This window comes from Macrotis lagotis, chromosome 3, assembly GCF_037893015.1.
Source record: "Macrotis lagotis isolate mMagLag1 chromosome 3, bilby.v1.9.chrom.fasta, whole genome shotgun sequence".
Lineage (NCBI taxonomy): Eukaryota > Metazoa > Chordata > Mammalia > Peramelemorphia > Peramelidae > Macrotis > Macrotis lagotis.
The window spans coordinates 220,308,186-220,882,226 of NC_133660.1; the positions used below are offsets into that span (position 1 = coordinate 220,308,186).

The window sequence follows — 574,041 nt, forward strand, 5'->3', positions numbered from 1 at the left end:
CACACATCAGCTGATGCTAATTAAATCTTAAATCTTCTAGCACTGTGTTTTGATTTACTGACCATCATTCAAAGGGACCAAGAAGAATCTTAGGAATTGAAACTTGAGGAATTCCCCAACAAGAATAATGTCACGGTCTCCAAAAAATCAGTTGATTCACTTTGTGTGTCCACTATCTGGACCTCTTGACTTTGAAGTGGGCTGTTAATGAGTTGTTCATAGACCTTGTGAATGGAGATAATTTTCCAGTTTGGATGAATAATAATACATTCTATTTTTAACCAATGAAAAGTTGGATCTACCTACCAGTGACTGGCTATGAAACAGGAAAGACTGTGAATGCCTCATCCTGGAAGTTTCATGACACTGAAATCAAGGTGATATCATAGACGGTTAAGAGGGAAGGGAATAAGCATCAATTTTGACAAATATCTCTATCTGCCTCTAATTAAGGAGACTGATTGAACAGATAGTAAATAGCTTGGCAGGTGAGCATCCTGATGAAGATTAATTAGGATTGGGTGGGGTCGTGTGATTGGTTCAGTTCTAGGTGAAAAACTCACAGGCCCTCAGACCCCAGCAAGCTGGTGTAAAAAGTAAAAACAGACTTATTTAAAAGGCTGCTACAAACACAAAGGAGAGAAAGTTAAGAATGCTTTAAAGGGGGACTTCCAGCCAAGATGGCAGAGAGAAGCCAGGCCCTGTGCTAAGGTCTTCTGATCTTCCCTCATTTAAAATATGAAAAAACCTCTTAAAAGAAATCTGATGGATAAAACCCAGAAAGAGAAGCCAGAAGAACACCTACCTCAAGGTCTGCCCCCAGGGATCATGGGTGAGCCGGGCACAGAGAGCAGAGAGCCAGCAGGGCGTGGTGACAGCCAGAATAACCTAAGATCAGCCATGGAGGCATTGAAGGTGGGAGCCAAGGTGGGAGCAGAGGTCCGAGAACCAACTGGAAAGCTGGGACTGAAGTCTGGGGCTTACGGGAAGGGCTGAAGGACAAGCTCCAGCCTCTAACACCCCCTATTGGTGGTGGGATGGATGGTGTTATTACCCTCAATGAGTAAAGCCAGATGAAGTTATTACATTCATTGAGTAAAGCTTCTAGTGTCCCTACTGGTCTGCCCACTTGGAGTTACTAAGACCAGTGAGTAAAGGCTTTAGCACCCTCTACTGGCTGGCCCACTTGGAGTTACTAAACCCAGTGAGCAAAGCCTCTAGGAATCCCAACACCAAACCTCTGTGAACCAGCCCCTTCCCCAACACCAGATCTTAGGAAAATGAAGAAAGGCCAGTGAAAAGGGGGGTCCATAGAAAAATACCTAGAAAGAAAAGACCCTAACTCAGAGAGACCTAGAACCTCTGAGGAGAATATGATTTGGTCTCCAGAAAAGAAAGATTTCCTTGAAGAAATCAGGAAGGAGTTTAAAAATCAATTGGAAAATTTGGGAAAAGAAACCAAAGAGAAGATCAACACCTTGCAACAAGAAATCAAATCCTTGGAAAATACAATTGGACAAATGCAAAAAGAAAATAATTATCTCAAAACTTCAGTTGGTCAAATGGAAAACCCTTTCAAAAATAGAATTGATCAACTGGAATTGCAAAAGGTAAATGAAGAAAATTCTTCTCTAAAAAAAAGAATGGAGTCTGTGGAAACTAATGACTTAATGAGACAACAAGAATATTTTAAACAAAACCAAAAAATTGAAAAAAGAAAAGAAAATGTAAAGTACCTCATCAGTGAAACCACTATCCTGGAGAATAGATTGAGGAGAAATAATCTAAGAATTATTGGTCTTCCTGAAAACATTGAAGAGAAAAAAAGCTTAGACTTAATATTACAGGATTTAATAATAGAAAATTGCCCTGATATCATAGAACCACAAGGCAAATATTGAAAGAATATATCAATCCCCTCCAGAAAGGGATCCCAAAATGAAATCACCAAGGAATATTGTAGCCAAATTCCAGAACTATCAGATAAAAGAGAAAAATATTGCAAGCAGCCAAAAAGAAACACTTTAGATACCAAGGAGCCACAGTAAGGATTACATAGGACCTGGCAGCATCAAAATTAAGGGATCAAAGGGCCTGGAATGCAATATTCCAAAAAGCAAGGGAGCTTGGAATGCAGCCAAAAATTCATGATCCGTCAAAACTGAGCCCTCTCTTCCAGGACAAAAGATGGACATTTAATGAAATAGGAGACTTCCAACTTTTCCTGATGAAAAGAACAGAGTTTAATAGAAAATTTGGACTTCAAAAAGGAGACTCAAGAGACACATGAAAAGGCAAAAGAAAAGAGGGGGGGGTAAAAAAGAAAAAAAACTGCTATCCAATAAGATGAAAGTGGCTATATCCCTACCTGGGATAAAGACTCTAATAATTCTCAATAATTGTAATTCTATTAGAGAGAGAATATACTTAGTCAGAAGTGATGGACACTGCTGAATTTTTCTGTAACTCAGAATGATTTAAAAACAATACCTCCTAAAAAGGGCAACAGTAAAGAGATGGAAGGATGGAGGAGACCAAATGGGGTAAATCTCATTACATTAAGAGATACAAAGGACCCATTGCAATAGAGGGGAAGAAGGGAGGAGGTGAGAACTGCCTGAATCTTACTCTCATCAGATTTGGCTTAAAATTAACCTACCTACACTCAGTTAAAGGGGAGGGGGGAGGAAAAGGGGAAAAGGGAAAGGGGAAAAAAGGGGAGGGGGTGTGGATATAGGAGGCAAACACACTGAAAGTGGTGGTATTCAGAAACAAAATACTGGGGAATACGAATAAAGGGGAAAAAAGAGGAAAAGTACAGAGGGAAGATAACATGGAGGGCAATAAAGATTTAGTAATTATAACTTTGAATGTTAATGGGATGAACTCTCCCTTAAAACATAACTGAATAGCAGAGTAGATTAAAAACCAGAATCCTACAATATGCTGCTTACAAGAAACTCATTTGAAGCAGAGTGATACATATAGAGTAAGGGTAAAAGGTTGGAGTAAAACATTTTACTTCAGCTGAAGTGAAAAAAGCAGGGGTACAATCCTTATCTCAGAAAAAGCAGCTGCAAAAATAGATAGCCTTAAAAGAGATAAGGAAGGAAACTAAATCCTCCTAAAAGGTACCATAGATAATAAAGTAATTTTCAATATTAATATATTACACCCAATGGTTTAACATCCAAATTCTTAGAGAAGAAGTTGAAGGAATTACAGGAAGACATAAACAGCAAAACTCTACTAGTGGGAGACCTCAACTTCCCATTCTCAGATTTAGATAAATTTAACCATAAAATAAACAACAAGGAAGTTAAAGAGGTAAACAGATTGTTAGAAAACCTAGACATGATGCTTATGAAGGAAACTGAATGGGGATAGAAAGGAATTTCTTTTTTCCAGTACATGGCACTTACACAAAAATTGACCATGTCCTAGGGCATAAAAACCTAACAATCAATTGCAGAAAGGCAGAAATAGTGAATACATTTTTCTCAGATCATAATGCAATAAAAATCATATGCAATATTGGGCCAGGGAGATAAAGACCCAAAACTAATTGGAAACTTAATAACCTCATTTTAAAGATGAGTGGATCAAACAACAAATTATAGAAAGAATTGATTATTTCATTCCCAGATAATGATAAAAAAATCTATGGGATACACTCAAGGTGGCTTTCAGGGGATATATATTATATCTTTAAATGCTTACATGAATAAATTAGAGAAAGAGGAAATCAATGAACTAAATATGCAACTAAAAAAATTAGATAATGAACTAATTAAAACCCCCCAGTTAAATACCAAATTAGAAATTCTAAAAATTAAAGGAGAAATTAATAAAGTCAAAAGCAAGAAAACTATTGAACTAATAAATAACACCAAGAGCTGGTTTTATGAAAAAAAACAATAAAATTGATAAACCTCTAGTCAATTTGATTTAAAAAAAAAGAAGAAAATCAAATTGCTAGTATCATACATAAAAAAGGTGAACTCAGCACCAATGAGGAGGAAATTAAAATAAAAATTTTGAATTGTTTTGCCCAATTCTATGCCAATAAATTTGATAATCTAAGTGAAATGGATGAATATTTACAAATATAAGTTGCCCAGGTTAAATGAAGAAGAAATTAAATACCTAAATAACCCTATCTCAGAAAAAGAAATTCAACAAGCTATTATTGAACTCTCTAAGAAAAAATCTCCAGGGTCAGATGGATTCACAAGTGAATTCTATCAAATATGTAAAGAACAACTGGTTCTAATTCTATATAAACTCTTTTTTTTTTTTAGTTTCTTGCAAGGCAAATGGGGTTAAGTGGCCACACAGCCAGGTAATTATTAAGTGTCTGAGGCCAGATTTGAACTCAGGTATGCCTGACTCCCGGGCCGGTGCTCTATCCACTGTGCCACCTAGCCATCCCTCCAATTCTGTATAAACTCTTTGGAAAAATAGATGAAGATGGAACTCTGCGTAACTCTTTCTATGGCACCGATATAGTGCTGATACCTAAACCAGGAAGAGTTAAAACAGAGAAAGAAAACTTTAGACCTATCTCCCTGATGAATATAGATGCAAAAAAATCTTAAATAAAATCTAAGCAAAACAACTACAAGTTATCACTAGGATAACAAATAATGACCAAATAGGATTTATCCCAGGAATGAAGGGTTGGTTCAATATTAGGAAAACTCTCAGTATAATTAATTATATCAATGATAAACATCAGAAATCATATGATTATATCAACAGATGCTGAAAAAGTCTTTGACAAAATACAGTACCCATTCCTACTAAAAACACTAGAGTGTAGGAATAAATGGTTTGTTCCTTAGAATAATAAGCAGTATCTAATCTGAAACCATCAACAAGCATTATATGCAACGGGGATAGGCTTAGGGAGGGCATTCCCAGTAAAATCAGGGGTGAAACAAGGATGCCCATTATCACTACTATTCAATATTGTATTAGAAATGTTAGCTTCATCAATAAGAGAAGAAAAGAAATTGAAGGAATTAGAATAGGGAAGGAAGAAACAAAACTCTCACTCTTTGCAGATGATATGATGGTATACCTAGAGAATCCCAAAAAATCATCTAAAAAACTACTGGAAATAATTAGCAACTTTAGCAAGGTTGCAAGATATAAAATAAAGCCTCATAAATCCTCAACATTTCTATATATTACTAGCAAGATGCAGCATAAAGAGCTAGAAGGAGAAATCCCATTCAAAGTAACTTCAGAAAAATATAGAAGTAGCTTTTGTGATGGACTTATCATAAAGAATGTGATCCACCTGCTACAGAGCTGGAGGTGTTGGAACACTTATTATTATTATTATTTTGGGGGGGGTTGCAGGGCAAATGGGGCTGGGTGGCTTGCCCAGGGCCACACAGCTGGGTGATTGTTGGGTGTCTGAGGCTGGATTTGAACCTGGGTTTCCTGGCTTCAGGGCCAGTGCTCTGTCCACTGTGTCACCTGGCTGTCCCTACTATTATTATCATTATATTATTATCATCATCATCATTATTATTATTATTATTATTATTATTTGTTTTTCTTTGATTTTTGTGGGGCAATGGGGTTGAGGTGGCTTGCCCAGGGTCATACAGCTGGGTGATCATTGGGTGTCTGGGGCCAGATTTGGGTTCCGGTGTTCCTGGCTCCAGGGCTGGTACTCCATCCACTGTGCCATCTGGCTGCCCCTATTATTTTTTAAATTTAAATTTCTTCTCTTTATTATATTGCTCATGAGGGTCTGTATGTTTTTTTGGGGGGGGCTATTAAAATATTTTAGTAATATATTAAAAAACATCATTTGTACAAAGTAACTTCAGACAATATAAAATGCCTGGGAGTCTACCTGCCAAGGCAGATTCAGAAACTTTTTGAAAACAATTACAAAACACTTCTCACACAAATAAAATCAGATTTAAATAACTGGGCAAACATCAACTGCTCATGGATAGGCCAAGCAAATATAATTAAAATAACAATTCTCCCAAAATTAAACTACTTGTTTCGTGCCTGACCAATTAAAATTCCAATAAATTACTTTAATGAGATAGAAAAAATTATAAGTAAATTCATATGTAGAAACAAAACATTGAGAATTTCCAGGGATTTAATGAAATAAAAAAGGGCAAAAGAAGGTGGCCCTATCAGATCTAAAATTATATTATAAAGCATCAGTCATCAAAACTGTCTGGTATTGGCTAAGAAATAGAGTGGTAGATCAGTGGAATAGACTAGGTGCAATAGCAGGAAATGATTATAGTAATCTGCTGTTTGATAAACCCAGAGAGTCCAACTATTGGGATAAAAACTCTATCTTCAATTAAAAACTTTTAGGTAAATTGGAAGTTAGTATGGCAGAAACTTGGATTAGACCAACACCTCACACCCTATACCAAGATAAGCTCCAAATGGATATAAGATTTAGACATAAAAAAACAATATTATAAGCAAACTAGGAGATCAAGGAATAGTTCACCTGTCTGATCTATGGAAAGGGAAGCAGTTTATGACTAAGGAAGAGATGGAGAACATCATTAAAAACAAACTAGACAATTTTGATTATATTAAATTAAAAAGCTTTTGCACAGACAAAACCACTGTAACCAAGATCAAATGAAATGTAGTAAACTGGGAAACAATCTTTACAATTAATGTTTCCAACAAAGGACTCATTTCTAAAATATACAGAGAACTGAGTCATATTTTTAAAAAAAGCCATTCCCCAATTGACAAATGATTAAAGTATATGCAAAGGCAATTTGCAGATGAGGAAATCAAAGTGATCCATAATCATATGAAAAACTGCTCTAGATCACCAATTATTAGAGAAATGCAAATTAAAGCATCTCTGAGGTACCACCTCACACCTCTCAGACTGGCCAATATGACCAGAAAGAACAATGATCAATGTTGGAAGGAATGTGGGAAATCTGGGACAGTAATACATTGTTGGTAGAGCTGTGAACTCATCCAACCTTTCTGGAAAAATGTGCATACACTTTGATCCAGCAATAGCACTGCTGGGTTTATACCCTGAAGAGATTATGAAAAAGAGTAAAAACATCACTTGTACAAAAATATTCATAGCAGCCCTCTTTGTGGTGGCAAAGAATTGGAAATTAAGTGAATGTCCATCAATTGGAGAATGGCTTAATAAACACATATGTATGTGATGGAACACTATTGTTCTATTAGAAACCAGGAGGGATGGGAATTCAGGGAAGCCTGGAAGGATTTGCATGAACTGATGCTGAGCAAAATGAGCAGAACCAGAAGAACACTGTACACCCTAACAGCAACATGGGGGTGATGATCAACCTTAATGGACTTTCTCATTCCAATAGTGCAACAATCAGGCATAATTTTGGGATATCTGCAATGGAGAATACCATCAGTATCCTGAGAAAGAATTGTGGAGTTTGAACAAAGACCCAAGACTACTACCTTTAATTAAAAAAAGTTATCTTATTATGTAATTTTGCTATCTCTTATGCTTTATGTTTCTTCCTTAAGGATATGATTTCTCTCTCATCACATTCAACTTAGATCAATGTACAACATGGAAACAATGTAAAGACTGGCAAGTTGCCTTCTGTGGGGGGTGAGGGAGGGAAGCAAGATTATGGGAAAAAATTATAAAATTCAAAATAAATAAAATATTCTTTAAAAAAAGGTTGCTACAGGGGCGGCTAGATGGCGCAGTGGATAAAGCACCAGTCCTGGAGTCAGGAGTACCTGAGTTCAAATCCAGCCTCAGACACTTAATAATTACCTAGCTGTGTGGCCTTGGGAAAGCCACTTAACTCCATTTGCCTTGGAAAGAAAAAAACTAAAACTAAAATAAGGTTGCTACAAACACAAAGTAGAGAAAGTGAGAGAGAAAGTTAATAATTCTTTAAAGGCCACAATGAGGTCAGACAGTCTGACAGGAGGTAAGAGATAAGAAAGTAAGCAGCTTACCAACCTTCCCTTAAATGACCCTCCAGAGTCAATGGAAGGGATGCTGGTCAGTCTAATACTGGACAGGTGGCTGTAGGTTACCTGGTTTAAGGCAATATTCTATCTTGCCTATGTAATTTAATTTGACCTACAGGTAACCTTGTGATCAGGGTCAAAGTAAAGGTCAAAAGGAAACATTTTAGCAACACAAAGAATACAAAAATGTTTCCAATATGTATTTAAAATTACAAGATTTAAACATTTTAACAGTGCAGAAGAGGTTACCAAAAATTAGGTTTCTAATTACAGTATTTCTCTGTGCCCATAATTGCCTGCATCATGGGCACCACCCCAGTCTGACCCCTAAAATAGGGTCACAAAGAGTCAGACACAATGGAAACAACTCAACAATAATAAACTCATCAGAGTATCTAGGAACTCAAGGAACCAAAGGACTTCTCTTCAAATGACAGAGTCACTGGGCAGACAGCTGGTACTTGCTAGCAGCTGCTGCCCAGAGCCAAAGTGACCTTCCTGACCCTATCTCCTGGCCCCTGTCCAGCAACAGTGTGACCCTCCTTCCATCCAGTTCAGTGGCAGCCAAACTGGTGGGGAGACATAGCCGACCAAGTGACCCATTCAACTCAGACCCAATCCATCAGGAAACCTGTGCCCGAGGAAGAGAAAGCTTAGCTGAACTCTAGTTCCTGCAGAGATATCAGTGTCTTATGAAAAGCCAACTTGGCTGAATAGCAAAGGAACTCAACCCTCCCTGTCAATGCATTCTGCATGGGATAAGTAGGACCTCCTGAAGAGAGAAAAGTCACTGAGGTCTTGCTGTGAACTGTCTTGGTCATGGATGCTCCTTCCCTTCACATGAGCCTCACTAGCATTCTAAGGTTCTTTACCCCCCTATACTGATTAATGTGTGAGAAACCATGTTCCTGGTGTTGGAAAATACTTTATTTTTGTTCTTCCTCTGCTGTTTGCTTTATTAAAAAGTCTAATGAATGATTATTGAGAGGAAGAAATTCTTGTTAGGAGGGGAGCTCTCCATCATATCATCCTCTAGGATTTCCAAAGTAGTCCAGAGTACCCAAACTGACAGAGCCAAGTCAAGTTAGATGAATGACATCTAATGGGCCATGATATATATATGTTGGGGCTTATCTGAAAGGGAGGGGGCTGGGTTCACTCCTGAATTTTCAAGTGCTAGACTTTATTTTATATGTGTAGTGAGACCCTGGGGATTTTGTTGCTGGCAGGAATGTCAATCCAGGGAACTAGGTTAAAGCTTGCCCCAAATTTCAGTCCCATGCTCTGTGACTTACTGGCAATGTGACCTTGGATAAGTCACTTCCCTCTCTGAATTTTAGCTTTCTCATCCCTAATATGAGGACAATACTTTCCTACTTATCTTAAAAGGTTATCTTAAGGAAAATGTGCCTATAGCATCTTTTAATACTATTTTAAAAAAGTTGCTGTTGTTGACTGAAAAGTTTCACAGTTCATCTTAACAAGGATTCTGAATTCAAGTTGGTTGGTTTGCATCTGGTTGAGCAAAGGTGGAAGGAGCCTTGACAAAGTGATAGATTGCTAGGATAGTCTCCTGGATGGGAAGTATCATGTTATTTCCATTATTTGGGCTCTTTGAAAAGAAAAGAGAAAGCTCACCAGGACTCATTGAAACAGCAAAGACATTTCATTTGTCTTGACTCTGTTGACAGTTCTTCATGACTGATATCTCTTAACAGAAGATTATACAAAATGAATTAATTTTTCATGGTCTCTTTCCTCAAGATGATTGTAATAGAAGATTTACAATGGGAAAAGTCATTCTATAAGGTTCCTTAAGACAACTAGAATTTGCGGTATAAAGTACACAGCAGCAGATTTCAGTTTAATATAACAAAAGTTGGAATTATCCAACAAAGGAATGAGTTGTCTTAGAAAGGTTGTAAGCTCCCCATCCACCAGAAGTATCCAAAACCTTCCTCAATTATTCTTTTTAAAGACAGATTCTATTCCATTTTACTTTTATAATCCCAACATCAAGCACAATGCTATGTACACAGTTGATGTTTAAGAAGTGTTTGTTGAATTGAATATTCCTGTATTAAATCTTACAGATTAACCAATTTTATTTGGCCACCTTGGATTCTCTGATACTCATCCTGCTTCTTCATCAGACATTTCTTTCTACCCCCTGGCTCCTTCAGCTGCTATGTCCAAGTCACCAACTTGGGCTATAGTACTCCCTACAATTCTGCACTTAACCTAAAGGGAACCCTCCATCTAGCCATAAACTATCCTTGACTCCCAGGGCAGTAGAACCCTCAACTCAGTTGACGGGCTCCAGGGCTGGGGCTGAAGCCTGATTCTGAAGCTGACTCCCAGTACAAGTCCTTCTGAGCCTCCATTTCTTCATTGGTATAATCAGGAGGCTGATCTCTATGGGTCTGAGGTCTCTTTCAGCTCTGAATCCTATGAGCCTAGGAAATGAATGACTTCTGGACAGAGATACTGGAAAAGTATTTCCAGGATGAAAGAGAAGTTGGATCAGATGATTTCTAACATCTTTTTCAATGTGAGAAACTATGCTTCTAGAACATTGCCAAATAAAAGATGAACTGGGGACATCAAACCACCTGAATCCCATTTTGCTCAGAGAATTGAATTAAATTTAGAATATGCAGTCATATTGAGTATATTAAGTATTGTGCATGGAGTGCCCAAGAAAATGAACATTTGGGATAATTCAGGATGAAGCAAAAACTTATTCGTATTCTAACAAGTTGGCAGTTTCTCTTAAATAAATGGAGCTACTCTCTTGCTTCTTTAGTAGAGCCCAAGGACCATTATACAATCCTTCCTTGCTCAGTGAATTCTCACAGGGCAGTATGATCATGGTTTTGAATGCAAACTCACCATCCAGGTTAAGAGATATGAGTAAAGAATCCCAAAGATTGAACTTAGATTGAACATCCTTAGAATCTGCCTGGATTTTTTTTTCAATTTTCAACAAATTTCTAAAAGCCAAAAAGGTCAAGGATTTAAAGCTGGAAAAGCCCTTAGAGGTCTGTTGGTCAAACTTTCTTTTTGTACGGATAATAAAAGTGAGATTCAAAAAGCTAAAGGGGTTTAACCAGGGTCACATAGTAAGTGTACTTTCTCTCTTTTCTCCCCCCATCAGTTTTTATAAAAAAATTTTTAAAAATTCTGAATGACAGACAGTAACATGAATTTTCCATATATAGTGAATAGAAAAAGTTTGGATATGAAATTATTAATTTCTTTATATACATTTTTTTCAAACTGTTTGATTCAACCTATTAACTCCAAAGTTGCTTCTTTATCTGTTACCCTTTGTACCTACCACTAATCTTTCCTGGACTTTTCTTCCCTTTTTTTGGGCATCACTATCAGTTCTTCCCTCAAAAAACAAAACATAACCACACCTTTGTAACAAGTTAGCAGTCAAAGAAAAATAAGTCAGATATTAGCCATGTCCAAAAATGTATGTCTCATTCTGAACCTATAGTTGACCATCTCTCTAACTATTCATCATTATTCCCCTAGAGTCTTGATTGGTCATTGCATTGATCAGAATTCTTAAATATTTCTAAATTATTTTTTTGTTGTATTGTTGTTATTTTATAAATTGGTTCCTACTGCTATTCACCTCACACATCACTTCATACATTTCTTCTCAGGTTTCTCTGAATTCATTCCATTCATTGTTTTTTTTTAGGTTTTTTTTTTTTTTGCAAGGCAAATGGGGTTAAGTGGCTTGCCCAAGGCCACACAGCTAGGTAATTATTAAGCGTCTGAGACTGGATTTGAACCCAGGTACTCCTGACTCCAAGGCCAGTGCTTTATCCACTACGCCACCTAGCCGCCCCCATTCATTGTTTCTTAAAGTACAATAATATTCCATTACATTCATTGTTCATAATTTGGTCAATCATTCTTCATTTGATGGGAATCCATTCCTTTATATGTTGCTTTCCCCCATTAGAATGTAAGATCTTGGGGTGGCTAGGTGGTACAGTGGATAGAGCACCTGCCCTGGAGTACCTGAGTTCAAATCCAGCCTCAGATGCTTAATAATTACCTAGCTGTGTGGCCTTGGGCAAGCCACTTAACCCCATTGCCTTGCAAAAACCTAAAAAAAAAAAAAAAAAAAAGATCTTCAAGAGCAAAGTTTGTCTCTTTAGCTTGTACTTTCAGTGCTTACCACAATGCCTAATATAATAAATGTAGCTTCATTGGGAATCCCTTTAGTTTCCAATTCTGAGATGCTATGACTATTTTTGTACATCTAGGTCTTTTCTCTCTTCCTTTGATCTTTTTTTCTGAGATATATGTCTAATGATGGTATCGCTGGGTGCAAGGTTATATACATTTTAGGGATATTTGCAATATGGTTCTAAACTGCTTTCCAAAATATTGGACCAATTCACAGTTCAACCAATAGTAAGTACATTATTGTTTGTCCCATAAACTTTTGAAAATTGTCCTTTTTTTATAGTCAGATTTCCAATTGGTTTAATTCACATTTCTCTGATTATGGGAGACTCGGAAAATTTTTTCACATGGTTGTTCTTCTATGTTCTTCTAAGAACTATCCTTTACTCTTCAGCTCTATTCTTCACGCTTTTATTGTTTCCCTTAATCTTAGCTTCATTGATTTTGTTTGTGCAAAAGGATTATGGTCACATGTCCGTTTTTATCTCCTGTGATCCTCACTATCCCTTGTTTAATCATGATCTCTTCTCACATGCACAGCTATGAAAAGCATCTTTTATTATTCCTAATTTATTTAATGTGACCTTCAATACCTAGCTCATGCATTCCTCAGGAGCTTATCATATAGTTTGAGGTGTTGTCCTAAATCTAATTTCAGATAGATTGCTTTCCAGTTTCCCCAGCAGTTTTTGACAAATAGTGAGTCTATTACTCAAGTAGCTGAACTTTATCTTTGTTGAATACTATGTATGAGGTTCATGAGCTGTATATTCTTGTTCTGTATATTGTGTCTAATATGTTGTGTCTGTATCTAAACTGTTCTACTGATTGATTTTTTCTTTTGAAAAAGTTCCAAATCATTTCGATAACTGTTTTATAGTATAGTTTTAGAACTGAAAATAGTAGGCCTTCTGTCTTCCTTTTTCCCCCATTATATTTCTTGAAATTTTTGATCATTTATTCTAAATGAATGAATCATTTAGTCCAGATGAATTTTGTTGTTACATTTTCTACCCCTATAAAGTAACCTTTTAGAAGTTGATTGGTTGGGAGGGGTAGCTAGGTGGTGCAGTGGATAAAGCAACCACCCTTAAGTCAGGAGTACCCGGGTTCAAATCTGGTCTCAAAAAAAGGAGTTTATTGGTATGGCACTGAATAAATTAGGCTATATTATAATTTTATTTTTTATTACACTGACAGGTATCAGTCATGAACAATTAATAGTGTTCCAATTACTTAGGCTTGTCATTTCTTAAAATAGTGCTTTATAGTTGTATTTATATAATTTGTGTTTGTTGGTAGGTGAACTGTCAAGCAACTTAGACATTCTCTAATTATTTTTATTAGAATTTTTTTCCTCTTCCTGCTGGATTTTATTAATAATATGTAGAAAGACTAATGTTTTACATGAGGTTAATTTTATATCTTGCTATTTTTGTTATTTTTTCAATCAATTTTTAGTTGAATCTCTAAGTTGTCTAAATAGACCATTATATCATCCACAAAAGCAGCAATTTTGTTTTTCTTTATTATTATTATTATTATTCTTTTTTTGTCTGTCTTAGAGCTAGCATTTCTAGTGCTATATAGAGTCCTTGCTCAGAGGTTGAACAAGAATTCTCAACCTATAATCTTACTAGGAAGACCTCTATTTAGCATTTCTGTAATACAAATAATTTTAGTTCTTATTTTAGACATATACTATTTAACATAATATGGTAATTCATTTATTCTGTTTTTCCAGTGTTGTTAACATAAATAGGCATCATATTTTGTGAAAAGCTTTTTTATTGACATTGCCATAATTTAAAAAATTAACAATTCATTATATTTATAGTTTTCCTAGAATTGAATAAACTCCACATTCCTAATTTAAATCCAACCTAGTCATCATGCATAATATTTTTAATGTATTGTTAGCCTCTTTGCTAATATTTTATTAAATATTATTGTGCCAAGATTCCTGAGAAATATTGGTCTGTAGTTTTCTTTTTCTGCTTTATCTTTTCCTGACTTGATATCAAGATCCTATTTGCACTATAAAAGGAATTTGATAGAATCCCTTCAATTTTTTTTTACTTTTGCCACCAATTAATATAATATAGGAATTAATTGTTCTTTGAAAATTCATTTGTAAAAGCATCTGGTCCAGAAATATTTTCCTCCACAGGAAGCTGATTTATGGCTTACTTGTTTGTGTTTTTCTAGCAAATTTAAGTTCTAGAATTTTTGTTTTGCTGATCCCCTGGGCAATTTATATCTTTGTAAATCTAGTTCATTTGTCAATTTTGTTTGCATGTAATTGAGCAAAATAATTTCTAAGAATTTATTTTAGTTTGTTTTTATTTGTTGTAAATCTTTTCATATTTTATATTCATAATTTGTTCTTTTTAAAAAATCAGATTAGCTCATGGTTTTCTAATTCAGTAGATTTTTCAAGAAATCAACTTAGATTATCATTCTTATGGGTTTTTTTCAATTTTTTAAAATCTCTAATTTGATTTTTAAGGTTTCTATTTTTGGTTTTAGTTAGTTTTCTGACTTGTGGCTTTCCTATTTTTTTTAGTTGCATATGCTAATTCATCAATTTGTTCTCTTCTTATGAAAATGTTTTAACCATATGAAATTTCCCCTAAGACCTGCTTTGACTTTCCCCCCAAAGTTTTGGTATGGTGTCTCATTGTTTTCTCATTTCTTTGATGAAATTAAGTATTGTTTCTATGATTTGTTTTACGATTCAACAGTTCTTTAGTATTAAGTTTTCTGTCCATCTAAATTTGAATACTTTTTTCAAAGATCCTTTAGTTATAATTTACATTGCATTGTAGTGCAGTCAATGTGTTTTATACTTTTAATTTTATATATTTGTTTTGAGGTTTTTATGCCTATAGTCAATATTTGTAAAGGTGTCACATTCCTATTCTATTTGACAGTCACCTGATATCTGTCCTATCAAACTTTTCTAAAGTTGTTCTTTCTTTTTATCTTTTTATTTGTCTAGGTCTAAGAGGGAGACATTACATTCCCAACTATTAATTTTGCTGTTCATTTCTCCTTCTAATTTGATTAACTTTTATTTAAACATTTACATGCCATACTATTATTTATATTGATTATTAATATAACTGCATATTTATGTCTTTAAACTCAAGTTTCCATGTTTAATCTTTAACTACACTTCCATTTTTTTACTATTGCTTTGTAACTATACTGCTACTTTTTTCAGTTTATCTGAAGCAAAATAAATTCTGCTTTAGCTCATCATATTAACTGCATGAATCTTTGTGCTTCAAATGTGTTTTTCATAAAGAACATGTTGTTAGAGTTTGCTTTCTAATTCACTCCACTATCTTCTATTTTATGGTTAAGTTCATTCCATTCAGACTCATGATTATGATTAGTAATTTGTAGTTCCTTCCAATATATCCATATATATCCATATATATATATATATATATATGGATTTATATATGGATATATATGGATATATATACATGTGTATATATATATATATATATATATGTCTTTTTCTCTATTCCTTGCCCTCTTATTTGTGAGCAACATTGTAATCAGTAACTGAAATGATCTACTTCTATTATACTGGTCCTTCGCTTTTCCTCACCCCCAAATCCCGATCTTTGTACACTTTTTTCTTTCCTTTTAATTGTCTCATTCAATCCTCCTTAAATATCCTATCCCTTTTCTCTATCCTTGCCTGTTTCCCTGTGAATTTAATGTATTTCTACAGTGAACTCTTTGTGTATATCTATGTGTATTCAACCCTCCTTTGTCCACTCTTTCCTCTAAGCTTGCATACTCATCTTCACAATGTTTTTCAGTTTTATTTATTTAAGGCAATGGGATTAAGTGATTTGCCCAAGATCACGCAGCTAAGCAATCATTAAGTGTCTGAGGGTGGATTTGAACTCAGGTCCTCCTGACTCCAGGGCTGGTGTTCTAGCTACTACACCACCTAGCCACCCCCCTTTTTAACATAAATTTGATTAGTTTTCATTTATATTTTCTTGAAATATGGCACCCAAGCTTTATTTTTTAGTTTTAATTTTCAAGCAGTCCAAGAATTCTTAAATTCTTTTATTGACCTACTTTCCAGATATTTTTGATAGTAAATGCTTTATATATATTTCTATTTCTTTAAATTTTTAATTTTTTCCCTAATATTTCTTGCTTCCTGGAATTATTGAATTGTTTGGTCTTTTCTACTTTTCCATAATAATTGGGTAATAATTTCTTTCCTATGTTTTTTTTCCCATTTTTTTTTTAGTTTTTTGCAAGGCAAATGGGGTTAAGTGGCTTGCCCAAGGCCACACAGCTAGGTAATTATTAAGTGTCTGAGACTGGATTTGAACACAGGTACTCCTGACTCCAAGGCCGGTGCTTTATCCACTACACCACCTAGCCACCTCTTTTTTTCCCATTTTAAAAGAATTTTTATTAAAGTAGAAATTTTATAATTCATATTATATTTTCTTTCTCAGCTATCAATCCTAACATCTAAAACAGAGGTGATATTCTGATCTTTTGTAAAGAATTACAAACTTAAAGAAAGGAATACTTCAAATTTCTGTTCTATGCTTTCCTCTGTGGGTCTATAAAACAAATTTGTTTTTACATTTGTTACTATTTGGGAGTTTTATGTTTGTATATTCTCTTCTGGGTTTTCATCTTAGGCTTCTCTTGACTAAAAATATTTCTTCATGGTGTTTGGTATCTTCTTCTGTTTACTCTTATCTCCAACCTCACTTCTTGGTTTAGGTTTCTATGCTCATATTAGTAGCTACCACCCACTTCTACACTTTTGTATAGGGTGATTTCCTAGGATCCTGACATTGGTTTTTACCATTCCTAATATATCTGCTTTCGTAATGCTGACTGGCATCTTCAGTGTCCCTGGTTCAGGGTTTGAATTGGCTGTTGCTGAACACCATCAGAATGATAACCAAAGTTGATTTCTTGAAAAATCTACTAAATTATAAAACCATGAGCTAATTGATTTCTATCCTCAGTCCAGGTGTTGCTATGGACTTTTTGTCAGCCCTGGGACCTCAGGTGGTGAATTGTTGCTACAGGTCTTTTGACCTGAGCCTTGCAGGTTTTCCTGATGAAACACATCTCTTCCTAACACTTGTAGCATTGGGCTTATATATGTGTGTAGACCCAGGCTAGATAAAAGGAGCTTACTCATAATGAACATAGCATTTGATCCAGGCTTAAAAGACATGTAAGATTATAACTGGTGGAGATAGGATTTAGGTAGAAAAATGCAGGGAATGCTTGTGGAACAAGTGAGTACTCCCATTTGGTTAAGATATATGAGGGGAAGTAGTAAAAGATCAGGCTGGAAAAGTAACCTGGAGCCATATTATGCAGATTTCATCATAAGCATTTAATAAACATTTGGTAAATTATGAAATCCATATTATAAGTGCCGTTATTATAAATTGATAGTTCCCTAAAAACAATAGAACCACATTTTAAGTCATTATTAACCCTCAGCAGGTCCTATGGGAAGGGGCACTTGGGGTTAGAGGATCTAGGGGAAGGTTTCTTATCCTTTTTTGGAAGATCAATCTGGTGAAGTCTATGGACCTTTTATTAAAATGATCTTTCCAAATCCACAAAATAAAACAGACAATTACAAAGGAAACCAACTACAGTGAAATACTGTACAATTATCAAAATTTTTTAAAGATCATAAATCTCAGGTTAATAACTCCTGAGCTAAATCAATGAAGAAAGGAAATATTGAAAGTATAAACTGCCATTGAAATTTGTTTTTGCACGTAAGGGGGGGATTAAAAAAAAGAAAAAGTGTAAATTGTCATGAGTTCTCTATTTTTTGTACTTCTCAGAGTACAGGAAGAATATGAGAGGGTAGAACTTGCCCTCAAGGGGTTTAGACTGTATTTGCAAACACCAAAGCTATTTTAGTGCAATTAATTTTTTTCTCTTTTTTGGAGCCAAACAGGGCTAAGTGACTTGCCTAGGGTCACACAGCTTCTAAGGGTCTTAGTGCATTTACTAAAACAAACCTCAGAACTAGCAGAGAGGCTTCAAATAATAAGCTGGTTGGGTACCTAACCCCAAGGGAGAGTATGTTATAGTGTAGTCTATTTTGAATATGAGGAATTGAAACAGGGAGATTAAGTTATTTGTTGACCTAAGGAAACTTAGTGGAATAGTAGAGATTTCCTCCTGTATTCTAGGCTACTACACTATGCTTCAAGTTTATTTATAGCCATGGAACATAAGAGTAATGGTTCTTTCCCTAAGGCATCTTCTCTGGGAGTGACTGCTTAATCATGTCACCTCAAAACTGGATGCAGTCTCTGGGGCCACCAAAAATCTCAACACTGAAAGCTAAATGGAAGAAAGATTAGAGTAGGGAGATTCAGGCCAGGGACACCAATGAGAATGCTATTAGAAAAGTCTGGAGGAGATGTGATAAGACCGATACAGGCTGATGGCTGCCCATGGGTGTGAGTGAGAATGGTTCATATTTAAGAAATGACAGCCCAAAGGGTAGTTATTAATAGATCACTGTCACTCTAGAGGGAAGGCTTTAAGAGACGGGAATCTTGATCTGTCCTTGTCCCGTATCCAGTATTCTTAATCAATGACTTGTTGAAGGTATAGACAGAATGGTTATCAGATCTGCTGATGACATAAAGCTAAAACAGCTAATACACAATGACTAGATCCTTATAGACAGGAACATTGGGCTGAAGGACTCAATCAAAAAAGGAGGTTTTAATGAGGATGAATGAGTGGGAGAAGAATCAGACTGACCCTAGAAAGCAGAACCAAGAATAATGGAGTGGAGGTTCTATGAAGGCACCTTTCAATTTGCTGTAACACTTGTTGCTGTTTATCCCTTGCTCTCAAAGTGAATCAAGATGTTTGAAGAGGAATTCATAACCTGCAAGTGAACTGGATTAAATGAGGGAAGGCTGTGCACAGTCACCAGCCTCACCTTCTCTGTCCAGTGGCCAGTTATGGATCAGAATGACTAAAGATGGCCCTGGATGCAGTGGAAGATCCTAGCCTTTTTAAGAGGTCTTTTTCTTGTTTGGTTTTGCAAGGCAATGGGGTTAAGCGACTTGTCCAAGGTCATACAACTAGGTAATTTTTAAGTGTCTGAGGCTGGATTTGAACTCACTGAGCCACTTAGCTGTCCCAAGGTCTTTAACAAGTCTCAGTTTGACTTAGGCAATGACCATTCAGTGAATTAGGTTATGTAAGGAGACAGAAAATGACCTATTTTTCCTAGTTAAAATAAAAAAAAATCAATCTAGAAGAGGAAGACCCTCAGGGTTAGACAGATTCTATAGCTATTTATTTACATTTGGAGTTGGAGCCAATCAGAGCCCAGTGACCCAGTCTGAGATCCACTTATGACCAATCAATGAGAGCCAGAGTGATTTGCATTTAAAGCATGGTCCTTAAGAAAGAAATCTAGCCCCCAAGATATCTTGCAAGGTTTCAGCAAACAAAATTTGCATTCCTCTGGAGGAAAGTAAAAGAGTTAACTCAAAGGGGGAAAATCTTAGGCGAAAGGGAATGAGTTCCCCATCATTGAAGGCAGCTTGCCAGGAATGCTATATAAAAGATGCTGATCTCAGTGGTCTCTAAGGTGCCTTACCCTTCTGAAGATCTATGAAAAAAGAAAACTGCAGCACAGGATAAGACCAAGAGAATGAATCTTTTGTTGAGAGGTCAACTTTTCCCTGTATCTTCAAGGAGGTGATGCCAAGCCCTGGAAGAAGATTGGGGGCAATAAGGCGAGATGTTCTTGGAAGATGCCCAGTTGGAGCAGTTTTTTTCTAGGGCACAGGCTGGTCCCCTTCAGAATCAGTGGGTACCAAAGCAGCTGGTTGTCAGCCTTCATCTAGAAAAACAGATTTTAACTTAAAGCTTCTTAAAAAGCCATGGATGGATGACACCTGCTGGTGGAATATTCTATTGCATGTCCACATTTCATCCCTAAATCCAAGGCTGCATAAAATCAAAAAATCAAATTCTAGAGTTTAGAAGGACGTTAAAATTACCCTTCTTTTAAGGTCCAGCTCAGTTGCTACCCACTCCAAGGGGCCTCCTCTGATCTCTTAGCTGACAGTGATCTCACAGGATCAGAGATTCTTGTTAGGAAGGAAACTTAGAAGTCATGTAGTAAAATACCTCCACTTTAAAGAGGAACACCCTGAGGCCCAGAGAGATGAAGAGGTCTGCCCAGGGTTACACAGCCACTGAATGGCAAGGATAGAACTCAGCTAGATCCCTGGATTCCTCTTTCCATCACACCACATCCATATCACCTCCCTTTGAAATATTCTTCACCTTGTAGTACCTTTCCTTTAAAGTCAAGTGCCAATATAATCAGGAGGACCTGAGTTCAAAATCTGATTTTCCTAGCTGTGTAACCCTGGGCCTCAGTTTCCTCATCTGTAAAATGAGTTTGGAGAAGGAAATGGCCAACCACTCTAAGTGTATCTTTGCCAAGAAAACTCCAAATGGGGTCACAGAGAATCGAATACAACTGAAACAACTCAACAACATTGAAGAGAAACGCATTACTTTTCCAGACAGCTCATTCAACTTTGGGATAGCTCTCATTGTTAGAAAGTGGGTTTCTTTTTTTGCGGGGGGGGGGGGGGGGGAGGTTGCAAAGCAATAGGATTAGGTGGCTTGCCCAAAGTCATACAGTTGTGTAATTGTTAAGTGTCTGCAGTAAAACTTGAACTTAGGTCCTTCTGACTCCAGTGTTCTATCCACTGTGCCCACCTACCCAACCAGAAAGTGCTTTAGATGTCAAGCCGAAATTTTCCTCTTGGCAACTGCAACCCATTGAGTGCTGGTGTTGCCTCTGGGACTAAGGTGAACAAGCCATTCTATCCCCTCTACCCGCCTCCAAAGATAGCCCCTCAAATTCCTGGATACAGCCTGTATGTATTTCCAACACCACACAAGTTCCCCAGGCTTCACCCCCCCCCCCCCAGTTCCTCTTGACTTTTTTTTCCTGGTCTCATAATGAGCTCACAATCCACTAAAATCTCCAGATGTTTCTTATTCTGTCTATTTGATCTTATACTTGTAAAACTAATTTAAAAACAACAAACCTATAGGTAAAAATTTAAAACTTAAAACATTTTAACCCTTTGTTTCCTTGTAACCATGGAGCTCCCATTCATTTAATTTAGAAGGCTACATTGTAAAGACAGAAAAATTATAGGCTTACAGTTTCATATAATTATACTTGCAGGAAATACATAAAACTTTAACAAACTTTATTATGTCTTTAAAAAACTATATGTAGACTTTACATTTAAAGGGGTGGCTAAAAGGATTGTTACCATTTCCTTAATTCCTTCTCATTTCAGGATAAGCCTCTATTTGTGGAAGTAATCCTGGAGGAGATTTGCCACCAGAATCCCATCCCCTCCCACCTCTAGCAACTTTAAAAGAAGACCTATAAAAGAAAGAAGTTCTCGCTGCCACAATCCTTGGCACCATCAAATGGTCAACATCATAAATAGATATGGCCTCATCAATGAAAATAATATTAAAGAAAATGTTCTTTCTCCACATCATGAGGACCACGAGGTCTTTCCATCTGACTTGCAGCTGAAACCCTCTCAATATGCTTTCTCCCCCTACTAAGAAGGTGGGCACCTGGAGGAAAAGGATTGACTTGCTTCATTTATTCACTTCATTCACACTCGGCTAATACCAAATTAGATAACAAGTCCTGTAGATGTTTACCTTCACATCATAGATTCAGACCATATCATGCCCCTACTAAAAAAATGTCAATAGCTCCCTAATTGCCATTAGGATAAATTACAAATTCCTTAGCCTTTAGCTTTTATAGCCTTCCTGAATTTCCACTTATCCTTCTAGACTTTTTACATATACTCTTCAGTCCAGTGCAACTCACCTGCTGTTACCTGCATAACACATTTCTGATTTCCTCCATCACTGTCTATTCCCCATCTGTGGAAGGCACTCATGGAGGTAGGACTGAGCCCTGGGTGCTAGAGAGATTAGCTTTTTAAAGGACAGTTTGCGGGAGAAGAAGAGGTTAAAGGGTAGTTTGGGACCAGATTATGAAGGGTGGCTAGGACCAGGCTGAAGAACATAAGGAGAAATAGTGGGATGGAAAGCACTTTGACTTGGGAAGGAGGGATCTCAAAGTTCTCTCAGTTCTACCACTTCTTCGTGCCCTGGGATAAGTCATTTTTTTCATCAAATCTCAGTATTGTTATCTGGAAAGTTAGGGGTTAAACTAGATCATTTTTGAAGACCCTCTGCAATCTATAATCCCCAAGGTGGAATCAGCAAACTTCAGCCTAAGGGTCAGATCTGGAATTGGATTTAAAATGTAAACATTATTCTTAGCTTGAAAGATGAACATAAAGAAGAGGGAGGGTGGAGAGAGAAGGGGGAAGATATCTGGCCCATGGGCCAAAGTTTGTTGGCCCCTGCTAAGGTTTCTTTCTGCTCTGTCATTCTATGACTATCATATGAGCAATAAGAGCCACTGGAGATTTTTGGTAGGATTGGGAATAATGGATGAACTGAGAATTCTTATCCTTACCACAGTGTCCAAGCTGTTTGTCCTGGTCAAAGGATTCAGGATTTCCTGAGGGCTGTGGTTCTACCCCAAACTGTTTCCTAAAGAGTGGCTCTCCTTTCCATTGAAGAAAAAATGCTTTCTGCATTCCAACCCTGCCAACTCCATCACCAAAACCCTTCACACACAGAGCTGACCCCCATGGCAAGGACATGCAAAGAACTCAGAAAATCCCACGTCTCTAGAATGAACTGAAATGACATTGAAGAAATTGGCTGAGGGCATCTTCCCTCCTCCCCAAGTATTGAGTGACCTCCCCCAGCAAAGCTCCCCATCATGCGCCTCAACCCTTTAAGGTTTTGCTGAGCTAGGACTCATCTGAAAAACTAATTCACATTAAGGTCTCATATTGGTTTTATGTGTATATGCATACCCCAATTCTGCATAGAAGTTGATTCTCTGAATTGAGATTTCTTTGAGAGAGGGTTTTATATCTTTTTCAGTCTAGATCTGTGATTTCGCTGGTATAGGAAACTCTAGGTAAGGAAGTGAAGAAACTCCCTTTACCAATGCATACTGGGAACTTACTTCAATGTGCAGTCATGGGTGTCATGGGGTAACTTTCAAATTAAAGTGAACTTACCCAGGGTCCCATGACAATATGTGTTAATCTATAATTGAACCAGTATTAGAATCAATAGCACTTAAAACAGTCCTGGAATATAATGAGCACTTCATAAATGTTAGCTGACAGATGACTTAGTGGCTTGGGATCCTGGAGGGAGGGTCTTTTATTAAGTGACAAAAACAAAGCCTTCTCCCATGTAATGGTAGAATTTTAGACCCTGTGAGAGAATATTTTAAGCACCTACTATATGTAGAACAGTTTATTGAGAACAAGAAACTTCCCTCAACAAATCACAACAGAAAGTTAATGGCCACTTGATCAGTATGTGCAGAGACTGTATGGAAGAGGCATGGTACCTGTACAGGAAAGAATATTGGATTTGGAATTAGAGGAACTGAGTGTGAATCTTGGCTGTGCTACTTACTCTTTATGTGACCTTTGGCAAGATGCCTCAGCTCTCTAGGCTTTCATCTCCCATCCATAAAATGAGGGTTTGTACTACATAACCTCTGAACTTCTTAATCTTTGAGCCTGTGATGCCAGGATAGGATTGGTTTCAAGGGCTTTGGAAAATATGAGCATAGTTATGAGTTACTATGAGAATGAATGTTGGTGTAGTGCAAAGAAAATGGACTGGGAGGCAGCAGGAAGCCTGGGTTCCTGATGCAGGCTGTTGGTGTGACTTTGGACAAGTCACCTGCCTTCAGGTCTCAGTTTGTGAGCAGGGGTAGTCTTCTAAATGCATGTTTGCATTTTTCTTTCGGACTTGAATAGATTGAAAAAGCAGAGATTGGTAGAGAGCCACACTAGCAAAGATGCCAAAGAAATTTAAGATTTGCCAGCCTCTCCCATGATTACCAGTGGTTTATCAGACTCAAAAGTTGCCTAAGGCCTCTTCTGACAGAAGTTAATTTTCGTATGATGGACAGAGTCTTCTATATGGTATGATGGAAGGGAAGGAAAACCATGAAGCCCCATCACAACCACATCTCAGTCCTATCAGTCTGCAGTAACACTTGAAATTTGACTCTTGGAGATTATTTTATTAAATTAAAATGCCAATCTGTATGTATGTATGTATGTATGTGTGTGTGTGTGTGTGTGTGTGTGTGTGTATGTGTGTGTGTGTGTGTGAGTGAATGGTATAGTTGTAGCAAGGAGGCAGCTATGAAGCAGTCACCTTGGAGGGTACCATGGATCCCATGGCCAATACATATGAATCCTATAATTGGACCAGTACCAGCATTAAAGATAATAATAAGGGGGTAAATGGAAGAGTAGAGCAGTTATGTAATGGAGGATAAGTCAGGATTCATTAGAGGAGAGGAGTCATGGGCAGGCAAGTGAGAAGAAAAATGGGGTCATGGTCATATTCCAATTTTTGATATTGTCTCTCTTGGGGCATGGGATGGACAATAGGAGAAAATGAATGCTGTTATCTCAGGAATTGCCTGCCCCTGGCTCACCCATTCCAGTTACAGAGAACCAGAGGGCAAAGGTGCAGCCTACTGGGTGTCCTTGCAAAGGCTCAGACTTATTGGTTCAACAGAAGCACAATGGACAACCAGCATGTAAGAGCAGGGGAAAGAGCAGGAAGGAGCTTGGGACCTGGGGAGCTATCAGTATCTGTAATACCTGAGACTAAGGGCTGAGGACTCTGTTGGGACACATGAGGCAGAAAGGCTCAATGACAGGAATAATTCTAACCCATCTGGGAACAGGGAAAAAACCCACTGTGTGTAGGAGCCAGATTGGAGGGAGGGGTGACGAAAAGCTTGAAGGTGGGATGCAGGGTTGGATTTTAGATTGGCTACCTGTGTATGGTATCTTAGCTTTTGCTATCATGTGATCTTTGGTAAGCCAATTCTCTCTAGGACCTAGTTTTCTAAAGAGTGTTGGAGTAGATGAACTCTAAATCCTGTGCCCTAACATTTACTAGCTCTGTGAATCTGGTTGAGTCACTCTCTGAATCTCAGTTTCCTCAATTGTAAAGTGGGGATATTTCCTGCCTGCCCCTCCCCCCCCAAAATTACTATTATAGAAAGGATGGAGTTATAGTAGAGAGGGCCTATGGTGGCAGGCCGAGGAAGAGAATTGATCTCTTGGGTAATTGCATAGAACTGCAGCTTTAGAAGCAGGGTAGTGACATGGTTGGATGAGAGTTTGAAGAATGTTAATCTGGTATTATGGGGAAGATGGGGAGGTACTAGATCAAGGAGACTGGCTGAGGTTATCAACGATCTTGCCTAGCTTTGGAAGGTAGTCAAAAATGGAGATGGGATGACAAAGTTACAAGAACCCTAATGCCAAGGTCTAAGATTTTTTTTCCCTTCTTCATCTTTGTAATGCAAAATATGTCTAGCATAGTGCACTGTAAATATTAAGTCCTTTATAAATATTTGATGATTAAGATAACTTATTTTGGTGAGGCTGAAGAAGAAAAGGAAAGAAGTATAGTATGGCCCCTACTTCCATATGGGATTTTGAAATTTCTGAGTTGAATGTCACTCTTATCCCCATAAGCTAGTAGCCTGGTTAGTATCCATGACAACTTGGGCAGTACTCTGCTCATAGTAGGTCTTTAGTTAGCATTTACTGAATTGAAGAGAATCGTATTTTGGCATCCCTTGCGAGCCACTAATAGAAATAAGGCCTGCTGTTGGCAAGGTGCCTCAGTAGGTACCCAATCCCTGAGCCAGCACTGCAAGGTGAGGAAGGAGAATATCTGGAATCTCTCTGAGGAGGCAAAACACATGCCTAGGCAACCAAGAGGCAAAGGGATGTAATGAATAGAGAACTGGGCTTGGGGTCAAGAAAAACTGGATTCATTGGAAATATGTTAAACATGATTGTACCTGGACAGCCTATAGGGATTGCTTACTGCCATAGGGATAGGGGAAGGTAAGGGAATGTGGTAGAAAAATGTGGAACTCAAAATCTTGCAAAAAGATGAATGTTAGGGGTGGCTAGGTGGCGTAGTGGATAAAGCACCGACATTGGAGTCAGGAGTACCTGGGTTCAATAATAATTACCTAGCTGTGTGGCCTTGGGCAAGCCACTTAACCCTGTTTGCCTTGCAAGAAAACCTAAAAAAATACAAAAGATGAATGTTGAAAACTACCTTTGCATATATAAGGGGAAAAATAAAACAATTTAAAAGAATTTAATTCAGATCTCACCTCAGACACCTAAAAGACGTATGATCCTGGGCTTGTTTCCTCACTTGTAAACTGAGCAGATTGAACTCAATGAGGACTAAGATTTCTTCTGGTTCTACGTCTATATGAGCCTATGAACATACAATCGGGTGGAAGCCAAAGAGCACAGAACCAGAATTGTATAAGAAAGTGATTATATGGAGGCAGCATCCCTATAGTAAAAGCTGGTTATGGTCACATAAGCCCTATTGATGATATAGGGCTTGAGTAGCCATGTTAATGTGTTGAGCATCTAAAAACCCTTCCCATGGACTTTACTGGATGTCTTTACACTGAGTAGAAAATGGGTATTTGATGTTCTTGAATAACTACACTTAAAATTAGAAAAGGAAGTCCTATTGCTGAGAGCTGATTACGGAGGAACTAGACATGCTGGACAGACAGGAAGAACCTGGTGGTTTATACCTTCCCTGGATGGGGGAAATGATTAGGGATTTTGGTCCTCTGATTGGACAAGCCATAAGGAAGAGAAAACAATAAACAATAAATGGCCTCATAATTTTCTAATCTGTTTAATTACATTAACTACAAGTCAAGATTTGTGGTGGTGGAAAAAAATCTTGGAATTGCCCGATAAAGCTTTTCAGGGAAGGAAATGGCAATTAACAGGAAGGAAAGTGACTGACTGGAAAAGATGTTCATTTATCAAGATTGTAGGAAAAGGCTATGAAATATCAAAAACATGTAGGAAAAACATGTAATAATAGGGAAGACAAATTTTTTAAAAGATCTATTTTTTAAAAATACTAGGTTATGCTACACTAACCTCTACAAAACTGGCATACAATGGATATGACTTAATAGATTTTTCCATAACATTTCATAAAGTCTTTCATCATACGCTTATGGAAAAGAGGTGGGGTGACACTAGATGATAAGTGCGATTACACCGATTTGCAACTAACTGAATGGCTAAACCCAAAATGTAATCATTCATCAAACGTTTGATATTTACTTTGATCTCAATGTATAGCAGATGGAAGGGAAGGGAGGAGGGTGGTAGAAAAATGTGGAACTCAAAAGCTTTTAAAAGAATGAATGTTGGGGCGGCTAGGTGGCGTAGTGGATAAAGCACCGGCCTTGGAGTCAGGAGTACCTGGGTTCAAATCCAGTCTCAGACACTTAATAATTACCTAGCTGTGTGGCCTTGGGCAAGCCACTTAACCCCATTTGCCTTGCAAAAACCTAAAAAAAAAAAGAAAAAAAAGAATGAATGTTAAAAACTATCTTTGCATGTAATTGGAAAAATAAAAAATAAAATAAATAAAAAGGACACGTTTGAAGGAAAAAAAGAGAAAAAGTGGTCTTTTAGGGCAGTGACTCAGGGACATATTCATGGTCCTGTGCTAATACTTTTACCCTTGACCTGCATAACAGTATATAGCATGTTGATCAAATTTATAGAAGACACAAAACACCAGGAGAGAGACCTTATTTGCTGGATAATAGTCAAGGTGCAAAAAGATCTCAGTAAGTTAGATCACTGAGTCAAGTCTAATAAGAAGAAAACTAATAGGAATATTTAAGATTTTAAGTTAAAAAAAACCCACTTAACTAATTAGCATAAGATGCATGAGACTTGACTAGATATCATTTCTCTAAAAAAAAAATCTTAGAATTTTAGTGGACTACAGATTTGCTATGAGTCAAGGCAAAGAGGCAAATGTAATGTTAGGTTACAGTCAAAGAGAGGACAGTATCTGTTCTGCTCTTCCCTCATTTGGAATCTGGGCATGACAGTTGATGAAGGACACCCAGTGTATGTATAGTGTTTAGAGAACAGTGAAGGGCCTCAGATTCAATTCATATGAGGATGAGCTGAAAGAACTGGGCATAGTTAACCCCAAGAAGAATGGGGAGAGGGGCCAAGAAGCCCCTCCGGAGACAGCATTGCAACCTTCAAGAAGTTTTGAAGTGCTGTCATGGAGGAGAGGGTCCCTTACATACAGAACTTGAAACAAAATGAGGATGTTGTAGGGAAGCAAATTTAGAATTAATGAAGATGAAGAGAGTTGACTTGGGAGACAAGGCCTCCACCTAAAGTGTCTTCTGGCTATCCCTAGTGGATGCCAAAGAGATGATTTTTAGAACCCCTCCAACTCTGAGAATCTGTAGAACAATGAATTTGGAGTCAGAAGGCCTGGGTTCAAATACTAGCCATCTTGCTCACAACCTGGGTGAATCATTTTTACTATTAGGATTTCATATAAATCCTCCGTAAAAGGAAAGACTTGAATAGATTGTCTAAGGTTCACCTCACTTTTTAAATCAATGCAAACAATAAAAACATTTAGAATAAAACATTAAATGATGATTTAGAAATAGTCCCCTACAGATGTCTGAAGAAGAGAACTCACTGTGGTCAGGGAAGTCATCTATAATTAGTTAGCAAACATTTATTTTTATTTATTCATTTATTTTTGCAAGGAAATCAGGTTAAGTGGCTTGCCCAAGGCCACACAGCTAGGTAATTATTATAAGTGTCTGAGGCCACATTTGAACTCAGGTACTCCTGACTCCAGGGCTGGTGCTCTATCTACTGCACCACCTAGCCACCCCAAGCAAACATTTATTAAATATATACTATATATCAGGCCCTGTGGATACAGGGAATACAAAGACAGAAAGAAGATAGCCCCTGCCTTCAAGGAATTTACATTGTCAGTAATATGAAATAAATAGCTAATAAATAAATGGAGGGGAGGCAAGGGGGGGCATTAAAGAGGTGTTGAGCTATAAAGAAAACTATGTATTCCAAAATGTGGAAGTGAAGAGGGAAGGGCATTCTAGGCTTAGGAGATACCCATACAAAGGTAAAGAGGTGAGAAATGGAATCCCACCTTATACAGGATGCTTTTCTTGGTTCTGCTCCATCCCCACCTTCTACCCTCTTCTGCCATTGTCTTCTGATATTTATAATGTATGTACTTTGTGTCCCTTATTAGAAAGAAGGCTTTGGGGGGCAAAGACTATGTATTTGTCTTTATGACCCTAGTATTTAGCACAGTGCTACAAAATAGTAAGAGGTTAGCAATTGTTTGATGACTGAGGAACTGTGAGAAGAACCAGGTTGGATGACTTATACCACATGTGACAGGGAAGAATGTACTTAGAAAGGTTGGTTGGAATCAAGTTGAAAATTCTAAAACAGATCCTAGACAAAATAAGGACTCAATGAAGTTTACTAAACAAGGGGTGAGAGACCTGTGCTTTAGAGGGGGAAAAAACCACTTGGGTAAAATTGTCTGGATTTTGGGACAATTAGGCAGCTCAGTGGATAGAGTATGGGGCCTAGAGGCAAGAAGATGAGTTCAAGCATAACCTTAAACACTTACTAGCTGGGCAAGTCATTTAACCTGTTTGCCTCACTCTACTGGAGAAGAAAATAGCAAACCACTTCAGTTCCTTGCCAAGAAAACCCGACCAGTATTGTGCTATGGTCCTTAGGGACATGAAGAGTCAATTCAACTACTGAACATGGAACAATGGGTTGGAGATGGAAGAGAGAAAGCCATTGTCATGATAGTCTTTATGAGAGATGATGATGACCTAAAGTAGGTTAGAAGCCAGGAATGGGGTAGAAGTTTGGCAGCTGATGGGCAGGGCAAGAGATTGAATTATTGAACATGGTTCTGGGGTTGCAAACCTGAGAAGGATGGTAGTTCTTTTGGCAGAAATAGGGACGTTTAGAAGAGGGACGGGTTCAGAAATAAGGAAATGAGTCACTTTTGTCACTTAGTTTAAGATGTCCAACAGATGCTCAGGTCAAGATGTCCAAAAAACTAATGAAATGGAAATCAGATGGGTTAGACACAACTAGATGAAGAGAAGGAAACCGGAGGGAGGTCACCAAGCTCCCCTTTTCTCAGGCAACTGCAGTGGGTCAGGGGCTCTATAAGCAGAAACTTGTAGTCCCCTCTCCTCCCAGTAGCATGCACAGGGAGGGTCACCTTACCTTGGCACAGCTGCATGACTGTGGCTGCTGCCAACACTAACCAACTGGTAGAGAGGGGTCTCTGGGCTTAAGCATCCGGCAGGACCTGATTGGAAGAAGAACAGCTAATCACACAGTAGGGCTTGCCCCTCTCTGGGACCATATGCTCTCAGTGCAAAGTAGAGGAATACATATTCAAGAGTATTGTCCTGGTGCTGCTATTAATGATTAGAGCTAGACATATCACCTGAGACTCAGTCTTCCCATCTGAAAATTATCTTGTCTAGGTGCAAAATGCTAAGTTCTTTCCTTAGTAATTGATGCCATCATTTGGCAGGTTGACAATGAAAACTTCTTAGTTTGGCATTCAAGACATTCCACAATCTCTGTTGCTGCTAACTTGGTTGTGTTCCTTTGCATCACTTCCCTTCATTCTTCATACCCCTCTTATGCCAGGGATGGCCACCTGCCCCTTCCTCCCCTTCCCTCTCTGTTGAAATTCTGCCCAACTTTTAAAACCCTCCTTCAAATGCCACCTCCTCTTAGGAAGTACATCTTCCTCAATTATGCTTGGGCTATAATGACCTTTTCGTCTTTGTATTTATATGTATTTAGTATGTATTACAGATATTCAGCTTTATTTCTTAACTCCCTCTAGACTGTAAGCTTCCTATTAGTGTTTTTTTCTAAACTTTTTGCTTTTTCCCATAAAAAAGTACGATACTTTGCAATTAGATGTAATAGTGGCCTAATAAACGCTGAATTGGTCATTCAGGTATATACTGCTTTTAACGTGGAACAACCTCCTAACTATCCTAGAAGGTAGGGTATGATATAATCTCTTTTATAGATAAACAGGATCTGAGAGGTTAAGGGACTTGCCCAGATCACACAGTAGTGTCTCAGATGGGATTGTGACCTAGTTCTCCAGGTTTCACACCCAGAATTCTAAGGAGGCAACCTGATAAAACTTTCTTTCACTAGAAAGGAATATTCTGGTTAAATGAGATAGCTGGTTAACTAGGACAATTATTTTAAGTATCTAAGACTTCCTAATGAGTCTTTTATCTAGTGAACCAGGGTGAAATGAGAATCCAGTAGGGCCTCAGAACCACGATGATGCTTGTGGATTTTCCCTGTCAAGGTCTATGATTCAGATGGAGAAGGGAGAATTCTGGGATTATGGCTTTAAAAACCTAGACAGAACAATTGGAGCAGCTGTTTATATAGTTACAAGGCACTTAATACACATTAATAGCTTCTGTTTATGGAGTAATTACAGAGCACTTTACATATCTTGTAGTTACAAAGCACTTTAGCTCTTCTCACTTGGTCCTCCCAATGAGGGCAGCACAATTCTCTTAAATGTGACAGACTCCTAAATCATGGATGGGCTGCTGTCTATATTACTTAAGAAATCATTGCTCTTCTTGTAAGACTACAAGAGCAGGGAAATTCAAAAAGATTTTGATGTGTTACAGAGTATTGGATCAAATCTAATACCTAAGTTTTTTTACTTTGTTTTATGACTAGGCAGTAGAGTCAAGTGACTTGCCCAAGGTCACACAGCTAGGGAATAATTAAGTGTCTGAGACTGGATTTGAACTAAGGTCCTTGTGACTCCAGGACTGGTGCTCTATCCACTGTCTCCAATCAAATCTAATAAAATGTGATAAATGTAGTTGGGTTAAAAAAAAACCCAACTTCACAATACAAGATGGAGAAGACACAGCTAAGTAGCCAACTGTTTGAACAAGATCAACTGTTTAATGGACTGCATTTGAATTAGTGGATTCAATCTTAGGCTACCTTAAGAGAGTTCCCATATTTTTTCCTTCATCTGATGCTCCTTCTCAGTCTCTTGATAAACTGTCATTGACTTCTTGCCTCCTAAGTGTGGACACCTTTCAAATCTCTGTAATGGACTTCTCTTCTTTTTCTCTTGATAATTCAATGATCTCTCATAGGTTCAAGTTTCTCAAGACAGACAACTCAAATCTTTTTTTATCCTATACCACAATTCCAGGCCTGCATTAATGACTGTATGCTGGACAGCTCAATATCCTGCAAATATCTCAAACTCAACATGCCCCAAACAGAATTCCTATTTTCCCATATTTCTTCTAAGTTTATCCATTTCAGTCAATGTCACAATCATTTCCGACTCTCTTCCTACTCTTTCCTCTCTTCCTCCATTCGGCTACCAAGGCTCATTGATACCATCTCTCCATCTCTTTCTTCCACTCCCTTCTCCCCAACTCACATATCCTCTAAGCCAGTTTAGGCTCCTCTCACTATTCAAGGGAACTATTGTAATAGCTTCCTTACATTGCTTCTAGCTTCTCCTTTTCTCTTATCCACCTACCCTGCAAAACAAAAATCTAACCGTCATTCTATTTTAAAGTCTTTTGGGGTTCCCTATTGCTTCCAGGAAAAAAGACAAGCTCCCTAGATCTGGCTCTTAAAATCCTTCCCACGTGGACTCCCAGGAACTCTAGCTTTCTTTCATGAAATCTCTATTCCTACTGAACCTGGCTTGCAAATTGTTGTCCAGAATCGATTCCCTCCACTGTCTCATTGCCTTTGGTTTCTGAGATCTGATCCCCCACACCTGGGTACTCCCTCCTCACCTCTGCCTCAAGGATCCCTGGCTTTAAGGCGTTTGCGCCACCACCTCTAAGGGACCTTCCCTGCTATCCAGTCTAGATGCCTCTAGACTGCTAGGCCCATTTCACTCTTGCCCCGTGTATCCTTTGTCCAGGACCCTTCACAGAGCAGTATTTGTTGAAATGAATCTTGCTTTTTAAAATGGGAAGGAACCTTAAGAATCATCTCATTTAACCTCATTTTTAGATGACATGAAGGCTTGAGTGGTTAAGGGACTTACCTAAGGTCACAATCACAAACCAGTAAACAAAGTAGATCTCCAAAGTGACATAACAGGGTGTAGTGGAGTCAACAGGACGACTTCTCTACATTTTTACCAGCCATGTAAATCCTTAATTCTTGCTTAAAGCAGGGGACCTGAATAAACCAAGGCCATGGGTTTCTTACCCAGGTTTCAGAGAGGAAAAAAAAATCAGTTCCATGGCCAACAAGCCCCAGGAACTCAAGTCCACTGCTAGGAAAACACTTCAAAGAGCATATCATATTGATCATGGACTTCTGTCCAGTACGAAGTACTGCTCCCAAGTTTATCATTACGAAAATATTCAGCTGTCAATCACTAGAGTGGCCTGGTGGGAATCATTTCCCTATTCAGGGTGGAAACAGATGGTCCAAGCACAAAGACACTCCAGTAAAGGCATGTCTTTATGGGTCACTGCTTAAGCAGGCATCCACCATAGGTGGATTTAGGTGTTGAAATTACTCTAGTACCACATAAGAAAATGAGGCAGAACTGTCCATTCTCATAGACTTAAAAAAAGTCTTTCTGACCTCAGATGTTCCAAGGGGCCATGTCAGAACCTTCTTTCCTCAAGCAAAATCAAAACCCTTAAACTTGAAAATATAACTATAATTTAGGGCTGTGGCTGGAGTTGGGAGATATCACTTAATGATTTTCACCTAGTCAAAAGCATTTGGAGATGGATGGGTTCTAAGAGACTGTCTTGTTCTGAGGAAAGACCTGGTGACCCAAGAGGGAAAATGACATAAAACTCATTTTCTCAGGATTCTACTTAAATAAGCTTACCAGTCTTGCCATCCCCTTTCCCGGGAACTAGGCCAGGCAGCTTCTCTTTCCATCCTACTTCAAGAAGAGGTGTGCCCAGGCCAAGGAAATCTGTAGCCCTTTAATGATACCATCCATCTCAGCCTGGAACCTAAAGGTGGCTCCCTTCTGTTCCTGTGGCATACCAGTCCTTTCAGACCTCCTTGGCCCTTCTCCCATATGCACAACATGGGCCAAACGTGGCAATGAAAAAAAGTACAAAATGACTTGAGCTCTCCTTATAATTAAATTAAGATGTCAACTTAACCATAAGAGCTTTTGCAACTTGTGTCTTTTGGGCAGTTAGACCACCCACAGTTTAATTTTCAATTAACCTAATGAAAAGCATAACAGCTGGCATAATAGCCTTGGAACAGTCTTCAGCTTCCAATACTGTAAAAAGGCTATCTTTACCTGTAAATAGATTCTTTCTACCTCTTCTTGTCGAAATGGAAATTGTTTCAGTTCTATTTTGGTGCCAAATTATTCCAATCAAAATTACTTACAAAGAAATACAGATAATTTATTGCCCAAGTTCACCTCCAGACACACTGAGGAAACTTTCAAAAAAAAACTGCAGAGAAGCAAAGTTCTACATTGATTTGAAATAACTGGAGTAAGCCTCTTACAGCAACAATTTAAATTTTATTCTCTTTTCATTGAATGTGCAATATTTTCAGCAGTTTTCAAAATGTGAACATATGTCTAAATTCAATATTTTCTCTATTTAGTGGGCATAGCTACATGTATGTCAGGGCTCCAGGCTTCACCCATCATAGCCCTCTTAGTTTTGAGGATGGCGATGATACAGAATGTGGATGGTTAGATAGTGATGTAGGAGCTTCTGCCCGTCAGGTTGTTTTGTCAACTGGTAGGCAAAAGTTGATGGGAATAGAAAGAGGCCCATACACACAAGCAGCAGATGAAAAAGGGTAAAAACATCTCACAGAGACTGCCTTCCAACCCGACAGGTTCCTCTCAGAGCAATGCTATTGGTGGATTCCATCCTTCTCAGAGCTGAGGGGAGGGGTTCTAGCTCCTTGAGTCACCCTCCTGCTGACTAAAAGGCAAAATTTCCTTCTTGGGTAAGAACAACTTGTGAGCAACAGCCCGTCTCAAGGACATTTAAAAAGTGGTAAAAGACCTTTGTGGGACCTACCTTCTCCAAGTCACCTGGGCAGGTAGCAGATGGAATTCCTGCCTCAGCCCCACTCTCCTTCCACTCTCCTATCTCAGCTCAGGTTCCACCAGCTGGGAGATGTCAACATTTCAGTTTCCCATCTTAACCACATCAACATTCCAAATTCAAAATGGCCAGCCCACCTAATGGCTTAGAATAGTCCTTGGTCATCTCCCCTCCCCCAGCATTAGTCCTAATACAAAGTAAAGCTAGTGCCTCCCAGAGCTACATTCCAGCTGACTGGAACAGTCAGTGATATTTTTTTTTCCAGGCATGTTGCATAGTAGGGACCTTCAAAACCAAAGGCATTTTATTCATAAAGGGGATGTGGGAGTAAGGAAGAGGGGAGAGAAGGTACAGAAAAGATATGAAACTTAATGACTGTGAGTTAAAAGATATTGCTATATTTATAATTCATTACACCTGAGCACATTTCTCAGTTCAGGAAACATACCACCCATGACATGATTTTTACCAGTGTCATGTTGCTACATAATATGGTATGAAGTTAGGTTCGTGTGGATACCTTGGTAGAAAGGGCTTTCTCAATACAATAGATTCTCAAGACTATGGGATGACTAATTAAATGATTTTAGATGGATTTTGGGTTCAGCCATAGCACTATGCTCCAGATTCCCTTTAGACAATGGTGGGAAGCTTTTCATGCTCATCTTATTCTCTATAAAGAATGGATTTGCCAACATAAAGGAGAAAGGGGGAAAGTGGGTGGGTGTGGGGGAAAGAGAATGTATTTGCAATTATTTGGAAGTAACAATAAGAAATATCACAAATAAGCAGGGTCACAATGGAAAGGAAGGGATGTCCCTTGCTAACAGGTACATTTACTTCTGCCCTATTCTACTTAGCTCCCAATATACTGTATTTCTCAATATTTTCCATAGGAAAAAGGAAAGAAATATTGTGAGATAAATGATTTTAACTAAAACTTATTCTGATTGAATATTCTTCCAAAGACGATTTGTCAGGCTGTTTTCCCCCAAGTAGTTTTTAATATAAAATTAAGTCCCACTTTTCTAATAGCTGCTCAGTTATATACAATTTAGTTTTATACAGCAGATAAAAGGAGCTTCTGCTTCATAGCTCTAAGATAAAACAAAAGAGTACACGATGGTTGGACTCATCTTTCTATGTGTATTTAGGGATATTCAAAAATTACACTTCTTCCCATGGACTTAAGCCATACTGCTTATGGGTCTTTTTATTGGTGTTTTTAGTGCTACTGATGAAAACAATGGTTCAAGAACTATTGTGAATGGTCTAATCCTTAATTCTGTCAGAAAAAAGAACAAAGTCAATTACTGTACAGAATGGGCACATACAGTTTTAATATCAATTGGGAGAAAAGTTCTAAATTGCATATACTTCAAAAATCACCAATGTTATTAAGGGAGAATTTAAATATTTAAGTCGGTATGAATGTTGAGTTCTATACTTTTTGAATGAGGAAGCAGTGATCAAACATGAAGGGCCCCAAAGATTCATAAGCCTTCTTTCCTAGAACTTTGCCAATATTCATAATTAATATGACTTTTCACAACCACTTAGCATTGGCTTTTTATGGAGAAGGCCTGTCTGCCAAGTGGGAGACCAAAACTAACAAGGGAGAAACGATTCCCCTGCCTTAAGGGTAGCTGTTAAAACTAAAAGGGGGAAAAACATAATTCCCCACACAACACTTAATAGTATCCCCTGCAAAACCATGCACCTCCATCATTATCCATTGTTGCCACACACAGGAAAACATCACAAGCCTTGATTTCATAAAGATGTTTCCCTGTGAGGGGAAAAGCCTCCTATTAGGCACAAGAAGGGTTTGAATGTTATTCTTTTTCGACCCTTTAAAGGAAGAGAGGCTTCCCTCCTTCAATTGTCAAACTAGGTTAAGGGGCAGTTAGTACCCCTTGTGTTCCAATAGAAGGGAGCTCTTTTGGGAGGATGAGAAGGATGAGGATGGCACTCTCCAAGAGTCCATTTTGTAGGTTTCTGAGACAGTTTCTGTCTGAATCTCTCTCAGCTTATGAAAATACAGAGCTTGTAAGCAGAGTCCTTTATATGGTCTTGCAACTATTAAATGTTGTTTCAGGGCATAATACTATGAGGTTAACTAGAAAAAGGTGCTCTAAGGAAGATTTTCTTCTTCCCCAAAACTTTCAAAAATAGATTATGATACTACTTCCATTTAACCTGCAAAACATATAAAATAACTAATTGGGTCCAGGGGGGTTAGGACACAGCAGGAATGAGTAGGACTAGTCATGAGGAACATACTTTGCCTCAAATAGAGAAAAATATCAGTATACTCCTCAGGTATACCTCAAATACACCACTTATCTTTACAAATAAAAATAACAATTATAAAAGAAATCACAACTCCAAATCTCCAATTCTACACCAAGTCGGTAAATCCTACATTCACTCTGAATAAAATGACATGGCTATTATGGCCATGAAAAGAAATCTGGTCCAAGTAAGATAAAATGGATTTATTCTAAATAAGCAGCCAGACTGATTAACTTCCCCACCCCACAAAACTCAGATCATTCATGAACAATTACTGTGTCTAGTCTTTGTGGATAATCTCTTTGGCTCATTACTTTGGTGCTGGCTTTCAATAAAGTCCAAATCCCTACTTTACTCCTCAAACCATACAAAACAAATTGAAAATATTCCTGTGGTTACATTTGTACAAGGTCTAAAACGTGCCTAGATGATGATGATGATGACAGGAAATGGTAAACAAGAAAGTTTGTCCTTCCCTAAAGGTGCTCAGAAAAAGTGAAATAAAGATTTCAATATAGCAAGGCCACTAGGAGACAAGACAGACCTATCCTAAAGAAGTAAGATTGCCTTGATACTGGTGAGTACCCACACCCTGAGATGGAAAACAGATCGTTAATTATATGATAAAACCCATGAGAAGAAGGCAAAGTCCCAATACTGAGTGTGCTTGAACCATTTAAGGGAACTTAAGATAACGACTGCACTTATCCAAGTGGATGTTTGCCACCACTATTAAAAAGTAACAGAACAAGACAGTTACTAGAAGGCTGGGGGGGGGGGGGGTTTAGAGAGTCACTTTTGTGTAAAGAAAACTGGGTCAAAGGAAAATATCAAGAGCAGCTGCTATGTCCTGAAAAAGTTCCATTAAGCTCAGATGCTTAATGTGTGTGTGTGTGTGTGTGTGTGTACTCATGAGATGCAGGGACAATGATTTTGAATGACCTGAATGCAGAACTCTGAACACAAACTCAGGTTTCACTTGTGTCCACATAGAAGGCAGGTGAGAAGGCGACCTGAAATGTGACTTTATGTTAGGATGGGTGAAAAATGAAGGAGAGAAGATGCCCCAGGGAGAAAGGAGGGGCACTCCAGGAGCAGGAAAGACATTCAGGCGAGTGGCTTCAGATCATTTCAAAGTACAGCACGTCATGCAGTACAGATTTTACAATTGTACATACTTTTTACATGGATATAGAAATATTTAAGTTAAAATTAATCTCTTTACTGATATACTCAAATTTTAAATCCTGAGAAGAAAAAAGGAAAAATGGATCATGGCTGTGTGGGGGCCAGACCCCCTCCCTCAGGGCCCCCCACGCCACATACCACAGTCTACCAAAGTCCAAGAGACAGGGATTACATGCTGGGAGTGTTAATCAGGGAGCTGGGATTTCCTTTTTCCTTTCTGCTTGAGAGAGACATTAGGAAATACTTTCTAAAGCTTGATTACACCGGATAACAGCTACACAGAAATGCGAAAGTGTCCAGTGTCAATAAATAACCTGCATGAAGGAGGTGTCACTGTCAAAGCATCAGGATCGACTGCGACCCAGGGACAAGAAACAAGAACACTTAGAAAAATATAGAAACCCCTGGTTGCTTTGCATCGAGCACTCGCCATCTCGGACAGAGTCAACAGAAGCAGCTGCTGTGGCTCTGCTGTTTGTTTCTGTAAAACTCGGTCTGAGTCCCAAGCACGAGCCGAGGCGCATGAATGACGTGCGCTGGCCACGGCCGCCCTGCCGCCCACGAGGGCTCCATCAGCGTGTGGAAGGGCTGTGGCCCCGGCCAAGAAGGCTCAGGAAACCCTCAAATCCACTGCCTCTGCTTGGCCTCTCCCAACTCCCATCCGGGGTGAAACCAGGGTCCTCAGGCTCCTCCTGCCCAAGCGGCCGGGCCCCGCACTGTCCGGCTCCATGGACCTTTCAACATGTCGCAATCTTGTGGACATTTTGCAAACAAGTCAGCAGCCGGTGGTAGGGATTTCCTGGAGATGCCACCACCTCAAACACAGACTGAAAGGCCCTGCGATCTAGCTCCTCATCTATCTGGTGCCTATAAAAGTCTACGGCCACCAGACAGAAAAGATTAATGTCCACTTGCTCCGACTTCCCCATTCTGCTGATGATGTGTGGAAGACTGGGAAAGGAGTTAAGGGCATATATTATAAGGAAAAAAGGAAAACAATGTGAAGGTTCAAAGTCTGACATTCTCCACCCACTGGAATTCTTTTCCAACCAGAAGAGCTAAAAGTGGATTGATTCCCTCAGGCGGTAGCTTCTGAGGGAAACATCAGCTAATCCAGGAGAAGGAAAACACATTTGATGAAGAAATGTCTTCAGAAGCCATAAATCTCAAATAAAGCCGAGCTGAGAAATCTAAACTTCTCCTCATAAAAAAGCCTCCTGTTGCCACTGACAGCACAGGGCCAAGGGGGCAGGATGGACCGGGGCCTCAGAAGAGCTAGCAGAGGAAACAGGAGCCCGCGCTAAGCCCGGGAACTTCCCATTGGGACATGACTTACCAAGCCCTGGCTTCGCCCGGCAAAGCCTCCTCTCGGTGCTCTGACTCTTTCCGTGTGTAACGAGTGCTGGGCAGTGCCATGGCCCTGCTCCTTGGCTACTCCAGTGGCTCTGGGTGATGTCACCCTGTCATCGCCGGAGCGGCTGAACTACTTTAAGGCTATTGTGGTTTGTCTGAGGAGGAAGGCTGCCAGAAGCACGACTTGGGCTTTTGGGGTGGGAATTCCAGCAAAAACTCTTTTCTTGGCATCTTGACCAAGAGAACGGAATGGGCACACTGACAACAGAAATAATGAAAAGCAGCATCAGTTTAAAAAAAAAATGCTATCCTAAGCATTGAAAATATCTTCAGAGACTAGAGGCTTAAAACCTGCTTCGTAATTGGTATTCCTTTTAATGAAACAATCCTAAGTGCTTTTTCCCTCTTTACTAACATTTAGAACATTTATCTTATTAAACAAACAAAAAACCCCAAAAAGGCAAAAACCTTCAAACTGTATACACATTTCCCTGTAGCCTGGGGATGGGTGGAGGAGGGGGAAGAGAGAATAAGCCCTAATGATCTGGTCCTCTGAAAACCCACCCTTGGGAAAAAACCCAAACAAAAAACCAAGAATGTTGAAATGAGGTGTGTTTCATATTCTGGAGAACTAAGACAGGACAAGAAACAGGATAAAGAGATGTGGAAGCTAATGACACAATAAAGAGACCGAGCAGAGGATACATTGCTGAAACCCATTGACTAGTGGAAGCACTGACAAAAAAACAGGAGAGACTCCACATCGCCATGGCAACCGGGGTCCTCTGAGTGAAGTTTGAGAGAGAGAGCATCACCCAGTCTCGTACCATAGATGATTGTCCGGTGGTATGCAGTGTCTGAAACACCTGAAAAACAAGGCATTCAATACATTTTTTTTTTTAGGTTTTTGCAAGGCAGTGGGGTTAAGTGGCTTGCCCAAGGCCACACAGCTAGGTAATTATTAAGTGTCTGAGGCTGGATTTGAACTCAGGTACTCCTAACTCCAAGGCTGGTGCTCTATCCACTGCGCTACCTAGCCGCCCCTCATTCAATACATTTCAGTGGGAATCTGAAATCTTTTCCACAAAAGAAGAGAGAAGACTCAAAACATAACTTGAAAGAGAGCTGAGTTTTTGGAAAAGGCTTGTTAGGATTAGGTACACAATACATAGAAAAACAAGCACAGTAAATTAATATTTGATAAACCCAGAGATTCAAGCTATTGTAGAAAGAAATCACTATTTGACAAAAACTGTTGGGATTACTGGAAAGTAGATGGGTAGAAACTAGGCAGAGACCAATATCTAACACTATATAGCAAAATAAGCTCAAATGATTTAGACATAAAAAATGATATGAAAATAAAACTGAATTAAAAAAGAAAAACATTGGTGCGAATGGAATCCTGCTAAATTGTTAAGTCTTTCAGGACAAAGAATTCGTTGCATGGAGGCCACTTCTCTAGCGATGAGCCTTTTTCCACTGAGCTGGGTTGAACTTTGTAAGACAGACTGATCATGAATCCTGCTCTTAGAGTCTGTTCTCCCATGGGCTTAGCTTGGAAGAACTCTCAGCCACCATAGCAGGACGACACACCAGAGGGACCTGTCAGGACTGATTCCACAGGGATGAAAGCAGCTTCCCAGAAAACTCATCAGGAGAACATAAGGTTCTTATATCTTAAAACTACCTTTCAAAATAACCTATCTTGTGTGAAAACCAACTAAGAGCACAGTACCTTATAGACAACAGTTGCCATGAATTGTGGGTAGGGCTGCTGGTTTGATAGAAATTCTCCAATGACTTTGTTCATTACATCCTGGGGAGGGAAAAAATCATCTAGAAACTGAGGAAGGATGCGTGCCACCACTCTGGCTTCACAGGGAAATCCTTTTCTGATCCTAAGTTAAGGAAGAGAAGAGATGTCAGGGTTGTAGAGAGGAAAGAGAGCTTGACTTTATGAATCAGAAGGCTGGTCTCTCCATGGTTGCTCTCAACTGGGACCACAAGGTTGAGATGCCCTTGGCCTTCAGGGACCTGCAAGCTGAGGAGATCTCGGATCAGTATTCATGAGCTACACTAGATGTGTTGGAACTTAACATAGATTTTTCACAGGTGTAGGAGACTGACAACTGTTCTGAAATTTAACCATCTCAGAAAATTTGACAAAGCACCGAAAGGTTCCATTACTTGACCAGGGTCATAAAGCTAATACCTCAATACCTCTACCATGAGGTAATCTATTAGTATAAATTAGACCTTATATTTCTGGTAAAAATTGATAAAAATTATACTTAATAACAATAAAATACTATACTTGTCAAGGGGAGGGAGAAAAATGTGGAACTCAAAATTTAACAGAAAATTGAATGCTGAAAACTACCTTTATATGTAGTTGGAAAAAAATTAATTAAAAAAATAAAACAAAAACCCTAGCTTCTCACACCTTGAAATGCTCTTCCCCTAAACTCCTATTGCTTCAAGAGCCAGATCAAATACTGCCCCCTATCAGGAAGCTTTCCCAAATCTCCAAAAGCAGATTGATCATGGTTAGCCAAGCATCTTTTACTGAATCTATCTAATATAAGGATCATACTCTGTATTAAATTACCTGTGCCATACCTTTCACTATTAGATTAAGGAGCTCCCTGAAAAGAGGAAAGTGTTATACTATATTTCCCACAGTGCACAAGAAGGTCCCACATGTACTAGGTGCTTTTGAAAAATGGGTGAACAAATGAATGAATCAAGGAAAAATACCAATATTTATACTGTTTATATTAATTGTAGTCAAGCTAAGACTTGTTAAAGACCTCAGCTTAAAGAGGCCAAGGTCTCCCATCACATCTAAGGCCATCTCCAGTCTACATCTAAAACACCTCTCTCACTTAAATCCAACTCACTTGCTTGTCATGGCATCACCTCCCTGATGTCATGGTCCTTTTTGAGAAGAAAGGACAAACAACAACAAAGTGAGCTACCTCCACCAACTCACCAACCTGGCCAGGGATAAATGGGAAACAGGTCAGGTAAGGAGCCCCTGACTCCCTGACCCCTCGGGAATGCTCTGAGAGAAGAAGCAGCAGCATAAGCCTAGTTTCTCCTTCTGACCCTGGTAGGACTGTGGCTGAATGACTCAAGGAAGTCAGTCACCTGCTTTAGCAATTCAAAACCTAATGGCCACCCTCAGTACCTGTTCCAGAGTCTTCCATAAAGTCTGAAAACGAGTCCTAATATCTAATCTGTATCCCAGGCAGCCCTTATACTCCCAGCTTAGGCAGGCAGGCAGAACAAAATAAACAAATAAGAACAACTTGCTCAATGAGAACCCATACCTTCATTCATTTGAATACATCTAGAGAATTTCACTTTGCTTTTCCAGTACCATCTACACAATGGCACGTGCTACAACTACAAGCTGAAAAAAATTGCCCACCACAAAGCTGGTTACAGGAGCCATTTCTACATGTAGATGATTTAAGGATTAAATGCATACACATACATATCACATATGCACAGACACACACGCATCACACACATACACAAACACACAAAAAACAATGCACATGAGCACAATGCACTTACCCCACACTTGCACAGACACACATGCACACACCATACACAAGCACACTCACATACACACAAGACATGTAAAGACACACATGCTGCACACACATGCACGTACAGACACCCACCCACACGTGCACATACAAGACAAATGTGCAGTCATGTGTGTATGTAGACACATCCACACATGCTTCACACACAGAGGCATGCACCCACCACACACATGCACATAGATGCACCACACACACAGGTACACACCACACATAAGCACATACTCCATGCACACCCACCCCACCCCACATAATGCACACATATACACACACACCTTACAATGCACACATATGCATGTGCACATCCCCACACACAAGCCACACATGCACACACACACACAGAGACACTTTCTCCTAATGCATTTCCCAAATTGATGCTCTATGGAGTCCTAATGTTCCAGGGGATGTGTCTAGAAGTTACATGAAAAAATTCATATGCCAGTACTTCCCCCCCCTCTAAAATATGAAGTAGGAAATTATATACAAATCAATACTACCTACATTAACTTTCTTTGAAGAAAATAGGCTTAGTTTCCTATTTTACTCTAAAAGTTCAACTCCTGTTGGTATTCATTCTCAAAAAGCCCTGGACTAGCAAGCATAAGCTCACTCCATTTATTACATACTCTTAAAATTTTGGGAGGTGACTACTCTGGGAAAAATGGCAACTACTGAAAGTATATTCACTTCCTTCCATGCCTCTTCTGGGAAGGTCAACAATATAATTATTCTTTTTTTAGCCAAATATTGAGCTGAAAAAAAGTTAAATTAAACAGCAAGCTTTCACTACACAAGAGAAACATGATAATGTCTTCTTAAATACACTATTTTAAACTAAAATAAAATCACAGAACTCAGGAAGTAAAAGGTATATTAAGATCTCTTCACCAATTTAACTCAACAATGATAAACCTGAGATCCAAAGAGAGAAAGTTTCCCAAAATCACATGGTAAATGAGCTGGCACAGAACCGGGATCAGTATTTTGTTTCCTAACTCATTCTATCACTTTCTGTTTACTGACACAAAAAACACTGGCTAAAAACAGCTCTGGGGATTTCTCACAGTCAAAGGATATAGAAATCTTTTACCACAAAGGTGGGAACAGTCTTCACTGGTGAAGAAAGTATCATGTCTCAATGAAGTCAAAGCAACAAACACAAAAAATGGGTTCATCCATCATCCTGTGCCTCAGTGGCTACCCTCATCTTTCATGTAAAAAAAAAAAAAAAAAGATAAAATTTAGAATAGGGCCCCAACATGTATTGGTGCCTTCCTTGACTGCTTTCTCACATCTTAGATTTTATAAATGTTTATAAAGCCTTATCTTAAAGAGTGCGCTCACTGCAGCAGGGCTAAGGAATAAGTGGAAGACAGCAGTTCAAAGAAGATACAGATACTTCAAACAGAATAAAGTCATCTAGGAGGTTTAATTTCCCAGAAAAGTTCAAGTTATTTGTTGAATGTTGTTAACAGAAATGCCCTGTACTGATATGGTTACTTACCCAGACAATATTCTGATTTGTCTCCAACATGACCAAAGTACTCCCCGCCCCAAAGGTGAATAATCCTATAGCACCTTGAAGAACATTAGGGTTCTGTCTTTAATAAAGCAACTATTGGAATTTGGAGGGTCAGTTTTTCTCTTCCAAGGTGGAGAAAAGAATTAGCAGACATGGAATCTTTGGAGCTAAAATCCTGGCTCTGACAATTAATACCTGTGTGGCTGGAACTGTTTCCTCATATGTATGTACATCCTGGGTGATCTCCAAGACCCCATCTTTAAACAGCACAATAGAAGACTGTGTTCAATCAAGAACAAATACTTGAAAGAGTTAAAGGAGGTCACAGCGCTGATATATTAAATTAGTTTGGAATAAAATTTTTAAAACCAATAATAACTCAAGCATAAACAAGCACCATTTCTTTTACCACCATTTACTACAGACTTTTCCAATAATAGCTTGAATTCTGAGAGCACTTTAAAGTTTACAAAGAGCTTTCTTTACAAGTCCTTGGAAGCACTTAGTACAAGGGTCACTAGGCCCACCAGACAGATGAAAAACCGAGTCATAAAGTATACATTGGAGGTAGAACATGAACAAATCTTGGTCTTTGGACTCTCCACCCAGAACATATATCATGAATACTGCTATCTCTTTTACCTCAAAAAGTTTAACTGCATTTCCTGCTTGGCTTTAGAAGATATACAGCAAGAAAAAAAAAAACATGGTTTAGATCCTAGGTCGCTGATTGCAGTGTGGTTTCTTCTCTCAAGAAATATTGAAATATTTAACCAGCATTTTTATTATTGGAAAGAGATCCAGTACAATGCCCACAGTATTCTCTATAGAGTTTCAGCATGGTGTCACTTGAGGAGGCTACCTAATTATGGGATACAATTCTCTCACTATGAATGATGCAATGATCGCTTAGCATCATCCTACAACCAATTTAAAACACTAGTCATAAAGCTTGTTTTGGTGAAACCTTGGCTGGTGGGGATTTCCTCCCGTAAACTGCCCCTAGAGGTGGCCTGTCAACTAAGAGTTCTATGACAGAGGAAGCATACTGTGGGTGGTCATGAAAACATTAGTGACTAATCAGGATACAAATGGGAAATAATAACATTATTACAACACAAGTGCTAACAAGAAGAGAATAAATACAGTCAAATGCCATTGTTCCTCAGCTAAACTGTCATTTCTTTAAGGGTAAAAAATGTATCAAGGGGGAAAATTCGAATTATAATGGCTTACCTATCAAAGAGAACAGACACGCGCTCCATTGCAACAATAACCGATTCACTGTCTGGAGCAGTGGGATTGGGGTCTGAGGTTCTGCCAGGGCTGATCTTCTCCTTTCCTGGAACAAAATAATTCAGAAGTAAGCTTGATTAGTTAAAAAAAAAAAAAATAAAACAGGTTTGCCTATAGGACCTTGTTCAAAACAAGTTCTCAATCAATATTAAATGTCCTTGGATCAATTGAATAAGAATTTGAAAAACTTCAAACTTAAACTAATACAAGCCGGGCAACTCCAATGTTTATATGCATTCTTTTATTTGTTCCACACAACAGTGAGACAGGTAGAGGAGTGAAGATTTGGGTTTGTTTGTTTGTTTGTTTTTCACAAATGAAGGAACCAGAGTCTGAAGGAAGTGTCAATGCTAAGACTTAAACTGAGGTCACAGGAACATTCCAAGTCCTCTGGCTCCCAGCCCCAGCATTCTTTTTTTCTTATCAATGCACAACCATAACAAGGAACAATGTCCTCCTGAAATAAAGCAGAGGGGTTTCATGTTCTCATAGTTCTCCCAAATTCTTGGTTTTTTTATGGGGAAAAAGGAATTAAGTCCCTTCTATGAACATAAGGAATGAAATGGCAATGATTTTTTTCTCGATCAATGGCCACAAAAATAATTATGTTTCAAGATTTATTTTCTTTTTAAAATTCATTTAAGGCAATGGGGTTAAGTGACTTGTCCAAGGTCCCACAGCTAGGCAATTATTAAATGTTTGAGGCCAGATTTAAACTCAGGTCCTCCTTACTCCAGAGCTGGTGCTCTAACCACCTAGCTGCCCCAAGATTTATTTTTCTTTTCACGACATTGGATTGAAATGAGGCACTTAGTTCATCAATGATTGAGAAGCAAAATGTCACACAACAGCCTGGCAGCAATCACAGGAATTTCTAGTTGGCTAAGAAAGGAGAACTAAAAACCAAATGAACTTCTAGGAACTAGTTTTATCCAATTCAGAAGTAGGGAACCTTTATTCTGCCAAGGAGCATTTGGATATTAATAACATCATTCACTTATATTTGGTTTTAATTTAATTATTAAATCCTAAAAAGCTCCTGGATTTATTGAATCAAGTCCCACCTACAGTTGCCTTGGCAACACCACCAGACCAATATGACCCAAGGCCCTGAGGTTCCCCACCACTGGCCTCGACTCTAAGAGGTCCAAGTTGGCCAACAGCAGCTGGGGAAGGAAGGATTAAGTATTCTGAACCAAAAGATGCTATTCCTGAGGTCTAAAGGCCATCAAGCACACTACAGTATGGTGTCTAGTCTTAGGAGAGCTCCAGTCTGGGCAGGTCTCAGGAAATATTAAAGAGCAGCTTAGGAAGGTTAAGTAAAAACCTGTCTGCAGCAAAGTTTTCTTTTCTATATACTTTTAATTCCCTGAAACTTTATTCCTGATATGTATAATTACATATTTTTTTTTTCTTGTAAACAAACCCATGAAGTTGTGCTGGATCCAAACACCAAGGGAAGTTAGCAGCAGAAGGGAGACAGGTAATCAGTGATCATGACAGAGAGGGTTAAAAAGGAAGACAAAAAGGACTGGGAACCAAAAAGATCAGAAGTCAAACATTCAGGTTAAGGCTTTAAAGATCAGTGCAGTTTAGAAGAGAGTAAAATTGAAAAAAAAAAACCAAACCAAAAAATCACCCTTCAGTTCTGAGCCAGAGTTTGGTGGGTCAGTTCTGAGAAGAAGCTAAGTCTCTGGAAAGCTGCATAGTTCAGCAAAAGCCAGGTTTCCTCCAAGGTCATTCTCTCTTTACATCAGCTAAGTTGAACCCATCAGCTTCTCACCTGTATACATGCAGGTTAACATCAGGCCCAGGGCTGCCATGGCTCGGTGAGGACTGTGCACATTCACTCGGTCAACACTGAGCTTAACCAAGGACTCTGCATCCAGCCTGGAGAGCTGCTCTGAAAGAAGAAGTCTTTCTAAACCTCTCAGGACACAATGATAGATAATGGATGGAGTGGATTCTTCACTGGCAGAGAGCATCACTCCACACATCTGGGAGAACAAAAGAAAAAGGCTGTCAGGAAAGAGCACCATCTCTTCTGGTTTCCTGTCAATTCTTCTTTCTCACTTTGATAGGAAGACAAAATTAAATTTATATATGATACAATAAAATAAAGGGGTTATTCTAATATTGAATTTTCTGAAACAAAGGGTTCTCTTCAGGCTTTGGTTACCCAGCCTCAGCTCACCTGTATTACTGCAGCAGAAAACTCTGGGCCTACATCGAGGGGATAATTCTCCATCAGGTAGAAGGCAGCAGCACAGGTCACCAGCACATGCTGCTGGCTGTGCAGATTTACACAACTGCAAATATCAACCAAACAGGCAAGGTTACATGGCGGGGTGAAATGCAACTTCACTGAGATAACAACACTTAGGATAAACATCTAAATTTATATATAAATCTAAATATAATACTCATTCTACATAATTAAAATTTTTACAGTTTTTATCATGATGTGAACAATGATTTTGAGTGGTATTACCAATAGCAAAAGTATGTCAAAGAATTTTACACTTGAACAAACCCACCTGCATACAGATTTGTGTTTTCTCACATGGCTCCCTATTTAGAACACAGAGGGATTATACTGCATCCAGTCACAAGTCCTCAACCTGGCCTTGTCAATCAACTGACCCTTGTCTAGGTCTTTTAGGTTGCCCACTTCCCTGAGGTTTCAAACCTTGTGTCTCCCCACAACTGCCCACCCTGGCCTCTGATTCAGTTAGCTTCACTTTCCCTGTTCCCTAAAACACCGGGCTTATTCCTTTCGCTGAGGCTCATGTCACATGATTTTCTTTGCCTAGATTCTTTGATTTTCTTGTCTTTGGCCCATAAATAGCGATTTAGACTGTTAAATATCATCGTAAAACTGAATTTCAGCTGTCTTCTACTGAGCCAAGGATCCTGCAACTCTCTAAACTTTGCTTGCACTTTAATTTAGAGTTAACAGCTACTTTCTTACAGATGGATGAACTTTCCTGCTGGTAAATCCTGTGGAGTTCTTTTTTTTCATTTAGCAGCTTCTGAATTTCTCCCAACATTTCTGCCAAACTAATCTTGATGTCTGTGAGTGTTCTGACCCAGATGAGTAAATGCAGTGCTGAACAACAAATTTCTGAAAGTTGCCCATTACTGCTCCACTGTTACCAACCAGGTACCGGCTCAACTCTCCCTCCAAGTTAGCAATGAGCTCTTCCAGCTTGGAGAAATGCTCTAAAACGTTGATATGAAGTCTTTTGGTTTTGTGTTGGGGGCCCCACATTTGTTAAATGCAAATATTGGAGAGGATAAGTCGATGATCAGTTCAGCACATCACCTTCACCACTCTCACATCCTTACTTTTTTTTCTCCTCAAAATGACAGTCTATTAAATGCTAATATTCCTTATGTGGGCACATCCATGAAACTTCTACTACACTGAGGTAAACAGAAGACAGTATTCATGATGACAAGGTCAGGAGAGGCAAAAGTCTTCAGTAGAAGGTTAACCATTGCTGTTACTATTTCCAACTCCATTCCTCCTAAGGACTCCCTGCTATATCTGGCAGTCTGAGCCTATTCTGGGCATTTACCCAGAATGATAACACTGGTCCTCTTTCGGCACATTGATGATATCGTTTCCTCATGGTGGGAGCATTCACACTGAAGATGGTGCATTTTCCTGCAGGTGGCAATCACACTGTCATGAGTTTGTTGTTTACTGCTGTCAGTAGGCATATAAACATCAATTTAGATAAGTTTTGATTGCAAATCTGTATCAGCTTCACAACATTCCCTTTCACTGGAGCCACTTCAGAAAAAATGTATATCCAGTTCCAACTTGAGTAAGATGGTCTTTGTTTGCAAATTTTGGGCTGTTATTTGGATATAGTACCTGACAAGTCCTCTTGCAACAAGACCTATTCATCCTTCAGGTCTTCTGGTTTTCATGTTGTCCATAAGTATGTGCATATTCCATGTACTAAGGGTGAGATCCTCAACTGCTATGGTCATCAGGCCAGGAGTGGGTAAAGCAGACAATTTTTAGGGCATTTTTTCAAGCCCCTTCTTCCTACAGGAGGTGAGCAGTGTATGTGTGGGCCTTAAAAGGCTGCTCAGACATCCAGGGGGCTGCCAAATCCCACTGCTGTTTCCATTGAGAGGACAACCCAATGCTGTCTGTGTGCAGTGTTATGACTACAGTTCCCGGTATTTCTGTACCTTCTGCTCCATCACTTGCCGGTCACAGAACTCAGGTAAAAAAATAGCAAAAATAGTACGAGTGATGTCTTTTGATTCATACATAGTTTGGTTTTAAGTAAGGCAGGCTGTGCAAAGTTATTAGCCTCACTCTCTCTTACTGAGTCATCACATTCCAGAGAAAAGATGAAGGAAGATGCTTTCGATGACCCTGGCATCTTTGATGACTAACCAAACTCTAAGCACTCCACTAAACCTGCTTTAGCTGCCTTCATGGTCATTGGAACAAACTGTTCTCATTCACCCAATGCACCAGGAACAGTCTTGTGCTTGGAGTAGATACCTCCTTAACTCACTGGTTTGAAATCCCTTGGTTATCATCACCCTGATTTAGTTTGCCAGCTAAAACATTTTAACCAGGGTATGGTTAATCATGCTTGCAGCATCTTGGAGCCGTAAGTGAGAGTTGGGTGAATCAGGTGGCTCCCAAAGGTGAACAAGAAGTCCTTTCACCAAAATTGCTAGGCTTCCCTGAATACATCCTCCCCTTTCTCCTCAATGACTTACAACTAAACAGCTGTAGTGACAAAAGTTATGCTCCAGAAGATGAGGGGAGAATAGCCTAATTTGCTTAGGGAGAACTGGTGGTTATGTCTCTAAAGACTTTTGAAGCTTTTAACGATCTCACTCATCTTCTGACTAGTGTTTCTTGTGACTATATTGCCACAAGCTTCCATGATCCTTCTACTCGAATATAATTTGGCCAACCAGAACCCTTTATATAAGGCCTAAATGTTAACTGTGGCCTCCCTTTTAAGGGAATACAATGGCAAAACAGTTAAACTTACCTTTCTCCAAGGAGAAAAAAGGTGATTAAACTATCAGAGGTGCCTTACATTTGGCAAAGCTATTATCAACTACACAAAGAAGGTCTTAAGTGCTTAAGGTAAACTTCAAAGTGACCAGGAAGAAATAGAGTCAAAGGCACAAGATCCCATTACAGCACACTTTCCACCTGGATCTGATTGGCTTGAAAACTCTCCCTATTAGGATAAAAAAAAAAAAAGCAAGCCCTAATAATGGCCTAAAAATTCCTTACAATGCAAGTAAAAGTAATAAGTCAATTCCTTCCTGATAGCTCTCTGAGACAGGAAGTGAAAGTATCTCAAGTCCAATTTGATGGGCATGAAACTGATTTCTGAGGTTTGCCAAGAGAAATTCTTCTTCCCTGATTTTGGTCTGAATATCCCACCTGAAAAAATCTATTCATACAAGCAAAAAATATGAACTTCAGAACTCTGAAATGCTCTAGTTTATTCTATCTATCAAATTTATTGATAAGACAGTGTGGTAGAGTGGAAAGAGTTGATTCATGACCATGTCTGGTCTTCCTTCAGCTATTAATTTCTGTACTTCTTATAGTTACAAGACAAGTACTTTATAAATTAAACTAATACAAAGTTATCAACTCTCTATTTAAAAACCAGATCAACCAGCTTGGCATAAGAAAGTCATGTGTACTCTACTTCCCTAACAAAAATGTCACCTGAATGTGGAGAGTAACTTACTGAGCAATTCCTCTGAGATTAGAAAGGAGATAATCACTGATAATTGGAATCAGCTGCTTTGCAGTTTCATCAAGCAGGTCGCATTCAAGTACATAGAGGATGCCATGAAGTGCTCCAATCTTGCTTGGCAAATGGGTGCTTCGCAGCGTGGTTTCCAACAGCCTGCTCACTGGCTCAGCCACAGCTTTATCCTGAGGCACAGAAAAACGACGACAGACAAAGTCACATTGGCTTGAGCCACCATTTTAAAGTCTCAAATCATCTACAGGGGAGATAAGCACTGCCTCCTACAGGGGATATGTGCCACCCATTTAATCTAGAATCTAGAAAGGGGAATCGATAGATCAGTTTATATCAAAATCAGAACTAAATGTATTTATCATCTCACAAGGCACCCAAAAGTACAGCAAGTAGCTGTTAGCAAAATGTTTAATAAGGGCTTTCTTACTCATCCTTCAAGAAATTCCTTCAGGATTAGAGGTTGCTAACCTGAGATCCATGAATATGGATTTTGAAAAATACTTTAACCATATTTTAGTATATGGGGTTTTTTTGGGGTAATCTTACATTTTAATTTCTGCACTTAAAGACATTCTTATGAGAAGAGGGGCCAAGCTCTCATCAGAAAAGCAAAGGGGATTTATGACATAAAAATAATTTAGGAACCCTGGCTCCAAATGTTCACAGAAAATACAAAACACTTTCAAATTCTGGAGTCAAAATTAGCAATCCTTCTGACGATCTGGAAAGCCTACAAATGACAATTTTTATATGTAATAATTTTTTCCTGTTTAACAAAAGACACTAATGGTCAAGGTCAGAGTGTCAAAATACATAAATTGGTTGAATCTTTTGCCTTATTAATTACAAAAATGAAGATAGAATTTTCCCCCTTTTCTCACCTCTTTTTTCCAGTCACCTGGATTCTTTGTTCTTCTTTGAAGAACTGACCCGATTCTGAACAATAGGTATATTTTTTTCTATGGTCCTTTTCAATTCTAAATCTATGAGCTTAAGATGCACCCCTCAACTGTGGTATGTTTATCCATAAAATTTTGAAAAATGCATACTACAAAACTGCAGAGTGCCAAAAAAACCCCTATCTATGTCTATCTCTAAAGAATAAAGTGTATACACATAGATACACTGATCAATCATCTTGTATTAAGTTAATTTTAATCTGTACGTTTTTCCCCCTTATTGACAATGCTGCATTTTTGCCTGAGGGATATTTAGACCTGAGCACAAAAGAGCAAGCATAATTCAGTTTAATCTGGCAGCTAAAAATCTTTGCCAAGAAAAAAGGCCCTCTTACAAGTCTTAGTTGCTTTCTGCATGGCTCATGCAAGAGCCAAAGGGTGGCAACTTGGGAGTAATTGTGGTCACAAAAGAAAAGCTAGGACATTTACCTGTCTGTTCCCTAGATGACTTCTAAAATCATTACTGTAGCAATGCAGCTACAAGTTATTCCTACCAGAAGATAAGTGAAATAATAAAAAAAAAACTACTCAAAATCCTTGAGACATATGGACACTAATTCTGCATAATACAAGATATATTGAAACAAAAGACTGCATTGACAGAAAATTGATTTTGTATTTGAAGTATTTTATATGCTTCTTCCCTTTATGGAGAGGAGAAAAGCTACAAGCAAATGAATTTTCAACATTCATGATTCACAAATCACCAATAATTTCTGTGTCTGACATAAGCAAGTGGGATCCTAAAGAAATAGGAGCCATTAAGAAAATAATACCATCAGGACCCTACCTTATTTAAAATTCCCTTTTCATACAGAATTAAGACCAGGGCTTTGGAAAGAATAAAAAAAGTATTTGTTGAATGAATGATGGATAAATGAGAAATTTTATATCCCTAATATATTATAAACCCAGGCAAAGAGGAATTACATTTGTCTATAATTTACTCTGTGCAAAGCTCTGTGACTCCTTGTACAGGGGAAGCCATAGGTTGACTAAGCCATAGTCTCCAACCTCAAGGAGCTAATGGGACTAGAAGAGAAAGACGACATCTGACCAGACAGCTACAACATGCAATATGCTGTAAGTTAAGACAACAAAAGTCTGAGGAAAAAGGTTATCAAAGAGATCAAGGAGATATCTGGGAAGGCTTTTGAGAAGCAGGGGGTATACCTGAGATGGACTAAAAAGGATCAGCTGGGATTCACTAGATTAAAAACAGGGGTAGAAGTACTCCAAGCATCAGGAGCAACCCAGGCAAAGGATCACAGTCTGCAGAAGGAATATTGTCTAGCCTGGGTGCAAGAGGACTGTGGAAAAAGGCTGGAAAGGAAGCCCTGAGGAGCTCAGAAAGGGACCTCCACAGGAGAGAAAGGGAGGAGTCTGAACCTCAAGTTTAGAGGAATAAATCATATAAACAAAATAAAATCAATGCTTCTCTTCTTTCCAGGAGCCAGAGTTTGTAGAAGGAACTTGGCAGGAGGGCTGCCCACAGACCTTTCACCTTCTCTTCCACAACTCTATTCCAAACAGCATATGTGCTAGTACAATGGGTTACTCTACTGTCAGTGCCCTCTGCCCCAGGATGATGGGCTATCGTCCCACTTCTTTCTCTGTTCCCTATCACTATCGTTTTAAATTCTATCCATCTTCTATCCAACCATTTTCATAAAGCTTTTTTGGATCCCTTTCACTAGAAATAACTCATTTTATTTCTCAGATCTTGTATAGAATTTACCTTATTCAAATGGGTACAAGTTATCGTATGTTTATGGAATCTGGCTAGATATTGCATTCTCATTAAGAATGTTAACTTCATGTGGGCAGAGACCATGTCTTCTTAACTTTTTAATCACTCTCAGGACCTAGAAAAGTTTTCTTTACTTATGAGACACTTAAATGGTTAATGAATTAAGATTAAAAAGGGCAACAGCTACAAAGTTTAATTCCTATGTTGATGGTAGGACTGGGTTTATTTCATCCTCATTCAGTAATAAGTAGGACACCACATGTACATTTTTTTTGAGTTCTTTTAATAAATGGTCTATGAGGAGAAACATAGGCAAGAAAGTGGATATAAATTGGAGTCTGCGTCAAATAAGAAGAATTGGGAAAAGCTTCAAAGGAGGAAGAGCCTGAATCTTATGACAAAGAGACATTGTAACTTCTGGACTTGGAAAGCAGCAAGGCAGGCTAACCCAGCTGGAGACTGTGATGCGGATGGTCCAAAGCAGGAAGGCTGCTATCTGGGGGTGGCAATTATAAAATACAAAAGGGGATCTGGATCATATCAGGAAAAGAAGTAGGGGATTCAGAGAGTCCTTTGAATCTTTATAGAAGATGAAGGAAAAAAAGAATCATCTTGGGGTTACCAGTTAGAAGAATAATGATGTGTAGACAGTCATGTTGTAGGGAGAAGAAAGGTATGGGAAATTATGACCTCCCAAGGCTTACCCCACACTTCTAAAGACCTTAAATTAGATGAAGTATGAAGAGCACTAGATGGTATCCAAGGTCCCTTTGAGCTTAGCATTCTGAGCTCTAGGAATATTGTCAAGGACACTTCTTCAAAGTATCACAATGGGAGAGAAAGAAAAAGTTGAATTAGGAGTATTCCAGTGTGAGGGTAATCCTTTATTATATTATTCCCTTTAAAGAGAGGATTCCTGCATTGGGTGAGATGATGGACTAGGTGACCTCTGCAAATTCCTTTCAGCTCAAAAAAGTCAATAATTCGGGGCAGCTAGGTGATGCAATGGATACAGCACTGGCCCTGAGTTCAAACTGGACCTCAGATACTTAATAATTACCTAGATGTGTGACCTTGGGTAAGTCACTTAAACCCCATTGCCTTGCAAAAACAAAAAAAGTCAATAATTCTATCAAGATTGGAGAAACAATAACTTTAATGGTGCTCACTTACAGAGCATTTGTTCAGTCAGATAAGACTTCTTACCTCAGGGTAATATTCTCATACTGAAGTTCTGAATGGTAAATAGCATAGTATTAGGTTGTGATGAGAGGATCCTGTCTCTTAATTTAACTCATCTTTCTCATCCTCGACTTACTTAATTCTGTTGATGGTAAAACAACTTGAAACACTAGAGACAGACTTCATCCTCCAGATCCAACAAATTGATCAGAACATGAATTTCCTCATCTTTATTCTTGTCCCAAGCTCAAGCCCTACTTAACTGCCTCTGGCCTGGCTGATCCTAGCCTCCTTCCTAGTCTTGTTTCTTCTCCAATACATCCTTTACCTGCTGCCTGAGCAGTTTTCCTAATTCACAGTCCTGGTTCCCCATCACTTACAGAACAAAGTGAACTCCGAACTTTTCAACGCTGCTCTGGTTTCACTCCTGGATCCTGACACCTGGCAATTAACTCACCACTTTTTTGCCATTATCAAGCTAAGAAAGTTACCAAAATGTTAGGAAATAAAGTGAAGCTGTTTCATATTTTTAAACAATTTCAAAAGGGCCAGGTCCGGAAATATCTGGATCTTACCATGCCCAGGACAGCGGCTGCTTTACAAGTGGCTGGTACTAAATACTGCAGGAGAATTTCATCTTCCGAAGGATGCACTCTGCGAAGCTCTGTCAGCGTCAAGTACATCATCTCAAATTGATTCCTCTCTGTAAACAAGTCTGAGACTGCCAGGAGCTGGGCATGGACAGGGACCATTCCAACAGAGAGAGAGAGAGAGAGAGAGAGAGAGAGAGAGAGAGAGAGAGAGAGAGAGAGAGAGAGAGAGAGAGAGAGAGAATAAAGTTATCAGGGAAATAAATACTGCCGATGGGGTCACACAGTCAACTGTCAGTGGTAATACAGGAGGAGCCACAGAGCCCAAGAGGGTTTTTAGATTTTAGAAATGAAATAGAAACTTTCAGGATCAAACTGTTGTCACACAGTCAACTGTCAGTGGTAATACAGGAGGAGCCACAGAGCCCAAGAGGGTTTTTAGATTTTAGAAATGAAATAGAAACTTTCAGGATCAAACTGTTGTGACATTTAGGTGATATAAAGACCAATAAGAAATGGCAGGAAGAAGGCTGCATTTGGAACAGGAACCATTATCTGGTATTTTGTGTGATCTTGGACAGGTCACTTCCTCACTGAGACTCAGTTTCTCCTCCATAAAATGAGGCAACTCATTTTCTAATTTCTAAGTTTCCTTTCAGCTCTAAATACTAAATTTTGAAAAGTGAGGATAATGTGGGCACCATTTTTTTTTAGTTTTTGTAAGGCAATGGGGTTAAGTGACTTGCACAAGGCCACACAGCTAGGTAATTATTAAGTGTCTGAGGCAGGATTTGAACTCAGGTACTCCTGAATCCAGGGTCAGTGCTCTATCCACTGCGCCACCTAGCCGCCCCAATGTGGGTACTATTTCATAAATATTCTATAAACTATAATGTGCTATAAAATATAAGCTATAATATACTACAGAAAACTTCTAATAGAAAACTGCCTAAGATCTCTCCAAGCTCTTTTCCAGTAATTTTTTTTTCAATTCTTCTGAGGAAAAAGTTTTAATTGTACTAACAACATTTAATACACACAATTAGAACAAATGTATTAATGGTATAACTGTAGTAATAGCATTTAACAAATAGTAATAGTATTTAATAAATAGTTTGGCATAATTCTTTTATGTCCTGCTAATCTGTCTTTGAAAAAGGAGATGAAAGAAGCCATTTAGAATAGGGAACAAGAAGTAGCGAAATAGGATACAAGAAGCAGATCAAGACTGCCAAATCAAAGAGTTAACATTACTAACAGCAAAGCTATAGTAATAGCTTCAACACTTTACGATTCAGAAAATGCTTTTGCAAGCCAGATTTCCCTGGACGTGACAGCCTGACAAGCCGATTGGAGTCAGCAACAGCATCTGGGCTACCTGGTCACAGGGTGAGGCTATCAAACCCAGCTTTCTCCCTCCTCACGGAGAGTTTTCCACAAAATATAAAGATTGGGCTAGTTGTTCTTGGTATTGGTTGCTGAGCAGGCAGAAGAGGGAGAAAGGAGAATGCTCAGAAAAAGGGAGCTTACCGATCTCACCACTTCACTAATCAGAATGACTGGAGTTTTTTTGGCTGAACTTGATGGGAGTATCCACTGACTGTACAATTCAAGCAAAAACTGTGAACAAGAATGTATATCAACTCCAGCCCGGTGTTTCCTGCAAAGAGTAAGAATCTAAGTATTTTCTCAAATTTTAAAATATGTTACCAAGTCTTATTTGGGGAATTTATTCTTCCCCCTAACAACACATAAATGAATCTTGTAAATTTTTTTTTTTTTTGGAAAACTGATTAACAAAATAAATTGCTGGAAACCTGGAATTTATTGGAGATGTCGGTGGTGAAGAAGGGGCAGGAAGGTCGCCCTCATCTTCTTCATCTTCATCCCATTCTTCTTCCCTCAGAGGAGTGATATTATTTCCCAGCCACATAGAATGTATAGAGACCTGAAAATACACAAAGGAACAACACTGAGAAAGACTTTGATTTTTCTCTTTTACAAAAACAATGTGAAAAGCATTTAAGCACAGCCTTGTGCTCAGCTCTGTGGCAGATGCACTGTGGGCCCTTCAAAGTCCTACACTCTAGTAAGAGGAGAGGATGCCTCAATAGGTCATTAATGAGAGGTGAGACAGAGAATCACAAAACAAAGTGGGGTCTGGGGACAGGAACAAGAAAGGCTTTGTGGAGGAGGCAACACCTGAGTTTGACTTTAAAAGATAGAGAATACCTTGTGAGCAAAGAGGGAAAGAGAGAATAATCTAGGCATAGATAACATGAGCAAAGGCTTAAAAATATCACTGAGGAATGTAAAAAACTAAAAAAGTCTATCTTAGAAGAGAATGACCTCAAAAATCTGCTCTTTACCAGCTTCACTAGGGCCAGATCAGCTAAACCTCTGTAACAGGAATTTCAGGCCACAAGAAAAGACAGAGGCTGGTATTCTGCTCAAAATGACATCTACTTTCTGCACAATCTAGACCCTTATGTGCAGAAATGTGAAGTCAAGGATGAAAACCAGAGGGCACGACAACCACCTGCAGGTCAGTGAATAGATTTTACTCTGTAAAACACTTTCAACTCCAGCCCCGTTCCTATTTCTCCCTCAGATAGAAAGCTACCTACAATAGAGGAGGAGAGAGACCACCACGTGCACTTGAGTCAAAGATCTCATGAACTCTGCCTCACTCTTCAACTAAAAAGTGACTTCCAGGGAGAAATCGGCTGACCAGAAAACAAACAAGAAGCTGAAGAATCTTGAAGATCCTGGTTCCAATTCCCAGGTTTTTATGCATATACAAGTGAAGAGGAACAAATACACTCTGTATCCTTCAATGAGATGAACCTGTACCTCCAGACCTAGCTGTTTAGACCACCTATATTCTAATATTTGTGTGAATTTGAAAGACTGAAGAAAGTGGAAAAAGCAACTGGGACCTGCTTTGAATGCAGAGGCCAAGGGAGAGAATAAATTACAAAATATAATTTCAAATTCCTAAATGGAAAGAGAATTCAAGTCACCTAACTCAACCTCCTGCCCCAAAGCAAGCAATACTATAGTCATACATCCTCTGGATGAATATTATCAGGGACAAAGGACTCACTAATAAATTACAATGTAATAAAACATTAAATGTTATATATATTAAGCTGAGAACTCTGGTATGTCCTCTCGAGTTGGTCAGAATAAAATTTAATTCTTCCTTCCATATAATACTAAAAACCGGTTGTCAGGCAAGAGTTAGTTTGATGACTACAAGGAAGTGGTCCAAGTATTCAACCATCCCTGAGAAAGTAGGGCAGTCACCCCACCCCACCCCGGAGGCCTCTCCCTGCACAGAAGTGATGCACTCGAGCCAATACCACACTGCCCAGAGGGTTCCCAGGTCCTACTAAGAGTGTAGTAGTCCAAGGGCCTTTACCCTTCTATGGTCACTGTTTTTATCTAGAGTTGGACTCCCAGTGCTGGCTGGAGAGCTAAACCAATCAGCTTTCAAGTGACCACTCAGCAACCACACACATGAAGGAATCACTAAACTGGTAAAGTGCTTGTAAGTGTCCTGCTGCATTACCTTTCCCCTCTTCCATCCCTCAATGCTGCTCATCCCGTGGCTCTGAGAACTGAGTTCAAATCCTGCCTCAGACACTGTGTGACCTTGTCAAGTCATTTAACCTCTCTGTGCTTCAATGCTCAACATTAAATGGGGACCACAGCACCATATCAGTCAAGAGGTTCAGATGAATTAACATTAAATACCTTGCAAACCTTAAAATACTACACACATTCTAGTTGTTGTTACCTTCTAGGCTGTTACCTTCTAAGACTATAACTGGCATTAGAAAGGGGAATTTCTAATATCACAAAATTCATACAAACTTGACATAAGGCAAGACAATCTTATACTGGCTACCATGCTAATCTAAGTTTGCAGCTTCGCTGACATGGCCACATTTTTTCATAAGAGACTAGCACATACTAGCATAGGTTTGATCAGAAAAATTGAAATTTAAACAAGAGCAAAGTATTACAAATATCACTGAGAAATTCATCCTCTTTGTTTTAGCCCTCTAAAGATCTTTAATTTTTGAAAATCTTTTTCTTGAAAATTCTTTTATTTGGTGTATTAAGCAGAATTAGGGGCTACAAAACTACAAAGACCAACAGACTACAGAGTCTAAAAAACTACTAATCTTGAATTCTCCATCTATTCCCTCAAGAATTTCAAGCCACACAGTCAAATACTTTGATGAAAGCAACCTTTCTATGGTCTGTGGGATTCTAATATAGTAAATCTATCAGAAAAAGTTTAACATGAGAACTTGGTATCGTAAACCTGAACTGACTTCATTGATTTCTTGGCCAAATTATCATATTTGTCACATGATCTGTCAGATCATTTTGTCAGAAGACAACATTCAAGATCACAAGTCTAGAGTTTCTAAGATCTACACAGGCATATGAAGATGTATGTGTGTGTGTGTGTGTGTGTGTGTGTGTGTGTGTGTGGTTTTGCTTTTTTTTCATAACTAAAGTGTTTATTAATCTTCTAGTATATCTACTGTTCTCTTCATGATTCTAAAAAATTAGTAATGCTAGATCTGTAATCAAATCTGTTATTTTAGTATACCTGAGGATGTAATTTGTGTGAGTCCTAAAATTTAACCTCATCTAGAACAGACAGCTGCTCTTTGAAAGGACTTATCTCACATCAGTTCTTTCCTTTATCTCCAAAGCCACCCCATAGTAAAGGATCTCATAACAACTACTGGAGGAACTAAAATGCTATAATCAACTATTCTCCTCAATAATAAAGTGAAGCTAGCAAGCATCTTAATGTGCTATAGAAAGGAGAAATGGCATGAAAGAAACCAAAGACAGGAAAGAACAGGTTCATATCAGAAGTGAGACAGTTTTGCAGGTATTGATGAATCGATCCTCAAGATATCTGAAAAATAAAATACTAAATATTTGGAGAAAAAATCATGGCTATTAGTATTGGCAAAACAAGACAATTTAGGAAATCAGCATAGGTAAAGAAGAAACAAAATGATCATTTTTGGCAGATGATATGCTAGGTTTGCATAGAGAATTCTGAAAGTGGAAACTAAAATCCTAACAAAGTTGCAAGAAATAAAATAAATCCACATAAATCATCAGGATTCTTGTACTTTACTAAAAGAGACCACAAGGAAGAATAAGAAGAATTTCATTCAAAATAACTATAGAAGCAATAAAATATTAGGGTGTATAGCTAGCAAGATTCACCAAGGCATTCTATGATTAAATTGGGTGAATTGCATGTATACCTAAGCCTGCACCATTAGAGGCAGCAGTTCACCAATGAGATCCCAGATTAATGAAAGTGTACTTGGAAAGCTACTTTTAAATAGGTACCTTTTTAACTAGAGCATTCTTTACCTGAAGTGTGATATATATAGACAATGAACTTTCATTAGGTAGAGGTTTTTTGTTTTCTTTTTTAAATAAAATAAATGAAATTTGTATTTCCCATGATGAAGGTACTGCTCAAATTTTTGGAAACGTTAACTTTAAAGTTAGAGAAATTTTTCTACAAAAATATGCTAAGTTATGTATAATGGATATTGAAATTTTTGCAATCTCAATGCGAGGGAAAGAGGTGAAAGGAAGGAGAGAATTAGAAACTGAAAACAAAAATAAATTTGAATTTTTAAAAATCATGCTAAGTTACTTGGAAAGCTGTAATTGATAAAAAAGTTTTTAAATAAGCAATCATATAATTTCAAGAGAAGAATATTGCTTTTGCATAAAGAAAATCAGTAAGGTTGTGGTAAGGAATTGTTGCAGGGAGAGAATTTTCTAACAAATATTTGAAAAAAGTCTGAGGTCCAATACACTGAGGGAACTAACACAAAAATAAAAACCCAAGAGCCATTCCTCAAAGAGCTAAATGCTCAAAGGAAATGACAGAGCAGAACTATCAAGTGAAAGATTGCTCCGAGTCACTAATAATGAAATGTAAAGCAAAAATAACTCTTGGGTTTTTCCCACACCTGATAAATTGGGAAAGATGACAAAAGATGGAAATAGTTGATATTAGAAAGGGAAGACAGGCATATTCACAGGTTTTTATTTTTTATTTATTTTGAAACAATTTGAGAAACTAGAACAAGAGATAAATAGAAGGCACAAAAATTTTTCTGGGTTTTTTTAAAACAAAATAAAATATGATAAAAACAACCAACTTCACTAAAAAAAAATTCCCACAAAATCAGGAAAAGCATTTTTTTTTAGTTTTTGCAAGGCAATGAGATTAAGTGGCTTGCCCAAGGCCACCCAGCTAGGTAATTATTAAGTGTCTGAGGCCGGATTTGAACTCAGGTACTCCTGACTCCAGGGCTGGTGCTCTATCCACTGAGCCACCTAGCCGCCCTCAGGAAAAGCATTTTGTAGAGTAGGATCCTATACATTGAAAATCTCTCCCGAAATTCAAAATTGTAACTACTCTGAAGAGAACTGAACTGAAAAGAACCAAAATTTTTTCTCAGCAGTACATGTGGGTATCAAAACTTTGAAACTGGGAGAAAATTTTTATAGGCAGATGCTGGAGTTGATATGGAAAAATTGAGACAATAATTCACTGTTGGTGGAACTGTGAACTGATCCATCCATTTTGGAGTACAATCACTACAAACTGTGCATACCCTTTGATTCAGCAAAACCATTATTAGGTCTCTTTCCCAGATGATTAGGGGAAAAGTAACAGAATTTATATGTTCTAAAATATTTAGAACAGCTCTCTTTGGGGTGGCCAAGAACTGAAAATTGTGGGGATATCCCTCAACTGGGAGATGGCTAAACAAGTTGTGTAGGATTTTGATGGAAAATTACTCAGCTGTGAGAACTGATGAGTTGGTTGATTTTAGAAAAAACATGGAAAGATTTACATGAAATGAGTAGAACCAAAAGAATATTGTATACAGCAACAGTAAAATTGTCCTAAGACCAACTTTGAATAATTAAGTTATTTTGATTATTATTGTAAGTACTTAAATCAACTAGAAAGGACCTATGAAACAAGACATTATATACATCCAGAGAAAGAATTGATAAAAGAGAACTCGTTATAGTATGGTTTTATAGATACAGATACACACATACACATACACAAACACATACACATACACATTTTTGTGTCTAATAGTAGTCTTTTCTAGGACAGGATAAGGAGTGGGGGGGGTGGGGGGGTGGAAGCACAGCAGAAAAGAAAACCTGGAAGAAACCACAGAAAAGCAGGGAGCATTGAAAATAATGTGAAGTATTTATCACAGTTTACCAAAAAAGAAAAAAAAAGAAACTGGGAAATAGGAATTCATAATTTTATGTTTTCTGTGCTGTGTATATGGAAATGTTCTTTTTTTTACTGGTCCTTTTCTATTTAAGCTCAAAATGAATAATTTTTTTTTAAAAAAAAAAGGATGCATATTTCCTTTTTTCCTGCCTCCATCCTTTTCTAGCATATGTTCCTGAGTATGAATTTATAGAAGACTTAGAAAGGATTCACAACTGCTTAGATAATGCTAGATAACAGAAATTAGGAAAAAACAAGGGACTGGTGAGACTGATGCTGGGTTGTTGCTGTTGCCGAGTCATTTCAGTTGTATCTGACTCCGTGAGCCCTATTAGGACTTTCTTGGCAAAGATACGGGCATGGTTTGTCATTTCTTTCTCTAGCTCATTTTACAGGTGACAAACAAGCAAAAAGGGTGAAGTGACCTGTCCAGGGTCACATAGCTACTAAGTGTCCAAGGCCAGACTTGAATCTTCCTGATTTCAAGCCCAGGGTTTGATCCACGATGGTACCACAGCTGATCCTGGGCTAGCATCTGGCAACATACAAGGTCAATCAAGAGGGAACAGATTCTAAGGAGAAGGCCACTGCCAAGTGAAGAGAAAAATAAGGCCAGGCCAGAATTAAAGACCTGAAAGAGGAGAAAAGGTTCCATATAGAAATCAGGGTGAAAATTCAAAATGTCAAAGTTCGAGAGGAGAAAAATTGTTAACTGAGGATGATGGAGCAAAAGTGTGGTCGTCCTGATGGGTAAGGCGGCCACCCAGTCAATCGATATTCATCCAGCATTCAGTTGTGCCACCCAGGACACTACGTGCAGAGATAAAAGAAAGGCAGAGGGCAGTCCTGCCCTTGAGGAGCTCACACCATGCCCAACCAGCCACCTACAGGATCAACAGAAAAAATTGACAGAGGAGAGGTGTGGACCTTAAGAGGGATCAGGAAAGGTTCTCTGGGCAAGGTGGCATTTTAGCTGAAATTGAAAGAAGCCAAGAGGCAGAGATGAAGAGGGAGAATGCCAGGCCTGGAAGTCCCTGACTTAGTGACTAAAAAGAAAAAGATCCCCCTCAAAACCAGAGTCCTTGGTGTTCTCCTAGTTCGGATACTATAGAAATTGCCTTTTTTTAAATGTTAAAAATGCAAGATATAGTTGAGAGCTGACCTTGAAGACAGGAAGATCTGAGTTAACATCTCCCCTTTTACACATACAACAGCAAGGTGACCCTAGGAAGTCATTTTACGGTGGTGCCCTCAGCAGTCCTCTAATTCTGTGAGGTGTAGAAAAGGTGGAAATTTATCTCTTAAGAGTTCCAGAAAGGATTGAAATCACAGATCTAATTTCCATTCCTATGCCTAATTAAACAAAAATCCTTTTCTTTAGTCTTCAATTTAAAAGTTCTAAATTTTTAAAAATAGTTAATTTAATTAATATTCAAGATGACAATCACTTATTAATGTGTCTATACTCAGAATTTCATGATGTTTAAAGGCTCTTCCATATTATCTCTTAAACCAATGACCCATCAATGACCATATAGAAAATCACCAGCAAGGGGCATCAAATGTAAACCTGATAATTTTGTTTCCAGTAGACTCTTACCCCCTAAAATCCCCACAATATCAAATGAGCATTCATACACATCTGAAGGCAGTTTTCTTCATTGGTTCAGAGGAAGAACACTAAGCTGGCTATTTATTTGAGTTTAGATTTGGAACTTGAAGGGATTTAAAAATGAACTAACCAAATGAACCAGCTTACCCCTATCTCCAACAGAAGCTACCCTTTTAATTAAGAAAAGGTCAACTAAATCAACAGACAAAATCACTTATCTCTCAGTGTATGCAATGTTTAGTCACCCAGTCTGAAGTGACAACCCCCCCATACTCTGTAGGACAACTGAACTCCAGGGAGGATGAATGACTTGCTTAAAAAATTACCCAGCTGGTAAAGGGCACAACAGCAACTCAAACCCAAGTCTGAGTCCAATGCTCACTGGATACATTATTATTAGAACAAAAAGTCTTCATTAAAATACAACTATTTTTTTCAAAAGTACTATTTAAAAAACAAGCAAATTTTTAACTGTTAAAAGATATCTGCTGAGAATGAATAAACACTAAAATGACTGATTTAAAAATCATTCATTTTCAAACATTTACTAGAGCGTCTGCTAGGCAGGACAGCAGTAGTCTCCACTCCCTCCCATCTACTACATTTGCCCCCCACCCCCCATATGATGAGGCCACCAAAACAGCTAGGGAGCCCTTCAGGGCCCAAAGCAGGGCTCTGAGAACTCACTGAACGAGCTGCTGCCTAGAGCATGGTGGAAAGGGGTGGGGGGGAAGAGGAGCCTGCAGGAAGGAGGATGGGATGGGGGGAGGGGTGTTACTGACCAATATTCAAGGAAACAAAGAACCAGAGAATGCATTCCCCATCATAGAAAAACAAGGATGAGAATTTAGGAGGGAAGAGGGATATTGGTAGCTATCCTGAGACAGCTTAAATAGAAGTGGTAATGAGGCAATCAGGATAGGTTTAAAGGGTAGAACTAAGATCAAAGGGTATAAGTAACTTTTACCAAAATGTAAGGAAAAACCTTGTAAAAATTCAAGTTGTCTAAAAGTAGAATGGACTGTGCTTACATGGAGGCCAGATGACCCTCTTTAGGGGTACTGAAGGGAATTCCTATATCAGATCGAGGATTAGCCATGCAATGCTCCTTGCAATTCTGACATTCTATTAAAAATACTTGAAAAAAAGAGAAGTCTTATTCAAAGATAAATATATTTCATCAGTTTTCGAGAAGGAAAAACTTTTTGTGCTTAACCTAATAAAAGTCATAATTTCTAGATTGTAATGTTATGTACCTTCCATGCTAAAAGATATGTTTATTTGGTTCATTCTTAATCCAGAATTAATAATATTTTAATGATAATGAAACTAAAATTTGATTACAGACAACACAGGTTACAGCTATATAACATAGGCTAATTATAGACAGCTTGGTAAAAGGAGGTGAAACCTTGTAGACAAGTTCAAATTCAGTCTCAGGCACTTTCTAATGAAATAATCCTGGGCAGAGAACTTCTAGCTACCAGAGTTTCCTCAACTATAAAATGAGGATAAAAATGCTAGCAATTATTATTGTTGTTATTATTATTATCATTATTAACTGGAGGGAAGAGAAAAAGAAAAAAAACTTGAGTTTATGGTGCAGATGTCAACCAACCTGGCCTAGATTATAACTCATGTTCCCCATTTCTCGTTCAGTGTTGATCTGCAGCAGAAGTTTTTCATGGCTGATAAGGGCACCTAAAAAAAGGAAAATCATTATCTTCTTTTAACTTTTCCACAGAACATATACCAGAGTCAATCTGAAATAACATTTCAATATAATCATTCATACTTAAAAGGGGTAGCTAGGTGGCACAGTAGATTGAGCATCAGTCCTGGAGTTAGTGGTACCTGATATCAAATCTGGCCTCAGACACTTAATTATTTGCTTAGCTGTGTGACCTTGGGGAAGTTGTTTAACCCCATTGCCTTAATAAATTTTTTAAAAAATTATGATTACACACATGATATGGTTATAGAGCTCCTCTCTTTTGTGAGAAGAGTATATAAATAGTTTATTTGATGACTCAGAATCCTTTGAGATCTCTGATAACCATCAGCTACAAAAGAAAAGAAGCCAGGACATGAAGAATACCGAAGAAAGGCAATAATGATTTATTAATCTACTCATTCTTTGGGAATACAAAGGCCACTTGTTTCCCAAAACTGACAGAGAAAAGGAAAAATCTTTCTTGGTGACTTTGGAAAATATAATCTAATCTTTCCCTGCTCTCGTACCTATGTCTGATTCTGGTATAAAAGGAGTTTGATTGCTCCATCATCATTTCTTTAGGTTCTGATTCTCATCCTTACATGAATCCAAGGTATTGCTCTTTCTACTACCCACCTCACCCCAACACTATGCACACTTCAGAGATCAGCCTGTTCAGAACAAATTAAAAGTAGCAGAAAGATAACTGAGTTAATCTCTTTATGGTACTTTTCTTCAGTTAGTAGTGTTGTAAAGTGTTTTCCACCCAATGATTCCTTCCTTGATTATGCCTTAGAGTGACAATATCCTGTCACCAGACCCTTCATTTTTAGACTCTTAAGACAGACTTTTTAGACCCATAAAAAAACTACCTTGTGCTTCATCAAAGACATCCACACAAGCATATCTCTAAACTTATTGGTCTAAAATGCCCAGGCACAGTGGGAAAGGTATGACAACTAGAGTCAGGAAATCTGATTTCAAATACTAGCTCTACCACTTGCTATCTATTTGCTGCTCAGAAAATCACTTTACCCCTTTGGGCTACAGCTTCCTTGTCTATACAATGAGGGGATTGTTTTAGATGATTCTAAAATCCCTTCTAGAACTAAATCTAAATATAATGGATCCCTAAAAAACCATCAGGATCCTAAGATGCTGGAATCACAAAGGTAACAAAAATCCAAATTCTGGAGAGTCTCATAAAGCTCTTCATCAAATAGGACTATTCACCTCTAGAAAGCAATGTTCTTGCTACTTTTAGGTTCCAGTCCTCTTGTGCCTCCCACTTCCTCCTTGGTTTTTGTTTGCATGGTAAAGAAATGCTCTGTGTCTCTCAGGTCTCAGATTTGGGCTTTTAAATATGCTATTGCTACCTTTGTACATTTTCTTTCCCTCTGCAACTGTAAAATGTGAAAAAGATAGTTGGCAGTCTATGTTACAGGAATCCTGTGAATTCAGCACTTTGTAAACCTTAAATATTATTAAAGTATAATTCATTAATACATAATTGCTTCTGATTTAACCTAAATTAACAAAGTTTTTTTTTAACACACATTCTATTTTTAGGGTGTGTATATGTTACAGTAACTGGTCAGGGAACTACCTTATCTCAGTCATGTGACAAGCAAGGGATATTGTGGGGGTGGAGAAAGTGTTAGTGTTTAGTTGTCAAGGAATTTGAACCATGAATTGTGAATAAGGAAAGTGGGCCTCCCTGGCCAGGGAGCTGTTCCCTTAAAAGCACAGAAGATGTCTATGTTATGATGAATCCATGTGGATACAAACACAAACAAACACAAACACACACACACACACTCTCACTCTCTAGATATATATTCTCGGTATATTTTAGCTAACTGTGTCTATAGATCTCTCTACATGTGTATCATATATGTACACCTAAGAATGTGTGTTTAAGAGTGTGTACACACGTGTGTGTTTGCATGCATTGTGTATCCCGAATTTCTAAGCACCAAACTGAAATGCTTGGAACACCATAGCAGGGGAGGAAAGGATAAACAAATCCCTAGTTCATCTGGGAAGGAGCAAATTTTCTAAATTAGTGAATTATGATGTCTTCTGAGGTTTCCCTTTTAGAAGATAATTCCTATGAGAAGTTCTTAAAGCAGATGTTTTTCAGGCACAAAAATGTTTTAGGTTTAAAACTTGCAAAAAATGAATGCTTATAGCTAGTGATTACAGCGATGACACAAAGAAACAGATATATTCCATGTATACCTGACATAGCTGGAGACAGAGATGGAACAGGATCCCAAGCCTGGTATAAGTGATGAGTGGGAATGTTGTCTCTCTTTGATACCATTGCTTGAATTTCTTGCTCAACAATTCCCCTGATAACACTCAGTTTTCTCCCAAACCTAAAAGGATTTTAGTACAAAGGTTAATCAATATTTTGTATATGCCAAGTTTCTTTGATTCCCTGCCCATCCCTTAGAGCCTTCTCCCACTCCCTCCCAGTCAAAAAGGATCTTTCTTTGCATTTTCACAGAGCATTTGACTAGAATATAGCTTTTCTGTTTATTGTGTTCTATTTTGTTTTACTATTTTGTGTCCACATCTTATTCCCTTTATAAGAATAGAAGTCCATTTAGGATAGGGATAATGTTGTCTTTCATCACCTAGTATCTAACATGGTGTCTTATGCTTTATACCTATGTATTAAATTAAAATGAAAAACACTAGAAATTTCTCCATCATTTGCTCATTGAAAAACAGCAATTTCTGATAATTTAACTCATGCAAAAATAGATGTTTATCCTTATTTTTAAAACATCATGAAGTCTCCCTTTCCTATGATTACCAAAGTCACTTTCTAACATTTGTCATGTCATAGAAAAATTAAGCATTCAAATATTTTACTTAGAATTATTAATAGTATTTCACCTATATCATCCCATTTTAGGAAGTCCATAAAATAAAGTCCCTATTCAAATGTCATATGATTTCAAGGACTGTTAACTGGTAAACAAACACGAGAGATAAATGGGGTTAAATGGTTGGCCTTATGCTACTTTTTAAAAAATGACATTAATCAGAGAAAACATATCCAAGAGCAAAATTTGGAGGGGCAGAGTCGACAAGTAAAGTGAAACTTGTTTCTGGCCCAAGACAACTTAGGAGATTGGCAGGAGAGGTCCGCAACACCAAGATAGAGACTTGCACAGATGGTGGCAGCACTGCCAATATTGGGCCTTGGAGGTGGCTGTAAACAGTGGAAGTTGCAGCAGCTTCAGGAGCTCTCAGTTCAGAGTTGGGGGGGTATCAGATCATTTGTCAGGAAGAAACAACAGAGGATCTTTTGCTGGCACTAGGTACAGTTGGTGCTGAGTGGCAACTCTCCTGACACAAGCAACGCTAGGCTGAAACTCCAGGTCAGAGAAGAGCAAGAGCACTGGTCAGAGGTCCAAGGAAGAGGGGAATACCAGGACTTGCAGGCATTGGAGTGCAGGGGGTCTCGTCATAGCTCCCCAGCCAAGGGGGTGCACTTTTGGCTGCAGGGCAGGAGTACAGGGCAGGACAACAGTGACCAGGCCTTTGCCTAATCCAAAAACTGTGAAAGCATAAAAAATTTGCAGAACACCAGAACTACCTCTGAAAAAAGGAGCACGAAGCAGCCAGAAGCTTGGGACCCCAACACCCATCTGAGGTGAGCAGAGTATAACGTTAACATAAAGATCAAGGTTCAGAAACAAACTGGAAAAAGAAGCAAACCACAAAAAAAAAGAACTTGACCAAAAAAGTTACTACAATAGCACGGATGACCAAGACATCAACTCATAAGATAACCATATGAGAACATCTACAAATTCTCAAAGCAAAAAGCAATAGAATCCAAGCCCAGTGAGATTTCATAGAAGGGTTAAAGAAAAAGATAAGAATGGTAAAGGAAAAGTTGAAAAGAAACAGTGATGCAGGGGGCGGAGCCAAGATGGCAACATGAAGGGATCGAGTCTTAGGAGCTCCCTGATAAAAACTCATAAACTAAGGACTCTAACTAAACTTTCGAGAGACAGAACCCACAAAGGGACCCAGTGAGGCAGTTCTCCTACTCAAGGTAACTTGGAAAAGAGCAGAAAGGCTCTGCTTCCCGGGGCGGAGGGGTGGCCCACCAGAGCGAAAGAACTTCAGCCTCCCGGAGGCAGCCCCAGGGCGCTGGGAGCCTAAGCTCACAGCAGTGGGGGGAGTCTCCTGAGCTGCAGCCTGGGGAGCACCGGGCACAAAGTGGGGGAGCAGCGGGGGACCTCTGCCAGAGGGAGTCCAGCCCTCAGGGCACACAGGGAGCAGCTTGGTCTTTCGGCAGCCCAGACCCGGAAACAGAAGCAGGTGGAGCAGGTAAGCAGGAGCCCCCAGGGCATGAGCCCATTGAGCTGAGGGAGGGGAGTGAAGAGAGACTGCCCAGCTCTGTCTTCTACCCCTGGAACAGGACTCTGGAGCTCGGACCACATTTAGATCCTGATCGCAGTCTAGACCCCCCAATAGAACAGCAGCCCCCCCCCCCACCTCGGCCCCGTGGCAGAGGGGGGCACTTATGGTCATTCACAGACCAGGAGGGAGGACAGAGCTTCACACACTGAGACCCTTGTGGGAGTGCCCCAAAAGCTCAGGAAGCACCCCCCCCAAAACAGGCTTAGGCTGGGAAAATGAACAAACAAAGAAACAAGAGGAAGACCATTGAGAAATATTTTGCAAATGAGCCCAAGAAGGATCAAAATACTCAGTCTGAAGATTAGGAAGCACAAGCTCCTGCATCTAAAGACTCCAAGAAAAACAGAAATTGGGCTCAGGCTATGACAGAGATCAAAAAAGACTTTGAAAATCAATGAGGGAGTTGGAAGAAAAACTGGGAAAAGAAAGGAGAGAGATGCAGGAAAAACATGAAAATGAAGTCAGCAGCTTAGTCAAGGAAATCCAAAAAACTGCTGAAGAAAATAGCATGCTAAAAAACAGCTTAGGTCAAATGGATAAAACAGTTCAAAAAGTTATTGAGGAGAAGAATGCTTTAAAAAGCAAAACTGGCCAGATGGAAAAAGAGATAAGAAAACTCTCTGAGGAGAACAAATCCTTCAGACAAAGAATAGAATTCAGGGAGATTGATGAATTTACCAGAAATCAGGAATCAATACTTCAAAACCAAAAAAATGAAAAATTAGAAGAAAATGTGAAATATCTCATTGAAAAAGCAGCTGATATGGAAAACAGACTTAGGAAAGATAATTTAAAAATGATTGGAATACCTGAAAGTCACGATCAGGAAAAGAGCCTTGACATCATTTTCAAAGAATTACTACAGGAAAATTGCCCTGATATTCTAGAAGCAGAGGGCAAAATAGAAATGGAGAGAATCCACCGATCCCCCCGAGAAAGAGATCCCAAAAAACCAACCCCTAGGAACATTATAGCCAAGTTCCAGAACTCCCAAGTCAAAGAGAAAATATTACAAGCAGCCAGAAGGACACAGTTCAAATATCGTGGAGCTGCAGTCAGGATCGCACAGGACTTAGCAGCAGCTACATTGGAAGCTCATAGGGCTTGGAATACAATATACCGGAAGGCAAAAGAGCTTAGAATGCAGCCAAGAATGAACTGCCCAGCAAGGCTGAATGTCCTCTTCCAGGGAAAAAGATGGACTTTCAATGAACCAGGGGAATTTCAAAGGTTCCTTTTGGAATGGCCAGAGCTGAACAGAAGGTTTGATCTTCAGATACAGGACTCAGGTGAAGCATGGAGATTGGAGGAGAGGGGGGAAATAGGAGGGACTTAATGAGGATGAACTGCATGTATAGAAAAATGATACTGATAATATTCATATGAACCTTCTCAGTTAATAGAGCAGGTAGAGGGAGCTTTTATAGTGGAAGCACAGGGGAAAGCTGAATTCGAAGATAAAATATGGTGTAAAAATGGAGTCAATAAGAAAAAAAGGGAAATGGAATAGTCCAAGCTTTTTCACATAATAAGATTTTTTTTTATTACAATGAACTATTGCAATGATATGGAAGGGGGGAGGCAAGGGGGAATGAGGGAACCTTTGCTCTCATCAGAGATGGCTAGGAGAGGAAACAGCAAATATACTCAATGGGGTATAGACATCTGGAGTAAGAAGGAGGAGGGAGCAGGGGGAAGGGGTGGGGATGTGAATAAAGGAGGAGAGGATGGATCATGGGGGGACAGTGGTCAGATATAACACATTTTTTTACTTCTTGCAAGGGGCTGGGATTGGATGGCCTGCCCAGGACCATAGGCCCAGGTGGATTCTGGGCCTAAGGGGTGGTATGGGGGCTCAGGGCTTCTTGGCCCCAGGACCAGGGATCTGTCTGCTGCGCCACTCAGCAACCCTACAGCAAAGTCAGAGTGAAAGGAGAGAGAAAATATAGTACATGGTAGTGGAGAAATAAGAAAGGAGGGAGTTGCAATCAGCAATGGCAACATTGGAAAAATATGGAAGTAACTTTTGTGATGGACTTATCATAAAGAATGTGATCCACTCACGAAAGAGTTGATGGTGTTGGAACAAAGACTGAAACACATTTTTTGTTATTATTTGGGGGGAGGGTGCAGGGCAAGTGGGGCTGGGTGGCCTGCCTGGGGCCACATAGCAGGGTGATCATTGGGTGTCTGGGGCTGGATTTGGACCCAGGTGCTCCTGGCTCAAAGGCCAATGCTCTGTCTGCCACCCAGCCACCCCTACTATTATTACTATTTTATTTTGGGTCTTTTTTTTTTCTTCTTTTTGGTTTTTGCAGGGCAGTGGGGATCAGGTGGCTTGCATGTCACATGGCTGGGTGATTATTGAGTTTACGAGGCTGGATATGGACTCGAGTGCTCGTGGCTCCAGGGCTGGTGCTTCGTCCATTGCACCACCTGGCCATACCTACAATTATTACTATAATTTTTTTTAATTTTACTTTTTTTCTCCCCCCTTTACTTTTTTGCCCAAGCAAGTCTATCTATATTCATGGGGGAGGGGTATTTTGTTTACTTGTAAACAAGTATATTTTATTAATGTAAAGAAAAACATTTGTACAAAATGAGAATAAAAAATAAATTAAAAAAAGAAACAGTGATGCAAGAAAATTAGAAAAAGAAATGCAACAGCTTGATAAATGAGGGACGTGTTCACATGCATGCATACGTACACGTACACACACACACACACACACAATCACACACACACACACACACAATACTAAACAATACTTTAAAAAACAGAATTGGCCTAATGGTAAAAGTGGAACAAAAATTCACTGAACAAAAGAACTCCTTAAAAAGTTGAACTTGGGGCGGCTAGGTGGCGTAGTGGATAAAGCACCGGCTTGGAGTCAGGAGTACCTGGGTTCAAATCCGGTCTCAGACACTTAATAATTACCTAGCTGTTTGGCCTTGGGCAAGCCACTTAACCCCATTTGCCTTGCCAAAAACAAACAAACAAAAAAAAAAGTTGAACTTACCAAATAGAAAAAGAAGTACAAAAGTTCACTGAAGAAAAACAATTCATTAAAAATTAGAAATGGGCTCATCATGAAACATCAAGAAAAAATAAAACAAAGTCAAAAGAACAAAAAAGTAAAAGATATGAAATATCACATCAGAAAAATAACTGACTTGGAAAATAACTGAAGTAAGATAAATTATTGAACTACTTGAAAGTATTATTTTAAAAAAGAGCCCACAAATCATATTTTAAGAAATTACCAAGGAAAACTATCCTGCTATCCTAGATATAAACAGCAAAAAAGAAATAAAAAGAATCCAAAAGTCAATTTTTGAAAGAGATTCCAAAATGGATAACTCCTAGGAATATTTTAGCAAATCCCAGAGCTCCCAAAGCTACCAAGGAGAAAATAATGCAGTCAGAAAGAAAAATTCAAATAGCATGGTGTCATAGTAAGGATTCAACAAAAAGTTGAGCAACAGTTAAAGAACAAAGGGCTTAAAATTAAAATATTATATTCTGGAAGGCAAAGGAACTAGGATTGTAACCAAGAATATAACCTACTCAGCAAAACTGAATGTAATCCTTCAGGAGGAAAAATAGACATTTAATTAAACAGCATTCCTGATTTAAAAAAAAATGCAATTCTCAAGAGAATCATACAAAAGTAACAGTAAAGAGAAAGCAAAAGGGATTCCATTAAGTTAAATTGCTTACATGGGAAGATGATACTTTTAACTACTAAGAATTTTATCATTAGTAGGGCATTTAAGGGAAGTCTACATAGAAAGAGGGCATGAGTGTCAGTTGATTATGTAGGGATATTTTCAAAAAAAGAAAAATGAAGGGATAAAAAAGAGACATGCACCTGGAGAACAGGGAAGGGAGAGGCAGAATGAGGAAAATTTCTCACAATAAAAAAGGCATACAAGGAAGAGTTTTTTTTAATATTTAAGGGGGAAATGGGATAGCTTGAACTTCCTTCTCATCAGAATTGGTTCAAAGAGAGGAAAATATATATATTCACACTCAGTTGACTATAGAAATCTAACTTGAACAACAGAACTAGGAGACTTTTGAGGAAGGACAGAATAAAAAGAGAGTGAGAAGGATAAACAGAAAAAAAATAAGATAGTAAACATAACTGTGATTAGAATAAGCTCACCCATAAAATGGAAGCAGACAGCAAAATGGAAAAGAAATCAAAACCCAGTAATCTTTAGTTACAAGAGATGATACACTTGAAACATAAAGACACACACATAAAGTATAAAATAAAGGGCTGAAGCAGAATGTTTCAGCTAAAGTAAAAAAAAGGCAAAGATAGCAATCATCTCAGACCAAAAAAAAGGGGGGGAGGCAAAAACAGACCTAATTAAAAGAGATAAGCAGGGAAACTATATTTTTCTAAAAATACCATAAACAATAAATAATTTTTAAAAAAGTTTACAAGAAGATTCTCGGATAAAGGGATACATATAAAATATCAAATATATGAAAATAATTATATATTATTAATTGGTATATTAATTATGTATCAAATATATAAATAATGTATAAAGATATACATGTGTGAATTATCAAATATATAGGGAACTAAATCAAATTTATAAAAAAATGAGAGCTATTCCACAATTGATAAACAGTTAAAGGACTCAAACAAGCAATTTTCAGAAGAAAAAAGAAAGCTAACTACAGTCATATGAAAAACTGCTTTAATCATTACTGATTAGAGAAATGTAAATTGAAACAATTCTGAGGTACCAACTCACACCTATCAGAAATAACACATGCTGGAGGATGAGGGAAAATAGGTAAATTAATAAACTGTTGAGCTAAAAACTGGCACAATTAATCTGGAAAATAATTTAGAACTATGACAAGACTATAAAGCTATGCAAACTTTGACTCAGCAATAACACTACTAAATCTGTACCCCCTCAAAAAAAAGAAATCAAAGAAAAATGTACAAAAGTATTTTATAGCAACATTTTTTTTTGTGGTGACAAAGATTAGAAATTGAGGGATTGCTCATCAATCAATCAAATGATGAACAAATTGTGGTATATGTTTGTGACAAAGTACTATGGTGGAAAAAAAATGAGAGTGTGATTTCAGAGAAAAACATGGCAAGATCTAAATGAACTATATAAAGTAATAAGTACTGGGATATCATTGTGCACAGTAGCAGTAATATTTTAATGATGATCAACTAAGAAAGACTTGGCTGCTCTGACAATTTTAAGGATCCAAAGAAATTTCAAAGAATTCATGATAAAAACATGCTGTCCACTTCCAGAAAGAGAACTGATGAACTCTCTAAGTACAAACTGAAATATAATTTTCTCTTTTCGTTTTTTGTAATATGGTGAACATAGAAATGTTTTTGCATGGTTTCACATATATAATTGATATACTTTTGCTTACTTTTTTTTTTTAAGGTTTTTGCAAGGCAATGGGGTTAAGTGGCTTGCCCAAGGCCACACAGCTAGGTAATTTTTAAGTGTCTGAGGCTGGATATGAACTCAGGTACTCCTGATTTTAGGGCCGGTGCTCTATCCACTACACCACCTAGCCGCCCTAATTCTGCTTACTTTCTCAGAAGATCGAGGATAGAGGGGTAAGGGAGAAAATTTGGAACTCAAATTTAAAATTCAAAAAAATAATAAAATATGAAAACTTTTTAAAAACATCATAAAAAGGAAAAATAGGGCTTTCCATACAAAAAATATCTATAGCTACAATATTTGTAAAAGCAAATAAATGAGGGGAAAATCATTATTCCCCCAATAACTGTAGAATAGTTTAATAAACAAAATAAGTAAACACAGAGGACCTATACTAGGTTGCACAATGAGAAATCCTCTAAACCAGTACACATACAACAAAATAGCCTAATACTGACAACAATTTTTAAATAAGAGAAGAAAAGGAAAGAAGAAAAGTAGGTCAATGGGGGCAGAACTAAGAAAGGGGGAAAAAATATTTTTTGTTTGTTCATTAATTCCTCTAGTGCTGTTGATTCATGGGCATGTCTTGTCTCTGTATAAACATAAATTCCCTTCAGATGAGAACAATGTTGTTTTTCATTCTTTTCACCATGTTAGAAGCTGGAGATACAAAGTATAAGTTGAAAGTTATAGGGAATGTTTTGCTTTGTGAGTTTTGTTTACTTATTTGTTTTTCTTGACAATGATTAAGTTTATAATTTACATAAAAGTAAAAAGACACTTAGGGCTCTAATATAATTAAATATAAATAGTAAAAATTCACATCTATAAAGTTTTCTAATGTTTAGAAATATCTTTCAACAATAATACTGTAAAGTACATTCATCTACATTTTGAAGATAAGGAAGTTGAGGTTCAGAGAAGTTATGAGATCTGCCCATGATCACAGGACCACACATGCTGGAAGCTGCAAGGTAAAAGAGCAAGGAGGGCCTGAGTGCAAACCCTAGTTCTGCTCTCCATCCTTTAGGCTACTGCCTAAAGTAACCGCTAAAGGACCCTGAATCAGATAAGGAGGCTGGCCCAGGCACTCTGCAGGTTCCCCATGTTCCATTTCCCAGTTCCGGCACATTCTGGCCACAATCTCACTCATGGGCTCTGCACTGTCTCCCTTCTCACTTGCTCCAAGGCTTTCACATACCTGGTATCCAGAGCTTTAAGGGCTTTGTTCCGTGGCTGCTGCTCCAAGCAGCTCACAGCAGGGTTGCCAGCAACAGGAAGGGTCATGGCACTGAGCACCAAGGATGTGATAGCTTGTACTGCAAGAACATTGATCTGGGTCCTCTCAGTATCTTCCTGTAAAAGGAAGAAGTCTGTTATGAAGGAACACAAAGGAGAAACTCAGAAATATGCTTGTTCTACAGACAAGAAGATCAAGGGACTTGGGATGTGACTTCAATGACATAACTTGGTCTCAGGACTCCTTCACAGGGAACATTCCAAAGACCTTTTTTTTTAAATTGGGTGATAGCTACTGATAGTTACCAAATTACTAATTAAAACATCTAAGTGTTATTTAAAGAGGTTTTACTTTATGAACCCTTTAAAAGCATTCCCTAGTAGTCCTTGAATTACCCTTAAAAGTAAAATCTCTTACTGTATATTTTGAAAATATATAATTTTCCCAGATGGCAATTGTTTCTATTATGGTCATGTAAGACCATGACATAAAGGTTATGAATTTATGCAATCACATATAACTTTATTTAGTAACCATCTATATTCTTTCTTTAATTTTTTTTTTGAAGTTTTCACAAGGCAATGGGGTTAAGTGGCTTGCCCAAGGCCACACAGCTAGGTCATTATTAAGTGTCTGAGGTCAGATTTGAATCCAGGTACTCCTGACTCCAGGGCTAGTGCTCTATCCACTGTGCCACTTAGCCTCCCCAACCATCTATATTTTTTAGAGAAATGATTGCTTAATTAGGACAAAATGTAAAATAGTCTTTATAGAAACTAAACCCTCAATTCTATCAATGCTTTTACTGAATTTCTCAATGTCCAATTATTACATATATTGCTAAAATAGAGATAGCAGGATAGGCTAATGTATATCTGTACTCCAAAATATTGTATTTTTCCATTTCTAATCATATTTAAGCCTCCCATTTCAATACCTTTTTTCTTTTTGACTAAAATGTTTCTAAGACTCAGAATAAATAATTTCTGGTAATGTTATTCCTCAGATCAAAAACCTTTCAGTAATCCTAATTGCCTAGCAAATAATTGTACATCTAGGGCACTTCACAGTCAAGCAACATCCTTTTACTGTATTTCTCATATTATTCTCTTGCACATAATCAATAGTCTAACTCCCTGACTTTCCTACGTGTTACCTGTATTACATTTCTCGGCTTTTGTTGAAGTTGCTCTCCATGCCTCCTCATTCCTCTAATTATAACTTAACTGAATTCCTATCTAATCTTTAAAATCTCCCTTAAAGGGGGTGGCTAGGTAGCACAAGTGAACAGAGCAATGGCCCTGGAGTCAGGAGTACCTGGATTCAAATCCGGCCTCAGATACTAAATAATTACCTAGCTGTGTGGCCTTGAGCAAGCCACTTAACCTCATTGCCTTGCAAAAAAAAAAAAGCTACCTTAAAGATTTCACTTTCAAAGGCCATCATCTCCATACATCATTTCCTTCCTTTCCCAGTTCAAAAAGGCTTTTTATTTCCTCAAACTGAAAGCACAATACTTCATGTATTCTGACAGGTAGTACATATAGTAGTCTGGATTTGTTGAATGTCCCTACTAGACTATATGCTCCAAGAAAGCTGAGAGCATCTTATAAGCCTTCTGAAAACACTGAATACAATGTACTATACATAATAGGCACATTAACTTAGGAAGCTTTTAATAATGATTCACAAAAATTAAACTAAGGTTTTCATAATCTTTTCTAACAGATCCTCATCATTATAATAACTTCTACATAATTTTCATTTTGACCAATACAGAAAACTCAGGTTAGATTTGAACTTTCAGAACAATATCAGCATCTTCATAATTTTCATAATATTTTAATATCTTTAATTTCAGTAGGACTACATGAAGAATGAACAGATTGTCAACTTCCCCACAATCAATACATTTGGGGAAAAAAATGAAGAAATTGTCTGGTCATCCCAGAAACTGGATAATATCATCAGAAATGTAGCTTTATACCTCCTTGGTACTTATTAAAGCACTTAAAGGTTTAAATACCTATTAAACTTTGACTTAAAAAATGAACACAAGAATTAAATTTATGCAATGAAATAGTCAATCTGTATAGTCTTACTTCCTGTTGACTTTCTTCTTGATCCATCACAATTGGCTGAGTTACAAGGACTCCAAGCAGGGTGGCCCATGTTTCTTCAAACTGAGTACGACTTGTCCATCCTAGAAACATTAAAATATTAAAAGCAATATTTTATCCAACTAGTAAACTCAAACTAAATTAGTTGGCACTTTTTGGAGGAATGTTCAGGCTTCACATCCAAAAAGGAGTATCACAAGAAACGAATAAAAATATTTAAATGAAGAGCACTGGACTTGAGGTTAGATGTTTAGTATGGAGGCAGCTGGGTGGTAGAGTGGATAGAGCACTGGCTCTGGAGTCAGGAGGACCCAAGTTCAAATCCGACCTCAGACGCTTAATAATTACCTAGCTGTGTGATCCATTGGGGAAGTCACTTAACCCTATTGCCTTGCAAAAAAAAAAAAAAAGTCTAGTATGCTATGATACAATTCAGTATAAATTAGTCATGTGACCTCAGAAAGGTAATTTCATCTCCTTAGGCTTGAGTTTCCTCATCTGTAAAATGGAGGATTTGAAAAAGAAGAGCATTGATCTGGGTTCTCTCAGTATCTTCCTGTAAAAGGAAGAAGTCTGTTATGAATGAACACAAAGGAGAAACGCAGAAATATGCTTGTTCTATAAACAAGAACAATTATAAGTTATAAGAATAATTCATGATCTACAACCTACAACCTCTTGTGATTCTTATCAGAAGAATTCTGAGTCCCTTAACTCAAAAACTGAACTTGAAGAATATTGATAAAGACAATTCAAGAAAATAAAAGTTATTTCAAAGATTAAAGAAACAAAATGGGGGCACACAGTGGACAGAGCACCAGCCCTGGAGTCAGGAGGATCTGAGTTCAAATCTGGTCCCAGACACTTAATAATTACCTAGCTGTGTGGCCTTGGGTAAGCCACTTAACCCCACTGCCTTGCAAAAACTAAAAAAAAAAAAAACAACCAAGAAACAAAATGGCCATTCAATCAACAAGTATTTATGTGTTTTTTTTTCATGGGGGGGGGGGTATTTTATTTTTCCCACTTAATAGATTTTATTTTTTCCAATTAGATTAAAATGATAGTTTTTAGCATTCATTTTTATGAGATTTTGACTAAATTTTTCTCCCTCCCTCCTTTTACTCCCCTTTTCCCAAGAGAGTAAGCTATCTAACAAAGTCAACATGTAGTTATTAAGCCTCTATTATGCATTAAATACGGTATTAGGTGTTGGAGAGATAAATAAAAAGAATAGGATAATTTCTACCTGTAAACCATTTGATGGCAAAATAATGAATTCTGTTTTCGATATGTTACATTTAAGATGCCTGTGGGGCATTCAGTTGGAAATGTCTACTAGGTAAGGGGTGATATAGTACAGAGCTCAGAAAAGAGATTAAGGTACAATAATAATAGTGTGAGTCCTCATTATAGAGATAAGGGCTAAATTAATGAGATCACCTTTCTTAACGCTATACAAGATTACTTATAATTCTCTTATACTTAAGGTGAAAACAAAGGAAGGGGGCAGCTAGATGGAGCAGTGGATAGAGCACTGGCCCTGGAGTGAGATGTACATGAGTTCAAATCTGGCCTCAGACACTTTATAATTACCTAACTGTGTGGCCTTGGGCAAGCCACTTAACCCCACTGCCTTGCAAAAAATAAAAAAGTAAAATAAAAATAAAAACAAAGGCAGTTACAAGCAATAAATTTAATTATATGAATTAACTAGGTTCAGAGAAGGGAAGGAAAAGGCGGAAGAAAAAGTATATTTAAGAGGAATGTAAGTTCTTAATGATCAAGGGACATTCTTTTGTTGTTTTTTTTTAATTTTTCTAAATCATAGGTTGCATATAGTGGATGTTTAATGAATGTTATTAAACTGAACCAAATTAGAGCTGTAAAATGTGAACAATTTAAAAGAGGGGAAACATGTTCCCACAATTCAATTTGGACAGAAAACCGAGGATGTGGGAAGAGCAAAATGAGAGAAGATTTAAAAGTAGACTTACATCATATTGAAGAGGGCACTAAATCCCAAGAAATGTAGCTATTTTACAGCTAATAAGAGAACACTAAGGATTTTAAGAGAGATTGACCTGACAACACTGTGATGGATGAATTTTGGGTGGAGGATGAGAGAAAATAGAGGCATCACTATGATAATTGTCCAGGAGGGTAGTAGGAATGAGAATCTCCATGACACTGTGGAAGTAGGAATAGCAGTGAAATTTACAATCACTCTACATTCATCTATTTCCATGGATTTAACTGTCGTTTCTATGTAAATTACACTCAAATCTGTCAAGCCAGTTCTCCTCTTTCTTCTCCTGACTCCAGACTTAGATAACCAACATCCTGGCTATAATTTCTACCAGGAGGTTTCATAGGCAGCTTACAACTCAATAGGTCCAAAACAGGATTTTCCTCTCAACGAATCTATCTATAATCACTACTTCTGTTGAAGAAATTATCATTCTAGGGGTGGCTAGGTGGCACAGTGGATAGAGCACTGGCCCTGGAGTGAGGTGCACCTGAGTTCAAATCCCGCCTCAGACACTTAATAATTACCTAGCTGTGTGGCCTTGGGCAAGCCACTTAACCCCATTTGCTTTGCAAAAAAACTAAAAAAAGAAAAAAAAAGAAAGCACTATGTACTATTAAAAATTTACAATAAGTTATTATTTATAGAAAACTGCAATGTAAAAGACAAAATTACAGTATCTGAATCAATATGTAATGAAATATTTATGATCATATTCTTGAAAATCAAAATTACTCCATCCCCTTAAACTGAGACATTATAGGAAGACACATACCTAAGGTATTAATACGATAGATGAACTCTTTAAAGATCTCCTTTTCTTGAAGAAATTCTACAGGAATTTCTGGAAGTGTAGTACCAAAATCCCCTCCAGGTTTAGGAGACCATCCTAACTTCCATACCTGTTGGAATAAGTTAAAGAAATAGAATTACCTTAGTGAAGCTGTGGAGGCTTTTCTTAGAGAGAATGGAAGAACTCAGAGGATTTGAAACTTTAGGAATGGTATTTATATTTATGTGTTATTGGATAAATTATATCAGGTTGAATTAGTACTACCCAACCTATAGTTTTGAGACCTTATTGACAAAACCTGCTCTAAATTCATAAAGCATTTATGTCATTGTATCATGAAATTAAACAATATTAATAATTCAAATAACACATGTATTTTAGGTACCTAATATGTGGTTATGAAATTGGACTAATCAAAGAGGATAAAAAATTTTAAAATTCCATTCCTGACCCTGAAGATGATTGCATTCCATTAGTGTAAAGGATAAGCTAAATATATAAATGATTATAATGCAAGTGAAGAGGACAAACATAATGAAGAAACAAACATAATGAAGAAACAAACATAATGAATAATATAAAAGATTCTGATGAAGGGAAAATATATTTGGGGATAGCAAAGAAAACATAAAAGAGGAGGTGGCACCTGAACTGTGCTTTAAAAATGAATTCATTTTTATACATTGATATGCAGTTGCCAAAGCATCATCCTCACAACAACCCGGTGAGGGGGAGGAGAAAGGAAGAAGCATTTATTCATTCACTCATTCATTTATTTATTAATTGCCTACCACATGCCAGGTGTGCTGTGCTATATGTTTTACAAACATTTCATTTAATCCTCACCACAAACTCAGGGGTATTGTGTCATTATAATTCTCATTTTACAGCTGAGGAAACTGCCACAAAGCTTCAAAATACATGATAGTGTGGGCTTAAAGAACTAGAAAAGAGAACCTGCTCACCAAGGGAGGCACTCGAGTGTAGCTGTTGACTAGTGGCAGCCTCGCAAGGCTGATGACAATGTTTTTCAGCACAGGAGTAAGGAAAGCTGGAATTGCACTGTTCCTCTTGTGACCCAAAGCCAGCACAGTCTGCAATGCTGCCACCATTTCTGCGATCATTTCACAAGCAGTGGTAATATATTTGGGAACTTAAGAAAGTAAACAAAAACAGTTTTATTCACAGATAAATTTATGCATAGGGATGCATTTCTATTCAATAATGACAATGTGGATTACCCACCAGTCTTATCAGACCTAAAAATTTCAAGATCCATATGAGGAAGCAAGTTAAGAAACTGTAACAAAACAGTAACACCTGCTAGTAATATTAAGAGCAGCAAAGAACCAAAAAGGAAGTAAATACCCATCAATTAAGGAGTGGCTTAAACAAGCTATGATACATGGAGTAATTATGCTGTGAGAAACAATAATAAGATAGATACCTATAGAAAGACTTAGATAAGCTGATGAAAAGTGAAATGAACAAAATGAGGAAAAATGTATACAATGCCAAAAATAATGTAAGTGGAAAGAATAACCACCAGAACAGAATATTATAAATTTGTATTGACTGAACTTGGTCTCAAGGAAGAAATAAGAAAATGCACCTTCCTCAGTTCTCTGTAGAAGTGGGAGTCATGGGTGAGGAACAATGTGTGTGTGTGTGTGTGTGTGTGTGTGTGTGTGTGTGAAACTGAAGCTCTCAAAAGATATAAAATACTTTAAATAATTAATAATTCAAGAATAAAAATAAAAACTCTGAGGTTTCATTCACATCAATTAAAATGGCAAAGCTGACAAGGAAAAATGCTAAATTTTTGAGGGTCTATATGAAAACAAATATTTTAACAAAACTTTTAACAATTTCGCATTGTGGCAAAGAAAGTCAAATGTATTCTGACATTTCACACATGGCCTCGTCCCTCTGGAAGGCAGTCTGCTACTTGGTTCAAAAAAGGAATTCAACTGTGCAGAAAGAAGAAAAGGATCTCTATCTAAAATGAGTCCCAGCAGTGACCTACACAGAGGATGGAGTCAGTAAATCAACAAACATTTATTATACATCTACGTTTTATTGGGGATAGATACAAAGAAAGGCAGAACTATGGTCGCTATCTCAGGAGGTTCAAAATCTAACAGGAGGAAACATACCAAGAATATGTACATACAAGAGTTCTACAACACATATGGAATGTGATGGCAGTGGGACTGAGGGGCTGGAGAGAGGGGCTGTGTGGATGGGAAAGGTCTCTTAAAAAAAATGCTGTCTGGGCTGAATTGGAAAGGAAGCCAGAAGCTGGAGGAGAGAAGGGAGATTCTCTAATGAGCTGGCTCCCCACTGAAAAGTAGACTTTAGCACAGAAATGGTACTTATACTGCTGTAGTCAATCAAAAATCAGAGCTTCAGAAAAGAAAGGCAAATTTAAAGGGGAAAAAAGTGGTTAAGGCTATGTTGTATGGGGTTGGTTGGTGGTGCAATGGAGAGAGCACTGGCCCAAGAAACAGAATTTAAATCCAGTCTCAAATATTTAACACTTAACTATCTGTGTGACCCTGGGCAAATTACTTAACCCTGATTGCCTCACCAAAAACAAATAAAAAAACTCTCAGTCAAAAAAACCCCCAACAAAATCACAAACAAAAAACAAAAAAAATGAGACTAAATTGTCTGATTAATGACATTGGTCAATACAATATTCCATCAAATGCCATCTTCTTCTAGATAGAGATGTGATAAACTAGCATTTTTTGTAGCATTTTTTTCCTCTTTATTTTACTTGTCCCACCCCTCAACCCACAAACAAGGCTAATATAGAAATGTGCTTTGTAAGGTTTCATATAAATAATTGATATTGTATTTTTTGCCCTCTCAGTGGGTGTGAGACAGACGATTAAGGGAGAGAGAGTGCTTTGGACTGGCTTTGGACAAAGACAGGTTTTTATTCAAAAGAATTTTTATTTCAGTATGGATTGGGTAAGATAATTTCTGATACCTAGTCTAACTGAAATTCTGATACCTTCCCTTCCAGTAAGCCTCATACCAATAATGATCCAAAATAGAAACTTTTTTCTTACATGGAAAAATTTTTTTGAACAAGGCAAGAAAAATTTTGCTATAAACTCACTCTGCACATCTGAATCAACTTCATCTTCACTGATTCCTCTTGGAGTATTCTTCCTCCTTTCTGGACTAAGAAGTTGGTCTCCAGGTTGAACTGCAACTAAAGTTACATAAAGGCCAAAATAAGTCTTCAATATGATTTTAAAATTATATATATAAAACATCATATATTCTTAGCCTTGAGAATTTAAAGCAATGGTTCTATGTTCTGTTAGTATAACACAATAGATGACTTGATATCCTTGGACTTGGATAAAAATTACTTGATTAAGTAACAAATCAATTACTCAACAAGCAGTTATTAAGAATCAGTCATGTGCCAATACTTGTGCTTTAAGCAGACCAGATAAAGATTAACTCTTGAAACTCTTCAGATTTACAAGGAATCAGAATTTAAAATTCTGACTGTCAATTAATCACACTTTGACACTGTAACTTTAAAATCTGAAGGGTTTTTTTTTTTAAATCAGTGACTATTTAAAAATTTATTAGAACCAACAACCAATTTCTAAAATCTGGAATTCTTTCTTGCCTTCGAATAATAAACTTTGCATCTTCACTTGCAACTCATTTATTACAAATACTCAGATTAAAACCACTTATACAATTATTAACCTTACAAATAAGAAAGTATAAAGTTCAATGTTTTAGAAAGTAAAATTTTAAAACTTCCACTAAATAATATATAATTATATAATTAATAATATAAACTAAATCAAGTTTTTGAAACTTTGATCAATGATCTTCAGCAGGCCTTTCTGACCTCTCTTTTTTTTTTTTTTGTTTTTGCAAGGCAAATGGGGTTAAGTGGCTTACCCAAGGCCACACAGCTAGGTAATTATTAAGTGTCTGAGACCTGATTTGAACCCAGATACTCCTGACTCCGGGGCTGGTGCTTTATCCACTGCGCCACCTAGCCGCCCCTCCGACTTTTTTTTTAAAAAAAGGAACAAATCATTTTAATTTCACAATACATAAGTATTAAAATTAGTATAGAAACATGTCATAAATGAAGGTAGGGAAAAATGTCCTTTGTAAATATGATTTATTTATCCAATGTTCATTTAAGACAAGGAACATCAAATACCAAAGCAGACCCAGTAATCAAAAAAGTCAACAAAAGGTTTTTAAATATTTCTAGGAAATGTACAACCCCTGGCCCAAATGCTAAAATAGTGAACAGTACCAGATTTTTTCCAAAAGAATTAGAAACAATCCAATGACCTATGTTTTACTCACTTGCTTCTAGAATAAAACGAACACAGTGAATTAGGGAGCACACATGAGTGACATAGTCCACTGATGATAACGTACTCCAAAGACCAGGCAGATGCAGAGTGAGGCAGCAGCAATCCAGGACAGCCTGAAGATCCATACTTAATGGCATCTGCTCATGGATCAAGTGCCATGACAGGGCCTAAAATAGGAAAATGTACATTTGAAATTTAATTAAGTTTTCTTCTTTACAAACCTGCAAAAATGCTGTGGGTGACTTGTTAATGTGCACTGCTGATTCAATGACCATTGGCAACAAATGCACTGGGTATGGGGGTACTGGGAAAAGCTATTAGAAGGGAGAGAAAGCAGGTAAGAGACCACCCGAAGCCAGACAGCTGAGCAGAGGGATCAGTCACAAAGATAAACCTTGAAGACAAAAACACAAAACCATAAACCACAACATTATTAAATGAGATAGATAGGTATAAATAAGGTACTATGGGAAATACATGAGGGGAGACAACTAGAGAAAATCAAGGATACTTTAAAAGTTCCATCTTTGCCTTTATCAAAATCTAGATTTTACTCTGAAATAGGATGCTCTGATGTAAGTCCCCTGATCAGGGGAGAATTCTAAAAATAAAAAAATTTTTCGTTTGGGCCCAAACACCTTGTTTGTCCCCTTTATCTACCAGTAAAATACTGCAGAAGTGACCTTCCCTGAAGTACCCAGCAATATTTTACAATCTGCTTCAAATAAGCCATCATCAGGGGCAGCTAGGTGGTGCAGTGAATAGAGCACTGGCCCTGGAGTCAGGAGTACCTGAGTTCAAATAAAGTCTCAGACACTTAATAATTACCTAGCTGTGTGGCCTTGGGCAAGCCACTTAACCCCATTGCCTTGCCAAAAAACCTAAAAGAAAAACAAAAAAACTATAAAATAAGCCATCATCTCTCTAAATGTTACATAACAGACAATACTTACACTGAGAAGAAATACAAATCTCTACAAATTATATAAAAACCCTTGTGTTTTCCAGAACTTCCTAAAATACCTGTGTCTTTTTCAAACCAACACATAGCATGGTGGCTAACTGCACTATATTTAAAGTGACATCATTGAAATGAAGGGCATATATTCTACTAACTTACCTCAGACTCTTCTCCAAAAAAAAGTACTACTGTTGAAAATAATTGCTAATCTAACATCAACAATATCTTAAGAACTCTATATAACAATAAATCCTAATCCTCTATTACTCTTAAGCTGATTTGACTTTCCAGTTCAGGTTAGTTACCCATTATCATTCAGCCCAGATCCTATTTTCTCACCCAATGACACCTTTAAATAGTAAATACAAATAGGTTCCTAAGACACTAGGCACCCCTATGCTCTTACCTCAAGTGCCATCACCACAAATTTCAGAACATCGCTCTCTTTTTCAGGGGGAAGTTGAAGATGATTTGGTAACTTAGAAAATAGTACTAAGTACTGGGCAAGTGCACAAGCCAGTGTAGTAATGGACTGATAAATCACAGCATTTCCTGAAAAAGAATTTAACTGGTTGAGAAATCTAGATTTACAAGAATGCAATGATAGTGTTAAAAGTTTCAAAAAACCTGCCAAAATATAAAATTTTAGTTAAACTACTCAGAAGTCCTGCTCATTAGATCAAATAATAATTAAAATGTATTCATTGAACTATATTCACAAGCATTTGTGCCTCTTTTGCAATATACTTCAGAGAAGCATTTTATGATATCTAATTTGATCCTCACTCTGTGCTGAGACTGTGTCATCCTATATTCATTTCATAGATGAGAAAACTTGAATTCAGAATGGATACACAATCGATTTAAGGATTCCACAATGTGGAAGCAAAACTGAAGCAGGCATTTGGAATCCAAGCACAGGACCCTAGAGGAAGTACCATCAAACAAGAGATAAACATATGTGGCATTTTTTTTTTGATTACCAAAGAGTTCGCTTAGCTGATTCCAGTAGGCTGAAGGCTCAATTGATAAAAGGGGTTGAAAAACGTGATGGTTGGATGGAAGCTGCTGCACCAGGCTGGTCACACGGTCAAGGGTCACTAACCGGGCTGTCTCAAAGAGGCTGCTACTCTGACCACCAGAAAATTCACGGACACCAAGACTTAAGCAAGGTGCTAAGAGGGATAAGTTGAACTCCTGAAATCACAAATGTCAAAGGTAAAGAATGAGAGACTATATATTTCCATCAAGGGGGAAAAAAAATAGAAAGATAACAGAAAACAACCCTGGGGCATATCTCAGGAGTAAATTATCAAAATACTAATTATGGAGAATTATCTATGCCATGAATAAAAAAGAGCAATAAATGACCATTCCATTTGTCCCTACATTTGACACACTAGACAACTGAGGATTGCTGGCTTCTTCATCCATTTTTATTAGAATGCATCACTTATACAGATCATATACAGAGATGAAATGGACCTTGGAGATCATCTAGGACAAACACTAGCTCTTAATCTGTATAACTTGAGGGAGACCTTCAGAGTCAATTTCAATGACTGCACTTTGCTTAGGAGATCACTAAAAGACAGGCTAAAGAAGGACAATCTGTTACCTACAGAAAATGACTGCAGTGGAGAGAGGAACCAGAATTAAAGTGGGAAATCAGATACTACCCAGGTCCTTATGGGTTGTATCATCACAGGCTACTAGAGATAACATAAAAAGAATTCATGAAAGAGGGATGAGACCTAACTATAGTGCTAAAGTTGCTTTCAACTGAGAAAAGCTATTATTATTTTTACAAAATGAATTACCAAGGGGCAGCTAGGAGGCACAGTGGATAGAGTACCAGCCCTGAAGTCAGGAGGACCTCAGTTCAAATTCAGCCTCAGATACTTAATAATTTCCTAGCTTTGTGACCTTGAGCAAGTCACTTAACCCCATTGCCTTGCAAAAAAACAAAAGAATTACCAAGACATTAGGCATTACTTTCCTTTGAAAACTTAAAACAAATGAAATGAATATTTCATTAATCTATCTTTATATATTTGGGAATTCTACAAATGGGTCACAAAATGTGCTACATTCAAATACTTTTAAAAGGCAAATACTAATCTGGACTTTTGATTTATTTATTATATTGAAAAGTTTACTCATCTCACAATATAGAAGACACTCAAAAAAACAGATGATATTTTGAAAAAACAATTCATTTTCTTTAATTATATGAATGGCTGAATTCAACTTAATTATCCTAGAAGGCTGACAGTGGTATGATCAATAAAATTCCTCATATATATATTTAAGATACAATAAATCTCACCATGATAAATACTCTTACACAGAACAGTTACATTCAGTATACAATTCAAGAATAGTATATTGCCTGGATGACAATTTATTTCAATTATAACAGATTATCTACTAAATAATTGGAACTAAATGTCAATGGAGCCAAATGATGTAAACAGAATACCCCTTCTTACTACAGAAAGAACATTTACCTTATTCATCATGAAGGGGGCCAGTTCACCAGGAGGAATCCTATTTACCAGCTCTGCACCTTCCAGCAGTGCCGAGTCTGACTTAGTGCAACACTGAGATTTGACTAGAGACACATACCAGTCCTAAAAGAAAAATGATTAATTCCTGCATTTTAAAGATCAACAGGAAAAACAGTTTGAAAGACAAGTCCTTTCTCTTATAACCTACTCAATTTCATCTAGCCTCAAGAATAATTTTTCTTTTGGTCAAGCATAGGTTATTCTACTTCTACTTTAATTCTACTTCTACTTTAATTCCAAGAGGAATTGATTTTAAAGTTTAACAAACCAAGTGTTCCATTCTCCCTTCACCAAGTGTCAACTAATAGGCATAGTGACAGCTGATCTGAAGCAGCAAGGCACTCCGTTCTAGGTAACACAGATCACGGTTACAACCCTGACCACCATCTCTTCTCAGACCCTCAAACCAAGACAAAACAAAGCAGAAACGCTTTCCAGCTCAGTGGCCTTATCCTGGGAAACCATCCTTGACCACTGCTCCTTTGGGGCTACAACCACAGCTACTTATTGACCCAGAAATCAGAGCTTGTCACCAAAATCTTGGCCTGTCAAATGATTCAACATCAGAGACCAATTATTTTATTGGTAGAAATGACATTAAAGAAGCCACTTCATGAAGGTCCATGGCTTTCTGACTTGTTGCTAAAACTTTCCATGTGTTCTGTTCCCCATTTGGCCTCCCAGAGAGCAGAAATTGCCTTGCTTTTCTATTGGGACTTAGCAAACTACTTCGCATAAAGGAAAAGATGAGGATAATAATGATAATAAACAACCCCCATTTATATAGCACTTTACCTCGGTTCAATCATCAAAACAACCCAGTAGGGGGAAATTATTATCACTTCCACTTTACAGATAAAGAAACTGAGACCAAGAGAGGTTAAATGACTTCCCCAGGGTCACACAGCTTAATGGGAAGTGTCTGAATTAGGACTGAAATTTAGGTCTTCCTGGCTTTCAGAATAAATAAAAAAAAAATTCTTGGATCTAAGTTCAATTTATATTAACTTCTTCATGAAGACCTTCCTGATCTCCATTTTATTTTGTAACTTTCTATTTCATTTATTGTATATTACTGAATATTATTCTTAGACCATAATCTCCTCAAGGACAAGACCTATGCTTTACCTGTTTGTGTATGGTGACAAACATATCATGGACTAAGGATGTCCTTAAATGTTTAAGACTGAATTGCTTAATTTTGCATGCTCACCAGGTTTCAGAGGCTATCAATGGGACTTGTTTTGCCAGAGATTTAGATTGATAATTTCAGAGTACTCTGTGGGGGTACCCTGTCCTTCTTTTCCCCAATCAGTTATCAGCTGTGAGGGTGGTGAGAGTTATTCTAAAATTGTAAAGAGAGATACCCATCTAGAAGGTGAGAGTTCACAGGTGGCACTAAATTCCCTGTTTCTCTAAAAGGAAAAGAGATGAAACTTGAATTCCTTTAGCCATGTCTCCTTCCACAAAGAACCTTTGCCAAGGAGTTTCTTTTGGGGGATAAAAACAGCACCATGGGGAGGTCTTCAGTGAGAATTCTTTTGTCATCATATATAGTAAACTGCAAAATGTCAGACTCCATCAAGTAAGTAGAAGGGTGAGGATGGATGTTGGAAAGAAATCTCATATATTGATGAGAATGAGAAGAGACAGGTAAAAGAATACAATGCACAAAGGGATCAAAGAAGAGATATGAGCACTGGAAGTTAAGAAAAAACCCACAAAGTGGATGGTTCTGTTAAATCTGAATAGCCTTTTTACAATAAGGTAATTCAACCTATCATTCTCCTATATTCAATCATCTCCATCTCCTCACATATTCACTTATGAGGTCAATTTACTTTCTTACAAATGAATTTACTATCCAGCATTTCTTTCTGTATAAGAAAAGACTCCTCTATTTTTTCCCAAGTGCTTCTACCCTAATCCCAGAGGTCAAATATAGGAAAAAATAAGACAATAGCTAACTTACCTTCTGCTTATATTGAGATTACTATCTCCCTTCTACCTCAATAGAGTCAAAAGCTAAACAATCTTGCCCTTTAATTGGTCAGGCTTCTAAGTCTTTTTCAACCTACTGTACCAGGGCAGTCTAGTAACAGAGACAAGTCTAAGAAGATTTTTAGCCCCGCTAATGTCCATCTACACCCATGGATATTTCAAGACTGATTTAAGACAGTGTATATTTCTAAATAAAAGCTCTGTTCACTTACTTGGTCTGGATTTATCATCTCTAGTGACAAGTGATTTTCCCCATCCAGGGGGTGTGAAGTGACTACAGGAGAAGGGCTAGCTGTCTCTGGGGCTACTGTACGACGAAACCTGTCCAGCAGGGAATAAAGTCTTTGGTGTCTGAAATACAAGTGAAATAAAAATACTTGGAGTAAGGATGATCCTAAAGATTGCCTGGTTTAACCCTTACCAATAAAAAAAAAATCTATTTAAGATTATGGAATCACATTAAGGAATCCTAAAAAGTATTAATGCATTTATATGAAATGATAAAAATGAGGTTAGAATGAGAATAAGCAAGTAATAACTCTAATATGAGAGATATTCACAGTATTAATAAGAATGAGACTAGTCAGATTGAAAACAACAAATTTACAGAAAGTGATGTTTTTAATTTCAAATCATCCCTAAATGATTTACTTTACTCCTATTAGAGAACAATTTTCTAAAAATATAGTTTCAGTGAACATCTGCAACAATCAATATAAAGTATTCTAAGAGCTTTGGAACTGGGGGGGGGTAACATCTTATCTATCTGATTTTGGAAGAATCGCTTGACCTTGATGGGCCTTACTTTTCTCATCTGAATAATGAGGATTAAAAAAAAAAGCTGCATTACTTGACTCAGAGGGGTGAGGGGGAAGGAGGGTGGTCTTTCTTTGGCTTGTCAATGCTTAGCACAGGGTCTGGCCCACATTAATCCTAATGCAACGTCTAAGAAATTAGAAAAGTTGGCAAAAAACTGTTTCCCTAGGGGCAGCTAAGTGGTGTAGTGGATAAAGCACCGGCCCTGGAGTCAGGAGTACCCAGGTTCAAATCTGGTCTCAGACACTTAATAATGACCTAGCTGTGTGGCTTTGGGCAAGCCACTTAACCCCATTTGCCTTGCAAAAGCCTAAAAAAAAAAATTAAATTAAAAAAAACTGTTTCCCTGTCACTTGTTGTTGAGACTCCCTAATTTCAAAGAAACTCCTAAGTGGGAGCCTAGATCCTTAAGACCATTTAAAAAGGGACATAGGAATTCTGGACTTTACTGGGTGGAGAAAGTACCAAAACCCAAGAAATTTCAGAAGCAACCTAATATATTATATAATACTTAAACAGATGTCTACAAAAGAAGCTGATAACATCACAAACTCAGAAAGTTATAATTCCTTATTTCCTACTTAAACACCTAACCCCTAAACACAACCTGAAATTTCTGGCACTTGCAGGTTCATGTCCTGAAAGGTTCCTTTCCTAAGAAGTAAGAGATAGACCAATGGTCAATTTTCACTAGTTCTCCTGGTTTGAGAATGTCAAGCTCAAAAATTACAATAAAATCTATTTCAGAATGAAGAGGTCAAAAATTCAGCAGCCAACACCTGTCCTCAACTGTTCACTTTAGTGGTAGAACAGAATCAACACCAGACTTAAGAGTCAGAGAAGCTGTGCTGAACTCAAACAAGTCATAAGTGCTTAGACTCAGTTTCCTTATCTGTAAAATGCAAATATAATACTTATTTGGCAAAATTATTGGGAAGGGGGTAATTAAATGAGACAAAATACATCTAATTCTTAGGTTTATATTCTAATCATTATCCTCACTAAGCTACCAAAAGAATCTTGGTCTTCACCTCTGGAATGCCAGCTCTGATATATGAGCATCTGTCAGTCTCCCTACACCCTCCTCTCCCCCCTTCTTCCCTCCCTCTTTTTCCACTTCTTCCCTTTTCTTTCTCCCTTCTCTCTCTCCAATTTTCCTTGTTTCTCTTCCTCCTTTATCCCCTCTTTCCCTCCCTTTCTGCCCTCCTCCCCAGTTCCACTTCATATGAAATTTTACCTCCCACTTCTAAGACTGGCCTTTTTGCTGTTTCATCTCCCAGCTCCCAGTTTTTTTCTTGGATATCCCCCAAACTCTCATTTTTTTCATTCCTTATCTCAGTCTCAGGACCTCCTTGTTTTTCTTCAAGCCCCAACTAAATTCCATCTTTTATAGGAAAACCTCTCAAGGCCCCTTAATATGGTACCTTTTCTCTGTACTATATGTCTACCTGTACATAATTGTTTAGATATTGTCTCCCCCATCAACCTATGAACTTGAGAACAAGCTGAGTTTTGGGGGCTTTGGGGGGGGAGGGTGGTCTTTCTATGATTTGACAATGCTTAGCACAAGGTCTGATTATATATTAGGTGTTTAATAAATCCTTCTTTCTTGAGGGTAGGGATGATCTTGCTCGCTTGTATTTGAATCCCTAGGCTTAACTCAGGGACATTATGAGGTTTAATGCTTTCTTTATGTATGCAAAATGCTGTATAAAATTATTATTTTATTATTACTCCTGCTCCTACTACTGCTGCTGCTGCAATCACAGACCTTAATTTACAGGTCTCAAGAACATTCTTCCTTCAAACTTCCTATTTAGATTCAAAATATACAACAAAAATCTAAGAAAATGAATAAAAATTATAGTAAACGTATTTTTGTAAGCCTGAAAATGTGTAATTTACATGACTGGCATGTTTTAATAGAGGACTTCACGAATACAATTTGATGAAAGCAGAGTGATTTTCTTCATTTTTCCCTTTAGTAAAGAGATTCTATAAGATTACGAGAGTGTGACTTATCAAAGGAAGAAATCAAAACCTAAGTTAAAGATTTTCTGACTTCTAACACTGTAGGAATTACTAGATAATATTTCTTTCAAATTATTGCAAGATAAGAATAATTTTCAATTTCACATCAACTTCTTTGACGATGAACAGCTTTGCTGTAATCAAAAAACCACATCTTCCACACATACAATTGCTACATTTTTAAAAAATGCTATTGAGCACAAGTCCTCACATTTATATAATGTTTTAAAGTTTATAAATCAAAATATCATGAGAAAGAAAAGTACCTTCCCCCAATATTTTACAGGTGAAGAAACTGAGAGGAAAGGGATAGGAAAGGGGAAAAGGAGAGAAATAAGAGGGAGAGATTGAGGTAGATGAAAAAGCAGATGAACTGAGAGGGAGAGGGAGAAGGAAAAAGAAAGAAAAAGAAGAAAGAGAAAAGAGAGAGAGAGGTAATAATGATAAAGAGGAAAGAGAAAAAAGGAGGGAAAGAAAGAAAAAAAGAGACAGGGACATGGAGAGGGAGAGATTTAAAAATTCATAAGACATAAGACATCTGACACAATTTTCTTCCAATTCTTTGTTTCTTAATGAATTTAATTGTAAATTAAGTATAAAATAGCAAGCTACACAATTTAAAGACAAGCTTCAACGAACTTTTTGTAAAACAAATAGATTTCCTGTCACTGCCTTTTATGTTGTTTTGGGTTTTCTTGAAGCATTCAAATGCATTGAAAAATATTACCTCTGAGCTAATCCACTTTTTTGAAGGTATTCCTGAATTCTATTCAGTTCTTCCACAGGTAACTGTGACATGCTGTTCTGTAGAAAACAGGGACATTTATGAACCACACAGTCTTTGATACTTTTTAAGAGGACCAAATATAACATGACATGAGATATCTTTTAAAAGGCAGGTCAAAACAAAAATAGATATGATATGTGCATCAAAAAATAAAAGGAATGAGAAATACACACTTGTTTTGGCCAGTCAGTAGGTTATCCACTAACAAAATGCTCTGTATAAAAACATATAATTGGACTGACGGCACTAGCGAATTTAAAGGAAATATCAAAAATGAGGGTTTGTTTCTGTACCTGTAAGTTGGCAGCCAAAAGCATTTCTACTCGACGACAAGCAAGTGTGTCAACCATGCGAGCCAGCACACGGAATGGCGTACACAAAAGCTTGTCCACGTACAACATGAGCACAGCCCCCGACTGGCTGAGGTGAATCCCCTCTAAGCACTGCAGTGTCTTTTTTAAGGTTGTTGGCTAAATTGTTGAAGGAGAAGAAAAGATCACAGGTGATTTTCATGCATCTGTATTTGGCATGCACCTCACTACTGCCCTGCTTGGACTAACATCAAGGGCCCCCAGCTTTTTTTTTTCATATAAACCTCATCTGTTCTACACACCATGACCTCTCCCTTTAATGCCATTGCTCCCACTTTCCTATGGTCATCCTAGACCACCTGCCTCCTCCCACCTCCCATCCTTACTGTTGTCTGATAGATTCTTGTCAATGCTTTCAATTCTAATGCCACCTCCTTCAAGATGTCCCTCAATTCCCTGGATACCTGGGCAAGCCCTTCCTCTTGCTCTTCACATAGCTTTCTGTTCTGAAACTCTCCAATGATTTATCACAGATTATAACATCTTATACTTATTTGTTTATGGATTGCACTCTTCCAACTAAGCTGGAGGTTCCATATAGGTAGGGCCCATAGTCTATTTTAAACCTGTTTTTCTCTAGCATCCTAGCATAATAATATATATGCAGCAGGTATTTAATAAATGCTTGCTGAATACAATTAGAGCTAAAATTAAAAGAAAACATTCTTATTATCTCCAGAGAGAACCAGATGCCATTACTGTTGTCATAACAGGTATTGAGGATAGACTTACAGATGAAAGGTTTTCACAGCGCGACTGAATTGCCTGGATGAAAAGCCCACTAGCAGCTGAATTCCTGTGGACTGCACTAATAAAGTCTTGTACTGGAGGTTCGTGAGAAAGATTGATCAAATCTTGAATATGATTCACAATAAGCCAAGTTAAATGTTCTGAATCATATAGATTCTGACACTAAAGAAAGAACACAGTAATACATTTGCTTATTTCCAAGCAAAATTGTAATATTTTAAATACTTTATTTCTCAAACACCTATTATAGATTATGATGATTTTTATTAATGTGTAGCATTTAAATAAGTACAAAATACAAAATTTCAGATTTCAATTGGATTCAATTTACAAAATCTAAAGTTTCAAGGACAAACAATTCTGAAGCTAAAGAAAAGCTATGCAATAATATGTGTTAGGCAGGAGTAACTATGATTAGACTGTGATACTTCATGAAAAACTTGTGGTCCCTGCAAAATGGGCTATAAGTATAAGGTATCAGACTGCAATGTATCTTTGACTTTGTCTAGGAAGACCATGCCCAGGCCATAAACTGTGTGAACAACAAAAAGGGCCTCAAAGGACACCTTTCCTACTGGGTCTAGAGTAACTCACATTGTTCTAGTAGTTTACTGTTACCAAACGCTTTGTTAATAATGACCTTGTGCTGCTTAACTAGTAGCACTCCAACAGTTACAGATGAAGATACTGAGGCTCAAAGAGGCTAAAACAACTTGCCCAAGGTCACAAAGCTATTAAGTGGAGGGGGCAAAATTCAAACCAAGTCTTTGGCTAATGATTTTTCTACTATATCATCACCAAGAAACCATGCATGGTCTAGAACTACCATAAGGTTGGGAAACTCATAAAAGTTAATTTAATTTCTCAGGTAAATTTTCCTATTGAGGAGAGAATGTATTAATAAGATAACATCTTAAGGAATTTTGTCTAGATTTCTCCCTTCCCCTGGAGATATTCCTTCACTATCGGATAAGATGAAAGAGGACAAGAAATGTTGCTTTTCATCACTGAATTTCAGCATGGACCCCATAATTTTTTTTTTTAAACAAAGTTTGCTGAAAGTAAACTTGAGGACCACAATCCCACAGAAGGCCAGAATCTGTCTTGTCCCAGAGTCAGCAGCTTAAGTCTATTTTAATCAAAAGTTTTAACTCAGTCTATATGAAGGAAATTTCCAAAGGGAATCTCTAGTTTTTCAAAGTGAAAATGGAACTGAGCCACAAAGACAGGGATACCCATGGCTCATATTTCTTTTAATAATATTTAAAAATTATTAAAAAAAAATCTAGCTTTTTTAAATTTTAGATTTATCTATAGAAACGGCAAAAAGTGGTTTGCCCACCCTCCATCTTTTGCATCCCTTAAATTCATCATTTTATGGTTTTTTAATGCACTGTCTGTGAATAGGCAATATTTTTTTTTTTTTTTAGGTTTTTGCAAGGCAATGGGGTTAAGTGGCTTGCCCAAGGCCACACAGCTAGGTAATTATTAAGTGTCTGAGACTGGAATTGAAACCAGGTACTCCTGACTCGACTGCGCCACCTAGCAGCCCCTTTGTGAATAGGCAATATTAAAGAATGATGTTCAAATGGTTTGGGAATGGAGCAGGCAAGGAAAAAAATATATTAACATGAATGAAAACTAGATATAAAGCAAAATAAAAAAGGCACTAATCCTACCAATGAAAAAATTACTTTCTTAAGAACTTTTACTTAAGTTAAATAAATTAGCTTAACTTGCTAAATGCTATTTAATAAAGCAACCATGAATCTATTATATTTCCTGTGGTTTAATGGGAAAATAAACAAATGAAAAGGAGGCATGCTACAGTCAACTCTCTACTATCCAAGCCAGTGGAGGGGGAAAATGAAATAAGTGATCTGACACAACAGTCACTCCCCAAATCCTTGCTATTTGGGCACTATTTGGGGGCAAAAGAGGATTTATTTCAGGACAAGCACAAAAATGAATACTCTATGTTTATACTAATAAGACAGCAAAGTTGGCCCTCACAAAAACTAGGTGCATAAAGGCATCTGGGGGGTTCAGTACTGGTGAAAAGTTGGATAACCTCAAAAACCACAGAACTGGACTAGATATAGCATGAGTTGACTGTAGGAAGGCTCGGGGGTTTTAACAATACATCCCTTTATCATTCATCCGATTGCAAAACTTACAACATAATCACAGAAAAGAATGAGTGCGCCTCTTCGAACTATCTCTCTATTGCACACGCCAAGTGTGGATGCCAAGCGGGAGTCCTCACCATCACTAGACATCTGAGGGCTGAGGAGCTTCGTACTGGAAAGGCTGTGCCTTCTGGAAGGAACAATATTGTCCACATGAGCGTAATTAAGCATATTTCAGAGTGATACAAAGAAGAGACTTCAAAAATTAAGCCATCGGAGGAATGCAAATGTTATACCAACAACAAGCCTTTGCCCCTAAGAGTCTTCCTCAAGGAAAAGGAGGTTGGCTCTTTTAATGAAGGAGGATTCTATGATATATGAAAACTGTGGTGATGCAACATGAATTAGATTACTTAGTCTATGTTTCACCAAAAGGGAGGAATTATGATGACATGAATTATTGTATACACTTGTGTCTTGAATTTAAGACTTGAAAAATCTAATTGGCAAGGTTTAAGGATAAGTAATTACATTTCCTCATTATATTTTCTTGAAAATAGTCATGTGTCAACAAGAAAACCACACAGCATGGGCTAATATGAATACTGAACGTGAAATGGTGCTTTGACTATGAGAACAGTTTTAAAGCTGTAAGTTATTATGCAATAATAAAATAAACATGATAAAACATTAAATGTCTATATAAGACAATATAATATAAAAATAATAAGATATTATAGCTTAAAACTGTATTAAGACTTTTGGGTTACCCAGATTATTACAAAAGGTAAATTGATACACAAAAATAGAATACTTTTATATTTGAAAACCTGTAGGGTTGGAAGCAATATGCTAGCTCATTACCACCAGGATCAAATATAAAATCCACGTTTGGCGTTTAAAGTTCTTTATAAATTGGCCCCTTCCTACCTTTCTAGTCTTTTTCTACCCTGCTTCAAAGTGGGCTAGGAAACACCATAGTGCACAGACTTGGAGTCAAGAATACCTGAGCCTCAGACACTCTGTGACCCTGAGTAAGTCACCTAACCAACAACTGCCTCAGCTACTCATCTGTAATGTAGGGATCATAACAACACCAACCTCTGAGGGTGTTATGAGGACAAAAGGAGATAGTATTTGGGAAAACTCTCTCTAAATTCTAGCTAGCTTTTCCCCCACATACTCATTATCTGATGATGCTGGCCTCTCTGCTGTTCTTCCCACAAGATACTGCCTCTGCCAAGTCTAGGCCTTTATCTGGCTGTCCCTCATTACCCTGGCTTCCCCTGTTTCTTTTAATGCTCGGCTAAAATCCCACTTTCTGAAAGAAATTTCTGGAAGTCTCCTCTAATGCCAGCCTCTTCCCTCTGCAGTTATTCATACTGATCCTCCTGTTTGCATTTGCTCTCCCTCTAAGCCTCCACAGGATCGATCTTTGCCTTGGTTTCCTTAGCACTCATCAGAACCTAGAAAAGAGTGCTGCTTCCTCAACACTTCCTTTCTGACCTTGGCCTCATCTATGCAGGTTAGGCTTTAGGTTGCTTCCTTGTGATGCATTTCCACTAATTCTCGCTCTCCTTTATGTAGCTACAGAGATTAAGTTTAATTTGTCTTCTATACGGTAGTTTTTCAAATATTTGAAGATAGCCATTATAAGTCTCCTAGATGAAAAATAAATATTTTCTATATATTAATAACAAATTATTGAATTAGGATTAAGGTTTTTTTCCTATTTCCTCATTCAGGGACCAGCCCCTGTAGGCCAGTCAGGCAATCTCCGAAGGACAATGTTTCTTAATTTTGAAAGATCTCATCTAAATAGGAAAGCTTACTTCTACTTCAGGTGTAAAAAGCATCTAATCTAAGTGAATTCTTGTCCTTAGGAAATAAAACCCCTGCCCTGGAGTTTAGGGTGAAACAGCTCAGAGAGAAACCAGGGTGGTCTGGGTAGAGATGGATTCCTTTGTTCAGACTGTCAGGGGTAACCAAGACTCCTGATCAAGCCAGATTCTAACTTCTCATGATGGTCATCCACTCATTAATTGCTCACCTGTCAGGGTTCATTTCACCTGTCAGGGACATCTCTTTTTTCAAAAGTTTTTTAATATTCAGCAGTTAACAAGGTTTTGTCATTGATTACTGAGAGAAACAATTTATTATTACCAAGCCTAATTAATAATTAACTCCCCAGAAAACTGTCTCTCAGGATTTTCATTTGTCTTTTAAGTAAGTCTTCTAACCTCTACAGAATAAACACCTCCAGATCCTTCAATGGCTCTCCCTCACACATGACTTCAAATGACTTCATCATGTTTGTCCTCTTGCTTTGAGGATATTGTACTTTGTTAACATGGCACCCAAACTGAACAAAAATTTCAAATAATAGTCTCAAAGGTGCAGGATAAAGTCGGATTAAAACTCCTTTTCTCTGATTTGACTCCACAGAGCAAAATTCACTATAAAAATGTTCCTCTATCACATTTCCTAAACAAGTACACAGGATTCCTTAGCAGGCACTACCATGTAGGTAATTTTATTTAATAACCTTTCATTATGCACAAAAGCATAAAACACCTTTCATTATGCACAAAAGCATAAAACAAGTAGAGAGACACTTGCCAAAATGTTCTCCACTATCATGGAGATCTTGCTCAGAATCCAAACAAAAAAAAAAAAGATAGACTCCCGATTGGAGATGTTAAGGTCCCATGCAGGGTTAACTATGTTAAGTTTCAGAAGGTTAACATTTTTCTGATGACCCAGCTTCCCTGACACAGATTCCTTCCTTGACTGAACCTGACTGGGTTCACACAGGTTGGACACTTGAGACCATGCAAGTCAACAAACCCTGATGACATACTGACCAAATGTCTTTCCAGATAAAGATGAGGGAGGTCACTTCCAGAAAAATTAAGAACCATTGCATCCATGGTGCACAGCATTCCTATTTTAGAACAATTTAAGCCTAAATACTTGAAGTACTTCAGTTCTCCCACATCAAACCTTATCCATGGGAATTATGGGCTAGAGTCAAGCTTATAATAGAGTTCAATAATCACTTTAAAATAGTAGCTAGTTAATCCATTTAGGCAAAACAAATGAAGATCTCAAAATAATCAGACACTGTAATGCAGCTAAATGGGCAAACCACTGAGTTAGTAGTCCCTCAGGGGAGGAAGGTGGCACAATGGATCAAATATTAGGCCTGGAATCAGAAAGAGGTATCTTTGTGAGTCCAAATCTGGCCTCAGACACTTGATAGAAATGTGACCCTGGGCAAGTTGTTTAACTGTTTTCCTCAGTTACCTCATCTATAAAACATTCTGGAGAAAGAAATGGAAAACCTCCAGTGTCTTTGCCAAAAAAACCCCAAATGAGGTCACTAAGAGTCAGACTTGCTTGAAAAAACAACTCAACAACACCTAGCCTGAGCAAGACCTAGAGATAAGAAAATTAACTGGACCATGAACTAAACAGGAAGGAAGAAACAGGTTAAATGCAGTTGCATCTTAAAACTGAATAGTTAATTCAATAATAGCCAAAATTTCAATTCTTTGAGACAAAAGAAACAAATAAAAATTATCCCATCTTTTAAACACCAATACTATCTCAATGATTCTATATTGTATTGAATCAGGGGCCACCATAGTTACAAAGCATCAAAATCGCCAATTACTTAAGCCAGAATGATATATGATGGCAAATGACTATAGAATATTTTCAACGATAACATCTACAGTGTAATATTAAAGGTATATAAAGTTAATAATTTTCCATATTATGCAGAAACTAAGACTATGAAATACCTTTGCAAAATCCATTTTCTATCTAACACCTTGTTAACCTTTAAAAAAAACAGAAACAAGTTCACAATGATTTGCTATGAATTAGTGCAAAATAAACTGTCTGGTGGGATCACTACTTCCCTTTCAAGTACTCACAAGCTATTTTCTTTAAAAATCTATAAACTAGAAATTTTCCAAGGATTGATGCTATGCTTATTTTTCTATTATTTTCAAAATCTACTTTATTTCTGAATATAAGGATATCATATGCTTCTCTCCTGTTTTCAAAGACTCTTACTTGTACAGTTCCTCCAAGAGACTTAAAGCATTTCAGTTAAAAAAAAATCTATGAATTTTTTCAATACCTAAGTTTTTTTTCCTGATCTAGGAATATGAAGTCATTTCAATTCTCATTGCTCCCTAATACTCTCATCACCTTTTGTCTAAAATTCTCACTTAGTCATGTATGATCCATCTTTTCGTTATAAGGATTCTTATAACAGGATGATTTCAACAACAATAAAGTGATGATTTACATTTAAAAGTCCTTTCTGCATTATGTCTCATAAAATTTTCAGGCAATCCTTACTACACTTTGAACATTGGGTTTTCTGTCTTAGAAACATGAGTTCTTAGAATAAGTCTGTTTCATTCACATTACAAATTTGCTGATCCATGTATGCACCTTCTAGGATTATTTTCTTCAAATACCATCACCTATATTGGATGCTTTTCTGGTAATTTTAACGTTAGGCAACTAAACTCTATTTTTAAAGCAATTATTAAAGCAATCAAACCAACCAAAACTTGTGGTAAAAGTTTCTTCACTGTCTACTTCATTTCCATTTTCTTTCACTGCCTTAAATAAACTTGAAAACTTTCCCTGAATGGTTTCTCTGCTATAAGTAATGTACTTTTGACTTCAATCTTCAATTAACTCGGCTAAAAGATGCTCTGTTTCCATCATTGTAATTTTACATCCTAATCAAAGGACCATAGATTTAGAACTAGAGAAGATGTTCCAAGTACAGAAGCTTTGGGTGGTGTACTCAGACACAAGTTCAGAGTAACCATCCAATCTGAGCATTTAGTTTCGCTAGCAAAGGCAAAAATTTCAGATCCTACAATTCTGTCACAGCAAGAGATGACCAGACAGCCTTCAGGGATGAATTCCAGTAGCACCTACTCTTCCAGAGACCCAAAGAAAGGCTATGAATTCCCAGTCTTCACAGGGGCAGCAATCAGCCTACGCCCTGGGGGTGGTCACTTTGGGAACACTGAAAGCTGGAAGATCCTCAACCTGTCACTAGACTCAATACCACAATATTTGAGAACCAAACAAAGAACCTGTAGGGCCAGCCTAGATAAGCCTTCCAGAGAGCTGAAGAGCTCCAAGGCAAGAAGCAGGTTGGAACAAATGAAGTTCACCGTGATGGGACATTATGGTGTCAGGAACACAGAAAACACAATGGCAGAGGAAGAGAATACCTACAAAACATCAACACAGCTTGGGCACAAACTCAATTAGAATTCCTAGAGGAAATGAAGCAAGAGTTTTTTAAAACGAGTTTAAAAATGTTTTATAAGTAGAATAAGAGTACTTGAGGAAAAATTGGAAAAGGAATAAGAACTTTAGAAGAATTGGAAAGGAAATTTAAAAGCTTGCTTTAAAAGGTACCTAAAAAAATCCCTAAAAATGAAAATAGTCCAAACAGAAGCCACTGACTTCAAGAGGAAATAATAATAATAATAATAATAATAATAATAATAATAACAACAACAACAACAACAATAACAATAATAAACCATTTTCAGGTTTATTTTAAAGTTTTTTTTCACATATTTACATATTTACAATTTTGACTTGTCAGAACAGGCCAAAAAAAGGGATAATTATTTCCATTTCACAGATGAGAAAATTGAATCCTGGAGAAGTGAAATGACTTGGAAACAGTCAGGACACGGTAAAAATAGAACTGAACACTGGTCTGCTAACTCTGAGTTATCTAGGTTACCCTAGATTTTAAAATAGATTTCATATGAACTTTAAGAAAGAATTTGTGATCATCAGGATGAGAAAACACTGTAACAGACAAACAAGTGAGATTGCAGAACATGTAAAAGTACAAACGGATGAAAGGAAAATAAAGAATCACAAACTCATCCATAAAACCAGCTGAAGAAAGCAGAAATATATGCACTTAAGTCAGTAGATGAAGGGGATAGCAGGCAAAGCCTAGGATGAAAAAACAAAAGCATAGGAAAAGGGAAGAAAATTTAAGTTTATGCTTACTGAAAGTATCAGTAATAGAAAATGGTGACCTGAATATGTAAGGAAATTAGGTTGGCTTATTTGATTATGGGGAAAGAAATCACAGCATACCAGAACATAAAGGACTTTTAGAGATCTAGGGGGAAAAAAAAGGGAAACCAAGAGAGAGCAAATGAGCTTTCCACAAAAATACACAGAGCCTTCACACCTTCTGAATTCACAATTCCTATGACTCTTCCATGAGCATACCAAGCAAGGCTCTCATTTGGGACATTTCATGGAGAGGAGAATGTGTCATCACAGACAATCTTTGAAACCTAACACTAGGTGAAGAAAGAAAACATGAGAAGTGTTCCACCTACCAAAAGTCAAATAACTGGCACTGTTTTGTTGTTTCTTTGTAAAGAAATGAGTAATGATATCTAAAAATCCCTTTAAGAGTAGATAACATCCTTTTAAAGTGGTAATGATAACCTTTACAAGGATATTTAAACTTTTTAACTTTCTGAGACAGCTAGCAGGTAGCACAATTCAGAGGACACTAGGCCTGAATTCAAATCTGCCTCAGATAATTACCAACTGTGTGACACTGAGTAAATCACTTATCTACTGTTTGCCTCAGTTTCCTTATCTATAAAATATGGAAAGGTTGTTGTGAGGTTGAAATGAGATAATAATGATAAAAGTGCTGAACACTGTGCCTCGCAGGTATCAAGCCCTATGTGTTAGTTCTGATTATTTTGTATGTACCTGAAGATTCTGAAATACTAGAAAATTGTCCTATGCATAGGAGTGAGGGTTCTGAACATAAAAGTAGACCTCACAAAAAAGTGAGGTGGCTTTTCATTTGGAACGGCTGAACTTCAATGCAAGTTTTTCATAAGTTAAATAGCAGAGTGTTGCTGTGTGTCGTTGATGGTAGGGCCATGTCTAAATTCTCTCTACGTATCAATATAAATCAAGGATGTCCATGCAATAACCCAAGTCTTTTTTGATGTTTACTAAACTACATGCCCTATATTTCAACATTTAACTGGCAATGAAGTGAAGACATTGCTAAATATCGTAACTATGGAATTAATTTAAGAACTGGAAAGCTAGTATGCTAATACCGTAACAAAAATAATGAACTACTATTACATGGTAAAAGATTCATGTAGAGTAGTATTCTACAAAATGTCCATTATCCTGAAAAATGCCTGTCCTTAGGGGGATCCTTTATCATGAACAACTAAGGCTCTTCAGGTTAAAGGCCTGCCTTTGCACTTGAAACAAGGAATAGCTTTCACATCTTACTTTGGGGTCTGATGCACTTCGGACCACCAGCTGTAGTTGGTGTAGTTGACCAGCAGCAGGATCTGACACCATAGGAGCACCAAAGAAGGATGTGTGGGAATCATGGACCGTACCAGCTCACTGAGGCTTTCCAGGGTATAAAAGCTGCCATCAGAGCCATCACCTGTAAAGAGTCTAGTGGCAGCTGCAGTAATTCTCCTGAACATTCCTAGAAACAAATGAAAAATTAAACCAATTTAGGAAAAGATAAGTTGATAGTCACTGCAATTCAATTTTAGATATCTAAAAATAGATGCTTTTCTTTTACTCCAAAATCTAAGGTATTCAGGATATGGGAATTCAACAAAAAGATTCCAGAATCTTTAATAAACATTCCTTTAAATTTCCAATGAAATCTTCCTGTTAGATTTCACTAGGCAATAAAGGTGTCCATCAGCTTGTTAAAGTCTCTGACAGCAGAACCTAAACTCATACTATTCAAGCAAAGGTGGAAAGGTTTGAAGTAGGCAAGAGATGGTATGAGGCTAGAGTTAAGAGATTAGAACTAAGAAGATAATGTGTAGGTGTTGGGAAAAGCTGACATTGGATCAGCAGGGGGAATGCCATCTTATATTGATAAAGGATTCTGAGTATGAAAACTGTAGAAGACAGACTTGGAATAGTTGTATGATTTGGTAAATCATTCTGGGACTTAATTAACTCAAATATAAAAATGGATATAAGACTTCATGTGCTGTTGTGAGGCCAATTCAAGATAATATGTAAAGCCTCTTTGTTCCTAAAGAACTGATTTCTCTCCTTATCCCTGTCAAAAACACCAAAAAAAAAAAAAATCAAAACAAAACAAAAAAAGCACTTGGGACTACTACTACATTTAAATTCCCAAAGGGCCTTGGGACAGCAGTCATCAGTTTCTGGTTTTGAAATCAGGGAGGTAGCTCTCCACCCCAGGATGCTGACTGAGAACAGTATGACATTGTATACCAACCCAAACTGCCACCCCCTCCTCAAAATAAAGCAACCCACAGTCAAGTTGGTCAAAGAACACATGTGCTCTTCAGGTCACTACGCCCTAAAATCCTTTCATAGTGGGCAGATCCTATTCTTGCTGAAAATAGAGGAAGAAAAATTTTCCCAGAGGCCACATAGCCCAACATGAAAATTCCCTAGGGAAAAGAAAAGAAAAACATGGTGGCCAACATCATGCCATGGGCATAAGAATTTTTAATACATGCTACCAGAATTCAGAGTAAAAAATTTTCTGCTCACTTCAATACTCTTTGGCATAAAATGAATCACCCTGACAAAACAGAAAAGTAATGGCACTGAAGCAATATGCCTAATTACTATTTCAATTTCAATAAGCCTTCATTCCAGCTTTCTCTATATTTTGGGTAGAATCTATCTATGGACTAAATGATTTCATTTACCCTATTTTGTCAAAAATACAAACACATTCCAAACATGTTTTTAGTTTCCAGCATTTGTCCTAGTCTACTGTTAAATCTGACATGAATATAAACCAAGAAAGGGTAGGACTGGGATAGAAAGATTATTCATCTCACTCAATAAAATGATTCCTCCTTAATTAATTCACTTAAGCAACTGTAAAAATCTCCACTAAGTGATCAGAAATTAAATTCTGGTAAACTATAAAAAAGCTATTGATATCTGAAACTTCCATATTTTCACTATACTCTGCAACCCTTGTATGTTGTTCATTCAATAAATCATTTATACATAGTTAATTATGATTGAGGCACTATTTTAGGTACTAGGTATACAAAGACAAAAAAACAAATTCAGACTGTGCCCTCAAAAAGGGTAAAGTGGGGCAGATCCAAACAAGTACATAGATAGAAGGCTAAAAGAGAAAAACAGAGGAGTCAATTTGGCTGGACTATGAAGTTGGCAAGTAGCAACAGTGGTGTTAATACTTGATAAAATATTTTCACATTCATTCTAAATGGATCACATTGGGGGCGGCTAGAGCACCAGCCCTGGAGTCAGGAGTACCTGAGTTCAAATCAGACCTCAGACACTTAATAATTACCTAGCTGTGTGGCCTTGGGCAAGCCACTTAACCCCATTGCCTTGCAAAAACTAAAAACAAAACAAACAAACAAAAAACTAAATGGACCACATTAATACTAAAATGGTACAAGGTTTATGACAACTCTTTTTATATAGCTATAATAATTATGCCACCTAGTGTCTGACAGAACAGACTATCTATAACCAATTAAAATAAGACAACCATAGAAGCAAAAAATAAATTAGAGTTGGGGATTTTTTTCTGAAGTGCTTTAAAAAAAAATTCCTCTCAGGTCCTGGTTTATTTTAAGTAATATCCTGAAAATAAGTTATACAAAAACCTGTTTAAAGGGATTTAAAAAAAAAGGTCAAAAAAGAATGTAATAACCTTAATTTTTAATTATTTTTTTTAAAAAATCCCACTGTTTTTATATTTAAGAAATACAAATTTAGATCTAAGGGGTACAACTAATTTAGAAAGTTACCAGACTTCAAGAAATGCCTTGAATTTCAAAAATGGAATCCTATCATTCTGAAAAGACAGTAGGTATACACCTGCATTGTAACAGTCAAAAACCTCTTTCAAAGCCTTATGACCTCTTACCTGGTACATTAAATCAACCTATTGGCTAGCATCTCTCTTCCAAGTCACCCTATAATATTTCCAGATTTAACTTCTTAAAACACAATTCAACACTTAAACAAATCATTACCCAATTCCCCAAGCCTATCATCAGATAGAGTTCAAATTTCTCAGTTCAGAATTTAAAGCTCTCTATAAATCTCTAATATATTTTTAATTTATCTCCACTATCCTTCTAGACATAAAAAAAACCCAGAGCTAAAATAGAGAATTACTTAATTTTCAAAAAAATGGAACATGAAGTTTTTAAAAATTATACCATCTCACTAATTCTTATTGGAAAACAGATATTTTATATAAACTTGACAAAAACAAATTACTAGATTGGAAAAGTATGTGGCAAAAGAAGAGAGATTGTCAACATAATTACTGAGCTATAAGCAAAAATAATGAAAAACTTTTATCCCATGAGACAATAAATCAAAGGGTAATATGATAATGTAATCACTAGCAATTCTGAACAAGATACTATGTTAAACTATTATCCTTTTTCAATATATTAGAAACAAGAAATAGGTAAATAATCCAAACTGTAATAGCTTCTATTTCTATAGTTCTTTAAGCCCTTAAAATGACTACTCAGGGAAGGCAGTGCTCATAGTATTAATCTCTTTTTACAGGTGAGGACCCTGAGGTTCAGGACACTTTGCTCTCAGTGAAATAGCTAATAAAGTGGCAGTCAGAAAAAAGAACTCCAGTCTTCTGAAATTGCAGCTCTCTATAATCAGAGGCTCTGTGTATTGTGCAAGGAAGGTCAAGAACTCCTCTGCATCAGTGTGAGCAATAGTCAAAATTTTACCAAGTGCTTAGGAGGCAGTTGGCTGATATAGCAGCTGGAAAACCTCAACTCAAATTTGTTTTCAGATACTTTTTAGATCTGAGACCATGGAAGAGTCACATCACAGGCTGTCTCATTTTCTCCATCTGTAAAATGGAAAAAATACAAGTCCCTGTCTCCCAGGGTTTTATGAGGCTCCCATGAGACAACTCTTGCTAAGGGCTCAGCCAGTGACTGGCACAAGGTGGGCAGGAACTTTACTTTGTAATGGAAGCAGCCATCTTGGGAAGAGAGCAGCAGCCAGAGAAGCAAGGGCTCCCTGGCACAGGTACCTGACTTGAAGATGTGGATCAGGCACATCAGCAGCGTGCCCAGTTCTTGGCAGTAGAAGGTGTGCTGTTGCTCTGTCATCTCCACTTTCAGTTGCTTTGTCACAATGTCCTCCAGCAGAATGCCCACCAGCTGTAGGAGGAATCTGAAAAGAAGAATGAGCAGGGATGAAGCCGGGGTGGGAAAGATCCATGCAGCCCACTCCCCCCCAAGGGAGCACAGCCTGGGGAGATTAATGTAACAATCCAGGTCACAGAGGAGGGTTGACCAAAGGTAAGGGCATGGAACACAGTGACTGGCTGGATGTGGGAGTAAAAAGAAAAGCACAACTGCAGGGAAAATCACCAGAATAACGGGGTCACTAAGAACAGGGCTGTCAGGAAGGAGAACAGGTCTCACAAGTTCCTGCCCCTCCGGGGTATGTGTGTGACTTATGTTGGTAAGGTTTACGAGTGGATGAAGAAGATTCGAAAGGTACTCTATCAACAGAAGCCTTCATCTATAACTTCATCTGCTTCCTTCTCACCAACCCATCTCCACAACTCTTATTTTCAAAGCAAATTAGCAATTGAGAACTATTCAGCAGTTGGTGCAAAATAAGGTACTTCTGTTTGTTTATTGAAAAGCATGATTTGTGCAGACAGAAAGTGGAGAAAGCATTTGTATGAGACTGCTGCTCATGACTGGATCAAAATTTTAAATCTTACAGATGAATCCGAGTTGAGAATTAATTTAACAGACAGGTTCTTCTACTGTAAAAGGTCTATCAAGCTGTGATCTCTATACTGGGACAACCCCCCATGTGTTAGAAAACAAGGTCTACACATGATCCGATTGTGACCTCTTCCTAGGCCCAGAGCAAAGGGTGGAGCCTAATAAATAGGCTAATATTTATTCCTTCTTCTCACCTCCTGATCCTTCCATTTTGGGGTGAGGTATATAAAGGAACTTAATCAATACCTGTTGACTCTCTCTGATAACTGGAGCAAAACTCAAAGTTCAGGAGTTAGAGCCATCCCAAAATCATCACAAACTTTACCCATCTGAAACTACAAAAAAAAAAAAAAATATCATAGAGACTTACACGATATAAATACTTACCTGGAAAATGTTTCTTCTGGCAAATACTTGACTTGTTTCACTTCACTTTGATCTTCTGGTGTTGGCAAGCTACTACCTCCATCTCTTAATTTTTTAATTACTTGACATGAGATTAAATAAGGAGAGAAAGAGAGTTCTTGGATTCGAGAAAGAACAATGTCTTCAGTTGACTGGGAAATAAGCACTCTCAGAATAGCTAGGATGCCTGATATCCACAACTGAACTGTACTTACTGATGCCTAAAGAGGAAAGAATAGAAACATTACAAAACAATGTTATAAATAGTAAGGAAAAAAGATAAAAGTACATTTGTAGGTATTACTCCCCTACTATCCAATGAGGAAAAATTCTTTACCTTTAAACTATTTGCAAATAATTACTTATATTTTCATAATAACTACAATTTACACTGAACTAACAACCAACTCATATTCACATGACACATTCATTATAACATCCAAGGGAAATAAGTAGCATTTATCATTTTTACAAATATGGATGAAGCCTCAGTATACAGAAATAGCCTGCCCAAGGTCATATATCCAGTAAATTTTGGAAAGAGGAAATCACCCCAGTCTCCTAATTTGGGAGTTTTTCAGCATATCAATAATCACTATCTGTGTACTTACCATTGTACTGGGAGTAACAAACATACTTCGTAATAGCATGTCTACAGGACGTAGGGATGAAGGAGCCAATATTTCAAATAAAGTGTTCAATACTCCAAGGGCTTCATGGGAATCAATATGCATCTATAAAAATAAATAATTAAAAAAACTCTATTCATGTCAACTAGCAGTGTTTACAAAAATCAGTCTAGCCAAAAAAAAGTCACATTTAAAAAAAAAGACAAGAATAATTCAATAGCTCTATTCTTCAAGTTTTCAAAATTCTTAGTATTGAATCAAGTCCAATATAGGCCATGCCTAAATATCAATTGTATTCCTGAAATGAAACTTCCATGAAATTCAAAGATAGACAAATAAAATAAAATATAAAGATAATATCCTCCAGAAGAATACCCACCAGTCGTAAAAGGAATCTTCAAAGAAGGGTGAGTAGGTATTATGTCAGGGTGTTATCATGGGGAAAATACAAAAATCTTGCTCCCCTAAAATGAGTATGTGCTAGTCATATTAATATAATGATCTAGGCACTGATCAAACACTACTCAAATGTTTAACAGGGTACATACAGAATGAAAATGTAACATACTGTAAGACCAAGAGCATCACAATGTATTTAGAATAGTTAGCATTATAGGCAGATTGAATAATGTATTAAGACATCTTCAACCTAATGATCTCTAAGGATATAGTAACAATATTGAAAGAAGTATATTAGAACATAAACTTGTGTCAGAGAATCTATTTTATAATTTAGAATCTGACAAGCTACCATTTTCCTTAATTTCTTTAATTCACATCTTCCTACTGTGAAAAAATGTTACACATCAAAGAAGTAAATAAAATTTTGGAAAATAGCTCCTGATCTGCCAAGAGTTTAAATGTTTAAATGATCAGTTCAACAATTTGCAAACTGTTAAAACACAATTATTTACCTCAAACCAAAGATTTTCTCCCTTTTTGTCTAAGTGGTCTCAAAACAAGTAGTTGGGTCAGGTCATGCCATGGAAAGTAGATGGAGAAAATACCAAAGTAAATATATATAGGCTTTTGAGTTCCTCTAAATGCTAGTCTTTTGCTTCATACTATAAGAACTCATTTCTTTTTGTTGTCTCAGATAACAGTAATTAAGTGGATATCATTATTGAAAGAATACTTCAGTTTATAAGCAACATAAAATTTTACTTGGCTACATTATACAAGCCAGACTTGTTTAATCTCTGTCTACTGAATAATAGCCTAATGTACCAGCCTTTACTATAAATCAGCTGATAATCTGGCATTGTTGATAAAAGGGCTGCTATATACTTGCTTTGTACACTGAGATGGTATGCCATTTTTGGGATCTTTTGCCTGTAAGACTTTGAATACTCTTCTTTACCTGTTTGAATTTTTTACCATCCTAGCAAGTCTAATTCAAATGCCATATCCTGCAAATGTTAATGAATGTTAAACAGTATATTTTCGTTTTAAACTAATATCTACTGGGGGAGATGGCAGGAGGTGGAGAGGAGTGGGAAGAGAAACAGAATCAATATTCTAATAGAAGTAACAGAACAATCAGCATGAACTTAGACACATCTTTATTCTCCATATACAACACTCCATTTTCCATCTGTACCTTTCCATGAACCTGGAAAGCATTCTGTTCATGTCTCTCTTATTGAGTCCTTTACTTCCTTAAAAACGTTAAGTCAAGCAGTATCTTTTACTGAAGCCTTTTCTAATCTCCCAGATAACTAAGCTAGTGCTCTCGCTCCCAAACTATTCTGTATCTAATTATTTTTCTCCATATGTATTCATTTTATGGTGTGAATATGTGCACATTTATTTGTGGTCTCCCATATTAAGATGTAAGCTCCTTAAATGAAGCAAGAAATTATTTGTTTTCATATCCATCCCTAGGAAATAGCTAAAACATAGTCAGTGTTTAATAATAACTGACAGACTATCATCATCAATCAATCACCTTTTACAAGAGAAGCAGCTCTGCTCAAAAAATACATTATATTACATGATTAGTATAGAAATATGATGCACATGACTTGATATGTATAATTGATATTGATTGCCTTATCAAAGGGTGCGGGGAAACTAGAGGAAGAGAGAAAACTGAAACTGAAATTTTTTAAAATGAATGTTAAAAGAACAATTACAAAATATATGTATATATCGCATGATTAACACCTATCAATTAAAACATTTTGAACACAAACCTGTTGTTTCGCTAACATTGGGAGAATGATGTCAGCTATTTGTCGAGATAATCTCTTCCATTTGTCTTCATTTTCCTTGTGACACTGCTGTAGGACTAGGATGAACATCTCTAGGACCTTAAGAAGTATTTTAGTACAGTTAAAAATAAATCTGAACAGCTAAATATTCAATTACAATATATAATTTATTATTTCATTTTTTACATTATTAATAACAATAAACACCAGGCTATGAAAACTATCAAAAATGCATGTAGTTCAAAGGGCAATGAAAGAGACCATGAAGACAGTAGCAGATTATCAAAAAAGACATGCACTCAAATATTGACTTAAAAAATATCAACAACAAGGACATTTCGACAGAAAAAGGAGATAATTTGAGTGCTGGAGTGATGTCTATGAAATAGTCAAATGAACTAAAGAAAGGTCAGCAACATACAGGCCAATATTCAACTAAGGATTTATAGAAAGATGAACTCACAATAAAAAAAAAAAGCATACAAGGGCTGGAAGTAAAGAAAGTATCTACACTAATTGAATCTTGGATCCCCAGAAATACTGAAGAAATTCTAGCTGCAGATCTGCAGATGTTTCAGGAGTGATTCAAGCTTACAAACATAATGCCAAATCCATCCAGGATATTCACTCCCTTTATATTATACAGTAGCTATAAAGTCAAGGTACAGTTCTATGCCAACGTCAATCAGTTGTGATTCACCTTGGCCACCAGTCACAGATGCCAGGCATGGGTTTATTCCTTCCCGGACTGCTTTTTTTTTTTTGAACTAAGTAAAAAAGGCCCACTGTTTACTTCATTTCTTTCTTACCTAGCCTAAATGGGTATTACCTAAATCAAACTGAGTTTTTTCTTTTTTTCTTTTTTTTTTAAGGTTTTTGCAAGGCAAATGGGGTTAAGTGGCTTGCCCAAGGCCACACAGCTAGGTAATTATTAAGTGTCTGAGACCAGATTTGAACCCAGGTACTCCTGACTCCAAGGCCGGTGCTTTATCCACTATGCCACCTAGCCGCCCCCAAACTGAGTCTTTTAAAAGATGCAATGCATTGGTGGAGCTGTGAACTAACTCATTGAGGCTTTTTGGTGAGAAATTTGGAATTATGCCCAAAGGGCAATATGCATACCCTTTGATCCAGCAATACATCTACTGGGTCTATACCCTGAAGAGATGATGAAAAAGAGTAAAAACATAACTTGTACAAAAATATCCATAGGAGCCCTGTTTGTGGTGGCAAAGAATTGGAAATTGAGTTAACATCCATCAATTGGGGAATGCTGAACTAACTGTGGTATTTGTATGTGATGGAACACTATTATTCTATTAGAAACCAGGAGGGATGGGAATTCAGAGAAGCCTGGAAGGATTTGCATGAACTGATGGTAAGTGAGATGAGTAGAGCCAGAAGAACATTGTATACCCTAACAGCTACATGGGGGTGATGATTATAACCTTGATGGACTTGCTATCAGTGAAATAATCAGGGACAATTTTAGAATATCTGTGATGGAGAATATCATCTGTATCCAGAGAAAGAATTGTGGAGTTTGGACAAAGGATTACCTTTAATTTAAATTTTTTAAAAAAAAGTATCTTATGTAATTTTGTTGTCTTATCTATCTTTTTTTCCTTAAGGATAAGATTTCTCTTTGAACACATTCAATTTTGATCAATGTATAACATGGAAACAATATAAAGACTATCAGACTGGAAAGCAAGATTGTAGAAAAACTGTAAAATTCAAAACAATGAAAAAGAATACCCCTGAATCCTGGGCTGAATTTAGTCATTTTAATGCATATCTGGCTACTGGACTCAGATGGCTACGAAGGAGAAAGTCAGGCTGGTGACTTAGCATTTGCATGTCATGGCATCTCATCCCAGATGTCATGGTCCTCTTTGAGAACAACAAACCTATTGAATCAGCTGTTTTGTAAAAACATCACACTGATCTAAAAGTATTCAAAGCTAAAATGCACAAAGAATCATAATCAGGAAATCATAACTACTAAGAAATTATTCAAATTTTATGCTGTATTTACCCTAGATCTTAGTAACACCAATTAAAGTAACATTACAAGCCTGGAAGCCTCCCTCACTTACTATTCTGATAACAGATTAAAACTTTTTCCTTCAGTTCTGTAGTTGTCTGGAGACATAGCTTTAGAGCATGTCTAGGCTCCTTATTTACCTAGGGAAACCAAGACCCAGGGGACCTACATCACTTATCCAAGGTTATAGAAGCAGTAAACTTCAGGAGAGGCTTGACCTTAGATGCTCTGTCTGTAGAACCTAAGGTTCTACAGTGGAATACACCCTCCTCCTCTGCCCCTGCCTTCCCCATTCTACCCATCTGCATTTTATTCTGTAACTTCCCTACTCAATACTTGATCTGATTAAATTTATTTTAAACAATGATCAAGCCACTTCTGTAGCAAAAACTTTAATATTGTTTATAAGGATAAAATATAAATTCCTTTTTCATGTGATTTTGTGATTTATGATTCCACTGCAACTATATTTGGATGATAACTGATACAAACATTTACTATTCAACTGATAGTCTTAGAGCTACTAAAGGCTTGCCCCCAGTGACATTCAAGTATGTAACAGAAAATGGACATGAGTCCAGATCTTGGGATGTTAAAGTCAACTTAACCATCCATTCACTACATTGTGCTGACTCTTAGAGACTCCTTCACCTGGCACTAATAATGGCCCTGCACAAACCAACCCTCATACCTTTACAGATTGATTTAATATCATTGCCTATTATATAATTAAAGCTTAAAACAAACAACTCAAAGTGATGTCCCATCTAATTTTACAATTCTACATCTTCATCACCTGTACTCTTTTCCTTCTTTCTCAAACAAGTATTCTTACTATTTCCTCCCCTTCCTCCACCACCAACCACACAATGACACCCAATCCCCACTGAAGAGGTCTCTCCAGAAATTCTATGTGAGATGGGACCCAGATGAGTCATTTGTTCTCTGGACATTGCCACCTTTCTCTTTATTTATTAATTCTTATCAAATAAGGAATTCTTTTCAGAATAATTTTTGGTTTTGATCTCTGGTACTCTAAAAAAGTATTTAATTTTTTTCAATTAATAAAAGTTTGTTTTGTTACCCTCTAAAACTGAGATTAAAATAAAAAATACCACCATACAATCTTTCTAACAAATATTCATAGGCAAGCAAAACAAATAATTGGGGTCATCATGTCCAAAAAACACATTTATCATTATACACCTTGGGTCCATTGCCTCTTTATCAAAAGATGGTATATAACATGCTTCATCATTAGTCCTCTGGAATTCTTGCTGATCGCTGTAATGAGCAGAGTCAATCTCTAATTTTTTCAAGGAATCCTTTTATGACATGTTATAAGGTCCTGCCTTTAAACAATCCAGTTTAACAGCATCTTTTCCAAAATGTAGTACCCAGCAATAACACGAAGTCTCATTGAATTCCCCCAATTAAAAATGATTTTTTCCACTCTGAATTTCCAAATCTTTGTTCTTACCAGTCATATAGCATTGCTTGTAGTATAGTTCTTGGTGCATATTCCCTACACTACCTAACACAGGCTGTAATCATGACTGCAGGCACAAATTCTCATTCAACTTTGTATTACTCAGAAGACCTAGCATGAAGTAAACATTCAGTTTGTTAATGACAGTTAGTTAAATTTAGAAGTATCATACATAGGTATTCTGCTATGTACTATGTAAATCATAATAGGTTCAAAATAAATCCTCATTGACATCTAAATGACTAAAAAGATAATTTAATAACCTCCACATGGCATATTCCTCTCACCTGATGGTACTGAATAAGTCTTAATAACATGGACACAGCCACTTCTTTTTGCGTCTCAAGCTCTTTTCCAGCATCTGCTTTGTTTGTTCCTCTTAACACAAAGAGATCATGAACTATGGGCTGCAGAGCTGGTATAGCTAAGAAAATAAAAACATAACATATGGAGAGTACATATAAATAGTCTTTTGAAATATTACTTTAAAAGAATTTTCCAATAAACAAACAAACAAACAAATAAAGCTTGTCTCTACTTTGTTTCTCTGGTTCTAGAAAGTAAAATCAAATTTCCAAATTGGCCATTTTTGCCCCTACCACCACACCATCATAGAAAGTTGAGGATTTTCTGAACAAAGCAATACTGGTTTGAGCAAGGCTTCAGAAAAGAGTAGTAACTTTTTTTTTTAAAGACAGCATATTTAAACTCAAAATTCTTTGGAGAGAAAAAAACTATAACAAAAAGCAACAGGTTTCTATGACTTCTGCACTACCTATTTAAAGTTTTAGGTGAAAAGACTGGATGCAACATGAGTCCAAATTCAACACAGCAAACATAGGTATGTTACTATTGTGTTACAACTATAATTAAAACATATTACTATATTAGACAATGAATTTATCCAAGTGTTTATTACATAGATTATAATCAAAATTATAACCAAATGAAATACCTTTCATTAAAGATGTCAAAATGTTTTAGTATTAATGACATAAAACATGTTTTTACATAAGTTTTGTTTGAAAGTATGAAAATCCTTTAAACCAATTTAATAATGATATACTAACCCATCTCCCACAAAGTTCAAAATAAAACAACCATAGTCACTTAACAACATAAGAGTACAACTCTTAGTTAAAAAAAGATCATTCCGGGGCAGCTAGGTGGCATAGTGGATAGAGCACTGGCCCTGGAGTCAGGAGGACCTGAGTTCAAATCTGGACTCAGACAATAATTACCTAGCTATGTGACCTTAAACTCACTGCCTTGCAAAAGCAAATCAAAACAAAACTAAAAAGATCTTTCCCATTTCAAATGCTTGCACTTCTGACCTCCCTTATGAAGTTTTTCTAATGTGTATTATATTGATTTAAAAATATGGTTGATCTCCCTACTGATCTGTAAGCTCCTTGAGGGTACAGAACTATGCTGGTTTTCAAGTTTAGTTCCCTAATACTTGACAATGTATTATAGGTGAAGGCATTTAATATATATGTGCTTTTGAATTGAATTCCCAAAGGGAACATCATATAAGATGTGAGTCCATACACTATTGTTCTATTAGAAACCAGGAGGGTCGGGAATTCAGGGAAGCCTGGAGGGATTTGCATGAACTGATGCTGAGTGAGATGAACAGAACCAGAGAAACACTGTACACCCTAACACAGGGGTGATGTTCAATCTTGATGGACTTGCTCATTCCATCAGTGTAACAACCAGGGACAATTTTGGGCTATCTGCAATGGAGAATACCATCTGTATCCAGATAAAGAGCCATGGAGTTTGAACAAAGTTCAAGGACTATTACCTCTAATTTAGAAAAAAAAAAACCAAAAACATATCTTATTGTCTGATCTTGATATCTCTTATACTTTTTGTTTCTTCTTTAAGGATGTGATTTCTCTCATCACACTCAATTTGGATCAATGTACAACATGGAAACAAAAAAAAGACTGATAGATTGCTTTCTGTGGGGGGGGGTGGGGGGAGGCAAGTAAGATTAGGAGAAAAATTGTAAAACTCAAATAAAATCTTTAATAAAAAAATAAAAACGAAAAAAAGAAGTAACTGTAAAGTTTAAATAAAAACCAAAGATTATTTAAAAAAAAAATGTGAGTCCATGAGGAAAAATGGTGTGATTTCAATATATTTAGGAACATTTTTCCTTGGAACAGCCACAAGGCCAAGCATAAAGGTAATACTTAATAAACCGCTGCTTATAAGCATATAAAAAAAGTAATGTTTAAAAAGTACATCAAGACTGGGATAGACTAGACCACTAAAGTGTTTTTCCAGTTACCATGTGTTACAGCTTTCCTCCCACTGGCCATGATGCCATCACAGAGTTGAATGATTTTTGGAATTCCAATGATCTGCTTTGAGTGATAGCGCTCATAAGACAACAATACTAAGAAGAAAAAGATGTTCGGGATAATTGCCTCTGATTCCCTAGAAATAAAAGAGAGTCATTGAATAATTTTTCAAATCTAGAAAAATTTCCAAGAGGAAAACACAAAATAACATTCTTTAGGAGAAAAATAAAAACATCACTTTAGTTCTGGGTCATATTCTACTTATTTTGGAAATTAAGGAAGAAGGAAAAAGTTTCCTTTATGTTTAGTAATTTATATAAACTTGTTATTAGCAATACAAATGCTACTGAAACTATACTACCTACAAGTTGCATTTATCATAAATAAAATATTCTCCTGGAAGATAATTCTACCAAAATAGCATATCTGAATGATAAAAGAAGTAAGCATTGAGAAGTAGAGGTAGAAGAGATAGTCATTGTCAAAAATCAGAAAGAGCTAGATTCAAGTCTTGTCATACAATGTAGTTGTATGTTCCCTGGGCAAGTCATTAAACTCTTAAAGTTTGAATTAACAGACAATCTAAGATTTTAGGTTGCAGAGAACTTTCGTATAGAAATTTTCTTCAAGGGGAGTTTCCTATTTCAATGAAATCAGAGGCCTATTTCCTTATGCCTATTCCTAAGTTTTAATAATCACAACTAATATTAGTAAAATGAAATGTTTCCCTTTCAATAAAGATAACCTTCACCAAATAATGCTTTTTCTGAAGAAAAAGCACATGAGAATGAGCACTCACAATCTCTTGCTCTAATTATGTGCTTAGAGATATGAAATATTGACAACAACAGTATGCAGAACTGCTTCCAAATAAGCATTTTGAAAATAAATTCATGATAGGGAAAAAAAACCATCTTATTACATAAGAATATGATAAATTACTAATTGCCCTTTAAAAGAAATTGTTAATCAAAAAATAGGAAATAGAAAATAGAAGATATTTGCATATGCCTTTAGAAATCAGTAGTTGGGAATTAAATCAGCAAAATATTGTTATTACCTAAACTGGCCCACTTCAATGTATTCAAACTGCTTTAACACAAATCCAATAAACACCTATGAACACAAAGATAAAAAGTTAAATATATCAAGCAATAATATTATGATACTATAACTTAGGTAGTTAGAAAATGAATCATTTAGACTTATTTCTAAATATCTATGTAATTTCATTTATTTAAAATAATTTTTTGAATGTAAAACTACTTGAAAAATATTTCAGACTTAAAATTAATCTTCAGAGTTGATTATATTTCAAAAAATATTTTTTTTAAGTTTCTACAAGGCAAACGGGGTTAAGTGGCTTGCCCAAGGTCACACGGCTAGGCAATTATTAAGTGTCTGAGACCGGATTTGAACTCAGGTATTCCTGACTCCAGGGCCGGTGCTCAGAAAATACTTTAATTAAAAGAATTCAAAAATAATGTGTGGTTAAAATGAATGAGTAAAAAAAAAAAATGCTAAATTATATAATATATCAAGAATGATGGTGACTTCTTAAAGACTATGCTAGCAGAATGGCAAGTTCTATGAGACTGGGATGGCACCACTGTGGGAATGGAAAAAGCAGATGTCTTGGTCTCTATGGTGCAGCTGATTCAATGGGAAAAACAAAGCACAAGAGTTCAAAAAAAATTATAAAAATAAATTCCAAAACTCTAAAATAAAATGAGTTCCCAAGGAGGTTAAAAGCAATTCAAAAAAAATAAAAGGCATATACCATCTGAGAGATTAAAAGCAGTTATATCAAGTGGATTCCCTGGGATGTTGAAAATTCTGAAGTCTTCTTTTATATTCTCCTTGACTAAAAGGCCCATGAATGGATCCCAGCTACTAAGGAACAAATTTAACCCACCACTTCTTTCACAACAAATGAAGAAAAAACAAAGGATATTTTTAGAAAATATATTTCCAAATTATAATAAAACTGACAGCTTAATTAAAATTGGAAGAATTTGTGAGTAAATAGAAAATACCCTGATCAACAGGATGAAAAATATTTTAAATAATCCAATATTAGAAAATAAAATTTAATGTCATAAACTTCCAAGTTAAAAAAAGGAAATTATTAGACGAATTTGAACATAAGATTACTTAACTCCCTTTGAGAAAATAAGAAGAAATTGATTATATATTGTCTAAAATTTGCAAGACACTCTGCTGAGAGCTTCACAAATATTACTTCATTTGATCCTCTCAACAACTCCAGAAAGTTGGTGCTACTACTATCCCAATTTTACAGTTTAGTAAACTAAGGCTGACAAAATTTAAGTGATTTGCCTAAGATCACATTGTTAGTAAATGTCTGAGACCATTATTTGAATTCATGTCTTCCTGATTTCAAGCCCATTGTTCCTTGACTGCATCTCCTATATGCCTCTGATATTAACTTAACTTTTTGCAAAAGTAAAAAAGAGACCCATAGAGCGGAGAAAGAAAATAACAAGACAATATCTTTAATGAATAACAATGAAAAATTATAACTGTTATCCTCAAGCACTTCAAAAATGTTATAAATTATGACCTAATCAGATTTAAATGAAGAATGCAAAGAGTTAATTATTAGGAACAATGTAGAGAAAACTATAAAAATAATAGATCATGCCAATAACAAGAAAAATCATAAGATTATGTCAATAGATGGAGAAAGTTTCTGAAACAGGAATTTAATTTGCCTTACTTCTTCTTAAAAATATTAAAAATAGACCTTTCCCTAATACAGTTAATATTATCTATCTATAACCAAAAGTCAGTATGTAATGAAGATAGCTAGATGGATACCTTTACAACAAGATCAGAGCAAAAGAAGGATGCCCGATATCATCATCATCATCATCATCATCATCATCATCATCATCATCATCATCATCATCATCATCATCATAATTTGATACAGAATATCAGGAAGCAAGAAAAAGGAAAATCTTCATTTCAAATAATTATAGAATGTGTAAAATATGTAGGAGTCTACAGCCATATGAAAAAATACCTCAAATTTTTACTTATTATAGGAATGAAATTAAAGCAATTCTGAGATTCCATCTCATACTCATCAGAGTACTAAAGATGACAAAAAAAAAAAAGAAAAGTTGGAGGGGCTATGGGAAAATGAGCAAAAGGATATATTGAGTGCAGGTAAACCTGTGAATGGGCACAAACATTTTGAACAGTAATTTAGATTTCTATACAAAAACTTATTAAAGTTAATTACCTAAATTGTACAAATGCAAGGCCCACAACAAAAAAAATCAAAGAAAAGAAGTAAAGATTTTACATGTACAAAAATATTTACAGCATATTTTTTGAAATACTATTTTATTTTCAGTTCTGAATTCTTTCATCTCCCTCTCCTTCAAACTTGAAGAAATCTTAATTAAGAAGTCAAGAAAATAAAAACTCGCTTGTATTCTGACATAAGCCAAGTCCAAAAATCTGTGTGTATGTATACATGCAAGCACACAGCTTTGTTTTTACTAAATAAAATTATTCTCCTGGTTCTACTCACATCACTTTGCATTAGTTCATATAAGTCTTTCTAGTTTTACTAAAGCTATCTCCTTTGAGGCAGCTAGGTGGTACAGTGGATAGAGCACCGGCCCTGGAGCCAGGAGTCCCTGAGTTCAAATCTGGCCTTAGACACTTAATAATTACCTAGCTGTGTGGCCTTGGGCAAGCCATTTAACTCCATTGCCTTGGAAAAGCCTAAAAAAACAAAAAAACAAAAACAAAAAACTATCTCCTTAATCATGTCTTACCATTCCATTATATTCATATTATAACCTGTTTTCCAATACTACAAAATAGAGAGCATCCTCTAGGTCTCAAATTCTTTGTCAACATGAAAAAGAACTTCTAAAAATATTTTTGCATATATGGGTCTTTTCCTATTTCTTTGAGCTCTCTGGAGTATAGTTTTACTGGTGGTATCACTGAATCAAAGGATATAAACAGGTTATAAGGTTTCAAGAACAGTTCCAAATTGCATTACAGAATTGCTGAATCAGTTCACACTTCCATTTTAAGAACTATCAATACAAGGACCACCCATGATTCCCAAAGCACTAATGATAAATCATACAGTCCACCCCTCCTGTGAGAATGATGACAGGCTTAGGATGCAGAATAAGACATATGTGCTTTTGTACACAGTGAGGGAATTTTTTTTGCTTAAAAACCTACTGGGCACAAGGAATTTGGTTTTCTTTTTCTGACAGATATGGAATGGTGCAAGCAAGTTCAAGTAAAATCACTATTTTATTGGTTTTAATTATTTTACTTTGTTATATTAGCCCTCTCCCAGAGTGAGGGCAATCTAATATAAAAACAAAGCACATCAAAAAAAAATTTTTTTAAGGAATATTGTTCAATAAACTCAAAGACCACAACTATAATGGTGAGGATTTAATACTTAATCCTCTTAATTTCCAAATTTGTAGGTCTTTCCTCAGTCCTAACACTTCTGGACCTACATGCTATATTAGATATGGACTACCTTTTCTTCTTGAATATTTACTTGCTTCTCTCTGGGTTTTCATGAAACTGTACTCTTGAGATTCTTCTGCCCATCATCCCTATCTGTGTCCCCTAACTGTAAGGGCTTCCCAAAGTCCCGTCAATGTCCTCTTTCTTTTCTTCAGTATGTTTTCTCTCGATAATCTCAGCAGTTGCAATAGATTTTAATTATCACCTCTATGCAGATGACTTCCAGATCTGTCTATATAAATTCAGTCATTCCTTGAGCTTAGGACCCATATGGACAACTGTGTGTTAGACATTTCAAACTGTATGTCCCTGAGGTAGTCTAAACTAAGTAGGTTCAAATGAACTCATTATGTTTCTCCTTAAAGTCTCTCCTTTTCCAAAATTTCAATTAATGTAGAAAGTACTACCATCTTTCCAGTATCTCAGTAATCTCAGCCGCATCCTCAACTGTCCAATAAATAAATTATGTAATATTGGGCATTTCAATTGTTAAATATGCATCTTACATTCCAATTACAAAGTAAGTCCCAAAGTAAGGGCCTCGCCTTATCTAAACTTTGTATCTCCTACAATGTCTAGCAAAGTACTCAGTATACAGTAGGTACTTAATAAACATTTATTAAATGAAAGAATTACTATACCCATTTTGTACTTGAGGAAAATATCTTTGGATTTTGAAAAATTATAGGAGCTAAATGGCATAGTGGATAGAATACCAGTGGTAGAGTCAGAAGGACCTGAATTCAAATTTGGCCTCAAACATTTAATAATTATTAACTGTGTGACCTTGGGCAAATCACTTAACTCCATTGCCTTATCAAAAAAAAATTATAACAAATAACAATGAAGGAAATTCTTGATCTGATCTTTCAAATACATCCCAAAATTTAATAGTATTTGAAGCTTAAGTTGAAAACATGCAACAAAAATTTATAAGTCCTAACTCTGAAGAATAAAAAGTTAGAAGTAGAAAAATACAAGTCATCTGAAGCATATTAATTATAACAAATGAAAGGGTAGAATTAGTGAATATATAAATACATTCCTTCCTAAAAGTTTTAGCATCTCACAGAAATAATTATTTAAATATAAGTAGGTACAAAGTAAAAAAACTAAGAATATAAAAGTGACCAACCTGATCAGAATCCAGAAGACAGTAGTTAACTCGTAACTGAACCAGTTGTGCCAGTAAATCTAGAACCTGTCTCTGCAATTGCACAGATGTTGTTGTGGTATATTGTTTTAAAGCCTTTATGACAAGAGGCTCAAATAAACGAATGTGATTGTGAATAGCATTCTAGGTAAAATAAATAAATAAATGAATGAATAAATGTTATTTATATTGGATCCTTCAAATCAAAGCAATGACAAACTCCATCTAAATTTTTCTAAGTTCAAAAATATCTTCCTTGTGAATGTATTGCAAGGAAAAAGAAAGTACTGTTAGAATAAGATGAATATCTTGATAGATATATCAATAAAAAATTCATTCATGAATGAAAAGTACTGCTTAAGTATGCTTTGTTCCAAGCACTACACTAAATATTAGAGCTATAAGTAGAAAATCAAAGTTGTCATTGTCCTAACAAAGTTCACTTAATAATTAGTTGAGTCAATACATAAAAGGGAGTTTCATGTGCAGAGCAGATGTCAAGTGATACAGTATACAGAGAAAAAACTGGTCTTTGAACCCTATGAACATTAGAGATCACTGCGATTGGTATCTGACAAATGATTGAAGGAAAGGGGTTGATGGACCCAAGGATCAGAGTACTAAAAATAACAATTACAATAATATTTGGCATTGATATACAGCTTTAACATTCACAAAGTACTTTATAAAAATCTCATTTGATCTTCCCAACAAGTCTGGGAAATAAGAGCTATTACTTTTTTCATTTTTCAGATGAAGAAATGGAAGACAGACAGAGGATACCTAACAAATAGGGTAGGACGCCACATTTGAACTCAAGTCTTATCAACTCCACCTTCCTACCTAGAGTACAGTGGAGTTATAAGAGGCAGAAGAAGAGGGATGGTTTCAGAATCCAGCCTAAAGTAAGAATCTGACTCTTGCTGGAAACTAAACAAACTAAATAGAGGCAGGGGGGAGTCCAAACTCTGGACTTGCTGATCCAATTAGGATCATTAGTGTCACTCATACATCATATAAAAAACATTATGTATTTACCTTATCTGCACGGTGTTTTGTCACACTTGTAAGATTGGTTTTCAATTGTGTAGACACTTTTTGGAGCACATCAAACCACCTGTTTAAAAAGCAATTTAAACAAAGAAATACTCTCATAAAAAAAGCTATTTCTAAATTCATGCAGCAATATATTTAAAGCCCATATTTACAGAATCTATTCAGGTGTTTAATAATTTCCACAAAAATCCTGAAAAATTAAGCAATATAAGGATTTTTGTCATTATTATAGAGATGAGAAAGCTAAGGTAATATTACTAAAAAAGTAACCAAGCTAGTATTCACATTCAAGTCCTCTGATCCATAGTCAGTACTCTTTCTCAACTCCCTACTACCTCCTTCCCCATATACCATTTAGGATTTAACATCACTCTGATAGAATTTTATTTTTAAACCAGATATGTGGTTTCCCTGGATGGTAATTCCCAGTAAAGATACTCCTTCCTTCTCCCCCATCACAAAAATCAAGCATCTACTCTGCAACATAAAAGTCTTAAGAAAGTTTAAGTAATTTTTGTCCAGCTGTTTTAGTCTTATCTGACTCTTTATAACCCCAATTGGGGTTTTCTTGGCCATTTCCTTCTTCAACTAATTTCACAGATAAGAAAACTAAAGCCAAAGCAATATTAACTGATTTGTCCAGGGTAAAAAAATAGTTATTAAGTGCCTGGGGCCAAATTTGAACTCAGAAAGATGAGTCTCCCTGACTCCAGGCTCTACATTCTATCCATTGCACCATGCAGCTGACCCTTTAAGTAATTTATCCAAAATCAAAGGAAATGTTAGAAGGGACACTTAAAAGTAGATCTTCAAGCTTCCAAGGTCAATTGTCCACTGCACCTGCCTTCCATCCATACAAAGTCTTTTTATTATAGAGATTAAAAAATTATGATTTCTTAAACTATGAATTATAAAACTTTTAATCTTATTTTAATGATTAAACGAATTAAAGAATTCAAACTCCCCTGCCATCATCTACACCAAATATAATAAGTTTCCCATAAAAAGACAGTAAAGGGAAGTGGAAAAATCCAAGAAAATAATATTCCAAGATCAGATTCAGATGCTGGTCCTGTCACTAGAAATTTGATCATAACATGTAAGTGTGAACATCACAGGAGAATTGCTATCTTCATCCTTTAGAACAGTGATAACATTTCTAATACCTCATCACCAGGTAATTGTGAGGAAAACTATTTGTAAGCTGTAACTCCATATAAAGAGACTGGATGGCAGGAGAGAATGCTGGCCTTAGAAAAGGACGGGGGCAAATACACCCTCCCTGGGACACATACTGGCTACGTGATCCTGAGTGGTCTGATTACAGTCTGAATATGAATATATATATATATATATATATATATATATATATATATATATATATATATATATATAAAAATATACATGGAACAATCTCAGTACCAGCAGGCAATTCTCTTAAGAATATCAATTTCAATCCAGTTGCCAATTTACACTGATAGAAGTAGTATCATAAATAGGAATTGCCAACATACATGAATCACAGGACTGAACCAAAAATTCTGTAAAAATATTAGCTGATATAATTCTATGATAAGGCTGGATTTTTTTTAAAATATACATGCTCTGCAAAAAGGCACTGTGTTGACACTAAGTATATACATACTTCTGCATCATTAATAAGGAGAGGAAAGTAAAACTTGGAAAAACAAAGTTATAAGAGGCACAATGTTTCCTCAAATATCTCTATATACTAGTTTAAGGTTATATTACATGGAAAATATACTTTTACTTTGGGTTTAATTTATCAGAAATGTGTAGCCAGTTTAATACTATACCACATTACATAAAAATAAAGGAAATTGTTAGACTCTGGAAACTGAAAACTCCATATAATTTCAATATGTTATTATTATACCTTTACTATAAAAGGCATACAGTGAGCACTTAAATTTCATTACTTATTCTTCTACAGTTTGTACAGGATTGGGCACTGGAAGAAACAATGGGAAGATAAGTATACAAATAAACTGTTGGTAGAGCACTGAATTAGGCAATCATTTTGGAAAACAATTTACAATTAAATCCTCCAACTCACTAAATTATACATATACTTTGAAGCTGTGATAACATTTGTTAACATATAGTATAAGTATAGGTAAAGGTAAATGTCCCATTTATAAAAAAAAAAACTTTACAGCAGTATTTCTTATAGAAGCAAACAATTGAAACAAAGAAATTGAAATAGTGCACCCAGTATTTGAATATAACAAAATATTACTGCACCATAAGAAACAATGAATATGAAAAATTTTAGGAAACTTGAAAAGACATGTATGAACTGATATAGTCAAAAGTAAGCAGAAGAGGAAAAAAATGACATGTTTATCACAATAATGTAAAGGACCACAATAAAGAAAGAAAAATAGATAAGGGCTTTTGGAATTCTAATGAATTCAAGTCCAATCATGATTTCAGAAGGCTACTGTTAAACTATGGATTTGGGATGAAGTATGTATTTTCAGACATGAATAATGTATTGGTTTGGTTTGTTTGACTACACTTAATATGGTAGAGTGAAGGTTCTAATTGGGACAGAAGGCAGCCATTAGGAAATGTGATTTTTAAAAAAAAGTGAAGAAAAACTTTTTAAAAAAATATTTTAAAAAATCATCTGAAGATCAGCCTATGTTTGAAGATTTTTATCAAAGAAAGACCAAAATCCGATAAAAAAAAACTTTTTAGCCAAAGCAGCTCATGAAGACCATAGACCAATGCAATTTCCATCAATCGAAGAAGTACCTAGACCAATAAAATCACGGATTCTTAAATATGATAACTGTAGAGAAGACACAAAATGTTCTTGGAACCAGATATTTAGGGTTCAAGTCTCAACTCTAATACTTACTAGCTATGTGATCTAAAGAAATTCACCTCATCTGTAAGGATCAGTTTCCTGAACTGGAAAAATGGGAATAAAGATACTTGTTCTACTTACCTTAGAGGATTAATTCCCCCCCCATAAAAATCTAAGTTATTATTCTATTATTCTCATAGTTTATTGTGAAAGAATTGTTGTTACCCAGAAGTATCATGTTCTTGTTCTGCTTGGACCATATTTCTCAAACTAGCATCAGCCAAAGCCTGTGTAAAGTGCGTATATGGTGCCATGAAGCAATAATGATAAAGGCCAGGACGCAAACTAGAAGAACCCAAACGCTGGGCTTTTCCTTGAGATTTGCTGGGTTTGGAAGATAAGCCATCATACTGTGATGCCAAATTTGTCCCAAAAAGAGTCTTCAACAACTAAAGGAAAATAACAGAAACCACAATTAATACTTTAATATTCCCAAGCATGACACCTCAAAGTTCCTCTCCCCATTCCAAAAGCATCTATCTTTCCTGAGAATCAAAAGAATCATTTACCTAGCTACAAAAATCTCTTTTTAAAAAAAAACCCTCAAAAAAAGGGGGGGCACTCAAATCTTGGATTGAGCAGTGAAACTCTAAAGTACAACTCACTAGCACCTTAAATCTAAATGTGGATGTAAGGGCTCATCCTTGCCAAGAAAATTTTTATGTTATGGGGTTCTGGGCTTGCTTTTATCACGTCATGAGACTCACAGAGGAAATGAGTACAGTATTCATTCTTAGTCCAAATCCACTATGTAGATTTTCTTAGGGTCCTATAAATATTTTAATCAGTATTTATTAGGTGCTTACTATTACCAGGGACTGTCTGAGGCATAAGAGACACAAAGACAAAGTCAAATAGTCTGGGACCTGAAGGAGCTTATTATAGTCTATTGGGAAGACAATATGTACAAGTAGAAATAAAAAAGAGATACAAGGCAATTTTAGGAGGGAAGGAATTAACAACTACAGGCATTGCTAATCTCTAAACTAAAGAATCTTTCACACAGTGACTTTTATATAGCTTCAGTCAACCCTTAATTAAACTCCTTGGAGAGGTCTTAGGATGGTATACCTTTAAAAAGGGATAACACAATCAGTTCATACTAAACATAATTCAAGTCCGACATCTAGTTGTCTTATGCTATCAATTGTACCAACTGTCCTCCAACTATACCCTTCACACCACTAGACTTCCAAAAATCATGGCCAGAAGAAATTAATCCACCCAGGAATTCCTATCCTGGTCCTGATTGAAGAGTAAAGGCAAACTCATTTATCCTACTCTATTTAGCCCATCCTAGATTAGACCATGCTTCACATTTTATCAGAACCACCTTCATTTCTTATAATACACACACACACACACACACACACACACACACACACACACACACACAAACTTTCCAACTTCTGGCCTGGTAGCATTTAACTGATGAAAACTGGTTTTAAAACCAAGCTTTTCTACCAAAAGCCACTGGGGAACTCTAACCTTTGTACTCACCTGACAACCAATCCCCACATGATGTTCCATTCCCAAACACAGTGGAACTAATAAACACAATTAAATTACCAGCCTGTTGATAAAATACTAGGTAATGGAAACTCAACTGTCTTAGACATAATGGGGTGGGAAGAAAAGAGAAATGTACTTCTTTTAACTCTCCTAAAGCTAACAGTAAATACAAAGTTCACCCAAAAGGTGAGTCAAAAAAAAAAGATCAAAGTAGATGATGAGAAGAAGAGATATTTAAAAAAAGACAAGGAGAAAAAGAAATTTAAGGATCAACATTAGAAAAAGTACAGGGGAAAGGAGAGAAAGGATTAAACTAAGCAAGATCAATTCATTAAAGCTCAAATTTGTTACATAGAGCTTATACCAAGGCAAACCTGGCTTGTTATAATGTTTACTCATTAATCTTACTTCAATATTCTGATCTTAAGCAGAACAAGTATAATTTATCTTTCATTTGAAGAAAAAACACTTCACTTCCATTTGAAGTGAAAATGGCTACAGATGCCCTAAGCCTTCTCTCCACCAAGCTAAAGCAATCTTCATAAAGAATGATCTTAAAGTCCTTCACTTTTGTCAAGCTCATCAAGGTCCTTCTTAAAACATGGCACAAAGAATCAATCATGATGTGGTTTGATCATGAAAAAGGAAAGGGATTCTCTCACCCCTGCACTCCCTTTGTCCACGTTACCTGTGTGAGAATCAGGTAGTGAGAGAACACCATGATTTTAAAATAATAAACTGATCATGAAACATGAAAAATAAAAAAGGAAAGGGAGACTATCCCTTTCCTTGTTATAAACATTATCTCTTCGAATGAGATCAAATTATCACATAAGTTTTTTTGGCTATGACCTCCAAATGCAGATTTATAACAAGTATTGTCTTGAAATCCCCCAGAGCTTTTTCACACAAACTATTATCTATCCATTCTTCTCCTATCTTCAAACTGCAGGACTGATTTTTTTCTTAAATATAGCATAATTATCCATTCTGACATGATGTTTTAGGATCCTTACTGAGACATACAATGCACTATGTATAACCGCCAGATTTGTGTTATCTATGTATATGAAAAGCATATAATTTGAATCAAGATAACAAAAGAACAGCAAAACTGATTGGAGTAGAGTGGTGTGGGCATGGGTCTTGAAGTCAAGAACAGGGTATAATCCTAAGCAAGTCACTTATACTTAGTAATTCAGTTTCATCATCTGTAAAATGAGTATAAGGTGTTGGACAACTCTATATCCAAGGTCCCTTGCACATCCAAATTTGTGAACACCTATTATGTTTTGGATCTAAGCTTAACCTTTGTGTGTAACCTTGCTTATATGTTCATATCTTTAAGAATTTATGTACATTTGGAGAGTTAGGTAGTGTTAAGAAGATCTGCATTTTATGACTGTGCATATATAACCTATATATCACCAGTCTCACTTTCTCCTCAAGAGTGAGCCATCTGGATCCAGTGGCCAGATATGAATTGGGACCTGGATTTGAGGCATTCAGGGTTAAATGACATGCCCAAGGTCATATAGTAAATGGCAAGTGCCTGAGACTGGATTCAAACTTCCATCCTCCTGACCTCAAGGTCAGTACTCTATCCACTGCACCACCTACAAGCCCGTTTAATTCTGACTCAACAATCTTACAACCTAATATGATATGTATATATAAGTATGACAAAAAAGGAAGAAAAGAGGGGCAAAAAAAGCCTAGGAATTTTTCCTAGGTACCTCGATTGTGGGCCCACTATAGGAAGTTTTTAGGAGGTATAATAATGGAACTGCCAGAAATAAAATAAAAAGAATATACAATGGGAATAAATAATCAATAAAGGGATTCAGATAAACTGTTGTTATAATTTGAGATTTCAAAGGAGAAAGAGGAAAAGATGATGAAAGACTTAATGGTTCAGCAGATAACAACTGGAAAAACAACTGTAATGAGGAGGAGAAATGAGACAACAAGGAGAAAGGGAGAGAGGGGAAGAAAAGGTAGGGAGAAAGAGAACAGAGATGAAGGGGGAGGAGAGGAAAGATAGTCTGAATGCCTACCAGTAACTGGTAAAGGTTTATTAATATTACTATTAGAGAATTAACAATGAGAACGTAAGTGAATGTCATAAATATACATCCAATCATGGAGAAAAAGAATGGGAAATGGATTGCTATAAAACCTTATGAAACCAACTTGGAGTAAATGAGTGAATGTCCTTGGAACAAGTGGTCACAACTTTTTAGAGGACTCAGCCCAGATGAATTATAATAGCTAACATTTTTACAGAACTTTAAGGATTGAAAATTGCTTTACATCAATTAACCCTTCTGATCTTGACAACAAATTTTACAAAAGAACTCAAACTCATAAAGATTACATAACTGGTTCAGGGTCACAGTGCTATTGTATGTCTGGGGCAGGACTGGGACTTGGTTTTTCCAAATCCAACCCTTTAATCTACTAGATTAAGCAGTATTTTCATGTGCCTAAAAGCAGAAAATTACCTCCTACAAACAATAACTGTACAACTTCAACAGCAGAATTCAGAATGCATGCATGCCAAATGTTGAGCAAGAGACGTAGGAAGTCTAGGAAATATGGGAAGGTGAAAAAATATATCATTAAAAAAAAGTTTATCATTATTTCCTCACCTGTTGAACACAAACTGTAGCCATTGTAGGTTCTCTATTGAAACAGGATTTCAGGTATCCCAAGATTTCTTCAACACACTATATACCCCACCCCCCCAAAAAAATCAGATGTTATAAATGATGATTATCTTCTGTTATTGATTTTCAGTCAGGAATCAAGGGCATAAAATTTTTTATTTGCAACATTATTTTGGCAAATATCATAAAGTATCAGTCCCATGTCTCCTTCTGGATTGAGTATAGTCTATATAACAAGTTTCACAAAGTGAAATGTAGGTAATATATTAAATGCAGAAAAATGTGAAATAAATGGTGATTACTTCAAACACTACAAAGATTAATAGTATACTGCAATAGAAAAAGTACCTTGAGCATGATAACAGTAATTTGATTTTAACACTCAGATGATTTTGCCATTAATTTGGCTAAATTATTTTTTAAAAGTTTTCTGACCACTTGAGAAAACCAAAAAGCAAAGTGAGTAAAAATAACTTCAAAAATTTTGTTATAATTTAATATACTTCAACTTCCATACCTATATTCATTTTGTTTACTTATCTCAATCCACCACATCTAATCAACTAAATAAAAACTCAATGCTGTTAGAGCTAATTTTTTAATGTAATTTTATGACTCCAAAATTAAAATATTTTCTTTGCCTCAAAAATTTATGAACTGACTGTCCACGTATTCCATCTGAACAACTGTGACTGGTTGAAGTCTCCCCTTTTTTGGGACTGCATTTGTGACTTAAATTCAAGCAAAAGTTCTTCTATCACAACTGTTTCTCACTCTTAACATTATTTTAAATTCTTAATCTTGCCTACCTGGCTATGTGACTTTGAACAAAGGATCTTAACCTCTCAGTTCTTAGGCAACTCTCTAAAACTCTAAGGTATACAGAAGGTGGCAACTTATATTCATGGAGGGAATCAGATGTCAATGACATCAGAAGTCCTAATTTACCCTTTTTTGTCCCACTGAAGATTCTTTATAGGCATTGAGGCCCACTCTCAGGATTCAAGTATTTGAGGTTCAGAAATTTATTTGAACCTTTTAAGATTAAGTTATTGGGTGGAAATGCAATCTCAATCTCCTCTGCTAATTGAAAAACAGTCAGGAATACATCAGCAATACCCCATTTTAGGAACACAACCACTAAAAAAAGAAATATAAATAGTCTTAACAGTAGAGGTTTCTGAGTATTGAGTGATATTAGGGAAAGGGTACAACAGCAGGATAAATTTAGAAGTTATATATCAGGGACAGCTAGGTGGCAGATTAGACAGAGCACCAGCCTTCAAGTCAGGAGGACTGAGTTCCAATCCAGCCTCAGACACTTAATAATTACTAGCTGTGTTACCTATGTCAAGTCACTGAACTCATTGCCATGCAAAAGCAAAACAAAACAAAGTCATACATCAAGGTTCAATTAAAAACCTAATTTAAATAATCAGAACATAACATAAAAAATATTTGCTCAGAAAATTAGTAAAATGGTAGGTATACTATTCCCTCATACAATGAGGGTAATAATTATGGAAGAGTTATTAGAAATAAGTATTCTCTCGAAAACTCAAAGAAAAATTTTGACCTAGAAATTAAATTTGAATCCCGTATTAATCCAGCTAACCAGTTACTATTTTATATAGAGAGAGGCACAATCTGGTATAATGGAAAGCTCTGTTCACAAATGACTGACCATGTTGGAAGCCTAAATATAAGATTGTCTTTTTTCTTTATTTCATTTTCCTCAAAATTTTTTGCTCATTTGGAAGATGGAATTAGGAGCAACTCTGAGAAACATCAATTATAATGCTATGTGTATTTCAAAAGAAAGATTTGAAACAAGCCAGGGTGCATTAAGTTAACTAACACACCTTGCCAATATCCTGCAGGGTCGCTAGCTCAAGAATCTGTGAGAGGACATCCAAGGCAGCCCGCAGAAATGCCCCAAACTTTTCATTGCTATTCTGAAGATCCAATGTAACCTTAAGAGGTAGGGATAAAGTACAATTATTTACAGGAAACATTAAGACTAACAAGCAACATGGCCTCAGGAAGATATGGATTTACACCCCACCTCTGACACCTACTGGCTGCGACAATACCTAATCTTTCAGCATTCTAGGCTACAGTGTAAGACATTAAGTTGCAGAGAAGGTATTAACCTGCATGCTTTCAGTGGGAGTTTTCTGTGGTGCCAATGATACCACAGATCCAATCCCTATCTCCTGATATTAAAACACTCCTTTAATGCCTCAAATAGGAAACTTGAAGTTCCTTATATGACCCTGGACAAATCATATCAGCAATCTGACCTGAAATTTATCTGTCACTTGTAAAATTAACTTGTCAGACTAGAAGAGTAAATGATATTTTATGATCTTGACTTCCTAAAGGTCACAAAACTCTTAAATAATAAAGCTAAGACTAAAATCTACATCTTCCCATTTCAAGGCCAAGTTTCAAGTTCTCTTTCCACAGTAGCTACTAACATCACTATAGTACAAGTTTTTTTTTTATATAGTTTCTTAATATCGAGTGGAATTGCTGTGGTAAAGAGGTCATTCCCCTAACCTGCCCTCCTTTTTTTAACAACAAAAAATTCTTCCAAATTTGCCCTAAGCAACATTCTCTAAGTAGGCTGACAAAAGTTGTGATACAAAAATATAGCCAATACTTTCAGATCCTTACAGTCAATCATTAATAGCTAAAATGACGTTGGAAATGCTAGTTCTTAGTTAAAAATTCTCTTAATTCACTAGAGCTGCTTAGGGGTTTTTTCTCACCCATTTTTCTTTTTAAGTTTCCATCATTTTCAAAAGTGAAAAGTTAAGACTTTAAAGGATCTTGCATTCAGAGTATAAAGCAATTCTCACTGTTAATCAGTTATAGGATGCAATCTCTTTTTATCCTTTTAAGATGCCAACAGACATAAATGTCAAAAAAAACTTTGATAGAATTTTTTTTATCAAGAAAGTTCTGTCAGAAAGAAAATAATTTATAACTTTAGAAAAGGACCTAACTTAGGCATCAAAAGACTCTCCCACTCATCTCCCAGTTAATAAAAAACTGATCTCTAGATAAGTTATCATCTATTTTTACAATTGTAATATAATGATCATAAGATCACTGGAATTACAACCATAAGAACTGGATTCTAATTCTAATACTAATACTAATCATCTACCCTAAGTCAAATCAATCCATGTTTATAACTCAAGTTTCCTGATTGGAAAAATGGATTAGTAATATCTATCCCACAAGACTGTTTGCAAAAATCTAAAGCACTACTAAAAATTGGAGTTAATTATTACCATCTTATCCCAGAATTTCTCTGCATAAATAAAACTGAATACAATAGGGTTCTCCTATTTTGAACTACCATAAACCACAAGAAAAGTTATGCACTGTACCTTATAGTTAGCATGAGTAGCTTTTAGAACATCATATAACTTGAGATAAGAAGGAAGATGATAGAAACTTCCCAGTGATGATGATTTACTTGTTATAGCAGGTCCAGAGGGATCAGAAGATCTAGAAGCTATTGAAAATAATGCAACATAAAGCACAGTAACAAGTATAGCATGAAATCAAACATAAAGTCTTTATTTTCACTTGGTGAGTAAACACAAGTGATAACCAGTCCTTTTTGGAAGGACTCCCTTTGGGGAGTAAAGTATCAGTTCTTTTTTTTTTAGTTTTTTTGCAAGGCAAATGGGGTTAAAGTGGCTTGCCCAAGGCCACACAGCTAAGGTAATTACTAAGTGTTTGAAGCCAGATTTGAACTCAGGTACTCCTGACTCCAGGGATGGTGGTTCTATCCACTGTGCCACCTAGCAACCCCTAAAGTCTGGATTCTTGAAGTTTATGTCAGCAGAGTCCATGCTGGGAAAGATTCTGGAGTAGTACATTTAAGTATAGGTAATGGGGTCTTTTTTCTAAAGAACAGACTAACTAAGCACAGTACAGTCTGTCACTAGTAGTGTTTAGGCTCTGCAATTGATGAAATCATGATCTAAAATAGGAGTAGTGATCAGCATCAGAACAAGTTATGGAAACATGTATGAAATCATGTATCAATGTAAAAATAATTAAATACTAAGAGAAATAAAGGAATCAAATAAGAAACACAAAAAATATAGACTGCCATCTAAAATGAATCTGAAGATTAGATTTTGGATGCCACATTTCATACTAATGATATATTTATTTATTAAGTACTTATATGGTGCATTGTCATATGCTAGGCACTATAATTTAACTTTAGAAAACAATATATTAAATAAAATGACTAACTATAAACCCGAAATAAAGTTGCATATGAATGGAACAAGGTTATTTTCCAAAACATGATCAAATTGTAAAGTCTAAGACTGTAAAATCAGGCAACTGACTTTCACTGTGTCCATGCAAACATACAAGAGTCAGAAAGGCCTCATACACTAGTTATATGATTCTAAGCAAGCCCCATGACCTTCTTTTCTTTTCTTTCCTCAAATGTAAAAGAAGAATAGTTCTACAAGAATCAAATGAGATAATATTTGGAAAGTATTTACATAGTACCTAAATCCTAATTATCCTTATTGCTATTATTAGTAAGCATAAAGTTGCACTCTCCAAAAATATACATTTAGGTAGACAGTTTTCTCCAGATAAAATTCAATTTTTTTAAACAAAATCTCAACAAAGAAAATTTAGTGAATAATGTGAATCAGTATTAATGAGATTTGAGTTTTAGTAGAATATATATAATAGGATAAATACTAGGGACAATTCCCAAAATCACAAATATAAGTACTTCCTAATTTGAATGCTATTTAAAATATAAATGTTCACATTTTAAATTTCCACATCATAATTAACTGTAATGAGTAACTTCAAATTTTAACAATTTCATCACCAAATACGCTCTTCCCAAAAACTTTTCTCCATACCTGGACTAGCTTCATTGCCTTTTTTGGGACTTAATGGTACAGAGGTCTGCTCTCCTGGTTCTTTTTCTTTTCCTTTCCGACGGATTGGACTTAAAGAAGGTGGGTTGGTTAGAGAGGGTAAAGCTGCCTAAAACAGAAAAACAAAAACATTATGCCAATGTAAAAATCTTTAACCAAGCATTAAAAGTTTTCAAAATCTTAGCATTTGCTCCCCCTAAAGATCAAATCCAATGACAACTTAAAATTCATCTTTTAAAACTAACAATAATTCTATGGAATATATTGAGAAATGCTGACCAAGGAATAATCAGAATTAACTAATGAGAGGAAAAAAAAATTCTCATTCACAAATAAAAAAAATATAATTGGCCTTATTTTTCTATTGCTCAAATACAAAGGTTCTTAAACTTTTTGTCTTGGACCTCTCTGATTTTCTAGTAAAGCCATTCAAAGGTGAAGAAAGTTCCATTCCCAAAATAATGTTTTTAAATGAAAAACAGAAAATCACAAGATTACAAAAGAAATCAAAATTAGTAAAAATAAAAGCTGAAACTCTTCCCCCCCATTCCTTAGGTTTTATAAATTTTCAAATGTCTTGAAAACTCCCATAGGAATCTATGGACCTCAGCAAAAAATATTTTTAGCAGGGGCGGCTAGGTTGCACAGTGGATAGAGCACCGGCCTTGGAGTCAGGAGTACCTGGGTTCAAATCCAACCTCAGACACTTAATAATTACCTAGCCATGTGGCCTTGGGCAAGCCACTTAACCCCATTGCCTTGAAAAATCTAAAAAAAAAAAAAAAAAAAATTTAGCAGCTCTTTTTACAGTGGCAAAGAAATACAAACTAATTGTGGGGGTGGGGAGGGTGGGGGAGGAGGCTACCCATTAATTCAGGAATTATGACATATAACAAATTATGGCACAAGAATTTGATGGAATACTATTTCGCTATAAGAATTTTTTTTTTTTTAGGTTTTTGCAAGGCAGTGGGGTTAAGAGGCTTGCCCAAGGCCACACGGCTAGGTAATTATTAAGTATCTGAGGCCGGATTTGAACTCAGGTACTCCTGACTCCGGGGCCGGTGCTCTATCCACTGTGCCAACTAGCCGCCCCTATAAAAAATTTTAAATGAAATGGTTTCAGAGAAATTTGGAAAGATGTTTATGAACTGAAGTGATATAATACCTTTGTAAGACAGGAATAATTTTAAAAGTCTTACAAACTTTAATCAACTCAATGATAAACCATAACTCCAGAGGTCCAATTATGAAGACTCTTACCTATTAGCCTACTGACAGAGAGTTGATAGACCAAACATGAAGAACAAAAAACACATTTTGGGATATGATCAGTATACCCTTATTGACTTAAAGGAAGGTCTTGGCAGCAGCACACTGTGCAAGGAAAGGCTGCACACTAGGGTAAAAGTAAGTCTTGGAACCATTTCTGGACACATATGCAGAGAAGATAGAAGAAGAAATCTCTAACCAGAACTGGCAGCCCAGGGTATAGTAAATTAAAAAGCAAGCAGCAGTGGTGTGGCTCTTCAACCACAGAGGTGAAGTAGGATCACAATTCCAACTTACAGCAGAGGAATAAGCAGGGCAAGAATCTTAGGAAATCAGTAAACTTACAGTTCTGTCACTGAACCAAGAAATCTTCCTAGCTGGATGACAGAGACTGAGTTCAAAAGCAATCTATTCTTGTGAAGACTCAAAACCATGTGAGATACTTTGCAGAGTTTAGACATTACACAAATTAGACCACTGTGGAAACACTGAAAGCTTGCATGTCCCTTTTTGGAGCTGTTCCTTAGATAATGGAACAAAACAAAACTCCATACTTCAACAAACCATGACAGGAAGAGCCAAGATTTTCTCTCCAGAAAGGAACAGAGACTGATCCTAACAAACATCAAAATATGAAAGTGGGTTACGAGAATGAACAAACAAAAATCATGCAAACTATAATACACTATTATAGTGAAAGTAATATTCAAGACACAAACCCAGGAAAAAAGAATGATTCAAAAGAAAAACATAGCTTGGAAAAAAAACTGAAGTAGAATTTCTAGAAGAAATTAAGCAAAAAATAAAAGAGTAAGTTAAAAATGTCTTGAGTAATTGAAATGAAAGTGCGACAAGAACCTTAAAGTTTATGTACAATCCAATTGCCTTTTTTTACCTATGAGGAAACTAGGCCCAGATCACATACATAGCAAGGGGTAAATCTGGAATTTGAACAGATTTCAAACCCTCAGTTTTTTCCATTGTTCAGCATTGGGACTGAAAGAATAAATCATTTCATTGATACAAAACAATCAAGTCTTGTCAGTGTTCAACACTACAAGAAATATACCTTTATTGCTGGCCCAGGAGTAACATCATCCAACACATGAGCACAGATGTTAATGGCTTTCAGCAAATGAGAAAAGAGCTGTTCTACCATTGTAACCAACATTCGGTCTCCCAAAGCTGGCCATGGCTCTTCTTGTTTCATGGCTCCTGGATTGGTTTCATCTTCCGTTGTCCACGGGTTTTTCAATGATTTGGGAGCACTAGCTGCAAAAACATCAGCCTCATTACTTCACAAATAAATTCATTTGAATACATATTCATTCATTTGACTTAAAGATAGGACCAGTATTCTAGGACATTTATTTAAGGAGGGGCCCACCACTATATTTCCTCTCCATTTTCTACTAGCCACACTGCTTCTGGAATTCTTTGGAACTCTCTAATATGCCTTCCGTCTTCAGGAACTCATCAATGGGAAATGTCATTGGGCTTCAAGATTGAATCTGCCTGGTCCTCCCCTTTCCTCAGTACTCTCTCTGCCCCTCTGACTGGGGGGGGCAGGGTCTGTATTTAAAGAAGTGACTCAGGACCTCTTTTATATCCATCTTTCACCAGCTATGTTACACTTGGGGACTTCTGTGGAACTCTTCTATACTGGGTATCTCCCTGCCCTTCCTCACAACCTGGTTTCTCAGCTTCTGTGGGGCACCACTGGATTGTAAGCTCCTTGAAGACAGGCCTTGACTGTTTTCGTTAATAGTATATTTGTCCCCAGACTTTGAATAGGGGCTGGCAGATAGTAGGTACTGATTCTCAATAATATTTATTGACTGCTATCTAACAGTCATTACTAAACACTAATAATATAAGGCTAGTATTGTTCACTGGGAGAGACATAAAGACAATTAGATTACAATTTCCTGCTGATAAAACAAAATACAACTGCCAAATACAGACCACTACACAAATAACAGCAGAGAGGAAAACAACAATATGATATGGCCCCACAGCACTGTGGAAGGAGACAGGGTTAGAGAAGGTTTTGGGGAGGAAACAGTACAAATCGGGAAGCACAGCGGTCATTTCAAAATGCAAAGATGAAGATCATGGAGGAGGGGAAGCTGTCTGAGCCAAAGCCCAGACATGGGAAAGCATGAAAATACAGAAATAGGGGAAAATCCAGTTTGGCTAGAAACTGACATAAGTAGAATGAGGTAGGAAGAAGCAATTTTTGAAAAGATGGGGAAATTGTCAATTGTGTAGAGCCTTCAATGCAAGGCTCTATTTAAATTCTATCAATTAAGGAGATTCTGTGAAGAAAATTCTAATTACCAATCAATATAGGCACCTGTTCTATCTGCAAGGACAGAGTTCTCATACAGTTATTCTATGTCAGAGGAAAGCCTTGAATCCAGGTTTTCCTGACACTTGATTCAGCCTTCAAGTCACTAGTCTTCACTAGAAGTAACTACTTGTGGTACAATGAGTAGAAAAAAAGAAACAGGGATAACTTAACAACCTCTGAAGGTAAAAAATAAATAAATGAATGAATGAATGAATGAATGAATGAATGAATAAACCACACAAACAAAATGAATGACTGGAGAAATTTCAAGGCAGAGTACCTGCAAGCAAATTCCCAGCTAAAATGATTGCATCTTGATGTGCTGACAGATCCAGGGGAAACCAGGCTGAGGACAAGAGGGTAAGGATTGTTGTGGCCATCCCAACTGTCCAGCTCTTCCTAGACTCATCAGAAGGATTCAGTAGAGGAACCCTGAAAGCACAAATGACCTAGAGTCACACAACAGCATCTTCTAAAGTAGGCAAGAGATCCTTCTCTTTTCAAAACAGAGAAATTCATATTTTCACATCTGAAAATGAAAAAAATGGACATTAAATATTCCTATAAAACATAGCACTACAATAAAAGATCAGATTTAACTCAAAAGAGAGATACTACCTGTATCTTTATGGAAGATCCTGTACCTTTTATCTGACCACAATGATCAAGTGACCATATTTTTATCCCTATGAAATTAAGAGTTTTGGTAGTTTGATTGGTGTGGCAGTGAATAAGTAATTTAATTTGGTAGAATTGTCATTTCTATTATATTAGCTCAGTCTAATCATGAGCAACTGACAATTTTCCAATTGTTTAGATTTAACTTTATTTGTGTGAAAAGTATTTTGTAATTGTGTTCATATCGTTTCTGGTTTTCTCTTGGGAGACAGATTCCAAAGTATTTTATGTTGTTTACAGTTACTTTAAGTGGAATTTCTTGTTAAGTCTCTTGCCCTTGGGTTTTATTGTTCATATATAGAAATGCTGATGATTTATAGGTTCATTTTATATCCTACTACTTTGCTGAAGTTGTTATTTTAAGGGTTCTCTAAGTATAGCATCATATCATCTGCAAAGAATCAAAGCTTTGCTTCTTCACTGCCGATTCTAATTCATTCAATTTCTTTTTCTTCTCTTATTGCTAAAGATAATATTTCTAATACTATATTGAATACTAGTGGTGAAAATGGGCAACCTTGTTGCACCACTGATGGCAAAAAATAGGCATAGTCCCACATCTCACACCCTATATCAAAGTAGGGTCAAAATGGGTACAGGATTTAGAAATGAAGGGTGACCATAGACTAAGAAATCAAGAAAAACTGTTAGCCTTATGGAAAGGGAAGAAATTTATGAACAAACAAGAAATAGAGAACATTATAAATTACAAATTGGATGATTTTGACTATACTAAATTAAAAAGATTTTGCACTTATTAAATCAATGCAGTAAAGATTAGAAAAAAATAGAAACCTGGGAAACAATTTTCCCAGTTACTATTTCTGATAAAGAACTCATTTCTAAAATAGAGAACTGAATCAAATATGTAAGATTACAAGCCATTCCCCAATTGATAAATGGTTAAAGGATATGAACAGGCAGTTTTCAGATGAAATTAAAGCTATATATAATCATATAAAAGAATGTTCCAATCATTAATGATTAGTGAAATGCAAATTAAAAAAAAAGTTGAGATGCACTTTTTCCAGACTGTTTGCAACCATGGAGATAGGGAAGGGAAGGGAATTCATAAATTTGCAAATGGATGAGTGCTGAAAAACTACCATTGTGTGTATATAGAAAAATAAATTGAAAAAAAGGAAAAAAGAAACATTTCCTCATAGAAAAGTTCTACTTGAACAAAATGAGCTAATATAAAATGAATGCTAACTGCTAAAAACTATAGAAGGTTTGTGTGATCAAGATCCTATTCTGTACCTGAGTAAGGAAATCAACTGTCAAATAAATAACTAATAGAGAAGTATTTACTAAATTAGACATCTGAAGCTAAAAAATACTTACTGTCCTAATTCAGATTTATATCAGGTTAAAACATTTATACTGTCTCATTACAACCATGGCTCAGAATTTCAAGCCCATGTTCTGGTAGGAACAAATGAACTGAAAATATTTCATTCAAATACAAGCTAGGTAAGAGAATACACTTGTCATCCAAGGGAGGTCTTTCTCTAAGTACAAAGATTATCACCACAAGACTAGACACTGGAATACTCATTTGGGGGATGGAGGTGACCTCCTTCAAAGCTGTTGAGGGGATAATAATTGTTGAAGAGATTTGCAGTAGCAAGAATATCCAAAGAATCTGAAAGAATGGAATATTACAGTATTATTGGTTACAGTAGATATAACTCTTTCAATTAGAAAAGTCATTCTCCACACAATAGAGAGAAATTCAAGTCGTAAGTCAAATCTTCAAGTCTATAAAATGATAAACTTGAGGATCACACATAACGGAAGCACATGTGTGTGAGATACAAACACACACACACACACACACACACACACACACACACACACACACACACACAGACACACCCCTCTTATTCTAAAAGAAACAGAAGATTAAAAATATCTTTAAGATCTACCAAAGTGGAGCAGCTAGGTGGTATAGTGGATAGAGAACCAGCCCTGAGTCAGAAGTACCTGAGTTCAAATTCAATCTTAGAAACTTAATAATTGCTTAGCTGTGTGATCTTGGACAAGTCACTTAACCACATTGCCTTAATTAAATAACATTTTTAAAAAGTAAAAAAAAAAAGATCTACCAAAGTAGGATGACAATTACCTCCATTTTTAAGATGAGAAAACAAAATGGGACTCAGAAAAATAAACTGGCTTCTCCATGGTCCTAGAGCAATTACATTATCAGAGTCAATATTTGAAACCCAGCCTTCTGACTTTTTAAGACCATTGCTCTTTCACTACATAAAAATATGCTTCATCTATCCTAAAATAAGTGGCAAATATCTATTGATCTTTGAATTAACTGCATCTTTGCCATAAATATCTATCGAGATAGTTTTCAACAGATATTTCAGGAAGGTGAATTTTTAAAAAAATTTTAAGTAGCTTACAGACTTAGTAGAAAAACTATGGACTATCTAAGTGAAATATCTACTGCTTTTATAAGCATACAACTTAGTAGTTTGTAGAATGAAGGAAGAAACATACCCACAATACCATCCAAGACTCCATATGCAGACTGGAAAGGCAGTAGAAAGAAGACACAAAGCTTCACAACAGCCAAACTAAAAAAAAGGGGGGGGGTAGGAATGGGGGGAGAAATATATTTATTAAAACTTGGTCAGAAAATTTTATTAAATACAAAAATAAGGAATGAACTTTTCTTTCATTTTTCTTTACAAAAACTTCTAGATGAAATGAAAACTAGAGACATGAATAAGGCTCATTATCAAGAATAATTTTCTGCCTTAATATGGCTATTTATTTTGGAAGCAAATGTTGTTCAATAGAACTGGTTTTATAAATGAATAGTAGATTATCATCCAAGTAAATAGATACAAACGATGATACGTATTTTGCAATATTTTAATATTATATCAGGATTGCAAACTGTATACATAACAGCCAATGAATAAAAATATAACTAAATAATATTAGTTTCGATTGGTATGCCATTTGAATTTTCAAAGGTAATTACTACTTAATTACTATTTAATTACCATTTAATCTTCACAGTGTCTGTCTGATACTCTTTTATCTCATATTTCTGATCAAAATTGATTTCTCAGCCTCCAACTAATAGCTATAAATCTGTGTATAAAAATGTCAATCTCCCATAACAAGACCTGTCTCCTATATCTAGATGTTGACTTAGCCTGTGTCAATACTATCTGGTCAGCTCATTGATAGCACTGATAAATTCCTTTATCTGGGTCAACAAACCACAAGATAAGAGACATCTTGCATGAGGAGAGAGCAATCTTATGGTTATTTGTAAACATTCCCTCTCCAGCCTAAGTAAGATGCTTATCAATAGGAATTTGAAGCAAATATTAAAAGTTATGAGAGGATCATAAAGTAGAACTGGCATCTACCATTGGTTGCCTGACTCAGTTTTATGGTTCTTTGTACCTTCTGTATGAAATGCCTTCAAACTTTTGCATGAGGGTTGATCTCTTTGGTAAGAGCATCCACCCATAGGTTCTTGGTAAGATCCTAGAGAATAAAATTTCATTTTTTAAAACTAACTTGTTGGGGTGGCTAGGTGACACAGTGGATAGAGCACCAGCCTTGGAGTCAGGAGTACCTGGGTTTAAATCCGACCTCAGACACTTAGCAATTACCTAGCCGTGTGGCCTTGGGCAAGCCACTTAACCCCATTGCCTTGAAAAAAATCTAAAAAAAAACTAACTTGTTCTTTCATTTTTAATCTAGTTATGGTTAATAACAGAAACTCTGAGGAGTGTGAATAAGTGGCAGCTTTATTATAATACATCAGACATTATATGTGAAATCAGAAGAGACAGAGTGAAGCATAGCACTGCCATTTAACTGTACTCCCTGCAGCACATAACTTCACCCCCAGTGACCTTCATCTGTAAAATGGAAGCCTTATATTCAATATGTCTAAGGTCCTTCTAGCTCTGAAGACCAAGAGAAATCTTTGTGGTTTTTTGTCCTTCATTTTCGAATAGGACCATGAGATGAGGGAGTGATGCTATGACATGCAAGTAAATTGGATTTAAGCAAGGGGAAAGTGGGGAAGGGGTGCTATGCGAAGTCAGCAGCCACTCTATCTCCTCTGGTTCAGTGACCAGATATTCATCAGGATGACTGGAAATGGCCTTGGATAATGTGGGAGAACTTGGCATTTTTAAACTAAAGTTATTCCCAGGACTCAGTTCAGTGATTAAGGTTAGGTAAGAAATGAGGGAAAGAATGACATCTTTTACCAGTCAAAAGAAGGAGACAGGAGGCAGCAGGCAAGAGGCAGGAGGGAGGAGGGAAACGAGGAGCCAGAGTGCTTAGTTTTAAGGTATGATCTTTAAGAAAAAAATCTAGCCCATAAATCCCAAGATATCTAGCTAGATTTTAGGGATCAAAACTAACTTTACTTTTGGTAAAACCCCAGTAGGTGAAAGTATGAGACCCTATTTGGACAAAGGTGCAGGGAAGGGAAGAGACAGAGAGTATAAATAGCACTCATATCCCTCATTAAGATTTTCTAGTTCACACTTGGGAGACTGGAGAAATCCAATCAAATGATTATAATTAGGTCCAAGGAATTATAAGTAGGAAGGGTAAGATCATTCCCATTTGATAGCTAAAGAAACTGAGGTCCAGAAAAGATGGCCAATTCTGCATGAAAAAGTTAACACTAAGAGACAATGAAATTCTGGTCAGATCAAAGTAAATATTAGCACCATGCTATCAAAGATAAAGAATACAATTCCCTCTTTTCTAATATCATCTGAATATGCTGGGGTAATGTGTACTGTGAAGTGAAAGAGGGTTTTGAGTGTTGATGGCTAAGTAATTCAGAGCAAAAATAATATATATTTAAAAAATAAGATCTAATTCTTATTGAACTTAAGTAAACAGTTCAAATTTGTCAAGAATGTGCTTAAGAAGAGTAGGTCAATATGAATTTGAAAACAATCTATGACAACAAATTTGTCTCTATAGGATGCTACAAATTACATTAACGTTATGGTGTATAAAGAAAAACACTCACTGTAAGTGCTCGAGTAGTTGATATCGTCAATGCATGGGAAACTGCTGCAATAACCCTAGAAAGGTTATTTTCCATTGTCACATCAGTTATGTTTGGAAGTAAGTTGTACCCTCTGTATATTCTAAAAAACAAAAAAAAAGTAACCTGCTTACAAGTGAAAATTATAAATGAACCCTGAAAATGGTATTTATAACTCAGGAATATTGGTGTATCACATTAAGCTATACTGTAAAACATAAATTTATCTACAAAAATATTTGAATAACTATATCTTATCAGGAAGATGATATCATAGCAGATATCTCAGACAATATTCCCACTGTGTCATATCTCTTGTCACAAAACAATCTTTTAAGTTCCAACACATAAACAAAACTCACAATTATAGTAAATATGCACTACTAACACCTTTTCATTTTTCTTATTTTTTACAAAACAAATGACACTGAAAGTCAGAAAAGGTGGGATTGTTTCCAGGGTGATCACATACCAACATACCTTACAGCTAAACCAAGGAATTTCTCCCCTAAGGCTGCAGGTTCTGGCCTGAATTATTGCTCCCTTGGATAAATTATCAGACCATTGGAATGGGGAACCAACCTCCAATCCATCCCCATTCAGGGATTAGTCCTGAGTCTCTTTGACTCTAGATGGCTTCTGTGAATCACCTAATCATTTTTTTTTTATCATCCAGAGAAATCTCGTAAACTGGTTGAGGAGGAACTTTTCAGTCACTCACAATGGGCAAGGCACCCATCTAGAGGACCCAGTGACCAATCCTTGATCAGAGAAGGCTCATTTTGGTTTTACAAGTATGACACAAGGAAAAAGTTATATTTGCTTAGGATTAAGTCAGTCTCTGACAATCAGAGCTAAATTTTCAGTAAGTTTTAATGGAAAGTAAGTATGAATTTTGGTGAATATTTACTTATAAAGGACCTTTATTTAGGCTCTTGATTAGTCTTAGGAGTCTAGAGGTTAAACCCAACTATTAAGCATTGGAAGTACTGAAGAATGTGCCAGAAAAGAACCCTAAACATTTGAGGATTAGCTATAGGAAAGAAGACCATAAGATGGGTAACAGATGAGTGGGAAATTATCCATCGTGCTTCATCATCAAGGTAGGTAATCTCCAGTGCCTTTACTTGGGGAACTTCTCATAAGTTATAGCCCATAAGGCAGGTCCCTTGGGAATCTAGTCCAATTATCCAAGGGTAAGTTCTTTAGAAGAAATGGCAATTAAATTAAGCTAACATTTCTAATACAATACTGACTAGAAGTGGTGATAATGGGCATCCTTATTTCACCCCAATCTTACTGGAAATGATCCTAGTTTATCTCCATTACATATAATGCCTGTTGATGGTTTTAGATAAATACTGTTTATTATTTAAAGTGAATAATCTATAGAGTTTTTAACAGGAACAGGTGCTCTATTTTGTCAAAGCCTTTTTCGGGATCTATCGAGAGAATCATGATATTTCTGTTAGTACTATTAATTGATGTGGTCAACTATGTTGATTGTTACCTGGTATAAATCCTACCTGATCAAGTGTATTATTTTAGCAATAATTTCTTGAAATCTCTCTACTAAAATTTCATTCAAAATTTTTGCAACAATGATCATTAGGGAGATCTAGGAAGATAGATCTATAATTTTCTTTTGTCTGTTTTGGTACTTCCCGGTTTAAGTATCAACACCATATTGCTATCATGAAAAGAATTTGGCAGAACTCCTGCTACTTTTGTGAAATAGTTTATATCAAATTGGAATTAACTGTTTGGTAGGATTCACCTGTAAATTCATTTGAGGCTGGAGATTTTTTCTTTGGGAGTTCACTGATGATTTCTACAATTTCTTTTTCAGGAATGGGGTTACTCAAGTATTTTATTTCTTCTTCACTTAATCTGGGTAGCATACCTTTTTGTAAATATCCCCTTCACTTAGATTGTCAAATTTGTTGATATACAGTTGGGCAAAATACCTCGGAATTATTACTTTAATTTCCTTCTCATTGGTGGTAAGTTCACCCTTTTTGATACTGGTAATTTGGTTTTCTTTCTTTCTTTTTTAATCAAAATAACTAAAAGGTTTATTCTATTATACTGATTTTTCCATAAAACAGACTCAACTTCATTTGTTAGATGGTTCTCTGACTTTCAATTTTTAAATTTCTCCTTTGATTTTCAGAATATCTAATTTGATGTCTAAGTGGAGATTTTTAATTTGTTCTTTTTCTCACCTTTTTAGTTGCACACCCAATTCACTGATCTCCGCTTTCTGATTTTATTCATATAAGCATTCAGAAATATGAAAATTTCCTCTAAAAACTGCTTTTGGCTGGATCTCATATATGTTGGTATAATATTTCATTGCTGTCGTTATCTTAGATTGTTTATTATTTCTATAATTTGTATTTGGAGCTACTCATTCTTTAAAGTTAATTTTTGGTTTATCTTTCCATCAACCTCTATTACATTTAATTTTTATTGCATCATATTCTGAAAAGGATGCATTTAATATTCGTCTTTCTGCTTTGATTGCAAAGTTTTTATGCTACAGTACACAGTCAATTTTGTTATAAGTACCATGTACCGCAGAGAAAAAGGTAAATTATAAAGTCATTAAGAGAAATGGATGAGTGGATAAGAGTAGGTACAAAAGAAATAATAGTAGATGACTATAGTAATCTACTGTTTGACAAACTCAAAGACTCTAGCTCCTGGGTTAAGAACTATTTGCTAAAAATTGCTGGAATTTTTTCCTGAAAAAAACAGGAAAACAAAAACTACACCTAGAATTACAGCTAACACCCTATAGGATTTAGATGTTTAAAGGATTTAGGTGATACCATAGATCAATTAAGAGTCAGTTCTATGGAGAGAGGGGAAGGTTATAACTAAAGAAGAAATAGAGAACATTATAATTTGCAAAATGGATGATTTTGATTATATTAAATTAAAAAAGGTTTGGACAAATTAAACCAATAGAAAACTGGGAAACAATTTTCATAGCTAGTGTATCTGATAAAGGATTCATTTCTAAAAGATATAGAAAACCAAATCAAATTTATTAGATTACAAGTAATCCTTCAACTGATAAACAGTCAAAGAATTATGAACAGACAGCGGTCAGATGAAGAAATTAAAGTTATTTATAATCACATGAAAAAATGCTGCAAGTCATTAATTAGAGAAATGCAAATTGAAATAACTCTGAGGTACCATCTCACACCTATCAGATTGGTTAAGATGACAAAAAAAAGGATAAGAACCAATATTGGAGAGGACATAGGAAAACTGGGATTCAATTCACTGTTGGTGAAACTGTGAACTGATCCAACCTTTAAGGAGAGCAATCTGGAATTATGCCCAAAGGGCAATGAAATTACATATCCCTTGATCCAGCAATAATACTACAAGGTCTATAACTCAAAGAAATTATAAAAAAGGGGACAAGAATCACACATACAAAAATATTATAGCAGTTCTTTTTGTAGTGGCAAAGAACTGGAAATTGAGAGGATCCATCAACTGAGGAATGATTGAATCAGTTATGGGATATGAATGTTATGAAGTACTATTGTTCTGTAAGAAATCATGAGTAGTAGGGGGGATGAATGAGGTTGGGAGATAAAGAAAGATAGTTGGAAAAAATACCTTTGTATAGAATTGGAAAAAATAAAATTACATTTCAATTTAAAAAAAGTTAAATTAAATTAAAAAAAGATAAAGAAGTATCATTCCCGGTTGAGGATACCCCAAAGAGATGAGGTCAGATATTAGACAAGAAATGCATCCTATAGGATCCCCACTGTAGGATTCAGACCTTTGTAGGTTTATAACAAAATGCTATTTCATTTACAGATATTTTTTCTGATTGACACAGAATGTTAACAAATTGAGAAATTATACACTAAGCTTTTTAAAGTATTATTTAAAACAGGCATAAGGAAAGGAAAAAGTTGGCATATGGTAGGCATTAAAAAAACTACCATAATTAGCAAGAAAATAAGTTAAATGACTTTCTATGAATTTGTAAGGTTGAAAGGTATTTTAACTAAATTATTATCACTTAATTGTTGATGTTTTAAATAGAAGAAGGTTATAGGCAAGCTTCTTCCTCTTTTCAATCTGAATAGTTATAAATATAGCTGTCATATGATTATTACAGCATATTTTTTAAAAATTAGAAAATAACAAATTATGAGTAAATGATTTAATGGTTGGGAGAATAAAACATGGCAAAATTCTTTTAGGAGATATTTGTCTCTGAGGTGAAAGGGTGTTGTGAAACTACAGCACTGTCATTTGAGAAATCCAGGCCTCTCTCACCCAAAGTGGCTATTATTTGAGATCAACCAGAAATTCATGAAATAATATCTTTTAGTGCTATGATTTAGAACTAACTATTTACTGTTTATGAATCTGAAGCAGAAATGGCAAAATAAGACTCTTGGGTCTAAGTGTCTGAGGTAAGTAACTCATTGCTTCCCAGGTATACTTTTTTTAGCTCCTAAGGAGATTCAGTGTGGCATATAAGGGATAACAGAATCAATCAAACAAGAACGGGGACTCAGAAACCACCACAGTGTTAACTTGCATGTCCATCATTTGTCCAACTTGTATAGCATTTAATTAACTTTCCTTTCGAGTCACAGCCACTGAAGGGCCATTTCTAAACTCACATCCTGAGCACTTATAAAAAAAAAAAATTATCATGCACAAGTTTGAACCATTCCCTGGTTCTAAAGTCACAGCTCCTTCTGACACCAGGATTTTTACCAAGAAAATTAGGTATGTCTCACTCATCTACATGGACTGTTGGAGGAATCTTATCTCATTCTCACTTCATATATTTAAGAAATGAACTGATGTTCTCTCCCTTTGGCTTTATCAGAAGACCAAAGTGGGGAATGATAGTTATGAATAGATGAAATTTGTGAATATTAATGATAGCTGTAAATAAATGAAATTTTTGAATAGTTTTTAAAAATTCTAGTTGAGATTTTGAGGCTAATATATGAAAATAATAACCTAACCTGAAGTTGTAATTAGTGAAATTTTGCTGTTTTGAGGAAGAGTCTCTTGGGACTTCAATTGGCTGGTATTCTAAGTCCTGAATCTGGGTATAAGTATGTTGACACTGCATAAGATTGCTGGTTCATCATTCAAGGGAAATGTCATCATGCCCTCATATAGTCTGAAGACTGCTACAGGTGGATGTCTGAGCCTGAGAAAGTTGAGAGAACGACCATCTTAAGTTAAAGTGGGGATTATGTTGATCTATCCCCCATTTGGAAAATAAGAAAAGTTCCCCCACATGGTTAATTGTAAGGCTGGCTATGGCATCCTGTTATGCCTGATTCATATTTGAAATCGAACTGATATCAAATTGATTTCAAGAACTGATATCCCTTATGTCCCTGCCTTTCTCCCTACACAGAAAATTCCATTGATAAGGGCAAATGAAAAAAATGAACCCTATTGGTGATTTTTGATTAAGTAATAAGGCAGGGATCATTTTGAACTGTCATTTACAAGTGGTGGATTATTTACTTTATAAGAAACCATACAACAATCTTTCATAATGATGAAATGGCTACTAGGAGATATGACCTAATTTTTTTTAAATGCATTAGAATTTTACACCTGGGGCGCTTAGGTTGCTCAGTGGATTGACAGACACTTAACCCCATTTGCCTTGCAAAATCCTTACCAAAAAAAAAAATTTATGCCTAAAAAAAGATCTATCTTCAGTTTTGGTTTAAAAGTAAAAAATAAGAGAGATAGAATAACTAATGCTATCAAAATGGGAAAAACCAATTTTATTTGGGTTTATTATTAAGACCTGGATGTTAAACATGTCTTGAAAGGCAAACATGCTTCATTATAAATAATTTATTCAATATGTATTGTCTTGAAACTGACTACTCAATATATTTATATATCCCATCACAGAATTTTTTCTGACAATTGCAATTATTTTGGTGACTTTTAAATGAATTCAGGTATGTTTCAGGGGTCACCATCATATTTTTTTTAAAAGCTTAATTAATAGTTCCCTAGCAGTGGAGCAGCTAGGTGGCACAATGGATAGAGCACCGGCCCTGGAGTCAGGAGTACCTGAGTTCAAATCCAGCCTCAGACACTTAATAATTACCTAGCTGTGTGGCCTTGAGCAAGCCACTTAACCCCATTGCCTGGCAAAAAAAAAATTTTTTTAAAGGTTCCCTAGCAAAATTTCATCCTCCTAGGGGAGGGATGAGCAGCTAAAAGAAAATAGTGATTCAATGATAATTGTTCATCAGTCTAAAGTAAATAGTTGTAACAAGATTAAGTAATTACAAATACCAAATATAAAGTCTGGATTAAGAATTTTTTAATTTTTCAGTTGTAATTTGAATTTGTCAAGCAAAAAATTGCAAATTTTCTGGCCTAATAATAATCATTTAATACTATTAAGATTTGAGCTGGCTTTCACTACCAGACAAACCTACTTATTGTCACAGCAATTAGCAAATTAGAATTACATTAAGATCTCTTTTGGCAGAGATCATAAATAGAAATGGGGGATTTCTGCAAGTGACTTAAAAAGGAAAAGCAAATCTATTAGAAGATGTGTGGAAGCCCCACTCATTCCAGAATTCTAAGGAGATATTCCAGGAGGATCACAGTACTGCATCAAAGGCTATCTCAGAATAGACAAAATGAATGTATGAGAAATGAACAGGACGTAAGATACCTTCATGATCAGCTTCATTCTCTTCACTGTTTCCTATTCCACCCATTCCTGAGCCTGCAGTGGTTGGATCCTGGAATTCTCCGCTTCAGGCTCCTAATTTTGGTTTTTGCCCCACCACTGACAACAATGACCAACAATTCCTTTACTTTGGAACTCCATCTCTTGGTGCTAGTCAGTTAGATCTGTGTGAACTACCACAGGGATATTGCCTCCCATCACAACAACAGGAGGACTGTTAAGTTCAAAAGCATTCCAGAATCTGCACTTGAACAAATACTCTATGGTCTCCAGTTTTCATATCTTGCAGGGCATGTTTCACTAGAAGGTACTTGCCCCTCAGAGTTCTTAGATCAATGAATCACTTCAGACATTCATGGAAATTTTAGTATATTATGAATTACTCTCTAATTACATGGAATATAATTAGTATAAGTTGTACTCATTTTCCCTATTCTCTAATGTTATCTTTGTACACCAGTAATGGAATATCCAAGCTTTTGCATCGTCCAGGAAAGACTGACCCTCATACATTTAGATTGTAACAATCCAAAGAAAAACTGGGTCTTTTTGTGGCTTGAGGGTGGGCAATGAGAAAAATAATTCATTCAGATCCCCACTCTATTCTAATCAGTATGATTCCATAGGAGTAGTAATTATAAGCTCAGTACATTAAGTCCCAGAGTTACAACCTGCAGATGGTAGGATCACTTTCATAATTCTAGAAGGCTAATTACAAGCACTCTACCCTTGCTTTTCCTTGTCTTGGTAACAAAGCTCATTGTATACAGAAGTACCAATTTATTTTTGAAACTCTGGGGCAAGGGGCAGCTACATGGCGCAGTAGATAGAGCACCAGCCCTGGAGTCAGGAGTACCTGAGTTCAAATCCGACCTCAGACACTCAATAATTACCTAGCTGTGTGGCCTTGGGCAAGCCACTTAACTCCATTGTCTTGCAAAAAAAAACCCCAAAAAACAAAACTCTGGGGCATCTCCTGCTTGACCTAAGAAATAGTTTGTCCATCTTATGACCACATAGTCAGTATGTATAGCCCATTCCATCTTCTCCTGACTAATCTAAGGAGAAGTTCATGCATCATGTGACCACCTAGTCAATGGAGATATTCCTTGCTTGACTTCACTTGTGATCCTACAGACATTTGTTTTAATTTTAGCTTATACATATGTCAACCAATAGAACTACTCTGTATTTGAGACAGTCATTCTTGAATTTCTAGATACCAAAGTCCTATAAAAGTAGAACCCAAAAAGGAGAGGGTAACTCAGATCATGAGGAAGATCTTAGGTTCACTTCATTGATCCCTTTAATGAAATGTCACTGACTCAGAGTTCGGGCTCAGTTTCTTTAATTGTAGATGGGTCAATTTTAGCCACCATAGTGGGTGTCAAAAGACCAAGGGTTAAAAGACAAAATATTATAGACTATTTTACCAATATGTATCTTAGTAAGAAACGAGACCCAAGAAGGAAACAGGAATAGGGAACAGTTGATGGGAATGCTCAATACAAAAATAGAATGATAAATTTGGGAAACAATATATTTGGGAAATAAAATATTCCCATAAACTTTTACAAATCAAAAGCACCTATAAGTTAAAAAAAATTCATGGCCACATGCTAAGAGGCAATGGGATGCCAAGAAAATATCACTGACTTTTAAGGTCAGAAAGCCTATGATTAAAACCTCGAATCTAATATTACCCAGCTAATTTTGAGTAGGCTATTAACCTTTCAGTGACAATTTCCACATCTGTAAAATGAGGGAATTGAACTACATAGCTTCTAAAAGCCCTACTAGCTTTAAATCTATGCAAAACATAACAGTAATAAGAGATTATATTTATATCACTTTAAGATTTAAAAATGTTTTCTTTACATGTTATTTCAGTTCAGTCTTACAACAACTCTATGGTGTTATGATGAGGAAAATGAGACCAAGAGGTCTGATGTATTCTAAGTCACATAACTAGTAAGTATCTGAGTAAGGATTCAAATTCATATCTTCCTGACTCCAAATCCAGTACTCTGTCCACTATATCACCTAGTTGCTTCTAAGATACATAACAAAAATATGTAGGTGATGACCATTATTTCAAAGGAATTATGGGAACAGATTTTTGTGTATGTCAAATCACATGATTTTATATTGGGAAGGAACTTTTCATGATACCTTTCAAATCAAAGTTTTTCTCTTCCAAAAATATCTTTATTAAAAAACTTTAAATATAAACATCCATTAAGGAAGCATTGGAAAACTATAACCAAAATAAATGTCAAATACCATACCTCGTGATAGTGCTGACTGAAAAATGAGAGGGAGGCTGAGTTTCATGCATAAGAAGTTTCAGGTAGACACTACTTTGGTCCCTTGCTACAGCCACAACTGGATCAGTTTGTCCTTGGTCACAATTATAAAACAGTTTTGGAACAAGCCTTGAAAACAATAAGAAAATGAAAATCATGACAACAACAAAACCACTTATTAAATAAAATATGCATTAATATTGTCTGCATTAAGATCATCGATGAACTCATCAATATAAAGCTGACTATGCATTTCAAGATTTTGGGTGAAAATATATAAACAAATCAAGGTTACTACATATGATAATAATACAGTTTATAAAAACTGATTGAGCTTCTTAAAGTTCTTCTGAGTTTTGCAAAGTAAAACATTTTAGTCCATGCAATTTAGAAAGAATAACTGGAAAGATTCTAGGTATTCAGATGTCAAATTATACACTAGTTCTGAAAGAAAAGTTTTAATTTAGCAATGCTTCAATAACTCCAGATTATTTTGATTCTTAAGCAATGAGATTCAAGTTCTTTGTAAGAGAAGTTGACATTATAAAATTTGGTCACTTGATCTCTTAGGTTTTTATTCAAGTCTCCAAGAATTTTTCTAAAGTGACAGCTATTGCTTTTCCTTTTTTATTGGAAAGTGAAACTCTAATGACCTTAATGGCTTAGATTTCTTAACCCTTACTTGAAGGCTTACACTTATACCAAACTGCAGTGCCCATAAGCAATAAGACTGTGCATAGCCTTTGATCATGCAATACCACTACTAAGTCTATATCCCAAAGAAATCAAAGAAAAGGGGGAAAGAACCACATGTACAAAAATATTATAGCAGCTCTTTTTGTGGTGGCAAAGAATTGGAAATGCACATCAATTGAGGAATGGCTAAACAAGTTATGATATATGAATATTATGAAGTACTACTGTACTGTAAGAAATCCTAAGCAGCTGGGCTTTCGAAAAATCTGGAAAGACTTGAAACTGATGCTGAATCAAATGAGCAGAACCAGGAAAACAATGCACACAGTAATAGCAGCAAAGTAATATAATCCATTATGATAGATGTGACTCTTCTCAGCAGTGCAATGATCAAGGACAATCCTGAGAGACCTGCTATGAAAAATGGCCTCCACATCCAGGAGAAAAAAAAAACTATGCAGAGCAAAGCATACTATATTAACTTTTAAAATTTTCTTTTATGTTCTTTCTTTCTTCCTCATATTTTCCCCCTTAGTTCTAATTCCTCTTTCACAACATGACTAATATGGAAATTTGTGAAACATGATTATACATGTATAACTTATACCAGATGGCTTGCTGCCATGGGAAGGATGGAGAGAAAGTAGGGTGGCAGAAGAATGTGGAACTCAAAGGCTTATAAAAGGATAAATGTATATTTTGCAAATAATAGGGGGGAAAGATAAAATAAAATTATAATAAAAAGAAAAAATAGCATTCAAGGAATAGAAAGCTATTTAAAGGAAAGATAAAAAAAAAGAAAGAATAGTTCTAGGCATAAAGAAACACAACCCCCCCACCCCCCATTCCTATGTATGAAGACAGAAATGGGTCAGACAAGATGATTTAGAAAATAGTAATCTGATTTTGTTGGAAGAGAGAACAAAAAAGAAGCAGTAAGTAATCAAGTCACAAAAGCAGGCTGAAACAGACAAAATAGGACCTTGAATACCAGGCAAAGGAGTGTGGATATCTTTCCTCTAGAAAATGAGGATCTACTGAGGATTTTTGAGCAAAGCAGTAACATAGTCCAAGTTATACACTTCAAAGATAATTTTGGAAATTGAACATGATGGATGAGAGAGAGATAAGACTAGGCACATATCACCAACAAAGGAAGCAAATGAGTTTTAAAACATTTCTAAAAATTACTTGAGATGCTGGATAAATCACTATATGAATTAGATGGATTAATAGTTCAACTCAAAGAAAAGACCAAATATGGTCCACAGATGATCATCAATTCTTATAAAGTGAATGATTAAATCTGTTTTAAATATGGCTCACAACTTTGAAACTTATATCTTTCTTTTCCATACCTTATTAAAGAAGCAGCAGCAATATGCCTCACCCGAGGATCTTCATCTCCAAGTAAGTAAATGACAACATTGTTGAGCACTCGATCCTGCAGTTTTAAAAGCTTTAGGGAAAGGATAAGAAAGATTAAGGAACAATCATACTTCACAGTTATGAAGTACCTTCAAGATTTACAAGGGATACTTTTCATAAAAATGTGGGGGGGGGGGGGGACCATCAGTTCCTGAATTCTGAAGTTCTTGAAATTCAAGGGGACATATAAGTAACTGGCTCACATAAATCTAGATAAAGGACAGGCAAAATATTTAGAATTTTAAAAAGAAACATGATACAAGATTAAGTGGCATTACTTTAGTTCAGGTTAAGTTTCCTATGAAAATTTTTATTATTATTTATAGACAATCAGATAGGCAAGGCTGTGACATTGTTTCATGAAAATACAATGACATGAATTTTGGAGGTTTTTGGCTACCAAATAATGCCCAAGGTCACACAGCTAGGTAATTATTAAGTGTCTGAGGCCGAATTTGAACTCAGATCCTCCTGATTCCAGGGCTGGTATTTTGTCCTCTGTGCCATCCAGCTGCCCCATAATGGCATTACCGTTAAACAATAGTTTAAGCAAGATGATTTAGAGCATTATGAATTACTACACAAAGAATCCCTGTAACGAGCTATGAATACATGATTTAACAATAATACTAGCATCCATATGCTGCAATTTAAGGTTTGTAAAATATTTCACAGGCTACCTCATTTTACCCCCACAACAACCCTGTGAGGTAGGTAGTGTTATGATTCCCATTTTAAGAGAGGAAACTGAAAGTGACTGGGGTTAATGACTTATCTAGGGTCAGATAGCTAGTAAGTGTTTGAATCAGCTTTTCAAATTCAAGTCTTCTCTACTACAAACACAGTGCTCTATGCTTCCTGCACCTTCTAGATATCAAATAGTTTTAACAATAAAAGTCAGATTACACTCCTCACATAAAATCAAATAAAATGGACTGAAAGAATTACAACACTAATGATAACAATTCTTGTAAAATGAAAAATCTATCACATCAGAAAGTAGTCTGCTTACCCCAGTATAATGATGAGATCCCTTGTGTAAATGGCGTGCTTTTGCCTCCAAAAAGCTAACTAACCTTAAAAAGAAAACAATAATAGTTAATAAGGAATAAAAGACTTGACAATTAAACTACTGTAGATAGCAACTCAAAATGACAAAGTTCATTGTTTTCAAAACCTAACTAAAAATGAGAGTTATAAGAGATATCAAAGGTTATCAAATCCAAACTATGACCAAAGACCAATTCTTCCTACAACATTGGGCATCCTCCCATACTTGGAAGAACTACAGTAAGAGATAACTCTTCTTTTTTTCAACCCACCAACTTCTCCCTTATGGAGGGGTCCAATTAATAGGAAGTAATTTCTTATATGAAATTGCTTCTAATTCTGGAATAATGCAGTACTGTTTGAAAGAATTCAAAATACATAAAAATATTCTAAAATCTTTGCAAATCTGGTCAAAATAACAGAACTTGCTAAGGAAATGTCTTGAGGGATTTTTTTTTCCCAACATAAGAACTGAAATACACACACATTAAATCTAATTCATTTTTTCCACTTTATAAAAAATTTAAATTTTGAGTTTATGAAAAGTCAATTGAGTATACCAATTTTTACTCAAAAAGAATTCTAAATAAAACATTAAAATCTCCTTAAAAAAAGTCATAATTTATGGCAAAGATAAGCAAAAATGAAATATAAAGACATACTAATACACTGCTGGTGTATCCCACTAATTAAAAAAACTCACATAAACCAAAATTCTTATAGTAGTACTTTTTTAAAAAATAAATTGGAGGGGGCAGCTAAATGGATAGAGCACTGCTCCTGGAGTCAGAAGCACCTGAGCTCAAATCCAGCCTCAGACACTTAATAATTGCCTAGCTATGTGACCTTAGACAAATCACTTAACCCCACTGCCTTAAAGAAATAAAACTTTTTTTTTTGCAAGGCAGATGGGGTTAAGTGGCTTGTCCAAGGCCACACAGCTAGGTAATTATTAAGTGTCTGAGTCTGGATTTGAACTCAGGTACTCCTGACTCCAGGGCTGGTGCTCTATCCACTGCACCACCTAGCTGCCCCCTTGGTTCTCTTTACTTCACTTTATATTAGTTCATATATATATTTTCTTTATTTCTCTTTGTTTATCTCATCTGTTGTTTTTTATATGTAGCACAATAAATATTCCAGTATATTCATTTACCATAATCCAGCAGATGGAAATTTATTTTGTTTCCAATTTATTTCTTTTTTAAAAACTTTTATTTCTTGGGGCAGCTAGGTGGCGCAGTGGATAAAGCACCGGCACCCAGAAGTACCTGGGTTCAAATCCAGTCTCAGACACTTAATAATTACCTAGCTGTGTGGCCTTGGGCAAGCAACTTAACCCCACTGCCTTGCAAAAACTAAAGAGAGAAAACCAAGAAAACATAAGTAATGACTACAACAATGTGAATGAATGAGTAACTATAAACCCAAAAAAAGAAATAATATATATAATATAAATAATATATATAAACATATATAGTAAACATATAAATATATATATATATATATATAATTTTTACAAAATTATAAAGAACAAGTTTGTCTGGAAAGAAAATCTATGAGGGGAAAAGGTGGAAGAACAACAGAAAGCTGTAGAGTCATGCTCCTATTCACAAAACTCCTTTTCACCGATCTAGAAAATGCACCAGAACAGATCCTGATGGAGAAATCCAGAAAAAGTCACAGAATGACTTTTATCAAACCCAGGTCAGCAGAGGGAGACAAACAAGTAGATCTGCTGATAGAGGAGAGCATTGAGGCAGGAGCACCACAGAAGACAGGAAAGGCCTGTGGCTTGTGACAGACAGAAGCAGTTTTGGTGCCCTCCCCCTAGTTTCTACTCATTGGCCTCTCCTCCCAGTGGTATACTGAGAAAGAAGGACATGCAGAAGCTAGCAGCAAAGGGAGCAGCTTGGCTCAGACTCCAGGTACAGAACAAGTTATCATGTCCAGAACCTCAACTTGCCAGCAGAGGACTAATCCACACAGGAACCCAAGTCCAAGAGAGCTCCAATTTTGTTACTCTGAACCAGCAGAATTTCCTAGCTGCTTGACAGGGCTTGAGTCCAACGTTGTCTACACTTGCTTAGACCCAAAATCAAATCAAAAACTTGCAAAGTTCAGATCAAGGGAGCAGGGAAGAGATTTTGCCCTGAATCAGATGACTTTAAGAAAACTGAAAGGTTACATGTCCTGAGCTTGCAGACTTATTAAAGTAACACTTAACATCCTAAGAAAGAAACAACAGCACCAGTCCAGAATGTCCTTCTGGAAGTGCTGCAGAGATCAAGACTAACACCCAAATCTGAAAACAGTAGCAGGTTGGAAGAATGGGAAAATTTACAATAAACTTATGGTGGTAACAGTCTACAAACTATGACTCAGAAAAAAAAAACACAGCTTGGGCATACATTCGAGCAGAATATCTGAAAAAGATGAAGGATTAAAAAAATGGATTTTTTGGGGGGGATTAGGTTTTTGCAAGGCAAATGGGGTTAAGTGGCTTGCCCAAAGCCACACAGCTAGGTAATTATTAAATGTCTGAGACTGGATTTGAACTCAGGTACTCCTGACTCCAGGACCTGTGCTTAATCCACTGCGCCACCTAGCCGCCCCCCCAAAAAATGTTTTTAATACTGTTTTTTTCTTAATAAATGGAATGAGAGCACTTAAAGAACTGAAAAAGGAATTAGCAATTTGGCACAAGAGGCATAAAATCTTGCCCAAGTAAAGTTACAATGGAACAATTAGAAGCCAATGATTCTCCAGGGAAATTTTTCTATTTCTTTATTCTATTATCTCCAAGGAAAGAAAGGAGAGGGAAATCCAGCCAATAAAATCCAGCATAACTCTAAGTATGTACAAATAAATTGGGGAATAAGTGAAAAAAGTTATGATATATAAATATGATGGATATAAATATGTTGTAAGATATGATGAAGAAGAAAGTTTCAGAGAAACCTCGGAAGTTTTCTATGAGTTGATGCTAAGTGAATTGAGTAGATCCACCACAATGACTGTAATATAGCAAAGGCAAACCAACTTTGAAAAAATTAGTAATGTTTATCAGTGTAATGATCAATCAGGATGAAATATGCTATCCACCTCTGACAGAGAAGTAGACTCAAGTGCAAAATGAGAAAAATTCTTTTTTGAACAAAATCAGTGTAGAAATCTGTTTCATTATACGTGTTTGTAAAGCAATTTGATTTTCTTTAGTTCTCAAGAACAGAAGAAGGAAAGGTATTGTGATAAGAAAAAAGAAATTTGCTTATTGAAAAATTAAAATATAATTTGAACTCTCTAAAAATAAGAAGGCAATGAAAGAAAAGGAAAAAATTAAAGAAGAAATGTGAAAAGACACTGAAAAGACACTCATAATACCAAGGGGCAATGTTTCACATTGTACTTATTTTCAGATTTTTACTAGGCACTGATCGTTATGTGGATTTTATCCTCTTCATTTTCTTTGTCTTTTTAAAAAATACAAATTGTTAAACCGCATGGCACTTTGCTAGAGGAATAGAGGTAGAGGAAATTTTGATGACACAAAAACCAAAACTAAAATTTACAAACTCATAGAATTAGGATAACTCTCATTGCCTGTTTAACAAAAGAACTTCACACCTTTATGTCAGATTTACTAGAAAAATACACTCATTGGATATCAGTAAGTGAAGCAAGGGAATGCTTAAAACACTATCACTTACCTAAAGTCAATTTCTGCAAGAGTATCCAAAAGTTCTGTCCTTACCAACCAGTAGGAACTATTTCTCAGAGTCAAGACATCAATGATCAATTGCAATCCTAATTCACTATAGCAACTGCTGCATAAACTCATGACACAATGCTGGAAAAAGGAATTTTCAATGTTTATATACTACTGTTTATGACACTACATATCAGCACTATAATGGTCATATTTGTAATACATGCAACTAAAATATCAATTTGTTGAGATAATTTATATATTTTTTGATAAATAAAATACTAAAAATTATACTCACAAGACTATTTAGGAAAGGAAATAATAAAAATTATGCTCACTATCTTTACAATTTTTTGCCATTCAATTTTTCTTGGCAAGGCAATGGGGTCTAGTGACTTGTCTAAGGTCACACAGCTAGGTAATCATAAAGTATCTGAGGCTGGATTTGAACTCAGATCCTCTTGACTCCAGAGCCAGTGTCTATTCAGTGTTTACAGTTTATCGTGGACTATTCACCCTAGCCAAGAACCATAGCTTCACATTTGTACAAGGCTTTACAATAACAAAGAATTCCTAAAGTCAAGAGTTCTTAACCCAGTCAGTGAACTCGTTATTTTAATATTTTGACAATTTTAGTTCAACATAATTCCTTTATAATCTTATTTTATGCATTTAAAAATATTATTTTGAAAATAATAAGTTTCATTAGACTGATAAGAGATTCATGATGCTTATGTAAAGAACCAATGCCCCAGAATATTTTCATATAAAGCATAAGTGATACCCCTGGCATAAAATGACTTATTTTGTTAAACATTTCTCAATCACATTTTTATTGAGTTTGATATTTCTGCCCTAGAGAAACAAATAATGTTATTTGACCCTTGCAAGAATTCTTTCAGGGCGGCTAGGTGGCACAGTGGATAAAGCACCAGCCCTGGAGTCAGGAGTACCCGGGTTCAAATCCGGTCTCAGACACTTAATAATTGCCTAGCTGTGTGGCCTTGGGCCAGCCACTTAACCCCATTTGCCTTGCAAAAAAAAAACAAAACACCTTAAAAAAAAGAATTCTTTCAGTAAATTCTCATTATACAGAAAAGAAAACTGAGTTATGAAATAGTTAAACAATTTGTTCAGAATCAAAGCTAAGAAAGGCCAGAATTAAGACTAAACTCTATGTTTGGGGATCAAAACTAATGCTCTTTCAAATAAACAATGCTGGATGTAAAAGATAAGTAATGATCAGCTCTGAGAAATACTCAAATTAATGAGGCCCTCAGTTGAAAATGGAGCATCTACAAATACAAAGGATAAGGAAATAACAATACTCACCCTCACAGCAGTGCAAGCCAGTTTGCAGGTAACAGAAGACTCATCTTTCAAAGTTTTCTGCAATAAAGGGATGCAGTCTACCATAGAAAAGGTATTACCTACACAAAAACAAAAAACAAAACAAAACAAAATGAAAATAAATAGTTCTGCAAGGCAATTTTTAAATCAGATATCTGGTGTAGATAACAACTTTACAAGTCTTTACCTGTTGAATTTCTGACAACGGCTAACCAGTTTTCCACACTGAAACGAGATTTATTAAGAATGGAGTAGATAATGGTCCCACAAAGGATAGCAGTTGCTCCACGAATCTGTGGGTCTCCGTGATCAATATAATTCAAAACATCTGAGACATACTGATCCTCTGTAGAAATAAATCATACAACTATTATTGTATGTGTATGTGAGTGATATGTAAGATTTATCATCAAATTTTCAAATCTAGTTATGGCTTTTATATTCAGAGAAAAAGGTTTTGAAAAGACAAGTATGCTTTCAACACTAGCCCAAACATAAGAAAACTTTAAGAGGAAAGGCATGTGAATTTGAAGAGGCTAAAATAATTGATGAATTTAAGGTAGAAAAGGCTATTAGAATACAGCATAAAAGGATGTATAGATTTCTCCAAACCATCTATTCAAAACACTACAGATTTCAATCATAATACATAATCTTTTAGCTTTCTTTTAAAGAAGTATTATCATTTTTAAGGCAATTAAATGCAAATCTGTTATTATGCTCCCCTTTTTCTTATCTTTTCCAAGTATTCCAATACTTGGTATACAGGCTGGATGGAGAATTTTGGATAAATGCAGAAATTCAAGGCTGCTATCATTTACATTTTTCATTAGCAGATATGACTGAAGAATATTACCAAGTTACAAATTATTAAAATTATTCCTATTCATCCTGTTGTAAGACTAGAATACTTGGATACAAATTATAAAGTTCTAGTCCAAATTCAACATTCTTTTATAGAAATAAAATTCTTCAAATGTTTTACAAAATAAGAATTTAAAGTAGAAAAAAGAAAATCTCAACATACCTGGGTGTTCCATGGTCTCCAGTGGTGTTTTGTAAAGTTTGCTAAAAAAAGATTCTGGATGAAGGGCCACAGCTGCTCCAACACAACTTACTGCCAAAGCCTTCACACTGACCCTTACATCCCTATCTGGAACCAATGCTGCAAAAAAAAAGAAAAAAATGTCACTCATTCAGTTTAAAGAAATTTTTTTTAAATTTTATTTTAAGAAACAAAACTCAACTCATTAAATAAGTGTTCTTCCCTAACATTCCCTTCCCCTCACAAATCTGTTGCCACTAGACTCAGAACTGGCCTTCTGAACCATAAAAGTCAACCACAAAATCTAGTCCCTAGGATCCAGCATATACACTTAAGAATTGAGAATGAAGAATGACTGGAAAAAACAGTTGAGGCTTATTCTCTCTCATCTCTACATATACCATAGTCTCAAATATTTAAATGGATCTCTGATCTTACTGATCTGGAATTTCCCCACAAAGATGCAGAGCACCACCTTTCCTGCTAGCCTAGCCTGTGACTCTGGCCTCTGCTCTTCCATCCCAGTGGGCTAGGATCCTTCCTTACCTTCACCTCACATCATAAGAGTAGCTACAGACAACTGTAACTAGATGTGTCATCCGTCAGAGACCAATATCTCTTCTCTTCATATGGTATAATTTGCCTTATGTCTTTTATTCCTATCCTTCAATATGCCTCAATGGTTACATTGTAGCTGATACTCACAATGTGCTTTTCAACTGACCTCTGTGTGATATTCATAGATAATTCTCCAGAGACAACTAAATTCCCTGTCATTCAGCAATTCCAAAAGGATGCTGATATTCAAAATATGGGCCTTTGGCCTCATTTCTCAAATAATAGAAATCAGAGTCAAATTAAAAGAATACCAGTCATTCTTCAATTGATAAATGGTCAAAGAACATGAAATAATCAATGGTATCTAATAGTCATGAAAAAAAGTTCTAAATCACTTAAGAGAAATGCAAATTAAAACAACAATGCGGTATCACACTTCACACCTATCAGACTGGGTAATATGACACAAAATGAAGATGACAAATGTTGGAAGGGATGTGGAAAAACAGAGACACTTATCCTCTGTTGGTAGAATTCTGAACTGATCTGTGTTGGTGGAGTTGTGAACTGAAGAGCAATTTGGAACTATGCCCAAAGAGTTATAAAACTGGACATACTCTTCAACCCAGCATTAGAGTATTAAGTCTGTATTATAAAGAGATGTTTTTTAAGAAAGGGAAGGAAAGGAAAAGGACATATGTACAAAAATACTTATAAGCAGCTCTTTTGGTGGTTTAAAGGAACTGGAAACTGAGGAGATGCCAATTAATCAGGGAATGGCAAAACAAGTTGTGCCATATGAGTATGATAGAATATTACTGTATAATAATTCAGAAAAATTTAAAAAGATTTATGTGAACTGATGCAAACTGAAGTGAACAAAACCAGGAGAATATTGTATCCAGTAACAGCAATACTAAAGGATAATTGACTATGAATGACATAAGCTATTCTCCTCAATACAATGTTTCAAGACAATTCCAAAGACTAATAACTGAAAAAATGCTATCCACCACCAAAAAAGAGCTGATAGAATCTTAATGCAAATTGAAGCATACTTCTATTAAACTTTATTTATGCTTGTTTTTTGTTTGGTCCGTGTTTTTTTTCCACAACATGGCTAACAAGGATATATATTTTGCATGAACACATACATATAATCCATATCAAATGTTTTCTCTGATTAAGCAGAGGAGATGGGAGGGACAAATAGCAGTTAGACTCAAAATTTTAAAAAAGAAAAAAAAAAGTTAAAAATTGCTTCTACATGTAATTTAATAAAAATTTTAAAATATAATTAGAAAAAAAATATGCGCCTTTGTTTTCATTGAAAACTTAGAAGTTTTGCAACTCTTCCTCTTATTCAAATCTGGGTCAAATGGTTGTTTATCTGTATGCTTGTATTCCAGATATACATACTAATGGATAAGTTTGATAAGTTGCCCTTACAACTTTCCTATATGGATGTTCAAGCCAAACTCTTCTGAATGATTATAGATTTCTCACTTTGCATGTTCAGACTAAATGAAATCAGCACAATGGTATCCACAAATAGGAGTTCATAGAGAATCTAATCAAATGCATGGAATCATGCTACACTGAATCTTAAAAAGTTGTTATCACTAGAAAGCCCACATCTTACTCACTGTTTTTATGTACTACCTGAAGTGACATTTATCATGAGTGGGAAACTGAACAGGGTTATGCCTTATCTTTTAAGGAACACTAACACTCTGTCAAAAAAGAGCCAGTATATTTTAAGCATTGAAGGAAATCCTTTTTCATAACCAATAATTAACATAGTGAATCTTACACTCTCAAGGAATATTCAAGTGTTGAATATCACATAAAGTTAGTTCATTCCCCAAACAAACCCTGTTGTAAGATATCCTTAATAGCTAAGATTTTGTATAGATGAGAAAGTAGGCATATCAGTACATAGTTTCTGATATCCTTGAAGTCACCTTTTAAATATTAATAAGTTCTACAATTTTTCCACACCTTTGGTATCATCCCATAGTTCAGATAATATATTGATCCGGCAACAACTTAAAACAGTCACCTCTGCACACACGATCCAAATTTAGCTTCTTCCCATTGTTCTTCTCCCAACTGGAATTTCACTTTGGGTGTAAGCATTTCTAGAACTATGAAGTTATAAAGAAGGGTTTTTGTTTTACTGTTTGGGGTGGAAAAAAACAGTAATGAGTTTTGTAAATCTTTTCCATTTTAATTCTGTTTTTGTTCTCTCTCCACTTTCAAAGTGTTTTTAGGATGACTTCTATTAATAGAATATCTTGCAAAGATTTTTTAAAACTGATTTTACAGGGGCAATTAGATGGCACAGTGAATAGAGCACCAGCTCTGGAGTCAGGAAAACCTGAGTTCAAATAAGGCCTCAGACACTTAATAATTACCTAGCTATGTGACCTCGGACAAGTCACTTAAACCCCATTGTCTGGCAAAAACAAAAAACAACAACAAAAAACTGATTTTACTTTCTTCTTCAAAAGAATGTAAGAAGTTTATAATCTAATGTGCTGCTGCAATTTTTACTCCAAGTATTTTAAAAAATTATTCTAAAAAAAGGTCATAGGTTTCATAAAACTGAAAAGAAGCATAACACAAAAAAATAAAGAACCCTAATCTGGAGGGTCTTATCAAAATCTTCACAAAATTTCTCTACCTCTTCATCCTAAACAACCAAAACTAGTGCATAAACTGCAATTGTTTTTGTGATGATCTTTCTCCAAAAATATATCACTAGTTTGTTCATGTGATAATCATTTTGGGGGGACTGCATTTGGGCATACAATAAAAGCAACTGCTCTCTTTGCTTCTAAAAGGAATACATGTCGGGCAGCTAGGTGGCAGATAGAGCACCAGCTCTGGAGTCAGGAGTACCTGAGTTCAAATCCGGCCTCAGACACTTAATAATGACCTAGCTGTGTACCCTTCAGCAAGCCACTTAACCCCATTGCCTTGAAAAATCTAATAAATAATAAATAAATACATAAAAAAGGAATACATGTGAGCTGGGCTTCCGTGGAACCACTAGATCTTTTATTCTTGTTTCATTTATGGCAAAAATGTAGAAATTGATATGACTAAGCTTCTCCAATAATCAGTACATTTGCTGGTCAAATTAATAAGACCTCATGTGTCAAGGACAAATAATTAGGTTAATGTTGATAAGATTAAAAGCCTTCTTTTCTTTCCTTTTCTCTGCCAACCTGCCAGTGTTTGAAGAACACATAGAAGTGAGGGCCACCAGTACGTAGTGTCCCTCATTCCATGGCATGCCCTGGCCTATAACTTAATGAGTCTCTTCTCTCTATTCTTCCAGAGACTGGTTGTGGGACACCAGCTGGGGTCTCTGCCAGGACCATGCTTCACAGCTCTCCAGCATCACAGCTTCCCAGTATTTATGTTCCACTGGTCACATCTTTTGAGAACCAGGGTCACCTCTACACCAGAATGAGGGAAAAAAGTAGGATTCTATCATACTATCTTATAATTAAACTTACCACCTTTTTCTCCTGTGAGCAAAAAAGAAGCAGATAACAACCGAACACAATGGACTAGAGGTGCTGAATCAGCATCGGTGAAGTGTCCAATATCTCCTTTGATTCTAGAAGGCTATAATAGAGAAAAATTAAATATACATATGTATTTTTAATCTACCCTTACAAAACAAACCAACAAGAAAATATTCTTGAGTGCTGTGTAGGAAACAAAAATAAAAAATTATGTCTTCAAGGGGTTTTTACAAACTGGCTCAACACATAAGGCAAAAGCACCATAAAAGTTAATTCACAAGTTTAACTGATGAGTTCAATTCCTATCAATCAGTTCAGCAGAGTCCTTAGTAAATAATAAATATTTAATAAATGATTGCTGAATGAACACAATAGAAGGGGAAAAAAAACCAAGACTGGGTATGAGTAACAACCAAACAAATAACAGACAGTAAACACCATATTAGTTTAGAAGAGTCACTAAGGAATAGTTTAGAAATAAATGACAAAGTAGGAAGGATAGGTTATTACTATAAGTTGGAAAGGATTTGATTAGGCAGAATGGAAAGAGAAAGATATAGAAATATAAACAAAAAAAGGTGATGGGAAAACTAGAATATTTACTTAAAGTAATGAAGATATAAATTATGATATTTGAATGCAATGAACTTCCATTACATTATAAGAAATGACAAAATAAAGTTTCAGGAGAACTCTAAGAACTATTGCAAAGTAAAATGAGCAGAACCAAGATAATAATTTATACAATGACATCATAAAGGGAAACAATTCTGAAATATTTTAAAACTGATCAATCAATGAAATAACAAACCACTGTTATAAAGGAATCAAGATAAAGTAAACTATCCACTTCCAAAGAGAAATGATAGTCTTAGAAAACAATGAAATAAATTTTTAGACATGACCAATGAAGAAATATTCTTTGCTTGACAATATGTATTTGTTTTAAGGATTTTAATTTTGTTGCTACAGTAAATGTTCAACCAGAAGATTGAGGGGAAAGGGGAATGAAAATAAAAGCTTTTTAGAAAAAATAATAAAATTCAATTTTTAAGATTTTTTATAAGAAAAAAATGGGATAGCTAGGTGGTGCAGTGGATAGAGCACTAGTCCTGGATTCAGGAGTACCTGAGTTCAAATCAGGCCTCAGACACTTAATAATTACTTAGCTGTGTGACCTTGGGCAAGTCACTTAACCCTACTGCCTTGCACAAAAAAAGAGGAGAAATTAATGAAGGTGTTAGATACCCATCCACCTTAAAACAGTTTGAAATCATTATTTTTAAATTTTCTAACTCACCTTGCTTTCATGATCACCCGTCTCTGTTTCATCTTTTGATAAAAATTTGTCAACACTGCTGTCAGATGGCTGTCTGCTATGTCCAGTGCTTTTCAAGAGATGGGACTGCTGAAGTGCTTCAAAGAAAGACACAGATTAACCAATAAACCAGTGGCTTACAACTAAAGTACATATATGTACGTACATACACACACACACACACACACACACACACATACCTACATGTATACATATATACATAACCTAAAAGAAAATCTCTAGTTCCTTCAAACTCAGCTCCAAAAAACATCCTTATTTGTCCTTCATTCTCAAAGAGATTCAATGACATAAGAAAGGTGATATCTTGACTTGAAAGTGAATTGGATTTACCTGAGGGAGGGTTGTGCAAAGTCACCAGTTTCACTCTCTCCTCCAGAGTCATCTGAGTCTAGTGTCAAGTTACAGATCACGACAACTGGCAATAACCCTGGAAGCAATGGGAGACCTTGGCCTTTGTAAGCTAAGGTCTCAGTATGACCAAGATAAAACCCATTCGGTGACTAAAGCTAGGTAAGAAATGAGGCAAAAAATGGACTCTTGGGGGGCAGCTAGGTGGTATAGTGGATTGAGCTCTGGCCCTGGAGTGAGGTTGACCTGGGTTCAATATGGCCTCAGATACTTAATAATTACCTGTATGACCTTGGGCAAGTCCATTGCCTTACAAAAAAAAAAAAGACTCTTACCTAGTCAAAACAAATTCAGTTCGGGAGGGGAAGAGCTTCAAAGTTTCTTGCATAACAGAATGCCTATTTACACAAACTAATTTGTAAGAAAGTAACAATAAATTTCCATCTCAACACAAAGATGAAAAAATGCTAGAAAAATATACAAGAACAAATTTTCAATGATGGCCAGAAATTTTTATGACTGTACTACACCAAATAATTTGAGTAAAAATGTGCTCCTACATGAGAATTTTCCTGATAATCCTCAGCTCCTAAAGCCTACCTAACTGGATTGCCCTGTATTTATTCTGTAGCTATCTGTCTGTATGTGCACACACATAGATGTTGCCCTGGTTGAATGTAAGTTCCTGGAGGGCAGGAACTATTCCATTTTTGCCTTTGCATCCTTGATATCCAAAATAGACTACACTTCTTGTTCCTACTGTGGTCAATCACAGAAGAAATAAGTAATGAAACATTAGTCCCAATGTCTAGACTGTCTCTGTTTTTGCTTTTTTTAGCAGTTTAAGTTAACATACCAATAGTAGAGTTTCTGAAATTGTCTGGAGCCTCATCAGGAAGGACATGTGAAGACTCATCATCCTCATCCTGTAACTGTCCAATTTGCATTCCTGAGTACTGGCTTTCAGCACCATCTAATACCTAGGTTCAAGTAGACAACTTTAGAATTTGAAACAATAATTCCTAATAAAAACTATCTCACAGATATTTACAAGGAAAAATCAGTTTGAAAATTTTCCTTGTATCTGTGACTATGATGTGAAGTGGCAAGAACACCAAGATAAGTCATGGGTGATTCAAGCTCTAGACCAGATTTACCACTAAATAACTGTGTGACACTGGAATATCCATGTGCTCATGAGCAAAATGAGAAAAATACCTCTAAACAAATACAAATTTAAAAGAATTTTATGACATTAAATAAACTTAAATTAAATACAACATAATTATTATTCTGACTGTAAATTAGGCACTCCACCACATCATACTGATGCTACTGCCACCTGCCACCAGCAGTCAGTGAGAAAAGAAACTGGAAACCATCAAGAGTTGTATTTGTGATTATAAGTTTGACTATATCTGAACTTCCAGACTAGACTGATCATCTTAAAAATATTTCTATCACGAAGGGGGAAAAGAATCACTTCAAATACTATGAATAAAAATAAAAGTGTTAAATATGAAAAAGACTTTACAAATAAAATAAAAAACCATCAACTTAAAAGTTTACAATTTTAATTTTTCATTTCATTTTTTCATACATTTCATTCATTTTTTCATTCATTTTTCAGGCTTTTCGTTTATTTCACACTTGACATTAAATTCAATTCATCTCTAGATGAATAAATACAAAGCATTTTAATAAGGCAGTTAATTTTTAAAGGAAAGTTTTATAATGGTTAAAAAAGTTCAAACAATTACTACTCTCTATTCATTCAGCTACTACCTTAGATAAGGTGTTCATATCTGCTTGCCTAGATTATTGGCAAGGCCTAATATTATCAAGTCTCTCTCCCTAAATGCAAACTGCTACCAAGTAATTCTCATATCATATCACTTCCCTACTTAATAAATTACAGAAGTTCCCAACTGTTCGTGTGATCAAACAACAAAATTATGTTCAACTTTTAAAATTTTACTGTGGAGCAGTTAGGTAGCACAGTAGACAGCACTGGCACTGGCCAGGGATTCAGGACGATCTGAGTTCAAATCCAGCCTCAGACACTTAATAATTACCTAGCAGTGTGGCCTTGGGCAAGTCACTTAACCCCATTGTCTTGTAAAAACAAAAAAAAAATTTACTGGACCTATACTATCTTTCCAGAATCACTGACTATTCCTCTTCTCCCTAAAATAACACATTTCTGACACTCATTACTACATCTCTGTGACCATATCTGCAGTACACTCCCTCCTAATCTCCACCTTATAAGCTCTTTCTCTTACCTCAAAATGCAACTCAAACAACATCATCTACATGGAAGTCTCTGTTTTATAGCCAGTGTCTTCAACTAACTTGTTAATTAAATTACTACTTTGTATTTATTTCTTTTATACTTATTAAATACACACACACACACACACACACACACACACACACACACACTCATATATGTTCTTACTATTGTTCTATTAGAAACCAGCAGGGATGGGAATTCAGGGAAGCCTGGAAGGATTTGCATGAACTGATGCAGAGTGAAATGAGCAAAACCAGAAAAAACACTGTACACCCTAAGAGCAACATGGAGTAATGATCAACCTTGATGGACATGCTTATTTCATCAGTGCAACAATCAGGGACAATTTGGAGCTGTCTGCAACGGAGAATACCATCTGTATCCAGATAAAGAACTGTGAAGTTTGAACAAAGTTCAAAGACTATTCCCTTTAATCTAAAAAAAAAAGATTATCTTATTGTCATCTTGTTATCTTTTACACTTTATGTTTCTTCCTTAAGGATATGATTTCTCTCTCATCACACTCAATTCGGATCAATGAACAACATGGAAACCATGTAAAGACTGACAAATTGCTTTCTGTGGGGGGGGGGAACGTAAGATTGGGAAAAAAATTATAAAACTCAAAATAAATAAAATCTTTAATTTTATATATATATGTTCTTAATTCCCAGGAGAACATATGCTCCTTTCAAGAAGAAACTGTTTTTTCATTCATTTTATTCTTATTCCTAGTGACACACAAACAGTACCTAGAATATATATCAGGAGCATAATAACATATTTATTGGTTCACTGGGTCTGAAAGACAGCATGGAAAGGGCAGTGGACTAAAAGGTAAAAGACCTGGGTTTCAGGTCTGTTCCATTTCCTATTAGGTCTAATGTAATGTAAAACATATTAGCTTCAATCTTCTAATTAACAAAAACAAGACTACTATATATATATATATATATATATATATATATATATATATACACACATATATATGTATATGAACATGTACATATATATGTGTGTATATATATATACATCTATGTATATATATAGAAACATACAAGCTTTGAAAATTACAAATTGTTGTATAATTATGAACTGATATTCCTTTCCATGAGTCTTATACTTGGTTAAATTTAGCTTGTTAGAATATTCACTTTTTAGGGTGATTTTACCTTTTTGAGTCATATTCTCAATAAAAGGAAAAATTTCCTAACTATGGAAGTTGTCAAGAAATTAAATGAGTTGATGTAAGAGCCAGTATATTCTCTATTTCAGATCTTCAAGTAAAGGCCTGCTGTAGCCTATGTGTTAGACATCGAAGTCAGCATTCAGGACCTGATTTCTAGATACTTGAACTGAAACCCCCATGGTCTTTCCACTACATTATGCTGCTTCATACTCTAACTCCATTAAGCAGAGAACAAAGGGAATTAAGGGATATTCTTGTCCAAGGTTTGTGCAGCTTCTAAGAGGAAGAGCTAGAGGTCTTCTGATTCTAAGTCTGTTTCTCTCAACATGGGGCTACTGGGAACTCAGTATTCACTGTGCTATCTAACACCAGGGTATTTACTTCATTTCCACAGTTACCAGTTAGAAACTTTCACATAAAAAAGAAATATCTAAAAGCACTCTTAAAAAAGCAAAAAGCAATATGCAAATACAAATTTATTCAGGGGTATGGTTATATCATATTTGGCTAACTCAGTCTATTAACCACTTTTTTTTTCACTTAACTTATATCCATGAAGGTCTAAAGAATATTTTCCTATTAATACATATTATTTCCTTTTTAGTAGCATTTATCCAATCCAAATTAGTATGATACACTATTAAAAGTCCATTATCTAAAGAACAAAAATAAGTTGATTTCTGCAATGAAGGTATAAAATAAGGTCAAGTTCTGTAAGTTATGATCAGCAGATCTCTTCACTGTTATTGGCTGGGCCCCGTGGAGGAATGTGAGACATATTAAGAAAAGAAAATTGGGCCTCCCCACTTTTGTCCCCTGCATACTTACAATTTCAGAACTATCTGAAGGGGTCACAGCTGAATCTGGACCTTCTGTAGTTGTCTGTGAACTATCACTAACTGGTGATGACGCCTGGGTCCCATCATTCATGTCCATTATAGGGTCAGATGGGACAGCACTTATTTGGCTTGAGCTGCGACTAAGAATATCCTCTTCATCCCCATCAGTGGCGGCACTTGTCAAGTCACAGCCGGTCAAATCGACAGGGTCTGACTGTAAAGTGTGCTGTGACCTGGGCTGCTCAGTGATGATGTCGTGACCTGTGGAATCAGCAGCTGAACTTGTGGAGACAGGAGTTGATACACCTGATGAAGAAGCCAATTCACCTGTGATTTCACTCTTCATTGAGGCTGAAAGAAAAGAATGCTTACATGAGGTTTTGGTGACACTGCTTTCCCCTGATTCCTGCAAATCTCTCTGTTTGCTTTACCTTTATTATTTTCTATATCTTTATTATTCTTTATCTCCTTTAACAGAACAATTAACTCTTCAGTTAAACTCTTGGGTTGTATCCCAAGAATCCATCTTGGGTTCTTTTCTCTCTCTATTCTCACAGGTGGTCACTTCATCAGTTCCTATGGGTACAATTGTCATTTTCATGCAGATTTTCCCAGATTCACATACCTGAGTCCCAGTCCCATCTCAGCAATTGCCTTTGATCATTTTGGACTTGATGTTCTAAAGACATCTCAAACTCAACATGTTCAAAATAGAATTCCTTCCAAAATACAACCCTTCTTCCAAATATCTGTTTCTGTTGAGGACACCATCATCCTTCCAGGAACCCAGATTGGCAACCTTCACATTATCTTCAACTCCACACCCCCAATTCATCCAATCAGAAGCCAAACTGCATTTGCTCATATTTCTCCATTTCTCTCCAGGTAAGTTCAAGAACTTACCACGTCTTATGTGGACAGTCGCAAGAGATTCTGAATGAGTGTCCTGGCCTTGTCTCTCCACATCACTCAATGTTACACAAAACTGCCTGAGTGATTTTTCCTAAAGTACTAGTCTGGTTGTACTATCCTTACTACTCAATCCAATGTCTAATTTACTGTGACATTTAAAGTCCTTCAAAATCGCTTGTTTCCTCCTAGCTTTCTAGTCTTCTTATACCATACTCTAGAATTCTACTGGCCAGGCATCGTGGCCTCTGCTATTCCACGAGCAATGCACCATCTCCTGTCTATGCCCTGGCTCCACCTTCTCTCTGGAGCCACCCATCTCCTATCCCTCAAGGAGTTCATATGGCTCCTTCCTCAACCCCGACAGTCTTCTCACACTTGGCTATATATACATACTCTACAATGCAGTTACATTGGCTCATGGCAAATCTCTCCTAACTCTGATGCTTCTGCAGTGACTATCCCCTATGGCTTTAAAATTCTGCCCATTCCCCTTCCCCACTAGGTTAACTTGGTTTCATTCAAGACTCAGTTCAAAGCCCACCCTAAGAGTTTTCACTGGTACCTTAGCTGCTAATATGGTCCTCTCTCAAAATGCCTTCCACCTGCCCTTTCTGTATTTTCTGTGTACCTGCTTATTACCAAGTGATGCTTGAACATGAGGTCCCTGAGGGCTATTTTTCCTTATAACCCCAGAACTTAGCATGGTGTCTAACAAGGAGTAAGATCTTAATAAATATTTTTATTGGAAATTTGATGGGATGCCCATCAATTGGGAAAGGCTAAATATGATATAAGATTGTAATGTAATACTACTGTGCATTAAGAAATAATGAGGGAATGATTTCAAGGGGGAAAAAAGGCAAAATCTACATGAACTGATGCCAAGTAACATGATAGAACCAAGAGAACATTGTGCCCAGTTACAGTGATACTGTATGATGATCAACTGTGAATGACTTGGCTATTTTCAGGATTAGAAAGATACAAGACAATTTCGAAGAATTTAGGGTGGAAAATGATATTCACCTCCAGAGAAAGAACTAATGGAGTCTGAACACAGATCTAAGCAAACTTTTTAAACTATCTTTAAAAAAAAAATGACTAATGAAAATGTTTTTGCATGACTACACAAGTATAATCTACATCTAATTTCTTGTTATCTCAGGAGGGTTCACAGGAAAGAGAGAGGGAAAGAATTGGAAACTCACACTTTTTAAATGAATGTAAAAAACTTTTGAAATGAAACTGAAAAAATAAAATGCTCATGAATAAATAAATGCTTATAGAGTGATTGGCACATTTTGTTGTCATTTTGTTAAGGGAGCTAGATGGTGCAATGATCAAGAGCTCTAATCTCAGACACCTAACTATGGTTCCTAGGCAAGTCACATCATCCAGCTGGCCTCAGTATCCTCATCCGTAAAATGAGTTGGAGAAAGAATTGGCAAACCCTTCCAGTGTCTCGGCCAAGAAAACCCCAAAAGGAGTCACAAAGAGTCAGACACTACTGAAAAGACCGAACATCAACAATGGACCTAGGCACCTAATGATTTCCAAGGAATCTCCCCCATTAGAATGGGAGCTCCTGGAAGGCTGCTTTGCCTGACACAAAGCAAGGTCTTGATAAACATTTGTTTGATAACTGGCACATGAGGCATTTCATTACTATCCTGGTCTGACTGATTGCAGAATACCTGGAGTGATACTCAAGAATGATCGAGGTGGTAACAAGGTGCTGGCAGGTTCAGACAAGCTGTGGGTAAGGCTTGTGAAAGTCAATCTGAATCTCAGGGGAACCCTTCTCATCAGCTCTCCTTTCATACAAGGATGACCAGTACCAGAAAGGGAAGTATAGTTACCCAGGAAGCCCCAAGGTGAACAACTGACAGGAGCTCCAGTGACTACATAAATGGCCCTGGGCAAGGCTAGCCCAGAAATTGCAGAGTGAGAAGGGTCCCAGCTGGGTTAACCAAGAGATGCACATAACAAATGCCAGAAAGAAAAGGAGATAGGAGTTAATATGTAGAAAAATAGATTTACCACTTCTCTCTCTCTCTCTTACCATAGGAAACAGCTAATAAGATCACTGTGCAGTGATCACAGCAAAGGATTTAAAACGAAAAGTCAAATGACCAGCTTCTGTGTAAAACTAAAACGCTGGATTACCTGCAAATGTGGCACTGCTAACTTCAGACCTTGAATCTGGGTCATCTTCTAAGCCTTCTTCTTCTCCTAAGAGCACTTTACCTGAGAAACAATGCAGTAATTAAGTTCAACAGCTACTTAAAGTATCTAAGTGTTAAGCACTATGCTATGAATTGGGAATTTGATTGCCCCATGATAATAATTTCTCTTTTAGTTTTCCTAAAAAATATTAATAGTCTTCTTAAAACAAAAATGCAAATTTCTAAATCTCAAATCATAGGGCCATTCAATTTACTTCTTCAAATCACTTTAATGGTAACAATAAATATTTATATAGTATTTGATACCTTAAAAATTATCTCCTCACAGTACACAGTACTATGAACACTGTGACATTAAAAAGTATATTGGGGGCAGCTAGGCGGCACAAAGGATAGAACTCCAGTCCTGGAGTCAGGAAGAACTGAATTCAAATTGGCCTCAGCTGTGGGACCTTGGGCAAAAACATTCAATCCCATTGCCTTGCAAAAACAAACCAAAAAAAAAATACTACATTGCAACTTGAGACAGGAAAACTTAGGGGCAAATGTTTAAGTTTTTTAATTTAATTTTTAGATTTCCTAAAAGAATCTAACATATCCCTTTCTTTCTCTCATTAAACAAGAAGACAGTAACAAAGGATCCTGAGGTAAAATTTCCTCTTCTGTAAAATGGGGATAATTGTACTTATTGCATCTATCTCACCAGAAAGATTTCTTAAACCTTAAAACACTATAGAAATTAAGCACTGCTACTGTAGTAGTGAAAAGACATCGCTAAAATATTTAAGGAGATCTTAGGATACTATTCAAATTGACATAAATTTAAAGAAAACAGTTTAATATTAGAGAATCCAACTAGGAAAGAAATACTTAAATTTAGAAAAGTATCTAATATTAAATTATATTTCTGTGTAACAACCAACCCTGGCAACAGAGATGATATAAACAAATGATGGTAATGCCTCCCTCAACTTTCCTTGAAAAGATAGGTGCCTAACAGTGAAGAATGTTCCACAGGCTGTTAGAAGAGAGATCATTTTTTAAATCAGCTGGTGCTGCATAACGGGTTTTATTTTTGTTACAAATGAAAGATCATGGGGATAGTGTGGAAAAAGAGAAGTCATGGAATTTATAGCACACGTAAACAATTTTTTAAAATAATAAAATATGGACAAGAGGATAGTCTCTTATCCCCTAGAAAACTCACTTCTCAAGTTTTCACTTAATTTTATTTTATAATCTGCATAAATTAAGTTGCTTTCTGTCAAAATTAAGTCTTAATCTTCAGAATTAGAATGTGAAATTACAATTCAATGTGGCTTTGGATTTTATGAAGTAATTAAACATTTTTCATACAGTTCTTGACAACAAATTATTTTTAAGGAGAAAACATGAATTCAAATATATACTCAAACTAAATGTATTATCATTATCATCACCTAGGAGTAAAATAATAATAATGATAATAATAAAATGTGGTATTTGTATAGCCCATCAGGTTTACAAGGTAATTTATATATTATATAATCATTAATTTTATACCTTTTTCATCTTAATATTTATAATATGTTACAATCTTCTTAGCAGATACTTTTCAAATAATTGTGAATTTCTTGCTTTAAAACTGCTTTACAAAATATTAATAAGAAAAAATATTCATGTACATATACACAAAGAAGCAAACAAAAAAGAGAAGAATATAGGAGTAAAGATGTCACAGATATAGAAATTACCTTTTTAGAGTAAAGTGTGGTAAATATAGGTTGACTTGATTTTGCTACTTAGAGTTAAACAGAATAAATATTTGTTAACATATTTAATACTCCATGGGCCTGTGATTTCATCAATGTGTACATTTCCTTTGTCAAGGTCTACTCTGGCCAAAAAAACTCACCCTGCGACCAATCCGGTGGTAAGCCTCTCAATAAAGATTTTTTAAAACTAAATGAACTAATACATTACTCTTAAATGAATGTGACCCATTCTGTAGTAAATCATATGTAATTATATAAATTAAAAATATGATTATATAAATTAAACATCATTAAAAGAGAAAAATGTACAGAAGTTCCAACTAAGGAGATTACAGAAATATTGATGATCTGTTAAACATGGCTATGATTTCATGAAAGCCACAGGTCATTCAACTTGTCATATCGAGGAAACTTCCAAAGCAGAATACTTAAAATACTAACTATATACTAAAAGACAACAATTTTATATTATTTAAGATAATTTCTTCTGTCCTACCCATTTTGACAGAAATAATGAATCTAAACCAGGTCAAACACTACTAGTCAAACAAGCACAAGTAGCTGATTTGCTAATTACTCATCATCTTCTAACTAACTTCACTACAAGAAAAAGTATAAAAACTGAGACAATAACAAATGAATAACAAAACGTTTGGTTGAAATAGGGGACAAGAGGGGCGGCTAGAGCACCGGTCCTGGAGTCAGGAGTACCTGGGTTAAAATCTGACCTCAGACACTTAATAATTACCTAGCTGTGTGGCCTTAGGCAAGCCACTTAACCCCATTTGCCTTGCGAAAACTTTAAAAAAAAAAAAAGGAACAAGAAAATCAAGAAGAGAAAAAATACATATTATAAAAGAGGGATCCAGTAAATATTTGTAAGGTATATCAAGGAGTAGCAGTAAATCTTTCAAATTGGTAATTAGATTAGGCCTCAAACACTCACTAGCTGTTAAATTATGGGCAAGTCACTTAACCTCTATTTGTCTAAATTTCTTCAACAACAAAATAGGGATAATGACAGCACCCATTCCTCAGCACTGTTGTGAGGATTAATGAATGGTAAATCCCAAAGCATACAAATGTCAGCTATTAAATAAGGAATCTCAAGAACATCACACATCAGTGAAATAACAGTTATGAACTCTCTGGACCCCTTATTAACAGAATGCCCACCCATCCCTGTCAGGGCCAGACCTGTCATTAAAATAAGAACCTTCTTTGCTAAAAAATAAGACTTGCAAATCATCATGGGAAAAGCATCTTATACAACATTCAATGCTCATGGAAGAAATGTTTTATTTTATTGAAAAAATGAATGAATGAGAAAAAAAAGTGTCATTCTTTCAAGATTTCCAAACAGAAGATGACAGAATGTTCTTCAACCACAAAGGCATTCAGACTGAAAAAGACACTGAGAAGGACAATGCAAAAGTTCCTGACTTGTACAAGCACATGAGTGGATCCAATGTGCATTAAGTGAGGTAGTCAAATGAACATAAACTGCACAGGTTTGGTATTTAGTATTCAAAATATAGCTGACAAAAATGATAACAGGGCTCCAATTCAACAAAAATAAATGCTTAAGAATTCTAAATAGGAAAGAAAAAAAATTTTAAGTATCATTTGCCTAAACAAAATGAAGTTGAGAACATAGAAGCATACCTGCTTAACATTATTAATTAGTTCCACCAGAACAATACCTGAAGAGAAATTATATTACAGGTCTGTTATTTTCAAAGTACAATACTACACAAATGGGAAATAATGTTCCTGGGAATACAAAATTTAGGCTACAAAACGAGACTTTTACTGTAATCTGAGGCTAAAACAGTAAATCCAAATTCCAGGCCAAAGTTTAACAAAGGGGATCCAGTAGACCCAGAACATCAGGCTGGTCAAGGTACATTGACCAAAGGGACAGAGGCACCCAGGAATAACTGGGCTGAGCAGAACTGACTTATGATAAGGGTCTACTTATAATGCTTTAAATTAGTTATTATTTAATGATTTTGGTCAAAACTAAAGGCATGAATGAGCCAGGTATAATTTCGCCAATAACATTTGAAAATTTAAACATAAGCAACAAGAATAAAGACAAATTTGCAAAACTGTTATGACCCTGTTATCAAGGATTTCAGCAATATTTTTAAAGGTAAAAAGTATTACTAAGAATAATCATGGAAACTGAGTTCAAGTGTATTATGAAAATAGAGAAAGAAAATAAGTCATGGAAATAGAATCCAATATATTATGAAAAAAAAAAGGAATAATAAGATCACACAAGACTCTGACTTTAAAATAATCACCTTTTTGCTTTCTTGAAAGAACAGGGCTGCATGAAGACCCCCCTCCAGCTGCAAATCATAGAGAGCAAAAGATCAAAAGTAAGAAAATGGGCTGCTGAAAATAGGAAGGAATTTTTCAATAGCTTCAAAATAAGCTGATTTTCATGCAAACTAGAATTTAGCAAATATATTCCATAAACTTTAATTAAGGGTATAATCAATATTATTGTACTCTAGTTTGAGAATCTCAAAATTACATAAAAACATAAAAGTACTGAATACGAACCAGAAATGACCCAAAATATAAAACCCAGTTAAGTTATTTATATGACAGGACTATTTCATAAAATAGTAGAAACATTAGGATATTTGCTTGACCTATTCCAATACTTAAATAGGTAAATATAAAATGATTAGAGAATAAAACCTCTTTGGTTAAAAAAATTCTAAAAATCTTGTAAATTAATTGTTCATAAAGAAAAACATTTCATATATAAAACCATATTTCAACATACCAAACAATACATAGTAAGCACTATATAAATATTAGCTATTATTATTATGAGTCACCAATTTAATGCTGATTTAATGATATTTATATTCAGATTAGACAATTATTAGAATTACAGTGGATTTTTTCCTAATTTACCTAAAGTTGTCAAGAAAACAAAAAATGAGGAACATAAATGAACAAAGATGGATTACTGTTGAGAGTGGTAGATCAAAGTTTAATGGAAATATTTATGTTGACAGTCAGAATCCAAGAGAAAGACTCCTAAAAAGAGAAGCATTTCCAGATTAGAGATGATTTTTATAGAATTATGTCACGAAGATAGAACTATCACCCTAGAATATAGCTAGAGAGCAGAGACCTGCAGCCAAAGTCACCCAGAGGCCAAAATCCAGGACCACAAAGAAACAAGACAGGTCAGGAAATTCAGGTAAAGCAGGAAAACAGTGGTCAGGAAAGCTTTTCTGAGATTATCTGATAAGAGAGCAAAGAAACCAATTTTTTGTAGTAGCAGCCCCAATTTATAGCATAATGCTGTGTGTTCATAATAAAATACACAAATTCTTCTTGAATTGCCTGAGCTGATGAGTGGACAGGACAGAACATTTCATAGGATCTTAAGATTTAAAGCCAACAGGAAGATTATCAGTCTCACTCAATTTTGTAGATGAGGAAATCGAAGCCCAAAGAAAAGTGACTTCCCCAAAGACAAGAAGGAAATGGCAGACCCAGGATTTGAGTGGAGGCACTCAACAAGTGTTTGTTTTCCCAAAAAGTTAACATCTGAATACTCCAGGATTCCCATATCTCAAGATGACACCCCAGCTCACCTCTCTCAGTGGTTAAGTCACAAAATGTCTCACCCATACTAGATAAAAATCTTGATTAAGTCACAGAGCCCAGAAATTCCACTAATCAAAATTAAAAGCACTTTTTGGAACACAAATGGGCCTAAAAAATGTAAAGGCAATTAATTATTAACATCCTAGAATAAATTCATTTAGTCAGATTGCTTTTCACCCCCAACATCAAGTTGAAATCAACTTTACTGAGAAAATGGAAAACTTTATTTTGTGAATAGAAAAAAATAATTTTAGAATGTAGGCATTAGTTAGGTTTAAGGGTTGGGAAGTCAGGTGAAAAAGAAAAATAGTTGATATTAAGACACAGAAAGGGAATTAAGAGTCACAAAGAAAAACTGAAATGTTGTCTGACACTGGGTCAGAGATTAAATAAAAAGTAGTTACTCACTTTGTAAAATAGGATTCTAAAATAAATACAATACAAACCAAAAACCAAAGAACCACAATTAGGAAGGGAAAGTAAACCTGTTTTTATAGCCCTGGGACGTCAACATTCTGTTGACTAAGGGACCTGGTCTTTGTGGCCTGGCCGTAGAGTTCAGTTATATTAACCACAGGAACAAATACAGAAGTCTCAAAACATCAAAAGAAAATCTTGCTGCTAATAAGAAACATTCCGACAGCACTGTGAATAAGACACATAGGTGTCATCAATGACACCTAAATGATTATTAAGAGCTGAGAGTTGTTCCAGAGATAACTGATGGTATTAAAACATAAATTAATAATATCAACACCCAACCATCAATCAACAAGCTTAGTACACTACCATAGTGTAATAAGCACCTACACTATGCTGAGGATCTAAAAGTGAAACAGACCCAGCTCTCAAGAAATTTATATTACATTGATCACATTTAAGACTCTATAAAATGCAAACCAAATACAGGAAATTTGGAGAAGGCAGTAGCAAATGAAGAAAATGAAGAAAGGTCTCAAATGACAAGTAACATTTGAGCTGAGCTGTCAAGGAAATAAGGGATTCAAAAAAAAAAGATATGAAGAGAAAGTATATTTTGTCATCAAGAATGCTCAAAAGCACAAGAGCTGAGTTATATGTTGTGTTTCAGGAAAGCAAGATCAGTTTGGTTACAAAGCAAAGTACATAAAAGAAAAGAAAATACAATAAGCCCCAAAAGGTAAATTAGAGCTAGGCTGTGAGGGAATTCAAATGACAGAAGAGAGTGCATTTGCTCCTCCTGGCAATAGGGAGCCAGTGGATTTTATAGTGCAGAACAGTAACAAGGTCCCACAATTTTGTTATGGTGAAATTTTTATGAAAGTAAAAACTATAAATAATGTGAAACTCCATTCCTATGGAATTATTCTTTTGTATTAGGATTTTAATGATAATTAAAGTACACAAGTATGCTGGATTATGTTATTTCAAGTGAAAAGGAATCTTAAAAAATGAGATATAGACTTGATACTTATTAAGAAATATTGCAAAAATAAATATGAAATATTTAATTACAAAAGAAATATTGGAAAGTACATTATGCTTTTTAACTGAGAATCTTAGAATTCCAAATAACTGACCTATAAGTTCCACAATACTCCCACTTCGACTTCTGCTAGTGAACTCTTCTTTGGTCACATTGACCTGTCCAATACCACCTGCAGTGGTCAGGGCTTGAAGAAGCTCAGCTGGAGGTGTTTTGAAAAGTTGCTGTAATAGTTCTAATGCTCCAGTTACAACATTGTGGTCTTGGTGCTGGGTGTAATGCAAAGTCAATTCATATACCTAAGAACCAAAAAAGTAACAATGGAATAAGTCATTTTTTTTTGTTTTAGATGGGGAGGGGAAGATAGTAGAAGGAAGAAAGAAAGGGGCCTGGAAGAGAAATTTCAGTTAACTAAATTATAAGAGCTGGAAGAAGCAACAGTGATAATCACAAATCCTCAACTCAAAAATGATTTCTTGTCATGTGAATTAGTATTAGGAATTGATTTAAACAATATAGTATTGCTCAAAAACTATTATCTAGTTCATTTCTACTTGTACAAGACTGTTAAATAAAATTATTATGAAGAAAAATATGTAGCACAAAAAAATCAGTCCTTTCTTTGTTCCTATGAAATAACTATTTTCTTGTAACATGGAAAAAAGGAATTAGTTTTTAAGAGTTAGAAGGAATTTCTAAAGAACATATAGTTCAATTCTTTGTGGTTTACTAAGGAGAGAAACAAAAAAAAAAAACACAGAATCACAGCATTTCATAAGTGAAAGGGACTCTAGCAACCATTTAGTTCAAATCATACTTGTAAAAGAAGTTTCTTTACAACAAAAAGGAGACGTTCAAGCTTTGCTTGAAAGGAAGGAGGTGTCTCACTTTTAAGGCAGCCCGCTATATTCAAGGAGGTTTCTAGGAACTGTTTCTTTAAATTTGAGCCTATATTGAACATCTTTATGTATTTTGTTAGATGCCTTTACATTTATTTCTCTTAAATGTAACATTTGATTTGGCCCAATGTTCTAGATTGTCAAGAGTGTCCCTCCCAGTTTTAGATCATTTGTAAATTTAGTAAGCATGTATGCTATGTAAGTCACTGATAATGATAAAAATCTATAAGCACAATGGATAGAAAGCTAGTGGGGGGAGGGGGAGAAGACCTAGGTGTAAGTTCCACCTTCTCAGCAACCCTGATTGTGTGGGCAAGTTATTTAATCTCTCCATGTTCTAGAAAATTCTCTAAGACTATAATTTACAAAGAAGGTTTGAATCATATTAGTACCTGGAGTTTCCTCACCAAAGAGTTGCCTATACCAATGGAGGTTTAAATCCTAAATTTTTTCCTAAAGATAATGGTGTTAAACTGCATAAAGCCAACATGGATTTCCTGGAAACCTTAATGAACATCTCCTATCTAGTAAAAACTACATTTTGGATGTGGTCATTCCATAACATCAAGTAATACTTGTAAGAAATGATGAAACAAAGTGAATAGGAACAAAAAAAAAAAACCCTACTTTTACAGTAACAATGTAGTTTTTAAAAAAAAGCAACTTGGAAAAATTTAAGAAATTTGGTCAATGAAATGACTAAAGACAACTCCAGGGAACCCATGATGAAATATAATACCCATCGCATGTCAAAGACATCCTGGTATCTGGGTAAAACATGAGAATTTTCATACACAGTCAATATGTGTATTTGTTTTAACTATGCATATATGGAAGAAAAAATAAAGACAATTATTTTGTGAATCTTAATGAACTATCAATGTGGAAATCCACTAACCACTTGGTGACCTAATATTAGAAAGTTCCCAACTGCTTCGCAAGAATAGTACAACTATTTGCTGGTTTTGGATAAGGGAACATTGCAATTTTGTCCAAAAGAACAACTTTCACAATTGTAAAGTATTTATCTCTTCTCCTTCCCTTCTGCCCAAGGTCAGAGATTGTTCTCTTAACTATAATAAATTCTGCCTCTCAAATTATAAATATTCCCCTTTTCTCTGGTGGATCATCCACCAGATGGCTTCACGTTTCCCCTCTGTGAACACCACTTCTTCCTGAGATAAAGTGAGGTGAAGGAGGAAGGGAGTGAAAAAAGGAAGAGAGAAAGGGAGACAGACAGACAAGACAAGCATATAGATTAACAGATAAAGTATTCAATAAGTACTTTCTATGGGCCAGTAAACTATGTTAATTTTATTGAGTTTTAATGAAAGAGGACTTTCAAACATTCTAGAAGGAAAAAAAAAAACAAGAACTAAATAGAAAAGTGCAAGTGCAAAAACAGGAATTAGGGAAACAAAAATGTAAAGAAAAACAAAGAAGGATAAAATATTCATATTCAAATGGTGGGGAAGAGGAAATCTTTCTCAATACTATCATCCTTGGGGGTCATAGAGGAAGTCTAATTAGAGGAACTGGGAGTGGTTCTGTTAGATCTCCATGATCTTAAGAGAAGAATGGAAAGTGGGGGAAAGAAGGATTACTTTGGGAACGAAGGGAAAGGAAAGTTAGGGAAAATTATCCCATATTATTAGAATGCATAAATATACCTCAGGAGGAGGAAGCAGGGGAAGCAACTAACATTTGAACCCGATTCTCCTCTGAACTTATCAAAAGGGGAAAACATAAATACACATTTCACTCAGAAGGGAAATAGAAGGAAAAGAGAAAGAAAAGGGGAAAAAGGTAAGGGAGGAAAAGAGGGAGGACAGGATAAGGATTAGTCCCAAATCAAACAAATCCAAACAAAGAATATACAAAAAATTTCTATCTATTTTTGCAGATGACAAAGAATGAGAATGTGAAGGAATGTCCATAAATTGAGGAATGGATCAATATACAATAGTATAAAAATGTGATAGAATAAAATGGTAAGAAATGATGAGGAAGATGGTTCCTGAGAAATCTGGGAAGACTTATATAAACTGATACAGAGTGAACCATATAGTCCTTAAGAAATACATCTTGACTCAATGATCTGTAATTCTAATCACATAACTCAAAGTTTCAGTTTTCATACTTATTTCAGAATTATGCTGTTTACCTGGATGAGCTGGTCTAGAGAAGGTGAGACTTCAGTTTCTTTTCGGGTGACACCAAAACTGCCTTTCAAACTCATGTCCTTGACTTGCTGTTGGAGCAAGGGAATTAAATACCTCAAAGTAAGCAACACTCCAAGAATAAAAAGAGTAGAATGTTCCTCCTCAACAGGAACTAGTAAGCCTATAAAATAGCAAGCAAAAGTTGTTAGCATCTGATTAATAAGCTTAACTATCAAACAATTCTAGTAGTTCTATGTCTCAAATACAAAAATAGTTCATTTAAAGGAAGGTATTAATGGATAAAAATAAGAACTATTATTGTAAAGAGAAGTGGTGTCAAATACAAATAGGGCTTCATATTGACTTACAATTAATAATATAATTAATAATAAAAATATAAATAGCATAATAATAGCATAAATTAATAATATCAATGTTGTATTCTGTTTTTATTTATTTTATTTATTTTCCTCTATATTTCCCAATTACATTTTTTTTTCTGTTTTTTTTCAAGGCAAATGGGGTTAAGCGGCTTGCCCAAGGACACACGGCTAGGTAATTATTAAGTGTCTCAGGTCAGATTTGAACCCAGGTACTACTGACTCCAAGGCCGGTGCTCTGTTCCCTGAACCACCTAGCCACCCCCCAATTACATTTTAATCTAGTTTGGAACTCAAGAATTTTACAGGGTCCCCACCCAGCCACAAGTTGACATCTTATAAATGGGTTTAACCATATTTGTAAACTGAACAAGAGCTTCTCATTTTATATATATTCTATTCTCCACCTAATATATATCCTTCCCCACCAACTCTACCTATCCAATTTGTCTCCATTCTTCAAGATCTAAATCAAACATCATCTCACTTTAACAGAGGTTTTCCAGTCCCTCCAACTGAAAGATCTCTCCATCTCCAGAACTACATGAGAATTCTGTATCTTATTTCCTTTCAGTCTTGATTGTAATGCAGTTTTTTGCATATATATATATATATATATATATATATATATATATATATATATGTATCTTCTCTTCACCTAGATCTTAATCTCCATGAGGCTGAAAATGGTGTCTTATTCTTCTTTGAATACTCCACTAAGTATAGGATTAAGTCTTGAATGAGAAATATTTTAAATTAAAGAATTAAAATCCCTATTTTCCCATTTGGGGTTTCCTATTGCCATTATATTTGATTACAGGGCAGTTGGATAGCACAGTGGATAGAGCACTGGCCTTGAAGTCAGGAAGACGGAATTGAGTCCAGTCTCAGACACTTGATACTTAGTAGCTGTGTGACCTTGAGCAAGTCCTTCACCCTGATTGCCTCATATCCAGGGCCATCTCTAGTAGTACTGATTCACATCTGGCCACTGGACTCAAATGGCTCCAGAGCAGAAAGTGAGGCTGGTGACTTAGACCCCCTCACTCAAATCCAATTTCATGTGCTTGTCCCAGCATCACATCCCTGATGTCAGTCTTCTTCGAGAAAGAAGGACCAAAAACTCATCAGATTTGATTACACAAATTCAATTTAACATTTTAAAAAGTTATCAGCTAAGCACTGGGGTGATAAAAATAAGTAAGATAGAATCCCTGCCCATAATAAAGTTACTGTCTATGAGGCAAGAGACAACATTAATGCCAAAAATAAGATCAAACCAGAGATCTAGACAAAATGTGCTAAAAAAACTGAAGGAGAGTGAAATTCTTTTTAGCTATGAACATTTGAAAACCTTTCATAGAGTGGGGGACACCTGAGTTGAGGCTTGAAAGAAAACTATAAAACAAAGAATACAAGCAGTGTCTATAAGCAGAAATGAATAAGCCTCAATTGAAGCTAGAGGGGAGCCACAGGCATCATTAAGCCCTTGTGAACTTTACAATGCAACCCACACCATCAAAAAGCACAACAACAAATGGGGGGGGGGGGGTAGAAGAACTTGAAAGGGCCTTGCCTGCAGGCCACAGGTTGGACACACTTGCTCTACATTATAATGCCTCTCCAAGTTTAATATTAACCAGTAAGAGAAAGGGCAAAAAATGCTATGATCCACAAAGTTGGTAAAGTTTTCATAAAATCCAGGTAAAGATCATGATCTTCACTAGTTTCTTCTCTTTCACTAACATCCCTAATATTGCAAAAAGAAATGGCGTCAAACTCAAATAGAAATAGATCCCATTTTATTATTTCCCAACATGAAAAACTACAGAGCCTCTACTATGCCTTAAAAATTTATTTCACCTTACCTAAAAGTACATTAAGTAACCAGGTATAAAAATACTGTGTCCTCCTTGAATGTTGACAGATGCTCACCGCTGATCCAGCTGCTGTTCGCCGAATTGTAGGAGAACTTGACTTGAGATTAGCTATAAAAGCTTTTAATAATACCTATGGAGACAAAATTTAAGAAACTAAAAAAAGTCAGATCAAAACAGAGGAATATCTTTATGAATTAACAATTTTTCCAAAACTTGATGAATCTACTTTTTTCTTGAATTTATTGTAACATCAAAAAATCACAACATTATTAGATTAATCAAAAATGAATACCCTTATACCTGTTTTTCTTACATCTATATTAACTGCTAAAAAGCTGATAAATGAGAGATGTTATATGGTCTAACCCTCTTCATTTTACAGGTAAGGAAATAGGAGGGGAAGGGAAGTTAGGAGATTGGTCGAGACAAAACAGAAACAGAAAATCATGATTTACTGAGAACTTAGGCTCATCAAAATTCACACAAGAACATCATTTTCATAAAAATCTACTACTGATGTGAAATGTCAACAAGTAATCATAATTTTATCCCATATAACTATTCCTTTGAGAGTGTAATGAAAGAGTATGTAAAAGTATATAAAAGTCACACAAAAGGCAATTGTGGATTTAAACAATCTTAAGAGATAAATATACTTGAAAAATCAGTCAAAATGGCCATCCATCTACATAATAGCCAACAACTAATTTCATGTCCTTAATTAAAAATGCTGAACTCAATTTTTTAAGGATGTGGGGAAGGAATTGAAGACATATTAAACTTCACCATGGGCCAGGCACGATGCTAAGCAAATGTTTCTCATTTGATTCTGAGAGCAGTCCTGGGAAACAGTTGCTATTACTATCCAAAGTTTACAGGGAGTAAACTGAGGCAGTTAGCATTAGGTGAATTACCCAAGAACACACAGTCAGCAAGGGTTAGAAGCCCAACTACAACTTGGGTTTTCCTGACTCTGCTGCAACCCCTCAGCTGTCTCTGAAAATATCCAAATCTCTGGTGACCCACGGGGTTTTTATTTTTCTCTTTTCATCCATCCTAGTTTTGAACTGGAAAAACTCACAAGATAAACGGAGTCTGTCACCTAGGGCCACAAAGAGGTTTATCAACAGAACAGAGAATCAAGGGACAAAGGCCTGAAGACTCTTTGTGGCCACAGTCACTCAGGAAACTGACTATTAAGTTGCAGTTGTCATCAGCCACGTAGCATTTATAAAGTCTTTACCATGTGCTCAATTTTGGGCAGAGAAAGAAAAGGGCAAGGATGTCCCTGCTCTCAAGGAGTTCACAGTCTAACAGGAAAGCATCATGCAAAACAACTACAAACTACAAAAAAAACACAGATGGGGTAAATTGGAAATGCTCTCAAAAGGAAGCAGGATTAGGAAGGTTTCTTAGTGAAAACAAGACTTTAATATAAATATTTTATTTGTTTTCCAATTATATACAAGAGTAGTTACTACCTATTTTTTTTGGTAATGATTTAAATTTACAATTCCCCCCAACTTCCCTTCCCCCACCCCCCAACAGGAAGGCAGTCTGACTGAAAGCAAAATTTCAGGTTAAGACTTGAAATAAGACAGGAAGTCTAGGAAGTGAGATGAAGGAGAGACTCAGGCATAGGGTATAACCAGAAACAGGGTAGAAATGATCCGAGACAGAAAGAAGAGCAAGAGACCAGTGTCACTGGATCTCAGAGGGCATGATGGAAAATAAGGCACAAGAAAACTAAAGGTAAAAAAGGGATCACCTTATAAAGCCAAACCAAATAGAGGATTTTATATTTGATCCTGGAGGAAAGAGGAAGCCACTGGACTTGAATGCAAAGAGAAATATGGTCAGATATGCACTTTAGGAAGATAACCTTGACAGATAAAAATGGAGGATGAACTGGGATCAGGAGAGACTTTTAGGCAGGAATATCAATAGTCCATGCCTGAGTTAGGGAGGAGCCTGCACAGGAAGGAGACAGTGTCAGAGGACAGAAAGAAGCATATAGAGGAGATAGTAATGAAGAAAGAAATGATAGGAGTTTGCAAATGAGTATGGGGCAGGAAAAAGGAAGTAAGAGAAGGTAAAGAATTAATGATGATGATGTGGGGTGAAAGCCTGGGGGCCTAGGAAGATGGTGGCATCTCCAACAATAACAAAAAAAAGTTAGGAGGAGGAGATAATTTGTCAGGAAAAGTAAATCTTGAGTTTATGTTGTTTATGAGGTATTCAATTCAGGATATTCACTAGGTAGTAATAGGAAATTCAAACTGGGAGGTCAGGAGAAAGGTTCGGGCTGGGTCAAAAAAAAATCTGAGAATCATCTGTATGAAGAAAAAGAGTTGAATCCAAGGGAGTTAATAAGACCACCAAGTGAAATAGTGCTGAAGAGAAAAGGCTCCAAACAGAGCCCAAGGGATATCTACTGTTAACAGTTTGACCTGGATGCAGATCCAGCAAAAGAGATTAGGAAGGTTCAGGCAGACAGAAAGGAGAACGGAGAAGTGTCACAGAAACCTAGAGAGAAGGCAGTATAAAGGAGAAGAGGGAGATCAACAGTGTCACCCAAAGGCAGTCATTGAATTTAGCAGGTAAGAGATCAGTAGTACCTTTGGAGAAAATAGTTTTGGTCCAACTGGGAGCCAGATTGGGAGATTTGATCATTATTAGGAACCAGACTGCAGAATTAAGAGACTGAGAGGAGAGAAGGCATACTTAACAAATTTAGTCACAAAAATCAGGAATGATGTAGAACAAAAGTTATCAGAGAAAACTAGGATCAAGTAAGTGTAATAGGAAGATGGTATAAACACAAGCATGTTTGTAGGCAAGAAGGAAGCTGCCAGTAGACAGGAAGAAATTAAAAATAAGTAAGAAAGGGGGTTGATAGAAAAGTTAATCTGATGGAATGGGCTGCTACCTTGTTTATGGAGAGGATAAAGGACCCCTATAGGAAGGGGTCAAGGAGGAGAAAATGGCAGAAGGCAATCAAAGACTAAAATCATGGATTCCTAAAATACTAATATAAATTCTATCAAGAAAAAAGTGCTTACAAGACCAACAAAAAAATCAACAATAAATAGGGGCTCTTTCTAATATTATCAATAATTCTTTAATTGCTGAATCTGATTATTTAACTCAATTCTCAATCCTTTTCAAACTATCTGACTTCATTTAACACAAATGATCACCTGCTCCTCTAAGACTCTTGATACTAGTTTTTCCTGGTTTGCACCTTACTTGTCTGGAAAGTCTCTAAAGTTTTCTTTCCTTGCTCATCATCTATACTTCAAGCACATCTGTGGGTATTCCCCAAGATTCAGACCCTCTTCTTTATTCCCTTAGGTGACAATCTTATCAACCTAATAATCTATTATCTCAATGCAAATAATTACCAGTACCTTTAGCTTCAGCCAAACATTAAAAAGTACTATTAAACATTTCAAACTGAATGTTCCTGCGGAAACAACATAAATGTTCTTGTTAGTTTCTCTAGAAATAGTAAAACTGTTAGTTCCATGGTCTAAAATATCTTTATCTTATCCTTCTAGGCTAGAAGGCAAGTTGGGACAAAAGGAGGCCTTTTTCTTAGGGAGACACGTTAGGCTGACAATTAGGATGATAACCAAAACAAAATAATACCTCATCTTATTTAAGTCAATTTCCTTTCAAATCCTTAAGTGGATGGGCTATTGATCAGAATAGGAGCAGCCTCCTCTTCCCACCAACCCCTGAAGCTAAGGCTGTATGACCCACCCATCTCTTCTGAGAAAGGATGAAGATACTAATTCCAAGGGGCAAGTCAATTTTTTCCAGGAAAACATTTGAATGACTTGACTGTAATGGACAAGAAAGAAACAGCATTGTTATTTATTATTATAAAATGTTACAATTTGAAGGAACCATATTTTAAGATATCATGATCAATTAACATAGATCTATGTTTAGAATGGTTATACATGTACTGTCTATATTTTTGTCAGGGGGACGGAAGCAAAATCTTGCCAAAAAAAAAAATGTTTGAAAGCTATTGTTGCATGTTGTTGGAAAAATAAATAAATAAAATATTAAAGATATTAAGATCCTATCAAGATTCTTCTGTTACCTCAAATCACTCGAAGCCAAGTCTCATGTGAGAGAAAATGAAGGACAGATTAAGGAAGGGGGAAAAATTTTTTACCAATTTGGACTTTTCTCTCCAAATCAGAAATGCTTGGCATACAGAACAATGATAAATTAAATATAATTATTTCTGGCAAACTTGTGTCTAAAATACACATTACATTATTAATAATTTTCTTTCTTCATTATACTGGATAGCTTAAATTTAATGTTACACAAACACATGTGCATACACACATAAACAGATAAACATATGTGACTATTTCTTCTTTTTATGTACATACTTATAAATATACTTGTTATCTGCTTCATTACAATATAAGGTATTAGCCTCCTTACTAGCAGGGACTGTTACATTCTTTATATTTTATATCCACAGTATCTTGCGCATAGTAGCTATTGTTCCCTGACTGGTAATCTTATCCACAAGTAGGCTGTGCACCAATTGAACATTCTGCTTAATGGCTATCCATTATGCCTGAAACACCTCCTTCATCTCCAACTACTACTAGAATTCCTTTTTTCCTTTCAAATTAAACCCAGAGTCAACTTCTATATATGAAATACATATATGAAATCCTTCCCAATCTACCTAACTTATGCTGTCTCCACCCTCAAAGTTGCCTTGTATTTATTGTATATATATTTTGCACAATCTTTTTATATATAGAAGTTGTTTCTGCCTTAATAATATAGAAATCTCCTTGATGCCAGGGATTATTTCATTTGTCTTTATATTCCCTACGAATATATGTTGATGTTCAGTCCTTCTTCATGACCCCATGGACCACACTATTCATGGAATTTTCTTTTTTTAAAAAAAAATTTTATTAATTGTTTATCCAACTATATCAACAATAGTTTTCACCAATTTTTTTGCAAGGTTTTGAGTTTTACAATTTTCTCCCTCCCTCCCTTCCCTTCCCCACCCCCCTCCCCAACAGAAAGCAATCTGATACAAGCTCTACAAGTATAATTATGCTAAACATAGATCCATATTAATCATGATATGAAAGAAGAATCAAATTCAAACAGAAGAAAAACATTTAAAAAGTGACAATACATAAAGCAACTTTTAAAAACTGAAAATAACCAGCTCTGGTCTTCATTTAAACTCCACAGTTCCCTCTCTGGACATGGCTGGTATTTTCTATCACAAATGTTTTTAAATTGTCATCTATGATGTACTGCTGAAATGAACAAATCCATCATGGTTGATCATCACACGATGTTCCTGTTAGGGTGTATAATGTTCTGCTGGTTCTGCTCATCTCTCTCAGAATCAAATCTTTCCAGGCTTTTCAAAAATCCTGTCCCTCGTGACTTCTTATAGTGCAGTAGTGTTACATCATCACATATACACCACAACTTGTTCAGCCATTCCCCAACTGATGGGCATTCCCTCAATTTCCAATGCATTGCCACTTAAAAAAGAACTGCTGTAAATATTTTTATATCTGAGGGGTTTTTACACTTTTTCATGACCTATTTGGATCCAAGGGTATACAGTTTTATTGCCCCTTGAGAATAATTCCTAATTGCTCTCCATAAAGTTTTAAACAGTTCACAACACTAACAATGTATTAATGTTCCAGTTTTCCCATATTCCCTCCAATATTAATCATTTTCCTTTTTAGTCATACTGACTGATGGGTGAGGTGTTACCTCAGAGATGTTTTAATCTGCATTTCCCTGATCAATAATGATTTAGAACAATTTTTCCATATGACTATACAGCTTTAATTTACTCATCTGAGAATTGTCTTCCCATATCCTTTGACCATTGATTTCCCAAGGAATGATTTGGTTTCTTATAAATTTGATTATATATATATATATATATTATATATATATATATATATATTTTAAATATATATGTATGTTCTCTCTCTCTATATATATATACATTCTATATCTATATGTATATAATCTCTATATATACTCTATATGTATATATTCTGTGTGTGTGTGTGTGTGTGTGTGTGTGTGTGTGTGTACTCTTTATATTTTAGGAATGAGTCCTCTGTGAGAAATACTAGTTGTAAAAATGGTTTCCTAATTTAACGTATTCCTTTTAATCTTGGTTGCCATGGTTTTGTTTGTGGAAAAACTTCTCAATTTAATGTTAACTAAAATTATCCATTTTGTCTTTTATAATGCTATCTCCTTTGGTCATAAAAATGTTCCCCTTTCCATAGATCTAACAGATAAGGGGTTTGCCATTTCCTTCTCCAGTTCATTTTACAGGTGAGGAAACTAAGGTCAACAGGGTGAAATGACCTCCCCAGGATCACACAGCTAATAAGTGTCTGAGGCTTGATTTGAACTCAAGAATATGAGCCTTCCTAACCCCAGATCTGGTACTCTTTCCACTGAGTCACCTGGCTACCTCCAGAGATAACTTCCTCATTAAAAAATTTCCAAATCCTTTTTCAAAGAAACAAATTTGAAGCAATCAATTTTCAAGAATAGTCTTCCATTACTGAGCCAAAACTTATTTCCAGGGAACACATCAAACTAGGGAATACCATCGTAAGGAACTATCCAAGAACAGGAATAAGCATTTAATAAATGTTGGCTGACTGACCGACAAAACATCACAAAGTTTCAGGACTTTCTCATCCCACTTAACCGAATGAGTTCTAGAATTCTTCACACTGCATTGGAAGAATGCTGCAAGGCCATCTAACCTATCCATACCAGGGCAGAAATTGTACTGCAGTGATCTATCAAATGATTACCTAGTGCCCCAAGACTTCAAGGAATCGAAAACTCACCACTACCTAAAAGGTGATCCACATTTATATAAGAGTTATATTAACACTACTTTTATCAACTTTTAACTACTACTCCTAATTCTGCTCAGGGTTCTTTAAAGTCAAGTTTAAAAAAAAAAGTGGTCCTTCTTCTAAACAACCATCATCAACATAAAGAATGTCATCATATTGTCCCCTTAAGTGTTTTGCCTGCAGTATAAAAGCCCTTTGTTCCTTCAACAGTTAATCCCAGGGACATAACAGACTTAAATCTCAAAACAAGTGGTTCTTAAAAACTAAGTTTCAGGGGTGGCTAGGTGTCTTAGTGCATAAAGCACCGGCCCTGGAGTCAGGAGTAGCTGGGTTCAAATCCAGTCTCAGACACTTAATAATTACCTAGCCATGTGGCCTTGGGTAAGCCACTTAAGCCCATTTGCCTTGCGAAAACCTAAAAAAAAAAAAAAAAAAAACTAAGTTTCATCTCTGTTAACTGCTAGCTGTACAGCACTGGGCAAGACACTTAATCTATCCAGAAATCAAAAGGGTCAAATGGGTCATTAGTCAAATGAGAACTGGATAAAAGGGTCACTACAGTTTCCTTCCAACTCGGCTTCTACAACATGATTCTGTTAATGCATGCTGCTCATACAATGAAAACAATGGGACTATTTACAGACTGTGCTAAGACATACTGAGAATGAAAAGATCCATAGTTATACAGAAGAAATAATCACTATAGGAAGAATGAATTATTAATTATCAATTAATTATATCAATTATTAATTAATTATTAATGTCCCTGTCCTGAACCATTCAAGTCATCTCTTTGTTCAGCAAATATTCATTGAGTACCCACTATATGAAAGGCTTTGGGTTAGGTGCTTCAAGGCAATAAAACAATTTTCTGTATATATATATATATATTAGATATTTTTAAAAAATTGACTGTCTTTCCCACAACCAGAGAAGAAAAAGAAACAAAATTATTACTGTTACACTCCTCACTTCCATTTACAAATGAGAACACTGAGTAACAGGAAGGATAATTTCCAATTAGTGGTAAAGCAGGGAACAGACACTAACATCTCTCATTCCCCAATTCAGTGTTCTTAACTGCCCTCACCAAGGAAAAATTCCTAACTATCCATTCTAAAGAGACCCTCAAGGGTTTAATAATTTACATGTTCCCTGTTCATCAGAGCTCCTAGAATATAATTCTTTATGAATGTCTGGATATGAGTCCCAACTGGTGTCCACTTACTTCCTTACTAAGTCCTTGTTGAGGAAGAGTCTCTCTCTCTCTCTCTCTCTCTCTCTCTCTCTCACACACACACACACACACACACAACATTCAAATAAAGGAAATAATATAAGAATAAGAAATAAAGTTTTTCCACTAGACATTAAACATCAAAGATAAAGAAAAATCCAGGGGTGGCTAGGTGGCGCAGTGGATAGAGCACCAGTCCCAGAGTCAGAAGTACCTGAGTTCAAATCTGGCCTCAGACACTTAATAATTACTTGTGTGGCCTTGGGTAAGTCACTTAACCCCAGTGCCTTAAAAAAATAAAGAAAAATTCATATGCTTAAGGGATCTAAAAGAAGACAGACTTAATGATGATGAAGATGATAAAGACGACAATGACAATAATAATGATAACTGTTATTTCTCCAATGCTTAAAGGCTGGTTAATTTCTTTATGTGCTCTTACCATTAAACAACTATATATATAATAAGTTCTCCAGATATTAATAGTTGCATTTCACAGCTGAAGAAACTGAGAAAGGTAAATAATGTAGTCATATATTCAATCATTTTCAGAGGAGGGTCCCTCCTGACTTCAAGACCAGCATTATTTAGTAGTTACAGTACAAAGAGATGCCAATGACCTTTCATAAGTTCTAAAATTTGGACATAGAAGTGACCTATCAGGTCATCTAGTCCAACTCCTTATTCCACAAAAACTAAGGAGGAAAAAAAAAGTGATCAAAGTGACTCAAAACCCTACTTCTGCTATTACTTCCCAGTTATTAGCTTGCATAATATTCAAATACCCTTAACTAGCTAAAAGATTAGTTCAATACTACAAAAAAATAGCACCATACACATCCCCAAATCTTTAAATTCTGTGTCTGAAAATGGCAACCTTAAAATGATACTTTTAAAAAAATTAATTTTACAAGTGAAAATCTCCTAATCTTATGACGTTCCAATTAGCCCAATTCAAAGAAGCAATTTGAAATTTCACCAGCAACTTTATTTATGTTAACATACTTATTAGCAACAAATTTCAAGACGTACAAACCACAAATCTATATGGGATGGGTCTCAAGTTCATGCATTTGAAAAAAGCAACCATACCTTAATTTCATTGTCATTTGCAAAGTTGCCAAAAGATGCCATAATTTTCGGTATAGCAGCTGCCAAAGTCTCTTGTACAGATTCCTCTGTTCGCTTGCTTATTCGAGTAAGACAAGGTAAAAGGTTTACCAAATATGGTCTGTAAACATGAAAATATAAGAATTATTCCTTCTATTAATAGTAACAAGAAAAAATCTTAACATATGATAGTATGGGGTGAAAATAAAAAAACTTCTATGATATTTATTCGTAAGAGACAAATTTGCTTTTGCAGGATAATCATGGCTTCTTTGCCTTATGGGATCCAAGACTGGAATAAGGCTGTGAAAGGGTGCACATTATTCAAAAGAAAAAAGGACAGACAAAAGTAGAAAAGAGAACAATTGTATGCTAAGAAAATACATATATGTGGGGAAAATATAGGAGTCAAGCATGATAGCCAAGTATTTGGGTGAAGATAAAAGGAGGCAGAAACAAAAGCAATATTGTCTTTTAGTGTATTTTTCAAAACCACATGGACAAAAAAGAAACAAAACAGATGAGGATGTCAAATCAATTATCTATCTGCTAGCTCCATTTTCCTTCAAAATAAAAAAGCTAATAATTTCTTGAATAATAATGATCATTTCCTTCCTTGAAAAAGAGAGCAAAAAAAAGATTGACATTATGACTCCGACCCTCATCAACCAAGAACTGCTTTAAAAAATGGAAATGAAAAATCAAAAACCCTGAGAGGGAATGACTACTTCATGTTAAGAGTTCTTTTCAGGGGTGGTTAGGTGGTGTAGTGGATAAAGCACCAGCCTTGGAGACAGCAGTACCTGGGAGTTCAAATCCAGTCTCAGATACTTAATTACCTAGCTGTGTGGCCTTGGGCAAGCCACTTAACCCCATTTGCCTTGCAAAAACCTAAAAAAAAGAAAGAGTTCTTTTCAGAAGAGGAAAAGCATGGTCTGACATAGACACCAGATTTGGGGAAAACATATTTCAAAAGATTCAAACCAGGGTAAATAACAGTCCAGGGCCTATAACTGTAAAGGACAAGCCATCTAAGGAGCAACAAGAAGTTCTCAAGAATAAAATACTGACTTGGCAAATAAACCAATTCCAGTGGAGAAAGGAAGGAAAGAGAATCCAGAGACCATACTAAGGGCTTTATAAATATGATCTTATTTGAGCCTTACAACAACCCTAGGAGGTTGGGGTTATTGTTATTCCTATTTTACAATTGATGAAACTAAGATATATATACATATATTTATATATAGAGAGAGAGGTTAATGATTTGCTCAGAGTTCCATAGTTGTAAGCACCCAAGGCCAAATTTGAACTAAGATCTTCCTAATTCCTCTATTAGTACTCTTCCAAGAAGCAGAAAAAAGATTATTTTGCTTTATTCTCAATATTCTGCAAATTATCTAAAGAGAACAAGATACTGGTGAATACATATGTGAATAGATAACCTATCAATCAATATAACTTTTTAAAAGATGGATAGCAAAAACAAATTAAAAATAAATTTCTGTGATCCTATAAAAAAGTCTAAGGAGAATTTAGAATGAGTTGATCTAGTAAAACAATACAAAAAAATTTACCATTTTTGTGGTTTAAAAAAGTCTCAAAGAAGCAACTAGACTACTGGGCAGATAGAAAAGATGAAAATAATGTATGATGGAGAGAAAACTTTTTAACTAAGATTCTGCTTTAGTTTTCTCCAAGAAGTATGTTGGAAAGGAAAAATAAATATGATTAATAGAGAGTTGGCAACCAAGATAAGTAGGAAGAAGTCCATTGGCTCTTCATCAGATTGATCATCGGGACTAAATGAAATGCAACCCAGTGAACCTAAAAGATTTGGCACATGTGATAATGCAGTGATTCTGAAACATTATTCTCTAAATTGGAAAAGAGCAAATTTCTCACTTTACCTAAGTCAGTGGAATAAGCAAAATTTAGGTCAATTGTTAGCCTGACCCCAGTTCTTCCTGAGAATGGTTAGTGAACATCAAGAAAAGGAAGTAGTGACTACAAAGAGACAGAAAGGCTGTATCAACAACAGGTCATGTCAATTTCCTTTTCTTGACCAAATTAAGCAGAAAACATGAAGATAGTACAGATTTTAGTAAAACATTTCAGGGATGGTTATGTGGTGCAGTGGATAAAGCACCGGCCTTGGAGTCAGGAGGACCTGAATTCAAATCTAGCCTCAGAAACTTTTATTACCTAACACAATTACCTAACTGTGTGATAATTACCTAGCTGTGTGACCTTCAGCAAGTCACTTAACCCCACTGCCTTGCAAAAACTAAAAAAAAAAAAAGCTTCAGAAACTATCAGGACAACATGAAGCAATGCTGACAAGACAATAATATTATTATATTGTACACAACATAATTATATTGATTTGGAATTGCCTGAAAAACCATGATGGTTCAGTTTCTGATGACATGCTCCGTGGATCTTTGTTTGATTTTATAACACTTCATATTTTTATCAAAGACTCCTTTAAAAGCCTATAAGTTATGTCTATGAAAGTTGAACATGACACAAATCTATGAGAGAAATCCAATTCAGTGAATAACAACTCATATCCAAAACCATCTCAACAAGCTTAAAACTTAGGCTAAATCTAATTAGATGAAATTTAATAAGGAAAAATGTAAAGGCTTACAATTGAGTTCAAAAAATTAACTCCATAATATCTACCACCAGATAGAGAACTGATAAATTCAGAGTAATGACTGAGTTACGTTTTGTTCCCTTTATTATTCCTACTTTGTTTTAGGAAATATAGATAATACAAAAATGTTTTGCATAATTTCATATGTATCATAAAAATCTTATTTCCAGCCTTCCTAGAAAAAGGGAAAGAATTTGGAACTGAAAATAAAATCTTTTATTAAATAACTGAACAAGTCTAAGAAGAGCATCCTGTCTAGAGAGTTTTGAAGACATAGGAGAAATTCAGTATGACTCAGCAATGACAATTTCCCCAAATCTTATTTAATCTTAGAAGATGTCAAGAAACACAAAGCTTGGGGCAGCATGGTGGCGCAGTGGATAGAGCACTGACCTGGAATCAGGAGGACCCAAGTTCAAATCTGACCTCAGACACTTAATAATTACCTAGCTGTGTGACCTTGAGCAAGTCATTAACCTCAATGCCTTGCAAAAACCATAAAAAAGAAAAAGAAATAAGCAGCTTCTGGAAACAAGGAGACAATCCTACTACTGTGCTCTCAAAGAACATTTCCTCTGGGTGGTACAATGTCAGAATATTGATAAGTCAAAGAATGTCCAGAGCAGAACAATCAGGACAGCCAAGAACCTCAAGTTCATACCATCAATTAACAGAATCGAGGAAGGTTAACAATTAGAAAAAAAAAGATTCAGTGGGAACACAATTTCCTATCATATATGAAAGACTTTTATGGAAAATAATCTAGATTTATTCTACTTGGCCCCAGAGAGAAGAACCAAGTCTTGGGTTATAAGTTTTAAAGGTTGGGGCAGCTAGGTAGCACAGAGGATAGAGCACTGGCCCTGGAGTCAGGAGTACCTAAGTTCAAATCGGGCCTGAGACACTACGTGGCTTTGGGCAAGCCACTTAACCCCATTTGCCTTGCAAAAAAAAAAAAAAAAAACTTAAAAAAAGGTGTAAAGGTAAATTTAAGTTTGATATAAAGAAAAACATCCTATGAATCAGTTATCCAAAAGCAAAATGTACTGTTTCAGGGGATCATGGGGTTCCCCCTTTAAACATTTTTTTCCTTTTAAATTTATTTTTATTCTCATTTTGTACAATTTTTTTTTACATTAATAAAATATTCTTGTTTACCAAGTAAACAAAATACCCCTCCTCCCCCATGAATATAGATAGACTTGTTTGGGCGAAAAAAGTAAAGGGGAGAGAAAAAAATTAAAATAAAAAAATAATAATAGTAATAATTGTAGGTATGGCCAGGTGGCGCAATGGACGAAGCAACAGCCCTGGAGCCACGAGTCCATATCCAGCCTCGTAAACCCAACAGTCACCCAGCCGTGTGACATGCAAGCCACCCGATTCCCACTGCCCTGCAAAAAGCAAAATAAAAAGAAAGAAAAAAAACCCAAAATAAAATAAAATAGTAATAATAGTAGGGGTGGCTGGGTGGCAGACAGAGCATTGGCCCTTGAGCCAGGAGCACCTGGGTCCAAATCCGGCCCCAGACACCCAAAGATCACTCCGCTATGTAGCCCCAGGCAGGCCATACAGCCCTACTTGCCCTGCACCCTCCCCCCAAATAATCATAACAAAAAACGTGCTTTGAGTCTTTGTTCCAACACCAACAACTCTGTCATGGGTGGATCTCATTCTTTATGATAAGTCCATCACAAAAGTTATTTCCATATTTTTCCACCATTGCCATTGCTGATCGCAACTCCCTCCTTTCTTATTTCTCCACTACCATGTACTCTATTTTCTCTCTCCTTTCACTATGACTCTGCTGTAGGGTCGCTGAGTGGCACAGCAGACAGATCCCTGGTCCTGGGGCCAAGAAGCCCTGAGCCCCCATACCACCCCTTAGGCCCAGAATCCACCTGGCCCTATGGTCCTGTACAGGCCTTCCAATCCCAGCCCCTTGCAAGAAGTAAAAAAGGAAAATGTGTTATATCTGGCCACTCTCCCCCCATGGTCCATCCTCTCCTCCTTTATTCACATCCCCACCCCTTCCCCCTGCTCCCCCCTCCTTCTTACTCCAGATGTCTATACCCCATTGAGTTTATTTGCTGTTTCCTCTCCTAGCCATCTCTGATGAGAGCAAAGTTTCCCTCATTCCCCCTTGCCTCCCCACTTCCATATCATTGCAATAGCTCATTGTAATAAAAAAAAAAATCTTATGTGAAATATCTTGAACTATTCCCCCTCTCCTTTTTCTTTCTCCCATTCCATTTCCCTTTTTTTCTATTGACTCCATTTTTACACCATATTTTATCTTCCAATTCAGCTTTCTCCTGTGCTTCAACTATAAAAGCACTCTCTACCTGCTCTATTAACTGAGAAGGTTCATATGAGTATTATCAGTGTCATTTTTCTATGCAGGAATACATGCAGTTCATCCTCATTAAGTCCCTCATATTTCCCCCCTCTCCTCCAATCTCCATGCTTCACCTGAGTCCTGTATCTGAAGATCAAACCTTCTGTTCAGCTCTGGCCATTCCAAAAGGAACCTTTGAAATTCCCCTGGTTCATTGAAAGTCCATCTTTTTCCCTGGAAGAGGACATTCAGCCTTGCTGGGTAGTTCATTCTTGGCTCCATTCTAAGCTCTCTTGCCTTCCGGTATATTGTATTCCAAGCCCTACAAGCTTCCAATGTAGCTGCTGCTAAGTCCTCTGTGATCCTGACTGCAGCTCCACGATATTTGAACTGTGTCCTTCTGGCTGCTTGTAATATTTTCTCTTTGACTTGGGAGTTCTGGAACTTGGCTATAATGTTCCTAGGGGTTGGTTTTTTGGGATCTCTTTCTCGGGGGGATCGGTGGATTCTCTCCATTTCTATTTTGCCCCCTGTTTCTAGAATATCAGGGCAATTTTCCTGTAGTAATTCTTTGAAAATGATGTCAAGGCTCTTTTCCTGATCATGACTTTCAGGTATTCCAATAATTTTCAAATTATCTTTCCTAAGTCTGTTTTCCATATCAGTTGTTTTTTTCAATGAGATATTTCACATTTTCTTCTAATTTTTCATTTTTTTGGTTTTGAAGTATTGATTCCTGATTTCTGTTAAATTCATCAATCTCCCTGAATTCTATTCTTTGTCTGAAGGATTTGTTCTCCTCAGAGTTTTCTTATCTCTTTTTCCATCTGGCCAATTTTGCTTTTTAAAGCATTCTTCTCCTCAATAACTTTTTGAACTGTTTTATCCATTTGACCTAAGCTGGTTTTTAGCAAGCTATTTTCTTCAGCATTTTTTTGGATTTCCTTGACTAAGCTGCTGACTTCATTTTCATGTTTTTCCTGCATCTCTCTCCTTTCTTTTCCCAGTTTTTCTTCCAACTCCCTCATTTGATTTTCAAAGTCTTTTTTGAGCTCTATCATAGCCTGAGCCCAATTTCTGTTTTTCTTGGAGTCTTTAGATGCAGGAGCTTGTGCTTCCTCATCTTCAGACTGAATATTTTGGTCCTTCTTGGGCTCATTTGCAAAATATTTCTCAATAGTCTTCTTTTTGTTTCTCTGCTTGCTCATTTTCCCAGCCTGGGCCTGGTTTGGGGTGTTTCTTGAGCTTTTGGGGCACTCCCACAAGGGTCTCAGTGTGTGAAGCTCTGTCCTCCCTCCTGGTCTGTGAATGACCATAAGCGCCCCCCTCTGCCAAGGGGCTGAGGTGGGAGGGCTGCTGTTCTATGGGGGGGCCTAGACTGCGATCAGGATCTGAATGTGGTCAGAGCCCCTGAGTCCTGTTTCAGGAGCAGAGGACAGAGCTAGGCAGTCTCTCTTCATTCCCCTCCCTCAGCTCAATGGGCTCATGCCCTGGGGGCTCCTGCTTATAGGCTCCGCCTGCTTCTGTTTCCTGGATCAGGGCTGGGGAAAGAAGATGCTGCTTGCTGTGTGCCCTGAGGGCTGGGCTCCCGGTGCTTGCTCTGGCAGAGGTCCCCCGCTGTTCCCCCACTTTGTGCCCGGTGCTCCTCGGGGTGAAGCTCAGGAGACTCCCCTGCTGTCGTGAGCTGAGACTCCCAGCGCCCTGGGGCTGCCTCCGAGAGGCTAAGGTTCTTCAGCTCTGGCGGGCCACCCCTCTGGCGGGCTGCCTCTCCAATCCCGGGGAGCAGAGCCTTTCTGTTCTTTTCCCGGTTACCTTGAGTAGGAGAACTGCCTCACTGGGTCCCTTTGTGGGTTCTGTCTCTCGAAAGTTTAGTTAAGAGTCCTTAGCTGATGAATTTTATCAGAGAGCTCCTAAGACTGGATCCCTTCTAGTCGCCATCTTGGCTCCACCCCCTCCCCTTTAAACATTTTTACACAAAGGCTGGTGGCATTGAACAAGAGATTGTTATTGAAATACACATTAGTCAAGTTCCCTTTCTATTCTGAGATTTTATAATTCGCTAACATTTTTAACTGAATAGTATTGAATACGTTAGAAGACACTAATCCAAAGTGGCAAACACACACACACAGAAGAAATTAAAATTACGGATAAGTTGAATTAAAGCATAACACATTACACTAACTACTTTCCTATTTATAAAGAAAAAGCATAAAAGTTCAGCTTCTATAAAATGTCTTATCTAGCTATCAGTAGAATAAAAGGATTAGGAGGAGGAGGAGGATTGGGGGTAGTAGTAAAAGTAGTAAAAGCAGCAATAGCAGCAGCAGAAGAAAATTTCATTTATAGAGAAGTTAGCCTTTATGTAAATGTTTTAATTTACAAAACACTTCACATATTGTCATATTTGAAGCTTAAAACAATTCTATGAGGGGCAGCTAGGTGGTGTAGTGGATAAAGCACGGGCCTTGGAGTCAGGAGTACCTGGGTTCAAATCCGGTCTCAGACACTTAATAATTACCTAGCTGTGTGGCCTTGGGCAAGCCACTTTACCCCATTTGCCTTGCAAAAAAAAAAAAAACCTAAAAAAAAAACAATTCTATGAAACACAGATTACTGTCCCTATTTTATAGACACAGAAAGGAAGGCATAGAATAGTGTTAGGTGTGGCAGTGGAAGAGCCAACATGAGGTCAAGAAACCTGACTGAAGTTCCAATCTAAACACTTAGTAGGGCAAGTCATGAATCTCATATAACTTAATATAAAGTCAGAACTACACTACACTATCTCCCTCACAAAGTTATTATGCTTTATAAAGCACTATCACGGTGAATTATTTTAAGTTAAAAAATATTAGACATAAATCTCATATTATCTCATTTGATCTTCACAACATCTGAGGTAATATAAAAATGAACTCCATTAAAAACATTTTTTTAGGGGGAGGCTAGGTGGCGCCGTGGATAAAGCACTGGCCCTGGAATCAGGAGTACCTGGGTTCAAATCCGGTCTCAGACATTTAATAATGACCTAGCTGTGTGGCCTTGGGCAAGGCACTTAATCCCATTGCCTAGCAAAAAACTTAAAAAAAAAAAACAAAAAAGATTTTTTTAAATGACACTTAAGAGAAATTAAATAATTTGTGAGGATCACAAAACTAATCATCTTCCTTGTTCAGAGTTCTTTCTACTACATTTATTGCCACAAACAAGACTCAGAAGACACTAGACAAAGAAACGAAATAATTACAAAATATTATCACTATTGCAAAAAAGTGATAAATGACAAAAGGTTGCTTCCTTGACAAAAACAGCTAATACATTCACAAAACTATTTCCACAAGAACTTTGCAAAGAGTCAATTTAGTCTTGTTAAAAAAAAAATAGAGAAGGGTAGCTAGGTGGTGCAGTGGATAGAGCACCAGCCCTGGAGTCAGGAGGACCTGAGTTCAAATCCAACCTCAGATACTTAATAATTACCAAGCTTTGTGACTCTGGGCAGGTCATTTAACATTACTCAATGCCTTGCAAAAAAGTAAAATAAAAAAGTAGAGAAATGAAGATTGAGAAAAATAAACTGCAAAATTTAATATCTTTTTTTAAAGGATCATTCTAAATTTCTCTAAACAAAAGGTCTTCAGGGAAGATAAAGACATTCCACTATTTATGTACTACACTTGTAACTTTTCAAGTATATTGCTCCTTCATCACAATTTCCCCATTTATTCAATCATTCCATAAGCACTCATTAAGCACCTTCTAAACAGGACAGGTCCTAGAGATTCCAAGACTAAAATAGCAAAGCTCTTGCCCTCAAGGAGTTGATGTCCCATTGAGGGATGAACAAAGAAAAGTACATACAAAGTATTTTTCAGCAGTACGGTACAGAGTTGAGAAATGGAATGTCATATACTAAAAACATCAAGTAGGTCAGTTGGTCAGAAATGTAAAGTAAGTTTGAAAGCAATGGACAATAAACCTGGAAAAATAATAAAGATATAGATTAGAAGGATTTTATATGCCAAAGAGAGACATTTATATTTTATCCTGGAGGCAACAAGAAATCACAAGAGCTCCCAGAGCACAGAAATGCTATCACTAGGTGCTTCTTTCTGATCTCCTCTGTGCTTTAAAAATGCTTCCTTGACTCATTTATCTTTTTTTTGGCAATATGATCACTCTTCACTTACCTCCTCTCCCCCACCCCCAATTTTTAAAAAAAACTGTCCCTTGTGACAAATAAGCAGTCAAACAAAACAAATCCATGTAATAGCCATGTCCAAAAAGAAATATGCCATCCCTCTGTCAAAGGGTGAGTAGCAGACTTCAGAGGGCCCCTGTGTTATGACTGGTCACAACCAATGACCTCCAACACCACACGTAGGGTACCCTCTCCATCTGGGTTTTTAGGACACTCCCTCCCAGCTCTCCTCCTGCCTCACAAGACCTTGTCAACCTAGAGCTCTATCTTGAGTCCTCTTCTCTCTTCACCCTGTAATCTCTCATCTCAACCATTCCTATGGGATTAGTGACCAGCTTTAAACCAATAACTCTTTATTTCCAGTCCTGGTCAGTCTCGATCTCGGTCTCTCTCTCGGTCTCTCTCTCTGTCTCTCTGTCTCTCTCTCTCCTAAGTTCCAGTATTGAACCCAATTGCCTCCTGGACGTTTTAAACTACATATTTCAATGTATTTCAAATTTAATGTCATCAAAAATAGAGCACACAATATCCCCCACCAAAAAAAAAATATCCCTCTTCTGAACTTTTCTCTGACTACTGAGGTTATAATAATCTTCCAGTCATTCCAGATTCAGACTTCAATCAAGCTTAACTCCTCACTCTCATTCACCCTCTATATCTTGTCATTCTACCACACCATCTCTTGCAGATATACCCTTATATGAACTCCCAAGGCCATCAGTCTAGTTCAAGCCCTCAGGCCCTATCTTTTCTAATTGGTTTACCTTCCTCAATCAAGTCTCTCCCCAAGCTACAAAATCCACAGATAATGTGATCTTCCTAAAGTTCATCCTCTAGGATCAAATAAATATAAACCATTCTGTTGGTCATTTAAAGGTCTTCAGCACCAGATGCCTTCCTATCATCTTGGTCTTTTTTATGGATTATTCCCCATGCATGCTCTCTGTGGTAGAGCCACACTGAACTCATTGCAGTTCTTCACACAAGTCCATCCAAACTCCATCTTCATCTCTCTCTACAATGGCTATTCACCCCTCATTCCTGGAATCCACTCACTCCTCCCCTCTGATTCTCAGAGTTCCTACTATTCATGATTCCACTGAAGCAGCTTCCAAGGAAGCCTTTAGAATTCACAATCAAATCAGGAGCTAAGGGAAATGCCACGCCCTTGCGTCACTTTGCATATATCATGGATATGTAATCACATACATGCTATCTCCAGTTAAAATGCAAGCTTCTGGGGAGCAACAGCTCTTTTCCTTTGGGGATTCCATTTCCAGGTCTAGTCTAGCATCCGAGACTAAAGAGACACATAATTAAATACTTGTTGACTGATTTTTGGCATCATTCCAGGAATTCTGTCTATACACCTACTGGGTTTCCTTATCTAAGATTTGGCTGCCCTTAAAAAACAGATATAGCATTTTCAATATATATTTTGATTTGGTGAATGCTATTATGCTCTTTCAAAGAGAGCAGTTGTGGCATATTAGATAGCCTGGGAGTCAGGGAGACCTGGGTTCAAGTCCTGCCTTATGTATAAAAGGCTGTGACACCAATATTAAGTAATTAAGCCCTAATGTACCGCCAAACAACTCTTGAAGATTATAAATTAAAGACAAGGTGCTGATCTACTATAATGTGCATGGAGGGCTTTTCCCTCACTGATGAAATCCTGAAAGGTCTAGGACAAAAAATACACTAATAAAAATCTTACTTTGGAGATACCATATGTTTATGATTCCAAGTGATCTAAGAGACAATGGAAATAAGTAGAGTTAAAGTAAATAAGGTTTGTAATATTAGTAGTTATGGCCTAGATGAGAGAAAGAACATAAAAGATATCACCAAAGACATGTATGACTAGAAAAGGTGGGCAACTCATGTAGTGGAAATAAAGATAATAAGACATGGACAAGCTGACAGCATGATCATCAGTACCCACAAAATTTAACAAGGATTTCTACAAAGACACAGACAAGCATTACAGAGGATGAGAAGGGATAAATAGGTGGAAGTCACTAGTGGAGGGAAGAGCCATGTAAAATCATGGATTTACCTGAATATATACTGATAAGAAATTATTGCCTTGGACAAAAATCAAAATAAATTAAATTGAACAGTAAAGCAAAATAGCTTACCTGCATTTCTGAGGTCGAACCAGATGGGCAAGTTCAGCAAACCTCCAGAGAGCAGCTCTCAGACTTCGAGAAGCTCCATTCTAAGAAATGTAATAAAGAATGGGTTGCATATGAGTAGTAACATACTCTCTGGCACTTAAGGATTTTACACAAGTAAAGGTATATTGCTGACAAATAAGTTATACATATACTGTAGCTACTTGACTGCAAAAACTCATATAAATATACTGTTTTACAGTCTAATATACTTTGAAAGTTTTTTGAAACTCACATCATTCCTGTGAAGTAGGTAGAATAAATATTATAAAACTTATTTTACAAGTAAAGAAACAAAACAAGGTTAGGTGACTTAGCCAAAATGAACAAAGCTAATCAGAGGTAGAGGGGAGACAAACATATTTAGGTTATCTGATTTTAAATCCAGTACCTTTCCTATTACATAACTGCTAACACTGGTTACCACAAGAATTTCTAAGCTGTCAAAACTAAATATATACAATAAATTTTAATTTCTATTTTTTCCTTTTTGGCCAAAGCAACATAGTGAAAATCTCTTTCACCCAAATGATATGTATTTTTTTGGTTTATACATGTACAATGATATATAACTAATATTAATATATAATTAATATTTCCATGTTAGTCATGTCATGAAAGAAGAATCAGAAAAATCATGAGAAAGAAAAAAACAAATTTTAAAAACTGAAAAACAGTATGCTTTGGACTACATTCAGATTCCATAATTTTTTCTCTGAATATGGCTGAGATTTTCTATTACAAGTTTTTTAGAACTGTCTTTAATCATTGTATTGTTGAGTTCTCCTGGTTCTGTTCACTTCACGTAGCATCAGTTCCTACAAATTTTTACAAGTTTTTCTAAAATTTGCCTGCTCATCATTTCTTACAGAACAATAGGACTCCATCATATTCATTTACCAAAATTTGTTCAGCCATTCTCTAACTAATTAGCACCCCCTCAATTTCTAATTCTATGACAACACAAAAAGAGCTGCTATAAATATTTTTGTACATGTGACTTTATTTTTCCCTTTGTTATGATTTCTCTGGTGTACCTAGAAGAGGTGTTGCTGGGTCAAAGGGTATCCAGTTTTATTGCCCTTTGGGGATTACTCTCCAGAATGTATGGATCAGTTCACAACTCCACCAACAATGCATTAGAGTCCCAGGTTTCCTACATCCTCTCCAACATTTATTTTATAAGCCAATATGATAGGTGTGAGGTGGCCCCTCAGAGTTGTTTTAACTAATCAATAATGATTTAGAGTATTTTTCACACGACTACAGTTTAAATTTCTTCATCTAAAAACTGCCTGTTCATATTCTTTGACCAATTATCAATTGAGGAATGACTTATATTCTTATAAATTTGACTCAATTCTTTATATATTTTAGAAATGAGGTTACTGATTTTTACTGGATATAAAAATTGTTTCCCAGCTTTTTACTTTCTTTCTAATCTTAGTTACATTGGTTTTGTTTGTGCAAAAACTTTTTAATCTATTATAAACAAAATCATCCATTGTGCATTTTATAATGTTCTCTATCTCCTGTTTGGTCTTAAACTTCTCCCATCCATAAATCCAACAGATAAACTACTCCTTGTTCTCCTAATTGGCTTATAGTATCAGCCTTTATGTCTAAAACCTGAACCCATTTCAACCTTATCATGGTGAAGGGTATGAGAGGTTGCTCTATGTCTAATACCTGCCATTCTATTTTCTAGTTTCCCAGCAATTTTTGTCATATATCAAGTTCTTATACTAGAAGCTGGAGTCTGCATTTATCATACAGTAGAATACTATAGTCATTTACTACTGTTTCAATGATAAACTTCTTTTAAAAAAATTAATAAATTCTATAATTTACGTAAATAGTTTGTATACCAATCCATACATTTTTAAGTATTCTTTTTGTTTTAGGTTTGTTGTTTTTTTTTGGCAGGGCAATGGGGTTAAGTGGCTTGCCCAAGGCCACACAGCTAGGTAATTATTAAGTGTCTGATGCCGGATTTGAACTCAAGTACTCCTGACTCCAGGGTCAGTGTTCTATCCACTGTGCAACCTAGTCACTCCAATTTGTAAATATTCTTGATTTTAACTTCTCCAAAACAAAACAGAATCTTACCTTTTTTATTTCCTTATAGAGCTCTAATTGTAATCTGGGAAGATTGGATTCCATCAAAGCCTTACCAAAAGAAAAAGAAAGAAAAGAAAGAATTGTTAGATTACATGTAACAGGTCTGGAGAACAAGACAAAAAAGGCAATTAAAAAGTTTTAATTTTTTTGATGCAAGAAGCATCTGAGACAAATTACAAATAGATAAGAACCAATTTGGTAAAAAAAAAAAAAAAGAATAAACAGGCAATAATTTGTAAAACTATAACAAAACCATCCATGTAAATAAAATACAAGAGAGAAAGAATACTCTATTTTTGTCAGTGAAACCAGATATACTTCATGTTGTTCTCACATGAAATGCAGATTGCAAAACAATTCTAAAGATCATTCAGTAAACTTCAAAACATAAGTAGGAATTGGATAGTAATGGCAGAGGCTAAGATTCAAATGCAGCTTCCAAAGAAATCACAAAGATAGCACGCAGTTACAGAACATGATGCTTGTCTGATAAAGTAATTAGTCCTAACTGGAAATTCTAATATAAGAAAAGACATCCCAATTTGCTCATAATTCTCTGAACGTTTATGTCATTGTAAAAATATTTTAAAACTGAGTTAATACATAACAAAAGAAAATTTTAAATTCAATAGTTAAGGAACTCAGCGAAACTTTATACATATAGTCTTTTGCAGAAATTCAAGTTTTGCTCTTAGAAAAATTTGTCCTTGAATTTCTGCAAAAGACTAAGAGTAAAATGTTAGCAATTCAAAACAAGGAAAAGAGGTCTATTAAATAATTACATAATATCATTTCCATAGGAACAACATTATACTTGTGTTTAGGTCAATCAACCTAAAAAATGCAACAACAAAAATACAGTAGCATTCCTTTGAAGTAACATTAGATGAACTATGCTTCAATAAGACAAAATCACCCAACAGTAGCAACAGTCAATCAACAATTCAATATGTCTATAATACCCTAATATGGCACACACGAGCAAACAAAAATCAATGAAAAAAATTAGCAACAGTTTCATTTGTATATTTATGAGAATTCTTTATTATGTGGTCTTCAAGAATACAAAAAATGTAAACACACTACAAAGAGTTCTTACTTTTATAACTTTATTGAGACATTCATCAGCTACCATTCTGACATCCGATTCTGCATCATCACTGCACAGAAGAAAGAGTTCCATAGCAATGCCTAAAAGTTTCTGAAATTCTGGAGAATTTCTAAATAAAAAAAGAAAAAAGTTGTACTTGTAAGTCACATTGATTAAAAAAAATTAGTGTCTAAAGAGATGACCTCAGAAACTTCAATCTCAAATGTTCAATATTTCCCTCATAACAGGTTAATTTTAGTTTTATTCATAACATTCCTAAAAAAAGTTGGGAAAAACCAGAATTTCCCAAATTGAACCTTTTTAGTCCTTGTTTTCAGTAATATTAATTTAAGTGCATTTTTAGTAAGACTGTGAGCAGATCTCTCTGTGAATGACTGTGTTGGAATTCAATGAGGAAAGGGACACTATTATTCAAAAATAGTAATCCCTTTAAATCTAAAAATTTCATTTGGTTGTACAAACTGAACTGGCTGCCCTAAAACCATTTCCTAATAGTGTAGAAAAGGGCTTTTTACATGTCAAGTACAAATAACAACATTTCCATTCCCTAAACAATGATGACACTTGATGAAATACCAAAATCAGATTATTTAATGACGGCTGGCTGAAATTCTAAACACTCTCAGGGAAAGGAAGAAGTATTTTCCCCTAAATAAGTCTGGATAGTATCAACAGCTCAATCATTCTACCAAAAGTAGCAAAAAAAAAAAAAAAAAAAGCTATAGTTATTTTTTTAAGTGGGGAAAAGGGAAGAAAGGTATAATTCAAAAATTTTTTCCCAGAATAACTAGAATAATTCAAAATTCTATCAGCATTCATTAGTAAGCCTATTTTGTCAATCTGATGGATAATAAATTGAAAGCTCAATTGTTTTACTTTGTATTTTTCTTGCTAATAATTTGGAATATTCTTTCATGGGGTGATTGAAAATTTACAATTCTCTTTTTTGAATATTATCTAAATTATATCTTAACTACTTTATATTTGTTTATATTTATTCTCTTTATGTTTATCCTGCACATAGTTGTGTCTTTGTTATCTCCTTTATCAGTATATAAATTCCTTGCTAGTTGGGATTGCTTCATTTCTTGTATCCAATACCTAATACTAATCACAATGCCCAGCACATACCTGGAATAAATGCTAAGTGGTTGACTGGGGAATGACTTCTGTTATTATACATTTATATAATATGCCCATATGTCTCTAACTATCAAACCACTGCAAGCAATATTAGCAGAAAGATTTTTCTCCTCAATTAATTATTTCTTTCCTCTTTCTAGGTAAATTCATTTGGCACAACAATTAACAAAAAAAATTTAACTACACTTAGCTTTTAATAATGTTATTAGGGATAAAACCCAAGGAAGTAAAAGAGAGAGAGGGAAAGATCCCCTCTTTTTCTCCCTAGATGTATATATGCAGATGCAGATGCATATACATACATATAAATTTACATATACACAGACATATACATAAACATTTATAACAAGATAATTTTGTAGAAGTCAAGAACTATAAAGAGAGTGGGTGTTCAAATGACTGGGAAATGGTTAAATAAACTGTGGCATATTAATGTAATGGAATACAATTAGATCATAAGAAATGACAAATACAAAGAATTCACAGAAACTGATAGATTAAAACATCGATCCTAAAACGTTTTTCTGTAGGAGAGGATTTGGGGCTGCAAAACTTGGTAAAGCTTGATTTACATACAATTCTAATAGCATTTATTATCTGACTTAGATTCACAGATGTCATTCAGTCGAACCTATTCATTTTTCAGATATAAAATTAAATTTCAGAAATTAAAAGTGATTTAAGAAAGTATACACAGCCCCTCTAAACCCAAAAGAGATTGCCAAATATTTTAAAAGTTCTACAACTAGAGGCATGTGTACGTGTGTATGTTTTTATATGTATATGGAATTCTTCTGCAAGGAGAAAGGTTACAGAAGCCTCTTTGTTAACAGCTCTGTACATAAACTGTAGCTACACTGAAGACATCCAAACTTGAAATTTTTTAACAGATGAAAAAGTGATCCACAAATTCAATTTAAGGTATAGCCTGATATCCTTTTAGTAATATATCCAAATCTAAGTTTGAAAGTCACCTTTTTCAGTCACCCCAGTACAGACATGAAATGCTAAAAAAAAAAACAGCCAAATAAAAACAGACTTTATTATTTATTGTATGTGTAGCAAAGTAGTATGTTAACATATCTAAATATATTGAGGGGGGAAAATGAGGTTTTTACAAAACGAGACACAAAATATATTAAGCATCTAAAATTGCTGTATAAAGATTTGATGGAATTTGTCTAGTATGTTAAGTTCCATCAAGTCAGAAATGGTTTTCCAAGTCTGTAAACTAAGAATAAATGACAAGTTTGCACATAAAAGATAATTTTATTTCACAGTAATTATATGTACTATTAAATTTTATCCTCACAACATTCTTATGAGAGAAAGAGCTATAAGTATCATTAACCCCTTCATTGAGTGAAAGCAATTTGTAATACAATAAACTTAAAATATAACTGAATATCATAATAGCAAAATGATTATAATTATTTAGTATAAAATGATAGGAAGGAAATAGCAATAAAAGTGTTGCTTGTGAATTCAATTGCATTAATCTGAACATGATAAATGTTTTAAAAGACTGTTTCCTAGTAATTAGTTCATTTTAAATGGAAGCTCTAGAAGATTTTAAGTTCTTTGAGAGAAATAAGACATTTACAGAACACAACAGATAAAAAATGTACTGTTTTTAATTACCTGAGAGACTGAGCCACTATGTTTTCACATATTGTCAGGCAGTGATTAACCCGGTCTTTCTTAGTAGTTGAAAGTTCTTTCTTTCTAAAAAAATAAAAAATAAAAAACATGTTAGCCACACTTCTTATTTCTCAATGCAATTAATTCATTCAAAATTCACTGAACCCATACTCTCTCTAAGTCTCTGTGCTAAGTGCTTCAAGGGGGATAACTGACATACAGTCGCTCAAGAATTTAATCAAGCATCCATTAAGGGTTAGGCACTATGATAAATGATAGAAATATAAAGAAAGACAAAAAAACAGCCTCTATCTTTAAGGAGCACACAAAAATACAGGGGAAGACAATATGCAAATAACTATGTACATACAAGATACATATCATCTAAATACAAGATAATTTCCTTCCTGAGGCAAGAAGGGAAAGTGGAATAGGAAAAACATCCTATAGAATATAAGATCTGAATAAGCTCTGAAGGAATTGAATTAATGGAAATTAAGAAGTAAAGCATTCCCTTTCCCCCAAGATGGTGGCAAAGGTAAAGAAGGAAGCGGTTGCCCCCCCACCCCAAGACAGAAGCCATGTCGAAGGCCTTGAAAGCCAAGAAGGTGGTATTGAAGGGTGTCCATAGCTACAAAAAGATCTGAACCTCCCCCCACCTTCCAGAGACCCAAGACAATAAGACTTTGAAGGCAGCCCAAACACCCCAGGAAAAGTGCCCCTTGGAGAAACAAGCTTGATCACTATGCCAACATTAAGTTCCCCTTGACCACTGTGTCTGCTTTGAAAAAGACTGAGGATAATAACACCCTGGTGTTCATTGTGGATGTCAAGGCCAATGAGCACCAAATCAAGCAGGCCGTAAAGAAGCTGTATGACAATTGAAGGTCAACACACTGATCCAGTCTGATGGAGAGAAGGTCTATGTCCGGCTTGCTCCAGACTATGATTCTTTAGATATTGCCAACAAGATTGGAATCATCTAAACTGTCCAGCCGCCCTGCTTCTTCACCCACAATAAAAATGTTTTCCAGGGAGAAAAAAAAAAAGTAAAGTATTCCAATCATTGGTAATACTGGTAAAAAAAAAAATCCTGAAGAGACGGAAAGGTTTATATAAAGAACGACCAGCAAGTCAACATAGTTCGATCATATAGAAGAGAACAAAGAATAAGAAAATGTAAAAGGGAGAAAAGAGTCCAAGGTGTGAAGCTTTAAATGCCAGACTATTTTATATTTGATCCTAGAGTTAATTAAGAGAGCATCTATCCCTGATGTCATAGAACTCTTCAAGAACAAAGAACAACCATCAACAATGTCAGTAGTAGGAGCTGCCCCCAATGTGCTTTATTCCCCTCCTCTCTTTTCACATAGGATACCTAACGTACAGGTACTTTGCCCTAAAGAAAGGTAATTTTTGATCACTCAAACCTGGCAAAATATCATGGGATGTTTACAGGCCCCAAATCACCCAGGCTCTCATCACTTGGGCAACAACAATAGGACCCAGGCCAAGCCCAACTAGATCACAGTTTAGATCCAAACTGGCTAAAAGTGAATGTAAATAGAAATTAATTGTTTTGGTTTTAGCTAGAAACCTCAAGATCTTCCCCTCCTGGATTTATTTTTTCTTTTTGGATCAGGTTAAAGAGGCTCAGTTCTACCTCATCTCTTCCAGATCTAGACTTAATCAATGAATGGGCTCTGCCTCAGTCAAATTGAGAGCTATTAAATACTTTAGTTTAAAAAGACCACTGATCCAAATCTGGTCACTGGACCCAGATGGCTACAGAGGAGAAAGTGAGGCTTGTGATTCTTCACAGTACTCCAGATATAGAGGAAATGTTAAGAGAAATATGTTCTATAAATCATCTGTCCTCTCTGCATTGAATGTGTTCCCTCCTGCCTCTAATATCTCCACAAAATACCTTGCTCCTCCCAGCAAGGACTCAATAAATCCTTGGCCCCCCCCAAGCAAAAGATGAGCCCCAATCAACAAAACAATGAATTGTCTTAGACTGAAAGGATTAAATCTTAGACCTACCATACCTCTTCTACAATATCCTTAATCACCTCACCCCAGTTCTCCAAAGACTAGTTTGACAACAGCAACATAAATCTAATTATCTCATCTTCCTGCCCCTTTAAAAGTTCACTCATTCTTCAGTTGAGTTGCTGGTCTTCCTTTGGAAGGCCAGCCTGTTCTGTGAGAACACGATCCCCCAGGTAACCTCATGCTCCTATACCTTTCCTTACTGCTCATCCTCTCAAGGCAGCTTAAGTCACTGATGTTGCTGCTGTTAATCCCCTTAGAGGATCAATGGCTTCCTTCTTTCCTTTAGCTTCTGCTAACCACAGCAATATTTAAATAAGTCTTTTTATCCCTAAAATTTCTTCTGAGTTAGAGTTGGTCTTTTGCATGAATTCTTTCATGTCTGCCCGAGCCTTTAGTCAGCTACATTTTTCCACAGCATCACTCCCTCCCTAAATCCAATTCAATTGCATATCATGGCAACACATTTCTGATGACATAGTCTTCTTCAAGAATAAAGGATAAACAACAAGAAAAAAGGGTGAGATGGTAAAAGCTATGTGTTAGACAAATTGTAGTAGGGAATGACTTGAGGCAGAAAAACCCAATTATAAGACCAGGAGACCAGGCAAGAAGTAATGAGGACCTGTAAAAGAGGATAGGTTGTATCTATAAGAGATATGAACTCCAAACCAAGGCTTGCAGTGAGGGTGAGTAAGAAGTCAAAGATGAGACCAAGCCTGTGAGCCTGGGTGAAGTTAGGAAGAAGGGAAGGTTTGCCAGGCACAGTAGTGCACACTATAACCCTAGCTACAAGGAAAACTGGGGCTGGTGGATCTCTTGAACACTGCAGTTCTAAGCTCTGTTTTGGACATGAGTATGAGAAGACCACAAGACCTCCTATTCTATTTATCCAAATAGCAACTGATGATACAAGATTAGAGTTCAGGAGAGAAGGTAGGACTATATACATAGATATGGTCATCATATACATAGATAGTAAGTGGACCTAGAGGAGCTGATAAGATCATAAAGCTAGATGTATAAAGGGAATAGAGAAGGTCTAACAATGTTTTGTAGTTGCTCCCGGACACAATAGGAAGCTACTAGAGTTTACTGGGGAGAAGGGTGGCCATGTGGTCACATAATCATATCAGTGCTTTAAGAAAATCACTTAAGTGACAGAATGAATTAAAATGTGAGGAGAGATTGGAGGCAGGCAGACCCAACTGGCTGATGCACTAATGAAGGCACAAGATTATGAGTGCCTACACCAGTCTCAGAGAAAAGAGGGTAAGGGGCAGCTAGGTGGCCCAGTGGATAGAACACCAGTCCTGGAGTCGGGAAGACCTGAGTTCAAATCCCACTTCAAATACGTAATAATTACCTAGCAAGTCACTTAACCCTATTGCCTTACAAAAAGAAAAAAAGGGGGGGGGGGAATATATTCAAGAGATGCTGCAAAGGTAAACAGCCAGGCCTGGGCAACAGATTGTATAAGGAGATGACAGACATGAGTCTTCCAGGATGACACCTAGATTGGGAGGCTAAGAACTTAATGTGGCCCTCTACAGAAACAGGTAAGACAGGAGGGAAGGAGAGCTTGGGAAGAAAGATAAGATTTGTTTTGGATATAGTGGACATAAGATGTCAGAAAGGCATTTGGAGACCTGAGATTGTAGGTCAGCAGAGAGCCTGGGGCAGGATAGGCAGAAATGGGAATCATCAGTCTAGAGACAGAAAAGCAGGAAAACAGAGGAGACAGCCAAGGGAAGTAGCAGGGAGGACTCAGACAAGGTCTAATCAACACAGAATCAGAAGGAAAGGAATTGAAGGATAAAGAGTAAAGAAAGGATCACTACCATATGAATAATATTGCTATTCAAAACAATATTATTAAAAAAAACAATCTAGGTTACCCCTGGGAATTGAGAGAAATACTTTTAGAACAGACATTCCAGATGAACAAGACGTTTTCAGGAAATATGCTTGTTAGAAGTTAATCCTTTATATGGGATGAATCTACTAGTTCCAACAGTTCTGAATAAGTTCATCAACAAAATAAGTTATTCAGCCCTGTTTGTGTTGGCAAAGAATTGGAGAGCAAGTAAATATCCTTCAACTGGGGAAGGCAAATGGCTTAGCAAACCATGGTATATGTATGTCATGGAACGCTATTGTTCTATTAGAAACCAGGAGGGATGGGAATTCAGGGAAGCCTGGAGAGATTTGCATGAACTGATGCTGAGTGAGATGAGCAGAATCAGAAAAACACTGTACACCCTAAGAGCAACATGAAGGTGATGATCAACCTTGATGGACTGGCTCATTCTATCAGTGCAACAATCAGGGACAATTTGGGGCTGTCTGCAATGGAGAATGCCATCTGTATCCAGAGAAAGAACTGTGGAGTTAGAACAAAAGACCAAGGACTATTAACTTTAATTTAGGGGGAAAAAACCTGATATCTTATTGTCTAATCTTGCTATCTCTTATACTTTATGTTTCTTCCTTAAGGAAATGATTTCTCTCTCATGGCATTCAATTTGGATCAATATATACCATGGAAACAATGTAAAGACTGACAAATTGCCTTCTGTGGGGTGAGGGAAGTAGGATTAGGGGAAAAATTGTAAAACTCAAAATAAATAAAATATTTTTAAAAAAATAAGCTATTGATAGTAAACCATTGCAAGTGTACAGAGCACATTGCAAAATTCAAACATGATTCAATCCCTTTAACTAGTTCAAATTCCTACTCAACTCAGAGTCCTCTTTATTCACAAATTACAAATATCTTTAAAAGTAGTTCTGAATACCACACATATCACTAAGTAGATTAATGAAATCTGAAGTAAATTTATGGTACAGTAGAATGTTGATTATGCATATAAAAATATTAGGAAGCAAAGTACTCTATTATTTGTGATAAAATAAAACCAGCATTTTTTATTTCTCTCCCCTGAATAAAATAGCCATCTGTCTTAGCTGGCCAAATGCTTTTGACTGATTACAGATCTTTCTTAATAGGCTCTAGGATGTTTGACAGCGGGCAGGTGAGACGATCAGCACAATATAATCCACAAAAACAACTACGGGACTTGGCTCTGAATAGGAATATATCTATCATCTGAACTGATGATATGTGGCCATGTTGCCATGACAGATGCAAACATCACTGCTGAGCATAAATTCCTCCTATTTTATTTCTCACTTGACATAACCTCTGTTACATCATCCTTTATGATTTTGACAAGTGCATAGAAGATTCATTATTTCAGGAAAATCTTTTTCTCTACCAAAACAAATGCTTTTGTATAAATAACAAATCACAAGCAGAGTAAGATGTACTATCTTCTACATGTTTCATTTAATCACATAACTGGAAAGAACTATCAATGTTGTTATTGTTGAGTCATTTCAGTCATGTCTTAAGTCCTTGTGACCCATTTGGGATTTTCTTGGCACAGATATTGAAGTGGTTTGTCATTCCTCTCCAGCTCATTTTCAGATGAAGAAATTGAGGCAAACAAAGTTAAGTAAACTAGCCCAGAGTCACACAGCTAGTAAGTGCTTAAAGCCAAGAGACAAGATTTGAACTTGGGTCTTGGGCAGCTAGGTGGTGCAGTAGAAAGAGCACTGGCCCTGGAGTCAGGAGGACCTGAATTCAAATCCAGCCTCTTTCCATCTGGTTTTTTTAGTGTCACCTCTACTTCCTCCTCTAGTACATTGGGGACACTCTGATGCCAGAGATTGAAAGAGGAAAAACAATTCATTATAGAAATACATTTTTTATCTCTTTTTGGTCCTTCCAGTTTTATCTTTAAATAGTTCTAAGATAATCTTATCTTAAATGGATTTTTCAACAATCTCTTCATAAATCTGTTCTTCCCTTCATCATTTCCTGCAGTTTTGAGGCAGTTATCACTCAGTCTCCCCCAATCCTTCTCTCAAAGACTTTACAAATTTCATTCTAAACCAGTGTTGCTTTTGGCTGACACATCTTTTGATGTGTTAATTTGAGGAGTTAAAGTACATGCTGATATTCAAACACTTGAACTAAAATACTGAATGTGACTCTATGACTGCTGATCCACTGAACAAAAGAAAGGATTAGTCCACAAAACAGATCTTTTCTACAACGAATTTTATTTCCAAAGACAGGCTTTCATGTGGAACATAAACACCAAAGAAACTGAGAGTTATCAGTGTGTGACTCACAATGAATGCTGTGCTACAGGTGAGGCAGTTGCTGTCTAGTGAAAAGACAAAGGACCATAAGGAAAGAGCCCCAAATTTATTTCCCAGCTCCACCTCTAAGTAGTTGTATGACCACGGTTAAGTCCCTTCTCAGGGTCTCAGATTCCTCATTTGTAAAATAAGGGAATTGAAATACATAAATTCAATGGGTCTCTACTAGAAAAGAATTTGAGGATTCTAAGTTTTTTAACACAGATGGAAACTTCCGTGTCTGGTTCAACTGATGAACGTCTTGTGTTTTCAAACAGCAAAAAACATTGAATAAATCCACTTAAATACTTGTTAATTTTGTTTCACTTCTCAGAATTAATAGGACCACTTGTGGAATCTTTAAGACATGAATTGACATTCTATAAAAATATTTTTACCTGTTCTAAAATAATTTAAATCTATTCACTTTAGGAAACTAGTCTTAAAAGCAACTTCTTCCTCTTGCACTATATCTAAAGGTTAAAAAAAAAAATCCAGGCTGTGTGAAACTGGCAGGGGAAAAAGAGATGTCCTTTTTAGGTTAGGCTTTAAAATCGAACATTTTATCTGGACAACTAATCAACTGTTCTTACCTTACACTAGATAAGAACTATATTAGCTATTTTTACTTCCTTTAAAGACAAAAGAATAAATTTTAGAGATGGGTTGGGAAGCCAAATTATTCAAACTGCAAAAGGAACACCAAATTTCCTAAAATTGTCCTCTCCCCCAAGGTTTTCCAAAATAGTCTTCTCAGCACTGAGAAAAATTTTAATGTGTATAAGTCTTAATAATATAGGAAAAATCAACTTATCCTACCAGAACAAAAACTGTCTGTCTTCACTGGAATTCTCCAGAAAACACCCCGAACTATAGATAAGGTGCCTTCTGAACATCAAAAACAAAAGTATATAATCAAAAAAGAGAATCAATGGCCACAAGATGAACAGTCAATTCCATAGTTCAATATACATATAATAGGTCTCCACTTAATACAATAGTCTTGAAAGTGCTTCTTGGGGAAGGAGGGAATTGGAAGAAGGTAATCAATCAGAATTAAGTGATTCAGGGTCACAGAGCTAGTAAGTCTTAGGCTCAATTTGAACTCGAGGGGCAAATAGGTGGCACAGTGGATAGAATGCTGGCCCTGGAGTCAGGAAGACCTGAGTTCAAATCCAACCAAAGACACTTAATAATTTCTTAGCTGATTGCCTTAAATAAATAAAATTTTAAAAAAAGATAAAAGAATTTGAATTCAAGTTCTCCTGACTCCAAGGCAGGTGGTCTATCCACTAGAGCCACCAATGTTGCCCTCTTTCTAAAGAATGCCATTATAAGGCTGTTTGGTCACACTGATATCCAAAAATAAATGGTTTATGAAATATATGTTGAAAGGTAAAAGATACTTTACTAAAATATACTTTACTGGTCATAATATAGGCCACAATTTCCCCAATCTGGCTCATAAAATACGTGAGAGAAGCCTATAACCACCTTCTTTTTTTATTTAGGTTTTTGCAAGGCAAATGGGGTTAAGTGGCTTACCCAAGGCCACACAGCTAGGTAATGATTAAGTGTCTGAGACCTGATTTGACCTAGCTGCCCCTATAACCACTTTCTTAATACTGTAGCCTAAGCTCTACTACTCTTCCCAGAAGTAGGAGTAGCAAGTTTTCCCAGTCTCCCACACCTCTCCTTTCCCTGCATCGCCAAGACATAGGAGAGTGTAACAAGAATAGGAAAACAAGGGGAGTCTGGTTCCCCGAGTTTGTTCAAACTGATTTCAGCTTGGAACATTCAAAGAATGTTTCTCACAAAGGTGGTTCCTAGCAGACTAGTCATGAAAACAGTCACCAATGGCAAAGTGGTGAGGTTTCCAAGTTTTTCCAATTTGTTATGGGAGTGAGAAAGGAAGGCAAGAAAATATGCTTTCAGTTTGGTTTTCCTATTTCAAACTTCTCTCTTCATTCTGATCTCTCTTTCACAAATCTGCCAAAAGGGATAGATCTTGTTATTCTTTTCTCACTAAGTTAAAAACTTGGAAGCCTCCTGTGACTGCAGCATGCCATCGGTGCCTCTTTTTCTATTTCATGACTGTTCTGCTAGGAGTCACATTTGTGAGAAACAAGTCAGAGTCAAGGAGCTGTCAACTTGGCCAACTGGTGTCTTCAACAGAGGTAGAGGAATTCAGAAGAATAGTAGTAGATTTGGGGTGAAAAATAAAATAATAAAGCTCTTCCCATCCATGTCTGCTAACAGAGCCAAGGGGCACAAAGTCACCAGAGTGCTTATTTTCAAATTGTATGGGGAACTGAATAGATAAGATGTAGGGAGAAAGGAAGGTAATTTTCCCAAAGGCACCTGAACAGCCATTGAAACAGGTGAATGAGGATCAAAGAGAGCCAGAGTCCATGGAAGGAGGTTGATAATTTTTAGAGTAGGAGGAGGAGGAGGAGGAGGAGGAGGAGGAGGAGGAGGGACAGAGTGGAGTAGTGTCAGGGGGTAACAGATAAACAGGAAAGTATGGTTGCATTGGACATTGTGGGTAACACAGAATTCAGCTTCCCACCCTCCAAATAGACGATCCTGAAGTTTATGGACTCCTGGCAGAGGTTTTCCTTTTGGAGACCCCTCATCACTATCTGTAGGAGCACAGGCAGGTCATTTAAGCTCTTTGAACTCCAATTTATTAACCTGTAAAAATGGAAATAAAACCACTTGGACACTGTGGGGAAGGAAGTCAAATTATAAAGTGCTTTGCAAACTTTAAAACACTATATAAATATTATTATCATTATGAAAATGATTTGATGAATAAGGAAATTGGGGTTCAGAAGGTTAAAGAACCTTCAAGTTCATATAAGAAGTGGCAAAGGCAGATTTTGAACACAGGTCCTCCCTCCTACAAACCTAGCATTCTTTCCATTACATGTTTATTTGAATACTTCATAAATATTTTAAACAGTAGTACTCTTCCTACCTCTACAAAGTAAAAATCCTATTTGTCTTAGTGCCTGTTTCTTGCTTTGATGTGGCCCCCCAAAAAATATTAAGTTTTCCAGCCATTATGTTGATAAGAGGCTTCTCTACACAATAGCTACACAATAGCTACCAAAATCATCACAGGTCTGACTGACCAAGTCACTATTGTTCTTAAAACCTTCAGTAGTCCCATAATGTCTCAAGGACAAAATACCAAGCTCTTAGCCTAGCCTTTAAGACCCTCAATCAGACTCCAGCCTAGCTTTCCAGTCCCCTCTCAAATCCAAATTAGTGTTCCACCACAGTGGAACACAAGGTATTATTTCAAACTATTTCAAAGTAGAAATTCAAAAACTCAAATTAAGACCTCAAGAAATTTAGTCTCTATATTCACATTACTCCTCTTCACAAACACTTTTCCCCCCATCCATACTGCTTATGTTATTTGCTAAACTCAGAATGCTATCTTTTCCCTCTATATTTGTACTACTTGCTCTCCCCTCTTGAACAGAAAGATAAGGATTAAGAAGATACTAATTTATCACTCTAAAATTTATGGTTTACTTGGTTTCCTTTAACTAGGCACATTTTTGTGTGGCAAAAGCTAATGAACTTTAAACTACTGCTTTTGAACACAATTTTCAACATGGCATCACCCTAACCATGCAAAGAAGACTTCAGAATTCTGAATCATGCAAAGATCAATCATGGCTTCAGAATAATGAAGAAGTACATGCCACACTTACAGGCAGAGAGGTAAAGGACTAGAAGGTGTAGAATGAGACAATTCTAGACATGGCCAATATGGTGATATGTTGTGTTCCTGCTGTTATGTGTGAGGTTTCTTTCTTTGGGGAAGAAGTAATAGATTACTTCAAAAAAAAAAAATGTAACAAAAAGTTTATGACAAACTAGTTAATGATAGGCTTCTCTACCTGTTAGGCTATTCCTATATCTACCAAAATCATGAAGGCAAGAGGTCTTAGTGGAAAAAAAAAAAGCACCAATATAACATTTTAAAAATATTCTGAGGAAAACAAAGTTCTAAAGGGGATACAAGCAAGGTAATTTATTACTACCCTATTAAATTTATAAGTTTTTAAAATAAACTGCTTGTACTAGAAATTCAGCTTCATATGCAAACCTGTCTTTTGTTTTTAGTATACTGGAATGTTTTGTGTCTATGGAAAAATAGTTTTATAGTTAAAAATAAAACTTTTAATTTAAATAGTGTTTTAGGGCCTCAACAGTGATCAGGATAAAAAGGTGGGCCAGCTGTATAGCAATGGATAATTCTACTGCTCCCCTGGTATCCTTTAGAAACAAAAAAGAGGGGAGGCTAGGTGGCACAGCGAATAGAGCACCAGCCCTGGAGTCAGGAGCACCTGAGTTCAAATCCGACCTCAGACACTTAATAACTACCTAACTGTGTGGTCTTGGCAAGCCACTTAATCCCATTTGCCTTGCAAAAAGCTAAAAAAAAAAAAAAAAAAAAAAAAAGGCAAGTTCCCAATATACTGGGCAGATTCTCTAAAGAGGATTTATGTGAAGACACACAAGGATTTAAAGGATGAAAAGACATGAAGGGGTTTTGCCTGATATTGTTGGAGAATTTATATGATACTTGAGTTCAATAACGTAGCTCATGTAATTCTGCATAATAATTTTTCAGTGACTAATTTTCTTATTATTTACAAGGATATTCTACAAAAGTACAAGACTGTATTCATGCCAATCCTGACATCAACCTTACCATTACTGATAAAAACAGACAAAACTTCAAATCAAGTCCTCAGCTTTCATAGTGGCTTATATATTTCTGTTTTTCAATTAAGTTGAATTCTCCTCAAAAATGCAGAGTAGGGGAGGCTAGTTGGCGCTGTGGATAGAGCAACTGCCCCAGAGTCAGGAGGACCTGAGTTCAAATCTTGCCTCAGACACTTCATAATTACCTAGCTGTGGGGCCTTGGGCAAGCCACTTAACCCCATTGCCTTGCAAAAAAACTACAAAAAAAAAAAAAATACAGGGTAGCAGACAACCAGGTTAAAAGTCTATAAAAAGATGACAATTAAGTTCAGTCTCACTTATTTTATTCCTATATGTGCTGTCTTCCCCTAATCAGAATACAAGCTCTTTGAGAACAGAGACTGTCACTTTTCTATCACAACACTAATGCCTGGTAGAGAGTTTAAAAAAAAAATGGTTTTCCTATTCATTCAGATTGACATGTTTCTGTAATTTGCATCTCAGAATTACCATATATGCCAAGTTCAAATAAGTTACAAATAACAGAGAAAAATTTATTCAAGATTATCTCACTAGTCTTGTAATAATTTAACTACTCTCCCAGAATCATTTTTCTTTCCAAGAAGAAAAAAAAAGACTTCAGGCAATTTTTCTACTACATTTAAAATTAAAATCCCTGGACATATCTCATGGTTATTATTATATTATTTATTATTTTTATTATTATGAAATACAACCTATTCAAATTCTACTACATTTAAAATTAAAATCCCTGGACATATCTCATGACTATTACTATATTTAATTTTTTTTATTATTAAATACAACATATTCAAATTCTACTACATTTAAAATTAAAATCCCTGGACACATCTCATGACTATTATCATATTATTATTTATTATTTGTTATTATTATTAAATGCAACCTATTCAAGTTCTACTACATTTAAAATTAAAATCCCTGGCCATACCTCATGATTATTATCTTATTATTATTATTATTATCAGATACAACCTATTCAAATTCTACTACATTAAAATTAAAATCCCTGGACATATCTCATGACTATTATCATATTATTATTTATTATTATTATTAAATACAACCTATTCAAATTCTACTACATTTAAAATTAAAGTCCCTGGACACATCTCATGATTATTATCATATTATTATTTTTTATCATTATTAGATACAACCTATTCAAATTCTACTATGTTTAAAATTAAAATCCCTGGACACACCTCATTACTATTATCATATTATCATATTATTATTTGTTATTTTTTATTATTATTAGATACAACCTATTCAAATTCTACTACGTTTAAAATTAAAATCCCTGGACACATCTCATGACTATTACCATATCATTATTTATTATTATTAAATACAACCTATTCAAATTCTACTACATTTAAAATTAAAATCCCTGGACACATCTCATGACTATTATCATATTATTACCTATTATTATTATTAAATACAACCTATTCAAATTCTACTACATTTAAAATTAAAATCCCTGGACACATCTCATGACTATTATCATATTATTATTTATTATTTATTATTACTATTAAATACAACCTATTCAAGTTCTGCTACATTTAAAATTAAAATCCCTGGACATACCTCATGATTATTATCATATTATTATTTTATTATTATTATTATTATTATTATTATTATTATTATTATTATTATTAGATACAACCTATTCAAATTCTACTACATTAAAATTAAAATCCCTGGACACATCTCATGACTATTATCATAATATTATTATTTATTATTTATTATTATTATTAAATACAACCTATTCAAATTCTACTACATTTAACATTAAAATCCCTGTACGCATCTCGTGATTATTATCATATTATTTATTATTTGTTATTATTATTAAATGCAACCTATTCAAATTCTACTACATTTAACATTAAAATCCCTGTACGCATCTCGTGATTATCATATTATTTATTGTTATTATTATTAAATGCAACCTATTCAAATTCTACTACATTTAACATTAAAATCCCTGACACATCTCGTGATTATTATCATATTATTTATTATTCGTTATTATTATTAAATGCAACCTATTCAAATTCTACCACATTTAAAATTAAAATCCCTGGACACATCTTATGACTATTATCATATTATTAACTATTATTATTATTAAATACAACCTATTCAAATTCTACTACATTTAAAATTAAAATCCCTGGACACATCTCATGACTATTATCATATTATTATTTATTATTACTATTAAATACAACCTATTCAAGTTCTGCTACATTTAAAATTAAAATCCCTGGACATACCTCATGATTATTATCATATTATTTTTTTATTATTATTATTAGATACAACCTATTCAAATTCTACTACATTAAAATTAAAATCCCTGTACGCATCTCGTGATTATTATCATGTTATTTATTATTTGTTATTATTATTAAATGCAACCTATTCAAATTCTACATTTAACATTAAAATCCCTGGACACATCTCATGATTATTATCATATTATTATTTTTTATTTTTTATTATTATTAAATACAACCTACTCAAATTCTACTACATTTAACATTAAAATCCCTGTACGCATCTCGTGATTATTATCATATTATTTATTATTTGTTATTATTATTAAATGCAACCTACTCAAATTCTACTACATTTAACATTAAAATCCCTCGACACATCTCGTAATTATTATCATATTATTTATTATTCGTTATTATTATTAAATGCAACCTATTCAAATTCTACCACATTTAAAATTAAAATCCCTGGACACATCTCATGCTTATTATCATATTATTATTTTTTATTTTTTATTATTATTAAATACAACCTATTCAAATTCTACATTTAGCGTTAAAATCCCTGGACATATCTCACGATTATTATCATATGATGATTATTAGATACAACCTATTCAGCCTCTTCTGAACCAACAAGGAAAGCATGCTTCATCACTACTATCCTCCTCCTCCTGCCCATCCTCACTGGCCCTGCCTGTCAGGGCTGGACGGATGAAGTCACTCTTTCCAGTTCTCTTGGGGGGCGAGCCGACCCCTCCTCCCGGCTGCAGCCACTCTCAGGCTTGACCCCCTAGAAAGGCGCGGCTCGGAGGCCCCCGGCCGCCACTAGGTCTAGACTTCATTCAAACTCCTCCCGTCCAACTCGGAGGCAGGCAGCGGCCGGCGGGGCGGGGGAGGGGCCTTCCAGGAAGCGCGCGGCTGCGGGGCTCGTGCCCGCCCACCGCAGGGCAGCGGGCAAGGGAGGCCCGCAGGCCCGTCCTCCGGGGCCGCGCGGCGGCCGGGAGGGTGTCCTTGGGTCCCCCCGCTCCCCGGGAGCCACTCACGGTCGGGGCGCCGGCTCCTCCGGCCCGGGCTGCGGCGGCGGCGGCGGCGGCGGCTGCTGGGCCGCCTGCGCCTGGGGCGGCGGCGGCGGCGGCGGCGGCGGCGGCTGCTGCTGCTGCTGGAAGGACTTGAGCGACTCGAACGCCTTCATCAGCTTCTCCAGGGTGGCCATGGCGGCCCGGCGGCGGGAGGCCCCGCGGCCCCCCGCCCCGGCGCGCGCCCCGGGCCCGGCGCGGCCCCCTGCGCCCTCCGCGGCGGCCCCCGGCCCCTCGCGCCTCGCCGCCGCCCCGCTCAGAAGCCGGGAAATGAATGGAACGCTCGGCGAAGCCCCGGGTCGGCGCGGAGCGTCGCCGCCATCTTGGAAGTGTCCCGGCAGCCCCCGCGACGGGAAGCGGCCCCGGGCGCGGGGCCGAGCGGGGGGGCGGGGCGGCCCTGACACCGGCGGGGGCGGGGCGCCGCGGAGAGTGACGGCCGCCAATCGGAGGCGAGAGGCTGGCCGGGCCCCGCCCCCGGGGGCGGGGCCTCGCGCGGCCGGGCCAGTTGCCCAGGGAGGAGGAGCCGGGAGCCACGCGCGGGGGGAGGGGACCCGGAAGGGCCCCGAGCGGACTGGCCTCGAGTCGCCTCCTCCCGGAGAGCCCCCGGAGCAGCCCTCGGAGCTGGCGGCCCACAGCGGCGGATCCCGGGCCCGCGCAGGCCGCCCGGGGCCAGAGGCCTCTGCGCTGCCCCTCCTGCGCCCGGAGCCCGGCACTCGTTATGTAGTTATTTATGTACTGTGTGTTTATGGGAGGGGGCGGGGGCATGTAAAAGGATTAAACCTCTGGAGGGGCTCCTGCCCCCCCACCCCATGTCTGTTCTGTGGTACCCGGGGAAGTGATGGGAGGGGTCTATGCCAACCTCAGACAGAGGAGGTGCCCCCCCACTGGGACGGACACAAGGACGAGGGGCCGTCTGTGTCTGAGCAACCCCAGAGCCCAAGAATCCCACAGAGGCCGATTGTAACAGAGATGACAGCGGAGGGAGGGAGGCCTGACCCTGACTTGTCTTGCTTCTGCTCCCTGGACGGGTCACTCAACCTTCTGAGCCGGCTTCCTCTCACATCTAGTGTCTGAGGTGATATTAGAAAAAAACACTTTTCAAACTTTAAAATATGAGGAGGAGGAGGAGCGGCCAGGTGGCCTAATGGATGGAGCACCGGCCCAGGAGTCAGGAGGACCGGAGTTCAAATTTGGCCTCAGACACTTAATAATGACCTAGCTGGGTGGCCTTGGGTAAGTCACTTAAAATATATATATACATATATATATATATATTATAATGAAGATGTTGTTTGCCCCTCTTTCTCGAGAGGACCACGACACCAGGGCACGTGATTTGAGTAAGGTGGGGGACCGTGCTAAGTCACCAGCCTCACTTTCTCTCCAGAGCCATCTGGGTCCAGGGGCCAGATATGGATCAAAATGATTGGAGATGATCCTGGATGTGAGTCCATCAGGGTTGGGTGACTTGCCCAAGGTCACACAGCTAGGAAGGGTTCAGTGTCTGAGGCTGGATTCAAACTCCTGTCCTAACTCCAAGGCCAGCACTCATGAAAGTGGTGGTAAGGTCCAAAGGCAAGAGGAACTTGGGGCAGAACTTCAGTGGAGGAAGCAAAAAAGCAGCAATGGCCGTGAGGTGTCTACCACAAAGGTAAGAGGAAATAGAGATTCAGCGATGATAGCTGTTGATACAGAGATTCACACTGCAGCTTCTCTATAATTGAGAATTTAAGAGGACAGGAGTTGACCCCCAAAATGCCCCAGACACAATACAAGTCAACCTTCTCTCATCTTGGAACAGGGGTTAACCACCTTTTGCAGGCCAATGGAGCCTGGAAACTAACACCTCAGAATCATGCTCTTTTGCGGGGGGGGGGGGGGGGGGGGGGGGGGGGGCAAGGCACTGGAGTTAAGTGGCTTGCCCAAGGTCACACCCCTAGGTAATTATTAAGTATCTGAGGCCAAATTTGAACTCAGGTACTCCTGAGTCCAGGGCCAGTACTCTATCCACTATACCACCTAGCTGCCTCAGAATTATCTTTTAAGTACATAAAATAAAATATCTAGGATTACAAAGAAAACATTATTCATGAGTCACCACAAATTTACATTCCTTACTCTTTTTCTTAACATTCATCTGCACAACAGTATTTTCTAAGCACCCATAGTAATATTCATTCCATCCAGAAGTTGATAAAACTATGCTTACAGTATTTATTCATCTCTTAAAGCTCATTATACCTTTGAAGAAATTCTGCATTTTACTTCCCTCATTTTTGTCACTCTGCTAAACAAACATAAGGAGAAAAACTGCCAAACAGCCAGGGAGTTGACAAGCTATCATTTGTTTCCATTTTGTTTCCTCCAAGATATTATATTCTCCAAACAGGGGTACCAATAGGAAGCTGGAACACAATGAAACAATAGAAATATAGATTTCAAGGGTTATCTTGTCAGCCATTTTGGAATCCATGGAAATAGAAAAAAAAAGTTAGAATAGGTAGAATGAGTTTTGGTTCTGCATATCCTTCAATATTGGCTGCTGTGGTCAAGTGGCTGCTTTAGCTCCATAAGAATATGTTTATTTACTGTGAGAAATATTGTGAGAGATGGGCTCCCATAAAGTTTCCTCATGAAAATTTTCCTCGTAAAGTTTCTGGGTTTTGCCTTGGGAAGTAGATTCTCAAGGATTAAGATTATCTACAGTTACTTTAAAATAGCATTTCTCTTTCTATTTCTTGCCTTTGAGCTTTGTTCATATTTAGAAAGAAAACATTCTTATACACAGATGGTAAGAATGACCTTCAATGAAAATTCCTTATTATTATATTCCTTATCAATATTGTTCACTGGAAGAGAAAAATACTGTCTGGTTTCCATATTCTTAGAACATGAGGTAATCTTGAGGAGAACTGGAGTTCCCAGTTTGGTCAATGGAAATGCATAATAAAGGCTTATAAAATATCATTTTTAATAAGTTATAGATTAGCTATGAATAATTAGGATAATGCAGATTGAATTTGCTTTGCACCAGTTGGGTGGTATTAGTAAACAGCCAGTGGTGGGATAAGACAGAATTTAGAGGTAGGATTATTATTTACTATAAAAATGACCTGCCTATTTTAATTTTTGACACGATCCCTATCTGATGCTATTTTGCAACAGGCTGTATCCTTTCCTCAAGGAAATAAAGACCTTTCCTGCTCCCTGACTCTGACTCCAGACTCTTGATTCCTGTGAGTGTCTTTATCTCACACAATGTAACATAATATAGTTTTATGCACCTCTTTTATTGTTCTTATTGGAATATTAAATACATGAAATATTAAACTATCTCTGGTATATCTTCTTGTATACTTAAAACTATCATTAGAGCAGAGAACTGGTTGTTAATTTATTGAATCCCACCACTGAACTCAAGGGATGAGGGTAGGAGTTCCAGAGTCTAGTAGGGAATCCATTAAAGAAGAAAAAGACCTCTGATACTTTACCAGCTTTGTCATAATATCTCTGAAACTCATTTTTTCCATCTATAAAATTGTGGTGAGGAAAATAGCTTTTATACTTTAAATGTTTTTTAAACCCCTAAAGCACTGGATAAATTTAATTTGTTATTTTTAAAAAACTATCATTGTGATTAATTGTCCTCAGTGTCCTATCACAGCACAGAAAGGACCCCAGGTTCTCAAAACCATCACCAGTGGAACACAACCTCTGGCAGATCCTACAAATATGGAAAGGATAATAAAGAACAGACTCAGTGATAGAATGAGTATCTCTTATGACTGGAAGTTTAATTACTTGGAGATTAATTTTTTTAGTCACAGCCACTCATGTAAAGTGTGAAGGTGTTTTGATCTTAATCAGCATAGGAATAAAATCAGGGGTCCCTGAAGTATTGTCATCTTCTCCCACTTCTAAGGTCCAAGTTTACTAGGTTTTTTTATCTTCCCATACAGCTAAGCAGGGCTCTGCAACTTAGACTTAAAAATGAAAGGGACTTCAGAGGTAACCTAATCTAGCACTCACTTTTCAAGACTAGAGAAGCAAGGAAATAAGCATTTATTAAACTCCTACAGTTGGCCAAATACTGAGTTCAGCCCTTCACAAATATTAGCTCACTTAGTTGTCCCAACAACCCTGGGAGGTAGGTGTTGTTATTATCCCCATTTTACTGATGAGGAAACTGAGGCAAGAGAAGTTAAGTGACTTTTCCAAGGTCACGCAGCTACAGCGTGCCTGAAGCTGCATTTGAGCTAAGGTTAATCTACCTCCAAACTGAATGCTTCATCCAATAGAGCCAACTAAGCTGCCAAAATAACAGTAATAATAATAATAATAATAATAAGCATTTATGAAGTGCTTATTGGGTGCCAAGAATAGAGTTAAGTGCTTTATCATTGCTATCTCATTTGATCCTTTAATGAACTTTTTTTTAATTTAAGGCAGTGGGGTTTAAATGGCTTGCCCAAGGTCACACAGCTAGGTAATTATCAAGTGTCTGAGGCCAGATTTGAACTCAGGTTCTCCTGATTCCAGGGCCAGTGTTCTATCCACTGTGCCTTCTAACTGCCCCTATCTCATTTGATCCTTACAACAACCCTGGGAGGTAGGAGCTATTCTTTTACCCATTTTGCAAATAATGAAACTGAGACAAATAGGGGAAAGGACTTGCCCAGGGTCATATTAGTAAGAATCCAAGGCCATATTTGAAGTCAGGTCTTCCAGACATCAGGTCCAATGCTATAACCACTATGCCATATAGGTAGTTATGGAAGAGCTAGGATTTGAACCCAGAATGCCAGGCCAAATTTTTCTTACTATAACACACTGCCTCCCTTCACTGTACTTCCCATTAATAATTAGCTAATATACAATATTAGATCTTAGCAAAGTCATTTGGTAAGGTAGATGATAGGAAGAGCAGTTATAAAGCATTGGCTCCATAAAACTAGGGTACATTCTCCCACAAATGGACAGTGTCCATGTGAAGAGTGGATTCAGAGAACGATGGAATCAAAGTCCACCAAACAGAGGCAACACACAACTGGACTCAAAGGACCTGAAGTAGAGTCTCCTTATAGCTCTCCTTGTTGCTCAGGTGGGTTCCCAGGGTCTGCTGCTCTTCATCACTTCATTTGCCAGGACTAACTCTCCTGCATCAAGTACTGGCTCTCTACAGTAGATATTTGATAAATTTTTGTTCACTGACTGACTCACAGACCTCTCCTTGGGGTCTCATACCTCAAAGCTACTTACTCCTATTGACCATCTTTTGTGTATCTACTCCTATTTAGAGAGTGATTCTCTGCTCACTCAATTTTGCCTCAGGTTCTCTCAGAATGATGAACCATTGGTCTCTTGGTTTTGAAGAGAACCGATGACCTCATGAGTGATGACTTGCTCATGAACTGGACTTAAGTGAGATAGAATTACATAAAGGCATCAGTTTTACTCTCTTCCTGAGTCTTCAAAGCCCAATGGCAAGACAGAAATCCAAGATGACCGGTGCTGGCTCAGGACATGGTGGGAGACCCTGACTTCTTCAAAGTCTGACCAAGCACTAAGCATCCACAGCCCCTGTTTCAGGGGCCTCTGTGACCATTAGAACAAATTGTTCTCTGCCCATTCCATTGGAGGAAGTCTTCACATGCTTGGGTTAGACATCCCCTAAACCACCAACAGGTTTGAGGTCCTGCAGTTACCCTCAATCTGCTGGGATAAATAATAATTATTTAATATTAAATAATAATGGACAGATAACTACTGAATTGCTGGTTGGGATGTCTAACCTCTGGACAAGTTGCTGGTGGTCATCATAGCCACTGAAGGGAAGCAAAGAAAGGAGGGAAGAGGAAAAAAATGTTGGAGGAAGAGAGGAAAGAGAAATTGGCCTCTCTTCCTCTGACTCCTGGCCCAGAGGTCTCCACAGAGCATTCTGGAGCCTTTATTCCTTAGAACTCACCAACTGACACTCTCTTTCAGAGATTACCTGGCTGACTGCCCCTTTTCCTTTCTTCAGTAGGATTGCCCCTTGTAGGTTCAGAAACATTTATACCTTATAACATTGTATCTTTACAGTTATTTTAACAGCTTACTAACAAACTATTACATTCTGGGTTTTCTGGGGGGGGGGGGGAAGGGGGGGAGGAGGAAAGAGGGTTGAACAAAGTCCAGCATATATATTATTTAATCTAATGGTTTACTGGGGAATGAAAGTGACCCTGGATTCTCAAAAACCAGACCAATAAAACACTAGCTCTAGCAAGCTTCTGCCATTCTCATACAGTTCTGAGAACATGCCTGATAGTCAAAAACCAAATTAGTTAAGAAAAACTCATTACAAGAAAGTTGACCACTGTAATGAGTACTTTGGCCATGGCAACCCGTTAAACAAAGAAAAATTAAAAGTGCTGACCAACATTACATCCACATCAATTAACAAACGTTTATTAAATATTTTAGCCAGCACTGGTAATACAAAGACAGAAATGAAATAATTCCTGCCTTCTCTCATCAATTAATAAACATTTATTAAGAGTCTAATAGGTTGTTTATGGAGGAGACAATATACAAACATGCAAAGCAAGCTATGTATAGGATAAATTGGCAGTAATTAAGAGAGAGAGAAGATAGTGGAATTTAAACTAATAAATTTACAGTCTAGACAAAGGAGATAATATGTATACATCTAGGAATGTATAGTAGATATGACTGGGGTTAGGGGAGTCACTCGCAGTTGATGGGATTAGGAAAGGTTTCATGGAGGAGGTGGCCTTTGAGCTGACATGGCACAGACAGACACTTAAGGACTAAGAAGTTGGAGGGCAGTGAAAGTCCACTCCACCCATCAGGGATAGCCTGTGCAATGGAGCAGAGATGAGATATGGCGAGACACTAAGAAACTAGTGTGTGTGTGTGTGTGTGTGTAGAAATATATAAGAAGATGAGAAAAGTCAGTGGAATCATGTTGTAGAGAGCTTTAACAAAGTTACAATTGGAACCTAACAGTAAGAGGGAGCCACTAGAGCTAGTGGTTAGTGGAAGGGGGCAGACTTCTACTTGAGGATAATAATTGTGTCAGTTTTATAGAGAGATTAGAGTAAGGAAAGTTTTGAAGAATATAAAAGTAATGTTATAAAGGCAGAAGTCATAAGATTTATGTGTGTGGGTATTATGAGTGAGTGTATATTTAAGTTAACAATGAAGGATGATAACAAGATTTGGAGTCCAGGTGAGTGAAAGGATGGTCCTAGACAGTATTAGGGAAGTGTGGAAGAAGGGGTAAGATTTTGGAGAAAGGTATTAAGTTCTGTTCAGGCTATTCACTTCAAAATAGCATGAATTTGGCAATATGGAATTAGAACTCAAGAGCAAGACTAATGATAGAAGTATCTATTTAGGAGTCATCAGCTTAACAATGATCATTGATCCCTTTAGATGAGATCACAGAGGGAGAAAATGTAGAAAGAGGGCCCAGGGCAGAACCTAGGGGTAAACCCTCACTTGGGAGTCAAAGTGTGGAGTAGATGAGAATCCAGCAAAGGACAATGAAAAGGAATGGTCAGCCATCTAAGGAAAGAACCAAAAAAGATAGAGTCATGAAAACTCTCAGGGAAGGGAATATCCAGGAAATGGTTAACTATATCAGATGCTGCAGAAAGGTCCAAAAGATTCAGGATGGTTACCAGACTTTATAATAGCAAAAGTCTCCTTTTTAAATCTTAATTTAAAAAAATAGTGTGTTGGAAAGAGCAGTTTCAGTTGAACAGTAAGGTCAGAAACCAGTTGCAAAAGGTTTAGAAGGGCATGAGGAGAGAGGACTCAGAGACAATAACAGTGGATAGTTCTTTTTAGTGGAGTGGCAAAAAGAACTGAGAATGTTTTTTAAAAAATCACAATTTTTTGACTGCCTGTAAACATTAATTTCATTATTGATTCCATAAATATGAAATCTTAGTCCAATGACTAAAAATTGATGTAATAATGGAAGAACCGAACCACATTAACATTGATATTCTCTCAACTAATGAAATTACAAGGTATAAGGTAATTGTAGCTAAATGGAAGGATGACTCCTTAGTGAAAAAAATACAAAACTTGAAGGAGTTTACATTAGCATGTTTCTAAAGATAGCAAGAAACCTCATTTCATGGAATATCTGGTCATTTTGTATTTCAGTGTTCATGATAAATATTTCCAAAAAGACCACCTTGAAAATAATTGCAGCTTTGGCCCCCAAACCGTTTGTGTGTGTGTGTTTATATGTATGTATATATTTTTGCAAAGAGATAGGTAAAACAATCCAAATTAAATCACCATGAATATATATATATACATATATATAGTTAAATCACCATATACATATATACATGTAATATAATATGTATATTATACCTATTATATATATATAGTTGGTAGGGATTGGGATGGGAACTGAAATTTTCTGAAATTAGGTGATTAATAGATTATTTGGATAGCAGTTCTGGAAATTTTTCTTTAAATTTATGCATCAAGATTCCGGTATTTTGAGTGAAAAACAACCATAAAATGAAAATCTTGATATTTCATGCAACCTGGAGAAGATTCATCCCCAAGAATGTCCTAGTTGTATAAAAAAAAGTTGAACCGGGCTTTGAAAAGTTACAGCTGTCTGGCCAATTGATTTACACTCCTAACAATCTCAGCCAGAATGAACTGCTCCCTCTCAGCAGCAGAATCTGCTCTACAAGGGGAGAGAAGCTAAGAATGGGGGGGGGGGGGGGGTGGAGGCAAAGATTGAAAACTGGAGGAGAAAGCCCAGGGTCAGGCAGTCCTTGATGATGATGGTCAAGTAAAGCCTAATCAACTGAATAAAGGAACCAACCAAGTGCCTCCTATAGTGACTGACAACCTCAGTGCCAAAATACCCAAGACAACTCTCTAGAGTTATGCCCTGAATTCCCAAAAGATTTGAAGTTTTTCAATTCTCTTGTCTAGTAACTGAAGAAAACCTGGTATACTGAACAAATTCAGGTCTTCTGTATTCAACTAAAAATTGTGAGCTTAGTGAAGGTCACTAATATTATAATTAAGTCTTTCTTCCCTGAGTGGAAATACTCTGCCAATTATAGTTTGTACTTCTATTCAGCATGTATCATGTTTTATTTTACATTATAATTATTTTTGTTAACATCCAATCTTCCCCATCAGATATAATATGAGCTCCAAGGAGGTATTTATATCCATTGTTGATTCATCTTTATAACCACCTCAAAGACTCATACAAGGCTCAGTCAATGTTTAACTCTTCCCTCTGCACTACTAAACCTTGGTTTTTTCTACCATATATATCTCTTGTATCTATCTTGCCTACAGCCATCACTTTGGTCTAGACCCTCATTTTTATCTTTCCAGAAAATTATTTATCTATGCAGTGGGCGGGAAGATACTACTACAAAGCTTACCTAAAATGCAACTTATGTAAATATGACCATGTGGGAGGGACTCTAATAGTTATCTTTAATACAAAATAGTCAATCAGTCAACAAGCATTTTTAATTACCCATTGTGTATCAGTATTGAGGATACAAAGGAAGGCCAAAGGTAGTCCCTGATCTCAAGGAACTCACAGGCTAATGAGGAAGAAAACAGTCTTAATTAACAACAATGTTTAAACAACACAGACAGGATAAATCAGAGATATGATCGAGGAGCATGGGGGTAGGTTTTTTGGTAGAACGTGGGTTTGGAACTTGAAGGAAGCCAGGGAAGCCAGGAGTCAGAGAAGGAAGGACAGAATCTCGGACATGGGGGACAGTCTTGAGTAAGGATCTGGAGAACTTGTTCAAGGAACAACAGAAGCCAGTGTCACTGGACCAAAGAGGACATGTAAGGGTGTAAGGTGTAAGAATCCTGGAAAGGTAGGGGAGGATCAGGTTATCAGGAGCTTTAAAACACCATCCAGAGGATTTTAAATTTGATCTTGGTGGTCATAGAGAGCAAAGATTCTATGATAAATGCTTCTGATTAATCTAGACTCAATATTAGCCTCCTAACTTACTGTTGTTGCTCAGTTATTTTTCAGTTGTAACCGACTCTTGGTGACCCCAAGTGGGGTTTTCTTGACAAAGGTACTGGAGTAGCTTGCCAGTTCCTTCTCTAGTTCATTTTACAGATGAGAAAAATGAGGCAAATTGGATTAGGTGACTTGCTCAGGGTCACACAGTATCTGAAGAATAATTGAACTCAGGAAGATGAGTCTTCTGGTCTCCAAGCCCACTGCATACCCAGCTTCCCTGTCTCCTATCCACTCTGAATTCAATGCATCCCTTCTTCGGTGTTTCCTTCACAAGGCTGCCCTAGTAATCTTTTCAGTGTGCCTTTCTGATCATATCACTCCTCTCACCAAAGACATTTAGTGAATTCTTCTTGCCTACTTAATAAAGGATCATTCGGTGCTCTCCACAATTAGATTCCAATATAGCTCTCCAACTCTGTTTCTTGCTACTTCCCTCTATGTATTCTACATTGTTGTGGTCATTGTTGTTTGTCTTCTTAAAGAAGATCATGACATCAGGGGAGGTGAGGCAATGACAAACACAAGATTTAGATTTGAGTGAGGGGAGGCTGTGCTAGGTCACCAGCCTCACTTTCTCCTCTGGAGCCATCTGTTTCAGTGACCAGGTATGGATCAGGATGATGGATATGGCCCAGGAGGCAGTGGGAGACCAGCCAAGCAAAACCACTTATTGTATTCCCCATTCTTATCCTGTCCTAGCCTGTCTCTATACCTTTAAATCTCGTTTATCAATCCCAAGGATAAAAGAAATCTGTTCTCCTCTAAGCTGTTAAGGCAAAAGAGCTACTATTTATTGGTTAAAGTTTCAGGATCTCAGACTCCTATGGGACTTTGTTCCAGGAGATAGGGATTGTAGTTGATTCCGCCTTAGAAGAGAAATAACAAGACTGAAGAGGAATCATACAAAAAGAAAATCCTAGACTGTTCCTGAGCTTCCGTGAGCCAAGGACTAAACTTAGGAACTGAATTAAGAAAAAAACAGTAAATATTTTAAACCAATATAACCTTCAGTTGCCTTAACTCTGTAAGGAAATCAAGTATTGGCTTACTAGGGTCCTTTTTGGAGTCTCTTTTTTGTTGATGTACATTGGTTAACTTCCTTAGGAAATGGTTTTTATCGTCTGTTCTTTTATCCATTTCCTAATTTTCGGCATCAAAAAGTTTTTCAAGAATGGTTTCAGGGCCAGCTAGGTGGTGCAGTGGATAGAGCACTAGCCCTGGAGGCAGGAGTACCTCCCCACTTTCCTTCCTGAGATAGAAAGCAATCTCTGATATATGTTATACATATGCAATTATGTAAAACAATTCCATGTCGGTCATCTTCTGGAAGAAAATGAACCAAAAGAAGAGAGAAAGAAAATAAAAAATAGCATACTTGGGTCTGCATTCAGAACTCATGAGTTCTATCTTTGAAGACAGCATTATTCATCATGAATCCTTTGAGATCGTCTTGGATCACTATATTGCTGAGAAAAACTAATTCATTCATAGCTATTTATTATACAATAATGTTGTTACAGGGCAGCTAGGAGGCACAGCATATAGAATACCAACCCTGGAGTCAGGAGGACCTGAGTTCAAATCCAGCTCAGACACTTGATAATTACCTAGCCGTGTGGCCTTGGGCAAGCCACTTAACCTCATTGCCTAGCAAAAACTTAAATAAATAAACAAATAAATAAAAAGAATGATTTCAGAAAATCTGGGATAGACTTACTTGAACATCATGATGCAGAGTAGGATGAGAAGAACCAGAACATTGTACATAATAACAGCAATATTGGGTTTTTTTGTTTTTGCAAGGCAATGGGGTTAAGTGGTTTGCCCAAGATCACACAGCTAGGTAATTATCAAGTGTCTGAGCTGGATTTGAACTCAGGTCCTCCTGACTCCAGGGTTGGTATTCTATATGCTGTGCCGCCTAGCTGCCCTGTAACAACAATATTGTATAATAAATAGCTATGAATGAATTAGTTTTTCTCAGCAATATAGTGATCCAAGACGATCTCAAAGGATTCATGATGAATAATGCTGTCTTCAAAGATAGAACTCATGAGTTCTGAATGCAGACCCAAGTATGCTATTTTTTATTTTCTTTCTCTCTTCTTTTGGTTCATTTTCTTCCAGAAGATGACCGACATGGAATTGTTTTACATAATTGCATATGTATAACATATATCAGAGATTGCTTTCTATCTCAGGAAGGAAAGTGGGGAGGGAGTGAGAAATAAAATTTAGAACTCAAAACTTTTTTTTAAATGTTAAAAATTGTTTTGATATGTAATTGGGGGAAAATAAAACATTACCAAAAAATTTTAAAAATAAAATTTAAAAAAAGTGGTTCACATATGTCAAGTCAGAATTGTTTCAGTTGGATACCATATAATCTCATTTTTATTTTTTCTTTTAATTTGGTGTTGATTTTGATGTCACTTTCTTTCTTTGGAACATCCTAACATCTCTTTGACCTGCTTACAATGAAATATTCCTCTACAAGACTCTACCACCACCCCTATTTTTCTCATTGAGGAATTCCTTTTTTTTATTTTATTTTTTTAGATTTTTCAAGGCAATGGGGTTAAGTGGCTTGCCCAAGGCCACACGGCTAGGTAATTATCAAGTGTCTGAGGTCACATTTGAACCCAGATACTCCTGACTCCAAGGCCGGTGCTCTATTCACTGCGCCACCTAGCCACCCCTACTGCGCCACCTAGCCGCCCCTCATTGAGGAATTCCTGCCAGATATTCTTATTTAGGGAAGGGACCAGGCCAACCTGCCTTCATTATCCTCCTGTTCTGATTTTCTAGACTTCAAACTCAGGCCTCTTCACTGGGTAAAATCAATATTCATTGGAAACAGATTAAATATTGGGGTGAGGGCAGAGCCACAACTATGAAATAATTTTTTTACAGTTACAAGGTACTTTACATATGTGAAACTTAATAATTTGGGGTTAGAATAAAACAAAAGTAATTTAGATTATACATGAAGTTTATTTTCAAAGATTTACCATAAAACCTATAGGTAGCAGACAATAGAAAGAGAGAGTGAGAAGGGGATAATTTTACCAGGTACCTCCAGCATGGAAAGCAGGTATGGCCATGGAAAGAACAAATTCTTAGCAGGTAGACCACTCCTTAAGGGAGTCAGTGAGACAAACAAGGATACAAGTGTTCATAATTATTAAGTATGTAGTAACTCAATATCCTTGCTATCAGTTCATTGCTAGAACATGTCTTCCCTGTACTTCTTCCTTTTTTGGGCTTCACCCTTCAGTTCCACCTTCCCGCTTGGAAAAACTACCCTTCAAGTTATATTAGAGGAAATATTGGATGAAAAAATAGGTTTTATAATTGATCTGTTCTCACCTGGCCTTACATTTAACACTGACTCTATCACATTGCCTCCAGGCTTTTGACTCACCTAGATGTCCCTACCAGCATCCTATTGACCAAGCTAAGGAGATGAGGTCAATGAACTTTAGTCAAGCACCTTGTCCCTCCCAGGCAAGGACTCTAAGTACCTGCCCCCAGGCACAAGACAGGTCCCTAACAACAAAACAGTGGATCTGGATCCTTTCTTGAAAAGATGAAGTTTTGGAGTTTCTGCTTCTGCTGTCCTTAATTGTTTCATGTTTGCGCTTTGAGGTATACCCTTCATCTCCATACCCCCATCTCTGCTCCCTGATTTACTGTCTCCATCAACATATACCTAATCATCTCACCTTCAAGCTCCTTTAAAAGCTCACCCTTGGGGGCAGCTAGGTGGCGCAGTGGATAAAGCACCGGCCCTGGAGTCAGGAGTACCTGGGTTCAAATCTGGTCTCAAACACTTAATTACCTAGTTGGGCAAGCCACTTAACCCCAATGCCTTGCCAAAAACAAACAAACAAACAAAAAAAAAAACTCACCCTATCCTCACTTGAGGGATTGGTCTTCCTTTGGAAAGCCAGCCTGTTCTTAGGGAACGTGATCCCCCCCAAATAAACTCATGCCCCTCTACCTTTGGTTCCTGCTTGTCCCCTGATGGCAGTCTCCCTTTGGGAAGCCAGTCCACTCTTTGGGATCCCTCAAATAACCTTTCTTGCCCCTATCCCCTTCCTCACTGCCCATACCCCGATGGTGACTACTGCTCCTATGGCTGCTGCTGTTAATTCCCTATTCTTTCTCTCCCTTAGCTTCTAGTAATTGTCCCTAAATTCTTCTGGCTCAAGAGTAGATCTTTTTTTTTTTTTTTTTTTTTTTAGGTTTTTGCAAGGCAAATGGGGTTAAGTGGCTTGCCCAAGGCCACACAAGGAGTAGATCTTTTAAGGAAATTCTTTCCAGTTCTGCTTGAACCCCCGAAGCCTTTAGCTGGCCACATTTTCCAGCAACAAAATTATTCCTCTTACCTATACAGAGCTACTAATATAATCTATTTTCTTTGCCCCAGGATACCAAAATGTAGAGGATTACTTAGAGTATTTCAGCAGGTAGAAACAGCTGAGCTTAGCACTTAAGTAGCAAGAATGTGTTAAAATAGGAAGTTAACCATATGGCATGCTTCCTCATAGGGTGACTCTTCCCTTGATGAGATCTTTCCCAGCTCAATCCAACCCCACTCTGTTCCCTTCCCAGCAGTGACCTCATGATTTCCTGGAATATCTCTCCTCCCTACAGGGTGGTATCCTAAAGTCTAAGATCTCTTTCCTCAATTCCTTTGCAAGTGCATTTTTTAAAACAAAAAAGTTTATTTGAGGTCATACTTCTTGCCACTTTCCTAAGAAACAAGAATTTCTAATTATGGTGATGAATAAGGGTGTCTGAGGGTCTGGGAGGATGATAGTATGCTGAACCAAAATTAACATTCAAGTGGGTAGAGCATGGGCCCTGGAGTCAGGAGGATCTGAGTTCAAATTAGACCTCAGACACTTAATGATTACCTAGCTGGGTAATCTTGGGCAAGTCCCTTAACCCCATTGCCTTGCCAAAAAAAAATATATATAATATATAGAGGAGTTTGTGGAAAAAAATTGTTGGTTCATTTCAGACATGGTGAATTTGAAACATGTGTGCTTTTTGCTTTTCGTGGAGGATCTCACTAACATAGACTATAGAGGCTAATTGAACTTCCATAGGACAACTGTTTTTGTTTTTTGATTGCATCTCAGAGATGGGGGTATGGAGAAGAAGGGTATATACTTCAATTGTTCTCATTGTTCTTATTCTCTGATATACCCTGCCCCTCATACTGTATAGATCTAGAAGTCTGACTTTTCCATGTTTGCCTGACACATCTGGTCCAGAAAGACCTCGGCCTTAAAAAAGCTGATGCTTACCTCACCTCCTGTGGTTGTGTGGTTGTTTATAATTCTGTCATCTAATTGAATTTTTATTTTGCTCGATTATTTTTTGTTTATCCCAATTGTCTTTAAGCATCACTGAAAGCACCCCCCCCCTCACCTAAGAAATTATATCAAACACTATAAGGCTAGCTAGACTTCTAATATCTGTAATGCTAATGGCTGACTAAATCAAGCCTGTGACTTTTCCTGGCTTAGGCTACAGAAATCAGAACTCATTAGTCACCTCTAGTATCACCTCACCCTAGATAGTGAATTCCAAGCTATGTTACGGGCAGCTAAGTGGCACAGAGGAGGGAGAACTGGCCTTGGAATCAGGAGGATGGGAGTTCGAATCCAACCTCTGACACTTACTAGCTGTGTGACCTTGGGCAAGTTGCCTCACATCCAGGGCATCTCTAGTTGTCCTGATTCAAATCTGGTCACTGGACCCAGATGACTCTAGAGGAGAAAGTAAGGTTGATGACTTAGCATACCCCTCCCCCAATCCAATTCATGTGCTTATCATGGCATCACCTTCCTGATGTCATAGTCTTCTTCAAAAATGAAGGACAAACTTATGTCAAGGTAAGATGAGAAGCTCTAAGGAAAATAGACTTCAAACCAGTGTTCTAGTTCATCTGTTCTAGATAATCAAAATTAGGTTTGAATCTGACTGTGCTACATCATGGCTATGTGACATAGGAAGCTACTTTAACCCTTAATTACCCCATTTGTAAAAACTAATTGGAGTAGATGGTCTATCTAAAAGGTCTCTTCTGCTCTAATGTCATTTTCATCCCTAAAACTTTTTATTTCCTTTCCATGCATTAGAATACAACCTAGAAATAGGAATGAGGAAACATGGGTTCATAGAGAGATCTGTTACAGGGAGGTCAGCATACCTGAGTCCTTGAGGATGAGGGAAGGTCAATTCCATTGAGCAGAAGGATCAGGGGCTGAGGAAATCAGGATGCTGGGCCCCTTTATGGAGTTTTAGGCCACTTATCCCTGAGGGAAAGACTAGAGACAGATGGGAGGAACCTTTCTGGGGTGGTTAGAGGAAGTGTGTCACTGCTTCTTCATTTCATTCTGGTTACAGTATGATAATAACTTGGCTTGGTGGATATTGGGTCAGGGCAGAGTCTTCCTCCATACCCAAGATATGGGGCTTTACAGGGTCTCATTGCACACCCTTCTCATTCCCAGCACAGACCATGCCCAAGTGAAGGCTTCTGGGCAGGCCAATTGCATTTTTCCTCTGATTTTGACACACTGGAGGGTTCTGGGTTAACAGATAATAGGACTGGAAATGGTATCTTAATCTGGCACCAGGCAGGCTTTCCTAGGGCTGGCACAGCCTTGTCTCAGTTTGATATATTGAACTTTGCAGGTCAGATTTGCCGGGTGTTGGGGGGGGGGTTGCAAGGCAAATGGGGTTAAGTGGCTTGCCCAAGTTCACAGAGCTAGGTAATTATTAAGTGTCTGAGGTCAGATTTGAACTCAAGGACTCCTGACTCCAGGGCCAGTGCTTTATCCACTGTGCCACCTAGTCACCCTAGATTCACTGGTTTTTCAAGGTAGAGCAGCATTAGGTCTTGGCGGATGATTTTGTGTAATGGTTCGGTGGCTGGAGGTTTACTTTGAACAACTGCTATGAGAGCTTTTAGTGCTGAAGATTATACATCTCCAGGAACACCCTAGGACCCTGGGGGACACAGTGAGCAGCTATTAGGACCCATACATTGTACAGCAGGATACCCTCTCCATGAAACCTTCAGTACAAGAACAAGTTGGCCTGCCAGGGCTGGGAGTGGGAAATATAGGTGAGGCCACCAATGATTTTATTCTGAGCCCTTTTTCTAGCAATGGAAGCAGTGATATCAGGAGCAACAAAGTTAAGGGAGTGAACAGGGATGGGAAGCCCTGGAAGAAACAGAAATGGAGAATGTCAAAAAGAGACAGATTCCCAGAGACAAAAGAAATAAGAAATTAAATTTATTAATAAAATAAAATGGAGATAAAGACAGTAGCAGAGGCAAAGAGATGGTAACCAAGACAAAAAAATACAACCTAGGTAAAGAAGAGATAGGCAGTCTAGGACATAAAATTGGAGAGGTGTCTCCCCTCTAGTGAGAGTATCTTCCAGGGACAATTGTGCATAGGTAGAGGTCTCTTTCTCAGTCTCTAGAATAATGTTTTAAAAGTTTAAAAAAACAATTAAGATTACAAAAGAAATAAATTTTTAGTAGGGGAAAAATGTGATCCCCCCCCCCATTTTCCCTTTGCTGATCTGAAATCTATCAACAAATTCAAGGTTTTAGAATCCCTAATCTATAGAGTAGTGAGTGTGTGAGGACTCTGGTTCAAAAGAGAATGATGAATGATCATAGAACATTCCTAGTACAAAAGATACCAAAGCAAGGTACTGCATTCAAGTTTCTTGGTGTTAGAGGCAGGGAATTCTGGTTCTTGGCCAGGCATGAGTTTGTCTGGCCTTTATCCAGACAAATAAGGAATATGAAGGCCACTGCAGTCTGTCTTGGGCTTAAAGCCAGTGGAAATCGCCAGAGCCTGGAATCCTAGAATCTTACAGTTCATAAGATCTTTAGATTTAGAGCTGGTGGGGACTTTCCTCACCAAAGTCTACATCTCCCTAAAGCTCATCCCATTTCTTCCGGTCTTCTTGAGTAGAATGTTCCCTCTATCATCCCTTCTCTCTCCCTAATCTTCAGTTTTTTCCTTTATATTCGCTCTGCTACTTTCTTTTTTTTTAAATTTTATTTATTGAAGGCAATGGGGTTATGTGATGCATGTCTGAGGCTAGATTTGAACTCAGGTCCTCCTGACTCCAGGGCTAGTGCCCTATTCACCACACCACCAAGCTGCCCTTTGTGGACTTTCAAAGTCAGTCACACTGTATATAAATTCTAGACCTTGAATTTAATTTTAACCTGGGTCCCTGTCTCCAAATCCATTTCTCTCTTTCCTATTGGACCAGGATAGTCTAGTCATCCTGGATCCCTATCCGCTATGCAATTGTTGTTATTACTAGACCTTTGTTTTTGAAGAGAACCAAAGACATACGATGATTAATTGGATTTAAGCAAGGCAGAGTTGCACAAAGTTGTCAGCTTCACTCTCTCTCCCAGAGTCATCAAAGTCAAGGGGCAAGACTGAAGTCAAGACAACGAACGCTGACCAAGGATGCAGTGGATGTCAGTACAGTGTCATTTCACCCCCTTTACAACATGTACTATCCACTCCTCACCCACTTAGCCCTGTGTCCCACAACTCTGAATGGCTAAATGGAAAAGGACCACTCTGACACCAGGTGCTACCCCAATCATGGCTCTGTTGGTCTCCAAAGGGAAGATTAGCCCATTTTACAGAACCTTCAGGGCCACTTTCACTGGCTCTTATCCCAGATTTTTATAAATAGTAATGTAGTTAAGAAAAGTGAGAAGCAACAGAACCTAGAGAAAGCATCTTCACAAAACTTAATTTAAAAAAACCAGCAACTAAAAAACAGAAAGTAAAGAATATCCAGGAGAAGAGGGAGCTCAACAATGTCAAAGACTAAATAGAGGTCAAGAAGGATGAAAATGTAAAAAAAATCATCAGAGTTGACAATTAGAAGAAATTAGGTTTAGACCAATATTTTATATCATATTCTATAATAAATATTAAAAAGAATATGTGTCCTGACTATTAAAGATCATATTATAAACAAAGTTAAAAAGAAAAGCAAGTTCTATGTCTTTTACAGCTGGAGGAAGAAGCTATGTTTTTAAATAAACAAAGGATAGAGGTCATTAACAAAGTTAACAGACCATTTTGCTTTCATTATACTGAAAAACTTTTTTTTGGGGGGGATAGTAAGGCAATAGGGTTAAGTGACTTGCCCAAAGTAACACAGCTAAATATTAAGTGTCTTGAAATCAAATTTGAACTCAGGTCCTCCTGACTCCGGGGCTGGCACTCTATTTACCACCTAGCTGCCCTGAAAAGCTTTTGCACCAACAGGAAGACCTTGCAACACTAAGAAGGAAAGCAGTAAATGGGGTGGGGTGGGGCTTTGTAGTAAATATCTGAGATAAGGGTTTTATATCTAAGATAAATAGACAACTGATATATATATATATATATGTGAGACATATCAATCAATTGATCAATAACCATTTATAAATAATAAAGCTAAGTGCTGAGAATTTTTTTAAAAAGGGTATAAGATAGTCCTTGATCTCAAGATTCTTACAATCTAAAGGGGAAAAATGACATTAAAATATACAAAACATGCTATATATAAAATAAATAGGAAATAATGTAACACAGGGAAGGCACTGAAATTAAGAGTTGAGGAAGACTGGAACTAAAGAGATGTCAGGAGATCAATAGTCAGAGAGGAAGAGGGAGAATATTCTGGTCCTGGAGGACAATTAGTAATTCTTACTTGTGAAACAGACAGCAGGATTGAAACATTGGATTGAAGAGTACATGTTGAGGAGGAAGGAATAAAAAGACTGGAAAGGTGGGAGAGGGCTGGGTTATAAAGGACTTTGAATAGCCAATGCAACATTTTGTGTTTGCTCCTAGAGACAATAGGGAGCTACTGGAGTTTATTGATTAGGAAAATGACATGATCAGTCCAGTGGGTTAGGAAAATCACTTTAGAGACTGAATAGAGAATGAAGTGTAGTGGGAGAGAATATATATTTTTGAGGCAGACAGACCCACCAATAGACTATTATAATAATAGAGGTATGAGGGGAATGAGGGGGGATGTCACCAGGGGGTGGCAATGTTAGAGGAGAGAAGGGGGCTTATTCAAAAGATGTTTCAAAGTTGAAATAGAAAGGCCTTAGAGCTTGGATATGATAGGGTGAGAGATAGTGAAGAAATCAGGATGACTCCTAGGTTGTGAGCTGAGAGACTCAGAGGATGGTGGTACCCTCAAAAGTAATAGGGAGGGGCAGCTAGGTGACTCAGTGGATAGAGCACTGGCCCTGGAGTCAGGAGTACCTGAGTTCAGATCCAGTCTCAGATACCTAATAATTACCTAGCTGTGTGGCCTTGGGCAAGCCATTTAACCCCATTTGCCTTGCAAAAACCTAAAAAAAAAGATATCTACTGGACATAAGATATATGAAAAATATTTAGAGAGGTAAATTGAGGCAGAGAGAATAAGGTAAAATTAGTAGATTTCATAATAATCATCACAGAGATAGTAAATGCAATAGAATAAGAATAATAAAGGGGGCAATCTTTTGGAGGAGGAGATGAAATGAAGTGGAGTAGAATATGTGTGTGTTTGTGTTGAGAAAATTTAATACATATCAAACCTATATTCCTAGCAAAGATTGTAATTTCTTTCTGTTGTTAGAAATGGAATGTTATCTCCCCCATAGGTTAATTACAAATTCAGACTCATTACAAATTATGAATACAAATGATTAGAACAGCTAGAACACTTGTCTTGCCCTCATGATATTTTAAATTACACATTATAATTTAATTAAATAATAATTTAATAATATTTTAAAACAGGAATAGATAAAAATGGATTCTCTTTTAGACCAGATAATATTGTATAATGATGGTATTCTCTGAAGAGCAATTGTGCAACCTGCTAGAGAGGTCTCCAAGAAGGTTTAATGGCACTTTTAAGAATCACCTCTGGCTCTGAGTTCTTCCTGTATGTTTTACTTTCCATAGTCGCTTCTTTCCCCCTTTTTTACAAACACTAACTAGCATCTAAAAGACAAGGCAGGCTTTATCCTTGGTTTATGGATAAATACTTCCTTCTTTCTCTGATCAGGGTGACCATTATCACCTATGAATTTCTCAGTAAATCTTAGAGAATAAACTTCATGTCTAACATATTTCTATTGTTTTATTTTAACCCTAAATTTTTAAGTTTTACAGTTTGTACACATAGTTATGTATATATGTATATATATATATATATATACATATACATACACATGCCAAAAACCATTGATAAATAGTCAAAGGATATGATCAATCCTCAAAAAATAATTGCAAACCATGAATAGAAGTTGAAAAAATGCTTCAGATCACTAAAAATAAGAGAAATGCAAACCAAAGCAACCCCAAGGTTTTATTTCACTCCCAGAAAATTGGGAAAAAAATGACCAAAAATAACAATAATCAGTGTTGGAAGGATTTGGAGAAGACAGGCACAGTAGTGCATTTTAGGTGGAACTGTGAATCACTATAATCATTATTCAAATAAAGTGACTAAAATTTCCATACTCTTGCTCAGAAAATCTGCGACTAGATTTATACTCACTGTCATTAGTACAGGGTGAAGTTGGGAGTTTCTCTTCTAATAGCTCTAGCTTTCCCTAATGGCTGTTTCCTCCACTTCTAAGTTCCAAATTGTTCCAACTCCTTGTTCCACCAATTTCTTTGCCTTCCATTCAACGCTCCATCTTTTTTCTTTCCTCCCACAACTATACTGGCACTTGGCTTTTGATTGACAGCTCCTGGTTTTTTTCCCCTGTTTCTTTCTCTAACTTTGATCCTACAGGACACTGGCTTATCTCTAGATCTGCATAGGTGATAACAATCTTTGGCCGATAGTGGCTCTTTTGCCCTATGTGGTTACTGGTTTTTCTCTGGTCCTATGTAATATGACCGTAAATGGAAGAACTCTTTTTCTAATGAATGTGCACAGGAGTCTCTGCATATGAGGTTGTGTGGAAGAAAAGGTGGACAGGGTCAGCTCCTCTTGAGGAGAGAGGTGATTCCTGCCACAGTCACTTCCTAATTGATCCTTGGTCTAGTGGACTTTCCAATAGGAACAGAAACAAATGAGGTGGCTGAGTGATCAGAAAAACCACTTGTGCTGCTTATTACAGTGTGGATTTTATGTAGAAAGGATCTATTAGGTTCTATGAGTTCTAAAAAGACCTGTTAACTTGCTTATTAATTGTTAACTGATCAGCAAGAACAAGTTAGCAGAGTAAAAGGTAGGAGAAGGGCAGGATTAAACAGGTTCAAAAGCTGCCCTTCCCAAGACAAATGCTGAAGTAAGCAGTTTTTGTAATTTATGTGGATGAGAGCTTCTAGGAGGGAACTAAGAAGTTCTACAGTCCCTTGGAACTATAGAAATGAAAGGACTTGTAAAAGAGACTTGCAGAATGTATATACTGCATTCTGTTTGCAACAGAAAAGTCTCAGAGAATCTATGGGCACAAATTCTTTCCTAGGATTCAGAGGAGGAAAGAATTTCAGAACCCAATCTTTTCATTTTTATTCCTCCTAAGGAAGGTCAGGTGAGGAAAACAACCAACCTGTCCAGGGTCACACAACAAGTTACTGGCAGAACTGGGATTATACTTTTGGCAAGTTCATTTCTCTCTCTGGGTCTCATTCTTCATCTACAAAATGGGAGTACTGGACTTTGGACATCATCCAGCTCCATGATGATTTATTTCTACTATATTTACAATCTGCTTTCCCTGCTTAGAGAAATTGAAAGAGTTTGTAGAATACCTGCTAGAGTGCTGGACTTTGAGTCTGGAGGACCTGAGTTCAAATCCGGACTTAAGTATTTAGTAACTGTGGGATTTGGGCAAGTCATTTAATTTTTGGCTGACTCAGTTTCCTTTATTGTAAAATGGAAATAATAATAGCATCTATGGTTGTTGTAAAGATAAGACAATGTTTGTAAAGTGCTTTGCAATTATATAGTAGGGGAAATATTGGACAGAGAAATATGTTCAATAATTAATTTATTCTGAGCCTGCCTTACATTTACCACTGACCTCCATCCCGTTGCTCAGGTTTATGACCCACCTATATACTCCTACCTCCATTCCATTGTCCTGGAGCTAACCAAACTAAATGATGCCCATACTCCCGCCCAATTGTCTAAGCTTTGGATGGAAAGCACTCGAAACCCTTATACTTCTAATCCTTGTCTACTTTACAGATGACACCAATCCTCATACAAGCCCCTATTGACAAGGCAGTGGATCCCTGCCCTAGCCTGAAATCTATATGCCCTTAAATATTTCCTCTTTGCTCTTTGATCTACGCCCCTCATCTACATATCCTTAATTACCTCCGGGGCCAGTGCTTTACTGCTTACCCTCCAGTTACTTCATCCTATGCTGGAGTTCTGCAAAGAGCAATGGGATCTGTACTGGACCCTGGTAATTAATTGCCCCTTTAAAAGGTCACCCTTTCCTCAGTTGCTGAGCTGTCTCCCTTTGGGAGATCAGCCCAATCTTGGGGAGTATGACCCACAATGAACTCTCATGTCCCTCTGCTCTCTTGTGCTGTGGATTCCCTAGGATAAACCCAGTTATAATACTTCCTTCCTGCCCGCCCTTCACTTTTCCTTCTTTACTCCTTCTCTTCTGCTGTTCCTGATAACTGTTTTTCCTTTCTTTCTTGCTCATCCCCTCAGGGGATCAGCCTACTGCCTTTATTTTCTCTCTCCTTTAGCTTCTCTAACCACAGTAACAGGTAATAAAACTTATTTTTGTCCCTAAATACTTCTGGGTCAGAGCAGGTCCTTTCATACCTTGTGGCTTATTAGAAAAGGTGAGGAGATCCTAAATATGATGGAAAAAATTGTTCAGGACGGAAAATATTGAGAGTGGTTATTAGGTTGTTAAGTCATTTTTCAGTCATGTCAGGTCTTTGTGACTCCAATTTCTTGGCAACGATATTGGAGTGGCTTGCCATTTCCTGTTCCAGCTTATTTTACAGATGAGGTCTGGCACTTTATTGACTGCATCACCAGTAGGTGAATAGAATAATATCACACCTGGGAAAGAGGAGAAAAAAATGCACCTCTGGAACTATAGAAGAGCTCTGACACATCTACAGAGGGTTGAACTAAACATTCTGCTTTCTTGATTCTTGAAGATTCTACTGTCTTGCTCAAGTCTTTGATATTCCTAATGCTCAAGTCTCACCCCCCTATTCAAGGAACCGAATTCAGCAGTTCTGTATTGCCTCTAAGTCAAAATGTAAACCTCACCCTATTGGCTTCTTTTTTTAAACAGGACAAGTGGGGTTAAGTGACTTGCCCAAAGTCCCACAGCAAGGCAATTATTAAGTGTCTGAAGTCAGATTTGAACTCAGGTACTCCTGATTCCAGGGCCAGTGCTCTATCTGCTGCACCACCTAGCCACCCCTACCCTATTGGCTTTTAAAAATCCTTTACAACCTGGCTCCTCTCTTGCCAGATTGACTTCTCATTTCTAGCCCTCCTAGTCTTCCCCTTGCTGTTCAGTCTGTTGAAGACATCCCATCTTCTACTTTGTTGCCTTTGTTTGGGCTGTCCTTTATGGATGGCATGGTTTCTCCATATCTTCTGCCACTTGGAATCTCTAATTCCATTCCACTTCTAATCAGGTATCACCTCCTCCATGAGTAAGGCCTTTAGCTAATCCCTCCAATTGTTACTGTGCTGCCACATCAAAATTATTTATATTTTGTGATTATATGTATACATTTTGTATCCTCAGACCCTAACAATATTGACTGAATTTAATTGAGTTCAAAAAAAGATTGGATGAACCACTTGTCAGGAATGTGGAGGGGCTTTCTACAATAGCCAAGAGATTAAATAAATGACTTCTAAAACCTCTTCTATAGCTATGAGATTCTATGATTTCAGATAGAAGAAAATTTTTTAAAAGAAATTTCAGTTTGGGGTCATGAGTTTCTAGCTGAATCACAGATAAAAATGGGTTCCAAGATTGCCTCTGTCAAAGTATTATGTGCCCTTGAGCAAATTACTTTTCCACCCTGCATTTGTGTTTATCCTTTTATAATCTGCAGATATTAATATCTGTTCCAAATTACTCTTCCTGGTTGTTATTAAAATAAATAAAATATGGGAAAGTGCTTTCAGCTCTTATGGACTTAGCTAAATCTAGGATATTATAAATAATAACTTTACTGTAGCTATCATTTTCCATCCATTTACTTCAACAATATCTCTTAGATCACGAATGGTGGAAGTGTTTCAAAAGCATAAACACTGAAATCCTTAGGTCTAATAGACCTAAGCTCTGGGTATTATCAAATGGTCCTCTTAAGGAGAGGCTAAATGTAGTTCATAAATTCATAGAATGGCAGAACTGAAAAGAATCCTGGGAGATTTAGGGCCATCGAGCACAAGGCTAAGACATGTCCAATCCCCTCATCTTAAAGGGGAGGAATCAAAGTCAGGGAGGTAAATGACTTACCAAAGATCACATTGCTTGTTATGGTTGGGAACTTGGTTCTCCTGACAATTGGGTTTAAATCATATACTTTATATACCTGTATTTAACTGTTTTGATCATTGTACCTCTATTTCTCTTATTTTTTATTTTTATTTTCATTTTATTTATAGGTTTTTTTGCAAGACAAATGGGGTTAAGTGGCTTGCCCAAGGCCACACAGCTGGGTAATTAAGTGTCTGAGGCCAGATTTGAACTCAGATACTCCTGACTCCAGGGCCGGTGCTCTATCCACTAAGCTACTACACCACCCCTGTACCTCTATTTCTTGTTGAAATATTAGAGCTTGTTCTTCAGGGAGGGTTTCCCATATTCTGGCAGAATTCATCAGGATGGTAGAGATCCCCTAGCCTACCTCCCATCCTCCTATTTTGATGATAGGGAGAATGAGACCAGAATACTTATTGCTTATTAAGGCTCTGATAGATTATTGGCCAGACAGGTCTGGTGTTCTACCTCACTAAGCTGCTTTCCTGTGTTCTTTGTACATAAATCTTAACAGTTTACTAGTGGTCCCTAGATACAAAATTTTGATAAAATTCTGAAGCGACACTGAAGCACATGGTGGGGAGCAAATTCTAGTTTGGAGATGATAGGTTGTTTCTTTTTTTATGTCAGTGGTTTGTTTTGAAGTCTAATCTTCAAGTTCCAGCAGAAGCTTGATGAAAGACCTAAAGCTAAGGTAGAGAATAATGACATTGCTCAAAAACCTTTGCATCTTCCTTATACTCACCTTCAGGAATGGAAATGAGCAATTGCTGATAAGAATTTAGACCTGTTGGGATCATAGGAAGAGTTTCTTCTATGAAAGAGTCCTGGCTATGGTGTTAAAAGACTTGAGTTCAAGTCTTGACCCTGTTCCTTACTGATAATTGTCCCTTGGCACTTTACATACTATTTCATTGTAGACTTACATTGTAGCCCTTTCAGGGAAGTGATTGAATTGTTCTTTACACATGGGGGGGGGGGTCATAAGACAGTAAGTCTAGAGCTCAAAGGGACCTTAGAAGCAAGTTAGTCCAACTACCTTATTTTTATAGATGAGGATCTAAGGTCCACAGTCATCAAGACAGAAAGACTGTCTTCTGACATTCAGAAACACTGTCCCATTTGTGCCTTACTTAAAATAAGAAGGGTGATATAATAAGTTATTATAGGCCATCTCCACCCAAGAATAATAATGACAATAATAATAAATTGGTCTAGGGATTTCAACTCCCAACACTGATTCAGTCCTCTTTCTACCGCATCACAATGCCTTAGTCAATCAATCAATATTTAACACCTACTACTTGTGAAGCACTGGGCTAAGCACTGTTAAATCTTAGCCTCTTCCAAAATAAGAGTGTTAGACTAGATGATCTCTAAGGTGTTTCCCTGAGATTGGTTGGTGATTAGTTGGTTAATTGTTTTTTTTTTGTTTTCCTCATCGAAGACCAAAATGACAGCAAGTTGCAGCACATCTGACTGACTGATCAAACCAATACTATCTTGGAGAGCTCTACCACAGATTGGGCACAAATAGTCCATGGGAACATCTCATGTTTCCTTTGAGCTACTTCCATTCTGCTTTGTTCATAGAGTGCAGCACCCCCCTCTGATGAGGGCAAACTGCCCTGGCGGGGGTAGATTGAGGTCCTGTGCCAGGATCTCCCATGCTGCACAGTTGATTCCAAAGTCCCCTGTGAACAACTGTCCTGTGTGAGTTCTTCATAAAAATAAGCCTTTTTGACAAGTGTACATTGGACATTGTAACAACATGGGCAGCCCATCGTCCTTGTACTCTTTGGAGTTTAACCCCAGAAAGTGTCTGGTATCTTCTGGCAGGTGATCCTCAGAAGAAAACTTAAATGGAAGCGATTCAGTTTACTGGCATCAGGTTTCACAAACATACATCAATGAGGCCGGTCCAAAGACTCTGCAGACTTTCTGACAGTGAAACTGATCCGTTCTCCAGAATGGATCACAACCATCAAGCTCTGTGGGCACACTCACCTCAAACTACAGCTCATGAGCTTTGTACTAGTGAGGTCACTTAGAGTCAAAATACAGGCATTTACTAAAAGGGAATAGTAAAAACAGTAGCTACAAATACCTTTGTCCCTCCTGACCTCAGGGCACAATCTCACAATGATGCCCAGTGCGTGTGGGACATAGGCACAAATCAGAGTACATGAGTAAGAAGGCATACAAAGAGGGAACTTGTCCATCATGGATTGAACTTTCTCCAAATACAATTCAATACACTTCTCTTATTCCATATAATTTGCACTAAAATATGTTATTGAAAGTTTCTCTGGGTGGTGCATTGACATAGATTTTTTTTTGGGGGGGGGTTACAAATAGGAAATTTATTTAAACAGATCAAATAAAACTTGTGTCTCCTTGCCTCTGCACTTAGAAGAATGTATTGGGCCTCTTGGTAGTAAAGCATGGTTTGTGCTGGCAACGCAGCACTCTGTGGGGCAGAGGGAACTTGATTTTGGAGTCGGTTGGTGGCATTTGCTGGCAGGAATTTCTTCCACTTTCATGATCTAGATGGAGTGGGCTCGGGCATGGTGACAGGCCCCCATATCTCAGTAGCACTGAGTGATGGCACCCGCAGTGGTCAGGTCTCTGTACTCCCTGTACATGTTGTGGGTTCTGCTCCTGGAATTGTAACGCAGCCAGATGCCAAAATTTTTCACCCTAAGAGGGGACTTTTCAAAGACCTGTCCGCAGTATACGATCTCTCCAGACTTCATCTTTTTCAGCTGGGACACAAAGTACCAGAATTGGGACTTTGCTACTACAGGGTTAGGAGCAAAGATCCGCATGAGATAAAGAGGCGGCACTGGACTCTTGGGAGTAGGCAGGCATCTTCCAACTACCTTGTACTCTCTCAGGGTGCCCGAGGCTTTCATGGTGCTGCCGCCACTCCCCGCCAACCCGCAAAAGTGACATTGATAGATTTTTAAACATACATCTCTAATAGCATGGGGGCAGCTAGGTGGCATGGAGGACAGAGCACCAGCCCTGGGAGTCAGGAGGACCTGAGTTCAAATCCGAACTCAGACCCTTAATAATTACTTAGCTCTGTGACCTTGAACAAGTCAACCCCACTGCCTTGCAAAAAAAAAGTGAATATAGTGTTCATTTTGATTTTGTGGGGCTTTTTGTTTTTTGTTTTTCCCCTATGATGTTGGGCGCTCTCCATAGTTGGTCTCCTAGGATTGTTTGAGCTCTCTGAACTGCTGAGAGGAGCTGCATCCATCAAAGTTGAGCTACTCACAGTGTTGTTAATGTTACAGTATTCTCTTGATTCTGCTCCCTTCACTCAGCATCAGTTCCAGTAATTCATTCCTTGCTTCTCTGGAGTCTGACCATTTATGGTTATACCATTACTTGTTCTGCCATTCCTCAATTGATGGAAATTTCCTCAATTTCTAATTATTTGCCCCTACAAAAAAGAGCTGCTACAAATATTTTGGAACATGTGGGTAAGTGAATATCTTTTTTTAATTATATATTTTGTTTTCCAATTATATACAATATACAATGCTACAACTTGATGTTATTTTGATTTTCTTCAATGAGGAAAGGAAAAAACCAATTAACCAACCAATACAATACAAATATATACTACAATAGTTTCTATCTATCATTTTTTGGTAAGGTTTTGAATTTTACACCCCCCTCCCCGAAGGCAATCTGATTAGTGAACATCTTTAAGGAGACATAGGGAGATAGGGCTATAAAAGATATGATGTTGTCTAGTAGAACCTGAATTCAAATCCTGCCTTAGACATTCAGATTTTTACTAGCTGTGTGACCCTGGGAAAATCATTCAACTTCTACCTCAGTTCCTTATGCTTTCTGAAATTTTCAAATCGTTTCATGCACTTGCAATGTAAAATAGCAAGATTTTAGTGTCCCAACTGATTGCAGGTTTGTAGCCATAATTAATTTTCCTTCTCACTTTATTATTATTTACATGTGGGACTAGTAAAAACATATTAAATATTTTTGGCAGGCATCATTTAAGTCATATTAATAGCTGCAGGTAACAATTTTATTAAATGAGGCATTTTACACTGAACAATTAGGTGACTTTATATGATGTAAGCAGTCTTGACACCAGACTTAAATCTTCATATATTTTTTAAAATAAATTTTTCTCTTTATTTCATCAGAATTTCTCCCGGTTTCCTTCTCTTTGCTCTTCCCAGAGTCATCACAAATAGTATATTATTTAAAGAAAAAGAGGAAAAATTTAAAAACAGAAAAAATTTCATTTAAAAAATCCAAGATATATGTAATTTTTGCCATGGACTTCCTGCCTCTGCAAAGGAATGAGGTGTGGGGGGGGTCAAAAAGGGTTGATTTATTTTTTAAGTTTGGTTTTTGCTTATTAAAAACAAATTAACTTGCTAACATATTTGGTTGTATATTTTCAAGAGATTTCTATTTATTAGGTGTCATGATATCTACAGCTAAAGCATTCACATAAAATAAACAAAATAGTCATTCCATCAATAAAAATGTTTTTGAATCCAAATGTAGTATATTTTTTTTGCAGATTTGGGCTTTTATTTTGTGTTTTTAAAAGTTGTTTCTTTGCATTTGCAGTTGTAGTGAATTTCTCTTTAAACAGGTCATACATTTATCTATAAAAAGGAATATAATTTAATACTACAATTCAGACAGTTGAATTTGTTTCAAATTTTTAAACAATTATTTACAACTTTTTTTTTTTTGCAAGGCAATGGGGTTAAGTGGCCTGCCCAAGGCCACACAGCTAGGTGTCTTGAGACCGGATTTGAACCCAGGTACTCCTGACTCCAAGGCCGGTGCTTTATCCACTACGTCACCTAGCCACCCCATATTTACAACTCTTAATAAGCTAGTTTACTTTTTTTTTTAAAGATGTAATTTGGGAGCAAGCCAGCTATTGCATTATTGAACTTAAGGACGTTGAGAAATGTAGCAGACATGATTGAGCTTTTAATTTACTCGAAAAGATTAATCTTGAGCTTACATGCCTCACAATCAAATATAGCAAGCAGCATGGAAGGATCTGACTCATATCTGTGTCAGAAGTAAACACCAAAAAGGGCATACTGCATCAGAGTTGACACATGCTGACTCAGGGCTGGGCCTTGTTTGCATATACTGTAGTATATGTTGTGTTGCCTTTGGTAAATTGGGGCACATTTACTGTTTACCTTCTGTTGAATTTGATCTTATTTTTTTAATGGAAGAAAGTGGGTGTATTAATGCAGGAGACATCCTTTAAAATATCTAGTAGTTCTGGTCGTTGGTCCATGATTCTCTCCCCCTAGAGTCTTGGCTGATCTTTCCTTTTACCCCTTTTGGGAACAGACTCTACAGTTTGAAATCCTCTGCTCGAGGGAATCCCCTTTCAATTTGGATTCTGCACAAAATATAACTGTGATAGCTATGTCAGAAAGACAAAGCAAACATGCAACACAGAGATGTGGATCTCATTTTTACTTCAATAGCAGAAGCAAGTAGTGGTCCTTGTGGGAGTCAAATGATGGATGGCATGGGCTTGCCAAACAAGTACAGTTAGGGCAACGGCCTGCCAGAGGCTGAATGGGACTGATGGAGGAGGCTCTGATGGTGAGAACAGTGTGAGCAGATAAGGAAGCCAAGCAGCGATGAACAACAACTGCTTTGACGGTGGCATGAGGCAGCATCTATTGGAGTGAACAGCATGGAAGGGCTGTCTGGCATGTACCTACAGTGTGAGTGGTGGATGAGGAATGCAATCCTGATATCTGACCGACTCTCAGGCAACTTTAAAAAACACACAAAAACAAATTTAATGGTTTTGTGATACAAGCTTGGCATTTATTCCTAATTGTTAAGTAGAATTCAGGTTTTTTTAAAAGTTCAAGTGTAGTATTTTTGCATTACAGAAAAACACTCACCTGGTATTTAATTAACCAAGCTGAATAAAGACTTGAACTATTAAACAGTTTCAGCTGTCCTCAAGGTGGCTGTTGGAGGGTACTTAAACAGAAAGCTCATTTAGGTTGAAGCAGTTTCAACTATGTTAAGTGTTCTTATATACCACATTACCTAGATCACCAAGATGGGTTTTGAGAGACATGTTTTCTCTAGAGCAAATTAGGAGCTATGTTCATAATTCAAAAGTGAAACATTTGGCATGGAGATTTTTTCCTAATTTTGTTTACCATCCTGTAAGGCACACACTTAAGCTTTTTTTTAAGTTATTGGAGACAATTTTGAATTGCAATAGAGTAGCTTAGGATTTTGGTCTTGGTATTTGTATTAAATTGAGTCCTTTGCTTAGAAATTTCACAGTAATTTCCTTTTAGGGGAAATTCATAGGTAGTTACTCATTTGAACATCTTCATAATGTGTGTATGTGTCTTAAGACATTCACTAAAAGACATACACACATTATGAAGACGTTCAAATAAGTAACTACCTATCATTTATGAAGTATAGTTCACAGATGAAGTGATTGATGAAAGATATTGTGGAGGCCAACTCAAATGGACTTAGCAACTCACTGCACATAAGAAGTAAGAGTCAAGAGTTAAAGAGTCACAGCAAGTTTACTGCTGAGGCCTCCAGAAGTAGAAGTCAGGAGGACATGTTTTCAAGGGTAGTAGGGGTGTCCTGGAGGACTTCCTGAACTCAGCAGGTGTGGAAGTAGGCAGGGATTAAGTGTCCGATAGCTGCTGGGCAAACAAAGGCAAAAAACACCTCACCCTCCTAGGAAGGAGAGACAACATGGACTCGCCAAGAATAGTCAGAATGGGCAGAAACCAGCCCTGAACAGGCAGGGATGAAGACGCACCAATGATTACTGGGCTTTCAGTCTGGAGGACTACATCAGAGATAGTTGGTGAGAAAAGTCCAAAGATGGAATCCGTTTCACTTAAGTCCAGAGCTGCTGTTCTGGGCCACAAGATATGGAAGGAAAGATGACTTTAGGGAGGTGGTGAGTTTTGCCTGGCCTTAGTAATAAATGCTTCTTGAATTTTAGGACAAAGTTAATTTGCTTGGAAAAGAGAGAAGGACAAAAAGGTTCATTTAAATTGCTTTTTATTTTCTTAAAATGTTGTGGATAATTGCACTTCTCTAATACTGGTCATGTAATCTTGCATACTAGAGTTATCTGTTCTGTTTTAGCTTATTAACCAAACTTCAGGAGATCCAGGACTTGTCTTAGATAAACTTCCTCTTCCTCCCAGGTAAAGAACAGAGCTCAGAACAGAAAAGTGTCTACAAAATGCTAGTTGGGCTGGGATAAAGGCTGAAAGGTCAGGGATGACATCTGGCTCCTGGGGCTGGGCAGAGGGAGGAGTGGTAGAAGAGTCATCACATCTGAGATATCTCATTCCTTACTCCTTTAAAAGGACACTCTTCCCAAACCTGGGCCTGGCCTCCAAATCTTGAGAATCCAGTGAATATTTGTGGAAAATCTATTTCCACTGAAGCAATGACGTACATTTTATTTCTAGAAGCACAGTTCAAAATCAACTTGATTTTAAAATAGAACAAGAGCTGCTTGCTTAGTGAATTACTCATCGTTAAGAAGCCCTTAAGAAGCCCAAAATGTGAAGAGATTTAAAAACAAATTACTCTTGTAAACTATCCCAAATCTATCAGATCTTAGTCATTTCTCTTCATAAAAACAATCAACTAGGGACCTTACATCACAAACTAAGTTATTCTGCTTTTTTCTGATATAATTAAAATGAAATCAGGCCAACTCTAAAATATAATATTCATTTTTAACTTAAAAATTGTATTAAACATTCCTGTAGCCTTGCAAAATCTATCTATTCTTTTTTTTTTTTTTTGCAAGGCAATGGGGGTTAACTATCTTGCCCAAGGTCACATAGCTAGGTAATATTAAGTGTCTTGAGGTCAAATCTGAACTCAGGTCCTCCTGACTTCAGGGCCAATGCTCTATCCACTGTGCCATCTAGCTGCCCTGCAAAACCTATCTAGTCTTAACTGGTGAATCCAGAGTTGAAAGTGTCTGGTAGCTGTTCCTCTTAAAATTTCAATCAGATTTTATTTTTAGTGCAAAAAAATTAAAGTTCAGAAATTCTGAATATTGGAAATTGGTTTAGGAGCTTTCTTCTGATGTAGGGGTGATACTAGGCTCTTTTAATTCCTATAAACTCTGACCAGTCCCTATGCCCCAACCTGAGAAAGAGACCCTAAAATGAAAACTCCCAGGAATATCAGAGTCAAATCCTTAGAGCTCAAGTTCACAACAATATTACAAGCAGTCAGAAATAATTTAAATATTGTGGAGCATCAGTCAAAATAACAAAAGTTTTAGCAGTTTCTACATTAACAGATCAGAGTGGACTTGCAATATGGTATTAAACTAGGATTACAACCAAGAATCACTTACCCAGCAAAAATGAGCATTCATTATTCAGTTTTCATAGGGAAAAATGACCATTTAATGAAAGAGGAGTTTCAAGCATTCCTGATGAAAAGAGAAGTACTGAATAGAAAATCTGATTTTCAAATAAAAGATTCAAGAAAAATATAAAAAAGGCAAAAAGGGAAGAGAAATCATAAGGGATTCAGTAAGGATAAACTATTTATATTCCTAAATTGGAAGATAATATTTGTAACTCCTAAGAACTTTCTCATTATTAGGATAAAGGAAACATACATAGAGCATGGGTATGAGTTGAATATGATAGGATGATATCCAAGAAAATAAAATTAAGGGGTAGGAAAGAGAAATACACTGGGATATAGGGAAAAGGAAAGGTAGGATAAGGTAGAATGAGGTAAATTATCTCACTATAAAAGAGACGTGAAAGAACTCTTATAGTAGTAGGCAAATTGGGAGATCAAAGAAAGCACTTGTACCTTCCTCTCATCAGAACTAGCCCAAGGAGGGTATATAACATACTTATACAGTTAGGTATAGAAATCTACTCTACCTTACAAGAAAGTAGGGGAAAAGGATAAGAGGAGTGGGGGCCTGATTGATGAGAGATTACTGGGGGAGGTGGTAGCAGGAAGCAAAAGACTTCTGAGGGATGGACAGGGTGAAAAGAGAGTAGGATAGAGAAAAAAATAAGATGGAGGAAAATATAAAGTTAGTAATCATAACTGAAAAAATCTTTTACAGGGGCGGCTAGGTGGCATAGTGGATAAAGCACTGGCCTTGGAGTCAGGAGTACCTGGGTTCAAATCCGGTCTCAGATACTTAATAATTACCTAGCTGTGTGGCCTTGGGCAAGCCACTTAACCCCATTTGCCTTGCAAAAAAAAAACCAAACCTAAAAAAAAAATCTTTTTACAGCAAATTTCTCTGATAAAAACTTCATGACTCAAATAAATAGAGAACTGAATGAACAAAGAATATGAAGAAGTAGTTTTCAGATGAAATAATCAAAGCTCTCTAGAGTCATATGAAAAAAAGCTTTAAATAACTACTGATTAGAAAAATGCAAATTAAAATACAACTATCAGATTAACTAATTTGACAGAAAATGAAAATGACAAATGTTGGAGGGAATGTGGAAAAATAGAGACCTATTAGTACAAAAATATTGGAAATTAAGGATATGCCCATCAACTGGGGAATGACAGTTGTATATATTTGTGATGGAATACTATTTTGAGATGAGAAATGACAAGCAGAGTGCTCTCAGAAAAATCAGATGAACGGATGATACAAAGTGAAGTGAGCAGAATCAGAACACTGTACCCAGCAACAGCAACATTGATGATCAACAGTGAATGTATGACTTCACCATTTTAAGCAATACAATGATTCAAGACAGCTCCAAAGGACTTATGATGAAAATTGCCATCCACCTTCAGAAAAAGAACTGATAGAGTCTGAATGCAGTTCAAAGCATTCTTTTAAAAACTTTAATTATGGAGGTAGCTAGGTGGCGCAGTGGGTAAAGCACCGGCCCTGGAGTCAGGAGTACCTGGGTTCAAATTCGGTCTCAGACACTTAATAATTACCTAGCTGTGTGGCCTTGGGCAAGGCACTTAACCCCCTTTGCCTTGCAAAAACCTAAAAAAACAAAAAAAACCCTTTAATTTTGAATTTTGGGGTTTTTTTGGTCTGTGTTTTCTTTCACCACATAACTAATACATAAATATGTTCTGCATGACCGAACATATTTTCAACGGCCTTCTCAATGAGGGAACAGGGGAAGGAGGAAAGGAGAGCATCTGGAACTTAATATGTTAAAAAATGAGTGTTAATTTATTTTACATGTAATTGGGAGAAAAATAGAATAATTAAAAAAAAATTCTCTCAGAAGTCCTGGCACAATAGTCTTTCTATTCCAATTATATATATCATTAATCTGAGTATCAAATATCTTTCTACAGTATTAATTTGTGAAAATCTGAGTCTCTAATTAGTAAAGTGAATGTAGTAACAAGCCAAAGAACCTTTATAAGATGCTTATTTTACACTTGCAGTAACAGTTTTTGTTCCCACAGAGACTGATAAAACAGAACTTTTCAGACCTGTTTTGGGATTCTCTCCACTGTCACTTGTTTTTTTTTTTTTTTTTACTTATGAAACTTAAGAACAAGTTTTTTTTTTTAGGTTTTTTTTTTTTGCAAGGCAAATGGGGTTAAGTGGCTTGCCCAAGGCCACACAGCTAGGTAATTATTAAGTGTCTGAGACCGGATTTGAACCCAGGTACTCCTGACTCCAAGGCAGGTGCTTTATCCACTATGCCACCTAGCCGCCCCAAGAACAAGTCTTTATACTGTTAAGAACTTTGTATCCAGTTGGTTTTGAGGCTTCAAAACTTACAGAGAAACAAAAGTACCCATAATGCTACTTTAATAAATTTTTGAAGTTCAAAAAAAAAAGTTAGCACTTTCCTAATGACTCTAGAATCATAGGAAGTCACACTATCTTTCAATAAGTAGATAAATATAGTTTAGCAGAAAGCCACTGGTTATACAAATATCAACATTATGAAAGTAAAAAAAATATTGGCATAATCAAGGCAATACAGATACCACACTGATCTGGGCAGATGTATATGTGATTCAAAAAAAGCATAGCTGGAGGAATAAGAACAAATTTTTAAAAGAATTGTGCTATGTTAATATAAAAGACATTGTATAACATTCATTGTTCCCTCTATAATTAAAAAGTGATTTTTTTTTGGTACTTTGGAATGTACCTTGAGAAAAAAGGTACTGAATCTTTTCTTCTTGTCCTAGACATCAGTATAAACCTAGGATGCTAATTCTATTCCCTGCTATTGTATATAAACTCAATAAGGATTATGGGAATCATAAATAATAATTTGTGATTTAATTGATCTTCATACTAAATACATTTTTGTAATCATTTCCCAAGTCATTTCAGTTAACATGCACACACCTTACATGTGTTCAGACATGGTTATATCTACTATATGTATTGGAATACATAATAAAAAATGTATTACACCAAAATGGCATTTTATGGCTCTTTCTTCATTACAGTTTTAGTAAAAATATACATCTGAACATAATTTAAGTACAAATGTACAAAATCTGTAAACTCATACAGAATGTTTTAAAATTCATAATAAATTTTTATTACAATTCCTAGATACAAGAAAATATTCATAATTTGCTTTGCATTTGACTATTTGGCTGCTATACAGTGGTTTAAAGTCTTGTTGGCTCCTCTTCATCATCACTGTAACCAGATTTAAAACAGACCTGCAAAAGAAAGCAGCTGTTTTAACTAATGTTTCAATGCCAACTAACTAGAACTTAAATTCTAAGGCATATTAAATAATTTTACAATAAGGTTTCACGGTGAGACAATTTTCATCTTAATTTTAAGATGAAAGACTCAATCATTTTCTCCTAATTTACTTCAACTACTCCATTATTCTCTTCATAATAAGCAGGTATATAAAACAAGCCATCCACAATAGAAAAGGCTCAGCTTCATAAATATAGGTTTATAGGTTATTCAAACTTAAATACACAATGATTACATTTTAGTATAGGTTATTCAAACTTATACATTTGATTAGTAAAATACACAATGATTACATTTTGGTATATCTTTTTTTACAACAATAACATTTTTAAAATATTCAGTTTCTTAAAATATTCAGCTGCCTCAAACCAAAGTTATTAAAATAAAATATTTTACAGTGGTTCGAAGAGAAAAACCTTCACTTTGGAATTATGATGTCTAAATTCAATACAGGGGCAGCTAGGTGGCGCAGTGGTTAGAGCACCAGTCATGGAGTCAGGAGGACCTGAGTTCAAATTCAGCCTCAGACACTTAATAATCACCTAGCTGTGTGGCCTTGGGCAAGCCACTTAACCCCATTGCCTTGCAAAAAAAAAAGAAATTAAAAAAAAGAAAAAATAAATTCAATACAACAGAATTTCATTAACTTCTTATTTTCAAAAACTTTTTCTTGTAGAAGTGGTTTGGGAGATTCGATATTACAGCTCTTGAGCAATTTTAAATCTTAGATGATGTATAGAAATTTCAAAAATGAGCAATTAAAAATACAATTTATTTTTAAAAATAATTTTGTGCTTAATGATTTCTGCTTTAGTTCTTAACATTTTAGATAGGATGTCACTAATCTTTAATTATTATGCAATGCTTAATTGTAGCATGATACTCATCTATAGTCAATACAAACTGCAGACTTCTGGGCTATTTATTAAAATGATGTCTGAACTTTGACAGATTTTATTATGAAAGGTATATTTTTTAAAAGTTGGAAGTAACTACTACATCAAAATCCTTAGGAAGATTCATTTTTGCTTTTAACATAGCAGAAAGATTTTTACCCCTCTTCTGAAGAGTCTATGGAAGAAGCCTCTCTTTGGTCTCGGAGTATGCTTGTTAACATCTAGATCGGATGTCAGCTTGTCATTTTCATATGCGTTGATGTCTTTGAAACATTCTGTTTCAATCATCTGCATACAAAAAAGAGGTAACAGGAAAAAAATAAACCATGAAGCAAAAATTAGTTTTGTAGATATAAATCCCCATGCTACTGACTAAGATTCTGGCCTCTTAAACATATATTAAATGAGTTCCCTATTCTTCTCCACGTGGACCAACATAATTGCTTCTTAACTGTTCTTTCTGACCCAATCCATCCTTTGCCTCACCACTTAATTAATTTTTATTAGGTACAAATGTTATCAGATTACTCCTTTGATCAACACTTTCAATAATTCCTTACTGCATAACAAAGTTCAAAATTCTTAGTTTAGCATTTAAGGTCCATTCCATCTGCCCTAATCAAACCTTTCCAACTATATCTATTAATATTCCCCTCCTTTGCTTACAGTTAACCAAAGTATATGTAACCAATGGTTCTGTTAACCAAATTATCAAATACATCTGAATCTATGTGCTGATCAATCTAGTTAATCTTCAAATGCCTAAAAGAAGTGGGTTGAGAAATAAGCTAAGGCTTACTCATCTCAAGCCTTGACCCTTCTTTTTCTTTTTTTTAGTTTTTGCAAGGCAATGGGGTTAAGTGGCTTGCCCAAGGCCACACAGCTAGGTGATTATTAAGTGTCTGAGACCAGATTTGAACCCAGGTACTGCTGACTCCAGGGCTGGTGCTCTATCCACTGTGCCACCTAGCCACCCCTAGCCTTGCCCCTTCTTCACAGAACTTAGTGGAATAATCCAATTTATATTTTAATATTAATTTAAAATAATTACAGAAAAATACCATTCCCTACACTCTAATGAGAATACCTAATTCAGCTTCCCTGTCTTTAGTTGTTGTTTCTATTCAATAATTCTCATCATATTCTCCTGCTATGATTCTCTCCTCTTTTCATTCTTGTCCCATTCTTATTCTCTAAGGCTGAAGAGTCAAACATGCTGGTAATTCTCAAGTACAGCTGAATTAGATTAAAAGCAAATGGGAGATTAAAATAAATATAAATTCCATTAAAAACAAATAACATTGTGCTTTAAAACTATCTCAATATGCTGCCTGGAGGATATTAGGTATAGATTAGTGGTTCTGGTTTCCATTTGATACTACTACTCTTAGAGACAAGTTTTCTCTTCTTTCTTTAGTTATAATTAAAGATAAATACCATAATGATGTATAATGATGCAAGAAGACTGGCAATTCTTAAGGGTCCTCTCACCACTTGTTCTGAGACTATACATATTCTTTCAAACATGGACTTTTTCAGAAATAAATCATCATGTCTTTCTAAACTTTTTTTTGGACCAAATCTATGATTTCATTGGTATGGGATACTCCTGGTGAAGACCCTACCTTCCACCAATACAGATCTTCATCTACTTTGCATCTCATAGTCCTAGGGAGAAACTATAGCATCAAGAGGTTACACAACCTGCCCCAGACTGCTTATGTGTACTGTAACAACAGAACACATCAGAGGTAAGCCTTCAACCCAAGTCTTCCACTCTCTGAGGCAGGCTCTCTATTCACTATGGCATGCATACTTCCTCTATTGTATTAATGTACTTATGTAAATGATAAAACAAAAATGTATAGCTATATAAACTAGTACAGATTAGGTTAGTTTAAAAATTCCTCACAGCACAACTGGGAAGTGTCTCAAAAGTCTTAGTGCTTTACAATTTAAAGTTGCTGAAGCTCAGAACTTGTTGTTTCCTCTTTAAATAAGGTTTCAGATACCTGATCTCCCTTCTACACATTCCACAATGTCAACTTTGGGGTCTTTTTTCACACTAGTCCCTATTCCTGAAATGCTCTCCTCCTTCAACTTGACTGCTGTTAAACTCTTACTTCACCCTTAAAGACTACAACAAAAATCTACCCCTTCCCGATTCTCCCAAATGGAAATGATCTTCACTAATGGAGACCTGACAGTACTTCTCTTGTGGATTTATATTCCATTCTATTTTGTATTACAATGAATGGTATATATTTAAGCATTCCCTTCTAATTGACTGAAAGATGTGTAAGAATCACAGGATCAATTATAGGCTTCATCAAAGAAATTATGGATCCAGTCCCTATAACCTATCATAAGACCAAATATATGGAGCTTGAAGGGATTTAGGATCTTTTAATCCATTCTCCACATTTTGGAGACAAGGAAACTAAGATTAGGGAGCTGTAGTGACTCATCTAAAGTCACACAGCTACTAAGTATTAGAGCTAGATTTAACTGCCCTCCCCCATCCCCAAAGCACAAATGTTGTCTTATTTAATGATTATATTTCTCTTCTAGAACTTGGCAAAGTTCTTTATATATAGTATATTTTTAATAAATATTTGTTGAATTTAAGTATCTTCTAAGTCCTTCAAATTTCTTCCTTTGCCATTTCCTATTTTCTCTGGTTTCACAATGATAATTACATTAATTGTATAAATAAAATAAAAATGTTTATAACAATCAGATAAGATTGAAAACTTTAATAAAAAACATTAATAAAATTTAATACTGTTTCTTCACAAATACGCTAAATTATTTACTTAGATAACAAAATTCTTTTTCTTTCTTTCTCATCAATAATGGTATACTTTCAAACAGAGAATACACCTAACCACAAAAAAACTATGATGTAACATATGGATTCCTGTCTTCACTGCAGAAACAAGACTTAGAGAGGCTACAGGTTTTTGTGGGCAATACTCCATCATCCTGAGCTAGGCAAACAGATGGCCACCATCTGCTCCAATTTAGACAAACCAGAGTAAATGAATCTTTCATGATTTCAGTCAACTGCTAACTGCAGTACTCTTGTGGTTATAGATTTGGTATTTCTCCTGCCATTACTGCTTTGATGAAATTAGTTGGGTAAAAGAAATTTTTAGATAAATTGACATTTTCCCCTTCACTTATAGTTATTAAATTAACGTACAATACCTCATTTTGCCAGGGGATGGAGACACAACCTGTAACAAATTTGGAATAAAAATCATCATCTGTAGTATCCAGGTTCACTCCTTTTACTGTGGAGAACTGCTCAATATCCAAAACATCCTTACAATACACTGCACGTGGCTGTGTACAAAAAGAGAAGAAAATCTTTTAATACCTGCATAATGATTTGCTTGCTTTGAACTAATATATTTTGAATACAAAATACATATGTATTTAAAAAAATTACTTTAAAGTTGGAGCAAAATTTCACACAATTTACTGAATGTTCTAGTACAAAGAAATCAATTCTCTAGTTAGAAATTCTTCCCCCCCACCATTTCTCATTTCTATGAGATTCTGGGCCTTAGCTCCTACCCATTTACCACCACATATACCCTTCCTGTGCAGGACATGGCCTCTGAAACTGGCCCACAGAATCTGGAGCTTTTTTTTTTTGCTATAGAGGGAGGAAAGGCAGGTAGGGTGGGTAGAGTGCAGAATCACCATATAAGATTGCAGAAGTACACCTTAAGTATTAATTCCTTGTACAATATCCCTATCTGATAATCATTTAGCTCCATTCGTAAGGAACTCACCACCTGCCTATATAATATTTAATCCCATTGCATTTTGGGGGTAGGTGTGATGTCTAATGTTGGGGAGAAGGGATCTCCATCTGCTCCCTCTTGTTTACTCTCTTCCTTGTGCCTGGAGAAGGCCTAAAATATAACATGCTGTCTCTCTCGTGCTCTCTCCCAAGCTGTGACAAGGGCAAACAGTCTCCAGTCTGAGGGCTTCTTGAATAAGCAAAGCAATCAGTGGCCTCACCAACCATTCTCCTCTGGCATGAAGCAAAGCAAGAACAGTCTGCAGACTACACCAGAGGGTCATGGGACTGATGTATAGGAAAACTAACTTGGGATCTTCTGTGAAGAGACTCAGTCTCATTTAGCTTCAGCATGTTTCAGTTCTAGTAAGTGGGACCCTCTGGGGTTGCTGCTACCCACTAGGCAGGAGGAGTTGTAGGATCATCCTCTGGAGGCAGCTGAGTCCTCTGATCTCCAGAGTGGAACTGCAGAGGCAGCCCTGGCACTAGCTGCTCTTCAGACCAATCTGCCACCTCCAGATGAGAAGAAGGAAATTCTGGAGCTGGCACTCCTCCTGTTTGGGGGGAGATTAGCCAACAGGTATGCCTCTTTTTCATTATGCTCTGAATCTCCCCAGAAGGAAGGAAGGGTGCTCATAGGAGAAAGTAGCCTGCATTGCAGGTCTTCAGAGGCCAGCAGACGTCTACCACATCAGGCCCCCTGAGGGGACCATGTAGAATGATCATGTCCACAATGTTGGGTACCCTGCAATGCCTGGGAGGTTAACACAAGACGTGTCCATCCAAGGCTGACTATCAACAGCTACTAAAGGTGAGGCTTTCAGATAGTGTCTACCTCTGATCAGTGAAGGCAGCAGACATTAAATGTTGACTGACAGGTGCATTATTAGCAGCAAATTTCAAAATGGCAAGTTGGCCACTTTTCCAGGATGAGAAGACTCTCTTATCAGCTGCATTTTCAGTGGCAAACAGTGGTATGAATAAAAGTGCTTCCCCTTGACCCTGGGTCTTTTCTGCCCTCTGGTTTCAGCCAGAGGCCCCCTAGGACTTTCCATCTGCTCTGTTGATAAATTCTAGGTACCACTGTGTGTTTCCATGTGCTCTTCAGATTTATGGTGTGGATATCATGGCATTTTCTTTTGTAGATAAAGTATTTCATTTAGAAGTCCACAAGGTACCATTAGCATGGCTCTCTCAGCAAGAAACATGAAGACAAAACATCTAGGGAAACTGAATACAACACTGTGTCAAGAAACCTAAGCTTTTCATGAAGATGAATGACTGTTAAAAATGTTTATGGAACTATCATGAGTTTTTTCTTAATCTTGTCACCTTCAACATGTTGCTATATGCTATTTATTTTTAAAGTTTTATTGATGTCTTTTGATTTTTATTCCATTGTTCTTTGGCATGGTATCCTCCACATACTTATTAAATCCTCCCCCTTGTAACAAAATGAAATAGTACTATAAAACAAAACCATAAAGTTACTAACCATGGATAAGACCAATGCGGGCATTTTTACATTCTGACCCTCTATTGAAAGGGACCAAAATTGGATGTTGAATTAATCTGAGTTTGACTTCCTTTTTATGTGATTTTAAGCTGTTAGAGTAAATGTGCATATTTTTAATTTTTATTTATCTGAATCAGTTTGTCTTTCTATATCACTATAAATTCTTCATACTGATTTCTTTTTTAGATGTAATTTTATTTTTTCCAATTACATGCAAAGATAATTTTCAGCTTTCATCTTTTTGCAAGCTTTTGAGTTACAAATTTTTTTAACCTCCCTGTCTTTCCTCCCCTTCCCATGACAGTGATTTAATCTGATACAAGTTATATATGTATAATAATATTTAATATATTTCCACATTAGTCAATATTTATCATTTCTTATAACACTATAATAAAATATTATATTACTATTATATAATTTGTTTAGTCAGACTTCAAATGTGGGCACTTGTCTTTTTTCCCCTTTTCCCACTTCTAGCTGAATCCTGAACACTTCTTGTCCTACCAGTACCACTCTCACTCTGCTCTGATCCTTGGGCCCATTTCCCAGTGGCCAGAGGTGAAGCAGCTATGGCATTGACAGAATTTCAAGACTAGCCAGCTATTTCCCTCTCCTCTGTTGCTCTGCTCTGAGTGACCTGGCCTCACTCGCCGCTCTCCCACTGAGACATCTGTGACCTGGGCCAGACCTTAGCCCTATAGCTGAACCTCCTTGGGGTCCTTTATCTCTCCCTCCTCCCCAATGATGACATCACCACAGACTTATCACAGGTCTTTCAACACTGATTCCTTAAGTTCTTATTGTCTTTATCAATTTGGTGGGTGTGAAGTAAAACTCAGAGTTGTTTAAATTTACATTTGTCATATTACTACTGGTCTGATCCATTTTTTTAGTTTTTTTTTCAAGGCAATGGGGTTAAGTGGCTTGCCCAAGGCCACACAGCTAGGTAATTATTAAGTGTCTGAGGTCACATTTGAACTCAGGTCCTCCTGACTCCAAGGCCAGTGCTCTATCCACTGCGCCACCTAGCCGCCCCAGTCTGATCGATTTTTACACAATTACAGAACACCTGAGTTTCTTCTTTAACAAACAGTTTGTTCAGATGTTTTATGTAAGAGTACTACTATTTTATAGGAGGTCTTCCTCAACTCCTTGTTGCTTAGGTTATTGAAATAGCTTTTCAACTCATTTCATGACTTGTCTTCTCTTTTCCAATCTAGTCTTCACAGGGTGGACCACTCTGATCATGTCATTCTTTTACACAAAAACATACATCGAGTCCCTCTAGCTGCCTAAAGTATAACTGGTTCTTCAAAGCTCTTTAACCAGCTCCTACTAGACTATCATTCATTCAACAATCATCCTCTCTCCTTTCCTGCCCTTTTTTTTCTGATCCTGTCTGCCTATTTTGCCCTCTTAGGGCCTGGTTCAGATTCTAACTCCTGGAAGCATTCCCAAGCTCTACCAGTTGAAAGTGATCTTTCTCCTCAGATTCCTCCAAACACTTTACATAGACCTTTCTTTTGCACTTAGTTAGCTCTTCTTCATGATAGTTGTCTGTGTCCATGTCTCTGTTGCATTAGACCAAACTGCTATAAGAGCAGCTTTTGTGTTCTATCTATTAGTAAAGTCCCTAGCAACTGGCATAATGCCTCTCATGTATAGGGAAAGCAAGGAAAGGGAAGGAATGAGCATTAATAAGGTTCCTACTCACTCAAGGGGGCAGACACTGAGCCAAACATTCAACAACCCCCCTGAAGTAGGCACAATGAAGCAGAGATGAACAGAAGTCAAGTCCCTGGTCCAGGTCACAAAGCTACGTTCAGAGCCTGTATCTGAACTCAGCTCTTCCTAAGTTTAGCCCAGTGCTCTCTCCATTGCATCACTGGGTATTTGTTGAATTAAGAGAAGATGGAAGGTTTGTAAGAAATTTGATCTAATCTTCCCATCTTATAAAGAAACCGAGGCTCAAATTGGAGGAAAAGACACTATTATCATGCAGGGATTAGGTGGCATGGAAAATGAAGTCAGGAGTCAGAATCAAGAAATATTCAGAACCACTGAGACTGATGTCCTCCAGGGCGCACGTGCACACACACACACACACACACATTTATATATGGACATATGTGTGTGTATTTGTATATGTCTTATACCCACAAAATAGTGCAAGAATTCAGATACAATTCAACAATTATTGGGGATCTTGGCCACATAATATGTTTTTATTTTTTATTTGTTTGTTTTTATAAGGCAATGGGGTTCAGTGACTTGCCCAAGGTCACACAGCCAGGTAATTATTAAATGTCTAAGGCTGGATTTGAATTCAGGTCTTCCTGACTCCAGGGCCAGTACTCTATCCACTGTGCCACCTAGCTGCCCTACATATGTATTTAAAGAGATAGATGGGAGAGGGTTGTGATTCTTTCAGCATAAGAAAAGCACACTTTGGTTGCCAAGATAAAAGTGACATTGTCCTTGTCCTTAAAGGTCACAGGATTCTTACATGACAAATGTAACACAAGACATGGAGGAGGACTTTGTGTGACTCAAAGCCATGACTTTTATGTCAAGTCTCAAGTTCTGTGCATCTGAAATTCAACATGTTCTAAAGAGTACATTTGTTCCTAACTTTATTATTTTTGTTGAGGGCACCACAGTTCTCCCACAAAATCAGTCTGAGATTTCAAAACCCCATTATTACACTTCCTACCCTTGCCACTTGTCCAGATCTCTGAAACCCAGTATACTTGGGACAGCCCATTCATTTCACTTCTGGGCAGCTCTGTTGGGAATTCTCTATAATTTTTACTTTAAATTGGCCTTTTTTTAATTGGTCTTTTTGCAACTTTCACCCATTATCAATGGTTCTGCATAGGGGGCCAAACAGAAAAAGACAAATTCCTCTCTACATAACCCTGCTCCCCAAATACATGAACATGGCTACTGTGTTCCCCCAGATTTCTCAAGGCTAATATGTCCAGGCATTTCATTTTGGAACCTTAATGTCACCTTAACTCTTTTTTTCCTTTCCCCAATCCATTATCAAACAACTCTTGCCTCTGGTCTGATCAATAACTCCCATGGCCACAACCCTAGTTCAAAGACTCATCACCACCACCCCCCAGACTACAGCAGAGGCCTTCTAATAGATCTCCCGTCCCCTGTCTCTCTCCTTTCTAAACAATTCTTCTCACAGCTGCCAGCTAACATTCCTAAAGAGGTCCAACCATGTCCCTTCCTTACACAGGAAGCTGCCTAAGACCTCTAGGATAAAACATAAACTCTTCTGTTTGGAATGTAAAGCTGCTCTCAATCTGGCTGGGATCTGTTCCCAAGCTTACTGCACGCTATTCTTCCACACAATCTCAATTTTCCATCTCAATGGGCCATGCCTTAGGACATGCAGTTTTCCTAGTCTGGAATATGCTTTCTTGTCACCTTCACTTCTCAGAGTACACACCTTTCTTCCAAGCTGCCACAAGTGAGACATATATTGAAACACATTCCTATCTCCAGGACAGTTTCTGTGCTGATTTGTATCTGTTGGGTACCCCCGCCCCAGCTCAATAAAAGCCCCCTGAGGGCAGGATTTTCTGTGCTTTTCAAGGGAAGATGTAGAAGTGTCAATGAAGAGGAAGGAACATACTCAATATATGGGGGGGGGGGTAAGCACAGTATAGAAGGTGTATCCTCTACAGAGAAGGATAATCAGGGAGACTGAGGGAAAAAGATTTCTGAGGTTACAAAAAATTGGAAAGAATGTACAAGGGATCCTGAAAAACCAGATGAGCAGGGAGCATGTTTCAAGCAAGGGAGATGACTGGTGAAAATACCCTTAAGGCAATAGATGGTACTCTGAGGTTTGGAGAACAAGCAGCAGACCTGCTGGCCACAACATAATGAAGAAAAATGCAAGGGTAGAAAGGTTGATTGAAGTCTGGAATTTATTCTAAAGCAATTGGGGAATCACTGAAGGTTTTTAAGCCAGGGAATAACCCAGCCAGATTTATGCCTTAGCAAGATGATTCTGGGAGCTGCATGAAGCATGGATTTGGAAGAGGGAGGCCCAGGAGTCAGAGATCAATGAGGAAGTTACTATAATGATCAAAACAAGGCAAGAGTAAAGTCTCACTAGGGCAGTGGATGAGACCTTGGAGAGAAAGGGGTAGAGAGGTAAAGGATACAGACCTGGTTGACCTGGTGACTGACAGCATTTGGTGGGTGAGGGCAATGGAAGGTTCAAAGCTGATCAGCACAGATATTTCGTAAGATGGTGGTACTACCTCTTCCTTCCCCCCAAACAGAAATAGGGAGTATGGAGGGAGCACAGGTTTATGGAAGAGGACATTTTGGGCAGGAAATGTCCAAAGCACAGTTGACAGATAGGACAGATAGGTGGAAATGTTCACTATTGGTGATACAGAATTAGAATTCAAGATTTGCTATCTAGATTCAGGAGTCATCAATACAGAGATAACTGAAGGCATCAAGGGAAAAGCTGTGCATTTCAACCATAACAAATTCTGATTAAATACATCCCAGGTGTGAGGTGTCATACTAGATGCCGTCCATGCAGAAGTCAGATGCTCTTGGGGGAAGGGGGACAGCCTGTATACAGAGAAGTCAATATAAAACTAGCCCCAAGTAAGCAGTAACTGTGGGCAGGTCTGGGGAGCACAGGGTCTTTGGGTAGGCAGTTAGGAAGGGAGGCCCAGCAAAGCAGGTGCAAGGAGGGCTTGGACAAAGACTCTGAAAGAGAACTTGGAGCAGGCACAGGGAAGGCAAACAAGAACTGTGGCTGACATGATGGCTGGTGAGGGACCTTCAGTGTCTGGTGGAAGAGTTTGTATTTTAACTGAGAGAGAGATGACAGAGAGCATCTTAAAAGAGGAATGACACTATTAGACTTATCAGTCACTTAAGTAGCACTTTTGTTTGGCAAATGTGAACCCATGGACTCTAAAGAGTACTGATGGCTTTTTCTAGGAATCTGATTGTAAATTAGGAGAGCTCTCCCTTAGTGCTTCTAAGATCTACAAAGCACTTTACATAAATTGTCTCATTTGATTCTAACAACTTGAGACAGGGGTGCTACTTTTATTATTCCCTTTTTATAGATGATGAAACTGAGGCAGATAAGTGGTTTGCATAGGGTAGGTACTTGAGTCAGGATTCAAACTGAGGTCTTCTTACCTTCAGGGGTAATGTTCTGCCTTCTCAAAGAAGAAGCTTAGAAGTCTTCAGTTAAAACCTGGTAACCAGATATTCTCTCTCTTCACAGATTACTGATTTAGAGCTGAAAGGGGACCCTCAGTAGTCATCTGAGTTTCCTCATCTCCTAGATAAGGAAACTTGACATTACCAGTATATGAAATAGGTTCCCTGATTCCAAATCTAGTGCTATTTTCATTGAAAACCATTGAACATAGCTTTAGACTTATAATTTCATCATACTTTGCTAAGTATGTGGCAAAACCAAATAAAGGTGTTTGGTTTTTTTTTTTTTTATTTTTAAAGCATGGGAAACCTGGGTGTGTTTATGGGTAGCATTGACTAAGGAGAGATATACTGAAAATTGGAAAAACTTAAAAACATGATGATATTGAAATGGTCTGCATAGAGATGATAACTGCATTTTAGAAGTTAATGAGGTTGAAATCAGGCACAATTTTGGGGTATCTGTGGTGGAGATTACCATCTGTATCCAGAGAAAGAATTATGGACTTTGAATAATTTTGAATAACTTTTAATTTAAAAAAACCCAAACCATTATCTTATTATGTAATTTTGCTAACTCTTATACATTAAAGAGATGATTTATCTCTCATCACATTCAACTTAGATCAATGTATATCATGGAAATAATGTAAAGACTAACAGACTGCCTTCTGGGGGGGTGGGGGAGAGAAGCAAGATAAGGGGAAAAATTGCAAAATTCAAAATAAATAAAATCTTTCTTAAAAAAAGGTTAATGAGGTTGAGAGAGTACAAAAAAGAAAAAAAAGACAAGGTCTTTAATAAGTGAGCAAAGGAAACTGATGAGCGATCAGGCAGGGAGAGAAGTAGGAGAGGAAAGGAGCATATGACAGATGGTAAATGTATCATGGATTAGGTCAGCAGGGAGGTGTGGGAGCTGATTAGGAGGATTCTCTTTGTGGTGTTGGGCTTGGGCATGTCAATAAGCCATGAGGCAGCTGAGAGGCCAGGTGGTGAAGGAGACCACTGACTCTGGATAAAGGATGGTGGGGGTGGCTACTTCATTCTGCTTTGAGCAGCTACCACTAGAATGGAGGTTCCATTCAAAGACATGGGAGCCAGGAAGGTCATGGTGGGGGAAGCCTCTACTTTTAATTCTCATGAAGGGAAGGGCTAGGACTAAACCATATTGGCTTTACTTGTGGGTCATGTGGTGATGGGGAAGCTGAGCAAAAATGGACTTAAGAAATGCAACCACATTCTGATGATCTCACCCCCAGTGCTTGAACTGAATGGTTATAAAGGATTGATTAGACTTGTACATACACATAAACTGTAAAGATGGTTGACACAGAAGCCTGAAAGAACAAGGAAGGACCCAAAAGGTGTTGTCAAGGATTAAATTGTGACTGCCCTGTGACAAAGTCATCAAAGATCCTGTCCTTTAGTGTACTCAATGCATCAAGCAACTCTGAGTCTATGGCCAAAGTACCACTTTCCCCAGGGACACTAACAAAGAAGCAGTAAGTGAATCAGAAAAAAATCTGGAACTATTCTCTTAAAAGGCTTTTAAAGTTGTGTAGACCCTCTGATTCTGCATCATCATGACTAGGTCTAAATCCTAAAGAAATCAAAGAAAAGGGAAAGCATCTCTATGTCCAAAAATATAGAGAAACATAGGAATACATATGAAATAGATAAGGTCACTGTATTATTAGTTTTACTTTATTACAAGAGACTTCTCATGAAGGAGGGATAATCTGTAAATGTTCATAATATTAAAAATAAAACATCAAACACTTTTCAAAAACTCAGCAACATTAATGTAAAGACAAACAACTTTGAAAGATTTTAGCAACTTTGCTCAATATATAACCAATTACCATTTCAGAGAACTCATGATGAAACATGCTACCCACCTCCTAATAGAAAGATGATGGACTCAGATATTTTAGGGGGGAGATATGGATAATGTAGGAACTTGTTTTGCTTGACTAAACAAGGGTTTTGGGTTTCTAATAAGACTTTTGGAGGGTTTTTTTTTTTGCTTACTAAATGGGGAGAGAAAAGTGAGAGGGCAAGATTTTTGCTAAAAGAAAAAAACAACTAAAACCAACACAGTAAAACCTTTCCAGGTAATCAGATATCCCAGAATTACACTGCTTTACCACAGACCCATATCCTCTCTCTTCTGGTTTTTCTGCTTCCCAAACAAAGAGATCCCAGAGAAGCAGAGCCTCATCAGTTTGGTTAACTGTTTTGAACATGGCTTTGGATTTGTAAGAAAGAGAAGCCAGAAGACAACAATATGCAGGAAGGAGGAATGGTGGTGGTTAGGAATGGTCACTGTGGCAGGTCGGGGCTAACCAGAGCTGGGGGGAATATTGGCTACTGGCCCCACCTGGCTTCCTGCTTTGTGAGGGGAGGAAGAGACAGGAGAAGGCATTCTGCCTCAAGTGTAACGGTGAGATCATCAGTCCAGTGGGTCTGGGTCTTCCTGCTTTTATGTGCTGCTTAAGAATGGAGGGAGATTAGTTATCCTCCTTAGGAAGACTGGAAACTGCTGCCACCTTACCAAGCAAATAGATTAGTTGCCTCACCTCCTTTCTTGATCATGGCAATATGAATGCAATCCTTTTCAAATAAGTCACTTTGAAAGATGATATATTTATTCATAAGATTGTTAATGTAGAGTTGAAAGGAATTTTAGAAATCATTTAATCCAATCTTCTTATTTTACAAAGAGTTGGTCTAAAGTCACTTAAGAAATAAAGTAGCCCAGATGGTCTGTGAATCTCAGACTTTAACTTCTATGTTCTCTCTACTCCACTTTGCTAGCCAAAAACAATGCCTTTGTTAACATTAATTTTGTAACTCTCTTTTGGGATTTAATGTGAAAAACAAATTTTCTCTTCAAGGGAAAACACGCATCTAACCATTTTAGAAGCCTTTGTTTTATCAAATAAAATAATGGAAAAACTTAATCACTATAAAAGGACCAGAATTTAGGAATACCTAAAAGGACCAACCTGTGTTACTGATGCATTTGTTCTTTAATGGTAGAACAACATGCTTTATTTCTTTTGTTATATGAGAAGTCTTTAGAATGCTAAGGAACATTGATAACAAAGATATAGAAAAAGTCATGAAATATGAAGCAGAAATTGCTAAGTTTTTATCAAATTTAAAATGTCTAAAATTTTTTTCACTTCAATTGATGCATATAATCCTACTACTGTTAAAAAAGGATTAAATTCTATCACAGTAACAATGTAAGTGCTTTATAAATCTGAAAGTATTTTATAAATACTAGCTATTATAAATATTAGGCCTAAAAAAAATAAATATTAGGGACAGGGTTAATAGTTCAATATACTGATTTTTTTTTTTTTTAGGATTTTGCAAGGCAAACGGGGTTAAGTGGCTTGCCCAAGGCCACAAAGCTAGGTAATTATTAAGTGTCTGAGGTCGGATTTGAACTCAGGGACTCCTGATTCCAGGGTTGGTACTCTATCCACTGCGCCACCTAGCCGCCCCCTTTCTTTTTTTATTATTATTTTTTTTAAGTATACTGAATTTCCAGTTGAGGACACCTCCCACTTTCTAATCAGATCATTGCTTTCTCTGTAACTTAAGAATCTTACAGACCTGCCCAGGGTCACCCAGGCAAGGACATGAGCCCATGTATTCCGGAAACTAATGACAACAGTGAGAAAGACAAAAAGCAGTGATGATAAGATGAAGCAAATCTATCTGAACTGAAAAAAAAAATTAAAACTTTCAAAGTAAATATGTCCATTTTAATACATCAATTTTGTGTGGGTATTTTTCAAAGTATGCCTTTTTCCCCTTGAAAAGATCTCATTTTAGGAGGGCAATCTACATATGTGGAGAGTTCTATTTTCAATGCAATGTGGTATTTATGTTCATGGATAAATGGTGGTTCTGCACAAGGTTTTCTACTTACATCAGGGCAGAAAGGGGGATCTAACATGTTTGCTTCTAGTCTCTTGAAGTTAATGTCCTTGAAAATAGGATGTAGTTTCACCCCAGCAGCGCCTTCACCTTTGCAGCCCAATCGTTTTCTTGGATCTTTCTCAAGTAACTGCATAAAAGAAAAAATAAGGGGATCAAATTCATTCTTTAGGTTAAAATGAATATATTTTGACTTCAAAAACTCTTCTAGAATAAATACAATAGAACCATGAAGTAATTTTACAAAGAGAAAAATTTCCAAGGGTATCAAACTTCTATTTATTTATTTATTTATTTGTTTGTTTGTTTGTTTGTTTATTTTTTGCAAGGCAAATGGGGTTAAGTGGCTTGCCCAAGGTAATTATTAAGTGTCTGAGGCTGTATCTGAAGTCAGGTACTCCTGATTCCAGGGCCGGTGCTCTATCCACTTTGCCACCTGGTATCAAACTCTTAATTTAACTGCTACTAATTTGGAATTTGTGATATTCCAAAAAGAAGCTACTAAAGTATTATCTATAAAGTAAGGGTTTGATTTAAATAACAGCAGTAAAATATGTGGGGAATGTTCATACCACTGAAGAGAAAAGTACTGTTAGATGCTTTGGAGAGACCATTTATAAACAAATTATAAACAAGTAACTCATTTATAAACCTATTCAAACAGATTCTCTAAAATATAAAATATGCTTAAGTTTTGAAATTCAGACTTCTGAAAAACTGAAAGGCTTCCTTGCCTTTTACTGTGTTTAGTTATGTTTGACTTGATTTGAAATTAACATTTTAAAGAACTGGAAGGCTAAAATGTAGCCCAGACTATTAAGAAGGTGAGGATTTTTCACTCTTCTTTCCCTGAGATGTCAAAGACTAAGTTTGGATTAGAAGAATTTAGGTAAACTAAATTTGCCAATTTAACTAGTTGGCTAAAACTTGAAGAGTAGGACCATAAGACCCTTTGGAAAATGAACAAATAGATACTTTCTCTGAGTTTATCAGTTTGGTGACAGTTTTTTTTTAACTTGGTTTTGGGATTTGTGGCAAAGAGAAGGTAGAAGACACTGTCATTAATGTGCATATGCAGGCTTAAAAGAGTGGTGGTCAGGATTTTAAGTTTTATCTTCTGATCTTTGGATTCTTGCAACCAGAGAGACTCTAGAAGATTCTGGTTATTGGAGGGTGGCAATCAGAACTGTGAGATGCTCTTTCTTGGTCCCAATCTAGGGGAAGAAAGACAGGAGAAGAAACCAATATCTCTTCTTCTAGTTAAAATTAGCTAGTACTTATTCATATTATCAATATCCTGAATATATCCCCTTAAATTCTGTATTGACCCATGTATCTGATTGATGCAGAAAAAAAAAAGATAGGGGAAATGGTCTTCCTCTGAAATAACATTATGGATAGAAATTTTGGGACAAGGTTTTGACCCTTTTATAGGGATGGAAATAATCACTCCTTTTCAGTGTGATCTTAGGAAAGGACAGCAGTTATTTGGATATCTTCCTAGAGAAATGTGCTAGAATCTGGAATCATATCCTTTCCTAAAAGGAGTAAATATATATGCTTCTACAATAATATATATATATATATATATATATATATATATCTGTAAAGTAAGTCATTGAAGTCCACTGAAACTTGGGTAGAATTAGTCTTGTAATCAGTCTGAGCCAACCTCTTCTTAATTGGTTTTACATTAGGTGAGCATCAGGTAATCTTGGTACTATCTCAATGGGACTTTCTGATTGCTAAAATTTTTACTCATCTATTATATGTGACTTCCTAATATAACCCCCTCCTCATTTCTTTTCCAGCTTGCTCTGCTTAGAAATGATCTTGAATTTTTGCCCTGATTCTGGATAATCTTTGATTTTTTCATTTCAAAGTACTTCTCTCCCATTTAAGCTTCATTTTGTTGATGAAATTTTGATGTCATATTTTTATTACTACTTGAGTATTATCTTAGGGAAGGGGAATCAATAAATAAAATGTAGACAGAGAAAAAAGAATTGTATTGCCAGGTTCTATTAAATGTTTAATATTTAATTTCATGTGGATTATATTATTTCTACAGGTAATAATCAAAACTGTTGAAAATTTACCAAGAGTGAATGGCCAAACAAATTATGGTATATGAATGTAATGGAATATTGCTATACAATAAGAGATGAGAAATGGACAGTTTCAGAAGAAATTGGGATGATCTCTAAGAAATAATGCAGAATGAAATAAGCAGAAGAACAATCTCTATTACAATGTTACATAGAAAAATGACTTTGAAAGATTTTAGAACACTGATCAAATCAATGATAAATCATGAACCCTGAGAACTGAAGAAGAGATATACTATCCATCTCTTACCAGAGAAGTGATGGATTTAAGAATCCAAAATTTTATATACTTCACATAAATATAAATGTATGTATATAAATATAAATGTATGTATGCATATATGTATATGCCTATGTGTGTGTATCAGGTCTTGCCTGATATGGGAATTTGTTTTGCTGGACTGTGCATATTTCTTAAGGGTTCATTCTTTGTCTTTCTTTTGAATTGTTCATTGAGAAAGGCACAGTAGTAGGTAGAGATAATAAATACTTGCAAAAATAAATTTATATAGGGGCGGCTAGGTGGCACAGTGGATAAAGCGCCGGCTCTGGAGTCAGGAGTACCTGGGTTCAAATCCGACCTTGGATATTTAATAATTACCTAGCTGTGTGGCCTTGGGCAAGCCACTTAACCCCATTTGCCTTGCAAAAACCTAAAAAAATAAATTTATATTCTTTAAAAAAAAGTTTGCCTAGGGGATTATAATTGTATTGCTTCTTTTATTTTATTTTTTTAGTTTTTGCAAGGCAATGGGGTTAAGTGACTTGCTGAAGGTGACACAGTTAAGTAATTATTAAGTGTCTGGGGGTAGATTTGAACTCAGGTCCTCTTGATTCCAGGGCTGGTGTTCTATCCACTCCACCACCTAGCTGCTTCTGCTTCTTTTAATCTTTAACAAGTCTTCTGAAAGCTGATCTAAATATTATGTTATATTGAGAAGAAATATGGCAATAGTATTATGAAATGTTCCAATTCTGACAATTATCAAATATGGGAGCTGGGCCAAATTAGTTACTTATCTTAGCTTTAGTTTTCTCATCTATGAAATATGGGAGACCACATAATCTCTAAGACTCTTTCTAGCACTAATACTCGTATTACTTTGGTAAAATCAGCTTTTGCTTATTCTTTAAAATGTCATAGAAACTAGCAATGGAAAGAGTAAGAAGATCTGGGTTTGAATTATGAACACCTTAGGAAAGTCAAAGAATCCTTGAACATTATAGCTGGAAAGGACATTACAAATCATTAAGTCAAACCTCTTATTTAACACTTTTTATTGTTTGAATTTCAGTCTGCTAATCTGTAAAAGAGGAATGGGGTGAATATTAAATAAGAGAGTGTATTAGAATAATTTAAACTATATGAATATACGTGTAGCTGGAATTATTGTTTAAATATGTTGATATGTGAGGGTCAATTAGGCTAAGGAAGCATTTGGTTACTTAAAAGGTCTACACTTTTTGAGTGTCTGTTCTTGGACAGATTTAAAAAAAAACCTCAAACTCTAGGAGAATTAGTTACTGGATTTCAAAGATAGTTTTGTTTTGACACATGGCTATTGCACTCAAGTATTTTTTTTTAGGCCTCAACAGTGGAGCCCCTCCCTCCCAAGGTCACTGTTGAATTAATTAGCTATTTATTATTATATGCTAATGAAAATTACCATATAAAATGATAAGTATTAGCTACCTAAAAACAAGATTCAGAATTATCTGTAGTAGGAACAGAAGTCAGAAGAAGCAATAATGTCCATTACTATTCTTCCTATTCAATACTGAAAGGCAATAAGACAAAAAAAGAAATTAAAGGAAAAATCATAAACAGGAGACAAATTTATAATTTTCTGCAGGTGATGATACTTTACTTAAGAGTATCCAAGAGTCAACTAAAAAACATCACAATTCAGCAGTTACGGGATGTGAAATAAACCCACAAAAATTATCTACATTTCTATATATTACCAACAAAACATAGCAGAAAGAGATAGAAAGAGAAATTCCATCTAAAAGAATCATGGATAGTATAAAAATAACAAAACTAAATTCAGTGCTACATCAGTTAAACTAACAAAAGATGACTTTAGAGAGCTAGGAAATAATAATAAAATTCATATACAGCAAAAAAGTAAAAAAAATCAAGGGAATAAAAAAACATGTGGAGGAAGGAGGTCTAGAAGCATCTGATCTCAAATTATACTCTAAAGAACAATAGTCAAAACAAGTTGATAGTAAGAGATGTTTATCATTTGAAGAGGGATTTGGCAAACAAATAGTTAGAAGCAAATGAGTGTAGTAACCTAGTGTTTAATAAATGCAAAAACTGTTGAGAAAACTATAAAATGGTCAGGTAGAAACTAAGTGTAGACCAGTTTCTCAATGAACACCAAGATATGTTCCAAATGGATACATGATTTAGATATAAAGGATGACACAGTAATAAGCAAATTAAAGGAAAATGAAATAAATTACCTGTTGGTTTTTTAAAAGGTGGAAGAGAGTTCATGACCAAACAAATAAAAAAGGTTCAAAGTAAATTGAGTAATATTAATTACATAAAAATAAAAAGTTTCTGCACAAATAAAACCAATAAAATTTAGAAGGGAAAAGGAAATTAGGGAAAAAAGACTTTTCTGATAAAGGTGAGACAAGTCAAATTTATAAGAGTAAGAGTCATTCTCTAATTGATAGAAGCCAAAGGATAAGAATATAAAGCTTTTAGAGGAGGAAATAGAAGGTAAGAATAGTCAAATAAAAAACTGCTCTAATAGCAGTTAATAATTAGAGAAATACAAACGAAAATAAGACTGAGGTACCACCACATACTCAAAATATTGCTTAAAATGCTAGAGGAGCTGTGAGAAAATAGACTGTTTTAGTGTACTGTTGGTGGAGTTGTCAACTGGTCCAAACATTCAGGAGAACAATTTGGAACTGTGGCTAAAAGACTATTAAACTGTGCATACCCTCTGGTTTAGCAATATTATTACTGGATCTATACTCCAAAAATCAAAGAAAGAGAAACAGGATTCATTTGTACAAAAACATTCATACCAGCTTTTTTTTTGTAGTGGCAAAGAATTGGAAACTGAGGCAATGCTCATCAAATGGAGAATGGTTGCATATGAATGAAGTGGAAAATTATTGTGCTATAAGAATCAAGGGGATGGTTCCAGAAAGACCTAGAAAGACATATATGAAAGGGTGCAGAGTGAAAAGCAGTATGTACAATAATGACAATATTGTAAGGACAATTAACCCTGGAAGACTTTGAAAGTCCAACCACAATTCCAAAGGACTCATGATGAAGCACATTATCCATCTTTATATAGGGAAACATAGCATATTTTCTTTTCCTTCTTTCTTTTTTTTTTTGAACCTGGCTAATATAGGAGTCGTGCATTATGGGCTTTGTTTTTCATACTTTCTCAATGATTCAAGGAGACGGGGAGAGAATTTGGAACTGAAAAAATAAAACTGAATTTAAAAAAGAAAATTAATATAATTAAAATTCTTTAAAACATGTTAGAAATTTATTTTCCAAACCTCTATATATCTTCACCCACCATCCTGCAGATAGATTGTGCCTCCTCTGAAAACTTCTCCGAGTATTCTTCTTGGTCTTCCTTCACTCTACGATCTACCTCCTCACGTTTGACTTTCTCTTTGCGTTTCCTGAATGGTGACTGTCCCTGAATCATTTCATAAATTAGGCAGCCAAGTCCCCACCAATCAGGACTAAATCTATAATTTTCATTATTGATAACTTCTGGAGCTACAAAATAGAGACAGAAAAAATATTTAAATTACAGTAACACATAATTTAAGATCATCTTATAATATTTCAATATTTAAAAGGAGTTGTGTCTTATTCTATGTGGATATTCCCTCCACCAAAACAAGAGCAATTCCTTTTCACAATTTAGTAGATGGTGATGATGATGATGATTTTTTTTATCTTTTGTTCTGGATGAAAACCATGATAACAAGGAGGTAATACCATGACAAGCACATGATTTAGATTTGAGTGAGGAGGCTGCTGTGCTAAGGCACCAGCTTCACTGTTTCCTCCAAAACATCTTGATCCAGTGGTCAGATAAGAATCAGGATGACTGGAGGTGGCCCTGGATGTGAGGCCATCAGGATTAAGTGACTTGCCCAAGGACACACAGCTAGTAAATGTCAGTTGTCTGAAGCTGGATTCAAACTCCTATCCTTCAAACTCCAAGGTCAGTGCTCTATCCACTGTGCTTCCTACCTGCCATAGATGGTCTTGGAGAGCTCCAACGAATCAAAAATTCATCACTATGCAACTAAACTGGATAATGAGCCTTTGCAGGCTTAATAAAACTTTTTCTTTAAATGATATTCATATAGTCTATCATTAGAACCTGTTTTTGAAAACTTTCCAGATTGGTAGGATAAATATGTCAAAGCTTGCCACAGAGGTTAGACCTTCATGCCACAAGGAAGGCTTATGGAATGTTATTTGAGAAATTCTAAAAAAAACCCATAAATTCACATTTTTAATATTAATGAAAAACAAAACCTATCAGGAAGGACTACTTTATTAGGAAGTTCCCAGGTAAAACTACAGCATTCTGTATGTATATCTTCTTTTCTGGGTTTGACTCTTAATAAGTCTCATTTTTTGAGACCTAACACAGTGCTTTACACCTAATTATAAAGGTTTGCTGAATGAACATCAGTTTGCTCACCCCCATGTAGCCCAGGAAAACTACTAACAGCCAGCAGAAGCATCAGAATACATCAGAATGCAATATCTGGTCATCATTCATGCAGCTTTGTGACATTCAGAATTGTAGGTACTGCAAACTGCCTAGAAGTTCTTCTTGATGATTTAAAAGATGATTGCTTCTAAATTCACGAAACTTTCAAGTAGGTAGAAGACTATAGTGAGGGACTCTGAAGGACTTAAAAGAAATCTTTTTTCTACTCTAATTGTAAATGTCTCCATTTTTGTGTGTGTGAGGCCTCAAAACTGTCGATTCTATACATCAAAGGAACGAGAGGGAAATAGGTCACCTAAGTTTTAGCAAAATTTCTGGGAAAAAAACTCATCTATTTTTTTTCCTGGAGAAGGTGGAGAGATGAGGAATAGATAAGAATACAATGAGATGGGTCTAAAACTGGTTAGATTCAAATTGGGGCAGCAAATGGTTTAGTTTTGGTGGGGCTAGGGGTCTCTAGTGGAACATCCTGGTGGGAACTCTTTTAACATTTTTATTGGTTACTTGGAAAGGTGCACAGATGGCATGCACATCAAATTTGTAGAAGGCATCAGGCTGTGGGAGATAGCTAACACAATGGAGGACAGATTCAGGATCCAAAAGGGCCGACTTTCCTAAAGATGACATAGCAATATATGTAAACACTTACAAAAAATCAATTTCATATATAATATAAAATATAAGCTAGGGGAGACATGGCTAGATATTATATGAAAAACAGGTATTAGTGAATTATAAACTAAATATTAGCTATTATAAGCTAAATATTAGTCAGTTAATGTGACCTAGGGGGACATTAAGATAAAGTATAATTTTCAGTAATAGGGAAGTGATAGTCGATCCTTGTTGAATGCTGGCCTCATCAGTTTGTGTTTAGTTCACAATTTAAACCACAGTTTAAAAAGTCAACAGGGGCAGCTAGGTGGCAGTGGATAAAGCACTGGCCCTGGAATCAGGAGTACCTGGGTTCAAATCCTGTCTCAGACACTTAATAATTACCTAGCTGTGTGGCCTTGGGCAAGCCACTTAACCCCATTTGCCTTGCAAAAAAAACAAAACAAAACAAAACAAAACAAAAAGTCAACAGGTCAACAAGTAATTAAGTTAACAAGAATTTATTTAGCACTTATTATTTAATAATAAGCACCGAGAATTCAAATACTAGTAGAAAAAAAGATAGTCCTTGCTCTTCAGGAGCAATATGTTCAAAAGGGAGAAGGAACACATAAAAGAAAGCTAAAGTCAAAAGGATTAGATAGGTTCTCTTAGTCCAGGGGTAGAAGGTGAATGTTGCCTAATTTAGGATAGAGCTCAGGAACAACTTCCTATCAATGAGAATCATCCAAAAATCAGGGTTAGCTCCTGCTTTCAGGGAGCTCACATTCACAACCAAGGGGAGATTATATCTCTAGGAAGCTTTGGCTGTTATAAATACCGGTACCTTGGTGTTTAGGATACAGTGTCAAAGCAAATACTAATTCATCTTCTTCAACATTATTTACATTGATAAAACTACATGCTTTAAAATTTTTATTTATTTATTTAAGGCAATGGGGTTAAGAATGACTTGCCCAAGGTCACACAGCTAGGCAATTATTAAGTGTCTGAGGCTGGATTTGAACTCAGGTCCTCCTGTCTTCAGGGCTAGTGCTCTATCCCCTGCACCACCTAGCTATCCCCTTACATCCCTTTTTGATGGTGAAATAACTGATGGAGTCAAGAACTCAGGTATGTCCAAACATTCCTCTCTATGTCTTCATCAATGGTGGTGGCTAAGTAGGTAGGCCCTGGCTACCCTGATCAACAGGTGATTTTTGTGGTCCCTTCTTCACAAGGGCTGTTCCCCTCAGCGATGGCTATGAGGGCAGGAAGCACAGTTGGTGGACTTGGTGGCAATGCTGTTTGTAGGGCTCTTAGACTCAAGGCCCTGAGGCTCTCTACATTATAGTGTGAGGAGGAGTGATGGTCAAGGTGGTTGTCAGTAGTTTGAATAGCCTTGCAATGCTATTTACGATCTCTTCCTCTACTTAGCCTATCAATTAGCAAGCATTTACTATGTGCTAGTCACTGGATTAATCTTTAGGGATACAAAGAAACAGTCTCTGCTCACACCAAATATATGTGAAAACAATTTAAAGGATCATACACATACCCATGTAGCCAATTGTTCCAACTCTTCCTCGGATAGTTTCTCCTTCTGGGATCTGCATAGCTAGCCCAAGATCTGAGATCCGGATATGTCCTATTTATGTTTAAAAAAGAAAAACACAAAAGCAAATGAACCCAAAATATTAACAGAGAAAATAATAATCATGAATCAGATTTGCCTTAAAAATGTTGAAACTGACTTATGTTCTGAAATATTTAATTTAAAATTACATTACATATCTTGACATTTCCCCCAAAATATCATCATTTTCATCATTGATAAGAAGCAAAATTATACCTGGCCATTCATCCATCATGACAAACTCTTAAAGAAATCTAAACAACATGTTTATTTACTCACTGATAGAAGATGAATGTTACATGGGAATTAAAAAAAAAGTCCTCAGCTACTTGACAATATGGGTTGATAAATGCCTTTGATAAATACAAATGGCCAACATACAATACAGACATATTAAAAATAATTATGACAATGGATTCGCTTTCAAATGATGAGTAAAAATGAAACCTGGAATGGTTTATTATATTATATTATATTATATTATATTATATTATATTATATTATATTATTATATATAGCTAGAACTATATCAGTGACTAATATATCAAGTTGGAGTAAGAGATATTTATATTATGTCTCTTCCTTTTCAGTTTCTAATTGGCGTTTTTGAAACTCTTTGGCAAATTTTCTTAAGTCCTTCTATATATTTCCTAATTCATAGTTCAACGTATTCAAGAGAATGAATGCTCTTTCTCTATTCCCTTGTCAATATGAAAGGAAAAAAATCCTAGATTTTACCATGCATCTCTACATTAAGTATTTCTTACAAATTAAGAAGGTTAACTCTTTAACAAAGAAAATGAAGTTATCTGACAAAAATTCCCAGTGTTGGGATGGCTAGGTGGCATAGTGGATAAAGCACCAGCCCTGGAGTCAGGAGAACCTGGGTTCAAATTTGGTCTCAGACACTTAATAATTACCTAGTTGTGTGGCCTTGGGCAAGCCACTTAACCCCATTTGCCTTGCAAAAACCTAAAAAAACAATTCCCAGTGTAGTTCATCAGAGGTAGGCTCTGAAGTGACCAAAAGAAGATATAGAATGCTTATCAAGCCTTAAAATTCTCCCCTTTTTCAAATGTACTCTTTAATTATTTTCCTTTTCATGACCTCTTCTTAGAGGAATGGGGAAGAGGTGTGTGTGATTAGTTTTTGAATTACTGAAAGGATTTTGGATTTTGACAGACCTAATGTTCTAATCTTTATCTTTCCCCCCAATTTTTTTTACATGCAAACATTTTCATATACAAAGAACCAGAAGTCTTTATATGAAACCTTGAATCTCTATTATGTAAACTGTTTCTTTTGAAAGAGTATCTATTAAATTTAAGATAGTAATAATAACTGCCCTTCTTGTATGTGTCTCTGATCTCTTCTGTGTTTAATTTTACAATGCTATATCTAAAAAAATAAGTTCTCCTGTACCACAGGCACAGTCAAATAAGAAAAATTCATACATTGGTGATAGCTGAAAATTTATGTCTCATTCTATACTTCTATTCCATCATCTCTCTAGTTGTAGTATTGATTGGTCATACACTGACCAAATGCCAGTATTACTTTTTAATTGTATAAAAAGGTGTGAATCAGGATCCTGTTAAGTTGTTTCATTTTTTATAGGTTGAAGGCATCACTTACCACGATCATCCAGGAGAATGTTTTCAGGCTTCAAATCTCTACAAAGCAAAGAAATATCAAAAATTTTAACCTTGAGTTGTAAAACAGTAATAATTATATTTGCTCAAAGGCTCTAAAACAAAAAAGTACAAATTAAAAGAAAAAAGCAGACAACTTATACTTATTTGATGTTATTAGAATATTCTAATTTTCACAGTCTAACTTGAGTAAAACAAGGATGACAACCAGAAGCCTGGGGGGTGGGGGTGGGGAGGATATTAAAAAAATCCATAGAAACAGATACATTACTCAAAAGTATTTGATCTGGTCTGAAATGTTAAAAGTTTGACTTCAAATTAATATCTCATATTAGATAAATTTGGCTAATATTCTCCTATCGGATATAATTAAATCATTCTCAATGACATTTCGAGACCTATAAAGCAAAACTTATTTGAAGTGAGTGTCACCGAATCAATGTTATTTATTGAGGGCTCACCATATTCCAAATACTGTGTAGGTATTGAGAATAGAAATTAAAAACCAAAAACTCTTCTAAGAGTTTACATGATAGAAAGTGAAAACTGGGTTGAAGTTCCATCTGACATGATCTATCTTTGTGACTTTGCAAGTCATTTGACCTCTCTGATGCCCATTTCTTCATCTAGAAGACAGGGCAATAATACTTGCCTTCATCTCACAGGGTTGCTGTAAGGTTTAAATGAGATGAGGCTGAGAAAACTGTTTGCTTTAAAGTGTTCTATCAATGCTAGGTATTGTTGTTGCTGTTGTTATTAAGACACGTATGTAAATATATAAAAACTATATAAATACAAAGTAATTTTTGTGGAGGAAGATCAAGATTGGAGGTGGAATTTCAATTAAGCTTTTAAGAAAGTAAAGGACTCTCAGAGGAGAAATAGGAGTTAGCTGCTGTAAGGACCAACAAGGTCAGTTGGGCAAAGCCAAAGTGTGAGTGAGTGAAGGGGAGAGTTAAAATGCCATCAGTCGGCAAAGGCAAGCTGGCTCCAGACTATGAGACCTTTCAATGCCAAACAGAGAAGCTTGTATATCTAATCCTAAAGGTAAAAGAGCAGCAAACTACAGTATATTGAGCGGGAGAATGACATGATTAGGCCTGTGCTTTAGGAAAATCATTTCAGTAGAAGATGGATTGGTGATAGTAAATATTTATTTAGAGTCTGCTTCATAGTCAGCACTGTGCTTTAAGTGCTGGTGATAAAAAAAAAAGAAGCAAAAGTGAATTCCTGCCCTCAAGGAATTTACAATCTAATGGTGAAGAAACCCTGCAAAAAAGAAAACATGTAAATCAAGTTATATACAGAATAAGAAATAATGAAAAGAGGGAAGGTACTAGAATGTAGAGGGGTGGGGAAAGGGTTAAGAATTTTCATTGAGACTTAAAGGAAATCAGTAGGCAGAGATTAGGAGGGAGAACATATCAGATATGGGGGCTAGTCAGAACAAGGCAGAGAACCACAAGATGAGGGGTCCTGTTTGGACAACATCAAGGAGGGCACTGCCACTGGATCTAAAAGTATGTGGAGGTGGGTAAGGTTGAAGAAGACTGGAAAGTAGGGGTAGCTAGGTGGTGCAGTGGATAGAACACTGGCCCCAGAGTCAGGAAGACCTGAGTTCAAGACCAGCCTCAGACACTTAATAATGACCTAGCTGTGTGACAAGTCACTTAAGCCCCATTGCCTTAAATAAATAAATACATAAATAAATAAAAAAGAAGACTGGAAGGGTTGAGAAGAGGCTTGGTTATAAAAAAGCTTTGAATGCCAAATAGGATTTTGTATTTGATACTGGAGGCAATAAGGAGATTCTGCAGGATGGAAGGTGGAACTTTAGGAAAATCACTTTAGTGGCTCAATGAAGAACAGACTGGAGTAGGGAGAGACCTGAGGCAACCAGACCCAACAGAAGGCCACAGTATGAGGTGATGAAGGACTGTATCAGAGTGGGGGCAGTGCCAGAGGGGAATGGGTATGTACTGGAGAGATATCACAAAGGTAACAGACTGGAGGGAGGGTGGTGGTGGGGGGAGAGATACTGTGAGGAATCCAGAAGGATTGTTGTAAACGACTGTAAGTTGTAAACCAGAGTGTTGGGTGAACGGTGTTGCTCTTGTAATAGGGACATTAGGGAGAAAGAGAAGTTTTGTTTTGGACATGCTGAGTTAAAATTATCTACTGGACATATGCTCTAAGATGTTTGGAGATTTGAAGTTCAGAGAAGTAAAAGAATTTGTCTGAGACCATTTGACTAGTGAAAGGGCAAAAATGAGATTCAAATTTGGGTCTGCAACTCCAAATTCAGCTATTTCCATTATAGTGCAGTCATTTCTGTTGTCCAACAACTCTCTACTCCTTCCAGAATGGAGTAGATGTCTTTTTTTCCATTCTCCAATCCAATTCATTCACCAGATATAAGAGACCCAACTTGTGTCAGATGTTTCAAAGCATATGAATTTTTTACTGTAGTATTTCTTTCTAAGAGGTATTAATTACCAAAACTTATACAAGTATGTAACAAGGATAAATGAAAGATTCCTATTTTGGGTATCCAAATGTATCTGGATGAGTAGACCAAACTGGATAGCACATTATAGAGTATAGCTCTACCCACCTACCAACTGCCCTTTCGATCCATAATTGAATCATTGGTTTGTCCCAAATTATCAGCAGTAGGAGGAGTGATAGTTGTTGTTTTATCCTGAAAGCAGTATGTATCAGTTTTATTTTGACTAAATGAATGAAATTAGCAGCTGATACATACTACTTCCAGGACAAAATAACAACCACAATCACAATCACAACCATAACAACCACAACAACCATCACTCCTATACCTACTTCTGTTCAGTTGTTTGACTTCCTCACTGAAGTCGAGAGCTCCAGAAACAGTTGCTGCACCTACTGATTCAGTCATTCCCAAGGCCCACTCCTAGTCTGTGAGGGTCTTCTACCTGTCCTGCACTTTCCTCTTACACAGTGCAATAGACCTTTCCTGTCAAACTTTTAAGTTGCCACAGGCTGGAAAATTGTTTCACCCTATCCTTTTTGAGGATTCTGCCACTCAAGAATTTATTTGAGGGCATTATGATTTTAAAAGTTTTTGAAGGAGTTTTGGTGAAGAGTCCCAGCCTTCTCTGCCATCTTGGCAGAGTTTTTAGTTTTTGCAAGGCAAATGGGCTTAAGTGGCTTGCCCAAGGCCACACAGCTAGGTAATTATTAAGTGTCTGAGGCCAAATTTTAACTCAAGTACTCTTGACTTCAGGGCCGGTGCTCTAATCACTGCGCCACCTAGCCGCCCCTGAAAGTAGTATTCTTAAGATAAAGGTATGATTAAGTCATTCTACTGCTTTAGTGAATGGCTTCCTCATTGATATAAAGTAAAATGCACATGGTCCAACATTCAAGGCTCCACACAACTTCCAGTCTTATTTCACATTACTTCCTTCAAGTATTCTATGCTCCAAACTTGATCATTCATATTTTTGTTGAATTTTTCATGCTCTTTTATCTCAATAAAATCATTTTTACAAACTCCTCATACCCTAACTCAACCTTCAAAGTCCAGTTCAAGTAATACTTCTCCCTCAAGCTTCATCAGCTAGAAGTGATTCTTTTTTCTAAGAATCTCATAAAAGTATGTTTGTTCTTTTCTATGCATTTAGTTTTAAATTGTAATGGTCACCATATTAACTAGAGATTATTGAATATTCTGCTCACAGTAATTCTCAGAAATCAATATTAAATGACTTTGCATTTAAAATATTCATCAGTACTGATGAAATGACTGTTCCTTGAAACAGCAAAAACACAATGTTTTGTAGGATCACAGAGCTGAAGTTGGAAGGAACCTCAGACCATTTTGTTCAACACTCTTACAGATGATGAAGTCCAGCAAGATAATAAGTAACAGTGCTGGGAGATGAACACAGGTCCTCTGACTTCAAACCCTATGCTCTTTCTCACTGTAGGTTATTTGTATGCCTATCTTCTCCCTCTAAACAGCCTTGATCCAAGGCTCATGAGCTCCCAGAAGGCAAGGGCTGGCTTTAGATGAGTACAAAGAGTAAGTCTTTAATATTTAACTATCAGTCCAGAATAAGTGGTAAAAGGTAAAGGAAATTGATTTTGTTCCTTGGCATTTACTTTGGGAAAACATTTGAGAGGAAAGGAGATTGTGATAACAGAAAAACTGACTAATTCAACATAATCTGGGAAAAGAAAATTTAAATTGGTAAAAGGCCTTAATTAGCATGTTTTGTATATATATATGTATATATATAAATATACATATATATGGTAAACTATTAACAGTATATACAAGAGTTAAGAATACTTGCTTCCCAAAAGAATTTATTAGTTACTAAATGTTTTCCATAAAAAAGTGCTTCTAAAATGCTTAAGGTTAAGTTCAAAAATATTATATTTCTTCCTTATTTTATTATTCATTATATTTTATGAACCTTAATTCCTTTAAATGTTTGAAGTCAATATTACTGAATAAAATTCATTTCTAATCTTTAAAAATTATGTTCAGGTTTAAAAAAAACAGCATATCACAACTGTTGATTTTCTTTTTTTTTAGTTTTGTTTTGCAAGGCAATGGAGTTAAGTGGCTTGCACAAGGCCACACAGCTAGGTAATTATTAAGTGTCTGAGACCAGATTTGGACTCAGATACTCTTGAATCCAGGACTGGTACTCTATCCACTGTGCGACCTAGCCGCCCCTATAACTGTTGTTTTTTTAAATTTTTCCTTGGATTTTTTCTGTTGGGTTCATGCTAATTTATATAAAAGAATGAACTGAATTATCTATGAAATAAGACAAATGTTTTCTTTTTATACTTATTTGACTAGCATTTGGATTATTTAATCAAATTAATGTCAATTTCTAACATAAAGATATGTCTACTTTAAGTTTATTTTAATAATATATTCAGTAGAAACCATAAAGATAGGAATATTATAAAAATGAACTTCAATGAAAACAAAAAAGAAATGTGTTTATTTTTAAAAACTACATTTCAATAGCATAAGTGATCTTCCTAATATAACACAATTTTTTTGAGGGCACAGGATGGGCTTCCTGAACAGCTGGTCTCCTTCATGCTAGACTTCCCATGATGAATGAGAAGGGACCTTCACAGAGGGCATTGCTGCCATAAACTCTTACCTGTAAACAATTCTTTCTCTTTGTAAATCCTCCAAGCCACAGCACAGCTCTGCAGCATAGAATATGGCTCTCTCTTCATCCAAGCCAGGGTTTCCCATGTTGTATATGTGGAACTTCAAATCCCCTCCATTCATGATGGTTAATACTAAACACAGAGCATCTTTTGTTTCATATGTGTAGGATAAACTAACCTAAAAACAAAAAAGATCTACTGATATAGTTACTAGTCTTTCTCTCTATTTTCTCCTTCTAATTCTGTCTAAAAAACCAAAACAAAATGGTAAGAGAAGATGAAATGTCAAGACTACAATTCAGCAAACATCAGAAAGATTTTATTGGGCAAGGAAGAACAAACATGATACATGAATATATAAAACTGTCACGACAATAATAAGAATAATCTAGGCTATAATTATTTTGAATTTTAAAGTCCAATTTAATATGCAAATGAAAATAGCCCTATAATTACTAAAACAAATAAGATTATCCTCAGACCAAAATAATATGCTCCATCTCTGTGAAATTTGTGAAAATTCAATGGATACTTACTGCTGGAATTATTCATAATATTTGAATTAAATGTTATCTTTCTTAAATACTTTGGAATATATTACAATATTTCACATATAATAATACATGATTAAATGCTTTACTACTGGAAACATTTAATTATTCTTAGTTATAAATATTGTATTATAAAGCAGTGCAATAAACAAATATTGGGTCCCAGTTATTGGATTGTTGTTTTTACTATTTTATGACTGATGAAAAGACACATCTCTATATAATTTTTTGGCTAGGAAAATTCAGAGATATTTAATACCAAGGAGAGATGTAATGAGGGCTTTAAGGAAGATAAGAGCTACATGAGGAATAAGAGGAAGAGAGATATGTTGTAGAGGTAGAAGTAACAAGTCTTGGAAACTGCCTGGATACTGGGTAAAGGAAAAGGGAAAGGGAAAAGTCAAAGATGACTTCAAGCTTGCAAGCCTGAATTACTGGAAGACAGATAATGTCACTGAAAGAAACAGGCAAGTGGTATTGCTGGGTCAAAGGGTATGCACATTTTTGTTGCCCTTTGGGCGTAGTTCCAAATAGCTCTCCAGAAGGGTTGGATGAGTTCACAGCTCCACCAACAGTATAATAGTGTCCCAGATTTCCCACAACCCTTCCAACATTGATCATTGTCCTTTTTGGTCATATTGGCCAATCTGAGAGGTGTGAGGTGGTACCTCAGAGAAGCTTTAATTTGCATTTCTCTAATAATTAATGATTTAGAGCATTTTTTCCTGAAGAGATGATGAAAAAGGGTAAAAACATTACTTGTACAAAAAATATTTATAGCAGCCCTGTTTGTGGTGGCAAAGAATTGGAAATCAAGTAAATGTCCTTCAATATATATATATATATATATATATATATATATATATATATATATATATATATATATATATATATTTCATGGAACACTATTGTTCTATTAGAAACCAGGAGGGACTGGGATTTCAGGGAAGCCTGGAGGGATTTGCATGAACTGATGCTGAGTGAGATGAGCAGAACCAGAAAAACACTGTATACCCTAACAGCAACATGGGAGTGATGATCAACCTTGAAGGAATCGCTCATTCCATCAGTGCAACAATTGGGAGCAATTTTGGGCTGTCTGCAAAGGAGAGTGCCATCTGTATCCAGATAAGGAGCTGTGGAGTTTGAACAGAGTTCAAGGACTATTCCCTTTAATTTAGAAAAAAAAAAACCAGATATCTTGTTGTCTGATCTTGTTACCTCTTAGACTTCTTGTCTCTTCTCTAAGGATATGATTTCTCTCTCATCACACCCAATTTGGATCAATGTACTGACAGATTGCTATCCATGGGCAGGGGGGGGGAAGTAAGATTGGGGGGAAATTGTAAACCTAAAATAATATCTTTACTAAAAATTAATTTTAAAAAAGAAACAGGCAAGTTAGGAAAAAAATGTAGATTTCAGGGGATGCAATGAATCTGAGTTGCTTATGGGACATCCAAGTAGAGATGTTCAGACAAGCAATTTTGGTAGTCTAGGACTGAAGCTCAGGCAAGAGAAGGGAGTTGGACATAAAGATCTAGTAGTCATCTATACAGGGCTAACAACCCATTAGGAGCTCTCCAAGAGATAGGAGAAGATGGCCTAGGAAAGAGTCCTAGGGTAAACCCATAAACAGGTTCCCCTTTCATGAATGATGATCCTTTGAGTAAGTATAGTCAGATAAGGGGAAGGAGAAACAAGACATTAGAGTGTTATGAGTTGGAAAATAAAGAGTTATTGATTCTGCTATTGAGAGCTGGTTTTGGATTTTTTGTTGTTTGCTAAGTACAATGTCAGTGAATTAACTGACTGTGTTCTTTGAATGTGGAGAATGAGAGAGGTAGAGAAGCACTGAGGAAGCACAAATGTCACCATTTCTCAAAGTGGAAAGAGAACAGAGACCATAAACCACAGACCAATAAACTTTACTTTAATTCCTGTCGAAAAATATTAGTCATTTACCTGTATTTTAGCACCATATTTAGCAAGACCTCTCTAGTTCACCACTTTTTCCCCTGCCCCACGAGAGGGACCTCCAAGGTTATCTAGTCCAACAGCTTATTTGAAAAAGTATTTTCCATCTGAGGAAGTGGTCATTACCCTTTGTTTAAATATCATAGGTAAGGGGAAACAAGATGAAGGGTTTCAGCATAAAAAAGATGAGGCTTCAATTTTCCTAGTATCAGTCATGATCCCCAGACACTTTTTAAAAGGGCAAACCAGTGTGTGGTGAATGACCACTTACCTTTGAAGAGCGTGACAATAAATAACTACATCCCACAGTGGAAAATGGAGAAGAAACCTTAGTATATATCAATGATATATACTCTAATTCTCTCATTTCAGAGATAAGGAAACTGATGTACATTCATGTATATATCTAAGACACCAGAGTTATAAGTGCTCAATTTATCAAGCAGTTAAATCAAAATTGTTATTAATCAAAATTTTTAAATGGGCACACACAGCTAGGAAAGAGCAGCAATTTTTTTTCCTGCCTGGGATTTCAAAAATGCTAAGAAGGGGGCAGCTAAATAACTGGCTCTGGAGTCAGAAGAGTTCTGAGTTCAAATTCAAACTCAGACAGTCACTAGTTGTGTGACCCTTGGCAAGTCACTTAACCCCAATTATCTCACAAAAAAATATAAGAGGGTAAGATTCCTTTAATAACCAATAACCAGTGAGATTTTTTTCATGAATGACAAACTCCACACAGCTTTATCAACTTTTGTGAGAGAGAATAAGGAAAATATTCTAGTCAAAAGAAAAGTTAGACAAAAAAATCAATAGTTTTTAAAATGCAGAAAAGGGCTTTTTGGGGTTTAGGAAGAATTGATTTTTATTGCATCCTACTGAGAATTAATGATCAAATACAGATAAGAATAAAAGATATTATTTCTTAGTATTGTACATGATTAAATCTAATCTTATTTCCTATATCATTTATCTTTGATTCAAGGCAAAGGGATTAAACTTGAACTCTTTTAGCTTAAAGTCAACTAAAATTTACATATTTCTAGGTTTTATTTTCAAATTTATATGGTATTCAAATTTATATAGTGAATGCTACTAGAATTCAAATTTCCCTTTCAATTTAGATCTTTTTGGTTTACCAAGCTAATTCTTATTAGTTATGTTTCCTGTCATTTCATGGAAGTATGATTCAATATCTGAACCTCCTTACATAATAACTTAAAAGGATCCTCTTAAAGAAGAATATATTTCTGGTGCTCCTGACATTAATTATTCAACATTTCAACATGCAATTGGACCTAAAAAGGTAAAATATGAAGTAAAAAAGATTAAGATGAATTGTCAAAGAAGCTATTCAATTAAAAAGACGATTCTGACTTTTCAAGAAGTCATACACAAGAGGCAGCTAGGTGGTGCAGCGGATAGAGCACTGGCCCTGGAGTCAGGAGTTCAAATCTGGCCTCATACACTTAATAATTACCTAGCTGTGTGACCTTAGGCAAGTCACTTAACCCCATTGCCTTGCCAAAAAAAATCCAACTCCAAAAAAATCATACACAGAAGTAGTTTAAGAAGAAAAAATGTACTAGGCACAAGCATCCCTAAGTCATTTTAAGTACTCTTATCAAGTTCTAAAATGTACAGAGCATTGAGCAAAAGAATTACCCAGACATACATTGTTCTAGTAATGACTATATTTTAAGTCTAAGGAACATGAAAGTAGATCAGAAATAAAGAATTCAGAATAAAACCAATATACAAAAAAGTAAGGTTTTTACAAGTCAAAGGCACTTTTATTTCAAAAGGTAAGAATAAATATGGATGTATGTGACAGAGAATGAAAAACTGTGTAAGTTTAATATCTACAACAGATCTTCCAGCAGGGAGGTAAAGAGGGTGAAGTTTCAGGGAGGATAGGGGATGAAGAGGGTGGAGAAGAAAAAAATCAAAGGCCATCTTAGGTTGTGCTTCAGAGAAGAATCAGGCAGGAACAAATGAACTTATGGAGGTGGCATTGGATAGTTATGCATGTTGTCAAATAGATGAGATAAAATGAGGGAGGAAAATAATTTGGGCACTTTGATATACACTCAGCATATAGCCGGCATTTCTTTAGTAAATGACAGCAATTGGTAAGAACCACTGACTTGAATGTGCAGCCTAACAGGAAGTTACCACAACTCAGAAGAAGGGACTAATGTGAAAAGTCAAGTTTGGTGACAGTATAAGAAGAGATTCTATGGGATAGTGCTGAAAGGAGAAAAATAACGTCAGATGGCTCTAATATAGCAAACCAGGGAAAAGAAGACCACAGCTCGAATCAAGGAAGGGAGACATGCAAATGATGTATGAAAAGAATAGTAGGAAGTGTCATCTATTCCATAGTCTGAGGGTAAATGTAAAATAATTCTGCTATTCCCGGCACTGGATAGTAGAAGGATAATCCTCCTATGAAAGAGGATTAAAGATGGCAAGTAATTGCTGACAACTGCATGATAATTCATGAGTTACCACTTATCACTTAATGGTTTCATATCTATTACATCTCAAATAAACCAAATAACAATCCACCTATATCTGAGTTATCTGAACATCTGGCAAGATATCTTAAATGTCCCATAAGAACGAATTCAGATATTTAAGACTAAGTTTATGGATAAGAAAAAAAACTTGTCCACATAGGTAAAAAAATCCATAAAAGTGAAAATTATTTAAGTTCTCTCAAATAAATATAAATGATGAAGGACCGTGCTCTGAGGGACTCTTATTATGAAAGTGAACAAGTTTGAAACAAAGCTGTGGAAAAGATATTAACATACAGGAACACTGAAAGGTAGTTCTATCTGATAGAAGCCCAGACCAGGGATAAAATACTTTGTTACTTGAAAGTATCAAATTCATTAGAGAAGTAAAATAAGTTAAATCACTAAGTGTCTATTTGTCAGGAGATGGTTTGTAAGAAGGACATTATCTAAATATTGAAAAGAAGACAATATCGATCATCAATGTTAAAAGATGACTAAAAAGATAAAATATATCTGATTATTAAGGGGGATATTCCTTTTAATGATGCAGAAGTGCATTCATGCCTTCTCATCTCATGTGATTCCTATCCACGTTCTGTAAATTATCCACTCATGTCTTTGGGAACGTTCTCCTAGGGCTTTTGGTATTCCAATAACACAGATTGAAGAAATGAGCTGACTAGCATACCAGTTAGTGCTTACTCTCACTGTATTACAGATTTATCTTTCTGCTGGAGATAGAGGGTCCTAAAAGTCTCAGTCCCATTATTGTCAATTAATCAATTAATGCTTAAAATTGTACTAAGGCTGTTGAGATCTTCACGTATCCCTTTAATCACATATTTTAGTCACCTTTTGCCTATTTTTTTGACTATTCATTGTAAACATGTACCTCTCCACTGACCTTTTATTGTTGTTTGAAACTAACTCTTTGTGACCCCATTTGAAGTTTTCTTGTTTTGGGTTTTTTTTTTTTTGCAAGGCAATGGGGTTAAGTGACTTGCCAAGATCACAGTTAGACAATTATTAAGTGCCTGAGGTTGAATTTGAACTCAGGTCCTCCTGACTCCAGGGCCTGTGCTCTATCCACTGTGCCACCTAGCTGCCCCTAGTTTTCTTGACAAAGATACTAGAGTGGTTCACCATTCTTTTCTCCAGTTCATTTTACAGATGAGGAAACTGAGGCAGACAAGGTCAAGTGACTTGCTCAGGGTAACACACTAAGTGTCTGGAGCTAAAATGGAACTCAGGAGTCTTCCTGCCTCCAGGTCTACCTGCCCAATTAAGCTTTGGAGATGAGCAACTTTAATTGTTAGGAGGCTATCACGATTTATATCAATACAATCAATATATCATCAGCAAACAATATTATATCAAAGATCTATCACCAATAGGAGTTCAAATGCCCATTTTATAGATTGAATGATGTTAATAATTGGCTGTCAAACAAAGCTATACAAGTCATTGCATCCCTCAAAGAGTCTTCTATGATTTTAACATCTGAATACAAAGGAAGTTTTTACAGCAGCATTTAGTTTTGAACCAAATGCTTTCCATATTCAACAAATAATAAACATACTGGGAACTAGCATTCTCCATGCCTTTCAGGCAATAGTTTCAGGCAATAAACTTGTAGTTTGCTAAAGAATGTAATTTGCAAAGGACTTCTCTTTTCAGATCTTTATTAAATATACACTCAATATGCAAGTAAATAATTTGTGTAGATTTACAGAGATGAGAAACTAGGTATATGAGTTAGTAGTTATTAATTTAACTGTTGCTTTTTCTAAAAATAATGTGTATAAATTTCTTTTTCTAGGCATTTGCTATCTTCTTTCTTTCAGATATGTCATTTATATTCCTCTTTGACATTTAAATCTAGGCACTAGTCTACCTTTCCAATTTTAATATACACACATCCCCCTACAAGCACTCTTTGGTCCAGTCAAACCCATCTTCTTTACAGTTCCTCATAAAAGAGAGCCATCTCTGACAATTTGTTCAAACTGTCCCCAATGCTTGGAATATTATTTCCTCTCACCAACGTCCCTTAGAATCCTTTATTTCCTTCAAAGCTAAGTTCAAATATCAGTTCTAGGAGGCCTTTCCTAATTCTCTTTTTTGTGTTTGTCCCCAACCAAGTTTACTGGTACTTTTTATATTCTTTCATGTCTGAGGGCAAGGTCTATTTTACTTTTATCTTTGTATTCTAGAACCTAGTACAGAAACCAACATATATAAAGTGCCTACTAAATTTGTGATGAGTGTTATCTTCAGAACTGTTTTCTCTCTGTTCTCAAAACTATTTCACTTTCAGGGCGAATCTTCACTGTGTAGACCCAGTTGGGTCAATGCACTGTCTGCTCCTGTTTTCTTTAGAATCATTTTTCTCTTTGCAATGCACACCCAAAAGACTGAGGATGGGAACAAGTTTCTCACAAGGCAGATCTTTTACATTTTCTTCTCATTTCTTGTTTTTTTTCCTAGTTCCATTTCATAGATTCTTTAGGGGAGGGAAAACTATTTTACTCCATGAATGTATCTTCAACTTTTAACCCAATGTCTTTATACAGTATTTAATAAATACTTAATAAATTGAGTCAAAGACTTTAAGGATGATCTGGCTTAAGCAATTTTTCGAGATTCTTATAAATTTGCTTTTTATGACACTAACTTATCACAATTTTAGGAAGTGATACTGCTCATGGTTTTTTCTATATTCCACAGTACAATTTAATAAACTTGTATACTAACCATAGTAGCTATGGCTACCAAATTTCTTTGTATGTAGATTTAGTATTTTATTGTTGAGGTAGTTTCTAGGCTATTTTGGCCTCCTTGTTACAATCAATAATTTACTACAATTACGTTTTCTAAGGAAATGATGATGGTCTGAAGCAATGTTCTTTTGTCATTTCTTATTTTCTGTAGTGAATATATATTTTTCAAATTTAAGCTGGAATTTTCATATTTTTTCTTATAATTTTGCATTGATCTTGATTTTGGCTTTAAGCTGATGGTCTGACTACACATGGATAAATGATTCTGAAATTATTCCTATATTGGTAATCACTCTGTTTCTGGCAAAATAAAGTTTATATACTTATGTCTACTACTTCCTGACTTCTTAAACAAAGCATTCCATAAACATGATTTTTTGTGCAATCTAAATCATATATTACCTTCATTCTCTTTATTAATCTAGAATCAAACTGTCCAACAAATTCTTGCCTTCTTACCCTATGTGTATTGTTGCATTAAAGTTACTGAGAATTAAAGTGTATGCCAACTTAATGTGGAGGGTCTTATAAAACTTTTCAAAATTTCTCTACTTCCCTGCACAAACAACATAATCTATATGAGTTTTATAGTGACTTTTTGTAATTGTTTATTAAGATCCCGGCAAATAAAATGACCATGGACTTAATAGGTGAGTATGTAGGAAAACCAACTTCAAATCCAAGGAGAACTTATAAGTCAGCCTTTCCTCTAGTTAAACTAACTTTTGTTTTCAAGGTTATATAGCTGTTAGTCAGGTCACCAATACTGACTAAAGTGCTCATGATGGGCCAGGCTAGGTGCCAAGAGAAGAGGATGCAAAGGAGGGCACCAGACAGCCCCTGCCTCTGGGAGTTTCACCATCTAACTGGGGAGACACATGTAGATCACATACAAATCAGCTATATACAGGATAAACTGGAGATAACCAACTGAGGAGAGATGCTAAGAGGAAGAAAATACTTATTCATTTGACTCTCAGGTCATCTTTTTGAGTCACCCTGTCACCATCACTGCAGAACCTGAAGAGAACCTTTGCAAGACTGATAGACATTTTACAGTTTTCTGTATTTTTTGAATTGTCATAATTTTGAAAGATAGGAAGAAAAAAAACTAGTTTCTTATTAAAAGGAATTGGTTTTGTTGCAGAAATAAGCAGAAAAAAGAATAAGAAAAAGTACAAGTAGTAATAGTATTTACTTTAATTTATAAGCACTTTAAGATATGCAAAGACTTTTTCTGTTATCTCACTTGAACCCCAAAACAGCAATCTAGGTAGGTAGCTATAATTATCACATTTAACAGGTGGTTATCTTGTCCAAGGTCAAATGGACAACTAAGTGACTGAGGCTAGATTGAACTTGGGTGTTTTTCCTCCAAGTTCAGCACTCCTATCCATAGTGATCTACAGATATTTTTTATAGTTTTTGCAAGGTAATGGGGTTAAGTGACTTGCCCAAGGTCACACAGCTAGGTAATTATTAAGTGTCTGAGGCCACATTTGAGCTCAAGTCCTCCTGAGGACAGGGCCAGTACTCTATTACTGTGCTACCTAGCTTCTCTGATCTATTGACTTTTATAAGAATCCTTTCAATATATAAAATGTGGATGCTAAAATTGGTAGAAGGCACATCTAGCTTTGTCAGAAAGAACTAGCCAACAACTCTCCCAAACTCTGTGATTGGGATTTCTAATATAATTTACAAGTATACTCTATAATTTTTGCCATATTAAATAATGAATGAGGTATATTACCACTGCTATTAATACTGACAAGCATGAATTCAGTAAAAAAGAGAAATTTCTACATTCTATGGTAGTGGCAAATTTAAAGGAAATTACATTATTTTGTTTTCAGTAGAAAAAATAAATCTAATCAAACAAAATTACTTTTGCATTGTAAAAAAAAATTAATAGATTACAGACTCTCAGCTAAGAAGTTATATTTTCCATCAGCTAATTTGCATTAAATTAATGGTCACTGAAAATGCAAATTAAGATATATGAATGTTCAGAAAAAATCCTAAGAGCATTTTATCATTAGAGCATAGTTATGTAACATTATAAAATTGATAAGGCATTTTACATAGTTAATCATTTCTACAATTCTATGAGATAAAGTAATTAATGTATATATAATATGATTATCCTCATTTCACAAACCTCCGAGGCTCAGGGTGGTTAAGAAACTTTTGGGGGCGGCTAGGTGGCGCAGTGGATAGAGCACCGGTCCTGGAGTCAGGAGTACCTGGGTTCAAATCCAGTCACAGACACTTAATAATTACCTAGCTGTGTGGCCTTGGGCAAGCCACGTAACCCCATTTGCCTTGCAAAAAAAAAAAAACACCTAAAAAAAAAAGAAAAAAAGAAACTTTTTGCCTGCAGTCACAGGGACAGCCAGGTTTCAACCTAGGCCTTTTGACTTTAAGTACAGTGCTTTATAATACCATGTGGATTCTAACAATTTAATTAAAAACAAGATAATTACATGAGACTGGAAAATTAACTCTTTTTTTTTTTTTTTGCAAGGCAATGGGGTTACGTGGCTTGCCCAAGGCCACACAGCTAGGTAATTATTAAGTGTCTGAGTCTGCATTTGAACCCAGGTACTCCTGACTCCAGGGCCGGTGCTCTATCCACTGCGCCACCTAGCTGCCCGAATATTAACTCTTAAATGACATTTTAGGCCATTATTAATAAGGTGATGTCTGAAGGAAAGAAAATATATATATTTTATGTTATAGAATTCTCCTCAACAAAACCTGTGTTAAAATGAAAATGAAGTACGTGGTTTTCTTTTTAGGAATAACTTTTGGCGTACCAGAATCTATTTCATTTTATCTTTTGCATGTCAAACTTCTCTTCTTAATGGCAGGATTATAACAGTATTGAAAATATCTCAATTAATGTGATTTTTTTAACCATTCATACAAATTCCTAAATTACAAAAGCAACAGTAACATAATAATAATAGGGCACAGAGTGCAAAACCCTTAGGGTAAAAAGGCTGTTCCCCTAAAAACCAAAATAATGGTATTAAAAAACTTAACGTTCAACAATATTGTTCTAATGACAAAGAACTGTGATGACTATCTTATTCTACTCACCACAACATTTAGTAGAGTGCAAATAAAAATTTCTAAACAGAATGTTTCACTTTGAAAAAAATTATAATTATTAATGAATGCCTATTCCTATGTAGCATTAAAAAAAACATATACCAAATATCAGAATGTTTACCTGTACATAGCTTTGTTTGTTAAAAAGAAATCTAAATTACTGTGAGCAAGTATAAAATGGACAAAGGATTTATACAAATATATATAAATAATAATACAAATAAAAATAAAATATAAAATTATATCACTAAAATGCTAAGTAATGACATGTTAATAATATAAGCTGCTAAAAATGAACACAAGATCAAAAAAATACTGTGATTTCCAAAGACACAGCTCCAACTGGAGAGACTGGTCAGTTCAGAAGTAGGTTTCAGATGGAAATACTGTAGGAGCAGATGTGTCAAAAATGCCATATGCAACCTGTATTACTCTCAAGTGAAGCCCAAATAGTTTAAGGAAATAATGGGAAATAACAAATAAAATAAATAAAAATGCAATAAAACATGAATCACGCAGTAGATAAAATGACAGACTTGGACTCTTGTCCAGTCCTGAATTCAAATCTGAACTCAAGATACTTACTAACTGTGTTATCCTGGGCAAGTCATTTCACCCTATTTGTCTCAGTTTCCTCATCTGCAAAATGAACTAGAGAAGTAAATGGCAAACTAGTTTAGTATCTTTGCCAATAAATCAACAAATGAAGTCATGAAGCGTTAGACATGACTGAAATAAACAAACAACAATAACAACAAAACATAGATACCATTACATTTTAAAAGTAACTTAACATGTGATCTTTGGGGTTCTTTATATATGGATTAGTGATTCCTGTTTTCTATTGGAATATGACCATCACTGTTGTAGATAAGTAAAACAATTAACATTATTTAAACTTTATAAGATTGAGGAAAAGATACTTACTACAAACCTACTATGTACTTTTTCCAAAATTCTCTTTTCATTTAATGCCATGGATTCTCCTTTCCTTTTCTTAATTCTCTTTTTTTCTAGCTTTTTACAAGCATACATTTTTCCTGTTGCCCGTACTTGGCAGGCACACACCTAAAGAAAAAAAAGAGATTCATATACTTCTGATGTTTTCTAGGATAAAATGATCTTTAATTCTATTTATTTTATTTTTGTTTTAGTTTTTTTTTGCAAGGCGATGGGGTTAAGTGACTTGCCCAAGGACACACAGCTAGGCAATTATTAAGTGTCTGAGGCCGGATTTGAACTCAGGTCCTCCTGACTCCAGGGCCAGTGCTCTATTCACTGTATCATCTAGCTGCCCCCATTAATTTCATTTTTAAAATTTTGTTAAAAATATCTTTTTTCTTCCAAATCCATCTATAGCAATGAAGAACAGAATAATTCAACCAAGAAGACTATTAGAAATCTGTAAGCAGGCTACAAAAATATATTAAAATTTAAATATAGTATATCCATTGAAGTCATATTATTCTTTCAAAGACTATAAGCTGGTGACTGGGTTTGATCTCAGAAAACTAGGATTTGAGCCCCATCTTTGATATTCTTACAATACAACTTTGGCAAATCACAATCTCCTCCAACCTTTACTTTCTATAAAGCGGGAATATTTAAATCGCCTCCTTCATAGGGTAATTGAAGAAATATGGTATATAAATATGAGCTATCATTATTTTTAAATTTAAATTGCATTAGATGAAAAAGCAAAAAAGTCAAGATACAAAATCCATTACATTTTTTTTTTAGGTTTTTTCAAGGCAATGGGGTTAAGTGGCTTTCCCAAGGCCACACAGTTGGGTAATTATTAAGTGTCTGAGGACAGATTTGAACTCAGGTACTCCTGATACCAGGGCTGGTGCTCTATCCACTGCGCCACCTAGCTGCCCCCTCCATTACATTTTTACTTCAGTAATTCTCTATTGTCTCTAGGATTACATACAAAATACCCACTCTGTTTCATGATACCTCCTCCCTCCATGTCAGCCAGCCCTGCCTTGCATACTGTGCTCCAGTCAGACTGGTCTGTTTCCTTACCCTCTACCTCCATGCATGTTGCCTTGGCACAGGCTGGCCTGAATATCAGGAATTCATGTCCTTTACCTCTGCCCCTTCAATGGCCAATCCCCCGTCATACATAGCTGAGGTGCACTGAACAGAGCAAGGCTTTCCTGATCCCTGAGCTGTTTGTGCTCTATTTCTTTTCTTTACCAATGTACCCGACCCCTTTAACATGCAGAATGCACCTTGGGATCGAGGGTTGTTTTTGTTGCCTTTATCCCTAGTGCCTAAGCAGGCTAGTAGCTGCTTAATGTTCCTTAATATTAAGGGAAACAAAGAGTATTTGTAAATCTACTTCTTAAGAGCTGATTACATATAAGTCTTATAATATTTTAAACCCAGATAATTTAGAACTGTCATTTTGGAAGGTAACAAGAAAAAGGGAGACTCAAAGAGGACGATAGTATCGGGGGGGGGGGAGGAATCTGACCAATTACCAAAAAAAAAAAAATGCCCATCTTTTGAACAGTCAAATTACTCAAAAATAGACACTAATTTGAGGATATCTAAATGCAAACATAAAATCATTCTGTTAAATGGCAGGCACTATGTTAAATTTGAAGTATACAAATAAGAAAAATAGAGAGTTCCAGTCCTCAAGGAGAGTACAAAGGGCAATGATATTACTTATAAAAAGGTAAAGGAAGAGAGGGGAGAGAGAGAGAAGATCCAGTTAAGGGGCAAGAGGGAATAGGTCAAATTAGTGAAAAATGAGCGCCCCACTAAGTGGGAAAAGAGGAGTGCCAAACTTGCCCTTACTCCTGAAATGGAGTTTATGCTCCATATTCCACTCAGAGGGTGAAGAAGTACTGATCTTGCAAGATTCTAAGACTTCCCAACATATTTTTTAAGGGCATGGTAGAGAAGTCAAATTAGTTAAAGATCTTTAAGAAGTAATCAATGACCTTATTTAATGGTATGTTTGTGGCTTTGATAAGTTTTCAGAGATAATCTTGAAATAAAAAAAGGAAAGAGAATTAATTCCCTTTTGGACGTGGGCTTCTATTTGTTCTATTTAAGCTCTAGTCAAATTTACCTTGACTTTTACTGGTTCTCTTTCTAATGTGAAAAATATTTGGTTTTCAATGTTCTAAATATTTCTTTGTTTTAGATGAGTCCCACATGATAATTCTTAACAGGAATTCCTTATGACAAACAGATTCCACAACTATTCGAATAATTCAGAAATCAATCATTAATCTAATCTCTATCTAATTATAATATTATTTGTTTGAGGTAAAAACTGAATATGTTCAGTTTAACTTGTCTTAATCCTGGTGATCTTAAAATGCTTCTCTTTTCATCTTGACAATTATAAGTTGCTAAAATATTCATGTTAACTTTCAACATATATAATTTGAAAGGAGTGATATTATTCAAACACTTTTCATAAATTTACATTATGTCCTAGAAACAAAGCAGTACTGAATTGTAGAGAGACAATTTATTTAACACCTATCCTCATTTTATAAATAAAGAAACTGAGGTCCAAGGAGGACGGCAGGGGAAGAATGTGATATCCTAAGTAAGAAATGGAATTAATCCCGATAAACATCCTTAATACAGAGAACCATTGTATAGGAGAAAGCAGATACATATAAGGAGAAAAAACAGATTAAAGGTAAGTGGTGGGGGAGAAAATCTGGTGCCTGCCCTAAAAGACTCTTTGCTCCATCTTATTTTCCTTTTCTTCCCAACTGGCCCAGCAGCAGCTCCATGGCCTCAAGTAATGGATTTGCAATGATATTGATGGTTGATCTGAAGGAAGAAAATATCAACCAGTATAAAAAATTATTGCAACTTTATCTCTGTAACAACTGCAAGCAAAGATTTAAAGAATAGACTGTCCACAAGAGTTACATGAATACCTAGAAGAAGTGAAGCAAGAAATAAATGAAATAAAAGCTCAGGAACAAATAACTGAAAGGAGAACAAAATGCTTAGAAGGAAAAGAGCACAATCTTACCCAACAATTGGAATCTCAGAAAACCAAAACAGAATAGAAATCAATGTAACTTCATGAGAGAGCAAGAAATATTAGAACATAATTTAAAAATTTAAGAAAATGTAAGATATTTCATATTAAAAAATAATCTGAAAAATAAATAAGAGGGGCAGCTAGGTGGTGTAGTGGATAGAGCACCAGCCCTGGAGTCAGGAGTACTTGAGTTCAAATTCGGCCTCAGACACTTAATAATTACCTAGCTGTGTGGCCTTGGGAAGCCACTTAACACCATTTGCCTTGCAAAAAAAAACCCCTAAAAAAAATAGGGGAGAGATAATTTAAGAACCAATGAACTTCCTAAAATCTACAACTAAAAAAAACAAACAAACAAAAAGCCAGGACATTAGAAATCATAAATGAAAACATTTAGATCTATTTGAATCAGAAAATAAAGAATCCACTGAACCCTTCTTGAAAGAAATACCCACAGAAAAAGTCCCAAGAATGCCTTAGTCAAAATCCAAAGCTCCTCTAACAAAGGAAATATGCTCACGATTCTAAAATGTGGTTCAAGTACCAAGAAACCACAATCAGGAAGATCACTTCAGATGAGAGGAGAGCTTGGGAGGAAAAATTCCAAAAAGCAAAGGATATATAGACTTATAATCAAGAAGAACTGCAAGTTGAATGAGTATAAGTTGAAAGGAAAATGGTATCAAGGATGTTCAAGTTTTTTTGTTGATTAAGACCAGAGGTAATTAGGAAGGCTGAAATTTAAGAACAAGAGTCCAAAGAAACTTTAAGATACAAATTTGCTTAATTATAAGCAATCGTAATACTGTAAATATTCTAATAGAAGTAAGAGAAGTGAGTGTCCTTCAGGATAGAGATCCTAAATGATGGATTGGTTCTATTTTGGGGTTTGAAAAAAGGAAAAAGAAGAGAGGTTAAGCTAGTGTAGAAAAAAGGAGGAAGGTGGGGGTAGACATAGATGATGAACTTGCTTAACTGGGTAGGAGAGAATACAAAAAAAAGAGAAGTGATTAGAAAAGTGAGCAGATGAATTTCACTCATTTGTGATAGACAAAGGGAGGTGGGTTGAACACTTTGCTGAAGGAAACAAGTTGCAATGGGAGGAATAAATAAGAGGAAGGATAAAGTTGGGGAGGAAATATATAAGCAAAACAAACTCCCTGAACCTGAAGTGAAAATGTAAAAAAGGAAAAGGAGGAAAGAAAAGAATTAGAATATAGGGGGCTTCCTAGACAAATGGCTCAACAAACCATGGCATGAATGAAATGGAATGTTACTGCGTTCATAGAATCGTGTATTCTATAGAATAAAAATATAGATTAGGTAGAACAACACTGTTTGGAAACTGATGAAAACAATGGCCAATTATAATTCTACAAGATTTTTAATGAACTATTTTACCTACCCCGACCACAGACAAAGGCCAGTGTTCTTTGTTACAGGGATTTCTCCCCTTTGCCATTCTTTCTAGAGGATAATTGGGGAGAGGGTGCTGAGTGAATTAGTAATAATAATAATAATAATAATAATAATAATAATAATAATAATAATGACAAAAGGAAAGGGTCAACAAGACATTTTTTGAATTCACTAAAGAGAAAAGAAGGACATTCAGAAAGAAAAACAAGCAGGAAAGACTGACAAAAGCAAGTACTATGAAAAAGAAATTCATATTTTCATAAAGAATCCTCATAATGTTCTATTTTGTATTTGGAAATGATCTTCTGTTTAAGTTCAAAATAAAAAGTTTAAATAAAAAAAGAGTTGATTTTGACTTTACAAATGTCTCAGAAAAATAGCAAAGAAAACTAAAGAAAAATGAGAGAACTCTTTGAAGGTGGAAATCTAGATACTTTATCTTATACTGATTAGGTTGCTTGTACTTCTCTATTAATGCGATGTATATACTTAGGTATATGACTTTATGAAGTATATTCATTTGAAATATAACAATGAAAAACTTTTTAAGATGAAAGAAATCAAGTCTACTGAGATTTCAGTGAAATCACGGCTAACAAGATAGTACAAATCCATTTTTTGAGAGAGTAAAACAAGACCTCAAGGGATAAAGAGATAAAACCTAAAGAGATAAGAATTTTAATAAAAAAAACACAAATGGAATTCAAAAGCCACAAATTTAACTAAAAAACATTCACTATGACCAAGTGGGATTTAAAACAGAGATGCAAGGATGGATCATCATTAGTAAAATGAAAGTGATTAATCATATTAAAAACCAAAACATGCAAAAAAACCACATGATCATCCCAACAGATACGAAATACAATGCTCTTTAATGCTGAAAATCCTAGATACAGGAGGACTTTTTTCCCAATAGCATAAAAATAAATCTATTCAAAACCAAAGTGAGTTTCATGAGCAATGGAGAAAAACTAAAACCTTTCCCAGTAACTATAGCAGTGAAGTAAGGATGTATACTCTTTCCACTATTATTTGCTATAGCTCTGGAAATATGCAAGCAGTAGTAATAACATAAAAGAAAGGAATAGAAAGAAAAAGATAAGCAAAGAGGAGATAAAAATATCCTTGTTTGCTTATGATATTATGTTTTACTTGGATAAACCTAGGGAATCTGCAAAGATACTAATTACTGATTAAGAAAACAACATCAATAAAGTTGAAGGCTACAAAATAAATTCTTAAAAGTAGTATTTCTATAACTAATAACAAAAATATAAGAAGTGATAATACCTAGAGATAGCTATCATTAAGTATATATTGTATTATTAATACCAATATCTAAATTTTTTTTTAGGTTTTTGCAAGGCAATGGGGTTAAGTGGCTTGGCCAAGGCCACACAGCTAGGTCATTATTAAGTTTCTGAGACTGGATTTGAACTCAGGTATTCCTGACTCCAGGGCAGATGCTATCCACTGCACTACCTAGCCGCCCCCAACATCTAAAATTTTTATAGCATTTACTACATGACAGGTCTCAGGTAAGTGCTTTTATGATTATTATCTCAGTTGATACTCACAATAATCCTGAGAGAGGTGCTTTTGTTATTGTCCTCATTTTGATGAGGAAACTGAGTCAAACAGAGGTTAAGAGACTTGTCAACTTCACAAAACTAGTAAGATTCTGAGTCTGAATTTGAACTCATCTTCCTGAGTCTAGGTCTTATACCCTATTGACTACCAAAGTCACCCCAAAAGGAAAGGAAATTCCATTCCAAATAACTACAAAGTGCATAAAATATTGGAGGATTGACTATGAAAGTATTCAAAATACTTGTACATATTCAATTAAAAAGTATTCCTTAAAGAAATGGGGGGGGCAAGCTAGGTGGCTCAGTGTATAGAACACTGGCCCTGAAGTCAGGAGGACCTGAACTCAGAAACTTAAAAATGTCCTAGCTGTGTGACCATGGGCAAGTCACTTAACCCCACTGCCTTGCCAAAAAAAAAAAAAAAAGGACAGAAAGAAAGAAGGAAGGAACAATTTAAATAACTTGGCAAAATAGTAGGTAGGCCATGCTGATATAATAAGAATGAAAGTCTACTGCTTATCAAATTATCAAGGAGATACTTTACAGAACTTTATAAAATAATAAGATTCATTGGAAAAACAAAAAAATTTTATGGGGGAAAAAAGGACCTAGATGTACAGGAATATTAACAGCAGTTCTTTTCTGGTAGCGGGGAGCTGGAAATTGAGGGGATGTCTATTGGTTGGGGGAAAGGCAATTGTGGCATGTGGTTGAGATGAAATACTGTTCTTTTATGGGAAATGATGAACAGGATGCTCTCTGTTAAAAAATTTATCATGAGCAGATGTAATGGGAATTGTATTGTACAGGCAGTAACAATAATATTGCGGGATGATCAGCTGTGAATAACCTACTTTTTCTCAGCAATGCCATAGCCCAAAAGAACCCTGAAGGACTTATGATATAGAATACCACACTTCCCAAAAATAAAGCTGATGGTATCTGAATACAATGAATAATAATGATGATGATGATGATGAAGCTATGATGATGATGATGTTTGTCCTTCATTCTTGAAGAAGACATCAGGGAGGGTGAAGTCATGACAAGCACATGAACTGTATTTGAAAGTGTTCTGTGCTAAGTCACCAGTCCCACTTTCCCCTCAAGAGCCATCTGGGTCCAGTGGCTAGATATGGATCAGGACAACTACAGATGACTGAATGAGAGACAGTGAGGGTTAAGTTACTTGCCCAAGGTCACATAGCTAGTAAATGTCAGAGGCTCTTGTCAAAGCCAGTGATCTATCTACTACACCATCTAGCTGCTCCACAGAGTGAAGAATACTTCTTTTTTCCACTTTATTTTTCTTGAGGTTTCTCTTTTTTGTGTGTGTGGGGAGAGGTTATGTTTACTTTTACGATATGACTATTGTTGTAATGTTTATCATGACTTCACATTTTAAACCTTATTCAAATAACTTTCTTCCTCAATGAGGTAGAGTGGGATGGGAGGAAGGAAGAGAATTTGAAACTAAAGATTTTAGAGAAAAATCTTTAGTATTGGAAGTAGAGTGTGAATAAAGCAATGAATTTAAATAAAAATTATCAATTAAAAAAGATTTTAGAATTCAAAAATTGTATGAAAATGAATGTTGAGGGGCGGCTAGGGGGCACAGTGAATGGAGCACTGGTCCAAGAGTCAGGAGTACCTGAGTTCAAATCCAGCATCAGACACTTAATAATTACCTAGCTGGGTGACCTTATGTAAATCACTTAACCCCATTGCCTTGCCAAAAACAAAAGGGAAGCTTAACAATATTTCTACATGTAATTTGAAAAAAATGTAAAAAAAAAGAAAACAAAATATATAAAAAATCAATGGAAATGATGAAAAGAAGAAAGGATGAAGGGACAAATAGCATTTTCAGAATCAAGCTTGAATCATATAGCAGAAGCCATTAATACCATCTGGCATTGATTAAAAAATAGAAAGATCAATGGAATAGACTAGATAAGGTAGATTCAGAAAAAACAGAATTCAATAACCCAGGATTTGATAAACTAGAAACATAAAACACCTAGGGAAAAACTCCTTATTAGATACAGAAACCACAACAAAAATGCTAGGAAAACTGGAAAGCAGTTCAGTTGAAATTATGTTTAGATCAGTACCTTAAACCACATTCTACAATACATTGTAAACAGATATGGATCCTTAATAATTTAACCTCAACTATGCCCAAAAGGCAACAAAAATGTGCACACCCTTTGATCCAGCAATACCACTACTAAAGAGTATATATACTGAAGAGATCATGAAAAAGGGTAAAAAACATTACTTGTACAAAAATATTCATAGCAGTCCTGTTTGTGGTGGCAAAGAATTGGAAATCAAGTAAATATCCTTCAATTGGGGAATGGCTTAGCATACTGTGATACACACACACACACACACACACACACAAACACATATCATGGAACACTATTGTTCTATTAGAAACCAGGAGGGATGGGAATTCAGGGAAGCCTGCAAGGATTTGCATGAACTGATGCTGAGTGAGATAAGCAGAACCAGAAAAACACTGTACACCCTAACAGCAACATGGGGGCGATGAACAATCTTGATGGATTTGCTCATTCCATCAGTGCAACAATCAGGGACAATTTGAGGCTCTCTGCAATGGAGAATACCATCTGTATCCAGAGAAAGAATTGTGGAGTTTGAACAAAGACCAAGGACTTTAGGAAAAAAAACTGATATCTTATTGTTTAATCTTGCTTTCTCTTATACTTTATGTTTCTTCTTTAAGGATATGATTTCTCTCTTATCACACTCAATTTGGATCAATGTATACCATGGAAACAAGGTAAAGACTGACAAATTGCCTTCTGTGGGGGGTGGGGGGAGGGAAGTAAGATGGGGAAAAATTGTAAAACTCAAAATAAATAAAATCTTTAATTTAAAAAATAATTTAACCTCATACTATTAAAAATTTAGAAGAGAATCTCTCAAAATTACCAAATGGGAGACAGAGGCAAGTACAATGATAAAATCAACAAACTAGACTATGAAACTGAAAAACTTCTGCACAGACAATATTAATGCATCTAAGATAAGACAGGAAATAGTCAAATGTGAAAACAAATCTTTGTACCAAATTTCTCTGATAACAGTTTAGAATATATCAACAATTTATATATATATATAAGCTATATTAACAATTTATACATGTAGATATATGTCTATAAATATATGTAATTCTCGCTCTTTGTGACTATATAGAAACTAATAAGCCATTCCCAGTAAATAAGTGGTAAAAGGAAGAATCACAAAATATTCATAACTACTTGAAAAATGCAAATAAATAAAAAATAAATTCAAATACAAACAACACAGAAGCTTTACTTCATACCCTGAAAATTGGTAAAATGATAAAAATGGCAATAGTTAATGTTAGAGACTCAATACATTGTTGGGGAGGGGTAAAATGGGGCAACCATTGTAGAAAATAATTTGGAAATAACATAAATCCATATTTTTTGAATCGGAGACTATATTATAGGGCTTAATCCCATTGATAAAAAAAGAAATCTTCATGTATTCCAAAATCCTTATAGCAGCATCTTTTGTGACAACTAAGAGAACTGAAATAAAGTGGCAGTCCTTCAATTGGGGAATGGCTAAATAAATTGTGGTACATGGATGTAATGGAATATTATTTTGCAATCAGAAATGATGAATACAATGAAAACAGATGCATGAAAAAATCTATCTGAACTGATGCAGAGAGAAGAAAGCAGAATGGAAAAAATGAAAATAAAATATTCAGTAACACAACAAATTAATGGATGGATCTATAGCTCCCCAAAAAATCAAAAGTAAAAGTAGCAAAATTATAAAGACTGGGCAGAATTATAATGAGATATGAAAGGACACCCTCAAACCCCTCCTTTGTGGAGATAAGAGGTTTACAGGTATTAAATACTTTAATTGTTTTTATGCAATTAGGTATTATTTATATTATAATTTGTCACCCAGCACAGTGTAATGAACATAACCCTGATCTTGGGGTTGAAGACCTAAAGCTCAAGTCTCTGTTCAGATTTCTCAAATGTAAAATGAAAACAGACCTACCACAGACACAAGGATGTTGTGAAGAAAGCATTTTGAAACCATAACATACTCTGATATCAAGGTATGTATGTCTATATGGGATTAAAATTATTTGTCATTTATATATTATTCTTCTTTGCTAGACTGCAAATTCTATAGGGGATGGAACTTTAATTTTTTTTTTTCACCTAGACATCTAGTATACTGTTGTTCTACAGATAGCAGACATTTAACAACTGACAAATAAACGTATTTTAAATATGCTCACATAAATTTTGTAAAACAACTGGGAGGGGGCAGCTAGGTGGCACAGTGGATAAAGCACCAGCACTGGAGTCAGGAGTACCTGAGTTCAAATCCGGCCTCAGACACTTAATAATTACCTAGCTGTGTGGCCTTGGGCAAACCACTTAATCCCATTTGCCTTGCAAAAACTTAAAAAAAAACCCACTTAGGAAATTACAAAGCCATATCTGTGTCAAATAATCATGCTTAACAACTACAGTGAATACTTTCTAAGAGATATGTGAAGATTATTTGGTAAAAGTAAGTATAATTCAAAGATTTAGGTAGTCTCTTAAAAATATTTTGTTGCATTCACAATATAATAATTATTGATTTTGGTGATAAATAGGTACATCCAAACCAAACTACAATTACAATACAATAAGTAAAGTTGAGTAACTGAATGTATTTCTGTAAAGCTTTTATGATACAACTATATTTTATGGAAATAGAACAATCTTGAATCATGATAAATTAATCTGGTCCTCAGAGAATGAATAGGGGTGGGTTGGGAGGGAGGGAATAACCCTTTTGAGATATTTGAGGAGAATCAGTCTTCAAAAATCAAAGAGAATGAATCCTTTACAAGATGAAACCTATTTTTAGATATTTATCAAATGTTTTTAAAATAATATTTAATAGTGATTTTCACAGATGTTGTGGGATGTTCATGAAAAAATAGCAGTAAAAAATATTTACTAGTTAAATCAATTTTAGCATAATCCTTTTTAGCTGATGCTTTGTAGTTTAATTTTCATTTTTTTTCCAGTTTCTCAAGAATTGTTGCTGATGACAGTTCTCTCATTACTTACCTCTCCAAATCCTCCTTTTCCCAGAACTCTGTAATGTCTAAAAGTATTTTTTGTTACAGGTTGCCTAGTCAGTAAAAAAAAAAAAAAAGAAAAAAGAAAAATAGAACATAGGTTAGAAGTCTCACACTACATTTCTGCTTTAAAGAAAAAAAAGTCAAATTCTTGCTTGATTCTAGTTTATGAAAGGATTGGTATCTTTCCTTTGGCTAATGAGTATGTGGAAAAAGAACATGCAAATGACCAGATGAATGTTGATGAACACAAAGGGTGCTCCTGGTCAGGATCTAGGGGTCCTTTAAAAAGAGGGGGTATGTAAACTCAAGCTATGGTTTATGAATGTAAAACAATACTATTGTGTAATAAGAAATGATGAACAAACAAATTTTTAAAAACCTGGAAAGAATTTTTTTAATTAAAAAATCTTTTTTAGTGTTTTTTTGAATTTTACAATTTTCCCCCATCTTGCTTCCCTCCCCCCCACTCCTTACAGAAGGTAGTCTGATAGTCTTTACATTGTTTCCATGGTATACATTGATCAAAATTCAATGTGTTGAGAGAAAAATTATATCCTTAAGGAAAAATTAAAATTTAAGATAGAAAAATTACAAAATAAGATATTTTTTTTAAAAATTAAATGTAATCATCTGGTTTTTACTTAAACTCCACAATTCTTTCTTTGGATACAGATGGTATTCTCCACCACAGATACCCTAAAATTGTCCCTGACTGTTGCACTGATGAAATGAGTAAATTCATTAAGACTGATCATCAACTCCATGTTTTGCTGTTAGGGTGTACAATGTTCTTCTGGTTCTGCTCATCTCTCTTAGCCATCAGTTCATGCAAATCCTTCCAGATTTCTCGGAATTTCCATACCTCCTGGTTTCTAATAGAACAATAGTGTTCCTTTAACATACATACACCATAATTTGTTCAGTCATTCCCCAATTGATGAACATTCACTTGATTTCCAATTCTTTACCTCCACAAACAGGGCTACTATGAATATTTTTGTGCAAGTGATGTTTTTATCCTTTTTCATGATCTCTTCAAGGTATAGTGGTATTGCTGGATCAAAAGGTATGTACATTTTTATTGCCCTTTGGAAGTAATTCCGAATTGCTCTCCAGAAAGGATGGATGAGTTCACAGCTCCAACAACAATGTATCAGTGCCCCAGATTTCCCACATCCCTTCCAACACTAACCATTGCCCTTTCTGGTCTGAGAGGTATAAGATGCTTTAATTTACATTTCTCTAATGACTTAGAGCAATTTTTCATATGACTGTGGATTGCTTTGATTTTCTCATCTGTAAATTGCCTCTACATATCCTTTGACCATTTGTCAATTGGGAATGGCTTAAAACCTCGAAAGATTTATATGACATAATGCAAAGTGAAATGAGCAGAACCAGGAGAACATTTATACACAGTAACAGCAATACTGGATGATGATCAATTATAAATGACTTAGCTATTTTCAGCAATTTAAGACATTACAAAGGACTCATGATGAAAAATGCTTTAGACATTCAAAGAAAGAACTGATGGACTCTGTAGAGGCATATAATTTTCATTTTATTTTTTTTTGCATGCTTTTCCTTTTCCTTACCTTTGTGCTATTTCTTCTTTCACAACTATGACTAATATAAAAATGTTTTACATGATTGAACACAGATAACTTATAGCAAATTGTTCATTGTTTTAGGAAGAAGGGAGAAAAATTTGGAACTCAAAATTTAGCAAAAATGAGTGCTAAAAATCACCTTTCCATATATTTGGGAAAATACTATTTAAAAAAAGAAAACTAGCTGTGTAACCCCATTGTCTTACAAAAAAAGAAAATAGCATAAAAAAAGAAAAAAAATAAATTGAAACAATGCATTAAAAAAAATCTGACTTCATATACAATGTCCCAGATCCTAACCAGTACAAAGGAGTGGGAGTCATACCTTCTTATATTCCTTATTTGGAACCAAGCTCATTCTTTTTTTTTTTTTAAAGAATCCAGGATATGCTAGCTTTATTATAATATTCATTATATTTTCTTAAACACTAAAAGGGCAGGGAAAGAGGATACATGAAAAGAAAAAAAAACAGTATGCTAATGAATTGTCATTTTAGTCTTGTTTTCTATGCAAAAAAATAATGGGAATGAATGATTTTCCAAAGATCTTAAAAATTCTAATCACTAAATGCCTTACCTTAGAAAGTTAAGATGCATTAAAAAAAATGAAATAACACTTACAGCCAAAGCCAAGAGAAATTTTATTATTTATTTTAATGATTTCACTACTAAAGTCTTATTACTAAATTTCAAGGATAAATAATGTAAATAGTGAGATTCTGTCAAAGAATTCTATACAACTGCAAAGAATTTTTACACAAAATATTAATAGCTTCTATTTTCCATCATGAGCAGCATGAAAAAACAATAATACACACATACATAGCATACCTTTCCAACCATTTCCACTGTAAAAATCGAGAGAAAAACATGCTATCTTGATACTCCTCAAATGGTCTTCCACTTAAATAATCATGCACAACCCTAGAAAAATATTTTACACAATTAAAAATTTTTATATACTATAAAATGACTTTACATTGATGTATCAACTGAGTGAATAAATTCAATTTATAAAATAAACTTTTCAATCTCTCTTATTAAATTTCTCTCAATATTCTTTTTCTAATCATTCTTGTCTTCTTATAGAACCACAGCAAGGATTCCTTTCTTCTAGTTTTACTTCTTTTGTATTACTTTGTAATAGTATATATATTTTTACATACCTCATACTTGTCAATTTTAGTTGCATTATAATATTCTCTTATACTAACCTACTATTTATTTAGTCATCGCCCCACCATTTACTGCTGAGGCTACAATACAGATCAAGAAAATATAAAAAAAAAAGAAAAAAGAAACTCTGGTTACAATTTTAACAGAAGGCATCAGATATTTTGCAATTAACTATGAATGTATATAACCAGTATAAATAACAAGAGAAATCCACAATGTTTGAAATAAAATTTAAATAATATTCAAGGATGTGTCAGATTGATATAGAAAAACTGATAATAGTTCCAAAATTATTTTATGCAATACTAGTCAAAATATCCAAGGTGATTCTTCATAGAATTCAATAAAAAATTACAATGAAATTTATGGAAAAAACAAGTAGGTAAAACCATAAAAAGGGATGCTGGGGAAATTGGAGGGAAGCTAAAGAATGTGCTCTTACATTCCATGCCTTTAAAAACATATTATAAAGCTTTTATTTTCAAATCTATTTGATACTGCAGAGAAAAACAAAAATAATTTTTAAAATGTAACAATGAATCATAAAATCACAATTCGTAGATATTAATAACCTTAAAAGTAATTAAGTAAATGCCTTCACTTTACAGAAGGGAAGGAAGAGGATTTAAAAGCAAGGATAACTCTAGCATTCCTAAGAAATACACACAACAAAAAGTATACAAAAACTGGAGGAAATTAAAACTAGTTAAAGGATAAGTTATTTAACAAAGGTACTTAGGAAAATGTTGGTTTGTCTATCAATATATAATATAGCATTAAACCCACATTTCATACATTAGAGCTCAGTGAATTACAGTCTGATGAAAAGTTTCAATATAGGAAAACATTCCTCAAAATGAAAAAACCCACAAACTATAGAAAAGGTAGGAGAAAATAAAATAAATCACTTAACTATAATGAGGAGATGACTTTAATTTTCAATAAATAGGAATCATAAAGGGAGAGATAGTTGTTCTTGATTCTATTAAAAGAACTTTTACAACAAAAACAATATAATGAAAAGGAAAAAAATTTTTGGTAAATATAACAAAAATCCAAACTATTCAAAAAAAGATCATAATAGTCAAATTCAGTTCAACAGTGGAAAAAATGCTCCAGCTCACTATTACCATAATAAATAACATTTTTTTAAAAAAGTTTTTTTGTAAGGCAATGAGGTTAAGTGGCTTGCCCAAGGCTACACAGCTAGGTAATTATTAAGTGTCTGAGGCTGGATTTGAACTCATGCTTTATCCACTGTGCCATGTAGCCACCCCATATAATAAACAACATTGAAGTAACATTCTCTACTTGAAACTCAGTGTTAATGGGGTTATGTAGACTCCTATAGTCTTCAACCCCTGCTTTTTGTATAAATAATTTTTCTGATTCTGCTCTTTTCACTCTACCCTGGATTAATATAATCTTTTTTTACTTTGAATGCATCTCTTTCATCATTTCTTATAGAAAAATAATATTCCATTAAATTCCTATACTATAATTTGCTAAGCCATTTTCAAATTGATGGGCATCTATTTTTGTATTTAGTTCTTAATTGTAACAAAATGTGTCAGTATATTTGTACATGAATCCTCTCCTGTCTTTGCTCTCTTTGGGACTAGTGAGGATATTTCTGGTTCAAAGGTTTGAACAATTTAGTGCCTTCTGAGATATAGCTACTAATTTTTTCCTACATTCTATATATTAGTTTAGTCATCTTTTATACTTACACTTGATCTTGCAGGCTGCAATTTGTTTTCACTAATCTAATCCAATTTAGTTTTGTACTCTATTTCTTCAGTCTCAACATATTCTCAGTTTTAGATGTAAAATTTGTCTCCATTTAATAAAAAAAGACATTTATTGAAATTCTATTCTCTACTTAAATACTTTTCAATCACATTGGAGGCAAGACTTTAGTACAGTGGATATAGACTGAACTTGAAGCCAAGTAAACCTGAGGTCAAATTTCATCTCTGGCATAGACTAGCTTTGTGACCCTGGGTAATTAAGTCCCTTTAAGTCCCTTAAAATCTCAATGTTGAACGCAACTCTAAGAAAAGACTTTAAAGTTTTTCTCCCTGGAATTTCCCATATCAGTGAAATCACAGGTCAAGTCCTTATTCCTAAATTCATTCCACTTAGTCCTTAAATAAACCAGGCTGACAGGAAAGAGTGATTTAAATACTTCTGTTCATGAAGAGCAATAGCAGTTACTACTGGATCATGATACCTTTTTCTACTGAAGAACTGATATTCTAAACTTATTGCACCTCAAACCTGATTGCACCAAATGCTGGTTACATAAAAAGAAGAAGCTATAAATTGTGATTTGGAATTTAAGCTTTGGTTACCTCATGAAGTGTTCATCTTGTTGCCATATAGGCAAAGAGATTGATTCATTCAAGTTCCAGAAGAAGGATGTTTTTGGGAAAATCTATATTTAATGAATAGATTATTTTTATACTATAGTTTTTTTTAGGTTTTTGTAAGGCAAATGGGGTTAAGTGGCTTGCCCAAGGCCACACAGCTAGGTAATTATTAAGTGTCTGAGACTGGATCTGAACCCAGGTACTCCTGACTCCAGGGCCGGTGCTTTATCCACTACGCCACCTAGCCACCCCTCAATAGATTATTTTTAAGCCTAAGAATGAAATGCTAGGAGAAAGAGCAGGCAGAATCCTGAGGTAGGAGAAAAATGACAGGGAATTTTAGTTCAACTCATGATTCTTCACTTCACCATTAATTTACTCTTACTCAGTTTGAACCTATTTGCTTTTATTTAAAAGTAAACTTGTGATTTGGAACTTTTAACTTAATTTATGAAAAATTCTGATAATATTTGCAGAGTTTTTTTGAAATTGATAGTAGGAAAAAAGTTACTTTAACATTTGGTCATGGAAATATAATATTTTACAACTTTTGTTAATAATTACAGTGTGGTGCATTCATCACTTACCTGGTGCAGTCTTTAAAAAGCTCTTTGCAAGGGCTCTGTTCCAATCTCTCTTTACATTCTTGCACTATATCTTGAGGTATTTCTGGTAAATGGGCAGCAGACTTCACATAAATCAAACCAAATACATAAGTATAATTAATAATCTTAAAAAAGTCCTTTTTAAGCAAACTTGTCAAGGAAGCAAGGAGAAAATATTAATCAAATTAATTGACTAAAGAGACTGTATTTTCATTTTGAAAATGTAAATTTTTACAAAAATGAAATTAGAATCATAAAAAGTTCCAATGAAATATTTTAAAATGTGTTCTGATTTCATCATATTGTGAAATCAAGCTGACAGACAGCTTTAAATAACTCAAGGCAGAATTTTTAAACTGAAAAGTCAAAAGCAGATTAAAAGAATGTAACCAATATGAAGAAAAAATTCAAATACTCAATAAATGTGAAACAGCTCAATATATGTTAAATTATTATCTTATGTCAGCTGACTTTATACAATTCAAAAAATTCACAAAATATTTTTATATAACTTTTAGAAATTTCTCTTGACATATTTCACTAGTTCTATTTATTGGTGCTATTCTCTCAAAAGCTGTGTTTTCTAAAAGTACAAGTTGTGTTCCTTAAGTCTGAACAAAAACTCAACTGCCAAAAATAATCTAATGTCAATACTTTTTAAAAAAGAAATTTATTCCTGGAGAAAATTAAAACAATGGTTAAAAACTTCCATGATTATATATTTCCTTCAGTAACAAAAAGAACTATTGCTGGCTCCTGGATAAATAAGAAGAGTTGTTAGAAGATAGATGCATAGATTTATTTTTAAAATATACCTTGGGGGCAGCTAAGTGTTATAGTCGATAGAGCACTGGACCTGGAATCAGGAGGACCTGAGTTCTAATCCGACCACAGACACTTAATAATTGCCTAGCTATGTCACTTAATTCTATTGCCTTAAATAAAATTACACACACACACACACACACACACACACAAGAATAAATTATACCTTGAAGTAAAAGATATTATGAGATACAGGTGAGGGGTCAATATATTTTAGGTATGGGGGAGGTCAGTAGTACAAAAGTAAGGAAATCAGGGGTAAAGTGATGATTATCACTAAAACCAAACTGGTTAGACTATGGACCTGGGGAAGGGGAGTAAAGGTTAATAAAGTTGAAAAGGCAGTATGGGGTGTCAGACTGTGAAAGACTACATGCTCAACAGAGGTTATGTTTTATCCTAGAAGCATATCAAAGATTTCCCTGCAAGTGAATGGATATATACTAAATATATTCTTACTCCCGTAGAAATAACTGGAACAACTTAGCTCCTGGACTGTCCCTTTATGGTAAAGGTTCAGACTATTATTGTTGTGTCACCATTGATTAAGTAAAGAAATAATTTTCTTGAACCTTTGGCATACAGTCAATTTTCTAGTTTTATCAACTTAGCAATCTAATTTTAAAATGAACTTTTTGATCACCTAAGAGTCTTTTACCAAAAAAAGGCCCTACACTGATGTTTCACTGAAACATGAATCTTTGAAATTTATATCTACAAAATACAAACTCAGGCCAAGTCCCTCTAAAGTTGGAAAAGCTTTGGAAAAGCCTGATAATGAACTGTGGCTGTCAAATGACCAGTTTACCTAAAAATAAACTGGTTTGCCATCAGGTTGGTTTTCATTCAGCAAATAAATTTTACTGGCTAAAAGAGACAAATGAAGATTTACTATTGTATAATTAGACTGCAGTTTGCAGTGGTGTAAATAGGAGCAGTAGTGGTTGTTCTTTATTTTCAAAGAGGACCAAAATTGCACCACTGAGCTAGATTAAAGTTACAGTGTGTCCAACTGTGTGATCTGACCAGACCAATTTGAGTTCAGAATGGTCCCACCACAGGTCAGGCACAAATAGGCCATGTGAACATCTGGGGTGGAGTTTCCATCTGTGCATCTTGAGTTTCTTTTGAACTTTTGACAAAAATGCAGATCTTTTGAAGTATTTTTTTAATGCTTTTACAAGGCAACGGGGTTAAGTGGCCTGCCCAAGGACACACAGCTAGGTAATTATTAAGTGTCTGAGGCCACATTTGAACTCAGGTCCTCCTGACTCCAGGGCCAGGGCTGGTGCTCTATTTCCTGTGCCACCTAGCTGCCCCCCCTTTTGAAATATTAAAGTATCCATAAGAATAAAAAAAATCCAAAGTAATATAATGGAATCTGACTACAGAATAGAATTTAGGGTGAAATCAATCAGCAATAGAACTTGAAAGATAAGAAACAAATTGCCAAACTGTTGGTACCTAGAAGTTATTTAATCCAACCCATATACAAAGAAATTCTACAACAAGTTAACATAATAGGTGGTCATCTAGATTTTCTAAAGATTTCTGATGGGGCATAACCCACTATGTCCTGAGGAATCCTTTTTTTAGTTTTGGATAATTTTCATTATTAGGAAGGTTTTACAGAAAAGCTAAACTTGGGGCGGCTAGATGATGCAGTGGACAGAACACCGGCCCTGGAGTCAGGAGTACCTGAGTTCAAATCCATCCTCAGACACATAATAATTACCTAGCCGTGTGGCCTTGGGCAGGCCACTTAACCCTATTGCCTTGCAAAAACCTAAAAAACAAACGAACAAAAAAACCTAAACTGTCTTTTTTTTTAGCTTGCACCACTGCTTCAAGTTCTGCTTGATAGGGATGAACAATACAAGACTAGTCTCTTTCCCATCCTAAAATTCTTCCCATGTATAAAGAAAGTTCTCATGTTCCCCTTGAATCTTCTCTTCTCCAAGCTACATAAATCTTTCAGTTCTTTCAACTGATTATTATATGGTATGGACTCAAGAGGTCAACAACCTGTGATATTCAGAGGTGAACTCCAGATGAGGTTCACTGTGGCAGAATAATCTGGGACTCTCACCTCCTGATTCCTAGGGGCCATGCAACTCAGTGAAGTATATAGCTGCATTAGCTTTTTTTGGTTGACATCATACCACTGACATGTTGATTTAATAATGTACTGAATTCCCCAGATCTTTTTAAGACTAAGAACTAGTGATCCTTCTCTTTCTGCCTCCAACTTCAATACTTTCACTTGTCAACATGATTTTTTTAACCTTAATATTAAATTTTACATTACACATGTTAGAATTCACATTTACCTCTATTAAGTTCATCTCATTGTAATTCTAATTTAGGATTCGGATCCTAACAGGATCTTTTTGGTTTTTTAAGCAGTATGTTAGCTGTCTCTTTTAACTATCTTCTGTAAATTTTATATATGTCATATATGCCTTTATCTAAGCCATCAACACAAGAGGCACAGGACCATACCCATAACTCTGGGGCACTCTAAGGGATCTCTCTTTTCAAGATGACATCAAACCATTAACAGCTACTCTGAGTCCAGCTGTGCAAACAGCTCTGAATTCATCTAAATGTACTAGCAGGTGGCCCAAATCTCTATTATTTCCACAAGATTAGCACACTATACTTCCTCAAATGCTTTGCTAAAGTCCAGGTAAACTAGATAACAACACTTTTAGGTTAGCAGGCCTATCAGAAAAGCAAAGATAGTGACTCTGACATGATCTATTCTGATACCTCAATATGGTTTCAATTCTGGAATATCAAAAGAATGTAACCATAACATGGCTATTTTACCTGTAAGTAGGTTCCAGCCAAGACCCTTAATGACTATTATATTGAGGTTTTAGTTTCTTCTCCATGAATAGTTTAATTATTTCAAGTACTATTTTAAGATAAATTGGAAGAGTCAAATAATGAGGGAGATATATTAAATTGTTTTTATCATCTATATATTTTATGTAAAAAAAGTCTTCAATTTAATTTCAAATAACAAAAGGATAAACTGAAACAAGGAAAAAGAGTAAACTTTTATTCCTTCTTAATTCCCATTGTATAGTAACACAGACAGTAGGATAAAGTTACTTCTCTGGATATATGTATGATTTTTAAAATTAATGTGAACTAAAAAATGCAAATATTTAATCTGCCTGTGTTAGTTATAATGCATCAAAACATGCTCTTCTACTACCCTGCTATGTCTTCATCCTTTCCTCTCCAATTTCATTACCCTTATCATCTCCTGTCTGGATTAATCTAACATCATCCTAACTGGGTGAATTAAACTTGCTGCATTACCATCTATCCAGTCAATTTAGTATTAGATCTTGTATATACAATCAGTGGCCAAATCTTGTCATTTTTGCTTCTGTGACATCTTTTGCATTTGGCCCCTTCTTTCTTTCTTTTTTCTTTTTTTGCAAGGCAATGGGGTTAGATGGCTTGCCCAAGGCCACACAGATAAGTAATTAGTAAGTGTCTGAGGCTGGATTTGAACTCAGGTACTCCTGACTCCAGGGCTGGTACTCTATTCACTGAGCAACCTAGATGCCCCTGTCCCCTTCTTTCTATACTGTGAGTTAAGACTATATATATATGTATATGTTATGAATAAATATATAGATTAGTGAACATAAAAACTTTTTGTTAGGTGAGGTAAGCAATCAAAAAAGTTTGGTATCTACTGTCTTAAAGCATTAATAGCTTTCCCACTGGTCTCTAGTCTCCAATGTTCCTCCTCTCATCCTATATCCATTATACACACAACATGAGATTAATCCTTCATGTTATCAAATTGCTTAAAAATGTAAATTTCTTAGCCTGGCATCCAAATCCTTCCACCAGACGACTTCCAGAGAACTACCTAGTGTGACAACTCTGCCCATCTCCTCATTTCTCACTTCCCCACTTGAGCACCGCCCCTCTGAGAAGCCTCATCTGCCTTAGTCCTTCATCCTTCATCCTTGGGTCACTCACTGGGTAGCAGGAAAGAACAATGGAGAGTCAGAAAGAGTGACAAGAGCTTCAGGGCCTCTGCTAGCCCTCAGAGAGTCCCTGAATCTCTCATCTTTAGGACAACAGCCCTATCTCTGCAGGAAGGTAGCACAATCTGGCCTGAGGTACAGGATTTGAGCTAAGAAGGCTGTGGCTAGAATCTTGGTTCCAATGCTTACTAGAGCATCACTTCTCCTTCCAGGTCTGGCTTCCTCATTTATGAAATGAGTAGAGAAACACTTAAACTATCTACTTCAGAGGATTATTTCAATCAACTTGAAAACCGCAAAGCATTATGAGAAATGCTATTTTATTGACCTAATTATATAAAAGCTCCTTGAGGACAGGGCACTGTCATTATTTTTTCAATTAGCCACAGAAACTATTATTAGGTGCTAAATTTACATACAGAGCAGCTAGGGGTGCAGGGTGGAGAGAGGGCCAGGCCTGGAGTCAGAAAGACTCATTTATTAGCAATGGTAAGTCACTTAACCCTGGTTAGACTCAGTTCCTCATCTGTCAAATGAGTTGGATTAGGAAATAGCACATCATTCTGGTATCTCTGCCAAGAAAACCCCAAATGGGGTCATGAAGAGTTGGAGAAGACTGAAATAACTGAACAACAACAAATGTGTATACCTAATTAAACAAATAATTATGCTTAATAGTTTTTTGCCTAAGAAAGTCATAAGGGAACTATGCCATAGATATTGGAACAGAAAAGTTACAAGAACATGATAAAGCAATGCATAAAACATGAAACTATCCACCAATAATGACTCAGAAAAAGCTATTTTTAGCCTAAACTAGTTTCTAGTGAACTAAATTAAAATAGGAGAACATTTAAAAACTAACACTTTGTTCAGTTTTGGGGGAAATTATCTTCTGTTTTCCTTAAGGAAAAAGTAAATTAATAATGCTGACATAATATTAACTTTAAACATCTTGCACTTTAATATGTTTCTTTGAAAGCTAAGAAGTCTTAAATTTTAATTTGAAGAATTATAAAGTTATCATCAAGAGAATAAAACATACCCCCTTGTTGAAATAAGTGTTTAAAACCATCAGAGCAGTTTCTCTTCGATTTTCATCAGAAGCCACCTCAAATTCTGCCTAGGAAAGATAAGTGAGGAAAAGTTTATGCTTTATATGTAGATACAAATAGAACAAATAATTCAAACCCAAACTGTGTTTTTAATTAATAAGTTCAGTGAAGCTCTCTTTGATACTTTGCTCTATGACCTTTCTTAAAGCTGTCTCTTCCTTTCAAAATTTCCTAATGCATTCTAGGTCTTTCCTTTAGCTCCATCTCACAGATTTGTCATCTCCTTATCAGATGACAACTCCTGGACTAGGGACAATTTTTCATCCCTGTATTTCTCACTCCCTACCTTAGTGAATTGCTCACTTGTTTGATAAAATAATTAAGAAAGTCTCCACTTTTTTCATCAGTGAGATCTACTTAATAAGTTCATATTTATATAATTTTAGATTTAGGAGGGGTCTTAAGAGATCACCTAATCCAACCTCATTTTAGAATGAAAGAAGACATGAGGAAAAATGATCATTTACTATGGAGTTTCCAAAACTCAGAAATTAGCTGCCTCACTGTTTTGCTAAATTCTCTCTATGCTATACTTTGATTTGTGAGCTGGATTACACAAAACTCGAAAAAGAATACCTAGGGCATACAAGTTGTTATAATGAAATAGGTTTTAGAGATCACATAAAAAAGTCTGATTTTTATCTTTGTTCAGTTTTCAAGAAACATGTGAATAAGTATTTTTCAAGAGTGAAAACTAAATCTCTCTTTCTCAACCAACATTTTAGATTAGTCTAAAGATATCATCATTGGTTAAGGTGGTGTCATTTTATATAAATAAAGGTGTCTAAAGGTGTCTTTGGGCATCTCATGCCTCAAGTCTTTGAAAAAACTCTTGAACTGCTATAACCAGTATATACAAAACACTATAAGCTATTATTATTGTACCAAATTTTGGTAGTTATTTTTTTGTTTACCAAGTTTGTATTTTCATTTCTACTCTAACTCTTCTGTGTAAAGGCAATTTTCTCAATTTTTTAACTAGAAGATCCAAGGAACTAAGGATTCAAATGAAAGATCCAAGTTTATTCAGTAGGAGAATTAAAGACTTGAAGCAGAGATAGTGAAGATGAACATGGGGTATGGGGAAAAGGAAAAGTGATGATTTTCTTAAACTATTTGAAAAACTAAAACTTGGAGCAGGGATTAGGACTACTCTATTTACATCCGGAAAAAAAAAAAAAACAAATTTGGAGCAATAGGCATAATTTACAAGAAGGCACATTTCACTTTAATTAAAGGAAAACCTTCCTAATAATTAGAGTTGCCTAAAAAACACAATAAGCTTAGGGATTGAGTTTCTTTTAAAAATAAAAGTATTCAAGAGAGGATGTGATAACACTGTATTGGGAATCTGGTAGACAGGATTCACATCATATAATTAAGTATTAGACTGCTGTTGACCCCTTTAACTCTAGCATTCAATGATTATATTTCAGTTTGCTATCTTAAATTATTAAGCATTTCAATCAAAAAAGTAAAACAGAAAAGTTCATCAAATTATATATAGCAAGATTTTCTTAGGCTAAAAAAAGACATTTCCTAGTATGTACACATTTATGACAGGAATAGATACTGTCAAACTTTGAATGTTTAAAATTTAATTTCTGTAGTACTATCAGTATAGTGGGTTTTTTTTTATTTTTTGAAAGGGAAATGGGGTTAAGTGGCTTGCCAAGGCCACATAGCCAAGTAATTATTAAGTGTCTGAGGCTAGATTTGAACCCAGGCACTCCTGACTCCAGGGCCAGTGCTCTGTCCACTATGCCACCTAGCCACCCCCAGTATAGTGTTAAACTGGATCTAGTCTGAATGCTATTCAACTCTTCAAAAAAAGTGATAATGAAAGAAAATGAATTATCTATTCAAAATAGTAATTTTTTACTCATAACCTTTCCAAAGGCACGTTATTACTTCCAGGTGACAATTATAAAGTTTAGGAATATAATATGGATTAAGGGGAATGAACAATAATGCAACTCTAAGTTCACTCTCCCAAAGGTTACCAGAGTAGTACCTTTTCCTTTCTCTTACATTCCTTAAAACTATTTTAAGAGAACATGCTTAACCTAAATTAGAATCCACATAAATACACCAAGAAACATTTAGAAAGAAAAGAAAAAGCAGGATAAATGGATATAGTAAGAATGAAAGCTACTCCAAGGCATGAAAGGAATTAAAAATGAGGAGAAAACATCTTTTTAAAAAATTTCTTGCCCATATTCTTTTCACTCAAAAAGATTTGATTTAATCTTCATGCTGAGAGATGGTAAATGATAATCCATGATAGTCAACACCAACAACAAATCTTAGAGAGCCTAGGTTACATACAGGCAAATGATTGCTCTTTCTTCTAAAATAAGTCACTTTGCCCACATGATCATTACCAGGACAGCAGGAATTTCTGTGTTACATTCAAAATGAGACTAGTTCTGTTACATTTTCACTTCATTTCTCCAAGCCTCAGTTTTCTCGTGTAAAAACCAGAAACCTATAGTACCTACCTTCATAGAATTGTTGTGAGGTTCAAATAAGGTAATATCTATAAAGGGTTTTCTGAATTTTAAAGTATTTTACAAATGTCAGTTGTTACTACCATGTGATATTTCAGTGCTTCCCTACATAACTGCTATCCCAAGGACTAAATAACCTTTATTCAGGACTAAAATAAACCACCTCACCTCACCTTAATGTTTTTAAAATATAAAATTTATGACAGAAACAAAGCTGTAAACTCTGAAAAATTGCTGAAACAGTGAAAGACCATAACTTTCTATCTTCTATAGATACAGAAACTAAGTAATATTTACCTAAAATAAAAAGAGAACGATAAGAGAGCTCACCAAACCTCAGTGATTAGGATATTTCTAAAGTATACAACATATATATATATATATATATATATATATATATATATATATCGACACACACACACATCAGTGTGTGGAAACACAACAGACACAGACACACAAGGATACAGACTCACTTCTCCAAAGCAAAATTCAGTCCAACCACCATCCTGGTAGAGTTTTCAATCCAGTCTAATGTGCTACGTAAATGTATCAAAATGCTCTCTACCTTAATCATTTTAGGTATCTAGGATATAAGAGTAAGTTCTTCATTTTGAGGATATAGGTGGTACAGTGGATAGAGAACTGGCCTTGGATTCAGGAGTTCAAATCTAGCCTCAGTCACTTGACTGTTACTAGCTGTGTGACCTTGGACAAGTCATTTAACTCTGCCCCGCATTCAGAGCTATCTCCAGTGGTCCTGATTCATATCTGGCCACTGGACTCAGATGGCTCCAGAAGAGAAAGTAAGACTGGTAACTTAGCACAGCACACCCTCACTCAAATTCAATTCATGTGCTGTCAGGGCATCACCTTCCTGGTGTCATAGTCTTTGAGAATGAAGGACAAACTATTGTTATTGTTGTTGCTGTTGTTGCTGCTGCTGCTGCTGCTGCTGCTGGTTCAGGAAGAATTCTGGAAAGTCTACAAAGTGGGCCTTTGTCACTATCTTGGGCAGTATAGGTTGGGTCTTAATGGAAGTGGTTTAACATTTGACTTTCCAAAGATCAAGGGCTAGAAGGGAGCTCAAAGTCCTCCTAGGGCAGCCACCTCATGTTATAGATGAGGAAACTGAGATGGAGGTTAAGGGACTTGACTAAAATCCTAAAGGTAGTAAGCAACCAAGGTAGGATTTGAACCCAGATCCTCTCCTTCCAGAGCTTTCTATTCTACTAAACCTGTTGCCTCCCTCCAGAGCTCCCTCATTGTTACACACGATTTGATAAAATACATCTCAGTTCACTAGAGTCACCCTTGGAGCTGAAATCATTGCCACAAAAATGTCTTCTACTTTTCTTTGTAATCCTAGAGTGATTTGAAGAAAAACTTCTGTGAGTTTTCTTATGCAGCACATGAACATCCCATCACACTAAAGACTGCTTCAGTGGAGGTTTGCTTTCCCCAAAAAGACTTTTTCAAACTGAATCAGGTCATGGGTTATCAATCTAAGCAACTAGCTCGCTTTTTTTCACACTACAGACATTCCAAAATGTCACTTGTACTTCTTGTCAAAGATTTATCTTACTACCAAAATGATTTTGAGGGAAAACATAAAGTTTGGGTAACAGCTAGATCAAACATGGATCCATTCTTAATCTGATTAGATTATGCACTGCCAATTTCAAAAAGAAGAACTAGGACTATTCAAATTGGAGTGGAGACATGGAAATCATATATGGTTTATCCTTGTTGTTCACAAAAGCTTTCTTATAAACCCCTCCCCCCCAAGGTAAGGGAAGTATCTACAGCCATTTTCCTGTGTTACAACTCAACTTAGGTAACCAATATGTTCCTTTACAAAGTCTGTGGCAAATTAAAGTCTTACAGAATGAATCATCCTCCCATAGGTTTACATTTCAGAAATGCCTTTCAGAACAAAAATATTTAATCATAAATCACATATTTAGAAAATTCTACATTTTATATAACTGTATATATTTTATATAATTAAAAACTAAGAGTAATACTTCAAAATTGATTCAATTGTGAATGCTATAAAAGTAAGGAGGTAACACTTGAAAGGAAACATACTTGGCTGGGTAGAGATAAAAGGATCTTTGGATAGTTTTCAAAGAAAACTTGAGAATTATGACTACACAACAGACCATGTTTCCAAAGGTTAACAGTACTTCTAGGACTAGTAGACTGCATTATAAGACTTTGCCCTGAACCAGGACAGCTGGGCACCACTAGGTAGATTTAATCAGTCATCTCTGAATTGTTGTTGGTTCTTATCTGAGTGATAAGCCTTGTCAAAGCTTTTTTCTCTCTCCTAATACCAAGTTAATTGATGAAAATCCCCATAAAGAAAGGAACCATGCCTTATTTATCTTTACCAGTTCCCACCTTATTACATAAGGCCTCTCATATAGAAAGTGCTCAATGAATATTGGTTGAAGAAATATATAAATCAAATCTAAAATGTATTTGTAAGAATTAAATTGCCTATTGCAAAACTTCAAATGATTTGCAAACAAACCATTAAATTTGCCTAATGGCCTTTAAAGAAGCCTCTAGCTATTCTGTCCATCTATTGAGAGAAGAATAAATTAAAGGATCGCCAAGTTCCATCCTTTACAATTATTCCCTAAGTTATTAGTTTCTCTGTAAATGGTAGTCTTCCCCCCCCCCAAATTAAATATTCTATTTATTTGCTTTTCAATAGTAGTTTTCACAAGTCACTTTTCCCCCCAAGGTTTTGAGTTACACAATTTTTCTCCCTCCCTTCTTCCCTGCCCCCCCCCCCCAACTCCCTGACAGAAAGCAATCTGATACAGGCTCTACATTTATAACTATGTTAAACATAGATCGATATTGAACATGTTGTGAGAGAAGAATCGGTTTCAAACAGAAGAAAGAAAACATCAGAGAGATAAAAAATGACATAATTTGTAAAAAAACTTTTAAAAATTGAAAATAATAACCTTTGATCTTCATTTAAACTCCATAGTTCCTTCTTTGCATATGGATGGTATTTTCATCACAATTCTTTAAAAATGCTGTTTAATTATTGAAATGAACAAGTTCATCATGGCTGATCATTACCCCATGTTCTTGGTGGTATATACAATGTTCTTCTGGTTCTGCTCATTTCACTCAGCATCAATTCATGCCAGTCTTTCCAGGTTTTTCTGAAATCTCATTCCTCATAATTTCTTATAGAACAATAGTGTTCCATCACATTTAAATACCATTTTTATTCATCCATTCCCTAACTGATGGGCATCCCCTCAATTTCCAATTGTTTGCCACTACAAAAAGAGCTGCTGTGAATAGTTTTGTACATGTAGGATTTTTATCCTTTTTCATGATGTCTTCAGATAGTAGAGATATTTCTGGATCAAAGGGTATGGATATTTTTATTACCCTTTGGGCCTAATTCCAGATTGCTCTCCAGAAAGGTTGAATCAGTTCACAACTCCACCAACAATGCATTAGTGTCCCAGTTTATCCCTCCAACATTGATCATTTTCCTTTTGAGTCATATTGGCCAATCTGAGAAGTGTTGAGAGGTACCTCAGAGATGCTTTAATTTGCATTTCTCTAATCAATAATGATTTAGAGCAATTTTTCAAATAACTATTGATAGCTTTGATTTCTTTTGTCTGAGAATTGCCTTTCCATATCCTTTGATCATTTGTCAATTGGGGAATGACTTGTTTTTTATAAGTTTAACTCAGTTCTCTATATATTTTAGAAAAGAGTCCTTTGCCAGAAGCACTAGTTGCAGAAATTGTTTCCTAATTGTAAATGGTAGTCTTAAGGAGCATGGAGGCTGCTAGCTCAACAGTGTGTCTCCAATGCCTCAAGAAAGAAGTAAAATGGGAACTATTACCTTATTGATCATTATTAATAATAATCCTGATTTCTACTGAATTATATGCTATTTAAAGACTCCAAATTCTAGAGTTAGAAGGGACACTGGAGAGGATAAAAACTGTAAAGAGGGACATCAGAGTTGATAATTTCCATCTACCATTGTAGATCAGCATCTTCCCTGAAACCTAAGAGTCTTTGAGAGTAGCCCAGAGCACTCAGAATCTAAGTGACTAGCTCAAGAACACACCATCAAGCTTTATTAGAGATAGGATTTGAAATCAGATCTCCCTGCCCATGGACAGCTCTCTATCCCTTTCTTCAGGCCATCTCATTAGGATTAAAAATGGACTGTATTGAATAGTGAGCTTCCTTTCACAAGGAGTGTGAAACTTAAGGACAAAAGAGCACTTCTGTAATGATTTATGAATGTAATTAATGCTTTTTTGGGGGAGGTGGGGAAGGAACTGAAACAAATAAAAAATGAGGTTCCAAAGCTAGTCTTCTATATTCTATATTAGTTTAATTTCTCTACTGCAGTGGATCAGTTCCATAACTCTGAAGGGGCATTAGCTGTTATTAAGGGAAAGCATGTTCTCCATGGCATCAAAGGACCTACCACAGGGACTCACTATCCAGGTGACCTCAGGACAGGTCACTCCTTCACCTCTCCAGATCTCAGTTTCCTTCACCATAAAGGGAAAGGGCTAACCTAGATCATCAGCAAGTTTTCAAACTATGATTCCGTGAATAGGTATCTAGATAGGTATATAGGCAGGCAGGTAGGTAGGTAGATTAGTCCTTTGCATGAGGGAACCAATCTACAACATCCCCAAAAAACTGTCTTCCAACCTCTGCTTGAAACATTCTTGGTACCTGGGAACTCACTATTCTCCAAAGCAGCTCACTTTCACACAACATTTATTTTTATAAAGTTCTTCTTAAATTAAACTGAATTATGCTCTCCTATAATTTCCAGAAACAGTGTGATATGGTAGAAAGAGTTCTATATACTGAGTTAAGAAGACCTGGATTAGAATCCTATGTCTTATTCTTACTAGCTATAGCTATATGACCATGGGCCAGGCAGTGACATTGAGCCTAAGCTCCCTTATCTATAAAAAAGGAGACAAGATTACCTTTAGTACAAGTCTCAAATGAGGGTCCTGAAGCATAAATAAAATCTATTGATATTATTTCCACCATTGGCCAATTTTTCCTCTCTGAAGTGAAGCAGAAAAAAAATCTAGTCACTCTTCCAAGATTAAAATGATTTAAAATTGTTACTATGTCTTACCTATTTCCAGGACAAACACTCATTTCCTTCAATTAATCCTTATATGTCTTATTTTGAGTTTTTCTTATCCTATTGGTTGTTCTTGAATAGAGTAAAGATACTCAAGGTTCCTTGAAACCCAAAACATTGTTTCTTTTTTTAATATTAGGTTTTTTGTTTTTTTTTTGGCAAGGTAATGGGGTTAAGTGACTTGCCAAAGGCAACACAGGTAATTATTAAGTGTCTGAGGCCAGATTTGAACTCAGGTACTCCTGAATCCAGGGCCAGTGCTTTATCCATTGCCACCTAGCTGCCCCTAAATCCAATACATTTTTTATGTGGTTTGATTAGTACTATAAGACAATCATCAACCTTGACTTGGGGGGCGGAGCAAGACAGGAGAAAATCATCTCTTTGGTGCTCTCTCAAAGGACTCTAAATTTTTGAGATATAGAATCCACAGAAGGATCCAGTGAGGCAGTTTTCCAACCCAAGGTAACCTGGAAAAGAATGGAAAAGGTTGGAGGGGTGGCCCGCCAGAGTGAAGGAACTTCAGCCTCCGAGAGGCAGCCCCAGGGTGCTGGGAGCTGCGGCTCACGGCAAGTGGGGGCAGTTTCCTGACCTACACTTGGGGAGTATCAGGCACAGCTTGGGGTATCAGCAGGACCTCTGCCAGAGCAAGCCAGTGAAGCCCAGCCTTCAGTGCACACGGTGAGCAGCGTGGCCCTGGCAGCCCAGATCTAGGAACCGGAAGCAGGAGCTGGTAAGCAGGAGGCCCCAGGGTGTGAGTGCTGAGCCTAGGGAGGGGAATGGAGAGAGACTGCTGAGCTCTGTCTTCTGTATCTGGAACAGGACTCTGGGGCTCTGACCACATTCAGATCCTGATCGCAGTCTAGGCCCCCCCACTGAACAGCCCCTCCCCCACCTCAGCCCTGTGGCACAGGGGTGTGCTTACTGTCATTTACAGACCAAGAGGGAAGACAGTGCCTCACACACAGAAATCCTTGTGGGAAGTATCCCAATAATACTCAAAAGCTCAGGAAGCACTCCAAAACCAGGCACAGGCTGGAGAAATGAGTAAGCACAGAAAAAAGATGAACCTGACCATTGAGAAATACTTTGCCTATGATCCCAAGAAGGATCAAAGCACTCAATCTGAAGATGAGGAAGCACAAGCTCCTGCATCTAAAGACTCCAAGAAAAAACAGAAATTGGGATCAGGCTATGACAGAGCTCAAAAAAGACTTTGAAAATCAAGTGAGGGAGATAGAAGAAAATTGGGAACAGAAATGAGAGAGATGCGAGAAAAACATGAAAAAGGAGTCAGCAGCTTAGTCAAGGAGAACCAAAAAAATGCTGAAGAAAATAACATGTTAAAAACCAGCATAGGTCAAATGGATAAAACAGTTCAAAAAGTTATTGAGGAGAAGAATGCTTTAAAAAGCAAAACTGGCCAGATGGAAAAAGAGATAAGAAAGCACTATGAGGAAAACAAATCCTCTAGATGTAGAATGGAACTGAGGGAGGCTACTGATTTTATGAGAAATCAGGACACAATACTTCAAACCAAAAGAATAAAAAATTAGAAGAAAATGTGAAACATCTCATTGAAAAAATAACTGATATGGAAAACGGATTTAGGACAGATAATCTAAAGATTGTCGGAATACCTGAAAGTCATGACCAGGAAAAGAGCCTTGACATCATTTTCAAAGAATTACTACATGAAAATTGTCCTGGTATTCTAGAAGCAGAGGGCAAAATAGAAATGGAGAGAATCCACCAATCTCCCCGAGAAAGAGATCCAAAAAAGACAACCCCCAGGAATATTACAGCCAAGTTCCAGAACTCCCAAGTCAAAGAGAAAATATTACAAGCAGCCAGAAGGACACAATTCAAATACCATGGAGCTGCAATCAGGTTCTCACAGTACTTAGCAGCAACTACATTAAAAGCTCATAGGGCTTGGAATATAATATTCCAGAAGGCAAAAGAGCTCAGAATGCAACCGAGAATCAACTACCCAGCAAAACTGAATGTCCTCTTCCAGGGAAAAAGATGGACTTTCAATGAACCAGGGGAATTTCAAATGTTCCTATTGGAATGGCCAGAGCTGAACAGAAAGGTTTGATCTTCAAATACAGGACTCAGGTGAAGCATAGAGATTGGAGGAGAGGGGGAAAATATGAGGGATTTATGATGATGAACTACATGTATTCCTACATAGAAAAATTATACTGATAATACTTATATGAACCTTCTCATTTAATAGAGCAGGTAGAAGGAGCTTTTATAGGTGAAGCACAAGAGAGAGCTGAATTTGAAGATATAATGTGGTATAAAAATGGAGTCAATAGCTAAAAGGTAAATGTAATGGGAGAAAGAAAAAGGAGAGATGGAATAGGCTAAGATATTTCATATAATAAGATTTTTTATTACAACCAGCTATTGCAATGATATGGAAGGGAGAAGGCAAGGGGGAATGAGGGAATCTTTGTTCTTATTAGAGGTGGCTAGGATAGGAAACAGAATATATACTCAATGGAGTACAGACATCTGGAGTAAGAAGGAGAGAAGGGGGACAGGGGGAGGGGTGGAGATGTGAATGATGGAGGAGAGGATGGACCATGGGGGGAGAGTGGTCAGATATAACACGTTTTCTTTTTTACTACTTGCAAGGGGCTGGGATTGGATGGTCTATCCAGGACCATAGGACTGGGTAGGTGCTGGGCCTAAGGGGTGGTATGTGGGCTTGGGGCCTCTTGGCCCCTGGGCCGGGGATCTATCTGTTGCACCACTCATCTGTCCTACAGCAGAGACAGAGTGAAAGGAAAGAGAGAAAATATAGTATATGATAGTGGAGAAGTATGAAAGAAGTTAGTTGCGATCAGCAATGGCAACGGTGGAAAAATATGGAAGCAACTTTTGTGATGGACTTATCATAAAGAATGTGATCCACCAGTGACAGAGTTGGTGGTGTTGGAACACAGACTGAAGCACATTTTTTTCTCTTTCTTTCACTTTATTTCTTGTGAGGTTTTTTTAATTTCTGTGGGGTGGGAGGAGGGGATTATGTTCACTCTTACAAGACTATATGAGTAAATAAATTTTAAAAAATTAAAAAAATTAGAAAATAAATTTAGGAGTTGACACTAAAAAAAGAAAAAAGTATCTAGTATGGATGCAACATGGGATACATTTAAAAATAAGCTTTAATACTAAACATTATAATTTTACACTAAAGAAATTTTTTAACCATAATAATTGGATACGAAGAAAACTACTTCACTCTTACATCATCTCTCAAGTGCAATTAAGAATAAAGAAGTGATTTTATAGTCTTTTATAGTATGTTCCTATTATCTTTTAAATAACATGACTAAGCAGTCTAAATAAACTGCAATAAGTTGCTTACCACTGCATCCAGAAATTCAATGCATTTCTTTAGATCAAGCTTTGTATCACAGAACTGCCTGAAAAGTAGTCTTCCAATGGGCTGTTTGTCGCAGAGACTGTTATAATCTTTTTCTGAGTATAGAAAGAAAAGTAGACAACCATGACTATTAGAATCCACAGTGATTTTCTAAATTTTACTTTACACTTGACATAATGAAAATCAAAAAACATTATTTGCAGCTTCAATATTATCATACTCACCAATTTTTTAAAATAGAAAACAAAAGATTCATTGGCATGAGTAAACATTTTAAAAGATGGCAAAGGGAAAAGCAAAAACAATACAGAGGAAGTAGCATATGGCACATTTGCTTTCTTCCCAAGTCAACTCATTCTACAACTGAAAGACTATATTTGAAGGAAGAGCTGGGGATAAGGGGGTGTGGGGGATAGGGGGTGGGAAATGGAAAAGAATGTCAAAACCAAAAAAAAGGTTATGTTCAATAAAATAAATCTTAGCATTTATTTAATGTTTTCAAACTGACTTGTTACATACTAGCCCCACTTCATTTTAAAGAAGTTAATTGACTCAATCACTGTCAACCAGTTGACATTACAGATAGAGTTTGAAAAGGTCTTTCTGCATTCAAGTGTAAAACACTATCTGCTATATCATACTGCCTCAATCACTATATTTATCATATACTTCTACTTCTTTATAACTGAGTTTGTCTTTCTTCTCTTTAACTGCTCAACTTCTAGTAAGAATCTATATTTGAATCCTCTAATTTCACCACTGCCTACTTCACCAAGCTACTGAAATTGCTCCAAGTTCAGCAATGATTTTTTTAATGAATAAATCCAACAGTCTGCTTAGCCCCCCCTTAAAATTTCCCTAGTACTTTATACTATACCTTCTCTATCCTACATACTTTTTCCTTTTTCTTTTTCAAGGCAATGGGGTTAAGTGGCTTGCCCAAGGCCACATAGCTAGGTAATTATTAAGTGTTTGAGGCCGGATTTGAACTCAGGTACTCCTGACTCCAGGGCCAGTACTCTATCCACTGTGCCACCTAGCTGCCCTCTACTTTTTCCTTTTTGCTCCAGTGACATAGCTCTTTCATTCTATCTGTCTGAGTTTGGTCACTTTGCTGGCACCAGGGATAGCTAGCAACCCCTTTGCATTGTCCATCTCTTGATCAAGGTCACAGTTATGGGTCTCAGTCCTAGGGAGCTTGAGCACACCAGAGCTTGCCACCATAGTAGAACAACGATATTGGTCACAGTTCTAGAATGGAAAAGAGTACATGTGGTCTTTCACAGACCAATCAATGTACAGTATACCGGAGTAGTAAACACACCTTTCCCTAAGATGACACAACCTTGGAAGAACTGAAAACTTAATTCTGAAAACATCTGCACAAAAGACATGAAGTTTGGAATGGTGTTTCCTCTACTCCAGAAAGAAAACCTTAATTTAGGACAGATTTAAAAATCAAAAAATAGGCTGGAAAATGAGCAACAGCAGAAAAAGATTCTGATTAAAGAAAGTTACTAAGATGACTGGAAAGAATAAAACACAAATTCGGAGTAAGACAACAAAGTCAAAACTCCTATAAACTAGGCCACTGGAAGACCTCTAAAAGGATTTTTAAAATCAAGTAAGAGTGGTAGAAGAAAAATTGGGAAAAGAAATAAAAGAGATTAAAGAAAATCATGAAAAAAAATAGTCAACAGTTTGACATGGGCGTCAAACAATACTGAAGAAAACAATACCTTAAAAAGACTAAATCAAATTTAAAAAAGACAAAAATCCAATGAAAAGAAGAATGCTTTAAAAAGCACAATTGGACAAATAGGAAAAAGAGGTATAAAAATTCACTGAAGAGATGAATTTTTTTTCTTCTGTTTTTTGTTTTTAGTTTTTGCAAGGCAATGGGGTTAAGTGGCTTGCCCAAGGCCACACAGCTAGGTAATTATTAAGTGTCTGAAGTCGGATTTGAACTCAGGCACTCTTGACTCCAGGGCCAGTGCTCTATCCATTGTGCCACTTAGCTGCCCTGAGATGAATTTCTTAAAAAGCAGAATTAAACAAATGGAAAAAGAGGTGCAAAAATCCACTGAAGAATTCCTTTAATAGTAGAAGTGACCAAATGGAGAAAGAAACTAATTCCTTAAAAATTAGAATTGGGCAAGTGGAAGCCAATGACTTTTTGAGTCATAAACAATTTTTAAAAAAATCAAAAGTATGAAAAAATAAATTAAAATGTTAAATACTTCATTGGAAAAACAAGTGATTTGGAGAGATTATTTAAGAATTACTGGAATTATTAATTATTTAAGAATTATTGGATGGGGTGGCAGTAGGTGGCATGGAAAGGGAAGGAAAGGAAAGGAAAGGAAAGGAAATAATAGAAGAGAAGAAAAGAGAAAAAGGTTGGGAGCAAGAGATCAGGGAGAAGACTAGCACAAATGAGGCAGTATACAATGGAGAAAGTTAAAGTTGGATAGGTGAGGCCAGCTATTTATGGAGAGCTCCACAGTCTGCCCTCCATCTACCTATAAAAATAGACTTTTTTTTCAAAGAATGATAGTAGCTCCATCATTTTATGGATGAAAAAAAGCAGAGCCCAAAGATTAATAAAACCATGCATACCCCTTGACCAAACAATACCACTACTACATCTGTAGCCCAAAGAGATAAACAAAAAGGAAAAGATCTATATGTACAAAAATATGAATGTCCATCAAATGGGGAATGGCTGAAAAAATTATTGCATATGATTGTGATGAAATATTATTGGGCAAGATAAACAAAATGTGCTCAGAAAAACCTGGGATTTTCATGAACTAATACAAAGTCAAGTGAACAGAACCAGGTTTTCAGAACATGGTACATCATAAAAATACTGTATTTTGATCTACTGTGAATAATTTAGCTATTCTTAGTAATAAAATGATCCAAGACAATTCTGAAGGATTTATGATAAACAGTACTGTCCATCTCCAGAGAAAGAATTGGAGTCTTAATATAGACTGAAGAAACTTTTTCTTTAATTTCTATTGTTTTTTTCTGTATCTCTTTCACAGCATGACTTATATGAAAATGTGTTTTGTATGACTGAACATGTATAACCTTTGTCAAATTATATACCCTCTCAATTAGAGGGATATGGAGGGAAGGTGAGATTTCAGGAGTCTAAATTTAAAAAAAATGTTAAAATTGTTTTTACACATGATTGGGGAAAACAATAAAAAATTAAATTAAACTCACTTCTTTGGTAATCTAATTTACTCATAAGTTCAATTATCACAACAAAAAGGATGGCAAATATCTACTGACCCAACTATGACACACTATTGAATACAGAGTCAATCCACTGAGGTATTCTGTCTATTGGGATGCTTGATTACCTTTTATTGCATTAAATATGATAAAAATGACTAAAAAGACCAATTGTATGTAGCTCATATGTTAGCATTTATTACAGAAGATGAATTAGAGAAATACTATGCACAACTTGATCTTCCATATTAGACTGACTACAATCTGATGCTTGGTGACTAAAAAGCAAAGGTAGACAGGGAAAAGATGATCAAAAGTATGTTACAAAATATGACTTAGGTCAGAGTGAAAGAGCTGGCAGTTTGTAGAATTAAATTCAGAAGCCTCCCTTAAAACAGTATCAATATTTCCATCAAGATTAAGGCTAGAAGGGACCAAACAAAAACATACAACATATAAAAATTAAATATACATATATGAAAAAGATTACATAGGAGTTATTCTAGAATCAACTATATATATATATAATATATAAAAACAGACCATTCATAATTGTCAATGTCATCAAATCAGAAGAAATAAAGATAAGAAACTATCATCAACTACAACAGTTTCAACTTCAACTATTAAAATGAAGCATCATTGACAAAACTTAAGAAATAAAAGAAAATCTTGATTGATTTTGGTTATCACCACTTCCCACAGATGCTGAATTTTCAAAGTAACTACAATAATGATAAAGACAAAAAAAATTCCAGAAACTGCCTTTTCCAGCAAAGATTTATTCTCCTTTCCTAGAAGAGATGCATGGTAGCCACTTCTGAATAAAAACATTTTAAAAAGTAAAAAACAAACCATAAGGATGATAAGAGATCATGAGGAATATGACTTTATAAAATAGAAAAAAAATGGAGTTTACAGAAAGCATAACATGGGGCTTAAATAAGTCATCTCATCATAGGAATATTAAGAAATGATGTGGACAAGAAGACAAGTAGTTGGAAAATGGAGAAAATTTTCCTGTACTGTTACTCTATTTTATCTTCATTATAGTAAAAGAATGAGGAAAATCAGATCCTAATGCCTTAGATTCCCATGTACTCCATAGGGAAGTATTACCATACCTCAGAAGAAAAGTGGGAAGGTTGGATAGACCTGACAAGTGCATGTATAATTATTTGTATACTATCAAGGTGATTCATTCTAGAGTTCATAATAATGAAAGAACTAAGTACTTTCAGATTTGTTCCCTCAAAAGGTAACCAAGAGAATAACAATAACTACTGATGACAATGCCCACTTTCTCATTTTCTATGCTATCTTTTTTTTTTAAGGGTTTTTCAAGGCAGTGGGGTTAAGTGGCTTGCCCAAGGCCACACAGCTAGGTAATTATTAAGTGTCTCAAGCCGGATTTGAACTCAGGTACTCCTGACTACAGGGCTGGTGCTCTATCCACTGTGCCACCTAGCTGCCCCATTTCTATGCTATCTTTGATGAAAACATGAGAAAAGAACACTATGTGTCAAAGAATTTTCCATATGAGATTACAACTTTATCTTTACAGGTAAGCAGTTCACAGAAAGAGAGAGAATATGTGCTCTTACACACACACACACACAAACACACACACACACATACACACACACACACAGAATTTTGCATCTCTATGGCACAATGCAGTTCCCTAAATTCTCTCTTCCCCCCAAAAATAAAGTCTCTCATGCATGTGAGGTCACATAAGATTTTTTTCTTGATAAATGTAACCACAATCAAATCTTTGTTCAGTGAATGATTACCAATATCAAGTAAGGCATAAACCAGGGAAATGTGTTTAATAATAATACAACTGAAATTTATAGACTAAGTGCTAATCCAAGGGGATACTTTGCACAGTTAGACAAAATAACAAACAAATTCAAATGTAGTGACAAAAGTTCTAGGATATCAAGGAAAATAAGAAAAAAGGAATCAAGTAAGAGTAATTCATGTAATATTACAAAGAAGTAATCATAAAACCATGTTTAATGGTTTAAAAGAATTTTTTAAATGGATCCAAAGAATGGCTTAGACAAGGAAGACTGAGAACAATTGCACTCAGGAATTCACTGTTGATAAATCAGAACCTTCTGGAAGAGATGTGTAATCACTCAAAAGAGTTTGGTAAGTCTATCTGCAAAGAAACAGCCAAATGAATAAAGGAAACAAGCATTTAATAAGTGCTGACAGTTTGCTAGGAACCATGCTAAAAGCAGGAGATCCATCTACGAGCAAAAAAGACAAGTCCAGATCTCAAAAAGCTTGCATTTTAAAGGTGGAAGACTACACATAAAGGGACTTAAAAAGAGGAGGGAAAGAGGGAAATGAAGCTACCTAGCAGGAGAGAATGATTTTGAAGTCTACAAAGTCAGAAACAAGGTCAGGAGGGTGATAAAGGCAGACCAGACTAGGCATCCTCCACAAAATAGAAAAATGAGGGGGAATTCACCAAAAGGAGAAAGGGGTAGGCTTAGCTGACGGATAATACAAAAGGAGTAGGGCACAAGGGCTAGAAGGACATTCCAGGCTGAGGACACCTATGAACCTGAGGGAAAAGACAGCACTAAGGGCATGAATCTGAAGTCCAAAAGGCCAAAACAGGACTCAGAGGAGAAATAAGAATTCAATATGAATCCAAATGGATACCCTACTGGGAAGGGGTTTGTAACACAAGGACTGGAAATTTATTTTTTAAATATTCTGAAGCTAAATTTCAGGATAACTAGTATGCTTTATAATCCTATGAGTTTTGTATTGTGTATTTAAAACCCTCTGATCTGGAAAGAGGTCCATGAGTTTCATCAGCTTGAAGCACATATCATGGGCCTTTACTGGCACAAAGAAAGCCCAGAACCTCTTCTATAGAACTTGCCAAGAATAAGTATATCTGGGATGAACAATCAAGATCTTCAGTCATAAACAATAATATAATCACACCATCCCTAAGGCCAGATCAAATGGGATGATATCATAGTAGGAGTTATATAAAATGCTTTTTCCCTTCCCGTCCCACCCATAATCTTAAAGATCATGTTATAAAACAATTAAAAGAGAACTGGAACAGAAAGTTTTCACAAAGAAGATCAGGGAGTAAATTTTTAACCAAAACATGATATTAAAGCATTTGCAAAGATAAAAATCTATGTAATTACATGAAAATGAAAAGCTTTTGCTTGTAAGAACAAAATTAATTCAACTAGATTAAAAAAAGTGGCTGTAGAAAAAAATCTTTCCATTATATATCACCAATAAGAATCTGATTTCCAAGATAAAAATAATTAACTAAAAGAAACACATGACTTGTCATCATCAAAATGTAGATGTTTAAAGAATATGAAAAGCTTTCAAAAATGCAAACTATAAGGAAATATATGAGAGAATGTCAAACATTTTTTAAATGCATTTTAAACTTAAATATAAAATAAGAAAAAAGTCTGCCAGAACATGAGGATTCAATGTAAAGCAATAAATGAACATGTCTAATAAACACTGCACATAGTATTCAAAACTGTCCATGTTTTCTTGGATTCTTAGTAGGCTTTCTTTTGTTCTCTGCTATTTATTTTTTACTTTATTTGTGCTGGACTGCATCCCACCCCAGACAATAATTAAGTGCAGAGATACATACACATATACACACATATAGGTAACTATAATCATTAACATTATATGCATACACATATATGTAAGACTGCTCTATACTTATTTCCACTTGTCTTGTTTCTCTGAAGGTGGATACTATCTTCCTTGAGAAATCCAAGTCTTTCCAAAATTTTCTAGACCCACCAGCTCATCATTTCCTACACCACAGTGATATTCCAATCTTAAACTGTTTTAGTTAAATAGTCTAAAACAAAATTGATTAATACAACTGACTTACAGTATAGTTTCCCTAGTTTTCTCCTTTGATTAAATCTATAATAGCTTTAAATTTATTGGGATGATTATAACCCCCTACTTTTCTTTACATAAGTTCTACTCCTCATCTTTATTGTGTTTGCATATATCTTTTTTTTGCTTTTGAATGTGAAATTTCTTATTAATTGCTGCTTTTTATCTTTTATTTTATTTTTCTAGTTTTTGCAAGGCAATGGAGTTAAGTGGCTTGCCCAAGGCCACACAGCTAGGTAATTATTAAGTGTCTGAGGCCGGATTTGAATTCAGGTACTCCTGACTCCAGGGCCAGTGCTCTATCCACTGTGGCACCTAGCCATCCCGCTTTTTATCTTTTTAAAAATATTTTATTTATTTGTCTTTCCAACTAGATGCAACGGTAGTTTTTACCAATAATTTTTTTCAAGGTTTTGAGTTTTACATTTTTCTTCCTCCCTCCTTTCCCTCCTCTCTTCCCCTAACAAAGCAATGTCATATAGGGTCCACATTTTACTAAACAGTAAGTTCATATTGATCATGTCATGAAAGAATCACATCCAAATGGAAGAAAGAAAACATTAAAGAGAAAAAAATGAAATAATACATAAGCCAACTTTTAAAAATTGACAATAATAAGCTTTGGTTTTCATTTAACTCCATATTTCCCTCTCTGGATAACGAAAGTATTTTCTATCACAAATCTTTTAAAATTGCTTTGAGGGGCAGCCTCAGAGCCCCGGCCCTGGAGTCAGGGAGACCTGAGTTCAAATTTGACCTCAGACACTTAATAATTGTGTGACTTTGGGCAAGTCACTTAATCCCATTGCCTTGCAAAAAAAAATTATCTTTACTATTGTACTGTTAGAATGAACAAGTCCATCATAGTTGATCATCATCCCATGTTCTTCTTGGTGTGTATGATATTCTTCTGATTCTATTCATTTTACTCCACATAAATTCAAGCAAGTCTTTCCAGGCTTTTCTGAAATCTATCCCTCATGATTTGTTATAGAATAAAGTGTTTCATCACATTCATATACCACATTTGTTCAGCCATTCCCTAATTGATGGACAACACCTCAATTTCCAGTTGTTTGCCACTACAAAAAGGGTTGTTATGAATATTTTTGTACATGTGGGCTTTTTACCCTTTCTCATAATCTCTTCAAGATAAAGATCCAGTCCTGTTATTTCTGGATCAAAGGATATGCACATTTTTATTGCCCTTAGGACATAATTCTAAATTTCTCTGCAGAAAAGTTGGATCAGTTCACAACTCTACCAAGAGTGCATTAGTGCCACAGTTTTCCCAAAACCCCTCTATCATTGATCATTTTTCTTTCTAGTCATATTGGCCAATCTGATAAGTGTGAGGTCATATCTCAGGGATGTTTTAACATGCATTTCTCTAATAAATGATGACTTAGAGCAATTTTTCATGACTATGGATCGCTTTGATTTCTTTGTTTGAGAATTGCCTTTCTAAATATCTGGGTTTTTTTTTAAGATTTTAGGGGTGGCTAGGTGGCGCAGTGGATAGAGCACCAGCACCAGTTCAAATCCGGCCTCAGACACTTCATAATTACCTAACTGTGTAGCCTTGGGCAAGCCACTTAACCTCATTTGACTTGCAAAAACCTAAAAAAAAAAAAAAGAAAAGATTTTATTTATTTTGAGTTTTATAATTTTTCCCCTAATATTCCTTCCCTCCCCCTACAGAAGGTAATTTGTCAGTCTTTACATTGTTTCCAAGTATACATTGCTACAAATTGAATGTGATGAGAGAGAAAGCATATACTTAAGGAAGAAACAAAGTATAAGAGATCGCAAGATCAGACAAGCAGTTTGTCTTCTTCCTAAATTTAAGGTAATCATCCTTGGTCTTTGTTCAAACTCCACAATACTTTCTCTAGATACAGACGGTATTCTCCATTGCAGACAGCCCCAAATTGTCCCTGATTGTTGCACTGATGGAATGAGCAAGTCCATCAAGGTTGAGCATCGCCCCCATGTTGCTGTTAGGGTGTACAGTGTTTTTCTGGTTCTGCTCATCTCACTCAGCATCAGTTCATGCAAATCCCTCCAGGCTTCCCTGAATTCCCATCCCTCTTGGTTTCTAATAGACCAATATTGTTCCATGACATACATATACCACAGTTTATTAAGCCATTCCCCAATTGAAGGATATTCACTTAATTTCCAATTCTTTGCCAACACAAAAGGGGCTGCTATGAATATTTTTGTACAAGTGACGCTTTTACCCCTTTTCATCATCTCTTCAGGGTATAGACCCAGTAGTGATATTGTTGGATCAAAGGGTATGCTCATTTTTCTTGCCCTTTGGGCATAGTTCCAAACTTCTTTCCAGAAAGGTTGGATGAGTTCACAGCTCCACCAATAATGTAATAGTGTCCCAGATTTCCCACATCCCTTCCAACAAGGATCATTATCCTTTCTGGTCATACTGGCTAGTCTGAGAGGCATGAGGTGGTACCTCCGAGAAGCTTTAATTTGCATTTTTCTAATAAGTAATGATTTAGAGCATTTTTTCATATGACTATGGATTGTTTTGATCTCCTCATCTGTAAATTGCCTTTGCATATCTACAGCATTTTCTGAAAGCAACATATTGAATTTACAATTTAATATGCTGCCTTTTTCCATACTATAAATGAATTCATTCAATTTACATTCTAAGTTAAAATTACTAGTTTATTTTCTTCCTTCCTATTTTCCTCACTGTCCTTCTAACCCTATTCCTATCATTAGCCACTGCTTTATTTCTACCTGTTTCCTTGCCCTTCTTCTTTTTCCTTAACCTAACTCTCCTCCAAAAATCCCTCCTTTATCCCCATCCCTACCTTGCCCTCTTATTTCTATCTGAATTTAGAAGATGTTAATACCTTTCCAAATGTTACTTCCTCTTAATCTCATTCCCATTAATCTACACCCCATTAGTCTAAACTCCCCTTATATTCCCTACCCCTTTCTTTATAGATTTAGAAGACTTTTATACTCTCTGAATGTATATGCTGTTCTCGCTTTAACCAAGATCTTATGTGAGCAGGTTTTACTCTAAAAAAATCCCTCCCTAATCTTCTCCCCACTCCCTATCCTATTACTTTCGTTTCTTTTCGAATTTAAAGGATTTTAGACCCTACTAAATATACATGTATTTTTTCTTCTTTAACCCATTCCCAGAACTACAAGACCTCCTCCACATCTAATTTTTCTTCATCAATTCATTTGCAGATTACTTTTTTAAACCTTTTCCTACATCATTTTTTTAGAATAAAGTCATACTCAATTCTACTCCCATCTTTCTTTCAAAGAACTCAATTACTATTGACAATCTTAGACATATGGTTTATATTTCCAAATATAAAGAGTAAACAATTTGAACTTATTGAGTTCCTTGTAATTGGTCTTTGAAGTTTACCTTATATTTCTCTTGGATCAAAATTCCAGTCTTTTTGTGACAAAATTTTGAAACTCTGGCAATTCAATGAATATCCCCCCCCATTCAGGATTATACTTAACTTTGCTGGATGTGATATTTTAGGCTGGAACCATAGTTCTTTTGCTGTTCAATATAGAGTGTTTCAGGACTTAAGATCTTTTAGTATAGCCACTGCTAATTCTAATTGTGGTACTGCTATATTTGAATTGTTTGTTTCTTGCTGCTCATAATATGTTCTCCTTAACTTGGGGGTTTCAGCATTTGGCTATGATATTTTTATAAATTTTCATCCTAGGGTCTCTTTCAGGTGGTGACTGGTACATTTTTTTTTTTTTTTGGTTTCTACTTTCCACTTTTGTACTATAATTTCAGGACCATTTAAAAAAAATTTCTTGTCAGGACCACTAAAAAAATTTCTAGTATTATTGTACCTAAATTCTTTTTTCATAGCTTTCAAGTAGTGGAATTATTCTTAGATTTTCTTTTCTTGATCTGTTGTCCTGATCATCTGTTTTTCTTATTTAGATGTTTCACATTCTCTTCTACTTTTTCATTCTTTATATTTTGTTTTACCATTCCTTGACCTCTTACAATTCCATTAGTTTCCATTTACCCAATTCTGGTTTTCAAGGAAAACTACTTTTCCTTAAAATTCTCTGGATCTACTTTTCTAGGTCAACTACCTTCTTTTCATAATCTTTTTGTTCTACTTGGATTTTTAAGAAAAATTTCCTCACTCACTCTAATTTTATTATTTTTTTAAATTTTATAAAGGTTTTATTTATTTTCAGTTTTACAATTTTTGCCCCACTCTTGCTTCCCTCCCCCCCCACCTCCCACAGAAGGCAGTTTGTTAGTCTTTACATCATCCCCACAGTATGCATTGATCTAAGTTAAATGTGATGAGAGAAATCATATCCTTAAAGAAGAAACATATAGTATGAGATATAGCAGAACACTTTTTAAAAAATTAAATTGACATTACAAAGGAAGTCTTTGGTTTTTTTTTCAAACTCCACAATTCTTTCTAAGGATACAGATGGCATTCTCCATCCCAGATACTGTGCCTGATTGATGCCCTGTTGGTATGAGTAAGTCCATTAAGGTTGATCATCATTCCAATGTTACTGTTAGGGTGTACGATGTTCTTCTGACTGTTCATCTCACTCAGCATCAGTTCACACAAATCCTTTGAGGTTTCCTGAATTCCCATCCCACCTGATTTCTAATAGAACAATAGTAATCCATCACATACATATACCACAGTTTGTTCAACCATTTCCCAATTGATGTACATTCCCTCACTTTACATTTCTTTGCCACCACAAAGAAAGCTGCTATGAATATTTTTGAACAGGTGATGCTTTTACTTTTTTTCATAATCTCTTCAGGGTATAGACCCAGTAGTGGTATTGCTGGATCAAAGGGTATGCGCATTTTTGTTGCCTTTTGGGCATAATTCCAAATTGCTCTCCAGAGAGGTTGGATGAGTTCACAGCTCCACCAACAATATATTAGTGTCCCAGATTTCCCACATCCTTTCCAACATTGATTATTGTCCTTTCTGGTCATATTGGCAAGTCTGAGAGGTGTGAGGTGGTACCTCAGAGATGCTTTAATTTGCATTTCTCTAATAATTAGTGATTTAGAGCAACTTTTCATATGACTCTGGATTCCTTTTATTTCCTCATTTGCAAATTGCCTTTGCATATCCTTTGACCATTTGTAAATTGGAGAATGGCTTGTCTTTTTTAAAAAATTTTGACTCAGTTCTCTGTATATATTAGAGATGGATCCTTTGTCAGAAACACTAGACATAAAATAATTCTTTAATAATTTGTTGTTTGATCCAATCATTCTTTAAAATGAGATTATTCAGTTTCTAATTAGTTTGGGGTCTATATCTCCCTGGTCTAATGTTGCATATGATTTTTACTGCATTATAATCTGAGAAAGATGTATTCAGTATTTCTGCCTTTCTGCAGTTGATCATTAGGTTTTTATGTCCTAGTACATGGTCAGTTTTTGTGTATATACCATGTACTGCAGAAAAGAAAGTATATTCCTTTCTACCCTCATTCAGTTTCCTCCATAAGTCTATCATGTCTAGGTTTTCTAACAATCTATTTACCTCTTTAACTTCCTTCTTGTTTATTTTGTGATTAGATTTATCTAAATCTGAGAATGGGAGGTTGTGGTCTCCCACTAGTAGAGTTTTATTGTCTATGTTGTCTTCTTGTACCTCCTTCAACTTCTCCTCTAAGAATTTTGATGCTATACCACTGGGTACACACGTATTTAGTACTGACATTATTTTATTGTCTATTGTACCTTTTAGGACAATGTGGTTTCCTTCCTTATCTTTTTTATAGCTATCTATTTTTGCAGCTGCTTTGTCTGAGATAAGGATTGCTACCCCTGCTTTTTTCACATCAGTTGAAGCAAAATATATTTTGTTTCAACCTTTTACCTTTACTCTATATGTATCTCTGCTTCAAATGAGTTTCTTGTAAGCAACATATTGTAGGATTCTGGTTTTTAATCCACTCTGCTATTTGCTTATGTTTTAAGGGTAAGTTCATCCCAATCATATTCAAAGTTATAATCACTCTTTATTGCTTCCATGTTATCTTCCCTCTGTTTGTACTTCCCCTTTTTTCCTTTTATCCATATTCCCCAGTGTTTTATTTTTGAATTCTGTCACCTTTATTGTGTTTGTCCTCCTATATCCAACTCCCTCCCCCTCTTTTCCCCCCTTTCCCTTTGCCCTTTCTTTCCTGAGTCCCCCTTTCCTCCCTCCTCCCCCTCCCCTTTTCCCCTTTTCACACTTTAAAGGTAACACAAGTTTCTTAACTTAACTGAGCCTGTGTATGTTAACTTTAAGCCAATCTGATGAGAGTAGGATACAGGTGATTCTCACCTCCTCCCTTCTTCCCCTCTATTGCAATAAGTCCTTTGTACTTCTTAATGTAATGAGATTTACCCCATTCAGTCCACTCTATCCTCCCATCTCTTTATTGTCCACCTTTTTAAGAAGGTATTGTTTTTAAATCATTCTATCTGAGTCACAGAAAGGTGATGAGTGTCCATCACTTCTGGCTGTTCTCTCTAACTAAAATTACAATTATTGAGACTTATTAGAGGTTTTTCTCCCAGGTAAGGAAATATCCAGTTTCATCTTATTGGATAACTATTTCTCAAATAAGTCATGTGTATCCATCCATCTCTTAGGGCTAATTAAATTCTCTCTAATAGAGTTACAATTCTTGAGAGTTGTTAAAGTCTTTCTTTCAAGGTAGGGATATTGCCAGTTTCATCTTATTTGATAAGTTTTTCCCCCCTTCCCCCTCCCCTTTTTTTTCAATTTTACCTTTTCATGTGTTTCTTGAGGCTCCTGTTTAAAGTCCAAATTTTCTATTAAGTTCTGATCTTTTCATGAGGGAAAAATTGGAAGTCTCCTATCATTAAATGTCCATCTTTTGCCCTAGAAGAGAAGGCTCAGTTTTGCTGGATATTGGATTCATGGCTGCATTCCAAGCACTCTTTTTGGAATACATTCCAGGTCCTTTGATCCCTTAATGTTGACACTGCCAGGGCCTGTGTAATCCTTGCTATTTGAATTGTTTCCTTTTGGCTACTTGCAGGATTTTCTCTTTTATCTGATAATTCATTAATTTGGCTACAATATTCCTTGGTGTTGACATTTTGGGATCCCTTTTGGGGGGGGGGTCAATGTATTTTTTCAATAATTATTTTGCCCTCTGGTTCTGTGATATCAGGGCAGTTTTCCATCACTAAATCTTGTAGTATTAAGTCCAGGCTTTTTTTTCTCTTCAATGTTTTCAGTAAGACCAATAATTTTTAGGTTATCTTTCCTCAATCTATTCTCTAGGTCAGTGGTTTTGCTGACAAGGTATTTAACATTTTCTTCTATTTTTCTTTCTATTTTTTGGCTTTGTTTAACAAATTCTTGTTGTCTAATGAAGTCATTGGTTTCCATAGACTCCATTCTTCTTTTTTAAGGAAGAATTTTCTTCATTTACCTTTTGCAACTCTTTTTCCAATTGGCCAATTCTATTTGTGTAAGAGTTTTCCTTTTGTTCATTTGAGGTTTTGAAAGAATTATTTTCTCTTTGTATTTGTCCAATTATATTTTCCAAGGACTTGTTTTCTTGTTGCAAGGTGTTAATTTTCTCTTGGATTTCTTTTCCTAAATTTTTTTTTCAAGGCAATGCAGTTAAGTGGCTTGCCCAAGGCCACATGGCTAGGCAATTATTGTCTGAGGCCGGATTTGAACACAGGTACTCCTGACTCCAAGGATGGTGCTCTATCTACTGTGCCACCTAGCCACCCCCTTTTCCCAAATTTTCCAATTGATTTTTAAACTCCCTCCTTATTTCTTTTTATGATTTTTTTTTAGGTTTTTGCAAGGCAAATGGGGTTAAGTGGCTTGCCCAAGGCCACACAGCTAGGTAATTATTAAGTGTATTAGACCAGATTTGAACCCAGGTACTCCTGACTCCAGGGTCGGTGCTTTATCCACTGCACCACCTAGCCGCCCCTCCCTCCTTAATTCTTCACGGAAGTATTTCTGGGCTGGAGACTAAATCATATACTGCTCAGAGGTTCTACATCTCTGAATTAGGGTCTTTTCCTTCAAGGAATTTTTCTATGTTCCCCCCTTCCGTTGGCCTTGGTTCATTTTCCTAAGACCTCATGTTGGGGGGAGGGGCTGGTTCCCAGAGGTGGGGTATTCAGATCCCTAGAGGCTTTCCTCACTGAGTGCCATCTCTCCAGCTGGCCAGTAGGGGGTGCTGGAGGCTTTTCTCACTGAGTGGCTAGTAGAGGGTGTTGGCTTCTCTCCCCAGATGTAATATCTCCTCCCGGCCAGCAGGGGCACTAGAGGCTGGAACCTGCTCTCCGGCCCTTCCTGTCAGTCCCACGGCCACGCCTCCACGCTCTGGTTGTTTCTCAGAGCGAAGTGGTTCCCACAGCAAAGCCCAGGGCTGCTCTCAGATGGGGCGGGCTCTCGCCCCTCCCCCACTAGTTCAGAGCTCTGCACCCCCCATCCCCCCATCCCCAAAGACAGACCTTGAGGTCCGTGTTGTTCTTCTGGCTTCTCTTGCTGGGTTTTATCAACAGAACTTCCATTAAGAAGTTTATTTCATAGTGTTTATGAGGGAAGATCAGGAGACCCTAGCACAGGGCCTGGCTTCTCTCTGCCATCTTGGTTGGAAGGTCTAATTTGATTTTTGATTTTTTACTTTTTTTAACTTTTTTTTAAAAATTTAAGGCAATGGGGTTAAGTGGCTTGCCTAAAGTCACACAGCTAGGTAATTATTAAGTGTCTGAGACCAGATTTGAACTCAGATACTCCTGACTCCAGGGCCAGTGCTTTATCTACTACATCACCTAGCTGCCCAATTTTTTTTTGAATTATAAAGATTTTATTTATTTTATTTTGAGTTTTATAATTTTACACCTAATCTCACTCCCCCCCAACAGAAGGCAATCTGTCAGTTTTTACATTTTTTCATGGTATACAATGATCCAAATTGAACGTGATGAGAGAGAAATCATATCCTTAAGGAAGAAACATAAAGTATAAGAGATCGCAAGATCAGACAATAAGATATCAGTTAATAGTCCTTGGTCTTTGTTCAAACTCCACAGTTCTTTCTCTGGATACAGATGGCACTCTCCATCTCAGACAGCCCCAAATTGTCCCTGATTGTTGCACTGATGGAATGAGCAAGTCCATCAAGGTTGAACGTCACCCCCATGTTGCTGTTAGGGTGTACAGTGTTTTTCTGGTTCTGCTCATCTCACTCAGCATCAGTTCATGCAAATCCCTCCAGGTTTCCCTGAATTCCCATCCCTCTTTATTTCTAATAGAACAATAGTGTTCCATGATATACATATACCAACAATTTTCTAGGCCATTCCCTAATTGAAGGACATTTACTTGATTTCCAATTCTTTGCCACCACAAACAGAGCTGCTATGAATATTTTTGTACAAGTGATGTTTTTACCCTTTTTCATCATCTCTTCAGGGTATAGACCCTGTAGTAGTATTGCTGGATCAAAGGATGTGCACGTTTTTGTTGCCCTTTGGGTGTAGTTCTAAATTGCTCTCCAGAAAGGTTGGATGAGTTCATAGCTTCACCAACAATGTAACCAATTTGATTTTTAAAAGTCTTTTTTGAGTTCTATGAATTTGGGGGTGCAGGTAACCATTTGATATTACTCTTTGAGTGATAGACCTAGAATTCTCTATTTCCACAGTAACTGTCTATGTTTGGATTCTTTCTCCCTTGCCTGATCATTTTTATTTTTTTATTTCGAGAAGCCTGTTATCATAATTACCACTAGTACTGGGATCTGGGGGATTGTGACTCTGCCCCAGGGTCTTCTTACTATTATTCTTTTGAGCTTTGTCCTGGGTCCAATTTCTGCTCTCTTTCCCCCTTGCAAACCACAGCAAGGTTCCCTCTCCTCCTCCCCCCACAGACTGCTCATGCTCCCTGGGAATTCTCCAGGGCTATAACCTTCATTTCCCAGGTCCATGGTAATGCTGGCCAGCAGCAGCAGCAATCCTAATCCCCGGTCCCAGGACAGCAACTCAGCTGCACAGCTGGTCCTGGCATCCCAGGCCAGCAGAGGCCCTACACACAATGCTGGAGGTGGAGACCCTGTGGCTGAGGCCAGGCTACCCCCCCTACCCAGAGGCCCCCAGGGTTTACTGCACACTGTGCAGTTGAGTTGTCCTAGAGTTGCTTACACCCTCACTAGGGCCTAAACCTTGACTCAAGGTTCTCTTTGGATCTTCCTTAGTAGTCACAGGGGGACCACTGTTCTGTCCCACTATTCTGGTTTCTTTTTTTGCCACTCGATATTCATCCTGAGGTGGAGGATATCTGGAGTGCTTGGAATTTTCTGAATTATACTGCTGTCTTCCTAGAATCCCCAAATATTATTAATAATAAGAGAAATTCAAATGAAATTGACCCCAAGGATTTACCTTATATTAAAAAATTAATAAAGATAGCAAAAGATGAAATACTATGAAATACTCTTTAGTGCTTAGGAAGATTGGGGAAAAAAGGAACACTAATTAATTACTGGAAGATCTATGAATTGTTCCAGTCATTCTGGAAAACAATTTGAAATTATGTAAACAAATTAACTAAAATGACATACCTTCAAACCCAGAGACTTCAGCAATATGCAAATATCCCAATGAGGTCAATGACAAAAAGAAAGGTCTGCCCTTAAATACAAGAAAATATTTATAGCAATATTTTACATAGTTGCAAAGAACTAGAAACAAAGATGTTCCATTGGTAAATCAATTAAAGAAAATGATAGAATGTAGTAGAAAATTATTATGCCATAAGAAACAATAAATAGAATGAATACCAAGAAGCATGATAAGACATACAAACTCACAAAGAGCCATGAAAATAACCATGTGACAACTACTATCATTTTGAGGTTTGCAAAGCATTTTACATGATCTCATTTGATTCTCACAGAAATTCTTTAATGTAGGTGTTATTAGTGCTCCCATTTTACAGATAAGGAAACTGAGGCAGAGAGGTTAAGTGACTTCCCATGTCACAGTTAATAGGTCTTGAGGCAGAATTTGAACTCAGGTCTTACTGACTCCAAGTCCAATATTATATTTTCTATACCATCTATCTGTTTACAATGGAAAGGACAATACAAATATGTTGGAAAACATGGTTCAGAAATAAGAAACAAAAGAAGAAATTCTTACAAACTACAAAGAAATATTTTCTTCAAGAAAACACCCAGTTGCTGCTGAATATGAACACCAAATAACTATGTAAACACAGACACACAGACACCCCCCCCCACACACACACACAAATTCATTTTAAATATAAACTGGAAACAACTAGTTACTCTTATAGGAGCCATCTTGAATCAACTATATACAGTCAGATATACAACAAAGATCAAAACCAATACCAAACTAGGTATGGAAATGAAGTAATTCAACTTGACCTATTTAAACAACGTTGTTGATGCCAAAAAAGAGCAAACAGGAAAACGCTTACTATGAGTCAACAATGGAGCAACATGATAGTAAATAGAATAAAACAAAAATCTGTGTTATATGAATAGAGTAGGATCTGGATAGAAAATCATAAATCATCAAAATCTGTGCTAGTCAGATTATATCTGAACTCCTATATTCACTTCTAAGTATGACATTTTAGGAAAGGCGTGGACAAACTTTAGAGTGTTCAAAGAAGGATGATCAGACTGAGGAAATAAATGGAAACAATGCCATGAGGAAAAAGATGGAAAGAATTCATAAAGTTTAGGCAAGTTAAAAGGAAGACTTTCTGGAAGGGCCAAGAAAAAGAGGATACTATTAGTGTCTAAGTACAAAGCTAAGGGGCAACTAGGTAGACCAGTGGATAGAGCACTGGCCCTGGAATCAGGAGGACATGAATTTAAATGCAGCCTCAGACACTTAATACTTACTTAACTGTATGATCTTGGGCAAGTCACTTAACTCCATGACTCGTAAAAAACAAAAACAACTCCCCCCCCAAAAAAACTAAGCACAGTACTGTATGGAAAGGGTTGCCATTTGGAAGAGAGATTATAATTTCCCATGGGGCTCCAGAGGGCAGAGAGGAACACAACTCAAGACTGAGCACTAAAAACACACATTTCATTTTGGTATGGTGAAAACTTTCCTTATCATCAGAGCTAGCAATAGAATTGGCAAATTGCCCATCATCAGGAATGTTACAGAAAAAGTTGATGGATCAATTGTCAAATGAGCTGCAGAAGGTTATTTTTCTTTAGAAATAGACTAGATTTTTTTTGAGACACTCTCTGTATAGAGGTTTTCACTGGATTCCTTTAAGACAGAATTCTCTTCTATACATTTAAAATATTTACAAAGAAATTTACTTTACATAAAACTTTTAGGGTAAGATTTGTAAGTTAGATAAGAGTATACACACACATTTATTATTAAGAATGAGCTGTCTAGGGACAGCTAGGTGGCACAATGGATAGAGCCATCGGCCCTGAAGTCAGGAGGACCAGAGTTAAAATTTGGTCTCAGACACTTAATAATTACCTATGTGACCCTGGGCAAGTCATTTAACCCCACTGTCTTACAAAAACAAAGCAAAAAATAAAAAAAATAAAAATAAAAAGAATGAGCTGTCTAAAGAATTAAGAATGTTTAACAAAAATGTGTCTGGTTCACTATTTAACCAACTAATATATAGGATAATATAGGGAAACTGTTATTGCTAATAGATAATTCCACTGACACCTAAAAGCCAAAAACCTTAAAGTATCAGTTGTTTCAAACTACTAATAGTTGAGTGAACCAATTAGGAAACTGTCATTTATAATTTACCAAAAATGAAGCAAAGAGAATTTACTTAGGAGCAATACTTTCAAGCAAAGTCATATACAAACTCAGAAGGAAGCTCCAAAAGACAGAAAAAAGAAAGATCAAATATTCAAACACATAAAATTTTCTTTTCATAAAAAGGGCAAATAAATCATCGATATCTACAAATAGCTGTGCAGATTTATTCACTGTGGCATCTATTTAGAGACCATCCCTTCCATTTGTATAGATTAAATCAAAAGGGATAGAGGTTCAAAGAGTCAATATTGATTATTGTATATTTCTAAATGACTAGCAGATGAACTGGAAAGACACACCAAAATGACTCTATGCTCCAAATACACAGAAATTTGTAATTGTACGAATTTGTAACAAGATTGGATAGAATAAAGAAAATACCAATAACAATCATAACTACAATGCTAATGTTAGGAGATTAATACTACACTAATCATTCCTCTTAATTCAAGAAACTGCAAACCTCAATTAAGTGCCTTTTATGTACAACTCATTAAGCTAGGGAATGGGGATACAAAAATGAAAAACAGAAAGCACCAGCTCTCCTGCTGCCCCACAAGAAAGGCCCCAAGAAGCTTGGGACAGTACCCTCTGCACTATAGAACAGAGTTCAACTTTAAAAATAACAAAATATTCAGGGAAAGATATGCAAAAAAACCCCCAAACAATAAAAGAACCTGACCATAGAATGTTATTATGGTGACAGGGAAGACGAAGACACAAACTCAGAAGAAGATAACAATGTCAAGATGCAAAATTTCAAAGCAAAATGTGATCTGATCTCAAGTTCAAAAAGAACTCCAGGAAGAGCTCTTTATTTAAAATCAAGTAAGAGAGATAGAAGGAAAATTGAGGAAAAGAGATAATTATGATACGAAAGAAGAATAAAGAATCAACAGCTTGATAAAGGAAAAACAAAAGAATGGAAAAGGAGGTGTGAAAATTTATTGAAGAAAACATCTCTAAAAAGTAGAACAGGTCAAATGGAAAAGGGGGTTAAAAAAACTAATTGAAAAAATAGCTCTTCAAAAATTACAAATGGTCAACTGGAAGGTAGTCAGCACAAAAGATATCAAAAAATCAATCAAATAAAATCAAAAGAATGAAAAAAGAAAATGTGAAATATTTCATTAGAAAAAAGAATAACTTGGAAAACAGATCCAGGAGAAATAATTTAACAGTTATTAGACTATTTGAAAGTCATGATTTACAATTGGGGAATGGTTGAATAAATTGTGGCATATAATTGTGATGAAATGCTATTATGTTTTAAGAAATGATGAGTTCAATGATCTTAAAAAGAAATATGGGCAGGCTTATATTAAAAATTACATCTTTATGTGAAAAAAAGACATGATTTAAAAAAACCCTAGACATTGTACTTCAAGAAACTATCAAAGAAAACTGTTCCTATATCCCAGAACCAGAAGGTAAAAATGAAATGTAATGTTCTGGAAGACAAAGGAGCTGGAACTACAATGAAGAATTGCCTGCCAAGCAAAACTGAGCATAATCCTTCAAGGGGAAAAACCTGTCATTCAATGAAATAGAAGGCTTTTAAGTTTTTCTGAAGAAAAGACCAGAGCTGAATATGGCATGTTCACATCTCATTAACTTCCAATAATAATAATAATAATAATAATAATAATAATAATAATAATAATAATAATAGATATGAGGCAGCTAAATTGAACATTGAAATCACACTTCTTTGAAACACTAATATAAGCAGAACCTAAGTTACAAAACTTTAATCTTTAAACAATCAACCAGTTGTTAAATATGGTTTTATGACATGTTATTAATATTACAAACTACAGATGGACAATTGGTTAGCCAAACAATGCACAGAAAGTTATATATATCTTCCCCCAACCCCTACAACCTCCATACAAATCCCTGCCATCTTTTTAAGGTTAGAATTCTAAAATGTAAATGTTTTCACTGCAAGATAATTAGATAATTCTTGTATTATTAATTATTAATTATTATAATTGTATTATAATCACTTGTTGTGATTTAAAGAAAGGATAGAAAATGTTACCTCAAACCAACTATTTTCATGGCTAAGAGCATACTCTTGTACACTAATTAATCAACAGGATCCAAGGAGTCCTTCCTAGGTCCACTCTGTTTTTTAAATATGCATTATTCACAGAGGCATATTTCAATTTTATAAGATAATTGGTTTGATGCAAGTATTTATGGCATAACAGACCTTCTTAATTTATTTGTAATACTAAGTATCTGACATTTATAGAAAAAAAGTAATTTCCAATTTGTTAAAGTTCTCCATACAACAGGAACTTAGTATGACTCTCAATTTTTATTATTTCATTTTTTTAAATACACTTTACCATATAAAATATTGTCCAGGTCATAACCATGTTTATTATGTGTTTATGGTTTGGGGGTTAGTTGCATTTTCATTATAAGTAAAATGCCTTGGAAACAAGAAGGTCAATACTATGACTAGTTTAAAAGGAAAGAGATGAAATATATTCCCTTGGAATTCTTTACATATGATAAATTGTTTGTTTAAATTTACACATTCATTATCTGAGCTATATGGTCAAAAGTCCCTGTGATAGATTTTTTTTGATCTTCAGTTCTCATTGGTTTGTAACCATAACATAAGTACTTACTTGGATATATTTTGTCCATGATGACATTATTAAAAGTATAGAAAAAATAACTTTCTGTACTCATATGAACATCTATTTAATTTTAAGCAAAAGAGATTTCAAAGAAATTTATGATATATATATATATATATATATATGATCCAAAAATGAAGCAACTCATTACAATCATAGACTCAGAAATGGTAGTGAACCTTAAGAGACCTAAGTGGCAGAGCCAGAATTGAATAATGCCCTCCAAATCTGAGGCTTTGTACACCATTTTTATCAACAAGATAAAAATATATAGAAAGCATCATTTTTAGAACTTATACTTAGTTATCAATAAAGCATAAAGCTAAGGGATGGGGGTTACAGGAGAGATTCTTATTTGGTGTGTGGCTGCCAACAATTTTTAAAGTTTAATTTGGTAATTATATTCTTAATATTGCTCTTTTATGTAGGTAATAACCTGCTATTAACACTCCACTAATTTTTTTCAGGTTAAAGAAAGCTTTCTAGTGTAGACATTTACATTTGCTTTCACACTCCATTTATACAGGAAGTATTCACTATATAATTTTAAAAAGGCTTTATATTTTTAAACAAGAAACATAACCAGTATTATGAAGTCATCCTTATAAAATAATCCTTATTTGTTGATTCAAAAAGCATTTATTCTTGCCAAGCAAAGTGGAACTCCTCAAGTAATTCAGAATTTTGCTGACCAATTTTTAAGGGATAAAAATGGCAATGTCCTGAAAATATTTTGGTGTTTCTTTTTTTTAAGTCAACCAGAAAACATTTTCTAACTACAGGCTGAGAAATAAATAGTATTTCTCACTGAAAAGAGATACAGGAAGATAAAGATAAAGTGGTCTTACAAAATATGAATCTGATATCCATAGGAAAAAATGCAATAAAACCCTAGGCAGTAACATCTAACAAGGTTTATTTAAACAACTGGCAATATATAAAGACTTAAACATACAAAATGCATTATTAGCTTACCAATGGAATATTTGAGCTCATTACATTGGCTGACAGAGGGTAACTTTAACATCTCCTTCCATTTCTTACTTCGACCATGTCGTTTGCCACCTCCTCCTAAGGGAAACAAAGAGATGATAAATGAAAATACAAAGGCTCCAAATATTCAATATGACTTCAAATTGTGTATTTTTAACAAGAAAAATGATTTCTTCACATATGCAGCTATTACACATGTGATGTTGGAGTTTAAATAGAATCAAAGAATCACAGAATTTTAAAACTGAAAGTACTTCAGTAGTCATATGGGATAACCCATACAAAAAAATAGGATTCTTAAAATTAACAGACCCAAATAAATGGTCATCCAGATATTGCTTGAAAACCTCCAAAGAGAAGAAACATACTGCCTCCGAAGGTATCTGTATGATTAACACATAAGATATAAGATTTTCCATGGTAAGCCCTTAGAGTTTAGCTACAGAGAATTACTGACCCCCAATTCACCCTTGATGTACAGGGAGGGGGGAAATGAGCAGGATTGATCTTATGCTTAAATTTAAAACAGCTTGAGTATTTAAAAGAACTGCTGAATGTCCTTGACTAGTCCTGGCCAGACTCTCAAAGCTGTACTTGATTAGCACTGCCTATGTCTTCAGGAACGAGCCATTCCTGGGTGTAAACAATTCTTGGGGTTCGGGGAGGGGTAGCTACCTCCTTGGACAAGCTAGAAAATTTGGTTTTATTCCACAAAAAAATGGCAAGAAGCCTTCTTTGTTCTCAAGCTATGTAAGATCTAATTAGACCTTAGCCTAATTAGAGTGTCACAGAGAGGACACTCTGCCTGGGACCTTCCCAATTGGGACTCTGGAGGTTGCACCCTAGGACTCTCCGGTCACTGTTGATTCAGATGTTGAAACTCCCCCGAATCAGTGATGTTTTTCTCTTAATATGTATGTTTATGTAGGCTTTGCTCTTTTTATTATATTAGGACTTATTGGTTACTTTTGTTGTAAAACTGATTTATTTCTACCTGTTTTATAATTACTTTATTAAAAATATTTTTTAGTTTTGTTGGTGTGAACATGTCATTTTGTAGGAGTGAATCAAAATCAAAACTCATTAATCAAATGGTAGCCCAATACATTTTTTAATAACTGAACATTAGAAAGTTTTCCTGATATCAAATCTAAACTTGTCTCTTTGTAATTTCAATCTATTGCTCCTGGGACCAAACAGAACAAATCTACTAATAGAATATCCTCTCCTGGTTCTTGACTATGGTATATCATTTCAAATTCATATTTCAGTAAGGACAGTAATAAGTTAGGAAGACTCCAAAAGAAGGCACTCAGAAAAATGAAGAATCTTGCGTTCTTGCCATATGAAAATTGGTGGAAGAAGCTGAGATGTTTGAAGAAAAGTCTTTCAATAGATAGTCTTTTCAAGCAAAGTAGATAGAACCTGTCAGAATCTGAATACTGTTTCTAAGGGCAAATAAGGAAAGTAAATAAATAGATATTTATACATAATTTTCAACATATAAAAAAGGGACAATGTTTGACCAATTATAAAATCTCTATACTCAACATAACTTTAGACCTAAGATTTTATGTGACATATAGTAATATAATCTAGATGCAATAATAAAGAGTCTTGCAGATACCACATATAAAAGCTTTTTGTACTACTATAATTTACAAATTGAAGAATTAATTGAACACTACACTAGGTCTCTTACTATTTTCCTGGCTCTGGCAGCTGTAGCAACAATCTAACCCAACCCTACTCTTTTCTTTTCACTTTGTCAGTCGTGCAAATAGTTACAGTCCACTGAGTTCCAAGTCAGAAATAAATAGTATGATGGAGAGAAACACTAAAAAGGGGAAAATTGCTATTTTTTTCTATATGTAAAATTATTTTTAAAAACCACATCCACCTAGATGATTGATACAAATGAAGGCATATTGGATAATATTTACAAAGTTGCATTCACACTTTTTTGAACAAGGAGGGAAAGCTACAAATTCTTTGTAGCTGATTCTACTTGATTTCTTTTAGATTCCAGAACACTGATCTTAAAAATTCTCATTACATCTACTGTTACTAAACACTATTTGAGCTCAAATTTATGAATCTTAGCTTTTAGAAATCATCAATCTTGTGTGCTGAACAAATATATCTATCCCTGAACAAATGACAAGACCATTAGTTTTTCCTACTTGATTTGTCACTTCATGATGCAAATTGAAGTGAGAACAATTTACAAAATGATAAATTTAAAAGACTTAGCAACTATGACCATCATAATGATAAAACATGATTCCAGAGGACTAATAGAGAGATGACAACTTAAGAGTGAATAAGGAAACATACATATATGTATTTACATATAAATGTATATTTTTTGGTCACAACTATGGCCAGTGAAGCATGTGTCCTGGTTGACGTTTTTATAATAGTTTTATTTTATTTTTTTATTTTACTTTTTATTTTATTTTCCTTTCATTCTAAAATCAGATTCCTCAAAACTTCAAAGCTTTTTAAGCATGGGTCCCCCTAAGTAACTACATGCCTATAATCCTAATTTAGGAGAAATCCAAGAAGTTAGTAGTAGCATGATAAAATTTTTAACTAATACAAATCTCAAAGGATAGTTGCTAATTAAAGAGGGATTTCAATTTGCATCAATAAAGGAAATATCTTCTAGATCATTGAAATAAAATATATGAAAAATGACTCTATATAAATATATTTATATTAGCCTGTAATACATAACTAATCACCTAAAAAAGAATATCATTCAGCCAACTCTCAGCTATATGTACTAAACATGTAAATTCCTATTAAGAACCCATATATCACAAGACTGTAATTGGTGTATCCAGAACACAAGCTTTTCTCTTACTTCCTTTTCAAGAGCTTCAAACTAAATAGTATTTCAAATAGTTTAATCTACTATTTACTCATGGAAAGAAATCAAAAAAAATTTTTTTTGCAAGGCAATGGTGTTAACTGACTTGCCAAGGTCACATAGCTAGATAGATAATTAAGTGTCTGAGGCCAAATTTGAATTCAGGTCCAGGGCTGGTGCTCCATCTATTGCACCACCTAGCTGTCCCCATAAATCAAAGTTCTTAAGGGAGATTAATTCCTTATCACATTGATACTTAAAACTTTTTACATTAAATATAAAGAGAAGAGATGAAATAGTCCTAGAAAAAAACAAAAGAATAGTATATACTGGAAAGGAAATGAAGATAAATCCCAAGTAGAATCTGAATTATAAACTGACACTATAATGAATTATGAACCATGACAGTTATAATATGAATATTTTCAGGCAGTTCTATTTTATTGTACTTTGGTCAGGCTTTGTCTGTAACATTCAGTTCTGGACACCACAGAGTAAATAAAGAAGATGGCGATCCAATATTCTATATCAATAAACACTGATGTTACCAATATAAAACAACTATGAACTAAGATGGTTGAAATTCAATTTAATAGGCACTTTAAAATTTCATGGAAAATAAGGTCACATCAGTCATATAAAAAGGTATTGATTATACTGAATTCTATATCCATTAAACCTAGAATTCCTCCATCTTTCACATCTAAAACCCTCAACAATTAGAACTCATTTTCCTACTTATGATCAATCCTGAGGCACTCAAATTCTTGATCAAAGAAAAAATGTAATTAGATTTTATCCTCCTTAATGTGGTAAAAAAATCACAATAATAAAAATATTTCCATAAGGTCTTTTTCCTCTCTTCTTCCACGTTTCACTCCAAAAGTTCACATATTTAACCATAAAATTAAATAATCCTAAAACCATACAAAACTCAAGAGTTTTTGAGGCTTTATTGTCTACAGAAACAGCTAGGCAATGCAGTGAAAAAGATACTGTGTTCTTTTGGACTTGCAGACTCAGGAAGAACTGAGTTCAAATACTAGCAGACACTGTTACTTTGGGCAAATCCCTTAAGCTCTCAATTTCAGGTTCCTCCTCTATAAAATGGGGATAACAACCTCAGAGTCACAAGAATCAGATAAGATGATAAATGTTCAGCACTTTGAAAACTTTAAGGCACCAGGTATATATTCACCATGTTGGGCATGAGTTATAAAAACGAGAGGTACAGAGACCCACCACCATTGCTCCTCATTTACAGAAAAAAAGGTCGTATATTGTGGAAAGAGAAGATAAGGAGTTAAATATTGGTCTTGGTGTCAAGGAAAAGAAAGAACATTAGAGCTCTGTTTAAATCTTTCCCACTAAAATGATTATGAAGACACCATGTCAGCTGAGGTCAAAGCACTAATAAGATGTGGTCTTAATTACAAAATGGTACTTTAATTGTAATCAGTTATTTAATTTCTTTATTGGACCTTAAGTTGTGATTGTTTGGATTTAGTATTCTGCAATTCATAACTCAGATCTCCCAATTCCCAATGGTATATATCAAATTATCAAAAGGATCTCATAGTAAGCCAAAGGAGTTTTTTAAAAATACTGTTGTATTTTAAAGTCAAAATTTGAAATGTAGCAATTTTAGGAACATGAGGCATTAGGAAATTAAAACCAGTGAGAAGATGATGCTACAAAACACATAAAGTTATTTTCCATCTATATACATAATTGTAACAATAACTTTTTCTCTTTTTTTAAAGATTTTATTTATTTTGAGTTTTACAATTTTTCCCCTAATCTACTTCCCTCCCTCCACCCCCAGAAGACAACTTGCCAGTCTTTACGTTGTTACCATGGTATACACTGATCCAAATTGAATGTGATGAGAGAGAAATCATATCCTTAAGGAAGAAAAATAAAGTAAAAGACATAGCAAGATCAGACAATAAGATATCAGTTTTTTCCCCTTAAATTAAAGGTAATAGTCCTTGGTCTTTGTTCAAACTCCACAGTTCTTTCTCTGGATACAGATGGTATTCTCCATTGCAGGCAGCCCCAAGTTGTCCTTGATTGTTGCACTGATGGAATGAGCAAGTCCATCAAGGTTGATCATTGTTGCCCCCATGTTGCTGTTAGGGTGTACAGTGTTTTTCTGGTTCTGCTCATCTCACTCAGCATCAGTTCATGCAAATCCCTCCAGGCTTCCCTGAATTCCCATCCCTCCTGGTTTCTAATAGAACAATAGTGTTCCATGACATACATATACCACAGTTTGCTAAGCCACTCCCCAACTGAAGGACATTTACTTGATTTCCAATTCTTTGCCACCACAAACAGGGCTGCTATGAATATTTTTGTACAAATGATGTTTTTACCCTTTTTCATCATCTCTTCAGGGTATAGACCCAGTAGTGGTATTGCTGGGTCAAAGGGCATGCACATTTTTGTTGCCCTTTGGGCACAGAATAACTAAGTTTTTCAATAAGAATTTGGATGTTAGAGATAGAACTTATTTGAGAATACTAAACATACTAAAAACATTAATAAAAATGATTATTGAAAACTATCTTTGTACATAGCTGGAAAACAAATATTTTTTAAAAAATAAAATAAAATAGAATTAGAGGTTAGTTTAAAGTTCATATATATTCATATTTTCAAATAGTAAAAACAAAAATTTAACCATTACTGGGATTGATTTTTTTCTAGTGGGCTATATTTCACATAACTATTCTTAAAAAAAAAAAGAGCGGGGGGCAGCTAGGTGGTGCAGTGGATAGAGCACCAGACCTGCAGTCAGGAGATCCTGAGTTCAAATGCCGTCTCAGATACATAATAATTACTTAGCTGTATGACCTTGGGCAAGTCACTTAACCCCGCTGCCTTGCAAAAATAAAGAGCAGAGGTAAAGGGGGAATAATATCAAGTTAAGAACTCAGAATGAGGGGAAAGCTAGGTGGTGAAGAGGATAGAGTGCCTACCCTGGAGTCAGGAGGACCTAGTTCAAATCTGACCTCAGACATACCTAGCTGTGTGACTTTGGACAAGTCACTTAACCCCAAACTTGCCAAAAAAAAACACAAAAAAAGAACTCAGGATAAGTTTTCCATAAATAATACCTTCTCAAATTTCTTTGAGAAGATTCAAAAAAGAAAGAAATTATTGTTCAAATCTTATTTTGCTTTTCACCCAGAGAAACCTTGGCAACTGAAATCATTCACAAATCTGATATATGCATCACAGAACTTCTGGTATAATCAACATACATGAACTCAAAAATTGTTTTTGTTTGAATTTTTACCACACCTACCAAGGAACAAATATAAATTTGAAAATGGTCAGAATTAGGTTCAAGTGGGATAGTGTAAACCAAAAGCCATGACTCCACAATTCAAGAATTCAATTCAAGAAAAGTTCAAGGTAGTTCTGAAATGGACCTATAGTTTCTATAGGCAATTTTTTTAGTTTTTACAAGGCAGTGGGGTTAAGTGACTTGCCCAAGGTCACACAGCTAGGTAATTATTATATATCTAAGACCAGATTTGAACCAGGTCCTCCTGACTCTAGAACTGCTACTCTATCCACTGCTCCACCTAGCTGCCCCCTATATAGGTTCATTTTTATAAGAGTCAGGTTTTTCTATTTAAAATTTTTCTTTCAATTAAAAACATGTATTATCCCCCCTCATCTTGAAGGAAGTAGGTAAATGTGCATTATATTTTGAAGATTTACATTCAAAAGGGTTAAAAATATTTTGAAGCTTGGCTTTAAAACACTTATTTGGAAAACTAGTCTATCCAGAATTACTTATTCTACCAGGTTTCCCAAGACTAAGGCGTTGTATACTTAATGATACACAACTCAACTGAAAAATGTTTGAGATTTCTCTACATTTTCAGCTAGATCTTTACAATTAAACCATGTACTTAAAATGAATGAAACGTAGCCTACCTAAAACTCCTTCAAAGTAATTTCTCTTTAAATCTAAGAATCAAATCTTACATTCTAGGGAAATCAATGCATTATTAATTTATATATTTTATAAAGGTAGAATTTTCAGATTTGTTTCTTTAAAGATTAATAATATGCATTCTAAGGAAAATATGCTATTTAATTAACGATATGACATTCTGGAGAAAAAAATCTAATAATTTATCTTAGGCAGTCAGCAATACAACATTTCTGACCCTTTTCAATTTAATTAGATTATATACAATTTCTACTTTATAATTTTGTAAGATAATGGGGTCTTCTATAACAGTTTAGAACAAGTTGTCAAAAATATTTAGTACTAGCTAGCATTTACATATTATTATACATTTAATGAGATTAGAATCAAAAGCTAGACTACTATGCTGAACAGGTTTTTCCTCAAGCTTAATTTTACAAATGACATAGACTAACAGGTTGTAACACGACCGTAGCTCAAGACAAAAAAAAATCTAAAAATATGTAATGATTACCACAAGATACTGTTGCCACACTGGGTGGGGAGAGAGGAAGGGTGTCACCAAAGAGAAAAGGAAGTGGTAAGCAATAAACAAAAGAATCTACTGTGAAAATTACCTTTCTGAAAGCAAATAAGCTTAAATTAGAAAGAACAAAATTCTCATGTTCAATCCTAGTTCTTCTATAAAGACTTCAGTATATGCAGAGTATAACCCAGTGCAAAAAATAAAAATTCAAACCCTTGAATGACTAAATTTTTGTTTCTGATATATAAAAATATCTAAGTAACATATAAAAAAACCCTCCAAAACACAGGGGTCTAGTACATCAGTAACATGCTTGAAAGTTGGTAAATTCTTCCTCTTATCTAATATAGGTCTTTCAAGATAATTATTATTAGATGGTTTTGGGTTGCTTCATCGGGTTCATTCTTTTTTTTTCTAGGTTTTTTGCAAGGCAAACGGGGTTAAGTGGCTTACCCAAGGCCACACAGCTAGGTAATTATTAAGTGTTTGAGACCGGATTTAAACCAAGGTACTCCTGACTCCAAGGCCGGTGCTTTATCCACTACGCCACCTAGCCACCCCTATCTGGTTCATTCTTAACTGCTCTATTACTACCATAAAGGAAAACACTCCTTTGGTTAACAAGAGTTGGTTCAAAGCTGCATCCCAAACTTTCTAGTTTATATTCATTATTCAGGAGCCCAAAAAGATAGGCAAACACAAAAGTGCTGGCTGGGAAACTGCTTCGCCATTTGATGACTCAGGCCAGAGAGCAAGCATTCTCATCACTTTTTAGCTTTAATTCCAACCAGACTACCACAAAGTGATTGAAATATTCAAGGTCTATAACTAAGTCTTCAGGTTGAGTTTATATCTTCAGCTAGTCTTCCCTTTGAGGCTCTAACTTTATCCAACATCATACAATGTAAAGAGAGGAGGCTGTGGAGAGGAGACATCAGTCAAGCCCCAGGGGCCTTATCACCAGTACAGAAGTCAGTCAAACTTGTAGTTAGTACCTACTGGGCCAAGTTGGGCCTTGTGCTGAGCACTAAGGAGACAAGAAAGGCAACTTAACCACCCAATGAGAAGAGAACCTGTAAATAACTATGTACAAACAGTGATGAATAGGAAATAATCATCAGAGAGAAGACATAAGGAAAGATTTCTTGTAGAAGGAACCCAGGGAAGCCAAAAGGCAGTTAAGGAATCAGAAGAACCACCCAAGGGGCCAACTGATGAAAATGCCCTGAGTAGGGAGATGGAGCAAGGAGGCCCATATCAGTGGATAGAGGAGAACATTGGGGGGTGGGGTGGGGTGTAAGGTGTAAGAAGACTGTCAAGTGGGGGATGGGAAGTCAGGGCATAAAGAGTTTGATCTAGAAGCTCTTAGGGAGCCACTGGAGTTCATTGAGGGTGACACAGCCAGACCTCCAGCTCATAAACTGGAGCGGGCATTTTTATGGAATGCAGACCCTCCAGAAGCCAGTGGTATAGGTGTGACATCACAAGGGGCCTGCTCCAGGGTCATGACAATCAAGAGGAAAGGAGTCATTTGTTAGAGATGCTACAAAGATAAAATTGACAGGCCTTGGATATGAGGAGTGGAAGCCTAAGGAGTCCAGGATGGCTGCAATGAGGTAATACCATTGACAATAATAGGGAAGTTTGGAAGTGGGGGGGATTTGAAAGAAAAGATGATGAGGTCAGTTTGGGACATGATGAGTCTAAGTGGTATCCAGTTTGAAATGTGCAGCTGCAGGTCAGCAGAGAGACCAGAACTGGACAGGCAGATCTGGATATTCACTAGACAGAAAGATAACTGAATCCCTATTGAGAGAGGCTAATGATGGAATTCCCAACTGAAATAGTAAAGAAGGAGAAAATGATCAGGACATGGTCCTGCGGAACATCCAAAATTAGGGGATATGACCCAGTTGATGAGGTTGGAAGCCAAACTTCAGCTTTGAAAGGAAAGGGAGAGGAAAGCAAATAGAAGCCTCTATTGTAGTTAGGAAGTTACCCACAAAGTAAGAGAGCCATGACTTTAACCTGCTAAAGTCCATCAGTATCTCATTTGAGGCTCTTCTGAATCCTGATCAAGGAAATAATGTCAATTCAGGAACATCTCTCCTTTAAACGGGTGAAAACATAGGCCCCTGAGAGGTTAAGTGTAATGCGTCTACTTGTGGTATAGGATTCAGAATCAGAACTCCTGGTCTTCAAGTTCAGTAGCCTCTCCACTATGCCAATATGCAGAGAGCAAGGAGGGATGATGTAGATGTTTGAACTACCTTTGACAAAAATTGGGATTTTTGGAAAGAGGGAGGATTTTGAGGAACAAAGTGAATTCTGTTTTTGACATATTGAGTTTGAGATGTTTCCACAGAAAATACATTATCTACACATTCCACATTATTTAATACAGGAGAAACTAGGAGCAATAAACTGCCCCAATATAATTAGACTAGTTTTTTCCACAGAAGCCTCAAGACTTTGTGGGCTCAAAGGTCTAAAAGCCCTGGAGGTTGACATTACTTCTTGGTTGCCCAAGTACAAAGCAGGCTGGAGGAGCTTCAGGGGCTCTGATTCTTGCTCCATCTGTGGTTGATGATGTACAACTTAAGTCTAACAACTACTCAGCTGAACCAACTCAAGGGGTCCCAGATGCCTGTACTTGTTGAACAGCCTTCTGCCATTTCTTTATGGCTAAGAATATCTATTTTTGTTAACTACTCAAAAGAGTCTTATTTCATCCCAACACTAAATGTAAACAAACAGGGGGCTGATTTAGGTAGGCCAAGCTCAGAACACAGGCAATGAATACTAATTTGACTGTTCTAGACTATATAGTAGAAGACACTGCATAAAACAAACAAACAAAATTTACTGAATGTGTATTATATTAATCCTATCAAGACTAAACAATAAAGTCATAGACACTCTTCAAATAGCCCCAAGAGGTGAGCAGTGCACATCCTCCCTGCATTCCATAAAGAAGAAAAATGAAGTACAAAGAGATTAGTTTATACTATCTGAGGTAAGGCATCTAGGAAGATGTGAGGACAAAACCTACAACTGTTGCACTCTGAGATCTGCAAACTGTTCCACAAATATGATCTCATTGGTAGATAGGTATGCTGTTATTATCCTCAATTTATAGTTGAATAAATGGAAGCAGACAGAGGGGACACACACAACTAATAAATGTCTGATTTCAGGTCTTCCAAACTCCAGGCCCACTGTGTTTAAAAACTTGGTTTTTAAACTCCATGTTCAGAACTGTTTTAATTAAACTATGTTATCTTACCATATGAAAGAAACTTATCATCTCTCAAAGAAATTATATAGTAGGAGTTTACAGTTGAGGAGACAGAAAACACATGAGAAACAAATGGAAACATTATATTCTACAAAGAATCATTTATCATTAATTGTAAAATATATCTACAATATACCAGTACAACAATGATGCTAATAAAAGGAATAATCAAGTAAAATCTAGTCCTGAAATTGAGATTTGACCTGGGTTGGAAGAAGCTAAATTAGGAGATGAATTGGCAGAGAAATAAGAAGGCATTTCACATTGAAGGAATGGAACATCAAAAAGTAAGAATATGGGAATAAACCAGTTGACCAGCCTTGCTGTCATAGAGACTCCAAGAGTAACCAAGAAGTGAAGACAAAGGAAAGCATTTAAATAGATTCAATACACAACAGCAATACTTGGATCCCTGCTGCTCCTATTGGCTCCTTTATGTGTAAACTGCATCTCTTCAAGACACATAATTTCTGTTTCAATATTATAAAATACTAGGCTCAATAGCAACAATCTCAACACAATAAAAGTGATTCAGATAGTTCCTCCAGTCAAAATAGATCCATCTCATGGGCTGCTGAAAGAAAGTCACCCTTAGACCTTTAAGATTTCTCTGGCAGGAAAATCAGATAATCTCAAATGTAAATAGTGGTTGCCTTAATTCCTCCAGACCTGGAGACACACTTCAGTTTTTCTTCTAACTGCTATCTCTAGGGATCCAGGAATAAGAATAGATTTTTTACTTTTTCATCCTATCAATCCAGAAATGACCAGAAAAGATCTTCAAAATGAAGTACATGAGGGGGCAGAGACAAGATGGTGACAAGAAAATGAAGTCTAAATTCTGTATACTCTTAAGTTTCCCCCCTTAAGTCAATATTGCTCAATTTGTGTTATATTGGCGAAAAGTAAAAGAAAAATAGGCTAAATTTTTCATTAGTCTCAATATACTCCGAGAGCTTTAGTTCTGTAATTTTTAAAAGTGATGTATCTTCCCAGGCACAGTATCTGGTTTATTTATTAAATAAAGTTTATAGTGATAATATCATGGTTCACTCAGCAGAAAATACTTTGTAAGAAAATGAAAACCAAGAAAGTGGATACAACTTGGTTGGCCATAAGTTTTATGTTAGCCATTACTGTGGCAGTAATGAAGAAACCTGTATATTATCATTAGAGAAGAAATGACAGATTTTATGGGGGGAGATTGAGAAGGAGGGGAATAAGCATAATTTGGATGGTTGCTTTAGTTCACTGGTCTAAAAATTAAGACTATATGGCTCTCCATTTTTGAATTCTCAAAAAGGGAATTCTGTCTTAAAGAATGCCCAAAATGTTAGGAATGACAATATTTCAATGTCTTCTCTTGAGTTTCTCACTAAGTACCTTAGTAATCAAATTTTTTATATCAGATGTTGAAATTACTAAATTTGCCATGTCTCCCTTCCAAGATTCATCATTTCTTATCAAAAAGTAATAAATGTACTACTGCTTACTAAAAGGTGATCTGGCATGTAACATTTCCACTGTATTAATAATAGACATTGGTAGAATTTACTTTGGCATTTTTTAAATTCCTATAGTTCCAAATCTGGAGTCTGCCAACACCACCACTCAAGCCCTCCTGCTCTAATGATTCTTGGTACCTAAACTCTGCTCCTAAGCTAAATTTTTAGCATGATATTTTCAGCAATGTTGTCAGACGCTTTCACCAAGGACGAAAATGGCATCAAGGTCACCTTGTATGTTCTTATATGCAATATGTGTTGTCATCAACATAACATAAGCTCCTTGAAGGCAAGGGCTATTCCATTTTGCCATTGTACTGCACAGTGACTAACATATAACCAGGCATGTAAAGACAGTAAATAAATGTTTGTTGTTTGATTAAAATCTCCATTCTGTTTTTGCACAAGAGAAAAGTCAGGGTCTGTCCAGAAATAACTGAAAGAGTGCCATTATCATTCCTATTTACTGATGATCTTAACTCTGTTGGAGAGCAATTACCATAAGGACAGGAAAAATGAGCATCATCAGCACTACAACTTCTTTGTCCACTAGATGAAATTACCAGTTAAGGAAGAAGTCAGTGTTCACCTGGACTTCAGTTCAAGGTAGAGAAAGAATATTTTATTCAGTGGAGTTGGAAGGAACCTCACACTACCTCTGATTACAGCTCACCAGACGAATTTCTCTCCACCCCTTCCAGATAGTCTTCCTGGATAAAGAGCTTTCCTTTTCCCTTAGCCCTTACCAAAATACTTCTACAGCTCTCTAATATAATGTTACATATTATAGTTGTTTTGTCACTAATAGGTCTTAAGCTCTACAGGGGCAAAGCCTGTGTATCTCATCTATTTGTCTGACATGATGAACTGCACATAGTAGGCACACAATAAATGTTCAGTGAATGCTTTTCATTCAGAAATGAGGAAACTACAGGCAAGTGAGTCTGACTTGACTAAATAATAAGAGACGTCTGAAATAGGGCTACACATGCCTGTGTTCCCTACTGATGAAGAGGCTCCAAGAGTTCAGGAGTTCTGAGCTGCTGCTGAAGGACTAACGTAACTACATTAAGTCCAACATCAATACAGTAAGCCCCTAGGAATGGAAGCCACTAGGCTTTAAGGAGGGGAGAACTAGTCTAGGTCATACTAAAGTATAGCAGGCTAAAACTTCCATCCTAATCAGCCTAGGATTGGCCCATTAATGGCCACTGTACTTCCATCCTGGATGAGACAGAGACCATTGGGTCCCACCTCAACCTGTCTTCCCCCCCCCCCCAAAAAAAAAACAACCAGAAAAAGAAGAATCAGTGGCAGGTAATAAATAACAAAATAGCAAATTCTGAGAAGACTGGCATGAAAGTGTTGAAAAGTGAATTGGGGCAGAACCAGGGCAACAATTTATATAATGATTTACAGTATCATAAATAAAAACAACTTTGAAAGACTTCCAAGACAACAAACAGAACAACTCCGTAAGAATAAAACATCTCTCTACAGACATGGTCAAAAAGTGAATCTGTTTTCCTCGAATATACATACATATATATATTACAATAAAGAACTTTTATTTTGGGAAAGGCAACAAAGTTATAAGGGAAAATAGCAGATAGGAGAATAGTGATAGTACTGTTGAAAAACATGTTAATAAAAATTTTTTTTAAAAAGAGCAGACATGCAGAAGGGGACATAAACAAGCAAGGTATAAAATTAAATGTATACTTTTGTAAAAATTACACAGAGATTCACCTTTCGTAAACAATTCTCTTGTCCTGTTATTTCTATATGAAAATATTCATGTTTGTTAAATTCAAAACAAAAAAATTAATTTAAAATAGTGAAATCATATTGGTGAAATTTATGCTAGTTTTAAAAGGAGAATTTTTCAATCATTTTCTAAGGTAATCATAATTTTCCTTTTACAAATATGATCAGTTCTTCACCTGTCTCAATCAATAAGCATTTGATTATGCATATTTATTAGACCCCAATTATTATTCAAGGCACAGTTTAAGTCACTGGCTGCTACAAATACAAAAATTATATAGTCCCTTGACTTCCAGAAATCGACCTTCTCATACCTACTGTTGTCATATTAAAGTTCAACTAATTGATAACCTTAAAAAATAAATATTGGTTAAGTGATATATGGAATAAAAGTTTATTAATTCAATTATTTCCTAACCATATTCATTCATAGCACCCTTATACATTTCTCAAATGTGTTGAAGCTGAGTTAGGATGATTTAGAGGGGGGAGAAGTATCAGACTCACAAAATTCAAGCGTAACAAAGAGTCCAACCTTCTCAGTTTGTAGATGAGAAAACTGAGGCATAAAGAGATTTAAGTGTGGTTCAATCTGATCTTAAAGGAAGTAAAGGTGGACATCACATGAAAATATATCTAACAATTTAAGGAACTATCATAAGGAGAAGGGGGTTGGAAACATTAATGGGACATGGTTACACAAATTTTCCTACCATACAGAAAAGTTCCACACATAATTCTTATTCAAAGTATGAAAGGAAAGATCTATATTCAGAGGAAAATATTTTGGAAAGAGGGAGAAAAAGGACAAAAGTGGTCATAGTCAGCTATGTTTACAAAGGGAAGGATTGGACCCTTCAATCTAAAGAAGACCTTGCTTAGATTTAAAAAAAAATTATAGTCTATCCAGCAGAAAGCACAAGGATAAAATTTAAAATTTAAAAACAAAAACATGTTCAGTAGAAACCAACAGTGTAACAAGACAGTGTAAGAAAATTTATGCAATTTTGGGCTTTTCTATGAAACTAATATATGTGAAAAGCCTACAGTACTATATAACTAATATTATGATGATGATGGTCATTTTTTTTTGCTTTTTGCAAAGCAATGGGGTGACTTGGAGTTCAGGAGACTTAGGTTCAAACCCTACTAATGAAAGAACCTGGGGCTTGCCCAAGGTCTCACAGCTAGGAATTATTAAGTGTCTGAGGCCAGACTTGAACTCTTGACTCCAGGGCCAGTTCTCTATCCACTGCACCACTTAGCTGCCCCATGATGGGGGCAGAAAGAAGTCCAAGATCCACAAAATCCCATTATACTATCCTGGTCAGACCATATGTGGAGTATCCTATTCGGTTCATAACATTTTAAAAAGGACAACAAATGGAACATGTTCAAAGGAAGACAATTCAGGATGGTAAAGGAATGGGAAACTATGCTTTATGAGAACTGGTTTCAGGAAATGGAGATCTTTAACCCATACAAGAGATGACTTAGGGAGGGTATGTATGATAGCTGACATCAAAAAATTTAAAGGGCTGTCATACAGAAGTATTAAACTTGGTTGGCATAAAAGTTAAAATGAAGAACAACAGGTTCCACATGAAGAATTACTTCTTTACAATTAGAACTATCCAATATGTAATTGGGGGAAAAGCACAAAAAACTGTTCAAAAGTAAAAAGAGCTGCCTCATAGGGCGATGAGTTCCCCATCTCCTGAAGCATTCAAAAGGGGGTTGGATGATCATGTGTTAAAAATATTGTTAGATTCAATAAATTCTGAGGTCCCTTCCAACTGTGAGACACTATCATTCTTTAAGCTAGGCAGATAGGATTACAAAAGAAAAAAAAAGATAAAAATATCTTCCTATGAGTAAAGTCTCTAAAGTAGAAACATTCACAGCACTAAGGAAACAGCCTAAAGAATCTAAAGTGATAGTAAGTTCACATTAATTTTTTATTTAGCACTCTATCACTTCAATAACTCTCAGAGATGTCAAAATCCTGAGACTGTTCTTCCAGGAAAACAATTACTTTTCTTAAAATTACAGTGCAAAGAGAAGTAATCCTTTGAGAAGTACTCGATGATAGTTCCCAAATCATACAACAAAAACCATCTCCAGATCCTATTATTTTTCTCCCATTCATCCACTTCTCTACACATCTTCTTTCCATTAAAGGTGCTTCCAAGACTCTCTATGGTTTAAGAGCTAATAGCTAGCACTTATAGAAGCCTTTAACTTTTGCAAAATGATTTACATATATTATTTCATTTGATCCCCACAACCATCCTCTAAAGTAGGACACTAAGGCATAGTCAATAAGACACAGAGAGGCTAAGTGACTTACCCAGGATAACATTGCCGAAGAGTCTGAGGCAGGATTTGAACATAGGTCTTCCAGGTAAAACTCTAAATACAGCATTTAAAACCCTTTATGAAAATTCCAAATTATCTCTCCATATTGCTTTTACTTTATTCTCCCTCAGATAACCTCTATGCCAAACAATGAATTTGCTATTGTGCATTTGTGATAATCCATCTCCTATCTCCATGTGTTTACAAAGGTACACTTTTTCACTTAGAGTTTCATATCCTAGAATATTCTTACTTCTCACCTCAGCCTCTTCAAATCTCAAGCTCCCTTGAAGGCTCAGAAAAACAGCTATCATACATCAGGTTGTGTTTCCTGTCCCTCCCAATTGCTCTGGGTTTACTTAGTACAGATTTGGCATGGATTTATCTAGGTACAGGTTTGCTTACCCCTCCTTGAGGCAAAAATTGCTTTATTTATATCTCCCCTGAATCCAGCCAGAGCCTGGCACATAAGGCCAGGGATTGGACCTCTCATGTCATCAACAGGAAAATACTGGATAAAGAGACTGCTAATGCAGGTCAGCTCCTTAAAGAGTTTCAGACCACAGTCCCAGGGACCACCTTAATTGATTGGCCCCAGGTTCTTTCATTAGTAGGGTTTGAACCTAAGTCTCCTGAACTCCAAGAATGGCTCTCCATCCACCACACCGGACTTGCAAGATGTGAAATGGGTTCTTTAAAAATGCTAAATGAGCTGAACTGGAAATGAATGACTACCATGCTAAAATTGTAGCTCGTTAATATTGTCAAGGGTGGGGATGGTAATGGTGGTAGATTTTTTTTTTAAAGAATAAAAGGAAGATTCTTAGTTTTCCAGGAATGTACAGTGTACACTAGTATACACAAAATGATCAGCATTCAGCAATGTTTGAAATGCAGGGTTAAGAACCAGAATGGTGATTTCATTAGTATGTGGAAATCCTGGAAAAGGAAACTCCCTCTATTAATGCAAGTCAGCATATTCTCTGCAATTTATAATCTTCAAGACTTGGCCGAAGTACTGAGAGATTAGTGACCTGCCCAGAAATACCTAGCTTGAAAGAGCAAAGGTGGAACTTAAATAGAGGTCTTCTAGACTCAAAGGCCAGTTCTCTATCACTACACCACACTGGCTTACTGAAGTAAAGTGAATGTAAATCATGTTGTTATTGTATGCCTAACACTGAGTAGGGGAAAGGAGGGAGAATTTTTTAGGGAAAAGTAAACCACAAAGTCCTAACTCTCAGGGACTTAAACAATCTATCTGTAAAGACAAATCTAATTTTCATAAAACAACCAGAAAATTAAACAAAATGATCTAGCCTGTTATTGTGTACTATAGCTAGTGAAACCTGTTGGCAGAGGTACAACTGAACCTTAGAGAATGATTAAGATCTGCATAAACAGAAGAACATTCCAGGAAAGGATGTTCTCTATATACAAAAGACATGTCAATGTAAGTATACACGTATTTCTTATTATATATGCTTGCACATCTTAATATATGCATATTTGGATATATATAAATAGGTGAATAAAGGAATATTATTAAGCAACTTCTGTGTGAACAACATTTAAGTAGAAGTTTTCAGATATAAAGATGAAAATATAGCCCATGTTTTCAAAGAACTTACATTCTATTAAGGAAGAACACCTAACAAGCTGCTACAATACAAATAATAAAGTATTTAAGATGGAAGGTGCTAAAGTCCAAGAAAGGAAATGTTAATTCAAACACCTATTAAGAGTTGCTGTGTGTGTGAATAAATTAATTAGCACATTAGGAATTGTGAAGATTACAAAATGAGAAGATAAGATCTGTGCTATCATGCATTTATCATTTATTGTAGTTAGAGTCAGTAAACAATTAGAACATATAAGTAGTATTCTTGATTATTCCCATTTTTAAGGTTGAGGTACTTTGTCCTTTACATTCCCTTTACCATCTTTATTAAATGTCTTTTCTTATTTTTTGGTGTTTTTCAATTTTACTTTACTTTTTCAATTAACAAGGCACCATTTTCTCTCCCTCCTGCTAAAAAAAAAAAATTCATCAAAACTTCTAACAAAAATATGCATAGTCAAGCAAAGCAAATTTCCACACTGGCCATGCCAAAAAGATATATAGCTAGATCTTAATTAGAGGAAATAATGAAACCCCTTAAGAAGCTGCACTATTCAAATTCACACTGTATATTTCAATTGGGCTGGAATCTATGACCGTATTTTACCAAATTTTATTAATTCTGAATATATGCAACCACTTTAGGAAATTCATTATTTACACTAATCTGGACCTAATTATATCTCATTCTGCATCTTAAGTCTTATCATTTCTCCATCAGGGGAATTAAGGAGCATGTATTATCATCATCAGCCCTCTGGAATGGTGGGTGGTCATTGCAATGATCTTTTGGAGTTTTTTGTTGTTGTTCTTGTATAAATTGTTCTCCTGGTTCTGATCACTTCACTTCATTTCACTGTACCACTGCACTATTAAGAATCTCCGCTCCCCAAAATGCTATTTCTTTAAATCAGTGTCTTTTTTTCTGATAGTATAATAATAGAACCTCAAAAAAAATAACTGAATTGATAAAGGCCAAAAGCCACATTAATGTACATATAACCCATTCATAGCTCTGTATTTATGCTTTCAATTTACCAAAGATAAAAAGGGTTGAAGTCCCTGTCACAGGGGAGAGATAGGCACCAGTCCAAAGTTATTATTGAGAAAGTGACTAAGGTCTATGAATTAGACAATTCATGGTAGAAAGAAGATCCAGCTTTTCATTAAGCTTACTGAATTATGCCACATTACAAGAATAAATGATTTTCTTTAGCCCTCGCTATCTTAATGATAATAGTCATTTCACACTTCCCTTGGCTTAAAGGTGCCTTTTATAGTAAGAAATAAACAATTGTTCTAAAGTAGTATTAACTGCCAACAATTTTTTTTAGCTATTTCTACAAAAGAGGAAGGCCTTTCCAAGTATTTGGTTGTTTAAGACAAAAATTTAGTTTTATTTGAAGTAAATCCAGGAATTTCCTACCAGCTTCACTAATATTAAGCCAACAATGTATTTCCCAGTGCCGAAAGGTCAGGCTATATTTGTTTATTACACTCATTATTGTGGAAGTTAATTTTCTAATAATACATGGAGCTGGAGAACCAAATGCATGTACCAGGAAGGTACTTACTATGAAATATGCTTGAAGAAGAGTACCAAAAACAATTATAAAAAAATCTGTTTTAACTTAAATAATACTAATGCTTTATTAATGCTTTATTAAGTTATCTCCTGAATAAGACTAGTATCCCTGAAAAATGAAATTTACATTTTTCTGGTGTTTCTTCTTTGAAAACATGGTAGATATTAATTACAACAGGAATTCTTTTTTGATTTGTTGTTTTGCCCTTTATTTTTCTTCCATTATATAAATATTTTATTTGCTTTCCAATTATATACCATGTTGACTTCTACCAATCATTTTTTTTGCAAGATTTTTAGTTTCACAATTTTTTTCTCCCTTCCTTGCTTCCCTCCTACTCCCCCAACAGGAGGCAATCTTTTGTATCCATGATATACATAGATCAAAACTGAATGTGTTGTGAGAAACAGCTTCAAAAGAAAGAAAACAATAGAGATAGCAAAATTAAGCTTTGGTCTTCATTTAAATTTCTTAGTTCCTTCTCTGGACATAGATGGTATTCTCCATCACAGATTCCATAAAAATTGTCCCTCATTATTGCACTGATGGGGTGAGCAAGTCTATCAGGGTTGATCATCACCCCATAAAACAGGAATTCTTTTTTTTAACAATGTAAATATGTATACTGTATGTATAGACAAGATACATATAGTATAAACTGTAAATAAAACCACAAAGGGAAATTAAGAGAGAGCAAGAAAAATTTCTTGTAGAAGCCTGGACTTAAGGGTCCTCCCCAACTCTGACACTCTTCCCAGAGCTGACAGACATCCTGTGTTCTAAGGCTCCTTCCAGCTCTGACACTTTGTATTCTATGAGCCTTCACAGCTCTGACATTTTATGTTCTAAGACTCCTCCCAGCTCTGATACTTTGTGCTTTATGAGCATTCCTAGCTCTGTTATTCTATCTTCTAAGAGTCCTCCCAGTTCTGACATTGTAGGTTCTAATGAACCTCCCAGTTCTGGCATTCTGTGTTCTTTTTTTTATTAAAGATTTTATTTGAATTTTACAATTTTTCCTCCAATCTTACTCCCCACCCCCCAGAAAGCAATCTGTCAGTCTTTACTTTGTTTCCATGTTGTACATTGATCCAAATTGAGTGTGATGAGAGAGAAATCATATCTTTAAGAAACAAAAAGTCTTAGAGATAACAAGATCCGACAATGAGATATCTGTGGTTTTTTCCCCTAAATTAAAGGGAATAGTCCTTGAACTTTGTTCAAATTCCAAGGCTCTTTCTCTGGATACAGATGGTATTCTTCATTGCAAACAGCCCAAAATTGTCCCTGGTTGTTGCACTGATGGAATGAGTGAGTCCATCAAGGTTGAACATCACCCCCATGTACAACAGGAATTTTTTTTAACAGGAATTCTTAAAGCATGCCAGAGTGCTTATATAAAATAAAAGCAAAAGAGGGAGGAAAGGTTAACTTCAATCTCATCTTCTCTATTATGACTCAAGATTTCAGAAGAATTTTAGCAAAGCATCTTTTCTGAGTCCTGTTTTTGCTTTCAATATGAAAGAAGGTATTTGTGACATTCAAAAAGATTTCATTAGATATATACATATATAAACACTCATGTTTGAGTGTATGTAGTGATCAACAATAGTGTGTGACTTTAAAATATGTATATTTTTTTTGATGTCATGGGAGTATGTGGAATACTGTTACTAGAAATAATAAAAATGGTCTCACAGGAATGAAGGGGCCTGAGTTTGGTCTGAGTGTAAGCCTTCAATAATGGTTAGCAAATTCAATCCAATTAAGGTCATTAGAGCTTCACTTTCTTCTAAAAAAAAGAAAAGCAGTATCTGTCACTTCAGAAAAATTACTGGAGACTTTGAATAACAACTTAAGAAATCAAGTGACCAAATTTTATGACAACCTCTCCTAACAAAGAATTTGGGCTCACTGCTCACAGTGAAGAGACTGCTTAACAATCAAAACAACATGGAGTTGCTGAAGCATTACTTCACTGATAAATTAAAACTTTGTATTTTAAAAACCACTATGGTCATAATCTTTTGTAGTAAAATAAAACATCAGTCTTGTATAATTTAACATCTGAATATTTAAGACCCTTTCCAGTTATCCCTTCTAAAATGCAAGGACTAAATCCAGTTTTAATATTTTTACTTTGCAAATTTCATAAATGGAGAAATTAGTTTTATAAAGGGTATAATCAACTTCGTGGAAAAGCAATAATTAGCATTCTATTTCAGATTCCTAGTCCTTTGCTTATTCAACTGGGCTAAACTTTATTTAAAACTGGAATCACTGAGGTCTGGTAGAAGGAGTTTCAGTCTTCCCAGCTCCATGACTCTGGGCAAGTCACTAAACTTGAGCCTTTGTCTCCTTATCTGAAGTAAAATGGGGTTAAACAATACCTGTTTCACCTACCTCTTGGCAGGGGAGGCAGAGATAGCTTGTGAGGATCAAAGGAGGACAGACTTTTGTAACCATAAAGTACTGTATTAAAAATCTCTTCTTGTAATTCTCAGAAAATACAATAATCAGTCCAATAAAATTTCTTTTTGGATACTATTAATTTTAGTCAGATATACCATTAATAAAATAAGTATTTTATCCTTTAAGTCCTCTCTTATAACAGTAGTAAAAAATATAATAAATATTCTATATTCCTATAGCTCTTTATACTTGCCAAAGTGTATCCCTTCTAACACTGTGAAGTAGTTGAGGTCTGCTTTCACAACAGTCTAATGCCTCTAATTAATTAATTAATTAGAAATTCAGAAGTGCTTGAGGGACCCAAGAAAGGCCTCACTAACACACATCAAGAGCAGAAAAGAGAGCAATCTCATGAAATTAACCACATATATATATATATTTTATATCCCATATATTATATATATAACTCATATATTTTATATATAATATATATAAACCCATATGTACGTGTATGTGTGTGTGTATATGTGTATGTGTATGTATATGTATATCAGGGGTTCTTAACCTTGTGTCATGAGCCCCTATGGCAATCTGGTGAAGTCTACGGACCTCTTTCTTAGAACAATGTTTTTAAATGCATAAAATAGGCTAAATTATAAAAGAAACCAATTAGACCAAAAACAATTATAAAAATATATTTTAAAAGAAGTTTATTGACCTCATTAAGAATTTTGGTCTTAAGAAGCTGGGATAAAGGGTGAACGGGGGAAATTGTAGAGCAAACTACAGAAAATTAAGCTGCAAATTGGATGTCTTTGTGGAGATCTTAACCTCAACATATCCAAAGATGAAATCATTATCTTTTCCCCACAAACCTCATTTGCTTTTCCTTAAACTTCCCTATTCCCATCAAGGATACCCACCAGCCTCCCAGCTGCCCAGGTTTTCAATCTACTCCACTCTAGTCCATTCTCTGTCATCTGGCTATCCAAGTGATCTTTCTCATTTTCTAACCCCCTTCCCTGTCATCAACCATCAGTCAAGAAAATTCATGAGTTACCCCTAGGGTCTCCAGGATCAAATACAAGATCATCTGTCTGACTTTTAAAGCCCTTTCCTGCCTTTCCAGTTCTCCCAGTTTCCCCCTTTCTACCTACTCTTTGATGCAGAGATGCTGGGCTCCTCCTACCAGATACCATTATCTCCCAACTGGGGGTGGGGGTTGAGTGTTTCACTGGTTCTCCCCCTAGTCCTGGAATTTCCCAACTTCTCCTCTCAACCTCCTGGCTTCTCTCCAGGCATAGCTAAAAATCCTATCTTCCACAAGAAGCCTGGTCTGATCCCCTGAATGCTGGTCTTTTCCCTTTCAGATCATCTCCAATTTCCTCTGGTACATATCTTGGCTTGCGCAAGTAGTATAATGTTGTTTCCCCTATTAGACTTCAAGCTCCAGGAGCATGAACTGGTTTTTGCCTTTCTCTGTACCCCCAGTGCTTAGCATACAGAAGACACTTAAAAATTCTTTCTGACTTCACTGTTTCAATCTGTAGTTATGAGCATACAGCTGTATACTAAATATTTTCTCTCCTGATTTAATACTGAAGTTTTTTTTGCTAATTTGATTAACATGTATTAAGTATCCTAAACATGCTCTTCCAAACTGCTAAGTCCAACAGGTCTTTTCTCAATTCTCATTTTACTTAACCTTTCTGTACTATTTAACACTGCTGACCACCTTCTACTTCTAGATATTCTCTCTTCTACAGGTTTTCATGTTGCTTCTTTCTTGCTTCGCTTCCCACCTATGCAGATGCTCCTCAAAATTCTTTGCTCACCATTATCAGTGTCTCATCCTCTAAATATATAGGCATACTTCAAAGCTCTAACCTTGAGCCTTTTCTCTTCTCCCTCTGGAGATTTTCTCCTAATGACCATGCACTCTAATGAGTTCAAATACCCTTTCCATGCAAATGACCCCCAGACCACCTGAAAATCAGCTATTCCCTTTGGAAATTTCAAACGATAAGCTTAAATACTTCAAAATTTTAATTCTGTCAGTCAAATACCATTAAGTTCCAAATATATGTCAGAAACCATTCTTTCTTCCAACCACTCAAGTTTACAACCTTAGTTACCCTAATTTTTCAATGTCTCCCATGCCACATAGCCAATCAGCTGCCAGCCAACCTAAGCCCCCTACCATCTCTTATATCCCCATGCTTCTTTTACCTCACCAAGCCATCACTGATTCAAAGGCCTCACCATAGCTTACACTATTGAAGCAGCCTCCTAATTACTCACTAAGGATTTTCCTAAAACTCCAACTAGTTGTATTTACTCCTCTACTTAAGCTCCAGCAGCTCTGGTACTAAGAATCAAATATAAACCATTTAGCATGAATACCTTTAAGAGCCCTTTACAACCAGGCTCCAGCTGGTCTTCTCGGGCTTTCTAAACTAGCCCACTTTCTATAATCTAGTCAAACTGGCTTTTTATAAATTCCTTACACAAATCATTGATTTTCTTCCATATCCATTCCTTCATTTCCATTTCTAGCTTCCTTTAGAGCTCAATGTAAGAATCAATTTCTCCATGAAATCCTTCCTGTCCCTCTCATCTGCCAGTGTAACCCAGACCCAACAAATCACATTGTATTTTTACGTTGTACATGTTGTAGTAAATTTACTGATGGAGAATGGCGATTTAATTGTTAAGTGTTTGTATCTTCAATACCTAGGTACAATGCCCAAATGATTGAAGGCACTAATCCAGGTCCTAGGGGGCAGAGGCCATATGAGTCCCAATTCTGAAGAAGCGTACAACCTAAAGATGTTCCAAGGGATTCCCATGGGTACATGACCATTGACACCCTCACAATGGGTAAACTCTAGGTTCTCTGGCAGGTGAGAGATATAAAATATAGTTTGATAAATACTTTTTTAAAGAAATATGCATTTTTTTTTTGCTTTTGTAAGGCAACAGGATTAAGTGACTTTACAAAGGTCACACAGCTAGATACTTATTAAGTTTTGAACATTTGAACTCAGGTCCTCCTGACTTCAGGGCCAGTACTCTATCCTCTGTGCATCCTAGCTGCTCCAGAAACTATGTATTTTAAAGAAAACAAACAACTGAGATCAGGTTCCTTAACTACTGTGATAGCTATCACTAGAGCTTTCAGTCTTAAATTAGTTTTCCTATTTAAGAAGTAGGAATTACCTTTTTTTTCTATTTTCCTCACAAATGTTTGGAAGACTGAACCTCGAGCTCTGGCTTAGGGTATAGAGAGCATCGAACCTAGAGTTCAAGAGGACCTGGATTCAAATCCAGTTAGACACATACTGGTTCTATAACCCTGGACTAGTCACTGAATTCTGCCACCTCTTTAGTGCAGGTCCTCATTACCTCAAGACTACTAGACTATACTGGACCCTGTTTCATTATCTGCTTACCATTCTCCTCTCCCCAATCCAGTCAAATCTGCTCCATTCAGCTGACAAAGCCATTTTCCAAGCCTGTTACCCCACCCCCCCCATACTCAATAAACTCCAATGGCTCCCTATTACTTTTTTTTTTAGCTTTTGCAAGGCAATGGGATTAAGTGACTTGCCCAAGGTCACACAGCTAGGTAATTATTAAGTGTCTGAGGCTGGATTTGAACTCAGGTACTCCTGACTCCAGGGTCAGTGCTCTATCCACTGCGCCTCCTAGCCACCCCCAGGGACTAATGTTATTTCAGGGATCTTTGTACCTTTTCAGTCCAACATTCAGTCCTTTTATAAAGGTCTCTGAATGAGAAATTTATTGATGCAGTTGATAACTGATGCTCTTCCCAAAAGTCTCTCAAGAGGGGGAAAAAGTATTGAACTTTCATCAAGAGAAAAGGATGAAAATGAGATTTGTGCTCCAAATGAACATCTTCCATATAACTTTATGTAATTTCCTATTTGATAGAATAATTATTGATGTTGTCTCATATGATATCAACAAACACAACTTTCCTGGTCTTGCTAGCTTTAGCCAATGCACCAAAAGACCAGGGAGAGGGAGATTATACAATCCACTCTCCCTTCAGGTTCCCTACAATCAGGCACAGTTGGTCATAAATCCATAGTCTATTTACATTGTTAAAGAAAACAAAAGTAAAGTAGCAGTATTAAGACTCAAAGGAAATGAGAAGAAATTGCAAATTTGGTGGCAGAGATTAGAGCTTTTTGCCTGATGATAAGGATTGGGGGACAACCTACATTATTTAGTGCTAGAACTATCACAGTGAGCTCCCAAATCAGAGTGGTTCCCCAAGTGTTGATTTGGTACTGATGCACAGGTGAATTATTACTCACTTGTTTATCTGTCAGCACATTATAAAAAAATTAACACAACAACCACCAAAAAAAAAAAAAAAAAACAAAAACAAATCCAAAACTGGTTTGGCAGGATCACTGCCAAAAAAGCTATTAAAATTTAAAAACTAATTTTAAAATACCAGACTGTCCCCCCCATCTGGAATACACATCCCAGCTTTGCCTTCCTTTTCCAGAATCCCTATTTTCCTTCAAGAATAATAAATTCAAGTGCTATCTTCTACCCTGAGGCCTTTCCTGATCCAAGCAGTGATTAGTGCCTTCTCCCCCAAATTACCTTCTATTTTGCATACACCTACATAGACATGCATATGAAGACTTCCTCCTCTAGACTGAAAGCTCCTGTTTTCATTGCTATCTCTGCAATCCCAATGCCTCATGTGTCTGGCTCACGGTAGACACTGAATAAATGTTTGTGAATTTAACACAGCTTTAGTGTATTTGGCCAGGGGAGTTTCCAATGTCATTTTCTTAGACCTTTAAAGGCCACAACATATTAAACAAATGACTTTAACTGATTAGACTGGAGGGCCAACATAGATCTGATTTCCCTCCCTTCCCAACAGGTTATTGGGTACAATCCAAACAGGTTCCTGCTCACTTGAGTCACCCAGGTGAGGACCTGAACTGGGAAGGCAAGCCCACTGATCAGAGATCTAAGAAACACTCTGCTTCTATCTGTCATTTGATTTCAAGCAGAGTTGGGAACAGGGTAAGGAGAGATAGTAAGTCCTTCCTTACACAATGGTTAAAACAAACTCTCCTTGGCTAGCCGGGAGTTCCCGGAGAATTTAGTCTGGCATTCATATTCTATAAAAACCAAAAAGAATAGGGAGATGAGGTGCCAAGAGAAAGAGGGGAGATGGTGAGGGGGGAGCAGGGAGGGGAGGTTGTGAGAAGAGAAGTAAAGGGGAGAGGGAAGAAAGGTGGGGGAGAGAAAAGGGGTAAAGAGGAGAGAGGTTGGGGAGAGATAAGAGGTAAGGGGGGAGAAGAGAAAGGTGGGAGAAAGAAAAGAGGTGGGGAGGAAATAGGGGTAAAGGGGAGAGAGAGAAGAGAGGTTGGGGGAGAGAAGTGGAAGGAGAGAAAAGATAAAAAAGAAGGATTGAAGGGGGAGACAAAGTGGGGGAGGGAGGGAATAGAGGACGGGGGAGAGGACAGTGGGGAAGAGGAAACATAAATGGGGATGAGAGGATGGGGAGAGGGGAGGGGGAGTGAGAGAGAAGGTGGAGGGAAGGGGAAATAAAAGCTGGCAAGAGGGAGACTAAGTTAGAGAAGAGCAGAATAAAGTAATAGGGAAAGAGTGGGAGTGGGGAGAGGAATGGAAGAGAACTGGAGAGAAGGTGCAGAGTGAGGAGTGAAAGAGAAAAAGAGAAGAGAGGAGAGAAGAAGAGAGGAGAGAAGGAGAAAGAGAGAAGAGAGAAGGAGAAAAAGAAGAGAGAGGAGAGAAGGAGAAAAAGAAGAGAGAGGAGAGAAGGAGAAAAAGGAGAGAGGAGAGAAGAAGAGAGAAAGAAAAAAGAAGAGAGCGAAGGAGAAAAAGAAGAGAGAAGAGAGAAGGAGAAAAAGAAGAGAGAAGGAGAAAGAAAGAGGATAGGAGAAAAAGAGAAGAGAGAGAAGGAGAAAAAGAAGAGAGAGGAGAGAAGGAGAAAAAGAAGAGAGAAGAGAGAAGGAGAAAAAGAAGGAGAAAAAGAGAAGAGAGAAGAGAGAAGGAGAAAAAGAAGAGAAGGAGAAAAAGGAGAGAAGGAGAAAGAAGAGAGAGAAGGAGAAAAAGAAGAGAGAGAGAAGGAGAAAAGGAAGAGAGAAGAGAGAAGGAGAAAAAGAAGAGAAGGAGAAAAGAGAAGAGAGAAGGAGAAAAAGAAGAGAGGAGAAAGAGAAGAAAGAGGAGAGAAGGAGAAAGAAGAGAGAGAAGGAGAAAAAGAAGAGAGAAGAGGAGAAAAAAAGAGGAGAAAAAGAGAAGAGAGAAGGAGAAAAAGAAGAGAGGAGAAAGAGAAGAAAGAGGAGAGAAGGAGAAAAAGAAGAGAGAAGGAGAAGAGAAGAGAGAGAAGGAGAAAAAGAGAAAAGAGAGAAGGAGAAAAAGAAGAGAGAAGGAGAAAAAGAGAAGAGAGAGGAGAAAAAGAAGAGAGAAGGAGAAAAAGAGAAGAGAGAGGAGAAAAAGAAGAGAGAAGGAGAAAAAGAAGAGAGAGGAGAGAAGGAAAAAAAGAAGAGCGAGAAGGAGAAAAAGAAGAGAGAAGGAGAAAAAGAGAAGAGAGAAGGAGAAAAAGAGAAGAGAGAAGGAGAAAAAGAAGAGAGGAGAAAAAGAGAGAAGGAGAAGAGAAGAGCGAGAAGGAGAAAAAGAAGAGAGAAGGAGAAAAAGAGAAGAGAGAAGGAGAAAAAGAGAAGAGAGAAGGAGAAAAAGAAGAGAGGAGAAAAAGAAGAGAGAAGGAGAAAAAGAGAAGAGAGAAGGAGAAAAAGAAGAGAGGAGAAAAAGAGAAGCGCGAGGAGAGGAGAAAAAGAAGAGAGAAGGAGAAAAAGAGAAGAGGAGGAGAAAAAGAAGAGAGGAGAAAAAGAGAAGAGAGAAGGAGAAAAAGAAGAGAGAAGGAGAAGAGAAAGGAGAGAAGGAGAAAAAGAGAAGAGAGAAGGAGAAAAAGAAGAGAGAAGGAGAGAGAGGAGAGAAGGAGAAAAAGAAGAGAGAAGGAGAAAAAGAAGAGAGGAGAAGAGAGAGGAGAGAAGGAGAAAAAGAAGAGAGTAGGAGAAAAAGAGAAGAGGAGGAGAAAAAGAAGAGAGAAGGAGAAAAAGAAGAGAGAAGGAGAAAAAGAAGAGGGAAGGAGAAGAGAGAGGAGAGAAGGAGAAAAAGAAGAGAGAAGGAGAAGAGAGAGGAGAGAAGGAGAAAAAGAAGAGAGAAGGAGAAGAGAGAGGAGAGAAGGAGAAAAAGAAGAGAGAAGGAGAAGAGAGAGGAGAGAAGGAGAAAAAGAAGAGAGAAGGAGAAAAAGAAGAGAGGAGAAGAGAGGATAGAAGGAGAAAAAGAAGAGAGTAGGAGAAAAAGAGAAGAGGAGGAGAAAAAGAAGAGAGAAGGAGAAAAAGAAGAGAGAAGGAGAAGAGAGAGGAGAGAAGGAGAAAAAGAAGAGAGAAGGAGAAAAAGAAGAGAGGAGAAGAGAGAGGAGAGAAGGAGAAAAAGAAGAGAGTAGGAGAAAAAGAGAAGAGGAGGAGAAAAAGAAGAGAGAAGGAGAAAAAGAGAAGAGAGAAGGAGAAAAAGAAGAGAGAAGGAGAAGAGAGAGGAGAGAAGGAGAAAAAGAAGAGAGTAGGAGAAAAAGAGAAGAAAGGAGAAAAAGAAGAGAGGAGAAGAGAGAGGAGAGAAGGAGAAAAAGAAGAGAGTAGGAGAAAAAGAGAAGAGGAGGAGAAAAAGAAGAGAGAAGGAGAAAAAGAGAAGAGAGAAGGAGAAAAAGAAGAGAGAAGGAGAAGAGAGAGGAGAGAAGGAGAAAAAGAAGAGAGTAGGAGAAAAAGAGAAGAAAGGAGAAAAAGAAGAGAGGAGAAGAGAGAGGAGAGGAGAAAAAGAGAAGAGAGAAGGAGAAAAAGAAGAGAGAAGGAGAAGAGAGAAGAGAGAAGGAGAAAAAGAAGAGAGAAGGAGAAAAAGAGAAGAGAGAAGGAGAAAAAGAAGAGAGAAGGAGAAAAAGAAGAGAGAAGGAGAAAAAGAGAAGCGCGAGGAGAGAAGCAGAAGCGCGAGGAGGGAGCGGGGAGGGGGCAGAGCGGAGGCAGGGGAGCGAGGCGAGCAGGGCGCTGCGCAGACGGGGCGCGGGCAGCGCCGCGGGCAGCGGGCACCTGGGCGCACCTGGGCGCACCTGGCGCACCTGGCGCTCGGCCCGCCCGCCGCCGCCCTCACCTTCCCGGGCTTTGAGCAGCACCGTGTTGGCCACGATGTTCTCGATCTCCATGATCAGCCGCCGCCGCCGCCGCCGCCGCCGAGGCGCATCTCTCTCCCGGGGCCGCGGCCGCGCCAGTCCCGGAGCGGGGCTTCCGCCTGGGCCCCCGGCCCGCCCGCGGCGCCGGCCGAGGTGGGGGGAGCCCGGTCCTTCGCGCCGGGGCCGCCGCCGGGGCCGGGACGAGCTGCGCCGCTCGGGTCACGGCTCCGCCGCCTCGGCGCCTGCAGACGTCCCCGCGGCCGCCCCCCGGGCTGTCCCCATCGCCCCAGCGGAGCCCGCTCCCGGGCCGTCGGGTCCCGAATGCCCGCCCCGTGCCGGCCGCCGCCTCCTCCCCTCCCCGGGGCGGCGCCGCCTCCGCCGGCTCCGCCCCTGCCGGCCCGCCCCGGAGCGTCCGAGCTTTCCTCCGCCAGGGGGCCCCACGCCGCGCACCGGGGACTACAACTACCGGAGGCCTCTACGACGGCGAGAGCGGGGAGATGAAAGGGAGAAAAAAAAGCGGCTGCGCCTTCTGGGAGTTGTGGTCCGGTGGGGAGATCCCAGTCCAGACCCCCTCGGCTCAAGAAAAGAGAGTGGTGCATGCTGGGATTCGTAGGCCCCCGACGGACTCAGGAGCCGCTCTGATTAGCTCTGAGATCCCTCGCGAGATCTGGGGAAGAGGACGTTCAGTTGTCGCGAGAATCAGGCGTCAGGCACGTTGTTGCCCGGGCGCCGGTGTGTCCCGGCTCCCTTCGGCGCTGCCCCTTCTCGCCGTCTGCGCCATGGGCAAAGCCAGGGGCAAAGCCCCGGAGAGTCAGGCCGGGGGCCGGAAGGCCAGGCCGCCCGCCAACGCCAACCCCTTCGAGGTGAAGATCAACCGGCAGAAGTTCCAGATCCTCGGCAGGAAGACGCGCCACGACGTGGGCCTGCCGGGGGTCTCCCGAGCCCGGGCCATCAGGAAGGTGAGGGAAGCCGCGGGGTGGGCCGGGCTCCGGCTGCCTCGTCCGGGGGCTCCCCTGCCCCCCGCAGCCGGCCTTCCACGCCCCCGAGCTGGGGCGGGCGCCGGGCCGAGCCCCGCTTCCAGAGGAGTCCGGAGCTCCGAGGGTTGCCGTGACTTACCCAAGGTCTCACGGAATGGGGGGGGGCCGTGAAAATCTTTTTGAAGATTTTAATGTGATTTTTCCTTATTTATTCCCCAATTAAATGGAAGGATAGTTTTTAATGTTCGTTTTTGGTACACTTTTGAATTCCACGTGTTCTTCGCCCCCCCCCTTTGACAGCCGGTGCTGTGATATAGGTTGTTCATGTTCTGTATTAATAATAATGTGAAAGAAGAATCAGGAAAAACTATAAAGCAAAGTGGAAACACTGAAAATAGTACGCTTTGGTGCTTTCTCCCGTCGAGAATGGCATTTTCTTCCCATCCCGGGTCTTTTACAATTGTCCTAGTTCGCTAAGAAGAGTTAAATTGGGGCGGCTAGGTGACGCTGTGGGTAGAGCACCGGCCCTGGAGTCAGGAGGACCCGAGTTCAAATCCAGCCTCAGACACTTAATAATGACCTAGCTTTGTGGCCTTGGGCAAGCCACTTAACCCCATTGCCTTGCAAAAAAAAAAACTAAAAGAGTTAAATTGATCATAGTTGATCACAGGGTTACTATTAATATGCACAATGTTCTCCTGGTTCTCCTCATTTCACTCCACATCAATTCTTTCCAGGCTTTTCTGAAATCTACCTGCTCATGATTTCCATCATATTCATATGCCACAACTTGTTCAGCCATTCCCCAGCCGATGGGCATCCATCCCCTCAATTTCTAATTCTTTGCCACTATAAAAAGCCCTGCTATGAATGTGGGTCTTGCCCCTGTGAATTCCTTGAGAGTAAGGGGCTGGCTCTTACCTTTCTTTGTGATCCATGTATTGGAACAGCTGTAAATGCTTAATTAATATTTATTAATTGAGATTGATCTAAAGTATGTTCACTTTGATAAACAGCTGAAGAAAACTCCCTCTACCAGTTCAGTAGGAAAAGTGTTACCTTTGGAGTTAAGGTCCCAGCCTGCTTCTGTCATCATAATCAGTGTGACCTTGGGAAAGTCTCTAACCCATTTTAGACCTCAATTCTTCATCTGTAAAAGTAACCTCTAACTTCCCTTCCAGCTCTAAATCAAAGATCCTTTGTCATGTCTTTTTTTTTATTTTTTTCTTTAGGTTTTTGCAAGGCAAATGAGGTTAAGTGACTTGCCCAAGGCCACACAGCTGGGGAATTATTAAGTGTCTGAGGTCGGATTTGAATTCAGGTACTCCTGATTCCATGGCCGATGCTTTATCCACTGCACCACTTAGCCGCTCCCATCATGTCTTTTTATTGAATATAGTCATCGTTTTAATCATTAGCTGCCCTATCAAAGAACTACCAGAATTAACCCTTCTACCTCTTCAGGGTCATTTCTTCTCCTTTATAGGTGCTAGCTCATAGATTTAGGGATCTTTGGAATCATTTGATAAACCACCTCATATTACTCTTGTTTATTTCAATTCCCTCCCCTGCCAGCTTCTTTTCCTCCTTCTATAAATATGATCATGTTTCCCCATCCTAAAAACAAAGCAAAAGAACTTCAACCTTTTAAATCCTCAAATTACTATCCTTTTCTTCTCCTGTGGCTTAAGAAATTTATATATTCAGCGCCTCACCCTTATCACCATTCACACCTTAGCTCCTCTTGCTTCTCTCCTTCTAAAGTTACTCTTTTCATAGTCACTATTAATCTTCAATCAGCAGATTGTCATTACTCTTCAAGCCTAGAACTAATGGAGAACTTTTCAAAACTTATTGGGGACCAAAGAATATAAGGACTTCTTAGCATGATTTTGGAGTCCACAGCTAGTGACTGCAGGCAGAATTTGCTCTACAATTTTGGCTAAGTCCAAGATTATACTCCATAGGCCTTGTAGCCCCCCTAAGTGAAATACAGCCTTAAGTTACAGGCAGCCCTCAAAGCCATTCATGCAACCTGCATCACTGAAAAGTGAAGGGATGGGTGAACATGTACCAACTTTACAACATCATAGACCAAATTAACCCTTATCTAACACAGCTCGACTTTTTCACGGAACTAAAATTCAGACTACTGAACATTTTTTTTTTACAAAAGATATGCATATAGGACTTAGGATCTTTATTTTAAATTATTATGACTCATAATTGGAAAACAACTTTGTTATTTTTTCTTTTATATAGTAAAAAAATAACTTATATAATGAAAATAATGTTTCAAACAGTGATGCCTTTCAAATTGTGACAATTTCAGATTAAGAACAATACATTAATTCACTTTGAAATAGTCTGAACAAAGCAACAATAACAGTAAAAAATAAGCAACATTAATTGCTATTTTGTCACAGAACTTTGAGAATAGATTTTCTGATTTTAGAAAACAATTGCTTTTTAGTATATTTGCTATACCATTTTCAGTTGATAGCAATATGGTGCCTGCCAACCTAGAAACTGAATGTATAACATTGCAATCAGATATGCAACTTAAAAAAAAATTTATTCAAATGTCTTTATTGAACTTTATTGTACCTGCCCAAAGAAAAATATTCAGCATTTCACAAACGTGCCCTGTTCATGATGTCTCTTTTGGGGAGTATGTATGTTTGCCAACAAGTTGTTGGGGGGGGGGCTTGTATGAAACATACAAAAGGTAAAAATAGAACAAAAAATTTCAGATGAGCATCTTGAAAATATTCTCACATCAGCACAACCTCTTTCATACTAGACGTAGATGCACTGGAATCAAGAAAACAAGCTCACTGTTCGTATTAAAAATGGAGTGTTCTGATATTTTGTTTAAAAAGTAAATTTTTTTATAATTATACTCATTATGTCATACTTTATTACATTGTTATGCTCATTGATCATATGGATTTCATTGTAGACATAAATAAATATTAAATTCTATAAGCATCCCTTGACAAGTTTTTGTTGGGCTGTGCGACCTGAAAGAGCTAAAAGGTTGGGCAGCCAGACATTAGTCTTTCTTTTCAGGTGGTTTGTTTTTTTGTTTTTTTTTTTTTGCAAGGCAAACGGGGTTAAGTAGCTTGCCCAAGGCCACACAGCCAGGTAATTATTAAGTGTCTGAGACTGGATTTGAACCCAGGTACTCTTGACTCCAAGGCCGGTGCTTTATCCACTACTCCACCTAGCTGCCCCCTCCTTAAAATCTTTCTTGAACCCCCTTCTTCCTTGTGGTCAAAATTAATCTTTGCTTTATCAGATTTCATACAGTACTTTTGTACTACCTTTGCACATATTTGCTATTACAATTGTATGTATAAATACATCTGCTTATGCTTTGGTTAGATTAGTGAGGATAGGGAATGACTTACTTCACATTGCTCTGCCTCTTGGAGATGCTTCCATAAACATTGATTTGAGTTGTTGAAGATGAACCCATAAAATGTGCTGCAGAAAGAGCTGATTTTTTTACCAATTACATACAAAGATAGTTTTCAGCATTCATTTTTTTTTATTAAAGATTTTATTTATTTTGAGTTTTACAATTTTTCCCCATCTTACTTCCCCCCACACACACAAAGCAATGTATCAGTATCTACAATGTTTCTACAGCATTCATTCTTTTGCAAGTTTTTGAGTTCCACATTTTTCTACCACCCTCCCTTCTCTTCTCCCTCCCCATGTCAGTGAGCAAGCTGATATTGGTTGTATTTGTACAGTCATATTTAACTTATTTCCATATTTGTCATGTTGTGAAGGAAAAATTAGAAATATGAGGGAAAAAATCATGAGAGAAAAAAACAAAAGAATCTTTATAAAGTGAACATAGGATGTTTTGCTCTGGATTCAAACTCCATTATTTTTTTCCTCTGGATGTGGATGGCCTTGGCCATCACAGGTTTCTCAGGATGGTCCTTGATCATTGAACTGCTGAAAGGAGTCTTATCCATCATAATTGATCATCACACAGTGTTGCTGTTTTAATTCTGCTCACTTCACTCAACATCAATTCATGCAAGCCTTTCCAGACATTTCTGAAGTCCCAACTGCTCATGATTTCTTACCGAACAGTAGCATTCCATCACATTCATATAACGTGACTTGTTTAGCCATTCCCCAGTTGATCAGCATCCCCTCAATTTGCAGTTCTTTGCCTCTATAAAAAGAGCTACTGTAATTATTTTTGTATATGTGATCTCTTTTTTTTTTTTTGGTGATTTTTTGTGATCTCTTTGGGATACAGACCAATAGTGGTATTGCTGAATCAAAGGGTTTGCACATTTTTAAAGCCCTTTGGGCATAGTTTCAGATTGTTCTCCAGAAAGGTTGGATCAGTTCACAACTTCACAGCAATGTGTTAGTGTCCCAGTTTTCCCATTATCCTGTCCAACATGGATCATTTTCCTTTAGTTATTTTAGCTAATCTGATAGAGGTAAGGTGGTACCTCAGAGTTGTTTTAATTTGCATTTCTCTAATCAATAATGACATGGATAATTTTTCAGAACTGATTTCTTTAAAGAAAGCCTAACTCTTAACAGTTGAACAGAATGGAATATTATGACATTTAAACTATTTTGTTATTAATTATACCTCACTCAACTTTATTTAAAATAACTAAGATTTGTTGTTCAGTTGTTTCAATTGTTCTTCATGACCTTTTGGGGGATTTTCTTGGCAAAGATACTGGAGTAGTTTGCCATTTCCTTCTCCAGCTCATTTTGCAGATAAGGGAACTAAGGCAAACAGGGTTAAGTGACCTGCCAAGGGTCCCATAGCTAGTAAGGATCTGAAGCCAGATTTGAATTTCAAATCTTTTTGACTCTAGGTCTAAGTAAGTGTCTAAGGTGGGAGGAACTTATGGAGTCTTCCTGCTTCCAGACCAGCACTCTATCCACTGTGCCACCCAGCTGCACTCAACCTAGGATGCTATATAAGAATATAATATGTACTTGACATAGCATCAAGATTGACTAATTTCTGGTTTTCTTTAATTAACCTCTACCTTTCTTAATCTTAAAGCCATGAACTAATATGGTTTTATTTAACATTCACGATAAGATATTATACAGATGGATTTTACTGTATCCACCGAATGTTAAAAAGGAAACTATTTCTCTGTCTGAAAAATCTGTTCAGTGCAATACATATCAAAGAGTGAGGTGGGTTTTTTCAGGTTTTTCCAGTTTGGGAAGCAAAAAAAGTGCTTTTTCGCCTCGGTTTTGGAGGGGTTTAAAGTGCAACTGAGATAGTTTTTATTTGTAACCTGGACTGCTGCAGTTAGACCTTTCTTTGCCTTTTGGAATGCCAACAGCAAATAAGATTAATAAAGACCAGATGGTTTAAGAACTTCATGATAGTTAGCAAATATCAGTTACATAAATCACCATTTGTTATTTTTCTCAGAGGATTCAGAATTAAATGGAAATTGATTTATGCTTTCTAGGTACCTCTTTTAAGATTAAAACGGCAGGGCAGCTAGGTGGCATAGTGGATAAAGCACTGGCCTTGGAGTCAAGAGTACCTGGGTTCAAATCCGGTCCCAGACACTTAATAATGACCTAGCTGTGTGGCCTTGGGCAAGCCACTTAACCCCATTTGCCTTGCCAAAAAAAAAAAAAAACAAACCTAACCAAAAAAAAAGATTAAAACGGTAATAACACATTCCATTAACCTATCCCATTCCCAGGATATACAGTAAGTACAAAGTAAGCATCTACTGGCCAGTATGAATTCTAGGCAGTGTGTTGTTGCACTAATAAAATATAAAACAAAAGATTACAAGCCAAGGATTTAAGAATTAAATTGTATTAGAAATTAGATTCTTCATGGAGTTAGTTGAGTGGGATAGAAACAGAGAATGTGTAGAATATTTTAAAAGGAATTTCTTATCTAATATAAGAGATAAAAAATCAAGTCTAGAATAAACCATAGAAGAATAGCCATTAGCTAAACAACCTATCAGTCAGTTTGTGGTATTGAGAGTTTTAAGATTGAATTGGTTAACCTCACTGGTGAGTTGATGAAATCAAAGACCATAAACAAAAGTCTCAACTATAACATGTTTTGATAGATCACTTTTTTTAAGTTGTTGTTGTTGTTGTTGTTGTTGTTGTTGTTTTTTTTTTGGCAAGGCAAATGGGGTTAAGTGGCTTGCCCAAGGCCACACAGCTAGGTCATTATTAAGTGTCTGAGACCCGATACTCCTGACTCCAGGGCCGGTGCTTTATCCACTGCGCCACCTAGCTGCCCCCAGATAGGTCACTTTCAACTTTGAATCAAAGACTCATAGAAGAAGAATTCTTAAGAGTCATCCATTTAGTTCTTTTCCTTTCTGCCTGAGGCCTCCACATAGATACAGTTGAAGACAGGAAGTGGCCTCATCACCTTCCTTTTCTCTGGCTTTGGAATTAGCTTTTTGTCTATTGGCTCAGATACTCTTGATTTCACTGCATTCCTCTGTGTTACAGAGACAATAAAAATTCACTTTTCCCACCAAATTCAATTGCATTCAGTCAGCAAACAATGAACATTTATTAAGAACCTACTGTCTACTCAGCTATGAGATACAAGTTCAAAAAATTAAATAATCTGTACTGGTAGGATCTGACATTCTGATGGGCCAGACAAGTTAATGTGTGTGTGTGTGTGTGTGTGTAAATGTATCTATGTATAATATAAGCACAAACATACAAAATAATTAAAATAGTTAAAGGTAATTTGGAAGGGAGAGGACAAAGAAATGAGAAGGACTTTGTGAAGTCTCAGAAAGGAAGGAGCTCATCCAAGGCCTAGGGACAGCCATTTCAAAGGCAAGGAGACAGAAGATGGAGTATCATGAGAATTAGAGGGAAGACTAGTTAGATTCAATTGAAGAGTGGGAGGTGTGAATAATGTCCAGTGAGGCTAGAACAAAGTTGGCACCTAGTCTGGCCATTCTAGAAAACTGTTTGGAACTTTGTTAAACTATTTTGGTCAATTCCCTCAAAAAAAAAAATCACAGGAAGAAGAAAAGGATCCACATGTACAGAATATTTATAGCAAGTCTTTTTGAGGTGGTAAAAAACCCAAGAACTGAGGGGATTCCCATCAATTGGGGAATAAGTTGCTAAACAAGTTTTGGTCTGTGAATGGGATAGAATACTCCTGTGCTATAAGAAATGATGGCAGGAGGGCAGCTAAGTGGCGCAGTGGATAAAGCACCGGCCCTGGAGTCAGGAGTACTGGATTTCAAATCCAACCTCAGACACTTAATAATTGGCTAGCTCTGTGACCTTGGGCAAGTCACTTAATCCCACTACCTAGCAAAAACACAAACAAAAAAGAATTGATGGCAGAAATGGCTTCAGAGAAACCTGAGAAAACTTGTGTACATTGGTGCTGAGTTAGTGGAAGTGAATCAGAGCATTGTACCATTACAACTTGGAAATCCCTAAAACTCTTAAGGTGCTAGAGGACTTGTGTCTTCCTTGTGTGAGATTACTATATTCAGAGCACACTAGAAGATATATCATTTCTGAAAACAGCTAATGGAAACATTTGTTTTACTTGACTGCATATTTATTACAGGGTTTTTGAAATTTTTTATTTTATTCTTCCTTGAATTGGGGAAGGCTTGGAAAAAAAATAGATTAGGGTAAAGTTTGAAGGGCTTTAAAGACTAAGCCTAGGAGTTTATATTTTATCCTATAGGTTTTAGGGAGTTGATTTGAGTAGAATCACATGGTCATAAGTCAGAGGCAAGGAGGTACTCCAGACATATTAATGCCTGCCTGTACAAGGCCCTGTGCTTGTTCTCTATGGTTTTGAACCAGTTATTTGCCTTTGTCTAGGTGGTTTACTTTAAAGAAAGTCAACCTGTTCTTGAATCTTTATGCTAAGCACTGAAAGTACAAAGCTGAAAAATAACAGTTCCAACCCACTAGGACTTCAAATAAATGTCCCTTCAGCATTTTTTGTTCAATTCCTCTATCAATCTGTCCTTGCCAGAGGAAACTATCTCTCATACTTGTTTTCCAGAAAAGATCCAATAATAGTGCCTGACCAAATAATGGTCAAGAAATCCAAAGACAGGGGCAGCTAGGTAGCACAATGGATAGAGAGCACCAACCCTGGAGTCAGGTGGACCTGAGTTCAAATGTGGACTCAGCCACTTAATAATTACCTAGCTGGGTGACTGTGGGCAAGTCACTTAACCCCATTGCCTAGCAAAAATGAAAAGAAAAGAAATCCAAAGAGAAACTACAGTGACTTCATCTGTACGAGGAATGCACAAAAAGACAGAAATTTAAAAACCACTAGGAAAAAGGCCTTGCCAAAAAAAAGCCCGTTTAAGTGTAAGTAGAATGAGATAAATCTGCCAGCATGGATGAAAAACACTGGAGGGACACCTCAAGCCTGGGGCAGCAGACAGGAGTGCACTGATGATGCTTCAGGGTAGTCAGAACCCACAGTGCTATGGCTAAAACCTTGGACTGGAGCCTTAGGGACAAATAGGGATGCCTGACAGAATCCAGAAATCCAGTCCTTCCGACTTGAAATGAGCCAAAGAGGTGATGCATGGCACTCTACTCTACAAGAGTCTAAGGGTCCTGTAAACCACCCAAGCAACAAAGGTGAACACCAGCTGCAGAAGGGAGCATATCGAGAGCCAGATCAGGAGAACAAAGTTTCATTTTGGGAACTAAACCCAGGGAAATCAAGAGGAAATGGAAGAAGACACTGACCACAATAAGAAATGCTATGGCTCAAGAGATGCCCGCATTGCCCATCCAGAGGAACAAAGTAACTCCACAACAACCCCAACAGAACTACAGTAGTATGGAAAAGAAAAATATATTTATAAATGAAGTAGCACTTAGCAAGTCTTAGCAAATACGTGCTGACTTAACTTGAAATGAGAAATTTTTTATTTATTTATTTGTTTGTTTATTTGTTTGTTTATTTTAGGTTTTTGCAAGGCAATGGGGTTAGGTGGCTTGCCCAAGGCCACACAGCTAGGTAATTATTAAGTGTCTGAGGCCGATTTGAACTCAGGTCCTTCTGACTCCAGGGCCGGTGCTCTATCCACTGCGCCACCTAGCTGCCCCTTGAAATGAGAAATTTAAAGAAGAGGATCAATCATTGAGAGTCCACAGACCATACAACCAACTGCCTCTATTTATTTGTACAGTCCATGAGCTAAGAATGTTTAAACTTCAGATGGCCCTATTTGTCTGTTCTGGTTTAGAACAGAATGTAGTTAAAAACTAACCCAAATGAAAATGAAAAGAAACCAAATAGAAATCAATGACTTGAAGAGACAGAAAGAAATATTAGACCAAAATCTAAGATTTTTTAAAAGGGGGGAAATGTAAAGTACCCCTATTAAAAAAATGACCTGAAAATCATTAGACTCCCTCAACACTTTAACCCTCTCTCCTGAATGTCAAAAGTAATCTTAAATGTAACTACCCATATCTATTAGAAACAGAAGGCAGACTGAAAGTAGAATTTGCAAGTCACCTCCTGAAAGAAATTTAAAAATAGGGGCGGCTAGGTGGCACAGTGGATAGAGCACTGGCCCTGGAGTCAGGAGTACCTGGGTTCAAGTCCAGTCTCAGACACTTAATAATTACCTAGCTGTGTGGCCTTGGCAAGCCACTTAACCCTATTTGCCTTGCAAAAAAAAAAACCTAAAAAAAAGAAATTCAAAAATGAAAGCCATCCAAACTTCCAGGTGAAAGAAAAAGTACTGCCAAAAGTCAGAAAGAAAAAGTTCAAGTTCTAAGTAATTACAAGATTTGTAGCTATACTACACAGATGAGGAAACTTTGAAATACTCCAGTACCTAAAGAAAATTATGAAGATTTGTAATCTAAAATAATTTAAATCTCAAAGGTTAATATTGGGAAAGGTAGACTTTGAATGGAATCAAGAACTTTTCAACCATTCCTGATGAAAATTCCAAGAGCTTAATAAAAATTTTGTATCATAGAGGAATCAAGAAATCTAGAAAAGTAACAAATTAAAGGAGCTAAATTATAATCATATGCTTGCATTCTAATAATTGGGAAAGAAAAAACAAGGATGTATTTAAGGATCATAGAGGAAATTAAGACAACAAGATTGGGAAGTAATTTTTTTTGGTGGTCTAAAGAAAAGGGAAAGGAAAAGGAGGAAGAAGGTTAAGGTGAACTATTTTTTTAACATTTTATTTGTTTTCCAATTATATACAATGGTAATATGTACCCATCATTTTTTTGCAAGGCTCTGAATTCTACAATTTTTCACCCCTCCTCCCTTCCCCCCACAGGTTGTCTGATAGTTTTTACATTGTTTCCATGCCATACATTGATGTAAATTGAATGTTATAAGAGTAAATATAAGAATAGACATACCCCCCCCAGAAGATGGGAAACCTCAAGGAGAGAGAGAGAGAGAGAGAGAGAGAGAGAGAGAGAGAGAAATTGTACTTCAGTCTGTGTTCAAATTTCAATGGCTCTGTGTCTGGGGTGAGTTGCTTTCTTTATCATAAGTCCACCAGAGAAGTTGCTTCAATATTTTTCCCACAGTTGCTATTATTAGTTTTACCTTCACTCGATTTCTCCCCACTCTCATTTATTCTGTTCACACTTTCCTTTCATCCTGGCCCTGTCCAAAAGTGTATTGCATCTGAGTACCCTCTCCCTTGATCTTCCCTTTCTTGTATCACCTATCCCCCCTTCCTTCCCCCCATTCCCCCTCATCCCATCCCTTTCCTCCCATCCTCCTCCAGGGCAAGACAGATTTCCTCACCCTATTAAGTGTGTATGTCATTTCCTCCCTGAGCCATCTCTGATGAGAATGAAGGCTCACTCATTCCCCCTTGCCTCCCCCGCTCCATTCCATTGAAAAAGCTTTTTCTTGACTCTTATGTGAAATCTCTCAGCTTCTGCTTTATCTACTTTTCCTTCCTCCCAGTACTTTCCCCCATCGCCCATTGATTCCATCCCTTTACCACATCATTTCATTATATTCCGCTCCTTCCTATATCCTGTCTGTTATATGCTCCTTCTAACAGCTCTTATAAATGAGAAAGTTCATATGAGTTATCAATATCTTCTTCCTGTGTGCAGGAATACAAACAGTTCAGCATCATCAAGTTCCTCATAGTCCCTCCCTTCCACTCCCTGTATGGTTCACCAGTGTCCTGTACTTGGAGATCAAACTTTTTGTTCAGCTCTGGTCGTCTCTATAGGAAAGTTTGAAAGTCCCCTGTTTCATTGAAAGTCCATCTTTTCCCCTGAAAGAAGATGTTCGGTTTTTCTGAGTAGTTGATGCTCAGTTGTAAACCAAGATCTTTTGCCTTTCAGAATATCATATTACAAGCCCCCTGAACCTTTAATGTAGACACTGCCAGATCCTGTGTAATCCTGACCATAGAACCATGGTAGTTGAATTGTTTGTTTCTGGCAGTTTTTAGTATTTTCTCTTCGACTTGTGAGTTTTGGAATTTGGCTATAATATTCCTGGAAGTTTTTCTTTTGGGATCCCTTTCGGGGGGTGACTGGTGAATTCTCTTGATTTCTATTTTACCCTCAGCTTCTAGGATCTCAGGACAATTTTGCTCTATTATTTCTTTTTTTTTTTTAAGCTTTTGCTAGGCAATGGGGTTAAGTGGCTTGCCCAAGGCCACACAGCTAGGTAATTATTATTAAGTGTCTGAGGCCGGATTTGAACTCAGGTACTCCTGACTCCAGGGCCGGTGCTTTATCCACTGTGCCACCTAGCCGCCCTCTATTATTTCTTGAAAAGTGAAGTCTAGGCTCTTCTCTTGGTCGTGGCTTTCAGATAGTCCAATAATTTTTAAATTATTTCTTCTGGATCTGTTTTCAAGGTCATTTGTTTTCCCAATAAGATATTTCCCATTTTCTTCTAATTTTTGACTTTTTTTTTTGAAAGAGTTTTATTTCTTCCTGATTTCTTCCAAAGTCATCAGCTTCCTTTAGTTCCATTTTGCATTTGAAGGAGTTATTTTCTTCAGGGAGCTTTTTTTATCTCTTTTTTTCAGCTGGCCAGTTCTGCTTTTTAAGGCATTCCTCTCCTCATTTGCCTTTTGTTTTTCTTTTTCCATTAGGCCTAAACTGGTTTTTTACATATTATTTTCTTCAGTATTTTTTTGTTTATCTTTCACCAAGCTGTTGATTTGATTTTCATTGCTCTCATTTCTCCTCCATCTCCCTTAATTGCTTTTCAGAGTCTTTTTTGAGCTCGTCCATAGTCTGAGCCCATATTCTATTTCTCTTGGAGGTTTTGGATAGGAAGCTTGGATTTTTGTCATCATCTGAGTATGTGTTTTGATCTTCCGTAGGACTAAAGTAATTCTCTATGGTCATATTCTTCTTTTTCTGTTGTTTACTCATTTCCTCAGCCCAAGACTAATTTATAGCACTTCCAAGGCTTTGGGGTTGTTTTGGGGGGGGGAGACACCCCACTGGGACCTTTATTCCTCCCAGGTCTTGTGCTCTCTTGCCTGTATTTTGATATGTAGATACCCCCCCACTTCCCTCTGCCCTGGGGCTATAAGGAGAAATCCAGCTTGGTTATTTAGTATGGAGGCCCAAGTGGCAATATCTGAGTGTAGGCAAACAACAGAGTTCTACCCAAGGAGAGCAGAGAAATCTCTGCAGACTTCCCTTAACGGTCTCTGGGGGTGCAAGCAGCTTTCTCCAAATTCTTGCTGCAGATTCTGTGGCAGGTACTCCCACACTCCACACTCATTCTGGTGGAGCAGAGTTCTCTCACTACCCCTTCAAGCTGTTGCAGGTGATTTCTGGGCTGAGCTGCACAGCTGCTTTTTTCCCAACCCCAGGTCCTGGTGAAGCACACCTTTCCTGTGGAAGTTCTAAGTTATCTTCAACTGGGAAAATGTATCACTCGGTCTTTCTGTGGGTTCTGCCTTGCAAAGTTTTGGCTAGAGCCATCCTTTGTTTGGTTTGGGGGGGTTGGAGTTCTCAGAAATGCTGCCTTCACGTTGCCATCTTGGCTCCGCCCCTCCCAGCTATCCAAAGTGAACTATTTCTCAAATTGTGTGAGAAGACTGCAAATTTGGGAAAAGAAGGGGTGGGGCAGTAGACCCTACTTCATGTTTATCTGAGTCTGACAAACAAGAGTTGAACACTCAGGCAGAATTTTAGTGTAGAAATACAGTAAAATTAACAGGGGAATAGGTAGTAAAAGGAAAAGGGGAATGTTTTAAGAGGCACAATACTTTCTAGAAGAGAATAGATACAAACAGATCAAACTTCTACTTTGAAGGGTAGGGAAGGAGAAATTAAAAGAAAGATTAAGAATCAGTGATGGGAGGAAAAGGAAGAATACTAGAGTAGAAACAGATCGTTTTTGTTATATTTCTCCAGAAGTGAAGGAAAAAGTAAGAAAATTTAATGGAAGAAAATGTAGTTTTTAACCCTGAATATGAATGGGCTAAACTGACCCATTAAATGGAAGAGAATAGTAGGAAGCAGAATCCACTAATTTGTTTATAAAAAGTGTGCTTAAACCATAAAGATTAATTTTGAATTGAGAGAGAGGACTAGATCTCAATTTATTATATGTTGGGTGAATTAAAAAACTTTCTAACAGCAATTGGAATTTAAAAAAGCAAAAATAGTCATAGTTAAAACAAACAAAATTATATTAGGCTTAAAAGCATCATTGAAAATGAAATGACATGGGCGGCTAGGTGGCTTAGTGGATAAAGCACCAGCCCTGGAATCAGGAGTACCTGGGTTCAAATCCGGTCTCAGACACTTAATAATTACCTAGCAAGCCACTTAACCCCGTTTGCCTTGCAAAAAAAAACTAAAAAAAAAAGAAAATGAAATGACATCAGTACTTGATATCTGTGTACTAAATAGCATAACATCTAAATACTTAAAATAAAAATTGGTTAAAATACAGGAGGAAGTACATGTAAACCATTAGCCATTCAGATTGAAAAAGAAAGGAAAACGAAATGTGAGTCAAAAATGGAAAGAGATTTCATAACAAATGAAGATATAAAATTTATTAAAATATTACATAACAAGTGAAATGGAGTAATGATTACAAAAGATATAAAATTCCTTAGTTTATAGGGCAAGAATTAGAGAATTTAAAAAATTCAGTTCCAGAAAAAGAAATGGAACAAGCTTTAAAAATAATCTAGCAGAAAGGAAGGAAGGAAAGAAGAGAGAGAGAGAGAGAGAGAAAGAAAAGAGGACAGAATCATAGTTTTTGTTCAGTCATACCTGACACTTTATGACCCTATTGGGGGTTTTCTTGACAAAGATATTGGAGAGGTTTGCCATTTCTTTTTTCAGCTTCTTATATAAATGAAGAAACTTAGTTGAACAGTATTAAGTGATTTGCCTAGGGTCACACAACTAAGAAGTGTTTGAGACTAGATTTGAACTCCGGAAGATGAATCTTCCTGGTTCCAGGCCTCATGCTCTATTCACTGTGCCACCTCTCTGTCCTACTTTGGTAGGTAAAATCCAAATGAAGCTGAGAATAAGCATTGTATATAATTGAGAAGTACTGAGGCCTTTCTAGGAAAATATAGGGTAAAATCATCATTTTATGTAGTACCAGAAATTCTAGCTAAAGAAAAGAAATTGAAGGAGTCAGCAGAGGAAAAAAAGAAACAAAATGAATAATTTTTCCAGATGGCATGATCGTTTACTTAGAGAACTCTTGAAATTCAACTAAAATAATTTGAAATAACAAGCAAAATAGCAAAAAGTTAAAATAAGCCCACACAAAAAACTAAATCTTTTATATGTTAACAACCATTGTCCCCAAGGGAAAGGAGGAGAAATTTAGTTCAAAATAGCTACATAATTTCTAAAACATCTGGAAAATCATCTGGTAAGAGATATATACTATATGGTTTCGTTTTAATTGTTATTTAATTTTTTTTCCAATTAGATGTAAAAGTAGTTTTCAACATTTGTTTTTTTGTAAGATTCTGAATTCCACATTTTTTGCTCCTCCTCCCTATGACAGCAAGAAATCTGATAAGGATTATACATGTACAATCATGTTAAACATTTCCATATTAGTTATGTTACAAAAGAACAATCAGAACAAAAGGAAAAACCCATATACACTGTATACTTACACTATAAAACACTTTTTATAAAAAATATAAACCTAAATAATTGGAATTTATAAAAAATACAAACCTAAATAATTGGATAAATAATTCACTGTTCATGTTTTGACCCATGGCCATATAGTAAAAAGACAGTACTATCCAAATTAATTTTTTTTTGTCATACCGATCAGATCTACCAAAGTATTACTTTAAAGATTTGGAAAAACTGATAAAATTCATCTGCAAAAAAAAGTTATGAATTTAAAGAGACATAATGAAGAAAAAAAAAACAAAGGAAAGGGGCATAGCCATATCAGATGTCAAATTATACTGAAATGCAGTCATCAAAACAATTTGATATTGGTTAAAAATTACACACAAAAAATGATCAGTAAAATAGATCAGGTATATAAGATCTAGAAGTAGTTGGACATAATAGCATAGTATTTGATAAAGTGAAAATTGCTAGCTATTGTAGTAAAGGTACTTAGTATTTAAATATTAAAACTTAAAAATTAAATAATAGTATTTCATTAAAAACTTATAGAAAAACTAGGTAATAAAGAAATGTAGATTTAGTCCAACCTCTCATACCAAACAGAAATAGTATAGTTCCAAATAGAAAGGAACTGTATTTAAAATATGACATAACAAATTAACAGAGCAAGGAAGGAGATAACTTTTACAGCTATAGATAGAGAAGTGTATTTGACTCAATCGTAGACAATGTAATGGACAGTCCTGATTTTAGGAAATTGAAAAGTACACAAATAAAAAATGCAGTGAAAATTAAAAGGGAAATGGATAATGGGAAAAATTGCAGCAAATCTCTCTAATAAATTGAAGTCTGATACCCAAGAAATAAAAGGAATTGATTCAACTATATTAGAACAAAAGACATTTCTTAGTGGATAGGAGATTAAAGGATATGAGTAGCCAGTAATCAAAAAGAAATGCCGACTCTCAGAACACTTCTTTAAATGTTCTACATCATTAACTAATAAGAGAAGTAGACATTAAAACAACTCTGAAACTGACAATTCTTGAAGGAGCTGTGGGAGAGCAGGCACATCAGGGATGGAGCTGTAAACTGGTTCAGCCATTCAGAAAAGCAATTTGGAACTAGTCCCTTAGCCCTTCACCCAGAAATATCAGTTCTAAGCATATAGCTCAAAGAGATCCAAAAAAGGAGGGAAGGATTGATTTATACAAAAACTTTTTATAGACATTTTTTGGTTGTTTTAGCAAAGATCTGGAAACCAAGGGGGTGCCCATCAATCAGAAAATAGCAGAACCAGTTAATGGTCTCTGTATTTGAATGCTAGCATGCTGTACAGATGATGAAGGAGATGGTTTTAGAAAAACCTAGGAGGACTTGTTTGAAAAATAAAGTGAGCAGAACTAGAAAAGTTTTTACAGAAAAAGCCATATTGTGAAGATATAATCTGCATGATAACCAATCACAATTCCAAAGGACTTCTAATGAAATCTGCTCCACAAAAAGAACTGATGGACTCAAAGTACAGATTTAAGCAGAATTTCTTGCATTGTGTGTGTATGTTGGGGGATGGGGAGGAGGACATAGCTAATGGGAGAGTTTGTTTGGGATGTCTTTATATTTTTGCAATGAGTTTTATTTTTCTTCCCTTCTCAATGGGTAGAAGAAGAGGAGAGAAAAAGAGAATTTGAAGTTAAAAATTAAATTGAATTTAAACATTGAAAATTAAAGAATGTCTGGGAGTCTATCCCATTTAAAAATTTTGACAGACTTTCTCATCTTTGTCATTTTGCTTGTCTGGTAAAGGGTGCAGAGATGTGATCACAACAAAAAGACTAGATTTGTGATTTTATTGGTATAGGGAGGTGAGGAATGCTACCAATGAAGGTCAGCACTTTTTCACCAGTTTGTGGTCTTGAGAGATGCTTGGGTTAACCTAGTGGTTGAGAGACTTGGACAAAGTCTCATAACTAGTATATTTGAGAAGCAAGACCTGAGTTCTGGTCTTTGGGAATTAAAATACCAACTCTTTATCCGCTATGGGCAGTTAGGTGGTATAGTGGATAGAGTACTTACCTTTAAGAGTCAGGAAGGACTCCTTTTCCTAAGTTAGACCTCAGATACTTAATAGCTGTGTGACCCTGGACAAGTCACTTAACCTTCTTTGCTTCAGTTTCCTCAAAAGTAAAATGAGCTAAAAAAGGAAATGACAAGCTACTCCAATATCTTTGCCAAGAAAACCCCAAAATGGGATCACAAAGAGTTGGAAACAATTGAAAAATCACTGAATAACAAAAAATTCTTTGTATTTTATGCCTGTGCCAAGCTAGCTCTCATTTATTGAGCTGAAACAAGATCTGTATTTGAGGGGATTCCTTCATCAGTCCAAGCATTGACCTTTTCTAAATATGTTGATCACCCCCACTCAACCTGTTAATGTTTTTCATTTTTATAAACTTTGTCTAGCATTTACAGTCAATGTCAGTTTATCTCTTTTTTTTAAGATTTTATTTATTTTGAGTTTTACAATTTTCCCCCTAATCTTACTTCCCTCCCCCCACCCCCCACAGAAGGCAATTTGCCCATCTTTACATTGTTTCCTTGGTATGCATTGATGCAAATTGAATGTTTTGAGAGAGAAATCATATCCTTAAGGAAGAAATATAAAGTATAAGAGATAGCAAAATGAGACAATAAGATATCAGGTTGTTTTTTTTTCTAAATTTAAGGTAAATAGTCCTTGGTCCTTGTTCAAACTCCACAGTTGTTTCTCTGGATACAGATGGTATTCTCCATTGCAGAGAGCCCAAAATTGTCCCTGATTGTTACACTGATGGAATGAGCAAGTCCATCAAGGTTGATCATCACCTCCATGTTGCTGTTAGGGTGTACAGTGTTTTTCTGGTTCTGCTCATCTCACTCAGCATCAGTTCATGCAAATCCCTCTAAGCTTCCCTGAATTCCCATCCCTCCTGGTTTCTAATAGAACAATAGTGTTGCATGACATGCATATACCACAGTTTGTTAAGCCAGTCCCCAAATAAAGGACATTCACTTAATTTTCAATTCTTTGCCACCACAGACAGGACTGCTATGAATATTTTTGTATAAGGGATGTTTTTACCACAGTTTTCAGCTCAGCTCTTTAATGTCAGCTCATCACATTAAATTCTACTTTAATCTTAAATAAGGCATCTGGTATCATGAATGTGCAGGACTTTGTTTCAGAAAGAAATATCAGTGGCTTAAGGAATCATTTATATTGCTTCTTTTCAAATATATTATAAAACCATGAACCACAATTATAGGCTCTTGAACATTCTCAAAATTGAAAGTTTTATGTGCTGTGGGTCATTTGTATTGAATTATTCATGTTGTATTTGTAGGGAACTCAAAACAAGCTACTACCTTTTTGACCTTGTGAAAATCTCTGGTCTTCCTGTTCCCTCATCTGAAAAGTGAGAGGGTTGGGCTAGGCAATCTTTCAAATCCCTTCCTTGTCTAAATCCTGTACCCCTACTTGAGAGTTCAGTAGAAAGAATAAAAGATGACCAGAGTCCCTTTATATATTAAAAAATAAATGTATAGTGAAGAGGACTTGAGATTGTAGTGGCATTGCCTTAAGCATTGTAAATGTCTCCAAGAAGAATCTGTGTATAAAACCTAAAATTCATATTTCCCACAGACAGCTATAGTGCCTATTCTAGAATTCTATTCTAAATGTTAGTGGGTGGTCCATAACATGAATTTATTAGTCCTACCAAATTTTTAAGCTGTATTTTCGTGGGAAAGAGAGTGCTTTAAAAAGTAACCATTTGAGAGGTGGGTTGGTGGCGCAGAATAGAGCACCAGCCCTGGAGTCAGGAGTACCTAGGTTCAAATCTGGTCTCAGACACTTAATAATTACCTAGCTGTGTGGCTTTGGGCAAGCCACTTAACCCCATTTGCCTTGCAAAAACCTAAAAATAAAAAAAATAACCATTTGAAATTGTGCTAGCCTTTCTGAGGGTCAAACTTACTGTTTAATGATTCCAACCATTTGTTTACTAGGATTACTCTTTCTGTTCTCCCTTGATCATCTCAAATAGCCACACTTGGTATAAATCCACTGCTTAGATTTCCCAAGTCATGTCCAAGTATATGAAATAATTCAGACTAAAAACCTGATCCTAAATGATTTATCAAATTGAGTTTTTAATACTACTGCACGTAAATTCTCCTTTATATCCTCTCAAATGTCTACTGTTATTGACCTGAAAACCTTGAACCATACTATATGGGGGAAAAGTGGATGAGAAACACCAAAGCAAAAGAAAAATGTGAAGTAGATGAGGGCTTCTAGAAATCTTTGTCAAGCCATTCTTTGCCAGCAGGCTCTGGAAAACAATAGCAGAACCATTATTGTGCCAAGAAGTTATGCTTTAGCTCTTATCCTTTACAAAAGTATTGACTTATTTCTAAAACGTTTTTGAAAATGCTAAAATGTTATTGCAGGAATATTTATTGAATTATTCATTACTGGATGATAGAGGACTGTCTGATTTTATTAACATATTATTGCCAATGAGTAAGATGAGCAGAACCAGAAGAACATTGTCCACTGGAACAGCAACATGGGGGTGATGAATAACCTTAATGGACTTGTTCATTCCATCAATACAATAATCAGGGACAATTTTAGGGTAACTGCAATATAGAATACCATCTTTATCCAAAGAAAGAACTGTGGAGTTTAAACAAATACCAAAGACTATTATTCAGGTTTTTTTTAATTTGTCTTATGTACTACATAATTTTGTTATCTTATATTTTAATTTTTCCTCAAGGATATGATTTTTCTCTCAACACATTCAATTTTAATCAATGTATAGTATGGAACCAATGTAAAGATTATCAGATTGCCTTCTGTGGGGGGTAGAGGGAGGGAAGGGAAGTTGGGGGGATAATTGTAAAATTCAAAACATTACAAAAAATGATAGGTGGAAGCTACTATTGTATATAATGGGAAAACAAATAAAATATTTATATTAAAAAAACACATAGCCAAAGCAACATATTTGTATACATATACATTTTGAGAAGAAGACAAGAAAAATGTTTTACTCTCATAATTCTTCTCTGAACAGATTTGTTTTTTCTGCTTGAAACATCAACCACTGCTGGCACCATACCCTTCTCTAAGTAGAATATTCTTTGTCTTTGCCAAAGCAGACAAAATGCTAAATTAATGGAGTAACTGACTTTCTGCCATCATCTAGTATAGAGTAGGAGAGAAAACCAGAACCTAATTAATAGGTCTTTAATACTTCTCTACCTTCCTGTAGCTTGATCTTGGTCCACCTTTCCTTATTTGTTTTCTACTTATCTGCTCTTGTGTCGTTGCTGGTGGGATGTGCATGTCTGTGTGTGTGCTTGTGTTTGTGTGTCTGTGTCTGGACATGCCCATGTGTCTATGTCTGTATCTTTGTGTCTTGTCATTTTATGTCTGTGTGTGTCTGTCTGTCCCCCTTTGAGATGTTCCATGTAGAAGTTCAGCAACACTTCAGAAAGGAACTAGAGGAACGAACTTGTTTGGTCTTTCTTTGGGCTAAAGCTAGTTTATCCAAAAATTCTAATGGAGGGAGAAATATCAAGATTGTTTTCATATATTCACATGTAGTTTCAGCACTATTAACCATTTTTCAAGAATAAAAGAAACTGAAGAAAGAAGAGGGAAATTTTATAGAATCTGAAGTCCAAGTAACATTGCCACTGATTGTTTGGTAGCTATGGGTGACCATTCTTTACTAAATGGGAATGAGTTCTCAAGATTAATAAAGACTGTCAAGGTAGTGAATCTAAGACTTACATATTCAAATAATTTTCCATTCCTACCTCCAGATTTAAAGGAAATTAAAGTAAAAGAAAGATTGCAAGGGAAGAATTCTCTTCAGTACAGCATACCATATTCATTTTTAGGTATTATTGAATTAACTTATGAGTTATCTGTACCTAAAATAAAAGATTGTTTATTGCATATTGTCATTTGTAAAGTGTGTTTTTAACTAATTGTTTTCTATATACTTTTTACAAACTAATTCTAAATAATGGAACCACTTCTGGCCCTGGAGTCAGGAAGACCTGAATTCAAATTTGGTTTCAGACACTCAATGTGTGTCCCTGGACAAGTCACTTAATTTTTATTTGCCTCAGTTTTTTAAAATGTAAAATAAAGATAATATCAGCATCTACCTCTCAGTTGTTGTGAAGAACAAAGATGATAATAATTATAAAACCAAGTTTTATAATTAAATCATAAAATCATAATTTTAATAACTTATAGGCATAATTGTAATATAATAGAAGTATTATTTTAATTTTGATGCACTGTTATTTTTTGTTATGAGTAGTCCCTCAGTCTTTGCATATCAAAACCCCTCTAAGCCTTAGGAAACTTTCTTGGTAGTTGCTTTGGCCAAAATAGTCATTCCTCTTAGCCAATAGTCTGTTTATGAGTCTTTCCAGACTTAGAAAAATTGGGCCTATATGAGAAACTTTTCTAGATTGTTGTTGGAACTGCCAGAACATAAATTACATTGGTTCATCCTTCAAAAATCACTTCTTTTATACCTATATGAGACTTTGAAGAAAGGCATTTTGGAGAGGAAAAAATCTCTTGAAAATACTGTCTTAATAATCATATTACTTCTTAGGATCATATATTTAGAGTCAGTAGTCTCATTTGTGATCATTATGTCCACCATCCCATTGCATTTATAACAGATGAAGAAATCTCAGAATTCTAGCTTTGAAAGGGACCTTAAAGGTCATATAGTTCAGCTTATACCTGAAAAATATCCCATCCTAAAGCCTACCTAGCAAACCTTTTGTTGAAGACTTCCAGGGAGCAAAAACCCATAGCCTCCTAGCATAGCCTATTTATTTTTGGATAGCTTTTGTTGTTGAGAGACTTTCTCTTGATATAATATCAAGTTTAAATATAAGCAATTGATAAGTGGTCAAAGCATATGAACAGACAATTTTCAGATGAAAAAATTAAAACTCTCTTTAGTCATGTGAAAAATGGTCTAAATCATTTTTGATTAGAGAAATGCCAGTTGAAACAACTCTGAAGTACAACCTCAGATTGGCTATTATGACAGAAAAGGAAAATGATCAATTTTGGAAAAGATGTGGGAATTATTTGTGAACTGATCCAGTCATTCTGGGGAGTGATTTGGAACTATATTCAAAGGACAATCAAGCTATATATTCTCTTTGATCCAGTAATACTACTACTAGATCTGTATCACAAAGAGATTATAAAAAGAGAAAGGACTCTACATGTACAAAAATATTAATAGCTCTTTTTGTGGTGGCAAAGAATTGGAAATTGAGGGAATGTATATCAATTGGGGAATGGCAGAACGAATTGTGGTTTATCAGTATAATGGAATACTATTGTTCTTTAAGAAATAATGATCAGGCCGACTTCAAAAAACCTGGAAGGACTTCCATGAACGGATGCTACGTGAAATGAGTAGAATCAAGAGATCATTATATACAGTAACAGCAACATTGTATGTTGATCAACTGTGATAGACTTAGTTGTTGTAAATACTACAATGTTCCAGACAATTCCAAAATGCTGTCCACATCCAGAATGGAGTCTAATTCCTATTCTGTGTATCAGCTCTTCAGATGCTTGAATACTATCTTTCTCCAGACTAAACAAACCTGATTTCTTCAATTTGTCCTTTTATTTATAATTATAAAACATGAATTAAGTCAGATCTAAATAAACTGGAAAAATAAAAATTGCTCATGGGTAAGTCAATGTAATAAAAATGACCATTCTACCTAAATTAATCTACTTACTCATTGCCGTACTAATCAAAAAGTTATTTTATAGAACTAAAGGGGGAAAAGTACTTAATAAATGCTTTTATTCATTCATTCATCTGCAAATTTGATGAGCATCTCAACTATACCTTTATCTGAGTGACTGATAAAAATATCAAATGACTCAAAAACAAGCATAATCTATTTCTCCATTCCCAGCACATATAAAAGTGAAGTGTAGCCTTATGATCAGCTTTATTTTTCTTGGGTTTTTTTCCTTATTAAAGAAATCTCTTCTTAGTTGTAATAGACCATATTTGAAGCCAGCCTATATTTGGAACAATATGGTAAATTTTCTCCTCCTTTATCATTGAAGGGATCTAAACTTATTCCATTTTTTTTCCCAAATAGAATAAGCCTAATGTAAACACGTTACTAGCTTTAGGTACCACAGCTGAAAAAGCAGTTCATTATATTTGACTTGTCTCCTTTTATAGCTCACCCCTTTCTGTGAGCTTCCCACTGACAAAACTAGCAGATTTGCTGATTTCTTTTCCTAACAGTGGACAATTGTGGTTCAGTTATCCCCATTTAAAAAATGCTGACATTGATCTTTAGAGACAGATTGACATACTGAAAGAATCATTGGATTTGGAGTCAGAAAACAGGGTTTCAGCTCTAAGTACTGCTCAGTTCACTAGTTCCATACACAAATTACTTAATTTCTTAAATCCTATGCTTCTTCATCTATATAATGGGAATAATTACCATCTTTTTTAAAAAAAATTTTCCAATTACATGTTATCAAAATTTTTCAATATTCTTCCACATGCATATGCATATTTATAAGATACATAATTTCCGTCCACCCTCCCTTCCCATTCCCCCTTGGCAGCAAACAGTCTGGTGGATATTATACATATACATTTGTGTTTAGCATGTTTACAGATTAGTCATTTTTTGTATGAGGAATTAGGACTATGGGAAAAGAAAGGAAAAACCATGAGATAGGAAGAAAAAACAAAAGAGAAATTTTCAGAAAGTGAACATAGTGTTCATTAAGATTCTGTGGGTTTTTTTGTTTTTTTCTTCCCCCTCTGGATGTGGATAACATTGCCCATAAGAGATCTCCCAGGGTTGTCCTAGTTTTCTAAACTGCTGAGAGGAGCTGCATCCATCAAAGTGGATCATCTCACAAAGTTGTTAATGTGTACGATATTCTCTTGGTTCTGCTGCCTTCATTCAGCATCAGTTCCTATAATTTTATCCCATACTTCTCTAGAGTCTGACATAGTTTCTTACAGAACAATAGTACTCCAAAACATTCATATATCACAACTTGTTCAACCATTCCTCAATTGATGGTCAGCCCCTCAGTTTCTAATTATTTGCCACTACTAAAAGAACAGCTATGAATATTTTGGAATGTATAGGACTTTTCCCATTTTTTATGATTTTTTTCTGGATATAAGCCTAGTATTGATATTGCTAGGTCAAAGGGTATGCTTGGTTTTATTGCTTTTGGGCTTAGTTTCATATTGCTCTTCAGAATGGTTGGATCAGTTTACAATTCCACCAATAGTGCATTAATGTCCCAATTCTCCCACAACCTCAATTCTCTATATTATTTTTTTTTAGGTTTTTTGTTTTTTTTTTTGGTTTTTTTGTAAGGCAAATGGGGTTAAGTGGCTTGCCCAAGGCCACACAGCTAGGCAATTATTAAGTGTCCGAGGCTTGATTTGAACTCAGGCATTCCTGATTCGAAGGCTGGCGCTTTATCCACTGCGCCACCTAACTGCCGCCTCCCCCCCCACCCCGTTTCTCCCCTTTTCATAGATCTGACAGAGCATTTCTTGATCTATTAATTGATCTATGGTATCACCCTTCATTTCTAAATCCTATACCCATTTTGACCTTATTTTGGCACAGGGTGTGAGATGGCAGAGTTTTTAATCATACTATTTTCCAGTTTTTCCAACTATTTTTGTCAAATAGTGAATCCTTATCCCAGAATCAAATGTTTTTTAAGTTTGTCAAACGGTAAATGACTGTAGTCATTTACTGTTTCTTTTGAACCTATCCCAATCCACTGATCCATTACTCTTATTTCTTAACCAGTTCCAGGTAGTTTTGATGACTGCTGTTTTATGGTATAGTTTTAGATATGGTCCTTTACATTTTTTCCATCAGTTTCCTTGATATTCTTGACTTTTTATTACTCCAGATGAATTTTGTTACTATTTTTCTAGCTCGGTAAAATAGTTATTTGGTAGTTTGATTGAATAATTTAGTTTGGGTAGAATTGTCATTTTTATTATATTAGCTCAACCTAACCATGAGCAATTGACATTTTTCCAATTGTTTAGATCCAACTTTATTTGTGTGAAAAGTGCTTTGTAATTGTGTTCATCCTGTTTCTGGATTTGTCTTGGGATATAGATTCCCAAGTATTTAATGTTAATATTATCTACTTTAAAGAGTTGTTCTAGGGCAGCTAGGTGGCGCAGTGGATAGAGCACCGGCCTTGGAGTCAGGAGTACCTGAGTTCAAATGCGGTCTCAGACACTTAATAATTACCTAGCTGTGTGGCCTTGGGCAAGTCACTTAATTAACGCCATTGTCTTGCAAAAAAATGAGTTCTATGGATCAAAGGAAACTCCTCTTCTCTTCTCTCCTCTCCCTCTCCCTCTCCCTCTCCCTCTCCCTCTCCCTCTCCCTCTCCCTCTCCCTCTCCCTCTCCCTCTCCCTCTCCCTCTCCCTCTCCCTCTCCCTCTCCCTCTCCCTCTCCCTCTCCCTCTCCCTCTCCCTCTCCCTCTCTAGCAATACAACCAAGCATACCCTTTGACCTAGCAATAGCAATACTAGAGAGAGAGAGAGAGACAACTAATCCTCTGTTATTAGGGGAGAAGAAAACCTTGTTTGAATTCTATTATATGAACCTCGGTACTACTTCAAAGAACACCTAAATTCGAAGAGTCGGATTGTACCTTGAAGCATACCTTGTTTTGACTGACCATTTGGTCTTTGAAAATTGTTCATTTATTTTGTGTTTTTATTTTCAGCGCACACAAACCCTACTAAAAGAGTACAAAGAAAGGGACAAATCTAATGTGTTTACAGATAAGCGCTTTGGGGAATATAATACTAAAATAAGTCCAGAGGAAAAAATGATGAAGAGATTTGCTCTAGAACGACAGGTATGGAAAATAAGTTTTGTAGGGGAAAGTTGGGTTTGGGGCTTGAAGGTTTATTTTTTTGGTTTTGATTTTTTTATTTCTGAGTTGCCATTTTATATAATCAAGTGAAAAGAGTCAACCTAGTTTTTTTTCTCATTGTTCATTAAATATGTTTACTATTAAAGCATTTAATTATCCCTGGACTGAGACTGGCTACCTCACATTTGACCCCTCCTACTTTGCTAGTCCCATTCTAGAAAGAAGTTTAATAAATATTAATTGAATGGATAAATGTCCTAGCCAAAACAAATGTCATCTCAGCTTACTGTCTGTTTTGGATCTCCTTTTACCTTGAGTGCTAATTAACTGAAACAGTCATTTTTGATGGCATATAGATCTGGGCTATGGAAATGATTTGCTGATTGTCCATTAAAATAAAAATTCCTCTTCTCTGGGTACTGACATTTCTATTAGTATATTGAGCAGAAATAAACTTGTCTACTGGTTGGAGAGAGGACATGGGACAAAATAAAATTTATAAAACCAAAAAAAACCCCAACTATATAATTATGAAAAATAAAATTGTGTTATTATTTAATTGGATAAATTTTGGTAGGCTAACAAATGATTCTGAAAAATATTAGGTAACTAATGCTAATTTCTATTCTTCTAGCGTAACAGTGAAAAGAAAAGCATTTATAATCTCAATGAAGATGAAGAATTAACTCATTATGGCCAGTCTCTGGCAGATATTGAAAAATTTAATGACATTGTTGATAGTGACAGTGATACAGAAGAAAAAGGAATGTTATCTGGTAAGAATAGTAGAAATATTATCACCTTATTCTAAATTATCTTCATATTAAAATGATCTGCTTATGTCCCTTTTCCTTCTATTGTTAAAAGTAAATTGAAACCTTTAAAAAAACAAAATTGTGAGCAAAAAAGAAAAGATGTCAAGTAATAACTATCATAGACCTAGAAGAGTCATTGTAGTATCACTCATTTTATAGATGAAACAAAGTGATGACTCTCAGAGGTAGAGTAACTTGCCTAAGGTCAGTCAGTGCCAGACCTGGTACTAGAACTAGAACACTCTTTTTGTTCTACTTTCTGTGTTTGACCCTGTGCTGTTTAATTATTTTTCTTAGTGACTTGGATAATAAAGGTATAGATAGCAGTTACTGATAAGCATAGATTACCAGTTTGTAACTGTCACAAAGCTTAGCTCTCAGGAAGAACTGACACACTGAGTCTGGATCCCAAAAGATTTTGCCATACAAGAATGCTTGGCCAACCTGAACAAGATAAAATTAGACTTAGACCCAAGCAGAAAAAAAAGCAATTTTTTCAAAATGGGGAGATAAATATAAGTTATTCTTCAAGCATATAATTTGTGATTTTGCTTTGTCTCACACCATTATGATCATTATAATATAATAAAAATAATCTGTAGCAGTTTCATTCTCCACTGAAAAGTAATTTCTCTGCTGCTGCTTATGAAATTGAAGTGACAGGGCGGCTAGGTGGCGCAGTGGATAGAGCACTGGCCCTGGAGTCAGGAATACCTGAGTTCAAATCCGACCTCAGACACTTAATAATTACCTGGCTGTGTGGCCTTGGGCAAGCCTTAACCCCACTGCCTTGCAAATAAAAAAAGAAAGAAAGAAGTTGAAGTGACTTGGAGTTCTCATATACCAGGGGTTGACCTAAGAATCAGACCTAACCCTGCACCTGTTTTGTCAGATCTGTGAAAAGCTCAGAACAGAGTAGTCATAGACTATTCCATAGAAAACTTAAAGAATAGGCCTATTGATATACATGGTGTCTGTCTTTTGAAAATTGGGCTAAGGGGAGCTAAGTGGTACAGTGAATGGAGCACTGGTCTTGGATTCAGGAGGACCTGAGTTCAAATTCAACCTCTGACACTTAATAATTGCTTATCTGTGTGACCTTGGGCAAGTCAGTTAGCTTCATGGCCTTGCAAAAACCGAAACAGAAAAACAAATCCAACAAAAAAATGAAAGTTGAGCTTCAGAAAGTTAATCAAAAGTTTGGACACCAAATGATAGCTCTTTAGCCATAATAACTACTGAAGGGCATCTTGGGGTGAAGGTGTTAATGGTTGTTAGCAGTAATGAGGTACTTCCCATTCCCTACAAAATAACTGTTTCCTTGAAGTAACAATTCATGTTTAATCTTTTTTGTTTGTTTTTGCAAGGCAATGGGTTTAAATAGCTTGCCCAAGGCCACACAGCTAGGTAATTATCAGGTGTCTGAGGCTGGATTTGAACTCAGGTCCTCCTGATTCCAGGGTTAGTGCTCCGAGCCACCTAGCTGCCCATGTTTAATTTTTATAGCATTTGTTTACTAACAAACTTAAAAGTAAATTTCTTTGAGAAGTGATACCAATCCCTGATTTGGTTGTTTTTTTAAGGAATGAAACCTAAGAAATTAAATGTTTTGTTTTCCTTTGCAAAAAGAAATTAGAAATCATGTCTTTCTACATTCTCAGACCTCTGGTTGTGAAATTACAGTAATATAATTAGGAGTTGGGTTTTAGTTTTCATTGATTTTAGGTTAGAGTTTGTCAGCTTTTGCAAAATCTTAAGAAAAAGCAAAACAAAGCTAAAAGATGTAATTTGGGCGGGGATTTGTTATTTTTTTCCTTAAGCATATGGAAACCCAAGAAATATAAAGCAAGTAACTGCCCTTTGATATTTGGAGAACCCATTGGAAAAAAAAGGTTTAGGAATTGAAGCAACTCAGTTTAAAACCAGCTGTTCTGTATAAGAACACTGGGAGGTAAAAAGCATTCTTAGGCAACATTGTTGTCCAATTATTCTGCCAGATGCTAAGTGATTTTTAAAGAGAAAGGGTCACCATTTTATTTTTCTTTCTCTTTTCAACTTTACATTGTTTCAGATCATTTTATGACCATTCAACAGTAGACTTCATTACTTTTGTCCTCCATTTAGCCCATATGAATTACTGGGTAGTGCTGGAGTCCTCTTCCCCCTTGACAGCCCCCCTCCACACACACACACACACACACACACACACACACACACACACACACACACACACAGTGCCTTGTTGTATGGGAAGCTAGAATACTAGTCTAATAGGAATAAAAATATATGAATGTTTCTTGTAATTGTGTTTGACAGAAAAATTGTTTTAAATTTTTTAGACACAGATTAATCTCCATGATTTCTCTAGTTTCGAAGTTACACACAAAACAGTTTGTTCCAAAACTTAAACCTTATTATTTATGACATTAACCTGAACCCCAAGCTAGATATTTTGCAAAATTTTGAGTGAAGTTTATTTTAGTAGTCATTTAATTATGTGAGAATGAAAAGGGATTTTTGCAGAATGGTTTTTGCAGGATGATTTAAAATGTCATTTGGACGTGTGTGAATAAAAAAATGATAAAAGTTTTTGAATTCGAATCTTTCTATGTCTCACATCTTAATTTAAAAAAAGAATTAGTTGGTAAGGGGGGAGGAAATAAGCAGAGGTGGAAATGACAGACATAATTTTTTTAGGCTTTTTTTTTTTTGCAAGGCAATGGCATTAAGTGGCTTGCCCAAGGCCACCCAGCTAGGTAATTGTTAAGTGTCTGAGGCCGGATTTGAACTCAGGTACTCCTGACTCCAGGGCCGGTGCTTTATCCACTGCGCCACCTAGCCACCCCTGGATATTTATTTTTAAAGTCATTTCTTTCAAGCCCTTTATATTAATGAGTCTTAACTAAAAAGTATTTATAAAATCAGCTGTTGGTAAAAAGAGAGAAACTCAACTTTGTCCATGAACAAAGAACATTTGTTAAAGTGCTCTGTGCTGACCCTACAGCCAGGAAAGCAAGCCAGTCTTCATTTTCTAGGAACTAATATTCTAACTGGGTGAGATAGATGGTTCAGCTGCCATGTTGGTGGAAAAATCTTATGCAGAGCAGATGGTAAAACCTGAATAGCAGCAGGGTGAATGGCAAGGCCCACTGATCCTCATTTTACAGAATGTATATATCCAAGCACTTCCTGCTTTTTGAAGCGTATCCTGCAGTCAACATTGGTCCAGATACTTCACTGTTTGGAAGGATGAAAAGTGGGCTCAAGGATTGGTGTCTGGTGGTCCTTCTCACATAGCATCAGCATAAAACCAAAGAGGTAGGGAAAAAATGGGAATTTTGGCAGAAAACGTGATGGGTAGAGGAGAAATCCTGGTGAAATCTGAGCAGAGGGCAAGAGGCAGGTCTCTTGGTGGCCTAATTTGCTCCGTATCCTTCAGTGCCTAGAATGATCATTTCATCTCTCCTTTAAGTTTTTATTTAAAATCCTTAAAATATGTGTATGAATGGTGTGCCTGTGCTTTAATTTATATAATGCATGTTTCTAAAAAGTGAAGTCTTAATCGAATTGTAGCTGAAATACACCAAAGGGGTCGGCTAGGTGGCGCAGTGGATAGAGCACCGGCCCTGGAGTCAGGAGTACCTGAGTTCAAATCCGGCCTCAGACACTTAATAATTACCTAGCTGTGTGGCCTTGGGCAAGCCACTTAACGCCATTGCCTTGCAAAAACCTAAAAAAAAAAAAGTGGACATGAAATATATCAAAAGAACATGCTTTAAAAGAATCTGTGTGCATAATCATCTCTGAATAAAAAATTTATTGAACACAAATATTGATATGATTAGGGGAAGGGTGATTTTCTAGGTATAGCACAGGAAGATGTACGACACTGAACCAAGTGTAATCCCAGAGCACAACTGGACATTGGTTGGTTTTTCTTCTATCTCATCTAATTTTTCTTCCTTTCTTAAAAAATAAATCCCTGATTTGATTTCATTTCTTTGTGTTTTGCTTCTTTCTCTCCAAAAGTTGATTCTAGGGAGGGAAGTAATCCTGATCATTGAGGGTTGTAAGGGTAGGGTGAAGTTCAATACATTGTATTTGCTTGAAGGCTCAGATGTAACATTTGATAAGTTCTATTATATGTATATCATGTTCATGATGGTCTGGGTGAAATTTTTGCTTGAATGTGAAATTACTCAGTTCTTCTTATGACTACTCCAGTAGAAATGTTGGCAAAGTACTGTAATAGTACACTCCCAAACAATGAATCTGTGTGCGGTTCATGTTATTTCACCACAATTTTTCTCCTTTTTTAAAAAACTTATTTATTTTTCCAGCTACGTGTAAAGATAATTTTCAGCAATCATTTTTTATAAGGTTCTGAGTTTCACATTTTTCTCTTCCCTCTCCCTTTGACAATCTAATATAAATTATTCATATATAAACATAATAAACATATTTCCATATTTAATCTTGTTGACTCACCACTATTTTTCTCCAGCTGAGTTAACTGCTTCCCACTTTGGAGGAGGAGGAGGGCTCCTTCGCAAGAAAATCTCTGAACTGGGAGAGGAGGAAGAGAAACCAAAATCACGCAAAGAACTTATTGAAGAGCTCATTGCAAAATCAAAACAAGAGAAGGTAGGTATTTGCTCTTGGCATGAAATAGCTTAGCAATATTAATAATAATAAAAACAATAAATGCAATATACCATGTCTGTTTTGAGCCTTCTGGAGGGGAAAACCCTTCAGTTACTCAAAACAGAAAGACATACAGAAAGATTTTTTTTGTGTGTATGGTTTTATTACATTTAGACTGTATCTCAACTCGTAAAAATATGGTTAAAAATAATTACTTTAAAATATAGACATTTTGTAGAAGAAATAAAGTCCTGCTTCACTGCAGTGAAAATGGCCCTGAGGTCTCAAAGCCTTTGCTGGGGACAGGGCTTTTCCTCTGGCAAGTTCTGCCATGTTGAGAAAGCTTTGAATAGCTAGTTGCATTGATGTATGGGACCAGCAGCCTAACCTCCTGGTGATATGATAAATCAACTTCCTCAGTTTCACCTCTCTAAGACTCAGTTTCCCTTCCTGTAAAACAGGAATAATATTTGTAAGATCTACCTCACAGTATTTTCATGAGACACAAATGAGAGAAGTATTGAAACAAAATAAAATTAACTATAATCTTCTGTTCTAAATATCTTCCCTCCTTCCTCCATCTTCTTCTGTATTGATGGTGACAGATAAGTGGGAAAAGATGCAGAGTATGGTAAAAATCATATACAGATTTTAGACCAATACATTTCAGTTTGACTTTTTGTATTCTAAATGTGAGTTCCTTCACTGGTAACCAACAAGTAGATATCACCAGAGGGCCTTAAAATCATATCAAGGCAAATGGGGTTAAGTGGCTTGCCCAAGGCCACACAGCTAAGTAATTGTCAAGTGTCTGAGACCGGATTTGAACCCAGGTACTCCTGACTCCAGGGCTGGTGCTTTATCCACTGCGCCACCTAGCTGCCCCTAAAATCATATCAATCTTAACATACTTGCCACAAAACAACACCAGAAAAAAAAAGGAAGCTGCTAATAAGTGGAAACCTGGTTCATAACTTCTCCTTGGACAGGCAAAGAAAGTTAGCTAAGTGAATTTTATTAGACATCTAAAGGTAACAAGAAATATTTTTCTTTGAATATTTGGTTATGCTGTATTATGGTACTAAGAATGGGCAATAAGTCCCTCATGAAAATAATGGCAAGCAGGATACAGTTAGTGAGAATGAAATGTTACAGAAATTCTGTCAAGATTGCATAACTACTTAGTAGGGTTTGGCTAGGTGGCGCAGTGGAGAAAGCCCCAGCCCTGGACTCAAGAGTACCTGGGTTCAAATCCGGTCTCAGACACTTGATAATTACCTAGCTGTGTGGCCTTGGGCAAGACACTTAACCCCATTGCCTTGCAAAAACCTTATTAAAAAAAAAAGATTGCATAACTAGGGGCAGCTAGGTGGTACAGTGGATAGAGTACCGGCCCTACAGTCAAGAGGACCGGAGTTCAAATCCAGTTTCAGACAGTAATTGCCTAGCTGTGTGATCTTGGACAAGTCACTTCGCCCCATTGCCTTAAATTAAAAAAGAAAAAAGATTGCATACCTATAATCTTGTCCATATCCAGGTTTTGTGAAAGTCATCTTTACAGAAATCAAGTACGTCCTCAATGACAGCATTAGTGAAGAGCAAGCATTCACAAATGATAGTCCATAATGGATGATATCTTGACTCCTCACAATTATGAGATAGATGTGAAGAATATTAAGATTCCATTGTATACAATGCTAACAATGAAAAAGATTTTAATTAATTTGGTAGAACAAAATGCAAGCTTTTTTACAGCAAAGGTGTCTCTTATTCATATATTAAGATCAGTCAGGATTCTTTGGGATATCTCAAATATCAGATCAGGCATAAACAGGGAGATGTATACTTCCCAAAGATATTTGTCACTATAAAGGAGAAAATTCAGCAGAGTTCAGCTTGTGAAAGATTCCCTGTGGATATTGGAAGTCCTTCAAGTATTCTGGTTTGCAAGTGATGTTGTGCTGAATATTCAAGCCCCAGGACATCACTGGGAGAAATCTTCAGTTACTCAAAACAGTTTTGCCTTCCCATCTACACTGAAGATTCATTCACATCTACATACAGATGAAAAAAGCCAGTTGCTCTTATTATACCCCTAGAATTGAATAGGAAGAGGATAACAGGCTGTAATTTCTTAAGAAAAATTGCAAATTATGAAATGAAAGGAAAGATCCATCTAACATTGTACTAGTATTGTGTATGGACTGCTACTGCCTCTAAAAACCAAATCTGAGTATCCCCCAGAAGGCATTTGAGAGGTGGGTGCCAGCATTCTGCAACATAGAACCAGGGAAGAGCTCCTCAGAAAAACAAGAGTTAAGAATGTCATCACAGAAGAAGTGAAACTGTCCTGGTCATGTCTCAAGAGCAGGGAATGACAAATAAATAATCCAAGTATTCTTGGAATATTCAAAAAACCCAGAGAGAACAAGGAAAGCTCCCAGCACATTGGGTTGAACACCCTGTACTGAAGTTTTGAACGGCCATCAATAAGAATCTTAGAGATGAACTGACCTAGAGAAGTTGCAATATGCATCATTGGAGGAAACTCCCAAATTGATGAGATCCCTGATCCTAGTATATACTAGTGATTGTATAAAATATATTAATAAGGTTAACCATTTAGATACTACTTAGAATTAAATTTTTTTCTTTCATGCTTTCATTTGATAAACATCATGCCTTTTCTTGCCACATGTCATTGAGATGAAGAATTATTAGAGAAGACATTGTCCCCCGATTCCCAGAAACTTGCTGTCTTGAAAGGGAGATAAAGTATGGTACAAAATAGGATATAATTCATGCAAGAATAAGGTTCAAACAGAGTGCTTTACTTATTGTTAGGATACTTGTATCCCCCTTCTTTTTACATACGAAGAAAATTAAATCCCAGAGATTAGAATAACTTGAGTAAGGTGACACAATTTTTGAATTTGAATTTATATCTGGATCCTCTGACTCCAAATTCACTCCTTTTTCTATTATTTTGCTTCTGACGGAATATGAGAGCTGGGAGAAAGATTAGATTATGGGAAACTTAACAACAAAGGAAAGAGCATTTGAAGAGGTCTTTATATAAAAGTATCATTCATATGTAGAGGTATAATGTTTTGGATAATTGTACTAATCATAAGCATGGATTTTTTTTTAATTTGTTAACATTTACCTTTCAGAAACAAATATCAACTTGTACTGTTTGTGTTTTTATTGTCATGATGATGTTGGACTATGTGTCTGCTTTTTTTTTTGTTAAAATCTAGAATATTTAGTCTGAAGTGAATAATAGGTAATGTGTTTTTTTTTCCCTAGCGTGAGAGACAGGCTCAACGAGAAAATGCCCTTGAGCTCACTGAGAAATTGGACAGTGATTGGAAAGAAATCCAGTTTCTGTTATCTCACAAAACCTCCAAGTCAGAAAAAAAGGATAAAGAAGAAAAACCTAAGGTATGAGCTGATCATTTAACTCAGCACTAAATTAAATGTCTTCTAATTCTTTCAGCCAGAGCAGAGTTTTAAGGCCATCAAGTTTGTGCTGGCCCTTTTTATTCAGTCATTCATTGCACCACCATTTCTTAGGGACCAGCTATGTACAAAGGAGAACAAAGTCCTTGCCTTCAAGGATCTTAGACTTTAACAGAGGATGTGAGACATGCACAAACATGAGGTTTCTCCTGCAGAATGTACTATGTCAGAAGGGCTATCTATGTAAGGTATAAGCAATGCAATTCTGGAGAGGATTCATAGAAGAGGCAACATTTGAAAAGGGCTTGAAGAATTCAGTCTTTCAATAGGCAGAAGCAAAGGTACCTAGGTAAGAAAGAGCCCTGAAACTGTAGAGGAATCAGGGAGTGGTCTATTTTAACTAAAGCTTATTAACATCTGAAAGGGAAAAGGATGATATAAGATGGGAAAGAAACTAGGTTAACTAAGTCTAGTTCCTTTTGGCTTTAGTCATTTGCCTTGGGTTCCAGATTGTCCTTTAAAAAAATTAAGTTATTGGGGTGTCTAGGTGGCACAGTGGATAGAACACCAGCCCTGGAATCAGGAGTACCTGAGTTCAAATCCGGCCTGAGACAGTTAATAATTACCTAGCTGTGTGGCCTTGGGCAAGTCACTTAACCCCACTGCCTTGCAAAAAACCTAAAAAAAAAAATTACATTATTGCCGGTCCAAGAGGAATCAGAATTATTTTCAGCATTAACAGATTTTTTAGATGGGTATTTTTATTGTGTCACAAAATGGCCTAGTTTCTGCATTTAGAAGTTTCAATGTGATTTTTTTTAACTAGTCTTCTGCTCTTTCTAATAGACAATTTTTTTCTCAAATACTTTTTTTTAATCTAGTTCCTAAATATTCTTTTTTTCCTCCTGCTCCCAATTACTTAAAAGCCCTCCTATGAGTAGCTACTTTTTGGAAAACAACTCTCATTTGAACAGGCTTTGACTTGACTCTTGACTCTTCATAATTCTTTCTCAGCATGTAATGTGTTTTGAGCCAGTCCTATCATTTAATGACATTTTAAACAAATTTCCCATATATTGGACGTATAACCTCATGAAAGATTTCTTCCAGTCCTAGAAAGATCCTGTTTTTACTAATTTAATGTATAAATATTTTTGTTTTTGAGTACACACTATTTTTGCAAATCCGTGTGTTTTGAGAGGGTTTTTCTAGTCTTCCAAGGTCTTCTTTTTCGTTGATTTCTTTACTCCTTAAGTACTATTAAGATAGTTTTTCTTCTGGCAGAAGAGTTAGATGTGGTTTGGCTGCTTCCAGACCTGTTCCCAGCCATTGCTATCTATTGCCAGATGTCTGTTGGCAGAGGTCTCTGAAGGCAAAGCATTTCTTACTTGAAAGGGCTTGTTTTCTCCTTAGCCTGACGCATATGACATAATGGTCCGGGAGCTTGGATTTGAAATGAAGGCGCAGCCCTCAGACAGGATGAAGACTGAGGAGGAGTTGGCCAAAGAGGAGCAAGCACGACTCAAAAAATTAGAGGTACCCCAAACCAAGTTGATTCTTTCCTTTTCCTCTTTGTTGTGAACTTGGAACTAGTGGTAATGGCCTTCTTGAATCAAAAGAGGCTCAACAACAGCAGAAAATGATGGAAGTACTTAAGTTTATCTTGTAAAACTGTTTCCATTTTTCTTTTCTATTAAAAAAAAGGTTTTTAAAGAAAAATGGTACAGACTGAAAATTCAGCCTTCAGGAGGTAGACTGATATCTAGTAATTTTATTGTGGCCCAGAAGTAGATTTAAGTTGTATTAATTTAGACTAACAATAAACATTGTATCATAACAATGCATCAATTAACATATTTAGAAGAGATAATTTTTTATTTGATGTGCTTTTGTTATGCAGTGTACACAGAGTTATTAGTAGAATATCACTGTACTAAGTATGTGGGTGTAGATATATGAATGTGTGTGTGTGTTTGTGTGTGTGTATATATATACATACACACACATATATAAATGTATGCCTATATCTCCAATAAGAAATTGCTTTATTTGACTGAAAAGACTGCAAGAATGAATAGGTGTGAGTGACTGTAAAGCTGTTTCCGCTATAACCAAAGATAGAAGGCCTTCAACTTCAAAGAAAACTTCATTTTCTTTGGTAAATATGATAGTTTCTAATATCTTACATATGAGTGCACAATTGTAAATGCTCCAGTGTCTTACCATTCATTCCAGTAATACAAATGAGTCATCCTAGAACATAACAAAACATTTTTAATCCTTTATTCAGCAATTTAGTGCTGACAACAAGTTGCCCAAGTTTTTGTGTCTTGTCTTACCTGTAATGTAAACTGTTTTTTGTTGTTACTGTTCTTATTTGGGATAGGCTGATAGACTTCGCCGGATGCTTGGAAAGGAGGAAGATGAAAATATTAAGAAACCAAAGCACATGTCAGCAGATGATTTAAATGATGGCTTTATTCTGGATAAAGATGATCGGCGTTTACTTTCTTACAAAGTAAGAGATTTGAGTTTTCAGCATTCTAAGTTTTTTAAAAATCATTTTTTCAGTAATGGTGTTCACTAATAAATTCATCTTAATACTGTATTTTTTTTTGAAAGGAGCCCTTAATTTTTTCTTTAAAATGACTTCTGCATAATGCTGTGTTTCAGTGTTTACTGATATAGTCAAATGTCAAAACATTTATTGAGAAGATACCTATTTACCTTTCCTCCCTGGATGTTTACAGATAGTTAAAATCATTGAAAACTTTTTTCCCATTCATTTGTTCACTTCAGCTGTTTCTTATCATAGGTGAGTGGTTTATCTATAAACCTATTTTTATATAGTAGAACAGATACCACAATTCTGAATTGTGTTCACCTTGAAACATCATAGAGTTTTAGTATTAGAAGAAATGTTTGTGGTCATGGATGTACTCTTTTTCCTCTAACATAAGTTTCCTTTACAAATCTAGCCCTTTGTTCTATCTACTCCTTGGTTTTAGTTCTCCCCTCAGGGTCAAAACACATTAAGTTTCATCATGTTCCCAAAGACTTTTCTTCCCAAGGTGAAACATTCCCAGTCCCTTCAACCTGTCCTTCTAGAAGGTTTTTCAATCCCCTCACCATCCTGGTTGCTAAGCTCTTGTCACATTGCTGCTTGTCAGCATTCCTTATGAAGTATGGCCCCCATAACTGAACAGCATGTTCCACATGTGGTCTGATGAGGGTGGAGACCAGCAAGACTGTAAGCTCCCTTGTTGTGGATATCAAGTCCCTGTTGATGCAGCCTCAGCACAGGGAAGCCCTTGAACTGTTGGCCCTTGGCAGATTGTCAGCTCCCTCCCTCTGCCTCCTTCCTCCACAGCTCCCTTGCAGCCTCAAACATCAGGTCACATCAGGTCAGCGATGTGTGTCTTATACCATGCCAAGCAGGAGAGATACAGAGAAAAGTGGATTTGGGAGTGGAGTGGCCTAAAGTGACTTGTGCAGGGGTCAGTACAACAGCCAGCATTGCTGCATCATGGAGTGGAGTGAGATGTATGTAAGGAAACTAGAGAGCTGTCCAGAGGCATTAAAGGCCAAAACCCTGTGAATATTGTGGATGAAAAAAAGGGAGAGTCTGAAAGTGAAGCTAGCATTCTTATGTTTAACTATTGGTAGCAGATGCAAATAATGCTTGGACCCTGTTTTAATTGTACCCTGTGGAGATTACATTATGCTCAGATTCTCTTCTTTACTCCTTTATCTTGAACATTTTGTCTTGACTATTGTGCCTACTGGATTTCCTATGAATGAATAATTTTTTTTCTATTATAAGGATGGGAAGATTTATCAAGAAATTGATGACCCTAATGAAGAAGAACAAGCCCAAGAAGGCAGTGAAGAAGACAGTGAAAGGGAAGGGGATAAAGAGCAAGACACTGAGTATTCAGAAGAAAGTGATGTCTCAGATAATCACTCTGACCTTGAGTCTGATATGGACAGTGAGGAAGAAGATATTGAACATGAACATCAAAAAAAAAAGCAAGGCCAGACACCTGAAAAAAAAACAAATAATGCAAACCAAAAAGCAATGATAGAAGCTGCTAGATCTGAGCTCCCATATACATTTGCTGGTAGGCAAAGAAATGGATTTTTCTTGTATCTTAGATGATTTGGGAAAAGCTCTCATAACACTTTCTTTTGTATATCTGGAAAGGAAAAAAGTCAAATCACAAAGGAAATAATGTACTTTTTACTTTGATTTTATTTTAGTACCCCTGTATCCCTTCTGGGTCCCTTTTAGGAGGCTTTAACTGAGTTAACATTTACCCTTTATTGGTGTGCAGAGTATCCATAGATGAGAGTGAAGTAAATTCTTTTTTGTTTGTTTGTTTTTGCAAGGCAATGGGGTTAAGTGACTTGCCCAAGGTCACACAGCTAAGTAAGTATCAAGTGTATGAGGCCAGATTTGGACTTGGATCCTCCTGACTGCAGGGCCAGTGTTCTATCCACTGTGCCACCTAGCTGCCCCCAGAACAAAGTAATTCCTGTTATGAGAGGACCTTTGTATTTTCACACTTTTTGCTTTTGGGGGATAGTGATAAAGAAATCCTGGAATTAAAGTTGATTTTCTTCATGACTGTAGGACACTGTCAATAGACCAGTTGCTTGACCAATGCAAATCAGCCCCTTCCTATATAAGACCTTCCATGAACATTTCCTAGTTAATGTTGTGAAGCAGAAACACTTTTTTGTGGTGTGTGGAATAAGTTTGTTAGTAAAAAGGCTTTATCCAAGCAAGCTACCACTTAATTCCCATGTACAACTTTGTAAATTAAATCCTCCTTGATAGGCTCTTCCATGGGAAAAAACTTCTCTTTTTAGAACTCTATTGTAAATCTCAAATTATTAATATAGATTAAAAATGCCACTTAGATGTTCACATGCCTCAGTTGCTATTTGTACTGCCATGTCTTACCCCACAAAACTCCCTGGTGATGTCACCTACATGGTTTTATACTAATCCAGATTGTTACTTGTTTAAACTGAAGAAATCTTGAAGCTTAAGTAAAGTAAAATAGGGATTTTCTATCTCTAATCATACTGTCTATCCTTCACTGCTTCTGTGTGGTGGCTCATCTACAATAAATAGCATTTATTGTGGTTCAGGAATGGAAAACAGGAATCAGTGAAATATAAGAAGCCAGCACTGAGAGAAACAAGATGTAGAGGAGAGTTGAAGCAAGAATCTCTTTGGAAGACTTTCAGAAAGAGGCAACGTGGCATAATCACTAGAGATGTAGCCTCATACTCAAGAAGGCCTAAGAGATGTCCACTTGGTTCTGCCATTTACTGACCGTGTGATCTGGGCAAGTCAGCTAACCTGTCAGTGACCTAGGCAGACCTTCAGTTGGAGAGCACTTTCTAGTCTGCATTGGTAAAAGGAGATTGCTCAATAGTAGGTAGCTATTATCAGTGATATCCTAGTCCAGACCAAAAGGTTTTCAGAAGTTGGAAGTTTTACATAGACTTGGGTTGAGTCATTTGCATTATATCTTGTCATTCAGAAACTTGTGCTACTCCATTCCATTTGGGATTTGACCCAGACTCCTCAGTCTGGCATTTGACACCATCCACATTCTGACTCCTCTCTATTCAACCTGAGAACTGACTATCCCATTTTGTACCTTCTTCCAGGCTAGGGTCCTCACTAATCACAACGCATTTCCAGTTTCATTCTAAAGTAAACTGATCCTGTGAGTCAGTATTGGAATTCAGAGCATAGGGTTGGTACGACTTGGTGGAAAGAGAACTGGATTGGGCATTATCAGACAATCTAGTTCTGAATCCATGTAATGCATTTTGCCACATTTATGTATCAACACCTTCAATTCCCTCATCTGTAAAATCAAGGAGTTGAACTAGATAATCTCTAAAGTCCCTTCCATTTTTCAGTACCATGGTTCTCTGAACTTTAACTCCACCTCCTCTTTGAATTTTTAAGATGATTCTTGTTGGACAAATATTTGGGGATGATTCCTTTAGTGAGATTTTTGGTCTTATAAAATTCAATATGAAATTAAAATAAGCTTCAAGATTTCTTCAGTTTAAACAATTAACAAACATCCTTTTATAGGGAAATAACTTCTTAAGATCTGGAACTGGAAGGGGCATTGATTGCTAAATCCACTTGCTAAGTCCAACCCCCTCATTTTCTCGATGGGGACACCAAGTCTTAGGAAGCTTGGGTAACCTGTCATACACACAAGTAGTAGAATCAGAAATCATATTTTTAACAACTGAGTCTCTTCAATCCAGAGCTAGTATGTTTTTCACTGAACTACACTGTTATCAGACATGATTACTCTTTCTCAGAAATAAAACATTTTCATTGACTTTTTGGATATACTGTTCATGAGACATTTTTGATTATTATTTCTTTATAGCTCCTGATTCCTATGAGGAACTTAAGTCTTTACTCTCAGGAAAATCAACAGAACAGCAGCTTGTGGTGATTGAGAGAATTCAGAAATGCAACCATCCAAGTCTTGCTGTGGGAAACAAAGCAAAATTAGAAGTATGTTACACGTTTGGAAGAAATCTGGAGGGCTGTTCTTTATTTATAAGGCTGCTGATGTCTGGAGGGTACTATAACCATAGAGTGAGCAAACACGTCCACACTGCCAGGATCATTGTCAGTAAGGGCTGATTGAATGCTAGTGTATGTTCAACACAGGGCTGGGGCCATGGTGATTGTGTTTTAATTCTCATATGGACTCAGATTCTACGTTTCATTCAAGCCCCACTCGGTTTTGACTCTATTTCTTCTTCTGTATCCAATTAACTACCAAGGACCCATTTGTTCTCCCTTCCAGTTGTTTCTCAGACTTGTAATTGCTTGAGTATGTTGCCCCCTGCTCAGAATCCTTCATTATCATCAATTCAAGTCCAAATTTCTGAGCCCAATTTTTAGGACCTTCCATAGTTTGGCCTTAACCAATTTTCCTTCTCTTCTTAGAATGTACAGTTCTGTTCCAGCCATACTGATCTAACTAGCTGATAAATTTCAGTTTCACTCAAAATTAACTCAGAATGATAGAAAGCAATAGATTTGAAGTGAGAGGTTCAAATACTGGTTCTATAATTTATTAACTAAGATGAGTGAACTTGGGTAAGTTACTTCCTTGGGCCTCAGTTTCCTTTTTTGCTAAGTGATATGGTGATCTCTAAGGTCCCTTTAGATAGGGTGCTAGTCTTGGTGTCAGGAAGACAGGAGTTCAAATGTGGCTTCAGATACTTGACACCAACTAGCTGTGTGACCCTGGGCAAGTAATTTAACCCTAATTGCCTCCTATCCAGGGTCATCTCTGGTTGTCTCGGTTCATATCTGGCCACTGGATACAGTTGGCTCTAGAGGAGAAAGTGAGGCTGGTGACTTAGCATAGCATCTAGCAAAGCATCTTCTCATTCAAATCCACTTCATGTACTTGGCTTGGCATCATTTCCCTGATATCATAGTTCTATGTATTGGAACTTATCCATATTGAACCCATTTCTGTCCTCATTATCATCACTTTGTGCTCAGTTCTCAACTCCAACCCTGGGGCAGATCACTCTTCACCTTGGTGATTTGTTTTTGTTTTTGTTTTATTTTAGCTTGTAAAACAGAGATAATTATGCCTGCTGCCCTAACTTTCAAGGCTCTGTGAGGCTCAGATCCTCACAGTGTAAACATTCAAACATCATGTCATCTATTCTACCCTAACCCCCTAAGCCAGCCACCTATAAAATGGGCATTTGCTGTCTACAGGCCACTGAGCTCAATGGTGGAGGTGACAAACAAGATACACTTCCTACCCTTGAGTTAATTCAGTACAGTAGGGAAGACCAGTCCATGAACACTTCGAAAAGATAGGTGGTGATTAGTGACCCTAAATACAGACAGAAATGTTGCTAATTCAGAAGAAAGAAGGGAACCATATACTTTTCCAGACTAGGGAGAATCTGATTAGGTAGCATCTAAGGTGGATCTTAAAGGAGGGAGCAGAGTTAGGTAGGCAAAGACAGATAGGAAAATATGGGACTTATTGGAGTCATTTTCAGTCACCACCCTCTGAAATAGGGTAGATGCCATCATTATTATCTCTATCCTATAGAGGAGGAAACTGAAGGTGCATCCTTGCCCAGCATACAACAGTTAATTCCATGTCCAGACATGTCATAAAAGACGTCTTACCAAAAAGAAGTTTTCAGTTTAGTCATTAGCCCCATCTATGACAGAAAAGCTTATGAGCTGCATAGATTTTTTTATTTGATCGGTTCAGATCCGTCCCCACAAGGACATGCTCACTCTGTTCTTAAATCTTTAAATAAGAATTTACTTATAACCCAAGATTATTAAGGCATTCTCCATTGAACTTTGATCTGCAAGTTTCTACCAAACACCCTCAGATCCTGAGTACAATCGCATTCTCCTGGTGTCTTGAGGTAAACACCCCAGGAACAGGTCAGATCTGCAGGTGTGAACCCCAAAACATTGTTTACTAGGAATGTTCCCTAGCTCTCTACTCTGGAATATGCTTTGATCAACATGCTTCAGTTTAGTGTGCTCAGGAAGTTTCTTTTCCTTGGATCAAGTCAGCTGATAGGGAATATCTCAGTTTAATCCTTCACCCTTCAACATCTAAGACCAAACCAAAAAAAAAAAAATCCTTCAGCAGCAATAGCTAAAAGCCTCCCTTAGTCCCTTCTGCAGATTCCTGTACCTCAAAATTGAACTTCCATGAATATTAAGACATTGTTATGTTCACAGTGGTTTTATTTGTGTTGATCTTATCTTCTTAGAGGGGCAGAGCTCATTCTTTTTATCTGTCTATATCCCTGGAACTTGCCTCCCAGGAACTAACCTAGCAAGAAGCAAAGGTGCTCAATAAGTAAACAACCCTCTTGTTGCTTTCAGTTCAGATGGATGGGTCCCAGAAGAGAAGAATTCAATCAAAGTAATGGAAAGTGTCCCAAGGAGGACCCCAGACTCCCAGAGCTGTAACTCTGCTGCCAGTTAGCTCTGTAACCTTGCTTGAGCCCTTCCCTTCTCTAGTCTCATCCATCACCTCTATCAAACAAGATGGTCAGACCAAGAAAGGGACCTTAGGAGCGTCTGATCCACTCCTTTTAGTTTACAGAGGAAGAAACCACTATCCAAAGAGGGAAAATCATTTGCCCTCAGGTTGTATAGTGAGATTAGTGACCAAGTCTCACATGTGACAGACTAATGTCTGTCTCAAGGATACTAATTGTATTCTCTGACTTGGTGGTGATAAAGGAAGAATAAGAGAAAGGGGAGAGCTGGCAATAGAGATGAAATGAAGAGGAGGAAAGATAGGGTGTAGGCAGGCATCAGCTTAACCATCCCGGGTGGTCTTCAATTCTTTTGCCTCACATTCTGTCTTGCCTGCCTGTAGGTACTCTTCTCTTCCCTCTTCCAGTATTTTGATACATACCAGTAACTCTGACCAGGAATGAGGAAACCTGAGATGTATGATATTGGTCAAGTCATTTTGCTTCTAAGGCTTTTGGTTCTGCTGAATATGCTGCAGTTAATTTAATTGATGAACCTTGAAATTGCAAAGGATCTATTCTCTTAATGTCTCTCCACATGTTTTTAGGTGGAAAGCCTGGGTACTGATAGTATTTAAATGATGAGAATTATTTTCCTTTTTATATTAATCAGTATATCATTTTCTTGTTGATGTTCTTATAGAAACTGTTTGGCTTCCTCTTGGAGTACATTGGGGATTTGGCTACTAAGACTCCACCAGATCTAAAGACTATTGACAAGTTAGTTGTGTAAGTAAAAAATGGTATTACGTTCTTTGAAATAGATTGTGATTTTTTCAAAAATGGGACAGCTAGTGGCGCAGTGGATAGAGCCCTGGACCTGGAGTCAGGAGTACTTGAGTTCAAGTCTGGCCTAAGCCACTTAATAATTACCTAGCTGTGTGACCTTGGGCAAGTCACTTAACCCCATTGCCTTAAATAAATAAACAAAAAGTTTTTTAAATGCATCCAGGATATTATAAAGGGATTAAGGTGCTTCATGTGGCCCCATTATCTGTGCCCCGTAAATATTTAAAATCTCCTAGACCAGGAAAGGGACCTTAGGAGCATCTGATCCAATCCTTTTATTTTATAGTGGAAGAAACTACTATTCAAAGAAGAAAAATCATTTGCCCTCAAGTCGTTTAGTGAGATTCATGACCAAGTCTGAGCTAAAACACAGGTCTGTTAGAAAGGTTATGGTCTTGATCATTCAGAAATCTAGCAGAATATGAAAAAGTGAATTTGACCAAAGACCTTCTAGTTTTAATTATTAACAGGAGTTTAGTGTTGAAGCCAATCAGTAACAACTAACAGGTAACTTTACATTGGTGTTGCAATGAGGTGGAGTTCTGGTTCATTTTTTTTTTCTCCTCTGTCTTGGTTTTATTATCTGGAGTGGTTGGATGATGACTTGTGTTTCTGGTTAACAGGCAGTTGTACAATCTTTGCCAGATGTTTCCTGAATTTGCAAGCAGTTCTGTTAAATTTGTCCTCAGAGACGTTGTTCATGAGATGGAAGAAATGATTGAAATCAAAGGTCGTGCAGCATTTCCGGGATTAGATGTGGTAAGTAACATGTTCTGTTGAATAAAAATTAGTTATTTTTCTCATAATGTACAATTTAGACATTAAGTTCTATTTTACATTTCTCAAAAAGGCTAGTTAGAATATAATACAGTGTTGCTTCCAAAGCTTGTGTAGTCCCCAGGGCTTCATGAATACTCTGAAAAATGGAATCAAATAAGACCTAGGAGAATTTTTCATGTATGAACAATTAAGTAAAATATTTTTAATAAAAAAAGCCTAAATTTGATTCAAAATCACTAGGACCTTATTTTAATTTTGATACCTAATAGAATTTAAATAATCCAATGATCACTCACTTCTGAAGCACCATCAGTACACACTAGAGGAATCCAAGGCCTTGATCAAGATTTGGGAGAGCTTCAGCATCGTGTCCACTTCTTCTACCAGACCTATTGTCTAACCCATCCCAGCTTATGGTGTACTCTCCCAAAGTCATTCCCCACAATCTGGCAACAAGGAGCAGGATGAAAAGTTAGACTGTCTGCTTTAACATCATCTTCCATTTTACTAAGGAGGTTTAGAGAGACTTGCTACTAAGGTTTGTTGATGTCTGTAGTCATAGCTTCCAAATTGTCTTACTCCAAGTTCAGTATTTTCCCCTTTTAGAACACATCATCTTTCTTGAGCCCAAATTAACCTATTTTCCTAATGGTCAAAAACATTTATCAGCCTCTCTTTCTTAATAATAACCATTGTTAATGACTAAACTTTTGAAATAGAAGTGTGTGATGTGCCTTAGACTTTCACATGACTTTTGTATTTTAGTGGCTACTCTAATACATAATTGTGCTAACTTGTGATGTACTCTAAAGTATTACAAATTGGAAGGGGTCAGACCAATTAGTAGTTATTAACCATTTCCTATACCGTTATAAGATCACTTATCCTGTGATTCCCCATCTACATGGGGATTGAGACCTTACCTTAAAATAATTTTATTGCCCCTACTTTGACTTTCAATATTTCAATATGTTGTATAGTAGGTATTTAAGTTTTAAGAGTTTTTATTTTTTTAAAGATTTCATAAGATTTCTTGGAGTATAACAAAGCTAAGGTCAGAAATTAGATTTCCCAGCTTATTGGCATCTGTGGTCAAATAACTAATTAACATACTAGAATATCATAAATTTTAAAATCATCGCCTACCCTAAGCCCCACTAACCTTGAGATTAAAGAATAAATGAGATTTATTTAAATGAGTCCAAATATTTGATCACAAGGTCAAGAAAATAAGAGCTTTAGAAGTTACCTAGTTAGATTTTCCTTCTTTTTATAGAGGAAAAAACTAAAGGAAAGAACTTGCCCAAGGTCATACTTCAAAGAAGTAGTTTGACAATTTGTAGCTACTGTCTCCTGATTTCAGTTCCAGCCCATGTTTTGTGAGGTGACACTGCTCAGGGAACAGCATATACTAGAGGTATTTGATCCTTTTGTAAAGTGAACAGAAATTAAATAAACATAGATAGGGAGCAAGAAAAAGAATGTTCAGATTATAGTGAGGCCCCACCACAGCAGTATGGTACTCCCACACTTGGGAAGCAAGAGCAGGAAATGACCCTGATATGCCACAAGTAGGAATAGAGGCATTTTTATTCACTTTAGGAATCTGAGCCTCTTATCAGACTCTTTAAAGTATTGGTTTTACTAATCAAAAGCCCCTGAAGATGATATCTGTGCTCCTCATAAACTAGTTGTTTGGGATAAAGTGTGAACTCTAGTCTTTTCTGAAATGATCACAGTGATAAAAAACAGTTCTTCTTAACCTCAAAGGTTCCATCCTAATTCCAGATTCATTTTAAAAGTAGAGAGATAACTATATAGAAAAATGTATTCTTCTAACACAGGGCAGGAGTAGAAGTATCCTTCCACAAATCCAGCCTTCCCCCACCCCCTACTCCCCAGGCAGAGAGAATTAAAGAATTGAAAAGCTGCAAGGTAATTCAATTCTTTCTACATCCTCACCTAAACAACTCCAGGACAGGGCTGACTGTAACTCCGCTATTAAAAAGTTTTTCCAGAGTTTGACCTAACATCAGTTTCCCTGTGTTATCTTTTGAACCTAGATTTGTTCTTAGGCTAACCAGAGCATGTCTAGTTTGGGGTATTTTTCTATGGCATCTTTTAGTTTTTGTAAGGCAGTGGGGTTAAGTGACTTGCCTAAGATCACACAGCTAGGTAATTATTTTAAGTGTCTGAAGCCTGATTTGAACTCAAGTCTTCCTGACTCCAGGGCTGGTGCTCTATCCACTGTGCCACCTAACTGCCCCTGAAAGCATCTTTTGATTGCTCTTGTAATTATGCAATTTAATATACAAGTCTGGAACTTTTAAAAATGTTATCTATAGACTATGTCAGTGTTATTGCAAAGGTGGAAAAGGAGAGGCATCCAATAGTCTACAAGAGATGTCAGGTGTGGCAGCAGAAGCAGCATCCATGGGCAGGGATATGCTATCCTGTCATTACTGCTCTCATCAGAAATGTATTCTCTGAGCATAAAGCAAGGGAAGAGAAGCTTCTCTTTCTATAGAATGTTGTTAGTTCCTCTAACAAAGTTAATGAAAGATTATCCCTGGAAAAGACAAAAGGACTTTTAATAGTCAGCATCCTTGCCAGAACATAGCTGATTTCTATAGTCCTTTCCTTTCAACAGCCTTGTGAGATAGGTAGCAGAAATTATTTTAGCCCTATTTTAAGGAGGAGGAAACTGAAACACAGGATTGGGCAGGTTGTTTCCAAACTGGTAAATCTTGGAATTTCAAGTCCATTTAATCCACCAGAACAATTAACTCTGTCAGCTTTTTGACCTTCTAGTTTCAGACCCCACCCCACACATAGGAATTAGTCAGTGATTTCCTTGGTTATGAATCTTTCTGATTAACATTTGCATTTTTTAAAACCACTGTAACCAAGATTAAAAGAAATCTAGTAAATTGGAAAACAATTTTTACAACTAGTATTTCTGACAAAGGACTCTTTTCTAAAATATACAGAGAACTGAGTCAGATTTTCAAAAAACAAGCCATTCCCCAATTGACCAATGGTCAAAGGATATGCAAAGGCAATTTACAGATGAGGAAATCAAAACAATCCATAGTCATATGAAAACTTTCTCTAAATCATTATTTATTAGAGAAATGCAAATTTAAGCATCTCTGAGGTACCACCTCACTCCTTAGACTGGCCAATATGACCAGAAAGGACAGTGGTCAATGTTGGAAGGGATGTGGGAAATCTGGGACACTAGATTGTTGGTGGAGCTGTGAACTCATACAACCTTTCTGGAGAGAAATTTGGAATTATGTCCAGAGGGCAACAAAAATGTGCATACCCTTTGACCCAGCAATACCACTACTGGGTCTATACCCTGAAGAGATGATAAAAAAGGGTAAAAACAACCCTTGTACAAAAGCCCTATTTGTGGTGGCTATGAATTGGAAATTAAGTGAACGTCCTTCTATTGGGGAATAGCTTAACAAACTGGTATATGTATGTCATGGAACACTATTGTTCTATTAGAAACCAAGAGGGATGGGAATTCAGGGAAGCCTTGGAAGGATTTGCATGAACTGATGCTGAGTAAGATGAGCAGAACCAGAAAAACATTGTACACCCTAACAGCAACATGAGGGGTGATGATCAACCTTGATGGACTTGATCATTCCATCAGTGCAACAACCAGGCATAATTTTGGGCTGTGATGGAGAATAAGTTATTGTATTACGTAATTTTGCTATCTCTTTTACTTTATTGTTCTTCCTTAAGGATATGATTTCTCTATCATCACATTTAACTTAGATAAGTGTATACCATGGAAACAATGTAAAGACTAACAAACTGCCTTCTGTGGGGGGAGGGAAGCAAGATTAGGGGGAAAAATTATAAAATTCAAATTAAATAAAATCTTTCTTTTAAAAAAAATTGCATCTTTTAAAATAATTGATCATCTTGGGGGGACCAGGAGAAGAGTGGGATGAAGACAAAGGAATGCTTAATAACTGGACTCTCATGGGCTTTCTGAAAAGCTAACAAGAAGTATATCTAAATTTATCATAAAACCTTTGGAGAGACCAATAGGTAAATGTTAGCCAGCTTTATGCTAGTTTTTTTCTGTATATTTACAATCACTTATTTTTGATTTTAAGTACTTTTGAAAAACTGTATTCTTCTACTTCTCTAATCTTTTGTTAATAATAAACTTTTTCAGCTCATTTATTTGAAAATTACTGGAATATTATTTCCGACTTCTGACTTCTGGCATCCAGTTGTAACTCCTGCACTAGTGTGTATGAGTCAAATCCTGACTAAGGTATGTCATGAAATGTTTAACTTTCATTTAAGACTTTGCCTATAGGAGAAGTAATCTTGGAAAGTGTGAAAAGGCTACAGCCATTTATTAGGTGTGATGCACCTGACATCAGGATAATGAATACTTTCAGGCTCAGTCCTTGATACTCTGTATTCCAAATAGTCCTGTGATAAAAGCTGGAAAAACTAAATTTAGCAACAAGAGACTAAAGGCCAAGGTAAAGGGTAATCTTCAGAACTGGTCATTTCAAGTTGGTAATGACTAGATTAGCTTGTTTTGTTTTGCTTCCCTCTGTTGGTTTCAGCAGGTAAAACAAGGCTTCTAGTTATCATTACAAACTTAAGTTCCCTAAAAACCCAGGTTAATATGTAATAAGGGACTGCAATTGTAAACTTTACCTGTGGTTTCAGAAAAGGTGGATTTAGAAGAACCCTGTCCCCCGATTATAGAAAGTAATCAAACCTCTTGCTGACAATTTCTAGGTATAAACTAGTGGCTCAGACCTTTTTTCTATCCTCTTATTAGTGCCCTGTCATGTCACTCCAAGATGTTATTAAAGGACTGTTTGTGTGCTGCTTATTCCTGGAATATGTGTCTTTGTCCCAGAGATTTGTACCTGAACTTATTAACTTCCTTGCTGGGGTACTTCATATAGCAACTCCCAACAAAGGTATTCCAGGTGAGTTTTTTGAGCCATTAAGTCAAATTCTGTCTCCTCATTAGATTAAAAACTAAAGTTGTTTGAAATTACTATCTTGACATTTTAGTTTTACTGTCTGAATCATACTTTGTATTTATACAAGTTCTGTGCTCATCACGATAGGTGAATCTTATTTCTAACAACGGAATTCTGAGACTCTTTCTTGTGTCAACAGAGTGAGCTCCCGTTTCCTAGGTGGTGCTTGGGCCATTTCCCCATTCTCATTTTCACATATTAAAATGTTTTGGAAAGAACACTAAGTTTGAAATCATGAGACATTCTGACTTTCTCTGGCTATGTGATATAGGGCATGTCTTTTTTTTTTCTCTGTAGCCTCACTTTTATAATTATCTCTGTTGTTAGACTACATGAGCTAAATTAGTTCCTAACTGATACCATATAACAGATATGCTTATTTAATCAGTTAAGGTTTTTTCACCATCTGTTCTTAGGTATCAGTTCTTTGACATTCTTTTTTCCCTAGCTGTTCCATTTTAAATTTCTTGTTTCATGTGTCCAGTATACTTTTTATTTTTCTTCTCAAGGCTCTACTTAGCCTTGTGTAGTTGCTCTCTTCCACATTATTTCCCTCCTGTGCCCTGTCAATCCAAGGACTTTACTTATAAGTAGTTATTTCCTTGGCTTACTTATTATCTCAATCACCTCAGTGTCTTGATGTTGGGGATGTTGGGGAGGGGTGAGTTGGTGAGAAGAAGGGACCTGTACTTGGGTCTTAAGTAAGGGATTGTTGGGGTTCAATTCCAGGTTGCCTGATGGCTCAGTTAATCCTGGATGTCTCTGGGATCTTTTTTTGCTGTTGTGGGAATTCCCAGTACACTCCCACCCTGGTGACCTCTGCCCAGTGCCCTGGTCTCCCTTTCTTTTCCATCAGGGTTTAGCTCTTGCTTTGTGGCTCTGGAGCCTCCCCTGGGCTGATCTCTGCTTCTTATCACCCTTCTCATGCCTCTGAGCTTGTGACCACTCTTTCCTGGGCTCCAAGAAGGCATTCTCCAAATGCTTTGCTACCTACCTGCCTTGTCTGTTTCTGGACTTTTGCAGGATTCCAGTTGTCTTCTGTATACCTTCATATCATTCTTATTCCTTTAACTGAGGTACTTTAAAGCATTATTGAGGTATTTACAGGTGCATTGGATAGAGCACGGGCCTTGGAGTCAGGAGGACAGAAGTTCGAATCCGACCTCAGACATTTGTCACTTAATAGCTATGTGACCTTGGGCAAGTCACTTAACCTTGATTGCCTCACATCCAGGATCATCTCCAGTCATCTGGATTCCTATCTGGTCACTGGACCCAGATGGCTCTGGAGGAGAAAGTGAGGCTGGTGACTTCACACAGTCCCCCTCACTCAGATCCAATTCATGTGCTTGTCATGGCATCCCCTCTCTGAAGTCATGGTCTTCTTCAATAACTAAGGACAAACATAAAGATGAGGATACAATACTGACATTCAGAGCTTAAGTCACACAGCTAGGAAGCTTCTGCCTGGTTTTAAACCCATTGTCTTCCAACTTAATCAAATTGTATCTCTTATGACTAACTTCCTTATCTGTAAAAGAGTCTTTGTATTGAATGGTCTAAACAGCCAGGTCCAGGATGCTTACATTATCTCACACTGCTTCCCTCTCTTTAATCTGTTGCAAAGAAAGAAGCCCAGAGGTTAAGGTAATCAGATATTGTTTTCTAGTAACAGCCCTTAATCCTCTTATTCTTTCTGTCTTCATCTATTTCAACAGCCCCTCTCTTATGCACCCATGTGCCCTCAGTTCTTAGACCTTTTATCTCTAAAAAATAATGGATGGTTGGAAACAGACCAGTACAGAGCCTCCGTTGTGTCTATCTGCTTCACAAGGACTTCAGCTCTCCCTTGGGGCTACGTTATCTCTCATGACTCTAGTTGTGTTTCTTTGAAATTAGCATGTGTCCTGTACTTAGAATTTAGGGTTCAAACTCTTTGGTTTGACTTTTTATATCCAATAATGTTCACGGTTCTTTATGTCACTGTTTTACCTTGACCTGTAGGTTATACTCTGGTGCATCCTTTCAAACCACTAGGAAAGAATTCAGAACTGCTTCTTGTTTCTGATAAGAAAGATATGGATACTTGGCCCAAGAAAGGACTCCCCCTCAGTAAAGTGAATCATGGCTTAAAGGAAAGCAGTGAAACAGAAACAAATCACATCAGGTATGTGGAGCAAGGGGAACCATGGAGGACCCTTTTTGATCTGAAAAGACTTTGTGGAATTGGAAGGAAAAAAACGAGGTGCAAAGCCAGGGCTAGTGTTATGAGTGGACGTCCTTATTATGTTTGTGCTAATACTTTCTGTTATGTTAGCACTTTATGTTCACAAAGTACTTTGTTTACTGCCATGCTCTGAAGCAGGCACTGTGCTAAGGAGGGGAGGGGAATACAAATGAGACAAAAAAGGCCAAGCTGGTGCTGATTCTGTGTAAAAGGTATGGAACTTTTAATAGTGATTCACTGGAATTAATTGGACTACCTTTAGTTACATCGACTATTTTCTCAAGTCCTCCAATAGAGCTGGTTCTCTATTGACTATACCATGTTGCTACCCCTACATCAACTACTTTCAAGATTATCATTCAAGTTCATTTCTCACTAGGACCACCAATTTCTCTAAGATAGTTAAACCATGTTTGTCAAAATCTTTAAACCTGAATGTGTGATTCTCTTGCAGATTATCATGCATGTCTGTATGTTTAAATCTCATTAAACGATGTTTAGCTATGTATGATACACTACCATCTCTTCCTGAAATAATGAAGCCTATCAAAGTCCTCCTTATAGAGCATATTCCAGAGTGTGGGTACCCCAGAGAGCTGCAGGTGAGTACAATCCTAGGTTCATAGAACTGAAAGGCCCTTTAGACATTTCATCTGTTCTCCAGTCCAACCCTTTCTTTTTACAGAGGGGAAAACTCAAAAGAGGTTAAATGGCCTGCCCAAAAATCACATGGGTGGTAAGTAGTGAAAGTGGGATTTGAAGCTGGAGCAACTGTCTCAGAACCAGTCCTCTTTTCCTTGAGTTGTTCTTAACAGCTTAGAAGGTTATGGCAGAGCTGATCTGGGAAGCCAATAGGGGAACAAGTGGATTTTTCAACCACAGAATCAGAGTATTTGAATGTTAGAAAGGGCCTCAGGGGTGCAGGTGGTGCAGTGGATGGAGCACCAGCCTGGAGTCAGGAGTACCTGAGTTTCAAATTCAGCCTCAGACACTTAATTGCCTAACTGTGTGGCCTTGGGGCAAGCCACTTAACCCCATTGCGTTGCAAAAAGCGGGGGGGGGGGGGGGGGGGGGGGGCCTCAACAGCCATCTAGTTATAATTCATATATTCTAATTTCTGAAATCCAGTGTTGTTCTGGAAGATATAAAAATGCATGACCAAAAAGTTCTTTATATCACTTTTTAATTATATATTTTGCTCAGAATTTAAATCATTGAGAATAATTCCTGAATTGCCTCTCTCTCTTGAAGAACTTGTAAATTTTTTAAAAAATACTACATTGGTGGGGTGGCTATGTGGCACAGTGGATAGAGCACTGGCCCTGGAGTAAGGAGTACCTGAGTTCAAATCCAGCCTCAGACACTTAATAATTACCCAGGTGTGTGGCCTTGGGCAAGTCATTTAACCCCATCGCTGTGCAAAAAACAAAACAAAAAAAACCCTACATTGGCAAGGTCATTTATTAAAGTTTTCTTTAAATAAAGAGGTATTTTTTGGCTTGTGGAAATTTGGCTTCGAGTATTTCATACTTAGCCTATTTCAGAAATCTGATTTCTGATTAGATTCCCCATAAGATTTCTCCACCCTACTCCCAGTCTCATTCTGGCTTCCTTCACAGGGTGTTTATTACCTTGGGCTTTTTGGCAGCAACAGAGAAGAGAGGGAAGGACGAGCTTGAGCTAAGTAGAGCAGAGGTTTAAAAATTCAGTTCTTCAGACATTTATTAAATGCCTACTTCTTATGGAGCACCATTGGCTTAAAGAAGACACAAAATTTAAATGATATGATCCATGATCCCTACCCTCCTGGAGCTTTCAGGGTAATAGGTGTGAACAGATAACTGAGTCTCAAGACTACCTATTGAATGCAAACAGAATTGTAAAATAATTGCAAATTATTGCAAAAAGAATTACAAGATAAAAGTTATAATTTGATTATTATTCCAGAGGGCATCACTGGGCTGGGGGCTGGAGTGTTAGGGGCTTTTGAGTTGTGCTTTAGAGAATATTTAGGAAGGTTGTGCAAGGTCAAGAAAGGAGGAAAGACTTTTAGGAGTATTGAAGAGCATAAGTCAGAGCACTAATAGAGGAGGTAAAGTGAAGGTCGTGCTTGGGGAACAGGAGAACATAGATCCTTGAGAACTGGGATTATTTTACCTTATCTTTTTATCTCTGGTACCTAAGCTATTGTCTGAGTATAGTAGACCCTTAATAAATGAAGGTGAGCTGACTTGACAGTCTGATAATAATAGTAATAATAGCTAGTATTTATATAGCACTTTGAGATTTATACAAGTGTTGTATTTTTATTATTTCATGTGATTGTCACAATCTAGAGGTATTATTTATCCCCATTTTGCAGATGAGAAAACTGAATTATGAGAGAGGTTAAGTGACTTTACCAAGAACACTCAGCTAATCTGTGTCTGAGTCAGGATTCAGACTCAGGCCTTCTTTTTTTGTTTCTTTACTTTTTTTTTTTTTAAGGATTTTGCAAGGCAAATGAGGTCAAGTGGCTTGCCTAAGGCCACACAGTTAGGTAATTATTAAGTGTTGTGTTTGAGACCGGATTTGAACCCAGGTACTCATGACTCCAAGGCTGGTGCTTTAACCACTGCACCACCTAGCTGCCCCCTTCCTTTACTTTAAAAAAAATTGTTTTATATTTTATTTTCCTGTCACATGTAAAAACAATTTTTTTAACATTTGTTTTTAAAACTTTGAATTCCAAATTCTCTCCCTTCCTGCCTCTCTATTCCCCATTGAGAAGGCAAGCAATTCCATTTAGTTATTCATGTGTAGTCATGCAAAGCATTTCTGTATTGGTTATGTGGTGAATGAAAACATACATCCCCCTCAGAAAAATAATATGCTTCCATCTGTATTGAGTCACTATCAGTTCTTTGTGGAAGAATAGCATTTTTCATCACAAGTCCTTTGGAGTTGGGTCACTGTATTGCTGAGAAAAGCCAAGTCCTTCCCAGCTGACCATCTTACAAAATTGCTGTGACTTTGAACACAGTACATTTCACATTGCATCAGCTCATGTAAGTCTTCCCAGGTTTTTCTGAGAGCATCCTGCTCATCATTTCTTAAAGCACTGTAGTATTCCATCACAGTCCACATACCAGTTTGTTCAGCCAGGCCTTCTCTAGTGCAGTTCCAGTGGTCTATCAGTTGCACTGCTGGCCATGGCCAGGCTCTAAAAACAGTATTTGCTGTTCATTGCTTTGATGTGATTAGTAAAAGAGGAGCCTTGTGGCCATGGTTTTTGGGGCAGGATGCAGGATAGTGGAAAGATGAACCTGGGGGGAAATTAGTAACAAAAGAGCCCATTGCAGCTCTGAGGCCCCTTGCCTGCCTTCCTGAGAGCTTAGAGTAAAATGTGTAAAGGAGGAGGAAAGAAAGAATGAAATGATGCTGGCAAGGAAGGGAACATACATGTTCCTTTAAAATGGGCATTTCTCTCTTTAGAGCAATGCATTCCTCTGCCTGCTACAGAGAAATGTACAGGGAAGAGAACAGACCAGACCTCTCTGAATCAGTCTATCTTGAGAAACTTGAATTCTGTGACCCAAGGAAAGCTTACCTTTATAACCTTACAGCACTCCAGATATGAGAGTTAGGATTAGGAGGAAGCAGAACCAAGGATGAATTGACTTGCTCTGAGTCATATAGCTAGTTGCTAAGAAAGTTCACTATTCACTCACTATTTGTGTTCTTCACTAAATCTACCTCCAGTTCTTTAGACCAGGGTGGCACTGAAAGACCCTGCAGGTCATATAAGGGTCATGGACTGTCTCTTGTGTCTCTTCTCTGAGGATCAGACCTGTTTGGGCAAGTTGTGCTCCAGGCTGGGCAGAGAGGGGCAAGTTTGTCAACCACAGCAAGCTCCCAAAGGCAATCTGTCAATGGGAGGGATACCTCTCAACAACAGAATTAGCATGATGAAGCATGAGGTCTTGTCTTAATGGGAAGTAAGAGAGTTACTCAGAGTAGATAAAGAACTCATCAGAAATTAAATGACCTTGTAAAATAAGCTTCTTTGTTTTTTTTAGGAGCTGTGCCAAAGCATATTGGAAGAAATGGAAAACCAAGGCAAAAATTATCAACCTTTAGTATGTGAAAAGAGCAAGCCAGTGCCACTGAAGCTGTTCACACCCAAACTGGTAAAAGTGTAAGTGTAGAAATATCTCACATATCAATCTGAAACTTGAGACCATTCATTGGGTCATCTGTGGAATCAGTAAACATTGATTGAGTGAGCACTAGTGCTGTTAGGGGGTGGGAGCAGTAGAAATGTTTAATAAAACATAAGCTTCTGCCATCCTGAAACTCATGGCACATGGTAGCTGTGGTGATAAAAGAAGTTCATCCCATTAGACAGTTTGCTGTTTTGAGAATCCTGTGACACTTATATGCTGATCTAGGAACTTCAAGAGGATGGGGATTCTGAGTTTGACCCTGGGGGAGAATAAGCTGCTGCTTTGGGTCTCAGACAAAGGTCTGGAGCCAAACTCTTTGGCCTTCTCCTTCTAATATAAGATTTTTCAATTCTAGCCTCGAATTTGGAAGAAAACAAGGGAGTAGTAAGGAGGAACAGGAAAGGAAAAGATTAATTCACAAGCATAAACGTGAATTTAAAGGAGCTGTCCGTGAAATTCGTAAAGATAATCAGTTCCTGGCTAGGATGCAACTTACAGAAATCATGGAAAGGTAAGATCCATTTGTTTTGGCATCACTTTTCCTTGTTCTGGGTATTCCTTGGCATTCTCATCCGATTCCTGAGCCAGGTGGAATGACTGAGGTCTAAGTCCATGGTACTGGCTTACCCTTGCTTCACCCATAAAATTAGAACTCCACCCTCGACCTTAGGCAGCCAGGAAAAATGAATGGGCAAACTATTGAGGCCCCTGACCATTTTTTTTCTTGTCTCCTTCATTCATCCAACACATTTCCAAGGTTAATAATAAGAAGACTTTGAAACCCTGTCACTCTTAAGATGAATTGAAAGAATGGAAAGAGATATTTAATTGGGAAAATACAATATCACTCCCTTCAGAGATTTGAAGGGTTATCACAGAAGAATGACTGTATTTATCCTTTTTTTACTTCAGAGGGGAGGGGGGCCAAAAACAGAAATTGAGATAATGCAAACTTTTTTTAAGGACCTGCTTTGTAAAAGGTGCGGTGCTGAGCACCAGGGATACAAAGAAAGATCTAAAACAGTCTGTGTCCTGGAGAACTGAAGTCCTCTAGGAGATGCCGCACTGGGCATCTGAGTTACCAGACAGTCATTCAGGAGTGAGAGAAAGAGCACTCCCTGAGGATTGGAAAGGGCTCATGGGACCTCTGAGGAAACACAAGAATTAGAGTTGGAGGTCCCAGGCCGGGGGGGGGGGGGGGGGAGCTGCTACCTGTAAAGGTTATTGAGTTTAGGAAAATCTCAGAGCTTAGTTTGCCTGAAAGTTAAATTCATTAAAAAAGTAATATAAAATAATTCTGGAAGTATAAGGTTTTTTGCTAAAGGTTTTTCACTTGGGAGGGAAGGAGCAGTGACATGATTACACTTTAAGAAAATTGATTTGGCTGCTTGTGGAAGATGGATTGGAGAGGTCAAAGATTGGCAGCTGGAACCCTAAGTCAGAGAGTAGAAAAGGCCCAAATTAGGGTGACAACTGCATTTGTAGAAGAAGGTCCTCTAAGAGATGCTAAAGGGATTGGACCAACAAAACTGTTGCTTTAATGGGGGGGGGGGGAGCTGAAAGCAGACAGGGAAGACACTGGCTGTTTAACCAGAGTGATAGGGTGAAATTTGGGAAGAAAAAGAAAGTTGTGGATATGTTAAATATGAGATGACAGAGATGTTTAGGTAGAGGTAGTGAGAGCCAGCCATAGGCATTGGGAACAGGAGGTCAAGAGAAAGATTATGAGGTGGATTTGAAAATCATCTTCATAAAGATCATTGAATTCTTGAGAGGAAAAATTATGAGGAGAGAGAAGGCAGACAAGCTCAAAACTGGAGGGGAGGGAAGAAGGACATGGGCAGTCACCTGGCAAAGAGACTTAGTAATTAGTGTCAAACTGGCAGGTGGAGAGAGAATGAGCATTCGAGATGATGTCCTGGTCAGCATTGTCAAAAGCTGCAGAGAAGTCAAGAGGATGAGGACTGAGAAGGCCATTAATTAAAACAACTAAGAAATTATTGATAACCTTGGAAAGAGTAGTTCAGTCAAGTGAGGAAGTTGGAACCAGATTTAGATTAATGAGTAAGTGATGAGGGAATGGAGACAGCATGTGTTGCTAGGGAGTTTGTCTTTGGAAAGATTAGAATGCAGAAATGACTCAAGAGAAGGTTTGAGAGTTTTGTTTGATATTTGTGATCAGACAGAAAAATTGAGGAAAGATTGAAAAAAACAGAAGAAAAATGATTAAGAATAATCTTCTGGGGGGGGCAGCTAGGTTGCACAGTGGATAGAGCACTGGCCCTGGATTCAGGAGTACCTGAGTTCAAATCTGGCCTCAAATACTTAATAATTACCTAGCTGTGTGGCCTTGGGCAAGCCTCTTAAGCCCATTGTCTTGCAAAAACCTAAAAAAAAAAATGATAGAGGAACAGTATGAGAGAGCTTTGAGGTATGAGATAAGGAAAGATGGCCACAGGTGGCCAAACAGAGTAATTCTGCTGAAGGGTATTGATGTAGAACAAAGAAAACAAGCTGCACATGAAGCCCACAGCACTCCCTAATACAACCTGAACCAGATGGAAATGGAATTATTTGGGAAATATTTAACAAAATAAATAAAAATACAATGAAACATTAGATAGTATTATTTTTTAAAATTTGAGTTACTATGCTATCTGCAGTGATTCTTACTCTGTTCTGTTTGAGTTTAACATCCCTAGTGTCAAGGACTTGAGAAATGTGGAATAGCTATTGCAGAAAACATAATGGAAGGGTCTGTCAGGGATAATAAAAGGAATGAGAGCCCTGGGAGATTAAAGAAAATAAATAGGTTTGTTAGCAAGATTGACTTAAGAAATTTCCTAATCTTTGAAGCTGTCTGACTCTGAAATTGAAGCTTAATGACCATATGTTGATGATATTGTAGGAGAACACTCTTACCTCAGCTGAGAGTCTGTATGACTTCCAGGGCCCGAACTTACTCTAGAATTCTATAGTACTATAATATTGATAATTTTGTTTTATAAACCATTCATTGACTATCTACTCTATGTAAGTTTAAATTTGTATTGTTATTGAGGTGGAATTAGATAAATAAAGTCAAAATCACTTGATGTATTCTGTCTTATGTGTTTTATATCTTGGTCTTATTTGTCCGTTAATTCCATAAAATATTTTTTATTTTGTAGGGATTCTGAACGAAAACGAAAAGTTAAACAACTTTTTGGTAGTCTGGCTACCCAGGAAGGGGAATGGAAGGCCCTGAAGAGGAAAAAGTTCAAAAAATAAGTTGTTTTATGAGTAGAAAATAATTTATTTTATATTTGTACCATATGCCAAGACTATTCTGAATTCCCAGTGAATTTTTTATCAAGGTTCCCTGGATAAAACTACACTTCTCCACCCATTATGCAAATACAAGCTCTAATGTACATGTTGGGACTTTGCTATAATCAAGTCAGTTCCTTAACTGTTAAAATATAAATGACTTTTGATATATTTTTTGTAGTTTAATAAAACCTCAACCTGTAAGAAAATTGGTTAATTTGTAACTTTGAGTTAGTGGAAGGCTAAGTGAAGGTTAACCAGCAGGCCCATTTCCCTTCAGCCTCCTTCTCAAGTGTCCTTAGAAAGTCCAGAATGGGGGAGCACACCTTCCCGACCAACAGCTGACTATGCAGGGGCTCAGAGAAGAAGTGCAAAACAGTCATTCTCAGTGTTGACCCCTCTCAATTGGGAGGTTGTAGGAGATGGGATGGAGGAGGGCTGAACCTCAGACTGTACACAAGGTGTTTTGGAATGTCAGTGCACATCATCCTGGTTGTTTCTTCCATTATTTTTTTTTTTTAGGTTTTTGCAAGGCAAATGAGGTTAAGTGACTTGCCCAAGGCCACACAGCTAGGTAATATTAAGTGCCTGAGACCGGATTTGAACCCAGGTACTCCTGACTCCAGGGCCGGTGCTTTATCCACTGCACCACCTAGCCACCCCATTTCTTCCATTCAGTATTCTACTGATATAGTGATTGTGGATCATTATGTGGTGTGTGGAAGAAAATAAGATTTCAGAGCTGCTGCCATGCTTCAGGTGTTTGGTTTGAAAGAACAGGCAACACTTGCTTCCAGAGAATCAACCTAGCCATAAAGCAGCAAGCTGGTTTTGAAGGCCTACTTCCTATGTGCCACCTGTGACAGGGTCCTCTGTCCTGATTCACAGGATGCCTTCTGTGACTGTCAGCTCTTCTGGAACTAGGCTGATCCAAGTAGACCCCAAATAACTGAGGTTTATAAATGCTGTAAATAAACCCGTTGAATATACGAATCAAAAACTAAGCCAGATGAGGGTACACACACACTTTGGTAGATATATTTGCTTTGAGACATAAGAGTTAAATTTTGGGTTCATCAATCTGCTTATTTCTCTCAACATTTACCATTCCGCGTGAGAGAAAGCCTAATCCAACCTGTCTCAGAAAGATTTCTTTGGGCTCTTTGGGGCTTATAGGAAGGAATGACTGAACAGTAATTGGAATCCTTCCAACATAGTTCTAGAGAAGTTATACTTTTATTATAGTAAGAGATATTTAAGAGCTCTGAATTCTTGGGGATTTCTCTTTATGAGATAATTTCTCCCTTACATAATTTTGGTGAAGGTTCACAGATTTTTCAAGTCAATCATCAGTTAATTCCTTGGGAGAAGATAATTTTATTTTTCATTTCCCAAACTTTAGTCAGTACCTATTGCTACAGAATTATAGAATTAGAGCTTCCTTGGGCCTCAGTTTCTTTTTCTGCAAAATGGGGTTAAGTTAGATGACCTCTAACTCACAGCTCTATGATCCTATGAACAGATGATTTCTAAGATCCTCTCCAGCCCCAGACCTATGAGAAGGATTGATTCAGATAGTGAGGAGGAGGGGCAGCTAGGTGGCACAGTGGATAGAGCACTGGCCTTGGAGTCAGGAGTTCAAATCTGGCCTCAGACAATTAATAATTACCTAGCTGTGTGATGTGACCTTGGGCAAGCCACTTAACCCCAATGCCTTGCAAAAACAAACAAAAAAAAAGAATGAAGGACAGATAGTGAGGAGGAAGTTTCAGGTAGGAGGAAAGTCATAAGCAAAATATAAGGTATGTGTAGAGAAGACTGAATAGACCAATCTAGTGTACCTGGAGGGAGGATGGGAAAACCAGGTAACTTGGTTAGAAGTCCTTGGATGCAAAATGAGGAGTCTTCCTCACTCCAGGACAGAGGGCAAGGCAGCCTGGGTCTAAGCTTCATTTTCTAAGCTTTTGCTTTTCTGAGTGCTTGCTGTCTTCCTCACAGCTCACAGAAATTCCACCTGGCCAAAATTTCAGACACAACAGGGAATCAGAAGGCAAAAACAGTGAGGATCAAGCACTGTGTGTAGAGCACCAGCCCAGGAGTCCAGAGGATCTGAGTTTAAATCCAGCCTCAGATACTTGATACTTTAGCTGTGTGACCTTGGACAAATCACTTAGTCTTACTGACTCACAAAAAAAAAAATACAAGAAAGAAATAAAAACAATAGTAATCATCAATATCAACCAATAAAGCTTGCTTAGGAACTATTTACTTTAAGATGGTTTCATTCCAGTGCATGAAATATAACCAACTCTTCAGTCCAAGTCTGTATTGTATCCACTGTCCATTCATTTCTTCTCATTCATTTTTCTTCTTAATGTGATTATATTTAGTGTTTTTCTAATGTTTCTGGGTTTGTTTTTCCCCACTTTACATTTTATCATAAAGGGTTCTCCCCCCAATTTTTATTATATACCTCATGCTTATCAGTTGGTGCCATTATTCTATTACATCAGTATGCCATGATGTATTTCACCACTTCCCGATTAAGTTACTTCTTTTTCTTTGTAATTCTTCATAATGCTTCTATGATGGAACTCAGAAAAATGTTATCTCTTTGGGGGGGGGGGTTAATGGCAATACCAAGATCAGTTCTTGGTGAAAATATTAGATCCATTCAAGTGCTTTTCCATATTTTTGACTCTCACTGTCCCAGGTGTTATCTCTATTTCTATAGTGAGACTTAAAGTCCAAGGAAGAAAAAGGTACAATTCAGGGCACACAAGCAGCCTGGAATTATTTGGATAGCATTTCCTTTTTTGTTTTTGAACTCATAAAAGAAAATTAGGAAGTGCTTCAGAACTATATTTTAAGGGGAGAGGAAAAAAATGCCAAATTGACCTGTATTGAGTTTGGTCTCTTTAGCTAAGATGTGATTTACTCTCTGGTTTCCTTACACTGCTATGAACAACAAAATTCTCCATAGGGATACTTCTATATGGACAAATTCTCAGGGTACCACACTTAATTCACACAACCAAACAGGATCCCACCATTATAAGCAAGAAGGTCCTTGACTGGGGTGCACAATCCCTTTTCACGTAAATCATGACTATAAATAGTCAAAGTGGATTCCTAGGGGCCCTGGCCTTGGAGTCAGGAGTACCTGGGTTCAAATCTGGTCTCAGACACTTGATAATTACCTAGCTGTGTGGCCTTGGGCAAGCCACTTAACCCCGTTTGCCTTGCAAAAACCTATAAAAACAAAAAACAAATTGGATTCCTAGCATCAAAAGGGATGTTTTTAGGTTACTACTTTTCTTGTGAAGAAGTGTTTCTTTCTCAATCCTAAATCTTTGTTCTTTCTTTCCTTATACTCCCTTGTGGAGCTGGATTAGGAGGAATTAAAGTTAATCAGAACCATTACCTTCAAAGGGCATTGAAAAAGATCTTGGGTAGGTGGATTCTGAGTTTAGAAAGGGGAAAAAAGGAAGGATAAAAGGAATACATTAGTATAGAAAATGGAAGGATGGATGGGATTTGCTAATTCTCATAAGGTGCATAAGAGTATTGTACTGACAAAGGGATAGGGGAGTTCACATTAGATGAACCTTATCTGAAATGACAAAAGAAGATTGAATATATTCATCACAGTTTGGTGTAGAAATACATTAAGCTGAATGGGGAAACAAGAGATTAGGAAGGTTGAGGCTAAAATGGAGGATGATAGAGGACAAAACTTCCTGATCCTGAAGGAGAATTTAAAGGGTTAGAGGTAGGAGAGAAGAAATAAAATATAAGGGAGTGCCTTAAATTGACTCCGGCAAATTAAAGGATGACTGAACAAATTGTTATATTTATGTAACGGAATTTTATTGCACCATAAATTATGAAAGTGACAACTTCACAGAATCCTTGGGTAATAAGAAGTGACAGGGAATAATTTACACAAAGGTAGCAAAAGTGTAAAGAAAAACAATTTTGAAAGACTTAAGGATTCTTATCAGTGCAGTGACCAACCACATGTCCAAAGGACCAACAATGAAGCATGTTACCCATCTGACAGTGGTGATGGTCATAAGGTGCTGTAAGAGTTACACATTTTTGTACATGGTCACTGTGTGGATTCATTTTCCTTGACTAAACTTATTTCTTACAAGAAATAAAGAGTTTTTTCCTCAAAGTATGAAATGTAGATTAATAGTTTTGTAATGAATCCTTTTTGTGCTCTGTTGTGTATATGGGGATTTTTTGATATTTAAGTTCAAAAAAAAGTTTTAATGAGACAAGATATTGTACTAGATACTGGCAATATAGAGATGAAAAATGATACACAGCCCAAAGGATCATAAAAAAAGGGGAAAAGACTCGTATGTACAAAAATACTTTAGAGCAGCTCTCTTTGTAGTGGCAAATAGCTGGAAATTGAGGGAATACCCATCAATTGAGAAATGGCTAAACAAATAGATGTATGTGATAGAGAACTATTGTTCTGTAAGAAATCATGAACAGGGGTGGCTAGGTGGTGCAGTGGATAAAGCACCAGCCCTGGAATCAGGAGTACCTAGGTTCAAATTAGGCCTCAGACACAATAACCTAGCTGTGTGGCCTTGGGCAAGCCACTTAACCCCATTTGCCTTGCAAAAAAAACTAAAAAACAAAAAGAAATCATGAACTGGCTGACTTCAAAAAAGCCTGGAAAGATTTATGCTGAACTGAGGCTGAGTGAAGTAAGCAAAACCCAGAGAACATTGCACACATTGACTACAACATTGTATGAGGATCAAATACGATCGTCTTCTCTCTCCCCAGCAGTAAAATAATCAGATGCAATTCTAAAGGACTTGCAATGGAAGAAAGAACTATGGAATCTGGATACAAATCAAAACACTTCTCCATTTTAAAATTTGGGGGTTTTTTGGCTTTATGATTTTTTATCCTCTTGATTTTTGTGTTCCTTTTTATTCTGATTCTTTCACAACATGACTAATATGGAAATATGTTTAACATATTTATACATGTATAACCTATACCAGATTGTTCACTGTGAAGGATGGAGGGAAAGGAGGAAGAAAAAGGTGGATTTTAGTCTTAGAAAAATGAATGTTGAAAACTATTTTGCTTGTAGTTGGAATAATTTAAAAAAAGAAAAATGATTGATACACAACTTCTATTTATAATCAAAGGAACTTACAGTTTAATTGGAGGGATCTGATACACACACCTAATTATGATGTAATATGAACAAGCAGCTCCCTAAACCAATTACAATAAGAAACTTGAAGAGGAGAAGCAGCTGTCAGTGAACAGAGCCCCTGGCCTGAAGTCAAGGAAGATTCGAGTTCAAATCCAACCTTGGACACTGGCATTGTGACCCTGAGCAATACACTTAACCTCCATTTGCCTCAATTGAAAAATGGCAATAATAATAGCACCTACCTCACCAGATTGTTGTGATGTAGTTGTAAAAAGCACTTGGCAGAAGATCAGCACATAGTAGACACATCATAGTCTTCCAGTTTGGGAAGAATCAAGAAAATCTTCAGGGAGGAAATGAGCCTTGATGATAAAGGATATCAAACTGGAAAAGCTAGGGGGAGAGGGGAGAATAGAGACCATTCCTGAAAGCCAGGAAGATAAAGGTAGAAGTCCTGCTTCTGAGGTCTGTAATTCACTTCACCTCTCAGTGCTCCAAGCAACGTCTTAGGCTTATGAAGTGCCAACCTTGGGGGCGGTTCCTTACCTGGCAGCTCTCAGTGAGATCCCAGACATTTTGCCCCTAACAATAGGGAGAGAGGATATCCTTGGAATGAGTGATGGTAGATCACATGAATCCACAAGAGGGCAGGATGAGATTAGGAAACCACTGAATCCGGGCACCCCATTGCCCCCTCCCCCAAATGACCGCCTCCACCACATTAACAGACCATGGACACAGATCACTTCCTGCAGATACTTAAAATCATCTACTCTCGAGTGGCAGTTTCTACCTGGCTTCTCTTTGGGGTGGCAGCTTGGGGATGGTAGGAGCCAGGTTTCTAAGATTTGTGGCAGCATCAGAAGCAATTTCCCTACCCCTCAGCCCACATACAAACACTGACAAACCCTGAAGGCTGATGGTGATTGGGGTGGAGATGGGGAAGGGGGGGGGGGTTACAGATGAGATGCCAGAAACTCAAGGCCCAGTTGCCATATTCCTCTCCCATTTTTCTGATATTTTTCCCTCTCCTGGCTCCATCCTCAGCTTCCCAAGCCTCTCACTAAGTAAGTGATCACCACATCAGGTGATCAATAGTACAATTGTTAAACTGAATATTTTTCTTGGTGGGGGGGGTGCAATATGACCAATATGGAAATATTTTGCATGACTTCTTGTAGAAAATGGGTATCAAATGCCTTACCTTCTCAATAGGTAAGGGAAGAGATGGACGAAGAGAGAATGGGGAACTAAAAATAAAAATGAATATCAAACCTTTCAAAAAAAATTTGAGTACAATCACTAGACAAATTCAGAGAAAGAATGTATGAACTAGGCTTTCAAAAGACCTCTTGAAGAACATGAGATTGGAACTAGCCTGAAAATGTCTTTACAACCTAACATAATAAACATGCATGTATTATACATCTACTGTGGGCCTTCACAGAGGATATAAATAAAGACAAAACCAAAATAGGCTGGGCCCTTAAGGAACTTACATTCTATTGAGAAAGAAAATAACATATATAAGGAAAAAATAAATTCAAAATATATACAAATTAAATGTGAGGTAGTTTAGGGACAGACCTCTACAAACTGGGAAATTAGGAAAAGCCTTTCATAGAAAATGGCAACTAGGTGGTTACGGTGGAGTCAAGAAAATTAATTTCCCAGAGTTCAAATCCATCCTCAGACACTTACTAGCTTTGTGACCCTGGGCAAGGCATTTAATGCTGTCTGCCTCAGTTTTCTCTATTGTAAAATGAAATTGAAAAGGAATGGCAAACTAGAAAAATCCAAACAGTCATGAGGATTTGGACACAACTGAATAACAATAGAAATTGTTAGATGGACTAACCTCCTATCAAAACAACTGACCTTAGTTTTGCAGAGTAAAGAAAAAAAGTAGGTATGTGGTGATCAGCTATGCAAAGGAATGAAGAAAGGAATTGGCATTTATGGGGAACAGCAAATTAGCCAGTTTGGCTGAAAAAGAAAGTGAGGGGAAGAAATGTGGAATGAACCTGGAAGGCTTTGATTCTTCCTTTCAAGCAAAATGTTTCCATCTGCTCACTCAGGGTCCCAGAACTTTCTAAAAAAGAAGGGGATCATCCCCATATTCATTCCTTTACTTTTTTCTCCATGTTTGTAGATTTTTCTTCTCACCTACCCCAATTAAGAGAAATATCAAGTCCTAATTCATTTTTCCTCTTCTTACATCTATGTATTACTTTGCCCTTCCTTCTTTTTTCCTTTTGAAGCCCTCAGAAACGTTTCACCCTGGAAAAGACCCAAAGCTTATTATATGCCTCCTAGTACACAGAAAAAATAAAATGATGTTTTTATGGCATGAGCATTGGGTTTAGAGTCAGGAGACCTGGGGTTACAATTAGGTAGAATTTAATTCTGTTAGGTGGCATAGTAGATAGAATGACAGACCTAGAGTGAGAAAGACTCATCTTCTGAGTTCAAACTGGACTCAGAGACTTATTTGCTTGTGTGACCATGGGCAAATCATTTCACTCTGTTTGCCTCAGTTTCCTCATCTGTAAAAATGAGCTGGAGGAGGAAATGACAAACCACTTCAGCGGCTCTGCCAAGAAAACCCCAAATGGGATCACAAAGAGTTGGACACATCTATTTTATTTAAAGATTTTATTTATTTTGAGTTTTACAATTTCCCCCCAATCTTACTTCCCTCCCCCCACCCCCCACAGAAGGCAATTTGTCAGTCTTTACACTATTCCCATGTTGTACATTGATCCAAATTCACTGTGATGAAAGAGAAATCATATCCTTAAGGAAGAAACATAAAGTATAAGAGATAGCAAGATCAGACAATAAGATAACAGATTTTTTCCTTAAATTAAAGGTAATAGTCCTTGGTCTTTGCTCAAACTCCACAGTTCTTCCTCTGGATACAGATGGTATTCTCCATTGCAGACAGCCCCAAATTGTCCCTGATTGTTGCACTGATGGAATGAGCAAGTCCATCAAGGTTGATCATCACCCCCATGTTGCTGTTAGGGTGTACAGTGTTTTTCTGGTTCTGCTCATCTCACTCAGCATCAGTTCATGCAAATCCCTCCAGGGTTCCCTGACTTCCCATCCCTCCTGGTTTCTAATAGAACGTGTTCCATGACATACATATACCACATTCCCCAATTGAAGGACATTTACTTGATTTCCAATTCTTGGCCACCACAAACAGGGCTGCTATGAATATTTTTGTACAAGTGATGTTTTTACCCTTTTTCATCATCTCTTCAGGGTATAGACCCAGTAGTGTTATTGCTGGATCAAAGGGCATGCACATTTTTGTTGCCCTTGGAGTGTAATTCCAAATTTCTCTCCAGAAAGGTTGTATGAGTTCACAGATCCACCAACAATGTAATAGTGCCCCAGATTTCCCACAACCCTTCCAACAATGATCATTATCCTTTCTGGTCATATTGGCCAGTGTGAGAGGTGTGAGGTGGTACCTCAAAGATGCTTTAATTTTCATTTCTCTAATAAGTAGTGATTTAGAGCAATTTTTCATATGACTATGGATCACTTTAATGTCCTCATCTGTAAATTGTCTTTGCATATCCTTTGACCATTGGTCCACTGGGGAATGGCTTTTTAAAAAAAAATATGATTCAGTTCTCTGTATACTTTAGAAATGAGTCCTTTGTCAGAAACATTAGTTGTAAAGATTGTTTCCCAGTTTACTACATTTCTTTTGATCTTGGTTTTATCTGTTCAAAAGGTTTTTTTTTAATTTAATGTAATGGAAATCATCTAGTTTGTTTTTAGTGGTTTTCCATCTCTTCCTAAGTCATAAACTGCTTCCCTTTCCATAGATCTGACAGGTAAACTACTCCTTGATCTTCTAATTTGCTTATAGTATTGTTTTTTTATGTCTAAATCCTGTATCCATTTGGATCTTATCTTGGTAAAGGGTGTGAGATATTGGTCTAATCTAAGTTTCTTCCATACTAACTTCCAATTTTCCCAGCAGTTTTTATCAAAGAGAGCGTTTTTTATCCCAATAGCTGGACTCTTTGGGTTTATCAAACAGCAGATCACTATAATCACTTCCTGCTATTGCGCTTAGTCTATTCCACTGGTCCACCACTCTATTAGCCAATACCAGACAGTTTTGATGACTGATGCTTTATAATATAATATAATTTTAGATCAGGTAGGGCTAAACCCCCTTCTTTTGCACTTTTTTTCATTGTATCCCTGGAAATTCTTGACTTTTTATTTCTCCATATGAATTTACTTACAATTTTTTCTAACTCATTAAAGTAATTTTTTGGAATTTTGATTGGTAGGGCACTAAACAGTAGTTTAGTTTTGGTAGACTCATCATTTTTATTATATTAGCTCTACCTATCCATGAGCAGTTGATGTTTGCCCAGTTATTTAAATCTGATTTAATTTGTGTGAGAAGTGTTTTATAATTGTTTTCAAAAAGTTTCTGAGTCTGCCTTGGCAAGGAGACTCTCAGGTATTTCATATTGTCTGAGCTTACTTTGAATGAGATTTCTCTTTCTAACTCTTCCTGCTGTATCTTGCTAGTCATATATAGAAAAGTTGAGGATTTATGAGGGTTTATTTTATAACCTGCAACTTTGCTAAAATTGCTAATTGTTTCCAGTAGTTTTTTGGATGATTTCTTGGGATTCTCTAGGTAGACCATCATGTCATCTGCAAAGAGTGAGAGTTTTGTCTCTTCCTTCCCAATTCTAATTCCTTCAATTTCTTTTTCTTCTCTAATTGCTGAAGCTAACATTTCTAATATGATATTGAATAGTAGTGATGATAATGGGCACCCTTGTTTCACCCCTCATCTTATTGGGAATGCCTCTAGCCTCTCCCCATTGAATATAATGCTTGTTGATGGCTTCAGATAGATAATGCTTATTATTTTAAGGAATAGCCCATTTATTCCTATGCTCTTTAGTGTTTTTAGTAGGAATGGGTGCTGTATTTTGTCAAAAGTTTTTCAGCATCTATTGATATGATCATATAATTTCTGATAGGTTTGTTGTTGATATAATTGATTATACTAACAGTTTTCCTTATATTGAACCAAGAGTTGGACACATCTAAAAAAAAAAAACAACAGCTTCCTGATCCCACACATCCCCTCTTCTGGCCTGTTTCCTCCTCTGCAAAATGAGAAAGTTTGACCTTTAAGGTCCATTCCAATTCCAAATCTGATGAGCCTATAATCCTTTAATTCTCCATTGAGGACTTTTCCGAAAGATTAATGCTAGAATCAAGACTGCCCTGGGTCCAGGGAATGGACTTTATTCTTTTGACTTTCTAAGAACTGTGGAGGGAGGGCCAGGGAGTGGGGAGAAGAGAATTGAACTGGAGGGCTGTGGGGCTCTAGTGGGGAGCTGGCAAGATTTCACTAAGTTTTTATTATATTACCTGAGAGGAGTAAATCCCTTTCCCAGCCCACAATGCTAAACTGGTTCCAAACACAACCTTTTCTCTCATAGCTGGGTCAAGGCCTACTTATAGCAAAGGAAACATGAGAAGGTGTTACTTGTCTGTGTGTGGCCATATTATTTCCACTTGAACTGATTAATATTCTTGAGGAAATCCAGCTAGAGGTAAGGCAGAGAGGGGATTTCTTCAACCCATTCTGTATTGAATTCTGATCAATTCTAGAGAGAATCTAGAGTCTAAGGAAGGGTATTTGATTTAAGGCAGGTCAAAGACCATCTACTATACCCCAGAGCAAAGCTTCTTTACACGGGATCTGTGATCTTTTCTTTTCTTTTCTTTTGTTGTTAACATTTTGACAGTTGTTTGAATGTAGTTTGTTTCTTTGGGAGTCCTATATATTTTATATATTTAATAAAATTATTCTAAGAAGATAGACTGACAAAGGAATCCCTGTCTCTGCCTCTCTGCCTCTCTCTCTCTTTCCCCCTCTCTGCCTCTCTGTCTCTCTGTCTTTCTGTCTCTCTCTCTCTCTCTCTCTCTCTCTCCCCCTCTCTGCCTCTCTGTCTCTCTCTCTCTCTCTCTCTCTCTCTCTCTCTCTCTCTCTGTCTGTCTGTCTTTCGCACATATACACACACACACACACATGCAAATGAGGATAAAAATCCCTGATCTAGTCTAACACCTTCATTTGACAGATGGGGAAACAGAGGCACAGAACCAGAAATTGAACCTAGGGCTTCCTAAGTCCAAGTTCAAATCCAGGACACTAACCATTACATTGGGGACTGGACTTAGAGTTCAGAATCAAGCTCTGATAATTATTGTTTTCCACAAATCCAATCTCTTCATTCACACAAGGTCTGTGTGATCTTGGGTAAGTCACATAGCTTCTCTGCCTCAGTTTCATCATTTGTCAAATGAGGGAGAAGGGCCATCTCTCTAAGGTCTCTTCTAAATCTTTGATTCTTTGACTTTGAGAATATCTTTAGATATTTCAGGTTCTCTGTTTTCTCCTCTGTCAAATAAAGAAATTGGTCTGTATGATCACTTAGGGACTTTTTCCCCAACTGTGACATTTTGTCATTTTGTTATTGTTCATCCTTGCTACCCACTTCAATGTATTTATTGTGAAGGAGGGGACAAAATGTAATCTTTTTATTGTAATGGCCACTAAATTCAACAAAGAGAATGAAATTATTTGCCTTTTACTTGTGGGTAACTACCATTACTTTACTGAATCAGTGATGGGGGGGAAAATCTTCCCTTCAAGGTTTGGCCTTAGAATCATTGTAGTTCTACCACATGTACATCCTGGTGCACAGAAAACAAAAGCTCTGTGCCAGATATGATCATATCTAACATATGTCTTACATTCTCAGTGAGCAATTCTTGTTGGAGCTATAAGGTGCCCTTTGGATATCCATGAGATGGGCATTTAGCCTTTATTTAAGCAGTAATACCCTCTCCTGACATGTAGTTGTCTCTTAGCTCAGCACAGATCTCCATAAACAGATGCTAGTTCTGGAGTAAGGAATTGGGTTCAAATTCTTATTCTTTCACTTAAATATGACACAGTTCAAAAAGTATTGCTGGGAAAGTCACTTACCTTCTATGTGTCCCCCTTTCCCAGAAAACAGCACCAAAATCTAGTTTAGATTATCCCCACAGTAACTCATAATATCTCATCTCTTCTCCATTCTATTCTCTCTCCCTGCTCATTTCTTTCTCTCCTCCTTCCCACTCTTTTCTCTCTTTTTCTACTCTCTTCTTTTCTTTCTTTTCTCTTACTCCTTTTTATTTTATTTTCTTCCTTCTTTCTTCCTCCCTCTCTTTCTTTCCTTCTCTCCTCTTCTTTCTCTCATTTTTTCTCTCTTCTCCATCTCCTTTCTCTTTCTTTCTTTTTCTTCCCTCCTCTCTCTCTGTCTCTCTCTATCTCTGTCTCTCTGTCTCTGTCTCTCTATCTCTCTGTCTCTGTCTCTCTGTTACTTTTTCTCTCTCTCTCTGTCTCTTCCTTCCCTCCTCTTCTCTCTTCTTTTCTCCCTCTCCTTTCTCTCCCCTTGCATAGTCAAAAATCCTGGATAATTTCTTCCCCAGATTATTACAATATCCTCCTATACTCTTCCTTTTCCAATCTATTTTTCTCACAACTGCCAAAGTAATAGTCCTGAAACACATCTGATCATGTCATTCCCAAGCTCCAGAAGTTCCAACAGCTCGATTACATCTAAAATAAATACAAACCCTTCAGATGGGCATTGGGAGCCCATCACAATCTGGCTCTGGACAACCTTTCAAGATTTCTTATACATTACAGTACCACTGCATCATCCACATATTAAAATTATAATTCAACTCAGATACAGAGTGGCAGCTCCCTTGGCCAATTCAGTTCCACAGCCACTTCATTTTCTATGTTCTAAGGGATCTCTCAGTTCCAATATTCTGTGTTCTAAGGTCTCCTCTAGTTCTTGTCTTTCCTTTTATAGTGAATTTTAAAATGTCAACAAACAATTGGTGATTTGTTGATACACATTTACACATTTAGAGAAGAGGGGATTGTATATGAAACTTTGGATCACTGTTACAGAAGACTTGTTTTAATAATATATCTAATTTATTGCAATAATGCCAACATTGAATTCCTTCTGCTCTTTTTAGCATAGTCTAATTGTATATATGTGTATATATATATATATATATATAATTGACTCTTTTTCTTTTTTTGTGTGTCATTATTTCTAATATCCCCCACTCTCTTACATAAATCTCCCCACCTCAAAAATAAATTCTTTCCTAATAACAAACTCATGTAGTTAAACAAATCTATACACTAACTGTGTCTGGAAATAATGCTTCATTCTATATCTATAATCCATCTTCTCTTCCAATAAATGGGAAGCAGGATTCTTTATCAGTCCTCCGGAATCATTATATGTGAGTAGTCATTACATTGATCAAAGTTCTTAGGTCTTTCACATAGTTATTTTCCTTCACAATGTTGTAATTATTATGTAGATTGTTTTCCTAGTTTTGCTAACTTCATTTCTAGCCTTTCATACACACCTTCCCCAGTTTCTCTGAGTCTTTCATTTTTCTTTTTAAAAAATTTTTTCAATTACATACAAAGGGAGTTTTCAATATTCATCCATTTACAAGTTTATGAGTTCCACATTTTTCTTCTGAATTTCTTTCCCTCTCCCCATAGGTGGTAAATGTACAATCATGTTAACATATTTCCATATTTAGTCATGTTGTGAAAGAGGAATTAGAACTAAGGTGGGGAAAAACCACAAGAAAGAAAAAACAAAAGAAACTTTAAAAAATTAAAATTGCTGTGCAGTTCAATCTCCATTGTTTAGTTTAGTTTAGTTTTTTCCTGAATGTGGATGTCATTTTCCACAACAATTCTCTCAGGATTGTTTTAATACTGAAGTGCTGTGAAGATCTGTGTCCATCATCACTGATTGTCACACAATGTTGCCTTTAATAAGTACAACATACTCCTGGTTCTGAGCCTGGATTTGATTCCAAGGCCGCTGTTCTACTCCAGGATCAGTTCAAGCAAATTTTTCCAGTCCAACAACTCATGATTTCTTACAGAATAACAATTGAGTCGTTTTCATCATTTCTTATGGAGCAATAATTATTACATTTATATACCGTGATGAATGTTGGAAATAGAAAGACAAAAATCAGCCCCTACTCTTGATATGCTCACAGTCTAAGTGGAGAGCCCATTAAGTTCAAACTACAAACACACACACACACACACACACACACACACACACACACACACATACACACACACAAAGATAAGGAGGGAGAGAATTCCAGATATGGGAAAGTTTCCAAAGAAAATGTCCAGATTTGGGAAATGAAGTTCCTAATAAGGGGAGCAGAAGCACGGAGGCCAGTGTGACCAAATAGAATGAAAAGGGGCAAGGGAAAGAAAGATTTTTTTTTAATCCATAGTTTTCAAAGAGAATTAGTGACATCACAGAAGGGTAAGGTGTAAGAAGACTGGAAAGGCGAAATGGGCTCAGATCCTGGAAGACTTTAAAAATCAACCAGAGGAATTTCTTTTTGATCTTGAAGGTGAAAGGGAAGTTCCAGTGGTGTTGATTGAATGGGGAGGGGTGAGGGAGTGATATGGTCAGATCTGCACGTTAGGAAGATTTGTTTGCTAGCTGAGTAAAGGATATGGGGGTCAGTGAGGCCCCAATGGATGGGCACCCCCTTAGCTTCCACCTCTTTGCTATAACAAAGAGAACTGTTCTAAATATTCTTCTACACTTCTTTCCCTTTTTCTTTGATCTTTCTATAGGGGTCCCTTCCAGTACTAACATTTCATTTTCTATGTTCCAAAGGGCCTTTGAACTATTTAATATTCTATACTTCTAAGTGAGTCCCAGGCTTCTGGCTGGTTCCCTCTAGGAGGGAAGTTCGTTCGATTATTGGCACAATCCCCGATCATCATGAGCTAATTTGGGTTGCTCAACACATCAGATACTGACATAAGACTATTATACTTCAAAGTAATCCCTGGACCAAGTGTCACTGAAACTTTGACAATCTGAGCTCAAATAAACTTCCCAGGCCTGAAACAGCCTAAGCTTGCCAAAACCAACAAGCAATGTATGGTTGGTGGAAGAGTTTGTGAGCAGTGTATCCATTCTGCTTCCTTGCACATTCCTAATTTCTGGGCAAGATGCCCTTGGAGAGTCGTCCAAACAATCTGTCTCCTTTCTTTCAATTAGACAAAAGTTTCCACTTCTTGTTTTCCTGGACACTATTTTTTTTCTATTTGGAATAATACTTACCAGGGAGCCTGAAATTTGAGGAACTATCGTGTGTTTTGTGGGATGGAGGAGCCCTGGATTTGACCCCTAACTTCTTTTAACCCCCTCTGTGACTGTGACTAAACTAAGTAAGCTCTTTGGGCTTCAGTTTCCTTCTCTGTATAAGGAGGAAGAATAGAATGAGATGATCTCTAAATTCCCTTCCAGGTCTGTTGCATCTATGATTAAATGTAGTACCAGGAAATTCATACTAACCTACAATTACTTCCAACTTAACTCTGTATAATATATATTATCACGTACATATTTATTTGCAGGCTATCTCTCTTCATTAAATTTTGAAGGCAAGGACTGTCTTTTGTTTTGCTCTGGTTTTTTTTAACTTTTTTACCTTTTCTATATAATAGACAGTAGGCACTTAATAGATGTTGTTGACATGATTTGACCTTATTCCTTCATTCCACCTACCACAGAACTCTGATCACAACAAAGCAAGTCATTGTTTAAGTCTGGTAATTCAGTGTTCTTACAGACCAACTGACTCCTGGGCTCCTGTTAGCAAATTCATTCCCATTCAAGGGGGGGGAGTGCAGTCACTCTACTCACCCCTGTGGCTGGTTGTTCAGGAGTTTTCCTGACTGTCAATATTCATTAAGATTTCTTTTAGTATTTTTCTGTGGGATCTAGAAAGAATAATAGATGTCCACCAGTCTGAAAATGTGGTTAGGCAGAGATGCTGAGATGAAAATTCATGTCACCTGGCTCCCCATCAAAAGACTCTTTCCATATAAAGCTGAATAATTTTAAGGTTAGCTCTGATCATAGGAGCATAGATTTTTCAAGTTGGTAGGAATCATAAAGACCATCAAATTCAGCTCTCTCATTTGACAGATGAAGTAACTGAGTTAAATGACTTGCCTTGTATGACTACACAGCTAGCATGTGTCAGAGACAGGATTCAAATTGGAGTCTTCCCTTTTTTAGATTTTTGCAAGGCAAATGGAGTTAAGTGGCTTGCCCAAAGCCACACAGATAGGTAATTATTAAGTGTCTGAGACCAGATTTGAACCCAGGTACTCCTGACTCCAAGGCCAAGGCTTTATTCACTACGCCACCTAGCCACCCCAAACTGGAGTCTTCTTGACACTGAGTTCTACATTCTTTCCTTAATACCACGGTTCTCATCTAATGATAAGGATGATGACAGTAGTGATGAAGACCAAAATGATTATGAACGTGTCTATAAATATCTTTGGGCAGCTAGGTGATGAGGTGGGGCTGGAGACTGAAGGACCTGAATTCAAATCTGGCCTCAGATGTTTATTAGTTGTGTGATCCTGGGTAAGTCACTTAATCCTGTTTGCCTCAGTTTCTTCAATTGTAAAATGAGCTGAAGTAGAAAATGATAAACCACTCTAGTTTCTTTGCCAAGAAAACTCCAAATGGGATCAAAGAGTTGGACGTGACTGAAACAACTGAACAACAACAAAAAATGTAGACTTGGACCTCTCCTCAAATTTGTAGAGGATAAGAAGTTTAGAGTAATGGTTCTCAAACTTTTTGATCTCCAGAACCCTTTTATACTCTTAGAATGATTGAGGACCTCCCCAAGAATTTTTGTTTATTGGGTTATAGCTATTGATAATTACTGTATTAGAAATTACTTAATATTATTATGAAAATACCTTTGACTATTTAATAATTGATGTCATAATTAACAATTATTCAATAATTATTAAAAAACATTTAATAGGATTTTTTTTACTATTTTGATTCCCTTAAAGGGATTCCTAGACCAAACTTTGAAAACCACTGGTTTAGAAGAATAAGTAAACATTAGGTAACTAAATCCAGACCCCAAAATGTCTCAACAGGCTAAAATGATGGCATAAAGCTAATATAATGAGGATTTGGATTCCCTTGAAGGGAAAACGCACATGGATTGACAGACCAGTAACCTCCTTCCCATCTGAATAATTCATCATTTACAGCAGAGCAAAATACAGATACCTTGTTTCTCTCTATCATGATTTCAGTCCATTACTGCTGTTCCTCCCAATGTGGAAAGACAAGTGTGTCACCTTCTCTCATAAAGAGGCACCCTACTTAGGATCCCCTCTTTCCCTAAATAAGAAACCAAACACTCAAACTCTTAAAGTCAGGATTATTTGGGTAAAATATGTATTTCCCACATAGGATATATGTATTGCCTATAGATATTAAGGAAGGTAAGATATAGATGAACAAATAGGTTGTCTAGATATAGCTTGTAGGAGGCACTGACATATATTTTTTTTTAAGGCCGGACTGTCTTTAAGAAGAGAACCAATCTAAGGATTATTGGAGACTGATGGAAAGGGTTGACATTATCCTCAAAGCACTGCAGAGCTAAAGATTCTTTCCTCCAGTCTGTAAGGATATTCCTTACACTCTTATCTATCTCTAGACTTGGGGGAATAGAACAGATATAATTCTAGAATTGTATCTGTTCCATTCCCCAGGTCTAGGGATACATGGGTTTAGGGAAAAAACCACATTACTTGAGGAGGAAGATTGCCCCAAGTCTTCACTACCAACGTGACTCCTTCCCATCACATGCTAGTTATATGAAGGCCATCACAAATAAGGAATAGTGATTCAAACCATTTGTCCAAGTAAACAGTGAGCAAAAATCAGAGAAGATATATAGAAAGAGATATGTACTGCATGTGTAATGTGTGTGTGTGTGTGTGTGTGTGTGTGTGTGTGTGTGTGTGTGTGTGTGTAGATGTGTGATCCTAGGTAAGTCAGGGATATATTAAGGAATCTTCCCCTACATACCTGAAGCCTCTAAAATCTTTTTTTTTTTCACTCATATGTCTGGAGTTGGTTCTGGAAAGAGACTGGCACCATAAGAATTTCCTCTTAAAGAAGGAAAAAGTGTTTCTCTTCTCCCATCAACTCTGCCCCTCCCATAGTCACACAGTTTCCATCAATTCAGCGAGCCACATATATGCTTACTTGGAAACCTGGGTTACCTTTGTAATGCATCTCTTGAGGCTAATTAATGCTGCCCAGAAAATCCTCCCTCATCTACTTAGAAGGTTGGGACTCAAGAATAGCACCGTCTAAGAATTTCCTTGTCAGACCGCATGGTTAGCACATGGTTGACCCTGCCATATGCTTCTCCAAAATTTCTCAATATTCCACTGGCTGCTATAGTTTTGTGCTAGAAACTTCTACAGAAAGGAAGGAGGAAAAGGAGGAAGAAATGAAGGAAGGGAAAAATGAAGGGAGGTTGGGAGGAAGGAAGGGCAGGAAGAAGGAAGGAAGGAAGCAAGGAGGAAGGAAGGAAGGAAAGAATGAAGGGAGGGAGGAAGGAAGGGAGGGAGGGAGGAAGGGGAGGAAGGAGGAGAGAGGGAGAGGAGGAGGGAGAGGAGGGGGAGAAAATAGAGAGGGGGAGGGAGGGAAGGGAACAGGGAGGGAAAGGATGGAAGGGGAAGGGACGAAGGGAAGGAGAGAGGAAGGGGAAAGGAGGAAGGAAGGGAGGAAGGGGAGAGGAGGAGGGAGGGAGGGAGTAGAGGAGGGGAGGAGGGAGGGAAGGAAGGGATGGAGGGGGGTGGGGAGGGAAGAAGGGAATGCTTTAGAATTATTATTACATTTAATCCTCACAATCCTTGAGGGGAGGTAGGAGCTATTACTGTCCTCATTTTACAGTTGAGAAAACTGAGATAGAGGACAGTAACTTAGCTTTGCATTCAGATCTTCCTGACTTCTGTTCTATCCTTTGCACCACTTAGCTGCCTCTCATGAGAGACATGGACTATGAGTTTAGCATATGTAATATGATAGCTTCAAATTATGAATGGAAATACAGTATCTAGAACAACGGCAAGGGTAGCCTATTAGAGGATAACTTGCTTGGTCTGTATTCAGTCCTGGGTAATACGCTTTAAGGATGCTGACTGGTTGTAAGATTTAGAGTAACTAGTCTGGAGGAAGACAGAATACCTGTCTTTGAAGATTTGTAGTATAGAAAAAGGAATTATATTAGGATTGATTGAGCTAGGACAACCCTGGGAGCCCTGTTGTGGACAATGGTTTCTGCATTCAGAGGAAGAAAAAACAAAGCAAAGAAAAACTTACAGAATCTGAATGAACACTATGCGCACTTTTAAAAAATTCTGCTTGTGTTTTTCTTTCTTTGTCCTTAGCCCTAATTCTTCATTCAGAAAATGACTAATCTGTAAACATCTCAAACACAAATGTATGTGTACATTGTTCATCAGACTGTTTGCTGCTGAGGGAGGGGAGTGGGAAGGGAGAGTGGAAGGAAATTATGTAATTTAAAAATATGCATAGACATGTGGATGAAGGTTGAAAACTTTTCATAGTGTTAATCGGAAAAAATAAAATAAAATATTAATTATGGAGAAAAAAAGATAGTTGGGTCCCAGAGACAAAATTGAGAAATGAATGAGATAGATTGCAGTTTGATAAAAGGAAAACTTTCAAGCAACCCAAGCTGTCCAACAGTGGAGTGGCTTGCCTCAAGAGGCTGACCTCAATCCCTGGGAGCCTTCTAGCACAGGTTGCAGTGACCCTCCATGGGGATGTGAAAGAAGAAATTCCTGTTTGGTTACAAGTTGTACAGGAAGATCTCTGGCTCCCTTCCAGTTCTGAGATTCACTGAAATTCTAAGTAACTTCAGTTTTGCCCAAAGGAAGGTCCTTAAATCAAATCAAATATTTATTGAGTATGTACAACCATGTAAGGTAACTAACTATGTACAGGATATTGTGCTTGAGACTCTTCATCCAGAGAGTATGCAACAAGAGAAGGCTCTAAAAGTGCCTCACTCTGGCCATCACCTTTCACTGCAAGGGGTCAATATGGTACCACGTGGATTGTGGCTGGACTCAAAGCTTTTCCTCTTTCTGTATGACCTTAGACAAGTCATTCCACTTAGTATTCCTCCCCTATAAATCAAGATAATAGACTTGGTCTATGAGCCACCCAGAGTTGCAGTAGAGGAATAAATGAGGCAATGGATATGAAAGGGCTTTATAGGCTGTCAGAGACTGGACAGCTAGCGATCAAAGACAATTTTTTTTAATTTAAAAATTTTATTTATTTTTCCAACTACATACAATGATAATTTTTACCAATCTTTTTTTTTTTTTTTTAGGTTTTTGCAAGACAAATGGAGTTAAGTGGCTTGCCCAAGGCCACACAGCTAGGTAATTATTAAGTGTCTGAGGCTGGATTTGAACTCAGGTACTCCTGACTCCAGGGCCGGTGCTCTATCCACTGGGCAACCTGGCTACCACTACCATCTTTTTTGCAAGGTTTTGAGTTTTACAATTTTTCTCCCTCTCTCCCTTCCCTCCTCCTTCCCCTTACAGGAAGCAATTTGATATAGGCTCTATATTTATAACCATGTTAAACATAGATAGATATTGAACATGTATGAGAGAAGAATCAGATCCAAACCAAAGAAAGAAAATATTAGAAAGAAAATGTCATAATAATACATAGGACAACTTTTGAAAATTGAAGATAATAAACGTTGGTCTTCATTAAACTCTACAGTTCCTTCTCTGGATATTGATGGTATTTTCCATCACAAGCCTTTTAAAATTATCTTTGATTATTGTACTGCTGAAATAACCAGGGGAGCAGAGCCAAGATGGCGACATGAAGGGATCAAGTCTTAGGAGCTCTCTGATAAAACTCATCAGCTAAGGACTCTAACTAAACTTTCGAGAGACAGAACCCACAAAGGGACCCAGTGAGGCAGTTCTCCTACTCAAGGTAACCTGGAAAAGAGCAGAAAGGCTCTGTTCCCCGGGGTCGGAGGGGCGCCCGCCAGAGGGGTGGCCTGCCAGAGAGAAAGAACTTCAGCCTCCCAGAGGCAGCCCCAGGGCGCTGGGAGCTGTGGCTCACAGCAACGGGGGAGTCTCCTGAGCTGCACGCCAAGGAGCACCGGGCACAAAGTGGGGGAACAGCAGGGGACCTCTGCCAGAGTGAGCACGTGGAGCCCAGCCCTCAGGGCACACAGCCAGCAGCTTGGTCTTTCTGCAGCCCAGAGCCGGAAACAGAAGCAGGCTGAGCAGGTAAGCAGAAGCCCCCAGGGCATGAGCCCATTGAGCTGAGGGAGGTGAGTGAAGAGAGACTGCAGAGCTCTGTCCTCTGCCCCTGGAAAAGGACTCTGGGGCTCTGACCACATTCAGATCCTGATCCTAGTCTAGGCCCCCCCATAGAACAACAGGGCCCCCCCACCTCGGCCCTGTGGCAGAGGGGGGGGTGCTTATGGTCATTCACAGACCAGGAGGGAGGACAGAGCCTCACACACTGAGACCCTTGTGGGAATGTCCCAAAAGCTCAGGAAGCACCCCAAACCAGGCCCAGGCTGGGAAAATGAGCAAGCAGAGAAACAAAAGGAAGACTATTGAGAAATATTTTGCAAATGAGCCCAAGAAGGATCAAAATACTCAGTCTGAAGATGAGGAAGCACAAGCTCCTGCATCTAAAGACTCTAAGAAAAACAGAAATTGGGCTCAGGTTATGACAGAGCTCAAAAAAGACTTTGAAAATCAAATGAGGGCGTTGGAAGAAAAACTGGGAAAAGAAAGGAGAGAGATGCAGGAAATAACCAATCCATCATAATTGATCATTACCCAATGTTGTTGTTAATGTGTATAATGATATTCTGGTTCTGCTCATTTCACTCAGCATCAACTCATGCAAGTCTCTCCAGGCTCAAAGACAATTCTAAAAGACATAATGGAAAATACTATCCACATTCAGAGGGAAAAAAATCTATGGACTCTAAATGCAGAGCAAAGTATTCTATTTTCCATTTTTTAAATTTGTTTGTTTTCTCATGGTTTGTCCCTTTTGTTCTGATTCTTCTTTCACAACATGACTAAAATGGAAATTGGTCAAATAGGACTGTTGTATGTAAACCGATATCTACTGATTGCTGTCTGGGGCGGGGGGGAAGAGGAGGGAGGAAAAAAATTTTACAAAAATGAACAATGAAATAAATGCTGGTTGACTATGAAAAAATTAAATAAAGAACTGAAAAAAGACAATGGAACTGAAAAAAAAGAGACAATGGAAAAAATAAAAAATACATGCTGGTTACCCCATATTAAGACCTCTGACCTATTAGAAATGTGAATTCCTTGGGTTGGAACTGTCTTATTTCCTTTTCTTTGTGTCTCCAATGTTAAGTATATCTGACATATAGCAAATACTTTGTAAATACTTATTTGTTTATTTATAATCTATCATGTTTCTTTTTTAAAGCACTTTACTTTCATTTTTTTCACATTATTACAAGTCATGTTGTAAAAGTAAACATAACCCCCCACCACACACACACACACACACAAAGAAAGAGAAACCTTAAGAAAAATAAAATGAGAGGGGAAAAAAACTATACTTCAATCTGTATTCAGATTGCTACTCCAGCTTTGTGATAAATCACATCCTTTATCATAAGTCCACCAGGGAAATACTTCAATATTTTTTCTCACAGTTGAGATTGTTAGCTGTATTCCCTCCATTCTATTCCTCCCCCTTCTCATCAATTCTATTCTCTCCTTTCACCCTCTCCCTCCTCAAAAGGTGATGTATCTGACCACCCTTTCTCAAGACCTTCCCTCTCTTCTATCACCTACATTCTGCCCCCCTTTCCCCTGGCCCCTTTCTCCCATCCCTTTCCTTCTCTATTTTCCTCTAGGGTAAGATAGATTTCTATACCCAATTGAATGAGCATGTTATTTCCTCTCTGAGCCATTTCTGATGACAGTGAAGGGTCACTCATTCCCCCTCACCTTCCTCCCTTACACTCCATTGCAAAAACTTTTTCTTGGCTCTTTTTCTATCTCTCCTTTCCATTTCTCCCAATACATACCTTTCTCGACTTCATATACCTTTATATTCAGCTGCCTCCTGTGCCATGTCTATATATGATCCTTCCAACTGCCTTAATAAATAAGAAGGTTCATAGGAGTTATCAGTATCATCTTCCCATGCAAGATTACACACAATTCAACATCATTAAATCCCTCATCATTTGCCCTTCCTGTCCACCCCTCTCTCTGCTTCACCTGAGTCCTGGACTTGAAGATCAAACTTTCTGTTCACCTCTGGTCATTTCAGCAGGAAAGTTTGAAAGTCCCCTATTTCATTGAATATCCATATTTTCTCCTGAAAGAGGATGTTCAGTTTTGCTGAGTAGTTGATTCTCAGTTATAATACAAGCTCTTTTACCTTCCATAATATCATAATCCAAGTCCTACAAGCCCTTAAAATAGAAGTTGCTAAATCTTGTGTTATCCTGACTGTAGCTCCATGAAATTTGAATTGTTTATTTTTGGCTACTTGTAATATTTTTCTCCTTGACTTGGGAGTTCCAGAATTTGGCTCTAATATTCCTGGGAGTTTTTATTTTGGGATCTCTTTCAGGTGATCAATGGATTCCCTCAATTTTTATTTTACCCTCTGCTTCTAGGATATCAGAGCAATTTTCCTGGATTATTTCTTGAAAAATGAATCTAGGCTCTTTTCCTGGCCATGACTTTCAGGTAACACAATAATTTTTTAATTATCTCTTCTGTATCTGTATTCCAGGTTGGTTGTTTTTCCATTGAGATATTTCACATTTTCTTCTAGTTTTTCATGCTGTTAGGTTTTTTTTATAGTTTTTTGATTTCTCACAGTCAGCAGTTTCTCATAACTCCATTCTACATTTAAAGGGATTATTTTCTTCAGAAAGTTTTTGTATCTCCTTTTCTGTTTGTCCAATTCTGCTTTTTAAGGTATTCTTCTCCTCAATGGCTATTTGGACTGCTTTTTTTCATATGACCTGAACTGGTTTTTAAGATATTTTCTTCAGTATTTTTTTGAAATAACTTCACCAAGCTGCTGACTTGATTTCATAGTTTTACTGCATAACTCTCATTCCTTTTCCCAGTTTTTCCCCTGCTACCCTTACTTGATTTTCAAAATCTTTTTTTGAGTTCCTCCATAGCCTGAGACCAAGTCATATTTTTCTTGGGGTATTTGGATATAGAAGCTTTGACTTTGTCATTTTCTAAGTGTGTATTTTGATCCTCCATGGGACCAAAGTAGTTGCCTATGGTTGGATTTTGTTCTTCTGTTGTTTCCTCAATTCCCCAGCCAATGACTAGATTTTTAACTCTCTGTTAAGGTGGGGCTCTGTTCCAGGGTGGAGGTTGCACTTTCCCAAGATTTTGAGGGGTTTTTGCAGTTGTTTTCAGAGATATCCCCAGGGACTTCAATTCCTTCATGGTCTTATGAGAAATTCTGACTGCTCTCCTGGCCTGTGCTCTGGTCTGGGGATGACCACAATCACTCCCCTCTGCCATGGAGCTGTGAGGAGGGTCCCTGCTCTGCTATGGCAATAAAGGTCCTTTTCCTGAGACTGGGGCCCAGACTGTGACCTGGATCTGAGTTTGGGTGAAGCCACACAGTCCTGACTTAGAGATCAATAGCAAAGAGACCTCTTCAGTCTCCCCCAAGCCCCTTACCATCTGTGGGCTAAGTGCTCTGTAAGCAGCTGCCAGGTGACTCCCTGCCAGGTGGCTCCCCAGGACTGCTCCTGGTTCCCAGCCTGGTCTGCACTGAGTCCTGCCATGGACTGGGCTCTGCCCTCACTCTGGTGCAGCAGAGTTTTCCCACTGACCTTCCAAGTTGTCCTTGGCAACCCCTGGAAACCTCTGTGGGCTGTTCCTGGATGGCTGGAACCAATTTGCTCTGTGCTGCTGACAGGTCTGGGCTGCGCTGCAGTCCTTTCTAACCCCAGTATAACAGACCTTTCCTGCAGATCTTCCAAGTTGTCTTGGGCTGGGAAATTGTTTCAATGAGTCTTTCTGTGAGTTCCACTACTTTAGAATTTGGTTAGAGTCATTATTTAGAGGTATTTGGAATGGTCTGGGAGAGAGTTGCCAGGATTTCCTTCCTTCACTCCTCCATTTTGGTTCCACCCCTATCATATTTCTTTTTTTGACTTTGCAAACAAGTTTATATGCTAAACTAGTATTGGACTTGATTCCTTTATCTGGGTATTTGATAAACTCAAATGTTTTTGCTAATTTAGGAAGTTTTTACATCCATTTTGACTTCTCATTATGGAAAATAATTTGCAGTGGTCAAATTGCCATTAAATTATTTATAATCAGTGCTAATTCATCCATTCCAATATGTTCCCTTATATATTTAACATCCATAACTTGTTTAAATAGGTCATGTTTCAATTACATGTCACATTTTTTCATTTTATTCTTCTGATTTAATATTAATTTTCTTCATTCCCCTCAATAAACATCAAATAAAATTAACATTTCTTTATATATTCTAGAATGCAGAGACATTTGTATATGAAATTGTGAATTTTTATTATGTAGGACTTGCTTTATTTCTCAAATAACTCTCAAAGCTTTTCTACTGCTATGTGACTTCCTCCAGTCTTTCCACTTCCTTTTTTTCTCCTTCCTATCTTCCTCTTCAAATTAAAAATGAAAGAAAAATTTTAAAAAACCCTTGCAACAAATATCAAAAATGTATGTCTTATTCTGCATCTTGAGTCCATCATCACTCTGTCAGGAGGTAGGGGGCCTGCCCCATGACTGGTACTCCAGAATCATTTCACTGATTAGAGTTCTTAGTCTTTCAAAGTTGTTTTATGTTGCTGCTACTATATAAACTTTTCTCTTGTTTTTAACCTCACTTCATTCTGCACCAAGTTATATTGGCTTTCTTGAAGCATTCCTTTTATCATTTCTTTTTTCTTTCATTATTTCTTATGATGAATAGTATTCTGATGCATTCATGTTCTTTTTTTTTTTTTTGCAAGGCAATGGGGTTAAGGCTAGGTAATTATTAAGTGTCTGAGACTGGATTTGAACCCAGGTACTCCTGACCCCAGGGCCAGTGCTTTATCCACTGCGTCACCTAGCCACCCCCTGCATTCATGTTCTAAAATTTGTCCAACTATTTCCCAATTGAGGAGTAAACATTTAGTTTTCAGTTTCTGATAGCAGGAAAGGAGTTAAGAGGGATATTTTACCGGTTCTTTTTTCTTCCTTTGATCTCTTTCAGGGTATAAGTCTTTTTTGTTTTCTTTAGGAGTGTAAGGTAGTATATTGCTGGATTAAAGAGTATGCAGTTGGTGATTTGGGGGATATGATTTCAAATTATTATCTAAAATGAGTGGATTGGCTCACAAGTCTACCAAAAAATTCATTAATATGCTGTTTTTCCACAGCCCTTCCAACATTTTTCATTCTTTTTTTTCCTTATCTTGTCCACTTTGAAGGATTTGTCTATATTGATTTCTATCTCTGCTCAAGTGAAACAATTATCTTACCATACACTGAGAGATGATTCAGGAATGATTACTAAATCTATACTGAATCACTTCCTGTATGTTAAAATATACTGTTTTATATTTGTTTTTATGTATGATACTTACCACATGTAACGCCTCTGAATGAAGTAGGTATAACACATATGTATGAGACTTCTGTATAGTCTATGTATGGTCACAGACTTAAAGTCTATGGTGTGTCTCTTTTCTAACTCCAGAACTAATTTTCCACCATATCATTATTTTTTCTTTTGTCACCTCTTCCCACTTCTGAACTGAAGTCACCTAATATCAAATGTACACTTTGATTTAATTTGGAGGGTCTCCCTGAGTTATTTAGCATTTATCTAACTCTACTGCAGTAGATGATTGAACAGAAACTACAATGATAGTCTCTTTTTTTTTCAAATATTTGCCATGAAAGCTAAAATAGGAAGTGCCTGAATGTACCATGAAAGAATTTTTCTTGATGCTTTGCATGAACAATAAAAGCAATCCCTTTGTCTTTCCAAGGGAAAATAACGCATGCTGTCGCATAGAGTGCAAAACCTTCTATGTGGATTAATTTAAACTAATGAGCCAATATTAGTTCCTCACAGATTTGGGTCCATGTTTGTAGGGATGGTATTTTCTGATAAGTGTATCACCCATGGCTTAAGTCCCTTCTGTGACTCCTTATGAGACTCCAGCATGAAACTAAGGGCCTATAAAATCACTGTTTCTCTAATTTTTATGTCAATAACAGAAGCCAAAGAAAACAAAAAAATTAGTAAATGCTTTTAAAAATGGAAACAAAGGGGGAATAAAAGAAAAAATACATTTTCAGGAACTTATCTCCAAACCAAAGCATTTCTATACTCATCTTCTTCAGCAGAATGCTCCTTTAAAACACCACCAACCTTCTAGAAAAAAAGTACTGATTGAAAGGGCTTATTCAGTTCTCATTACCCTGGGAAGTATAGCCTTAACAAGGGAACCTAGGTGGTACAGTAGATAGAGTGCCAGACCTGTAGTCAGGAAGACTCTTTTTCCCAAATTCAAATCTGGCTTCATACTTACTAGCTGTGTGACCCAAGTCCCTTAACCCTTTTTGCCTCAGTTTCCTCATCTGTAAGATGGACTGGAATAGGAAGTGTCAAACCTTTCCAGTATCTTTGCCAAGAAAACTCCAAATAGAGTCACAGAGTCAGACATGACTAAAATGACTGAAAAATAGCTTTGACCCTATCATTGAAGGCTGAGCACAGAATCTGGAACACATAGATGCAAAAGAATTTGTGGGGTGTGGCTCTAGTACCTAGGTGGGCAGGGAGATGTTCAGGAAAGGCCTCACATAGATAATACTTTTTGAGCTGATCCTAGATGTTCTAAGGTGGAGGTGGGGTGGGAGGGAGACACCCAGGAACAAGCAAGAGTACATACTAGACCTATTGGTTGGAAATTTTAGAGATTTTTGATCTGAGTTCATGATAGTTTAGAGGGCCCATCTCTTCTGCTCTCTATTTTCCTCTATTCAGGTTCATCCATTTGACAATTATTCCATTGTTCCATATTTGAAATACTGAAAACAATGTACTGTTTTTATATAGATAGTTGAGAGAGGAGGAAAAAGAGATGTGCACCTCGCACTTCTTAAAGTTGTCTTTCTGGTTCCTGTCATTGAACCATACACAGGTGTGGCCTTGCTGATTCTATTTTGAATGGTTTCTAGATTTAGAGATGGCCATCTAATCGGACATTTTTTGTTTTTAAATGTGAGAAAACCAAGTCATACAGGCAGAACCAGGATGTGAAAACAGGTCTCTCATTCCACATATTTTTCCATTACACCATACTGTTACTCGTTAACAACTTTCCTCACTTACCCCAAACCACTCAGATCTCTCCTTACTGTGAGCCAAGAGTGTGAAACAAAAACCACAAAACCTCATAAAAATAGAGGCTACAATAATAAAAGTCTAGTATCCAGACTGAAAGATAGTTTTATAGTCCTCTGTTTTAGATGGACCCTGCTCTCTCTCAGTTGGATTCCTCTGGCCCAATTCCTCGTTTTATTAAGGATAAGAGAGGCTCCTAGAGGATAAGGGACATATCCAAGGTCACCAAGCTAGTAAGCAGTTTCCAAGGCTCCCTGTCTCTAAATCCTGAACCCCTGTCCTTGCTGCTGAATTCTCACCACCATCTTTTTTTTTATTACGGTCTTGTCTTTGCTCATAACATCTGTGGTTATTTTCCCACCAGAAATGAATGAAATAAAGGGTGGCTAGATGGCACAGTAGATAGAGTACCAGCTCTGGAGTCAGGAGTACCTGAGTTCAAATTCGGCCTTAGATACTTAATAATTGGCAAGCCGCTTAACCCCATTGCCTTGCAAAAAACTTTTAAAAAAATAGAAAAAAAAGAAATGAATGAAATATCATAGAGGGGAGTAAAAACAGGGGATCCAATGCTTTATTCTAGGGCAGTAGAATTCAACCACACACACTTCCCACAACTGTGTGGCTCAGTCTCCAAAGCTCACTGGGAAGAACAGGATTTGACATTGGGGAGAGGTGTTTATAGCTTGGTTGAGCCCACACTGCCAAACTCCCAGGGAGGATATCTGGAGGAGTGAGAAAGCATAGATGAAGTTTGTTCTCGAAGAAGACCATGACAAGCCCATGAAGTGAGTTTGAGTGACGGGCTGTCACCAGCATCTCCTCCAGAGCCATCTGGGTCCAGATATGGATTAGGGTGACTGGAGATGACCCTGGATGTGAGGCAGTCGGTGTTAAGTGACTTGTTCAAGGTCACACAGTTAGTAAGTATGTATTATCTGAGGCTAAATTTGAACTCAGGTCTTCTTGACCCCAGAGCTGATGCTCTATTCACTGCAACACCTAAATGGCTCTAACAATTCATGATAGAGGAGTAAGGAAGGGCTGGAGGTGGGAAGAAAATGAGAGGGAAAGATCATGTCAAGTAAAGGAATTTTCATTAAAGACCTGTTTCCATGCCCTGTCCTGGACAGACAGAGAAGAGAGGTAAAGATACATATATATATATATACGTATATATATATATATACGTATATATATACGTATATATATATATATACGTATATATATATATACGTATATATATATATATATACGTATATATATATATATATATATATATACGTATATATATATATACCTTGGTTCAGGGACTTTAGAATCTAGCTATCTAGGGCCAAGACATACACATGATTTAAATTTAAATTTCTATTTCAGTCACTGGATTCACTTTTATTTTAAGATAGAGGATGGATTTATTTTACCATAGAAAATTGCAAAAGATGCAAAAGATTTCAACAAACTCATAGCTAGAGAAAAATAATATATATGTATATACATATATATATATATATATATATATATATGTATATATATATATATATATATAACATAAACTCTCCTCAAGAAGGAAATTAATTTGGGGTTGCCAGTGAAGCAACATTTTAAAGAAATTTCTCCCTCTTTCTCCTCCCACATATTTGACCTGTCCTTTCCCCATCACTGCCCCCTCAGGCAAACAAATTTTGAGCTTAACTAAATAGACAATTTCTTTATTCTCAGACCTGAACTGTCTGAATAACTCATGGTGAGGGTAGGGCTGAAAGTATAGCTCTTTTATTCTCTCATTTTGAGGTTTTTTTCTTTAAATAAATTTTTATTGAAATCTTTTTTACATTGACTAAATTTCCACTATATTTCTTACTCTTCCAGTACATACTTTCTTGCTGAGAAAAATCACTGTGCCTTTCTGGACCTCCATTCCAACACCTGTAAAATGGTGGTGATGATACTTAATTACCTGACTACTGAGTGGAATATTCCCCAATAAAACCTTCTTAGGGCTAATATTCCTAGTGAAGTCCTCTCATGGTTAAGAAATATTAAGAAAGCCAAACCATTTTTCTTAGATTACTCTTAAAAGAAAGACCTTGCATTCCAAATGAGACCTGTAACGCCACCTGTTTTCTTGATAAGGAACTGAGAGAATAGTAGACTGTTCCTAGACCCTGTGTTCCAAGACAAGTTACACTACTTCAATAAGATAGTTATAATCCTGAAGGTTATTCTCACCATCTGGATGGAGAGGCAATATTTTATGAAAGCCTCTCATTCTTTTCTTTGTTGCTGGGATAGATTTTTGTGAGTAGAATGTAACTCTGGAGACTAACCAATGAGTGGACAGAAAAAGAGGATGGGGGTGGGGCGGGGATCATATTAGGCCATATAATTTTGCTTGACTGTCAATTCAGGGCAGCTCCTTGATCTTCACTACTTTTGTGAGACTTGGAGTGTGTCCTGTTCTTGAGAAAAGTAATACATATATATATATGTATATATATATATATGTATATATATATATACATATATATATATATATATATATATATTTTCTCAGAGAAGTCTCTCCCTCTATTTTTTAAATTTAAGGCAATTGGGGTTAAGTGACTTGCCCAAGGTCACACAGCTAGGCAATTATTAAATGTCTGAGGTCAAACTTGAATTCAGGTCCTCCTGACTCTAGGGCACATGCTCTATCTACTGTGCCACCTAGAAGCCCAAGTCTCTATATTTTTAAGTGGATTTTTATTCCACACACTACCTTCAGAAGAGCAAAGAAAATAAAGAACATGAAATCCCAACATGAGATCTGAATATTACTAATAGAAGAGGGCCATGTCCATTTCACTACATCTTCAAAGTCATTGAGACAAGTTTCTAGTAACTCATTCCTCAAGAGACTCTGTCTTTAGCACAGGATCCATTGACTTGATGGGTGGTGAGGACATTTGTGGGTTGAATAAGGGATATCATGTAAAGAAGGGATTGAAAAGGTAGGGTTCAGGAACATACTCAGGTCCTCTTGACTCCAGGACTGGGGCTCTGTGCGCTGCACTACTTAGATGCCTTGGCATTTACCTTTTAAAATATGCCACCTTGGGGGCAGTTAGGTGGTGCAGTGGATAGAACAACAGCCCTGGAGTCAGGAGTACCTGAGTTCAAATCTGGCCTCAGACACTTAATAATTACCTAGCTGTGTGATTTTGGGCAAGTCACTTAACCTCATTTGCCTTGCAAAAAAAAAACCTAATTAAAAAATTGCCACCTTGTCCACAATTTCTTTTTTTTGTTTCTTTTTTGCAAGGCGTTGGGTTAAGGGACTTGCCAAAGGTCACACAGCAGAGTGTCTATTTTTATGACTCTCACTGTCCTTCCTCAATATCCCCTTTTAGCGTTGTCTCAGTGTACCAAAAAACCCTAAAGAGATGAAGATCCTAAGATTCTGTGAATACCCCTGTACAAAGACTGGACTTTAGAACTAAATGTTTTATTTTCCTTTTTTAATTCTCCTCTCCCCCCACCTGGTCTAGAGAAGAAGGCAGTTGGCCTCCCTTCCAAAACCCTGTCTTTAGTCTCTTGAAACAGTTTCTTTTAAAAAAAAGGGGACAAGGTTGAAGATCAAAACCAGTCAGAGTTTAAAATGAAACTTGCTAAAGGCAAGTGCTAATGGAGAATACCATCTGTATCCAGAGAAGGAACTGTGGAGTTTGAACAAAGACCAAAGACTATTTCCTTTAATTTAGAAAAGAAAAACTGGTATCTTATTGTCTGATCTTGCTATCTCTTATACTTGATGTTTCTTCCTTAAGGATATGATTTCTCTCTCATCATATTCAATTTGGATCAATATATACCATGGAAACAATGTAAAGATTGGCAAATTGTCTTCTGTGAGGGCATGGGGGGAGGGAAGTAAGATTAGGGGAAAAATTGTAAAACTCAAAATAAAAAGGCAGGTGCTAAATCATCTTTCTGTTTATAGTGTGTCTAGGATGATTAGGTCTGCTCAACAAAAGCATTTTATACATCATTGGTAATAAATATTGAGATGGTGCTACTGTTAAACCATATTTATAACAAAGTAACTTGAAAAAAAGAAAAAACCTCCAGGGCCAGTAGTCCTATCTACTATACTACCTAGCTGCTCTTGATAAGCTTATACTCCCCTGTCTAATATGGACTAATTAAACCCATTCAACCAGTATTTTTTTCTAGGGGGCTGGTAGTGCTTTAAAGGAGGAGATATTACTTCATAGGATTCTAAACTCTGCTACAGAAGGTAAAAATAGAAATGTATTGGTTTGGAGACTAGTTACTGAAAATGTATTTTTCTTTTTTTTTAATTTTCCTTTATGTTTTCATTTTAAAAAGCATTTGCTAATGCTATTGTTTCTTTGGTCTCTGTTATTGCCATAAAATTTAGAGACAAAGTGGCTTTACAGGCCTCTAGTTTACTCTGGAATCAGAGTTCAAATCATGTGTGGTATACTTACCAGAAAATAGTATCCCCACAAACTTGGGCCCAAATCTGTGAGGACCTAGAATTAGTTCCTTAGTTGAGTTCATTATAATTTATTTATAATTTATTCACACAGAAGCTTTTGCATTCTGTGTAACAGTATGTATTTTTCTTCCTTGTAAAGACAAATAAAGGAGTTGATCTTATTGTTCATGCAAAAACAATATTTTTTTCAATTCCATGTAAAGGTGGTTTTCAATATTCATTTTTTTGCAAGGCAAACGGGGTTAAGTGGCTTGCCCAAGGCCACACGGCTAGGTAATTACTGAGTGTCTGAGGTCGGATTTGAACCCAGGTACTCCTGACTCCAAGGCCAGTATTCTATCCACTGCGCCACCTAGCCGCCCTCAATATTCATTTTTATACAGTTTTGCATTCCATATTTTCTCCCTTTCACCCCCCCTCCCCAAGATAGCAAATAAAGGATATTCATGTACAATTATGTTAAATTTATTTTCATTTTAGTCAATTTGTGAAAGAAGAATCAGAACAAAAGGGGGAAAAATAAGAAAAAACAGACAAAAATCAATTTTAAAAAGTGAAAATAGTATGTTTTGGTCTGCATTCAGACTCCGTAGTTCTCTCTGGTTGTGGATGGCATTTTCCCTCACAAGTCTTTTGGAATTGCCTTGGATCTTTGTGTTGCTGAGAAGAGCTAAGTTTATCATTGATCATCACACAATGTTGCTGTTACTACGGGCAGTATTCTAGTTCTGTTCTCCTCACTCAGCATCAGGATAACTGGCTTTTTTTATAGCTCTAAAGTTTTACGCAATCTTTTACTTGTTGGCTCATTCGATGCTCTTAACGGAATTATATCCCATCTGCAGATAATGAAACTGAGACAGGTTAAATGACTTATCCTGGGTCACACATTAGGAGGATTTGAACTCAGGTCTTCCAATGTCAATTCCTTTGCTCCCACCACTGCGCCCCGAGTTTGGCCTAGGGGAGATCTGCTGGGAATCTCACGCTTGCTACTTCTCCCTGGATGACCTTGGGCTCCCCTTGCACAAAGTCTACGACTAAGTGACTCGGCCGTCCTTTGAAGACACGAAGTGATGGTTATACCCGCAGCCCCCCTCCAAGTACTGAAGGCTTGGGAATCCCCTTCCCCCCCCTTAGGAACAATGAAGTCCATGGACTTTAGACCCCGAATGAACCTTCGAGAAATTCTAGTTCACTTCTCCCTCTCGTCAGAGGAAGAAACTGGGGCTGGCCCAGAGAGGGGGAGCAAGGTGCCCAAGCTCCCAGGGGTGCTGAGGGGCAGAGCCTTTCCCCAATCTGCAGAAGCCCCGGGTTCAGACACAACGGCCTTTAGCAGAACCTTGGACAGACCCCGCCTCTTGGGGGCCCTGGGGCTGAGATTGGCCAGGAAGGGCATCATGCCCGGGGGGGGGGGGGCTTGGGATCCTGATTGGGGGCCTGCTTTCTCTGCCCCGCCCCCTCCCCCCGAGCTCTGCGGCTGTTGGGGGGCTCACTCCCTGGGGAGGACCCTGGCCCCCTCCCCCGAGCTCTGCGGCTGTTGGGGGGCTCACTCCCTGGGGCGGACCCTGGCCCGCTCAGGGAAGCGGGGGGAAGGGGAGGGGAGGGCAGGCCAGCTTTGAGGCGGAAGAGGAAACGCCCCAGGAAGGGTTCTGGGGCTGGTGATGGAGGGGAGGAGGGAGGAGGAGGAGGAGGGGGGGGAGGGGGAGGAGGGAGGAGGAGGAGGGGGAGGGGGAGGAGGGAGAGGAGGAGGAGGAGGAGGAGGAGGGAGGAGGGGCTGGTGGCGGGAGGAGGCGGGCGGGGCGGGCCTGGGCCTGGGCGGCTGCTCCTGCCTCCCCTCCACGCTCTCTCCCCGGCCCCGGCCCCGGCTCGGCCCCAGGTGACGTCCCCGGGCCCAGCGACCAGGTAAGGGCCGGGCCCCGCCCCTCCTCCCCTCCCCCGCGGGGCGGGGGCTCCCCGGGAACGCGGGCTCCGGGGTCGCGGCCCATCGCCTCGCAGGCCCCATCGGGCCCCGGGAGCCGGAAAGCCTGGGTTCTGGGCTCCGGCAGCGGTGTGACACTGGCCAAGGCCCCGCCGGGGCCTGTGTCCGGCTCTGTACAGCGCGGAGGGGGTCTCCGAGGACCCTTCCAGCGCCAGCCTTGAGGTGGGGCTCGGGGAGGAGCAGCCCCGGGCTAACGCCTCAGATGGCCGTGGGGCGCAGTCCTGGAGGCCGGGTGAGGAATGAGGCGGCTAAATGTAGCCCCTTCGGGGGCGCCTCCAGAGACCCTCAGATCCCCATCGCCATGCCCTTGAAGGATTTCTGCAGGAACTGAAGTCAGTCCCTCAGCCAAATAATTGGGGTTCCCTCCAGGGGGGAGAGTGGGCTGGCCCCCTCGGGACTCTGCTGTGCCCCAGGGTGATGGACTTCCAGGAGATGGGGTGTTGGGATCTCTCAGTTTTGGGGGTTTTTCCAGTTCACATGAAGATGGTAAGAAATCTCATCTTGGAAATCTCTTTTATTCCCTCTGTAGTCTTAGCCCTTCGTTTGAGAAGCAGGTGAAACGGTTTCCAAAGCACCCCTCCTTTGGTCACACCCATCACGGGGAAACCGGGGAAACTTCGGATTGCCGTTGCCGGGAAGAAGAAGAAGGCTAGGCCAATTACTCTAAGAAATCAGTGTGGGAGGGACCCTGGACCTTGAATCCGGAGACTAGGATTCCGGACCTGGCTCTGGCTTACTGTTGTGTGATGCTGGGCAAATCTCAGTTTCTCCAGTTGCAATTTTAAAAAGCTACGAGGTCCTTTTCAATGTCCTGAGGTGCCTTTGAGAGCTCTAAGTCTATTTTTCTGTGAACTGGTCATAGTACTAAACTTCTGTGAATTAACTGGTCAAAGTCACCTTGTGATCTCCTAACCTGATAATCCTCAGGTGACTTGAGCCAACCCTTCTGAATTCTGCCTTTCAACTGTGTTTGCTTAGACAGTCAGCAGAGTGACCACAAGGCAGTTGAGAAGCAAAGGTCAGTCTGATTTCAGTAGAATGGTCAGTGGAACTGAACCAAAATGTTCCTTGGAGGGCACTTGTAGAGTGGGAGAAGCCTCACATTTCTTTGCTTTTTCTTTTTTGAACTGGAGAACATCAGAGCTGATGTAGACCTTAGAGCAAAGCAAAGACAAAAAGCAGAAAGAGACCATAGAAAATGGTCTTTAAGAGACCTTAGAGGTAGGATCATAGAGATCAGTTAGGATTAGTCCATCCTTTCTGGTCTTCATTTGAGGCAGTTGGGATCTGAGGAATGATAAGGACTTGCCTAGGGTCACACAGCAAGTTCTTGGCAGAAATCTGTGTGGAATATAGAACTCTTGGCTTATAGGCTAGAACTTTTTTAAAAAAACAAAAAAACTATACTTGAAAATTTTCAGATTTCTTGATTCTTGGCCTAAGACAATCATTAATTTAATTATTAATAATATACTTAGCATCTATATAATATTTTAAGCATTGCCAATTGCTTTACATGTATTATCTGATGCTCACAATACCCTGTAAGGTAGGAGTTATTATAATATGATCTTCATTTTACTGGTAGGGAAACTGAGGTCAAAAGAAAGTAAATGACTAACCCAGGGTCACACAGTAAGGGTCAAAGGCTGATTTGAAGCGAGTCTATTATGCATTTCCTTGCATCTGGCTACAAATTAATCTGATAATTACATATTTCCTTGACTTCTCAAACATAGTTTCATTTTCATTAGTCCATCCCTGCAGTCCCAAAGTAAAGGTAAGAGTGGGCAGCTTGGTGGCGCAGTGGATAGAGCACCACCTCTGGAGTCAGGAGTACCTGGGTTCAAATCCAGGCTCAGACACTTAATAATTACCTAGCTGTGTGGCTTTGGGCAAGCCACTTAACCCTGTTTGCCTTGCAAATAAAAAAAAAAACCTAAAAAAAAGAGAGTGGGCAAAAGAACAAAAACCTTCTGGACTTGGATTAAAGATAGCAGGGCTAGGGGAAGGAAAGAGAAATTATAAGGAGATAGATTGTGGCTCACAAGGAAGAATCGCTGACAATTATTGTTACCCAACCTAAAAATGGAATATAATTCCTCTCTGGAGCTCATTATTGGATGTGTTCAACAGGAATCACCTACTGTGGGCAGAACACTGTATTGTGAGGCACGAGGTTTGGATAAAACCATAATCCCTACTATGATGGGGGCGGGAGGGGGCAGTGCTTATTGTCTAGGAATGTATCTGCATAAGCACTTGTAAGGTCCATTGATACAGGTCTCCTTGTTCCTCATGCAAGATACTCCATCACCCTCTCTGTTCATTCTCACTGGTTGTCCCCCCATGCCAGGAATGTTGCTTCTCCTTGTTTCTATCTGCTTGTTTCTTTTCCTTTTTTTGTTGTTGGAAGGCAGTGGGGAGGGACAGCTAGGTGGTGAAGTGTGTAGAGCACTGGTCCTGAAGTGTGGAGTACCTGAGTTCAAATCTGACCTCAGACACTTAATAATTACCTAGCTGTGTGGCCTTGGGCAAGTCACTTAACCCCATTGCCTTGCAAAAACCAAAAAAAAAAAAAAGTGGGGCTTAGTGACTTGCCAAGGTTACACAGCTAGTAAGTATCAAGTATCTGAGGCTGGATTTGAATTCCTGACTCCAGAGTCAGTGCTCTATCCCCTGTACTACCTAGCAGTCCCCACATCCTCATTTTCTTGACTGAAAACCTACCCTCTGCAAGAAGACTTTTTTGGTCCCCTTAAATCTCAATGTCTTCCCTCTTAGATTGTCTCCAGTTTATCTCATATATTTTGTTTGTGCATAGATGTTTGCATATTGTTTCCCCAGGTAGATTATAAGCTCCTTGAGGGCAGGGCCTGGGTTTGGCTTTGCCTGGAACATGGTAAATTTTTTCTAAGTTAATTGATTGTAGATGGATCACAAGGAGTGCTGTAGATCAATTTGTGCTTTCAGTTACATATTATCTTGAATCTTATTTTTTTTTTAGGATTTTGCAAGGCAAATGGGGTTAAGTGGCTTGCCCAAGGCCACACAGCTAGGTAATTATTAAGTGTCTGAGACCAGATTTGAACCCAGGTACTCCTGACTCCAAGGCCGGTGCTTTATCCACTATGCCACTTAGCCGCCCCTTGAATCTTATTTTTATTAGAGAAAAAGGTGCTGCTGTGTATTGAAAAGAGCCTCTGGCTAGGAGTCAGATCTGGGATTGCTAATACGTTAAATGTTTAAACACAAAATGTCAGAAGTAGAAAGAAACTTAGAGATTGTTTTATATCTTGATATCAAACTCAAATAGAAACTGTGCCACTAACTATACATATAAATCCCTGAAGGTCGCATATTAACTCATAAAACTATCTATTAACATTATTTATATTCAGTTCTATTTGGAGAGGGACAGTTGGTGGAGAGAGTGCCAGACCTGTAGTAAGGAAGACTCTTCTTCCTGAGTTCATATCCAGTCTCACACTCTTAACTGTGTGACCCTAGGCAAGTTACTTTATCATATTCGCTTCAGTTTCCTCCTTTATAAAATGAGCTGGAGAAGGAAATGGCAAATCGCTTCAGTATCTTTACCAAGAAAACTCTTCATGGGACCTTAAAGAATGAGAAACAAATAAAAAAGACTAACAACAAATTATATTTTTATTTAGTTAAGTATTTCCCGATTCCATTTTTATCGGTTCAAAGTGCATTCAGGAGTATTGTGGATTACAAACCCTTCATTTGACAGCTGAGTTAACTGAAGCCCAGACAAGAAGAAATGAATTTGTCTCAGGTCACCCAGTTAATAAATGACAGAGGTAGGACCAGAACTCACATCTTATGAATCCTAAGCTAATATATCGTTTCTTCTACCCTATACTATACTCTCTACTAAGTCACTTAAACTTCTTAAGATGATGTATAAAAAGACACTGTAAAGAAAGGAATCACGGGGGCGGCTAGGTGGTACAGTGGATAAAGCACCGGCCCTGGAGTCAGGAGTACCTGGGTTTAAATCTGGTCTCAGTCACTTAATAATTACCTAGCTGTGTGACCTTGGGCAAGCCACTTAACTCCATTTGCCTTGCAAAAAAGAAAAGAAAGGGATCACTTTTTCATTATCATTTCATTATTATTGCTGCAGAAGAACATCTCTTTGAGTTCATGCCCCTACCACTGTCTGCTTAGGGGGTGTGTGGGAGTGATAATACTATGCATTGTATTTGGAGTCGAGGTGTTGGAGAGGCAGGAGAAACAACCGTAGAGGTTTCTTTCCAGCTCAGTAATTCAGTGAGTTCTCTCTGAAAATTCAAATTTCTGCTGCTTGTTCTGAAAAGTGAGCTTGAAACAGTTTAGCCACTTCTCTTGAATGTTGTAACGATGCCAGCTGGGCTCCTTTAGACCAGTTACATAATAACATTGGGTCTTCCATGCTTCCTGCAGATAGAGAACCACTCTGATGGTTAGGGCTGGAGGACTGCAACGTAGAGTCTAGTAGCAGAACTGGACGGGATCTTCTTAGAGACCATTCGACCAACCCATCCATTTGAGAAACAAAGAAATTGAGATTTAGACTGGGGTAGGAATTTGCCCAAAGTTTCTGGCAGAGCTGAGCAGCTAGGTAACATAGTGGATAGAGTATTAGGTCTGGAGTCAGGAAGACTCATCTTCTTGAGTTCAAATCCAGCCTCAGACTAGCTGGATGACCTTGCAAAAGACACTTAATCCTTTTTGCCTCAGTTTCCTCATCTATAAACTGAGCTGGAGAAGAAAATGGCAAACCACTCCAGTAACTTTGCCAAGAAAAGCCCAAATGGGATCATGGAGAGTTGAATACAACTGAGCAACAACCACAGCTTGAAGAGTTAGGTCAAGAGAGGTCTCCTACCCTCAAAGCCTTTAGGGTTTGGTCAGTAGGACTTTTGTCCAGTTCACTTTCTGAGTGTTAGGAGGGGCAGAGAGAGACACTCTGCCTCAGGCCTATGTATTCTGGACATGTTGTTTAAGGGAGGCTGTCATCTGACCCTGCTCTATCAACCATACTACCCCATATAACATGGTACCCTACTTGTAGTTTTGTAGGTTCCTGACCCATATAGAGTTAAGGAGATGTCTTCCAAATCACTTTGCAAACCTTAAAGTGCTATTTAAATGGAAGTTATTATGCTTCCCCCTCCTTCTGCTAGATTCTGGAGTTTGTGTAGTACAGGAACTGAAAACAGAATCTCTAGAAACAATTGGTTTCAGAACCCAGGTTGTCATTCAGGAAGGAGCTGGACTTTGGTGAAAGAACCCCTGGACTAGGAGTCCTGAGTTCAAGTCTAAGCTAAGTCTCAGTAGTGATTTTTAACTTCTTTGTGTGTTATCTTTCTCTTCCCCCCGCATATGATCACAAATACTTGACTTGTCATAATAGATTTGCAGTTTCATATGCAATTACCTTTTTTCTTTTTTTTTAGATTTTTTTGCAAGGCAGTGGGGGTTAAGTGACTTGCCCAAGGCCACACAGCTAGGTAATTATTAAGTGTCTGAGGTCACATTGAACTCCGGTACTCCTGACTCCAGGGCCAGTGCTCTATCCACTGCACCACTTAGCTGCCCCTACAATTTTCTTTTTAAAAAAATTATACTATGTTATAGAAATACTTGTTTTATTCCATAAATTAAAAAGAAAATAAAGATAAAAAAGGAAACTTGACTATATATTTCCTTGGCCTTTGAATACCTGTACAATTTAGTGTTTGTCTAGGAACAGCCTCCAAAGGGAAAGAAAGGAAATTTTTCTATTTTGTTCATTCTTGTTCTGTCCCACACCCTACTCATTCAGGTCAGAGCCTGTTGCTTCTTTTTCTCCTTCTTGACTGGGAACTCCCTGAGGGTACTTGACAATATGTTTTCCTCTTTATACATAGGACCATAGATGGAAGGAACCTCAGAGACCATCTAGCCCATTTTACATATGAGGAAACTGAGACCAGGGGAAGTTTGGTGAGTCATCCAAAGTCAGACATGTATATATATGTACATATATATATATATACACACTTTAGAAAGATTTTATTATTTTTGAATTTTACAAATTTCCCCATTCTTGCTTCCCTCCCCCACCCCCCACAGAAGGCATTCTGTTAGCCTTTACATCGTTTCTGTGGTATACATTGATCTCAGTTGAATGTTATGAGAGAGAAATCATATCCTTAAAAAAGAAAAATAGAGTATAAGAGATTGCAAAATTACATAATAAGATAACAGAGTTTTTTCTTTCTAAATTGAAGGTAATAGTCTTTGGTCTTTGTTCAAACTCCACAATTCTTTCTCTGGATACAGATGGTATTCTCCATTGCAGAGAGCCCCAAATTGTCCCTGATTGTTGCACTGATGGAATGAGCAAGTCCATTAAGGTTGATTATTGCTCCCATGTTGCTGTTAGGGTGTACAGTGTTTTTCTGGTTCTGCTCATCTCATTCAGCATCAGTTCATGAAAATCCTTCCAGGCTTCCCTGAATTCCTATCCCTCCTGGTTTCTAATAGAACAATAGTGTTCCATGATATACATACACCACAGTTTGTTCAGCCATTCCCCAATTGAAGGACATTCACTTTTTCCAGTTCTTTGCCACCACAAACAGGGCTGCTATGAATATTTTTGTACAGGTGATGTTTTTACCCTTTTTCATCATCCCTTCAGGGTATAGACCCAGTTAGTGGTTTGCTGGATCAAAGGGTATGCACATTTTTGTTGCCCTTTGGGCATAATTCCAAATTGCTCTCCAGAAAGGTTGGGTGAGTTCAAAGCTCCACCAACAATGTATTAGTGTCCGAGATTTCCCACATCCTTTCCAACGTTGATTATTGTACTTTCTGGTCATATTGGCCAGTCTGAGAGGTGTGAGGTGGTATCTCACAGATGCTGTAATTTGCATTTCTCTAATAAGTAATGATTTAGAGCCATTTTTCATATGACTATGGATTGCTTTGATTTCCTCATCAGTAAATTGCCTTTACATATCTTTTGGCCATTTGTCAATTGGAGAATGGCTTGGTTTCTTTTAAATTTGATTCAGTTGAAATTTAGAAATGAGTCCTTTGTTGGAAATACTAGTTGTAAAAATTGTTTCCCAATTTACTATATTTCTTTTGATCTTAGTTACAGTGGTTTTATTTGTGCAAAATCCTTTTAATTTAATGTAATCAAAATTATGTAGTTTGTTTTTAATGATGTTCTCCATCTCTTCCTTGGTCATAAACTGCTTCCCTTTCCATAGGTCTGACAAGTAAACTACTCCTTGATGTTCAAGTTTGCTTATAATAATGTTTTTTATGTCTAAATCCTTTATCCATTTTGATCTTATCTTGGTGAAGGGTGTAAGGTGTTAGTCTATTCCAAGTTTTTGCCTTACTAACTTCCAATTTTCCCAGCAGTTTTTATTGAAGAGAGAGTTTTTATCCCAAAAGCTGGACTCTTTGGGTTTATCAAACAGCAAATTACTATAATCCTGCTATTGCACCTAATCTATTCCACTGATCTACCACTCTGTTTCTTAGCCAATACCCAACAGTTTGATGAATGATGCTTATAATATAATTTTAGATATGGTAAGGCTAAGCCCCCTTCTTTTGACCATTTTTTCATTGAATCCCTGGAAATTTTTGACTTTTTATTTCTCCATATGAATTTACTTACAACTTTTTTTTTAGATTTTTCAAGGCAATGGGGTTAAAGTGGCTTGCCTAAGGCCACATGGCTAGGTAATTATTAAGTGTCTGAGGTTGGATTTGAACCCAGGTACTCCTGACTTAAAGGCCACTGCTCTATTCACTGTGTCACCTAGCCGCCATCTAGCCGCCCCCCCCCTCCCGCCACCTAGCCACCCCCTACTTACACGTTTTTCTAATTGATTTAAGTAATTTTTTGGAGATTTGATCGGTAGGGCACTAAACAGGTGGTTTAGTTTTGGTAAAATTGTCATTTTTATTATATTAGCTCTACCTATCCATGAGCAGTTGATGTTTGCCCAGTTATTTAAATCTGATTTGTGTGAGAAGTGTTTTATAATTGTTTTCAAAAAGTTTCTGAGTCTGCCTTGGCAAATAGACTCCCAGGTATTTTATATTGTCTGAGGTTACTTTGAATGGGATTTCTCTTCTAGCCCTTTCGGCTGTATCTTACTAGTCATATATATATATACATATATATATGTATATATGTATATATATATATATATATATATATATATATATATATAAATGTCATGGATTTATAAGGGTTTATTTTATATCCTGCAACTTTGCTACAGTTGCTAATTATTTCTAAAAGTTTTTTAGATGATTTTTTTGGGATTCTCTAGGTATACCATCATGTCATCTGCAGAGAGTGAGAGTTTTGTCTCTTCCTTCTCAATTCTAATTCCTTCAATTTCTTTTTTCTTCTCTTATTGCTGAGGCTAACATTTATTTATTTATTTATTTATTTATTTATTTATTTATTTATTTATTTATTTTTAGGGTTTTTGCAAGGCAAATGGGGTTAAGCGGCTTGCCTAAGGCCACACAGCTAGAGTCTGAGGCCGGATTTGAACTCAGTTACTCCTGACTCCAGGGCCAGTGCTCTATCCACTGTGCCACCTAGCTGCCCCTGAGGCTAACATTTCTAATACAATATTGAATAGTAGTAATGATAATGAGCATCCTTGTTTCACCCCTGATCTTATTGGGTATGCCTTAAGCCTATCCCCAATGCATATAATGTTTATTGATGGTTTTAGATAGATACTGCTTATTATTCTAAGGAACAATTCATTTATTCCTACACTTTCTACTGTTTTCAATAGGAACGGATGCTGTATTTTGTCAAAAGCTTTTTCAGAATCTATTGATATAATCATATGATTTCTGATAGGTCTGTTATTGATATAATTAGTTATACTAACAGTTTTCCTAATATTGAACCAACCCTGCATTCCTGGAATAAATCCTATTTGGTCATAGTATATTATCCTAGTGATAACTTGTAATCGGCTTGCTAAGATTTTATTTAAGATTGTAGCCTCTATATTCATTAGGGAAATAGGTCTATAATTTTCTTTCTCTGTTTTAACTCATCCTGGTTTAGTATCAGCACAATATTGGTGTCATAGAAAGAGTTAGGCAGAGTTCTGTCTTTCCCCATTTTCCCAAAGAGTTTATATAGAATTGGAACCAATTGTTCCTTAAATGTTTGATAGAATTCACTTGTGAATCCATCTAGTCCTGGAGATGTTTTCTTAGGGAGTTCAATAATGGCTTGTTGAATTTCTTTTTCTGAGATATGGTCGTTTAGGTTTTTAATTTCCTATTCATTTAATCTGGGCAACTTATATTTTTGTAAATATTTGTCCATTTCATTTAGATTGTCAAATTTATTGGCCTAGAGTTGGGCAAAATAATTCTGAATTATTACTTTAATTTCCTCCTCATTGGTGCTGAGTTCACCTTTTTCATTTATGATACTAGTAAGTTAGTTTTCTTTTTTCTTTTTTTTAATCAAATTGACCAGAGGTTTATCAATTTTATTGTTTTTTTTCATAAAACCAACTCTTGGTTTTATTTATTAGTTCAATAGTTTTCTTGCTTTTGATTTTATTAATTTCTCCTTTAATTTTTAGAATTTGTAATTTGGTATTTAATTGGGGGTTTTTAATTTGTTCTTTCTCTAATTTTTTTAGTTGCATATTTAGTTCATTGATTTCCTCTTTCTCTAATTTATTCATGTGAGCATTTAAAGATATAATATATCCAGGGGCGGCTAGGTGGTGCAGTGGATAAAGCACCAGCCCTGGAGTCTCAGACACTTAATAATTACCTAGCTGTGTGGCCTTGGGCAAGCCACTTAACCCCATTGCCTTACCCAAAAAAAACCCCTAAATAAATAAAGATATAATATATCCTCTGACAGCTGCCTTGAACGAATCCCATAGGTTTTGGCTTTTTATTTCATTATTGTCATTATCTAGGATGAAAGAATTAATTCTTTCTATAATTTGTTGTTTGATCCACTAATTTTTTAAAATGAGGTTATTTAGTTTCCAATTACTTTTGGGTCTGTATCTCCCTGGTCCAGTATTGCATGTGATTTTATTGCATTATGATCTGAGAAAGATGTATTCACTATTTCTGCCTTTCTGCAGTTGATGATTATGTTTTTATGCTCTAGTACATGGTCATTTTTTTATGTAAATGCCATGTACTGAAGAAAAAAAGTATATTCCTTTCTGTCTCCATTCAGTTTCCTCTACAAAGTCAGACATATATTAAAGTTTATGAGGGAGGACCCCAAATACAGGTCATCTCACTTCAGAGCCAGTGCTTTCTTCCCCATGATATCCAACTATGATAACTTTTCTGTGACTTTTGATTAAAAATTAGTCATCATTGATTTCTTAGGCTATGGTACTTGGAGTAGAGAACCAACTTCCAAGGATGTGTTGAGAATGTCAGTTAAGGTTCTTAGTAATGTGCTCTGTACCCCATCATTGTAGGACAATAGGGATTAAGTGGTTACTAGTACAAAGGCTAAGTTGGCTATTTGGGGAGGTACAAAATTTAGGGAAGGTTTGCTCATTCTTCCCTGAAGGGGCTCACTCTTTAGTAGAGAAATAAGACAGAGACAGACATCAAGTCTCACTATTTTAAAAAATGCCTTTAATAAGAGCTTAAGATCCCAAGGGGAGAACCTGACTGGGAAAGGGGTATGAGGGAAGGAAATGGTTTCATTTGATTGTGTTCTTTCTCTGCTTAGGAATGTGAAGACCCCAGAAGTCCCAAGTGTTCAATTGACTAAGGCAACTAGAAGAAGATAGCAGAAGATATGGGTCTGAGCAAAGAAGAAAGTTGTACTCGGCGGCCTCCTATCAAGGGGCATTCAGAGCGCCCAGAAATGGCCAACCGAGTCATCACTATTGTCTTCCTAGCCCTGCTTATAGACTTACTGGGCTTCACTCTTATCCTTCCCCTCTTGCCTTCCATCTTGGACCACTATGGCAGATCCAATGTGAGTGACATTGTTCCCAGGGATCATGAAACACTGGGTGGGGGGGAGGTGATCATAATTGGGTAGGGAAGGGTATAGCAGTGCCCCTTCTTACCTGGTTATCTTTGAATTTTATATACATACACAGATACACACACACACACACCTTTCTAACAAGGGTAGGAAACCTTTTTTTCTGCTGAGGACCATTTGGATGTTTATATATCATCACTTTTAGTCATACAGATTTATCAACCTAAAAATTATCCTGCTATATTTGGTCAAACATTAAATTAATTCACCCTTAACAGGCTCCTAAATTTATTGAATTTTGAGTCCTGCTTGCAGTTGCCTTGGCAACTGCAGATGATTTTTTGGGGGGCAGATGTTCCCCACCCTCACTTTATAAGAATCAAGGAGATTTAGGGTAAAGAATTCTTGGACTAGAATAGGGACTCTGGAATGGAATCCTGACTTATTAAAATTCTTTATAAACCTTACGTTGCTAGAGAAATATGAATGGTTCATTATTATCTAAATATTTAAGGCACATGTGTTCGTTTGGGGAAAGGAAGGGATGTGTTTATGGCATTTGGGAGTTTGTAAGATAACTTACATTAATTAAGTTTTAGATGAATTCTTTGACTCAATTCTACATATATATGCTCCACACCCACCCAAACAAAAGACTTCCTCCTACTCTAGGACTTCCTTGTCTAGCTAGAACTGGGCTCCCATGGTGGTTATTGGAGCAGGACAGAGGGGAAGAGGCTCATTGGTGGGACTGTTTGACAAGCTTTTCTCCTTTCTGTAGGACCCTTTCTATCAGTCCTTACAGCAGAGTGTGGACTGGTTCGCTGCCATTGTTGGTGTGCCACCTGAGAGGAAATATAACAGCGTCCTATTTGGAGGTACAAGTCTCTCTGTGAACCTGCACTTGGTTTCACTGTGGGCTGAGCATCTAACACAGGGGTTTACTTAAGAGTCCACAGGGTCAGGCAGCTAGAGGTGGCACAGTAGAAAGAGACCAGCCCTGGAGTCAGGAGGACCTGAGTTCAAATCCAGATTCAGACACTGAATAATTACTTAGCTGTGTGATCTTGGGCAAGTCATTTAACCTCATTGCCTTGCAACAAAACAAAAACAAAACTAAAAACAAAAAGTTCACAGGGTCCCCCACTTCCTCTTCTGATCTTTATGTAGTTGGAATGCTCCCTGAGCAAGCATCATTTGGACTCTCTCTCAATCTGTTTTTCTTATAAATGTGGATAACACTCCTACCCATCCTTTTAAAGCATAGCATTTATGCTCTTTCCTTCATGAAGCTTTCCCTGCTCCTGGATTGGTAAAAGCTTTCTTCCTTGAACCCTATAATTTAGGGATTTTTATACCTTTTTAATGTATTGACTGTGCATTACAATTACCTACACTTTTTCCCCATATTAAATTGTAAACTCTGTAAATGAGAATAGTTAGATCTAGTAGAAAGTAATCTCTTCCCATAGAATATAAGTGTCTTGAGAAGGGCAGTGACTATTTTCATTTTTCTCCTCTCCCAGCTCAGCCCAGTCAGGGTACATTATAGGAATGTAATCCCTATTTAGTGAATTGAACTGAATTTGATTTGATTGAGGATGTGTTCTTATATAAACTTTGTCTCCAAAGGTATGCAGGTAAATGTTGAATAACCAGATCTCTTGCAAGGGGGGTGGGAATGATACAAACTTTAAGTTTAATTTGCATTGTCAGAATTTTCTCTAGCACTTTTTGAAGCCTAGACAATCAACTATAAATCAAGCCCCAATATGTAGCATAGAAGTGTAAATGTTCATGCTGAAAATTTAACAACCAGACTTTATAAACTGGCTTGTGCTGACTGCAGCTCATAACGGATAAGATACTTTAACTTTACAGCTGGAAGGGATCTTAGAGACCATCTAGTTTTGTTCCAACTCCTTCATTTATAGATGAGGAATCAGAGATGAAGTGATTTATCTAATGTCAAATTAGGAAAGAAAGGAAAAAGTTGGGGGTTTTGAACCTAGAAGCTCTGATTCTAAATTTAGTACTCTTTTTAACTTAAATCATGCTTAACAGATATTGTTAAATGGGGGGATAGAAAGAATAAATGTTTCTCAGGCCAGTTAGGAGAATAAAGTAATCTCACAGATATGATAAGAATAAGAATAGCATAAAACCCTGAATCGCTTTTCAGTCTAATTTGGCAAATATTTAATTAGATATTATGCAGCCAGCTCTGCTGTTTTCAGGGAGACATGAGGAGGGAAAAGAAACTTCTAGGATTATGTAAATTCAGGACTGACAAAGATGTTAAAAATTATCTTGACCTCTCTATTTTACAGTAGGGGGAGATTAAGTCACTGAGAATGTTGCTTAAGGTCACAAAACTAAAAAGTGACAGAACTTGAACTTGAACCATGGTCTTCTGACCCCAGGTCAACAGGCATAGAGATAAGTAGAAAGGAGGCAGAACCCTATCATAAAGAGGACAACAATTTTAAAATGTAAATAATGCCACATAAATGTGAAATATGCTATTATTAAAAATAGATCTCATGGCCTACCATTGCTGGGGGAAGGAGGGTGTGGGAATAAATATTTATTAGGAGTAAGTGCCAGATACTATCCTAATCACTTTATAAACATTATTTCATTTGACCTAGTATGAGCAGATATGGAACTGATGGTTGGTTATAAATATTAGCTAGCATTTATATCATATTTTAAGATTTTCAAAGGTGGTAATATTATTTCATTACGTGTCAATGAATGGAAGGTCACACAGCCAATAAGTATCTAAGGCTGAATTTGAACTCAGTTTTCCTGATTCTAGATCCAGGGCTATTTTCACTTTACCATCTACCTGCCTATATTATTATTAGTATTGGGATTAGTATTTTTTTTTTTGGCTAGGCAGTGGGGTTAAATGACTTGCCCAAGGTCACACAGCTAGGTAATTACTAAGTGTCTGAGATCAGATTTGAACTCAGGTCCTCCTGACTCCAGGGTCAGTGCTCTATCGCACTGTGCCCCCAAGCTTCCCCTTTGGTATCAGTATTAGTAGTAGTGGTAGAAATGGGAGTTGGTAGTAGTTAGTAGGAAGATGATTCTTGGGACTGTGGCATAACTCTGTCCTCTCAGCATTTTAGCCTAAGTATAATTATAAAGTCTAGGAAGGGTGTCCCCAGTGTTCTTTCAGTCACCCTGCAGCTTCTCTCTCCTTCCCAACTGAGAAATTTGTCTTGCCCTCCATTCCCAGAGGCCTTGATCCCTCTTCCCATAAAGATTGATGGCTGAAAGCCCATAGTAGGAGGATGGCAATAAAATGTGAAGGAGGGAGCAGGGCTGTGTAAAGCAGTTTACTGAAGGAAGGAACTGCAGGATGGGTCTGAAGCAGACCCTAGCAGTCAGTTGTTTGGTGAATGCTGTAGAAAAACAGGGTGTTGTGATTTCCATGGGGGTCTGAGAGTCATTTGGGATAAGATTTGTTTTTTCAGTCAAGTTTCATTTCTTCTGGAAATGACACTCAACTAGCCTCAACTGGGCAAGAGTGAAACCCAGGCCTGGATCCAACAGATTGGTTAAGGTGTGTTATCCTTCTACCACATCTATATTTTCATTAGCACTCTGCCAGATTAAACATTGAAAGAAAACCATCTCTTACGACAGAATTTCAGAACCTTGGACAAGACCTTTAGGTGTAGGCTTCTGTCTACTGATTCTCCTGAATTTTGGACAAACCTTAGGAGGGGAAAGCCCATCTTTGCCATAGAAAAGATTTCCAGAGAAAATGTGTGGAAATTATTACTGATCTGAGGGGCAGGAACACTAATCCTCTCTCTCTCTCTTTTAGGTTTGATTGGCTCTGTCTTTTCCATCCTGCAGTTTTTCTTCTCTCCTCTCACTGGGGCAGCATCAGATTCCTTTGGGAGGCGGCCAGTCATGTTGCTGACTTTGGTATGACTCCTCAGGGTCTGCAGATCAGTGTTTGTACAAATACTTGGGTAAACAACCTTTATCTTCCTTGCCCCGAGTCAAGTATTTACCTGTTAAAAGAGAGATAGGCATTTAAATGAAATCTTAATCTGACAGGTAAATTTGACAATACAGTATCTGTGTCAAGGAACATAATTTCCCCTCAGTGGAATCTCTGAAGACTTTGTCAGAGAAGCTACCTCTTGTTAAGACTTATTTAAGTCTCTTCATTTTACTTTGTGTTAACAAGATGATTCATATATTTCAACCGTCTTTGGTTAGTTGTCTTTGAAAATTACATTTTATTAATTCATTTTTTCTATCATTTCATGATATGTGATCTCCCTGAATTAAACTTTCATTTTTAATGAAGAAAAATTAAATAAAAATATCAGATATGATGACTATGATTGACAATGTATATAACGTTTGGCCCTAGCAGATTTGTACTTCGGCCATGAGAAGGGTTGTTTGTATATCTCATTATTTACTTTCCAGAATCATCACTGGTTTTTCATGTATCCAGGATCTGACTTTCGTCTAGTGATCTTAGCTGCTTTTTTTTTTAATATAAGATGAACAAGAATGGTATAATAGGAGCAATGTTGGACTAGAAGTCAGGAAACTTGGATTTCATTCATTCAGAAAATATTTATTCAGCACCTGTACTAGCTAGGTTCTTAGGCTTGTCCAAATTGATACAAATCATCTCTGCAGCTTAAAGATCTTTTACTGTGATGTAGGAAAGACATGCACATAAGAGCAAAGCAAGATATACTGAGGCAAAGGAGAAATAGAGATTGAGTGCTGGGAGAAATTATGTAGGGAAGAGAGTCAGGGAAGCTTTCATGGAGCAGGTGGATATTTAGGGAGGTGGGAATTCATTCCAGACAGAGTCATCCAGTTAGGCTGGAGTATAGAATCCTTGAAGCATAATAGAATTTTTATCCTGGCCATTTCAATAACTCACTTTGTAACCACGATTCATTTTTCCTCTGAACCTCACTATTCTCCTTTACCCCATGAGAAGGTTGAACTAGAATTCCCTCCTATCTCTGAAATTTGGTGATCCAATTGAACTGGTCAGGCTTTTAGAGAAACTTATACCAAGCCTTCAGAGGAACAGTTACTCTAATTTTTAGATTCTACAGGGGTGGAAAGATAAATGTGAAGGGGATAAAATTGTATGTTCCCTCATCCTCCCTCCCTATAAACAAGAAGGTGAGATGTACCCAGAGGATGGGAAGGAAATGTGGGCCATTATGGCAACACCCTTGGAACCTCTCTCCCTGCCTAGCACTTGTGACCATTTGGCTGCCCTTGAGGGGCCCAGGAACTTTAGAACTGTTAATAGATTCTGAGGTCAGCTAGGGCTTAGTATAAATAATGACTTCTCTTGCTTGCCCCTAGGTGGGACTAATCATATCCTATGCGTTGTGGGCTCTCTCCAAAAACTTCGGCATCTTTCTGCTCTCCAGGATAATTGGAGGAATCAGCAAAGGCAATGTTAGCCTTTCCACAGCTGTCATTGCAGACCTGAGTTCACCCCAGGCTAGGAGCAAGGGGATGGTGAGTCTTGGAGAGTCCACTTAGCTGTGTCTCCTTAAGTCTCTTTCTCTTTTCCTGCTGCATTGGAGGATTTGAGCCATAAAGAAGCTAGCAGAGCTTCTTACACCATTAGCCATGTCTCTATTTGCTTCACTGTCTTCTAGGAGTCAGGATTTCTTTTTTAATCATTTGTAACCTCTGGGTTTCAGTATCCTCATCTGTAAAATAGGAATGATAATTTCTGGCTTGCTGACTTCATAGAGTGGTGTGATGAGCCAGTGAAATAAAAGAGGCAAAAATATTATTGTAATTACAAAAAGAACAAAAAAATCCCCTATACCCTGCAGATACAGTTCCTGATATTTTTTGAGTAGTTACATCTACCATTCAGGGTCATATGACTCCAGGATTAACAGGAGGTAGCATGATGAAATAAAAGAGAATCCCTATCTAGAATGGGGAAGACCCTGGTTCTAGCTCCAGCTCTGTTGTTCTATGACTATGGGAGAGTCAGTTTTCCTCCTATAGGCTTTAAAATCCTCATCTGGGAAAGATCATTCCCTGCCTAGCTGATCTCAAAGGATGGCTTTGAGAAATAGAACTATAGCTTCCAGTTGCTTCAAATGTGACTTCTCATGTTCTTGGTATAGAAATATTAATATATACCCAGGAGTCATGCTTCAGGAACCTGTGATTTTGTCTCATGGCTAATCCTTCTGCTGACAGATTTTTGACTCCTCAAAGGTTAGTAGTTGTTCTCCCAGCGTTGTCCTTGCTTTCTGAATTGCTGAGAGGAGTCTCATCCTTCTAAGTTGATCAACTTACAGTGTTGTTAATGTGTCCAATTCTGCTCCCTCCACTCAGCATCAAATCCTATAATTCATTCCATGTTTCTCTAGAGTCTGAAAATTCACAGTTTCTTATAGAACAGTAGTATTCCATAACATTCATATACCATTACCTGTTCAGCCATTCCCCAATTGATAGGCATCTCCTCAATTTCCAATTCTTTGCCACTACAAAAAGAGCTGCTATGAATATTTTGGAACATGTAGGACTTTTCTCATTTTTTATGAGTTCTGGATATAGGTCTAGTATTGGAATTGTGGGGTCAAAGGGTATGATGATCAGTTTTATTGCTCTTTGTGCATAATTCCATATTGCTCTCCAGAATGGGTGGAGCAGATCACAACTCCACCAGCACTTGCATTCTTATTTCAATGGATCTGTGATTGGGGGTACTTTCCCTAGCTTCCTTTAGATTAGGGGTTCATGGTTCTCTTGGTAAATCTGGTGAACTGTATGAATCCCTTTTCAAAACACTGTTTCTTAATGCATGAAACAAATGTAAATAATTACAAATTATATTGAAATTTAGTTATCAAAACATTTAAAGAACAAGTTTACAGACCCCACTTCTTAACTGAGTGGTACAAATTACACTTTTCTCATGCTTGAAAACTTTGGTTCATATCCTCCCATAAATCTTTCACTCAGTGTGCTAGGGACCTTCTTTTAGACCCCTTGTCATTATGAGTATCAGTGATGTACACCCTTGGAGAGAAGAACATGGACCATCCATCAAATTATACCTTAATTTCTCTATGTGGCCAAGCTCACTTCCTTTACTTGTCTATGAGCTTTTTTAATTCTATGAGATTTTTACTTATCCTGTTGGTGATATTTTGTAGCCTACTTATTTCTCTTTGTCTCCCCATTATCTTTTGATGACCTATAACTTTAAGTGTTTAGAGACTATGGGATTTCATGCATTGCAGTTATATGGCATCATTGGAAGAATATTGACATATGGTAGCAGAGAACAAATTGGCAAAGATGGTACTAGATGGAAATAGTCAATGTGGGAAGATAATCATGTTAATACACTATTGGATGAGCTGTGAATTGGTATAACTATTCTGTGAAGCAATTTGGAATTATATTTAAAAAAGAATAAAATGTTCATACCCTCTGAGCTAGAGAAGGATGTATCCTAAGGTGCCCACTGGAATGGAGGAGTAGGAATCCTTGACTTGGGTATTGGAAGAGAGAGATAATGAGGTTTACTAAGCCTTTTTCCCTGAAGCCATCTGGATATATCTGACTAGTTTTCAGGGACAGACAGATCCTTGGGAATATGCAGTAGGATATGAGACTGAGATCTTTTTGACGTGGTAGAAAGAACACTGCACCTATATTTAACTCTGACATTTGCTGGCTTTGGACAATTCACTTAAAATGCCCAAATCCCAGTTCTTTTTTTTTCCCTAATCCAACCCCTTAATTTAATTTAAAATGATTTTATTCATTTAAGCATTTATTTTCTTTCTTCCTCTCTTCCCACTGGAAAAAAAAAGATCTGTAACGAATACATAAATAATTCCTGAATTGACCTTGTTCAAAAGATCTCATTCTGTTCCTTGAGGCCATCTCCTGTCAGGAGGTGGGTATTATCAATTATTGTTCTTCTGGAATTATGATTGGTCATTCAGTTGATCATAGTTATTAAGTCTTTCAAAGTCTCCTCTTTTTACAGTGTTGCTAATGTATATTCTCGTGGTGTGCTCACTTCTGTATTAGCTCATACAAGTCTTCTTAGCTTTCTCTAAATGGTTCTGTTAGGTCTCACATCACAAGTTTTCTATGACATACCATTGTTTGTTCAGTCACTTGCTAATTGTTGGGCATTGCCTAAATGTCTAGTTCTTTACCGCTATAAAAGAACTGCTATATTTTTGTACATGTGGAGGAGTCTTTTCCTTTTTTAAAAAAAAATTTCTTCGAAGCTATAGACCTAGTAGAGATATTGCTAGGTAAAAGTCACAATTTGATGACTTTTGGGGTCCAGAAGAACTGGACTAATTCCTATTTCTACCACTGGTACATTAATGTGCCTGTATTCTCAGTCTGCCAATGTTAACTTTTTTTGGGGGGGTTAAACCTTGCCTGGGTTTGAGATGGAAGCTCAGGCTTTAATTTCCCTTTCTCTATTAGTGATTTAGAACATTTTTTTTTCATATGGCTATTGTAGTCTAAATTTCTCCCTTTGAAAACTGCTTTTTCTTATCTTTTGGTCCTTTAACTATTGGGGAAGAGCCTCAGTTACTTAAGCTATAAAATGGGGATAATAACACCTGAAATGCCTGCTCATGGGGATGTGGGACAAAGAGCTATAGAAATGTGAGTTGTTATTTTTATTACCACCCCATGTGTAAGATATGTTGATGTCACTTCTGCCCCGCAGGCCATGATCGGCGTTGCCTTTTCTCTAGGCTTCACTGTGGGTCCAATGATTGGGGCCTACCTAGCAAGGGAGACAGATAAAGGAACCGTCTTCTACTTCTATGCTGCCTTATTGGCTCTGGTGTTTGCCATCTCTGACCTGCTGTTCGTTTTCTGCTTCCTTCCGGAGACACTCCCTAGGGAAAAACGGGTAAGACCTTAGTGGGGTTTATTTGGGGTCATTGATTTATAGCTCAAAGGGATCATTGAGGCCACTGAGTCTTCCATGGTACAGATGAAGATGGGATACTTTTAAGTGCATTGTTCAAGGTCACATGGTTGGAAAACATCTTCAGTAGGATTGGAACTCAGGTCTTCTTGACTCCAAGCCCCCCAGCCGTATCCTCTGTCCCACCAGCTGCTGCAAATTCTATGTGGAATGAGTTGGAAGGGTCTGAAAAATTCAGGACAGATGTTTAATAAGAATGGCCTCAGAGGGCAGAGGCAGTCTGGTTGAAAACCAGTGGGTGGACTAATGGAATACTCTGTATGTGGAGATACCCATAACCTTATCTCCCTTCTCTCTGTGAGGCTTACAGCTAGGGAGGGAAGTCAGAGAGTTAACAAGTATATGCTCACCTGCTCTAAGCAGAGGTATCCAGAGGGCTCAGCGGACAGAGCGCTGGGCCTGGGGCCAGGAAGACCCTGGCCCTGGTAAAGAGCCCAGGCTTGGAGCAACTCTAGGGGTGGAGGTGTGTCTTCCAGGCATGACAGCCAGTAGTTGTGAAGAGACACGGGGTGTGTAGGTAGACTACATGAAGAGAATGTGGTGGCGGCGGGGGGACCAGGCTGTAAAGAACTTTCACAGCTAGAGGGTCCTTGGCTGATCCTGAAGTGACAGGAGTCACTGGGGTTCTGCAGTGAGGAGGTGACGTGGTCACCTGGACCCTTGGGCAGGGAGTGGTGGCTGCAACAGGGTGGCAATCTCCTACAAGGAGACGAGGGGGCCCCTGCCCAAGACACAGTAAAAGCAGGATCTTCAAGACTGGGCAGCAAGTTGGATGGTGGGTCAGTAGGAGAGAGGACTAGAGGCTAAGGCCATGGCCCTGGATGTGGTTCCAGATGTCTGGGACCAGAGTGATATCCTCAACAGGGATAGGAAAGTCATGAAGGTTTCTGGGGGAGGGGAGGAAGAGAATGAGTTCTGTTCTGGACATGTTCAGTTGGTGATGTGAGACTGGAGCTGAGGAAAGAAGTCAGGGCTGGATGATGGTTTGACCATCCTGATCTTGATAATAATTGCACCCAAGGGAATTGCCAAGATAGTCTAGTGGAAGCTTCTCCTCCTCCTCCTCCTCCTCCTCCTCCTGCCTCTGCTGCTTCTCCCCCGTTCCCTTGAAATGGACCCTCCTGGTGCCTCTTTTGTGAAACAGTAGCTGAGGAAACCCCTGGACTTGCCATGCCCGATGAAAAGCCGAAGGAAGGAGTCAAGACTGAAAGCAATGACCATGTTAATTTGAAGGTGGCAGGGCAAGATGGTTCGGTGGTGCAATTTAAGATTAAGTGACACACACCACTTAGTAAACTAATGTGAATGACAGGGTTTGTCAATGAGGCAGATCAGATTCCAGTTTGATGGGCAACCAATCAGTTGGAAATGCCCAGCTGGAAATGGAGGATGAAGATACAGTTGATGTATTCCAGCAGCAAACGAGGTGTTTACTAAAAAGAGAACCTGCAACTGTACTCCCAAGGAAGACAATACATTCACAATTAGAAAACCAAGATTTATTTCATCCACATCCTGACTACTGCAATATAGTTTTCTCTCTTTGATTCCCTTCCCCCATTCCTTTATTGTACATAAAATAGCTGGTGTATATGCATAGGCATAATGTGTATTTTTTTTTAAACTAAATGGCCAGTGGTATGTTTTGATCAACATCAAATGGAGATGGGGAGGGGGAAAAACAAACTGGTTGTGTGAAAATATCCCTTTTATCAATTAGTGGCATGTTCATTCAACTTTTATCTTTATATTACAGGAAGTTATCTTGCTCTCACTGTTTGACAACAACAATAACAACAAAACCCACAAAAAAAAATCCCTGCATATGTTGTTTGATTGGATAATTTCAATGTTTTTCTTTTATCATTGTAAAACCAAGGACTATTTTATAACTCTTTTATACATAGCTGTTCCATGTAGGGCAATCTCTGTCTCTCAATAAGGATAAATTACTATAAAGAAACTTATCCCAGATAGTCTTCCCTTCCAAGTCAACCATCTTGTTGTTTAAATGATCGTCTTGTTTAAAATTAAAAAAAAAAAAAGATAGTCTGGGGAAGAGAAGACAGCAAGGCTGGGCTCTCCAGCTGCAGTCTCACTCACAGACCATTGCTAGACTCTTATTGGAAAGCATGCCCAACTCTGAGGGTCCTGCCAGACGTCATCATGGTATCTCAAGAAGCCTGGGGCAGAGGTGATGGGCTTAGTGTTCCACCCATGGAGCCGTCCACACTCCTGGGGCTCTTTGCCTTAGTTCTGCTACCCCACAGCAGGCTCTTTCAGCTATTTTCTGCTTCAGGAAGACCCTCTGTTCAGGTTCCTCATCTGTAAAATGGTGATAATAATAGCTCTTACCTCAGTGGGGTCTTGTGAGAATTGAATGAGATAATATATGCAAAACATTTCACAAACAAAGAATTTGGTAAATGCTGGCTATTATCATAATGATTTGAATTATCCCAGGGCTAGAGAAAGAGAGTTGCTGTGTCAGTCCTTGGAAACTCTTTCCTCTGGCTTAACTGGGCCTCCTGTGTAGGTGAGGAATGAGGGAGGGAGTAGGGGAAGAGGGAAGGAAAGTGAAAAGAAGGAGGAGGGAGAAGAAAGGAAGGAGGAGAGAAGGATGGAAGAAACAGAGGGAGGGAAAGAGTATAATGAGGCTATGTTCAGAGATTAGTAAGCTATCTAGTCTTCTTTTTAAAAAAATGTTTTTTTCCAACAAAAATCTGCCTGCCTTCCTCCTTCCTCTTCTTCTTCCCTCCTCCCCCAAGAACAATCCAAAACCAAATTGCTGTTATAACAAAAGATTCCTGTTTGGGGCGTGCCTCCATGTTCTCTCAGAGCCCCTCGCCTCGGTGGGGGGGGGCATCTGGCCTTCTTGCTCATTCCTGCTGCCAGCCTCTCCATCCTCCCTGCTCCAGCTGGGCTGGGGGGAATATGTGGCCCATTTCTGAGCAAGCCTTCCCTCACGCACTCACCTTGCTCTGGACCTGGTTTTGGATTTTTTTCCTTCTTCATCATGTTAGAAAACACTGGAGCTGATGGGTTGGGCAGGGGTGTTATGTGAACAGAGCTGACCCACATGTGGGGTTTGGTGCCTTTGTCAGATCCCTAGGCAACCCTGACCAGCTGGGTGAACCTGGGCAGGTGGATCACTTCCTCCTTTCAGGGCTTGCTTTCTCATCTGTAAGGTGCCCCTCATACCTGGACTCTTGGCAGAGCCTCCTGCTTCTCCTCTCTCTTATAACCTCCATGTGCTACATGCAGAGCTCTGAGGGGCTTCTCCTTCCAACACTGAAAAACATTCAGAAAAACCTCATTGTGCAATCTTACAAGACAGTCCTTATAACAAAGGTTTCCTTGGGAAACTTGAAGTCACAGAAGTTGTCAGTCATTAGTTTTGTGGCTTATGGTTTAGTCCAGGTTGTTTCCCCTTCATTTAGTCTTCTGGCCTTCTGGCACCCCAGGGACAGGCTCACACAGCTCTAGTGGAAAGCATGGGCCTGCTTCTCCCTAGTTGGAGTGTGGGCTCCTGGAGAGCAGGTGTGCTAATTCTGAGAGGTGAAGGAGAACCATCAAGAGCTTCCTGAGCAAGTGAGGGGTATGATGAAGCAGATCATGGGACATAGATCAGTAAAAAACAATCTTACAACACAGAATCCTGGAGATGGAGGGGTTTGTCAGCTCTCTCTATTTTACAGAAGAGGTGGAAGGGAATTGTCTTGGACAACTAGCTGGTAAGTGAGAGATCCCAGGTTTCTGACTCAAGTGTGATGTTCTTCCCCCTCCCATTTGAGACCTCCCTAAGCCTAGGAATAGAACCACCTAGCCCTTTCCAGAGCAGGCTTGAAGAGGTGGGTCTGACCTGTTATGCCCTTGGCCGTGGCCAGTCTGCTGTCTGGAGGGGCTGTGCTATGTGTGGGTTATTTGTCTTCCCAGGTTTCTTCTGTTATATCTGGATTCCAGGCAGCCTCCGACTTGCTCAGCCCAGTTGCTTTATTCCAGTTTTTGGCTGTCACCAGAGGGAAGAACTCCCCCTCTAGAGACAGTAAGAAGCTTCCTTCATACATTTTGGGACCCTGTGGGGTTCAGGGCATGGCTGGGGGGATTTCAGTGGGAGGTGATGGCCACTTGTTCCTGAAAAACTCATTTGGAGGGAGCTCCTTTTGGTCAGGATCTCTTCAAAATCAAAGAGCAAAATTGGGGTCAGAGCTAGAACTGAAACCCAGTCCCGAGCCCCAAATCACTTGCTCCTTTCCCTGTTTGCTGGGGGTGGGGTGGGGGTGAGGTCAAGAGAATGGCTTGGGACCAGAGCGGGGCAGATTTGGGGAGGGGGAGAGGAAAGGAACAAGGACACCAAGCAGGGAGTCTTAATCTGGGGTCCGGGAACTTTAAAAATCTTTTAGTCACGGTGTTTGCAAAGAATTGGTTTCCTTTCTATTTTATTTTATGCATTTAAAAGGATTGTTCTGAGATCTTTAGGTTTCCTCAGACTTCTCCACAGGGTCCAAGACACAAAAAGGGTGAAGAAGAGAGGGAGCTGAGGAAGACTGGGTGGGGAAGAGAAGCAAGGCCTTAAGGACCAGGCTCACCCCCTTAGGTGTCTCTGCCGTTTCGCCCTCCTCTCTTCCAGATCTCCAGAATCTCAAGGTCCTGGGCCTTGTTTATTTCCTCTATCTCTTCCTGTTTTCCGGACTGGAGTATACATTGAGCTTCCTCACGCACCAGCGCTTCCGATTCAGCAGGTAGCTATGTGCATGGAGAGTCCTGGGCCTGGGGTCGGTGCCTCCAGAATCCAGGGATTGATCTCCCTGTGCATTCTTTCCTTTTATTTGTTCTTCGGTTCCATACCTGGGATGACTCCCTCTTTAATGACCCATGGAAAGAGCCCCGAGCTGGCGGTTGGCCCTGGGCAGTCGCTGGGAGCACATGGGGTAGGACCCGTAGTGTTGACTGTTTTACAAATGATGAAGCCAAGACTGGCCAGAGTCCATCAGCCAGTGACTGGTCACATGGCTGGTAAGTGCAGAGCCAGGACCACGTCCAGGCTGAGGGTGGAGTCTGAGAACAGTTACCATCTGATCCCAGACCTGGTGAAGGCGGCCAGGCCGCCCCCCTGCTCCCGTGGACTTTTCAGGCATTAGTTATGTCCCCTCCCAGCCTGTGTCCTTAGCCCGTTACTTAGATCACCTGAGGCTTCCCCTCCCAGTCTGACAAGGTTTGTCTTGGACTATGGGAGCTCATGCTGAATGGGTCAAGTGGATGGAAGTCTTTGTTCAGAGTTCAGCCTCCTCTGGTCCCTCTGGGCTGCACGGCCCAAGGAGAACTGAACGCCGGGCCTTCTGGGGAGATGACAGAGCTCCCCTGATTCAACCACATGAGAGGCGGCTTCTGCACTCTGGTGACTCATTTATATTCTTGGAACCAAGAGAATACTCTGACAGCAGGGAAACCAGATAAGTGAAAAGGGAAGGGAAGAAGGAAAGAAGGGGGAGAAGACAAGAGAAAGTATGGAAGGGATGCTTCAGATCCCCTGCTTTCCAGGCCACACACAATATCCTTTTTCCCTATGTGTTTTGAGATCTATGGAAAACAAGACTCAAAATAAAAATAGTACCATATAAAATACTAGAAGAGTCAAATGTCACAGTTAAAACTTAGGAGGCAAAAAAACTAAAAAAAATTTTTTTCAGTGAGAGCATTTATAACTTGGAAACCAAATTCTACAAATCAGAACTCGATTTATTGTTTTGTTGATGAGACTTTTAAAAAAGTAATTGAGGAAATGTTAATAATGGAGATTAAATTTTAAAATGTGCCAAAAAAAGAGGAGAGAACATCTAGTTCAGCCTCCCAGTTTATAGGGTGGTTTTCTGGATTCCTCAGTAGATTATCAAGTTTCTACTTGGGTATTTTCAGTGATTGAGAACTCAGTGTTTACATTTTTTATCAGTTATATTGACATGAAATCTACCCCATTTGCAGAAGAAAAGAGTTGGGGCCAGGGTCATAGAGTTAAAAGCCATCTTAGATACTAAAAAGAATATCATGTAGGAGGAAGAATTAAGCTTATCCTTGGCCTCCGAGAGAAACCTAGCAACAATGAATGAAAGTTGCAGATAGATTTCAACTCAATATATGGAAAAACTTTCTAACAATTATACATGGAAATTTTTTCCCCATCTTTTTGGGAAACAATCAGAGTTAAGTGACTTGCCCAGGGTCATATAGCTACTAAGTGTCTGAGGCTGGATTTGAACTCAGGTCCTCCTGACACCAGGGCCTGTGCTCTCTCTATTGTGCCATTTGACAGCCTCTTCATGGAAATTAAAAACAAAAAACAAAAAACCTTTGAGCTATCACTTCACACCTGTCAAAATGGCACAATGAAGTAAATGTAACTCAATGTACAGTTCTGACAAAACAGACTCTCATTTGTTGCTGGTAGAATTACACATGTAGGATCTTTTTCAGAGAGTAATTTTTCTTGTACATGGTAGTTATAAAACTAATACTAATAATAATAATATTCTCTATCAGATAATCCCATTATTGGGAATATACAGTGAAACATTAGAAAACAAAAAAAGGTTATATGCTCAAAGGTTTTCCTAGCAGTATTATTTTTCATGTTAAAGAGCTAGAAGCAGGGGCAGCTAGGTGGCTCAGTGACTAAAGCACTAACCCTGGAGTTGAGAGAAACCAAGTTGAAATCCTGCCTTAGACAATGGACACTTACTAGCTGTGTGACCCTGGGCAAGTCACTTAATTCTGATTGTCTTTTTTTTTTTTTTTTTAGTTTTTGCAAAGGCAATGGGGTTAAGTGGCTTGCCCAAGGCCACACAGCTAGGTCATTATTAAGTGTCTGAGGCCGGATCTGAACTCAGGTACTCCTGACTCCAAGGCCAGTGCTTTATCCACTGCACCACCTAGGCGCCCCCAACTCTTATTGTCTTTCCAAGAAATGAAAAAATAAAAAGCTAGAAGCAACTTAAATGTCTAAATAGTAAAAGATGAGGTAAACACCTTGGTATGGTGCAATTAAAACTAGGAGCATGAGAGATGGTTCCAGAGTTAGAGAATCCTGAGTTCGTGTCCCACTGACAGATATCCTGCCATGTGACCCCAAGCAAACACCTCGCCACTTCAGTGACCCAGACAATTTTAAGACTCTTCAAGATGCTGGGAAGGTGTTGACCTTTATTGATAAGGCTGGTTACTTAAAAAGAGCTTCTTACTTTGTTACGATGTAATCACAGCTTGGATCTATTAACAATGAAATATGAGAAATATTTTGAAATCTAGAAAGACCTTTTTGGTAATAATTCAAAGTAGGGAGAAAAAAGCAGAAACAGAACAAACTACAATTAATGACAACAAAAGAAAAGAAATATACCAAAAAATCCTGATGACTGAAAAGGTATTGAGATTAAGAAAAAGAAATGAATGATTTTGCATTTCATGTATTGAATAGTTCCTAAGCAATATGACTTAGTTGTAATGATGTTCAATATTAAGTTTATATGAACTATTTTAATGTTTTAAAATGTACAGTGACCTGCCTTTGGAGGTAGTGACTAGAGGTCAATCAGGTAAAGGCTGGATGGCCATGTCGGTGTTTGGGAATACTGTGGATGAATGTCCTATTCATATAGGGATTGGAATGGATTTCCTATGAGTTTCCTTCCAACTCTCACACAAACTTTGAGCATGATGTTTTCCACATACACAGAAGGACTGGCTTAGAGGGGGTTGTCCTCCTGGCAGTCTCTACCAGTTCCACAGAAAGAAAGCTGCCTTCTCTTCCCACAAACACGTTTTGAAACTCGGCTTTGGAACTGATTGTGACTGAAAAAACAGTTGTCCTGGGAATGTCCTGTTGATTCAACCACTTCTGCCTGGGTGGATGGGTGTGGGATCTTGGAAGGAGAAAACTGTCCTCCAGGGTCCTAGACTCTGGCAGGAAGACCCTGGGGACTGATGGACTGCCTCGCTCCTTCCCTAGCATGCAGCAGGGGCAGATGTTTTTCTTTATCGGGATCACCATGGCAGTTATCCAAGGAGGCTACGCTCGACGGATCAAGCCAGGATGTGAGATTAAAGCAGTGAAGCGGGTAACCATAGCTCCCTTCCTCCCCTTGATACCCAAACTGTCCCTCTCCTCCTTCAATCTTCTCCCCATTAGGGGTGGTCCAGATACCATTTGGGGAAAATTATGAAGGCAACCCTTCCCTTCTGACCAGTACCATGCACTTAGGCCCCTCTTTGTGGGAATTAATCTCCTGGGGAAAAAAAAATCAAAGGGCCGGTCTAATTGGGCCCAGGATCTGAGGGTCTCTAACTATGTGGAGTTCTGTTTTCTTGCAGGCCATCTTACTTTTGATCCCAGCATTCTTGATAGTCGGCTGGGCTTGGAACGTGACCATGCTAGGTGTGGGGCTGCTACTATATTCCTTTGGTGAGTTGGGGCTTCTTCCCTGGAGCAGTCCCTATTCTCTTGCCTGGGGGCCAGCGAAGGTATGCGTGGCTGCTAGTTTAGATTTGGGAAGAAATAAACACTGTCTGCACCTGAGGAATTTCCACTAATATAAAAGATCCCACTTAATACACTGTTTGGTCACATATAGCCAGCAATAAATAAATGTTTCTTCAGTCCTTCCTAGCAAGTTAAATAATTTAAATGACTCCTGGTGACAGGCCTGGGGGAAAGAAAGACAGAACATAAAACTGCCCCTGCCCCTGCCCCTAAGGTGGGGAAGGAACAGCGTGTCATCAGAGAAATATATACCTGATGATCTGAGGAGAAAAGAGAGAAGACTCACCACTGGGGTTTTAGAGGAGGTGGCACCTAAGCTGGGCAGGGGAGGAGGGTGGACCTGCCAGAGTTTGGCAGAGGGAGTCTAAGGTATGATAAACCAGGCAAGTTGGGCAGGAGGCAGACTGGGAAAAGCTCTCAAGGCCAGGGGGCTTGTTGATTCAGGTCATTCACCTGCTCTGAGCAACCCTGGAAAATCCCTCCACTTTCTCAGCCTTCAGCATCCTCAGCTGTCATATTGGCAATACTTACAAAGACACCGTGAGGATGAAATGAAAGGGGGGAGTGAGAAAGAGTATTATACTATAGATGGAAGTTATTATTAGTAATAAGACTATCAGGGAGGATGAAGACTAGGGATACTAACATAAGCGAAAAAGACAGTTCTGCCCCAAGGAACTCACATTCCAAGGAGGGAAGATCTCCAGTTCTGAGTCTTGGTGGCTCCGTCTGAAGAATGCAGAATGACTGGTCAGGGCCCTTCCCTCAAAGAGAGGCTCCTCGAAGAACTCAGCAATGAAAAAAGGGGGCCAGTCAGTGTGAGGCTATTCCACTTAGACTTACTGCGTCTGCTTTTTACTTTGAGTCTTTTTTTTAGGGTTTTTTTTGCAAGGCAATGGGGTTAAGTGGCTTGCCCAAGGCCACACAGCTAGGTAATTATTAAATGCCTGAGACCGGATTTGAACCCAGGTACTCCTGACTCCAGAGCCGGTGCTTTATCCACTACGCCACCTAGCCACCCCTTTACTTTGAGTCTTAATGGCTCCCCACGGAACCCCATTCATTCTCAACCTTTGTTTTTCCCTTCACTTTCCTCCCCACTAGTTCCTCCCCTGCAGGCTTCCCTGCTTGTGGAGAAGACAGTAAGATAATAACCAACATTTCTATACTTACTGTTCTCCCTTCAACCTTGGGTGAGATAATTCAGTTATCCCATTTTACCAAAGGTGCAGAGCAATTAAATGACTTATCCAAGGTCAATAAGCAGCAGAGCAGACCTCAAGATCCAGGTTTTCTGTTTCCCAGGCTGGTGTTCATTTTGTTTGAGACTGTAGTCTCAAGGCCATGGTTTAGAGAAGTTCTGGGAACCCTCCCTCCCCCATGACCCAAGCAGAAGGTGCCCGACCAGGAGATGAATTCCACCATGCTACCTGGAAGATGTTTTTTGCGGAGCTTGGGAGGACTGTAGGGTTAGTTCAGCAGAAAGGAACTGCAGCCTTGGCAGTCTTAGCTTCTCCCTCCTCCCTGTACGTCATCAGAGCCATCTGCTGGGAGCCTAGAGGTGTCTGTGCAGAAGCTAGGTGAGGATTTGCTGGTGGTTATGGAGGATAGCCTCCTTTCCTTCAGGGTTCCTAGGGGTGGAGATAAACTCTGGGCTGCTCAAGGGGAGACTTGGAACTCACTTGGACCTTCTTTTGCAGCTGCTGCCATTGTGGTACCTTGCTTGTCGGCAGTGGTCTCTAGTTACGGTAAGAAGTGGACATGGGGCCCTAAGCCGGGGGGAAGAGTTCTAGGCACCTGAAGAGGACAGGGAGAGAAGGGACTTAACCAATGGGGCCTTCTCTGTCTGACCCTCCCCATCTGTTAAAGCCCACTTTAGATCCTACCTTCTTCCTGAAGCCTTCCATGATTAATCTAGTCCATGCTGATCTCAGTCTCCTCTGACTTCTTGGGGTCCTCCCAGCCTTAGGGTCCCTCATCTGGCTTCAAGTCTTCATTCACTTGTCAAATCAGAGAGCTCAGGGACTAAACCTTCTACCAAGGTCCAGAGCTGATGGAGTGGTCTTTAGTCTCTCCATAACTGACCCACAAGGTGCACTTGTAGTTACTGGCTGGGAAGGAGCCCAGCTGGCAAGCAAACAGTTTTTAAACACCTACTATGTTTCAACACATAAACCTAAAGAATGAAGCAACCTACCCTATCAAGGGAGATAAGGTACATACGTCTTACCTACCTCTAAGTGTGTATAGATACAAACATCTAGTCGTGTGCATGTATGCACACAAAACAAATATGAGCTAAATACAGACTATGTAAGGTGGGAGCTCTAGCAGGGGAGGGGAGTCAGCAAAGCTTTGTGTGGAAGTTGGTGTGTGAGCTGCATTTTGAAGGAAGAGGTGAAAGCAGGGAGTGAATATGATGCATAGGAGGATGGCCAAGGCAGAGATACAGTAATGAGAGCGAGAGAATAGTAGAGAATGAGGACCATGAGGGAGGGGAAGGGTGACAGTAGGTATGTCTGGTGTGAGATGGAAGTGATGCATAATGGGGCTGGAGGGCGGAGGGGGGCTGGGCTGTGAATGGCTTTAAAAGTCAAACTGGGATTTAGCTGTGATCCTTGTGGTGATAGAGAGCCAATAGAGTTTTTTTTAAAATTTTTTTCTTATTTAAGGCAATGGGGTTAATGGGGTTGCCCAAGGTCCCACAGCTAGGTAATGATTGTCTGAGGTCGGATTTTAACCCAGGTCATCCTGGGCTGGTGCTCTATCCAATGAGTCACCTAGCTACCCCAAGCCAGTGGAGTTTTTATAGGGGAGACAGATAGTCTTCATGATCCATTCTCAAAGGGAAACTGCTTTGGCTATTGTATGGAGAGATCAGAGGCTGGGAGAATGGTTAGAAAACTGACAGGTAAGGGGCCAGAATAAAGTTGGTGGTTATGTGTGTGGGAATGGGAGAGATAGAGAGGAGAGAAGCAATGAAGTTAGAAATGGTAATATTTAGCAACTGAGGGGATAGATGTAGTGAGGAGCTAAAGATAACTTTTTTTTTAAAAGATAACTCTTGGGCAGCTAGGTGGCACAGTGGATAAAGCACCGGCCCTGGAGTCAGGAGTACCTGGGTTCAAATCCAGTCTCAGACACTTAATAATTACCTAGCCGTGTGGCCTTGGGCAAGCCACTTAACCCCATTTGCCTTGCAAAAAACAACAACAACAAAAAGATAACTCTTGAGGTTATCAACTTGGGAGACTGGTAGAAATGGTCCTATTAATAGAAATAGGAAAGTTTATAAGAAGGTGAAAGATAATCAGCTTTGTTTTGGACATGTTAAATTTGAGATTTGTCTGGAATGTTCAGTTTGCAACATCCTTTAGGCAGCTGAATGATTTGGAGCTGCTCAGAGGGGAGGTTGGGGTAATCCTGTCTAAACTGGGAGTCATCTGTATAGAGATAGCATGGGAGCAGAGGTAGTCATAGAAAAACTGTATAGAGCCTAGGACAGAGCTTTGGGTAACAGCCCAGTTGGGGGGGGGAGGGGAGGAAACTGGAAAGAACAATTATAGGGGAATGAGGAGAAAATTACGTCCTCAAGTCCCAGGGAAGAAAGACTATGAGGAGAAGATGGTCAACTGTAGCAGTAAGGTCAAGAAGGATGAAAGTTGCGGGGGGGCAACCCAACCATTAGATTTCTTAAAGAAACCACTGATAATTTTGGAGAGAATAGTCCCAGTTGAGCTATGAGGTAGCAGCCAGATTGAAAGAATTGAATGAATGAGAAGATGAAGATGAAATGAATTCAAGGAGAGTAAGATAGTCATTTTCCCCCCCAGTTTAACTGAAAAATGACTTTACGATATAGGATGAAAACTTGTGATGGTAATTTAAGGACTGAAGAAAGTTGGACATGTTTGAAAGCAGGGGAGGAACCAGTCTATGAAGAGACTGAAGACTGAGAGGAAAATATGCTGGAGAAGACAGGAGGAGATAGGATCTAGAACCCAGACCACTTCATTATCAGAATTATCACCAGCAAGGATTTTTTGATCCATTTGATGTCCCCATAACAGACAAAGCCCACAGCTACACTCTTCCCATTACCAAAATTGGAGATACATAGGGCAGATTTCTTTGGTGTATTTTCTAACTCGAATGTCTATACTTTTGCACAAGCCATTCCATGCTTGGAATGTAAGTTTAAGATAAAAACAAGTTTACCAATATGTGACCAAAATGTGCACACTCAGAGATTACACTCCTAGACATATGCCCCCAAGAATTCAAATTTAGAAAGGTCCCATATGCATTCAGATATCGATAATAGTACTTTCTGGTAGCACCTGTGTTGAAATTACCTTCTCCTTAACAGGCTCGGCAGGTCAGAAAGGCACAATAATGGGGACACTGAGGAGCCTGGGAGCTCTGGCCAGGGCTGTGGGACCCATTGTCTCAGCTACAGGTAAGTTGATGTGGGGGAATGGATAGGAGTAGGAATGTTCAAGCACAAAATAACGTAGAAACAATTCTCAGTTATCTTGGCTCTTTCCTGGGAGTCATCTTGTTCATTTGCCAGAGATGGTAGCAGTGGTAATCTCAGATTAATCACTTTTGCCTCTGTTGCTTCTGGTAAAAAAAAAAAAAAGTGTCATAAAAATATACTTGAAGTTGAGTTTTTCTGGGGCTGTCACAAATTCCTAGAGTTCTGTTCTTTGAGACAAGGTGGTAACCCTAGGTTCCTGAAGACTCTGCTAGTGAAACTAAGACAGGTCCTATTGGGCTACTAAGGCTTGAAGTACAGATCTGATGACAGATGGACTGGGAGTCTGGTGTCTGAGAATGTGCTCTGCTAAGTATGAAGTTGGTTATCATTGGAAATTAGGTGGTGAGAACAATCTGAGATGTCTGAATCACAGCTTAAAGTATGGAAATGAATAGGCTCTTGGCAAGGGATGCAGTATGCAGGGAAGGTTCTGGAGAATAACATCCATGTGAAACAAGATGTGTAGATCTCATTAGAAAACTGGATTTCATCATGTTGTATCCTTGTGTTGCTTGTCCAGTTAGTAGCAGAGCAGTGTGTCTGTCATCATTCATGTCGGGAGGGGGTGGTTAGGGTGGGAGGGAGAGGATTTGGGGTGGTGCCTCTTAGGAAAAGGTTTTTCTCAGCTCCCTTCTGCTTCTTGTCCTTTCCAGCAGGCAATGGAATGCTAGGTATGGGATAGGGTTTGGGGTGAAGATCCTCCTCTTCCCTCTGGTGCTTATATATTCCAAGTTTCAGGATTTAATTGATGACTAGTCATGCAACCCCATGGGGAAGAAATGAGTAGTGAAGAGGCAAGTCTGTGCAGAGACCCACAGAACACACCAAGAAATTTCATTTCTAGGGCGGCTAGGTGGCATAGTGGATAAAGCACCGGCCTTGGAGTCAGGAGTACCTGGGTTCAAATCCGACCTCAGACACTTAATAATGACGTAGCTGTGTGGCCTTGGGCAAGCCACTTAACCCCATTTGCCTTGCCGAAAAAAAAAGAAATTTCATTTCTAAAGGGTACTGTCTCCATCAGTTGTGGTTTCCCCATAACCCTTTACAGTCAATGCATGGAATCAGATTATTTTTCCTACGTATGTGGCCTGGGAGGTAGGAGATTGGGGTTCTCTGCGTGGCTTTGCCACTGATTCACTGTGCAAATTTGGAGAAGTTACTTAGATGCCTGGGGTTGAAATATCTAAAATCCTCTGATCACATTCTCCTGTTCTTACTTCTGAGCTTGTTTTCCTTCCAGGTTCTCTGTCCCTTCCTACTGTGCTCAACTTTCCCTCCCCTTACATTCTGACCCTGTAGTTGAATTGTAAACTGTCCTGTCTCAGATTTCTTGTCCTTCTGCTCCAAACCTCAATCCTGAAGCACCTGCATATCCCCCATCTCCCTCTGCTCCTACTTGAATTCAGAAGAGGTCTTATGCTCATGCCAGGGATGTGACAAGTTGGTCATTTTATCTCTGTTGGATCCTCATGACTGCACAGCAAGCCTCTTCTATTGCCCTCCTCACAGCAGCAATTCCTCCTCTCTTCTCTTTTCTGGTCATCCTCTTCCCTCACCCTCCACACACAGACCACCTTGCCACCTTGCTGTTGTCTCTCCACATCTTGTACCTCACAATCCTTTTTTCATTCATCCTTACCCCAGTTTTCTACTTTGCTGTAGTCTCTAATGACCTTTCTTGTGTCCTTGATGCCAATCTCTCCTCCTCTGGGTCCCTCTTCTTTTGATTGTAGCTCCAATCTTCAATTTTTCCCTATCTTCTGTCTTCCTTGGTGCCCTCAAATATGGCTAGGTCTCTCCTAACCTTACAAAAGCCCTACACTTGATCCTACCATCCTCTCATGTTATTATCCTACATTTTTACTCCTTTTCATTTAGTCAGAAAGCATTTGTTAAGTATATGTTATGTTTCAGGCACTGCACCATGAACTGGAGATACACAGAACGGCAAAACCTGTCTTGTCCTCAAGGAACCCACACAAGAGATAAATAAAATAGCTAGAAGGAAATCTTAGAGGAGAAAGCACTAGCAGGCAGGGGAAATTGGGAAAAGAGGATTTGAGCTAAGTCTTAAAGGCATGGAGGAGGGAGAAGTCTCTCAGAGGGGAGCAGGAAATCAGTACAGCTAATAGTATATGCATGGAAAGGAATAAAATGGGAGAAAACTGGAAAGATAAGAAGGGCCCAGGTTATAAAGAGCTTTAAATACCAAACAGATGAATTTGTATTTGATTCTGGAGTCAAGAGGGAGCCGCTAAAGCAAGGACTGGCAGTGAGGGGGCATGCCTAGTGTATGGGCTCAGCCTTTGCAATCAGAGGGAAGGAGAGTTTCTGCCTCACCTGGCAACCCCTCACCACACATCTCTGAACCCCTAGAAAAATGTGGTTTATACTGCTATTTCCTCTTTTCCCACTTCTTACATTCTTGTTCCTACCCTTACCAACACACCTGAAACATAAAGAAGTTAATGAGCTCTTTGGAAAATGTTGGTGTCCTGTTTATATCATCTTTGAAAATTTGTCTTTATACTCTCCATACCTTTTTTAGTTTTCATGACTTTGATTATCTCTATGAAGAGAACATCTAGATCCATCAATTCAGCTCTAATGTGTCCAATTCCACATCATCATTGAACACCTACTAGGTGGCTCACAGGCATCTCAGACTCTTTACATACCAGATAGATTTCAATGTCTTTCCTCCAAATCAGCTTCTCTTCCAGACTTCCCTTCTGTTGAAGTTTATCACCTTGGCATCATCATCCTTGACTCTTTTATCATACCTCCTTCCCCCATCTAATGGACACATTTTGTCAATTTTTAGTCTACAAGATGTTAGTCACACCTGTCTGCTTCTATTCACATGACTAGCACCCTAGTTCAGGTCCTTATCATTTGCCTAGACTCTGATGACAAACTCATTTTTTTTCCAAACTCTTATTGGGACTCTCTTCTTGTCACTTCCTTCTCTAAGTTATTCTCCTGATAGCATCAGACATCGTACTAAATTACAAAGCTGACCATGTCACTTTGCTGCTTGAGGACCTCCTTAATGCCTCCAAACTCTTCATTGTGGTATGAAAAGCCCTTCAGAGTTTAGTTCTATCTTTCCTTTCTGGGTTCATTGTGCACATTATAGCTCAAGGAGAATAGAAGTTTTTTGGTTGCAGGAACTGTTCTTTTGATTGGTTTTTACAATCCCAGCCATGCTTTGCCACCTAGGTACTTTCTACTGTTGGGATTGGACTGAAATAAAGGGGGGGGGTGAGCATATCTAGATTATTTCTCATGACCTCTTTTTGTTTTTTATGATTCTTTAGCCTAATCCTGAGGCTGGAGTAATTTATGAAATCAGGACCTGACCCATACCTGCTCAAAGGTTGAGCTCATTTGCACACCTTTAAAGGCCCATCATAGTTTCTGATCACCTTCTTTCATTTTTTTCATCAAATTATTGGTCTTTTTTCCTGTAAAACCAGCTCTTATTTTTATTAATTCAGTGATTTTCTTATTTTTTATTAAGCTCTTTTGAATTTCTGGATTTCCAATTTGTTTACTTGGGGATTTTAAACTTGTTCTTTTTCTAGCTTAGTTTTCATGCACAATTCATAATATCTTATTGATGTGTTTTAGAGATCCAAATTTTCCCTTAACTGCTTTGACTGCATGTCATGTATTTTGGTATATTGTTTCATTGTTGTCAGTATCTTTGATAAAATTGTTTCTATAAGGGGGCAGCTAGGTGGTGCAGTGGATAGAGCACTGGCCCTGGAGTCAGGAGTACCTGAGTTCAAATCCGGCCTCAGACACTTAAATTACCTACCTGTGTGGCCTTGGGAAAGCCACTTAATCCCAATGCCTTGCAAAAAACTTTAAGAAAAATTGTTTCTATATTTGTTCTTTGATCCACTCATTTTAGGATTAGTTTCCAATAAATTTTTAATCTTTTCATGGCCCTTTATTACATCATGATCAGCCATTCTACATTTGATTGTGAAGTTTGTATGTTATAATACATGGTTAATTTTTGTGTAGGTGCCATGTATTGCTGAGAAAAAGGTATATTTTTAACCCCATTAATTTTTTTCCTAGAGGTCTAGCATATCTAACTTTTCTAAAGTTCTATTCACCTCCCTAACTTGTTTATTTTGTCAGATTTGTCTAGATCTGAGAGGGGAAAGTTGAGGTCCTCTCTAGCATAATTTTACTATTTCCTCCTGTACCTCATTTAACCTCTTTAGAAATGTAGATGCCATACCATTTGGTGCTTATGATTAGTATTACTATTACTTCATTGTCTATGGTAATTTTTACCAAGATATTTTTTTTGGTCTTTTAATTAGATCTAATTTTGCTTTTGCTTTTCCTGAAGTCATACTTGCTACCCCTGCTTTTTTTTTTAACTTCAGCTAAAGTATAATATATTCTGCACCAGCCTTTTACCTTTACTCTGAGTGTCTGCTTTATATGCATTTCTGGTAAACAACATATTGTGGGATTCTAGTTTTTTCACCCAGTCTGCTATCTGCTTCTGATTTTTTTTAAAGAAAGATTTTATTTGAGTTTTACAATTTCCCCCCCATTCTTGCTTCCCCTCCCCCACCCCCACATTTTACATTGTTTACATGTTTACATGGCTTACATTTTACATGTTTACATTGGTTCTGTGTTATACATTGATCTCAGTTGAATGTGATGACAGAGAAATCATATCCTTAAGGAAGAAAAATAAAGTATGAGATAGTAAAATTACATAATAACATTTTTTTTCTAATTTGACAGTAATAGTCTTTGGTCTTTGTTCCATAATTCTTTCTCTGGATACAGATGGTATTCTCCATTGCAGATAGCTCAAAATTGTCCCTGGTTGTTGCACTGAAGAGATGAGCAAGTCCATCAGGGTTGATCATCACCCCCATGTTGCTGTTTGGGTGTACAATGTTTTTCTGGTTCTGCTCATCTCTCTGCTTCTGTTTTATAGGGGAGTTCATCCCACTCACAATCACAGTTATTACTGTGATTTCCCTTCATCCTGCCCCTCCTCTCCAGTGTTTTGCTTCTGACCACCACCTCCCTCCCAATTTATCCCCCCCCCCACTCCCTAACAGGGTATGATAGATTTCTACACCAACTCAGTGTGTCTGTTATTTCCCTCTGAGTAGAAGCTGATGAGAGTAAACTTCAAGCATTGCTCACCCCCTCCCTTCTTTCCCTCTACTGTAATTCGGGCTTTCACATCTCTTCATATTATATAATTTACTCCACTCCCTCTACCTCTCTTCTCCCAGTGCCATCCTCTTTCTTATCCCTTAATGATTTTTATATCATTTCATCTAAATCAACATATATCTCTATGCTCTACATATACTCCTAACTCTCCTAATATAGTTTTTAAAAGACAAGTCTCATCTTCCATGTAGGGATGTAAGTAGTTTAACCTTATTGAATAATATGTTCTCTTGCCCATTTACCTTTTTTATACTTCTCGAATTTTATTTGAAAATTGAATTTTCTCTTTAGCTTTGGTCTTTTCATCAGGAATGTTGGAAAATTCCCTATTTCATTGAATATCCATTCCCCCCCCAAAAAAATAAGGGTATGCTGAGTTTTTCTGGGTAGTTGATTCTTGGTTGTAACTCAAGCTTCTTTGTCTTCTACAATATCATATTCCAAGTCCTTTAGTTCTAGAACATCAGGGCAGTTTTCCTTGATAATTCCTTGAAGGATGCCATCCAGGCCTTTTTTTTTTTTTTTTGATCACGGCTTTCAAGAAAGTCCAATAATTCTTTTTGTTTTGTTTTGTTTTTTGTAAGGCAATGGGGTCAAGTGATTTGCCCAAGGTAGGCAATTATTAAGTGTCTGAGGTCAGATTTGAACTCAAGTACTCCTGAGTCCAGGGCCTCAATCTATTTCCCAGGTCAGTTTTTGTTTTTCTAATGGGGTATTTTACATTTTTTTCCTGTTCTTTTTTATTTTGTTTAATTGATTCTTGATGTCTCAGAGGCATTAGCTTCCACTTGCCCAATTCTAATTTTTAAAGAATTATTTTCTTCAGTTAGCTTTTGTTTATTTTGTTTATTTTGCCAATTTTGCTTTTTGAAGGAGTTGTTTTCTTTGGTGGCATTTTGTGCCTACTTTTCCATTTTTTTTGTGCTTCCTTTTCCAAGCTGCTGACTTTTTTTTCATGGTTCCCTTCCATAACATTTCTTTTCCCAATTTATTCTACTTCTTTTATACAATTTTAAAATCTCTTTTGAGCTTTCTGGGGATTTTTTTTGACCTCAGACCAATTCATATTTCTCTTTGAAATTTTGCATATCAGCCTTGGACACTGTTGTCCTTCTGGCATTGATGTCTACAGCTGGCCCACTATGCCTGGCCTGTTGAGCCAGGACCCTGGGCCTTAATTGCTGGTCTGTGTTGGGACTAGGAGCCTCCTGTTGGATTGCCCAGACACTGCCTGCAATGGCAGGTGCTGCCCTTTTAATCCAAATGAGACAAAACTTTCCTGAAGTCCTTCTAAGTTGTCTGGGGATGTACATTCTTTTGTGGGTTTTGTAGTTTTGAGGTATGAATTAAGGGTATTTTGAGGGAAATTACAGAGAACTTAGATAACTTACTGTTTTTTTCTCTGCCATCCTGGCTCTGCATCTCTGGAATCCTTTCTTCCTTTTTCAGAGGAGGAAAAAAAAATGAGTGGCGCTTAGCGGGAGTAAATGATGATGACCTGGTGAAAATTTAATTTTCTAATTAAGCTTTTTTCCCCCCTCCCTTATTTTTTTTCCCAATTTTTCATGCAAAGATAGATTTTAACATTGATCCTTTTGCAAGCTTTTGAATTTCACATTTCTCTACCACTCTCTCTTCCCCTTAGTGAACAATCTGTGATATAGTCATGTTTAACATATTTCAATACTAGATTGGTAGTGAAAGAAGAATTAGAACTAAGGGGGGGAAGAGCTCTTGAGAGAGAAACAAACAACATAACAGAGATTTCAAAAAGTGAACCTAGTATGCTTTGCTTTTCATTCAGACTTCATATTTTTTCCTCTGGAGGTGGATGACATTTTCCTTAAAAGCTCCCTCAGAATTATCTTTGGTCACTGAATGGCCTAGTTGATCATCTCACAGTGTTGCTGGGTAGTTGATTCTTGGTTGTAACTCAAGCTTTTTTGTCTTCTACAATATCATAGTTCTATTCACTTCACTCACATGCAAGTTTTTCCAGGCTTTTCCAAAGTCTACTACAGAAACACAAGTTATGAAAAATTGTTTCCCTGTTTTCTGCCTTCTAATCTTGATTGTATTGGTTTTATTTATGCAAAAATTTTTTCTTTACCTCCATCCTATCTTCTCCCTATTTGTATTCTTTCTTATTTCCCCTTATTCTTCCTCACCAATGTTTTGCTTTAACTGTTGTCTGACTTGCATTGTCCTTTCCAGTTTCCTCCCACTTCTCTGTAGCATAAGACAAAAATTTTTTAAACTTCAAGTATTGTCAGTAACTCTTTTTCTTAGAATGATTTTATTTATTTTGAATTTTGCAATTTTTTTCCTCATCTTCCTTCCCTCCCCCCCCCCAACAGAAGGCAGTCTGTTAGTCCTTACATTGTTTCCATGGTACACACTGATCTCAGTTGAATGTAATGAGAGAGAAAACATATCTTTAAGGAAGAAACATAAAGGATAAGACATAGCAAAATTACATAATAATTTTTTTAAAATTAAAGGTAATAGTTTTTGGTCTTTGTTCAAACTCCACAATTCTTTCTCTGGATACAGATGGTATTCTTCATCACAGATACCCCAAAATTGTAACTGACTGTTGCACTGATGGAATGAGCAAGTCCATTTAGGTTGATCATCACCCCCATGCAGTAACTCTTTTTAAAAAATTTATTTTTGGGACAGTTAGTTGGCAGTTAGTTGGCACTGTAAATAGAGTATTGGTCTGGAAGTCAGGAAGACCTGAGTTCAGATTCAGCCTCAGACACTTAATAATTGCCTAACTGTGTGACCTTGGGCAAGCCACTTAACCTCATTGCCTTAAATAAAAGAAAAAGAAAAATTTATTTTTACATTACAATAGACATGCTGTAAAAGTAAACATAATCCCCCCCTGCCAAAAGAAAGAGAAACCTCAAGAAAAATAAAGTGAGAGGGGAAAAAAAGTGTGCTTCAGTCTGTATTCAGATACTATCAGTTCTCTCTTTGGTATGGATTGTATTCTTTATTAGAAGACCAACAGAGAAATTGCTTCAATATTTGCTCCACATGTAGGATAATTTTCTAAACCCAATTGAGAAGGTACATCATTACTTCTCTGAGCCAAATCTGTTGAGATTAAGATTTACTCAGTGTTTACACTCTCTACATTCCCTTTAGGATAATACTTTGTATCTCTTCATGTAGGGCTAATTATATCCTCTAATGCCTCCACATTTTATTCCCAGTATAATCCTTTTTCAAGTCTCAATTGTTTTATACTGTCTTGTACCCACATTATCAAAGTATACTCCTTTCAGTCATCATCACATCATGGTCAATTTGTACCCATACTCTCTGAATACCCTCCCTTCCAGTTATCCCAATAGAAATACCCACACTCTGCCTAATTATGTTACTTTCAACTGGCCTAAGAAATATAGCTCAAGATTTATAGGCATTGTCTTTTCATTTAATCTTATTGACAACATTTTTTCCTTAGTCTTCTTTTCTTCTGCTTACCTTTTGACATGTCTCCTGACATATTTGAAAATCATATTTTCTGTTCAGTTCTGTGCTTTTTATCAGATAAATTTTGAAAGACCTCCTTTTCCCCTGAAAGAATATGCCAGATCTTGCAGGGTTGTTGATTCTTAGTTGTAACTCAAACTCATTGGCTCTTTGGAATATCATATTCCAGGTCCTCCAATCTTTTATTGTTGAAGTTGATGAATCCTGTGTAATCCTGACTGTGGCTCCGTGGCATTAATTTGCTTCCTTTAGGGCAATTTGTATAATTTTCTCCTTTAACTAAGAATTCTGAAATTCAGCTACAATATTCCTTGGAGTTTTTATTTTGGGACCTCTTTCTGGGGATAATTGATGGATTCTTTATTTACTTTTTTTTGTAAAGATTCTATTTTATTTTACAATTTTCCCCCTAATCTTACTTCCTTCCCCCCCCCCCCACAGAAGGCAATTTGTCAGTCTTTATTTCCATGGTATATATTGATCCAAATTGAATGTGATGAGAGAGAAAGCATATCCTTAAGGAAGAAACAAAGTATAAGAGATAGCAAGATCAGACAATAAGATATCAGTTTTTTTTCCCCTAAATTAAATAGTCCTTGGTCTTTGTTCAAACTCCACAGTTCTTTCTATGGATACAGATGGTATTATTCATGGCAGACAACCCCAAATTGTCCCTGGTTGTTGCACTGATGGAATGAGCGAGTCCATCGAGGTTGATCATCGCCCCCATGTTGCTGTTAGGGTGTACAGTGTTTTTCTGGTTCTGCTCATCTCACTCAGCATCAGTTCATGCAAATCCCTCCAGGCTTCCCTGAATTCCTGTCCTTCCTGGTTTCTAATAGAACAATAGTGTTCCATGGCATACATATACCACAGTTTGCTAAGCCATTCCCCAATTGAAGAATATTTACTTGATTTCCAATTCTTTGCCACCACAAATAGTGCTGCTATGAATATATCTGTACAAGTGATGTTTTTACCCTTTTCATGATCTCTTTAGGGTATAGACCCAGTAGTGGTATTGCTGGGTCAAAGGGTATGCACATTTTTGTTGCCCTCTGGACATAATTCCAAATTTCTCTCCAGAAAGGTTGTACGAGTTCACAGCTCCACCAACAATCTAGTGTCCCAGATTTCCCACATCCCTTCCAACATTGACCACTGTCCTTTCTGGTCATATTGGCCAGTCTGAGGAGTGAGGTGGTACCTCAGAGATGCTTAAATTTGCATTTCTCTAATAAATAATGATTTAGAGAAAGTTTTCATATGACTATGGATTGCTTTGATCTCCTCATCTGTAAATTGCCTTTGCATATCCTCTGACCATTTGTCAATTGGGGAATGACTTTTCTTTTTTAAAATATGACTCAGTTCTCTGTATATTTTAGAAATGAGTCCTTTGTCAGAAACATTAGTTGTAAAGATTGTTTTCCAGTTTACTACATTTCTTTTGACCTTGGTTACAGTGGTTTTATCTGTGCACAAGCTTTTTAATTTAATGTAATTGAAATCATTTGTTTTTAAGTGATGTTCTCCATCTCTTCCTTAGTCATAAACTGTTCCCCTTTCCATAGATCTGACAGGTAAACTAGTCCTTGATCTTCTAATTTGCTTATAATATTGTTTTCTATGTCTAAATTCTGTATCTATTTGGATCTTATCTTGGTATAAGGTGTGAGTTGTTGGTCTAATCTAAGTTTCTTCCATACTAACTTCCAATTTTCCAAGCAGTTTTATCAAAGAGAGTTTTTATCCCAATAGCTGGACTTTGGGTTTATCAAACAGCAGATTACTATAATCATCTCCTGCTTTTGCACCTAGTCTATTCCACTGGTCCACAACTCTATTTCTTAGCCAATACCAAACAGTTTTGATGACTGATGCTTTATAATATAATTTTAGATCAGGTAGGGATAAGCCCCCTTCTTCTGACCATTTTTTCATTGAATCCCTGGAAATCTTTGACTTTTTATTTCTCCATATGAATTTACTTATAACTTTTTCTTAGATTTTTCAAGGCAATGGGACTAAGTGGCTTGCCCAAGGCCACACGGCTAGGTAATTAAGTGTTTGAGGTCGGATTTGAACCCAGGTACTCCTGACTTCAAGGCTGCTGCTCTATTCACTGTGCCACCTAGCCACCATCTAGCTGCGCCCCCCCCCCCCCCCCCCCCCCGCCACCTAGCCGCCCCCTACTTACAACTTTTTCTAACTCATTAAAGTAATTTTTTGGTGATTTGATTGGTAGGGCACTAAACAGGTGGTTTAATTTTGGTAAAATTGTCATTTTTATTATATTAGCTCTACCTATCCATGAGCAGTTGATTTTTGCCCAGTTATTTAAATCTGATTTAATTTGTGTGAGAAGTGTTTTATAATTGTTTTCAAAAAGTTTCTGACTCTGCCTTGGCAAATAGACTCCCAGGTATTTTATATTGTCTGAGGTTACTTTGAATGGGATTTCTGTTTCTAGCTCTTCCTGCTGTATCTTGCTAGTTATATAGAAACGCAGAGTATTTATGTGGGTTTATATTATATCCTGCAACTTTGCTAAAATTGCTAAATGTTTCCAGTAGTTTTTATGGATTATTTCTTGGGATTCTCTAGGTATACCTTGATGGATTCTTTCAAGGACTATTTTATCTTCTTGTTCCAGGAGATTAGGGCAGTTTTCCATAACAATTTCCTGCATATTGTCTAGGCATTTTTTTCTGATCAATAATTCATAAATCTCTCCTGGATCTATTTTTCAGGTCCACTATTTTTCCTCAGAGGTATTTTATATTTTCTTCTAATTTTTGTCTTTTGGTTTTGCTTATTGAAATCTTGAAGTCTTAAGAGTTGTTAGTTTCCATTTAACAACTCTTCATTTTTAGTTTTATTTTCTTCAATTAGCTTTTGTATTTCCTTTTTTCATTTGATTAATTTTACTATTTTATGAGTTACATTCATTTTCTAGTTGGTCATTTTTACTTTTAAAGGAATTGGTTTCTTTTCTCATTTGGCCAATTTTACTTTTAAAGGAATTGTTTTCAGTAGTTTTTTATAATTCTCCTGCATGACTCATTTCTTTTCTCCATTTTTCTTCTCCTTTCTTTGGTTCTTAAAATCCTTTTTTTAACTCTTCCAAAAGATCCTTTTGGATTTGTGACAAATTTGAAAATCCCTTTGAGGTTTCATGTGTAGGCATTTTGTCATATTTTCTTTTTTGAGAAGGGTATCTTTTATCATCTCAGAATAGTAGCTTTTTATGATTCATACTTTTTTGTTCATTTTGATATCTGAAATCTGCTTCTGGGACAAAGGGGGCACACAGAATCTAAAGCTTTTTGTGATGGGGGATGGGTTTGGTCCTTGGGCTTTCTGCTTGCCTATGGTTGCTGATGCTTCACTTGCTTGCAGATGGGTTCAGTTAGGGGACCTAAGCCAATCTCACCTATTGCACCATGGCTTGCTCAGCTGGATCCGAGTTGCTCTCTTCCTGCTGGCTTTCCAACTCTCCCACCTGTGCTGGACTATACTCCCCCTTTACTCCCACAAGACAGACCTTTACTGAAGTTCCTCCACAATCTCTTGAGAACTTGTTTCACTCTTTTAGTGGGTTCTGCAGCTTTAGAGGATTCATTTAAAGTTGGTAAGGGAAAAGTTCTGGCTCCACCCCAGAAGAGCATTAATTAAACTCTTTAAGGCAAAAATGTAGCCTTCGTCATCTTAAGATTCAGCCAAACTATTTAGTTCATGTTTACTGAATCTCTGGACTAAGGTCAATCATTTGGTATGGACAACACTTCCTAATATTTTAACTGGATTTTCTGAACTCGATCAGTAAATTATCAAGTAACTCAGGTACAAAGTGCTGCCTTAAGATACTGTAGGGAATACAAATTAAGAGCGAAGGCGCATATCCTAACTGGTCTCTTCAAAGTCAAGCCCCTTGTTCTTTCCACTCCACTCATCCTGAATATGCTTTCAGATTAAGCTTCTTATGGCAGAATTTTTATCTTTACCTTCTTGCCTACGAATCTCTAATGACTTCCCATTACCTCTCACTTTAGACTCAATAAAGTTTTTAGGCCTGTCATAATATGATTCCTACTTACCTTTATGACTCTTTCTTTTCCTTTAAATTTGCTCTATATTCTAGGCAGCTTTAACTTCTTTGTTGTTCCTTGAACAAGTTCCACACATTCCTTTCTTCATTTTTCTTTGCTTTTACCTACTCTTACACTGGGAAAGCTTTTCCCTTTACAATGAGCATATTTTATCTCATCAGAATAGTCTATAGTGAAATTCCATTGAAATGTAGGCCTTGGTTAAGTCAGTCTTACCAATACAAGCTTCACTAAGTTGGTAAATGAAATACACACCAGGACAGTGATACCAAGTGACATATTGACATGGTGGAAAATGCCTTAAGGTGACTGAAAAATATTTTAATGGGAAAATCTTTGAATTCAGTACCCTCAAGTACTAAAAAGTTTTTTTTCTTCTTTGCAGTGTACTGGCTGGCTGGGATCCAAATATGCTTTACACTATGCTCAGCGATGTTTCTTTTCCCCATCATCCTCCTTGGCAGTCTGAAGCAGCAGACCAAAGCTGAGTGACTGGTTCTCTCCTAATTTACCAGTGATACTGGGCCATTTGTCAGAACCTCAGTCACTAGAACCAACATCTCACTATTTCTGAAAAAAGCATTTAAAAAAAATTTGGGGTACTGGCATAAACAAGTCAGAAAAGACCAATCACAGCAGTTTCAATCTTCCTCACCACTTCAGGGTTATCTTCTTCAGTAATGTGGTCTAAGGATAGAATAGGCTTCATTTGGATGAAAATGACCATCACTGACAAAAAAAATAACTATAGTCTATTGTATTTGGGATTTAGAAGTAGTCTTGAGATTGATAAAACCATTAAGTCATGTATAATACTATGCATTTTGCTACACAGTCTCTTTGAGTCTGAATTTTTGTATTCTCAAGACTTCTTGTGATTCTCAAGGTTGTAGTGCCTTTACCCTTCTCCATGCTGGTAACATCAACAAGAGATGACTGCAGCCCAATGGAATGAGTCTAGAGCTGGTTCACTGGCCTCCAGGATATGATGGCAATCAGAGCTTCCTTTGTGACCTTCATGTTACAATTGATAGAAGCCACATTGTAGTTACCAAAAATGGGGATGAGTTAATTTTGCCTTTTTATATAAAAAAAGTTGAGCTGACCAATAGCAACAGCACAGGCTCCTAATTTTGTGAAAAGTTATGACTATAAAATTGCCACAGTATGTAAATAGGACATTTTTTATACTATGAGTATCCTAGATCTGATTACTGAGAGTCATGGTGGAATTTTGACAAATTGTGTATGACAGATTAAAGTTATTTTGCAAACTGATGTCTTTTAAAAATGAATTTTTTTCCCAAATAAAGGTAACTGAGAATGGATACCAGTAGAACAGGAGATGATCTTTTACATCTATCTTATCCCTTTCTGAACTATATAGAAACTGCCCTGAATTATTCACATCAGCTCTTGGCTCCCATTATCCTCAGTAGAATTGCATGTATAGTTCTATAAAGTGAGAGGTCTTGACTATTTAATTTTATGTAGTCAGGAATAGATTCACCTTTTAACATCAATTATTGAAACGAATTCTCTCATCTTAGGGCTGATACTTGAGGCTCAAAAAGATTGTTTCTTTCCTTCAATATCCCAGACTTAAAGATTCTTTCAAATTCATTTATCTGTTGGGATTACATGGCCTTCCAAGCTGCTTTAATTAGTAGTGAGACTCAGGCTAGTTTCTTCCCCTCTTTGGGACTTTATCTTCTGTCCTAAGGAGCTGAGTTAGGGCTCAAAGTCACTTGTTGTTCTGTAATTCCAGTGGCAATACTGAATGACCCAATATTTGCTCATCAAAGTTTCTACAGTCAGAGGAACTGGGTTCAAATGTTGCCTCATGTATGGTGGTTGTCCTTTATTCTCAAAGAGAATCAAAACATCACTCTGGTTAGAATCAAATTATAGTTGTGTTCAGCTGTGGCTGATCAAAGCAATAATGAGCCCAGAATGCTTTACCATAGGTCAGGCACAAACAGACCATGTGAACATTTGAGATGTTTTTTAAATTTGCACATCTTGACTTTCTTTTTTGAGGCATTTTGCCTCATGTACTTACTTCCCTGACCTATATGATCCTGGGCAAATAACTTGGCCTCCCTAGCCTTTAATTCTGTCAACTGTAAAATTGAGGGAAATGGATTAGATGGCCTGTGAGGGCCCTTCTAGCTGTAGATATTTGCTCTTGGGGCAGCTAGGTGGCACAGTGGATAGAGCAATGGCTTTGAAGTCAGGAGGATGGTAGCTTGAAACCAGTTTCAGACATTTGCCACTCACTAGCTATGTGACCTTGGCAGGTGTGACTGCATGGCATCCAGGGACACCTCCAGCTATCCTGATCCTATCTGGCCACTGGCCCCAGATGGCTCTGGAGGAGAAAGTGAGACTGGTGACTTAGCACAACACTTCCCTCACTCAGATTCAATTCACAAACTTGTCATGGTGTCACCTCCCTGATGTCATGGTCTTCTTCAAAAATGAAGTAGAGGGGGCAGCTAGGCATCACAGTGGATAGAGCACTGGCCCTGGAGTCAGGAGTACCTGAGTTCAAATCCAACCTCAGACAATAATTACCTAGCTGTGTGGCCTTGGGCAAGCCACTTAACCCCATTGCCTTGCAAAAACTAAAAAAACAAAAAAAATGGACAAACATCATCATCAGATTTTTGATCTTAGCTTATTTCAGCAAGCCACTGGGTTAATGTAGAAATAACAAACGGATAAGGCTTTTTCAATCCCACTGAAGAAAAACAGAGGAAAATGTACATTTAAGATTTGTGGTTGGGAAGAACAGTTTGAAATCAGAATTGACCTGTGTGGCTTCAGCCAAGTCTTTGGGCTTCAGTTCCCTTTTCATCTAAAAAAAGATTGGGCTAGATGATTTCTAAAAAATTCAGGTTTAGAGCTTATGACCAGGTGATTACTTTCTCTGAGGTGAAGAAGGTGGAGGGCAGGAATGAGAGTTGCTCCAAGTGATTGGAAGATATTAAAAGGCTGTCTTCTTTCTACACTGAATAGAACAATATCATTGGGTTAAGCCTAGTTAGTAGGTAGGATTCTAAAGCCCTTTGAACCCTTGTTACATCAGGGCAAGGACGGAGTTCCTTGGGAGCCTTTAACAATATGGGAATATTTAGTTTAGCTGGGTGCTAGCTGATCTCAAACCAAGGTGAATTAGCAGTCTAAGCCAGCACCGGTTCAAATTTTGTCACCAACAATGCAGTCTCTTAGCACGCTGATTAAGCAGTTATAAAATACTGCTCTGTGCAGATACCATAGACAGAAACACAGAAACGAAACAGTCCCTTCTGTTGTATGCACACATATAAGTAGACACAACACATACAAAATATAAGGCAATTTTGGAGGATACCCTTGCTGTTAGGAGAGCAGGGAAGAACCTTGGTAGGAGACAGAATCTGAGCTATGCTCGGAAAGAAACCCCAGCACTTAGGAGTTGAGATGAAGGAGCAAGAGAATCCCTGGCCAAGGCACAGTGAGGCTAAGCATGACATGTGGGAGAAGTAACAGGCCAGTTTGGCTGGAGTCCTGAGAGAAGGTGGTAGAGAAGAATATCCATCCGATCAACATTAGAGCTACATTCAACTCTATGGGATAAACAATTTTTGAATCTGCAAGCAAGCAAGCTGCTCTTCCAAGATCAACATTTGCAGGAGCAAGTTACCACCATGAGCAAGATGGCAACTCACATTTCTATGGTGGTTAGGTCCTAGGGCTTGATGGTACTTAAAGCACTTTTCTCACATCCTTGGGTGTGAAATAGGTAAACAGCAGCATTCACATATTATAGATGAAGAAACAGGCTCTGAGCCAGGGGATGTACATTCGAATACGGATTCAAATATGGGTCTCCTGGCCCTGTGAGCATTTAATACAGTGTTTATACTGTGCCAGACATATGATCTCACTGGATGCACACAACCACCCTGGGAGGGAGGGGCTATTATAAGTGCCACTGTACAAATCTGGAAACTGAAACAGAGTCAGTGATTTGTGCAGGGTCACAGTAAGTGTCTAAGCTGGGTTTGAACTTGAGTCTTCCTTGACTCTAGGCCTAGAATTCTGGCTACTATTGTCATCTAGTTGCCTTGATAGAATTTAAGGGATCTGTGGACTTGGATGGGGAAATTACCTTCACTGTTTGTAGAAATTTAGCATTTCTTTTAATTATCTAAAAAAAAAAAAATATTCAGAGATAGGATCCACAGGCTTTGTCAGACTGCCATTAGGTGAAGAATCCCTGCTTGAGTCTTTTCATATCTAAGATGAAGAGCAAGGGAAGAAAATGCAAATGGGCTAACCTCTAAAGACATGGAAGGTCAGGTCAGGCAAATAATGGACTCAGGAGCCTGGGCCCGACTTCTTGCATTGCTGGGTGGGGTCTGGCACAAGTCCTTGAACTTGGAGCTTCCATTTCCTCATCTGTAAATGAAGGAAACTAAAGTCTCACTTCTCTCCTCACAAGATTAGTATAAGGAAAGGGCTTTAATCATTATGGGTGAAGTGTTAGTGAAATTACTTACCATAAGCTATTACTATGGGCCATCAGTTTTTATGACAGAAAACCTGTGTTTAAAAATCCAATTTTACCAATGTTGGGATGATACAATTTTGGAGAACTTTTGACAAATCTCACAATTGAAAATTTGGTTTTCTTATTTGTGAAATGAACACAGGATTGTCATATGAGTTAAATGAGATGATGTAAAGCAAACCTGGGAGTACTAGTTATACACAATTGAGAAATCACATTATTATACTCCTCCGTTAAAACCTTACTGTGTTGTCTTTACTCTGGTGGTGGTGAAGGTGAATCCAGGACTCCTGAAGTTCTACAGTGAAGTACAGTATCTTGCAGGTAGCAGCTCTGGTGATGATTTGTGGCCTGACCTCACCAAGACTCAATGGCTGCCAGGTGAGCAGCTCTTAAACATTTATAAATAATATATGAACTTAAAAATAAATTCTTCTGTATTAGAAATTAATCTGTATTAACACCAAAGAAATGAAAACTCCAATAATAATAATACTAGTAGTTTTGCTGTATTAAGAAAAATTTCTACAAACCTCTTCCTATCCTTTGGGTAAGACATACCACACTGGTCTCAAATTGTTTCAGGAAAAATAACTGATATGATGTGATTGTAGAAGACTGCTTTCTAAGTAGCATCAGTGAAAAATTCTTTTCAGGGATGGTGAAGAGCTAGTAGAAAAATACCACACTAAGCACAATGGCTCTGTCAAATCTACAGTTATCAACAACTACAATTAGTGCTTCAAAAGGATGAAGTTCATTTTCTCTTTTGGAATAAGTCTCTTGCTTATGGATGCTCTGTAAGAATTTGTGGAATAATGTAGACAAGAATAACAGGATGAGTGCAATCTGCATCAGTGGAGGAAATATCAAAAATGAAGCTACTAATCCACTGATGTACTGAAGCAAAGAAAATTTAAACTTTTCATAATAAAATACTATTATGGATGGACTGAAATTGATGGAATAACATCCAAACTGTTCCCCAGATTTCAGACACCAAGACTGTTGTAAAGAAGAATTTATTAATGAATAAAACAATGTTACAAAGAAGAAAGAAAAACACAGGACCTATCTTCTGAAGTTTATAGCCACGTATGCAACTACATCTCATATAGTAATACAAAGAATTAAAAGAACCAACTACAGAATTGGAAAATAATTCACTGCATATGTGGGAAGAGAGAAATGGAAGGATCCATCAACATAGAGCGATGGGTGAACTGTAACTATGATTGGCAATAAAACACCATTCAGCAAAAGAAGGTAAGTCAGTTTTCTAGTGTACATAGGACATACAAGGTTAGGATACAAGCTCAAAGCCATTAGTGCCATGCAGTCTGTTCTAAACGTTACTGTTTAGGTGTCTTTCTTATGAAGTGATTTGCTGTGACTTCTAGCCCCACCCTGCAAAAACCCATTTCAAACAACAGCTATCCAATATTTTGCCTGGTATTCTTCCCACCACTAACCTTCCTTTCCCCTACAATTCCACAATGCTAACTCTTCCCTCCCTGAACTAGCCATAGTTGTAGCTGAGGCCAAATGTTGTTCTACATCAAATGAGTGGCCATATTGCAAAAATGGGAATTTTATACTGTATCAATGGTAAAGCTATTTTTGTAACTGTAAAGCAGGCTTGGAACAAAACAATATTTCAAGTTTATGAAGCAAAATCATTATTCATTCTATAAGGGAAATGAATTATGTGAACCATCTTATATATGCCACTATATAGGGAAAAATTGTTTTTTGAGCTCTTGAGCAGAACATTCAAAAGTGAACTCTGAGTACAAGATAACAGATTATGTAAACTAATTACACTTAGTTTAACTTTTCATAATCCTGCCATTTTCAAAGTTGTAATTTACTATGTGAAGAAGGAACACATCTGAATATTGTCCAAAATTTCACAAAAACTAACCCAAATAATTAACCTTGCACTCTCTATAGTCTTTTATAAGAAAAGAGTATTTCTGACAGAATAAAACTGAAAAAATTGGTCTATTAAAAAAGGAATGTTCAGAATTGGTAAGGAGGTTTGAACTGCAAATTCACAGGAAATTCTAGCAAATACTTTCCCCCTCGTCCCAATACCACTCACAATATTTTAGGCATGCTAATGGTTAAGGTGCCAGATATTACTAAATTCATGTTTGAGGCTGAAGGAGAAAATATAATTGCATCAGTAAGTCATGTAGGATGCTACAGGTTTCTACCTGTTGCCCAACCCAATTCTAAATGTAATTTCTAGGGAAGTCTTCTCCAGCAGAAATTAAGCTATTCGTGAGCAGCACTTTGTAGTAATAGCACTTGAAGGCCTGGATGGCCCATCTCTAATAGGAACCCTTTATAAGGTAGCTGTGGTTTCTGGAATAACACTGAATTCAAAGACTACCTCTTTGCCCATACCCTTAGATGACTGTTTATGTGAGGGTCCATGGGATGATTAGCCCAGCCGAGCTTCTCTGAATAGACAGTGCCACAGCAGACACCTTCAGCTCAGTCACATGAGACAACACAGGGTTAAGCAGAAGCCTAGCAGTGACAGATGCAAGCTCACTTTATTGAAGGGGGGTGGGTGGGTTTTCAAGGTCTATATGCACAGTTAGCTTGCAAAAGCACAGTCTCATTCTGGTCAGAAGTATATGCTTTCTGAAAACACGACAGCAAAGAGTTTTAAACGAACCTGCTGTGACTTAGGAGAAGAGTGTTAGAAATGGTGACTTCTGAGGGTTAGCAGAGTTTGTGACTTGGGCTACATTGCTAAAAATTGGGGGAGAGCTTTTCCTTTTAACCCAGTGGCCCCAAGTCTTCTACAAAGACTTGAAAGTGGTTACCAGTTGGGAAACAGATCTGAAGTTAGCACCTTTCTGCAAGTCCGTTACTTTGCTGTTGGGAGCTCTGCCGGGGGTGGCCAGTTGCTTTCATTTCTGCATTCCATTACAACATAAGACAAAACACTCAGTACAATCACATATGTCCTAGTGGTTAATGAAGGATCGGGGGTTTTAAAACATGACAGTGTATCTGCAGCGCGCGGGGCCATTAGGAGTCACTTTTCTTTTTGCTCTTCTTCAGAAAGGAAGGAGTACGGAACTTCTTTTTCTTCTTGGAGGGGGACTTCCCCGGGGATTCATCACTCCCAGGGTCTGCGGCCATCCCCTCCTCGGCAGTTGGTGTGGTGGCCTCTTCAGTGGGGGGAGGTGGGGTTTCTGGATGTTCTGGAGCAGGTAACTCAGTCTGGCTTTGTATGTGAACTTCCTCGGGTCTACTTTCCTCCTCTTTCTCAAGGGGTGGGAAGCTAAGTGCTTCTGAAGGCTCATCAGGGGAGAGGTCTGGAAGGGTTTGCTTGAAGGTTGCAGCATCACTGTCATCTCTGAAAGTCTGGTCCTGCTGTGTGTCTAATGGATGTAGGAGGAAGACAGACTATTGAGTTAAAAAGAGTGACTCCACTTGGATTTTTAAAAGTGTCATTTCTAAGATGAGAAATGCTTTTAATAGGAAGATAACATTTATTACTGACATTAAATTAGACTAGTAGCTTTTTAAAAATTCTATACTACTTTATGGCTGAGTGCAACAGTTGTAAAGTTTCAATTAAAGATTATTTTTAACTGCCTCTGCCACTGGATAGAGTGCTGACAGAATAAAAATCAGCAATCTCTAAATCATTAAATCAATGTGAATGTAAGAAAAAAGAGATGAAGTTTTAAGCAGTAATTAGGGAATAAAGACAGAGGGCATTAAAAACCCATCAAAGCCTCTTATAATGGAAAGGCATCATGGCCCAGGGCCTAGTTGGTCTTGGGGACAGGAAGACTCAGTGTCCAAGCTTGTCCCAGGTACACACTGGTGTGGGATCACAGACAGTTCACTTAAATTCTCAGGACCTCCAGGTGTGACTGTCTGCAATAGTTTGGGTGGAACACTTATTGAGAGTTCCCTCTGCCAATGAAATCATTTATTGTACAAATTCATGGTAATAAATACTCAATTCTGAGCCCAAAATATTCGGTCTCCCACCGGATAACCAGTCAAAGCAGCCCGAGATTAGTAGTTCTTCAGACATCAACATCAAAGGCAAGGAAAGGCTGATGAGTCTCAGAAGAAATACTGCTGAGTGGAGCAGGAGGTAGAAGTGAATTTTTTAAAATGGGAGAAAGAGGGAGTCGATTCCTCTTATAAATTTGAATAGTTCCATATGATGTGAACAAAAAAGTATGTTTCAAAAAAGGCAATTTGTTTAAATAAGAACCTCTGTGTTTGATTCCCTTTATGTATAATGCTAAAAACTCACCATTTCTCATCTTGTACAATTAGCCTGTGGAAAACCAGTTCTGGGGAATTTTTCTAAGAGACTATATAAAAGTTATGAACGATTGGCATGTTAGTGAACACCAACCATTTAGCATTCAAAATCAAGCCAAAAGTTAGAATGGGTAAGTGATGAGTAGTTGGGAGTTAAGCCTTAAATAAGAGTTATCTGCAAGAGACTTCAAGAAGCAGGGAAAGTATTAGTTAAAAGCTGCCTTAGGATGTTCTAGTCAAATAAACCCTTTAGGACTCATTTTAGAAATACATGGGTTATAATGCAAAATTGCAATATTCCTCTTAATTATTATACATATTATTAAATGCTTTCTACTTGTTCTAACAATGAAAAGGGTTGCAGTGCATACACCCTACCCTTCATAATCTATAAGGACTGGGATTCATTTGGCAAAGGTGACAGAAGTTTGCAGCAATATTACTCTTAAAGTAAATGTGATAACTGGAAGAACCATGACAAAATGTCAAAACTCAAAAACAAAACCCTATGTAGGTTTATCTGTTAGTGAGAAGTATTATTAATTTCAGTTTAAGTCAATAATTTGGAAAATATCACATCACTGGACACCAGAGCAAATAACTTTTTTTTTTCATTATTTCTGTCTCTTTTTGAGCAACTAACTTTAATGCTAGGTTGAGATAGAAAAGTACTGCCTATAAAACAAATGGTAGGTGTCAAAGTCTCGATTTTCCTTTTAGTTAAAATCTAGCAAAATAGCCCCTTTTAAGGGTTGAAAGTTGAAAACATGAGAACAATAAAAATTTTCTGATCTTCTAAAATTCCTTTGAGTACACAATCTGTCACCAATACTCCGTTTTGCCTGGCAATAAAACATGTAGGAAAATGTCTCAAGTATTCCTTTCAAAGGTCTGCATTCTTCTTGACTATATACATCAGATGTCACTCAATCACAAATGACAAGAGACCTAGAATTCCAAGAAGGCAACCTTGCAAAGAAAATTAGTGTCTTTCTCCAAGTGCAAAAATAGAGTAAGACTATTTGCTTTTTTTTCCAAAGGAAAACAGGAAACAATACTCCATAAAAAACAAGGACGCAGGAGAATGAAGCAAAGCACATAGAATTCCAGTTAAGAAGCAGAAACAGATCAGATTATGGGATGATACTTACTATGGTAACAGGTACTCTTTAGCATATCCATCTCCTGTTTGTAACGCAGCCACAAGAAGAGAAAAGCACAAGTAGAAAAATCTAGGCATTCAATCACAGCCATTGTGTTAAAGTAAAAGAATGGTAGATGCCATTCTTAGAGGGCAAAGAATGGGATGAAGAAGTGAACTCAAGACTTGTAAAACAGACAGATGATATACCCCAATATACAAGGAGAAAAAGGACACAGACAAATTAGATTACACCCACTTAACAGACACAAGGCTAAAACAGAAGAGCTATAGCTTTTGCAGCCCTCAAAAAATGTATTGAATTGACTACTTTGAGTGATGCTAATAAAGCAAGTCAAATGAAAAACCCAGATGCCAAATTGGATGGATAGCATTTGTCCCCACAGGTGTAATCTAAATACAATAAAGTTGAAGAAATGTGCAATTAGTGGGCAGGACTGGTCATATTCAAAAGTGAAAGTGAGGGTGATTCAGGGAGTTTGGTCTCCAACACAACATTTAACTAAAGGAACTGGCTTCATTTGAAACCACCCAGAGCAGAGCCAAAGGGAACAATGAGAGGTACCTGCAATCTTGCAATTGTGGTGAGTCTTGGTGAGAATGCACACTTCTTGATTATTGTTAATGGAACTGTTGCCACATCAGTACTATTTTTCTTCAGCCAAAACAAAATGCATTCCTCTCGATGCCACAAATACAGTCCACACTCTTTCATGCATCATACCACACCGATGCAGCTCCAGCCGACATGGTCGTCCCACCCACCCTTCAAGCCCAAATAACTTACCTTCCTCAAGTTTCACTGGTGTACTGGGTGGAGTGTGGGCATCAGCATGCTCCAGAGGGCTCCCTTCTTTTTGTTGTTGTGTCACTTCCACATTTTCTACACAGGTATGGAAATTAGGATCAAATTAGATGAGAATATTATTAGAACTTTAGAAGAAATACTTCAATATCACTTTATCAGGAATTTTTTTCTGAATTTGAATTCCTATCCATTGCCATGCAATTCTAAGCAAGCAAAAGCAACATATACAAGAGGAGCAATAACAGCCTTCAGCTGTGCTACTCTGTGATCTATATTTCATTTGGAATATTTATCCAGACATCCTGCATTGAAGAATATTAGTTTCCTTTAACCTCTTCTTATTCCAAAAAAAAAAGAAGCATTAAAAGATGTAATCCAAGTCCATTAAGAAGATAAAGAACAAGATTAAATGTCCTACATCTCATGTCCTCTTCCAAATGAACAAATCTGTTACCCTTCTCAGAACCACGGACTGAGAGATTAACCTTCTCTACTTTAAATAGGAACTGTAAAGTTTCATGACTACTGTGAGTATTTAATTTATTTGATAGGTTATTATTAGTAGTAAATAAAGCTCATCATTTCTGCAGTGCTAATTTAAGGTTTATAAAGTGCTTTCCTCCAAAAATTTAAGTGACTTACCTGTAGTTATTAAATGTAGAGCCAGGACTTGAACCTTGGTCTCCCTTCCCACTATACCAAATTTGGGTTTTTACTTCTTTGTGTTGGATTATAGCCCACATCTAAACTTCTTCTGTCCATAAACACTCTTATATAACTATAACTGCCCTTTCTTCCTCAGCCCTCCTGCTGCCTACCTAAAAAGGACAAATAGTTCTGGTAAGAGGGAAAAAATAGGCTATTAATAGACTAAATGCCTGGGAAAATTTAAATTTCTTTGTTTGGAAAGAAATAATAATGAAAACCATTTGATAAAGGTTTTAGATTTTTGGTGTTCATTTGAATCGCTTTGTAGCACCAGGTATCTGTAAGAGATATTGTAGAAGGAATTCATGGATGCATTAGGCAAGAAGGTTGAAACTGTATGGCTCTTTCAAATCAAAGCCTATTGAATCACTGAATTCTAGCTAATTTAATGCATTCACCTTCTAGGGATTATTTAGCTGCTGAAATGCAAATTTATCACAAGTCAGCTCTCACCTACCATCTATACCTGGTCTATGAATTATCTGCTGAAGACACCAATGTGCTGTCTTGGAGAGGTGAGGAAACTGAGGTGAGAGTTCTTAAAGAACTAAAAAGAATTCCAAGAAAATTCCATTAGAATGCAAGAAAGATATAACAATTCCCATTTCTCATTGGAAAATATTATATTATGAGAAAATGGGTTATAAGTTTATATTTGCTTGCTTTGAACTGACATGCAAATAATGGGATTTTACTGACAAAAGAGCATATTAGACCAACATGGCATGCAGTGATGGGCACAGAGTCCAATAAGATTTAGAATTTTTTAACAGTAGTAATTATATAATAAAGTAGTGAAGGTTAGTCTAAAACAAGAACAAAAAAAATTACAACTACAGAAAAGAATTCCTCAGGAGTAGAAAGTCATTCCCAGATCATACCCCGCCAACCCAAAATCTCCACCAATTCAAGAATTTGATCATTAGCCCCACAGTCAGTCTGATTAGCCCCAAGTCAGTCTGAAGACTTGTATTGACAGTAGAGAGATGTGGAGGTTCCAGGAAGGGAGACTAAGGGAGTGGACATCCAGACTAAATACCTGTGCTTTCAGTAAAAAGATCGGGGTTGGAGTTTAATGCTTTGATGACTGCAGTGTGAAATTCCTTGTGGGAGGACCGCAGTTCCTCAGTCTCTTTCAGGTGAAGGCAGGAGATTCTCTGCTGCACAGCTTAACAAGAAACCCATGCAGCAGTGAACTCATGGTTAGAAAAAGATTGAGACACACTTGCACCTTCCCAGATATGAGTGAACTGTGCTCCTGTTGTTTCTAGTCCTTGAAGTTCTCTTGATCTGGTTTTCCAGGCCAGAGATTTCTTTTAGTTATTAGAAACAAGTTGTTCCTAACAATTCTATTCTGATTCTTAGTCACTTATTAGTCTTAGTGTGAGGCACTAACTGGAATCCTAAGAGGAGCGGAAACTAAAAATGTAGACTTAAATTAGTTCAGATCCCAAGGATTTGAAATTCATTATAAATTTCACCAGGATTCTAACTAAATTTATTTTTCAAGAGATATGCTAAATAAGTAATTAGTATAAATAAGATCAAGAGAATGTTAAGCCCATTTAGAAGATTAAACTGTTTTCATAGTCATCAGAAACATTCCTTTGAATGCTGTGACTCAGCAGACACATAGGGCAGAACAGAAACAGAACCAGATATGGATGAGAAACAGGGTTTAGGGGCAGGGGCTGGGGAACAGTGTGTCCAAGGTTCAGACATGGCAGAGCTAAATAGAAGTCTAGACTTCCTTACTGCTAGCCCACTGCTCTTCCCCTAAAGAGCTGTTTCTAATGTTCTGACTGATGTTCTCCACAATTATGGCTTGACTAGTGATTTACAGTAGGACTGTTCTAATTATCTGACAAAGTTGTGAAGAACTGAAGTTTGGCTAACACAAGAAATGTTGTGACTGGTAAACCCACTCTGAGAGTAGGATAGCTTTCAGAAAGTTCAACTGCTGTTTCAGAATCCTCCAATCTGAGAGATACAAAAAACTTCCCAAAGTATTAGGCTAACCTACCTTCCCCTCTCCCAACCTCATTTACCTCCTTTCTTCTTCCCTCGTCTATTCTTTGAGGTCTCCCCCCCCCCCCCTCATTTTTGCCTCTCCTCCAGGGTGGGCCATAGTGCCTGAGAGCATTGATTGTCATGATGGCAGCATTAAGCCCTTTAACAAGATTTCCATAAACAGTCAATAAAACATATTACTAAAAATGGCAGTAACTTTCATTGCCATCTTTGGCTAGGGGTGATATCATTTTTCTATACTCTGTATCATGTTCTGACTTTTAACTTGGATTGAGTTCTTATCTTTCCTAGTAGGCTGCACACTTTATGAAGATGGGGACCACATCTCATTGTGCTTTGTATCTTCCCAATTCACAGGCAGTCACCCAGCATAGGGCTTAGGCATCATTTAACTGAGTTTTATAAGAAGTGCTCGAACCTTCTGGGCCCTTCTGTTTCCGTTCCACTTCTTTGCGATATTCCTCCAGTTCTCGGTCAGTGAGCTTGTTGAAGGGGTTTGGTCCTGCTGTGCTCACTATGACTCGTGGTTGGTACTCTTTTTCAATGATAGCTTTTGAAGCAGTCACCAGTTCCCCCTGATAAAATACAACAACAAGAGGTCTGCTATAAAGTCAAAATATATTTAGAAGCTACTTAACCTTGACAATGGGTCAGGGAATAGGGGAAAAAATAAAGTTCTCAGATTAATAAAAATTAATCCTAGAAGTGCTGCATTTGTTTATCCTTTGGGTTAGCAGCATTCTCAGAGTTGGAAACTTAAGACAGACAGTTTCACTGGCACAAAATATATTTAATCTTAAAAGACTGTCAGAAGCAGGAGGCTGTGAAGAATGCAAAACATCAAATCAATCTGGACTGCTTTTAATGGAAACCAAATCAAGTTTCCTAATCGTATTTTTTTGCAAGGCAATGGGGTTAAATGGCTTGCCCAAGGTCACATAGCTAGGCAATGATTAAGGGTCTGAGACCAGATTTGAACTCGGGTCCTCTTGGCTCCAGAGCTGGTGCTCTATCCACTGTACTACCTTGCTGCCCTCCAATAGTTTTTTTAAGGTTTTTGCAAGACAAATGGGGTTAAGTGGCTTGCCCAAGGCCACACAGCTAGGTAATTATTAAGTGTCTGAGACTGGATTTGAACCCAGGTACTCCTGACTCCAGGGCCCGTGCTTTATCCACCGTGCCACTTAGCTGCCCCGATACTTTATCTTCTTCAGAACATGAAAAGTATCATGAATTCTTAACTTTAGAGTAAAATATCATCTGAGATGTTTTATATTCAGAAGAGCTCAAATAAATTCTGCTTTTCCCTCTGCATTTAGACAGTTTTAGGTTGCTTGAAAACCTTTAATTCCTCCCAAAAATGTAGAGAAAAAGAAATGTAAATGCCAGGTGTCTGCTTTAACTTGAAGAACTCACCTTGGGGATTTTAAAGATGAAAGTACAATTCCCTCCAAATGCTAAAATAATCTTTCTGTTATCAAAAGAAATGAGTGGCAAGATAAATAGAAAATGGGATTATAACTCTTATAATTAGCATGAATAATTGCTCGATGTTTGTAAACACATCTTTGGAAAACAGTCCCATTGAGTTATCAGGGAACTCCACAAAGTTTTGATGGATCATGATATTTCCATGCGAGGGCTCCAGACAATGATGTATGTGAATGAATAGGGGGTAAGGGGAATGCAATAGTCTGAAATGATAAATGTCTTTAAGTATTTAAAGTACTATCATGGGAAAGAGGAATTAAAATTGTTCTTGTTGGTTCCAAAAGAAAAAACGAAGAATAATTAATGGATAAAAGGAAAAATTTACCTACCTAGTAGATAAAACAAACAAATAGTTAAAAGGAGAATATTCCTTGAGAAATAAAAGGTCTAGGGGTGGCTAGGTGGCGCAGTGGATAGAGCACTGGCCTTGGAGTCAGGAGTTCCTGAGTTCAAATCCGGCCTCAGACACTTAATGATTATTTAACCATGTGGGCTTGGGCAAGCTACTTAACCCCACTGCCTTGAAAAAAAAAATCTAAAAAAAAAAAGAAATAAAAGGTCTCCCTTTCATATAATATCTTCCATCAAAGGCTGGATGAAGACTTGTCAGACATGTTGTAAGGTCATTTTTATTTAGATAAGGGTTTGATTGGTCACTGATGTCTCTTTTAACTAAATCTGTGAGGTAAAATCTATCTTATCACTGAGGTTTGGCAGATGGGATACATTACTAGGGCAAAGCAATGAATTTGTAAACAGATAGTTCCTACTCTTACATGAGTGGGCTGTTCTACAAACCTCTCTATAAAGCAATTTTTATGTAAAACAAATTTGCTCCTGGCAATGGGGGAGCAGAGAAACAGAAAGGGGACCCTGACCCATGGAGGGAGGAGATCAGTTCTAGGATATATGGAGGCTGGAGAAGGAGAGGAACTAGAGCAGGAGGAAGAACATATGGGAGCCAGTGCCAGGCACACAGGGCCCGGACTGGAAGTGAGAGGAAGACCATGTAGGAAACAAACTTGTAAGGGCCAGAATCAGTCAGGAGAGGACTGGAGACATGTGGTACCAAAGCACGGACAGAGAAGACAGATGGGCAGAGTGGAGCAAAGATGACCTCTCTCATCAGAGGTCTCAAGTTAAGCCCATGATTTGTCAGTGGTGAAGGTTGCAGTCTTTATGAGTCTGTTCTGCTTTCACTGGGGAAGGATTGGGTTTTTTGATGATTAGCAGGGAAGAGCACCAGAATTTAAGAAGTCCATGAGCTGGATAGGATATTGTCTGAGAATGAGATGTGGATTTCGAAATAAATGACAGGTTGTTGGCTAGGGATGGAGTACATATTACATGGATTGTTAAGGGGAAGGAGTGGAGGTGGGGGGGGGAGAGAGAGAGAGAGAGAGAGAGAGAGAGAGAGAGAGAGAGAGAGAATGAGAATGAATAGTATTGTATAATAAAGTTATCATGGTTTTTTGGAATGCAAATCTCATTCAGAAGCTTTATGTAAAGTCAAATTTGTATAATGCATACACACACACACACACACACACACACACACACACATAAAGTGAGAACTATCTGTATTTTGGTTCCATAATAATAATAATAATAATAATAATAATAATAATAATAATAATAAAAACTTACATTTTATATTACCTTTGTCAACACAGATAAAACGTTTTGCATACATTATTTCATTTGATTCTGATAACAATCCTATGAGCAGGTAGTACAAAATATTACTAGCATCATTTTATTGAACAGGAAATAAAGCCTAGGGGACTAAACAAGGGATTTTTTTGTCTTTTATCCCTAGTGCTTCACATTAAGTCCACACTTAAAAAGTGTTCTTCAATTAAGTGACATCCAAGAAAGTAGCAGAACTAGAAATTCAAGGATGAGAGATAAGTCTATGGGAAGGCAGAGATGGAAATGTGAATGTAAAGTCACAAAACAACTCTTAGTTCAGTTTGGAATAGAGTATGTATAAAAGACAGATGTTTAAGTCAGGTTATAGAGAGCTTTTAATACCAGGCTGAGGAGTTTATTCTTATATATTAGTTACTTATGGTGATTCTTGTGGGCATAAATAATATTGATATAAGGAATCTAGAAAGCACCACTAAAGATTACAAAGTCTCAGGAAAGAAACCAAAAATCTTGGTAAAAAGATGGTATTTAACATTGCTGCCCATCAAGGCAAGGAATTCAGAAGAGGAAGATAAAATTTAGGAAGTCCATGAGCTGGATAGGATATTGTCTAAGAATGGAATTTGGCTTTCTAAATAAATGACAAGTTATTGGCTAGGGATGGAGTACATATTATATGGGTTGGTTAGAATAGGATTTTTGAAATTATAATCAAGAACTTCTAACTGGAAAAGGAGAAAGAAAAGCACACACACACACACACACACATATTTCAGGCTAGATACAAGATACAAAAGAGTAACTAATGATGTAGGAAGAATAGCAGCAGAGGGGGAAAGTGGTTTTTTTTGCCTTTCTTTCTATACTTAACACTTAGGACAATGCCTGGCATAATAAATGCTTGGTGACTAAGGTCCCCTACTGTTCTCAATATATGATTCTATGATTTAGAAATCAAACTCAAGGAAAGAAATTTGTCCCTCAAAGATATCACTGACACTTGATGGAATAAGATCTGTGTCTCACATATAACTCTAGAAGGATATTTCTTATTCAAAAGAAAAGAGAATGATTGAAAAGGAGCATAGAAGCAAATAACACTGTACATTAAGGAGACACTTAAGTGAGGAAATATAGGAATAAGATGGGGAAGCATGAGTAAAAACTGAAGGAGGCTGATACAGAAGCAATTTTGTCATTGGAGGATAAAACTGACATCTAGACATAAGGAAACAGAAGAGGAATTCAGGAAATAGATCACAAGTTTGGCACAGAGGAATGATAGAACAGTGTTGAAGACATCAATTATTCTATCTGATGGAACTTTCTGTCAAAAACAGAACAGCTAATCGTTCTTTGATTTGCTGTGGTGCTTTCATACTTGAAAAGCTAGCACAAATCAAGTGAGGCAAATTATACTCTAGATTTGATTCTTTTTTTACAGGGAAGAAATGGTGGTTGGGTATAAATGATGAGAACCATCAATCCATTAATTAACATACATTTATTAAGCCTATATTATGTGCTAAACATTGTGCCAGCTACTGGACATATTAAGACCAAAGGGAATGGGTTCCTGCTGTCAGCAGTTCACATTCTGTTGGGGGAACAACATTTAAATATATAGGTATATACAAAATAATTAAAAGGAAGGCATGGGGATTAGAAAAGAAAACCCTGTGGGGGAAATGATATTAGTTTAGAACATATGATAGAGGAGGAAAGGATAGCTGTATACAATTCTGACATGCAAATTGTATTTTGGAAGAAAGAATAGAAAAGATTTTATGGCCTAAGATTCTATAAAGGCTACCAGAGCTCAGGAGGATTGTTTGCACGTGGATCTGACATTTTTTGTCTTTTATTGTTATCTCCACTGCTTAGCACAATGTCTGGCACTCAGGAAGCACTTAATAAATGATCATTGTTGTTGCTATTGACTCTTAAGAATGAAATTCAGAAACTTCAAAGAGAAACAACTACAATTGGGGCAGCTAGGTGGCGCAGTGGATAAAGCACTGGCCCTGGAGTCAGGAGTACAAATCCGGTCTCAGACACTTAAAAATGACCTAGCTGTGTAGCCTTGGGCAAGCCACTTAACCACATTTTGCCTTGCAAAAAAAAAAAAAAAAGAAACAACTACAATTGAGAGAAATAGAGCTGCTTTAGATGGATGAGGGATTCACCAATCAGCACAAAAAGAATACAAAGGTGCAGCAAGTTGGATGAGAAAGTCAGGTCTAAAGTTCTGAGATGAGGTTGGCAAGGAAAGTTACAAGTAGTAAAAAGAATTCACTTAACTGAAGGACAAGAAAAAGATCAAATAAAGGATATAACTAATACTTGGGACAATAAATGTAATCAACTTTTTGCTTTTGTTTTCTCTGCCAAATAGATTTTCTGACTAAAAAAAAAAAAGGCTAATAGGACATGGATACCAATGCTACTAAAGGGACAATCCTGCTCTCTCCTCTTCCATACTCACTACCCTATATTCAGGGTCTTTGTGTCTCTTTCCTAGATTATTCTAATGGGTCTGCTAATTGGCTTCTCTATTTTCAGTTTCTATTCCCTTCAATTCAATCCCCTCACATCTCCCAAAATAAGCTTGAGGTCAGATCATATTATTTCCTTGCTTCAAAAAGCTCTCTAACACAAATGTCCTGATCTGGAATTTAGCTTTTATAATCTGAATTCCAACTTACCTTTTAAAATTTATTTCATCTTCCTTCCTTCTACGTTTTTACCAAACTGACGTATGTCATCTAGCTATCTTATCTCCCATTCCCCACTCCTGAAATATAGTCCCTTCTCACTTTGCATCTTAGAATATCTAGCTCTGAAGTTTTCTTGATTCCCTACCAGTATATTCTCCTTTGTCAGATTATCCTGTATTTAATTATCTGTGAAAAATGTGTTAACTCAGGGCAGTTAGGTGGTGCAGTGGATAGCACACCAGCCCTGAAGTCAAGAGGATCTAATTCAAATCTGGCCTCAGACACTTAATAACTGCCTAGCTGCATGACCTTGGGCAAGTCACTTAAATCCAATGCCTAAAATTAAAAAAAAAATTTTTTTAATGTGTTAACTCCTTGAGACATGTTTTCATTTTTGACCATGTACATAGTTGGTATTTAAACAATACTTGTTGAGTTGAACTGAAAGTTAAATTCCAACTCAACAAAAGTCAAAGCCTTTATCAAGCATTTCCTATTTACAAGAAATGTCAATATGCATAGATGTGAGTCTGGGTGCTCTCCAGCACAAGTGTGCACACACAAGTATGGGAAACAGGCCCTCCTCCTCTAAAGCACAGTCTTTGGTCACTTTTTGTTCGATATTTTTATCAGTAATTTAGAAGAAGGCACAGATTGCATGCTTATCAAATCTACAGATGATCTGAGAATGAGAGCTAAAAGTTCTGAAATAGAAATGAAATCTAAAAAGATCTCAACATTCTAAGAATGTTGAGCAGAATCTAATCTGAGATAATTTAATAGGTATAAATGTAAAGTTCTAAAGAGGTTCAAAAAAAATCAACTACATGGGTAGAATAGTCAATGTTATCTTTGGCTTCCATAGGAGAAGTAGTATAATTAGGTAAGTTTACAATCTCACTGTACCTTCTCTTAGTGAGACTGTATCTGGAATACTGTGTTAAGTTCTGGCCAGCACATTTCAGAAAAGGTGATGATAACTTTAAGTAGGAGATGAGGATGACCAGGAAGATATTTCACCCAAAGCCTGGTTGAAATAATTGGAGATACTTAGCCTGTTAAAGGAATGATAAGGGAAAATGATAGCTGTCTCTAGGAATCTGAAGGACTGACATGTAAAAAATGAATTTGGCTTTCTGAGACAATGAGTAAAAGTTATAAATCATAGGATTATATAGACTACAGTTAGAGGTCATAGAGTCCTTCATTTACAAACGAGGAAACTGAGCCACAGAGAGATTAAGTGATTTGCCCATTTATAGAGGCAAATCCCAGATTAATCTTTCTTGCCAACAATTAGAACTGTTCAAAAGTACAATGACCCTTCTTGGGTTCATCACTAGAGGTCTTCAAGAAGAGACTAGAAGTCTATTGTTGGGGATATTACAGAGCTAACTTCTGTACCAGACAAGAGATTTCTGAGTTCCCTTTCAATCCTGATATTCTGTGATTAATTTGTACCTCCTATCTCCCAAAACAAATGAATTAAAAAAAATTTTCTTTTGAAGGTCTCTTGATGAAGATTTATTTATTTTTTTTTCAAATAAATGAAAAGAGAAGTGTTTAACATTCGTCCTTTTACAAGCTTTTGAGTTCCACATTTTTCTTCCCCATGGCAATGAACAATCTGATATAGGTTGTACGTGTACAATTGTATATAATTAATATTTCCATATTAGTCTTGTTGTGAAAGAGGAATTAGAACTAAGGGGAAAAACCATAAGAAAAAGAAACAACATAAAAGAAACTATGAAAAGTGAATAGAGTATGCTTTAATCAGCATAAAGACTCCATAGTTTTTTCCTCTGAATGTGGATAGCATTTTTAATGGCAGGTCTCTTGGGATTGTGAAGACTACATTTTTAGAAGGCAATTTCTTCTGATATGCAGAGACACTATCCTCAATGACAAACAATGCTTAAGTTCTAGATCTTCAGAATTCCATTATCAGAAGTCAGTATATATTTTATTATGTTTACTAATTATTTGGCAGAATAAACAAATATGCCTATGAAATTCCAAATACTCTAATATATCTTGTATGAATCTAGTTATTTTTATGCTTCTTTCCATCATTAGAATAAAGGTTTCTTGAGGGTAAGATGATTTTGCTTTTCTGAGTATCTTTAAACTGTCAGCTCAATGTCTGGCATATTTATAATAAAAGCTTAATAAATGTTTGTTGAGTGACTGAACTGCACTCAAAAGATCATCAAGGGGCAACTGGGTAGTGCAGTGGACTGCCCTAATATCAGGAAGACCTGAGTTCAAATCTGTCCTTAGACACCTAAGAGCTGTATTACTTAATCCTAATTGAAAAGAAAAAGAAAAAAAAAAGGAATCTCAAAAGAAGTCACAGAATCTGTGTTTTAGGACTATCAGGTTATTGCAAATTAGGTCATTTTGTGACATGTTATATTTAAGGACACCTTAGGAAAAGGTATCTTTTCATGACAAAAATAAAATAGTTTATAATAAGGGAGGGCAAGGGTGGAGGGAACCAAAAGAATCAAACATGAAAGTATTATTTATATGAAACATCTTGGAAGGAATAAGTAAGACTTATAGAAGAACATCTACCAAACAAAAGCAAACTTCTAATTTGTTTTTAGTAATAAAAAAAATATTTCATTTAAATCAATGTCACTAAATGGGATCAGTTTTTTAAGTGGTATACTACACAAAATTGCAAGCAGTATTTTCTGGGCATTAATTTTGATCTAGATAGAATCATATTCAGTAAAGGCAAAAAGGTATTATATTTTTCCATGATGACTATTTGGAACACTTAGAAGACAGAACTGTTTTTTTTTTTTTGAAAGTTAGTTGTATAGCTTCCTTAACAAAATATCATACATACAAATAATGTGGTAATGAGTTAATTCTACAGTAATAAGATTTAGAACTTTCTATCCACAAAGTTAGCAGATTGGGACATTAAGAAAGAACACTGGGGGCGGCTAGGTGGTGCAGTGGATAAAGCACCAGCCCTGGAGTCAGGAGTACCTGGGTTCAAATCTGGTCTCAGACACTTAATAATTACCTAGCTGTGTGGCCTTGGGCAAGCCACTTAACCCAATCCCCCTGCAAAACCCTAAAAAAAAAAGGGGAACTCTGTAGATGACAGATTATACAGTAAACTATGTCATTGAATATAATTTAAAATGCAACCAAAAAGAGTAGCAAGTAAGTTACTAAGTATATGACAAGGGAGAGAAGAAATGTATTTTGTGCTCTTTAGTATCAAGAAAAAAGAGAAGTTCCTCCAAAAGAAGTTTTATGAAAAGCCTAAATAAATGTCATCCAAGAACCTCCACAAACTTCATCATTCTACAAATTGGATTTCCATGTAGATATAATAAATCACTGTCACCCAGCTATTTTCCTACAACTTTAGTCTGAATAGACAGAAGACAGCCTCCACTACAGCTTTACTCTGATGCCTCCTTGGGGGATAGATAAGACTCATTATTCTTGAATGCAGTGCAAGATAAATTCAAGTCTTCGCAGGGGTAATTAAATTTTTTTGACCCCTACAACTTATGGAGCTATCCACTGAGGCAGAGGGAGTTACAATCTGCAATTGTTGGAAGATGTAGCCACAATGATGCTTCTCCAGAATCATAGTTTATTCTATTTTTATGGTTTATCAATTGAGAAAACTGAGATAGATCTCACAGATTTCCTTCTGACAAGAACTGAATGTAGCTACTAAGTTAAGATTTTGAACATTTAATCTGGGAAATCTTTCAATTCATACTATTCTAGAAACTAAACTATTCAAAATTCCAAAAATCATGAAAAATAAAGAAAAATATAACATTTCTAACTCCAATGCCAGTAGCAGGTACCAGCAAAAATTCTCCATACACTGAAAGGTTCTGTGCTACAGAAAATATTACACAGCTTTTTTCCTATTAAAATCACTATTAAATGAGAAATTAAAATTCTAGATTTCAAAGAACATGTGAAGTATCCTGTCTAGGATTTCTTTCAAAGGTTTACTTTATTCTTATTACTTTATTATTGTCTTTATTCTACTAACCCACTTTTGGCTTCTTCCAATATGCAAAACTTTTCTGAGCAAAAAATGAGTACAAGTCCACAGGGAGGTATTACTACAGTTCCAAGATGACTGAGGCTTCACAGAACCTCTACTTTATCTGTCTTTATCTAGTTATACATAGCCAAGATTGATAATTTATGGAAAGCAATCATTTACTGGAGGAGAGGAATCTGTTGCTTATTTTCTGTTGATCTCTACCTAGGAGTCTGACACTATATTGGAGAAGTAATTAAGCCTGAGACTAAGTTAGTGTATAAATGATTCCTTTTACAGTAAACATTGTTAAATACCCCTCATATCACATTCCCAAACCCCCTCCAATTTCTATCATGCAATAGCCAAATAACATGCAGAACTGTAGGAATGTCATACAAAAATTGGAAAATATAAAAATAACTCACACCAATGTTTTAATCAAGGTATAAAATGCACAGGACATAACCTTATGTATCATTTAATAAGTCATCTAAGATCAAATATTTTCTTAGATTAAAGACAACAGCTAAGAGGGAAAACAAATTAGGGAAAGGGAAGGTTGAACAACAACAGTATACTTGTAGGTAGTTAATGACAGGGCAGTAAGTACCTTTCTAACAGAGAGAGATTTAGCGGGACTAAAGGCCTGCTCTGTGAGATCGAGCCCTTCAATAGTTTCCGTACAGTCAGAGAGGGGAGCATCCTGCAACAGTAAACTGAGTAAACAGAGCAAACCAAACCTAATCTTCATAATTTTAATCAAGACCACATTATGGTGCCAATTAAAAGCATGCGGCAGAAATATAGGGCTAAATAACTATGGGAAGGATGTCACATGCAGAAAAGCATCAAACTATGGTTCATAACAACTAATCAAACCTTATAAAACACACAAAAAAACCCTCACTCCCCCCCACACCTACCAATCTCACAGATCCTCACATGTCATATTTTAAATGCATTAGACTGTATATCTAGACATAATGATAGGTATTTTTGCAAGTACTTTCAAGTACTGGTAATGCTAACTAGCAAGATCAAAACTTCCAAAGTGCATTTACATCAGCAGCATAGATTTAAACTACCATTCCTTCTAAAAGCAACTAATGTTTAGCAGCATTAAATTTCAGACAGGCATTAGAGAATCTCACTCAGAGCATTTTATACATTAAATGGTTAAAAATGTGAAAAATCTAGATGACATAAATTCATCTAGTTTTCTAAAAGATGACAGCCTACACAGATATTTTTTCCATATTGCATGCATTTGTATTGAGCAACAACTCACAGAGCATACTCTACTATCATGCTTGAGCTATTCAACTAAATAAATCTAGATTATTTTTTCTCAATACACTATAATAAAGACAACAGGGTTGCTTCTGATACTTACCCGGCAAAGTTATTCCCTGCTACAGAGTAATTTTATAAGTAATTAAAATTATAAATACATCACATTAACTGAAGACAGTCTATGTCCTTACCTGTACAAGACTTCTGTCCATTACTACACCACAAAGAACCTGTGATTGAGGGCCAGCAGTTTTGATATCCTGTAAATTTTGCTCTCGGATCTGTAAGTAGGGGGAGGGGAAGAATAAGAACAAATACATATAAAAGGTAGAATGAACCCTATCTTGTCAATGATGTAATCTGTGATTCTTTTGTATTAGTAGCCTACCTGACTTCAGGTTCATTTCTCTCCTCTGCCTCACACCACAGAAAATGGAACAGATGCCAAAAGTGAATCTTTGAAGCTACAGAGCCCTTAACAACCATTTAACTATGTTCAATCCTATTCTTCTTACAGATTTATAATACATTCAACATTTGGATAGATTAAAGTAATGTAACTGGGTTTAATAAGGTAAAAAAATATGACTGGAGAATTATGGGTTTTTCTTGACTTGACCAAAACTTTCACTGATAAACTGATTAGGAACATGAGGAAAATTTTTTCTGGCTTATATCAACTGTAATACCATAAAATGTTGATAGTGTTGATAAAGCAATTTAAGCTACCATTCATTCATTCATTCATTTACTGAGTTAGGTTCTGTGAGAGACTGAGAAATGGTAAGATATAAACCTTGTTAGCAGACTAATAATCTAGTATGGGAATTACAGCACATAGACATAATCTCAACTTCTTCAGCCTCAATTCCTTTATCTATAAATGAGAAATTAAGATAACTCTTAAAAATCTTTTTTTAGGGGCAGCTAGGTGGCACAGTGGATAAAGCACCGGCCCTGGAGGCAGGAGTACCTGGGTTCAAATCTGGTCTCAGACACTTAATAACGACCTAGCTGTGTGGCCTTGGGCAAGCCACTTAACCCCATTTGCCTTGCAAAAACCTAAAAAAAAAAATCTTTTTTTTAGCTCTAACTTTCCATTTTCTAAGATCTTTTCTATATTTAACAGTCTATTGAATAAAATATAGAATAGGATAAGAGATGTATAAACAAATTAAAATAAGTAGAGAATAAACAAAGCAATATGAATTCAAATGAAGGAAAAAGTCACTATCAGGTAGAGGATTTTGGAAGACTTGATGGAAAAAAATGGTATTTAAGTTGGATCTTCAAGGATGGAAAGAACTGCTTTAGCAGATGGACATGGGATAAAGAAATTCTAAGTACAAGAATAGCCCTTGCCATGAAGAAGTTCCATGAAAATATGACCTTTGGTAAAACAACATAGTGGGGAAGGGACTAGGAGAGAACAGTTTAGTGGAATAGGATCAATGTTAAAAATAAAACAGTTATCACAGGGTAATCTCTAAAGAAGTTAGTGCATATTCAATTTGTAGATCTCAGGAAATTAGCTAAATGTTACAATGGGGGTTTGGACAATGAGGTATAATGATGTTATTGTAAAAACAATGTTATTCTGAGGGATATACTTGTACAGCAAACACTGCAAACAAAGATGTGCTGGTGAGAAAAGGCAAAAAGGATGTTTTTAGATGACAGTGAGTGGTTTAGTTTGACTGGATTGTTCAATATGCGATAAAACTGGAAAGTCAGGTTAAAGGCAGGTTGTAAAGAAGCTTAGATCATATCTACAAACCAAAAGACTATCATTCTGTAGCTCTTAGCTTTGCACCTTGGCAAGTACTTTGGATTAAACTTTTTAACTCATTCTGAAGATACAAATTTATAGACTAACATTTAAGAGAACAATAATGCTTTTCTCATACAGTAGCTTTACTAGTGAAAATTGTCTTCTTATAATGTAGAAGGCTGGAAAGATCAACATCAACTAAAAAACTCCAGTCATGGTTAATGGTATATTAGCTTCAATAAAATAATAACTGCAATTAAAATGGAGAGAATATACATACCTTGTTCCTCATTTCCTGGACCTCTTTAGGGTTAGTGTTCAATGGAACAAACAGGTTAGGGACAGCAGAGGTGGAAGTTCTAGGTCCATCCTCTTTAGTCCACTGTAATATTAAGAACAGTTGAATAGTCAGGATAGCTATAATGGTAAGTGATATCCACAGCAGCAAATTTACATCACATCTCTTCATGCACTATATACATAACAGATAGAGAACTGAACCAATGATTTCATTTTATTTCTCAATTCCCAACACCCTCAAACTTCTTCCTGCATCAAACAATATAGAAGGAAGTTAAGAATCTGTTAAAAAAAAAGGTATTTTAAAGTCAAAATTGTGACTTATCAACAAATGCATTTTTAAAACTTATCTAAAATGTAAGCACAATAAAAAAGGCTTATACTAGAAAACAGCTTAAATTTTCTTTGCAGTGTCACTTAATAGTGAATGCTGGCATTTTAACAGCGATCATTGATTCACCGCTCTGATAATTAACAGACATTAAAGCAAACTTAAAGCATAAGATGACAGTAGTATGAAAAGCAATGTGATGTTACTAACCATGTGTAGTGAATGATTCTGAACTGCGAGGCAAGAGTGGGCATCACCAAAGTTTTGCATTAAAAGAAACTACAAAATCAGAATGTATTGGCTGCATAATTACTTCAATCCAAGAAAATTACTGTATGAACACTTATACAGTAGCTACCTGGTGGAAGAGTTTGGTGATGTCAAATATTTCATTTAACTTAATAGTTTCAAGTGTTTTTAAAAAAATATCAAACTGAAACTTTAAGCATTTCATGAGACCTTTGTAGGCTGTTTTACTTATCAGTGCAGCTGTTGTGTGGCTGGCTTTATGCTCCACATTTTCTTTTGTTTTTTAATTCAGTACAACATTTTTAAAAAGAAAAACTGCAATGCTTAGGCCCTAAGACAGCACTGAAAAATTAAAACAAGCCTATTTTCCAGAGCAAATGCTTTGTCTTTCTGAGTATTTTCAGGAGACAATAAAATAGCCGTAAGCCATTAAGACTTTAGAGGAAGCAACAAAATGCTAAAAATGCTTAGCCACCATAAAGGAAAATATGGAATGAATATGGAGCTGTGGAATACTCACTGATGATTATCTTCTCAGATAAATATAACTCCAGCTTTTTATTAAAGATAATTTTTTAGTTAAAACATTAAAACAACAACCTCAGAAGCCTGAAACTGCTTGAAAAATTAAGAACAAGTATTATATGTTATATACACCAACCTGGGATACTATATGATTTTTATCTTATTCCACAATAATATAAAGGCAGCAAGATTAATTTTATTCCTTAACAAGGTCTTTCCTTCAAATGTATGCCAATTAATTATATGTAGCAAGGAATTTAATTACATTATTTTCAAGACAACATAAATAAAACTTAAAGCTATAGCTGGATGTGCTTTTAAGTAGCCAAGTACTATAGAAATATATTATACCATTTGGGTAAAAGTTAAAAGAAATACCTTATCCCTTTTTCAAATGAAAAGAAAACTCATT

General features: G+C 36.9%; 5 protein-coding genes, 1 long non-coding RNA gene and 1 pseudogene across 35 annotated transcripts in view; 3 read left to right on the forward strand and 4 right to left on the reverse strand.

The window, feature by feature from the left end:
* Nucleotides 1-27,842: 27,842 nt before the first annotated feature.
* Nucleotides 27,843-250,752, reverse strand: HTT (huntingtin). 6 transcript variants are annotated; one of them, XM_074229868.1, is made up of 67 exons: nt 234,384-234,553; nt 220,009-220,092; nt 217,213-217,333; nt 216,102-216,161; nt 213,957-214,036; nt 202,597-202,735; nt 193,336-193,477; nt 191,090-191,268; nt 188,121-188,325; nt 185,229-185,276; nt 181,146-181,226; nt 178,057-178,418; nt 174,600-174,723; nt 173,357-173,472; nt 172,048-172,156; nt 167,942-168,079; nt 167,102-167,260; nt 166,897-166,994; nt 165,566-165,705; nt 161,818-161,881; nt 160,736-160,836; nt 158,664-158,810; nt 149,613-149,733; nt 147,086-147,162; nt 144,174-144,325; nt 142,610-142,812; nt 140,251-140,377; nt 138,730-138,857; nt 137,191-137,301; nt 135,311-135,388; nt 131,313-131,536; nt 128,234-128,312; nt 127,178-127,339; nt 122,561-122,616; nt 121,488-121,636; nt 119,473-119,609; nt 115,632-115,748; nt 113,419-113,541; nt 112,790-113,028; nt 111,691-111,833; nt 107,904-108,111; nt 100,599-100,740; nt 98,404-98,583; nt 97,594-97,770; nt 97,241-97,317; nt 93,879-94,017; nt 91,606-91,728; nt 90,079-90,292; nt 89,502-89,647; nt 88,124-88,301; nt 86,889-86,984; nt 84,724-84,911; nt 83,741-83,867; nt 80,919-81,019; nt 78,778-78,932; nt 69,912-70,051; nt 67,575-67,657; nt 58,829-58,959; nt 58,542-58,671; nt 56,997-57,152; nt 52,510-52,700; nt 48,948-49,062; nt 48,537-48,750; nt 46,694-46,799; nt 42,057-42,219; nt 41,024-41,184; nt 27,843-39,916 (listed from the first exon to the last, which is right to left on the reverse strand). In XM_074229868.1, the coding sequence occupies exons 1-67, from the start codon at nt 234,551-234,553 to the stop codon at nt 39,703-39,705; spliced, it is 9,348 nt and encodes a 3,115-aa protein (XP_074085969.1). In that variant the 3' UTR covers nt 27,843-39,702. The 6 variants fall into 6 exon arrangements, with proteins under 6 accessions (XP_074085969.1, XP_074085968.1, XP_074085971.1 ...); XM_074229867.1 differs by having other exon boundaries at nt 172,045-172,156; XM_074229872.1 differs by lacking the exon at nt 234,384-234,553 and adding an exon at nt 250,703-250,752 and having other exon boundaries at nt 27,844-39,916; nt 172,045-172,156.
* Nucleotides 250,753-262,383: 11,631 nt separating this feature from the next.
* On the reverse strand, nt 262,384-263,058 carry LOC141516420 (large ribosomal subunit protein eL20 pseudogene; annotated as a pseudogene).
* Nucleotides 263,059-265,899: 2,841 nt separating this feature from the next.
* Nucleotides 265,900-403,060, reverse strand: GRK4 (G protein-coupled receptor kinase 4). Of its 5 annotated transcripts, none has more exons than XM_074229873.1 (16): nt 402,953-403,060; nt 372,818-372,913; nt 349,118-349,230; nt 337,974-338,051; nt 332,067-332,167; nt 328,763-328,855; nt 326,305-326,368; nt 315,038-315,178; nt 303,148-303,338; nt 297,957-297,994; nt 296,244-296,333; nt 292,907-293,115; nt 287,225-287,362; nt 275,936-276,073; nt 272,885-273,013; nt 265,900-271,780 (listed from the first exon to the last, which is right to left on the reverse strand). In XM_074229873.1, the coding sequence occupies exons 1-16, from the start codon at nt 403,002-403,004 to the stop codon at nt 271,727-271,729; spliced, it is 1,725 nt and encodes a 574-aa protein (XP_074085974.1). In that variant the 5' UTR covers nt 403,005-403,060; the 3' UTR covers nt 265,900-271,726. The 5 variants fall into 5 exon arrangements, with proteins under 5 accessions (XP_074085974.1, XP_074085975.1, XP_074085976.1 ...); XM_074229874.1 differs by lacking the exon at nt 402,953-403,060 and adding an exon at nt 389,109-393,001; XM_074229875.1 differs by lacking the exon at nt 315,038-315,178.
* LOC141518143 (uncharacterized) lies at nt 381,660-384,526 on the forward strand. The gene is made up of 2 exons (XR_012477108.1): nt 381,660-381,804; nt 384,248-384,526. It is a non-coding gene; the product is annotated as an uncharacterized LOC141518143 (long non-coding RNA).
* A 393-nt stretch (nt 403,061-403,453) lies between the features above and the next one.
* Nucleotides 403,454-468,988, forward strand: NOP14 (NOP14 nucleolar protein). Its single transcript, XM_074229878.1, has 18 exons — nt 403,454-403,930; nt 429,970-430,104; nt 430,757-430,898; nt 435,442-435,581; nt 438,891-439,025; nt 440,457-440,579; nt 441,430-441,561; nt 442,867-443,164; nt 445,478-445,608; nt 448,792-448,877; nt 449,561-449,696; nt 453,922-454,023; nt 454,549-454,702; nt 456,764-456,926; nt 457,441-457,588; nt 461,045-461,163; nt 461,547-461,702; nt 464,362-468,988. Exons 1-18 carry the CDS (start codon nt 403,469-403,471, stop codon nt 464,459-464,461), a joined length of 2,862 nt encoding a protein of 953 aa, XP_074085979.1. The 5' UTR covers nt 403,454-403,468; the 3' UTR covers nt 464,462-468,988.
* A 30,522-nt stretch (nt 468,989-499,510) lies between these two features.
* Nucleotides 499,511-550,618, forward strand: MFSD10 (major facilitator superfamily domain containing 10). Of its 6 annotated transcripts, none has more exons than XM_074229896.1 (14): nt 499,511-499,610; nt 505,605-505,680; nt 510,470-510,721; nt 511,515-511,611; nt 514,575-514,678; nt 516,107-516,265; nt 519,489-519,677; nt 523,692-523,800; nt 524,386-524,497; nt 527,758-527,866; nt 528,120-528,210; nt 529,989-530,036; nt 532,658-532,747; nt 546,065-550,618. In XM_074229896.1, exons 3-14 carry the CDS (start codon nt 510,539-510,541, stop codon nt 546,169-546,171), a joined length of 1,398 nt encoding a protein of 465 aa, XP_074085997.1. In that variant the 5' UTR covers nt 499,511-499,610; nt 505,605-505,680; nt 510,470-510,538; the 3' UTR covers nt 546,172-550,618. The 6 variants fall into 6 exon arrangements, with proteins under 6 accessions (XP_074085997.1, XP_074085999.1, XP_074085996.1 ...); XM_074229898.1 differs by lacking the exon at nt 499,511-499,610 and adding an exon at nt 499,932-500,334; XM_074229895.1 differs by lacking the exon at nt 499,511-499,610 and adding an exon at nt 502,779-503,510.
* A 622-nt stretch (nt 550,619-551,240) lies between these two features.
* The window catches only part of ADD1 (adducin 1), a 150,170-nt gene continuing 127,369 nt past the window's right edge, over nt 551,241-574,041 (reverse strand). For 6 of the 16 annotated variants that reach the window (XM_074229882.1, XM_074229880.1, XM_074229881.1 and 3 more), the window contains 7 exons: nt 572,505-572,606; nt 570,645-570,734; nt 569,771-569,863; nt 559,676-559,832; nt 558,266-558,394; nt 556,498-556,593; nt 551,241-553,641 (listed from right to left, as the gene is read on the reverse strand). In XM_074229882.1, coding sequence (XP_074085983.1) covers nt 553,286-553,641; nt 556,498-556,593; nt 558,266-558,394; nt 559,676-559,832; nt 569,771-569,863; nt 570,645-570,734; nt 572,505-572,606 — 1,023 coding nt within the window. In that variant the 3' untranslated portion in view covers nt 551,241-553,285. Of the gene's footprint in view, nt 553,642-555,698; nt 555,734-556,497; nt 556,594-558,265; nt 558,395-559,675; nt 559,833-569,770; nt 569,864-570,644; nt 570,735-572,504; nt 572,607-574,041 lie in introns of those variants that run through there. The other 10 variants (XM_074229888.1, XM_074229885.1, XM_074229893.1 and 7 more) reach the window with 6 other exon arrangements.

Bases quoted from the DNA above. Each gene is read 5' to 3' on its own strand.
- HTT (XM_074229867.1), bottom strand. From the start codon at position 234,553: ATGGCCACCCTGGAGAAGCTGATGAAGGCGTTCGAGTCGCTCAAGTCC. The intron at 108,112-111,690 runs GTACCTGTGCCA...ATTTGTTTCTAG, and splicing joins GATCCACATCTTCAAGTCAG to GAATGTTCAGGAGAATTACT. The intron at 91,729-93,878 runs GTAAGTGAACAG...TTTTTCTTTTAG, and splicing joins AGATGATAAATCCAGACCAA to GACTGGTATGTGTCTCTAGT.
- GRK4 (XM_074229873.1), bottom strand. From the start codon at position 403,004: ATGGAGATCGAGAACATCGTGGCCAACACGGTGCTGCTCAAAGCCCGG. The intron at 293,116-296,243 runs GTATGTGTATGA...TCTATTTTGTAG, and splicing joins TGGAACAATTGGCTACATGG to CTCCAGAAGTTATCAATAAT. The intron at 273,014-275,935 runs GTATTGTACGTT...TTTTGTATGCAG, and splicing joins CCATCCCCTGGCAAAATGAG to ATGATTGAAACAGAATGTTT.
- NOP14 (XM_074229878.1), top strand. From the start codon at position 403,469: ATGAAAGGGAGAAAAAAAAGCGGCTGCGCCTTCTGGGAGTTGTGGTCC. The intron at 443,165-445,477 runs GTAGGCAAAGAA...ATTTCTTTATAG, and splicing joins GCTCCCATATACATTTGCTG to CTCCTGATTCCTATGAGGAA. The intron at 445,609-448,791 runs GTATGTTACACG...ATGTTCTTATAG, and splicing joins GAAACAAAGCAAAATTAGAA to AAACTGTTTGGCTTCCTCTT.
- MFSD10 (XM_074229896.1), top strand. From the start codon at position 510,539: ATGGGTCTGAGCAAAGAAGAAAGTTGTACTCGGCGGCCTCCTATCAAG. The intron at 528,211-529,988 runs GTGAGTTGGGGC...CTTCTTTTGCAG, and splicing joins GCTGCTACTATATTCCTTTG to CTGCTGCCATTGTGGTACCT. The intron at 532,748-546,064 runs GTAAGTTGATGT...TCTTCTTTGCAG, and splicing joins ACCCATTGTCTCAGCTACAG to TGTACTGGCTGGCTGGGATC.